The sequence below is a fragment of the Hemiscyllium ocellatum genome, chromosome X (genome assembly GCF_020745735.1).
Source record: "Hemiscyllium ocellatum isolate sHemOce1 chromosome X, sHemOce1.pat.X.cur, whole genome shotgun sequence".
In the NCBI taxonomy this organism is placed as follows: Eukaryota; Metazoa; Chordata; class Chondrichthyes; order Orectolobiformes; family Hemiscylliidae; genus Hemiscyllium; species Hemiscyllium ocellatum.
This window is the reverse complement of record NC_083453.1, coordinates 4080224-4542723: the sequence shown is the minus strand read 5'-3', so window position 1 is coordinate 4542723 and position 462500 is coordinate 4080224. Positions and strand designations below refer to the sequence as shown.

The window sequence follows — 462500 nt, the reverse complement described above, 5'->3', positions numbered from 1 at the left end:
AGCGCCCTCCATACCAGGCAACATCCTGGTGAACCTCCCCTGCACCCTCTCCAAAGCATCCACATCCTTTTGGTAATGTGGTGGTGACCAGAACTGTACGCAGTATTCCAAATGTGGCTGAACCAAAGTCCTATCCAGCTGTAACATGACCCGCCAACTCTTGTACTCATTACCCCGTCCGATGTAGGAAAGCTTCTTGACCACTCTACTGACCTGTGTTGCCACCTTCAGGGAACAATGGACCTGAACACCCAGATCTGTCCATCGGGTTTCCCCAGCACTTACTGTATAGTTTGCTCTTGAATTGGATCTTCCAAAATGCATCGCCTCGCATTTTGGAATTAACCCAGTGAACCTTCTGTGGACTGCCTGCAATGTCAGTCTGTCTTTCCTTAGCTGAGGGGCTCCAAACCTGTTCACAGTATTCAGGCTGTGGCCTGACTAGTGCCTTGTTTGGTTTTTAATGAGACCTCCCTATCTTTATACTCCATTCCCTTTCAGCCCGATTTCCCACAAAATGATCTGACTTCCCTCCTTTGTCCCCATGCTAGCTGATTATTGTTACATTCTCTCTTCTTAATGGTATTTCCCTCCCTTCCCCTATCAAATCTGCTCTCGTTAACCCCCTCAAAAAAAAAAGCAAAAGAACTCCTTGGCAGCTCTGTTTTTGCAAGCTTCTGCTCTGAATGTGCTGGTGTCTCCCAAATCCAGGCCCACATTTCCTGCAACTCCATGTCTCTCATAGCTCCCCTGGACCCATTCCATGGCTTGGAGTTCTAGGCTGCAGTCCTTCTCTCACTAACACCTTTAACTCCTCCTCTGTTAGCACAGTTACTCCATAGCCAAGTACTTGGAATATGTAGGTCCCAGTTTTGGCCACTCTCTGATTTCCCTTGAAGAAGCTTTGCACATCTGTTCGTTCCTGTGCTACGATTTTAAATGTAACTGCATGTTGTATTTTTCTACTTGGGTTTCAACAACTAAGCTGCCTCTCGTTCTCCTCCTCCTAGCCGAGTTCCCATTCTGTTGTTTTAGAGGCTGTGTTAGGTCTCTGATATCTCAAGTGAGTGGTAATTGCACTCCAAACTGGACCCCCCCCCCTGCCAGAACGGGGTGAGGAATCATCTGTGCCCAGTTTCCTCCAGCCTGAATTTTGTAACGCGCAATGTCTCTTCCAAATGGCTGCAACTCTGTAGTTTGCCTAAAACCTCCCCCACCACTGTAGAATACATGGGAGGCTTTCCCAACAGGGGATTGAGTCTCCCTAACCTGGTCCAAAGCTAAGCTGGAAGGCAGCTAAGTGGTAAGAATACAGTCTGAACCTGTTGGAATTGTTACTGTTGTGCATGTGGTTATCCAAATAGAACCCATTTTGAGCATTTCCTCTTTGCAGTTATTGACAATTCTACATAATGGTTCTGTGCACTTCATTTCCTTCAGGTCTGATAACCGCACCACCTGCCTTTACCAATCTCCCCAACTTTCCAAATCTAAACGTGGCTTTCCCCAATCTTGCTGTGGGGTCTCTGCCAGGATTAGGGGGGAATCCTGCGACCACATCCACAGGTAAATCTGTATTTGTGCGTTGTTGTGTGTTGTATGACGTTTGCGTTATGGGAGTGGAGTAGAATTTTTACGTGAGAGATATTGATCTCTCCAAATGTGGTTCAACCAGAGTGGGTCACTTAGTTCCTCCTTTTAAGGGTTTTGAATGGACTATTTTGATTTTGTGAATGGCTGCCTTCTAATTGTGATGCTGAAGAATTGACCTAGCAAAACAAAATCGAGTTTACCAACACTGCATCTTGTAGGAGATGGTTATGACTTGCTAAGGTAGCAGGCTGCAAAGCCAATGAGTTGTCATGAAAGTTAAAGATTTTAAAATAAGTACACATTCCACATTACTCAAATTTACCTGATGTTTTTCAGACCCAGGTTGATAACACGGGCCAGATTTCTGTATTTAACAACAAGAATTGTGATTTATTACAAATAATTGGAGACTAGCTACAAGTCAGCAGTTATGAACCATCAGAATACAACTCTACTCATTGACACTATAATTTCTTTATAAGCTGCCCTTTTACTTCGACAAATGCACACTCACTGGGGGAGTTAGGAAGCTAAATATAGGTTATGGACAGAGAGAAAAACTGGGAATGCAGTTCAGTGGTTCCTGTTCACAGGGGTTACTGAGATCATTATTACGATTCTTGGGCTGGTCAGAATGCTGCAGATGCTGCCACTGGTTTGCAAGAGGCACAGGGTGGCTGGCTCTCTTCTGAAAGATCTCTGACTTAGGAATTCAAAGTCACATTGCAACAACAGCTGAAGGAGCAATGAACTGGTTTTCCTCCGATTTAAAGCGTGGCTGTATTACAGAGAACTGAGAACTCTGTGCTGGTTACGGTCTCTTGGCTTCTCCCTGTCTTGTTCACAGCTCCAACCTACCTGAGAACCAATCACGGTTATGATTGGAAAAGACTTTTGTCATTGGCCTAAAAAGACTAAGAGCTGTTGGTGCCGAAGACTTTTACACTCGCTGGTAAGGTCCCAGGGAGTGTTGCTGAACAAAGAGACCTTGGAGTGCAGGTTCATAGCTCCTTGAAAGTGGAGTCGCAGGTAGATAGGATAGTGAAGAAGGCGTTTGGTATGCTTTCCTTTATTGGTTAGAGTATTGAGTACAGGAGTTGGGAGGTCATGTTGCGGCTGTACAGGACATTGGTTGGGCCACCTTTGGAATATTGCGTGTAATTCTGGTCTCCTTCCTATGGGAAAGATGTTGTGAAACTTGAAAGGGTTCAGGAAATATTTACAAGGATGTTGCCAGGGTTGGAGGATTTGAGCTACAGGGAGAGGCTGAACAGGCTGGGGCTGTTTTCCCTGGAGCGTCAGAGGCTGAGGGGTGACCTTATAGAGGTTTATAAAATCAAGGGAGGCATGGATAGGGTAAATAGGCAAGGTCTTTTCTCCAGGGTCGGGGAGCCCAGAACTAGAGGGGCACAGGTTTAAGGTGAGAGGGGAAAGATTTAAGAGGGAGCTAAGGGGCAACCTTTTCACAGAGGGTGGTACGTGTATGGAATGAGCTGCCAGAGGAAGTGGTGGGGGCTGGTACATTTACAGCATTTAAAAGGCCTCTGGATGGGGACATGAATAGGGAGGGGTTAGAGGGATATGGGCCAGGTGCTGGCAGGTGGGACTAGATTGGGTTGGGATATCTGGTCAGCATGGACGGGTTGGACCGAAGGGTCTGTTTCTGTGCTGTACATCTCTTGACTTTATCTGAACAAAAACAAATTTCTGGAGCAAGTCTGGCAGCACCTGTGGAGAGAAAGCAGAATTCCGGTTTCTAATCCAATGACCCGAGAAACCTGTCCACCATCTTCAAGGCACAAATTGGGAATGTAACTGAATACTCGCTTGACACTTTCTCTGACAAAGCCTGCTTGATCTAACACCTTAAACATTCATCTCCTATTGCACCAGCACACAATGACAGCACTGTGTACCAGCTACAAGACGTACACTACCAACTTGCCAAGCTTCCTTCTGCAGTTCCTTGCAAATGAGCGATCTCTAACATCGAGTGGTCTGGCATATATCGGAGCACCACCCCACTGCAAGCTACCCCCCCAAGCCACACACCATCCTGACTGGGAAATATCTCACTGTCCCTTCAGTGTCACTGGGTCAGTATCCTGGAGCTCCCTCCCTCAGGGCATTGTGCGTGTTCATTCCCCACTATTGACTGCAGTAGTTTGAGAAGGTGACTCACCATCTCAGCCTTAAGAATAAGAGGAAAGCCATTGAGGACTGGGATAAGGAAGAGAGTCTTCCCTCCAGAGAGTTGTGAACCTGTGGAATTCTCCCACAGGAAGCTGTTGGGGCCACTTCATTAGATTCAAGAGGGAGCTGACATGGCCCTTGTGACTAAAGGGATTAAGGGGAGAGGTTGCGTTGCCAGCCATGATTGTATTGAATGGTGCTGCACACTCGGAAGGCCGAATGGCTTACTCTTGCCCCTGTTTTCTATGTTTCTTGTGGACATGTGAGGGTGGGCAGGAAATACTAGCCTAGTCCGTGACATCCAAATTCTGAGGGCAAATAAGTACTCAGGTATATTATCCTGAGAAGATGCATAACTTGTGTTTGTTCTGTTGCCTCCTAGCTTGCTGCCAGTAGTTTATTCAGTGAGCTGTTTTCTGTTGTATTGAGCTCATTGTGTCCATTACATTTATCTTGGGGTTTATTGAATGTCAAGTTGAAGCACTCTGCTAGCTCCAACACTGATTAATAATGAATATGATATGCTCTCAGCAGGAGTGACTGTATTTGGCTTTGTTTTTCCTTGAAAAGCTGTCGTACTTTAGGCATGTCTTCTGAATCAGCTCTGAAAGACCACATGCTGCTGGCTGTTTTGGGGATGAGCCTTGTCAGCTTGGATTTATGATGTCTGGCCTCTCTTCTAGAGGCAGTAATCCTGCAACCAAATTCACTTTGACCTTGAGTTTGGGTGGTGGTGTGATGGGTGCAAGGGCTTGATGATGTACGAGTCTGAAGTTCCCCTTGGAGGTTTAGGCCTCTTCTGAACAGCTTTTTAACTCGGGTATGTGAGAACTTCCAGGTTCCATGGGTTTTCTTTAATGAACCAATGCATGAGGTGAGCAAGAGTAGTATATCTTGAGCAGCTTTACTCGTGGGCAAACCATTTGACTCCTGCTGAAAGGAAAAGTCCTTTTTTTAAAACCGATTCAGCTCCTGGTCGGGTTTTCACAGAATCTCCAAATTGTTTTGGTGCCTCAGGAGGCCTTTCAGCTGGTCTGGTCTGCATTGGCTCGTTACATTTTAGGTTCTGGATCAGTGGTGCTGGAAGAGCACAGCAGTTCAGGCAGCATCCAAAGTGCAGTGAAATGGACACTGCCTGAACTGCTGTGCTCTTCCAGCACCACTGATCCAGAATCTGGTTTCCAGCATCTGCAATCATTGTTTTTACCTCATTACATTTTAACCTTGTGCCGATCTCCTGTCTTTTTCCTGGAATCCTGCACATTGGGTGATTTTAACTGACAGTGAATGCCCCAATTGAAGCTGCCTCCACCATGTTTCCAGGCAGTGCATTCCATGGCCTATTTGCTTTTTTTTAAAAAAAGGAAGGTTTTTCTCTTCTTGTATTTGCTACTTTTGGGCAAAATGCTGTAGAGCTGTTCTTAATCCATGTATGATTGGGAACTGTTTCTCCAGACTCCTTTAGTGACTTGAGTGATTTTTCTAAACTACTAACAAATCACCCTTTGGTCGTCTTCTCTCCAAGGAAATCCATCCCCGTTTCTCCCATCCTTCTTTATAACTGAAATGTCTCGTGCCTGGAATGATTCTTGTCAACTTGCTGTTATCATTGCGTTCACATTCCTCCTATTGTGTGGTACCCAGGCTCTACACCATACTCCTGCTGAGATCTTGCATATGTCCCCTATGTCTCTATTCAGTATGCTTTATTAACAGCTCTCTAACTGTTCTGTCACTTTAGTGATTTATGCACATACCCACCCCCAGGTCTCTGCTCCTGCACGCCTTTGCTAGAACAGTACCTCAAAACTCTAAACTCCCTGGAAAAGAAACTCTCCTCCTCTGTTGTAGCATAGGGACAGGAATTGGGCCCCACAGCCTGAGGTCATGCTGTGTCGTTCAGTGTGATTGTGGCTGGCTTGGGTCTCCAACTCCGCTTTCCCTGAGAGACCAAACCTGTCTGTCAGCCTTTAGTAGAGTTCAATCCCCAACCCTCTCTGACTGAGAGCTGTAAAAATTCACAATCCCTTTGAAGAAATTCCTGCTCCTCTCCATCAGAAATGATTGCTCCTGAGCAAGCGTGCCCCCATGTTTTAGATTCTGCAGTCAGAGAAAGGATTTCTGTGTCAACCCTGCTGAGGCAATTCTGAATGAAATCACCCCTCTTCTAAACACCCAGAGAATATCGACCAAGGTTACTCAGTCCCTTGTAATAGGGCAATTCTGTCATCCCAGGGACTGATCTAGTGAAACTTTTGTGACTTCTAATGCGAGTATATCCTTTCTTTAAATATGAAGATCAAATTTGTGCATACTGCTGTGTGGTCTTATCAAAGCCCCATCGAATTATAGCAAGACTTTTATTCCTTACTTGATTTTCCCTTGTGATTAAAGGTCAATGTGCCTTTTAAAAATAATCTGCTTTTCTGCGCTTGTTTGAAGTGAATAACCTCCCACTTCCCCACATCAGACTCGGTCCACCATTTTTGTTACCCACCCACGTGCTTAACCTGTATTAGTCTTTTGCAGCTACTTGATGTGCACCCGCAGCTTACAGATCCAGGTGAGAAGACATGCTCTGCAAACTTGGATCGTTTGAATCTACTAAGTTATCCTCTCTTTTTTGTTTTCCTTGTACATTTCTCTCTGCCGTAATTCTGTCTGAACCTCCTAGTGCGGTTCAAATTGTGTGCACCAAGACCAGGGCCACAACCCACTTTCTTGGGACTGACTTGAGCAAAAAGAGGTGATATCCAGGTTGACCACCTTGTTCTCTGCCAAGTCCTCTCTGCCAAGTCCTCTGCACCACGTCCGAACTCGGTGAGATCACCTGCCGGCGGTTCCAGCCTTGTCTATTCTGTTGCAGCCAGACCGTCTGCAGTAATGATCCTTCTTCCAAACCCAGCTGTCACCCCCCTCCCTAGTATTTCCTTCCTTGGCTGTACTTTTTTTTCATTGAACTCTTCCCTGTATTTGGTGTTTAAAAGTGCCATATCAGAGCCTGTGGTGGTAACGTCCGTCGTTGTTTTGGGGGAAGTACTGGCATGTGCATAAAGCAAAGGCCAGAACAGTCTTTGCAGAATGCAACAAAGTGTCCAATTGTTTTTTCTTCGACAAAGTAGAAAGACTTAATAGTGTTTTGTTTTTGTTAAAGAGTTGTACTTAACGTTGTTTGCTAGACTGATCCCAGGTATGGAGGGACCCTCATGAGGAGAGGTTGAGTTGGTTGAGCCTGTAGTCACTAGGGTGTAGAAGACTGAGAGGTGACTTTATTGAAACGGGCAGGTTATTCTGCTATAACGCGTGTGTGGTTCGTTAAGGTGAATTTGCTATAACGCAATTGGCGAATTTGGGGCAGTGTTTCTAAAGCGTGAACGTTTGAAGCATATATTGGTCATCATGTGATTCCAGCCCTGTTGGTTAAATTTTCATATAACGTGGGGTTGTGAGAGAATGGAACTATCACATTGTAGCAGAACTGACTGTACAAGATTCCCTGGAGGACTTGACAGGGGGGATGTGGAGAGGTTGTTCCCCCTTGTGGGAGAGAGTCTAGGACCAGAGGGTACAATCCCAGAATAAGGGGTCACCCATTGCAGACAGAGATGAGGAGGAATTTCTTCTCTGAGGGGAGTGAGTCTGTGGAATTCTTTCCCACAGAGGGCTGTCGGAGCTGGGTCAGTGAGTATGTTCAAGGCTGAGACAGAGGGATGTTTAATCAGGAAGGGGAATGGAGGGGTGATGGGGAAAAGGCAGGAGAGTGGAGTTGGGGATGATCGGACCAGCCATGACCTCATTGACAGATGGAGCAGACTCGATGGGCTGAATGGGCTACTTCTGCTTGTCTTGTGGTCGTGGACTGGTTAGACCAAATGCCCTTATTTCCCGATCTAATCTGTGTAAATATTCAGCCATTGGGTTGTGACAAAGGTTAATCTATTGGAATGAATGGTTTTGTTTCTGCTAAAATCATAGAAACCATTGCGATGTGTGTACTGGTTGCGCGGCAAGCTGTGACCTCCTCTGGCTGTTACTGTGTGATGTTAATTTGGACTCTTCCTTTCCAGGTTCCCCCTTGTCACCCAGCAGCCCTGCCTCCCATCAGATCCTCTCGAACCTGCCTCCAGCTGATCCTGCCAGCAGTACTGTGCTTCCAGCTTTCTCTGCAGTGCCAGCGTTTTCTCCCAGCCCCTCGACTACATCACAGAGTATTACAGCATCTTTTCCCTCTCAGTGGAGCCAGGTCTCTGATCCTGCACCTGCAGTAGCTCAGGAATAGTCTCCTAGTGGCAGCTGAGACAGTAACGTTGTCTTCCATGCTTGTTCGCTGAAGCTGGCAGAAGGGTATGGTCCACTCAGCACTAATAAACAACAGAGGGATGCCTACCCAAATACACTCCTGCCCAGATTCTAACCGAGTAGCAACAGTCTGACTTTACTAAAAAGAAATGCTTCCCAATTTAGCAATATGTACATAGCTGTCAGTCTAAAGATGACTCTTTAGCAGCATGACAATCGTTTTAAGAAAAACCATTCCAGATAAGCTAACAGAACTCTAAGCATAGAATCCTTCGGTAGAAGCACACAGAGTGAATCCTTCCTTTTCATGTTTGCAATACCTATTGCACGCCCAACCTTTTCACTATGGCGCAGCTTGATCATCTTGGCATGTTACCCTGTCTTTTGTTCAAGGTATTTTGAAAAATAGTGTGCTAATATCAATACGGGGACCACTCCAGCATTATTTGCTGAGAGCTGATCTAAATTTTGAGATGTAGCAGCTTACAAAAGCACTTCTCTGAAGGAAATCTCTCCATTCATTCCCACAGTTTCATTGAGTTGAGTCACTTGAATCCAGCGAGTATAGTTTTTTGTTGTAGTATGAATGATTTATTCAAGTTGCTGACATACAGGTCTCCTTTTTTAGTCTTCTCCATATATTAGAACCTGTGGTCCATAACCTTGAACTGTTGTTCTGAAGATCTTTGAGCCAATAGGTTGTGTTTCATCACTGTTCAGCAGCGATCAGCAATGACTAATGCAGAGTTCCATGGAGCATTCAGTGTCTGCAAGGAAATGCCCTGTTGAAATATTGCATGTAGCGTGCTTATGATGTGGTGTTAAACCATTTGCTGTTGGTTTGTGACAACTATGGTTTTATTTTTGATTCCGGTCCCGAATACTGAGCCTGTTAAGTTGAAAACGCTGAGGTAATTTGTGGAAAGGGAAGTTTGGGGTGAAATTCCGATGGTTGGTGAAGTGGTTTGTTTTCCCTCCTTAAAGGTTTTCAGTAAGATGTCACCCCAAATGCTAATCACTAATCTAGTCTCTTAGTTAAGACCTTGTAAGGTTTATTAATGATATTCCAACAGTTTTATTTTAAATATGTTTTAAGTTCTATTATTTACATCCTGTTGCTAATTGGCGGCCAGATAGTGTGCAATTAAGGTTTATTTTAAGTTCCAAGAACATTCCTGCACAATAGACAAGCAAGTCCATATTTGATCGCTCTTTTTAACCTCTGGACTTCAACAAGTTTCTAAGTTGCTGTGATACTGGAGGCTGGGAATTCACGGAGTGCCCAATCTGATTCGGTATGAATATTACTGCCGTTTTCTCTGTCACTGGTTCGGACTGATCATAGGGGTTCAGCGGTTACTTCCAATCAATTGGCAAGGTGGGTCACGTTCAATGTATTCCTTTTCGTGAACTTTCTAGTTTTTTTTAAGCTGGACTTGCTGATTTAAAGATTTGTTTGAAGATATTCGAGAGTGAGGGAGTCTATTTTACCTGTCATAAGTTGCCCATCCAGAACGATCCCAAAGCTGATTCTTAGAGTGGAATGAAAATACTTGGCTGTTTTTAAATTATTGCCCTGTTCACATTGAGAGAGAACTGTCAAGAGTGAGGCTGTTGTGTGCTTTCACCACCGCCACCACCACCAAAAACATGACATCATTTCCGCACTCTTCCCTGCTGGTCTTCCATATTTACCTGTTAAAGATGTAGAGCACTGTAGAGTGCTAAATCACTTGCAATGGTGCATGGTCCATTTGTGTGTAAGTAAACTATCTGCTTGCTTTTCAGCATGGGATTGATCTGATTGGGCCTTTGGTGTAGAATGGTTTTTGTTATGAGAGTACTGAAGGTGCTTCTGAACTGGAATGATGCTCTTCGTGAGGCATGTACCATTTTTCTCATTTATGACCAACACTGGACCAATGTATTTTAAACTGATTTATTGTGTTAAAGGACTTCATCCCCATTTATGAGAGTCAAATTGGATGATAGTTGTTCCTAAATATTCGGGTGTCACGGAGCGTGAATTACATCTGACTCAGTTTCTGTATACCCCAGTGGTGTGCTATTGTGACTGACAAATGACCCAGGTTATTATGGATATCACTCTCTCTCATCTACGCTACTGACTGCAATAATTTAGTAATATAATATATAGGTTTTAAAAGGCTATTGTATTTTTGGGAGCACTCAGATTGTAGTTTGATAGCATGGAAATTCAGTGATTTTTTTATAAGTCTTAATGTTCCGTACTGTTTGTTTTATAAGAAAGTTTAATGTTTACTGTGAAATTTCACTTTGCTGTAAACGTGCAGTCTTCAGAACCATCAATAAAGATGGTGGTTAATGCCTTGTGTTGGCTTGGTTTTCTGTAATAGAAACATAGCAGCAGGAGGAGGCCATTCGGCCCTTTGAGCCTACTCTGCTATTCATCACGATCAGGGCTGATTGTCCCACTCAAAATAGCCGAATCCTGCTTTCTCCCCATAACCTTTGACCCCATTCACCCCAAGTGCTACCTCTAACCGCCTCTTGAACGTGTTCAATGTTTTGGCATCAACTACTTCCTGTGGTAATGAATTCCACAGGCTCCCCACTCTTTGGCTGAAGAAATGTCTCCTCATCTCTGTCCTATATGGTCTACCCTGAATCCTCAGACTGTGACCCCTGGTTCTGGACACACCCACCATCGGGAACATCCTCCCTGCAGCTACCTGGTCTAGTGCTGTTAGAATTTTAAGTTTGAGATCCCTGCTCATTCATCTGAACTCCAGTGCAAACAATCCTAACCTAGTCAATCTCTCCGCATACATCAGTCCCACCATCCCCGGAGTCAGCCTGGGAAACCTTCACTGCACTCCCTGGAGAGCAAGAGGCATCCTTCCTCCAAACAGGAGACCAAAACTGCACACAATATTCTAGGCCCTGTATAAGTGCGATAATGCATCTTTGCTGCTGTACTCTAAATCTCTGGCAATGGAAGTCACCATCCCATTGGCCGCCTTTACTGTCGGCTGCACCTGCATGCCTACCTTCAGCGCCTGGTGCACAAGGACACCCAGATCCCAATGCATGTGCCCCTCTCCCAATTTACACCCATTTAGGTAGTAATCTGCTGCCTTGTTTTTGCTTCCAAAGTGAATATTGAGGGTGTTTTGAGGCATTTTGTGTATGAAGTGAAGCCTCTTAAGATCATAGATTCCCTACAGTGTGGAAACAGGGCATTCAGCCCAACAAGTCCACACTGACCCTCTGAAGAGTAACCTACCCAGACTCATTCCCCTACCCTATTATCCTAAATTTCCCCCTGACTAATGCACCTAACCTACACTTCCCTAAACACCCAAGGGCAATTTAGCATGGCCAATTCACCCTAACCTGCACATCTTTGAGTTGTGAGAGGAAACCCACACAGACAGTTGCCTGAGGCTGGAATTGAACTTGGGACCCTGGTGCTGTAAGGCAGCAGTGCTAATCACTGAGCCACTGTGCTGCTGTTTGTGGGGGAGGGGTAGGGAATGGACAGCTGAACATACGTTTCACTACAATCAATGTTAGATTCTGTCAACTAGGGAAGAGTTGCAAACTGAGGTCCTGTTTTGAGGAAGAGCCTTGCTTTTCCCTGAGCAAATTTTTTTCATCCCAAGCTCCTTCATTCTATTCAACTCCACAAAATGAAACTTGAATTTATAATCATTTGCTGACAACTATCTTTGCAAAATGTTCATTACCTCGATGCTAGTCTGGATTCAGTAAGCTGCTGACTTTGAGCAATGCTCACTGTGTTTAAGAGGCTCCTCACACACAAAAAAAAACCCGACCGTGTAATTGTGCCTTTCTGGTCCATCCGTCTGTTGCACCACAGCTAGAGTGTCAATGTCCTCGACCAGGTCAGATAGCACCTTGACTACTGTGTGTCCAGCTCTACCCACTAAATGATATCAAATTCACACATGATGTTGCTCCATTGTGCCGCCTTATTCTAGTTCTGTTTAATCTGAATGCATTGATTGGGTATTAGCAGTTGGTAATGCTTCAAGTAAACTTTATACTTGATGTGTCCGTACTGACTTTTATTCCTTTGCTTTCTGTTCATTCATGGGACGTGGGCATTGTTGGCTACACCAGCTTTTCGTGTCCATCCCAGAGGGCTGCTCAGAGTCAACCCCATTGCTGTGGGTCTGGAGTCACATGTAGGCCAGGCCAGACCAGGTAAGGATAGCAGTTTCCTTCCCTAAAGGGCATTGGTGAACCAGATGGGGTTTTTCAACAATTAATTTATGGTCATTGTTAGATTTTTAATTCCAGTTCTTTTTTATTGAATTCAACTTCACTAATCTGCTCTGGTGGGATTTGAACCCAGGTCCCCAGAATATTACCTGGATTTCTGGATTAACAGTCTAGCAAGAATATCACCAGGCCATCACCTTGTCCCTACTCGTCTTGTAACTAAAATACTCTTTACCTTAAATAGTTACATGTTTCTGGGTGCAGAGAATTTCAAGTCGATACTGCTGCATGTTCGTTGAGAGCTGATGCAGTGGCTTATGTGATTGGAAAATAGTATTGAACCTTTTCAAAGCTGCAACTTGACCAAGGAATGGTTTTTATGGAAACTGGAATGTTAAACCAATCGATTGTTTGATTTATAAAAATTGTACATGATCAATTATATCAACAGTGCAAATTTCTGCTCTTCAGTGTGGTTTTTACTGAGCCACACTTCATAGTTCAACTCAACTCCAGAAAGTTAGATATCATTGCTTGGAAATGAACATTTAAAGATAACAAGAGAAGAATAAATCGGTACAAATTGTTTGATAAATGTCTCATGATATATGTTACATTAGTTAACAGGAGTTAAGTCATAATAGCATAACGGTGAAAAATATATATCAGATAGCATTTTGAAATGGTACCTTGGTGTTGTTGGGGAGGGGGAACATACTTGCTATTCACCTTATCTATACCCCTCATGATTTTATAAACCTCTAAGTTCACTCAAGTGGTTAGGCTCTGGAATGCACTGCCTGAGTGGTGGGGGCTGGGGAGGGGAAGGTTGGGAGGTTCACACGAGAGGTTACAATCTGGAAGGTCGTGTCTGAATGTGTGGTGGGGGGGAAGGCAGGTTCACATGAGGAATTAGGGTCTGGAATGTACTGTCTGAGAATAAGCTTCCATTCATAGGAAGATAACATAAAAATTACTTGTGAAAAAGTTATTTCCTCTAGGTGGTAGTATAAGAATATGGTTGATCATGAGTGTTGCCTGAGGAAACAGGACTGTCTGATTTAACAAAGGATAGTGTGAAGTTGAAGTCTTGTGTGGTAGTGATCCTGTCTCTAAACCAGAAGGTCTGGGTTTAAGTCCCAGAGGTGTGTTATAATATCCTGGAAAAGGTTTTTCAGAAACCAAAATCACCATTGAAATCTTTATTCTTATGGGTCACAAGGATGCCAACTTGTGCAAGAATATAACTCCTGAGGGGAGCAGTGTGTTGACTGGAGCGGCAAATTGTTAGAATATGGAATTAAACAGTTAAGGCAAGGAATGGCAGTGTCCATCTACAAATTCTGTGAAATGTTTAGCTCGTTTTTAAACATGAGCAAATAGCCCTTCCTGATGACTGGGTGAACTTTTAAACATAGATCTTTGGATTTGTACTGTCATGCAAGTTTGAGGCATTTGTGAACCAAACCTGATGAGGGTATATTGTGGCATTCCTTGGTCTGCTGATGTAGCAGTTACACAACAACTCAAATACTTCAGGCCTGCATTAAAATGGCAGATGCTCAATAGAACCGTACAGACGTTGCTGACCTCTTTCTGTGCTGAAATGGGCACAGCATACAAACCCATTAAGCTTGTGTCCAATAGCAATTTCCAATTGTTTTTATCTGTTGAACAAAGACGTTACACCAGAGAAACGGGCTGTTTGGCCCAGTTGGTGAATGCTGGCATTTATGTTTCACGTGCACCACCTCTAATTCAATGCCCCCAGTCAAGACCTGGGTCACTGACCATCTGCTTTGTTTTCACTGAGTCCCTAAGTCTAGAGCAACAAAAACAGAAATTGCTGGAAAAGCTCAGTTGTTAGCACTGCTGTATCACAGCACCAGGGTCCCAGGTTCGATTTCAGCCTCTGGCAGCTGTACAAACTCCAAACAGACATTCTCCCCGTGTCTCCATGGGTTTCCTCCGGGTGCTCCAGTTTCCTCCTACAGTCCAAAGATGTGCAGGTCAGGTGAATTGGCCATGCTAAATTGCCTGTAGTGTTAGGTGCATTAGTCAGAGGGAAATCGGTCTTGGTGTGTTGCTCTTCGGAGGGTCAGCATGGACTGATTGGGCCAAACGACCTGTTTCCACACTGTAGGAAATCTAATTTAATCTAATCAGGTCTGGCAGCATCTGTGGAGAGAAATCAGATTTAACGTTTCAGGTCCAGTGATCCTTTTATAGCTCCTTTTCATGAACAGGAAGGGGAAGCAGGTTTTTAGTTTGGTAATTTGAGCTTGCTTTTGTCGTTTTGCCGCACATGGCCCCCTTGTTTTACACAGGTGCCAAATCTACCCCCTTGTGATGGTTTGCACTCTTGCTTCTGCCTCTGAGGGCTTTTGATCCATTCCTCCTTCCAGGCCCAAGTGTAAAATATTAGGTTGACATTTCAGTGTGTCTGGAGTTACTGATACTTGGATGAGATGAAGGTCCTATCAACTGCATGCAAGGTGGTTGTTTTACATCATTTTGAATGGGTGTTTTCACCTCTGATGTCAGCATCTCAGGAAACCTATTATCTGGTCAGTAACTTGACTGTGGTGTGCAAATTGACAGCTGCACTTTTATATAGCAACAGTGACCCATCCTTCGAAAGCACTGAGTTGACTGTGGTGTGTTAAGGGTTTAGATGGAGAAAAGTTGAAGTGTACAAGAAAACTTTTTCTGATTCAGCATGTGGATGTACCTACTAGAGAAGCTGCAAAACGTGACCTACTCTTGAGAAATAAGGCAGGGCAGGTGACTGAGGTGTCAGTGGGGGAGCACTTTGGGACCAGCGACCATAATTCTATTTGTTTTAAAATCGTGATGGAAAAAGATAGATCAGATCTAAAAGTTGAAGTTCTAAATTGGAGGAAGGGTAATTTTGACGTTATTAGGCAAGAACTTTCAAAAGCTGACTGGGGGCAGATGTTTGCACATGAGAAATTGAGGTTGTGATTAAGAAAAAGAAGGAAGCATATGTCAGGTATAGACAGCAGAGATTGAGTGAATCCCGAAAAGAGTATAAAAGCAGTAGGAGTATACTGGAGGGAAATCAGGAGGGCAAAAAGGGGACATGAGTTCTGGCAAATAGGGTTAAGGAAAATCCAGAGGAATTCTATAAATGCATTAAGGACAAAAGAGTAACTAGGGAGAGAATAGGGCCCCTCAAAGATCAGCAAGGCGGCCTTTGTGTGGAGCCACAGAAGATGGAGGAGATACTAAATGAATATTTTGCATCAGTGTTTATTGTGGATGGTGATGAGGGCAGAGCAGTAGATGTGATCTATATGGACTTCAGTAAGGCCTTCGACAAAGTTCCCCATGGGAGACTGATTAGCAAGGTTAGATCTCATGGAATACAGGGCGAACTTTGCTGATGTGAATATTGAGTCACAAGTGATTAGAATGGATGGCTTTGAGGTATGTAGGGAAGAGGTCCAGGGAATACTGGAAAGGGTGAAAATAGATAAGTCTCCTGGGCCCGATGGCATTTATCCTAGGATCCTCTGGGAAGCTAGGGAGGAGATAGCGGAGCCATTGGCCTTGATTTTTATGTCGTCGTTGTCTACAGGAATAGTGCCAGAAGACTGGAGGATAGCGAATGTGGTCCCCTTGTTCAAGAAGGGGAGTAGGGACAGCCCTAGTAACTATAGGCCAGTGAGTCTCACTTCTGTTTTGGGCAAAGTCTTAGAGAGAATTGTAAGGGATAGGATTTATGAACATCTGGATAGGAATGATGTGATCAAGGATAGTCAGCATGGCTTTGTGAAGGGCAGGTCGTGCCTCATAAACCTTATTGAGTTCTTTGAGAAGGTGACCAAGGAAGTGGACGAGGGTAAAGCAGTAGATGTAGTGTATATGGATTTTAGCAAGGCGTTCGATAAGGTACCCCATGGTAGGCTACTGCAAAAATTACGGAGGTATGGCATTGAGGGTGCATTAGAGGTTTGGATTAGGAATTGGCTGGCTGGAAGGAGACAGAGGGTAGTAGTTGATGGTATAGGTTCATCTTGGAGTGCAGTTACTAGCGGTGTTCCACAAGGATCTGTTTTGGGACCATTGCTGTTTGTCATTTTTATAAATGACCTGGAGGAGGGGCTTGAAGGCTGGGTGAGCAAGTTTGCGGATGATACGGAAGTCGGAGTGGTGGACAGCGAAGGAGGATGTGACAGGTTACAGCGGGATATAGATAAGTTGCAGAGCTGGGGAGAAAGGTGGCAAATGGAGTTCAATGTAGCTAAGTGTGAAGTCATTCACTTTGGTAGGAGTAACAAGAAGATGGATTACTGGGCAAATGGTAGGCTACTTGGTAGTGTGGATGAGCAGAGGGATCTTGGTGTTCATGTACACAGATCTCTGAAAGTTGCCACCCAGGTAAATAGTGCTGTGAGGAAGGCATATGGCGTACTGGGCTTTATTGGTAGAGGAATTGAGTTCCGGATTCCTGAGGTCATGTTGCAGTTGTATAAGACTCTAGTGCGGCCTCATCTGGAGTATTGTGTGCAGTTTTGGTCGCCATACTATAGGAAGGATGTGGAGGCACTGGAACGAGTGCAGAGGAGGTTTACCAGGATGTTGTCTGGCATGGTAGGAAGATCGTATGAGGAAAGGCTGAGGCACTTGGGGCTGTTCTCATTGGAGAAGAGAAGGTTTAAGGGAGATTTGATAGAGGTGTACAAGATGATTAGGGGTTTAGATAGGGTTGACAGTGAGAACCTTTTTCCGCTAATGGAGTCAGCTGTTACTAGGGGACACAGCTTTAAATTAAGGGGAGGTAGGTATAGGACAGATGTTAGGGGTAGATTCTTTACTCAGCGGGTTGAGAGTTCATGGAATGCCCTGCCAGTAGCAGTGGTGGCTTCTCCCTCTTTATGGTCATTTAAGCGGGCATTGGATAAGCATATGGAGGTTATTGGGCTAGTGTAGGTTAGGTAGGCTTCGGTCGGCGCAACTGTACTGCGCTGTATTTTTCTATGTTCTATGAACTAGCCATGTGGAGACAGAACTGGCTCAAAAGTAGAAGACAGAGGGTGGTGGTGGAGGCCTGTGACCAGTGGAGTGTCACAAGGATCGATGCTGGGTCCTCTACTTAGTAAGTTTGCAGGTGACACCAAAATTGGAGGTGTACTGGAGAGTGAAGAAGATTACCTTGGAGTACAACAGGATCTTGGTCAGATGGGCCAATGGGCTGTGAAGTGGCAGATGGAGTTTTTAATTTGGATAAATGTGAGATGCTGCATTTAGGAAAGGCAAATCTACACTTGATGGTAAGGTCCTGGGGAGTGCTGCTGAACAAAGAGACCTTGGAGTGCAGGTTCATAGCTCCTTGAAAGTGGAGTCGTAGGTAGATAGGATAGTGAAGAAGGCGTTTGGTATGCTTTCCTTTATTGGTCAGAGTATTGAGTACAGGAGTTGGGAGGTCATATTGTGGCTGTACAGGACATTGGTTAGGCCACTGTTGGAATATTGCGTGCAAATCTGCTCTCCCATCTGCAGGAAAGATGTTGTGAAACTTGAAAGGGTTCAGAAAAGATTTACAAGGATGTTGCCGGGGTTGGAGGGTTTGAGCTATAGGGAGAGGCTGAACAGGCTGGGGCTGTTTTCCCTGGAGTGTTGGAGGCTGAGGGGTGACCTTCTCTAGAGGTTTGTAAAATCATGAGGGGCAGATAGGGTAAATAACAAGGTCTTTTCCCCAGGCTGAAGGAATCCAAAACTGGAGGGCATTGGTTTAGGGTGAGAGGGGAAAGATATAAAACAGACCTAAGGGGCAGCTTTTTCACACAGAGGGTGGTGCGTGTATGGAATGAGCTGCCAGAGGAAGTGGTGGAGGCTGGAACAATTGCAACATTTAAAAGGCATCTGGATGGGTACATGAATAGGAAGAGTTTTGAGGGATATGGACCAAGTGCTGGCAAATGGGACTAGATTAGATTAGGATATTTGGTTGGCATGGATGAGTTGGAGCAAAGGGTCTGTTTCTGTGCTGTACGTCTGTGACTCTGTTTTGAGATGTCATGAGATCACGACGGCTAACTCAATATCTCGATTTTAAAATACTCCATTTTTCGGATCCTCCATGGTCTTGTCCTTCCCTATGTCTTTAATCTCTAGCAGCATGTTCGTACCTCTCCCTCTGAGCCAGGAGGGCTGACTTCAAGTCCCATCTGCTCCAGAAGTGTATCATAACATCCCTGAACAGGCTGGTTAGAAAATCTCCAACACCCTTCAATCATCTTTGCGCTGGCTTCTTAAACATCCCTATTGTTGTTTGCAGCACAGGTCTGGGCAGCACCTGTGGAGAGAGAAAGAGTTTTCTCCAAAACATTTGAGTTCTGAAACATTTAACTCCGCCCTCTCTCCACAGATGCTGCCAGACTTACTGAGTTACTGCAGCGAATTCTGGTTTTGTTCCTGATTTCCAGCATCTGCAATATTTGGCTTTGATATGTATAAGCTTGCTCTGATTTTAGCTGTGGAATTCTCTCTCCTTTTTAAGGTTACCACTTAAAAGCCCTTTTAACTAGGCTGCCCCTCTTCTCGATCTTATCCCTCATTACTTGGTGTCAAATTTGACTTATTTGCAAAACATTTCTTGACTGTTATGTTTTTATCATGTTAACGCTGCAAAATACAATGTTCCATTGTTTCTATAAATACTAGTCTTTCTTTCAAATCTTCAGCTGTCTTCAGGGGAAGTATTTTACCTTCATCACTTACCTGTCCTGAGCAACAAAGAAAGAGCAAACTCCCTTTCAACTTTTTTTAAAAAGATTTTCAATTTTAATTTGATATATGATACAACAGCATTGTACTCCATCTCAACATTTCTTTTATAGACAATATTTTATTAAAACATGCATATACATGAGTATGATACATAGAAAATGCTCAGCAGTGGGTGGGCCACATTTTGGCAAAGAGCTCTAGAAATGACAAATTGAGAAAAGATACATCAGGATAGGGAATCAAATAGTCCATTACATGATCCCCTTTTTATTTTCCCTTTTTAAGCCTCTCACGTACTTGCCTTATGCTAGGAGGGTGAGGGGAGTGAGGAAAACCCTTCTGCTTTTAGATGGAATCAACTTTTGCACTCTTCTCCTGATGAGATATCAGCCTCTCTCAAGTCACATTGCACCCATGTATGGGAACCTGTCAAGAATCAATTTGGCTTCCAAATACACATTAGTGGCTCTGCTGAGGGTTGCGTGGATCAAACTGGGACTGCAACCCCCTAAAGCTGATGGGAGAAAAGGGGAACAAGCTGGGAATGAGAAGACAAGCCACAATTGACTGAACTGTACAATATGGTCAAGATTTTTTTTCTTGATTTTGCAATTCCTCATGTAATTTAACTGTGTCTTCATGGGTCATGACTTGTCATTTTGGAATGGTGCTATATCTGCTGCATGCCAGCTGGGGCAGCAGTGTCACTCCAACTGACAACCCACAGTCTGCTCAGAACTTAGAACTGTTCATTGTAGCCCTGAGGCCATTTTCAGTGGTCTGACTGTCAGCACAATTGGAGCCAGTCAAATAAACCAGTCTGAGAATTGGAACTCAGGGCCAATGTGTTCTGTAAGTTTCAGCTCAGTGCAGTTACAAGTGGAAATGATGAGGAACGCAGGATCTGTTCTGTTTGGGTCCTCTGTAAGAGCCTAAGTTTGATACTGAGGTTTGGAGGATTAAGTAGCAGGTTGCATAACCATGGCTTGTATATGGAGAAACTTTCGCCTCCAGTGAGGAGTTGTGACCTTAATATCGAGTGTTCAGGCCTGAGGTGAGGAAGTGATATAAGGTGAAAGGAGTTAATTTTTTTTTGCCATGCCCTCACATGGGACTGAGGCACAGACCAGCCACGCTGGAGCAGGCCTGAATGGCCTCCTGTTCCTCCAACAAACCATACACTTTCCATCAAGTTATTGAGGACTGTGTTCCAATGATGTCCTGTGCCTCTTATTTTCAAAACCATATTAAATTGGAGTTGGTGCAGAGATGTCAGACTGTCCTGTTGACTGTGAGAGGAGCGGAAAGGAACCTTTGAATACCAGAGACACATTGGGACTCAGCCCCTGTGATTACACACAGGACTGAAATTAGGAGGATGGGTACTTTTTGTGCTGATTTTAAAAACTGCTCAATCCTAGGATGTGAGACAAAATGGTAAGATAGTCCTGGCTTTAAAGTTTAAAAATCACACAACCCCAGGTTATAGTCCAACAGGTTTATTTGGAAGCACTAGTGCTGCTCCTTCATCAGGTAGTTGTGGAGCAGGATCATAAGACACAGAATTTATAGCAAAAAATTAGTGTCATGCAACTGAAATGATATAACAACAATCTAGGTTTGTTCAATAAGTTTTTCATCTTTTAGAATAGGTTGCAGGTTTCAGTTCACTAATATGTAAATCCCAGAACTTTTTTTAAGTCACCTTCTCGAGATAACTTAAGGTTTTATATACAAAAAAAAGGTGACATTTCCACTCAGACAACACATTAAAGGTTAGAGTCTTAAAAGAAGTTCTGGGACTTACATATTAATGAACTGAAACCTGCAACCCATTAAATTCTGTGGAATACGGTTTAATACACCACAACCACCTGATGAAGGAGCAGCGCTCCGAAAGCTAGTGCTTCCAAATATACCTCTTGGACTATAACCTGGTGGTATGTGATTTTTAACTTTGGCCACCCCAGTCCAACACCAGCTCCTCTTCATCCTGGCTGTTAAGTGTTTGAGTTATAGGTCTCTTTTAAGGGTAAATTAGAACATCTCCAGAATTGATTGAGAGTAGATGATGTGGTCATTGGCCTTTGTATTTAAGAGCTGGGTTCACACCCGATACGGAGGTGGGGAGGGTAGGTTAGAGCACCTGCACACACATACAACATGGGTACTGGGGGAAAAAATAAGCAGTACCACAGCTAGGTGGTAGTGGGGGGAGGTGGGGAAGAAAAAAAACCCCAGGAGTGTCAGAGGTTCTGTAAAAAGAAAGGGAAAAAAAAAAGACTGGGTTCTGTGCTCTTGATGCCTCTTGAGAGAGGTGGGCACTGGGCGGGGGGGCATGTGGAAGGCAATGCTTTATTCCCCCCTCTGACTCCATTTTGATTTAGTCCCTTCCCTCCCTCCCCCTCAGCTTTGATGGTTTGTATTGCCCTTAAGGTGCTTCACTTGTAAATACATGGTTCTCAGGGGGCAACTAAGGACGAGCAATAAATGCTGACCCAGCCAGTGCCACCCATGTCCCATCTATGTGTAGATTTTAAAACTTGGGAGATTGAGTCCACTATTCAGTCTGCACACTGATCCTTAGACTGAAGGCTGGTCACGTGATGTGGTTTCAGCAACGGTACATAGAGGCAAAAAAAAAATCTCCGATCTTATTCCCGCTGGGCATTCAGTGATTTCTGTGCATGCATCGACACTGGGGGAGAATGCATTTGCCAATGGTCTCTGTGCTTGAATAGCCCACACTCTCCTTGCCCCAGGTTACAGATAGCAAATGAGTCCTTGAGTTCGGTAACAGAGGCATTTCAGCAGCTGTGGACGAGCATACAACCCACCACAAAGCAGCATTCCCAAAATGAGGAGACCAGAGCTGAAATCAGTGGCCACAGAACCAGGAACTTTAGCTGGTCTCTTGATAAATAAGCAACATCCTTTTTATATTTTGACTTTAATTAGGCAGGCTGTTGAATTTGCATATCTCTTGGGTGTTTTTCTTAGCACTGATTTGTGTCAGGAAATGGCAGAGAAACTCAAACTGCCACCGATTACTTTGTAAAGTGCAAATCTTCCACACCTTACATGATACTAGGGAGTAAAGCACCCTCATCCCAGCTGCTGGTGACTGCAAACTGGTTACATCTAAATCCTTTGCCTAGTTCTTATTATCACAGAAAGGGGAGGTAGTGCTCATGCTGATGTCACTGGACTAGAATCCATGGTTCAAATCCTACCAAGGCAGATGGGGAAACTTGAATTCAATAAATATCTGGAATTGAAAGTCTAACAATAACCATTGTTAATTTGTTGTAAAAACCCATCTGGTTCACAAATGCCCTTTTCAGGAGGGAAATCTGTCATCCTCACCTGATCTGTACCTACATGTGACTCCAGACCCACAGCCAAAATGATTTGACTCTTAACTACCCACAAAGTCCCAGGCTAGTGGTCTCAGGTCATGGGTTCAAATCCATTTGGGTCAATTTTAATTCAGCTAATTAATGTGGGGGAAAAAAACATTGGTCTCATTAATGGTGACCATGACACCATTGTTGATTGTTGTGAAAACCATATCTGGTTCACTCATGTCCTTTAGGAAGGGAAATCCACTGTCCTTACCTGGTCTTGGCCTACAGGTTACTCTCGGACCCATGGTCAATATGGCTCACTTTCAATAGCCCTCGTGGGCAGTAAGTACTGAGTTAGCCAGTGGCACCCACATCTCATGAAAGAAAGGCAAAAATCATGAAACACCCTCAGTCCAGTCAAGGGACAAGATGGATCCCTGACCCCCACCATCAGAATGACTGCAGGATCATGCTTTTGACCAAGTGCCAAGGGCTAAAACCGTAACATCAAATTCTACCAGTTCAGAGTTGGAGTATAGCATCTAAACATTAATGATTGAGCCTCAACAATACTTAAAAGATGTTCTTATAAGGTTGATGCTGCCCTTTTTTTGCTGAGTTTCCACCTTCAGCCAGCTACCACGATATTGGTGCTTTACTTTCATTCCCTCGGCCAAATTACCAATTTGACTGCAGCAACGTGACCAAGGAGCACAGAACCTGCAGGCTTGGTTAGCACAGGGAGGGAGACATTCAGGTGAACTGACATGAAATGAACAGCCTGCGGAGTAGCAGAGTGCCATTACGAAGACTTGGCCCTGGGAAAATAAAAGGTACCAATCACTTTTTGGACAGCTAGTGCAAAGTGGTGGGTTTCGAGGCACACCACTCGAGTGAGGAAGGGGCAGAATGGAGCGCAGCTGCGAATTTCAAACAAAAAGGAAGATTTAGAATCTGGGAAAATGAAAGGTACAGCAGCATTAGAAATGTTTATAAATTCAAACCAGAGAAGATCCAAAAAATTGAAAATGGTCTTCATATACAAAGCTTAGACCACAAAAAGAGTCAATTGGTACTTGTCTAACATTGAGAAAAGATAGCCAACCTTTTTCACGCAGGCGGTAACTGGATATGATCGGGTGTCTTTGCTGGCGATTTGGATCCCTCCCGTTTTGGGCAAGTGCCGTTTCCTTCTGCTGACGACTTGACATGCTGCTTCATGCTTGGCTCTTTTACCAACTGTACTATTGGCACTGTCTTTCCTTTGCCCCAGTTGCTCAAAGCTGGCACAGTTTTTGTTTTAAAAGGCCAGGCATGTTTGCGTGCATTTTGAGTAAAAGACTTTTCTCGGTCTTGGTGTTTGTCCCTGCCTGTGCCAGAGGTCTCATTGCGCCGGCTCAGACACCGATCCCAGAAGTCAAAAACATTGTGCAATCTGCCAGGAAATAGTGAGCTGGGCACAAATCTTCCTGACATTGTGATATCACCAGTGTAGAGTGATGAAGCAAGGATATTCTGGAGCTGTCAGATGTTACATGGATGGATTGATTGTTCAACGACAATGCAACAACTATGATTCCACTGTTTCAGTTCTATGGGAAAGGCATAGGGCAATTAATGGGATGAAGTGTCGTCAGACATGGATGTTGCTTGGAGTGTTGGCGTTTGAGACTCCTTATGGATATTTTGAAAATAACATAAAAAGCTCCATAAGTGATCAGGATGGTCCATTTCAGCATTACAGGATACAAGTGATTTTCAGTCCTTTGACTGAATTGAAATCCCTCAGCAGAATGCCCTTTCAAAATCTCAAATCAGAGACATCCCCCTCTACAGAAGGACCCTGCCGGTCAGTCCTTCGGTAGCAGCCAGGGTTTGGGTGTTCCACAGAGGGACACTTATTGATTCAGAACAACTGAGGACCTTCAGACAAGCCATCATAAAAATGTACACCCAGGTGACATGACAATGGCAGCACAATACCCTTGACTTTCCATGACTCGGAGTTGGTTGTCCCGGAGCACAACCCTTGGGTTGAAGGTGCACAGTTGATGCAAGGTGCCAAAGCTCGCCAAACCTTCAGCAAATTGGGTTCGTGGGTGAAGAATTAAAAACGGGGAGCTGACCCACACTGTGTGCGCTCCTGAACCTAACTTCCTCTAAGCAAACAGAAAAGAAAAACCAAGAAGCTACTTTATTGCTTGCTCTTGTCCAGCATGTCTTGGCTCCTATGTTTGTGACCGTTAGTGTCAACCTTGGTAGAATTTCCATCTCGGGTATCCTGTTCAAAGTAATGAGGCAAGACAACGTTAGACTGGACCTTTGCAAAACATAAGGAACTGTTATAGAGTCCGAGAGATGTACAGCATCTCGTCCATGCCCACCAGATATCCCACCCAATCTTGACCCACCGGCCAGCACCTGGCCCATATTCCTCCAAACCCTTCCTATTCGTGTCCCCATCCAGATGCCTTTTAAATGTTATAATTGTACCAGCCTCCATCACTTCCTCTGGCAGCTCATTCCATACACACACCACTTTCTGTGTGAAAAAGTTGCCCCTTAGGTCTGTTTCCCCTCTCACCCTAAACCTATGCCCTCTAGTTCTGGATTCCCCCCACCCCACGGAAAAGACTGTGTCTATTTACCCTATCCGTGCCCCTCATGATTTTATAAACCTCTTCAAGGTCACCTCTCAGCCTTCTGTTGCTCCAGGGAAAACAGCCCCAACTTATTCAGCCTCTCCCTATAACTCAAATCCACCAACCCTGGCAACATCCTTGTAAATCTCTTCTGAACCCTTTCAGGTTTCACAACATCTTTCTCCATAGGAAGGAGACCAGAATTGCACACAATATTCCAACAGTGGCCTAACCAATGTCCTGTACAGCGACAACATGACCTCCCAACTCCTGTACTCCATACTCTGACCAATAAAGGAAAGCATACCAAACACCACCTTCACTATCCTGCGACTCCCCTTTCAAGGAGCTATGAATCTGCACTCCAAGGTCTCTGTGTTCAGCAACATCCCTAGGACCTTACCATTAATTGTACAAGTCCTGCTAAGATTTGCTTTTCCAAAATGCAGCACCTCACATTTATCTAAATTAAACCCCATCTGCCACTCTTCAGCCCATTGGCCCATCTGATCAAGGTCCTGTTGTAATCTGAGGTAACCTCCTTCGCTGTCCACTACACCTGCAATTTTGGTGGCAGCTGAAAACTTACTAACTGTACCTCCTAAGGTCACATCCAAATCATTTATATAAATGATGAAAAGTAGTGGAGCCAGCATCGATCCTTGTGGCACTCCACTGGTCACAGGCCTCCAGTCTGAAAAACAACCCTCTACCACCACCCTCTGTCTTCTACCTTCGAGCCAGTTCTGTATCCACGTGGCTAGTTCTCCCTGTGTTCCAATGGGATCTAACCTTGCTAATCAGTCTCCCATGGGGAACCTTGTTGAACACCTTACTGTAGTCCATATAGATCACATCAACTGCTCTGCCCTCATTGATTCAAAAAACTCAATCAAGTTTGTGAGACATGATTTCCCACGCACAAAGCCATGTTGCCTATTCCGAATCAGTCCTTGCATTTCCAAATACATGTACATCCTGTCCCTCAGGATTCCCTCCAACAACTTGCCCACCACCGAGGTCAGGCTCATTGGTCTATAGTTCCCTGGCTTGTCCTAACCACCCTTCTTAAACAGTGGCACCACGTTAGCCAACCTCCAGTCTCCTTGGAACTTTTCAGGCCCGTTTGCAACAATCTTACTCTGCCAGTGACAAAACCATCCCACTTCATTCCTTGCTTGGGAATGTTTCCCACTGGCACTGGACACTACCAAACATCCTACATAAGGGACGATGAGAAAGGACCCCAGGATGATTTAAACCACCCCCTCCCCCCCATCCTCCTGCCCAACTGGAGCTCGATGAATCATAGAAAAAAAGCATGGACACATTAAATGGCGCCTCAAAGCAATAATCCCCAACATTTTCCCACAGTGACCCCAATTCGAGGCTTAAAAACTGTCCCGACCCCTCCACCCAGTGAGAACTGAGAGAGTGGCGGTAGCAGAGGCTGGAGGGAATGTAGACCTGGTAGAAGCAGGTTATTAGGAGATGCCCATAGTTGCCCCTGAGCGCTCAGACAATTTTTGGGAGGGGGGGGGGGGGGCAAGGGAAGGAGTCCCAACCTCATCCTTTGGAAAGCACTGCTAACGAGGCCCCTTCAGAAAGTGGAGCTTACCTTCCCATGACATGGCGGCTGATTTGTTTCCAGGGTGGCACTGCCAGTCCTGCTGGGTGGGAGAAACAATGTTGGCAGTGAGGTGTTGTAGGCCTTCATTGAAGGAAACTGGTTCCTGTCCATAGATGCAGAAGAATGGGGCCTCATGCCAGCTGAGATGGAGAGTGCTGTCCTGGCATCGCGGGGTCTTCCCAAGCTGTTGGATTTGTTTTCCCTCCTTTGATATTCAATCGGAGATTGCAGAGCTGTGAAAATAGAATGAAAAGCGTCACACTTCACATCAAAACCTTCTTCCATGCAACAACAACTGCATTTGCACAGCGCCCCCAAGGCACTGCAGATGAATGTAACATTGAGCTGCAAAAGGTAATACTAAGGTAAGGCACCAAAACTTTGGCTGAAAGATAATGCTTTTTCTTAATTCATTCATGCATTTATTGCCCATCCCTAATTGCCCAAAGGGTAGTTAAGAGTCAATCACCATTGCTGTGGGTCTGGAGTCACATGTAGGCCATCTAGTAAGGATGGCAGTTTCTTTCCCTAAAGGACAGTAGTAAACCAGATGGGATATCTCTGACAATTGATGGTGGTCAACTCTTTATTCTAGATACTATTTTTAATATTGAATTCTAGTTTCACCATCTACCAATGTGGGAGTGGAACCCAACTCCCATTATCACTACACAACCATTTTCCTCAAATAGACTGTAAGGTGCATCTTAAAGGTGGAGAGAAGGGTCAAGAGGCAGAGAGGTATGTGGAGGGGATTGCAGGGTTTCAGGCCCTGGCAGCAATGTTCGAGTGATGGAAACCAGTCATGTACCAGAGGCTAGAAATGGAGGAGTGCAGGGGTCTCAGGGGAGTACAGGACGAGAGGCAATTAATGAGTTGTTGGGGGTGCGGGGGCATGCAGAAAAAGAGAGAGAAAGACAGAGTAAGAAAGAAAAAGGAAGATAAAAGGGCAAATCAGGATCTCTCACCACCTCGATGCTTTTCAAGGAATTAATGGGAGTGTATCAGATTGTAAACTTAAGCCATATGACAATAACAATAAGAACAATGGGAGAAGAAATTCCTGCACCTCTCAGTTTTAACCCCTATTCTGTAACTGTGTCCCCCCAGTTCGAGATTCCCTGAATGAGGGGAAACATCTTCTCAATATCCACCCTGTAACCTTCCCCCCCCCCCCCTCAGAATCGTGTCTGTTTTATTAAGATCACCTTCATTTCTCTAAACTCTCATGAATTAAGGCCTAATCTCTTTAGCTGTTCTTGATCAGTCACTGCCTCCAGCCCAGGAATCGGCTGAGTGAATCTGTTTGGAACTGCCTCCAACACCAGTCCATCCTTTCTGAAATACAGGGGCCTGAACTGTACATAGGAGTCCAGGGGTGGTCTCACCAATACCCTTACTGTAGTAACAAGACTTCCCTGTTTTTTAAAACTCGAACCACCCTCACGATAAACTGCAGAATTCCATTCCCCTTCTTATTGCTGGCCCCATGTTAATGTTTTGTGTTTCATGCCCAGGAACACCCAGATCCCTCTGCACTGTCCTTTGTTCTGGAGTGTCTCTCTCTCACTATTTAAATCACAGTCTTCCTTTTAATTCTTTTTAAAGTGTGTGAGCTCATACTTTCCTACATTAAATTCTATCTGCCATGTTTATGGCCACTCACTGAACCTAGCTAGATCCCCTTGCAGATTCCTTCTCATAACATGCCCTCTCACCTATTTTCAGCAAATGTGGAGACATTACGATCTGCCCCTTTTTCCAATATTGAGAGTAAATATATGCCCTTGGACTGATCCTTGTGGCATTTCACTAGTTATGTATTTCCAAGCTGAAAGAGACCCATTAATCCTGATCTTATCTTCTGTGTATTAACTAACCTTCAGTCCATGCTAATACATTACCCACAATACTGTGGGCTCCTGTTTTGTGCAGTAACCTTTCGAAATCCAATACCTTACATCTACTAGTTCCCCTTCATGGAACAATAGGAACATACAGTACATAAGAGGCCCTTTGGCCCATCAAATCTGTACTGCCAAAAAATATATTACTACCAACACTAGCCCTATCTTCCTTCACTAGGCCCCATAGCCTTGCAGCTATGACACCTCAAATGCTCATCCAAGTACTTTTTAAAGGGTCTGAGGTTCCCCCCCCACCCCCCACAACCACCCTCCCAGGCAATGCCTTCCAGAGCCCCACCACCCTCAACTCAGGGTTGAAGAACTCAAGTAAATTCATCAACCATGATTTCCCTTTCACAAAATCATGTTGATTCCTTCTGACTGCATTAAGCTTTTCTAACTGTCCTGCTATTTCTTCCTTGATAATGGACACTAGCATTTTCCCAACAACAGCTAATTATAGTTTCCTGATTTCTGTCTCTGGTCACATCTTGAACAGGGGTGTCACACTGGCGTTTTTCCAATCTGCTGGAACTCTTCCAGAATCTAATGGGCTCTGGGATATTCCAAATAATGCCTCCACTATATCTGCAGTGTGGTCCCATTGGTGACCATGGGAAATACCTTGGAGATATTTTGGATTATGTTGATGCTTGGCACTGCAATATAGCTGACCACCTATCTCTCCCAGTCACAATCAGGCACATTGGAAAGATTTACAGGAGGACTATCAGCCTGTTTGGCCACCTTTTTGTGAGTCCTAACCTAACCCAACAAGTTCTGAAGCAGGACATGAACTTCTTGCCTAGAGATAGGGACGGTACTAGTCATTGACAAAACTTTCTGCTGCTGGGCTCCCACTGGTTTTCCCCTTTTCTAGAGGACAAGTGTGTGGCACTCCTGTCATCACTCTACATGTCTCCAATGCTTTACAGCCAATGCAGTGCTTTTGGAAGTGTCATTCAACATTGCAAATGTGGTAGTCAATTTGTGCACAGCAAGATCCCACAAAGAGCGCTGAGGGGCATAACACCTCATCGGCTTTCTTTGCAATGTTTGACAGATGGATAAATGTTACCTATGACACCATGTTCAACTCTGCTGCACGTCAATGTCCATCCACCTGAGAGGGCAAGGATCTCAGTTTTGAGTTTAAAAAGGCAGTCAGAGAGCAGCGAGAGAATGGCAATGGTGGGACCCCTTTGTGAACTCCACGGTGACAATAAAAATCAGGAGCATGACCTCGTTTGGAGCTTTGGCTGGGAACCCAGGTTCCCATTCAAACTAACCTTGCAGTCACCACTACAAGGACTACAGTGGCTCAAGATGGCAGCTCATCACCACCTTCTCAAGAGGGAACTAGGGATGTGCAAAAAAATGCTGCTCCACTCACTGACACTCACATAACTGTGAAAGAATAAACACTTAAAAGACCCCTCGGGACAGAAGTTTCTTTCTAATTCAGGAGTAACCCGTGGCCTTCCACGCACCGTTCAAAAAGTTACGTTGCGTTTCCAGGATCTGACTAACGTTTGAAACCCAGGCCTGCTGGATTTCCGGATTAGTAGCTTGTAAGACGTATCGCACCACGTTCCCATCTGTCCCACGTGAGGTCAAGGCAAATTTACAAGGGTCGTTGTCTACAGTGTCTTCAAGGCCCAGGCAGCTAACCTGCATTTCAGAAAGAGAAACAAAATACTCAGTAAATTACAGGACGAGCATTTTTCGCCAGCCCTTTCCACACACTCTGAAGTGTGGAGCTAAAACTAGTCTTTTGGGCTGAGAATTGCAACAACAATTACATTCTGATAGTGCCACCACTGTAGTTAAATGTTCACTGCAGCATCTACACACATTTGGAATTGAGCCACAATTTACACCAGGAAGAGTAAAAGCTGGTTGAAGAAATTTGATGAGAAGAAGCAGGTAGAAGGTGGAGAGGTTTAAGGAGGGAAGTTCAGGGTATAGACAGCTGAAGGCACAGCCACTAATGGTGGAGCAATTAAAATTGGGGAAGAATGAAATAACCCCTCAGAGGCCAGCATCCCATTACCAGTCACCCTTTCTTCACAAATGCCCAGCCTTTGACAGTAGCACTGCAGCTCACCGAATCAGGCATTCAGCAATTCGATATCCCTGACATTCCCTCTTTGTGGTCAGCTAAATTAACAGCCCCAATCAGGGAATTTATATTCTATGATGTCCAGCTGGATGACTTCATTACAATCACTACAAACAAAATTGGAGGAGCACAAAGATCACGGAGAGTGGTTATGAAAATTATTGAGGATACTTGGTGAGAATACTTAAGTCCTTCACTTCAGTGTTTACAAAAGTGAAGGTCACTCGGTGCAAAGTAAATTGTAAATTGAATGGAAACATGCTGCAGGATGTGAAGATAAATATGACAGGCGGGTTTGTCCAGCTCAGTGCCTCATGAAATAGTCATAGAGTCCTCCAGCACAGAGACAGGCCCTTCGGCTCAAAATGGTCCATGCTGACCAAAGTACATTCAAGGCTGCTACGGGAAAGGCCATAGCCGGAGAAATGGTTTCTCTAGTGGTCTACTGAATGAAAGGGGACCTATAGAATTCCAACTGGACTAGACGGGATAAACACAGGAAGGATGTTCCCGGTGACCAGGAAATCCAAAACCAGGGGAGAAAGTGAGGACTGCAGATGCTGGAGATCAGAGCTGAAAATGTGTTGCTGGAAAAGCGCAGCAGGTCAGGCAGCATCCAAGGAACAGGAAAATCAACGTTTCGGGCATAAGCCCTTCAGGAATGAGGAAAGTGTGTCCAGCAGGCTAAGATAAAAGGTAGGGAGGAGGGACTTGGGGGATGGGCGATGGAGATGTGATAGGTGGAAGGAGGTCAAGGTGAGGGTGATAGGCCGGAGTGGGGTGGGGGCGGAGAGGTCAGGAAGAAGATTGCAGGTTAGGAGGGCGGTGCTGAGTTCGAGGGATTCGACTGAGACAAGGTGGGGGGAGGGGAAATGAGGAAACTGGAGAAATCTGAGTTCATCCCTTGTGGTTGGAGGGTTCCCAGGCGGAAGATGAGGCGCTCTTCCTCCAACCGTTGTGTTGTTATGGTCTGGTGGTGGAGTCGTCCAAGGACCTGCATGTCCTTGGTGGAGTGGGAGGGGGAGTTAAAGTGTTGAGCCACGGGGTGGTTGGGTTGGTTGGTCCGGGTGTCCCAGAGGTGTTCTCTGAAATGTTCTGCAAGTAGCCGCCTACTTGAGGAGAAATGTCTTCACCCAGAGAGTGGAGATCCTGTGAAATTCTCCGATAAGTCGCTGAGGCCAAAATATCGAATCTTTCAAAGGAGATAAATATAATTCTAAAGGGATCAAAGGTCATTGAGAGAAAGTAGGACCAGGAGACTGAGTTGGATGATGAGCCATGATTATATTGAATGGGGGAGCAGGCTCGAAGGGCCAAATGGCCTATTCCTGCTCCTATTTTCTATACTGAGGGTCGCTGTCTATTGGAGGATGACCAATTCAATCTGCAACTTCAGAACAGAAGACAGAACAAATCCAAGTAATTACAAACCAGTTAGTTTACATCAGGTTGGGAAATAAAAAACTGTAATCTGGAATTGTAGCTAAAATGACTGAATATCTAGATGTAGGGGAAATAGTTAGAAGCGGCCAATGTCGGGTTTCTGAAAGGACGATCATACTTGACAAAAGGCCAGTTGCTCCAATTTTGGTTCTGTTAGTTATTCACCTGCAAACATTGTATAGCTTTGTTCGGAACACAGACCACCAAAACTATCATGGTGCTACAGGAGGCTGTTGATGTGGCAAGGTTGCATTGATTAGGAGTGTGGTCGCTTGGCTATGGAATATTGGGCTGATCTCATTCAGACATTATAAATGAATAAATTAGTTGATTAGTTTCTCTCTCTTTACCCTTTCCTCTGGAGCCTAAATGGAGAAGATTCAGAAAAGATTTACAAGGATGTTGCCAGGGTTGGAGGATTTGAGTTATAGGATGAGGCTGAACAGGCTGGGGCTGTTTTCCCTGGAGCGTCGGAGGCTGAGGGGTGACCTTATAGAGGTTTACAACATTATGAGGGGCATAGATAGGTCTTTCCCTGGGATGTGGAGGTCCAGAACTAGGAGGCATAGGCTTAGGGTGAGATGGGAAAGATATAAAAGGGAACTAAGGGGCAACTTTTTCACACAGAGGGTGGTGCATGTATGGAATGAGCTGCCAGAGGAAGTGGTGGGGTACAATTGCAACATTTAAAAGGCACCTGGATGGGTATATGAATAGGAAGGGTTTGGAGGGATATGGGCCGGGTGCTGGCAAATGGGACTAGATTAATTTAGGATATCTGGTTGGCATGGACGGGTTGGACCAAAGGGTCTGTTTCCTTGCTGTATATCTCTATGACTCCAAGACAGTGCCTTTTTAAAAGGACAAAAGAGGCTTAATATTCAGAAAATGACAAACAAACCATGACAGGAAAAGATGGACTACAGATTGAAGAGTAAACAAACAGCTCAGACTAGAAAAAAAATTAAAGTACCAAGCTATCAGCATTTCCTAACATTTTGTTGGTAGCTGCACAGGCCTCCAGGCCTTCGCTCCAACAGGGAAGTTCATATCCTCATTGACAAATGAGGTGCTGTGCTTTGAGCTTGATTGGAACAATACAGCAGGTCAAGGACAGAGAGGTCAGCGCAGGATGAAGGTGGTGAATGAAATAGTCACCGAGTCTGCTATTTGATCTTGCCAGTGTTGAACAGAAGCCATTGTGAGCAGAAGCTTATTACAATTAACTATTCAATACAATTATTACATTCACAGGCACACCAGTGTTTCAGCGAACATTAAGCTATTAGGCGATATAGGGGAACATGCTTTCAATAGCATGTCATGCATAAGGTGATTTCAGTTACAATGGAGTCTGAGATCATCATCCCTCCTCAGGTCACATGCTATGATACAGTGATTATGTCATAAGTAGAAGTAGAGTGACATATTTAATCTTTTGAAGGTAGACTTACATACTGACTGGCAGATATAACATGGACAGAGCAGCTTGTATCATGAGCAGTGGATATTGTATACTGAGTTGAAAGAATTCTAAATAAGTTGCTGCTTCACCTGGAAGGGGTGTTTGGAGCCTCCGGTGGTGAGGAGGGATGGGATAAAAGGACATGGAAAAGCACAGGGGAAAGGATGGGATTGTAGGAGGTGACTGAGTAGTCAGATATTGTAGAGGGAATGAAACGTCAAAGGGGGAATATGTGATGTATTCATGAAGAATGTCATGCTGGAACTGAGGGAAATGGCAGAGGCTGATTCACTACATATGCATGTGGGTGGAAAGTGAGGACACCTGGGAGCTGATCTTGTTTCTGAGAGAGAAAGAGAGGAAGGGGTATGAGCAGAAACGTGGGGAACAATGCGGGCACAGCTAAAGAACCTGTCAACCACTAGGCAGTTTATTTTGCAGAAAGGTAAGTCACACCAGAGGCAGCAGCACTGAAGCATCAGGACACGTGAGGTGGAGGTGGAGAAGCTGGGACAATGGAATAGAGCCGTTAATGGACAGAGGGTATGAGGAAATGTCTTTGAGGGACCTGTGGGAGTAAGTGAGCATGTAACGAATATCCATTGGCAGCCCAGTCCCAGAAATGGAGGCTGCGAAGTCAAAGAAGAGAAGGGAAGAGAATGTGATGAGCAGGTCAGGGAAGGGTGGAAATTGGAAACAAAGTTGATAAAATCTTCCTGTTCAGAGAGTCAGCTGGAAATGGCACCAATCCAATCCAATCATTAATGAGGGGAGGGAATAGATTTGGAACAAGGAGGGTTCCACATTTACCAGGGAACAAAAGGCCCAATTGGGATCTGGGCAGGTCCCCATAGCAACACCATTTCTTTGGAGGGAGTGGATTGATGAGAGACTGAGCTCAGCCAAGTGAAGGAGGGTATAGGTGGGTGGGGTTGGCTGGACTTTTCAGCAGAGACCCCCCGGTGGCAGACAGTGGTGTTGAGGGATCCCACACCCAGTGAGGAGAGTGAGGCGAATTCGCCTTCCAAAAGGATGTTTTACCTGTTGTGGCAAAGCTGATGTCAAAGAAACAGCACATCATGGCATTGAAGAATCCAACAGACATTCATTATAATACAAATGTTACATTTACAGGCACATAAATGTCTGAGCTCAAATTAAGCTGTTAGAATAAGGCAGGGCAGGTGACTGAGGTGTCAGTGGGGGAGCACTTTGGGGCCAGCAACCATAATTCTATTAGATTTAAAATAGTGAAAGGATAGACCAGATCTAAAAGTTATGGTTCTAAATTGGAGGAAGGTAAATTTTGATGGAATTAGGCAAGAATTTTCGAAAGCTGATTGGGGGCAGATGTTCGTAGGTAAAGGGATGGCTGGAAAATGGGAAGCCTTCAGAAATGAGATAATGAGAATCTAGAGAAAGTATATTCCTGTCAGGGTGAAGGAGAAGGCTGGTAGGTATAGGGAATGCTGGATGACTAAAGACATTGAGGATTTGGTTAAGAAAAAGAAGGAAGCATATGTCAGGTATAGACAGGAGAGATCGAGTGAATCCTTAGAAGAGTATAAAGAAAGTAGCAGTATACTTAAGAGGGAAATCAGGAGGGCAAAACGGGGACATGAGATAGCTTTGGCAAATAGAATTAAGGAGAATCCAAAGGGTTTTTACAAATACATTAAGGACAAAAGGGTAACTAGGGAGAGAATAGAGCCCCTCAAAGATCAGAGCTGAAAATGTGTTGCTGGAAAAGCGCAGCGGATCAGGCAGCATCCAAAGAGCAGGAGAATCAATGTTTCGGGCATGAGCCCTTCTTCAACCCCTGAAGAAGGCTCATGCCCGAAACATTGATTCTCCTGCTCTTTGGATGCTGCCTGATCCGCTGCGCTTTTCCAGCAACACATTTTCAGCTCTGATCTCCAGCATCTGCAGTCCTCACTTTCTCCCCTCAAAGATCAACAAGGTGGTCTTTGTGTGGAGCCACAGAAAATAGGGGAGATACTAAATGAGTATTTTGCATCAGTATTTACTGTGGAAAAGAATATGGAAGATAGAGACTGTAGGGAAATAGATGGTGACATCTTGCAAAATGTCCAGATTACAGAGGAGGAAGTGCTGGATGTCTTGAAACAGGTAAAGGTGAATAAATCCCATAAATCTGATCAGGTGTACCCTAGAATTCTGTGGGAAGCTAGAGAAGTGATTGCTGGGCCTCTTGCTGAGATATTTGTATCATCGATACTCACAGGTGAGGTGCCAGAAGACTGGAGGTTGGCTAACGTGGTGCCACTGTTCAAGAAGGGCGGTAAGGACAAGCCAGGGAACTATAGACCGGTGAGCCTGACCTTGGTGGTGGGCAAGTTGTTGGAGGGAAACCTGAGGGACAGGATGTACATGTATTTGGAAAGACAAGGACTGATTCGGGATAGTCAACATGGCTTTGTGCGTGGGAAATCATGTCTCACAAACTTGATTGAGTTCTTTGAAGAAGTAATAAAGAGGATTGATGAGGGCATAGTGGTAGATGTGATCTATATGGACTTCAGTAAGGCGTTCGACAAGGTTCCCCATGGGCGACTGATTAGCAAGGTTATATCTCATGGAACACAGGGAGAACTAGCCATTTGGATACAGAACTGGCTCAAAGGTAGAAGACAGAGGGTGGTGGTGGAGGGTTGTTTTTCAGACTGGAGGCCTGTGACCAGTGGAGTGCCACAAGGATCGATGCTGGGTCCTCTACTTCTTGTCATTTACATAAATATTTGGATGCGAGCATAAGAGGTACAATTAGTAAGTTTGCAGATGACACCAAAATTGGAGGTGTAGTGGACAGCGAAGAGGGTTACCCCAGATTACAACAGGATCTTGACCAGATGGGCCAATGGGCTGAGAAGTGGCAGATGGAGTTTAATTCAGATAAATGCGAGGTGCTGCATTTTGGGAAAGCAAATTTTAGCAGGACTTATACACTTAATGGTAAGGTCGAAGGGAGTGTTTCTGAACAAAGAAACCTTGGAGTGCAGGTTCATAGCTCCTTGAAAGTGGGGTTGCAGGTAGATAGGAGAGTGAAGGCGGCGTTTGGTATGCTTTCCTTTATTGGTCAAAGTATTGAGTACAGGAGTTGGGAGGTCATGTTGCAGCTGTACAGGACATTGGATAGGCCACTGTTGGAATATTGCGTGCAATTCTGGTCTCCTTCCTATTGGGAAGATGTTGTGAAACCTGAAAGGGTTCAGAAGAGATTTACAAGGATGTTGCCAGGGTTGGAGGATTTGAGCTATAGGGACAGGCTGAACAGGCTGGGGCTGTTTTCCCTGGAGCGTCGGAAGCTGAGGGGTGACCTTGTTTATAAAATTATGAGGGGCATGGATAGGGTAAATAGGCAAAGTCTTTTCCCTGGGGTCAGGGAGTCCAGAACTAGAGGGCATAAGTTTAGGGTGAGAGGGGAAAAATATAAAAGAGACCTAAGGGGCAACCTTTTCACGCAGAGGGTGGTACGGGTATGGAATGAGCTGCCAGAGGAAGTGGTGGAGGCTGGTACAATTGCAACATTTAAGAGGCATTTAGATGGGTATATATATAGGAAGGGTTTAGAGGGATATTGGCCGGGTGCTAGCAGGTGGGACTATATTGGGTTGGACTGAAGGGTCTGTTTCCATGTTGTACACCTCTATGCCTCTGTTACAACATGCATCCAGTAACATGTTATGCTTCAGGTGATGCTGGGTTAAGATGGAGTTTGAGATCTTTATACCCTCGGATCACTTTTTTAAACAGTGATAATATCATGTGTATGTCTCCTCAAGGCATACTGACTGTTGGAAAAACACAACAAAGAGGAGATGATTAGGGCTGGGGAACAGCAAGCGGTGATGGAGAGTTTTGGAAGAATTACAGATGAAGCTGGGAAGAGACTCTACCAGAAAAGGAAACAGCTGAAAATGTGTTGCTGGTTAAAGCACAGCAGGTCAGGCAGCATCCAAGGAACAGGAAATTCAATGTTTCGGGCAAAAGCCCTTCATCAGCAACACATTTTCAGCTCTGATCTCCAGCATCTGCAGACCTCACTTTTTACACACAGAAAAGGAAACAGTCAACATAGGAAGAAATAAGTTCAGTGGAGTAGGATGGATGTACCAGGGCAAGCCTGTGTGTGGATTTTGGGAAGGTGGTAGGAGAGGTCTGTGTGGGGTTGGGGGCTCTATGAGGTAGGGAGCTGTATAAGTGAAATCTCCAGAGGCCAGTGACAGTCCTGGAAATAGCAGCTTGCTGTTTAAGACGACATGGAAGTGAGTGTCTGAGAGGTGGCATTCAGCCTTTGCCAGGTAGAGGCTGGCACTCCAGGTGACAATTGCCCCCTTTCCCCTTATTTCCTTCGATGACAAGATTAGGGTCGCACCTGAGGAAAAGAGGGCGGATCAGAGACCAGAGGGAGAGCTCCAGGTGGAGTGAGAATATTGGAAGGAGAGTTGAAAACAGAAAGATAAATACATGGTTCAACAAAAACCTGCAGAAAGTCCTCTGCTTCAAAGCAAAGTAAATTGATTTTTCTTGACGATGCAAATGCTAATTAAAATTAACTTCTCTCACAGATTCTGTCACCTAGCAACAGGACAGCTAACGGGGAGCTGTTAAGTATTTGTGATCCATTTTGTTTTATCTATTGACAGCATGGTGAATGCAAATCAATCTTTTCCTGCAATGTATTAAACATTGTTCGCTAGTGAGGAAGGTACCTCAGCTCCTCATTGCTCAGTCTCTGGTTCATGCCACCATGAAGCTAGCCACTAGGTGGTGTGCAAGGGCAGTGCAACTCTTCACCCTCCTGTCAAACCGACCCACCACCTGAGCAGACTGTCCTTTTTGGATGTCCTTAGTTAAAGAGTTCTGAAGAAAGTTTTAATGCTTTTTGAGAAAGCGTGAATGAAAGACAACAAATAAAATCAATAGATGTGAAGCTGGAAAAGCACAGCAGATTAGACAACATCTGAGGAGCAGAAAAGTCCAGGGTTTCGCCCCAACACATGGACTTTCCTGCTCCTCAGATGCTGTCTGGCCAGCTTTTCCAGTTTCACATCTGCTGACTCTGGCTTCCAGCATCTGCAGCCCTTACTGTCTCCAAGTCACAATAGATAAAATGTACTTTATTCCATGGACATTTTAAAATGGGAAGGATTGGTGATGAGAGAGCCTGGCCCAGGGACATCCCATAAGGATCTGACACAGTCTATCTGTGTGACCCTCTCCATCACACTGCCAACTATCAACATCAACATGGAATAATCTTCATGCACCGTGCCCTCAACTCGCTGACACAAAGGGACAGTCAACAACAGACTTCCATGTCGGTCTGTGTTTTCCTTTTAATCACAACCTGGCTCTTATAATTCAGGAAACAGGCTGGGTTATGATGGAAAACTAATAAAATTTGAGAATAAAGTTCCTTACAAGCCAGAAAGGTACAGGTGACACCAAATTTAAGGCAAATAAAGATACTGGGTTCAGTATGTTAAGGTATTCTTACTTGTTTGAGTCAATGATTCTGAATAATTATTTATTTTTACAGATAAATCCTCCAACGTGCCGCATTGCGGGACACCCTCAGCACTGACCCTCCGACAGTGCGGCACTCCCTCAGCACTGACCCTCCGACAGTGCGGCACTCCCTCAGCACTGACCATCCGACAGTGCGGCACTCCGTCAGCACTGACCCTCCGACAGTGCGGCACTCCGTCAGCACTGACCCTCCGACAGTGCGGCACTCCCTCAGCACTGACCCTCCGACAGTGCGGCACTCCCTCAGCACTGACCCTCCGACAGTGCGGCACTCCCTCAGCACTGACCCTCCGACAGTGCGGCACTCCCTCAGCACTGACCCTCCGACAGTGCGGCACTCCCTCAGCACTGACCCTCCGACAGTGCGGCACTCGCTCAGCACTGACCCTCCGACAGTGCGGCACTCGCTCAGCACTGACCCTCCGACAGTGCGGCACTCGCTCAGCACAGACCCTCCGACAGTGCGGCGCTCCCTCAGCAGTGACCCTCCGACAGTGCGACACTCCCTCAGTACTGACCCTCCGACAGTGCGGCACTCCCTCAGCACTGACCCTCCGACAGTGCGGCACTCCCTCAGCACTGACCCTCCGACAGTGCGGCACTCGCTCAGCACAGACCCTCCGACAGTGCGGCACTCGCTGAGCACAGACCCTCCGACAGTGCGGCACTCGCTGAGCACAGACCCTCCGACAGTGCGGCGCTCCCTGAGCACAGACCCTCCGACAGTGCGACACTCCCTCAGTACTGACCCTCCGACAGTGCAGCACTCCCTCAGCACTGACCCTCCGACAGTGCGGCACTCCCTCAGCACTGACAATCCGACAGTGCTGCGCTCCCTCAGCACTGTCCCTCTGACAGTGCGGCACTCCCTCAGCACTGACCATCCGACAGTGCCCACTCCCTCAGCACTGACCCTCTGACAGTGCGGCACTCCCTCAGCACTGACCCTCCGACAGTGCGGCACTCCCTCAGCACTGACCCCCCGACAGTACAGCACTCCCTCAGTACTGACCCTCCAACAGTGTCCACTCCCTCAGTACTGACCATCCGACAGTGCTGCACTCCCTCAGTACTGACCCTCTGACATTCCCTCAGTACTGACCCTCCGACAGTGCGGCACTCCCTCAGCACTGACCCTCCGACAGTGCGGCACTCCCTCAGCACTGACCCTCCGACAGTGCGGCACTCGCTCAGCACAGACCCTCCGACAGTGCGGCACTCCCTCAGCACTGACCCTCCGACAGTGCGGCACTCCCTCAGCACTGACAATCCGACAGTGCTGCGCTCCCTCAGCACTGTCCCTCTGACAGTGCGGCACTCCCTCAGCACTGACCATCCGACAGTGCCCACTCCCTCAGCACTGACCCTCTGACAGTGCGGCACTCCCTCAGCACTGACCCTCCGACAGTGCGGCACTCCCTCAGCACTGACCCCCCGACAGTACAGCACTCCCTCAGTACTGACCCTCCAACAGTGTCCACTCCCTCAGTACTGACCATCCGACAGTGCTGCACTCCCTCAGTACTGACCCTCTGACATTCCCTCAGTACTGACCCTCCGACAGTGCGGCACTCCCTCAGCACTGACCCTCCGACAGTGCGGCACTCCCTCAGCACTGACCCTCCGACAGTGCGGCACTCGCTCAGCACAGACCCTCCGACAGTGCGGCGCTCCCTCAGCAGTGACCCTCCGACAGTGCGACACTCCCTCAGTACTGACCCTCCGACAGTGCAGCACTCCCTCAGCACTGACCCTCCGACAGTGCGGCACTCCCTCAGCACTGACAATCCGACAGTGCAGCGCTCCCTCAGCACTGTCCCTCTGACAGTGCGGCACTCCCTCAGCACTGACCATCCGACAGTGCCCACTCCCTCAGCACTGACCCTCTGACAGTGCGGCACTCCCTCAGCACTGACCCTCCGACAGTGCGGCACTCCCTCAGCACTGACCCCCCGACAGTACAGCACTCCCTCAGTACTGACCCTCCAACAGTGTCCACTCCCTCAGTACTGACCATCCGACAGTGCTGCACTCCCTCAGTACTGACCCTCTGACATTCCCTCAGTACTGACCCTCCGACAGTGCGGCACTCCCTCAGCACTGACCCCCCGACAGTACAGCACTCCCTCAGTACTGACCCTCCAACAGTGTCCACTCCCTCAGTACTGACCATCCGACAGTGCTGCACTCCCTCAGTACTGACCCTCTGACATTCCCTCAGTACTGACCCTCCGACAGTGCGGCACTCCCTCAGCACTGACCCTCCGACAGTGCGGCACTCCCTCAGCACTGACCCCCCGACAGTACAGCACTCCCTCAGTACTGACCCTCCAACAGTGTCCACTCCGTCAGTACTGACCATCCGACAGTGCTGCACTCCCTCAGTACTGACCCTCTGACATTCCCTCAGTACTGACCCTCCGACAGTGCGGCACTCCCTCAGCACTGACCCCCCGACAGTACAGCACTCCCTCAGTACTGACCCTCCAACAGTGTCCACTCCCTCAGTACTGACCATCCGACAGTGCTGCACTCCCTCAGTACTGACCCTCTGACATTCCCTCAGTACTGACCCTCCGACAGTGCGGCACTCCCTCAGCACTGACCCCCCGACAGTACAGCACTCCCTCAGTACTGACCCTCCAACAGTGTCCACTCCCTCAGTACTGACCATCCGACAGTGCTGCACTCCCTCAGTACTGACCCTCTGACATTCCCTCAGTACTGACCCTCCGACAGTGCGGCACTCCCTCAGCATTGACCCTCCAACAGTGCGACATTCCCTCAGTACTGACCCTCTGACAGTGCGACATTCCCTCAGCACTGACCCTCCGACAGTGCGGCACTCCCTCAGTACTGACCCTCCGACAGTGCGGCGCTCCCTCAGCAGTGACCCTCCGACAGTGCGACACTCCCTCAGTACTGACCCTCCGACAGTGCAGCACTCCCTCAGCACTGACCCTCCGACAGTGCGGCACTCCCTCAGCACTGACAATCCGACAGTGCTGCGCTCCCTCAGCACTGTCCCTCTGACAGTGCGGCACTCCCTCAGCACTGACCATCCGACAGTGCCCACTCCCTCAGCACTGACCCTCTGACAGTGCGGCACTCCCTCAGCACTGACCCTCCGACAGTGCGGCACTCCCTCAGCACTGACCCCCCGACAGTACAGCACTCCCTCAGTACTGACCCTCCAACAGTGTCCACTCCCTCAGTACTGACCATCCGACAGTGCTGCACTCCCTCAGTACTGACCCTCTGACATTCCCTCAGTACTGACCCTCCGACAGTGCGGCACTCCCTCAGCACTGACCCCCCGACAGTACAGCACTCCCTCAGTACTGACCCTCCAACAGTGTCCACTCCCTCAGTACTGACCATCCGACAGTGCTGCACTCCCTCAGTACTGACCCTCTGACATTCCCTCAGTACTGACCCTCCGACAGTGCGGCACTCCCTCAGCACTGACCCTCCGACAGTGCGGCACTCCCTCAGCACTGACCCTCCGACAGTGCGGCACTCCCTCAGCACTGACCCCCCGACAGTACAGCACTCCCTCAGTACTGACCCTCCAACAGTGTCCACTCCGTCAGTACTGACCATCCGACAGTGCTGCACTCCCTCAGTACTGACCCTCTGACATTCCCTCAGTACTGACCCTCCGACAGTGCGGCACTCCCTCAGCACTGACCCCCCGACAGTACAGCACTCCCTCAGTACTGACCCTCCAACAGTGTCCACTCCCTCAGTACTGACCATCCGACAGTGCTGCACTCCCTCAGTACTGACCCTCTGACATTCCCTCAGTACTGACCCTCCGACAGTGCGGCACTCCCTCAGCATTGACCCTCCAACAGTGCGACATTCCCTCAGTACTGACCCTCCAACAGTGTCCACTCCCTCAGTATTGACCATCCGACAGTGCGGCACTCCCTCAGTACTGACCCTCCAACAGTGTCCACTCCCTCAGTACTGACCATCCGACAGTGCGGCACTCCCTCAGTACTGACCCTCTGACATTCCGGCATTCCCTCGGTCACATTCTGAAGTGTCCATCTGAGTTATATGATAAAATCCTCAAGTGAGACTTGGAAGTACCATCACGTGGCTCATGAATAAATTCAGGGCATGGGGGAACCAAGGTGAACGGCCTGGCTTAATGGCCTTCAGTGAGTTCACCAAGAAGCTGACCCAAGCTGGCATGGGAAAACCTGTTGCATGCCGCCATTACCTTAATACTGTTCTTGAAGAGATAACCTGGCAGTGAAAAGCCCTTCTTCTTATCCAGTGGCTCACTGAAGATTACTATCTGTTCAAAGAGGAAAACTCGCCGCTCTTTACTGCGTGATAGGAAGCCGGCATCCTGTTCGATCATGTGGAAGGTGTCCTGCTGAAGAAGTTTTCCCTGAGCTGTTATTTTTCCCTGGAGGAGGGAGGAAGAAAAGGCAGATCAACCCATGGTTAATTCAATATTAAGCGGAAGGAGAGAGGAGGACGAAATTCAAATCACGACAAACCTGGATCTAACTCCTTCCAGGGCCGCTTTGACTTGGCCGATTGGGTAAAACTATCAGTTAAGCATCTCTCCTGAGTTTTAGATTTTTGTACTCTTTCATGGAATTTGGGCCAGCATTTATTGACTGTCCCTAGTTGCCCCCTTGAGAAGGTGGGGGTGAGCTGCCATCTTGAGCCGCTGCAGTCCATGTGATGTGGGTTGACCCACAATGCCCTGAGGGAGGGAATTCCAGGATTCTGTCCCAGTGACACTGAAGGAACAGCGATATATTTCCAAGTCAGGATGGTGAGGGGCTCGGAGGGGAACTTGCAGGGGGTGGTGTTCCCACGTATCTGCTGCCCTTGTCCTTCTAGATGGAAGTAGTGGTGGGTTTGGAAGAGGTCAGCCAGGTGTGATGAGTAACAGGCCGTTAATTCGATAACATTTAATATCCTCCCATGCCCAAAGTCCAAATGTATGCCCATGAATTTAAAGGGAGAGACTTTCGAATGAGAAATCAGGAATCGCTTCTTCCCAAGTTTCAGAAAATTGGCATTAGTGGGAAGTTGGGCACCGGTTTATTATTTAATTTCCTTTCTCTTTCCTCTTCCCAAAGACACTGTGGGTGTCTACCTCCTAGGAGCAGTCCTGATTCTATGTCCCCTTTTCTTGTGGAGAGATAAGAGGAAGGGTTGAAGCTTATGGACATAAAAGCACACTGCATTATTATATGGAATCATGTGTTGATATGAAAATGTCATGTCATCATTCAAGCTTTGAGGTTCATTTCATTCATTGATCTCAGAAAGGATGACCAGGGAGTTCTGATAAAAAATTCTCTTGTTAACTAGCTTTGTCCAGCAATGCCTTGGTAGCCAGGTCCTGCAGTCCCCTCCTAACAAGGAATGGAAGTGAAATCAAGACTTACCTCAAAGCCCTGTAAGCGTCCTACGTTCATCATATCATTACATCGTCTAGGCACGAAGCACATCACCTCCACAGCTTGCTACAAAGGGAAAATATCACACAATCTCAATATATACAAAGTGCATTCTTTCCTCAATACCGATAATTTCTGCCATTTCAATTCATGAGGGTATGCTTGTCAGAGTCATGGAAGTCTACAGCACAGTAAAAGGCCCAACAAGTCTGAACCTGTGGAAAACAAACACCGAACAATTCCAGTCCCATTTTCCAGCTCTTGACTCACAGGCTTGTGTGTGACTTGCTGATGTTTTGAGTTGCACTGCAATGCTGCTGCTATCTAGTTTGCTCCTGCTCCTGGACTCTTTGATTTCCTGTTTCCTGCGTCTAGGTGGGCTGTGTCACAATGGATCGTACACAAGTGGCAATGGATGACAAAGTCACTGGCATCGTAAAAATCACCTTCACCGCTCCAAGCCTTCAACGCACAAGTATAATGCTTCCATCTGTCAATATCATTATTTCCATTGGCTCAGTGGAAACAGTCAACTGTCACAGGCTTGTGAGTTCAAATCCCACTCCAAAGGTCTAAACTCTTAACAAAGGCAATCTTGTATCACGCAGAGGTTTTGCAGGGCTAATGTTCCTGTCCGATTGGCTCCACTCAATCTGCTCATGTCACACACAGTCTGTGAATGAAGACAAAGATTTCTATTCTAGTTTTCAGAGGGAGCAGATCTGTCTGTACCAGCTTGCTAAGGTCCCAGGAATCCTACCTGACCAAATGTAGTTGTCCTTATTCCAATAAACCTCCTTGTTATCTCAGAACAGCCTCTTCTGGAGATACTCTTCAATGGTGTATCCTCTAACTCTTAGCACCAGATAGGCCCAACACAAAGCAAGGACAAAGAAGGGTTTGTGGGAGCGAACCACCTGAAAAACCCTCAACCAGTACCCACACACCGACAGAGATGGCAAATCCCACAAGGTGCCAGGAGTGGCCATCTGGGGAAATGCCACAGCTAACAGCTCAGTGCAGTGCTGAAGGAATGTTTGTTGTCAGAGATGAGATAATAGAGAGATGGTGCTGTATCAATAATCAAAAGGCCCAGGCTGACGTTGTGAGGACATGGGTTCAATTCCCATCACGATAGCTAGTGGAATTTATATTTTCTTTTATTCATTCATGGGATGTGGGTGTCACTGGCTAGGCCTTGTTTACTGCCCATCCCTAATTGCCCAGAGGCAGTGAAGAGTCACTCTCATTGCTGTGGGTCTGGAGTCACATGTAGGCCAGATCAGGTAAGGATGGCATTTTCCTTCCCTAAAAGGCATTAGTGAACCAGATGGGGTATTCCAACAATTGGCAATGATTCATGGTCATCATGAGATTCTTAATCCCACATTTTCTTTTAAGTGAATTCAAACTCTTCCCATCTGCCATGGCAGGATTTGAACCTGAGTCCTGGGAACACTAGCTAAGTTTCTTGATTAATGGGCTAGTGAAAATGCCATCTCCGTAACAGTGACCACAAAACTATCAGTGATTATATAAACAAAAATCCTGGTTCATTCGTGCCGTTTAGGGAGGGAAATCGGCCGCCCTTATGAGCTATAAGGAGAGGCTAGAAAAACTCAGGATGTTTTCTCTGGAATGGCAGAGGCTGAGGGGGAGACTCAATTGAAATCTATAAAACAATGAGGTGCAGAGATAGGGTTGACATTCAGAATTTTTTTTCCCAGAGTTGAGATGTCTAATACCATGGGTATGCATTTAAGGTGAGGGGGGAGAGCTCAAAGGAGGTGTGAGGGACAAGTTTTTTAACACAGAAAGTGATACGAGTGTGGAACATACTTCCGGGGTGGTGGTGAAGGCAGGTACGATAGGGGCATTTAAGAATCTTTTAAATAAGCGCATGAATATGCAAGGAATGGAGGGATATGAACCAAGGGCAGGCAGAAGGGATTCATTTAATTTGGTGTCATGTTTGGCACAACATTTTGGGCTGAAGGGCTACATTCTATGTACCTGGTCGGGCCTATACGTGACTCCAGTCCCATTGCATTGTGGTTGACTCTTAACCGCCCTCTGAAATGTCCAAGTGAGCCTCTCAGTTCAAAGGCCAACAAACACTGGCCTTGCCAGTGATGCCTGCATCCCACAAAAGTGAAATGATATGATGTCTGTTTGCCTCAGGTGAAGGTTCCCACTGAAGAGCAGGAGTGTTCTCTGCCAGTGTCCTGGCCAACAACAATCGATCAAATGACAGGACAAAGCAGATGGCCTGGTCACAATCTCATTGCTCCTTGTGGGACCTTGTGGATTGCTGACACTTCAGCAGTACCTTATTGGGTCTGAGGTCATGGGAGGTGCAACACAAAATGGAAATGACTGATTTACCTTTTCATCTCAAGTCATCGAATTGTGGGAGGTAATCTGCAGTAAAGAGGACGTGATGGTGGAGTGTTATGTCAGAGGGAAGATAACATGAGCTAGCAAATATTGTTTAAAACAGGATATGAATGTGGTGCTGTGACCACAACCAGCAGCCATGACCTTATTGGAACAGGCTTGAGAGGCTGAGTGGCCCACTCCTAAATCCTATGTTTAGTTCAGCTTAGTGCCCAACATCATCTTCCTGTAAAGTACTCCAGCGTCATTAATTGTTTGAAAAGTCGTTTATGGATGCAACTTATTCTTGGGAGAGCTGCTGCTTATATGGAGAAAAATAAATTGATATAATCCAACAAGTAACCTGGCCTACAGTTCTCTGCCTCTGTGCCGAGTCTCTCCAAAAAAACAGGAAAAACAGCAAGAGTCACAACAATGTGCAAATATCTCCTGCCTTTACTAAAAAGAATCATCCCAGGGCATCTGGGACCAGAGGGCATGATCTCAGAATAAAGGGGCACCAATTTAAGATGGTGATGAGGAGGAATTTCTTCTCTGAGGGGTTGAGAATCTTTGGATACTGCAGAGAGCTGTGGGGGCAGAGTCCTTGTGTATATTTAAGGCTGAGACAAATAGAATCGTGATCAGTCATGGAATGAACGATTAAGGGGAAAGGGCAGGATACTGAATGTGAGGGATGTTGGATCAGCTATGCTTCTATGGAATGGTGGGGGGGAAGGGGGGTAGGCTCCAGGGGCTGAATAGCCTACTCCTGTTCCTATTCCTTATGGTCTTACCTCAACAAACTTGATGTGGAACCACAAACAGAGAGTTGACCGAAAGCTTGGTTTTAAAGAAGGAAGAAGAGTGCGAGAGGTTTGGTGACCAAAGTGAAGCAATGGAAATCAGAGGATGCTCCAGAGGCCAGAATTAGAGGTTATCTCAGTGGGTTGAAATCATAGAATCTCTACAGTACTGACAGAGGCGATTGGGCCCATCACGTTTGCACTGATTCTCCAAAGAGCATCCCACACTATTCCCGTAATCCCGCATTTACCATGGCTAACCCACCTAGTCTGCACACTATGGGTAATTTAGCATGGTCAATCCACCTAACCTACACACCTTTGGACTGTGGGAGGAAACCCACGCAGACACAGGGAGAACACACAAACCCCACACGGGCAGTTGCACGAGGGTGGAACTGAACCCAGCTCCCTGGCACTGTGAAGCAGCAGTGCTAACCACTCAGCCACTGTGCCATCTGGGCTCTGGGGCTGATTATAGAAATAGAGGCATGAGGGAGCTGAAAACAGGCAGGAGAATTCTGTAATCAAGGCATTGCCATGGTAGCTCAATGGGCACAGGGAAAGGGAATGTGAGATTGGGACTGGGATGCAGCAGAGCTTGACAGGAACTGAGATTTGCACAGGGGTCAGGATAGAAGGCTGGACAATAATAGAACAACATGGCCCAGAAATATCCCCTTGTAAGTTTGGTGATTGCCGTACCTCTAACAGAGTGGTGTCCTGCTCAGCTTTCTTCGAATACTTCAGGAAATCCTGGGGAGCAAAGAGAGAAAACAGATAACACATGGGTTGCAAAATCTGTGTGAGCAAGATAAATCCTATCAAACAATGGAGTGATTACATTCGCATGCCAATCAAACAGACAGAGCAGACTCGTTAGGGATAGAGGAAATTCTGGTGTGAGCAGGAGCCAACAATTTACCCATGCTTAGTTCAAGACCCCAAATTTCTCTCTAACAGTAAGAATGGTAATGAGGATTCTGTGAAATTAACCTTGCTGAAAGGCCAATTAGTGACCCTGCACTAAATCACCCAGGCCTACTCCAACCTACAAAAACAGAATAGCACTGACTGAGAGGAGGGGGGAAATGGCGAGTGGTAGTGTCCTTGCCTCTTGGCTAGACAGCCCAGGTTCAAGTCTGACCTGTTCCAAAGGTTCACAAAAATATCTGAGTGAGGAGACTGGGCAGTAGCTGGGATGCATGGAAGGGGAACTGGTTCATACGAAAACAAACTTGGCAAAACTGAGATAAGAGAGTGTACCACACACAGTAAGCATCAGGGAATGCCAAGGGCTCATGTCCCCATTAGTGTGGAGCCTATCTATTTTGGTGATGTTGCCTATCTGTGCTGAAGTTTGCAACAAGGGAGTTGGTGGTGCTGCCAGGGGGTGGGGGAGCATAGGAACGAGTAGGCCTGGTCAGATGTGGGGTAGGGGTGCGGATAGGGGTAGGGGCAGACAGTGGGGGGCAGGGGCTCCTGCGTGGTATGCTGCTGCCTAGTCTCCTGAACATGGAGTGGACTTAGCAAGGGCTCACTCTGTCAATCCCATTGAACTGATGGGGGGGGGGGGCGGCGGCGGGGTGCGAGAGTCTTCAGCAATGCTGCAGGTCCTTTGTACACAAGTGTGTGTCTGCTCAGAAACAAACTCTGTGATAGAGAGATGGAGCAAGGCAGGCAGAGCGAGGAAAAAGCAAACTTCAGAAAGCTCTGAGCCCCAGAGGAGAGGCATTGAATCAATTAACCGAATAATCAATTATCTGAACGAAATAGTGCCTGCCCATCTCATTCGGATAATCGAGGTTTCTCTGTAATGGGCCACGGAAACATTAGGTATGAGCTAACAGCAGTGTTGGCCTGCAGTGATAGTGGTGGAGTTTCTCATTGTTGCAACTTTGGTAGAAACCTCTCAGCAAAACCCCAGAGAAACTGGGCAAAGGCTGTTAATGGAGGACAATGTCTGGGACCAGTTGGCAATCTGCTGATCTTATTCATCTCAAAATGCTACCAGTGCACTTTAAGGGTGAAAGTCCAGGGGTAGATGACACAAAAGGAGGCATTCTCTAGAATTTAGGAAGTTAAGGGGTGAATTGATCCAAAGTTTCATCACACAAAGGCCTACAGATGGATTAATGGAGTAAAACTACTTCTGTTGGTTGGGGTGTCTAGGACTAGAAAGCAGAGTCGAAAAATTAGAACCACTTCTTCATACAATAATGGGCACTTGTACAAAAGGAATCGGCAATGTTAATCTTCGGATCAATTGGATATATCAAATTAGCAAAGGTAGCTTGGAGGGTGAGTTTATTTGGGAAGAGTTCCTTAAAACAACATGTTGTGAAACCAACCAGGAAAGTGCCATGAAACAGGATTAACAAATGATGTCAGAGTAAAGGATCCTCCAGAGAAGGGGCATCACAGTGTGATAGAATTTCACATTCAGTTTGAGGGTGAGAAACCTGGGTCTGAAACTAGTGCCTTGTACTGAAATAAAGGCAGTTACAGCAAGACGGAGACACAATTGGCTGAAGTGGAATAGGGAAATAAAGAGTAAAAGCTAAGATGGCAGAGATGTGGTGGCAGACATTTCAGGCAATATTTCATAACATCTCAATTCAGATATATTCTTTTGAGAAAGAAAGGCTCTATGAGGAAGATTAACCATCCCTAGTGAATTAAGGAAGTTGAGGACGGGATGAAATTGAAAGAAGGGGCAAAGACCAGTTGTAGTCTCAAAGATTGGGAACATCTTGAACAACAGAAAAGCAAATAAAAAAAACACAAAAGGGGGGGGAAGTTAGATGATGAGACTAATGTAACCAAACAGTAAGCATTTCTACAAGTATAGAAAAAGTAAAAGAGTAGCTAAAGTAATCATCGTTCCCCTTAGAAGATGAAGCTTTGGGGATTAATAGCAGGGGACACAACATGACAGAGATTTTGAACAAGTATCTTGCATTTGTCTTCATGGTAGAAGACACTAAAAGCACCCTAAAACTAACTGAAAATCAGGGAAAAGAGGAATTTAAACTATCTTTATCACTTGCGAAAAACCTAATAGCTGACAAGTCCCCCGTCCTGATAGTCTTAAAACAAGTGGATATATTGGGTTTAATCTTTGACAGTTCCCGAGGTTCAGGAAAGATCCCAATGGATTGGACAACTGCCGAAGTTATACTCCTATTCAAGATAGGAGGGATACAAAGTCAATTAGACTAACATTAGTCATTGGGAAAATGCCAGAATCCATTATTAAGCATGTTACTTTGAAAACCATAACACAATCAGGATTTTATGGGAGGGTAATTGTATTTGACAAACAGAGTCCTTTGACGATGTGACAATCAGGGTAGATAAAGGGGAATCAGTTGGATTGCGAAAAGGCATTCAATAAGGTGCCATATAAAAAAACAAGTTACTGCATAAAGATAAGAGCCCATGGTGCTGGGGCTAAGATACTGGTGTACATAGAGACTGGCTAACTGACCAGAAACAGAGAGTCAGGATAATTGGAACATCTGTGACGAAGGGAGTGCTGTAGGGATTTGTGCTGGGGCCTTAACCACTTGCATCCAAATTAATGACGTGGATAATAAGACAGAGTACATGGTAGCCAAATTTGCTGATTCAAAGACAGGTAGTTATGAGGAGGAAACAAAGAGTCTGTAAAAGGATATGAGGAGGTTAAGTGAGTGGGCAACGTCTTTGAAAATTGAATATTTTGTGGAAATATCTGAGATTATCTACTTTTATAAGAAACATCGAGAAGCAAAATATCTTTTAACTGGAGAGAGACTGCAGAATGCTGTGATACAGAGGGATCAGGGTATATTAATACATAAAAAAGTCAGCATATAAGAACAGCAATTGATTGAGAAGATAAATGGAATGCTGTCCTTTGTTTAATAGGGGTTGGAATATATAAGTAGGGAAATGTTGCTCCAAATGTATGGGACATTGGTGAGACTGCACCTATTGCATATAGTTGCAATCTCCTAGTTTTGAGATGCAGATTTGCATTGGAGGTAGATCAGAGTAGGCTCTCTTGACTGATTCTTTGGATGAAAGGCTTTGTTTTGAGGAAAGATTGAGCTGATACTTATGGGAGTTTCAAAGAATGAGAGGTGATCCTATTGAAACATGTAAGGTACTGGGAGGAGTGGGGGGGTGGGGGGGAGGGCGGGAGGTTAGACGGGGTAGATGCTGAGAAGATGCCTCTCCTTGTAGCAAAACCAAGAACTGAGGGGAATAAAGAGTTGCCCGTTCTCCACTGTAGATAGCCCTGGGTCAATGAATCAAGTATGAGATAGACAAAGTCTAACTGTTGAACTATAGGAAGAGTTACGAATCATTGTGACATTGAGGTTTAGATTGTGTTGAATGGCAGAGCAGGCTGCAGTGCTGCCAGGCCTATTCCTGCCCCTACTGAAATCCTTTGCTCAAAGGCTAGCAGAAGGTTTGAACTCTCTTCCCCAAGCTAGACCAACTGAGAGATTGACAGATTTTTGTCACCCATAAGATGTTAAGGGATATGGGGGAAAAGCTGTTCTGTGGAGTTAGGTCGCGGATTAGCCTCACACTGATCTCTTTGAATGGTGGAACAGCCTTGAGAGGCTCAAATGGCCAACTTGTGTTAGAGGCTGGGTGAATTGGCAGGATAATACTGATAAGTTGAGATGAATTAGAGGCAGGGGACCCTCGTGTCGAACGAGATAGACCAGAAGGGCCTAAGGCTTGCTTCGATATGGTACATTTGAAGATGCCTCAGTAAAAGCACGACAAAATGGTATTTCATTTTATATCACTTCTTCTGTTAAAATACAGCAATACTCAACTGTTCTATGACAGAAAAAGAACATGCTTGAATCTGGAAAATGAAGGTTCAGAAGGTATCCTTTATCTCAAAGGCAAAATGAATGACATTTTCTTTCACATTGCAAAAAGTCTACAAATTCATATGCAATGGCTCTCATGATGGACACATACAGATCCCTCACTTGCTAGAGTCGGGTTATGAACTGTGTGTGCACATCTTCCTGGAGATTTTGTCATGTGACCTGTAGACTTTCAATCGTCCCACCCAGTCAAACAGTTTCCCTCCCTCACCCCATCAACCCCTCTCAAATATTGGTCTCACTAATGAACAGTGGTCCAGGAGAGCACCCCAGACACACACACACAGACACACACACAACCACCTGCACTGTTCACAGTTGCGTCCAGGAGTCTCCAGGAGAGTTGTGGAGCTGCAGGAGTTTGTACGACAAGATGAATTGAGCTCGGAGCAAAGAGCTCTGCTGGGATGGCTTCTAACACAGGCTGCAAAGTTTTATTTGCCACAAGAAGCAGTGGGGTTTGCATTTAAGGGGCCGAAGGAGAATGCAGGGCCCTCTGGGTCATTCTGCGAGGCCAATCAGCAATGGAAACCACAAGCATGTGCACTGTGTGACACCTTTGGGAAAGTATCGCTCTTTTCAGCTCGTTAACATTTCTGTAAACAGCCCAGTGGCATTACTGCAGCCATGTGCTCAATTGTGCGGCCGCTTTAGCGCATTTAAACTCCCAAGGTCCAAAGAGTAAAATTGCGCGCTGCAGAGTGCCAGTCGTAAATCACAAGAAATCAGACACAGCCCAACGTTTACACAGATTTAGCGATCTGGGCAGCCCCTGGGCACAGCAAGTAACGCCTCCCTGCTTTAGTAGATGAGGAAAATTGTGGCAGGATTGTCTTGCAGGGGTGGCACTTCTAGTAGCTGAGAAAAATGGGCACTAGCAGAGGACAACCAAAGAGTTAATTCAGGCAGATATAAGGTTACATGAGAACAGAATTAACTAAAGCTGCTGCAAACCACACACAACTCCAAATGCATTCTGACCAATAATTATCCTTAGTACCACATCTTTGTTGCTGGGATCAATGGAGTTGCTACTTTGGCTAGGTGGCAAAAGGCGTTTGGACAAAATACACAGATCAGCTAAGAAATGGCAGAAGGACTTTAATGTAAACCAAGACAAACATCCCCTCACAAAGCACTGTTTATTTGTCAGTAGGCCTGGGCATGAACAGACTGCTCCCCACCTTCAATAGAAGCTGGTACTTCATGATTCTCTGAACGGGTTTGATAAGTAAGTCATTCAGCTGAAGCCTGTGGCCTAGTTGCTGCTTCAGCTCCTGAAAAAACAAGGACAAAATGTTACTTTGACAGGCCAATCGGCCTTAGGTCTCCCTAAGTATCATTACCCCCCAAAATTATTACACAATGGCGCACCATATTCCCTGCATGAAACTGCTGACTCGATGCCTTTTCACATGAATTTCACACTGAGATCAGTGTAGTGTGTCAATATGGGGAATGATAGCTAGTCACCCAGGAACTAAAGCTCCCTCAACCTACTCTGCTTTAAGGTTAAACCCATTTCCCATATCAGTCCTCCTTGCAGCCCATAAGGGATGGTTTATTTTGAACCAGTTGCTGTCAGATTAATTACCCCAGACTTGCACCCACTATTTTTGTCAAATCTTTACAAGTGGCAGTGAGAATGGAGCCTGCAAAGGACTCAGAGCCACCCCTCCAGAGATGAAAAGGTGACGAGCAAACCACCTTGTCATCTGGTCTCCCTATTTATGAAGAGATGCTCGAGGGCATGTTACTGTTGAATTTAATCCAAGCACTGTGCGTGCAAAGTCAAACCGAAATGAAAAGGCACTCACTTCAAAGTAGGTGTCGATGTACTCGGAGACGATATGCTCTGATTTAGGTTTATTCTGGCAATAAACCACGTACATGTGTAACCGTCTTTCCTGGAAAATAATACATGTTCATTCTACTTGAGAATTAACGGCAAACAAGAACACACCATACAGGTCCCACACTGTCCTCTTATAACACACACTGAGTATCTTCACTGCTGTCTGTCCCTTAAATGCTCTTTCTCCAGCCACTAAGCTCGCATCTGTATCAATGCGCACACTATCTGAGGAGCCAACGGCAATGTAGCTGTAACAAGTTGTGCGGGCCACTTTGCCAAGCTAATGCCAAAGCCCCCTGGCTTCACGAGGGGCAACCGGCACATGAATAACACTGCTGAGTGTGCCACTGCTACTGATATCCACCAGTTCAATGGGAGGACAGACAGAGGCAGTTTGGAGCATTTGAGGCTGTGTCCTTTATCATTAGCTGCTGGAGTGTTTCCCCCTCAGCATCAACCGATGGTATACCAGGCCTGGCAGCCTGTGATGAATGCAGGAGGAGGGAACTTATTGTGCCACAACAGAGGGCACAAGAGACATTCTGACTCGAGGAAATTGTTTTTAAAGAAAAACAGAGACGAGGGGGCAAAGGAATGGCAGGGTTTCCTGCACTTTGTGATGAATACAAAAGATAAATAACCAAGACTGAAGAATCGTTGATGTCTGTGGTCCCTCAACCTTGTGAACCCAAGAGCTGTGAACTGATCAAAAGGTGGACTTCGTCTTAATTTAAAAAATTAATATTGGTGCCAGAAGATGACGACTTAAACACTTCTCATTGTATTTTTTTTAAAAACACAAGTGTATATCCTGGAAGGCCAAAGCTTTGAGATTGCCAATGCTTAATGCCACTCTGCTGTAGGTTATTTCCAGAGAGATGTCAATTGATTTATTTTTAATGGGTTCCATTAAAAGAACTGTACCAAGGTGGATGAAGCAACTGTCCTTGACTCTCACACAGGCTAACTGCAAGATGTTTGATGTTTAAGCTGCATAGGAATAACAGGGGCACAGAGACACCATTCGGTCCCTTAAATCTGTTCCTCTGCTCAATGGGATCATGGCCAGTCTGTATCGGAATGCCATCTCCTCACATAAATGACCTAGCTGATACCTGCAAAAGAAAAGTGCAATGAAGGGTCATTAGTCTGACCCCTGAGATGTTCTGTGAGGAGACAGCGAGGTGTATTCTCTGTGGTTTAGTCTAGTGATCTCATTGACACTCCCAAAATTCTGACAGGCCTTGACAGAGAAGATGCAGTCCTCCACCCAGCTGTGGACGGTCTAGAACCAGGGGACGTAGGCTCAGAATAAGTGGCAGGCTTTTTCAGTCTGAGGTGAGGAGACATTTCTTCACCCAGAAGGTGGTGAATCTTTAGAACTCTCCACCCCAGAAGGCTGGGGAGGCTCAGTCATTGCGTATATTCAAGACAGAGACTGATAGAGTAAAGGTATCAAGAGATAGTGCAAGCAAATGGACTTGAGGTAAGAAAATCAGCTATTGTCCAGTTGAATGGTGTTGCTGGCTTACAGAGTCATACAAATGTCTTTTAAACATTGTAACTGTACCCATATCCACCACTTCCTCAGGAAGTTCATTCCACACATGAACCACTCTCTGTGTAAAACAATTGCCTCTCATGTCTTTTAAAATCTTCCTCCTCTCACCTTAAAAATGTGTCCCCTAGTCTTGAAATCCCCCCAACTAGAGAAAAGATACCTGCCCCTCATGATTTTATAAACTCCTATAAGGTCACCACTCAACCTTCTATGCTCCAATGAAAAATCTCCAGCCAATCCAACCTCTCCCCTTAACTCAGTCCCTCCATTCCCAGCAACATCCTGGTAAATATCTTCTGAACCCTCTCCAGGTTAATAATATCCTTCCTGTAACAGGGCGACCAGAACTCGACACAGTTCTCCAGAAGAGGCCTCACCAATGTCCTGTACAGCCTCAACGTGACGTTCCCAACTCCTACACTCTAAGGTCTGAGCAATGAAGGCAAGCATGCTACACACCTTCTTAACCCCCCTGTCTATATGTGATGCAAACTTCAAAGGATGATGTACCTGAACCCCAGGTCTCTCTGCTCTACAACACTACCTGACTCTTAACTGTATAAGGCCTGCCCTGGTTTGGTTTACCAAAATGTAATACCTCACATTAATCCAAATTAAACTCCATCTGCCACCCCTCAGCCCATTGACCAGGATCTCTTTGTAATCTTAAATAATCTTCTTCGCTATCCACTACATCACCAATCTTGGTGTCATCAGCAAACATACTGACCATGCCTTCTATATTGACATCCAAATCATTTATATAAATGACAAACAACAGAGGACGCAGCACCGATCCCTGTGGAACACCGCTGGTCACAGGTCTCCAGTCTGAGAAACAACCCTCCACCACCACCCTCTGTCTCCTTAATCAAGTTTTGTGAGACACAATTTCCCTCGCACCACACCATGCTGACTACACCTAATCATTCCTTGCCTCTCCAAATGCATGTAAATCCTATCTTTTAGAATTGCCACCTACAACTTACCCACCCCCAAAGTCAGACTCAGAGGTCTATCGTTATCAAGCTTCTCCTTACATCACTTCCTAAACAAAGGCACAACATCAGCCACTCTCCAGTCATCTGGCACCTGACCCGTATTCATAAATGGAGTCATAAGAGTCGTACAGCACAGAAACAGACCCTTCGGTCCAACCCGTCCATGCTGACCAGATATCCTAACCTAATCTCGTCCCATTTGCCAGCACCTGGCCCATATCCCTCTAAGCCCTTCCTATTCATATACCCATCCAGATGCCTTTTAAATGTTGTAATTGTACCAGCCCCCACCACTTCCTCTGGCAGCTCATTCCACACACGCACCACCCTCTGTGTGAGCAGGTTGCCCCTTAGGTCCCTTTTATATCTTTCCCCTCTCACCCTAAACCTATGTCCTCTAGCTCTGGATTCCCCCACCCCAGGGAAAAATACCTTGTCTATTTACCCTATCTATGCCCATGATTTTATAAACCTCAATGAGGTCACTTCTCAGCCTCCAACGCTCCAGGGAAAAAGCCCCAGTCTATTCAGTCATAGGTCACATTTTCCAACTCATTACTAAAGATAGATATTTTTGCAAGGCTTGATGGGCTGAATGGCCTCCTCCTGCACCTGTTTCTTACGTTACTGTAATTCGACGCATACAGTACGTTGGCCTCTGATGATTCATAGAATCATTATAGAATCCCTATAGTGTGGAAGCAGGCCATTTGGCCCATCGAGTTCAAACTGACCCTCCAAAGAGCATCCCACCCAGACACAACCTCCTACCCTATCCTTATCACTATGGGACAACTTAGCACAACCAATCCACCATAACCTGCTCATCCCTGGGCACTATGGGGCAACTTAGCACAACCAATCCACCATAACCTGCACATCCCTGGGCACTATGGGACAATTTAGCTTGGCCAATCCACCCTAACCTGCACATCCCTGGGCACTATGGGACAATTTAGCATGGCTAATCCACCCTAACCTGCACATCCATGGGCACTATGGGACAATTACCCATGGACAATTTGTGGGCGGCACGGTGGCACAGTGGCTAGCACTGCTGCCTCACAGCACCAGAGACCCAGGTTCAATTTCCGCCTCAGGCGACTGACTGTGTGGAGTTTGCACATTCTCCCCGTGTCTGTGTGGATTTCCTCCAGGTGCTACGGTTTCCTCCCACAGTCCAAAGATGTGCAGGTTAGGTGAATTGGCCATGCTAAATTGTCCCATAGTATTAGGTAAAGGGGTAAATGTAGGGGAATGGGTGGGTTGCACTTCGGCGGGTCAGTGTGGACTTGTTGGGCCAAAGGGCCTGTTTCCACACTGTAGGTAATCTAATCTAGTCCCAGTCCCAGTCCCAGCCGTTGGTCAGGGGGCTCGATGACAACATTCTTGGCTGCCGAAAACACATCATTCCTGCAGTACCACTCAGGGAGACCTCGGAGGGAGGACAGGACTGGAACTACTCGCCCGCCCCTTGGTTGAAGTTCAGCACTCCAGCGGGTGCAATTGTTTCCCATTCGGACCTCTTGGGATGACCTTTCAAATGAAGGATGCTCTGGTTCAAGTAGGAAGTTGTGTCACAGCTCATGTGTTTCCATGGCAATTCAGTGAAGGGGCAGAAGCATTTGAAGTTGAATTGCAGAGTCATAGGGATGTACAGCATGGAAACAGACCCTTCAATCCAAATTATTTATGCCGACCAGATATCCTAAATTCATCCAGTCCCATTGCCACTATTTGGCCCACATCTCTTCCTACTCATATACCCATCCAGATGCCTCTTAAATGTTGTAATTGTACCAGCCTCCACCACTTCCTCTGGCAGCTCATTCCATACACGTACCACCCTCTGCGTGAAAAAGTTGCCCTTTAGGTCTCTTTTATATATTTCCCCTCTCACCCAAAACCTATGCCCTCTGGTCTTGGAGTCTCCTGGCCCAGGGAAAAGATCTTGCCTATTTACCCTATCCATGCTCCTCATGATTTTATAAACTTCTATAAGGTCACCCCTCAGCCTCCGACGCTCCAGGGAAAACAGCCCCAGCCTGTTCAACCTCTCCCTGTAGCTCAAACCCTCCAACCCTGGCAACATCCTTGTAAATCTTTTCTGAACCCTTTCAAGTTTCTCAACATCCTCCCTATAGTAGGGAGTCCAGAATTGAACATAGTATTCCAAAAGAGGCCTAACTAATGTCCTGTACAACCGCAACATGACCTCCCAACTCCTATATTCTGAGCTAGATGAGGAACACAATGGAAGATGGGCACACATCCCCAAGACTCATTCAGTCACATTCGCCACCCACTCCCCAAAACCCTCCCAAACAACAGTAATTGACCTCAGGGTGCAGGAGGGAGGCGCCATTGAGCACAGGTCAATAGGAAGCCTATCATCAAGTTCTCCACCTGTATACCCAGTCCTTTCCTTTGGATGAATGATTCTAACTTTTCTTACCATCATTTATTTGAATGCCATGGCTGGGGTTTTGGGTCGGGGCGCCAACATCCGACTTTCCCTCATTTGGCCAATTAGTGGTCGTAAGTCACGCTTGTTGTCTAATTAAGGATGGTGCCTGGGCTCTTGAAATTGGGGAAGGCATATGGAGGCCCTTGAACACGGAAGGAGCTGCTGCCTGGCATTGCAGGGAAGGGACAGAGAAGGCCACCATCACCTTGAGGAGCCATCTCAGGATACGGCCTCAGTTGCTGGATATCCATTGTGGAGAGGGGGGTCTAGAATATAATCTTATTTTAATTGGGCCTTCTGTCTCTGTTTCTACCTCGGAGGGAGGGGCAGAATTGGGTTGGCAAACCAGGGGCACTGACCATACTGCAAAGTTACGCACTTGCCCACTCTATCCATGCCTTTCACAACTGTATAAACTTCTATTAGGTCGCCCCTCAAGCTCCTGCATTCTGGTCTTTCCAACCTTTCTTCCTAGCTAAAATTCCCCCCTACCAAGCAATATCTTTGTAAACCGTTTCTGTGCCCCCTCCAGAGCATCCACATCCTTCTGGTTGTGTGGTGACCAGAACTGGACACAATATTCCAAGTGTGGCCTAACCAAAGTTCTATAATAAGGTGGGTGAACTTAAGGCGTGGATCGGTACCTGGGACTACGATGTTGTGGCCATCACGGAAACGTGGATAGATGAGGGACAGGAATGGTTGTTGGAGGTTCCTGGTTACAGATGTTTCAGTAAGATTAGGGAGGGTGGTAAAAAAGGAGGGGGGGTGGCATTGCTAATTAGAAATGGTATAACGGCTGCAGAAAGGAAGTTTGAGGGGGATCTGCCTTTGGAGGTAGTATGGGCTGAAGTCAGAAATAGGAAAGGTGCAGTCACCTTGTTGGGTGTTTACTATAGGCCCCCCAATAGCAGCAGAGATGTGGAGGAACAGATTGGGAAACAGATTTTGGAAAGGTGCAGAAGCCACAGGGTTGTAGTCATGGGCGACTTCAACTTCCCAAATATTGATTGGAAGCTCTTTAGATCAAGTAGATTGGATGGGGCGGTGTTTGTGCAGTGTGTCCAGGAAGCTTTTCTAACTCAGTATGTAGATTGTCCAACCAGAGGGGAGGCCATATTGGATTTGGTACTCAGTAATGAACCGGGACAAGCGATGGGCTTGTTAGTGGGTGAACATTTTGGTGATGGTGACCACAATTCTGTGACTTTCACCTTGGTCATGGAGAGAGATAGGTGCGCACAACAGGGTAGATTTTACAATTGGGGGAAGGGAAATTACGATGCTGTAAGACAGGATTTGAGGAGCATAAGTTGGGAGCATAGGCTGTCAGGGAAGGATGTGGTGGAAATGTGGAACTTTTTCAAGGAGCAGATACGACGTGTCCTTGATATGTATGTACCTATCAGGCAGGAAAGAAATGGTCGTGTGAGGGAGCCTTGGTTGACGAGGGAGGTTGAATGTCTAGTAAAGAGGAAGAAGGAGGCTTACATAAGGTTGAGGAAACAGGGTTCAGACAGAGCAGTGGAGGGATACAGGATAGCCAGAAGGGACCTGAAGAAATGGATTAGGAGAGCTAAGAGAGGGCATGAAAAATCCTTGGCGGATAGGATCAAGGATAACCCCAAGGCATTTTATGCGTATGTGAGAAACATGAGAATGACGAGAACGAGGGTAGGTCCGATCAAGGACAGTAGTGGGAGATTGTGTATTGAGTCGGAAGAGATAGGAGAGGTCTTGAATGAGTACTTTTCTTCAGTATTTACGAACGAGAGGGACTGTATTGTTGAAGAGGAGAGTGTGAAACGGACTGGTAAGCTAGAAGAGATACTTGTTAGGAAGGAAGATGTGTTGGACATTTTGAACAACTTGAGGATAGACAAGTCCCCCGGGCCTGACGGGATATATCCTAGGATTATGTGGGAAGCAAGAGAGGAAATTGCAGTACCGTTGGCAATGATTTTTTCGTCTTCACTGTCAACGGGGGTGGTACCAGGGGACTGGAGAGTGGCGAATGTTGTGCCCCTGTTCAAAAAAGGAAATAGGGATAACCCCGGGAATTACAGGCCAGTTAGTCTTACTTCTGTGGTAGGCAAAGTAATGGAAAGGGTACTGAGAGATAGGATTTATGAGTATCTGGAAAGACACTGCTTGATTAGGGACAGCCAGCACGGATTTGTGAAGGGTAGGTCTTGCCTTACAAATCTTATTGAATTCTTTGAGGAGGTGACCAAGCATGTGGATGAGGGTAGAGCAGTGGATGTAGTGTACATGGATTTTAGTAAGGCATTTGATAAGGTTCCCCATGGTAGGCTTATGCGGAAAGTCAGGAGGCATGGGATAGAGGGAGATTTGGCCAATTGGACAGAAAACTGGCTAACCGGTCGAAGTCAGAGAGTGGTGGTAGATGGTAAATATTCAGTCTGGAGCCCAGTTACAAGTGGAATTCCGCAGGGATCAGTTCTGGGTCCTCTGCTGTTTGTAATTTTTATTAATGACTTGGATGAGGGAGTCAAAGGGTGGGTCAGTAAATTTGCAGATGATACGAAGATTGGTGGAGTTGTGGACAGTGAGGAGGGCTGTTGTCGGTTGCAAAGGGACTTAGATATGATGCAGAGCTGGGCTGAGGAGTGGCAGATGGAGTTCAACCCTGCCAAGTGTGAGGTTGTCCATTTTGGAAGGACAAATAAGAATGCGGAATACAGGGTTAACGGTAGGGTTCTTAGTCAGGTGGAGGAGCAGAGGGATCTTGGGGTCTATGTACATAGATCTTTGAAAGTTGCCACTCAGGTGGATAGAGCTTGTAAGAAGGCCTATGGTGTATTAGCGTTCATTAGCAGAGGGATTGAATTCAAGAGTCGTGAAGTGATGTTGCAGCTGTACAGGACTTTGGTTAGGCCACATTTGGAGTACTGTGCGCAGTTCTGGTCGCCTCACTTTAGGAAAGATGTGGAAGCTTTGGAGAGGGTGCAGAGAAGATTTACCAGGATGTTGCCTGGAATGGAGAATAGGTCGTACGAGGATAGGTTGAGAGTTCTCGGCCTTTTCTCGTTGGAACGGCGAAGGATGAGGGGTGACTTGATAGAGGTTTATAAGATGATCAGAGGAATAGATAGAGTAGACAGTCAGAAACTTTTTCCCCAGGTACAACAGAGTGTTACAAGGGGACATAAATTTAAGGTGAAGGGGGAAGGTATAGGGGAGATGTCAGGGGTGGGTTCTTTACCCAGAGAGTGGTGGGGGCATGGAATGCGCTGCCCATGGGAGTGGTAGAGTCAGAATCATTGGCGACCTTTAAGCGGCAATTGGATAGGTACATGGATGGGTGCTTAATCTAGGATAGATGTTTGGCACAACATCCTGGGCTGAAGGGCCTGTTCTGTGCTGTATTGTTCTATGTTCTATAATGCTGCAGCAGAACTTGTCTATCCTTATACTCAATGCCCCTTCCAATGAAGGGGAGCATGCCATCGGCCTTTGTTACTCCCTTATCTCCCTGCGCTGTGACCTTCAGGGAGCTGTGGACCTGTACCCCCAGACCCATCTGCATATCAATCCTCCTGAGGGTCCTGCCATTCACTGTATCATTTCCCCCTGTACCTGACCTTCCAAAATCCAGCACCTCACACCTGTCTGGATTAAGCTTCATCTGCCATTTTTCAGTCCATGCCTCCACCTGATCTATATCCTGCTGTATCCTCTGACAATCCTCCTCACTATCCACAACTCCACCAATCTTTGTATCGTCCACAAACTTACTAATTAGACCAGCTCTGTATTCTTCTAAATCATTTATATAGACCACGACCAGCACTGACCCCTGTGGAACACCACTTGTCACAGCCCTCCATTCCGAAAAGCATCCTTCCACCGCTACCCTGTCTCCTATGACTAAGCCAGTTCTGTACCCATATTGCCAGCTCACCCCCCCGATACCATGTGACTTCACTTTTTGGATCAGTCTGCCATGAGGGACCTTGCTATAGGCTTTACTGAAGACCATGTAGACAACCGCTTTTTCCTCATCGATCATCTTCGTCACCTCCCCAAAAAGCTCAATCGAGTGAGGCACGACCTCCCCTGCACAAAACCAAGCTCTGTTATATTCTCAAAAGGGCTCTGCCAGTCTCCATAAGCAAGATTTTAACAAATTCATTTACAGGATGAGGATGTAGCATTCATTGCCCATTCCTGAGAGCAATTAAGAGTTAACCTCATTGCTGTGGGTCTGGAGTTACTTGTGGGCCAGACCAGGTAAGAATGGCAGTTTCCTTCCCTAAAAGACAGTAGTGAACCAGATGGGGCTTTCCAACAATCGACAATGGATTCATGGTCATCATTAGACTCTTAATGCTAGATTTTTAGTGAATTCAAATTCCACTGTCTGCCGTGGTAGGATTCAAACCTGGTTTCCCAGGACATTACCTGGGTCTCTGGTTTAACAGTACAGTGATAATACCACTAGGCTATCACCTCCCTAATCTATCACCTATAAACTCAAGTCTGCTTTTTTAAGTGATGTTAATCAAGTGTTAACCAGTAAGCAGGAGGAAAATCACTGCTTCAACAAAATAATTGCATGAGATTTTGTTTGCTGACCTGACAACGGAGATACAGTCTGAGTTCAGGTTTTCTTGCCTGACAGAACATTTTTCCTAAGCACTGGAAGGATCAGTTCAGATTTTGTATGTGTTACTGGAATGGGACTCCATCTTCTAACTCAAAGCCATAAGTGCTACCAAGTGAGCCATGGTTGACACAGAGATGATCATGGAACTTGAAAACAAATGGATCACGGCATTCCTGACCATTCAAAGTGAGTGTGCCCTACATTGGGCTCACTACCAAAAAGATTAGGCAGTTTCTGAACCCCAGAAATATGAATAAGAGACCATTATGCCCCTCAGACCTGATCTGTCATTCGATACGATCATGGCTGACCTTGAGTTTTCAATTCCACTTTCCCGCCTGCTCCTTTGAGTTACTGAGAGATCAAAATTCTGTCTTTCTTGGCTGTAACTGTATTGAGTGATGGAGCATCTACAACCCTCTGAGGTAGAGATGTGTGAAAACTCAAAACCTTCTGAAGGAAGAAATGTCTTCTGAACTCAGCCCAAAATGATCATCCCCTTACCCTGAGACTAGTCGCCACCACCCTCATCCCAGTGTGTGCTTGATTCTCCAGCCGAGGGCAACAGCTTCTCAGTATTGACTTCGTCGAAGCCCTTCAGAATAAAGCCTGCCTCAATGAGATCCCTGCTCATTGTGCTCAACTGCACAGACCATCAACCCCGTTTACTCAGACTCTCACCATAGCTTCTTATATCGAGGATTAATTGAAAGAATCTTTGCGACACCACCTCCAATACAAGTAGATCCCTCCTTAGACACAGAGATCAGAATGTGGTCCCTGTCCCAAACCTGATACAAGTAGATCCCTCCTTAGATACAGAGATCAGAATGTGGTCCCTGTCCCAAACCTGATACAAGTAGATCCCTCCTTAGATACAGAGATCAGAATGTGGTCCCTGTCCCAAACCCGATATAAGTAGATCCCTCCTTAGATACAGAGATCAGAACGTGGGCCCTGTCCCACCCCCTGATACAAGTAGATCCCTCCTTAGACACAGAGATCAGAACGTGGTCCTTGTCCCACCCCCCGATACAAGTAGATCCCTCCTTAGATACAGAGATCAGAATGTGGTCCTTGTCCCACCTCCCGATACAAGTAGATCCCTCCTTAGATACAGAGATCAGAATGTGGTCCCTGTCCCAAACCCGATACAAATAGATCCCTCCTTAGACACAGAGATCAGAACGTGGTCCCTGTCCCAAACCCGTTACAAGTAGATCCCTCCTTAGACACAGAGATCAGAACGTGGTCCCTGTCCCACCCCCGATACAAGTAGATCCCTCCTTAGACACAGAGATCAGAATGTGGTCCCTGTCCCACCCTCCGATACAAGTAGATCCCTCCTTAGATACAGAGATCAGAATGTGGTCCATGTCCCACCCCCCGATACAAGTAGATCCCTCCTTAGACACAGAGATCAGAATGTGGTCCCTGTCCCACCCCCCGATACAAGTAGATCCCTCCTTAAGTACAGAGATCAGAATGTGGTCCTTGTCCCACCCCCGATACAAGTAGATCCCTCCTTAGATACAGAGATCAGGATGAGGTCCCTGTCCCACCGCCCGATACAAGTAGATCCCTCCTTAGGTACAGAGATCAGAATGTGGTCCCTGTCCCACCCCCTGATACAAGTAGATCCCTCCTTAGATACAGAGATCAGAACGTGGTCCCTGTCCCACCCCCCGATACACGTAGATCCCTCCTTATACACAGAGATCAGAACGTGGTCCCTGTCCCAAACCCGATACAAGTAGATCCCTCCTTACATACAGAGATCAGAACGTGGTCCCTGTCCCACCCCCGATACAAGTAGACCCCTCCTTAGATACAGAGATCAGAATGTGGTCCCTGTCCCACCGTCCGATACAGGTAGATCCCTCCTTAGATACAGAGATCAGAACGTGGTCCCTGTCCCACCCCCGATACAAGTAGATCCCTCCTTAGATACAGAGATCAGAATGTGGTCCCTGTCCCACCCCCCGATACAAGTAGATCCCTCCTTCGACACAGAGATCAGAACGTGGTCCCTGTCCCAAACCCGATACAAGTAGATCCCTCCTTAGATACAGAGATCAGAACGTGGGCCCTGTCCCAAACCCGATACAAGTAGATCCCTCCTTCGATACAGAGATCAGAACGTGGGCCCTGTCCCAAACCCGATACAAGTAGATCCCTCCTTAGATACAGAGATCAGAACGTGGGCCCTGTCCCAAACCCGATACAAGTAGATCCCTCCTTAGATACAGAGATCAGAACGTGGGCCCTGTCCCACCCCCGATACAAGTAGATCCCTCCTTAGGTACAGAGATCAGAACGTGGTCCCCGTCCCACCCCCCGATACAAGTAGATCCCTCCTTAGGTACAGAGATCAGAACGTGGGACCTGTCCCAAACCCGATACAAGTAGATCCCTCCTTAGATACAGAGATCAGAACGTGGGCCCTGTCCCAAACCCGATACAAGTAGATCCCTCCTTAAGTACAGAGATCAGAATGTGGTCCTTGTCCCACCCCCGATACAAGTAGATCCCTCCTTAGATACAGAGATCAGGATGAGGTCCCTGTCCCACCGCCCGATACAAGTAGATCCCTCCTTAGATACAGAGATCAGAATGTGGGCCCTGTCCCAAACCCGATACAAGTAGATCCCTCCTTAGATACAGAGATCAGAATGTGGTCCTTGTCCCACCCCCGATACAAGTAGATCCCTCCTTAGATACAGAGATCAGGATGAGGTCCCTGTCCCACCGCCCGATACAAGTAGATCCCTCCTTAGATACAGAGATCAGAACGTGGGCCCTGTCCCAAACCCGATACAAGTAGATCCCTCCTTAGATACAGAGATCAGAACGTGGGCCCTGTCCCAAACCCGATACAAGTAGATCCCTCCTTAGATACAGAGATCAGAACGTGGTCCCTGTCCCACCCCCGATACAAGTAGATCCCTCCTTAGATACAGAGATCAGAACGTGGGCCCCGCCCCACCCCCCGATACAAGTAGATCCCTCCTTAGATACAGAGTTCAGAACGTGGTCCCTGTCCCACCCCCCGATACAAGTAGATCCCTCCTTAGATACAGAGGTCAGAACGTGGGCCCCGCCCCACCCCCCGATACAAGTAGATCCCTCCTTAGATACAGAGATCAGAACGTGGTCCCTGTCCCACCGCCCGATACAAGTAGATCCCTCCTTAGATACAGAGATCAGAACGTGGGCCCCGCCCCACCCCCCGATACAAGTCGATCCCTCCTTAGACACAGAGATCAGAACGTGGTCCCTGTCCCACCCCCGATACAAGTCGATCCCTCCTTAGACACAGAGATCAGAACGTGGTCCCCGTCTCACCCTCCGATACAAGTAGATCCCTCCTTAGATACAGAGATCAGAATGTGGTCCCTGTCCCACCCCTGATATAAGTAGATCCCTCCTTAGATACAGAGATTAGAACGTGGTCTTTCACTAAACAGGGCTTAATTTAACAGGGCTTTAAACAAAATGGGGGATGGGGTGGGGTAGTGCTCTGTTATTAGGGAAATTAGAAAATCTGAATTAAAGGAGGAGGTGAGATTGCAGAACTCAGCAGAGGTTATTAAAATCTCCAGCACAGACAGAAATAGGACCGAGTGCATGGAAAGTGTTAGCAATCAAACTTCAAGCACACTAGATAAACGAATGACAATGAGAAGTGGGACGGTTAATACAGGTGTGAAGGTGTTATATATGAATGCAGATCGTATAAGGAATAAGGTAAATGAGATTGTGGCGCTGATCAAAATTGCGTGGTAAGACGTGGTGGATATCACAAAGTCGTGGCTCCAAGGGGTTCAGGATTGGGAGCTGAATATTCAAGGATGTCCATCCTATTGAAAAGTTAGGCAGGTGGGCAGAGGGGGTGAGGTTGCCTTATTACTAAGAAATGAAACAAAGAAGGGTCAGATGCTGTAGAATGCTGTGTGGGTAGAATTGAGGAACCACAACGGTAAAAAAAACGATACTTGGAGTTATGGACAGGCCTCCAAATAGTAATCAGGATCTAGGGCACAACATACACCAGGAGATAGAAAAGATGTATAAGAAAGGCAAAATTACAGTGATCATAGGGATTTCCATATGCAGGTGGACTGGGAAGTGGATTGCAAGAAAAGGACTGTGTGGAATGTGTATGAGATGGCTTTTTTGAGCAGCTTGTGGAGCCCACTAGGGAACAGGCAATACTGGATTTAGTATTGTGCAATGAGGCAGACTTGATAAGAGAGCTTAAGGTGAAGGAACCCTTAAGAGGCAGTGATCATAGGGTGATTGAATTTACTCTGCAATTTGAGAGGGAGAAGAGCGAATCAGAGATAATAGTATTACAGTTGAATAAAGGCAACGGCAGACAGAGGAGGGAGGAGCTGGGGAGAGCGAGAGGAGCCCAGCAGGAAAGACAGTGAGACAGCAACGGCAGGGATTCCTGAGGGTAATTCAGGAGAGACAGCAGAGATTCATCCCGAGGAGAAAGGAGCATAGTGCAGGGAGGATGAGGCAATCATGGCTGACAAGGGAAGTCAGGGATAGCATAAAAGCAGAAGCATTAATGTGGTGAAGGGCAGTGGGAAACCAGAGGACTGTGAAGCCTACAAAGGCCAACAGAGAGCAACAAAAAAATGAAATAAGGAGGGAGAAGATTAAATATGAGGGTAAGCTAGCCAGTAATATAAAGGAAGACTGTAAGAGTTTTTTTTAGATATATAAAGGGCAAAATAGAGGCAAAAGTGGAGATTGGGCTGTGAAAAATGATGCTGGAGAGAGAGTAGTGGGGAACAAGGAAATGGCTGAGGAATTGAATAATTACTTTGCATCAGTTTTCATGATGGAAGGCATGAGTAATATCTCAAAGATTCAAGAGAGTGAGGGGGCAGAGCTGAGTATGGTGGCCATCGCCAAGGAGAAGGTGCTAGGAAAACGGAATGGCCTAAAGGCGGATATATCACCTGGACCAGATGGACTACACCACAGAGTTCTAAGGGAGTTAACTGAACAGATAGCGGAGGCATCAGTGGTGATCTTTCAGGAATCACTAGAATCAGGGAGGGTCTCAGAGAACTGGAAAATCACTAACGTGACATCCTGTTTAAAAAAGGGAGTAAGGCAAAAGATGGAAAATTACAGACTGATTAGCCTAACCTCAGTCATGGGTAAGATCCTGGAATCTATTGTGAAGGATGAGAATTAGAATCCCTACAGTGCAGAATCAGGCCCTTCGGCCCAACAAGTCTACACCAACCCTCTAAAGAGTATCGCCCTCAAACCCATCACTCTACATTTACACCTGACTAGGGTACCTAACATACACATCCTTGAACACTACGGGCAATTTAGCATGGCCAATTCAGCTAACCTGCACATCAGGGGATTGTGGGAGGAAAGTGGAGCAAACCCATGCAGACACGGAGAGAACATGCAAACTCCACACAGACAATCACCCTAGGCTGGAATTGAACCTGGGTCCCTGGTACTGTGAGGCAGCAGTGCTAACCACAGAGCCACAGTGGCGCCCTTAATACGTCTTAAGACTTCTGAACACTTGGAAGTATATGGTAAAATAGGACAAAGTCAGTATGGTTTCATCAAGGGGAGATCATTCCAGAAGGCCTTTGACAAGGTGCTGCACAGGAGGCTACTGAGTAAGATAAGGGCCCATGGTGTCAGAGGCAAGGTGCTGATATGGAGAGATGATTGGCTGACAGGCAGAAAGCAGAGAGTGGGGATAAAAGGATCTTCTCAGGATGGCAGCCGGTGACAAGTGATGTTCCAAAGGTTCAGTCTTGGGACCACAACTTCTCACTTTATACATGAACAATCTCGATGAAGGAACTGAGGGAATTCTGGCTAAGTTTGCAGATGATACAAAGATAGGTAGAGGGACAGGTAGCATTGAGGAGGCGGGGAAGCTGCAGAAGGATTCGGACAGGGTAGGAGAGTGAGCAAAGAAGTGGCAGGTGGGATACAACATGGGAAAGTGTGAGGTCATGCACTTTGGACAGAAGGATCGAGGCATGGACTATTTTCCAAATGGGGAGAAAATTCTGAAGTTTGAAGTGCAAGGAGACTTGGGAATTCTAGTCCCGGATTCTCTCAAGGTAAACCTGCAGGTTGAGTCAGTAGTCAGGAAAGCAAATGCAATGATGGCATTTATTTTGAGAGGACTTGAATATAAAAGTGGGGATGTACTTCTGAGGCTCTATAAGGCTCTGATCAGAGCACATTTGGAGTATTGTGTACAGTTTTGTGCCCTATATCTCAGGAAGGATGGACTGGCCCTGGAACAGAGGAAGGTCACAAGAATGGTCCCAGGAATGAAAAGCTGCACATCTGAGGAACGTTTGAGGACTCTGGGTTTATACTCGATGGAGTTTAGAAGGATGTGGGGGGATCTAACTGAAACATACAGAATACGGAATGGCCTGGACAGAGTGGATGTGGGGGAGATGTTCCCATTGGGAGGAGAGACTAGCACCCAAGGGCACAGCCTTAGAGTGAAGGGAAGGCCTTTCAGAATGGAGATAAGGAGAAACTTCTTCAGCCAGAGAGTGGGGAATCTATGGAATTCACAGCCACAGAAGGCTGTGGGGGCCGGGTCATTGAGTAGATTTAAGACACAGACAGATAGGTTCTTGAATATCAAGGAGATTAAGGGTTAGGGGGAGAAAGCGGGAGAATGGGGTTGAAAAACTTATCAGCCATGATTGAATGGTGGAGCACAGTTGATGGGCCGAATGGCCTAATTTCTGCTCCAACGGTCACTGTCCAACCTCTGATAGAAGCAAAATCTCTCCTTAGACACAGAGATCAGAATGTGGTCCCTGTCCCACCCCCGATACAAGTAGATCCCTCCTTAGACACAAAGATCAGAACGTGGTCCCTGTCCCACCCCCCGATACAAGTAGATCCCTCCTTAGACACAAAGATCAGAACATGGTCCCTGTCCCACCCCCCGATACAAGTAGATCCCTCCTTAGACACAGAGATCAGAATGTGGTCCCTGTCCCACCCCCGATACAAGTAGATCCCTCCTTAGACACAAAGATCAGAACGTGGTCCCTGTCCCACCCCCCGATACAAGTAGATCCCTCCTTAGGTACAGAGATCAGAACGTGGTCCCTGTCCCACCCCCCGATACAAGTAGATCCCTCCTTAGGTACAGAGATCAGAATGTGGGCCCCGTCCCACACCCCGATACAAGTAGATCCCTCCTTAGATACAGAGATCAGAATGTGGTCCCTGTCCCACCCCCCGATACAAGTAGATCCCTCCTTAGATACAGAGATCAGAACGTGGTCCCTGTCCCACCCCCGATACAAGTAGATCCCTCCTTAGACACAGAGATCAGAACGTGGTCCCTGTCCCACCCCCGATACAAGTAGATCCATCCTTAGATACAGAGATCAGAATGTGGTCCCTGTCCCACCCCCGATACAAGTAGATCCCTCCTTAGACACAGAGATCAGAATGTGGTCCCTGTCCCACCCCCGATACAAGTAGATCCCTCCTTAGATACAGAGATCAGAACGTGGTCCCTGTCCCACCCCCCGATACAAGTCCATTATTCTCTAAATATGGAGATCGGATCAGAACTGTGCACAGTATTCCAGATGTGATCTCAGCAAAGCCCTATCTAATAGCAAGTAAATAGATCCTTGTTGGTCAGAGGAATCGAGGGTTATCAGGAGTTAGCAGATGGGTAATGTGGAATTCAATACACTAATGAATCAGCCTTGATCTTGCTGAGTGACAGAGCAGGATCGAGGGGCCAAATAGTCTACTTCGGCTCCTATTTTGTACGTTTGCATGTTCATAAGGATTGCAGTCTATTAAATGATTTATAACATTGCACGGACAGTGGGTGAGAGTGGGTTGGTTGTACTAAAAGCAACCCATGTCATGACAAGACCAGGTGTGGGGTGGGAAAGCCATGGAAGGATGGAAATCAGGCTGTAAAAGTATTGAACTCAATGTTGAGTCCTGGGACTCAACTCAGTCCCACTCACTCTCAGTCCTATGATATGGTTTACGTTCAGCACAGATTATCCATTCTCTGCTACCCTCAGCTCTCAGTATCACTTATTCAGCTTCTCCTATCACGTCCGCCACACATAATCCACCTTTTCCCTATTTGTCAGTGCATTGAGCACAGGAGTTGGGAGGTCATGTTGTGGCTGTACAGGACATTGGTTAGGCCACTGTTGGAATATTGCGTGCAATTCTGGTCTCCTTCCTATCAGAAAGATGTTGTGAAACTTGAAAGGGTTCAGAAAAGATTTACAAAGATGTTGCCCGGGTTGGAGGGTTTGAGCTATAGGGAGAGGCTGAACAGGCTGGGGCTGTTTTCCCTGGTGCGTCGGAGGCTGAGGGGTGACCTTATAGAGGTTTATAAAATCATGAGGGGCATGGATAGGGTAAATAACAAGGACTTTTCTCTGGGGTCGGGGAGTCCCAGGTGAGAGGGGCAAGATTTAAAAGAGATCAGAGGGACAACTTTCTCATGCAGAGGGTGGTACGTGTATGGAATGAGCTACCAGAGGAAATGGTGGAGGCTGGTACAATTGCAACATTTAAGAGGCATCAGGATGGGTATATGAATAGGAAGGGTTTAGAAGGATATGGGCCAAGTGCTGGCAAATGGGACTAGATTAGTTTAGGATATTTGGTTGGCATGGATGAGTGGGCTGAAAGGTCTGTTTCCATGCTGTACATCTCTATGACCCTATGCCAGAGGATGTGGTGGAGGCTGGTACAATTGCAACATTTAAAAGGCATCTGGATGGGTATATGAATAGGAAGGGTTTGGAGGAATATGGGCCGGGTGCTGGCAGGTGAGACTAGATTGGGTTGGGATATATGGTCGGCATGGACTGAAGGGTCTGTTTCTGTGCTGTACATCTCTATGACTCTATCGCGCGCTCTCTCTCTGGGCTCTACCTCCATCTTTCTGCTCTCCTCTTGTTCCCAGTTCTATACTTCAGCATAAATACCATTTTTTCCTCGCTGTTATCCTTTCTGATGAAAAGTCATCAGTCTCAAAACATTAACTCTGTTTTCATCCCACCGATGCTGCCAGACCTGCTGAGTTTCACCAGCAATTTCTGTTTTTGTTTCACATTCTCCAGACCACCTTTGGTTTGGTTCAGTCTATATGAAGAGTGCAGTCCCCCATGACTTTTAAATCATCTTTGTTATAAACCCAAACAATTTATTGCTTAATGTCCTTTCAAATGGCATAACCATTCAGAGCCCGATAACCTGCCTCCACCAGCATTTTCTGACCTTGTTATTCTTAAATCTCCACCCATACTGGTCTGAGGAAGGGTCATTCAACCCCAAACATTAACTCTAATTTTGCTTCACAGATGCTGCCAAACCTGCTGAGCTTTTCCAGCATTTTTTGCCTTTGTTTCTGATTCTGCTTCCTGACTGAGTTAAGACTCTTTCTTACAAACATCCTGATGCCATCTTTAGGATCAGGGCTACCTTTTCATCCTTTTCCATTTTGCTTGTCTTTTTGAAATGTTGTTTACCCTGAAATATTTATTTTCCAACTTTGGTCCCCTTGTAACCATGTTTCTGTAATGGCAATTAGATTGAAATCTTTCATTTCTGTTTGTGCGGATGCTCCACATATTCTGATAATATTACTTCAATTTTTATTTACTGCTATCCCCCGCATGGAAAATCCTCTTTGATGCACTACGACCATTGCAGACTTAATTCCTCTCTATTACTCTGCACCCACACTAATGTACTCTCCTAGAGCCTTGGCTTTGATGTTTGTATTTATAAATTTGCTTTCACCCCAAGTACCTCTTCATCTAGGAGAAGATGTCCATAATCCTGGCAGCAGACAGGCAACACAGCCTTCGAGGTTCACAGTCTCATCGATCCTGCTAAATATACTGAATATCCCTTCAACAACTGCATTCCTCCTCTGACTGGAATGGCTCTTTGCATGATGCTGCAGTCCCCAGTTTACTCAATCACCCTGTAGTCCCAGCTCTCGTCCGCACAGGGAACAAGACCCTCCAAGCTGTTGGACAATTCCAGGGCCTGAGGCTCCTTCAGTGCTATCTCTGGAGCCTGAGCTGCCTTTCTTACTGTTTACACCAGCCTCAGCCAGACCCTGACCAAATCAGAAGCACCCAGCCGAAGGCCTGGGACTGTCTCCTGGAATAAAATCTCCAGGTCACTTTCTCCCTTCCCCGATGCATTGCAGTGTCCGAAGTTCAGACTCTAGCTCATCACCTCAGTGCTGAAAGTCCTTGAGCTATAAACCTTTACTCCGGGTGTGGTAGGGTGGTTCACTTTGGTGTCCAGCAGCTCCCACTTTCTACAGCTACAACATATCATCCACTGCTCTTCCACCTCCATCGTGCTTTATTTAATTAATCCGGTTCTAGTTTCAAAATGTCACTCAACTAATATCTATTGCCATAGTCAGTTGCTTAAATAGCTAAGCAATAGATTGAATGTAATAATTACATTTCCTGAGTACCACTTTAAACTGCCTGTAGATGGGGGAATAAAGTCATTGGTCACACTAAAAGGTTACCGACTCACTCACCTAATTAATGCCACTAAAAGTTCACAAGTGGGTGGAGGATGAAATAAGGTATAAAAAAAAAGCTCGTTTCCCTTCCCTACCAAGCTCCCACCAACACCAACGTCTCACCAACATCAAACTCCCACAAGCACCAAACTCTCACTAACAACAAACCCCAACCAACACCAATCTCCCACTGGCACAAAACTCTCACCAACACCACTCTCCCAATGGCACAAAACTCTCACCAACACCAATCTCCCACTGGCACCAAACTCTCACCAACACTAATCTCCCACTGGCACAAAACTCTCACCAACACCAATCTCCCACCGGCACCAAACTCTCACCAACACCAATCTCCCACTGGCACAAAACTCTCACCAACACCACTCTCCCAATGGCACCAAACTCTCACCTACACCAATCTCCCACTGGCACCAAACTCTCACCAACACTAATCTCCCACTGGCACAAAACTCTCACCAACACCACTCTCCCACTGGCACAAAACTCTCACCAACACCAATCTCCCACCAGCACCAAACTCTCACCAACACCAATCTCCCACCGGCACCAAACTCTCACCAACACCAATCTCCCACCGGCACAAAACTCTCACCAACACCAATCTCCCACTGGCACAAAACTCTCACCAACACCAATCTCCCACAACACTGAACTCCGACTGGCACCAAACTCCCACTGGCACCAAACTCTCACCAACACCAAATTCACACGAACACCAAATTCTCAGCAATGTCAAACTGCCACTGGCAACAAACTCTCAGCAGCACCAATGTCTAATCATCACCAAACTCTCACTGGCACCAAACACCCACCAAAACCAAACTTGCATCAACACCAAAATCCCACTAACAGCAAACCCCCACCAACACCAAATTCTCATCAACACCAAACTTGCACCAACACCAAAATCTCCCACCGGCACAAAACTTGCACCAACACCAAACTCCCACTGGCACCAAACCCCTGCCAACACCATATTTGCACCAATACCAAACTCCCACTGGCACCAAATTCTCACCTACACCAAACTCCTGCCATCTGCCATCACCAAATTCTCACCAACACCAAACTCCCACTAACACCAAATTCTCACCAACACTAAACTCCCACTAACACCAAATTTTCACCAACACTGAACTCCCGCAGGTTCCAAACTTTCACCAACACCAAACTGCCACTGGTACCAAATCCCCACCAAGACCCAACTCACACCAACATGAAATTCCCACTGGCACAAATTCCCACCAACACCAAACTCCTACCAACATCGAACTCTCACCAATACCAAACCCCCACTGGCACCAAATTCTCACTAATACTAAACTTCCACTAACACCAAACTCCCGCTAGCACCAAATACCCACCAACATCAAACTCTCATCAACACCAAATGCACACTAGTACCAAACTCACATTAACACCAAACTCCAATTGGTATTAAACTCTTACCAACATCAAACTCGTACCAGCACCAAATTCCCACTGGCAACAAACCCTCAATGTTATCAAATACTCAACAATATCAAACTCACTAACACCAAACTCTCCCCAACATCAAATGCCCACTGCTACCAAACTCACACTAACACTCTCGTTAGCACCAAATTCTCACCAACACCAAACTTCAACTAACACTAAACTCCCAGTAACACCAAACTTCTGCTGCCACCAAACCCACACAAACATCAAATTCTCACCAACACCAAGCTTCCACCTGCACCAAACCACTGCCTACAGCACATTCTCACTGGCACTAAAGTCCAACAGGCACCAAACTGCTGCCTGCGCTGAACTGCCAGGTTCACACTTGTTCATCATCACACTTGGGCCTGTTGATCCCACTCTGTGCTCACACCTTGAATACTATCCCACTTGCAGTCAGTTCTGGTCAACTGTGCTTTACGTCAGATTTGACTCCTGAGTTGGGCCTATTTAATGTTCTTGAAGACTTAAGAGTTGACTGTTTGATACAGAATGTGAGGCAACTAAGAGGCAGGACAGAGACGATAGCCATGAAATACAGCCGCAAAATACAGGGGCCTCTATTTTGGGTGCTCACCGGCCGGGTAATCGTTTCACAAAATACAGGCAGCATTTCCATCCCGACATGCAGTGCCAAGCATCCTAGGTACTTGCGCTAGCAGCAGGAAGGCACATTGGCAGCATCGAATTAGAAGTTTGCACTACATTTTGCAGATTGAGCCAAGTGCGCATGCCAACCGGTGAGAAGGGCCACTTCACATACTGCCCAGTGGGTAGGCTAACAAATGAGACAGCCAAATGAGTGACAGCCTGGTTAACTCCAGGCTGGGCATCAAACCCCACAACTCCTCAAATGTTTTTTATTCAGAGTAAATAAGCACAGTTTGTTTCTATAAATCAAGAAACAAAACATTAAGATTCTCTCGCAAAACACTGGCTCATGTTCAGTGATGGCTCATCAAGAGTTTGCCCAGGTTCCACACGGGCCTAGGCTGATTACCAGCAGCCTGGATCGCAGACACAAACAGTGAGTTTTGTTTTTGCCCAGTATTCAAATATGAATATGAAGGAGCAGCTGATTTATCTTCTCCACCTTAGGACAGTGCCCTTGAGGCCAACAGTATCCCTGCAGTTGTTCTCCTTTCAGTTTAGAGATACTGGGAATTAAATGCAGAAGTGCCAATTCCCAACTGCCTGAGTTAGCTCAGCACAGAGAAGGAGATGAATCTTCAGACTCGTTTGAGCTTGGGAATTTGATTTGGCTCATTTAGGGATGTGGCCTGGCCCAGTATTTATTGCCCCATCCTTAGTTGCCCCCTTGAGAAGGTGGGGGTGAGCTGCCATCTTGAACCACTACAGTCCATGTGCTGTGGGTTGACCCACAATGCCCTGAGAGAGGGAATTTTCAGAGGGTGGTGTTCCCACGTATCTGCTGCCCTTGTCCTTCTAGATGGAAGTGGTCTTGGGTTTGAAAGGTGCTGTCTGAGGATCTTTGGTGAATTCCTGCAGAGCATCTTGTAGATGGTACACACTGCTGTTACTCCGCAACGGTGGGGGAGGGAGTGGGTGTTTGTGGATGTTGTGCCAATCAAGTGGCTGCTTTGTCCTGGATGGTGTCGAGCTTCTTGAGTGTTGTTGGAGCTGCCCCCATCCAGGCAACTGGGAAGTAGTCCAGCTCACTTCTGACTTGTGCCTTGTAGATGGTGGTACAGGGCCTAGGGAGACAGGTGATGAGTTACTTGCTGCAGGATTCCTTGACTCTTACCTGCTATTGTAGCCACTGTGTTTGTATGGTGAGTTCAGTTTTTGATCAGTGGTAACCCCCAGGATATTGACAGTAGGGAAATCAGTGAAAGTAATGCCATTGAATGTCAAGGGTCAGTGGTTAGATTGCCTCTTATTGGAGACTGTCACCACCTGGCACTTGCGTGCTCTGAATGCTCCTTGCCACCTATTGGCCCAAGCCTGGATATTGTCCGGTTCTCACTGGGCCAATAAAAAATAGGGAGGATTTTGCTAAAACTATACAAGACACCAGTCAGACCACAGCTGGGATACTGTGAACAGGTTTGGGTCCCCTTACCTGAGGAAAGGCAGACTGACATTGGAGGCAGCCCAGAGAAGGTACACTCGACTGATCCCGGGTATGGAGGGACTGTCTCGTGAGGAGAGGTTGAGGAGGTTGGGCCTGAACTCATTGGGGTTTAGAAGAATGAGAGGTGACCTTATTGTAACATCCAAGATTCCACGGGGGATGTAGAAACGTTGACACCATCCAGAACAAAGCATCCCACTTGATTGGCACTATACTCACAAACATCCAGGACTTTCTTCAGGAATTTCTTCTCTCAGAGGGAGTGAATCTGTGGAATTCTTTCCCACAGAGGGCTGTCGGGGATAAGTAAGTATATTGAAGGCTGAGACAGAGGGATTTGTAATCAGGAAGGGGATTGGAGGGTTATGGGGAAAAGACAGGAAAGTGGAGTTGGGGCTTATTGGATCAACTATGACCTCATTTGAATGGTGGAGCAGACTGGATGGGCTGAATGGCCTCCTGCTGCTCCTACATCTTCTTGCCTCACAGCCTTATATGGACATGGACTGTTTCAGTATCTGAGGAGCCATGACCAATGAAGCCCTGGTATATTCTGCATGGCAATGCCTCAGTCAATCAGGATGATATATCAACCAATCAGCACCCTTTGCTTGGGCAATATAAACTGTTGTTCCCTTGAAGATTTTGTATTGTTGCGATTCTGCCCTGGTGAGTGCAAGAAGAAAAACTTTAACGGCAAGTCTCTTTTCTTCCGCCCGGCCAAGTGATTTCCAGAATGGCGTTGACAATTCGACTTTGGTCAGCCGATAGCCTGAGATACTGAGATGGGATATTCCAGCTCAGAAACTCCCTGATCTGATAACAGAGATGCTGGCTTGGTCTGAGTGGGTTCTGAGTTTGCTGCTTCTGAACCGGCAGCTCGCTTTTCCTCTTCTTCTTCAGAGCTCTAACACATATCCTCCTTGGAGGGTGCCCATGTCCATCCTAGCAACACCACTCCAAACTGGAGGCTTGGCTGGACATGGTAGTGAAGGAAGTATTTGGCATCCTTGCCATAAAATCATGAGGGGAGCGGATAGGGTTAATGGCAGGTGTCTTTTCCCTAGGATGGGGCACTTCAAGACGAGGGGGCACATTTTTAAGGTGCAAAAAAGACATGGGGGCAATTTTTTTACACAGAGGGTGGCTCACATGTGGAATAAACTTCCTGAGGAAATGGTGGATATAGGCACATTTAAAGGATATTTGGATAAGGACATGAATAAGAAAGGTTTGGAGGGATATGGGCCAGGGGCAGGCAGGTGGGACTAGATTAGTTTGGGATTATGGTTGGCACAGACTGGTTGGACGAAGGGTCTGTTTCCGTGCTGTATGACTGTATGACATTGGTGAGGCCACTTTCAGAATATTGTGTTCAATTGTGGTCTCCCTGCTATACTAAAGGGTTTAGGAAAGATTTACAAGGATATTGCCGGGGTTGAAGGGTTTGAGCTATAGGGAGAGGCTGAACAGGCTGGGACTGTTTTCACAGGAGCATCAGAGGCTGAGGGGTGACCTTATAGAGGTTTATAACATCATGAGGGGCATGGATAGGGTAAATAGACAAGGTCTTTTCCCTGAGGTGGGGGAGCCCGAAACTGGAGCACATAGGTTTAGGGTGAGAGGAGAAAGATATAAAAGGGACCTAAGGGGCAACTTTTTCACACAGAGGGTGATGAAGTTTTGGAATGTGCTGCCAGAGGAAGTGGTGGAGGCTGGTACAATTACAACACTTGAAAGGTATCTGGATGGGTACATGAATAGGAAGGGTGTAGAGGGATAGGGGCCCAATGGGACTAGAGTAATTTAGTAATGGACAAGTTGGTCCAAAGGGTCTGTGTCCATGCTGTACATCTCCATGACTCGAAGTATCAGTTTTTCTTTTGGCATTGCCCCACATGGTGCATGTGCTCAGTTGAGAATCTAGATGCGGCTAAGGGCAGTTCTAAGCAGTGTAGAAAAAGCATTCTGTGGTCAGAGGTGCTGATAGATTGAGTTATTAGGTGGATGTGAGCGATCCTAAGACATGAGTGGGGGTTAGGGGTAGTCTTGACCACATTACAAACAGCAGCCAAATCCCCTTCTTGTATGTTGCTGGGTGCCCACAAATGTCACCGCGTTTCAAGAACAATGATGGCACGTGAAGTGCTTTGAGATTATGCGCCATCCTCATCTGCTTGTCAAATGCAAACTGATCCATTGTAAAGAAAGAAGGGAGGTGATTTTATTTTCACCCCAGTTGCTATGGCCACAAAGTGGCACTCTTGCACTCAGCCCCTTTTTCACATCTGTCGTGGGAGAAACCGAGGAGAAACATTTTCACCCAGACAGTGGGATGGTTGAGGCCAAAATATTACATGTTTCCAAGGAACGACAGGGCCAGGGGACTGAGTTGGATCAGCCATGATTCTATGAAATGGCAGATCAGATTTGAAAGGCAGAATGACCTACTCGTGCTCCTACTTTCTCCACCAGCAGATGGCAGATTTGCAAGATCCTACTTTTTGCCTGTGACTGGTGTCACCCACTGAAGTGAGTCACATGATCTCTGCTTAAAACTGCAATCATTTCACCAAATAGTTGTCCTCATTTTCTCTGTCGCGGTCAAGGGTTACCAACTCTTCGTGGGCCTGGAGATGCCATCACATGACCTCCAGCCAACTGCATCCTCCCCACAATACTCCTGCCATCTTGACGGCATCCTGTTAACTTTCAGGTAACTGGACAATGAGGAAACACTTTGTGATTGGTTTGGTTGATTCTCTACTCCTGGTAAGACCTTATACTCCCATCACCTTTGATGTTTTTTGGCAATTACCAAGAAAAAATATTCAAGGAAAATGAGGATAAAACTTCAACTTCTTTTTCTGTTGCCCCTGATGTTTCTCCTCTTGAGGTTTTCCTTACAGCAGGGTCTGGAGATTAGTTCACAGAGACAACAAGACAATCCAGGAAAATTGGCCAGTGAAATCTTTCATCCTGGCAGCCCAGGGAGCAGTGAAAGATCACAGTTCAGTTACTGCGACACAGGGTAAATTTACTGTGAATTTACTCCATTCCTGGAGCAATCGAGACATTGGCAGTTTTGTGGAAACTGGCAGCACAGGCTAACCCTCACAGCCTGCAGTTTATTGAGGCACAGAGTTTTTAGCCCAACCACGTTCACGAGAAAAATACTGAGAGCCAATGGGAAGTTTGGAAAATTTTAATTATGCCGCAAGCAGAAATTTCAAAATGCGAAGCGATTCAATGTGATTGATTGCATCAATAATGTATCTTGGGACATAAAAGACAAAAAAATTTGAAAATGATGAACAGCGAAGGCCAATTGTGCAGCTACCAGTGTGAATAATAAGCCACGTAATCGCTTTGCATACCTCCGGCTCACTTCCTCTCCATTTCCCTCTCACTCCCTCACCCTCTCTCACTCACTCCCTCGCCCTCTCCCACTCACTCCCTCACCCTCTCACTCCCTCTCCTCCTTCTCCCACTCCCTCGCCCTCTCCATCTCCCACTCCCTCTCATTCCCTCTCCCACTCACTCCCTCCCTCTACCACTCACTACCTCACCCTCTCATTCTCTCTCCCACTCACTCCCGCTCCCACTCATTCCCTCCTTCTCCCACTCACTCCCTCAACCTCTCCTGCTCACTCCTTCTCCCTCTCACTCCCTCTCCCTCCTTCTCCCACTGACTCCCTCTCCTCTTCACTCCCTTTCTCTCCCTCTCCCACTCAGTCCCTCTCCTGCTCACTCCCACTCACCATCTCACTCTCCCTTCCTCTCCGCCTCACTCCCTCTCCCTCTCACTCCCTCCGTCCATTTCACTCTCACTCCCTCTCCCCCTCACTTCCTCATCCTCTCCCACTCACTCCTTCTCCCACTCACTCCCTCCTTCTCCCTCTGCCACTCACTCCCTTTCCTTCTCACTCCCTCACCCTCTCCTGCTCCCGGCCTCTCCTTCTCACTCCCCCCTTCTCCCTTTCACTCCCTCTCCCACTCACTCCCTCCTTCTCCCATTCACTCCCTCTCCCTCTCCCACTCACTCCCCCCTTCTCCCTTTCACTCCCTCTCCCACTCACTCCCTCCTTCTCCCATTCACTCCCTCTCCCTCTCCCACTCACTCCCTCCTTCTCCCATTCACTCCCTCTCCCTCTCCCACTCACTCCCTCCTTCTCCCACTCACTCCCTCCCTCTCCCTCTCCCTCCCTTTCCCACTCACTCCCTCTCCCTCCCTTTCCCACTCACTCCCTCTCCCTCCCTCCTTCTCCCTCTCACTTCATTTCCCTCTCCCTCCTTCTTCTACTCTTCACTCACTCCCCCTCCTGCTCACTCCCTCTCCTTCCCCTGCCTGCTCACTCCCTCTCCTTCCTCCTCCTGCTAACTCCCTCTCCTTCCTTCTCCCTCTCACTCCCGCTCCCTAATTCTCTCTCCCACTCACTCCCTCCTTCTCCCACTCACTCCCTCTCCCTCTCCTGCTCATTCCTTCTCCCTCTCACTCCCGCTCCCTCCTTCCCCCACTCACTCCTCTTCCCTCCCTCTCTCACACAGTCCTGCTCCTGCTCACTCCCACTCACTCCCTCTCTCTATCTCACTTTCCCTTCCTCTCCGCCTCACTCTCTCTCCCGCTCACTTCCTCTCCTGCTCACTCTCTCTCTCATTCCCCCTCACTCCCTCTGTCCATTCACTCCCTCCCCCTCTCCCCCTCACTCCCTCTCCACTCATTCCCTCACCCTCTCCCCCTCACTCCCTCTCCCCCTCACCCACTCACTCCCTCACCCTCTCCTGCTCACTCCTTCTCCCTCTCACTCCCTCTCCCACTCACTCCCTCTCCCACTCACTCCCTCCTTCTCCCTCTCCTGCTCACTCCTTCTCCCTCTCACTCCCTCTCCCACTCACTCCCTCTCCCACTCACTGCCTCCTTCTCCCTCTCCTACACTCCCTCCTTCTCCTTCTCCCACTCATTCCCTCATTCTCCCTCTCCTACTCACTCCCTTTCCCTCTCACTCCCACCTTCTCCTTCTCCCACTCAGTCCCTCTCCCTCCCATTCACTCCCTCACTCTCTCCTGTTCACTGCCTCTCCCTCTCCCTCCCTCTCCCACTCACTCCCTCGTTCTCCCATTCACTCCCTCTCCCACTCACTCTCTCCTTCTCCATCTCCCACTCACTCCCTTTCCCTCTCACTCCCTCTCCCCGTCACTCCCTCACCCTCTCCTGCTCACTCCTTCTCCCCCTCACTCACTCACTCCTTCTCCCTCTAATTCTCTCTCCCACTCACTCCCTCCTTCTCCCATTCACTCCCTCTCCCACTCACTCCCTCCTTCTCCCACTCACTCCCTCCTTCTCCCTCTCATTCTCTCTCCCACTCACTCCCTCCTTCTCCCACTCACTCCCTCTCCCTCTCCTGCTCATTCCTTCTCCCTCTCACTCCCGCTCCCTCCTTCTCCCACTCACTCCCCTTCCCTCCCTCTCTCACACAGTCCTGCTCCTGCTCACTCCCACTCACTCCCTCTCTATCTCACTTTCCCTTCCTCTCCGCCTCACTCTCTCTCCCGCTCGTTTCCTCTCCTGCTCACTCACTCTCTCTGTCATTCCCCCTCACTCCCTCTGTCCATTTCACTCTCACTCCCTCTCCATTCACTCCCTCCCCCTCACCCCCTCACTCCCTCTCCACTCATTCCCTCACCGTCTCCCCCTCACTCCCGCTCCCCCTCACCCACTCACCCCCTCTCCCTCTCCTGCTCACTCCTTCTCCCTCTCATTCCCTCTCCCACTCATTCCCTTTCCCTCTCACTCCCTCTCCCACTCACTCCCTCCTTCTCCCTCTCCTACACTCCCTCCTTCTCCCTCTCCTACTCACTCCCTCTCCCACTCACTGCCTCATTCTCCCTCTCCTACACTCCCTCCTTCTCCTTCTCTCACTCACTCCCTCATTCTCCCTCTTCTACTCACTCCCTTTCCCTCTCACTCCCACCTTCTCTTTCTCCCACTCAGTCCCTCTCCCACTCATTCACTCCCTCACTCTCTCCTGTTCACTGCCTCTCCCTCTCACTCCCTCTCCCACTCACTCTCTCCTTCTCCCTCTCCCATTCACTCCCTCTCCCACTCACTCTCTCCTTCTCCATCTCCCACTCACTCCCTTTCCCTTTCACTCCCTCTGCCCGTCACTCCCTCACCCTCTCCTGCTCACTCCTTCTCCCACTCACTCCCTCACCCTCTCCTGCTCACTCCTTCTCCCCTCACTCCCTCTCCCACTCACTCCCTCCTTCTCCCTCTCCCACTCACTCCCTTTCCCTCTCACTCCCTCACCCTCTCCTGCTCCCGGCCTCTCCCTCTCACTCCCTCCTTCTCCTCTCACTCCCTCCTTCTCCCTCTCACTCCCTCTCCCTCTCCCACTCACTCCCTCTTTCTCCCATTCACTCCTTCTCCCTCTCCCACTCACTCCCTCTCCCTCCCTTTCCCACTCACTCCCTCCTTCTCCCTATCATTCCCTCTCCCTACTTCTTCCACTCTTCACTCTCCTACTCACTCCGTCTCACTCCCTTTCCTTCCCCCTCCTGCTCACTCCCTCTTTTCCTCCTCCTACTCACTCCCTCTCCTTCCTTCTCCCTCTCACTCCCTCCTTCTCCCTCTCATTCTCTCTCCCACTCACTCCCTCCTTCTCCCACTCACTCCCTCGCCCTCTCCTGCTCATTCCTTCTCCCTCTCAATCCCTCTCCCTCCTTCTCCCACTCACTCCTCTTCCCTCCCTCTCTCACACAGTCCTGCTCCTGCTCACTCCCACTCACTCCCTCTCTCTATCTCACTCTCCCTTCCTCTCCGCCTCACTCTCTCTCCCGCTCGCTTCCTCTCCTGCTCACTCTCTCTCTCTCATTCCCCCTCACTCCCTCTGTTCATTTCACTCTCACTCCCTCACCCTCTCCCCCTCACTCCCTCTCCCGCTCACCCACTCACTCACTCTCCCCCTCCCCCTCTCCTGCTCACTCCTTCTCCCTCTCCCACTTACTCCCTCCTTCTCCCTCTCCCACTCACTCCCTTTCCCTCTTGCTCCCTCTCCCACTCACTCGCTCCTTCTCCCTCTCCCATTCACTCCCTCCTTCTCCCTCTCCCACTCACTCCCTCTCCCACTCACTGCCCCCTTCTCCCTCTCCTACTCACTCCCTCCTTCTCCCTCTCCTACTCACTCCCTCCTTCTCCCTCTCCTACTCACTCCCTCCTTCTCCCTCTCCTACTCACTCCCTTTCCCTCTCACTCCCACTCAGTCCCTCTCCCATTCAGTCCCTCTCCCTCTCTCTTCCATTCACTCCCTCACTCTCTCCTGCTCACCGCCTCTCCCTCTCACTCCCTCTCCACTCACTCCCTCATTCTCCCATTCACTCCCTCTCCCATTCACTCCCTCCTCTCCCTCTCCCACTCACTCCCTTTTTCCCTCTCACTCCCTCTCCCATTCACTCCCTCCTTCTCCCTCTCCCACTCACTCCCTCTCCCACTCACTCCCTCACCCTTTCCTGCTCACTGCCTCTCCCTCTCACTCCCTCTCCCACTCACTCCCTCCTTTTCCTTCTCCCACTCACTCCCTTACCCTCTCCCTCCCACTTACTCCCTCACCCTCTCCTGCTCACTGCCTCTCCCTCTCACTCCCTCATTCTCCCACTTACTCCCTCTCCCTCTCCTACTCATTGCCTCTCCCTTTCACTCCCTCTCCCACTCACTCCCTCTCCCTCTCCAACTCACTCCTTCTCCCTCTCCCACTCACTCCCCCCTTCTCCCTCTCACTCCCTCTCCCTCCCTTTCCCACTCACTCCCTCTCCCACTCACTCCCTCTCCCTCCCTTTCCCTCTCCCTCCTTCTCCCAGTCTTGACTCTCCTACTCACTCCGTCTCACTCCCTCTCCTGCTCACTTCCTCTCCCTACCCCTCCTGCTCACTTCCTCTCCTTCCCCCTCCTGCTCACTCCCTCTCCTTCCTTCTCCCACTCACTCCATCGCGCTCCCTCACCTGCTCACACTCTCTCCTCTACTCCCTCCCTCTCCCATTTATTCCCACTCCCTTTCTCTCCCTCATCCTCCCACTCACTCCCTCTGCCTCTGTCTTCCCTCTCACTCCCTCCTTCTCCGACTCATTCCCTCTCATATTCACTCCCTCTCCTGCTCACTCCCTCTCCCTCCTTCTTGCTCCCTCACCTGCTCACTCTCCCTCCCCTACTCCATCCTGCTCTCATTTATTCCCAGACCTACTTCCTCCCCTCCCTTGTCCTCCTACTCACTCCCTCTGCCTCCTTCTCCCACTCGCTCCTGCTCACTCCTTCAAAGCTCACTCTGTCTCTCTCCTCTTATTCACTTCCTCTCCCGCTGTTTCCCTCTTACTTTCACTCCCATCCCTCTCACTCCCAGTCCGAGTGGGAGGGTTGAGAAGGGAGGTGAGGGTGAGGGTTGATGACCGGGAGGGAGATGCTGAGTGTGAAGGAGGTGAGTGGGAGATTTGGTGAGTGGGAGGGTGGCAGGCGGGGGAAACACAGGAAATGGAAGCAACAGTGGACCACTCGGCCCATCGAAGCCCACTCTACCGTCCAACACAATGTCGGCTGATCTCTCCCTCTCTCTCCCTGTACCTCCCGACACTTTTAGTCTCTCAAAATCAGTCTGCCATTTTCTGAAACCTATTCAGAGAGGGCTGGCATATTAGCAAGCAGAACGTCTGCTGAGTGCGATGGTTCATGAGTATAGGCCGCACCAGGCCTAAGGCAGCATGTAACACCTCACACTGAACGAGAGCATCTCTGACCTGTGTTCTCAACAGGTGAAAGTGACAATCCCTCTGACTGTGAGGGTCAAAGGGAAGCTGAGGGCCCACTCACCCCCACTGAGGCCTCAATCGAAATCCTGAATCCATTTGCGCAGTGGCTGAAAGTGAAAGGAGGGGTTGGGTGGTGGAGGAACAGGAGAGGAATGAGGAGATGGGGGAGCGGGTTGCTTTAGGTATTTCAAGTATGCGAGCAGACACACTGACGACTCACATGTTTTATGAAGAGCTCGGCTAGTCTCTCTGGCTCCTCCAGGCATTTCTCCAGCTCTGCTAAGAAATAGCTGCGAATGGAAGACAGATAATTTAAAATAATAAGCTGCCCTGCACATCATCACTTGCAGGATTCCCTCTGGTACAACATGTCGGAGTGATAAATTCGAGTGAGTGAGATGGGATTTAACACGCACGTGGGTCGTGCTTTAAGATAATAAACTAAGGTAATATTTGCTCTGCACATTACCTCAGAGGTGTAGCACTGCTTTACCTCAGTGTAGACAAGTAGAATTAATGCCGGCAGTGCTAAAGTCATTCCCCAAACGGTGCTTTGCCTCATGTTAAGCCAGTTCCTTCACAAAATCAATGCCATCAAATTAAGATAATGAATGGTTTGATAGTGTAGGCAAAGAGAAGATATTGTCAGGGAGTTCACAAACCATGGTCCATCAAGGTAAGGCAGTCACGAATAAACCCAGTCAAGAACTCAAGCCAAACACCTTGTCAAATATTAGAATGGAATTCCTGTTTTAACAGGGACAATTTTGTGGCTCTGTATTTGTCTCCCCTGGTCATATTCCCCCTTTTTACCCTTCCCTGGCCTCCAGAGGATTTAATGAGGAGTAGAGTGGGTGGATGTCTGTGTGCCAGCATGGAGAAATTGGACCGAATGGCCTGTAAATACTACGTAATTCGCTTATAATGTTGCGGTTATTAAGTCGTTTTTGAGCTTCCAGTCAGACTCTCACTTAAAGATGACTTGACAGCCAACAGCCCTAAAAAAAGTGGACAGTCCAAAACACAACCCAAAGACAAGTCTATGACAGGAACACAAATAATCTCACTGGAAGTGCAACGGAATATCGACTTGGAGCTTAAGAGATGACCCAATTCAATATTCTACCTTTGGAGGGGAAAGGATGGGCAGGAGCCATTTTTGAGCACACTACCCAACACGGAGACTGGGGAATATTGCCTGTTATCCAGAAGGTTTAATTTTGAAGAAGTCTGGAAGAATGCACCTCCCCAGAACCTTCTGATTTTTGACACATTACATGGTACATTTTCCCATTCTTTGGCCGAAAATGCAAGGGGATTTTTTAATTTGAAACCTGTTCTCTAATTTACCACATAGGAATCCCTTCCATTTATATTTTAAAAGCACTTTCTTCCAGTGGCAAATTATTTTATCAATTAGCGGCAAGATAAGAAGTTTCAATAATTTTCCTTGGCTTAAAAAAAGACATTTGCCGAATAGCAGATGGAGAATTAATACTTTGCCCATTTCAGTCAGAATTAAAATTGGAAAAATTTACACTGGAACATATTGCTCCAAATGTTGTCTCCCCCCCCGGCCCCCCAGACTGCATCTAGACAAATTGGTGTGTCATTTCTGGGGAAAGGTAGGGAGATGCCTGATAGCAACTGCCTTCAAACATTTCACAGCTTTGCTTTGAAAACTGGGAGGTTTGATTGCTTTTTAAACAATTTTATGCTCTGCATGACATCTTTTTAACTGTGCGATAGCCCGTTCGGTGAAGTAAAGCATTCCAAGGGCCAATCATCACAATAAAAAAAAGCAACATGGTGGTTTTCAACATGTCAGCCACACTGTCATTTCCCTTCAGTGTTTTCTCCATAGCGACCTGTTCACCCGCCACCCATTCTCAGTGAGACTCTATCCACTCTGGATAGTTCACTCAGACTCCCTGTACTGTCCAACCTGTCCCTCTCCTCACTCTTTCAAACACTCTCTCTCCTTCCATGATGCTACTTCCGTCCCTCCACCACCCCCCCCTCCCCCCACCCCTCAACTTTCCCCAAAACCAGTTCTCACTGGCACTAGTTTGTATTCTTACTTAACTCTACTCAAAATAACAGCTTCTCTCTTCTCCCTCTTCTGTTGACCCCACACAGTTGGTGCTGAGCTGAAGTCAGACGCCTCAGATTTGGATAGGAATTCCTGGACGGTGCTGGTCATCAGGAGTAAGGGAGGGGCAGGCAGAGGTGGGATGTGAATGAAAACCAGTTCAAACATGTACAGACACGATGGATCAAGTGGCCTCCTTCTGTACGGTAAAATTCTATGATTCAATGAACCAGAATACTGACACTGTGGTGGCAGGGGGGAGGGAGATAGGACAGGAGGAGGTTGTAGTTATAAGTCCAGTAATTATGATGGGTGACTTAAATTATCCTAATGTATGCTTATAGTGCAAGGAGTGGGGTGGGAGGGAATGTTTGTAGTGCGTTCAGGAGAATCTTGTAGATCAGTCTATTTTCTGTTGTTGGGATGTATATCTAATAAGTCTAGGGAGGGTAGACCTGTAGTTGCTGCTTGGGAAATCGGGGGGCGCTGCGGAGCTGTTGTTTGGACTGTTTACTGAAACTGCCTGTGCAGCTGGACTACCAAGGTCAGACCAATACAATGGCAGCCTTTACTCGGAGACCTTGTTTACAAGACAGACCATCTCGTGGATACCTGCCAAGGCCGAGGCCTGTTCACAGGAAGCCTTTGTCTGTGAGAGATCACGTGTGTGAGTGATTACGTAGCGTTAGCTTAGCGAACAATATATCAAGCAGGGGTTTTTGGAAAGATTTCAGAAGGCGCTTTCTCCAGTGAGCAGCAAACCTCACTGTATTTTGTACGGCTCTCTCTCATTAAACCAGCTTATATTTTGAATCAGATCCAGTGTTTCTCTCCTTCAAACGAACACAGGGACGGTAGCCCGTCCTAACACTGTCTAATCTAGAAGGAGGCATTGCCAGATCTGGTTTGGGAGAGTGAGCTGGATCAAGTGTCAGTGATGCAGCAGTTAGGAAACAGCGATCATAATATCAATGGGTTCTGATGAAATGTCATCTACCTGAAATGTAAACTCTGCTTCCCTTCACAGATGCTGTTAGACCTGTTGAACATTTCTGGCGATGTTTTGTTTCGGTCTTTGGTGATAAAGTTAAGGCTGGCTATGGAAAAGGGCAGGGAGCAATCGAGAGGAGAAGCAACTGATTTGGGATAGAGCCTTTTCTGTGGGGTTAGAATGGATCTGACTCAGTGACATTGGAATCGGAGACTGCAAGGAAAGACTGTAACTAAGCCATGAAAGAATTCAGGTACACGTCCATGGGAAGGACAGACAAAGGGGATGGTTAACCCACCACCTTCCCATCCACCCCCAAAAAGGCATCTGTGTCACCTGGACTCACTTGTGGTGTGTCCCACCCTGTGCACCATCTTGGGGAGGGCATTCATTAGGAGGTAGTATGTATGCAAAGTTAGCATCTGATGACATCACTCAAATTTGACACTGGCGCTGCCATTTTAGACCTCACCATTTTGGTTCTCAAAGCTGATGTGCACTCAGGAAGGATGGTGATGCCAACAGTCCTGTCATTGTCTGGTTGTCAGAATCATTCCAGGTTGGCGCAGGTGACATAGCTAACATCTCTGAGCTCACTGGATCAGGCAAGTGGATAGAAGCTCTGAACATGTGGTTTGGAAGATGGCATGTGTCCGAGGATTGAGAGATTCTGCACCAGTCAAGGCTGCCACTCACTGACTACTCAGTCGGTATGCCCTGATGCTCAGCATAACATGCTGGGGCAATGCCCGCTATCTGGACAGCAGCCATGGCAGTGTTCAGTCTGTGCCGACAGGCTTTCAGCTGCCAGATCTGCTCAGAGAGAGCCCGATGACTGGCTGATCAGAGAGATTAATCTCAATCTGCCAACTGAAGGAGGAGGAGGGAGGGGAGGGTGGAGGAGGGGGGGAAAAGTGGATAAAGAGGGGCAGGTGTAAGGTGAAGTGGGTGGAGGGAGGGAAGGGGATAGAGAAAGAGGAGTGGGAGGATATGTAGGGAGAGGAGGAGGAAAGAGGAGGCAGAAGGGAGAGGAGGAAGCGAGAGGGAGGAGGGGAGGACAAAGGGGGGGAGGAGGAAGATGGAGATGGGGAAAGGTGGAGAAGAGGAGGCATATAAAGAGGGAGACGAGTTGGGAGGAGGAGAAAGATGATGATGAGGAGGAAGAGCAGAATGAGGAGAGGGAGACTGAAGACAAGGGCAGGAGGCACAGCCACATTGCCAATGTGATGCCCATGAGTGTCTCATTCAGCCTCAGTTCCTACAAGCAGAAACCTCTGTATGTTGTTCCATTGCTTCCCGGACTCCTCTGGGGATCACAGTACCCTCCTGGCCATCGGTCCAAGATCAAACCGATCCTTTCATCCCAACTCCATCCAACCTAACCTCCAATATTTCAGGCAGAGGTCATCCAAACACACCTTTGGCATTCTCTCGGTGCCCTTGCAAGTGTCTTTGCCCAACCTCGGGTTCCTACATAGTGGCACCCCAGCAAGTTTCCATCATCAGTCCTTCACTCTATCTGGGAAAAACGGGGTTACAGGGACAGGCAAAGGGGGGATGCTCTTCAGAGGGTTGGTGTGGACACAATGGGCTGAATTTCCATTTCCGCACTGTAGGGATTCTGCAATTCTATGACACTCACACTACTACCTGGCCAAGGTGTAGTTCTAGGGCATCTGCCAACTTAAAGACAGAGGAGGGGTGGTGGTGTGGTGAGGGGAGGCAGGAGGTGGGGTTGGGTGTATGAAAGCAAACACCATGTACAGAGGAACCTCAATTATCCGAATATCAATTATCCCAATTTCGGATTATCCGAAGGGGATCTCAAGGTCCCGATAGAAACATTACGTCAAAGTTCTGTTTCAACCCTGATTGTGTCTTTTGTTTACAGGTACAATGATTAAAAATGAACTCGGCTCACTGAAATGCGACCGAGAACATTCCTGGACACTCCAGGCACCGTCTCCAAATGACTGTCCTCCCGCCCTCTCTCTTTGTCCTCACACTTACCCTGGAGTTCTACAGGGGTATACCCTAAACCCCCCTTCCCCAGATAATCTCTCCAACATTGTCCTGTACAGGGCAAAGGTGGAACCTGTCAAATAAGTTGCAGTAAAAAGTTGTGTGTGTGCGCGCGTGTGCGCTATTTGGAGACTTATCCCACAAAGGCAGCAGCAGTCTTACGGTTAGTGTCCAGTCCAGCTGTTCGGGGGGTGGGGTGTGGGGGGTGGACTGAGTTGGGGGAGGGGTGAGGGCGGATGGGGTTGGGGGCAGGGTTGGGGGGGGGGGTGCAGGCAAGAGCTGGGGCCTCGCACACAATGTGCTGCTGCCTAGTCTCCTGAACGTGGAGCAGACTTACCAGAAAACTCCAAGCCCCAAAGGAAATCAATTAACCGAATGATGAATTATCCGAATGAAATACTGCCCGCCCACCTCGTTCGGATAATCGAGGTTCCTCTGTACAGTGTATATAAACCAGAAGTGGTTGTGGGATGAGGAGAAGGCGAGATGTGGGCAGATGGATCACACTGCTATAAAAACTCGTTATGTCAAACCCTTTGAAGGATTGTGTAAAAGTTATTTATCGCAGAACTGATGGAAATACCTGGAGAGTTTTTTTTAAAAGGTCATAGCAAGTCCTGTGTGGATGTTATAGTTTCTTTTTTTTTTAACTTGGCTTTCTGTAAATCACATGGCTGGTGATACCAAAATGCTTTGCTGTAGACTCCTACTGGGGCTGTTTTATGAACAGTAACTGGCTTGGAGAGGTTTATCTGGTGTATTTGGAGGAAAGCCTGCTAAGGACAACTGTCCAGGTGTAGCCTTTCTTCAGGACTCCCAAACATTGACTTCTCCCCCTCCTGATGCTGTCTGGTCTGCTGTGTTCTTCCAGCCTCCTGCCTGTCTACCTTGGATTCCAGCATCTGCAGTTTGTTTGTTTCTAAGGACAAACTGTCCAACTGACCCATGTCCCATTTCTGAAAGGAAAACCCTCTTGATAAGGGTGGAATTTATTTGATTTTTTTCAAAAGAGTGTTTGAAGAAACATCTCAACTTTAAGGTACACAGAATTTATGAAAGGGATAGATATAGTAGATCTGGAGAATCATTTTTCTCATGGTAGATGTGCCTAAGACTAGAGGGAAGAGGTTTAAGGTGAGGAGCAAGTGGTTTCGAGGAGATCTGAGGAAAATGCTTTCCTCCAGAGGGTGGTAGAAATATGGAATGTGCTGTCTGAGAGGGTGGTGGGGGCAGGTACTCTCACAACATTTAAGAACCATCGAGAGGAGTATTTGAAATGCTAGAGCATAGTAGACTGTGGACCAAGTGCAGGTAAATGGGATTAATATAGTTTGGTATTTGTTGGTCAGCATGGATGTGATGGGCCGAAGGAGCTGATTCAATGCTGAATGACTGTCTGATTAAATGCAGTAAGATAGTATTTTCCGCGTCTGTGTGATTTCAGAGACAGCATGTGCAATTACTGACCTCACATGTCACAACAGCAGAGTAACAAACTCCAGAACATCCTACACCTAATCATTTTGCCTTCAAGAATAATCCTTTGGCCAAAGTGTTTTTTTTCCCAGACAGCTAATCACTGGAGAGAAGTCTGTTCTTTATCCCTCTATTTTTTTCAAGACTGTGTCTGTGTGAATGTGTGTTTGTGTGTGAGAGAGAGAAAGAAACTGTGTGTGTGTGTGTGTGTGTGTGTGTGTGTGTGTGTGAGAGAGAGAGAGGAGCGGGACTGGAATGCTAGGACATCCTCTAGCCTTGCTGGTAATAGTGCTGCCAGCCTCAATGGTGCAACTGGATCTGGTCTCAATGCTGACCAAGAGGTTCAGAGGGGTGTCAGAGAGTGCACCTGCCAAAGTTGAGTGTGCAAGCTGTGAGTGTGAGGCTCGCAGCAATAGGAACTGAGAGAGAGAGAGAGAGAGAGAGAGAGAGAGAGGTGAAGCTGTGAGTTATGTTCAGTGGAGAATGCTGCGAAGTGATTGAAGGGGATGTTGAGAATGAGGCAGTGTGAGGCCGGTAAGGATGTGGCATTTGAAGATGCATTCAATGACCTTGACCACTCATATAAGATCGTTCAACCTTTTCCAGCACTACATCCAGAAGTTTGAGGCGAGACTGGTACAATTGGCATCAATCACAGTGGCTACCTGCTCCAACTATCTCCTCAAACATTGACCCAGACATTCCCTAGCCCCTGAGGGGGAACAGCATCTCTCTACTAAGCTTTACAAAAGCCTCCAGTAATGCATTGGAGAATCTTGGAGAACGCTATCTAATTTCTTCTTTTGTATTCTTTCATTAGATGTGGGTATCACTGCCATTCGTTGTATCCCAAGTTGCCCCTTGAGAAGGTGGGGGGTGAGCTGCCATCTTGAACCGCTGCAGTCCATGTGCTGTGGGTTGACCCACAATGCCCTGAGGGAGGAAATTCCAGGATTTTGACCCAGCCATACTGAAGGAATAGTGATATATTTCCAAGTCAGGATGGTGAGGGGCTTGGAGGGGAACTTGCAGGGGGTGGTGTTCCCATGTATCTGCTGCCCTTGTCCTTCTAGATGGAAGTGGTGGTGGGTTTGGAAGGTGCTGCCTGAGGATCTTTGGTGAATTCCTGCAGTGCACCTTGTAGATGGTACACACTGCTGCTACTGAGCATCGGGTGGGGGGAGGGAGGGGATGTTTGTGGATGTGGGGCCAATCAAGGGGGTTGCTTTGTCCTGGATGGTGTCAACCTTCCTGAGTGTTGTTGGAGTTGCCCCCATCCAGGGCAAGTGGGGCAGTACTCCATCATCTTCCTGACTTGTGCTTTGTGGATAATGGGACAGGCTTTGGGGAGTTAGGAGGGGTGTTACCCGCTGCAGGATTCCCAGAATTCACCCTGCTCTTGTAGCCACTGGATTTGTGCACTTTTCAAGGTATTACCCTCCCCACATCCAGCCAGTTTGCAAGCAGTACAAAGTTTGTGAGAGCGAATTGGACATTATGATCCTCTGATCCCACTTTCAGGGGCCATTGAGTTTCCTCCCTCCAATTTCCAAATCCTATGGCCTTATTATCACTGACTTGGTCAATTCATGAGGTCTGAAATTTGACACCAAGTGTCAGTGGACTACAGCACTGCTAACCGCAGGCTTATCTGATAGACACAGACACAGACACACAGGCACAGACACACAGACACACGTCTAACCAGGCTGATGGGATGGTGGTCAAGCTTTTCCCTCTTTTACCCAAAGTGAGCTCTGGCCAATTTCAAGAATATCTACTGCTAAGTCTGAGGTCAGCCCCGGACAGCAAGTGGAGTATTCACCATTCCTAAAATAGAATCACAATAGAAATAGGATGGGCTTAAGACACAAACAAAAGGTCAAAACATTTTTTGAGGAAGGCAGTGCCTCATTAAAGCATTCACTACAAAGGGAAGAGGTTACAAAGGCCTTTCACCCACCTCAGGCCATTCCAATTTAGGCACAGCAAGTTCCTACAGAAATGGGGTACTGATGAACTGATCTGTTTCTCATGATAAACAAAAGCAGAAAGTGCTAAAGAAGAGTCGTACCGAACTCGAAATGTGAACTCAGTTTCTCTCTCCCCATATACTGCCAGAACTGTGTTTCTCTAGCACTTTCTGTTATTTGTTGCAGATCTTAGTGGGCGGCATGGTGGCACAGTGGTTAGTACTGCTGCCTTACAGTGCCTGAGACCTGGGTTCAATTCCCGACTCAGGCGACTGACTGGGTGGAGTTTGCACGTTCTCCCCGTGTCTGCGTGGGTTTCCTCCGGGTGCTCCAAAGAAAGGTTTTGTGAAGGGCAGGTCGTGCCTCACAAACCTTATTGAGTTCTTTGAGCAGGTGACTAAGGAGGTGGACGAGGGTAAAGCAGTAGATGTGGTGTATATGGATTTTAGCAAGGCGTTCGATAAGGTACCCAATGGTAGGCTAATGCAAAAACTACGGAGGTATGGCATTGAGGGTGCATTAGAGGTTTGGATTAGAAATTGGCTGGCTGGAAGGAGACAGAGGGTAGTAGTTGATGGTATAGGTTCATCTTGGAGTGCAGTTACTAGCGGTGTACCTCAAGGATCTGTTTTGGGACCACTGCTTTTTGTTATCTTTATAAATGATCTAGAGGAGGGGCTTGAAAGCTGGGTGAGTAAGTTTGCGGATGACACAAAAGTCGGTGGAGTTGTGGATAGTGAGGAAGGATGTGGCAGGTTACAGCGGGATATAGACAAGTTGCAAAGCTGAGCAGAAAGGTGGCAAATGGAATTCAATGTAGCTAAGTGTGAAGTCATTCACTTTGGTAGGAGTAATAAGAAGATGGATTACTGGGCTAATGGTAGGCTACTTGGTAGTGTGGATGAGCAGAGGGATCTTGGTGTCCATGTACACAGATCTCTGAAAGTTGCCACCCAGGTAAATAGTGCTGTGAAGAAGGCATATGGTGTACTGGGCTTTATTGGCAGAGGAATTGAGTTCCGGAGTCCTGAGGTCATGTTGCAACTGTATAAGACTCTGGTGCGGCCTCATCTGGAGTATTGTGTGCAGTTTTGGTCGCCATACTATAGGAAGGATGTGGAGGCATTGGAACGAGTGCAGAGGAGGTTTACCAGGATGTTGCCTGGTATGGTAGGAAAATCGTATGAGGAAAGACTGAGGCACTTGGGGCTGTTCTCATGGGAGAAAAGAAGGTTTAGGGGAGATTTGATAGAGGTGTACAAGATGATTAGGGGTTTAGATAGGGTAGACACTGAGAACCTTTTACCGCTAATGGAGTCAGCTGTTACAAGGGGACACAGCTTTAAATTAAGGGGTGGTAGGTATAGGACAGATGTTCTGGGTAGATTCTTTACACAGCGGGTTGTGAGTTCATGGAATGCCCTGCCAGTAGCAGTGGTGAACTCTCCCTCTTTATGGTCATTTAAGCGGGCATTGGATAGGCATTTGGAAGTTATTGGGCTAGTGTAGGTTAGGTAGGATTCGGTCGGCGCAACATTGAGGGCCGAAGGGCCTGTACTGCGCTGTATTTTTCTATGTTTCTATGTTTCTATCTGCAGGATTTTGCTTTGGTGGTTTTAGGAATGTTGCTGGGAGAATAAATATTGGTCGGGCCACAAAGGCAGATCTCATCCAGCTCTAGCGCAGTGGGAACTGTTACATCCATCTGAGAGGGCAGACGGGTCCCCAGTTAACATCCCATCCACAGGATGACATCTCCGACAGAACAGCACTGAGCAGAATGTGTAATTTGGAAAAGTAACCAATCATAAAAGATTGAAGGGATATGAATGTGAATGGGTTGGGCTCTGGTGTAATGCCAAGAGTAACCTGCAGGAAGAATATGTTGTTGGGACTGACAGTGACAGTTGACATCTCCGGGACACCCGCACCAATCAACCACACCGCCCCGTGGCCCAACATTTCAACTCCCCCTCCCATTCTGCTGAGGACATGGAGGTCCTGGGCCTCCTTCACCGCCGCTCCCTCACCACCAGATGCCTGGAGGAAGAACGCCTCATCTTCCACTTCGGAACACTTCAACCCCAGGGCATCAATGTGGACTTCAACAGTTTCCTCATTTCCCCTTCCCCCACCTCACCCTAGTTCCAAACTTCCAGCTCAGCACTGTCCCCATGACTTGTCCGGACTGGTCTGACCTGCCTATCTCCTTTTCCACCTATCCACTCCACCCTCCTCCCTGACCTATCACCTTCATCCCCTCCCCTACTCACCCATTGCACTCTATGTTACTTTCTCCCCACCCCCACCCTCCTCTAGCTTATCTCTCCACCCTTCAGGCTCACTGCCTTTATTCCTGATGAAGGGCTTTTGCCCGAAACATCGATTTCGCTGCACTTTGGATGCTGCCTGAACTGCTGTGCTCTTCCAGCACCACTGATCCAGAATCTGAAGTGAGAAGTCATGTATGCCAATTCGGTGAGTGCCATACAATTGTCGAGCCACAGAGTGAGGCCTTTCGGCCTGAAGATGTATTCCTGTCTCTGAGCTGGAAGTCGACCTCTGGCCCCAATCCTACCCTGCCAAACTGAGCAAAGTCTCGACCGCATCCACTCATTCCTTCATTTGCCAGCTACCTCCTCTCAAAGGACAAGGTATCGTTCAAAAAAATCTGCAGAAAGGCCAGTTCAGTCGACCGACAGAAGAAACAACGATTTGGACATTTAAAGCAATGGACTATTCCAACTTCAAATCTTGATTAAGTACTGTGAAATTCAATACAGAGCGAGGCACCTTTGACTCTGTCTCATTACCAGACCTCCACTGTGATTGCAGAACAGCAGTGAGGTGCCCTGGAGTTTCCTGAGCAGAACTGTCAATTGAGGAGCATCTTTGTGCTATGGGGCTATGGATTGTTAGGCATTACCAATCAGCACTCACTGGGATTTGGGTTCGGACTACCTGAAGCTACAGAACCTGGAAAGACATTCACTCTCTTCACTTGTGTTGAAATCTGAAACTCAAGTCCCAATCGTCAAAGGGCAAGGTCCACTGTTTCGCCTTTTAAGAGGCAATTCAAAGAATCCCTCCAGTATGGAAGCAGGCCTTTCAGCCCATACCACCCCTCTGTAGCATATCCCAGACCCACCCCATAACCCTGCATTTCCCATGACTAATCCACCTAGCCTGCACATCCCTGGGCACTATGGGTAATTGAGGATGGCCAATCTACCCTAACCTACACAAGTTTGGACTATGGGAGGAAACCGGAGCACCCAGAGCAAACCCACGCAGACACGAGGAGAATGTGCAAATTTCAGACAGACAGTCACCCATGGGTAGAATCAAATCCGGGTGCCTGGTGCTGTGAGGCAGCAGTGCTAACCACTGAGCCACCAAGACACCCAACTCTACAAGCAAGGTATTGGATACCTAAATGATGTAATGGCTTACCCTATCCTCACTTTATCAAACAAGACAGATATTTGTAACCAACTAAAAAAAGCCTTTTTATATTACAACATGCTGGCAGCGATTTGCTGGCAACGGAGAGTTCTTACTTCTTGTGCCATTCATAGATCTGATGAATGTTCCCAAATACTATTTTATCTTTCCCTTTCATGTCTTCAGGGACTCCTTTTTCATTCATTGTTGCAATGTAGCCCTGGAAGAAGGAAAAAGAAAGCCTTGATAGTCACTCTGAATGGCGGGGCAAGAAAGGATGATGTCGTACTCTTGCTTAATGGTATCAAAGTACAAATTGCAATTAGAAGCTACTGCTGAAGGATTTTTGGAACGACGAAATAGGAACCATTAAGTCATTATATAAATTGTTTAGATGTGACTATAAGAGGCATGGTTAGAAAGCTTGCAGATGACACCAAAATTGGAGGTGTAGTGGACAGCGAAGAAGGTTACTTCAGCTTACAACGAATCTTGATCAGATGGGCCAATGGGCTGAGAAGTGGCAGATGGAGTTTAATTTCGATCAATGTGAGATGTTGCATCTTGACAAGGCAAACCAGGACAGGACTTATATACTTCATGGTAGGGTCCCAGGGAATGTTGCCAGCCAAAGAGACTGAGGTGTGCAGGTTCATAATTCTTTGAAAGCAGAGTCGCAGGCAGATAGGGAAGAGAAGGTGGTACTTGGAATGCTTGCCTATATTGTTCAGTGCACTGAGTTTAGGAGTTGGAAGGTCATGTTGCGGCTGTACAGGACATTGGTTAAGCCACTTTTGGAATGCTGTGTTCAACTCTGGTCTCCCTGCTTTAGGAAGGATGTTGTGCAACTTGAAAGAATTCGGAAAAGATTTACAAGGATGTTGCTGGGATCGAAGGGTTTGAGTTATAGGGAGAGACTGAACAGGCTGGGGCTGTTTTCCCTGGAGCGTTGGAGGCTGAGGGGTGACCTTATAGAGGTTTATAAAATCATGAGGAGCATGGATAAGGTAAATAGACAAAGTCTTTTCCCTGGGGTGGGGAGTCTAGAACTAGAGGGCATAGATTTAGGGTGAGAGGGGAAAGATATAAAAGGGATCTGAGAGGCAACTTTTTCACACAAAGGGTGGTACGTGTATGGAATGAGCTGCCAGAGGAAGTGGTGGAGGCTGGTACAATTACAACATTTAAAAGGCATCTGGATGGGTATATGAATAGGAAGGGTTTAGAGGGATATGGGCCAAGTGTTGGCAAATGGGACTAGATTAATTTAGGATATCTGGTCAGCATGGATGAGCTGGACTGAAGTGTCTGTTTCCGTGCTGGACATCTCTATGAATCGAGGCCCCAGTGTCCAACCAACAAAGGTACTCAGCCAGTGGTGCAGAGGTCAGCTGACCAGCCTGGAGGGTCGCAGTTTGCTTGATCATAGCCCAAACAGTTGCTGGGTTCAGTGTCCCATCAACTGCTTGAATATTCCTTCCAGTATATGGATAACGCTGCCACAACAGTGAATGGTTTCCTGACAAAATTTTGAGCATTAACACGCACAGGAGAAATTTAATAGGATTGACTGAAAACAAATATCAAGCCTACATTAATTTCTCCACAGCGTGGTGGTGTACAATGGTCACCATATCAAACATTCATATTTATATGGGGCTATTTATGTAGCAAAATGTCCCAGAGAGGTTGTTTCCCCTTGTGGGAGAGAGTCTAGGACCAGAGGGTACAATCCCAGAATAAGGGGTCACCCATTGCAGACAGAGATGAGGAGGAATTTCTTCCCTCTGAGGGGAGTGAGTCTGTGGAATTCTTTCCCACAGAGGGCTGTCGGAGCTGGGTCAGTGAGTATATTCAAGGCTGAGACAGAGGGATGTTTAATCAGGAAGGGGAATGGAGGGGTGATGGGGAAAAGGCAGGAGAGTGGAGTTGAAGCTTATTAGGTCAGACACAACCCATTGAATGGTAGAGCAGCTTCAATGGGCCAAATGGCCTACCTCTGTCCCTACCTCTTATGGTCTAGCAATGCAAAGTTATCTAAATAGCCTGACAATTCAGAAATTGATGATATTAAAATTATAAAAATAAGTTGTACCTCCACTATAAAACCCAAGTCGGCCACGTATAATTTTTCTGTTTCTACAAGTTCTTGTAGCACATACCTGTGATGAAAGAGCAGACATTATTAGCAACATAAAGCATTTAATGAGTTTAGTGCTACAGTAATGCTGACCATGAAACTACCATATTATTGTAAAAACTAATGTGGCTCAGTAATGTTCTGTTGGGAAGGAAATCTGCCATCCTTTCCTTGTCTGGCCTACATGTGACTCCAGATCCACAGCAATGTGGTTGACTCTGAACTGTCCTCTGAAATAGCCTTGCAAGCCACTCACAGGCATGGAACTGATACAGAAAGGTCAAATAGGTATGAAGCCAGATGGGCCACCCAATATTGGCAGCTGTCTCACAGACTAGTCAAGCACCAGCCTGACATGGTTAACCTCACAGAATCATACCTGACAGACAACGTCCCAGACACCACCATCACCATCCCTGGATATGTTCTGCCCCAACAGCAGGACAGATCTAGCGGTGATGGTGGCACAGTGATATACAGTCAAATAGAGTTGCCCTGGGAGTCCTCAACATTGACTCCAGACCCTATGAAGTCTCATGGCATCAGGTCAAGCACAGGCAAGGAAAGCTCCTGCTGATTATCACGTACCATCCTCCCTCAGCTCACGAACCGGTACTCTTCCATGTTGAACAATACTTAGAGGAAGCACTGAGGGTGGTAAGGACACAAAATGTACCCTGGGTGGGGGATTTTTACGTTCACCACCAAGAGTGGCTCGGCAGCAGCATTACTGATCGAGCTGGTTGAGCCCTAAAAGACATAGCTGTGAGACTGGGTCTGCGGCGGCTGGTGAGGGAACCGAAAACACCACAAAAAGTTGGTTGAGTCTGGCAGGGGGACTAAGTTAAAAATATAAAATCTGAGACTGATAGATTAGTTCTGATGAAGGGTCACTGGACTTGAAACATTAACTCTGCTTTTTTACAGATGCTGCCAGACCTGCTGAGTCTCTCCAACAATTTCTGTTCTTGTTTGATTTACAGCATCCGCAGTTCTTTGTTATATCATCCTGATAGATTAGTGTCCGGTTAGGGTGTTAAGAGTTATGGGATGAAAGTGAATAGATGGGGTTAGGATACAGACCAGTTGTGACTTTACTGAATGGTGAGATAGTCCCAAGAGGCCGAATGGCCTCTTCTTGTTCCTCTGTTCCGAATTGTTAAGAGCATTTGTACCTACTAAAGTAAATGGCTGGAACCTGCCAACCGATTCCCTCTCTTGATATTATCCACATACAATATTCAAATAAGTGGTGTAATTGAGATGGAAAATAATGGGGAATAATTGCTAATGACAACATTGCTATTTCATCATTTTTAGATGGACACTATTTAATGGGAATCCTAACTCCAAATTACTCATTCAATGAATTTAAATGATTCTTAAGCATTTTTACACTTGAGTTGAATAGGCATGGAATTACCCATCACAATACCAGGCATAATTTAAATCAATCTCTCAATTAAATACAATCAGGAAAGGGAAAACACTCAGGGTTCAGACTGAGGCCAATCTGCCAATCGATCAAAAGGGGCTCTCTTCATTGTCGCAGGACCTTTGCATTTACATAGCACCTTTTTGTGATCTCAGGACATCCCAAAGCATTTTACAGCCCAGGAATTGAGGTTACTGTTGTCATGCCTATAAGAAAATAAAGGACATGGTATCCGATTTATGCACAGCAAGATCCCAAACTTCAGTGACAGAATGTCCACAATGTTGAGAACAACACCTTTTGCTCTTCAGACAGTATGGCACTCTCCCTCCTTTGGAGGGGTCTCAGCTACATGTCTCTCCTGACAGCTTGGCTTTCCTCATTGCTGCCCAAGTACCATACGTCTGGATCTAATGGCGACATCCCTGGAGGCCCGGTCCACTATGGTGGGCTTCTCTGTAACTGGTGTGGGCTAAGTTTAGGTCTTGGACAAATCCAATGGGGGGAAGCTGGGGGGGAAGAAGCTCACGTTAACAAAATCCCACCCCAGCTGAAGGCTGATGGGATTGGGTCGTCACCTCATGTGACCTTCCCTTGAGGTCAATGGTGAAAATGTGTTGCTGGTTAAAGCACAGCAGGTCAGGCAACATCCAAGGAACAGGAAATTCAACATTTCGGGCCAGAGCCCTTCATCAGGAAGGCCAGAGCCCTTCATCCATTCCTGATGAAGGGCTCTGGCCCGAAACGTCGAATTTCCTGTTCCTTGGATGCTGCCTAACCTGCTGCGCTTTAACCAGCAACACATTTTCAGCTCTGATCTTCAGCATCTGCAGACCTCACTTTTTACTTGAAGTCAATGGTGTCAAACAGTTAGCCACCCCAACCTGCTCGGCAGGTTTGGTCAGTGGAGAGTTATACAGAGAGGTATGGAATACAAATCAACCACTTTATTTTTTAAGCAGAGGTTAGTCACTTACATACTCTTTTCTAAGGCACTCCTCTTTTCTTCCTCAGTGTCTATCGATGTAATCGCTGACTGCGGCAATCCGTTTGGAGGGTGAGCCAATGATCCCACGGCACCATCCTGAACAGAGAGGGTGATGGGACTCTGCACCTGGAGGATACAAACCCAGTGAGTGTTACTTACAACCCTCAGGCAAGAATAATGTACATTTATGGAGCACTGTAAACATCATGAACTGCCCCAAGCTGCTCCTTAAGGAGTGTTACTATGCAAAACCCCACACTGCCAAATGCAGGCAGTTTGGTCAATGACATGAGTTATTGAGGAGGAAAGTAGAGATTACTGAGCATAATCATTAGGCAGAGGAGTAGGCCACTGGGCCCTTCGAGCCTGCTTCACCATTCAATGTTTGATCTAATATTCCCACTTACCCCTGATATCCACTAACTCCCTCGTTGATCAAGAATCCATTTCCCCTCCCATCTTAAAGATCTTCAAGGAGCCCACCTCCGCCACTCACTGGGGAAGAGAGTCCAACAGACGCCATGGCCTGATGACAGAAAGAAAACCGTCCTCATCTCCATCTTAAAGGAGATGAGGAAGGGGAGGGAATTTGGATCTTTTGGCCTCAGCAACTGCAGGCATGATCACCAATGGTGCATTGATGAAAATCAGAGGTGTGCAAGAGGCCAGAATTGGAGGAGCACAGATATTGGGCCAAATCATCGATCACAGATGGGTGTGTCCAAAATGTGGACAGCAGCAAACCAGATTGAAGATCCCAATTACCATCCCGAAGTTCCAATTTTGTGTTGTACATTGTCATGTGCTGTAGGACATTGATCAATGTCTTGGCTCCTTTGAAGACCCACAATTTTCCCTCAGCAACTCTGACGTGTCATATTCCTGGAAATCTTGTTACAAAAGGCAGAGTCAGTGGTAAGATCAGAACTAAAGGGTATGGGGGAGAAAACAGGAACAGAGGACTGAGTTGGATGATGTGCCATGGTCATATTGAATGGTGGAGTAGGCTTGAAAGGTCGAATGGCCTACTCCTGTTCCTATGTTTCTATCACTGAACCGGAGGCTAAAACTCTCTGGGAGCAGGAGTTCAAATCCCACTGTAGCAGCTCATAGAATTTGATAATTTTAACTCAATAAATCTAGTCTCAATGATGGTGACCATCATCAATTATTGTAAAAATCGATTTAGTCACGGCTGTCATCCTTACTCAGTCTAGTCTCCAGACCCACAGCATTCTGGCTGATTCTGAGATGGCCAAACAAGCCACACAGTTCAACAGCAAACAGGGCATCTTGTGGTGCAGTGGTAGTGACCCTGCTGCTGAGCTAGAAGATCTGGGTTCTGCTTGCATCAGAGTGTGTCATGATGTGTTTGAACAGGTTTGTTAAAGAACACGAATGCTGGCCTTAACATTAAGGAAAAATACATGTTAGGATTTCTCTTGCTGGAGGTTTGTGATGCAGGAGCAATGATCCCAGCAAATGCAGTGACAAAGAGGTTTGTTTTTTGTCTTAAGCATGCTCTTTCATACTATAGCTATTAATGTCCAACAGGTTTATTTAGAAGTACTAGCTTTCGGAGCGCTGCTCCTTCATCAGGTAGTTGTGGAGCAGGATCATAAGACACAGAGTTTAGAGCAAAAGATCACAGAGCCATGCAATTGATGCGATATATTGAACAAATCTAGATTGCTGTTAAGTCTTTCATCTTTTAGAATGGGTTGCAGGTTTTGGTTCATTAGTACATAAATTTCAGAACTTCTTTTTATTCACATTCTCGAGATAACTTAAGGTTTTATAAAAAAAAGTGACATCTCAGCTCAGACAATGCATTAAAGGTGTGAGGTCTGTCTGTATCCCAACCTTGAGTCAGACTGGTTCTATTTCCAAAGTAGGAATTTATAAAATGTTACATGGATTCACTGCCTGCAGATTGTATGCGTTTTAAGCAAAGTAGAATGCGTCTGCAAATACAAATGAATAGAAGGAGACAGCCTAGTGGTATTATCACTAGACTACTAATCCAGAGACCCTGGTAACGTTCTGGTGGTCCTGGGTTCAAATCCAGCCACGGCAGGTGGTGGAATTTGAAATCAATATTAAAAAAAAAGACCATTTGTTGATTGTCAAAAAAAGTCCACAAATGAATAGAAAAGGTTTGGATGGATATGGAGCAGGTAGGTGGGATGAGTTTAGATTTGGGATTATGTTTGGTATGGACTGGTTGGATCAAAGGGTCTGTTTCCATGCTGTATGGTCTGTTTCCATGCTGATGCCAATAACACGGGTTCAACACATTGGCTGAGGTTACCATGAAGGACTCTCTGCTGCAATCTCTCTTCTTGCCTGAGGTGACCCTCAGGTTAAATGCACCACCAATCTTTCTCTTTAATGACAGAGCAGTCTCTGGTAAGACTATGGTGACTCTACCTTTAATACAATAGGGAGGCTTATAGCCAAGCTTGCCAATGATATTGGGGAGCATAAAAGTACAAAGATACATTGATATATTAAGTGAGTGACCAAAATTACAGCACAGGCCACCCATTGTGGATCAAAAAGAGGGAATGTTTCAAATTTCTGTCCCCTTCCCCACCTTCCCCACCGCCCCCAACCGCAAGACACCTTGCTCCCCCAGAGTCGATGCAGAGAAGATATTTCCCCATGTGGGAGAGACTGGAATGGGGGTGGGGGTGGGGGAGGGGGTCACTGTTTGAAAATAAGGGTCTCCCATTTAAGACAGAGATTTTCTTTCTCAGACATTTATGAGTCCATCAAACTGTCTTACCCAGGGAGCAGAGGAGGTGGGATCATTGACCTTTTTTTATTCATTCACAGGATGAAGGCATCGTTAGCTAGGCCCAGCATTTATTGGCCATCCTTAGTTGCCCTGAGGGCAGTTAATAGTCAACCAGATTGCTGTGGGTCTGGAGTCACATGTCGGCCAGACCAGGTAAATATGGCAGTTTCCTTCCTTAAAGAACATTAGTGAACGAGATGGATTTTTCCTGACATCACTAGATTCTTAATGCCAGATTTTTAAAAATTAAATGCAAGTTCCAGCATGACAGGATCTGAACCTAGACCCCCAGAAAATTATCTGGATTGCTGGACTAACAGTCCAATGATAAGACCACGAGGCTATTGCCTCATTTTGAAGGTTGAAGTAGATAGACTCTTGACTAACTACTGGGTAGATGGGAATGTGAAGTCAAGGTTCCAACTGGATCAGCCATGATCTTATTCAATGGAGAAGCTTGTGGGGCTGAGGGGCCTAGTCCTATTTTATCTATATAGGCACATTGGAAAGAGTTAAAAGTTGACAATTAACCTAAGTTGGGGTGATATGGTGGCTCAGTGGTTAGCACGGCTGCCTCACAGCGCCAGGGACCCGGTTCAATTCCAGCCTCGGATGACTGTCTGTGTGGCATTTGCACATTCTCCCTGTGTCTGTGTGGATTTCCTCCAGGTGCTCTGGTTTCCTCCAAAGACGTGCAGTTTTGGGTGGAATGGCCATGCTAAATTGCTTGCAGTGTCCAGGGATGTGTGGGCTAGGAGGATTAGCCATGGGAAATGCAGGATTATGGAGATGGGGTAGAGGGATAGGTGTAGATGGATTGTTCTTCGAAAGGTTGGTGTGGACTCCTTGGGCTGAATGGCCTGCTTCTACACTGTAGGGATTCTAAAATAAAACTGAGAACTGCGAAGGCTGGAAATTTGAAACAGAAATTGTTGGAGAAACTCAGCTGGTGTAGCAGCATCTGTGGAGAGAGAAACAGAGTTAACGTTTTGGGTCCAGTGACCTTTCATCCAATTCATAACCTGCTTAGCCATATTAGGGATATACTTTCCTTGGCCCATAAGTCCTGGAAGTGGGAGCTTTTCTGCAGGGACACGACCCACTATACATTGCCTGGTCCATCCACATATAGTGGCCACACATAAAACATGATCAAAAGAACAAAGGTAATGTTAGGCTTCATAACTTTCAAGTTAGAATATAAAGAGAAGGGCGTTTATTTACAGCTGTACAAAGCCTGGCTAGACCACATAGAAAATACAATGCACCGTTTAGTATAGATTAGATTCCCTACAGTATGGAAACAGGCCTTTTGGCCCAACAAGTCCACACCGACCCTCCAAAGAGTAACCCACCCAGACCCATTCCCACCTAACACTATGGACAACTTAGCATGGCCATTTCACCTGACCTGCACATCTTTGAACCGTGGGAGGAAACCGGAGCACCCGGAGGGAACCCACACAGACATGGGGAGAATGTGCAAACTCCACACAGACAGTCGCCCGAGGCTGGATTTGAATCTAGGACCCTGGCGCTGTGCGGTAGCAGTGCTAGCCACTGTGCCGCCCAGTTGTGGGGACCACACTTTGGAAACTTGATATTGGCTTCAGAAGGGATATAGCACAGCTTCTCCGGAGTGTAACCAGGAATTTAACCAGGGTTAAATTATGAAGAGACATTCCACACAATAAGTTTATCTTCCTTGGAACTTTGCAGATTACGAAGTGATTTGAATAAGGCTTCAAAGATGTGAAAGGAATTGCTTGAACAGATATTAAGAAACTATTTCCACTGGTGATAGAATCCAAGACAACGGGAGATAATGTTAATCAGAGCCAGGCCATTCAGGAGAGAAGTTTAGAAACAATTCCTCACACAAGTGGTAAGGCTGAGGAGCTCTCTCCCACGAAAAGCAGTTCATACTATCTCAAATAATCATTTTAAATCAGGGATTGATAGACGTTTGATCGAGAATGGTATTATTATGGCCACGGCAACTGGATCACGTAGGAGCAAATGACTGAAGATGCTGGAATCTGTACTGAAAACAACAAATGCTGAAGGTCCCAGCAGGTCAGACAGCCTTCCTGGAGAGAGAACAAGCTAATGTTTCAAGCTGAAGTGAAGTGTGGAGAGCACAGTGTTTATACAATAGTTTGGGGGGGGTGTGCTGGGGCGAAAGGGTGTTGATAGTTGTGATAGGAATGTAAGAATGGTGTGTCTACCTGCCCGACAGGGAAGGACACACAGTCTCACTGGGTTGGGGGGGGTGGGGGGTGGGGGGAGAAGGTGGCAGAGAATGTAACAAGTAAAGCTAAAAGAAAGGAAAGGAAAGGGAGTTAGTTCTTAATTTGATGGTGTTGAACTCAATATGAAGACCAGAAGGCTGGAAAGTGCCTACTCTGAGGATGAGATGTTGTTCCTCCAGTTTGTACTGTGATTCACGGGGGCACTGCAGCATGCCAAGGGCAGACATTGTGGGCATGTGAGGACGCTGTGTTAAAATGACCGGCTACAGGAAGATAATGGAGCTAGGTTCCAGATCAGTCATGACTGGGGAAACAGGATTGGGGAGGCTGCATGGTTTCCCCCTGTTCCTATGTAAATGTTACATTTCTGTACACAAGGACTCCATACACTGACATCCGCAGATTGCACTTACAGACTCCCACTCCCCACAATGCATACACAGTCACACCCTCTCTTGCGCACGCAGGCACACACACCTACCTCTCTCCCACAACACATGTTCCTGACCAAACTCCATGTACTGAGCCCCAGTATTCACGCCAGCGTACACTCAATGATTCCGTCATTGGGGGCTAGCCACAAATCAGGAGCAAGAAAAAGCCATTCAGCACCTTCCCCCCCCCCCCCCATTCAACACCACACAGCGGACACATTTTAACCACAATCACTTTTCCCTGTCTTGGCTTCATGCCTGTAGCCCTCTACTCTTTGGAGTGTTTGTACTATTATGGTTATGATCTGGGGAACGTCAGCATGTTTTCAGCTCCTGGGATTAAGCACACGATTGATTATTCTACTTGGCAGCACCTCAGACAACAAACTGATCCCTGCTCTGAACCGATTCCTTGAAACCACAGCAGTGTAGTGCATAGTCCATTTAACTTCCTGTTTTCCATTATTTGAAGTGCCCTCCTTGTAATGGATTCTGCAGGTTGACATCAGGTTGAACTGTGGCCAAGTGTCCATATTTCACTGACTGTGTGAAGTACTTGCCAGGTGAGACTATCTGAAAAGTGTTGCAAGAATGTCAATTATTGTTGCTTTATTGAATCATTGGCCCTGATTCTCTTTTTTTTTATCTGATTTTCAAGACAGGGAGTGAAAAGGAAAGAGAAGGGGAAAATTTTTCACTCAGGCTGGATTCTACCAAATTTGCTGTAGGCCCTGATGAATTTTTTTTTATTGAGTTACAGCCAGGTTGAGAAGCTGGACCTACAGCACTAGACTGCAGTCTGGGAAAAGTTTGGAACAATCTGAAAGGCCATGGGGAGAGAGAGAGAGAGAGAGGGAGGATTGAGCACAGTGTCAGGGGGATATCAGAGACCAGGGACAAATGGAGTTTAATGTGGAAAAGTGTGAGGTGTTTCACTTTGGAAGGAGTAACAGAAATAAAGTGTACTGGACTAATGGTAAGATTCTTGGTAGCGTGGATGAGCACAGAGATCTCAGTGTCCATGTACATAGATCCTTGAAAGCTGCCAACCAGGTTGATAGGGTTGTTAAGAAGGCATATGGTGTGGACATAGATTTGATCATTTTCAGACATTTCGTCACCATACTAGGTAACTGCACCAGTGAGGCTCCGGATGAAGCACTGGTGGTATGGCCTGCTTTCTGTTTGTGTGTTTAGATTTCCTTGGGTTGGTGACATGATTTTTTTTTTCTCAGGCAGTGGTAGATGGGGTCTAACCCGATGTTATGTTGATAGAGTTCCGCCTGGAATGCCATGCTTCTAGGAATTCTCGTGTGTGTCTCTGTTTGGCTTGTCCTAGGATTGATGTGTTGTCCCAGTCGAAGTAGTGTCCTTCCTTATCTGTATGTAAGGATACCAGTGAGAGAGGGTCATGTCGTTTTTGTGGCTAGTTGATGTTCATGTATCCTGGTGGCTAGTTTTCTACCTGCTTGTCCAATGTAGTGTTTGTTCCAGCTCCTGCAAGGTATTTTGAAAATGACGTTCCTTTTGCTTGTTGTCTGTATTGGGTTGAAACTTGCTAACCTTCAGGAGACTTTGACTGGACAGTGGCTGGCAATTGGGTAGAAATCGCTGCAATATTGGCACTTGGAGTATTGCAGACGGTTCTGGTCACTGCATTATAGGAAAGATGTGGAAGCTTTGGAAAGGGTTCAGAGGAGATTTACCAGGATGTTGCCTGGTATGGAGGGAAGGTCTTATAAAGAAAGGCTGAGGGACTTCAGGCTGTCTTCGTTAGAGAGAAGAAGGTTGAGAGGTGAGACATATAAGATAATCAGAGGGTTTAAGACCATAAGAACATAAGACATAGGAGTGGAAGTAAAGCCATTCGGCCCATCGAGTCCACTCCGCCATTCAATCATGGCTGATGGGCATTTCAACTCCACTTACCCGCATTCTCCCTGTAGCCCTTAATTCCTCGAGACATCAAGAATCTATCAATCTCTGTCTTGAAGACATTTAGCGTCCCGGCCTCCACTGCACTCTGCGGCAATGAATTATTTGATAGGGTGGACAGTAAGAGCCTTTTTCCTTGGATGGTGATGGTTAGCACAAGGGGACATAGCTTTAAATTGAGGAGTGATAGATAAAGGACAGATGTCAGAGGTAGTTTCTTTAGTAGGGGCGTGGAATGCACTGCCTGCAACAGTTATAGACTTGCCAACTTTAAGGGCATTTAAATGGTCATTGGATAAACATATGGACGAGGATGGAATAGTGTAGGTTAGATGGGCTTCAGATTGGTTCCACAGGTTGGCGCAACATTGAGGGCCAAAGGGCCTGTAACTGCGCTGGAATGTTCTATGTTCCAGAGTGTGTGTGTGGAGTTGTGGGGCTCTGAAAAATTGGAAGGTGGAGATCAGAAGGGTTGGGTGTTGTTGGGTAAGTTTGCAGGCAGTATCAGGGAATGAAAGACTTGTGAATGGGGCAGGAGAGGGAAAAGGGGCAGGTTGTGACTTAGGGGTGAAGTGGTGCATCTGATCATAGAGTCCGTTTGCTTGGCTGGGATGGTGGGAACCCAAACTTTTGAAAAGATAACAAATTGCTCAAATCCTCTCCTCCCTTCAACTGTAGGGCTTCCCGAGACCCTCGGGTAACCTTGACTGATTGAGGTTACATTTAAAACGGAGATTAAATGTGAGCGATATACCCTCATTAAATTATTTTCATAAGTGGCTCCACTTCTGAGAGCAGATTAGTTGCCAAACACACCTCATCCTGCCTTGTGTGGAAGTGGTGGAGATCAAGATTTCCACATCCCAAACTCAGACATTTTTGATCAATGGTTTGATTATTCTGGGTTTCATTATGTTTTTTCACTTATCTATGTTTATGGTGCTTGACTATTAAAACTGGACGTAGCCTCTGAGAGCTAAACTAAACAGAAGTTTCCAAAAAGGCCTGAGCTCTGAACATGTGTGGAGATGCGTTGTAACTGAAGAAACATTTCAAAGCCACCCATTTAAACCTGTTGTAGACTCACATCTGACATAATCTCTGCTTTGCTCTGAGGTAAATCAGATCTATTGTAAGAACATATGATTAGGAGCAGGAGTAGGCCATTCAGCCCCTCAAACCTGCTCTGCCATTTGATACAGCCATAGCTGATCGTATCTTGGGCTCAACATGCTCTCCATAACCCTTCAACCCATTACTAATTAAAAATCTGCTGGTCTCCTCCTTAAATTTACTCAGTGTCCCAGCATGCACTGCACTCTGGGGAGTAAATTCCAGATTCATGACCCTTTGAAAGAAGTAATTCCTCCCCATTTCTGTTTTAAATGTATCCCTAAGCGATCATTTCTTGTTCTGGGTTACCTCACAAGGGGAAACATCCTGTCTACATTGTCAATCCCCTTTAGAATCTTCTGTACTTTAATTTGATCTCCTCTCATTCTCCTAAACTCAAGCGACTGTAGGCCTAAACTGCTCAATCTCTCCCCACAAGATAAACCCGTCATTTCAGGAAACAATCGAGTGAACCTCCTCTTAACTGCCTCCAATGCAACTACACCCCTCTTCAAGTAAGGGGATCAAAACTGCCAAATACTCCAGGTGCGGTCTCACTAATGCCTTGTAAATTTACAGCAACATTGCCCTACTTTTATACTCCAGTTCTTTTACAGAGTAACAGCATCGTACAGCACAGAAACAGACCGTTCGGCCCAACCAGAACATGCTGAACATAATCACAAACTACTCCCACCTGCCTGCTCCTGGCCCATATCCTTCCAACCTTTTCCTATTCATGTCCTCATCCAAATATCTTATAGATGTTGTAACTGCACCCACATCCACCAGTCTCTCTCGAAGTTTATTCCACACACAAACCTCTCTCTTGGTAAAAAAAATTGCCCCTCATGTCTTTTTTAAAATCTCTCTGCTCTTACCTTAAAAATGTGCCCCCTAACCTTGAACTCCTCCATCCTGGGAGAAAAGAAAGCTACCATTAACTCAATCTTTCCCTCTCAATATTTTAAGAACTTCGATAAGGTCGCCTCTCAACCTCCTATACTCCAGTGAAAAAAGTCTCAGCCTATTCAGCCTTGCTTTCTGACTCAAATTTTCCATACCTGGCAATAAATGCCAAAATTCCATTTGTCTCCATTATTTTTTGTTCCTGCAAACTAGCTTTTTGTGATTCAAATACAAGAGACAGCATGCATTTAAGGTGGGGCGGGGGGGGGGAGTTCAAAGGAGATGTGAGGGGTAGGTTTTTTTACACAGAGAGTGATAGGAGTCTGGAACGTGCTGCCAGGGCTGGTGGAGGAAGATAGGTTAGGGGCATTTAAGAGACTTTTAGACAAGCACATGAATATGCAGGGAATACAGGGATATGGGCCAAGGGCAGGCAGAAGGGTTTAGTTTACTTTGGCGTCGTGTTTGGTACAACATCATGGGCCGAAGAGCCCGTTCCTGGGCTGGACAGTTCTATGTTCTATGAACACCTGGATCCCTATCAAATATTTAAAAAACCAATTAATAAACAAGGAAGTTAAAATTCCACCTATTGCATTCAAAGTGAGCAGAATGTTATTCTGAGCTCAGCTGTAGCTGAAGCAGCTGGGATCGGATTTACGATGCCACACTGCCTGATCTTTGTGTTTTGACCCAAGACTTGCACTATGAGCAGGAGGGCACTGACAGTGTTGGATATTTGGAACGTATAAGCCCTGGATAAAAGTCAGAATGCAGTGTGCAGAGTGTCAACACTATGAGCAGAACATCAGGTAGGTCGATGTTTATTATGAAGGTCAGTAATGGGCAATATTAGGCCACAGCACAGTATGCAATAATTGGTCAACTGTTTTGACACCAGCCAAACTCACCAAAGATCCTCAGGCAGCACCTTCCAAACCCACCACCACTTCCATCGAGAAGGACAAGGGCAGCAGATACATGGGAATACCACCCCCTGCAAGTTCCCCTCCAAGCCCCTCACCATCCTGACTTGGAAATATATCACCACTCCTTCAGTGTCACTGGGTCAAAATCCTGGAATTCCCTCCCTCAGGGCATTGTGGGTCAACCCACAGCACACGGACTGCAGCGGTTCAAGATGGCAGCTCACCCCCACCTTCTCAAGGGGGGCAACTAGGGATGGGCTATAAATTATGGCCTAACCAGTGATGGTCACATCCCATGACTGAATAAAAAGAAAATGTGACTGAGATCATGAGGAGGCCATTTAACCCCTCAAACTTGTTCTGCCCTTAAATTAGATGATGTCTGATCTGTGTCTTGACCCCCACCTCCTCTTACTGCCTTTGCCAAATATAAATCTATCACTCATTACACCCAAAATATTGCACTTTTCAATGTTGCATCTTTTACAAGATGGCACCCCAGGATGGGCTAGTAATCATGGGATGTACATACGTGTACAGGTATTCCCAATCTACCATCTCAATATTTCTATTTATTCTTCCAGTCTGGATCCCTAAACACACCAAATCTCCACCAAAAATAGCCAGATCTTTTTCCAGCCCTGAGCTCTTAATGATACCACTTGGCGTTTTTAAAGTTACAGCTGCTTTGATGCCAAATATCACATTGAGAATCAGAAAAGGAAGATTAAAGACAATAGATCTTGCCTCTATACATTTGGCACAGCAACACAACATGCGATAAAAGTGTAATGTTGAGCCTACAGGCTGTATCCAATGAGCCAGCTTGTCTGCCAAGAATCTTTCATCCTTGCACCAAAGCTTTGCTTGGAGCAAGGTTTCTGTCAGCTGAAAATAAGATGGCTCCTTTGCAAATGTATACCTTGTTCCTGTTGAAGCATTTATCACCCTTATCTCACTGCAGCACTTGTGAGCAGAAGTTATTTTGCCAACATACTACCGTGAGTGAAGTTATCTTTTGCGGAGACCCTGTCTTTTGGGTGAACTGAAGGTATGGTTGGACCATGATGCTAAGCTGAGGGAGAACCTTGGGTTTGGGCCATGATTGTCCAACACTAAAGTAGTCACACAGAGAAAGGAAGGCAACCTAATGATGCCCCCCTCCCCCCAGCTGAGTTTCAGACCCCATCAACCACATAAAGATTGTCCACTTCCACCTTTCTGACATTGTGCACGCCTGCTGCTGTTTTAGTCCATATGACTGTGTGGAGTTTGCACATTCTCCCCGTGTCTGTGTGGGTTTCCTCCGGGTGCTCCGGTTTCGTCCCATAATCCAAAGATGTGCAGGTCAGGTGAATTGGCCATGCTAAATTGCCCATAGTGCCTAGGGATAGAATTATAGAATTCCTAGAGTGTGGAAACAGACCCTTCGGTCCAACAAGTCCACACCGACCCTCTGAAGAGTATCCCACCCAAACCCCTTCCCCGATACTCTACATTCATCCCTGACTAATTCACCTAAATTACACATCCCTGAACATTATGGTCAATTTAGCATGGCCAAATCACCTACTGGATTCACCTGCACATCTTTGGATCGTGGGAGGAAACCCACGCAGACACTGAGAGAATGTGCAAACTCCATAGTCACCCGAGGCTGGAATCTGTGCAGGTTAAGGTGAGATTGGCCATGCTAAATTGCCCATAGTGTCCACAGATGTGCAGTTTAGGGTGAATTGGCCGTGCTAAATTACCCATAGTGCCCAGGGATGTGCAGGTCAGGTGAATTGGCCATGATAAATTGCCCATTGTGTTCAGGGATGTGTAGCTTAGGTGCATTAGTCGGGGGCAAATGTAGAGTAATAGGGGAATGGGTCTGGATGAGATACTCTCTGGAGGATTGGTGTGGACTTGTTTGGCCAAATGGCTTGTTTCCACAATGCATGGGCTGTATGATTCTATGAAAACCCTCATCTGTGTCCTATATCTGGCTTCTCTCTCTGTCTCTGTGCAGCTGGGATGCATCCTTTTATTCAAGGTGCTAGGTATGTGTATTTGACGACAGAAAGTGATGTGACTCATTCAAACTTGATTTAAAGAAAGCATAAGAAACAGGAGTCATTCGGCCCCTCGAGTCTGTTCCACCATGGCTCCTTCAACACCATTTCCTGGCATTATCCCCATATTTCCTGCTATCTTTAATATCTAGAAACCAAGTAATCTCTGTCTTGAACATTCTCAATGCTTGATCATCCACAGGTCTCCAGGGTTAGACAGTTCTAAAGATTCACCAGCCTCTCAGTAAAGAAATCCCTCCCTAAATGGCCAACTCCTTATTCTGAGATCATGTCCCCTGGCCGAGACTGTTCCCGGTAAGAGGGAACATCTTTCTTGCACGTACCCTGTCAAGATGTTGTCTGTGCAGATGAGGTGTCCTCAGGGCATGTGGGGGCTGGTCACAGGATACAGGATCAATCCAACGGCACACACCAGGAGGAACAAGGGCTTTCTTGAAGTAACAGCCCATTGCATCAATGCACAAGAAACATTTTGATCATCATATCTTACAGCCTTCCAGACTCAACACTGGTGTTCAACAGTCTCATGTCACAGCCATCACTCCAATGTGTTCGAACAGAGGCCAATGATCCTGCCATTGCTATTCACAGCGCGTCTAGGCTCAGCTTTTGTCACTTGTCTCATTATCAGAGATTCACAGAGTCATACAGCCCAGCAAAGGTCCTTCGGCTCCTCAGGTCTACACTGACATAAGTACCACTAAAGGGAAGGCAATGGCCTAGTGGTATTTTTAAGAGACTATTAATCCAGAGGCCCAGATAATGTTCTGAGGACCCAGGTTTGAACCTCACTGTGGCAGATAGTGTAATTAGAATTCAATAAAGATCTGGAATTAAAAGTCTAATACCGATCCTGAATCCATTGTCGATTAGGCAATAGACAATAGGTGCAGGAGTAGGCCATTCTGCCCTTCGAGCCTGTACCACCATTCATTATGATCATGGCTGATCATCCTTAATCAGTATCCTGTTCCTGCCTTATCTCCATAACCCTTGATTCCACTATCCTTGAGCACACTATCCAACTCTTTCTTAAATGAATCCAGAGACTGGGCCTCCACTGCCCTCTGGGGCAGAGCATTCTACACAGCCACCACTCTCTGGGTGAAGAAGTTTCTCCTCATCTCTGTCCTAAATGGTCTACCCCGTATTTTTAAGCTGTGTCCTCTGGTTCGGCACTCACCCATCAGCGGAAACATGTTTCCTGCCTCCAGAGTGTCCAATCCTTTCATAATCTTATATGTCTCAATCAGATCCCCTCTTAGCCTTCTAAACTCAAGGGTATACAAGCCCAGTCGCTTCAGTCTTTCAGTGTAAGGTAATCCTGCCATTCCAGGAATTGACCTCGTGAACCTACGCTGCACTCCCTCAATAGCCAGAATGTCTTTCCTCAAATTTGGAGACCAGAACTGCACGCAGTGCTCCAGGTGTGGTCTCACCAGGGCCCTGTACAGCTGCAGAAGAACCTCTTTGCTTCTATACTCAATCCCTCTTGTTATGAAGGCCAGCATGCTATTAGCCTTCTTCACTACCTGCTGTACTTGCATGCTTACCTTCACTGACTGGTGTACAAGAACACCCAGATCTCTCTGTACTGCCCCTTTACCTAAATTGATTCCATTGAGGTAGTAATCTGCTTTCCTGTTCTTGCCACCAAAGTGGATAACCATACATTTATCCACATTAAACTGCATCTGCCATGCATCTGTCCACTCACCTAACTTGTCCAAGTCACCCTGTAATCTCCTAACATCCTCATCACATTTCACCCTGCCACCCAGCTTAGTATCATCAGCAAATTTGCTAATGTTATTACTAATACCATCTTCTATATCATTAACATATATTGTAAAAAGCTGTGGTCCCAGCACGGATCCCTGCGGTACCTCACTGGTCACTGCCTGCCATTCCAAAAGGGAGCCGTTTATCACTACTCTTTGTTTCCTATCAGCCAACCAACTTTCAATCCAAGTCAGTACTTTGCCCCCAATATCATGCGCCCTAATTGTGCTCACTAACCTCCCATGTGGGACTTTATCAAAAGTTTTCTGAAAGTCCAGGTACACTACATCTACTGGATCTCCCTTGTCCAGCTTCAGAGTTACATCAAGAAATCCCAGAAGATTAGTCAAGCATGATTTCCCCGTCATAAATCCATGCTGACTCTGACCTATCCTGTTACTGCTATCCAGATGTGTCGTAATTTACATCCTTTATAATAGACTCCAGCATCTTTCCCACCACTGAGGTCAGACTAAATGGTCTATAATTTCCTGCTTTCTCTCCCCCACCTTTCTTAAAAAGTGGTACATTAGCCACCCTCCAATCCACCGGAACTGATCCTGAATCTATTGAACTCTGGAAAATAATCACCAACGCATCCACGATTTCCCGAGCCACCTCCTTCAGTACCCTGGGATGTAGACCATCAGGCCCCGGGGACTTATCAACCTTCAGACCTAACAGTCTCTCCAACACCAAATCCTGGCAAATATAAATTCCCTTAAGTTCAGGTCCTTCAGCCACTGTTACCTCAGGGAGATTGCTTGTGTCTTCCCCAGTGAATACAGATCTGAAGTACCATTTCAACTCTTCTGACATTTCTTTGTTCCCTGTAATATATTCCCCTGTTTCTGTCTTCAAGGGCCCAATTTTAGTCTTAACCATTTTTTTCCCTTTCACGTATCTTAAAAAAGCTTTTACTATCCTCCTTTATATTTTTGGCCAGTTTACCTTCATACCTCATTTTTTTCTCTGCGTATTTCCTTCTTAGTAATGCTCTGTTGTTCTTTAAAAGCTTCCCAGTCCTCAGTTTTCCCACTTATCTTTGCTATGTTATACTTTTTCTCTTTTGACTTTATATGTTTCTTAACTTCCCTCGTCAGCCACGGCCAACCCTGCCTCCTCATAGGATCTTTCTTCCTTTTTGGAATGAACTGATCCTGCAACTTCTGCACTATACTCAGAAATATCTGCCATTGTTCCTCCACGGTCATCCCTACTAAGGTATTGCGCCATTGAACTTTGGCCAGCTCCTCCCCATAGCTCCATAGTTCCCTTTATTCAACAGAAATATTGTCACTACCGATTGTTTGGAAAAACCCATCTTGTTCACTATTGCCCTTCAGTGAAGGAAATTTGCCATCCTTACCTGGTCTGGGCCTACATGTGACTCCAGACCCACAGTGATGTGGTTGACTCTTAATTACCCAGAGGGCAGCTAAGGATGGGGAATAAATGCTGACCCAGCCAGCAATGCCCACATCCCATGAGGGAATAAAAAAAGTGCACTAATCCCAATTTCCTGCACTTGTCCCATATCCTTGAATGATATTTCAAGTATTCATCTGAATATTTTTTCAAGATTGTAAGGTTCCTGGCCTCCATTCCCTTCCCAGGCAGTGCATTCCCCAAATTCCCAATACCTGCTGAGTGAATTTTTTTCCCCCAAATCCCCTCTGAATCTCCTTCCCCTATCTAAATCTCAGTCCCCTTGTGATTGACCCCTCAACCAAGTGGGAAACAGCTGCTCTCTATTCACCCTGTCCATATCCCTTTTAATCGAGTCCCTCCTTAGTCTTCTCTGCTCAAAAGAAAACAATCCAAGCCTTCTTCGTCTCTCCTGATAGCTCAATTCCTCCATCCTAGGTAATTCCAGGTGAAAGCTCGACTAGTGCTATTACAACCTTCCTGAGGTGACCAGAACTCCACACAGTGCATTTATCATTGCCCTTCTGCCTTGCACCATCATCCGTTTTGTCATTCCCTTTCCAACCGATCATAGATTTTCTTGCTCCCATCTCCCCTTCTTGTGGAAAGATTATTAAATCTCTAAATTCTTTTGGTTCTGACAATATTAGGGTGGACTTTGCCAAGGTACAGATTACCCCCAAACCTAAAGACTGGCTGGCATCTCGCTGACCAGCCATCTGCCTCTCTGCCATTCAGATCACACTAGGGGTGGAATTCATTGGATAACAGTGGCACTGACGGTCATTCAGCACAGAAAGAGACCCTTTGGTCCAACCAGTCCATGCTGAACATAATCCCAGATTAAACTAGTCCCACCTGTCTGATCCTAGCCCATATCCCTCTAAAACCTTTCCTTTTCAATTATCTATCTGAATGTCTTTTAAACGTTATAATTTCACCCACATCCACCACTTCCTCAGGACGCTCAGACCACCCTCTGTGTAAAACATTTGTGCCCATATCGAGGAGGAAGTCCTGCCTTTGGGAGTGGCCAACCAACCTGTCATCCCAGTAGCACCAGAGAGGAATGGTGGCCACTGCTGGGACTACAAGCAATCCCAAGGAAAAATAGAAGATGTCACCCAGACTTGTAGGTGATTTTGGGAAGGTCTGGCAGAGAGGTCGAGGAAGGCACTAAGGATGTGGTACCAGCTTTATGGCAGTGAGCACCCCATTCAACGGAGCACAGTGATCTCCCAGAGTAGCTTACGAATGCCCAATCCACACCCATTACAATGGGGCATGGCTCAGGAGCAGAGTGCGAGCTGTCCATTGATGGGCTAGGGGCCATCACCTCTAGCCTCTGTTGCTATCGCCTCTCTAGGCTCAGAGCCTATAGACTCTGTTGCTGAGTGTTTGCCAGCATTTTCTGTGTTTATACATTACAGGTTCTTCAATAATGCAATTCAAATAGCTGTCTTCAACCGTCCCACCTTTGGCTAAACCTAATGATTCAGACAGGACTGCCAGCTCAAAAATGCAAAAACAAGCAAATTCCCAGACTATCATATCAGATGGTGTTTGCAGACAGAGCCCAACTTTCAGTTGGAGTCTAAATACATTGTTTTAATCCATCATCAATCATTTAAAATGTTTATAATGGAGGCATCTTGTCCCATTAGGCTCATTCAATATTAATGCCTTCTTAATGGCTGAGAGCTTGAAGCCCCTCTCTGGAGAAAGCAGTCAGCAGCCCTGGCAGCTTTGTGTTTCGGTTTGCTGGGCAGTTTCGCTGTCGGCTGGATTCATGTGGAACACACTGCTTTTGAAACAGAGTCCCAAGGGCAGTTGGCTTGGGCTGGCACTGGACTGACAATGAGCAGGAGAGATGGTGCAATTTATTTTTTGTTTCTCTCTCTCTCTCTCTCTTCACCACCCCCCCAGTGCTGGGTAATAACAGGCAGGATCCTATTGAGGCGTTGGGGGTCTCACCAGCTGGCTGCAGAGCTGGCAAGAGAACCGCACTGCCTCTTCCAGGGAATGCCCAAAGAACCACATGCCAGTGAGGCAGTGGTGCCACCGCTATTGTATTATATCTCACAATTAGTCTGCAATATATCTTTAAGAATCATGCTTCTGATATTTACACTGTGACTTTAGGTTATAAAGCTCTCAGTCTCCATCCTAACTGGGGCCACTTGAAGCAGGACTTGCTGTGTTACTGTTTGTGTTACTGTTTGTAAACACTTAGCATAGCTCAGCTTCTGAAATGCCTTCAACTGCAAGGCATTTGGGTATCAGATACGAGTCAAATGAATCTTTCTGTGCCACGTCACCCTGTCTAGTTCTTATGTTATGGAAGCTAACATAAATGTTGCCCCCATAAGGTGCAAATACCGTGCTAGAGGCACAATGCCCACATTGTGGTGGCATATCAGCCACTGGTCGCCCTTCCTCAGAATCAGACCGTGTGGAGGGGGAGTTCCACACAGTGACAGTTGCAGGCTAGAGAGCTGGAGTCTTCAAAAGCAAGGGCATGGGTCCCAAGGGGTATCCCACTGCCTCAGGTTGAGACTGTCGATCAGCCACTGACTGTATGGAGCGTCTGAGACCGTTAAGTCATGAATTGGGTGACTGTTTCAAGCAGACTTACCATGTATCTGTTTGGCCTGCACCAAATCCTGAATTACCACCCAAGCAGGGAATAGGCACCTTTAATGATCAAGGGGGCCTAGTGCCTGTTGGAACTCTCAATGAGTAGAATAAACATTGGGCCTACCTCATAGAACTTATATGGAGCGGCAGGAGGCTATTTGGCCCATCGTGCCTCCACCTTACTCAGGATCGTTGAGTGGCCTTCGATGTCGTCGGTATTTTTTAATCCACCCCTTTCCATGGAGTCCAGGGTGGAAGATATGTTCAGCCTAATTCTGTGACCACTGCCATTCCTTCCCCTTCATTGCCACATCTGAGCCCCTTACCCAGAATGCAATGGCCTAGCAGGCTTGAACAACCAGTTGCCTTGGTTAATGCTGCAATGGGGGACTGTGGCAGATGGTCAGACCCTTATTTTCATGTGCAAATGGACCGTTCCAGGCATGGGTAAAGGATGTTGCTTGTTTGTCCTCAGCCAACATGGTGGTCGGCGCCCATCAGGTTGGATGTGTGCACACATCCTGCTGCCTTTCTGTTATTAGGAGGCCATACAAGTGCCAGAAAAATAGGATCCCCCGGCCTAATTTAATTGTGTGATCCTTTGCAGCTAAATGTGACTACAAAAAAAACTATTATTTTAAATAAGGAAGCACAGCTTGAAACTGCAACTTAGGCCAAGTTATCAGGCGATTTATGGCCCTCTTGTGGTAGTGTCCCTATCCCTGTGCTGGGAGGCCCGGGTTCAAGTTCCACCTACTCCACAGGTGTGTCATCACATCCCTGAACAGATTCATTCGAAAAATAGGTTAAATATTTTTTAAAAATGTAAACATTATCATTTTAGAAAGATCGACAATATGCACTGAAGGCAAAAACTCTTGTGATCGTTAAATCATTAAAAATCACCTCAATGCTAGTATCTCCTTGCACGGATATGCTAAATAGTCCCTCTCATCTTAAAATTAATTTTTGATGTCGGCCCCAAATACCATTCTGCTCCATGAACCACTTGATTATCTCAGTCCTTGAATCTCACTTTCAACCAGTTTTGTTTCCATGTCGATTTGAGAGAGTTAATGGACACGCTGTCTCTGCCTCAGCAAGAGACTTCCCTCAATGTTGTGTGTCGAGTCACCTCAGGGCTGCAGTTTCTCATTGTGTGGTCAGCTAGCCTCCAAACCACACTATCACTTACACAGGCTGTACGCTCCAGATGGATTAGTATACACAGTAATTATACAAAACATTTTGGCTGGTAAACAGGACTGACACTGACTGTAGTCTAGATTAGAGTGGTGCTGGAAAAGCACAGATCAGGCAGCATCCGAGGAGCAGGAAAATTGACATTTTGGGCAAAAGGAATGGAGCCCCTACAAGCACTCTCAACACATTGCCATAAGAGTCTGCCCCTGAACATCCAGATGAAAGGAGGTGTTGAAATGCTTGGGCTGCCACTACCCAAGCTGTGCCAGGCTTCACAAAGAGGGCAGTGACAGTTATCCTGTATCAGATATTGATAGCAGCACAGCACTTGGCACAGGAAGCAAAGGTCAGACACACATTCTGTAGCACCTTTCACAACCTTCAGATGTCCCAGAGTGCTTTTCAGCAGTATTAACTGCTCCAGGCACTGTTGCTATTGTATGACTGGAAATACAGAACAGTAAGCTCCCACAAGCAGCGATATAATAATAACCGGATTAAGCCATTTTCCAGTGTTGTTGGTTGACAGATAAACATTGGCTGGGACCAGAACTCCCCTGCTCATCTTAGACATGGGTTTTTTTTACATCCACTTGAGAGAGTAGATGAGGTCTCAAGGCTCAGTGTCTCATCTGAAAGACAATGCAGCCTGCATTTTGTAATAAGTCTCCAAAGTGGACCTTTTGACTCCAAAGCAAGATTACAATGATTTGCACTGTTGAAGTACCTGCATTTATCTTGGGAGCAGAAATGTAGGAAGGTGTAAAGATGCAAAATGCTCATGCTCCAAAAAGAACCTAATTGAGTGTAAAATGCTTTGGGATGTCATAAAAGGCACTATATAAATGCACATTCTTTGCTTCTTTTATTTCAAACCTAGAAGAGGATCCATTTACAGGACTTCTGTTTCTTTAGAGATGCCCCAACTCTGCCAACTGGCCTTGGCGGGAGGGCATTTTCATGCTGGAAGCTGGTCTCCTGACCTTAGCTATAATAGCACCATTGGCACAGCCCACTCCTGAGCAACTCTCTGCTCCCAGGTCCCCAATTAAATTGCAGGACAGCTGAATCGATGGGATGTTTCTGAAAGCCAGGTTGCATGAGAAATTGCCTACCGTGCTGCATCTCTGCTCAGGACCAGTAAAACAAAGAGTGATGCTGGGGTTAAGGCAACGAGAGGCCCATGGCGGAGAAGCAAAACTCAGTGATGCGCAAGAGGTGGACTGCAGAGATCTTGGAGGGTGGTTCAGGCTGGACAAAGGTTACACAGCGAGACAGAGGGAGGGAGTGAAGCTGTGGAAACATTGGAAAAAGAAGGAAGCAAGAAACGCATGTTTCAGAGAACGCATTCCATCTGACTTGCTTCGGAGTTCAGAAACTTTCAGGAACCGGACAAGGAGCTACAACATTGTTGCTGGTGTAAAACGGACAATGCCAGATTCAGTCAACCTGTCCTTGGAAACTGAAATGAAGAGCGTATATCATGGGCATCTCTCATAATACACTGCTGGCCAAAGTCAAAATGATAACCTTTATTTCTCTGGGCTTAAACTGCTCGACCTTCAGCCACTGGTTTGATGATCTTGTTCCACTTCTGAGAATGAATGAACTTCAAATTTAATACACGCAGGTGCCATCAGCCTTGGCTGAACCACTTGAAACACAATCGGGTCCTCCTCTGGTCTGCTAAAACTGCGCACTCTTCCAGGATCATCCTCTGCCTTCTTCACTGAAAACCGATTTTGTAAACCCCTCTCCATTACCTCTTCAACCCTCATCCAATCACCCAACTGGATAGCTCCCTTTCCAATCTCCCACTGGGCCATTCCCTTTCCAATCTCCCAACTGGATAGCTCCCTTTCCAATCTCCCAACTGGATAGCTCCCTTTCCAATCTCCCACTGGGCCATTCCCTTTCCAATCTCCCAACTGGATAGCTCCCTTTCCAATCTCCCACTGGGCCATTCCCTTTCCAATCTCCCAACTGGATAGCTCCCTTTCCAATCTCCCAACTGGATAGCTCCCTTTCCAATCTCCCACTGGGCCATTCCCTTTCCAATCTCCCAACTGGATAGCTCCCTTTCCAATCTCCCACTGGGCCATTCCCTTTCCAATCTCCCAACTGGATAGCTCCCTTTCCAATCTCCCAACTGGATAGCTCCCTTTCCAATCTCCCACTGGGCCATTCCCTTTCCAATCTCCCACTGGGCCATTCCCTTTCCAATCTCCCAACCGGGCACCTCCCTCCCCAATCCTCCAACCGGGCACCTCCCTTCCCAATCTCCCAACTGGGCACCTCCCTTCCCAATCTCCCAACCGGGCACCTCCCTCCCCAATCTCCCAACCGGGCACCTCCCTTCCCAATCTCCCAACCGGGCACCTCCCATTCCTGTTCTCCTGAAGCCTGACTCTGAAATCTTCCTCTGGCTTCTCTCCACCTCCCTCTCTTGCCTTTTCTAAGCTCACCTGTCAGTCAGACCCACCTCTTGCTCCTAGTCCCAGTAAACTGCTGACCACCCAACTGTCCCTCCCAGTCTCCATGATAGCCAACATTGTGAATGGTTCTCTCTCTCTCTCTCTTCAGATGTTGTCCCTCTTTCTCCCCTTTACATTTGTCCTTGTCACCCCCTCCTCCAAAACAAACCATCGCTTCACCCAGCCATCCTTACAAATGTCCGTCCCACCTCCAGCCTCCCTTTCCTCTTTGAACCTCACACATCCATTCCTATCTTTCCTAAAACTCCATGATTGAACGTCCACTCAGGTTCCTGTCCATGCCTCTGTTGGAAACAACTCTGATCAAAGTTACCGATGAGTTCCTGTGTGACTGACTGTGGTAAACATTCCCTCCTCAGTCTCCTTGAGCTGTCTGCAGCCTCTGACACAGTGACCATCCCATCCTCCTCCAGCCCCTCTCCACTGTCACCCATTTCCTTCCTTATCCACCTCCTCGTAACCAGAGAATCACCCACAATGGCTTCTCTTCCTGCTCCCGTTCCCTCAGATAATCCCCCAATGATCGATCCTTGTTCCCCTCCTATTTCTCATCTCAGTGCTGCCCCTCAGTGACGCCATCTGAAGACACACTGGTCGTTTTCCCACAGACACTGACTCACCCCCAGCTCTACCTCACCATCGCCTCCCTCTCTCTCCCTCCCTCTTTCCTTCTCTCCCTCCACTGGTGCTGCAGTCTCAGACTGCTGATCCAACATCCCATCCTGGCTGAGCAGGAATTCAGGGATCGATATCGGGCGGACTGATGTCATTGTTTACTCTCCCTGCTCCAAACTCTGATCTTGAGCTCCTGACTCGACCCATCTCTGACAGAGAACCAGTCTATCCAGAACCCGGCTGTAAAATTTGATCCTGAGATAAGCTTGTTGACCTCACCTCAGCCTCAGCTCATCTGCTGCGGAAGCCTACAACCACATCTCCACACTTGGAGACGTTATTATTCCAACACATACGAACCTATGGAAACTTGGGGTCAGCCAAAACTCTGGTGCTCATGAACAAACTCAGTCAGTCCTATTCTCTGATCACACCCCCACCCTGTGCTCCTTGACCTAAACTCACTCCCAGGGGAGCAACACCAAAATTTTAAAATTCGCATCCACATTTACAAATCCTGTCATAGTGTCAACTGTCCCTGTCTCCACCACCCCCTCCAATCCCCTACACCCCACTCCCTATCTCTGTAACCTCCTCCAATCCCCTACACCCCACTCCCTATCTCTGTAACCTCCTCCAATCCCCTACACCCCACTCCCTATCTCTGTAACCTCCTCCAATCCCCTACACCCCACTCCCTATCTCTGTAACCTCCTCCAGTCCCCTACACCCCACTCCCTATCTCTGTAACCTCCTCCAATCCCCTACACCCCACTCCCTATCTCTGTAACCTCCTCCAGTCCCCTACACCCCACTCCCTATCTCTGTAACCTCCTCCAATCCCCTACACCCCACTCCCTATCTCTGTAACCTCCTCCAATCCCCTACACCCCACTCCCTATCTCTGTAACCTCCTCCAATCCCCTACACCCCACTCCCTATCTCTGTAACCTCCTCCAATCCCCTACACCCCACTCCCTATCTCTGTAACCTCCTCCAATCCCCTACACCCCACTCCCTATCTCTGTAACCTCCTCCAATCCCCTACACCCCACTCCCTATCTCTGTAACCTCCTCCAATCCCCTACACCCCACTCCCTATCTCTGTAACCTCCTCCAGTCCCCTACACCCCACTCCCTATCTCTGTAACCTCCTCCAGTCCCCTACACCCCACTCCCTATCTCTGTAACCTCCTCCAGTCCCCTACACCCCCTCCTTATCTCTGTAACCTCCTTCAGCACCTACACCCCCTCCCTATCTCTGTAATCTCCTCCAGCCCCTACACTCTCTTCCTATCTCTGTAACCTCCTCCAGTCTCCTACACTCCTTCCCTATCTGTCACCTCCTTCAGCCCCTACACCCCCTCCCTATCTCTGTAACCCCCTCCAGCCCCTACAACCTCTCCCTATCTCTGTAACCTCCTCCAGTCCCCTACACTCCTTTCCTATCTGTAACCTCCTCCAGCCCCTACACCCTGTCCCTATCTGTCACTTCCTTCAATCCCCTACACTCCTCCCTACTTCTGTAACCGCATCCACCCCATCCCTAACTCTGTAACCTCCTCTAAACCCCTACAACCCCTCCCTATCTCTGTAACCTCTTCCAGTCCCTACACCCCTTCCCTATCTCTGTAACCTCCCCCAAACCCATACACCCCCCCGTCACATCTCCAGCCCCTATATCCCCTCCCTATCTCTGTAACGTCCCACTGCCCCTACACTCCCTCCCTATCTCTGTAATCCCTCCAGCCCCTACACCCCCTCCCTATCTCTGTAACACCCTCCAGTCCCTACACCCCTCCCTATCTCTGTAACCTACCTGCAGTCCCTACACTCCCTCCCTATCTCTGTAATCCCTCCAGCCCCTACACCCCCTCCCTATCTCTGTAACACCCTCCAGTCCCTACACCCCTCCCTATCTCTGTAACCTACCTGCAGTCCCTACACTCCCTCCCTATCTCTGTAACGCCCTCCAGCCCCTACACCCCTTCCCTATCTCTGTAACTCCCTCTAGCCCCTACCCCCCCTATCTCTGTAACGCCCTCCAGCCCCTACACCCCCTCTCTATCTCTGTAACCTATCTGCAGTCCCTACACTCCCTCCCTATCTCTGTAACTCCCTCTAGCCCCTACCCCCCTCCCTATCTCTGTAATGCCCTCCAGTCCCTACACCCCCTCCCTATCTCTGTAATGCCCTCCAGCCCCTACACCCCCTCCCTATCTCTGTAACCCCCTCCAGCCCCTACACCCCCTCCCTATCTCTGTAATGCCCTCCAGCCCCTACACCCCCTCCCTATCTCTGTAATGCCCTCCAGCCCCTACACCCCCTCCCTATCTCTGTAACCCCCTCCAGCCCCTACACCTCCCTGGGGACTCTGTGCTCATCTCATCTCCTTAAGCACCCTCGAGTTTGATTGCTCCAGCACTGGCAGCAGCTTGCTGGGCTCCAAACTCAAACCTCTCCATTTTACCTTCCTCAATTGAGATGGGCCTGAAAACCAACGTTCTCGATTATGTTTCTCAATCAACCCAACAGCTGCTTTTAGAGTCGTCGGGTTTTTACGGTGTGGAATGAAGCCCTTTGGCACATCGTATCTGTGCTAGTCATCAAACCTCCATCCATTCTGATGCTTTGTTCCAACACTTGGCTTGTAGCTTTATGCTATCTCACTATCAAAATAGTTCTTACATTTATTGAGGATTTCTGCCTGTACCACACTTTCTAACAGTGAGTTTCAGATTCTCACCACCCACTGGGTGAAAAAGTATTTCCTCAAATCACCCTTTAAACTTGGTGCTCCTTACTGTGCCCCCTGGTCACTGACTCCTTGACTAAGGGGAAATGTTTCTATCCATCTACCCTGTCTATTCCCCTCAGAACTGGATACACTTCCATCCGATTCCCCCTCAGCTCTAAGGAAAACAACACCAGCCTATCCAGTCTCTCTTCATCACTGAATTATCCAGCCCAGGCAATATCCTGACATATTTCCTCTGCACCCTTTCTGAGGCAATCACTGTCATGATGTGGCTTGGTGTCACACTTCCTTCTTGAAGAGATTTCCTGCAATATGGAAACAGGCCCTTCGGCCCAACTAGTCCACACTGACCCTTCAAAGAGTAACCCATCCCCCTACCCTATATTTACCCCTGACTAATGTACCTAATATTATGGGCAATTTCCCATGGCCAATTCACCTAACCTGCACATCTTTGGATTGTGGGAATAAACCCACGCAGACATGGGGAGAATGTGGAAATTCCACAGAGACAGTCACCCAAGGCTGGAATCGAATCCAGGTTGCCGGCACTATGAGACAGCAGTGCTAACCACTGAGCCACCATGCCAGTTCTTGTGAAGCACCTTGGACTGCTTTCCTGTGTTATAGGTGCTTTATAAGTGTAAGTTGTTGTTGTTACAGCAATATTTTAAAACCAGATCAGTGCTCATCTGCATATACGGATAAGTTTAAGACAGAAGGACCTTGCTTTCAGCTTCCTTCCTCCCAAAGCACAGGGGGTAAGATTCATCAAAGTCAGCAAACGTGGAGATCCTTGTCTGTGGCTTAACTGAACAAAAATAATCTGCTGAGAGCCAGATTCAGCGGTGCCAAAAGCAGAGTCATTTCCCAGAATTCCCTGGGTTACATTGTGTGTGTATTATATTATATTTCAGATCTGTGAGAGCTAAATTAATCACTCGAGTGGTTATTCATACAAGTACACTTCATGCAACCTCAACAACTTTTGCAACAGAAGACACTGAAAGATTCCTGTCAAGTGTATTATGCACCCGCACCACAGCAAATTAATGGCCTTTTTTGGGCAGTGTCTTTGTTTCTTTGGACTGCAGTCCTTAGTCAATACACAAAACGCCTTTCTCCTCCTCAGGACAAGCCATCAACTGAGTGATTGTCCATCGCCGCTTACTCCCCTGGCCAGTTGGGCTCATGCCAAGAAGTCTGCCCGCTTGTGGTGCCAATTAGCCTGCTCATGTACACGTGGCGACCAGGAACATTAGCGAAGGTGCACCAACAGCTTATGAGAGAAAAAAAAGCTAACCTCAAGTCCTGCCAAACAAAGCTGACAACTCAAAACCTCAGCAGGATAGGAAAAAATACTGTCTGTGCTTGATGTTCACCACAAAGAGCCAAGCATGAAAGAATATACGATGGATAGCTGTGAAGGATAGGTCTGTGAATTTCTCTCTCCCTCTCCAGAATGATCAATCTCCTCACTCCCACAGCTCTGACATGAAGGAAAGTACATTTTTAAAAAGAAAGTGATTGTATAAATGAGAGAGTTTGCGGGTGTGTGTGCGTATGTCTGTGGGGGTGAGCAGGTGTTTGTGTGTGTGTGAGTGTGAATGTAAGCGTGTGTGTTTGTGTCTGAGTGTGCATGTGTCTGCATATGTGGTGAGCGTTTGTGAGAGTGCAACTGTGTGTAAGAGCATTTGTGTGTGAGTGTGAATGTTTTTATGTGTGTGCATGTGTGTCCTTCTCCATCTCCATAATTCCCTTCATCAAATTTATCCAGTAATTTCAGTCCAGGCTTGGATTGAGTTTGTGCATTTTGTAATTTACAGTTGGCACTGAAGTGAAACCTGCAGTTAAAAATCCTGGAGCTGTCATCTTTGAGCAGGCTTGTCTCCAAGGGGCGCATTGAAAGAGCATCGTATCGAAGGGACCACAAACTAGATCCTTATGAACTGACTTAGATAGACTCGGTGTTGGGAGCAAACATAAGTAGCCAACTTCAATAAAGTATCGGAGTTGGACATCTCAAGGAATCAAGCAGAGGATGGAGAATGCTGCAGAAACTCAGCAGATCTGACAGCATCTGTGGAGAGAGAAAAACACAGTGGACGTTTTGAGTCCAGTATGATTCTTTGACAAAACTATCTCCACTCCTGAAGAAGACTCACACCAGATTCGAAACATTCACCCGGTTTCTCTCTCCACGGCTGCTGCCAGACCTGCTGAGTTTCTCCAGCATTCTCTGCCTATGTTTCAGATTTCCGGCACACACAGTGTTTGGCTTTTATGGAAGGGAAGAGGTTGCTTTTGTCTAATATGGTGTCCAGGTAACTATCGCCCTCCCTGCTATGATGCAATGTCTGCAGCTCAGACTCCAGCTCCTCAATTCAGATTCAAAGTTGCTGGAGCTGCAAACACCTACTACAGACGTGCTCACTGTGAACCACCTTGTGTCCAGCAGCTCCCACATGATCGATGTGTAAGATTGGTGAGTATTTCTAGTCTTTAAAGTAAAAGTTCTCTGATTCTTTTTCTCTAGAATAGCTTGGTTGATACAATATTGATATGAGTGCGTTAAAAAAGGGGTAAAATACAACAGCCATCAAAATGGGGATTCTTCAAGTGTAAAGAGCAGGGTGAGTGATTTAATTCATAACTTTAGTAAACGACACTACAGATGGCAGGTCAGGTGGTATGCTGCAGATGCAACATGCTTTGCCATATTTGTCTTCCCACCAGAGCTCCCAGGCTCCTTCACAGTCAGCTCTGTGGGATCTTTAGCATCTTATCAGGACAGGGAGAACTTCTGTTTGAGTCGATTCCAACATTTCAAGCTACTCAGACCACAGCTGGATTACTATGAATGGTTTTTGGTCCCCTTAGCTAAGATGGACTGACATTGGAGACAGTCCAGAGAAAGTTCACTCAGCTGATCCTGGATATGGAGAGAGTGTCTTATGAGAAATTGAATATGTTGTGTTTGTACTTGGAGTTTAGAATAACGAGGTAACCTGATTGAAACATCTAAAATTTTTAGAGGGCATGACAGGTGAGATGCAAAAAAGTTGTTTCCTCTTGTTTTTCCTTCCTTCCCCACCTTTAAGACAGAGAGGAGGAGGAATTTCTTCTCTCACAGCAGACAGAATCTGTGGAGTTCTTTACCACCAGGGCTGTCGAGGCTGGGTCATTAAGTATATTCAAGTTTGAGACAGAGAGATGTTTAATCAGGAAGGGAATAATGGCAATGTGGAAAGGGCAGGAAAGTAGAGTTGAGGATTAGATCAGCCAAGATCTCATTGAATGACAACAGAGACCATATGTACTAAATGGCCTACTTCAGCTCCTATATTTTATAGTCTTCTCCAACTCTCTCCCTCCCTTGTCCAACTCTCACACACCGTTCTCCACCTTCCTCACTCTGTTCTTGTTTTTTGTCACCTTCCCTCCACATCTTCTGTCCATATCTCACAATGTCTCATCTCAGTCTCTGTTTTGCTTCTGGCAGTGACATCAGCATGCAGAAGACAAGTTTCTGTTTGCAATCCAATGTATTGAGATCACAATCAAATCGTCAAATGCTGTAATTGAATCTCATCTCTTTTGATGTCTTTGTTTTACCCAATTTCATTTATTGTGTCCTTTCACTGCAAAGTTAACTAGAGTTATCTGACATTTGGAGAATTATTTGACAGAATTGTTCAAATTCCTTTTAATGAAGGTCAACTGGTTTATTATCCCTGGGTTCAGACTTGACAGAAGCTCCCTTAGTTAAGGAAGGAATGACAAGTCATATGCCTTTTGTACTCTTTGTAATTGGCTCCCTCATCAACACAGATCATGACAGGTGAAATATATACCCAAGCTGCAGCAAATATGTACTCCCGCCCTCTTGTGGTGCAGTGGTACTGTCCCTAACCCTGAGCCAAAAGGACTCGGTTCAAGTCCCACTTCCTCCAGAGGTATGTGATAACATCTCTGATCAGGGTAATTAAAAAAAAAATCAATTAAAAAAATTGAATAGGCTGCCTTATTAAAGTTGGAAATGAACTTTTAAACTGCCTGTTATTATTTAACCTATGTTTCCTAATCAACCTTCTCAGAGATGATTTGGAGGTGCCGGTGTTGGACTGGGGTGGACAAAGTTAAAAATCACACAACACCAGGTTATAGTCCAATAGGTTTATTTGGAAGCACTAGCTTTTGGAGCACTGCCCCTTCATCAGGTGGTTGTCCTGATGAAGGGGCAGCGTTCTAAAAGCTGGTGCTGCCAAAAAAACCTGTTGGACTATAACCTGGTGGTGTGTGATTATTAACCTTCTCAGAGATGTTATTATTCACCTCTGGAACAGGTAGGACTTGAACCCAGGCCCTCTGGTCTGTGGGGGGGTAGGAACACTACCCCTGCACCAGAAGGGGGCCCGTGACTTCAAAGCTGTTGACAGTTACTCATGATTTGAATACATAGGCAGTAATTAAAATAATTCAAGATCAACGTGAACATAGGCCAGTTGAGATGACTAACAGAGGTATGAAAGATAAATACATGGGGGAAAGAAGGAATGGTGATAGGGTGAGATGGGTGGGAGGAAGTCTGTCTGGACCAGTGGGAGCAATTGATTTATTGCTGCGCTGTAAATATCTACATATAAACCTCTGATTACAAATGGAAGTTTAAATCTTTTCTAAAAACAATCCCATTCAGAGATTTTTAATGGATATGTATCATAGCTGGAAATGAATATGAACTTATTAAGAATATTACTGCTGTAAAATCTGTACTGGGTTGAGTTTTGTTCTGGGAAAAGGGGCTGTTAACCAACTGAACAAGATCAGGTTTTTTACTCCCTCAGTCAGTTGAATCACTTCACAAAGTATTCTTAATTCCTTTGTCACTTTCACTTCACTATCTTAAAGAGTTTCTAGTCAGTTTCATCCCGCTGGTCAACTGCACTTGCTTACTCCGTTGTAATTGCTCAGTCTGTTTCAATAGCTCAATTATGCTCCCTTGGTCAGTTTCAATCTCTTACTCGGTTTCAGTTTTTTGGTTAGTTGTGCTCTCTTGGTTAGTTTCATTGTGTTGTTGCATGCTTCTTTGTCCCCACTGCTTCTGGCTCCCCTTGATTTTGGCTGCAGGAAAGTTGCCAAACTGCTTGTGTACTTGCTCACCAGTAATGATGGAATAACAACACTTGTGAACGAGGCCCCTTCCCCCTCCTTATAAAACATGGACTATGCCTCTTCACACCTTTATCAAACTAACATCATAGCTCTCCATAAGTCATGTTGTTTTTGGCCACACAGAAAGACTTTAGCTACTCAGGATTATTGATTGTTTTCAGAGTTTTGTTTGGCTTTTCTGAAGTCCTTTACAAATAATGGTGGCCAACTAAGTACTTTATGTGCAGTGGTGTCAATATTTCATAAAGTACTAACTGAACCTCCTCAAATGTTTACCCCACTGCTAAGTAATTTGTCTGAACAAAAAAAGTATTAATATTTTCAGGAGTATTTTTGTTTCTGGTACACCTTATTAGATAGATCTTCCCACAAAACATTTTTCCCGTTGTATTTATGATGGCAAATGAAATGTTGTCATTTATTACAAGGGGAAAGATTTGCGATATTGGATATTGGTGGGACCACAGCTGGAGAACTGTGTACAGTTTCAGTCTCTTTACTTAAGCAGCGTGAGAAGCAACTGATACCTGGGATGAAGGGATTGTTTTATGAGGAAAGGTTGGATGGGCTGGACCTGTATTTATTGAAGTTTAAAAGAATGAGAGGTGATCTGATTGAAACAGATTTGATTGGGATGGCACAGTGGCTAGCACTGCTGCCTCACAGTGAGCTGGGTTCAATTCCAGCCTTGGGCAACTATCTATGTGGTGTTTGCACATTCGCCCTGTGTCTGCATGGGCTTCCTCTGGGTGTTCCAGTTTCCTCCCATATGTGCAGGTTAGATGGATTGGCCATGCTCAACTGCCCCTAGTGTCCAGGGATGTACAGGCTGGGTGGGTTAGCCATTGGAAATGCAGGGTTGTGGGGTGGGTCTGGGTGGGATGCTCTTCAGCGGATCACTGTGGACTTGATGGGCCGAATGGCCTGTAGGAATTCTATGATCTTGACAAGTGGGAAGCTGAAAGGATGTGTCATCTTGTAGAAGAGACTAAAGTAACTTAAAAATGAGGAGTCTCCCATTTAAGATGGACAATTCTTTCCTCTCAGAGGGTTATGAGTCTGGAATTCTCTTCCCCAGCCCAGCACACTCATTTTTAAAGCAGAGGTAGAAACATTCTTGAGTAATCAAACATTATCGGGAGGGGCAGCTGGGAAACTGGGGTTGAATGGATCAGCCATCATCTTAATCAATGGCACAGCCAGCTGAAGAGACTGGGTGGTCTACTCCTGTACCTAACTCACATGTTTATATATTGAGAATCTGTGCACCTTCTTTACTTTTGACCCTGTAAGAACAATCTATTGTTTGTTGCCGTATTTGAAGCTGATTGTCCCAGGACTGCATGGTGTGGGCCACTCTAACGACCAAGAAAAGGAGCTGAAGATTACATCGAAGACCTACTGCAGCATCCTGTTCTTCCACCTCCTTCTTTGGGATGTCAGTAAGCGCTGTCGGTGACTCCGGAATCACAGCTGATGTTTGTTCGTCTCGGGATAATCTGCGGCTCAGTGATCCATCCTTCCAGCCTTTCTGTCAAAAGTGAAAGGAAACAATGACAACCTGAATCCGTTCATTTGGAGCCAGAGACGGCTGATTCCAGGGTCCCGACATCCCAGTGCACAAGTGATCCCAATTCATAGCAGCACACCCTTCCATCTGTTACATTCAGTACACAGGAAACCACAGGTAACATGCCATGATATCCCCATGACATGCTTCCTCCCAGTGTCTCTCCACAATGGAACCACAGGGTTACCATCAGAAATAGGAACAGGAGTAGGCCATGCGGCCCCTCGAGCCTGCTCCACCATTCAACAGGATCATGGCTGAGCCAACATTCACTTCATACATTTTCCCCTTAACCCCATGACTCTCAACTGATCAAGAATCTCCCTCTCTTTCAGAAATGAGATAACAAGAATCCAGAGACAGTATTTCATAGAATCCCTATAGTGTGCAAACAGGCCATTTGGCCCAACAAGTCCACACTGACCCTCCAAAGAGTAACCCACCCAGATCCATTCCCTTACCACTCTACACTTACCCCTGACTAATGTAACTAATGCACACATCCCTGAACACTACGGGCAATTTAGCATGACCAGTTCACTGATCCTGCACATCTTTGGATTGTGGGAGGAAACCCGCGCAGACACAGGGAGAACATACAAACTTCACACAGACAGTCATCCGAGGCTGAAATCGAACCCAGGTTCCTGCGCTGTGAGGCAGCAGTGCTTGCCACCGTGCCATCCTGTATGTTCCTGTTAGGGTGAAAGGCAAGGCTAGTAGGTGTAGGGGATACTGGACGACTAGAGAAATTGAGGCTCTGGTCAAGAAAAAGAAGGAAGCATATGTCAAGTATAGACAGCAGGGATCCCGAGAAAATTATAAAGGCAGTAGGAGTATACTTAAGAGAAAATCAGGAGGGCAAAAGTAGGCTGAAGGAAGAAAAACAAAGAGACTCTATAAGTACATTAAGGGCAAAAGAGTAACTCAGAGAGAGAATAGGGCCTCTTAAAGATCAGTTGAAAATGTGTTGCTGGTTAAAGCACAGCAGGTCAGGCAGCATCCAAGGAATAGGAAATTCGATGTTTCGGGCATAAGCCCTTCATCAGGAATGAGGAGAGGGTGCCAGGCAGGCTAAGATAAAAGGTAGGGAGGAGGGACTTGGGGGAGGGGCGATGGAGATGTGATAGGTGGAAGGAGGTCAAGGTGAGGGTGATAGGCCGAGTGGGGTGGGGGCGGAGAGGTTAGGAAAAAGATTGCAGGTTAGGAGGGCGGTGCTGAGTTGAGGGAACCGACTGAGACAAGGTGGGGGGAGGGGAAATGAGGAAACTGGAGAAATCTGAGTTCATCCCTTGTGGTTGGAGGGTTCCCAGGCGGAAGATGAGGCGCTCTTCCTCCAACCGTCGTGTTGTTATGTTTTGCTGGTGCAGGAGTCCAAGGACCTGCATGTCCTCGGTGGAGTGGGAGGGAGAGTTAAAGTGTTGAGTCACGGGGTGGTTGGGTTGGTTGGTCCGGGCGTCCCTGAGGTGTTCTCTGAAGCGTTCCGCAAGTAAGCGGCCCGTCTCCCCAATGTAGAGGAGGCCACATCGGGTGCAGCGGATGCAATAGATGATGTGTGTGGAGGTACAGGTGAACTTGTGGCGGATATGGAAGGATCCCTTGGGGCCTTGGAGGGAAGTGAGGGAGGAGGTGTGGGCGCAAGTTTTACATTTCCTGCGGTTGCAGGGGAAGGTGCCGGGAGTGGAGGTTGGGTTCGTGGGGGTGTGGACCTGACGAGGGAGTCACGAAGTGAGTGGTCTTTGCGGAACGCTGATAGGGGAGGGGAGGGAAATATATCCCTGGTGGTGGGGTCCGTTTGGAGGTGGCGGAAATGACGGCGGATGATACGTTGTATACGGAGGTTGGTGGGGTGGTAGGTGAGAACCAGTGGGGTTCTGTCTTGGTGCCGGTTGGAGGAGCGGGGCTCAAGGGCGGAGGAGCGGGAAGTGGAGGAGATGCGGTGGAGGGCATCGTTGATCACGTTTGGGGGGAATCTGCGGTCCTTGAAGAAGGAGGCCATCTGGGCTGTGCGGTGTTGGAACTGGTCCTCCTGGGAGCAGATGCGGCGGAGACGAAGGAATTGGGAATATGGGATGGAGTTTTTACAGGGGGCAGGGTGGGAGGAGGTGTAGTCCAGATAGCTGTGGGAGTCAGTCGGTTTGTAGTAGATGTCTGTGTTGAGTCGGTCGCCTGAGATAGAAATGGAAAGGGCCACATGGGCCCCAGCTATGCCTGTCTCTTCGTAGGATATGTGGAGGGCACCCGCATGGGCCCCAGCTATGCCTGTCTCTTCGTAGGATATGTGGAGGGCACCCGCATGGGCCCCAGCTATGCCTGTCTCTTCGTAGGATATGTGGAGGGCACCCGCATGGGCCCCAGCTATGCCTGTCTCTTCGTAGGATATGTGGACGCCCACACCTCCTCCCTCACTTCCCTCCAAGGCCCCAAGGGATCCTTCCATATCCGCCACAAGTTCACCTGTACCTCCACACACATCATCTATTGCATCCGCTGCACCCGATGTGGCCTCCTCTACATTGGGGAGACGGGCCGCTTACTTGCGGAACGCTTCAGAGAACACCTCAGGGACGCCCGGACCAACCAACCCAACCACCCCGTGGCTCAACACTTTAACTCTCCCTCCCACTCCACCGAGGACATGCAGGTCCTTGGACTCCTCCACCGGCAAAACATAACAACACGACGGTTGGAGGAAGAGCGCCTCATCTTCTGCCTGGGAACCCTCCAACCACAAGGGATGAACTCAGATTTCTCCAGTTTCCTCATTTCCCCTCCCCCCTACCTTGTCTCAGTCGGTTCCCTCAACTCAGCACCGCCCTCCTAACCTGCAATCTTCTTCCTAACCTCTCCGCCCCCACCCCTCTCCGGCCTATCACCCTCACCTTGAACTCCTTCCACCTATCACATCTCCATCGCCTCTCCCCCAAGTCCCTCCTCCCTACCTTTTATCTTAGCCTGCCTCGCACCCTCTCCTCATTCCTGATGAAGGGCTTATGCCCGAAACGTCGAATTTCCTATTCCTTGGATGCTGCCTGACCTGCTGTGCTTTAACCAGCAACACATTTTCAACTGTGATCTCCAGCATCTGCAGACCTCATTTTTTACCCTCTTAAAGATCAGCAAGGCAGCCTATATGTGGAACCGCAGGAGATCGGTGGGATACTAAATGAATATTTTGCATCACTGTTTACTCAGGAATGAGAGCATGATGAAGGGCTTATGCCTGAAACATCGGTTTTCCTGCTCCTCGGATGCTGCCTGACCTGCTGTGCTTTTCCAGTGCCACACTCTTGACTCTGATCTCCAGCATCTGCAGTCCTCACTTTCTTCTATGTGAACATAGGAGGTATGGTTAGTAAGTTTGTACATGTCACCAAAATTGGAGGTGTAGTGGACAGCAAAGAAAGTTATCTCAAGAGTACAATGGGATCTTTATCAGATGGGCAAATGGGCCAAGAAGTGGCAGATGGAGTTTTTGGAAAGGCAAATCTTAGTAGGACTTATACACTTAATGGTAAGGCCCTGGGGAGTGTTGCTGAACAAAGAGACCTTGGAGTGCAGGTTCATAGCACCTTGAAAGTGGAGTCGCAGGTAGATAGGAGAGTGAAGGCAGCATTTCCTTTATTGGTCAGTGCATTGAGTAAAGGAGTTGGGTGGTCATGTTGCGGCTCTGCAGGATATTGATTCAGCCACTTTTGGAATACTGTGTTCAATTCTGGTCTCCCTGCTATAGGAAGGATGTTGTGAAACTTGAAAGGGTTCAAACAAGATTTACAAGCATGTTGCCAGGGTTGGAGGTTTTAAGTGATAGGGAGAGTTTGAATAGGCTGGGGTTGTTTTCCCTGGAGCATTGGAGGCTGAGGGATGAAGGGTAAATAGACAAGGTCATTTCTCTGGGGTGGGGGAATCCAGAACTAGAGGTTCAGGGTGAGAGAGGGAAGATTTAAAAGGGACCCAAAGGGCAACTTTTTCACACAGAGGGTGGTGTGTGTATGGAATGAGCTGCCAGAGGAAGTGGTGGAGGCTGATACAATTACAACTTTTCAAAGATATCTGGATGGGTACATGAATAGGAAAGGTTTTGAGGGATATGGACCAAATGCTGGCAACCAGGACTAGTTTAATTCAGGATATCTGGTCAGCATGGATGAGTTGGACTGAAGGGTCTGTTTCTGTGCTGTACATCTCTATGACTGTGACTCTCAGCCTTAACTATACACAAGGACTTTGCCCCCACAACTTTGTGTGGCAAAGAGTTCCAAATACACTCAGCCCTCTCAGAGAAGGAATTCCTCCTCATCTCAGTCTTAAAATGACACCCCTTTATTCTGAGACTATACCCTCTGGTCCGAAACTCTCCCATGAGGGAAAACCTCCTCTCAGCATTTTCCCTGGCCCCTTGAGAATCTGATGAGATTTGATCAATAGCTCATTGGAAGGAATGGTGGCTCAGTGGTTAGCACTGCTGCCTCACAGCACTAGGGACCACAGTTTGATTCCAGCCTTGGGCAACTGTCTGTGTAGAGTTTGCATATTCCTCCTGTGTCTGCATGGGTTTGCTCTAGTTTCCTCCCACAGTCCAAAGAATCGCAGGTTAGGTGGATTGGCCGTGGGAAATGCACGGTTACAGGGATAGAGCAGCGGGTGGGTCTGGTTGGGATGCTCTTTGGAGGGTTGGGATGGACTGAATGGTCTGCTTCCACATTGTACCACAATTATTCAGGGTCTGAGTGATTCTATTTAAATTACAGTTGGCACACAAACAGGGTCTACCATGATCCTGATTTGGAGCCACTCAGTGCCTTCACACATTATGTCATTGACATCACTGCATCATCTTATAGGTTGGAGGACCTCTAGTAGGACTTGCTACAAACAGTCAGCAGCTAATAGCCTGGTTGTATTGGGCACCAGAAGGTACATTACCAGAAACTAGCACAAACTATTTGATTTTTGCCCAGCAGAGAGCAGGCTGCTCATTCAGCAAACATAACCTGTCTTGCTAAACTACAGTAACACCTCCTGATAAAAGCAGGATTATTTCTTCAGCAAAATGCAGTTATTGAAGGATAGTTACAAAATACAAATGAAGTGCGTAAACTCAATCCCAGTCACTTCATGTTGTGTGTGTGACAGTACTGTGTCTTTAAGGGAGATGTGTTCTGTGCTGCCCTTCCTGCAAACAGGGGTTGCCACAGTGTTACCGGAATATCTGTTTCAGAAGCAATGGGGAAACAACTTTGAGCTCCCCGAGTGCTTGTTTTAAATTAGAACAAAGTAGGTGGAGTCAAGTTCCCACAGAGCCAGGGTTTCAGTTTTGCTTTCATTCGGGAGTTTGCAGTTGAAGCAGATAGATATAGCGCTCTGTCTCTCTCTCTCTCTCCCTGCTGCAGCTAATAGCTCGTATTCTCTCTCTAGCTGGATTCATTCTGTTGGTTCCTTCTCCTGGACTGGAGGAGATAGCATGTGAGGAAAATCTGTTTTGCTGAATTTGCCTTTTCCAAAGGTGTGTTTATGCATTTTGGAACAGTTGATGATTTGTAGCTAAATAACACATTATTTTGTTAAGTATTTTGATAGAATTAACATTACGCCAATTCTTCCTTTTTTGTTTGTATTTTAACTGTGGTGTAAGAATAAAGTATATTTTGCTTAAAGCCTCACGGTGGACTAAGTAAACCACATCTAGAACACAGCTTATACTTGCCTTTAAACACAATAAAAAGTTCAAGTCTAGGCTATCTCCTTGATATATTTTGAAGGAGTTTGGTCTGGTCCATAACGTGCATAACTGATGGGGAAATTACCCATTCAAGTCTGTTCTGGTTAGGATTTATGAAACCATCAGATTAACACCAGTGCTTATTCTCAGACTGACTGGTACAATGACTCTCTGGGATACAGGTGAACCTAGCCATGAGTGATGAACTGCTGGCCGCAAACATTTCTATCCGAATTCGTCAGTGACATCCCTGGGATGGAGGTCCAGTGGGCAATGAATAGCAGGGACTGGCAAACGGGGTAGAACCCAACAACAGCAGGATGTCAACTAGAAGTGAGGACAGTGAGTGATGCGTTGGCATTTCACCCATCTTGTGAATGTCTGACATTGAAGAAGAGGCCAGGCAGGTAAGTTGATGCCATCCACTGGATTTCTCACCCATCCTGCTTCCACTGCCTTGGTTGTATTAGGCACTGCAAGATACTGCCATCCAGAAAGTGCTATGTAATGGTGAAGACGGCACAAGGGTGTTTTTAGATTGCGATACAATTCAGCTTGTGGACCAGATTACAAATGTACAGGGCCATTGTGAGAAGCTAGGCAGTATGAATCGAATTTCCAGTAGCTATGGGTCCTGAGCACAACATTAACCACAATGTGGCACCAATTTAGCAGCCTAGTTACACCGGCTACAGGATGACTGGTGTGAGGAATGGAAAACGGCATGCTATGGCAGAAGGGTATTTTCCAAAACTGGGGCAAACCACCTTGTGCCATCCACACTTTGTTGCCCAGCCTCATGGGCAAACCAGCAGCACTAATTCTGGCACAAGGAGTACCCAACATATGCATAATGGCTGACACCAGGCCAAAAGGTGGGTTAGGGACTCGTCTCTCAAGTGTGTTCAAAGTCCTTGCTCTGCCCCTGTCAGGTCAGGGACTCTGTTACCATAAAGACTTCAATGTCTGGTTTTTCTGTAGTTTTGATTGTGGAATAAAATGGGAAAAGGATTGATTTTGAAAAAAAACTCAGAAAGGAATTGTTGCGCTTTTAAAAACTAGTGACTGGGACTCATTGTCAGTTGCGTTTACATGTCTGCTTTTCAGGCAGTGGAGGAGGAGAGATAAGCCTGAAGATAACTCTTCTATTGGATCCTGAGCAGTTGATGTAAGTGAACAATACAGAGGCAGAAGGTCTCCAGACTGGAAGCAGCAGGGTCTATCTCTGTATCTCTGCAGCAGAGCAACTCGAGTCTAGAGACAGTCAGTTCTCTTTTTTCAGCACTTTGTTAGAGGTTGTTGCCACTAAGTAGTGACTATGAAACTGAACAAGTAATGTGTAGTCCCTGGATTCTCAGTAAAGAACTGAGAATGTGGAGAAAGAGGATCAATAAACAGAAGGTCTTGGGAAGATAAAGGAATAGCTCATTGAAGCCTGTGAACTGGTGTTATTGAACTGTGTTTCCCCACTGGTAACACCAATCTTGTGCATTGCCTGTCTATGTAGGGATTTTAAAAAGGTTTTAGAGTTTCAAGGAGCAGAATATATGTCGGTGGTTCATTGTTTTGTTTACCTGTAGCGAGAGCTTAATTTTGGAATAAGTGATAGTCTTGTTAACAGCAGGAACCTGGTCAGTGTTTTCTGTTAACCTAAATGTGCAGTTGAGCATGTAGGTGGTACACACTGCTGTGACTGAACTTTGGTGGTTGAGGGAGTGGAGGTTGGAGGTGAGTTTCACTCATTTTCATTTCAGGCTTATACTGGCAGCCATAGGACAGCATCCATCATTAGAAAGGCACAAATGTGATGGTCTGATTGGACCTAATTTCAGTACAGCACCATCCTGACTCCTCACATACTGAAGCAGTCACTGTCCAAAAGCAGCAAGACCTTAACAATGGCCATGTTTGGGCTCAAAGGTGACAAGCACCATTCACGCCACACACGTGCCAGGCAACGGCTATCTCCAACAAGACAGAATCTAACTGTCACTCCCCCATCCCGCCATTCAATGGCATTACCATCACTGAATCCCCCACTATTAACATCCTGGGGGTTATCATTGATCAGAAACTTAACTAAACTTGCCACATAAACACAGTGACTACAAGAGCAATTCAGAGGTTAGGAATACTGTGGTAAATAACTCCCCTCCTGACTCCCCAAAGCCTGCCCCACCATCTACAAGACACAAGTCAGGAGTGTGATGGAATACTCCCCACTTGCCTGGATGGGAGCAGCTCCAACAACACTCAAGAAGCTCAACACCATCCAGGACAAAGCAGTCCACTTGATTGGCACCACATCCACAAGCACCTACTCCCTCCACCACCCTCCTCTGTAGCAGCAGTGTGTACCATCTACAAGATGCACTGCAGAAATTCATCAAAGATCCTCAGACATCACCTTCCAAACCCATGATCACTTCCATCTAGAAGGACAAGGGCAGCAGATACATGGGAACACCACCCCCTGCAAGTTCCCCTCTGAGCCCCACACCATCCTGACTTGGAAATATATCACCGTCCCTTCAGTGTCACTGGGTCAGAATCCTGGAATTCCCTCCCTCAGGGCATTGTGGGTCAACACACAGCGCATGGACTGCAGCGGTTCAAGATGGCAGCTCACCCCCACCTTCTCAAGGGGGCAACTAGGGACGGGGTAATAAATGCTGGCCCAGCCAGCAATGCCCACATCCCATGATAGAACATTAAAAAAAAATCATATTTATTATAAACGCTCTCTATACCATGCAGCAAAATGAATGACTACTTAAATAGCGAGGTTTCAAACATGTTGCAAACTGAATCTAAATGGAACAAATTCAATCGAAAGCATTTTCACTTTCCAAAAGTACTGACTGCAAGATTATTGTTGGGTAGCCTCAGATGTCCACATTAAAACATTTCAACTCATCAAGCTCATTAACACTGAATAAGGCACACCAATCAGGGAGCTCCTTTCCAAATAAACTTCAGTATCTCCTTTGAAAATGGTTGCCTTGAGACTCATTACAGCTCAGCCTGCCTTCTCCTCTGCATCATTTCGTAAAATCTGATCTTCTGAGACACCAAGTCCTGATCAAGACAAAAAAAAGCCATAGACTTTGAGATTGCAATCTCATTCTTTACTTGATGGCATAGAGTGCATAGAAGGGAGTGGACATTAAATACAAATATAAAAAACAGGAGCCATTTGGCCCTTCAAGTCTGCTCTGCCATTCAACAGGATCAGGGCTGATCCTCTATCTTGATACCATATTCCTGCTTTTTCACCATACCTCTTGATGTCTTTAAAATCTAAAATATCTTGAATTTTTACATCTTTATTTTTCTAATTTAATCCAATAATCTATAATTCAAGTATTTATTTATTTACGTTTCTAATTTGTTTTTGTTTCCTAAGAATTTGATCTTACGCATCTGTACCGAGGTTACTTTGTACCCAAGATGGCGCTGTAATGCGGTGACTGTAAACTTTGCAGTGTACTCATTTCAGTATGTGACAATAACACTAATTCAATTCAACATATTCAGTGACCCAGCCTCTACAGCCTTCTGTGGAAGAGTAGTCCACAGGTTAACCATCCTTTGAGTGAAGCAGTGTTTCCTCAACTCATTCCTAAATGGTCTACTCTGTATCCTGGGACTGTGCCCTCTGTGACTCCTGAATGAAGGGAAAATCTCCCTGTTAGAATTTAATACATTTCAATCAGATCCCCTCTCATCCCTCTAAATTCTAATGAACACATGTGCAGTCAAACCAATGTCTTGTCATGCTACAGTCCTCCCATACCCAGATCAGCAGAGTGAACCTCAGCTGTATTCCTGCTGTATCCTCACTTAAGGAGACCAAAACTGCACACAATGCTCCAGGTGTGGTCTCACCGAGGTCCTGTATAACTGCAGTAAGACATCCTCATGTTTGAACTCAAAAGTAAAGGCCAACACACCATTTGCCTTGATAATCTTCGAAATAAATGGGCTTTTGATGCTGCCAGTTTGGAGAAAGTGATCTTAGGGGAAATTCAAAAGTGTGCTTGAAGCTGAAAAGACTCACCACTAAACATCTGTCAGTGCTATTAAATTATAAGCAATGATGCCAGTAGAAGGGGTAATTGACAAGCAGAGATGACTATTTACTGTGCACTCAACAAAAGGATATTAAAAATAAACAAAGAACTGGTGCTTTTCCACAGTCCTCATTTCAGAAAGGATTTAGTGATGTAATAAGAATTCTAAATCCTAGCTTTTGCATGTTTTGAATAGTGTGGAATGGGGGTATGTGGGAAGATGTTTCTTCTGAATGAGTCTGGTCGGTTTCCGTGTCATTTCAGATGGGGCAGGCTGAGAGGGAATCAGAGATTCATGTGCTTCTAAGCGGGAGGTGGGGGTCTGAAACTTATTTTATGGGAGCACACGTTGCTCTTTTCCCAGACGGATTTTCCTATTACAAGTTTTCCATGCCATCTGGATTCTCAGATCCATTTGGAAAAATCGGCCCAGTTTCTCCAAGGCACTCCCCTTTGGGGAGTAAGTGGACTTCCAAAGTTTGTTGGAGGTTTTCAAAGATGTAAAAGACATTTTGTTTTAAGTCTTTACAAGCATGCAACAATTTTTACAGGAGAGCATCCAAAAGCAGTTAGAAGTGTTTTATAGTTCTCAAAGCTTATAAATACGTTTGAAAGTATTTAAATATTTCAAAAGGCTGCGTTTGCTGACACCCAAGAGGGTTGAAGCAGCAAAACTTCTGGAATAAATTGAAAATAAGGAATGAAAAAACGTTAACAAATCCTTAAAAATGAAAAAAAGAATGATTGCTGAAGTGCATACATGAAGAAAAAAAAGTTGTTAAACAAAGAAGGTTTTTAAAAATTGTGGAAATTGGCCATCTATTGTGCATGGGGCAATCTAGAACAAGAGATGATAGTTTTACAATAAGGGGTAGCAGATTTCAAACAGAAACTACTTCTCTCAAAGGGCTGTGAATCTGCGGAATTCACTGCCTCAGAGTGCGGTGGATGCTGAGATATTGAGTAAATTTAAGGAGGAGAGACAGGTCTTTAATTAGTAATGGGTTGAAGGGTTATGGAGAGCAGGCAGGAAAGTGGAGTTGAGGCCAAGATGATTGTGTTAAATAGCAGAGCAGTCTCAAGGGGTTGAATGGCCTACTCCTTCTCCTAGTCCTTATGTTTTTGTGTGGAGACGCATGTGCAATTAAGAAAGGAGACATCAGACTTTATCAGTGGATCACTGGTGTCTGCAAACATTCTGATTTCAAAAATGCAATAATGATAATGGTCTAATTATCATTCATCAGGGATTAATTAGGGTTAGAGTACTTAAAACAGTGAAACAGAATAAGTTATGTAGCAGACATTACAGCAAACCAACTGAGTTCTATGGGAGCAGCTTCCAAGTCCAAAGCAGATAAACTGCCAGGCAGGGTCACAACACGAGACACATGGCACCTTAAAGGTGAAACTCTCTCAAATCAAGGTACATATACAACAGGCTTCACTGATCCTTTCAACATTGGTTCATGGTACAGCATTCTATAAACCAGGTATGCTCATTATCAGCAATGCCATTGTAATTGACTGGAAAACCTGGGCCAGTATAACCTTTTATAATACTTGAGGGCCAGCCATTCTATCACTGTGACATGGGGGTCAATTACCTTGATGGCTCGCTTGTAATGCTGTGTGATGCCAACATCGTTGGTTCAATTCCCACACAGGCTAAGGTCACCACTAAGAATTCTCCTTTTCAACCTTTCCCCTTGTCTGAGGCATGGTGATCCTCAGGTTAAAACACCACCAGTCTTCATTGTCTAAGGAGAGAGCAACCCTTCAGTCTGTTAACAGTATGGAAACTCTACCTTTACCTTATCAGATATGGTTACAGGAGATGGTGACAATGCACTAATGTGACTGGACTAATAATCCAAATGTTCTGGGGACACAGGCTCAAACCTCTGGTGGAATTTAAATTCAATTCATACATCTGGAATGGAAAACTAAACTTTATGGTGACTGTTGCAAATGTGTTGCTGGTCAAAGCACAGCAGGCCAGGCAGCATCTCAGGAATAGAGAATTCGACGTTTCGAGCATAAGCCCTTCATCAGGAATGAGAGAGAGAGCCAAGCAGGCTAAGATAAAAGGTAGGGAGGAGGGACTAGGGGGAGGGGCGATGGAGGTGGGATAGGTGGAAGGAGGTCAAGGTAAGGGTGATACCTGGGGGGTGCAGTGAGAGAGGGACTCACTGAAATCCTTGTAGAGGGAGGAAGAGAGCTTCTTCAAGGAAGGCATGGTGACTGTGACAACTATAACTGAGGGAAGGAAATCTGTCTACATGTGACCCCAGCCCCACAGCAATGACTGTTAACCACTCTCTGAAATGGCCAAAGCAGCCATTCTATGCAAGGGCAATTAGGGATTGGCAGCAAATACTGGCCTTACCAATGATGCCCACATTGTTTACAGGTCAATGGCTCTCTTATCATAATTTGTAATAACATTCAAGGTCAAAGACGCTTCTGTAACATGACATATTATAATATTCACAGTTCAGTAACCGTATTAGTGTAAGATGGTGTATTAAATTATATTCGAAGGTTGCTGAGTCAATTGCCATAATGAAGCCAGGCATTGATTTGCAAATAAAGTCCTGACTCAGCAAGTGGTAGAAGATTGTTGAGCGAATCCTTGATCAAATCCAAGTGACAGAGGCTGACAACGCATTTTTCTTGCTGTTACATTATTGCTGGGAAACACTCAGCATGAAAGCAGAATATGAGGCCAAGGAGAAAACACTTGCAAAAGTACAAGTTGCAACAAAGCAAGTAAATGGAAACAAGTAAAGCAAATGAATCGAACAGTTGGTGAATAGAAATGGTGGTTCAGCATGAGAATGATTAAAGCAGGAGGTACAAACTGTCCAAATCAAGTGAATTCTGATGAAAAGACAGTCTGCCAAAGGCTGAGTTTCCACAAATGAACAGCTTTATTAGATGTGCAACTAAAACAGACATATGGTTATAGACTGAATAAAAATGAATGAATGCCAGAGCAGATATTAAAATAAGAAATCAATAAAAGAGGACATAGCTGGGTATTGAAAGGAAAGTTACCAAAATGCATCATAGAAAATGTTTTCCATACGTATATTGGCCCCAGGGTGTAACCACTGACCAGAGACAGAATTGTACGAGCTAAGTAAACACTGTGGCTACAAGAGTAGGTCACAGGTTTGGAATCCTGCGAACTCCCCAAAGCCTGTCCCACCATCTACAAAGGAACAAGTCAGGAGTGTGATGGAATACTCCCAACTTGCCCCACTTGGAGTTGGGCAGCTCCAACTACACTCAAGAAGCTTACTGCCATCCAGGACAAAGCAGCCTTGTTTGATTGGCACTACATCCACTCTCTCCACCACCGACACTCAGTAGCAGCAGACAAGATGCTCTGCAGAAATTCACCAAAGATCCTTAACCAGCACCTTCCAAACCCACAGCCACTTCCATCTAGAAGGTCAAGGGCAACAGATACATGGGAACACCAGTCCCTGCAAGTTCCCCTTCAAGCCCCTCACATCCTGACTTGGAAATACATCGCCGTTCCTTCACTGTCGCTGGGTCAAAATCCTGGAATTTCCTCCCTAAGGACATTGTGGGTCAGCCTACAGCACATGGACTGCAGTGGTTCAAGAAGGCAGCTCACCCCCACCTTCTCAAGGGGCAATTGGGGACGGGCAATAAATACTGGCCCAACCAGTGACACCCATATCGCAGGAATAAATTAATAAAATTTTAGCCCAGCTTGCCTTAGGGATGAATTTGACTTGGAAGGAAAGGGAATAATGTATTAACAGTGGGAATGCACGTCAGGAAGGCCATAAAAATAGGAAACCCAATTTTCATATTAAAGCTGATGTCACAAGAGGACTTTTCTTTCTCTTCAACCTCTGGGCAGTTAACCTGGTGGAGTGTCGCACCTGTTTTTACTGAACAGATTTTAATCAAGTGGTTCTATTTTTAATACCTTTTTCTAATTAACCTGTTCAGAGATGTTATTGGAAAGTTAAGTATATTTTAGGCACTTGGGTTTACCAAAAACAGCAAAGATCAAGCAGATTCCCGTAGATTCTTACCAGGGCTAAGGGTTCTGACATGGGCAGAAATTTGAAATGTTCGGGCTTTTGTGCACCAGATCTGAGCAGGGTAAGTCATAGCAATGTAGAAAATAGGAGCAGAAGTAGACTAATCAGCCCTTTCAGTCTGCTCCACCATTCAACACAATCATGGCCGATCATCCAACTCAGTCCCCAGTTCCTGCTTTCTCCCCAATACCATTTAGCCTTACACATGATATCTGACTCTTTCTTGAAAGCATTCAATGTTCTGACCCTGGCTGCTTTCTGTGGTAGAGAATTCCACAGGTTCACCACTCTCTGAGTGAAGACAGTTCTCCTCATCTCAATGCAAAATGGCCTTCCCCGTATCCTTAAACTATGACCCCCTGCTTCTGGAGTCGTGGCCTGTTCAGAATTCTTCAAAGTTCTGACTGATTATCCTCAGGTAAATAGTTTGAGGTTACTTGCTTTGGTTAGTGAGATGGAACAACCTTCTTACCTGTTTATAAAAGAACACAAAGGTAGTTTAGATCCAGGCCTCCTCAAGGTTGGGTCACAGTCCCCAGCTGGATTGCAAGATGGAGCATGGGCTCCAAGGCAATAATTAACACAGAGCACTGACCAAGTGTTAACAGTTGTGATGGCCCTTAAAATCCTCATGTCTGTTTTCAGGAATGCAGGCTTGTGGTCTAATTGACCAACTAAAAGAGCCTTTCCAAAGGTCAGTGTTCATTCAAAACCCCTGAAAATTAAACATCACTCTTCCCTCCCCACTGTCCCCCACTCCTGATCCCCACAGCTCCCCAATTACAGCCTCTCAGCTGTAAGCCACCCTGACACATGTCTCTCACTCTGTTGGCTCGGCAACTTCCAAGCTTCAAAGTGGGGCCCATAACAAAAAGCTTATGAAGTGCTGGCTTGGATTAAGAAAGATGAGGATGGCCTGAAGGTGGGATTCTCTGCTCGAAACAAATTTCTTTGAAAAGGCAATTGGATAATTGAATTGAGAGGAAGAATATTAACCAGGATTGTCAGGTGGTGAGGTGGCTTGTGAGGAGAAAACCACCAGCATGATCCTGATGATTGTGGTTGCTTTGTTCAATGGGCAGTGAACCCGGTTAATTAAGCAAGATACTAACATTCCCCTGAGACTTTAATCCTCTAGTTCAAACCAGAGCACGTTTATGGCTTTGTCAGACCATTAGTGAATATGATTTCCATGCCTTGCAGTCTAAGCCACTTGGAATGTCGTAGGAAAAGAGGGGAAACCGGCCCTTACCGCCCTTATATGGAGACTACATTTCGAGACCAATAGTTGGCTGGTGGTTGACTGGGATTGAAGGAGTGCAAGGTTGCAACCACAAAAGCAAGGGTCAAGCAGTAAATAATGCAACTGGGACTCTTGGGACCGAATTGTAGTCACTAACACATGTGGTCAAACAGGTATCCTGCTGTAAAATGGCACATGAACCAGCTTCACAGTCTCCCCAGTCTATTCTGCCAGCCCCCCAGGTTTATGATGTGCTCTCACAGCCAAATATCTAAATGTTCATTTCATTTTCATTCGTGGAAGGCAGAGACATAGCATAATGTGTCTCCACTGCTCCACCACTGAGTAAAAGCCTGCCAACACTCGAGGCCGGGAGGAGTATTTATGTTTGGGGGCAGAACATTTGATTATTAATAGGGGTCTGGCATGGATTTGATGGAGCTGAATAGCCTCCTTCGGTACCATAATACATTGAATATCTTCATGGCCACCATTCTTTGGGAGGTAGCCTCTTAGATCCCGGGGATTTATCAATGTTCAGCCTCATTAATGTCTCCAGTATAACCTTCTCATTAACACTAATTTCCTTCAGCTCCTCATTTTCCCTAGCCACTCAGATCTCTATTTCTGGGAATTCTTTTATATCTTTCTCAATAAAACCTGGCACAAAGAAATCATTTAGCTTCTCTGCCACTTCTCTTTACCCCATTATAAATTCTCCTGAGAGCTTTTATTTTAACCAAACATTTCCTTTTTACATACCTATAGAAGCTTTTACAGACCTTTGTTTTGCTAGATTGCACCTATATTCTATCCTTTTGTTCACCAGTTTCATGGTCTGCCTATGCTACATTCTGAAATCCTCAGATTCACGACTATTTCTGGTAATTTTACTTTCCTTTTACTCTTACACAATCCTTAACTTCCTTTGACAGCTATGGTTAACTGACTGTCTTTGTCACTCAGAAGGTATTCATTGACCTGACTTCTTTCTTGTGGGAGTGTGGAATTTCCAAGGACTAAAGCTGCACCCCCCCCCCCCCCCCCCCCACAATGTTGACACATACTTTGGGAAAGTATTGGAATCACTGTGGTCAGCCTCAGTGGTAAATCAGCCAGACTTTCTATTACTGACCAATATCCTGCAGAAGTGATAAAGAGTCACTAGTCCGTCTGATCGATTCCAACCCTCCTTAATTTCCCATTCCCTACTGTGTTTCCAAACTGTCAGGTTCTATATGCATACTCATCCATACACCTATACTCTGTATAATTAAATCAAAGTTAGAAGTTCCATAACACCAGGTTATAGTCCAACAGGTTTATTTGAAATCACAAGCTTTCGGAGCACTACTTCTTCGTCAGACTAGGCACAAAACACAGCAAAATCTTTTGAGCTCCACCCTCAGGCGCTGTCTCTCTGTTCTCTGCAGTCAAAACTAATTTTCCTTCAGAAGTTGCTGTATAATGTGACTTTAAATTGATAAGTTAGAGATATTTTACAAGCAAACCAGTCATCCTGTGCCTCTGCAAATTGGTGGGGGCATCCAGAGATGGGAAGCCAGAAACGTTCAGATCTGCAAGAACCAGCTCAACAGAATTTGTGGCCAAGGACTACTGAAGTGTGTGTGTGTGTGTTTGTGAATGAGTGCGTGTGTATCTGTGACAGGGGAATGAGTGAGTATGTGTGGGGGAGTGTATGTGTGAGTGGGAGAGTGTGTGTGAGAGAGAGTGAAAGCTTGTGTTTGGGGGGAGGAGTGTGAGTGAGTGAGTGAGGGAGAGCGGGAGACTGTGTGTGTGTGTGTGTGTGTGTGTGTGTGTGTGTGTGCGCAAGAGAGAATGAGAGTGTGTGTGTGTGTGTGTAGGAGTTTGAAGGGATTAGAATTTTAATTAGTAGTATTATATTCTGACAGTATGTAACTGTTTATCTGTGGTTGGAGTTTAACTACCTGTAATAAATGATGAGTACAGAAGAGCAGTTTGTGCGTTCTGTCAACCTGGATCCTAAAGTAAGGTAAACTAAGGAATTCTATGCACTTATTTACAATCATTAATTTGAAATAATGCTGGGAGTAGCAGTGCCTGAGCTCCAGCATGCTACGTCAGTGAGTCGTATTATTGTTCATGATCCATCCAGTCCCATTGACAGCAGCAGACCTGAATATGAGGTTGGGGTATAACAGGCAGCAGATAGGTTCGCACTCGTTTTGCATCCACACCAAAACCAATCTCTCCCCAAGGCCACACAGACTTTAAAATCGTTCACAACCTGGCTGAGCCAGATAGTGAAATATATCAGGAATCTCAATGGCAAAGCTCGAGCAGAAGATGAAAAAGGAGACTTGTTTTTAATCCTATCTCATTCGTCTCAGAAATACCTTCGCAGTGGTGTATATATACTGAGGTACTCGAAGGTGCAGAGATTGTTTACAAATAACTAAACAAGAAGGCAATGGTGGAATGGTACAAGTAATCTGAAATGCCCAGGCTAATGTTCCGAGATATGGGTGTGAGCCCCATCATGGCAATCTGAACTCAGAAAAAAATCTTGGAATTAAAACTGGTATAATAACAGTCAATTGTCACCTAAGGTTGACTAATGTTTGTGAATTTAGAAGGTTAAGGGGTAATCTGATTGAAATCTTCAAGATAGTAACTAGAAAAGACATGGCAGAAAAAGGTAAACTATTTCCTCTGGTTGAGGATTCCAGAATGGGGGCTATAGTCTGAGAATGAGACCCAGACCATTCAGGAGAGATGTTCGGAAGCACTTTGACAAACAAAGGGTGGCAGAGATTTCAAACTCTCTTCCACAAATGGCAGTGGATGTTGGATCAGCTGTTCATTTTAAATCTAAGATCAATAAATGTTATTGGTATTAAGGGACACGGGCCCAAAGCAGGTCTGTGGAGTTAGGCCACAGATCAGCCACAATCTCATTGAATGGCAGAACAGGCTCAAGGGGCTGAATGGCCTACTCCTGTTCCTATGTTCCTCGAAGGAAGGAAATATGTTATCTTCTAGTCTATGTATGACTCTCGACAATAGGACTGTCTGAAGTGGTCAAGCAAGTCACTCAGAACAAGGGGCAACTAAGCAATAAATACTGGCCTTGCCAGCGACTCCCACATCCCTTGAAAGATTAAAGGAGAACAGTTAAGATTTTAAGTGGTGATAGCATTAGCAAAGTGAAGTTGATTTGGAGAACTGAAGGTTTATATCTTGTGAAATGAAAGGCCTCTCACCGTGTCTTGAGCTTCAATCCCTTTGTTGACGATCCCCAGGTCGATGCTCCTCCGTCGCTCATCGACGCTCTTCCTTCGTTCCGCCTTCTTGGGTTTGCTTTCCAGTTTCTTCACCTGCCGGTCGATCTTGCCGCTGCTGAGCTTGCGGACTGGGCTGGTCAGCCATTTCTTTAAGGTGCTCACCGACCGCTTGGAGCTCGGCGAGCTGGGAGCCGAACTGGTGGAGGGCTGTGGCTGGATCGAGGCCACTGAGGTGGAGATGCTGCCATCGCTTCCCGTCACTGAGTACGATTCTGAGAAACAAAATGAGAGCAGAACTTTCAGTGCTTGTGTTGAGCTTATCCTTTGTCTGGGTGGGACACACCCTTTGTCATGCAATCATACCAGAATGGGAGATGTAACTACCTGGAAAGATGGAAGCTGGGAATCATTTCTGTTGAAAAGTGAAGGCTGAGGGAGGGTCCAATACAGATGTTTGACATATTAAACCCTTTCCTAATGTCATGCCCAGGAATGGGACGACCTACCTTTTAAATTACAGACTTTGTTCAACGTGGCCTCTTTGAAATGACCCTTTCCTTCAAAAGGTGGACTATTATGTGACCAAGGTGGCCACCTAAAATAAGCTGACCTGACGCATGGTGAAATTTACACACAGTTAGCCAATCTGACTTGTGTGTGGTGAAAGTTTTTAATCTCTCCACTCTGCAGACACTCTGCCTCTATTTCTGATGAAGGGCTTTTGCCCAAAATGTCGATTTTCCTGCTCCTCGGATGCTGCCTGACCTGCTGTGCTTTTCCAGCACCACTCTAATCTAGACTCTGGTTTCCAGCATCTGCAGCCCTGTTTTACCTAGAAATTTACCCACAGTCAGCTGACCTGACATATGGTGACATTTGCACACGGTCAGCTGAGCTGACTTGTATATGGTGACATATATCCACAGTCAGCTGACCTGGCGTATGGTGGAATTTACCCACGGTCAGCTGACCTGGCGTATGGTGGAATTTACCCACGGTCAGCTGACCTGGCGTGTGGTGGAATTTATCCACGGTCAGCTGACCTGGCGTATGGTGGAATTTACCCACGGTCAGATGACCTGGCGTATGGTGGAATTTACCCACGGTCAGCTGACCTGGCGTGTGGTGGAATTTATCCACGGTCAGCTGACCTGGCGTATGGTGGAATTTACCCACGGTCAGATGACCTGGCGTATGGTGGAATTTACCCACGGTCAGCTGACCTGGCGTGTGGTGGAATTTATCCACGGTCAGCTGACCTGGCATATGGTGGAATTTACCCACGGTCAGCTGACCTGGCGTATGGTGGAATTTACCCACGGTCAGATGACCTGGCGTGTGGTGGAATTTACCCACAGTCAGATGACCTGATATCTGGTGAAATTTATACATGGTCAGCTGACCTGACAGATGTTAAATGCACCCATGATTAGCTGACTTGACTTGTGTATCATGAAATTTACCCATGGTCAGCTGACCTGACATATGGTGAACATTACATACGGTCAGCCGATCAGACTTCTTTATGGTGAAACTTACACATGGTCAGCTGACTTGACTTATGTATCATGAAATTAACCCATGGTCAGCTGACCTGGCATAATCAGACTTCTTTATGGTCAGCTGGCCTGATTTGTCTATGGTGACATTTACATATGGTCAGCTGATCTCAGAGTCATAGAGATGTACAGCATGGAAACAGACCCTTCGGTCCAACCCATCCATGCTGACCAGATATTCCAACCCAATCTAGTCTCACCTGCCAGCACCTGGCCAATATCCCTCTAAACCCTTCCTATTTAGATACCCATCCAAATGCCTCTTAAATGTTGCAATTTTACCAGCCTCCACCACTTCCTCTGGCAGTTCATTCCATTCACGCACCACCCTCTGTGTAAAATGTTGCCCTGTGGATCTCTTTTATATCTTTCCCCTCTCACCCTAAACCTATGCCCTCTAGTTCTGGACTCTCCAACTCCAGGGAAAAGATTTTGCCTATTTACCCTGTCCATGTCCCTCATAATTTTGTAAACCTCTATAAGGTCACCCCTCAGCCTCCGACGCTCCAGGGAAAACAGCCTCAGCCTGTTCAGCCTCTCCCTGTAGCTCAAATCCTCCAACCCTGGCAATATCCTTATAAATCTTTTCTGAACCCTTTCAGGTTTCACAACATCTTTCCGATAGGAAGGAGACCAGAATTGCACGCAATACTCCAACAGTGGCCTAACCAATGTCCTGTTTGTCTATGGTGACATTTATACATGGTCAGCTGATCTGAGTTGTCGAACTGACTTGTCTAACCAAAGTGGTAAAAACCAGCCAATTGTAAAGGTGCCAGCTACACACAGCCTGAGATCAACACAGGATATTGATAAAATTAATGGATCTTCTTTGAGACAATGAAGGTGATTGTCAGGAGCCTCTCAGACAATAAACCAGGATGTGGCTAATCAATAAGACCATTGGATATTTGGTAAAGGATTGTGCTTGTGAGGCATCACATGGCTGGGCAGCCAGGTTTGTGCCTTTTGTCACTTTGAAAATGCTGACTACAGAAAACAAGAGGCAGCAACAGCAGAAAGGACAGCAATAACTATGCTTTAAGAAAAAAGATCATCACGTCTACAAGCCTGTTCCTTTTCAGATCCACCAATACAATATCATGCCTAGTATAGGCATGGAAATATTGCAATCTTAAAACATTTTTAAATGAGTAAAATAGCTTTTAAGATGATTGGTTGCACCTCGTGATTTATGGCTGTACCTGATCCAGACAGTCCTAAAACTCCAACAAATGCCTCATTAAATGTAGGCAATTACAGCCATTTGTGAAATCCATGAGTCACTCTATTAAGAATAGACTACCAACAGAACAGGACTATCACATATCAGCTGGCTCACTTTTTTTTAACTTCACTCTGGACCATAGATATAGCAAAACATAATGCTTTTCCCAAAAAGCATTCAAAAAGAGTACTTCATAGTGAATATGATATCAGAATATGACAAGTGACAACACGGGGTGTGTGATGGTTTAATGCACCACCTTATTTGGAAAAAAAGACTGGGCTTGTCATAGGTCACACCGGTACAACAGCCATATTTTGTCATTTTAGTTAGGTATTAACAACAGACATTAGTTTGGCCTGTAACATCATGACAGATACCATCAGAAAAAAAAATCATCTGAAAAGCCATTGAAAATGAGAGAAAATTCTTTCTCTAAACTGTTCCAATTTCAGGTTTAGCTGAGAGATCCGACAGCAAGAAGTAAGAATCTTTTAGTTTTACAACACCCACCCCCACACACCATCAAAGGCAAAATTTTTCCAAGAACCAATAGACTTTCTACAAAAACAATACTTGATTACATTTGTCTTCTTTCTTTTCCTTCTTCATCTCTATCTAACCTTTGATGCTGTGATAGTGTTATTGAAACAACATCATTAAAAGTCTGGGCTAAACATGTGAAGCTGTGATCCCAGCTGACAGTAGTGCTGGACTAGTCAGATTCCATAGTGAATCTTGGTTCAATACATCTTTTCCTTTTGTTCAGTTAGTTAACGTGGTAGTTGGTCACTAACGCACATTCACATTGCAGATCTTCTTTAACCACAGAAGTTCATTACTGCAACATAAATTCTGATTTATTTATATTCTTAATATCAGTTATTGTAGGCTTGGGTTCATGGATTTTGGGTTAGTAAGAGACATTGAGCTGTACAGCATGGAAACAGACCCTTCAGTCTAACACGTCCATGTCAACCAGATACCCCAAATTCTATCCAAATAGATATCCTAGTTCCATTTGCCAGCACTTGGCCCATATCCCTCCAAACGCTTCCTATTCAGATGCCCATCCAGATGCCTTTTAAATGTTGTAATTGTACCAGCCTCCACCACTTCCTCTGGCAGCTCATTCCATATACATACCACCCTCTGGGTGAAAAAGCTGCCCTTAGGTCCTTTTTAAATCTTTCCCCTCTCACTTTAAATCTGTGACCTCTAGTTTTAGACTCCCCCACCCTGGGAAAAAGACCTTGGCTATTCACCCTATCCATGCCCCTCATGATTTTATAAAACTCTATAAGGTCACCCCTCAGCCTCCGATGCTCCAGGGAAAACAGCCCCAGCCTGTTCAGCCTCTCCCTACAGCTCAAACCCTCCAACCCTGGCAACATCCTTGTCGATCTTTTCTGAACCTTTTCAAGTTTCACAACATCCTTCATATAGCAGGGAGACCAGAACTGAATGCAGTATTCCAAAAGTGGCTGAACCAATGTCCTGTACAGCCACAATATGATCGCGCAACTCTTATACTCAATGCACTGACCAATAAAGGTAAGATACCAAACGCCTTCTTCAATATCCTGTTTGTCCAAGGTTTTAGATTACCTTAGAGTGAGGAGTTAGTGTTAGTCCCAGATTAGAAGTGTTAGGATAAAGCCCTGAATAGGTTACTTAGAGCTGAGTATGTTTAGGCTCAGGTGTATGGCTCCAGGAAGAAGCTATCTCTGGACTGGAACTACAAGTTAAAGTCACAAGTGATTAAAACCTACCAAGGTGTGAGAGATAGACTTTGGTGTGAGTACTGTATGAGGGATGTTTTTGGATCCTGTATTGAGCAGTGTTTTGGGCATTTTTTTCCTCATCTCTTGGTTTTAAAAAAAAAACCCTTACATTACTGCCATACAGCAATAGTGCTTATTTTGTTTTGGGCATTATATAAAAGCTGTTGATTTTCTTTTCAATTTGTAAAAGAATGTTTTGGGATTAATGCGGCTTTTAGTTTGTATTTAAACATCGTTGAAGTAGTGTTACAAGGAGATAGCTTTGCTTATTTTATCTTTGTTTATTTTGTTCAGAAACATTTTTCATGTTGTAAATTTTTTTTTTTGGTCAAACTATATCTGCAGCATTGCTTGCTTATATTTGAGTGAGAGACCACTTTGTTCAATCCAAACCAAAATCACAGTATGATCTATTGAGCCAGTTTTTAGTCTAGGATCTCACTTATCTAGTAATACCATCAGCTGCGATTATAACAATTATATAAAAGGAAAAATGTAAAAAGAAAACAAGCTATCTAAATGTGTACAACAGCTATAATGGTCTTACAGCACTTGGTAATGTAAGGCTTCAGTCTGTTTTCTGACACTATATGCTACACAGACTCAAGCCCAGAGAGGGAAAAATCCTATCTCAACTCTTTACGGCTCTATTGAACCGACTCCTGACAGTTTCCTTATTGTGGAATGTGAAGACAATTGAATGAGTCCTTTCCAAATTTGCCGAGTTGAACTTCTACAAATCTGAAGGCTTAAACTTTCTCAATTCGTATAACTTGCTAATTGCTAACCATGTGTTCCAATTGTGGAGGTTTCACAAACTAAAGCTTTCTATGAGGTTAATTTGTGACTGAACTGCTTCTAGAAGTGAAGTTAAACTTGCTTCTAAATTTAAAAATGGTGTCTTCTGAACTAATTTTTTTAAAAAATGCTGATACTATATTCTTCTGAACTGAAAACAAAGCTAATTGCCTTACGTGTTTCCTCTGCCTGTAATAAATCCAACAGCACAAACCTCCTTCCATTAACACCACAGGTTTGCAGACAACTGCTTTCTGACAAAAATGCTAAATTTAGTCACTGTTCCAAAAGAATTGTCTGACCTTTTTTTCTCAAAGAAAACCCTGACATAAGTAACCAACACCCACTTGCCTCTATTTTGAAATCCACATTCCAGAAATGATATGAACATATTTCAATTCTACAACATTTATCACAGTGATAATCAATAATCTTTGTTCATAAATTCCCAAAAAGCTGGCTGCTAGAAGTTAGTTAAATTAGGACAAAATACTCAGGATAAGCAAACACACTGACTTCACAAATGAAATATTTTGCTCACAGACGAGAAAAAACAGAATCTCTGTCCATGACAACTGCAGCATGACACCCTGCTAACAAGACTACTAGTCACTAACTTACTTCAAATCATGAAGTGCATTGCACTGAAAGGATGCTAAAACCACTTTGACAAATTAATTTGGCTGCTGAATTAACCTTAAACTTCTTCATCAGCTTTGCAATGTGTAATGAAGAGATGTCACCCAAAATATTAATTTCTGGGCATACATATATCATTAATGTTTTTGGAAAGAACACTAGAAAAGTAAAGGATGCTGGCGATGGCAGCAACAGTGTTCCATTTTGCATCTCACGAGCGACTTGACTGCAGACATTAAGTCTGCAACACTTTCAGAGAGAAGCAAAAATATATTGAATTTGAACCTAGAGAGACTGAGATGACTTTGCTCTGGAGCAATAGCCATTGTCCTCTTTCTCTCTTTCACTGAAGCCCCTCTCATTATTTATTTTGGAGTTTAAAAACCCACAGGAAGACCTCATGACTGCAAGTGAGAAGTTGTTCATAGGGAGATTAGGAAGTTACCGCCACTGACTCCAGAAAAAGTCATTTTGCCAGCCATAACTCAGTCAGGAACCAATCCTAGTGGCAACAGAATGGCTGGGATATTTTCAAGAAGGATAGTTGTATATATTTCCACAATTTAAACTGTTTGTTAAAAATCTAAGTTTTGTTCACAATAAACTTTTTTTTATGTGTTCCTTCAGACCCCGACTATTCTGGTGCTAAATAATACATGGGCTGATATATCTACATCAATATAATTGCCAATACTATCTGTCTTTTTAATTTCAAACATTGCCGAGAGAGACAAAAAGAAGATACTGGTTCATTCCTCCTAACTGGATCATAACTTTTTTTTTCTAGAACAAGACAATTACACAGATTATCAAATACTCTTTTTGCTTATAATCCATAAAAGTACACTATTCTCCTCAAAACTTTTAACTTATCTGTGCATGTGACTGTATGAATGAGCACCACAGCATTAGATTTCATATTGCGCATACAGTTAACAATCATCTTTCCCATGAAAATCTTGCTGATTTTTCAAATTGTCCACACGCTCGGATGTTAAAGGACACACACAATCACACTCACACTCTCTCTCAAAAGCTTACTGATTGTGAGCAGAGAATGGGGATGTCCTAACAATAAGCTTTGACAGAGAGATGTTTCACTCATAGGGAAGACCAGAACTAAGGGACCATAAACATAAGGTAATCACTGATAAATCAAACAGGAAATTCGGCAGAAATATCTTTATTCAGAGTGGTGACAGTGTGGAGTGTTCACCCGCAAGAATTTGTGGAGATAAATAGCACAGAAGCATTTACGAAGAAGCCAAGTAAACACATTAAAAGTGGCGGCATTGGCAAGGTGGGCCAAAGGGCCTGTTTTCATGATGTGACGACATGAGGGAGAAAGGATTTAGGTTATGATGTTTGGGTGAGATGAGATGGGATGGAAGAAAGCTCTTGCAGAGCATAAACAATGTCATGAATTTGTTGGTCTGAATGGCCTGTTTCTGCACTGTCAGAAGGTTTATTAAAGACTATTTCAAATAAATAAGAGCAAGAAATTATCGTTCAGCGACTGCTCTGTCATTGAGTGCAATCATGGCTGATTCTTAGCCTCAATGACCCTATCTTGATCACTCCCTTGATTCCCTTAGGAACGGCTAATCTGTCTATTTCAGGTTTCATTAAATTGCTTACAGTTGTTGAGTTCAATGGCAAACTGAAAAAAAAGAAGCTTGGAACAATATTCATGAGCCGAGGATCGTCAGTTATTTAATCCAGATTCAGGCCTCAGTTTATCAGAGATCTTGAGAATTCGGATATCAACCATTCCAACTGTAGCCAAATCCCCAAACTTAATCCCAAAATAGTTTTCATCTCTCAGAGAAACGTGGAATGTTAAATAAAGTAGAAGAGCAAAACCAGTCACACTGACTGTTAAGCAACCACACAGAGTAAGTTTAGGACTGATTGGAGGAAGAATTTCACTCAAAAATGCAAATGGAATAATGGAAAGGAAGGGGAAACTCTGGCATCCTTGATGAAGCTACTGGATGCCACCACAGAGAGGGATGGGAGCTTTAGTGCTTTTCCAGATGGGTCAATTCAGATGGGCCAAATAGCCTTTGTTAACAACTACCTTGTGGCTTCTTGACTGGAAGCAATTAATAATTTTGTAGCATATATCTCAGCATTTGCATCACTCGTTTCAATTAATGTATTAAGTGCGACCACTGCTGAAGACATTATTTATCCATGACAAAACGACTATATCAGTTACGATGGATACATTTTGAAGAATGAAGTAAGTATGCTTTAAGGTGCAAATGGTTGGTGAATTTTTTGTGGTGTATACTGTCAATGGAATTGGGCACCCTGTTACTAAGTTGTGTATTACCTCCAGTCTCTAGTTCAGATTATCGCCAGAGTGGGGAGAGATCGGATTGTGGTGCCATGGGTCAGGTCTCTACTATCATCTGATAAGGTCTACTAGGGTTGCCTGTGACTACATGGAGCTAGGGAACAGTGATAGTTATACATCAGCTAAAAGATAACTGGGTGAGAACAAGGTGTGAATTTATATACATAATACATATATTTTTTTTAGATTACATACAGCGTGGAAACAGGCCCTTCGGCCCAACAAGTCCACACCGACCCGCCGAAGCGAAACCCACCCATACCCCTACATATATACCCCTTACCTAACACTACAGGCAATTTAGCATGGCCAATTCACCTGACCCGCACATCTTTGGACTGTGGGAGGAAACCAGAGCACCCGGAGGAAACCCACGCAGACACGGGGAGAACGTGCAAACTCCACACAGTCAGTTGCCTGAGGTGGGAATTGAACCCAGGTCCCTGGCGCTGTGAGGCAGCAGTGCTAACCACTGTGCCACCGTGCTGCCCAACCACTGTGCCACCTTGCTGCCCTGTATATGTATAATTTTTAATATATATATATATATATATATATATTTTAATGTCTATGGAGATCAAGTGAGCAATGTGTCAGAGTTTGGTGATGTGTGAATTGGAATAAAACTCTGACAAGAAAAGTACGTGCCTCAACCATTTTCAGTCAATCTTCAATTTCTGGCATCTATCATCCAGGATGCTACATGGAAGTTGCAGCCTGTCTGCTGACGATAGCTGTCACTCATATGCTGCTAACTAATGTTAACCAGACTTGCATATTCAAAGCAGCTTTCATGGCTTCAGAATGTGCCCAAGTGCTTTCCAGCCACCAAAGTATTTTTGAAGAGTACTCACTTGCAATGGAAGAGATATTTGTGCACAGCATCATTCCACAAGCAGCACCATGATAATAATCAGAGAAAGTGATTTTTTTCAGGGCTGCTGGCTACGAGATTGATATTAACCAGGACTCTGCAAGAACTCCCTCTGCCCTTCATCAGGAAGTCTGCACTGACAACCTCCAGGCTCCGAGACGAGGGTGCAGCTTTTGAGTACGAGGCCAGAGTTATCGAGCATTTGAGCTGCCTCTAGCTTTCCGCACGCCTATCCTACTCCACACAATCTGTGACAGCCAGGTTTCAATGATAATTGTTCACTTGCTTTGTAGTCCTTCATAACCATTTTTATTTCACCTAATCATTGACAGAATCGCAAGTTTTACAAATGCCAAAGTCTTCATTTTAAAGTATACACAAATTTGAATTTGAAGTATACAACTATTAGAATTTGACGTATATCACAACTTGAACTTGACGCCAATTTGAATTTGAAGTTTACAACAAAAGGTGGAATTGATATGGTGTCTCTAAAGGAGAAAGACATCCTGGGATGCTTCAAAGAGGTATGAGGGGAAATGGTGGCTGAACCATATCAGAGATATGAGAGGAGGGTTTTGGGGAGGGCCTGTCAGGGATTCAGGAGCAAATGCAGAACAGTGAGAACAGGGTGATGTGTGAGTGGGACACAATCTGAAGGTGGGGATAAAACACTGGCTCTGCACAGACTGTTGGGACATCTTGTTTCTGAGCATGTGTTATGATTTTGGAGTTCGTACAAAGTGATGACCATTATCCAACCACAGTGCCTCCTCATCTTTTGGTTGTCTTTGCCTGTGCAGAAGTCGAACTGCACTCAGGATGTGATTGAATTTCAAGACCTCAGTATTCGAGGGCACAACTATAAGGTTGAAGAGGCCTCTCAATAGTGCCTTTGCTGATGAACACTCAGTGATAATCAGCATCAAAGTAGTTTACAATGATTGAAGACCCATGCTTACATCATTGCTGGGTGCTCTTTTTAGGGGAAGGCATATTTTGCAGGATAGAAACCACAAAGTCACCAAGACTAAATGGTCAGGTTTGATGAGCAGCACACAAGAATATTCCATCACACTTCCACTGCACTCCCACACCATACTGCCATGGCTCTTGTGCCTGGTAACTATAGTAATCTGATATCCTTCCAACATTGACAAAAAACCTTGGATTCACCTCTGTTCAAAAAGGAAGGCCTTGTATTTGACTTTCTATAACTGTTTGCCTTGTCTGCTCATTTATTTGCTTCCCCAACCTGACAGGCAAAGAGTGATTGCCAAGCCTCGGTTGTCCTACTTCCTCTCTGAAAGGGACTCGCCCATGTGGCAGGGGTATCGCCATGCTGGCTGGACCTCTCATTAACACTGGAGCATGGATTCTCGAGAATCCGAATTTGCACAAGATTCCAATAGGAATCTGCAGATTGCCATGATAGGGAGCACAGAGCAGTTTTGGAGGGAATATATGCCAAGTCAAATTGAAAATGAGACTTCGTGAGGGGCCAGTTTTGGCCCAACACAGTTGATGCTCCCCAGTATTAGACTCCTCTGCCACAGTTGACAGAGGATGAAGAAGAGAGAAAGGAGTGAAAAACTGTGGTCCTCCTACTGGTTGCTGGAACAACCCAATGTCTAGCTACAGGGGAGATGGTGCTACATGAAGGCATTGTGAGAGCAAGGACCCTTTATTGTGGTTCTGTTCACCGAGCTGGGAATTTGTATTGCCGACGTTTCGCCCCCTGTCTAGGTGACATCCTCAGTGCTTGGGAACCTACTGTGAAGCGCTTCTGTGATGTTTCCTCCAGCATTTGTAGTGGTTTGAATCTGCCGCTTCCGGTTGTCAGTTCCAGCTGTCCGCTGCAGTGGCCGGTATATTGGGTCCAGGTCGATGTGCTTATTGATTGAATCTGTGGATGAGTGCCATGCCTCTAGGAATTCCCTGGTTATTCTCTGTTTGGCTTGTCCTATAATAGTAGTGTTGTCCCAGTCGAATTCATGTTGCTTGTCATCTGCGTGTGTGGCTACTAAGGATAGCTGGTCGTGTTGTTTCGTGGCTAGTTGGAGTCGAAGGTTTTGAAGACCATTAATGTCAAGAAATGGATAACAAGCAGCCAAAACTTGAGATCATTGACATTCAAAAGAAACTCATATGGTGTAGCCTTTAGAAGTCAAAAAATAAAGTGTGCCCAAAACTTCATCACTCATCCACACACACAGGAAGCACTGATGTGAACATGCCTTCAAGTCCTTGTCCAAATATCAGGAGGAAAGGCTGACAGTAAGTGATGAGGCCACAGTGTTAAATAGGAACTGAATGAAGTGCTTTTTAAGTGGAACAGAATGGTGACCTACTTCAGGTTGCTCATCAAAACAATGTCTTTGTGCCAAAATTCTTCAAGCTCAAACAGGATAGGACAGGACAGGACTGAAGACAAAGGGAAAGCCCAGAGCAGAGAGAGGGAAAGCTGCAAATTTGCCAGAGTGAAAACAAATCTTGCGGCAATTTCTCTTGCAGGATTGGACTTGCTTTCTACACAACAGTGTCACCCTGTCCTGCTGTGAGGCGCTCCTCAAAATGTCTTATTTGACCAGTCGCTCAGTTATCCACACTAATATCTCTGGAAGTGGCTCAATGTCAATTTTTGTCTGACATTCGCTGCTAGAACATAGAACATAGAAAAATACAGCGCAGTACAGGCCCTTCAGCCCTTGATGCTGTGCCGACCGAAGCCTACCTAACCTACACTAGCCCAATAACCTCCATATGCCTATCCAATGCCCGCTTAAATGACCATAAAGAGGGAGAGTCCACCACTGCTACTGGCAGGGCATTCCATGAACTCACAACCCGCTGAGTAAAGAATCTACCCCTAACATCTGTCCTATACCAACCCCCCCTTAATTTAAAGCTGTGTCCCCTAGTAACAGCTGACTCCATTAGCGGAAAAAGATTCTCATGGTCAACCCTATCTAAACCCCTAATCATCTTGTACACCTCTATCAAATCTCCCCTAAACCTTCTTTTCTCCAATGAGAACAGCCCCAAGTGCCTCAGCCTTTCCTCATACGATCTTCCTACCATGCCAGGCAACATCCTGGTAAACCTCCTCTGCACCCGTTCCAATGCCTCCACATCCTTCCTATAGTATGGCGACCAAAACTGCACACAATACTCCAGATGAGGCCGCACCAGAGTCTTATACAACTGCAACATGACCTCAGGACTCCGGAACTCAATTCCTCTACCAATAAAGCCCAGTACACCATATGCCTTCTTCACAGCACTATTTATCTGGGTGGCAACTTTCAGAGATCTATGTACATGGACACCAAGATCCCTCTGCTCATCCACACTACCAAGTAGCCTACCATTAGCCCAGTAATCCATCTTCTTGTTACTCCTACCAAAGTGAATGACTTCACACTTAGCTACATTGAACTCCATTTGCCACCTTTCTGCCCAGCTCTGCAACTTATCTATATCCCGCTGTAACCTGCCACATCCTTCTTCGCTGTCCACAACTCCACCGACTTTCGTGTCATCCGCAAACTTGCTCACCCAGCTTTCAAGCCCCTCCTCTAGGTCATTTATAAAAATGACAAACAGCAATGGTCCCAAAACAGATCCTTGTGGAACACCGCTAGTAACTGCACTCCAAGATGAACCTATACCATCAACTACTACCCTCTGTCTCCTTCCAGCCAGCCAATCCTAATCCAAACCTCTAATGCACCCTCAATGCCATACCTCCGTAGTTTTTGCATTAGCCTACCATGGGGTACCTTATCGAATGCCTTGCTAAAATCCATATACACCACATCTACTGCTTTACCCTCATCCACTTCCTTGGTCACCTTCTCAAAGAACTCAATAAGGTTTGTGAGGCATGACCTGGCCCTTCACAAAACCATGCTGACTATCCTTGATCACATTATTCCTATCCAGATGTTCATAAATCCTATCCCTTACAGTTCTCTCTAAAACTTTACCCACAACAGAAGTGAGACTTACTGGTCTATAGTTTCTAGGGCTATCCCTACTCCCCCTCTTGAACAAGGGGACTACATTCGCTAACCTCCAGTCTTCTGGCACTATTCCCGTAGACAATGACGACATAAAAATCAAGGCCAATGGCTCCGCTATCTCCTCCCTAGCTTCCCAGAGGATCCTAGGATAAATGCCATCAGGCCCAGGGAACTTATCTATTTTCATCCTTTCCAGTATTCTCCAGACCTCTTCCCTACATACCTCAAAGCCATCCATTCTAATTAATTGTGACTCAATATTCACATCAGCAACAATGTCCTGTTCCTGAGTGAATACTGACGAAAAGTATTGATTTAGTGTCTCTCCAATCTCCTCCGCCTCCACGCACAACTTCCCACTACTATCCTTGACTGGACCGATACCTACCCTAGTCATCCTTTTATTCCTGACATACCTATAGAAAGCCTTTGGGTTTTCCCTAATCCTACCAACTAAGGACTTTTCATGTCCCTTCTCGCTGCTCTTAGCTCTCTCTTTAGATCCTTCCTGGCTACCTTATAACTCTCAATCGCCCCAACTGAACCTTCACGCCTCATCTTTACATAGGCCGCCCTCTTCCCTTTCACAAGGGATTCCAATTCCTTATTAAACCAGGGCTCCCTCACAAGACCCTTTACTCCCTGCCCGACTGGTACATACTTATCAAGGACACCCAATAGCTGTTCCTTGAACAATCTCCACATATCATTTGTGTTCTTCCCTTGAAGCCTATTTTTCCAATCCACGCATCCTAAGTCATGCCTCACCGCATCATAATTTCCCTGCCCCCAGCTATAGCTCTTGCCCTGCAGTGCACACTTATCCCTCTCCATCACTAGAGTAAAAGTCACCGAGTTGTGGTCACTGTCCCCGAAGTGCTCACCTACCTCCAAGTCTAACACCTGGCCTGGTTCATTACCTAGAACCAAATCCAGTATAGCCTCACCTCTTGTTGGCCTGTCTACATATTGTGTCAGGAAACCCTCCTGCACACATTGGACAAACACCGACCCATCTAACGAATTCGAGCTATAGCTCTCCCAGTCAATATCTGGGAAGTTAAAGTCCCCCATAACAACCACCCTGCTACTTTCACTCTTCTCCTGAATCATCCTCGCAATACTTTCCTCTACTTCTCTCGGACTATTAGGAGGCCTGTAGAAAACTCCTAACAGGGTGACCTCACCTTTCCTATTTCTAACCTCAGCCCAAACTACCTCAGATGGCAAGTCTTCCTCCATCGTCCTTTCCACCGCTGTAATCCTATCCTTGACAAGCAATGCCACACCTCCCCCTCTTTTACCCCCATCTCTGACCCTGCTAAAACATTTAAACCCTGGAACCTGCAACAGCCATTCCTGTCCCTGTTCTACCCACGTCTCTGTAATCGCCACAACATCGAAGTCCCAGGTAACAACCCACGCTGCAAGTTCACCTACCTTATTTCTTATACTTCTGGCATTGAAGTATACACACTTCAAGCCACCTTTCTGTTTACAGGCACCCTCCTTCGAAATCGATGCCTTGTTCCTAAGCTCCCTACACTCAAGGTCCTGTACCCTTAAGTTACAGTCCAGGTTCCCATGCCCCTGCAGAGTTAGTTTAAACCCTCCCAAAGAGCACTAGCAAACCTCCCCCCCAAGGATACTGGTGCCCCTCAGGTTCAGGTGTAGACCATCCTGTTTATAGAGGTCCCACCTTCCCCAGAAAGAACACCAGTTGTCCAGAAACCGGAATCCCTCCCTCCTGCACCATCCCTGTAGCCACGCATTTAACTGTTCTCTCTCCCTATTCCTCGACTCTCTATCACATGGCACGGGTAACAAACCAGAGACAACAACTCTGTTCGTTCTAGCTCTGAGCTTCCAACCTAGCTCCCTGAAAGCCTGCCTGACATCCTCACCCCTCTTCCTACCTATGTCGTTGGTGCCAACGTGGACCACGATCTGGGGCTGCTCCCCCTCCCCCTTAAGGACCCGGAAAACACGATCAGAGACATCACGTACCCTTGCACCTGGGAGGCAACATACCAAACGTGAGTCTCTGTCACTCCCGCAAAACCGCCTATCTGTGCCCCTCACTATTGAGTCCCCAATAACTATCGCTCTACCTTTCTCCACCCTTCCCTTCTGAGCAACGGGGACAGGCTCCGTGCCAGAGGCCTGAACCTCATTGCTTACCCCTGGTAAGTCATCCCCCCCACAAGTATCCAAAACGGTATATTTGTTCTTGAGGGGAATGACCGCAGGGGGTCCCTGCACTGGCTGCTTCCTCCCACTCCCCTCACTGTCACCCATCTCTCTATAACTTTTGGAGTAACTACTTCCCTAAAGCTCTGATCTATGACCACCTCTGCCTCCCGAATGATCCGCAGTTCATCCAACTCCAGTTCCCTAACACGGTCTTGGAGGAGCTGGAGATGGGTGCACTTCTTGCAAGTGTAATCAGCAGGGACGCTAATGGCTTCCCTCACCTCATACATGTTGCAAGAGGAACATTGCACTGCCTTCGCTGCCATCCCTCTAAAAGGTAAACTTTAAAAACTAGATCTAAAGAAACAAACAAGCAAAATGCAGCACTTACCTGCTTACCACAACGGGTCTTATTATTAGGTTAGAGGAGGAGGGCGGGTGGGAGGCTCTACCCCTGTAGTGCCTTGGGTTCCTCGCCTGTGCGCTTTTATAAGAAAAAAAACCTTCCCAGGTAACCTAGCTCGACACCAGCTTCCGGGTCCGCTAGGCACTTAAAAAAAACTTTAAATTTTAGCCGTTAAAAAACACTAACTGGACTAAACCGCGACTTAAAAAAAACACCACCAGACAGCTGTTACCTGCTCCGCCGAGAGAGTGAGGCCGAAGGCTTGGAGCTGCGCGCTTGTATAAGAAAAAAAAACCTTACCAGGTAACCTAGCTCCACACCAGCTTCCGGGTCCACTAGGCGCTTTAAAAAAACTTTAAATTTTAGCCGTTAAAAAACACTAACTGGACTATACCCGCGACTTAAAGAAAACACCACCAGACAGCCGTTACCTGCTCCGCCGAGAGAGTGAAATGCCTCAAGATGTTTCACGATTCAAAGGCGCCATACAAATGCGAGTCATTGCTGTTGATTAGATTACTCAGGACGGCACGGTGGCTCAGTGGTTAGCACTGCTGCCTCACAGCGCCAGGGACCCGGGTTCAATTCCCGCCTCAGGCGACTGACTGTGTGGAGTTTGCACATTCTCCCCGTGTCTGTGTGGGTTTCCTCCGGGTGCTCCGGTTTCCTCCCACAGTCCAAAGATGTGCGGGTCAGGTGAATTGCCCATGCTAAATTGCCCATAGTGTTAGATGGATCAGTCAGGGGTAAATATAAGGGGGTGGGTACTCTTTGGAGGGTCGGTGTGGACTCGTTGGGCCGAAGGGCCTGTTTCCACACTGTAGGTGATCTAATCCATGCTGGGAGGGAAGAGTGTTGCACAATGCAAAAGAGAGAGCTTGCTGGGCCAGATAATACGCTGTTGTGCTTTCTCATTTCTTCTTTCAGATTAACTGGTCTGTGATTAAACACTTGCCTCATCTTAAATCTGCAGCGATTCCTGACAGCAATCACTGGTTTACGCCAAGGAGACGATATCAGTGAAGGAAAGATCTGGTCATCGTTATTTTTGAAGTTCAGTCCAATTACTTTTTTTGAATTCAGAGAGGACTTTGTGAAGATGAGACATGGATATGTCGATGCAGCTGATGGTGTTAGAGTCCATTGCTACTTTGAAGGGAGATGGGGCGAACACACAAACAAAAAGAGGCTGCAAATTACAAATGCTGCACAATCACATCCACCATTGACTTAACTGCAAACAGTGATTCAGGACCACGATGACTCACATGGAACTGGTGTTATGCTATTTGACTCATGCTGTTATGTACTTTCCCCTTTGGAAGCCAGGTTCAAATCCAGGGCAAACTAGAAGACCTGGCCAAGAGCTGCATGCCATCCGGATAACCTTTTCATTCAATGCTTGTTTCCAGTATTCTAACTGCAAGAAATGCAAAACTTGTGCCCACACCTCCCCCCTTACTTCCCGCCAAGGCCCCAAGAGATCCTTCCATATCCACCACAAATTCACCTCACCTCCACACGCATCACTTACTGCATTCGCTGCACCTGATGTGGCCTCCTCTACATTGGGGAGACAGGCCGCCTACTTGTGGAACGTTTCAGAGAACACCTCTGGGACATCCGGACCAACCAACCCAACCACCCCGTGGCTCAACACTTCAACTCCCCCTCCCACTCCACCAAGGACATGCAGGTCCTTGGACTCCTCCATCGCCAGACCATAGCAACACGACGGTTGGAGGAAGAGCACCTCATCTTCCGTCTAGGAACCCTCCAACCACAAGGGATAAACTCAGATTTCTCCAGTTTCCTCATTTCCCCTCCCCCCACCTTGTCTCAGTCCCAACCCTCGAACTCAGCACCACCTTCCTAACCTGCAATCTTCTTCCTGACCTCTCCGCCCCCACCCCCACTCCAGCCTATCACCCTCACCTTAACCTCCTTCCACCTATCGCATTTCCAACACCCTTCCCCCAAGTCCCTCCTCCCTATCTTTTATCTTAGCCTGCTTGGTACACTCCTCATTCCTGAAGAAGGGCTCATGCCCGAAACGTCGATTCTCCTGCTCCTTGGATGCTGCCTGACCTGCTGCGCTTTTCCAGCAACACATTTTTAGCTCCAGTATTCTATCCACTGAGATAAACAAAACTATCATCTGCTTAAAGATGTAGCTGTGGAATAAAGTAACTAAAATCACGTCTAAAACATGATTGCATCACAATGTACTTTCTCCATTTATGCAGCCTCATTTTAATAATTAAGTTCAAAGAATTAAAAGTTAAAAGCATAATCTGTGCTTGAGCCTATGATTATTGTTTTCTGTGTATATACATCCACAATTCAGATATTGGAACACAGACTATTACTTTCAGATTTGCTGATGATTCCAAATTTGAAGCAAGGGTAAACAATGAGGATGAAGCAGGGCATTGTTTTCTTATTCATTCACGGGACGCAGCCAAGTCAGTATCTATGGTCTGTCCCTCATTGCTCTTGAGAAGGTAGTGATGAGCTGCCTTCTTGAACCGCTGCAGCTCATTTAGTGTAGGCACACCTACAGTGCCATTAGGAAGAAAATTCTAAAATGCTTACACAGTGACACTGAAGGAACTGCAATATATTTCTAAGTCAGGATGGGGAGTGGCTTGGAGGAAAACTTATACGGAATGGTGTTCCAATGCATCCGCTGCCCTTGTCCTTCTTGATGGAAAAGGTCATGGGTTTGGAAGGTGCTGTCTCAGTATCTTTGGAGCATTTCTGCAGTGCGTGTGAGGACTGGAGTGACTGGGCTTGCATACCATTGAGTTTAGAAGACTGAGAGGGGATCTGATTGAGACATATAAGATTATTAAAGGATTGGACACTCTGGAGGCAGGAAACATGTTTGCGCTGATGGGTGAGTGCCAAACCAGAGGACACAGCTTAAAAATACAGGGTAGACCATTTAGGACAGAGATGAGGAGAAACTTCTTCACCCAGAGAGTGGTGGCTGAGTGGAATGCTCTGCCCCAGAGGGCAGTGGAGGCCCAGTCTCTGGATTCATTTAAGAAAGAGTTGGATAGAGCTCTCAAGGATAGTGGGATCAAGGGTTATGGAGAAAAGGCAGGAACAGGATACTGATTAAGGATGATCAGCCATGATCATATTGAATGGTGGTGCAGGCTCAATAGACAATAGGTGCAGGAATAGGCCATTCTGCCCTTCAATACCCTGGAATGTAGACCATCAGGCCCCGGGGACTTATCAACCTTCAGACGTAACAGTCTCTCCAACACCAAATCCTGGCAAATATAGATTCCCTTAAGTTCAGGTCCTTCAGCCACTGTTACCTCAGGGAGATTGCTTGTGTCTTCCCCAGTGAACACAGATCTGAAGTACCAATTCAATTCTTCTGCCATTTCTTTGTTCCCTGTAATATATTCCCCTGTTTCTGTCTTCAAGGGCCCAATTTTAGTCTTAACCATTTTTTTCCCTTTCACATACCTAAAAAAGCTTTTACTATCCTCCTTTATATTTTTGGCCAGTTTACCTTCATACCTCATTTTTTCTCTGCGTATTTCCTTCTTAGTAATCCTCTGTTGTTCTCTAAAAGCTTCCCAGTCCTCAGTTTTCCCACTTATCTTTGCTACGTTATACTTTTTCTCTTTTGACTTTATATGTTTCTTAACTTCCCTCGTCAGCCACGGCCAACCCTGCCTCCTCATAGGATCTTTCTTCCTTTTTGGAATGAACTGATCCTGCAACTTCAGCATTATACACAGAAATATCTGCCATTGTTCCTCCATGGTCATCTCTGCTAAGGTATTGCACCATTGAACTTTGGCCAGCTCCTCCCTCATAGCTCCATAGTTCCCTTTATTCAACAGAAATATTGTCCCTTCCGATTGTACCCTCTCCCTCTCAAATTGCAGGCTGAAGCTTAATGTATTATGGTCACTACTTCCCAATGGCTCCTTCACTTCGAGGTCCCTGATCAATTCTGGTTCGTTGCACAATACCAGATCCAGAATTGCCTTCTCCCTGGTCGGCTCCAGCACCAGCTGTTCTAAGAATTCATCTCGGAGGCACACCACAAAGTCTCTTTTTTGAGGACCAATACCATCCTGATTCTCCCAGTCTACCTGCATGTTGAAATCCCCCATAACAACTGTAGTAACATCTTTGCAACAGGCCAATTTCAGCTCCTGATTCAACTTACATCCGACATCCAGACTCGTGTTTGGGGGCCTGTAGATAACTCCCAAGAGGGTCTTTTTACTCTTAGAACTTCTCAGCTCTATCCACACTGACACTACATCCCCTGATTCTAGGTCCCCCCCACGCAAGGGACTGAATATCATCCCTTACCAACATGGCCACCCCGCCCCCTCTGCCCGTCAGTCTGTCCTTACGATAGCACGTGTAGCCTTGAATATTCATTTCCCAGGCCCTGTCCACTTGAAGCCACGTCTCAGTTATCCCCACAATATCATATCTGCCAATTTCCAAAAGAGCCTCAAGCTCATCCATCTTATTTCTAAAGCTTCGTGCATTCATATATAGTATTTTTAATTTGTTACTGCCCTCACCCTTCCCATCAGCTCCTATTTCACTCAACCTTACAGCATGATCCCTTTCTGAGTTTTCTGCCTCATTGATACAGTTGTCTTTCTTGTCTTCCCTTGTTCTAACTTTCCCTTCAATTTCCTTCTTAAACATCCAGTTTGTCCCCTCCCCGCTACTTAGTTTAAACGTAGCTGTGTTGCAGTAGCAAACCTGCCTGCCAGAATGCTGGTCCCTCACCTATTAAGGTGCAAACCATCTCTCTTGTATAATTTATGTTTCCCACAAAACATACCCCAGTGATCCAAGAATTTAAATCCTTGCTTCCTGCACCAGTTCCCCAGCCACACGTTCAAGTCCATTATCTCCCTGTTCCTGGCCACACCAACTCGAGGAACTGGAAGCAAACCGGAGATAACCACACTGGACATCCTGCTTTTCAGCCTTCTTCCTAGTTCTCCAAAGTCCCGCTGTAGTATGTTCCTCCTCTTCTTCCCGACATCATTTGTGCCGACATGTACCACCACCTCTGGCTCTTCACCCTCGTCCTTGAGGATTTCCTGCACTCTGTCTGTGATGTCTTTAACCCTGGCACCAGGAAGGCAACACCCCATCCTTAAGTCCCGCCTGCTGCCACAAAAACCCCGGTCAGTTCCCCTCACGATGGAGTCCCCTATTCCCACGGCTCTGTGCGATGTCCCACTCTTCCACTCTGCCTCTGCACCAACTTTTCATGGACAGACCTGGCCGTCTCGCGGACTGGCAGTGTCATCTATCTCTACTGTTTCCAAAAGATTCAACTTGTTCCTGACAGGTACTTCCCCCTCTTGCACCTGTCTCCTCTCTGCCTTCCTCATTGTCTGCTCTCTTCTGGTATGGTCAGTGTAATAACCTCACTGAAGGTCTTGTCCAGAAAGATCTCGTTCTCTCGGATGAGTCTAAGGTCCTCGAGTTCTCTCATCAGCGCTGCAATATGCTCGGTCAGTAGCTGAACGTGCACACACTTTCCACACTTATACGAGCCAGACACACCAGAGTCGTTGACCTCCCACACCAAGCATGTAGTGCACTGAACCAGCTGGGCAGTCATGTCTTCACCCTCTTCAACTGTGGCATAATCACTTCACTCAACCTCCTTGTCAAAAACTCCTGAGCTAAAGCCTCACTCTTCAATCCACAGGAACTTCCTTGGACCTCTTTTTGGGGCAAGTCTGTGGACCTTTAATTTATGTTCGAGGAGGAGGGTGGGAGGAAGGCCCTACTTTGTAGGGCTTGGGTCTAGAACACACCCATCCACTCAAATAACAATCACTTACCTACACGACCGGCTTTGCGCTCCGCCTTCACTTCCGCCCAGCTCCCGCCGCTCTCTGCTGCAAAAAGCTCGAAGGGCAGAATGGCTTACTCCTGCACCTATTGTCTAGTTGATGGTACACACTGTCACTGGGCATCAGTGGATGTTTGTGGATGTGGTGCCAGTCAAGTGGACTACTTTGTCCTGGATGCTGTCAAGCCTCTTGAGTGTTGTTGGAGCTGCACCCATCCAGGCAAGTGGGAGTATTCCATCACACTCCTCACTTGCGCCTTGTAGATAGTGGACAGGCTTTGGGGAGTCAGGTGGTGAGTTACTCACTGCAGGACTCCTAGCCTCTGACCTGCTCTTGTAGCCACTGTATTGATACATATTTGCTGATCAACTGTTCAGAGATCGTATAACACATTTCCGACTTAAACTGAAACCTCCTGGCCCAGAGGTAGGGACACTACCAGTGTGCCACAAAAGCCCTCACAATATTTATATGGCTAGTGCAGTTGAGTTTCTGGTCAATGGTAACACCCAAGGTATTGATAGTGGGGGGATTCAGTGATGCTAACACCACTGAATAGAAGCAGTGGTTAGGTTGTCTTTTGTTGGAGATGGTCATGGTCTGGCATCTGTGTGACCTGAACATTATTTGCCACTTGTCAGCCCAAGCCGGGATATTGTCCAGATCTTGCTGCATTTGAACTGTTTCAGTGTCTGAGGAGTCGCTAACCGTGTTGAGCATTGCACAATCATCGGCGCTGCAAATGTGTTGCTGGTCAAAGCACAGCAGGCCAGGCAGCATCTCAGGAATAGAGAATTCGACGTTTCGAGCATAAGCCCTTCATCAGGAATAAGAGAGAGAGAGCCAAGCAGGCTAAGATAAAAGGTTGGGAGGAGGGACTAGGGGGAGGGGCGATGGAGGTGGGATAGGTGGAAGGAGGTCACGGTGAGGGTGATCGGCCGGAGTGGGGTGGGGGCGGAGAGGTCAGGAAGAGGATTGCAGGTTAGGAGGACGGTGCTGAGTTGAGGGAACCGACTGAGGCAAGGTGGGGGGAGGGGAAATGAGGAAGCTGGAGAAATCTGAATTCATACCTTGTGGTTGGAGGGTTCCCAGGCGGAAGATGAGGCGCTCCTCCTCCAGCCGTCGTGTAGTTGTGTTCTGCCGGTGGAGGAGTCCAAGGACCTGCATGTCCTCGGTGGAGTGGGAGGGGGAGTTAAAGTGTTGAGCCACGGGGTGATTGGGTTGGTTGGTTCGGGCGGCCCAGAGGTGTTCTCTGAAGCGTTCCGCAAGTAAGCGGCCTGTCTCACCAATATAGAGGAGGCCACATCGGGTGCGGTTGGTTCGGGCGGCCCAGAGGTGTTCTCTGAAGCGTTCCGCAAGTAAGCGGCCTGTCTCACCAATATAGAGGAACATCCTCGTTTCTGAGCTTATGATGGAGGGAAGTTCATTGATGAAGCAGCTAAAGATGGTTGGGCCTAGGACACTGAGGAACTCCTGCAAAGATATCCTAGAGCTAAGATGACTGCCCTCCAACAACCACAACCATCTTCCTTTGCTGGCTGGAGTCCTACCTAGTCAAGAGTTTGCCTTCCTGCTTCCCATTTCCTCCAATCTTGCCAGGGCTCCTCACCAAGTTGAATGCTGCCTTGATGTCAAGGGCTGAGACTCTCACCTCACCTCTGGAATTCAGCTCTTTTGTCCGTGTTTGAGCCAAGGCTGTAATTGATAGACTTGCAGAATGGGCAGACAAGTGGTAGATGCAATTTGATACTGAAAAATGTGAGCTGATGTGTTTTGGTAGAAGGAACTGGGGAGGGGTGACATGGATTTAATGACACAGTTCTAAAGAGTGTGCAGCAACAGAGGGACCTTGTGGGAGTATGCACAGAGATCTTCGAAGGTGGCAGGACATGTTGAGAGGGTGGTTAGCAACAGATATGAGATCTTGGTCTTCAGAAAGTACAAAAGCAGGATGTGATGCTGAACCTTTACAAAGCCCTGCTTAGGCCCCAGTGAGAACACTGTGTCCAGTCCTGGTCTTCAGTCTTTCAGAAGGAGGTGGGGGATACTCAAGGCAGGGCAGAAGGGATTTACAGAACGGTTCCAGCAACGTGGAATTTTCGTGACAAGGTTAGAGTGGGAGAAGCAGGGATTGGTTTCCTTGGAGATTGAGAGGATCAAGGTGGACAAGACTATAACAAGTTTACATAAGGTAGACAAAGAGAAACTGCTCCCATTAACTGATGCTGTGAGGGGGAAGGGGACACATCTTTAAGAGCTACATGTGGGGAAGAGCATTTTGCAATGAGCTGGAACGTGTTGCCTATGAAGGGGGTGGAAGCAGAGGTGATGACTGACAACAAAAAGAAACCGGGTGTGCATCTGAGGGAAATAAACACGCTGGGTGACAGGAGGAGAGTGGAGAAGTGGGACCTGACTGGACTTTGCCGATAGAGTCGGTATGGACACTGTGATCTCAGCCAAGAATGGAAAATCCTTTGAGCGTTGCTTGAAAAAGAAAATGAGATGTCTGCCATTCATATCATCCAGCATTTTTCATAAGAACCTCAGAAATCGGAGCAGGATAGACCAAACAGCCTTTTGAGCCTCTTCCACCATTTAATATGATTGTGGTTGACCATAGTTCCAATTCCACTTTCCTACCCACTCTCCATATCAGCATTCCTTTTCACCGGCTGCATGAGCTTCCAAGGCCTGGGTGTGGCAGTGACTTGCAGAATCGGAAGTTGGTTGTCAGAACTTGGAGTCCACAGCCGTTTAGAGGGAATGTTCCTTTATATCCCATGATTACCTCTGAGACAAAACTTTGTCTATCTCAGTCTAAAATGTATTCAAAGAGGGAGCAATCTCCTCTGGAACAGAGAATTCCAAATATTCACTACTCTTTCCTGATGTCAGGCCTAAATGATCACCCCTTTATCCTGAGGCTGTGACCCATCTCCATTTTCGAGATTCCCCAGTCAGGGGGAAACAACCTCTCAGTATTGACCCCATCAAATCCCTTCAGAATCAAGCCTGTCTCAATGACAGCCTTGCTTTTTCTGTTAAACTCCAGAAAACATCAACCCAATTTACTCAGTCACAGGTAAGTCTCTCATCCCAAGGAGCAATTTTGTGGCTCCAATGCAAGTAGATCCTTCCTTTGATCTAGAGATCAGAACCATGCCCACAGTCATCACAGAAAAGAGCTGTGGTCTCATCAAAGCCCAATATAACTGTATTAAGATTTCCATATTCCTGCACTCCAATCCCCTCGTCATTTGCCTTCCTAATTGCTTGCTGCATCTGCACAAGAATTTCCTGTGTTCCTTGTGTGAGAACATTCATTGTTGACATTTACAAGTTTTACATTGTTGAAAATATATTCTACTTTCCTACTTATACGACCAATAATCTCACATTACTCCACAAGTTTTGCTACCTGCTATTTAGTTACCTGGTCTACATCTCTTTGCTGCTTTTTTGACCCTTTCGCCCATTTGACACTCAATGGCATTACTATCACTGAATTCTCCCACTATCAACATCTAAGGGGTTACCATTGACCAGAAACTCAACTGAACGAGGCATATAAACACAGTGGCTACAAGAACTGGTCAGAGGCTGAGAATTCTGCGGTGTGTAGCTCACCTCCTGACTCCCAAAGCCTGTCCACCAAGGTACAAATCAGGAGTATGATAGAATATTCCCCACTTGCCTGGATGGGTATAGCCCCAACAACACTCAAGAAGCTTGACACCATCCAGGACCACTTCCATCTAGAAGGAAAAGAGCAGCAGATACACGGGAACACCACCTTCTGCAAGTTCCCCTCCAAGTCACTTACCATACTGACTTGGAAATATATCGACGTTCCTTCAGTATCACTGTGTCAAAATCCCGGAACTCCCTCCCTTAGGGCATTGTGGGTCTACCTACACAAGATGGACTGCAGTGATTCAGTCAAGGGGCAATTAGGGATGAGCAATAAATGCTGGCCCAGCCAGTGGTGCCCGCATTTCAAAGAATAAAAAGAAAACTTTTACCAAATTCTAATCCAGACCATTCTGAAAATAGTGAATTTTGGAAATCCACTATCTGTACAACCACCTCCTTCAGACCTGGACTTCAGGGGTTAAATTATGAGTAGATATCATGCAAATTAGACCTGTTTTCTCTAGAAATTTGAAGGTTAAAGGGCAATCTGATCAAAGTCTTCAAGATATTAACTAGAAATAACAGGGTGGATAAAGATAAACGATTACCGCTGGTTGGAGATTTTAGAATCGGGGGCATAGTCTGAGAATTAGGGTCAGGCTGTTCAGGAGAGGTGTTAGGAAGCACTTCGACATACACAGGGTGGGAGAGGTTTGGAACTTGCTTCCACAAATGGCAGTGATATGGATCAGTTGTTAATTTTAAATCTGAGATAAGTAAATTTGTGAAGCAAAGGTATTAAGGGATTATGGACCAAAGGCAGGTCTATGCAGTTAGGCCACAGATCAGCTATGATCTCACTGAATGGCAGAACAGGTTCAAGGGGCTGAATGGCCTACTCCATTTCCTAAGTTCCTATGTAGAACTCTCAATTGTGGGCCATCTGCTCCTGGGAATTTGCAAGTCTTTTGACTCTTCAGATTCTGTAAGTTTTTTGTTTATATTAATGCCCCTAAACTCCTCATTCCTGTAAACCCCTTTTGGACATTTAAGTTGGGCTATGAAGTAAGACATAATATTTGTTCATATATTTCTTCATAGCCCATAATAATTTCTCGTGTCTTTGTGCTTATATCGGCCAATATTACTCCAGCTACTGCCCTCCTTTTTATAGGCTTTATAAAGGGACTTACAATCGGTTTTTTGATTTGTGCTTTATTTGCTCTCACTTTCTAGTTCATTTCTCCCTTTTGATCAAAATTTTAATCACCCTTTACAAGTTTCTGACATTCTATGATTCTTCATTCTTCAGGTTTTCTGTTGTTCTTCAAAACATTGTAAGTCTCTTCTTTTAATCTACTGTTCAAGAAAAGTGTGTAAGGATGAAGCAAGCAATTACAGGTCAGTCAGAGTAGCCTTCATGGTCACTAATCCAGGGGATTAACAGTCACTTTACAAGCTGTGGATTTATTAAAGAAAGCCAGCTCAGATTTGTTCAAACTTAACTAACTGGATTTGACGTTTTGATGAGGTACAAAGAAAGGTGATGAGGGTAATGTAGTGTACGTGGAAATGTAAAATGACCTTGTTCAAGTGCCACATAGACCGAGTAGTGAAGTGGCAGTACGGCTGCCAAATTGGCTGAATGATAGGAAACAAGTGGTGGTGTGCAGTTGTTTTCCAGACTGAAGGTAAGTACAGAATGGGGTTCCTCATGGGCTTCTGATTTTCATAGGATTCCTACAGTGTGGAAACAAGCCATTCAGTCCAGCAAGTCCACAACGACCCTCCGAACAGCATCCCACCCAGGCCCAACACCCCTACCTCAACCCTGCAACACCTGCATGGCTAATCCACCTACCCTGCACATCCCTGGATACAATGGACAATTTAGCATGGCCAATCCACCCTAACCTACACATCTTTGGACTGTGGAGAAAACTGGACCACCCGGGAGAAATCCACACAGACAAGGGGAGAATGTGCAAACTCCACACAGACTGTCACCCGAGGGTGGAATTGAACCCAGGTCCCTGGCGCTGTAAGGCAGCTGTGCTAACCAGCAAGCCATATTCTTGATACATGTTCATTACCTTGACTTGGGTAAATGGGGCATAATTTCAAACTTTGCGAGTGAGACAAAACATGGGAGTATTGTGCTCTGTCAGCAGAATAGAGATATGGACAGATTGATGATGTGAGGTGTTACATTTTGGTGGAAGGAATGAGGAGAGACAACATTAAATAAAGAATTCAATTCCAAAAGAGATGGAGGGCAAAGGGACCTGGGTGTATATGTGTACAAATCTTTGAAGAGAATAGGTCAGGTTGACAGAATGTTTAAAAAAACCAACATGATCCTAGGCTGTATAAGTAAGTGCCAAAGCAAGAACATCATGATAAACATCTATGAAAGGCTGGCTCAGCTTCTTTATAGCTTAGTGCTTTAGGAAGGATGCAAATACATTAACAGGGTCCAGAAAAGATTCACCAGAATGGATCCAAGGATGAGGGGTTTCGTTATGTGGAATGTTTGGATAAGCTGGGTTTGTTTTCCTTTGAGAACAGAAGGTTGACCTGATAGGGTTTTTCATCATTGTGAGGGGTCTAGACAGAGTAGGGGATAGGGAGGAACTGTTGCCATTGATGTTGGGGTCAAGAATCAGATGACAGGCACCTAAGGTGAATCTCAAAAGAACCAACCGCAACTTGTTGAAAAACCTTTTGATGCAGTGCATGATTGGAATCTGGAATACACTGCAAGAAAACGCAGTGGAGTTAAATTCAATCATGATTTTTGATAGAGAAAGAGAGAATAAACCATAGAGCTACATGGAAGAGTGAGAGGGTGGGATGAAGCGGAGTTGTTATTGCATCAACACAACGGGCTGAATGGTCTCTTTCTGTACTGTAAGTGTTCTATGATAATACTATCCTTAACTAAATTAGGAAGCGACAGATGGATCTTTAACAAAAATGGAAGAAACTCTGGAAAAGGTCTGGCAGTAACTGTGGAGAGAAAGCAGTTAACATTTCGAGTCCAGTGACTTTTCACCTGAAGTCAGATGATTTTTTTTCTCACTGTAGTTTTGTTTTTAATGGAATGCATTTTTTGCTGAAATTCTGAATAATTTCTTTCAATGTCTCCCACTGATTACTTATCACCATATTTTCTAAGCTACTTATCCAATACACTTTAGCCAGCTCATACATATGTAATTGAAATTGCTGAAGTTTAACATTTTTATTTTGGGCTTGGACATGTCATTTTCAATCTTAATATGGAATTTTATTTTCTTATGATAACTATTTTCCCAGAAGATCTCTTACTATGAGGTTACTCATTAAACGTGCATTATTACACAATACACAATCTAAAATAGCTTTATTCCAAGTTGCTTCCACAATGTGTTGTTCCAGGAAACCATTGCGAAACCAGTTCACCAACACATCTTCCAGACTATTGTTGCCAATTTGATTTCAACACATCATGGGGCCTATAATATGTGAAAAATCTTGTGCACTCTGTGTTGAAAGGGCCTGACTTCTTGTCACAATTTTCTGACGCCTTTGCGGCACATTTTGCCAATATAAATTCACATCCAAATGCTAGCCTTGGCTCAGGCACCTCTGAGTCTAAGGGGTTCTGAAGAAGGGTCATTGGACTCAAAACGTTAATTCTGTTTCTCTCTCCCTAGATGCTGCCAGACCTGCTGAGATTTTCCAGCCCTTTCTGTTTTGACCCTGAGTTCCAGTTCTGTGTTTAATTTTTGCTTCCAAGTCTGTAGGTTCAGGTCAGACTCCAGAATGCACATTGAAAGCTAACACCTTTTAAATGGAAGCAAGGAGCCTTGAGAAATGGCCACATAAGTTACCTGAACTTCTGTCATGCTCCTAGAGGGCTCCAAGTGATTATAAACAGACATACCAAGATGTGTAAACACATTTGAAATTCAATGCACATCTCTAAAAGGGATAAACAGAAACTCATTAACAATGGCTTCCATTGATCATTTCTGTCCTATCTCATGAAATTTGGAACAATGGGAACTGATGGCTGCGACAGTTCCAGGTTATTATCCCAACTAACAGGCAATGGACCTACTTGTCTCCTAATATGGAAGCATGATGAGGGCAGAATGGATGATTCAATTGTGTCCAGACAGCCTGGTCAATCTTCCTCTGCCTGCTAGCTTACCTGAAAGCCACATTTGATGATATCTGCCTGAATGCAATGTCACATGAGATGGACTCGAATAACACACTTTTTGACTCTGACACAACCGCACTGCCCTGTGGTTGACCACTTCAACTCCCTCTTCCACTCCCCCAAGGACATGCAAGTCCTGGGCATCCTCCATCGCCAAATCCAAGCCACCCGGCAACTGAAGGAAGAACGCCTCATCTTTCCTCTTGGGACCCTTCAACCACATGGCATCAACATGACTTCACTAGTTTCCAAATCTTCCCTCCCCCCTTATCCCAGATCCAACCCTCCAACTCAGCTCACACCCTCTTGACCTGAGCTACCTGTCCATCTTCCTTCCCACCTGTCAGCTCCATCCTCCCCACTGACCTATCAAAGTCACCTCTCACCTGCATCCACTTATCGCCTTGCAAGCTACCTTCCCCCCAACCCTCACCCTCCTATTTATCTCTCAGCCCCCTTCCCCTCCCATATTCCCGATGAAGGGCTTATGCCTGAAACGTCGACTCTCCTGCTCCTCAGATGCTGCCTGACCTGCTGTGCTTTTCCAGCTCCACACTTTTCAACTCGAATAACATATGGTATGGAGCCATAGTCCACAAAAGGAACATAGACATCTCCCTCCATTAGAGAGAGAACCAATTGATTATGTGTAACTCTCCACTCCATAAGCATAGAGTAAGATAAGAAGGCAAGGTGTTCATGCGTTAATATAATACAAATATGTATGTGAAAAGCTATTGAATATGCAAATTGAGATGTGATGACAAATCTCTGTAAAACCTTCATAAAGCCACCAGTAGAATATTAGTTTTGAGCTTGCCACTAGAGAATGGACAGTGCACATTCCCTAGAATGCTGTCTGAAATACAAATACAAAGGAAAGGGTGGAGCATTTACGCATTAGCACATCCTCAGCTCCGAGGTGGATTTTACAGTTCTATCGCAGGATGTGGACTTTGCTGACAGGACCCTATTTTTGTTGGCAATCCTTAGGTGCCTTTGAACAAAGTGGCTCTCTCAGCTATTTCAGTGGGCAGTTAAGCATCAATCATGTTGTAGTGGGACTGGAGTCACATACAGGCAGGCTAGGGAGGGATGACAGGTTTCCTTCCCTAAAGGATATCAGTGAACATGGTTACAATCACTGATCTTAGTTTTTAATTCCAGATTTAAATTCCCTGGGCGGAGTTTGAACTCAGACCTCCAAAGCTTCAGCGCAGGCCTCTGGATTACTAGTCCATCAAAGTCATCCTTTCTGGAATATTTTGAGGACATTCTGAAGCGTTTCCGCTATCCTCCTGGGAGTCTTCTGTCACGAATGAGCGCCCAGTGGAGCAGTTACTTTAGGAATCTGGGAGTCGGTCATATGGCGGGGGGAGGGGGGGATTTCTGGCTGAGTCATTGGCACGTTAGCCTTCAGAGAGGCTGCTACAGTTGGACCAACTTTCTTACCACTGTATTAACAGGATCTTATGAAGGCACCACATTAAGGTGGCAATGTTAACATGGAGACAGTAAGTATTGCAGATGCTGGAAGCCAGAATCAATAGATGTGGAGCTGGAGAAGCACAGCAGGCTAGACAGCATCTGAGCAGCAGGAGCGTCAACGTTTTGGACCGGTACCCTTCATCAGGACTGGGGAGGGGAAGAGAGCACAGAAAGAGATAGAGGGAGGGGGGTGGGGCTGGGGGAAATGTAGGTGGGATGTTGATAGGGGGATGCAGGTTGGGGTTATTGTGATGAGACAGGTGGGGAGGGGTGGAGTAGATAGGAGAGTAGGAAGATGGACAGGTTAGGTCAGGTCAGGGAGGTGAGGAGCGGGGGGAGGACTGTGCTTGGGATAAGGCTGAAGGGAGGAGAGTTTGAAGCTGATAAATTCTATATTGATCCATTGGGCTGTAAGCTCCCAAAGCAACACATAAGGTGATGTTCCTCCAGTTTGCGGTTGGCCTCACTCTGACAGTGGAGGAGGCCAAGGATGGACATGTCACCAGGGGAGGGGGAGGGGGAGCTGGAGCTGAAATGGATGACAACCTGAAGGTTGGGTCAGTTGGTGCATGCAGAGCACAGACGCTTGGTGAACCAGTCCCCGAGTCTGCGTTTGGTCTCCCGATATAGAGGAGACCACATTGGAAGCAACGGATACAATAGACCAGGATGATGTGCAGGTGAATCTCTGTCAGATCGGGAAGGATCTGGGGCCTGGATGGAGGTCAGAGGGGAGGTGTAGGGGGCAGGTGATGATGCACCTCTTGTAGTTGCAGGGAAAGGTGGGAAGGAGAAGTCGGTGGGGAGTGTAGAGTTGACAAGGAAGTCATGAAGTGAACGGTCCCTACAGAAAGCAGATAGGGGTGGGGAAGGATATATTGTTTTGGTGGTGGGGTCTGATTATCAGTGGCGAAAGTGGCGGAGGATGACACATTGGATTTGGAGGTTGTTGAGGTGGTATATGAGGACCAGGGGACTCTATCCTTATCGTTGTTGGCGGGAGGAGGGGGTTTGAGGGCAGAAGTGCGGGAGATGGAGGAGATGCAATTGAGAGCATCCTTAATTACTGAGGAGGGGAAAGCTGGGATGTGCTGGAGTGGAACACCTCATCCTGGCAGCAGAGGTGGAGGAATTGGGAATCATGTTTTTTACCGTGGGGGGAGGGGGAATATGTAGGAGTTGTTGTAGCCGAAATAGCTGCGGGAGATGGTGGGTTTGAAATGGATGTCGGTGGTGAGTTGGCTTCTGAAAATGGAAACAGGGAGGTCCAGGAAGGAGAAGGTGGTGTCGGAAATGGTCTAGGTGAGTTTGAGGGCGGGGTGGAAGGTGTTGGCAAAACTGCTTGAGCTCCTCGCAGGAGCATGAGGCAGCACTGATACAGTCATCGATATAGCGGAGAAAAAGGTGAGGGATGATGTTGGTGTAGTCGTGGAAGAGGGACTGCTCCACGAATCCTATAAAGAGGCAGGCATAGCTCGGACCCACGTGTCTGCCCACAGCCAGCCCTTTGGTTTGTAGGAAGTGGGAGGAATCAAAGGAAAAACTGTTGAGGGTAAGGACCAGTTCTGTCAAGCGAATGAACGTGCTGGTGGAGGGGGGCTGGTTGGGTCCAAGGGAGAGGGAGAAGTGGAGAGCTTCTAGGCGACCGGCATGCTGGATATACGTGTACAGAGACTGAATGTCCATGGTGAAGACCAGGAGTTAGGGGCAGGAATTGAAAGTCTTGAAGAAAGTGGAGGGTGTGGGTTGTGTCCTGAACATAGTGGGAAATTCCTAGACCAAAGAGGAGTGGATGGAGTCAAGGTAGGAGGAGATGAGTTCGGTGGGGCAGGAGCAGGAAGAGACAATGGGTCGACCGGGGAAGTTGAGTTTATGAATTCTGGGTAGGAGATAGAAACAGGTGATGGGGGGCTGGGGAACTATCAGGCTGGAGGCTGTGGAAGGGAGATGTCCTGAGGTGATGAGGTTGTCGATGGTCTGGGAGATGATGGCTTGATGATCAGAGGTGGGGACATGATCAAGGAGACGGTGGGACAGGGTGTCAAAGAGTTGGCATCTGGCTTCAGCGAAGTAGAAGTCAGTTCGCCATACCTCCATCAGCGGGTTTAATGGTGAGGTTGGCATTGGAGTGGAGGGCTGTGCATTCCGATAGGGTGAGGTTGGAGTAGGGGGTGGAGAGATTCAGGCGATTGATGTCGCAGCAGCTTTTGGAGATGAAGAGGTTGAGGGAGGGTAGGAGGCCGAGTTGGGATGGAGGTGTCCAGGAAGATGGAGTTTGTTGGAGGCAGGAGAAGGGGCTACACATAACGCTGCACATAGATATCATTTTATTTGACTTCCTGAGGTGCCAAGGCAGCATCATGTGGCAACAGCCACTCGAAAACAAGTTGCCCCTAATTACTGTCAAAACAATACAAATGCTGCCACCCATTAGTCACTGAGCTACAACTCAATCTTCCAGCCAACTACATGGAAGGAAGGGGGGAGTGTTCACCCGCCACTGGGTCTTGTGGGATGGCTGAATGTTTCATCCCTTTAAAAAGGGACCTCACCACGGCACCGGATGCTGGAGGCCTTATGGTGCCCTTTTCATTCTGACTAAAGCTGCAAGTTTGTAATGCTGAAAATGATTAAAGCGATTAGACAACAGTAAGCAGCTCGCTTTCTCTATCGCAGAGAAAGCTCACATTGAATGTACTCAAATGAGAATGAGCTCTGCACACATCCATCATTTGTCAGCATTGTATTGGGTTGCCAGGTTAATATTGGACTGGTGTGAAGTATCTGTCTCATCAAGCTAGAAATCTCATGAATGTTGCAATATTGTAAAAGAAGTGATGCATCTACCTTTGAAAGCTTTTATGTCCAGCGATGAGCTTGTCATCAGTGTTCATTAAAGGGATTCCTCAGTCAGCATTTATGACCACAGCATGTTCAGCAACACATCTGCTCTATTCAATGCTGAAAAGGTTCTAGTCTTTTCCCAGTGACAGTGAGATAGAGATGTCACTGCTGTACGGCAACTGAGCCAGTCGTTTTTGAGACTGAAACTCTTAATCGTATCATTTTTAAAGCTGATGTAAGATAGTGACTCCAAAGCGTGTTCAGATGCTTTGCTTAATTTGCCTCGGGGTTAGGAATTGGGACTGTGGAACCTCACGTGTAGGGAGCAGAGTAGATTAAAAGCTGGATAAAAGTCAGTATTGTGCTTGAATTCGATAGCTTGCTTTTCTGCTATTTGCCACTTACTGGTAAGAAACACAGAAGCTAATAATAGATTCAATTATGTAGAGAAATAAGGGGTGTTTTTTCTGTGTGTCCAGCTTACATTTTGGAAACTTTGTTGGCATCACAATTAGAGAGGCTAACTCAAGAGGAGACAAGAGAAAGTGAATGGAGCAAGCTACTGAGATGTTTACAGCACAGAAACGGCCCAGTTGATGCAGTTGGTCTTTGCTGGTGGTCACATTACTCCATAAAAGCCAACTCAAATGTTAATTCTGACTCTCTCTCTCTGCACCTTCTCGATGGCTGTAATATTGTATTCTCACTCTGTTTTCCTACCATGATGCACTTTGTATGGTATGATCTGCTTGTATAGCACACAACCCTACCTGCAGCTAGTGCCACACACACACTCAGGGACTCATTGAATAGCAGGTGTCCTGTCAATCCTTTTCACAACAGAGGGTATTCACTAAGCCATTGGTCTATGACCATTTTTAAAATATAATTTCAAATCCATGTCCTCACCTCTCCCCACCTCTGTAATTTCCTCTGAATTTGCTCTGCTCCTTGAAATCTGAGCTCTTGTGCATTTCCAAATTTAATTGCTCCACCATTGGTGGCCTTTTCATTATATTAAAGGTGCAATATGAGTTGGTCTTCCTCACTCCATACGCATTTGGGTATGAACTCCTAATGGTGGAAGGTACTGGAAGATTTGAGCTATAGGGAGAGGCTGAACAGGCTGGGGCTATATTCCTTGGAGCATCAGAGGCTGAGGGGTGACCTTATATCATGAGAAGTATAGATAAGGTGAATAGCAAAGATCTTTTTTTTTCCCAGGGTAGGGGAACGATGGCACGGTGGCTCAGTGGTTGGCACTGCTGCCTCACAGTGCCAGGGACCCAGGTTTGATTCCAGCCTTGGGCAACTGTCTGTGTGGAGTCTCCGTGGGTTTCCTCCGGGTGCCCCGGTTTCCTCCCACAGTCCAAAGATGTGCGGGCCAAGTGAATTGGCCATTCTAAATTGCCCATAGTGTTAGGTGTATTAGTCAGAGGGAAATGGGTCTGGGTGGGTTATTCTTTGGAGGGTTGTTGTAGACTTGTTGGGCTGAAGGGCCTATTTTCACACTGTAGGGAATCTAATCTCCAAAACTAGACGGCATTGGTTTAAGGTGAGAGGGTAAAGATTTAAAGGGATCCAAGGGGCAACTTTTCACACAGATGATGGTGTGTGTATGAAATGAGCTGCCAAAGGAAGTTGTGGAGGCTGGTACAATTACAGCATTTAAAAGGCACCTGGATGGATATGTAAATAGGTATGGTTTAGAGGGATATGGGCCAAACTCAGACAAATGGGACTAGTTCAATGATCGGTGTAGACAAGTTGGGCCGAAGGATCTGTTTCCATGCTATATGACTCTACAATTAGCTAACAGTTGAATTCCTACTTACTGTGGGATGAACAAAAGTATTTAAGTTAAAAATAAACCAGTTGATGGTTTACAGTTTATATAAGGGCCTATCCAGTACTCTATAGGTGGTGTCTATCCAACATATTGTTCTGCGGATGGAAAAGATCCACTCCACTAATTTGAAGATGAGCTACTCTTCCATTATAATAGTGAAACCATTTTGATGGGTTGGAAAGCACTTTGGGATATCCTGGGATTGTGAACGGCACTGTGTAAATGCAAGTCTTTCATACATTGCCTTGCAATTGTCAAGTACTGTGTAAGTGTGTACAGTTTTGGGATAGTTTCTGACCAACCTGTTCAGGGATGCTGTTAAATGCCTCTGGAGCAGGGCCTCCTGGCTCAGAGATAGGGACACTACCACTGCCAAACTCACATGTATGCTCTGATTGGTTCTATGATCAGGTGTGACGCCTAAGGAGATGAGCACATTCTCCGGTATGAGGGATTGCCATGTGACCAGTTGCCCGTAAAGCTTAACGTATGATGAGTTCATTTTGCGTAATTACAGAGACCCATCAGACTGCAGCAGCTCTGTAACCATGTTGAAGGCTATGTGTGCGTAGACAGGATGGGGGGAGGGGGAACAGGATTCCTTCTTTTCATGTAATCTTAACCAGGGTCACCCATTCAGGAACACACCCACTCATCAAAAAAGAATGTCCAATCACTTCCCGTTGGAAATAAGAATGAGCAAGAGCAAGATTACAGAACGTCTAGAAGTTCACTGCCTGGTGAACAGCTATCAGGGACTGTCTGTAAATTGCCACAAATAAGAAAAGTGTATTATTAAGCACTAGAAATGAATGAACTTCAGGAGCAATGTAGGATGATATAGGCAGATTGGTCTGATGAGCTGAACAGTGGCAAATGGAATTGAAACCTGAAAAGTGTGCGGTGTTGCATTTTAGGAGGACTAACAAGGGAGTATATGTTGAATGGTAGAAGCCTAGGCAGTACAGAGGGTCAGAGGGACCTTGGTGTACATGTCCATAGATCATTGAAGGCAGGAGGACAGGTAGATAAAGTGGTTAAGAAGGTATATGGGATACTCTTTATTAGTCAGGTCTAATGAATCAAAGAGCAGGAAGGTTATGATCAAGCTGTATATAACTTTAGACTAGAGCTACAGTACTGTAGGAAGGATGTGATTGTACTGGAGAGAGTGCAGAGGAGATTTGCCAGGATGTTGCCTGGGATGGAGCATTTTAGCAATGAGGAGAGAGTCAATAGGCTGAGGTTGTTTATCTCAGAGAAGACTGAGCGAGGTATCCTGATTGAGATGCACAAAGTTCTCAGAGGCATAAAGAGAGTACAGAGGAACCTCGATTATCCGAAGGACATGGGCTGGGAGCATTTTGTTCGGATAATCAAATTCCGGATAATCGAATGCTGGATAACATAATTTAACCGAGAATCTTGCAGGATAATCCAATATTCGGATAATCGAATACCAGATAATCGAGATTCCTCTTAGATAGAAAGAAACTCTTCCCTTGAGCAAAGGGATGAATAATTAGGGGGCACAGTTTTAAAGTGAGGAGCAGGTGGTTTCGAGTGGGATTTGAAGAAACAGTGTTTCACCCAGAGGGTGGTGAGAATCTGGAACTCACTGCCTGAAGGGGCAGTGCAGACAGAAACCCTCAGCACATTTCAGAACCATTTAGATGAGCACTTGAACTGCCATAGCATACAAACCTACAGGCCACGTGCTGGAAAATGGGAATAGAATAAATTGATTAGGAGAAAGTGGGGATTGCAGATGCTGGAGGTCAGAGTTGAGAGTGTGGTGCTGGAAAAGCACAGCCAGTCAGGCAGCATCCGAGGAGCAAGAGAATCAACATTTCGGGCATAAGCTGATGCTTATTGGGCATTCCTGATGAAGGGCTTAAGCCCGACACATCGATTCACCTGCTCTTCAGATGCTGCCTGACCTGCTGTGCTTTTCTAGCGCCATACTCTCACCTTAGAATAGACTGATGACTGGCATAGACACAATGGGCAGAAGGGCCTTATTTGTGGGCTGCAAAAACTCTATGAACCAATAAGCAGCCCTGTAGTAGCCCCTTTCAAATCTTGTTCAAACAAATCCCCTTAAAACCTTCTTCCACTGGCTCAATTGTCACAGTCATGTTCAATTTATCATTGCGTATGATTAATACATAAAGCTCCACTATCTTTCCAGAACACCACACTATCATTATCCAGCAGTGTGCTCTTTTACTGCAAAGCATAACATTACAGGAAATTATTCTGTGAACATAAATGAAAAATGCTTCAGACTTTCCACAGCAATTATTGTTTAGCACCTTCCACGTACTCTGAAACAGCACAGAGAAAAGATTCTCATCTAATAATAAATTCTGGTCTCACCACTGCAGCATCACCAATCACCATTCCCTCACTCAGTGTTCCCCTCAATTCTTCTCAGTTGTCCTTTTGAAATACTCTGTCTGAACTTCACTCACTCAGCCCTGCAACCTGACAATGTTGAAATTCACCCATATCACTCATTCTTTTCGAAATCATGTACTGCCTTACCTCATCTCCCACCAGGCGTTTAAAACCATGCTGGCCAATCCATCTCATATAAGGGTTGCCAACTCTGGTATGAGATGTTATCCACATCACCCTCTCCTGTGCTATCAGTCACTCAACATATCAATTCTCATCACAGCCCTGCCTCCCCCACATGGGCAGGCACCTTCTTGACTGATTGGGTGACTCTTGTATGTCAAGCAATAGACTTTTCCTAAATATATATTCATTCACAGGATGTGGGCATTGCGGCTGGGCTCGGCATTTATTACCCGTCCCTAGTTGCCCCCTTGAGAAGGTGGGGATGAGCTGCCTTCTTGAACTGCTGCGGACTGTGCTGTGGGTTGACCTGAGGGAGGGAATTCCAGGATTTTGACCCAGCAACTGTGAAGGAACAGTGAGATATTTCCAAGTCAGGATGGGGAGTGACTCAGAGGGGTATTTGCAGGGGGTGGTATTTCCATCTGACAAAAGGCTATAACAAGGGATGAAAACATTTCAGGTAAATTTTATTCGCTTTCTTTTTCTCCTTTGACTTCCATTAGATCAGAGATGTGACTAATCTGGCAGCCTGACCACAGGCCTTGAACCAATAATAGTTGCTGAAGGGTCTTACATGAATATAAATGCAAGAATGTCTGGGGAAATTAGATTGCCTTCTCTGTCTATGGTACCTGGGTCAGATGAAGGTGTGATATCTCCAATAAAAAGAGTGACATTGATTGTCTAAAGGTAGTTGTACTCCATATCCAGAAAATAAAATTCCATTGCTGTACTAAACTGCTCTTCAGAAATCTGTTCCAAGGCATGAACATTCATGTTAGCTTTGAAATGGTCTTCTTTGACCACTGGTTGTGTTCTTGAGACTGGAATACATAGAGTCAATAGACAATAGGTGCAGAAGTAGGCCATTTGGCCCTTCGAGCCAGCACCACCATTAATTACGATCATGGCTGATTATCCATAATCAGTATCCTGTTCCTGCCTTATCTCCATAACCCTTGATCCCACTATCCTTAAGAGCTCTATCCATCTCTTTCTTGAAAGTATCCAGAGACTGGGCTTCCACTGCCTTCTGGGGCAGTGCATTCCATATACCCACCACTCTCTGGGTGAAGAGGTTTCTTCTCAACTCTGTTCTAAACGGCCTACCCTTTATTTTTAAACTGTGTCCTCTGGTTCTGGACTCACGCATCAGTGGAAACATGCTTCTTGCCTCCAGTGTCCAATCCATTAATAATTTTATACGTCTCAATCCGATCCCCTCTCATCTTTTAAACTCAAGGGTATACAAGCCCAGTCACTCCAATCTTTCAACGTAAGATAGTCTCGCCATTCCGGGAATTGACCTTGTGAACCTACGCTGCACTCCCTCAATAGCCAGAATATCCTTCCTCAAATTTAGAGACCAAAACTGCACACAATACTCCGGGTGTGGTCTCACCAGGGCCCTGTACAGCTGCAGAAGGACCTCTTTGCTCCTATACTCAATTCCTTTTGTTACGAAGGCCAGCATGCCACTAGCTTTCTTCACTGCTTGCTTTCATTAACTGATGTACAAGAACACCTAGTTCTCGTTGTACTGCCCCTTTACCTAACTTGACTCCATTTAGATAGTAATCTGCCTTCCTGTTCTTGCCACCAAAGTGGATAACCATACATATATCCACATTAAACTGCATCTACCATGCATCCGTCCACTCACCTAGCCTGTCCAAGTCACTCTGTATTCTCATAACATCCTCCTCACATTTCAGCTTGCCACCCAGCTTTGAGTCATCAACAAATTTGCTAATATTACTTGTAATACCTTCATCTATATCATTAATGTATTTGGAAACAGCTGCGGTCCCAGCACTGAACTTTGTGGTACCCCGTTGGTCACCACCTGCCAGTCCGAAAGGGAGCCATTTATCACTACTCTTTGCTTCCAGTCAGCCAACCAACTTTCAATCCAAGTCAGTATTTTGCCCCCAATACTATGTGCCCTAATTTTGCTCACTAATGTCCTATGTGAGACTCTATAAAAGGCTTTCTGAAAGCCTAGGTATACTACATCCACTGGCTCTCCCTTGTCCGTCTTCATAGTTACATCCTCAAAAAATTCCAGAAGATTAGTCAAGCATGATTTCCCCTTCATAAATCCATGCTGACTCTGACCTCTCCTGTTACTGCTATCCAAATGAGTCATAAGTTCATCTTTTATAATTGACTCCAGCATCTTTCCCACCACTGACATCAGGCTAACCGGTTTATAATTCCCTGTTTTCTCTCTCCCTCCTTTCTTGAAGGGTGGGACAGCATTAGCCACCCTCCAATCCACAGGAACTAATCCTGAATCTATAGAACATATAGATTTCCCGAGCCACCTCCTTCAGTACCCTGGGATGCAGACCACCAGGTCCCGGGGACTTATCAACCTTCAGACCTAACAGTTCTATCCAACACCGTTTCCTGCCTAATATAAATTCCCTTCAGTTCATGCATTCATTACCCTTGGTCCTTCAGCCACTATTACATCTGGGAGATTGCTTGAGTCTTCCCCAGTGAAGACAGACCCAAAGTACCTATTCAACTCTTCTGCCATTTCCTTGTTCCCCATATAAGTTCAGCTGTTTCTGTCTTCAAGGGCCCAATTTTAGTCTTAACCATTTGTTTTCTTTTCACGTACCTAAAAAAGCTTTTACTATCCTCCTTTATATTTTTGGCCAGTTTGCCTTTGTACCTCATTTTTTCCTCCGTGTATTGCCTTTATAGTTATCCTCTGTTGCTCTTTAAAAGTTTCCCAGTCCTCTGGCTTCCCACTTCTGTTATGTTATACGTCTTCACTTTTATCTTTATACAGTCCTCAACTTCCCTCGTCAGCCACGGCCAGTCCTGCCTCCCCTTAGGATCTTTCTTCCTCTTTGGAATGAACTGATCCTGCATCTTCTGCATTATATCCAGAAATACCTGCCATTGTTGTTCCACTGCCATCCTTGCTAGGGTATTGAACCATTGAACTTTGGCCAGCTCCTCCCTCATAGCTCCATAGTTCCCTTTGTTCAACTGCAATACTGACACTCCTGATTCTCCCTTCTCCCTCTCAAATTGCAGATTAAAACTGATCATATTATGGTCACTACCTCCTAATGACTCCTTTACTTCAAGGTCCCTGATCAAATCCGGTTTGTTGCACAGCTCTACGAGTCATAGAGATATACATCATGGAAACAGACCCTTCATTCCAACTTGTCCTTGCCAACCAGATATCCGAAATAAACCTAGTCCCACTTGCCAGCATTTGGCCCATATCCCTCTAAACCCTTGCTAGTCATATACCCATCCAGATGTCATCTTCGAGATGTTACCCCTGCTCCTACAATGTTAAAGCAGGGTTGGACCATTTTAAACTAATGCTGTGGCATCATGGGAATGTCACTGGAGGTAGTCATCCAAAGGCCCAGATGACAGGCCTGGGGACATGGGTTCAAAAGCCAACATGGCAGATGGTAAAGTCTGCATTCAATTCATAAATAAGATCTGGAATTGAAAGCTAGTCTTGGAAACCATATCATCAAAAACCCCATCTGGTTCACTAATGGCCTTTAGGGAAGGAAATCTGCCATCCTTACCTGACCTGGAGTACACGTGAGTCCAAACCCAAAGCAATGTGATTGAGTCTTAACTGCTCTCAAAAATGTCCGGGAGAGCTACTCAATTCAAGAAGTAATTAGGGATTGTTGACCTCACCAACAACACCCACCTGCCATGTAAGAAGCAAAGAAAGGTGGAGTTTTCAAACTATACAGTGATGAGATATTATAGCACTAGGTTGGAAAGGAGTGACAGAAGGATGGGAAAGATAAGGACAAGTTGTTGGAAATAATCTAAGTAACTCGTTTGACAATGTATAAAAATGTCAATTCGAGTTTCTGATGGGGAGAAAAGCTTGGGGAGGGGTGTTATGTAAGGGCTTCAGGAGCTTGGAACAACCTTAGAATGATGTCTCAGAATAGCTTGCTACAGGGTGTAAATAGCACAGCATGGGCAGGGTTAGTCAGAGAGTAGATAGATCAAAGACTGAAGCAGCTAACAGCCTCTTAAAGAAAACAATGTAGCAGAAAGTTCTGAACTCGGTACCTCTCAGATTACCTTGATTAGTTAGATACGGTGTTCACAATTGAGGTTGACAGAAACTTAAACCTGAGGACGGTTCTGCCCTACTCCTCGATCAGTCGATCTTGAGCCCAAACCGTCAGGTGTGACTCTTAAATTACACACCAAAAGAGTAGAGGGGGCAGGTTCGAGATGCCTTGGTGAATTTCTGCAGTGCATCTCATAGATGGTACACACTGCTGCTACTGAGCATCAGTGATGGAGGGAACGGATGTTATATTCTTTCACGGGACACAGAACACGATTACTGAAGCAGACATACTTTTAGAGCAACCAATAATAGTTGCCATGGTCACCATTACTGAGACAAGATTTACATTTGTTAAGGTGTAAAAATGCACCCTTCTCATGGTGGAATTTGACCCTGCCACCCAACAGCATGAGCCTAGCCCTTGAAACTAGCAATCTAATGACATTACCATTATGCCACCATCACCCACCAATGTGCCACTCACATGAAACAGGTGGTCTATTTGTGATCTTGCTGTGTACACAAAGTGGTTGCTGCATTTGATGATATTACAATTCATTACTGCTAATTCATTGGCTGTAAAGCCTTCTGCAACATCCTGAGGATATTCAAAGTTACACTTTCTAACTGGCCTTGCCACATCAATTCCAATGACTCAGCTCTTACACCCTATTCCCAAAAATGCTACTTTGTTGAAGGGGGAGGGTTGGAAGATGCAGAAGATGATACAGTTTATTCCATTAGGAGCCTGCTTTTGATTATAAATGTAAGCCTTTGCTGACACTTCACTGCATCTGTTATTAACTTAATGAACGTTGCTGATAAAGCGTTGGCTCGTTTTATTACGAAGATTGTGATTAGTCAGGGAATCTCAAATCTGATGTTCATGCTTTATAAACCTTCACTAGTTTTGTGATGAAAAACTTGCTGATCTCAGAATATTGATGAATTCTGGAATGTCTATATACAGAGAAACATTGAAAATAGGAGGAGTAGGCCTTTCAGCCTGCTCCTCCATTCAATATGATCATGTTTGATCATTCAACTCAGTCTTTTGATCTCCTTATCCCTAAGAACTATATCTAACTTCTTCTTGAAAACATTCAATGTTATTTCCACAACCACTTGCTATGGTAGAAAATTCCAGTCACCCCACTCTCTGGGTGAAGATATTTTTCCTCATCTCAGTTCAAAATGGTCTACCCTGTGTCCTTAGACTGTGACCCCCTGGTCCTGGAGTCCCTGGTCACTGGGAACATCCTTCCTGTGTTTATTCCGTCTAGCCCGGTTAGAATTTTACAAGTTTCTATAGCATCTCTCCCCCTTATTCTTCTAAACTCCAGTGAATATAATCCAAACCAATCCAGTCTCTCTTCATCCATCAGCCCTGCCATCCCAGGAATCAGTCTGGGAAACCTTTGCTGTACTCCCTCCATCACCAGAACATCCTTCCTCAGATAAGGAGACCCAAACTGCACACAATACTCCAGGTGTGGTCTCACCAACGCCCTGTCCAACTGCAGCAAGACATCCCTGTTCTACACTGTCCCCCATCAAACACTCCCAGGACAGGGACAGCACGGGGTTAGATACAGAGTAACGCTCTCTCTACACTGTCCCCCATCAAACACTCCCAGGACAGGGACAGCACGGGGTTAGATACAGAGTAAAGCTCCCTCTACACTGCCCCCCACCCCCATCAAACACTCCCAGGACAGGGACAGCACAGGGTTAGATACAAAGTAAAGCTCTCTCTACACTGTCCTCCCATCAAACACTTCCAGGACAGGGACAGCACGGGGTTAGATACAGAGTAAAGCTCCTTCTACACTGTCTCCCCATCAAACACTCCCTGGACAGGGACAGCACGGGGTTAGATACAGAGTAAAGCTCTCTCGACACTGTCCCCCATCAAACACTCACAGGACAGGGACAACACAGGATTAGATACACAGTGAAGCTTCCTCTACACTGTCCCCCAATCAAACACTCCCAGGACAGGGACAGGGACAGTACGGGGTTAAATAGAGAGTAAAGCTCCCCCTACACAATCATCATCAAACACACCCAGGACAGGGACAACATGGGATTAGATACAGAGTAAAGCTCCCTCTACACTGTCCCCCCATCAAACACTCCCAGGACAGGGACAGCACGGGGTTAGATACAGAGTAAAGCTGCCTCTACACTGTCCCCCCAACAAACACTCCCAGGACAGGGACAGCACGGGGGCAGATACAGAGTAAAGTTCCATCTACACTGTCCCCCCATCAAACACTCCCAGGGCAGGGACAACACGGGGCTAGATACAGAGAGAAGCTCCCTCTACACTGTCCCCCCATCAAACACGAGCTGAAAATGTGTTGCTGGAAAAGCACAGCAGGTCAGGCAGCATCCAAGGAACAGGAAATTCGACGTTTCGGGCATAAGCCCTTCATCAGGAATCCCAGGACAGGGACAGCACAGGGGTAGATACAGAGTGAAGCTCCCTCTACACTGTCCCCCCATCAAACACTCCCAGGACAAGGACAGCACAGGTTAGATACAGAGTAAAGCTCCCTCTACACTGTCCCCCATCAAACACTCCCAGGACAGGGACAGCACGGGGTTAGATACAGAGTAAAGCTCCCTTTACACTGTCCCCCATCAAACACTCCCAGGACAAGGACAGCACAGGTTAGATACAGAGTAAAGCTCCTTCAACACAATCACCATCAGAGTTACCATTTCCTCCTAGTTTGCTTTAGCCTCAGGCAGGGCAGAGAGCTCCCAGCTGTACCAATTTCATTTCCAATACCAACTATCCTGTTATCCTTGTGAATGCAAGAAACCTGCCAACCTCCTGTATTTATCTGACCATACAGTCTCAGCAGCACAAAATCTGGAAGTGCTCTGGTTTCAGTGGGAATTTGATTACCAAAAGCAAACAGATAAAACCTGTGCTCACACATGCATTTATCTGGAAAGTACACTTTTGCAATTCACACTGGAACCATGTACCCGAGTGCAAAAATGAAAGGGCAAGAGGGCAGAATGGTAATCATACTCCCTGAGACAGCAAGTAACCAACATGAGAGTGCCAGTACATGCCAGCTTTTGTGCTGTGGGCCTATGAGAAAGGGGAATATCATTCACAAAGAGAGAGATTTTGGGGTGCAGATATATAGTTCCTTAAAACTAGCATCACAGGTAGACAGGGTGAAGAAAAAGGTGTTTGGCACAGTTGCCTTCATTGGTCAAGAGTACAGGAGTTGGGACGTTATGTTGCACTTGGGTGAGACATGTGGAGGATTGCATACAATTATGGCCGCCCTGCTACAGGAAGGATATTATTAAACTGAAAAGAGTTCAGCAATTACTTACAGGATATTACTGAGAATGGAGGGTTTGAGATTTATGTAGAGGCTAGATCGGCTGGGACTTTTTTTTTCCCTGGAGCATCAGAGGCTGACCTTACAGAGATTTATAAAATCGCGAGGGGTATAGATAAGGTGAATAGCTAAGATCGTTTCCCCGAGGTAGGGGAGTCCAAAACTAGACGGCATAGGTTTAAAGTGAGAAGGGAAAGATTTAAAAGGGACCTGAGGGGCAACTTTTTCACACAGAGGGTGGTGTGTGTGTATGGAATGAGCTGCCAGAGGAAGTGGTGGAGGCTGGAACAATTACATTTAAAAGGCATTTGGATAGTTGTATGAATAGGTAAGATTTAGAGGGATATGGGCCAAACACAGGCAAACGTGACATGACTAGTTTAGTTTGGGAAACCTGGTCAGCATGGATGAGTTAGACTGAAGGGCCTGTTTCCATGCTGGATGACTCTATGGCTCTACTTTGTCATCAGTCTCATCATATTCCCTTATTCCCATCACAAAACAAATCCTCTGTTACCTTCTCACAGGGGAAATGCTGTTCAGTTTTCTGATGTCAAGGAAACAAATGTAAACAGGGTCACTAAGGTGGCCCTGTTGAGTCAGCAGCCATCTGTCTGTGATAGTTTGATTCAACTGAGGAGCTAAGGCCTAGTCTGAAAGACAAGACAGAATGAAATTGTAAAAAAAAGGATGACCCCTTTTGACAGCGTGCCCATCATGCAGGCTAATCCAAGGAAGGGAGACTGAGCCTCAAGAGAGTTAAACCAATCTGTGTAATTCTATGGGACCTCCTTGTGGAAAATAAAAGGAAAAACTGTTTCAGTGAGAAAAAAGTTCCAAAAATAAATCTTAGACTACAATATAAACAGAGCGAAACAGGAAGCACTGGAGAGGTCTTACAGACAAATCCCCTCTGGGGCAACGTGAGGCCCCTGAAAAATCCAAAGAAGAGAGATGCTTTAAAGTCTGTGCTCCCTGCCAACCTGAATTAACATCAAGAAAAAAAAAAGTCAGTCTTTGAGGCCATACACCACTTAAAGGGAAACCACGATTTTTCTTTTATGTTACTGGAGGGATATGGGCCGGGTGCTGGCAGGTGGGACTAGATTGGATTGGGATATCTGGTCAGCATGGACAGGTTGGACCGAAGGGTCTGTTTCCATGCTGAACATCTCTATTACTCTATGACCTGACCAGATTCACACCTTATATTCCAAGTCACTGGAGCAGGGGAGGTGATTGGTATGTGTGGACATTTGTAGGAGTGGCGAACGAATTGTCACCCATGTGAATATGTTTCAATCCATCCAATTGCCTTGGATATTCTTCAGATTCTGCCAGTGAGCTCCGAATCAAAATGGCTGCTGAGAGAGGCTAACTGTTGACCCATTTTGAACTGCCTCTAAGAAATATTCTCGCAATATTCTATACTGTCCACATCCCCCACTTCTTTATCCTTGCCTCTGGCTGAATATGATTGCATATTGTTTCTATTATGCTTCTAAATCCTGCTGTCACCAGTCGTGAACTTGTATTCCATACTTACCTGATGATTTGTGGGTAGCTACTAGATTAAAGGCCCAAAAGCTGATGGATTGCTTGAAAGACTTGATCTGAATCTGTCTTTCATGGAAGACTCCCCAATCTGTTCTGATCTACATGTGGGTCCATTTTTATTTGTCATTTATATAAACAATTTGGATGAGAATTTAGGAGGCATCGTTATTAAGTTTGCAATTAAAATTGGTGGTATGGTGGACAGTGAAAATTACTAACATTTCAAAGGGATCTTATCGATTAAGCCAGTGGGGCAAAAACTGGCAGATGGAGTTTAATTTGGATAAATGTGAAGGATTGCATTTTGATAAAACAAACAAGGGCAGAACTTACACAATTAAATCTAAGGCCTTGGGTAGTGCAGCAGAACAGAGAGACCTAAGGGTTCAGATATATAATTCTTTGAAACTCGTGTCACATGTGGACAGGTTGGTTAAGAAAGCTTTTGGCATGCTTGCCTTCATTGCTTAGACTTTCGAGCATAGGAGTTGGGACATCATGTTGAAGTTGTACAGGACATTGGAGGGGCCTCTTTTGGAGGACTGCGTACAGTTCTGGTCAGCCTGCTGTAGGAAGGATGTTATTAAATTGATAAAGGATTAAGAAGAGATTTACAGGATATTGCTGGGAATGGAGGGTTTGAGTTATAAGGAGAGGCTGCATCGGCTGGGACTTTTTTCACTGGAGTGTAGGAGGCTGAGCAGTGACATTATGGAGGTTTATAAAATCATGTGGGGTGTAGATATGGTAAATGGCAGGTGTCATTCCCCTAGGGTGGGGGAAGTTGAAAACTAGGGGGCATAAGTTTAAGGTGAGAGGGGAAAGATTGAAAAGGAATCTGAGGGGCATTGTTTTCACACAGAAGGTGATGCTTGTATGGAATGAAGTGCCAGAGAAAGTCGTGGAGGTTGGTACAATTACAACATTTAAAAGGCATTTGGAAAAGTACATGAAAAGGAAAGGTTCAGAAGGAATATGGGCCAAATAGAGACAAATGGGACTAGTTTAGTTTGGGAACATGGTTGTCTTGGACAAGTTGGATTGAAGAATGTCTTTCTGTGCTATATAACTCTATGACTCTCAGTGAAACCAGAGATGCAGTCCCTGTTCCACCTTTTAAAGGAACTACTTTGAAACTTATATGTTTCCCAGCTGACAGGCAATGACCAGTGAAGAATCTAATTATTGCACTATGACTTTCAATGGCGTCACCATCACTGAATCCCCCACAGTCAATGTCCTGGGGCTTACTCTTGACCAGAAATTGAACTGAATTTAGCCACATAAACACTGTGGCAACAAGGGCAGGTCACAGGTTAGGAGTCCTGTCATGAGTAACTCCCCTCCTGACTCCCAAAGCCTGTCCCATTCAAAGTTTGGGAGAAGATTTGTAGCTCGGGTGCTCGTTGTTGCGGTTCTGTTCGCCGAGCTGGGAGTTTTTGTTGCAAACGTTTCATCCCCTGTCTAGGTGACATCCTTAGTGCTTGGGAGCCTCCTGTGAAGCACTTTTGTCATGTTTCCTTCGGCATTTATAGTGGTTTGTCTCTGCTGCTTCCGGTTGTCAGTTGCTGTCCGCTGCAGTGGCCGGTATATTGGGTCCAGGTCGATGTGTTTGTTGATAGAATCAGTGGATGAGTGCCATGCCTCTAGGAATTCCCTGGCTGTTCTCTGTTTGCCTTGTCCTATAATAGTAGTGTTGTCCCAGTCGAATTCATGTTGTTTGTCGTCTGTGTGTGTGGCTACTAAGGATAGCTGGTCGTGTCGTTTCATGGCTAGTTGGTGTTCATGGATGCGGGTTGTTAGCTGTCTTCCTGTTTGTCCTATGTAGTGTTTTGTGCAGTCCTTGCATGGGATTTAGCATGAGCAAAACCAACGTAGTGTACAAAATCCCATGCAAGGACTACACAAAACACTACACAGGACAAACAGGAAGACAGCTAACAACCCGCATCCACAAACACCAACTAGCCACGAAACGACACGACCAGCTATCCCTAGTAGCTACACGCACAGATGACAAACAACATGAATTCGACTGGAACAACACTACTATTATAGCGCAAGCCAAACAGAGAACAGCCAGGGAATTCCTAGAGGCATGGCACTCATCCATTGATTCTATCAACAAACACATCGACCTGGACCCAATATACCAGCCACTGCAGCGGACAGCAACTGACAACCGGAAGCAGCAGAGACAAGCCATTATAAATGCCGAAGGAAACATGACAGAAGCGCTTCACAGGAGACTCCCAAGCACTGAGGATGTCACCTAGAAAGGGGACGAAACGTTTGCAACAAAAACTCCCAGCTCGGCGAACAGAACCACAGCCTGTCCATTATCCACAAGGCACAAGTCAGGAGGGTGATGGAATACTCCCCACTTGCCCCTGGATGGGGGCAGCTCCAACAACACTCAAGAAGCTCGACACCATCCAGGACAAAGCAGCCAGTTTGATTGGTCCCACATCCACAAACACCCCCTCCCTCCCCCCCACCGACGCTCAGTAACAGCAGTGTATACCACCTACAAGATCCACTGCAGAAATTCACCAAAGATCTTCGACATCACCTTCCAAACCCACGACCACTTCCATCTGGAAGGAGAAGGGCAGCAGGTACATGGGAACACCACCCTCTGCAAGGTCCCCTTCAAGTCCCTCACCATTCTGACTAGGAAATATATCACCATTCCTTTAGTATCGCTGAGTGACCCGAGACCACTCGGATTGCAACAGTTCAAGAAGCACCACCACCTCAACAGGTAATTAGGGGTGGGCAATGAATGCTGGCCGAAGCCAGCAATGTTCACACCCCGTGAATGAATAACGTCCAGGCAAGCAGGGCAGACGACTACCTCATGGCTCAAAAAGGCTCCAACCATATCTCTCATTTCAACAGTAGGGGAGGGGAAAAGGGTAAGTGCAAAAGCAATGGTTCACTGAAGGAAGATGGCAGGGGGTGAGGAATTTCACAGGTTTGAGATCCTGGGAAAGAATGTGTTCAAGCACGGATGGTTCAATCTGCCACAAGGCCAGGTGATTGAGTATTTTTAAAACTGAGATACATAGGCTCTTGATTGTCAAGGGGATCAAGGGTTACCGGAAGAAAGTGGGAGAATGGGGTTGAGAAACTTATCAGCCATGATTGAATGGTGGAGCAGATTCAATGGGCTGAACGGTGTAATTTTTGCTCCTATGGTTTATGGTCTTAATTCTGACACAGGGAGGGAGAATAAGAACACGTGTGCAGGACATTTGTTACTCGCAGGGAATAACAGCAAAGGCCAGAGGAGCACACTAAACTCCAAAAAATCGTTATAACCGAAATAAAAACAGAAAATGATGGAGAACAGAACAGCAGTTGCAAAGAAGACTCACATCATACCTGAAATGTTAATTCTGTTTCTCTCTCCACAGATGCTGCCAGAGCTTGTGAGTTTCTCCTGAAATTTCTGGGATTTTTTTCTTTCAGATTTTCAGCATCCGCAGGATTTGTGGGGTATAATAGAAAGGCTAGGAAGGTCTGCAATGAGTGACTATGGGTTAAGGGAAGGTTCAGTTACGTGACAACAACTTGATGCAGGTATGAGGAAGAGCTCATTAACAAGTGAAACTAGTCAGGCAGAATATGATATTCCAGAGTGACAGATGAATGGGCAACAAATGAGTTAAAGTGAATAATACAATCATGGAGAAGGCAGATTATCGACTTAACTTCTCAATCTGCACTCCTTGTGTATATATTTATATTATAAGGCAAATGCTGCTGGAAAAATAGCAACATTCGATGGATAATGCCTGACATAATCAGGGTATTGAGGGCTACGCAGTGAGCAAATCTCCAGAACCTGCTGCTCGATTTATGCTGCTCCACTGTTTGTCACAGTGACAGCATTTCCCTACCTAACCTCCCATTAATATGAAGAACTCACTGGATCCATTCCCCATTAAACTTTGTGTCAACTAGTTGGAACTTATCTGCATGGGCATTTATTCTGACCATGTGAGTCTTGTCTATGGTATTCCAGACAATTTAATCTGTCAAGTCGTAGGTCATGTGTAGCAAGTGGTAAGTATGTTTTGGAGATTTTAGAAACATCAATGTTTTTTGGATTCTTTTCATAATTCCCATTTTTGTCTTTGCTTTCTCTCTCTTTTACCTCAATCTCTCCCTCTTGTTATTTTGCTGATTTGATTCTAAATCCTCTGTAATTCCCTCTCCTGATATTCCTCTGTTGTTTTCTCAATCCTTAAATCGTATTTTGTAACAAGATGGACTGCTGGTCCAGTCGTTCAGGGTGAGCTACATTCCCCACTATCATCAGCCCACACGTCCAAAAAGTTAAACCGTAAAATGATTCCTAGTTAAAGGAGGCACAGTGGCTCAGTGGTTAGCACTGCCGCCTCACTTTCCAGGGACCCAGGTTTGATTCCAACCTCAGGCGACTGTCTGTGTGGAGTTTGCACATTCTCCACAATTCTGTGTGGGTTTCCTCCAGGTGCTCCGGTTTCCTCCCACAATTCAAAGATGTGCAGGTTAGGGTGGATTGGCCATGCTAAATTACCCATAGTGTTCACAGACGTGTAAGTTAGGGTGGATTGGCCACGCTAAATTACCCATAGTGTTCAGGGATGCGTAAGTTAGGGTGGATTGGCCATGCTAAATTGTCCCATAGTGTCCAGGGATGTGCAGGTTAGGGTGGATTGGCCATGCTAAATTGTCCCATCGTGTCCAGGGATGTGCAGGTTAGGGTGGATTGGCCATGCTAAATTGTCCCATCGTGTCCAGGGATGTGCAGGTTAGGGTGGATTGGCCATGCTAAATTGTCCCATAGTGTCCAGGGATGTGCAGGTTAGGGTGGATTGGCCATGCTAAATTGTCTCATAGTGCCCAGGGATGTGCAGGTTAGGGTGGATTGGCCATGCTAAATTGTCCCATAGTGTCCAGGGATGTGCAGGTTAGGGTGGATTGGCCATGCTAAATTGTCCCATAGTGTCCAGGGATGTGCAGGTTAGGGTGGATTGGCCATGCTAAATTACCCATAGTGTTCAGGGATGTGTAAGTTAGGGTGGATTGGCCACACTAAATTACCCATAGTATGCAGACTAGATGGATTAGCCATGGGAAGTTAAAGGGGTAGGGGTGGGTTGGGTGTGATGCTCTTCAGAGGATCAGTATTCAATGAGCCGAATAGCCTGCTTCCACACTGTACGGATTCTGTATAAAAATATATAACTAATGGTCCATACTGAGAGGAGCCTGACTTCTGCAATGATCTGGTCTATTATTCACATGGTGGGTACTTATGAATGATTAATTTCAGACTGACTTTTGACCACTTCCTGTTCCTGTCGATTGGACAACTCTACAGGGAAACAAGGAGATATAAATAGAAAAAAAATGCTGGGAAACTGCTGCTTCAAACTCTGCCTTATCAACTCTGTTTAATGACACAGCATTGGCCTGAATATGTTGAAGTGTGTCACAATGGCTCTCTCCATTGTGCTCAAGCTTCAGTTAAACTTTCACTTCTGCCTCTGTGGGGAGTTACTGTGATGCCCCAAAACAGATAGGTCAGGATCACTGAGTAAAACATATGTGGAGATTCTCAGTTTGTACGGATATATTTGAACAGAATGAAAGTATCAGATGATCAGTACTCAGTAAATGTCCCCACCTCTCTCTCACGCTTTCTTTGCCTTAAAACCTACCTTTGCCTAAGTTTGTGAGTCAGCTGGTACTCCTGATGTGACCTGATGTCAATTTTTGTCTCATAACATTCCCTGGGGACCGTTCCACGTGGTTCCACTGTGTTAAAGGCGCTATACAAATGCGAGTCATCGCTATTGATTAGATTACTCAGGCAGAATCCATGCTTGGGGGGAGAGTGTTGCACGATGCAAAAGAGAGAGCTTGCTGGGCCAGATAATACGCTGTTGTGCTTTCTCATTTCTTCTTTCAGATTAACTGGTCTGTGATTAAACACTTGCCTCATCTTAAATCTGCAGCGATTCCTGACAGCAATCACTGGTTTACGCCAAGGAGACGATATCAGTGAAGGAAAGATCTGGTCATCGTTATTTTTGAAGTTCAGTGCCAATTACTTTTTTTGAATTCAGAGAGGACTTTGTGAAGATGAGACATGGATATGTCGATGCAGCTGATGGTGTTAGAGTCCATTGCTACTTTGAAGGGAGATGGGGCGAACACACAAACAAAAAGAGGCTGCAAATTACACCTTTCCAAGATGTACGTGTCTCCCTTTGTATTTTGTGTGACAATTTTGTTTGATAACATTCCTGTGGAAGGCCTTGGTATGTTTCACTCTGCTAAATGCTAACTTATGTTGGTCCCCAGTTAAGCAAATAGCTGGATGTTTAAAATTTCACCTTGCTTTCAAACCCCTCCAGGGCCTCTCCCTGTCAGTGGAACCTCCTCCAACCTTTGCTGAACGCCTTTCTTTCTGCCTCTTGAACAGCCTCGGATTTAATTACTCCTGCATTGGCAGCCATCCCAAGCTCCAGTGTGTCTCTGCTAAACTTCTCCTTCCTTCTTTTCAGTTCCATAAAACCTACCTCTCTGAATAAGCTCCTCGGCATCTGCCTATTATCTCCTAATGTGGCTCAGAGTCAAATTTTGTTTTACAGTGCTCCTGTGAATTGCCTCAGGACCTTTTATATTACAAGCATGATATCAGGCAATTAGAGAACAGAAGGAGGCTAATCGACTTGTTCGTGTCTTGTGAGCTCTCTGCAAGGACAACTTAACTTATACCACTGCCTTTATCACATAGCTCTGCAAATCATTTCTTCTCAAATGATCCAACTGCCTTTTGGTACAATCAAATCTTCCTCCACCACACTCTCAGGCAGATTATATACAAGAATATTTCCTTTGAAGTCATTGGCAAATTTACTGATCACTTTAAAATTGGTGTCCACTGGTTCTTCGACCAAGGGGAATGGTTTCTCCCTATCTATTCAGTCCATACCCTTCATGATCTTGAAAACTTTGATCAAAGCTCCTCCATGCTTTCTCCTCTCTAAGCCTCAGTTTTGCAAATCTATCTACCGTAGATTATGGCACACGAGTCAATCTTTGAGGTCTCGAAAAATGCTTCCAAAAACAGCAGTCCCTTCATGCACTGTGTGTGAATGGTGGACCCTGGTATTGATGGAGAAACAACCATTTCTCGTAAACAGTATCCAGGCATGGCTGGCTTGGTGCAGGTGAAATAGCCATGCATCTTCTTCACAACACACCTCCTATCGCCTATAAGCCAGGTACTACACTACAGGTATCTCTGAGCAAGGGGTTTATCAAGTTGCTGTGCTCAAATGGTGGAGGTGGGGTGACAGGGGTTACTGTATAGGGGTCTATAGTAAAGGTGGCAGAGGGTGGGGCCTCTGACATCAGTTTAAAGCCCAGCATACCAAATACTGAAAATGTGTTGCTGGTTAAAGCACAGCAGGTCAGGCAGCATCCAAGGAACAGGAAATTCGACGTTTCGGGCCAGAGCCCTTCATCAGGAATGAAATGTCAAATTTCCTGTTCCTTGGATGCTGCCTGACCTGCTGTGCTTAAACCAGCAACACATTTTCAGCTCTGATCTCCAGCATCTGCAGACCTCACTTTTTACTCAGCATACCAAATACCCTTGCTGAACTGCTTTCTTGACCTATCCTGCCACTTTCAACGATTTGTGTACATATTCCTCCCCGTCTCTCTATTCCAGCATCTACTTCAGATGTATACCCTTTGGTTCACTTTGCTTTTTCTTGTTCTTCCTACCACATGTATCTGCACTGAAATTACATTTACATTCAAGTTGTTGTTAAAGACTCTATATCAGCAGATGTTGGTAATGTCATAGCAACTCGGTGTGCATCAAAAATAGATGACATCTGATAGATGAACTCTCTTGTCACCTCTAGCCCCTGGCCCCTTCTCTTCACCTCTCCATCATACTTTTCCTCTCCCTCTCTCTATGCTTTATCTCTGCCATGGCCAGCGCTGCTCTCGTTTCCCCAAGCTTAAAATACCCGACAATTACACTTTCTTTCTCCCTGTATACTCACTGTTGTGTCCAATGCTGAACTGAGCCGTGTTTGGTTATGTTAGTCTGTTCACTGATCTATGTTCACAGTACTTAATCGCTTAAGCCTGTGGGTGAATCCAGACAGTGAAATAGCTGACATCGTCCCAAACGTTCTGGAATCTAGGTTGACAGCATGTGTGCCAAAATCTGCTAAGTGCTGAAGTATTTTGAAGTATTGTAAAGAGAAAACCTGTTGCAGCTTTAGAACTAATGCCATCTGCTCAGATCAAAGATACAAGATACACAGCAGACTGGAGAATACATACCATTCACTGTCTTGAAATCAAGACTCCTCACATTTTCCCCTACAGACACTCACTGTTTCCCAGGATCTTGAACTTCCAAGTGTTACTCTGCTTGGGCCTAGCTAGCAGAACACAGAGCGAGGATTGTACTTAGGTCCCATAGCCTGTATGATTGATGGCGAAACTACTATGCAATGGAATGGTAGAACACAATCTTTTCACTGTAATTCCCCCACAACAGTCAATTTGTAGACTACACCTTGGCTGCCCATGAGCAGGAAAAGTGGACATCTTGTGAACATCCCCCACTCCAGGGCACTTCACCACAGAACACAACTTGGTCTGAGTGAGGCCTTGTACGCTTCTGTCTCACCCATTTTCTGACAGATTAACGTCGCTTTTATTTGCTTGTGGGATGTGGGCATTACTGGGTGGTCCAGCATTTATTGCCCATCCCTAGTTGCCCTTGAGAAGGCAGTGGAGTACTGCCTTCTTGAACTGCTGCAGTCCACCTGCAACAGAGACGTCTACAAAGCTGAGGAGAATCAACCCAAGGGTGAGAGCGGAGGATGAGGAGAAATGGGAAGCTTTTTGAGCCCCAAAGAGTTAAGTGAGACAGCTGGGTTTGCAATGCCACACTGCCCCTGGGAAAAGTGTCTTTCATTCCTCAGGCCATAATTAAGTCTGAATCCTTGCAATAATACTGAGAAACCACTGATGGAAAAACTCAGTGGACTAAGGAGCATAAATTGGAGAGGAATGTACCAGAACGGAATCTCGACTGAAAGGTTTTATTTTTGGGCTCAAAAGAAAATGAATTCATTTGCAGAGTCATAAATTCATCCAAAACAGAAACAGACTCTTTGGTCCAACTTATCTGTGCCAATTAAGGTTCCCAAACTGAACTAGTCCCATTTGTCTACATTTGGCCCATATCCCTCTAAACTTTTCCTATCTGAGTACCTGCATCTATCACTTCCTCTGACAGCTCATTCCATATACAAACCACCCTCTGTGTGAAAATGTTGGCTGTCAGCTCCCTTTTAAATCTTTCCCCTCTCAACTTAAACCTATGCCTTCTAGTTTTGAAATTGCCCCACCCGAGGGAAAAGACCTTTGCTATTCACCTTATCTATACCCCTCATGATTTTATAAACCCCTATAAGGTCACCCCTCAACTTCCTATGTTCCAGTGAAAAAAATCCATCCTATCCTTTTAACTCACACTTTCCATTCCCGGCGACATCCTAGTAAATATCTTCTGAACCCTCTCCAGTTTAATAATATCCTTCCTGTAACAGGGCACAGAATGGACACAGTACTTCAGGAGAGGCCTCACCAACATCCTGAACAACCTCAACATGACATCCCAACTCCTATACTCAAGGGTCTCAGCAATGAAGGCAAGCATGCTATACACCTTCTTAACCCCCCTGTCTATATGTGATCCAAACTTCAAAGAATTTTGTGCCTGACCAAGGTTTTTTTAAGTGTGTAAGTCCTGACCTTGTTTATTTTACCAAAATGCAAAGCTTACATTTATCCAAATTAAACTCTATCTGTCACTTCTTGGCCTATTGACCCAACTGATCAAGATCTCTTTGTAACCTTAGATAATCTTCTTCACTGTCCACTATACCACCAAGTTTGGTGTCATTAGCAAACTTACTAACCATGCCTCCTAAATTCTCATCCAAATCATTTATATAAGTGATAAACAACACTGCACCCAGCCCCGATCCCTGAGTAACATTGTTGGTCACAAGCCTCCAGTCCGAGAAACAACCCTCCACCACCACCCATCAAACCAATTTTGTATCCAATTGCAAGTTCACCCAGAATCCCATGTAACCTAACTTTACTAATTAGTCTACCATGCAGAACTTTGTCAAAGGTTTTACTAAAGTCCATGTACACAAAGTCTCTCACTCTGTCCTCATCAATCATTCTGGTTGCTTCCTCAGAAAACTCAACAAGGTTTATGAGACGTGATTTCTCACACACAGACACGCTGACTATCCTTAATCAGTCCTTGCCTCTCCAAATGCATGGAAGCCCCATCTCTTAGAATTCCCTCCATCAATTTACCCACCACTGATGTCAGACTCAGCTCTCCAGTTTCCTGGCTTTTCCTTTCAGCCTTTCTTAAATAAAGACATAACATTAGCCACTCTTCAGTCCTCCAGTGCCTCACCAGTGGCTGTCAATGATACAAATATCTCTGCTAGGGACCCTGCAATTTCTTCCCTAACTGCTCACAACTTCCTGGGATGCACTTGATCAGTCCCACCTTTCATGTTTTTGAGACCTCCAGCACTTCCTCTTCTGTCATGTGGACTGTTTTCAAGACATCAATGTTCGTTTCCCCAAGTTCCCTAGCCTCCATTTCTTTCTCCACAGTAAAAACTGATGCAAAAGATTCATTTAATATTTCTCACATCTTCTGTGGTTTCACACATAGATGACCTTGTTAATCTTTAAGGGGTCCTATTCCATCACCCTCTGCGTGAAAGGTTATCTCTTAGGACCCTTTTAAATCTTGCCCCTCTTAACAATGCCCTCTAGTTTTAGACTCCCTTTTCCCCGGGGAAAAGACCTTGGCTCTTCACCCTATCCATGCCCTTCATGATTTTATGGACCTCCAACTCCCCAGGGAAAACAGCCCCAGCCTGTTCAGCCTCTCCTTATAGCTCTAACCCTCCAACCCTGGCAACATCCTCGTAAACCTTTTCTGAACCCTTTCAAGTTTCACAACCTCTGTCCAACAGGAGGGAGACCAGAATTGCACACAATACTCCAAAAGTGGCCTGACCAATGTCTTGTACAGCTGCAACATGACCTCCCAACTCCTATACTCAATGCATGCAGAATCTCTTTGGGGTGTTGTTAACCTGCCAAAGCTATCGTATATCCCCTTTTTGCTCTCCTGGTTTCCCTCTTCAGAATGCCCCAACACCCTTTATACTCTTCAGCAGATTCACTTGATCTCAGATGTCTAAAGTTAATGTATGATTCCTTATTCTTGACCAGATACTCAATACCTTTATTTAGATTAGATTAGGTTACTTACAGTGTGGAAACAGGCTGTTCGGCCCAACAAGTCCACACCAACCCGCCGAAGCGCAACCCACCCATACCCCTACATTTACCCCTTACCTAACACTACGGGCAATTTAGCATGGCCAATTCACCTGACCCGCACATCTTTGGACTGTGGGAGGAAACCGGAGCACCCGGAGGAAACCCACGCAGACACGGGGAGAACGTGCAAACTCCACACAGTCAGTCGCCTGAGTCGGGAATTGAACCCAGGTCTCAGGCGCTGTGAGGCAGCAGTGCTAACCACTGTGCCATCGTTCCCTAAATTTATCAACCTTACTCTTCACTTCAAAAAGAACATAATGCTTCTGAAATCTCATCGCTTTTGAAAGTCTCTGACTTGCTAGTCGCCCCTTTACCTGTGAACAGTCTACTCCAATCAACTTTTAAAAGTTCTTGTCTCAAACCATCAAAATTTGCCTTACTCTAATGAGGAACTTTAGCTTTTATACGAGGCCTATCTTTTTCCAGAACTATTTAAAAATGAAGAGAATTATGATCACTGGTCCCAAGGTGCTCCCCCACTAACACTTCAGTCACTTGCTCTGCCTTATTTCCGAAGAGAAAACCAAGTTTTACCAGAAGAGGCTTATGACCAGTGGAGTGCCACAAGGATCGGTGCTGGGCCCTCTACTGTTCGTCATTTACATAAATGACTTGGATGCGAGCATGAGAGGTACAGTTAGTAAGTTTGCAGATGACACCAAAATTGGAGGTGTCGTGGACAGCGAAGAAGGTTACCTCAGATTACAACAGGATCTTGACCAGATGGGCCAATGGGCTGAGAAGTGGCAGATGGAATTTAATTTAGATAAATGCGAGTGCTGCATTTTGGGAAAGCAAATCTTAGTAGGACTCATACATTTAATGGTAAGGTCCTCGGGAGTGTTGCTGATCAAAGAGACCTTGGAGTGCAGGTTCATAGCTCCTTGAAAGGGGAGTTGCAGGTAGATAGGATGGTGAAGAAGGTGTTTGGTATGCTTTCCTTTATTGGTCAGAGTATTGAGTACAGGAGTTGGGAGGTCATGTTGCGGCTGTACAGGACATTGGTTAGGCCACTGTTGGAATATTGCGTGCAATTCTGGTCTCCTTCCTATCAGAAAGATGTTGTGAAACTTGAAAGGATTCAGAAAAGATTTACAACAATGTTGCCAGGGTTGGAGGATTTGAGCTACAGGGAGAGGCTGAACAGGCTGGGGTTGTTTTCCCTGGAGCGTCGGAGGCTGAGGGGGTGACCTTTTAGAGGTTTACAAAATTATGAGGGGCATGGATAGGGTAAATAGGCCAAGTCTTTTCCCTGGGGTCAGGGAGTCCAGAACTAGAGGGCATAGGTTTAGGGTGAGAGGAGAAAGATATAAAAGAGACGTAAGGGGCAACTTTTTCACACAGAGGGTGGTATGTGTATGGAATGAGCTGCCAGAGGAAGTGGTGGAGTCTGGTACAATTGCAACATTTAAGAGGCATTTGGATGGATATAAGAATAGAAGGGTTTGGAGGGATATGGACCGGGTGCTGGCAGGTGGGACTAGATTGGGTTGGGATATCTGTTCGGCATGGACAGGTTGGACTGAAGGGTCTGTTTCCATGCTGTACATCTCTCTGACTCTATAACTCTATCAAGTTTTGCTCCTTTGATTGTAGGCACATATGTGGGCGGCACGGTGGCACAGTGGTTAGCACTGCTGCCTCACAGTGCCAGAGACCCGGGTTCAATTCCCGACTCAGGTGACTGACTGTGTGGAGTTTGCACGTTCTCCCCGTGTCTGCGTGGGTTTCCTCCGGGTGCTCCGATTTCCTCCCACAGTCCAAAAATGTGCAGGTTAGGTGAATTGGCCATGCTAAATTGTCCGTAGTGTTAGGTGAAGGGGTAAAGGTAGGGGTATGGGTGGGTTGCGCTTCGGTGGGTCAGTGTGGTCTTGTTGGGCCGAAGGGCCTGTTTCCACACTGTAATCTAATCTAATACAAACTGATGAAGAAAATTTTCTTTTAACAAATTCCTAAGCCCTGTAACTGTTTCTCCCTTCTTTAAATATATTTTATAGCAGGCCAAAGTAGCTCTTGTCATTGGACATCAGGGAAAGAGGCATCTTTTAAAAGGAAGAGAAGGAAAATCAAAGGACTTTTCCACAGAGCATGTTAGTGAAGAATGAGAGCATTAAAAAAAGACCTGCATTTCTATGATGCTTTGAGGATTCAAAGGACTTTATGACAGACAATGAATAATTTTAAGGTTAACTCACTGACGTTATGCAGGCAAATATCGCAGGACATTTTGTGATTTATGTCAATAGATTGATGTCGGGTTTAGAGGCTGGAGTTTAAAATAATGGCATGTGAGTGCTGGTTACTTTTGTGAAGACTTTTACAACAAAGTAAAGCTAGGTCAGACAGTACGTTCAAAATATTGACCTAATCCTGTATCTGTCAGGGATCAGGGAACCCTGGAGTGTTAATGGAAAATTGTTTATACTGTGGTGGTTTACACAGATGAAGTAAATATTGAAGACCATTTAGCTTGCTTTCGTTCAGAATAATCAAGGATTGATTTTAGCCCAGGAAACCCAGAGATTGAAATTTTTACGGCAGTTTGGAGAAGACCTGTCCAGAGTCGGAAAGACCCAGAAAGGAGGTTTTTATTTTCAGAGCAGTTAAGGGAGTAAGTTACTTCAGTAGAAATGCTTAGTCTGTGCAAATTCCAGACGAGGGGTATTTGGTTAGACGTTGTAATATATTAAAAGCTGAGAAAGTCTAAGCTCTCAGTTTTGTAAGCATTCATGTAAGAAGACCCCACAGCTCATTCTCCCCAGTTTCTGGGCAATCAGTTAAGACAAACTTAAGAGTTTGATATAGAGCTGTAATTTGAATAATTGTAAAGTGATGGTGTTGAGGGCTAGTTTGAATCTTTGTTTTGTTGGGTGTTTTAATGCTTTTTCTAATAGTGTTCTATGTCCAGATAACTTGGTTTCTTTAGTTTGTTTTCATCTTTTCTATAATAAACTTCAGTTTTGTTGATAAAGAACTCTGCAGCTTCGTGTGACTATGTTTTAGCGAATGAGCATCAGGTCAGTGAAAATAAATTTGTAAAGATCTATCAGGTCTCATCAGCTGGGATCAGAACAAGGTCCACACAGCAGAATCTCACAGCACAGGAACAGTCCATTCAGTCCAATTGATTTAAGTTTAACTTTCTCCCAGTCTTCTTTAGTCACCTACATCAGCATGATTCTCTACTACTTTCTCCCTCATGCGCGCATCTATCTTTGCCTTAAATGCAGCCATTCTACTCACCTCAATTATTCCTTATAGTAGCTTATTGATTATTGACCAGGAAAGCATGAAACCGATACCCCACTGCCCTTTTTGAAAAGTGCTGTGCGACCTTTGTGAAGGCAGATGGTTGAATAGTTCACATGAAAGTTGGCCCCCCTGACAGTGCAGCACTCACTTAGTACTGCACTGGTAGTGTCAATTTGGACCATTTCACCTTTAACCCCTAGTTTATGTATTGTGGCTGATTTTAAATTTTTAACTCAGATGTTTCTAGGATTATTCAGCCAATGGAACAAACAGGAAAGAAATTCCAAGTGAATGTAGCTTGAATGCGATCTGATTAGTTTGCATTCCAAAGGCCAGATATTTCCCATAATATAAATCCAAATAGGCTTCTCTCACTTGGCACTTAAACTCTCCTACATTGTGCTCAATGCCTCGAATCCCAAGGAGCTAGCAAGGGACCATTCTTAGAAACTATTGTTAACTCAAAACTCTCTCGAGGACACTTGTCGCACTCCATGGTTCTGTCTGTGAAAATACCTGACCCTGAACTCTATGGAACTGCAGCCCCCAACTGTTAATCAACTTCTCCACTGTATAGAACTCAAAGGTACACAAACAGCCAGTCCCATTGACACACATGATAACTGAAGACCTTATAAATGACTCACTAAGGAATATCACTCCATAAGAACAGACAAATAAGGCTCAGAAACCCTGGAGCAGACACAATAGGCCCGAAACTTGTACAATCAAGTCTTTCCCTGGGACGACTGAAATGGAGACAACACAGGTTATCTGATCTATGAATCTTTCTCTTTAATACTCGCCCAGGTTATAGGTCACCTGGTTACAGTAAGTCTTCTTTCAACTTGTGGAGATTGGTAGAGATTTCAGAATTGAATCAGAACCGTCTCTGCAAAGCCACAGTGGGGCCAATAACCATATCTGCCATATAAGACCATAAAACATAGGAGTGGAAGTAAGGCCATTTGGCCCATCGAGTCCACTCCGCCATTCAATCATGGCTGATGGGCATTTCAACTCCGCTTACCCGCATTCTCCCCGTAGCCCTTAATTCCTCGAGACAACAAGAATCTATCAATCTCTGCCTTGAAGACACCTAGCGTCCCGGCCTCCACTGCACTCTGCGGCAATGAATTCCACAGGCCCACCTCTCTATGGCTGAAGAAATGTCTCCGCATTTCTGTTCTGAATTGACCCCCTCTAATTTTAAGGCTGCGTCCACGGGTCCTAGTCTCCTCGCCTAACGGAAACAATTTCCTAGCGTCCAATCTTTCCAAGCCATGTATTATCTTGTACGTCTCCATTAAGTCTCCCCTTAATCTTCTAAACTCCAATGAATACAATCCCAGGATCCTCAGCCATTCCTTGTATGTTAGACCAACCATTCCAGGGATCATCCGTGTATACCCACTGCCTGACAAAAGATTAACCAGTGCTTCCCCCTCCTCTCCTGGGCCATGGCTATTCACTCCATCCCTCCTCTTAGCATCTCTTAGAGCCCTCCTAAATTATACCGTGGGATCACTGCTGGGTTCATCGAGTTATAGAACTGTATAGCATGGAAACAGAACCTTCGGTCCAACTCGTCCATGCCATCCCATGCTGACTAGAAAGTCCCATTTACCAGCACTTGGCCCATATCCTTCTAAACCCTTCCTATTCATATACCCAACCTTTTAAATGCTGCAATTGTACCAGCCTCCATCACTTCTTCTGGCACATTTATTTGTCATTCATATAAATGATTTGGATGAGGATATACGAAGCATGGTCAGTAAGTTTGTGCATGACACCAAGATTGGTGGTATAGTGGACAGTGAAGATAGCTATCTAAGATTACAAAGAGATCTTGATCAATTGAGTCAATAGGCTGAGGAGTGGCAGTTGGATAACTGTGAGGTATTGCATTTTGGTAAAACAAACAAGGGCAGGGCTGATACAATTAAAGTTAGGGCCTTGGTTAGTGCTGTAGAACAGAGACCTAGGGGTGGAGGTACCTAATTTTTTAAGTTAAGGCGGCGTCTGGCACATTTGCCTTCATTGCTCAAACCTTTGACTATCAGAGTTGACATGTCATGTTGAGGTTGTACAGGACGTTGGTGAGACCTCTTCTGGAATACTGTGTACAGTTCTAGCTGCCGTGTTATGGGAATGATATTATTAAGCTGGAGAGGGTTCAGAAGAGATTTACCAGGATGTTGTCAGGATTGGAGCATTTGAGTTACAAGGAGAGGCTGGATAGGCTGAGTGTTTTCACTGGAGCATAGAAGGTTAAAGGGTGACCTTTTGGAGGTTTATAAAACCATGAGGGGTATGGATAAGGTGAATGGCAGGTGCCTTTTCCCTAGGGAGGGGCATTTCAAGGCTAGGGGACATATTTTTAAGGTGAAAGGAGAAAGATTTCAAAAAGACATGAGGGACAACGTTTTGTTACACAGAGACTGGTTCGTGTGTGGAATGAACTTCCTGGGTTGTGGTGTAAGCGGTTAAGTTACAACGTTTAAAAGACATTTGAATAAGTGCATGAATAAGATATGTTTGGAGGGATATGAGCCAAGCGCAGGCAAGTGGGACTAGTTTAGTTTGGGATTATGGTCGGCATGGACTGGTTGGACTGAAGACGGCAGTTCGCATGCTGTATGACTCTATGGTCACATGAACTGTGAAATGTGACAGTGGAGTCACGCCGGATAAAGGTTTGGGAAGCCTGCCCTAGTGGCTGTCAGATTGACAGGAGCAGCTCCGACGATAAATTTAGGCCTAGAACGATAGGGGGAAAAAGAACAGAAGGAAGCTACTGAGCCTTCTCATTGTTCATGCAATCAGAAACCAATTCATTGTCTGCCACTTTTGCCTCGTAGCATGTTGCAAGTACTTCCTATTGGGATCCTGGCCACTATCTGTGACAAATGCAGAGATACATTCTTCCTGGCAAACAGCACTGATTAGGTTTCAATGTTCTGGAGTGTCCTTGCACAGCCAGCTCAGATTAGGGAAAGTGTATTATGGAATATATCTTCAGTCAAGAATCTAGTGACCCCTGTACCATGTCCCATGTTAACGTTGCTCTCTACATACCCTGATAAGAGACCAAGAAGGGGTGTGTTACCTCCTCCTAGTTATGTCAATGCTGTAACTCTGCAGAGAGGCCTGGTTTTTACAAAAAATGTCCTGCTGGGCTTTTCGCCTGCTTCTCCAGTCTGTCCCGACAATGAACTTTGAAAAGTCCTTGTTGCTAGGGGATTCAGAGCTTGGCATGAGGGCAAGCACCAAGAAGCTGGGTCAGCTTCTCACAAGGGGACAATTTTCTCCTTTTGGCCACTAACAAGTCAAATGTCATGTCGCCTAGTGAGATTATTCAGCTTCTTCCTGGACCCAGCGATGCTCCTCAAATTCCCTTAATAGCTCCACAACTACATGTTCTCAACTTCCAAATGTAAATGCATCACATTCCATGCGTGATGTGCTCTATCCCCAAAGGAGGCCAAGAGGCCTTGGGCCATCTGTCCACTGTTTGGAAACACACTCTGAAAAAAGACGCTAAAGAGTAATTCAACCAAGGTTCTGTCAGCAACCTGAGATGGGTGTGGTACCAGAATGAAGAACAGCTCAGGAGATCTCCTCGTTTTCAAGGCCAACGTTAATCCCTCAACTGGGGGGTGGCATGGTAGCTCAGTGGTTAGCACTGCTGCCTCACGGCGCCAGTGAGTTCAATTCCTGCCTTGGGTGTCTGCCTGTGTGGAGTTTGCACATTCTCCCCGTGTCTGCGTGGGTTTCCTCTGGGTGCTCCGGTTTCCTCCCACAATTCAAAGATGTGCAGGTCAGGTGAATTGGCCATGCTAAATTGCCCATAGTGTTAGATGCATTAGTCAGGGGTAAATACCGGACAATCGGTTTGGGTGGGTTGTTCTTTGGAGGGTTGGTGTAGATTTGTTGGGCCGAAGGGCCTGTTTCCATCCTGTAGGGAATCGAATCTAAAAACCGACAACACTAAAAACTGATTATCTGGCTGCTGTAACATTGCCATTTGTGGGAGCTTGCGGTGCACAAATTGGATATTCTGATTCATGCATCACTTCAAAAGGACTTCAACAGTTGCAAAGCATTGCCGTTCACCTGTATCCTCTGGAGTTCAGAAGGGATGGAAGTGACTTTATTGAAACCTATCCAATGGATCAAAGATAAGCAGGTTAGGTGGATTGGCTGTGGGAAATGCAGGGTGACAGGGATAGGGTAGGGAGGGTCTGGGTAGGATGGTCTTCAGAGGGTCAGTGTGGACTCGATGGGCCAAATGGCCTGCTTTCACACTGTAAGGATTCTAGGATTCTATGACATAAGATCCTGAGGGGATGTAACTGGGTGGATGCGGCAAAGGATGGTTCCTCTTTGTGGGAGACTCTAGAACGAGGGGTCAAAGTTTAAAAATAAGGGATGCCCATTTAAAACAAAGATGAGGAAACATTTTTTCTCTTTCAGAGGGTTGTGAATCTCTGAAATTCACTTCTTCTTTAGATGGTGGATGCAGAATAATTCAATATTTTTGCAGCAGAGGGAGATAGATTCTTGATTCACCTACAGGGTGGAAACAGACCCTTCCGCCCAACAAGCCCACACCGACCCTCCACAGAGAAACCCACCCGCTAAACCCATCACTAAATTTATCCCTAATCAGTGCACCCAACCTACATATCCCTGAACACTATGGGCAATTTAGCATTGCCAATTCACCCTAACCTGCACATCTTTGGACGGTGGGAGGAAACCGGAGCACCGGGAGGAAACCCACACAGACACGGGGAGAATGTGCAAACTCCACACAGACAGTCGCCCAAAGCTGGACTCAAACCTGGGTCCCTGGCGCTGTGAGGCAGCAGTGCCAACCACTGAGCCACCATGCTGCCCAAAGGATGAAAGATTATCGGGGGATATGTTGGATTGAGGTTAAAATCAAGTTAGCCACAATCTGACTGTGTGGAGTTTGCACGTTCTCCCCGTGTCTGCGTGGGTTTCCTCCGGGTGCTCTGGTTTCCTCCCACAGTCCAAAGATGTGCGGGTCAGGTGAATTGGCCATGCTAAATTGTCCTTAGTGTTAGGTAAGGGGTAAATGTAGGGGTAGGGGTAAGTTGCGCTTTGGCGGGTCGGTGTGGACTTGTTGGGCCAAAGGGCCTGTTTCCACACTGTAAGTAATCTAATCTAATCTTATTGAATGGAGGAGCAGGCTAGAAGAGCTGAATGGCTTACTCTTATTACATGTTTGCGTGTTCAATTTCCTGCAGTTGCAGAAGGCATATAAACACATAGTCCTTTTTGTGACACTAATGGTAACCAAACCCAACACTACACCCCAGGAAAGATGGGATTATTTCTGTATCGGTCCTGAAGAGGGGTCCTGCCCGAAACATCGACTCTCTTGCTCCTTGGATGCTGCCTGACCTGCTGTGTTTTTTCCAGTGCCACAATTTATCACCTCTTAACAATGGATCAAACAAAGTAATGAACTGTGGATGCTGGAAATCTGAAACAAAAGCAGAAATTGTTGGAAAATCTCAGCAGGTCTGGCAGCATTGGTGGAGAGAAATCAGAGTTAACCTGGATGTGAAACATTAACTCTGATTTCTCTCCACGGATGCTGTCAGACCTGCTGGGCTTTTGCAGCAGCTTCTGTTTTTGATGTTGCATTATCTGAGTTCCTCTAATTCCACCCCCCCCCCTCCCAATACACACAGTCACACACGCACATGTACATGTATATGTACATGCAGACACATCCACACACACAGACATGCAAACACACACAGACACGCACACACTCCCTTACACTCATGTGCACATACACATAAACACACAGAGATAGAGACAAACACATGCAAGCACACACTAAATTCTAGGTGAGTTATCAAACTTGCACAGGCTTGTACTTGTAAAGGTTATGCTCAGAAAATGAACAACTGCATCATCATATAAAATAGCCCCAATTATTACTTTCCTGTTCTTCTCTGAACGTTAAAAACCTGTTATTCCTTTGCAAGGCTAGAAAGAGCAGCATGTCTGAAGAGGAACATTTCGTTATGAACATAATGGCCACGATGCAATCAAAATCTTTGATTGAAAAATTGAACATGAAAGAAAATGCTTCAGGCTTATCAAGAGCGCAAGTGCTCAGGGAACTGTCTATCAGGTTGTACCTCATGTTACTGCACAGATTATATGCAAATGGAAAGCAGGCATCAACAGGGAAAAGGTTGGATTCTACAAGCTATAGGAAACAGAAGGTTCCCTTCTGTCTCCACGTATTAATGTTCCAGCTCAGAGCATCTGCTGTGAACTCAAGGGCATAACAGATAAGAAAGGGCAGTAAACAAATGTAAAATATACTCAGGGACGTAATCGAATGATAATGATGGTGCTCAAAGGTACGTGTTTGGTAAAAAGTTCATTAAATCAAAGTCTCATTAAGCACTTCAGCTTCATCATGAATCAGATCAGTGTACAGGGTAAGTCTGATAAGTCATGGTTAGAGGAGATGAGAAGCAATTTATTCACTGTCAGATATTTATTCAATGGTATAATTTGAAAAGAGATGCAGGAACAGAGGCACCCAGGAAATTTAAATGTTCAAATATGTGAAGGTAGCAGGACAGATTGGTCAGGATGAACGCAAAGCCTTCAGGAATCCTTTTGAAATTAGGGTTGGAATAGCAAAGCAGAGGGTCTTATGGCACGTGGGAGTATCTCTACCTGTAGACCAGTAGGACCTGGGTTCAAATGCGCTCCCTCCCCACCCTGTTTCCGTGCTGTCTGACAAGGAGGTTCTGCTAAAAGGTTATGATTAACCATCAGCTGGATGACTGTGCCCAATTCTGAGCCTAGGAAGAGAATAGAGAAAGTCAGAAAGTTCGCCACACAGCAGACAGGGGAAAGGAGAGGCTTAATCGAGGTGTTCCAAAGGATAAGGGGCTTTTATAGGACTAAACGAGGAGAAAGCATTTCCAGTGACAGAAGGGTTAGTAACCAGCGGGTCACAGAACAGGGTAGATGTGGGGAATTCTCTTTTTACACAGCGAGAGGGCAGCAGAAATAGATTCAACCAAAACATTCAAAAAACAATCGGATGAAGCTTTGAAACGAATTTGTTTTTCAGTGCCGTAGGGGAGAGTGACAAATTCCACAGCTCTTTAAGAAGGGCCAGCAGAAGCACAGCAGGCCAAATGGCCTTTCTGTGTCCTGTAATTCTACAATATTCCTGCCCCATCTATAATTAGTGGCTTGGAGTTTCCAATCATTGCGATTGCAGTGCCGGCTCTTTAAGGCATTTCTTTGAATGAAGTTGCCCCTGAGGTTTTGGGAGTGTGGGCCTGAGGGGGATCTGCCATTGTCACGTCAGGTGGCTTCCAGCAGGCGTTTGAGAGGACTGGCATGAAAAGCAATTGAAAGTAGCTGAAGATGCAGTGCAGAGACCCAGGAGAACCGTTGCAGAATCACAGGACTGTCAACATAGTCCAAAAATACTCTGAAAAAGCAGATAGGATGTTAAGTTAGTTCGTAGTTGGAAGGTCATGTTGTGGCTATACAGGACATTGGTTACGCCACTTTTGAAATACAGTGTGCAACTCTGGTCTCCCTCCTAACAGAAGGAAGTTGTGAAACTTGAAAGGGTGCAGAAAAGATTTACAAGGATGTTGCCAGGGTTGGAGGGTTTGAGCTACAGTGAGAGACTGAACAGGCTGGGGCTGTTTTCCCTGGAGCATCGGAGGCTAAGGGGTGACCTTATAGAGGTTTATAAAATCATGAGGGCAAGATAGGATGAATACACAAGGTCTTTTTCCCAGGTTGGTGGAGTCCAAAACTAGAGGGCATAGGTTTAAGGTGAGAGGGGAAAGATTTAAAAGTGACCTAAGGGGCAACTTTTTCATGCAGAGGATGGTGGGTATGTGGAATGAGCTGCCAGAGGAAGTGGTGGAGGCTGGTACAATTACAACATTTAAAAGGCACCTGGATGGGTATATGAATAGGAAGGGGTTAGAGGGATATGGGCCAAATGCTGGCAAATGGGATTAGGTCAGATTGGGATGTCTGGTCACAATGGATGAGTTGGACCGAAGGGTCTGTTTCCATGCTGTTTGACTCTATGATTACAATTGCTGTTCCCATGTTGATTTGCCGCATCTCAATCAGAGAGCTAGTAAGAGTGTTGGAGAGAGTGACAATCAGCCACAGTTTTCAGCTCAAGATTATAAGATGTGGAATCTATAGGCCATTTGGCCCAATGAGTTTACCCCAGGGTTTATAAGAAAGTAAGTTTGCATTAATATTTAACCTTTAATGATCTCAGGGCCTCTAGAAATGTTTAATGGCAAATGAAGCACTTTTGAAGGATAGACACTGTAATGTAAGAAATTCAGCAGCCAAATTGTGCGCAACAAGATCCCACAAACAGCAATTAAATAATTCCCAAACCAAGTGTTTCAATTATGTCAATTGAGAGAGAAATATTGGTCAGATCACTGGGGGCAGACTCCCCTGTTCCTTTCTGAAATAATGCCATGGAGTCTTAGACCAACACCTGAGAGTGAACAGAATCTAAACTTAGCACCTCACTTGGAAGGCGGCACCTCAGACAGTCCTGCTCCAGCATGCCATATTGGTGAGCACAGGTGTACAACAGTGCAGTTGGTAGGTGGGCAGAATGGGGCCAGTGTACAAGATGTGGTTGCTCCTGTAAAGTGACGAGCTTACCAACATTCATCATCCAGTTTCATACTCACTATAAGTCAAAAGACCATAAACATATGATCATGGTTGATCATCCAAATTAGTCCCCTGTTCCCGCTTTCTCCCTCATACCCTTTGATCCCTTTAGCTCTATGGAAGATATTTAATTCTTTCTTAGAAGTATTCAGTGTTTTGGTCTCAACTGCTTTCTGTGGCAGAGAACTCCGCAGGTGCCCCCACTCTCTAGAGAAGGCATTTCTCCTCATCACATTCCAAAATGGTTTAACCCGTATCCTCACACTGTGAGAACTCTCTGGTCATTGGGACATCCTTCTTGTGTTGACTCTGTCTAGTCCTGTTAGAATTTGAGAGGTTTCTACAAGATCTCTCCTCATTCTTCTAAAGTCTAGTGAATATAATCTTAACTGATCCAGTCTGTCTTTATACATCAGCCCTGCCATCCCAGGAATCAGTCTGGGAAACCTTTGCTGTACTCCCTCCATCACCAGAACATCCTTCCTCAGATAAGGAGACCCAAACTGCATACAATACCCCAGGTGTGGTCTCACCAAGGCTCTGTCCAACTGCAGCAAGACATCCCTGCTCCTGTACTCGAACCCCCTCACTATCCCATTGACCTTCGCCACCTCCTGCTGCCCCCTGCAGGCTGACTTACAGTGACTGGTGTACAAGGGGACCCCGGGCTCACTGCACCTCCCCCCTTTCCCAATCTCTCGCCACTCAGAGAATAATCCACCTTCACATTTCTGCTCCCAAAGTGGATAGCCTTTCTTGGTGGCTTACGGACCTACTCGTCCAGCATTTAATGGCTGAGGTGGAAGGGAGTTGGGCATCTCTGAGTAGCCAACTCACTCAGTTAACTGTCCTTCCTGCTACCTTACTCACCACATCCAGGGAGGCAAGGATCCCCTGTGTTCAAGGCTCCCTAGCTAGAGGGGGACAACCTCTTTGTTTCGACTCTTTTGGTGTTTCCTACTGTTTATTTACCCACATAACCTATTTCAGGAAGTCAAAGAGTACTGGGAGTTGAGTGGGCAAGTTGAGGCTACAATCAGATCAACCATGATCTTATTAAATGGTGGAGTGGGCTCCAGGGGCTGAATGGCCTACTCCTGCTCCTAATTTAGACATTCATATGTTTGTACCCAATTCACCTCAGCCAGGTTCCCCCTTACTCTTTTGTTTCAATTGAAGTTCTTGCTTAAGACTATTACGGGACATGAGCATTTTGCTCTCAAACTTAATATCGAATTTAAGTGTGTCATCTTTTTCCCAGGGGATCCTTTACTACGAGATTACTAATTAACCTCCCCTCATTAGACAATACTTGAATCCCTTGATAGTTTCCTGAAGCAATATGTTGTGAAACTACCATCAATTTACTTTACAAACTCACCTTCTAGATTGCCTTTTTGCCAATCTGATTGCTCCAGTCTATATCAAGATTAAAGTCCCTCATGATTATTACATTGACTTTGTAACAAGCTCCACTTATTGCTTGCTTAATGCTCCATCGAATAATACAACTACTTGTTAAAGGGCCTGTAAAGTACTGCCAGCCCAGTGTTTTCTTGTCCTTGCAATTCCTGATCTCCACCTGCAAATAATTCTCGTTCATGACAGCCTGAGCCAAGATCTGTCCTTATTCCTGTCCTTACATCAAAGGTTACTATCAGAGCCACTCCTCCACTTCCCAATGTTTTTTTTAAGTTGTGTAGCCTGGAATATTTATTTCCCAATCTTGGTCACCTTGTAACCATGCTGATTACATTGTCATCTCCTCTGCACAGAAGCTCTTCAGCCACGTTCTCAAACAGACCCGTTACCACAGCCACATCTCCTTCCTCAGCACCTGCCTAAGGAACCGACTGATCCCACACGGACTCCGAACTCCTCATTTCCCCTCCCCCCACCTTGTCTCAGTCGGTGCCCTCAACTCAGCACCGCCCTCCTAACCTGCAATCCTCTTCCTGACCTCTCCGCCCCCACCCCACTCCGGCCTATCACCCTCACCTTGACCTCCTTCCACCTATCCCACCTCCATCGCCCCTCCCCCTAGTCCCTCCTCCCTACCTTTTATCTCAGCCAGCTTGGCTCTCTCTCTCTTATTCCTGATGAAGGGCTTATGCTCGAAACGTCGAATTCTCTATTCCTGAGATGCTGCCTAACCTGCTGTGCTTTGACCAGCAACACATTTGCAGCTGATTACATTTAAACTTTGGATGAAGAAATTAGAAAGGGGCAAACAGTCAATGCTGAATAATTAAAAACAAAAAACTGATTAATCTGTATAACTGCCAATATGGAAGGTTTCATGCGTCACAGGTTGGCCGTCAAGCTGAGAATCCTTCCAATTCTTGATCAGGCTTGAGTGGTTACAAAAAATGTTACAGCCACCACCATCACTCTCTACAGCTCTGGACTCCAACTTGCAAGTAAATATGTCAGCAACCCTGAGTGAACTGTTACATGACCAGAAAATTGCTTAAAAATACATTGAGCAGTGTGAACAGGGCAGTTCCTAAAATTCCTTCAGTAGGAATAGCCTGATGCCTGGTTCCTTCAAAGCCTGACACTCGCATCAAAAGGCAAGAAAATGGCTGATCCTGAATATGTTAAATATTGATAATAGTAACACCATTGGCCACAATTTCAATGTGATTGCCAAAGGGAACTTGTGGATTTGCAACATTCCTGATGCAACTGAGGGGGTAGTCCCAAAAAACACATTTCACAGAGACACATCCAGATTGAATGGCCCCTGTTTGAACCCTTCTTAAAAAAAAGACGGTGGTGGAATCTGAGAGCTATACCATACTAGGCATGCAGGCATAAATAGTAATGAGTTTGTGGCTGAGCAGAGCTATCAGCATAATCACTGACTTCCTTTCCAGGTCCCAGGAACCAGCATTTGTTCTTTTTTAGCCATTTACCACTTTCCAGCCTTCTTTCAAAGTGACTTGTCATTTACTGATCTGCTCTCCAGGTATCACTGTCAGTGGCAATTAAAAGGAGCTTATGATTTCCTCATCAGAGACAGAAAGCATTGATGAGAGTGTTAAATTCAAATCAGCTCTTAGGTGTGAGAGGATTGTGTCTGTGAGGAAGTCAAGAAATCAATGGGTTCCAGGGAACTGTGGGGTTCCAGGTTGGTAGAGGGAAAATCAGGGAAAAGCACCATTTTGCAAAGAAACTATCAACATCTTGGGGTTACTATCATTATTCTGGAGCTTATCATTGACCAGAAACTGAACTGGATGAGCCGTATAAATACAGTGGCCAAAAGAGCAGGTCAGAGGTTAAGAAGCCTGCAGCGATTAACTAACCTTCTGACTCCCCTGTCCACCATCTACAAGGAGTGTAATGGAATACCCCCATTTGCCTGGATGGGGGCAGCTCCAACAACACTCAAGAAACTCAACACCATCCAGGACAAAGCAGCCACCACTTGATTGGCACCACATCCACACCCACTCCCTCCCCCCACCAATGCTGAGTAGCAGCAGTGTGTACCATCTACAAGGTGCACTGCAGGAATTCACCAAAGATCCTCAGACAGCACCTTCCAAACCCATGACCACTTCCATCGAGAAGGACAAGGGCAGCAGATACATGGGAACACCACTCCTTGTAAGTTCCCCTCCAAGCTCCTCATCAGCCTGACTTGGAAATATATTGCCGTTCCTTTAGTGTCACTGGATCAAAATCCCAGAATTCCCTCCCTCAGGGCATTGTGGGTCAACCCACAGCACATGGACTGCAGTGGTTCAAGATGGCAGCTCACCCCCACCTTCTCAAGGGGGCAATTAGGAACCAGGCAATAAATGCTGGCCTTGCCAGCAATGCCCACCTCTCACGAGTGAACATAAAAAACCTGGTAAACCTTCATGGTCACAGCCAAGTGGTGATTTAGATCTCTCTGCCCCATTTGTTCATGTTGTTTTGGTTTTCTTTAAGAGTTAGTGAGTGGGAACTTTCACACCATTTGTGCCATGTGCAAGTTGGAAGTAGGAACAAAAGCAGTTCATTTCTATCATTTCTTTTGCAATCGCATTCATTCTAAAGCATTTTACAGCGAACAGAAGCTTTTGAAGTGTAGCCACTGTTGAAATGTAGGAAGCACTGGGGTCAGTTTAGAATCATAGAATCCCTCAGTGTGGGAGCAGACCATTCAGCTGATTGAGTCCACACCTACAGCACACAGACTGCAACGGCTCAAGAAGGCAGCTCACCCCCCACCTTCTCAAGAGGGCAATTAGGGATGGGGAAAAAATTACTAGACCTGGTCACACACTGAATTAACTTTGCAGAAAAACCTTGCAGACTGCATAGGCTGATTGGAGATGTCACTACTAAACCAAATAACACAAACTCTCAACTTTTTTTAAAACAAATTTTAGAAAGCTCAAGCTTTTAAAAAGTTTACAAGAATGATTCCAGAACTGAGTGTGTCTACACATCAGAGAAGAAATGGCAGGCTGGGTCAGTTCACTATTGAAAATGGGCTGACTGATGGGTGACCTAAATGAGGCTGTTAAAAAAGATGAAAAGGTAGAGATGGCTTGGCTTTAGATAGGATGCTTCCTGTTATGGAGATCAACATCATTAGAGGCCACAAGATAGTCACAAAACAATCTAATTGGGAATTCAGAAGAAACGTAATGGGGGAGAATGTGGAATTTAACAACCACAGTGTAATATCTTGGAATACCTTGGAAACATCTGAAATGACAAGGTAAACTGATTAATTTTCAGCTACATATTACGTCGATAGTTATGTCTGCTTCACTATGAGAACATGGTTAAGACATGATGAGATTAATTCAGTTTTGCTCCTGTTGAGTTTGTGAACTTGATCTTTGTGGGAACAAAATGAATGATAGTGAAACGAGCCTTGAGCAAATACCCACTTTGACGGAAATGTATTCCAATCAGGGCAATCATATGTGAACGCACTGGAGAGAGTGCAAAAGCAATTGACAAGAATGGTTCCAGGAATGAGAAACTTCAGTGATGTCGATAGATTGAAGAAGTTGGGACTATTCGCCTTGGAGAGAAGAAGGCTGAGAGGGAGATTTGATAGAGGTTTCATATTCATGTGCAGGTTTAGATAGGGAGAAGCCATTTCTGCTGGCAAAAGGAAGAAGAATGGAGGGCATAGATTTAAAGTGCCGTGCAAATGAAGCAAGGATGATGTGAGAAAACAAAAACTTTTCACTCAGTTAGTGCAACCGGGTCGTGTTAAAATGGAGAGCTGGAGAGAATTGCCAGTTTCCCTCTGTGTTAAACACTGAAGGTCTGGTGTGTTACACCGACTGAGGGGCACTGTCATAGCAATATCCTGTAGATGCTGGAAATCAGAAATAAAGACAGAAAGTGCTGGAGAAACTCAGTAGGTCTTGGCAGCAAGTGGAGAGAGCTAGAAACTGAGTTAACGTTTCAAGTCTGGTATGACTTTCCTTCAGAACTGATAGAGGGGCAAGACTGAGGAGTGTGTGACTAAGATGGCGGGACTGACAGATGGATTGTTTAGGAGTGTATTCACTGGAGTTTCGAAACATGAGGGGGCACCTCATAGAAACTTAGAAAATTCGAGCAGGTCCAGACCGTGTCATGCAGGAAGGATGTTCCCAATGGTGGGGGAGTCCGGAGCCAGGGGGGTCACAGTCTAAGGATATGGGAGAGGCCATTTCGGACTGAGATGAGGAGAAACATCTTCTCCCAGAGACAGGGGATCCTGTGGAATTCCCCACCACAGAAAGAAGGAATTTGATATCGTTCTTAGGCTGAAAGGGATCAAAGGATTCCAGAAAAGAGCAGAAACAGGGGACTGAGTTGGATGATCAGCCGTGATCATATTAAATGGTGTAGCAGGATCAAGGGGCTGAATGGCCTACTCTTGCTTCTGTTTTCGATGTTTCTATAAGAAAGATGCAGCTTTGTGGGAATTATCCAGGCACCTGGATTTGTAAATCTTTGATTGAACAGTTTGAAGTAAGACCTGGAGCTGGATGAGGAAGGTAAAAACAATGACTGCAGATGCTGGAAATCAGAGTCTAGATTAGAGTGGTGCTGGAAAAGCACAGCAGTTCAGGCAGCATCCGAGGAGCAGGAAAATGGACGTTTCGAGCAAAAGCCCTTCATCAGAAATACAGGCCTCTGCCTTTATTCCTGATGAAGGGCTTTTGCCAGAAACATCGATGTTCCTGCTCCTCGGATGCTGCCTGAACTGCTGTGCTTTTCCAGCACCACTAATCTAGACGCTGGATGAGGAAGGTCCGTTGTCCTGGTTTAAAGGGTAAAACACAAACTGGATTCAGCACTTGTGGATTATTTATAAATTGAGGACACTGCTGAACTGAAAGAAAACAATTTGTTAGTTCTGGTTTTTATCAATGGGTCTTGCACAGTGTTATTGACTTGTTCATCAGCTATCAGTGTCCTGTTCATATCCTTGAGACTGTGGAATGCAGTTCAATCAAGTTAGCTCAAAAATGTAATAATACAAGACCTTTGCCAGTGTCATAATGTATTCTATTCAAGTACAGACCTTCGTTACCACGTGGAATGATAAGATAAATACGTTTCAAGGGAAACTCAACAAATATTTGGGGGAGAGGAATATAGTGGGTTACAATGGTAGATTTCATAAAATCAGACAGTACAGAAGAGGCCTTCCAGCCCATCAAGTCTGCAATGATCTGTCTCACTTTCCACACTAGGCCTCAAAGCTTTCAATGTTATGACATTTCAAGGGCCCATCCAAGTATTTTTTTAAAGGTTGTGAGTTTTCCCCCCTCAACTACTCACCCTTGCAGTGCATTCAAGGCCCTCGCCATCCTCTAGATGGAAGAATATTTCCTCAAATCCCCTCTAAACTTCCTGTCTTTCACTTTAAAATGATGTCCCTTCTTATTGACCCTTCGACCAAAGGGTACAGCTGCTTCCTATCCACGCCTCTCAGGCCCTCCCTCACCCTTCTTTGCTCTATAGAAAACAAAGTCAGAAATCACACAACACTAGGTTCTAGTTTATTTGAGCAGCATTCCAAAAGCTTATGATTTCAAATAAGCCTGTTGGACTATAATCTGATGTAATGTCACTTCTGACTTTATCCACCCCAATGGGCGGCACGGTGGCACAGTGGTTAGCACTGCTGCCTCACAGCGCCTGAGACCCGGGTTCAATTCCCGACTCAGGCGACTGACTGTGTGGAGTTTGCACGTTCTCCCCGTGTCAGCGTGGGTTTCCTCCGGGTGCTCCGGTTTCCTCCCACATTCCAAAGATGTGCAGGTCAGGTGAATTGGCCATGCAAAATTGCCCATAGTGTTAGGTAAGGGGTAAATGTAGGGGTATGGGTGGGTTTCGCTTCGGCGGGTCGGTGTGGACTTGTTGGGCCGAAGGGCCTGTTTCCACACTGTAAGTCTAATCTTAATCTCTAATCCAACACTGGCACCTCCACATCATGGTTACAGAAAACAACCCAAGCTTGTCCAGCCTCTCTTCATCACTAAACTGCTCCATTCCAGGCAATATCCTGGTGAATCACCTCTGCACCCAGTCCAGTACAATCACATTCTTCCTATAGTGTGGGGACCAGGACTGCACACAGAACTTGAGCTCTGGCCTCACCAAAGGCCTGTACATGTCCGACATCACCTCCCTGCTCTTATAATCTATACCATATTTGATAAAGGCAAGTGACCCTGATGCATTCTTAAGATGAGGCAAGATGGGAGGAGGCTCAAGGGTAGGATAAACACTGTGGGCTAAATGACCTCTTCCTGTGCTGGATAGTCTATGCAAACCTACATATGTAATGACTTTACTTTTGTACATGGTACTTTTAATAAGCAAGTGATAGGACAATATAGAAGAAGGTGTATGTGTTTGTGTGTCTATATGAGTGCATGTGTCTGTCTGTCTGTGTGAGAGTGTACCTGTATCTGTGTTTATGAGTGTGTGTCTACATATATGTGTGCATGTGTGCCTGTAGTTCGGAGGTTGTGGGTTTACAAAAATCCTTTCCACTTGACAGATCCTCACAGCAGTGTTGAGAGAGCTCTGCAGTGGCAGAGGTGCTGATCCCTGATGAAATCTGGAACACGGCATTCATCAAGCCGATTACAGTGGCTCAGGTACATGAAAGTGATTCCATGGAGCTCCTAAAGGACACAAGTCCTCCCGGAATCCTGGCCCATACTCCTTGCTCAACCAATATCTTTGGAAGGTCATCGAAGTGCTGCAATATGGGCTCTTGCTGTGCATGACATGTCAGGCCACATGAAACCAATTCACAGAGGAAAGCACCTTTGAGATAAGTCAATGCGATGGGCTGTCTATAAATAACCTGCTCATGACTATAATAGAAAAGAGTCACTCTATTTTTTTTTTAAATCAAGCAAAAAACAGAAAAGATTGGCTGGAATCCCAGTCTTTCCTTCTCCTTTTGTAATTCACAGCTAATAGGAATAACAGCTTGCCTGTTGTTTTAAACAGGACACAATGAATTTATGACAGGATATGCAAAAAACAAGTTCTCCTGGCTGCAGAATATTCTGCATTCCAACTGTTGGAAATATTTTGAGTTAAGCCGAAATTCTCGAGTGCCTCCTGGTTTGGAAACTGTGTGGCAAGTTGTTCAGTAGGCTGAACTGTGCTGGTCATCTCTCAGCAGAGGCACAGAGCTATCAGGTTGATGAATTGCAGGCTCTAGTGTTTCTCAATTCCTCCCCTTTTTAAGGACAAAATCCTTGTAAATCTGACAACTTGCCAGATCCTGCACCCCACGGCATCCAATTTAATAAACCATTCTGCACAGTTCAGCAAGCGTTGCACCACACACTCCGCAGTGAACATCTTCCTCTACATTGTCCCCCATCAAACACACCAAGGACAGGGACAGCATGGGGTTAGATACAGAGTAAAGCTCTCTCTACACTGTTCCCCATCAAACACTCCCAGGACAGGGATAGCATGGGGTTAGATACAGAGTAAAGCTCTCTCTACACTGTTCCCCATCAAACACTCCCAGGACAGGGATAGCGCGGGGTTAGATACAGAGTAAAGCTCTCTCTACACTGTCCCCCCATCAACACACCCAGGACAGGGACAGCACGGGATTAGATACAGAGTAAAGCTCCCTCTACACTGTCCCCCCATCAAACACACCAAGGACAAGGACAGCACGGGGTTAGATACAGAGTAAGGCTCCCTCTACACTGTCCCCCATAAAACATTCCCAGGACAGCGACAGTACGGGGTTAGATACAGAGTAAAGCTCTCTCTACACTGTTCCCCATCAAACACTCCCAGGACAGGGATAGCGCGGGGTTAGATACAGAGTAAAGCTCTCTCTACACTGTCCCCCCATCAACACACCCAGGACAGGGACAGCACGGGATTAGATACAGAGTAAAGCTCCCTCTACACTGTCCCCCCATCAAACACACCAAGGACAAGGACAGCACGGGGTTAGATACAGAGTAAGGCTCCCTCTACACTGTCCCCCATAAAACATTCCCAGGACCGCGACAGTACGGGGTTAGATACAGAGTAAAGCTCCCTCTACACTGTTCCCCCATCAAACACTCCCAGGACTGGGACAGCACAGGGTTAGATACAGAGTAAAGCTCCCTCTACACTGTTCCCATCAAACACTCCCAGGACAGGGACAGCACGGGATTAGATACAGAGTAAAGCTCCCTCTACACTGTCCCCCCATCAAACACTCCCAGGACAGCGACATCACAGGGTTAGGTACAGAGTAAAGCTCAGTCTACACCACTCCCATCGAACACTTGCGGGACAGGAACATACGAATGGGATGATGCTATGCTTTTAACAGAACCATGAGTGATCACTTCAATCACTTCAACACGCTTTACCTGCCCTATCCCCATTGCCATAACCCTGTATATCGAACACAGTCAAAGATCGGCCAATCTCTGCTTTAAACCTACTCATTGAGCTAATACTGCCATCGCATGGAGAGAATTCCCAAAGATTCATACCCCTCTAAGTAGAAAAAAACAACTTGCCTCCTCACGGCCTGGAAGGGCATCCCCCTTGTTTTTAAGTTGTGCCCCTGGTCCCAGCTTGGCCAACTCGGACGAACAGTTTACCTCCATCTACTTTATCAATTTTAATGGGACCAGCTGTCATTTTCTAATACACTCGAGAATATAAGCTCAGTTTTGCCCAATATCCCAGCATGGGATGGTCCCACCATCCTGGGAACGAGTCAATTGAAACTCAATTGTTACTTCCCTGAGATATGGAGACCAGAACTGCACTCAGTACTCCAGCTGCAGTCTAACCAAGCTCCTGTACAATTAAAGCAAGATTTCACTGCTCCTGTACTCAACCCCTCTGACAATAAAGACTGACATTACATTCACCATCCCAATAGCTTGCTGCACCTGAATGTTAATCTTCAGTGACTTATTAGCAAGGACACCTAGGTCCCTTTATACATTTACACTTTCCAGAATCTTACCATTTAAGGAATACTTCTGTATACTTTTTCCCACATCATATTCCATCTGCCATGTTCTCATCCATTCACCGAGTCTGTCCAAATCCTCCTGAAAACAGTTTACATCTTCCTTGGAACACACAGTCCTGCTCATCTGCAGATTTGGAAATATTGCAAGTGGTCGCCACACCCATACCATTGATCTATATCGTGAACAACTAGGGCCCAAGTACTGACCCTTGCAGTGCCCCACTGTCACAGACTGTCAATGTGAGAATGGCCCACACTCTGTCTGTCTGTTAACCAATCATTAATCCATGGATATTACCTCCTATCCTGAGCAATTTAATATTCTGATATTAATATAACCTCCGGTGTGGAATGTTATCACAAGACTTCTGAAAATCTAAATATATACATTCATCAATTTCCCTTTATCAAGTTTATCCAATTCTAGCAAAGCCTCTTGTGTTTGGTCTTAGACTGGCCATAGGGAGTTTTGTGAGTGATAGCTTTAACTCACATCCCATTTGGTCAGGGAGTTAAAATCCTTTCATTTCCCCATCGCCTGACCTGTACCTCTTCCTCTTACAACGACCAGGGTGGGAAGGAGCATAGGAGGTGAGGCATTCACTCACCACAAGATCTCACACTGAAATCCCTATGGTGTTTATGTAGTGCTTTCAGCCATTCTTGTGAGAAAGGTGTGGAGCTAGCTGCCACTCTCTGATGGGGCTGGGAGCATTAGGGATTATGGTTTGCAGACCGAAAGTTCCATAGACAATGGCAGCCATGTGCCGGAAGCAAGAAAGATGGTGTGCGTGGTGGCTGGAAGTGCAGTAAATTCCAGGATGGTGCACCTTCTTTGTGGCTGAATAACCAGGAAGCAGAGGGAGAGAAAGCGAGAGATATAACGGGAGATACAAAGAGAGCAACAAAAAAACAGAGAGATACAAAGACACAGAGCAAAACACAGAGAGAGACACACGCACACAGAGATACAAGGACTGGCATACTGACTCAGTAGCTAGCATTGCTGCCTCACAGCGCCAGGGACCAGGTTCAATTCCACCCTTGGGCAAGTGTGGAGTCTACACATTCTCCTTGTGCCTGCATGTTCCGGTTTCCTCCCACAATCCAAAGTTGTGCAGGTTAGGGTGGGTTGACCATGCTAAATTGCCCATAGTGTTCAGGGATGTGTGGTGCTGGAGAGTCAACGTTTCGGGCATAAGCCCTTCATCAGGAATGTGTTGATGTATTATCGTGACACTGTATTTCCTGATGAGGGGCTTATGCCTGAAATTTCGACTCTGCTGCTCCTTAGATGTTGCCTGACCTGGTGTGCTTTTTCAAGCACGATACTTTTTGACTCTGATCTCCAGCATCTGCAGTCCTCACTTTCTTCCTGTCCAGGGGTGTGTAGGGTAGGTGGATTAGTCATAGGAAATGCAGGGATAGAGTAGGGGGTGAGTCTGGTTGGGATGCTCTTTGGAGAGTCATTGTGGACGTCTTGAGCTGAATGACCTGTTTCCACACTGTAGGGGATCTCTGAGATATAAAGCACTGGAATAGCAGAGGGCCATTCAGCTCCTCACATGACTGTATCTATCTTCACTTCATTCCTGCTTGCAAAACAACTAATATCACTACAAAACAACAAAATGAGTTGAGGTGGGAACAATGCAGATTTACATTCCACTTGGTGTGAATAAGTGCTTCCTGAACAGTCTCCCTATCATTTTAAGATTACACCCTATTGTCTGGACTCTCCAAGCAGGACCACAGTTTCTCTCTGTGGACCACACTGTCCTTCGTTAGGTTCGCAGCAGAGAGAAAAGATATTCTTTTCACATGCCTGAACACTTCACAACCAACAAATTACACTTGCATCATACATTGTACACAAACATGTTACAACACAACTTCTGTCACAAAATCAACTATATTTGCAAAATACAATGTAATTATAATACATCAACTCTTTGACATGTTCAAATAAGGGCCACAGGGCTTCCCTCATTCAAACCGGTCTTGTTAAGAACCTGTCAGATGCGGCAACTGGGAATACAGATCAGGAGGAGAGCAATAAACAGACTATCCCCTCACTGTCACACAATGTCAATACCTACTCCATTCAACACGTTTGCTGCATGAACACTCCGGCTCATTGCGCGGTCAAAGGGTCAGTACTGAGGGAGTGCCGCACTGTCAGAGGGTCAGTACTGAGGGAGTGCCGCACTGTCAGAGGGTCAGTACTGAGGGAGTGCTGCACTGTCAGAGGGTCAGTACTGAGGGAGTGCTGCACTGTCAGAGGGTCAGTACTGAGGGAGTGCCGCACTGTCAGAGGGTCAGTACTGAGGGAGTGCTGCACTGTCAAAGGGTCAGTACTGAGAGAGTGCCACACTGTCAGAGGGTCAGTACTGAGGGAGTGCTGCACTGTCAGAGGGTCAGTGCTGAGGGAGTGCTGCACTGTCAGAAGGTCAGTACTGAGGGAGTGCTGCACTGTCAGAGGGTCAGTACTGACGGAGTGTTGCACTGTCAGAGGGTCAGTACTGAGGGAGTGCTGCACTGTCAGAGGGTCAGTACTGAGGGAGGGCTGCACTGTTGGAGGGTCAGTCCTGAGAGAGTGCTGCACTGTTGGAGGTTCAGTACTGAGGGAGTGCCGCACTGTCGGAGGTTCAGTACTGAGGGAGTGCCGCACTGTCAGAGGGTCATTGCTGAAGGAGTGCCGCACTGTCGAAGGGTCAATACTGAGGGAGTGCCGCACAGTCAGAGGGTCAGTGCTGAAGGAATGCCGCACTGTCGGAGGGTCAGTACTGAGGGAGTGCCGCACTGTCGGAGGGTCAGTGCTGAGGGAGTGCCGCACTGTCGGAGGTCAGTGCTGAGGGAGTGCTGCACTGTCGAAGGGTCAGTGCTGAGGGAGTGCCGCACAGTCGGAGGGTCAGTGCTGAAGAACTGCCGCACTGTCAGAGGAAGTGCCGCACTGTTGGAGGGTCAGTGCTGAAGGAGTGCCGCACTGTCGGAGGGTCAGTACTGAGGGAGTGCCGCACTGTTGGAGGGTCAGTGCTGAGGGAGTGCCGCACAGTCGGAGGGTCAGTGCTGAAGAAGTGCCGCACTGTCAGAGGAAGTGCCGCACTGTTGGAGGGTCAGTGCTGAGGGAGTGCCTCACTGTCGGAGGGTCAGTGCTGAGGGAGTGCCTCACTGTCAGTGGGTCAGTGCTGAGAGAGTGCCGCACAATCCTCCAAACATAATGGTAAACCAAGTCCCATCTCCTTGTTGTCCATCTACAGTGCTGGGAAAGATACCAGGGCATGATTAAGTGAACAACACAAACTTTATCGTGGCATCCTGAAACTAATATCGTCAGGAAACAAGTGAACAGATTGTCCATCATAGTTGCTGTGTGCAGAAGGAATGCCACATTTACCTATCTAACAGCAACAATGGATTACATTTCAGTGTGTAATTCATTGGATGGGAAGCTCTTTGGAATTTTAATGTACTGCATAAATGCACAAGCTCCTTCACATAGTGATTATGCAGCATAAATTTCAAAGTTATCATTAAAAAGGAAACAGCTGAAAGAATTAATCAAGCCTCACAAACGTCAGTCTGTGGATTTGCTGCTCATCAGATTCATACCAGTGAGCAGGGAGATTCGATCAAGGCTCACAGTTTGCTGGTTTCTCTCCATTTGGTTTGCCCCCTAATTCTGAAAGAGGTCAGGCAGGTATTTAAATTTTCCCTCAAAGTACAGGGAGAAACTCAGGGGACATGGAGTCCAGAACAAGGAGCGAGAATCTTAACTTTATAAACACACAAACTAGGCCATTCGGCCTCTCAAGCCTGCTCCCCCATTTGTTATAATGATGACTCCTCTGATGTTGGCTTTAACCTCACAGGTGCACCTATCCACCGATACTATTTGACTGCCATGTTCTTAAGGAATCTAATTATCTCTGCTTTTAGACTGTTCAATGACCCCCATTGGCACTGCTGTCTGGTAATGCGAGTTTCAAAGACTCTGAGGGAAAGGATTCCTCCATGGACATGTCAGGCGGCCATGTCAGGAAGCACCTCTTCATGCAAAAGGAGAGTGGGAATCTGGAACTCGCTATCCTGCCAGCAGCAGTGGAGCCTATCAAAAAAAAAACCCAAATCTGAAACTGATAGTTTTGCGCTGTCTAAGGATGTGACAAAACCAAAGTGGGCAATTGGGAGTTAGGGTACAAATCAGCCACAATCAGACTGAGTGGCGGAATAGCTTAGAGGGGCTGAATGGAATACTACAGTTCCTACGTTCCAAATCATCAAGAGGTGATGGCATGGGGGGAGGGTGCTCCCTGGGAAAACACTGGCCAATAGCGAATCACCGTCCCATTTCCCATCCTACCATAGATTGTTTTCCAATGAATCCCATTGCTTTTGGGATGGATGTAACCTGAATTTCCAGCCCAAGAATACCTCACTCAAATTTCACTCCCATCCTCTCAACCGAGATTCGTTGTTGTAATTACAATGGTCAGAATGGAGCTGATTGGGTTATTTGCCCATCTTTCATAGCTGGAAGTGAGGAGGATTGATGTGACATCCAGAATTTGGATCATCCAACTCTGTCCATTTGCCTGGAGGAACAATCGTACAATAGTCAAGAGATATCAGTACTGCTAGTTCATGGGCAGCATAGTGGCTCAGTGGTTAGCACTGCTGCCTCACAGTGCCAGGGAACTGGGTTCGATTCCAGCCTCAGGTGACTGCCTGTGTGGAGTTTGCACATTCTCCCCATGTCTGTGTGGGTTTCCTCCGGGTGCTCCAGTTTCCTCCCACAGTCCAAAGATGTGCAGGTGTGCACTGACCATGCTAAACCACGTTGGTGAAAGTGAGTGCTGGAGATTAGAGTCAAGAGTGTGGTGCTGGAAAAGAACAGCAGGTCAGACAGTCCTGATTAAGAGCTTTTGTCCGAAACGTCGATTTTCTTGTTCCTCAGATGCTGCCTGATCTGCTGTGCTTTTCCAGCACCAGACTCTCGACTCATGCTAAATTACTCAGTGTAAGTTGGGTGGGTTGGCCATGGGAAATGCAGGGTTGCAGGGATATGGTGGGTTTATGTGGGATGCTCTCCGGAGAGTCAGTGTGGAATTGATGGGCTGAATAGCCTGTTTCCCTAGTAGGGATTCTATGATCTATCAAACCAAAATCCCAGGTCTTGTATAACCTGCAGATCACTGACAGAGTCAGCAGTGTCAATATGCACTCCTCTGAAATGAACATGGTGAAAACTTGAATATTATTATAGGGTCAAAGTGTCAAAGATGTACAGCACGGAAACAGACCCTTTGGTCCAACCTGTTCATGCCGACCAGATATCCTAATCTAATGTCCCATTTGCCAGCACTTGGCCCATTTCCCTCTATTCATATACCCACCCAGATGCCTTTTAAATGTTGTAATTGTACCAGCCTCCACCACTTCCTCTGGCAGCTCATTCCATACACGTACCACCCTCTGTGTGAAAAAGTTGCCCTTATATCTTTCCCCTCTCACCCTAAATCTATGCTCTCTAGTTCTGGACTCCTCCACCCCAGGGCAAAGACGTTGGCTATTTATCCTATCCATACCCCTCATGATGTTATAAACCTCTATAAGGTCACCCCTCAGCCTCCGACACTCCAGGGAAAGCAACCCCAGCCTATTCAGCCTCTCCCTATAGCTCAAATCCTCTAACTCTGCAACATGCTTATAAATCTTTTCGAAACCTCTTCAAGTTTCACAACTGTGGCACAGTGGTTAGCACTGCTGCCTCACAGCGCTAGAGACGCAGGTTCAATTCCCGCCTCAGGCAACTGTCTATGTGGAGTTTGCATGTTCTCCCTGTGTCTGCGTGGGTTTCCTCCAGATGCTCCGGTTTCCTCCCACAGCCCAAAAATGTGCAGGTTAGGTGAATTGGCCATGCTAAATTGCCCGTGGTGAGGGGATAAATGTAGGGGATTGGGTCTGGGTGGGTTGCTCTTCGGCGGGTCGGTGTGGACTTGTTGGGCCGACGGGCCTGTTTCCATAGTGTAAGTAATCTAATCTAGTTAACTGAAGGCAGGTAAGACCTGCAAGGATGTCTCTATATGCACTCCATAGCAAACATTTCATCTGTACAGTGGCTCAGTGGGTAGCACTGCTGCCTCACAGCACCAGGGGTCCAGGTTCGATTCCAGCCTCGGGTGACTATCTGTGTGGAGTTTGCACATTCTCCTTGTGTCTGCGTGGTTTCCTCCAGGTGCTCTGGTTTCCTCCCACAGTCCAAAGGTGGGCAGGTCAGGTGAATTGGCCACGCTAAATTACCCATAGTGCTGTATTCCTGATGAAGGGTTTTTGCTCGAAACATCGATTTTCCTGCTCCTCGGATGCTGTCTGACCTGCTATGCTTTTCCAGCACCACTCTAATGCAGAATCTGGTTTCCAGCATCTGCAGTCATTGTTTTTACTTAAATTACCCATAGTGTCAGGTGCATTAGTTAGAGGGAAATGGGTCTGGATGGCTTATTCTTCGGAGGGTCGGTATGGACTTGTTGGGCTGAAGAGCCTGTTTCCACACTGTAGGGAATTTTAAAAAAATCTTTCCCATAGGAAAGAGACCAGAATTGCACGCAATATTCCAAAAGTGGCCGAACCAGTGTCCTGTACAGCCGCAACATGACCTCCCAACTCCTGTACTCAATACTCTGACCAATAAAGGAAAGCAAACCAAACACCTTCTTCACTATCCTATCTACTTGCGACTGTATTTTCAAGGAGCTATGAACCTGCACTCCAGGGTCTCTTTATTCAGCAACACTGCCTAGGACCTTACCAATAAGTGTATAAGGCCTGCCCTGATTTGCCTTTCCAAAATGCAGCACCTCGCATTTATCTGAATTAAACTCCATCTGCCACTTCTCAGCCCATTGTCCCATCTGATCAAGATCCCGTCATGCTTTGAGGTAATCTTCTTCATGGTCCACTAAACCTCCAATTTTGGTGTCATCTACAAACTTACTAACTATACTTCCTGGGTTCACATCCAAGTCATTTATATGTACGACAAGAAGCAGTGGACCCAGCACCAATCTGTGTGGCACATCATGAGTCACAGGCCTCCAGTCTGAAAAACAACCCTCCACCACCACCCCCTGTTTTCTACCTTTATCCAAATGGCTAGTTCTCCCTGTATACCATGAGATCTAACCAGTCTACCATAAGGAACCTTTTGCCATAAGGAACCTTGTCCAACGCCTTACTGAGGATCATATAGATCACATCCACTGCTCTGTCCTTATCAATAATCTGCATTACTTGTTCAAAAAACTCAATCAGGTTAGAGAATTGATTTCCCACACACACAGCCATGTTGATTATCCTTAATCAGTCTTTGCCTTTCCAAATACGTGCAAATCCTGTCCCTCAGGATTCCCTACATTTGCCCACTACTGATGTCAGGCTCACTAGTCAATATTTCCCTGGCTTTTCCTTACCGCCCTTCTTAAACAGTGTTACCACGTTTGCCAAACTCCAGTCTTCCGGCACCTCACATGTGGCTATCGATGATACAAATATCTCAGCAATGGGCCCAGCAATCACTTCCCTAGCTTCCCACAGTGTTCCAGAGGACACCTGATCAGGTCCCGGGTACTTATCCACCTTCATGTATTTTAAGACATCAGAGGAATGCGTATTGACACTGCTGACTCAGTCAATTGAAAAGAAAACATATACGCTGCCAACATTTCTGCTCTTTCACTCACCAGAAAACAAATACATGAATGCTAAATTTTAAATGATTCCACTTTCTACTACTAAGGAAAAGAAATGTTTGCCTTTCTTTTTCCCCTTGGCAATGCCTTTGCCCAGAGTTGACTTGTCAATTTGCACCTCTATCTTTGGTCAGATAAATTGTCTGAAATTTGGCATTCTTGCATTGGTCCTGATGGGGTGTAAGACAAGAAAGTTTGACAACAGGTTTTTCCTTTCAATAATCAAGTTCTTTTTTCAAAATAATACGCCTAGTTCATCAAATTTGCAAAATGAAATACATTATGAAAGATTTCAACTTGAATATTACAGCATTTGTAATAAAATTCAACTTGCCCCAACATAGCAACTTCCATTCCATACGCTTGCAATAGTTTTAATATTTATACAAATACATTCCACATTGGGTATACAGCTGAGGGCAAAATCATTTCAGACTGGAAATGGCAGGCCACGCAATAGGTATCTTTTTTTCTCTCAACAAGGTTCCATTCTGAGGAGTCGAAAAGGGTGGAAGTAGAAAGCACAGCAAGTCAGGCAGCATCCAAGGAGCAGGAGAGTCGATGTTTCGGGCATAAGCTCTTCATCAGGAATGTAGCCCTTACGGCTGAAACATCAACTCTTCTGCTCCTCGGATGCTGCCTGACCTGCTGTGCTTTTCCAGTGCCACCTTTTCGATTCTGACGTCTTCAGCATCTATAGTCCTCACTTTATACATTCTGAGGAGCCACGGTACATTGTCAATCCTCTTGACTCACAACGTATGCCCTTTGTAAGGTGCAGATTCTGAGGGGAGCTCAATGGTTTCCAGTCCCTCAGTACCTGGACACCAACCTTTCTCCATGTACCTCTTTCCTAACTTTACTGAGTCCCTCAACATGCCCATGAGGGCTAGGCAAGTATCCGACACCAATGTCCATGGAAGAGGGCTGTATGTGGTTGGTGCCCATGGATTGTGCCCTGAGTTGTTGAAGCTGGCAGCAGTCAGGAGTGAGCTGAAGTTGCAAGGTACCCAAGCTGGAGGCAGTTTGGTATTGAGCTTGTTCAGCCTGTTTGGGAAGATAGCTGAAAATGTGTTGCTGGTTAAAGCACAGCAGGTCAGGCAGCATCTCAGGAATAGGGAATTCGACGTTTCGAGCATAAGCCCTTCATCAGGAATGAGAGAGAGTAGCCAAGTAGGCTAAGATAAAAGGTAGGGAGGAGGGACTTGGGGGAGGGGCGATGGAGGTGGGATAGGTGGAAGGAGGTCAAGGTGAGGGTGATAGGCCGGAGTGGGGTGGGGGCGGAGAGGTCAGGAAGAAGATTGCAGGTTAGGAGGGCGGTGCTGAGTTGAGGGAACCGACTGAGACAAGGTGGGGGGAGCGGAAATTTCCCCTTCTTCTTCCTGACCTCTCCGCCCCCATCCCACTCCGGCCTATCACCCTCACCTTGACCCCCTTCCACCTATCACATCTCCATCGCCCCTCCCCCAAGTCCCTCCTCCCTACCTTTTATCTTAGCCTGCTTGGCACACTCTCCTCATTCCTGATGAAGTGCTTATGCCCGAAACGTCGAATTTCCTATTCCTTGGATGCTGCCTAACCTGCTGTGCTTTAACCAGCAACACATTTTCAGCTGTGATCTCCAGCATCTGCAGACCTCATTTTTTACCCTGTTTGGGAAGATAGCTGAATATTAAGAAGGTGAGTTGAACTGCTAGCAAGGCATTTAAGGCTAGCAATCATTGAACACACCCCCTTCGCTGACAGCTGATCAGTGGGAAACTCACCTCGCTGCTTGGTAAAAGAATGAAAGGTTGAACGAGATACTCCTGACGTCAAGGTGGGCTTAGCGAAACGTCTCGTTTGAGTGTTCCCCGAATGTCAGCATTTCTCATGCCACCCCCTGCCTCCCACATGCGAATGGGATTCTGCCCAATATCGGGATCCACCACCATCCTCTTGTGAAGACTTGCTGATCATTAGAGCCTCACATGATCAGCAACCATCAGAGCAGTGACCCAGTGATACACAGGAGAAAGGGGAATTCAATGAATCTCCTCCCTAGCTCACCCCCTCCCCTCCCATTTATCATTCCTGACTAAGGGCTCTGGCCCAAAACGCCGATTTTCCTGCTTCTCAGATGCTGCCTGACCTGCTGTGCTTTTCCAGCAACACACTCTCAACTCTGATCTCCAGCATCTGCAGACCTCACTGACTCCCTGTTATGCCAGTCTCTATCTCTCTCTCATGTATCTCACAAACATTTTTAACAGGAGTACAATCTTCACATCTCATGAAAACCCTGGCACCTTTTCGTCCTGTTAATAGAATCCCACCATCATTCCAAACAGCTCCACCTTCATTTTCATAACTTCATGAAGGTACACACATTTCTTGTCAAGTTTCCATGGTAATTGGTCTGCAGGTGGCTTCATGGGCAAATTAAAGAAGGGTGCCTCCCAGGAGTGTTCAATGGGATGTTACTCGGGCCTTGGTAGCGTAGTGGAGTGTGAGACGTCTCTTTTACCTGTGGATGCTGATTGTGAATTAAAAGGAGGAAACTGGAATAAAGGGTTCCCGTCTCTTAAGTGGTTAGTGGATAAAAAAAACTCAGAAAACCATTGGTGTCAGCAACAAGGGACATCCCCAAGAATGGTACCATAAACAGAACCTGCATCATAACAGACTTGTTAACTGCATGCTTGAGCAGGAGCCCTTTTCAAATGTTTTGAATAACCCTTGTGTATAAGGGATGTCTTGTCCCTGTCTCTGTACTCTCATTCACCCTATAGGCCTCCGAGATCTCTGAGCTATTCCAAATCTGATGTTTTACACAGTATCGACTTTAATGACTCTGCCTGCAGCTACCATGAGTCCTAAGCTCTGCATTTCCCTCCCGGAACCTCTCTGCCTTCATTTAAGATGCTACTTAGAACCTTACCCCTGGGCCATCTATGTTTTTGTTATGACAAAATAATTCGAAAGAATGTAGACCACAGCATCATTAATCCAGAGACCGTAGCTGGTGAAATTTAAATTCAAGTAATTTAAATTCAAGTCGATTGTTGGAAAAACTCCATCCATTTCACTGATGTTATTTAGGAAGTCTGCCATCCTTACACGGTGTGGCTTACACATAACTCCAAACCCACAGCCAATGTGGTTAAATCTTAACCACCATCTGAAATGGCCAAGACACTTAGTTCGAGGGCAATTAGGATGGGCAACAAATACAGGCCTTGCCCGCAGTTCCCAAATCCCATGGAAAAATATTTAAAACAATCCACTCTGTGTGGTAACCGGCTTCAGGTTTTTACTGATCTCTCTGTGAGGAAGTTTTGACTGATACACTAGACTCTCTGACATTTAAGGCTCCTTGCATTGGTCTCTCTCACAACTGAAAGCATCATCTCTACATCCACCAGATTGAACCTTTACATTATCTTAAAGAGCTAGTGTTCCCCTCCACTTTTTCTCTTCTCAAGAAGAGACCCAGTTTGTTCGATCTTGCCTGCAAAGCAATCTGTTCAATTCTTGTGTCAACCCTGAAAATCTTTTCTTTTGAAAATCATTGGGTGGGAGCAGATTCTTCTGGGTCCTAAAGACAAGCAGTGCACAGTGGGGCTGAATGGCCTGTTTCTGTGTGGTACATTTTAAGGGTGGGATTTTATGGAGGAGTCGGTATTGCCAAATGGCTGGAGAGATAGAGGCTGCACTATCTCCTCTAGGAAAGACCTGTTGTTAATAAATTCTCTCAGGCATTTAAGTAGTCACCAGCTGGCATTCCCCACGATCAGGACCCCTGGGTGCTAAATGCAATCCCCTAAAACCTGCTGACCAATCAACCAGGGAAGTTTGCTGGGTATCAGCATGCAGAGATATGGGGACAGTAGAGTAATGTTGTGTGACTAGCTGGATGGCTCTACCAGAGATAGCACCAGTGGGCTGAATGGCTCCCTTCTCTGTGCTCATTCTGATCCCCCATTCCTTGTCTATGATTTTTACAGCTCAGGTTCACTGCTCTCAGCTTAGGCTCTGGGTGAAGTCAGGATCAGTGCAGCCTACTACAGTCAAATAGCTTGCTAACAGTCGCTGCCTGGGCTCCAGAACTCTCGAGGGACGTTATCTGTTTGCGGACACAGAAGTATGAAATGTGATTGTGGTTTTGGCGTAATAGGAACTGGCAGAGCCCTTTTAAATCATCAGTCTGCCTGCCTCAGGCAATGATGTGATTGCCATCCAGTAGTAGCACTGCCTGAGGTGAGTTGCCAGGCTTGCGGATTGCAGTTAAAAGGGCCACAACAACATTTGTGAAAGCTACTGATCTCTCAAAGTGGACCCAACAAGAGGCTGCAGTTGCTATTTGAATGCTGAGAAATGCTGTGTACAGGCAAAACAGATGCTGAGGAATAGTGCGAATGCACACCAAAGTGGAAGTGAGAGACACACCGTCCAATGTGTCACTGGATTTATTAACACATCTCAAACTTCTTTCCTTTTCAGAATTCCCCAGATGTCATTTGCGAACACAGACTTGCAGCTCTCACCCAGTCTCCGCTGCTGAGTCAAAGTGAAGGGGTGGGAGTTGGAATTAACAATAACCGCATTTCATCTCGGATGGGGACTATGAGGAGAAAGGAGCATCCTGCCCCCCTGAACTCTTGCCACCTTCCTCTCTAACTTGAGATTGTTTCTAACCAATCTGTTCAGAGATGTTACTCCACACTACTGCAGCAGGTAGGACTTGAACCTAGGTCACCTGGTTCAGAGGATTGGACACTACCATTGCACAAGAGCACACCTCCCTCCTTACACCACAAATTCAAGATGCTCCTAAAAAACGACTTATTTGACCAAGCTTTTAACCATCCGTCCTACTGGGCCTCAATCCCAAATTCGACCTGATAATTACTCCTTGGGAATGATATATAGAGAGTCATACAGCATGGAAACAGACCCTTTGCTCCAACCAGTCCATGCTGAACGTAATCCCAAACTAAACTAGTCCCAACTGCCTGCACTTGGCCCAAGCCCTCTTATTCATGCACTTATCCAAATATCTTTTAAACATTGTAACTGTACCTGCACTGACCACATCCTCAGGATGTTCATTCCACACATGAATCACTCTGTGTAGAAAAAAGTTACCCCTCATGTCCTTTTTAAATCTTTCTCCTCTCACCTTAAAAATATGCCCCCTAGTCTTGAACTCCCCCATCCTAGGGAAAAGACACCTGCCATTAACCTTATCCATACACTTATGATTTTATAAACCTCTTTAAGGTCAACTCCCTTTATATATCAGCCCTGCCATCCCAGGAATCAGTCCGGGAAACCTTTACTGCACTCCCTCCATCGCCAGAACACCTTTCCTCAGGTAAGGAGACCAAAACTGCACACAATACTCTGAGCATGGTTTCATCAAAGCCCTGTACAACTACAGCAAGACATCCCTGCTCTTGTACTCAAATGGTCTTGCTATGAAGGGCAACATAGTATTTGTTTTCTTCACCGCCTGCTGCACCTGCTTACTTTCAGTGACTGGTGTACAAGGACAGCCATATCTCATTGCACTTTCCCTTTCCCAATCTATTGCCATTCATATAATAATCTACTATAATTTTTTTTTATCACCAAGGTTGGCAAGCTCTCATTAATCCACAACATATTTCATCTGCCACGCATTTGCCCACTCACTCAACGTTTCCAAATTATACTGAAGCATCCTTGCATCCTCTTCACCTTCTCACCCAGCATTGTGTCATCTGTAAGTTTGGAAATACTACATTTAGTTTCCTCAACTAAATCATTAATATATATTGTGAATAGCTGGGGTCCAAGCACTGATCCCTGGATACCCCACTCGTTGCTGGCCACCAGTCAGAAAATGACCCATTGATTTCTACTCTGTTTCCTGACTACCAACCAGTTTCCTTTTCCATTTCAGTACAATACACCCAATTCAATGTGTTTTATTTTTACGTACTCATTTCTTAGTTGGACCTTGTCAAATGTCCAAGTAAACTCCTTCAATGGCTCTTCCTTAACAACTCTACAAATTACATCCTTGAAAACACCAGATTTGTCAAGCATGATTCCCCTTCCAGTAAACTCATACTGATTCTGTCTGATCCTGTTATTGTTTTCCAAGTGCTCTCCTAGTCAATCTTTTATAATGGACTCTTAGCATTTTCCATACTACTGTCAGGTCTCGTGGTATTTTAATGCAGTAAAAATGCTATATAAATACAGGTTGCTACTGTTGTTATGTGGCATCATTGTGAAATGTCTAATTCGATTTTAAGTGCTTGAATGTATGTCTGAAAGTAGGCCATTTGGAGCATCAAATCTGCTCCGCAAATCTGGAGTGTAAAGCTAATCTCAGGAATGACAATTATCATTGCTTGTCATAAAAACCCATCATATTTATTCATGTCCTTTGGAAACAAAATTTGCTGTCCTTACCTGGCCTGGCCTACAGGATGTGGTTGACTTTTAACTGCTCTCTGAGGTCAACTAAAACAGTGATACTTGGAAATGTTCCCCATTGGGAAGGTGAGTCAGAGCAGGGTAACATTTGCCACGGTTACTGCTGCTTCCTTCTGCCTCCGAAATGGCTGAGTAGGTCACTCAGTTCAAGGAGAATTAGGGTCAGGCAACAAATGCTGGCCTGGCCAGTGACTCCGACATCTCTGAAAGAATGAAGAACAAAAGAAGAACTTGGGTGGCACATTGGCTCAGTACTGCTGTCTCACAGTACCTGGGGTCAATCCCACCCTCCGGTGACTATCTGTGTGGAGTTTGCACATTCTCCCTGTGTCTGTGTGGGTTTCCTCCCACAGTCCAAAGATGTGTAGTGGGCGGCACGGTGGCACAGTGGTTAGCACTGCTGCCTCACAGCGCCAGAGACCCGGGTTCAATTCCCGCCTCAGGCGACTATCTGTGTGGAGTTTGCACGTTCTCCCCGTATCTGCGTGGGTTTTCTTCGGGTGCTCTGGTTTCCTCCCACAGTCCAAAAATATGCAGGCCAGGTGAATTGGCCATGCTAAATTGCCCGTAGTGTTAGGTAAGGGGTAAATGTAGGGGTATGGGTGGGTTGCGCTTCGGTGGGTTGGTGTGGACTTGTTGGCCGAAGAGCCTGTTTCCACATTGTAAGTAAGCTAATCTAAATGTGTAGGTTAGTTGGATTGGCCATGCTAAAATGCCTCATAATGTCCAGGAATGTGCAGGCTGGGGGGTTTAGCCAAGGGAAACGCAGGGTGACAGGAATAGGGTGAGTCTGGGTGAGATGCTCTTCGGATGGTCAGTGTGGGCTCGACAGGCCAAATGGCCTGTAGGGATTCTATGTGCTCTGAAAAAAAAACTCAGGAGGGTAAGACTAGATGTGCAATGTTATATTTATCCAAAAACTTTTAGAAATATCACATGAGCACAGTGAAACGTTTACACTTATGGCACCATTTTAGGTATATTCTTCAGTGCAAATCCTTAAGGGAAAAGTAAAGAAATAAAAAGTTTAGCATTACAGATCATAGGAATAAATCAGAAAAAGAGAAGCTGAAGTTGGTTGGGCGTCTGTGGCATGGTGGTGGTGTCCATACCTATGAGGCAGGAGGCCTGGGTTCAAATCCCAACTGCTTCAGAGGTGTGCCATTAACATCTCTGAACAGGTTGATGAGGAAACTCTCTCTCAGAAGAGGCTGGCTTTGCTTTCTTTTGAAAACAATGTGGCTAAGGAGTGCCCTCATACAGGATTTTTAAAATGATAAAATACAGAGTGTTTCCCCTTGTGACAAAGAGCAGCACTCAGGGTCTTCAATAAGAGAGTCCCTGAGAAATCCTGTAGGAAATTCAGAAGAAATGTATTCACCCAGACAGTGGCGAGAATTGGGACTTTGCCCACACAGGGATTGGTTAAAATGGATATGTTTAATCGGAAACCGGATAAACAGGTCAGGAAGAAAGGAACAGATGTATATGGAGTCATAGAGATCTACAGCATGGAAACAACTTGTCCATGCCGACCAGCTATCCTAAATTAATCTCATCCCAGTTGCCAGCACTTGGCCCATATCCCTCTAAACCCTTCCTATTCATATACCCATCCAGATGCCTTTTAAATGTTGTAATTGTACCAGTCCCCACCACTTCCTCTGGCAGCTCATTCCACACACGCACCACCCTCTGCGTGAAAATGTTGCCCCTTGGGTCTCTTTTATATCTTTCCCCTCTCACCTTAAACCTATGCCCTCTAGTTTTGGACTCCCCTACCCTGGAGAAAAGACACTGGCTAATCAGCCTATCTATACTCATGATTTTATAAACCTTTATAAGATCACCCCTCAGCCTCCGATGGTCCAGGGAAAACAGCCCCAGCCTATTCAGCTCCTCCCTGTAGCTCAAACCCTCCAACCCCATCAACATCTTTGTAAATCATTTTTGCACCCTTTCAAGTTTCACAATCTCCTTTCTCTAGCAGGGAGACCAGAATGGAATGCAATATTCCAGAGGTACAGAAGGATGAGATGAGAAAAGATGGGAGAAGGTTCATATCGAGCATAAACATTAGCATGGACTAGTTGGGCTGAATGTCCCGATACTATGTGGCACATTCCAGGGATATTGCAGGACTTCACCAAATAGTTTGCTGAGTGCAATAGCTTTTTTTCTCTCTTGGCATTATAAGAAGAGGAGTTCTGTCCCTTTAAATTTATGGCCTCAAAATTGAAATTTCCTCTCTTGATTTGGGATAACAGTGAATAAATCAACACCATTTACATTAGCACCTTAACTGTGAATCTGGGAAGCAAAATGCAAATATAGATCTGTTGTGTCAGTCTCACGAGCTCGACCATCTCCACTAAAGATGCTCCTATCTTTGCGATGGGTTTGCCAAACTCTCCTGGGCTGTCCTGAAGTCCCCGGGAATTAAAGTTTAATCTCCTGAAAACTGCTACAAATAACTAGGGCAAAAAAGTTGCTAATTATATAAGTGTGCAATTTTGTGGTCCCATTCATGGCATGTTTGCCAATTAACAGCCTTATGTATGCAATTAATGACACACGAAGGCCTGATACAGTGGGAATGGTTTCCCTTTCATTTATTCTATCTAAATCCTTCATAATGATGCACTTATTTGGGGTAATCTGTCTGATCGATGGCTCAGGGTTTCTGTTCTAGAAGAAAAATGAAGGAAGAAAGGGCAATGAAAACATACCGAACAGGTACTGGATAGGGCCTGAAACCGAGGCTTCGTAGGTGGATATAACAGATTTCTGATGCTGCTATCTCTAAACGCAGCAGGAGAACTCCCCACATAGTCCTGGCCTATATCCATCCTTCAGATAGCAGCAATGAAAAACAGATTACATAGTCACTACCACATTGTTGTTGCTCACTCCCAGCTGCACATCAATTTTTCAAACTTCCATTCTCAACATCCCCCAAATCTCACCCCATCCCTTACTGCGGCCTGCTTCTCTGTAATCCCTTCCCCCTCCACAAGCCTCTGCCATATTTGCATTCAGTTAATTCTGACCTCTTGAATATCTCTGATTTTCTTTCAGTTGCTCCACTTTTGGTTTCCTGTAAAGGTCTAGCGCTCGCTCCATGAATCTCTCCATCTCTCTCTTCCTTTAAGGCACTTCTTAAAACCACCCTCTTTGATCAAGCTTTCGATCATCTGTCTTCGTGTGTTCTCACGTGGCTCAGTGTCAAATTTTCCTTTCTAATGCTTCTCTGAAGTACCTTGGTACATTTTGTTCCATTGAAGGTGCTAAAAATTTGCTGTTCTTTGTGTGAGCTTTGCTGTGTGCAAGTTGATTGCTATGTCTCCTACACTGGTACACTACACTACACTTCTGTATTGGCAGCAAAACATCATGGAACATCATGAGGTTGTGAACGGCACTTTACAAGTACAAGTCTTACTGTTTTTCCACATTCGGTGATCATTGCAGTGCTTATGGCACTCCTCAGTATTAACCCTTTCAGGTCTATATACAGCAGATAAGGAGCTACTTGAAACAAACATCACAGAAAACTGACTAGGAAAGTATTGTTCCTGAAGGTTCTGGGACCAGATAGCCTGAATCCTAAGGGAAGTGCTATTATTGCTAGACTATTAATCCGGAGACCCAGATAATGTTCAATACCCCCATCCCCATGTATCCTCCCCGCCCTCAATCTCACCTCCCCCCTCTACTGCAGCCTGGTCCCTCAGTAATCCCCTGCTGTTGCACAATCCTCTAAAATACCTGCCAAGGCAGATGGTGGAATTCAAAATTTGTAATTAAGAGCCTAATGGTGACCACTAAGCAGTTCCTGATTGCTGAGGACAAGTTCTCCTCACACACAATCCCGACTTGGAAATATATCGCCATTCCTTCAGTGTCACTGGGTCACAATCTTGGAATTTCCTCTCTAAGGGTATTGTGAGTCAACCCACAGCACACAGCCCGCAACTGTTCAAGAAAACAGTTCACCACAACCCCCCCAAAGGGCAACTAGGGACAGGCAATAAATGGTGGCCCAGCCAATGATGCCCACAGAGTCCCTAAAGTATGGAAGGAGTATGGAGGCCAGCCCTTGAAAGAGCCTCCCATCCAGACCCAACCCCATCCTAGCATTTCCCATGGCTAATCCACCTAATCTGCACAGCCCGTCTAACTTGCACATTTTCAGACTGTGGGAAACTGGAGCACCTGGAGAATACCCACACAGACACGAGGAGAATGTGCAAACTCCACACAGACAGTTGCCAGACGGTGGAATCAAACCCGGGTCTCTGGTGCTGTGGGACAGCAGTGCTAACCACTGAGTCACCATACTGCCCAAATTCTTCTTTTTTCCTTCATGAAGCCCTCATGAAAAAAAAAACATTAGATTCTGGAAAGGTCCCAACGGTTTGGATAATAACCAATATTTCACCTTTATTAAATAAACTGGGAGACTGAAAGCAGAATTTAGTTAGCCTGACATCTACCATATGGAAATTGTTAGAATCCATTAGTAAGTAGGCAATAGCAGGGTATTTAGAAAATTCTAATGGAGTCAGGCAGAATCAACGTGATTTTGTGAATGCTTGACTGATTTATTCGAATTATATAACGACGTAATAGGCAAAGTGGATAAAGAAGAAGCTGTGGCCAGCAAGTGCTTGGATTTCTAAACAGCATATCCAAGGTTCCTACAGAAAATAACACTCATGGCATAGAGAGTAACTTATTAGCATGATTAGCAAACAGAAAGCAGCAAGTAGTCATAAACCCAACATTTTTAGGTTAGAAAACTGAAACTAGAGCCAGAGGGATCAATGTTCGGATCTCAATTACTTACTTACTTACAACCTATATCAACCTGGGTGAAGGTACAGAATATACAGTATCTAAACTTGCACCAAGATAGATAGATAGTAAATTTTGAAGAGGTGGTAAATCATCTGGAAAAGCATATAGAGAGGTTAGGTGAGTGGGAATAAATTGGGCAGGTATCAGTGGGAGAATGTGAATTTTGTCCACAGCTGTACAAATCAGTGGTAAGGCCACATTTGGAGTACTGCGTACAATCTAGTCACCCTGCTATAGGAAGGATGTTCTTGAACTGGAAAGGATGCAAAAAAGATTTACAAGGATGTTATAGAGGGTTTGAGTCATAAGGAGAGGCTGGATAGGCTGGGACTTTTTTTTCCCTGGAGCATCAGAGGCTGAGGGGTGACTTTATAGACGCTTATGAAATCATGAGAGGTATGGATAGGGTGAATAGCCACGGTCTTTTTTCTCAGAGTAGGAGAGTCCAATTCTAGAGGGCATAGGTTTAAGATGAGAGGGGAAAGATTTAAAAAGGATCTGAGAGGCAACTTCCTCACACAGAAGGTGGTGTATATATGGAATGAACTATCAGAAGAAGTGGTAGATGAGAGGACAATTACAAGGCAGAGATAGAGAGATAGTTGATCAAAAACGGGTCAAGAGTCATGGGCAACATATGGGAAAGCAGAGTTGAGACCACAATCTGACCACAATCTATTGAATGGTGGAGCAGGCTTGAAGGGCTGAACAGAATACATCTGCTTCTAAGTTCTTCATGATCCTACTTGTTATGTACTCATCAGGAACCTTTCTTACACAGATAAATTCATGGACAATGCCTGTCAGCAATTTTGGGCCTTCCTACCTTATTCCTGATTAAAAGCCTCTTGACACAAACATAACCTTTCTCTGGGAGAAAAGGCACCATTCATAACTCATAACTATAATTCAATAATTGGTTCAACACATACTAAACCTATTAATATTTACTGAATTATTATCAGAAACAAAAGTTTTCTCAAATCAAATCTTTGAAAATGAACCATATAATTAACTACGTAAGTACAATGCTCACAGTAGAAGCAAGGAGAGAGATTACTGAATGCTATATTAAACATGACAGACTTGAGTCAGCGGTAGAAGAAGTGAATGTTGAAGGTGGTGGATGTGGTGCCAATTAAGCGGCTGCTTTGTCCTGGATGGTGTGGAGCTTCTTGAGTGTTGTTGGAGCTGCCCCCATCCAGGCAAGTGGGGAGTATTCCATCACACTCCTGACTTGTGCCTTGGAGATAGTGGACAGGCTTTTAGGAGCTGGTCTTAACATACTGTTTGTCTTAATTGTCTTCTGAATGTTCCCCATTACAAAGTACAATTCCATGGCTTGCCACTCGTCCTCTTAAAAGCACACTCAGCTGATCATTTTTCATGTCAGCTTGGGCAGTGAACATTGGTGAGAAGATTGACCTTGTCCAATTTGAACCCTGGCCATTATGCCCACGTGCAAGCAATTTCAAGGCATAGAAGCATAGGAGATAGGAGCAGGAGTAGGCCATTCGACCCCTTGAGCCTGCTACTCCAGTCAATATGATCCTGCCCTATGCCCCATATGCTTAAGTTAAAAATCACACAACACCAGGTTATAGTCCAACAGTTTTATCTGGAAGTACAAGCTTCTGGAGCACTGCTCCTTCGTCAGGGAGCTAGTGGAGCAGCATCATAGGATACAGAATGTATAGTAAAAGTTCAAAGCGTCATATAACTGATGTGATGTTATGAACAAACCTAGATTACTGTTAATTCTTAATCACTTAGAATGGGTTGCAGGTTTCGATTCATTACTATAAATTTTACTATAAATTCTGTGTCCTATGATCCTGCCCCACTAGCCACCTGATGAAGCAGCAGTACTCCAAAAGCTTATACGTCCAAATAAACCTGTTGGACTATAACTTGGTGTTGTGTGATTTTTAACTTTGTACACCCCAGTCCAACACCGGCATCTCCACACCATATGCCTAAGAGCTATACCTACTTTGTTGAAAACAGTCAGTATTCTGGCCTCAACCACGTCCAGTGGTAGTGAATTCCACAGGCTCACCACTCTTTGGGTGAAGACATTTCTCCTCATCTCAGTCCTAAAAGGCAGACCCCTTATCCTTAAACTATGTCCCTGTTTTCTGGACTTCTGCACCATTTGTGTGTTTCCTTGCTTATTCAGCAACACTGAAAAAGTAACCCAAAGCAAACTAGAAGCTGTGCAGATGTGGCAGGAAAACTATTCGAGGACTCTGTCAGATCCTGTGTGAATAATCAAGCCCTTTTAAATTCCAGATACTCAACCATTCTGGGTGTTAAATTCACTCAATATACTGCATTTGCAATAGTTAACAAGGAAGGTATGAAAGTATGGTCTGCAAACCATTTAAATACCCTGACCAAGATTCTTTTTAGCTCGCACCTGTGTGTTTCTGACTAGAGATATACAGACCCAGGAGATGGATAGCATATCAGTCTACAACAGAAATTCATAAACATAACAGCATAAGAACAAGGTATAGGAGCAGACTATGCAGTCCTTTAACCTTGCTCTGCCACTCACTAAAATCATGGCAAAACCAAATCTATAAAAGTCTAACAGGAATAAGCAGGAAGGATAACTAGGGCAAGTCCAACACCAGGGATCACAGATTAAGGATACGGGGGAGGCCATTTTGGACTGAGATGAGGGGAAATGTCCTCACCCAGAGAGTGGGGGAGATTATGGAATTCCCTGCCACAGAAAGCGGTTGTGAATAAAACATGAAATGCTTTCAGGAAGAAGTTAGATTTAGGGATAAGGAGATCAAAGGGCATGAGGGAGAAAGCAGGAACAGGGTATTGAGTTGGATGGTCTAACAGGCTCAATGGGTCAAATGGCCTACTCTTATTCTCTATGCTTCTACAGCTGATCTTCTACGTCATCAGCATTTTCCTACCTTAGCTCTCTACACTTTCATCTCCTATTAACCTCAGTCTCAAATCTGAACATACTTGGCTCTCCAGAATAGAGGATTCCAAAGATCCACAATCTGTAGAGTGAAGACATTTCACTCACTATCAGTCTTAAATGATCAATCCCTTATCCCGAGACTTGATGACTCCTAGTTTTCAATTCCCCAGCTTAGAGAAACAAAGTCTCAGACTCTGACCTGCTAAAACATTTAAGAATTTCATATATATCAGTGAGATCACCTCTCATTCTTCGAAACTCCAGAGATTATTCAACTCAACCTCTTCTCACAGGGCTAGCTCCTTACTTCAGGAATCAATCTCATGAATTCACAATTTACTTCCTCCGAAGCAGACAGCAAGGCGGCCAAATCTGCACACGGTACTCCAGGTGTGGTTTCAGCAAAGGCCTGTGTAAGTGCAGTAAGACATCAGAAGAATAAGGACAAGCAATTGTCTAGTGGCATCATCACTGGACTGTGAATCCAGAGTAATGTTCTGGGGACCCAGGTTCAAATCCTGCCATGGCAGATGGTGGAATTTCAATTCATTAAAACCTGGAATTAAGAAGCTGATGATAACCATGAATCCATTGCCAATTATTGGGGAAAAACCTACCTGGTTCACTAATGTCCTTTAGGGAAGGAAACTGCGCTCCTTACCTGGTCTGGCCCAACATGTGACTCCAGACCCACAGCAATGTGGTTGACTCTTAACTGCCCTCTGGGCAATTAGGGATGGGCATTAAATGGTTGGCCTAGCCAGCAACACCCTCACCCTGTGAATGAATTAAAAAAAGGAATGACAGATGTAGCTGGGAAAAGACTGTACCGGGGAGGAAAAACAAAAGTCAAGGTAGAAAGAAATAACTTCAGTGGAGCAGAAAAGGTGGACTAGGACAGGCCTGTTTGTGGATTTTGGGAAGAAGGTAGGAGAGGGCTGTGTGGGGTTGGGGACTCTATGAGGCAGGGAGCTATAGAGGGGAGATCTTCAGAGGCCAGTGACAGTCCTTGATGTTCAGGGGAAGATGGCAGGAGGTGTCTGAGAGTTGGCACTGCCTCCATCTCTTCTCAGCAGCTTTGATAACAAGATCAGGTTTGGACCCGAGGATTCACAGGCAGTCAGGTTCATGTGGTTGAGGGGAGAGATGAAAATTACCAATAATATGCTGAAGCTCTCAATCAAAAGGTGGAGAGCAGGTAGGGGTCTATGTGGAAGGTGGACAACTAGAGATAGGTGAAAGCGTTTGCTGAATGGGAGAAGATTTTCTGATCAAGGATGCGAGGACAGAGAAATAAACGAGGGGAAAGAAAAAGAGTACAACACCAAGCTGAGTTCAAAACTCATTGAAGGGAAGGCCTCCACTTCTGAAGAAGAGTCATACTGGACTTGAAACATTAAGTCTGTTTCTTTCTCCACAGATTTTGCCAGAACCTGCTGAGTTGCCCCAGCACCTTCTCTTTTTTTCTTGATATTTCAGCTTTCTAGTAATAATTTACTTTTGCTCCATATATCACCCCATTCATTAAACATCAGATTCCTGACAGAGAATTCCATGCCGTTCACCAGATTGCCCACCTTCCCATGCCACAACTTTACTCTCTGCATGACTGTCATTGACAATTTCATTGCCTACTCGCAGTGTGGACTGCATTCCTACAAGGACCCTGATTCAAATTCAAATCACCCAGCAAGCTGATTGAAACAGAAAGGGAAGTAGGGGTGCCAACTTTGGATGGTCATATTGCTCACATGACCTCCCACCTCTAACAAAACAAACAACTTTATCACCCCATCGTCAACATTTTTAACACAATGGCACAAAAATGCTCAATGCTTACAAAATTACAATTTCTTCAACAATCGTATGGTTTCTGTTCCCCAGCAGTGCTCACAACAGATCGTTGAAGGTGGCAGGATGGGTGGAGAGAGCAGTTAATAAAACACAATGTCCTTAGCTTTATTAATAGAGTACAAAAGCAGGGAGGTGATGTTGTACTTGCACAAGATACTTGTTCAACCTCAGCTAGGGTGCCACATTGTAGGGACGATGTGGTTGCATTGGGGAGAGACAGAGCAGATGGGATGTACAAGAATGGTTCCAGGGATGAGAAGCCTCAGCAGTGAGGATAGATTGAAGAAATTAAGACGGTCCTCCCTGGAGAGGGGAAGGCTGACAGGGAGATCTGATAGAGGTTTCAAAATCATAAATAGGCTGGATAGGGTAGATCAGGAGAAACTGGTCTCACTTGTGACAGGACCAAGAATGAGAGGGGCGTAGATTTAAAGTGATGTGTGAATGAAGCAAGGGGGATGTGAGAAAAACCATTTTCACCCAGCGAGTAGTTAGAGTCCAGAATGCACTACCTGGAAACGTGCTGGAGGCAGGTTCAATTGAGGCATTCAAGAGGGTCATTGGATGGTTAATTGGATAGAAATGGCACGTTGGAATATGGGTAGATTGGCACTAGGGGATTGAACTAGTGCAGCACAATGGCCTCCTTTTGCTCTGTAATCATTCTGTGCTTAATTCCTGGGGCTCCAGGACCATTATAGAGGGTCGGTGACCTGAAACGGAATGTTACGTGGCTAAAGTGGCTTTGTGAAGCTGCAAGCAGGACTGAGTGACCTCTGAACTGGAAATGAGAGTGGGTCACTGTCAGCGGCTTCTGGAGGAGCTAAGGGTGGTTGATAGACACATCTTCCCAAATGCAAAGCTGCCGCTCACACTTTCTTTTGAAGTCCCTTTCCTTCGATTATTCCACATAGAGTCATAGAGATGTACAGCATTGAAACAGACCCTTCGGTCAAACTCATCCATGCCAACCAGATATCCCAACCCAATCTAGTCTCTCTTGCCAACACCCGGCCCATATCCTTCCAAACCCTTCCTATTCATGTACCCATCCAAATGCCTCTTAAATGTTGCATCAACCCAAAGAAATGGGCCACTGGGACAATATTCATGACGGAGATGACAAGATACCGGACTGCTCTGCCACATTTGCCTTCCCACCACAGCCCTCTGGCTCCTTCACCGTTAGCTGTACTTGGTAATGCTGCAATTTTCCATCTCATTTTCTTTTAAAAATGTAAGTTTTTAAAAAATTCTTTTACACATGTGGCCTTCACTCAGCATCTATTGCCCCGTCACTAGTTGCCCCTTGAGAAGGTGGGGGTGAGCTGCCATCTTGAACCACCACAGTCCATGTGCTGTGAGTTGACCCACAATGCCCTGAGGGAGGGAATTCCAGAATTTTGACCCAGTGACAGTGAAGGAACGGAGATATATTTCCAAGTCAGGATGGTGAAGGGCTTGGAGGGGAACTTGCAGGGGGTGGTATTCCCATGTCCTTCTTGATGGAAGTGAATCATGGGTTTGAAAGGTGCTATCTGAGGATCTTTGATGAACTTCTGCAGTGCTGCTACTGAGTGTCAGTGAGGGAGGGAGTGGATGCTTGTGGATGTGGTGCCAATCAAGCACTGACGATATTCCACTGCATATGCTGCCTTTCTCCTCCTTGATGGTCAGCATGTGGGTTTGGAAGGCACTGTCTCATGAGCTTTGGTGAGTTGCTGCAGGGCATTTCTTTGGGAACTGGAATCTATACGTGAATATAGGAGGCTACCTGACACCAAAAAGAGAGCACAGACATATCCACTTCACCTCACCCCAAACCATGAAATTTCTTTACTCATTCTTCACATTTTCCAGAATACCTTCCAAATCACCCTTCCTGCCCTGTGCAAACTCAGGATCGGAAACCCATTCTGTCAGGACAATCAATTAATTCCTCTGCTTCCGTGACTTCCAATCTGTGGAATGCCTTGCCTCACCTGGTTTTCTGTCCATCTCATGATCAAAAGCTTGGAAAAGCCACATTTGGTAACACTGTTGTGTATTTGACATCTCAGAGATAAGAGTCATACAGCATGGAAACAGACCCGTTGGTCCAACTCCTCAACGTCAACCAGTTAGCCTAAATTCATCTCGTCCCATTTCCCAGCACCTGGCCCATATCTCTCTAAACCCTTCCTATTTGTATACCCATCCAGATGTCTTTTAAGTGTTGTAATTGTACCAGTCTCCACAATTTCCTCTGGCAGCTCATTACATACACGTACCACCCTCTGTGTGGAAAAGTTGCCCCTCAGGCCCCTTTTAAATCTTTCCCCTCTCACTTTACACCTATGCCCTCAAGTTTTGGATTCCCCTACCTTGGGGAAAAGGCTTTGGCTATTTACCCTATCTATGCCCCTCATGATTTTATAAACCTTTATAACGTCACCCCTCAGTCGCCAACCCTCCAGGGAAAACAGCCCCAGCCTATTCAGCCTTTCCCTGGAGCTCTGCTTTGAACCGGGCAATAAAACTTTGCAATCGCCTATTCTGTTCGACCCTGTTGCTTATTCACAAAAGGTAGACATGATAGCGTATCAGTGACACTTTAAGTTTCGCCAACGTTTTATGTAAGTGCAGGCTTATTAATGTGTAATTTAGTCACAAAGGACAGGATCGCTGTTTTATGCAAGTGTGCAGAAAGACCCTGACGTCCTCCATTTGCACGCAGCTGCCTCCCATCTGTCGAGTCCAAGTTCTCAACAAAATGCAGGTGAAAGCTGTGGGCACCCTGGTCAGCAGATTCCAGAGTTCATCTCAGTGTGATTTTTAGACTGGTTGCTCACATGCTCATCAGCTAGCCTGGAAAATTTCCAAAAGGTAAATCTGGGGTAAGAGTCCTGTTGTGTTGTTTTCTTCTTGTGCCACATGGAATCACATTGCACAGAAATAGTCCATTCAGCCCGAATGTACATACTGGTTTCTATGATCCACAGTAGGCTCTTTTCACTCCTCTTCACCTCACTTTCTTGGCAAAATCTTTGCTTCCTTTCTTCCTCACATGCAAATAATAATGCAAAAGACGAAGAGTTGGCTTTCAAATAGTGCCATGAGATATTTTATATAAAACTGGGAGGGAACACAAGGCCTCAATTTAATATCTCACCCGCAACCATCTCTTAACAGTGCGAGACTCCCTCAATACTTTTGTTCATCTTTCTCGGGCTCTCATATTGTGCCAACTCAATAAAGGCCAATTCTGCAAGGGCCTTCTGGTCTCTTCACTCATCACATGCACCCAACTCTGCCCTATGGTTGTGGAGAGTGACCAATTGAATAACCTACTGAATTCAATGGCCCTCTCAGTTTCTTTGATGCTCCTCCCACCCCCGGCTGCCATGCAGAGTTGAAGCAATAGGCTTTACCCTATTTTGTGCCACCATTTTTGTCCATCAAGTAATGGACTTGGCAAAATTGGGCAAACCCAATCCAACTCTCTCTCCCCCTCGAAACTGTGGCAGACTCCATGTGGCACATCCTCGCACATCTCTGCTGGGACTGGTGCCTCAGGATAAGTGGCATGATCTATTGCCTGGTGTCACTGCCAACCTTATTGGCCCTGATATTCTGAGGCTGCCAGTCTTAACCCATGGCTCTACATGTCCAAAATCTGGGCACATGACTTTGCCCAATATCATATGTGATCTGAGCGAAGAGGGGTGGGCATCATTGGTTGGAGTTACCTACAACTGTGCCAGCAATGCATTGGAAAACTTAAAGGGGCAGTGCTGGAATGGAAAACAACCTGACATTACAGCAGTGACTGCACCTCAAATTAAATATTGACTGAAAAATGGTTGGAGTATTTGGAGATCATGAAGGGTGTTGTATGAATGCAAAGTGAAAGATTATCAGGGCATGAATTTTCCCATAATGCTTTTGTGTTGAGGTGACCTTATTGAAACATCCACGATTCCCTGGGGGACTTGACAGGGGGGATGTGGAGAGGTTGTTTCCCCTTGTGGGAGAGAGTCTAGGACCAGAGGGTACAATCCCAGAATAAGGGGTCACCCATTGCAGACAGAGATGAGGAGGAATTTCTTCTCTCAGAGGGGAGTGAGTCTGTGGAATTCTTTCCCACAGAGGGCTGTCGGGGCTGGGTCAGTGAGTATATTCAAGGCTGAGACAGAGAGATTTGTAATCAGGAAGGAAATCGAGGGGTGATGGGGAAAAGACAGGAGAGTGGACATGAGGATGATCAGATCAGTTATGGTCTCATTGAATGGCGGAGTACACTTGATGGACTGAATGGTCTCCTTCTGCTCCTACCTCTTATGGACTTAACTGGTCAGATGGCAATAAACGTGCCACCCCACTGCCATCAAGAAAATTGCCCCGATTGCCCTTCAGTCGGCTCACTAAGAGCTGGCAGCCAAACGAGGATCAGTATCTTGGCCCATCCCGGGCCTCCATACTGGAGACCTTGAGAGAGCGTCTGGATCTTGAAGTCTGCTGGGTGAGGCCCACTCCTCGGGGGATCCAGCTAAGAGAAGTTAATTATTTTTTATATTCTTTTCACGAAGTGGAAGTTGCAAGAAGCAGAGGCAAAGGCAGACTCTGCCTTTCAGAAGCCAACCACCTTTGCCCACTCTGTATGCCTCTGATTGCAACCCAGATTTGGACAATTGAAAGCCTCTGCCCACTGCAACCCAAGCTGGCAGGCAGGTCATTATGGTTTCCCAGTAGAGATTCTAGCCACCTTCTTTCTTGCCCTCTGGAGAGGCAGGTAATCAGGAAGGTGGCTTGCTGAAGTCCCTAAGTTGCCACTAACTGATGACGAAATGGCTTGAATAGCTCGTCAGTGAAGCAAGTCACCCAAGCATCTGCTCACCATCTCCAGGGCCCACTCACCAAATTCCCCTATTAACCAGCTCTCTCACCAGCTCCACTGAGGGGAAAACTGCCCCCACAGAGTTCTCTCAAAATGTTCTGCTCTCAGAGGGCTGTGAATCTTTGGTGCAGGAGTGAGGGTTTTTTTTATTCATTCAAAGGAGTCCCCAACTCATGGCGGAGGTTGGGGAGTGAACTGGATATTTCCTTATCTCTTGTTGCTGGCGCTGGAAAATGGTAACTTTGTACACTTTTCACTGTATTCCTGTACTCAAGGACACATGACAATAAAATCTAAATCTCGCAGCTGGCATCACATGCATTGAACATCAGCAGTGCAAACATCAATCAACAACAACTTTGCATTTATGTAGTGACCTTAATGTGGTAAAATGTCCCAAGGTCCCTCACAATACCAGATCAGAATTGGCCACTGAAGGGGACAATGTGGCAAGCCTTGGACAAAAAAATCTGATTGAAGATTTGTAGCTCGGGTGTCCGTTGTTGTGGTTCTGCTCGCCAAGCTGGAAGTTTTTGCTGCAAACGTTTCGTTCCCTGGCTAGGGAACATCATCAGTGCTATTGGAGCCTCCTGTGAAGCGCTGCTTTGATGTTTCTTCCGGTATTTATATTGGTTTGTTCTTGCCGCTTCCGGGTGTCAGTTTCAGCTGCAGTGATTTGTATCTGGGGTCCAGGTCGATGTGTCTGTTGATGGATGTTCTTGCCGTTTCCGGGTGTCAGTTTCAGCTGTAGTGGTTTGTATATGGTGTCCAGGTCAATGTGTCTGTTGATGGAGTTTGGGGATGAATGCCATGCTTCTAAGAATTCTCTGGCTGTTCTCTGTCTGGCTTGTCCCACATACAAATCACTGCAGCTGAAACTGAAACCCGGAAGCGGCAAGAACAAACCAATATAAATACCGGAAGAAACATCAAAGCAGCGCTTCACACGAGGCTCCAACAGCACTGATGATGTTCCCTAGCCAGGGAACGAAACGTTTGCAGCAAAAACTTCCAGCTCGGCGAGCAGAACCACAACAACTTGGACAAAAAGCTGGGTTTCAGGCAGTGACGAAAAGGAGGGAGAGGTGGCCAGGTTTACAGAGGGAATTCCAGAGTTTGGGGTCTAGGCAACTGAAATCTCGGCCAGCGATGATGAAACAATTCAAATCAAGGATGCAAAAGAAGCCACAGAAACATGGAAAACATGTGCAAGAGTAGGCCATGCAGCCCCTCATTCAGTGTGATCATGTCTGATCATCGAGCTCAGTACCCTAGTCCCGCCCTCTCCCCACACCCTTTGATCCCTTTAGCCACAAGAACTGTAACTAACTCCTTCTTGAAAAAACACACACACACACACACAATTTTGACCGTAGCCAGTTTCTGTGTAAATTCCACAGGCTCCCCACTCTCTGGATGAAGACATTTCTCCTCATCTCAGCCCTAAAACATTTACCCCTTATCCTTAAACCATGACCTCGGCTTCTGAACTCCTCCACTATTGGGAACATCCTCCCTGCATTGACCTTGCCTAATCTGGTTAGGTTTCAATGAGATTCCGCCCTCATTTCTCTAAAGTCCAGGGAGTATAGTCCTAATTGATCCAGTCTCTCTTCATACGTCAGTCCTGCCATCCCAGGAATCAGTCTGGGAAACCTTCACTAGCACTCCCGCCATCACCAGAACACCCTTCCTCAGATAAGGAGACCCAAACTGCACACAATACTCCAGGTGTGGTATCATCAAGGCCAATTCAAGAACTGCAGAGATCTTGGAAGGTTATAGGGCTGAAGGGGATGACTGAGATTGAGAGGGGCAAGGCCATGGAAGGATTGAAAAACAACAATGTGAAGTCAAAAAAACAAAATCGAGGAGAGGATGCCAATGAGCACTAGGCTAAAGGTTGAATAGGGTCTAAGGTGTAGGTACCCAGGTTGGATGAGCTCAGGAACGTGGAGGCTGGCAATCTTGTTTCAGCTTGGCTGAGGGGTCACAAGGGATAAAGTTCATCTGAGAAGCGAGTCAGGACAGGCACAAATGAATCATCTTGCTCTCGGTCAACTTAAATGTCAATAGGAAATCACACAGAATGCCAAACGTGGGAATGGTCATTGCTTGTTTGGCACTGTCATCCATGATGGATTGCAATCCTGTTTACGTGGCTTCGCACAGCAGCAATATCCGGACCTGGACTTGATGGAGAGAGGGGTGAAAGACACCACAGGCCAAATTCCTCACCCACCACTACCTTGGTGCCCATTAAAGGGGCAAGGCTTTTCACTTTACTGAGAACCCAACCCTGTACCTTTCAGATGTCCATTGCAATCATGCTGCTCAAAGACAGAGGATGCACGATGCTCACGAGTGGAGGAGGCACGATGCTCACCAGTGAAGGAGGCACAATGCTCACTAGTGAAAGAGGCACGATGCTCACCAGCGAAGGACGCACGATGCTCACCAGCGAAGGAGGCACGATGCTCACGAGTGGAGGAGGCACAATGCTCACTAGCAGAGGAGGCACAATGCTCACGAGCGGAGGAGGCACAATGCTTACTAGTGGAGGATGCACAATGCTCACCAGCGGAGGAGGCACGATGCTCACTAGCAGAGGATGCACGTCACTGAGGCAGACAGGCCAACCTCACGCCCTCCTTCAACTAAACAATCGCGTTAAGTCCAAAGGAAGACGAATGCTAATGCCTATTTGACTTCTAGCCCCTCCCCTAACACAAAAGCTGGCTCGCATCACTTTAAATTCATAAGCAATCCAATTTCTCGTCGAGCTGGCGGGTGACAGGTTGGGGGATACAGGGCATTGGGTTAAAGATCCAGGCATGAGTCACATACCCTTGCACTGGGCAGAGAGTTTAATCGGGCGTCGTGAGCTGAAACGGTCAGTGATAAAAAGAGATACTGAGACAGAATTTCACTCTGTCAGGATATTTGTGTGAAGAGACTGAACATTTCAGAGCTGTTGCTTCACATCATAGAGAATAAGTAGAATACTTTCGGGTCAATGGGCAATCTTTTTGTGTGCTCTGATTTGTGGAGGAGACTGACTTTAATCACATAAAGCTTCGTTGACTTTGACACTTGAAGCCTTGGCAGTTTTTTTTGTTAACCCTGTCCTGGACCAACTACTTTATCTTGATTTTCCTTCATTCCAGACACCCATCCATCCAAGATTTTTTTGTAATCTCTGGAGTGCTCGGCATTATTTTACAGCCTGGGAATGTAAAGGAAAAGGAGACCATCGCAGGATATCCTTATGGTTCAGATTATGAAGGACTTTGCTTTTTTTCTCTCTTGTGCTTTTGAAAGATGAGCAGGCCGACGGGAAACAAGTAGGGGAAGGGAAGTAAATCAAATGGTTCCTTCGAAAGGTCACAGGGGTTCTGCCAGAGCCCTCGGTAATTCATACTGCTTCCTCCTGTGCCCTTTCTCTCTCCGCCACTGTGTACCCCTTGGCACTTTCCTAATTCCATGCCACACGTCCCACCATCAACCCGCCAACTCTCAGTCCTCTGCTTGTGACCAGCTGACCCAGGCACTGAGCAGGCATTGAACCTGGCACCTTCCTGGGTTTCCTGGCCAGCCTTCACAGCATTGTACAGCCCAGGAGGAGGCCATTCATCCCATCAAACTGATGCCAGCTATCCAATTATTCTCCTTATACTTTGCCCATTGAGCTGTGAATGCTTTCGAAACACACAACAAACACACAACACAATAAATTTTATATCCAACCTGAATATCAGCAAGTCAAAGTGGAAAAAGTGCATTTTGGAAAGCAGAGAACATCTCATTTACACCTGGAGCCAACGAAATAAAAATATTTGATTTCGTCCATTTACACCCAAGACAACTGTGCACAGCCCCATCCTGTCCATGATCACTCTCAAATCTAACCTGATTATTTTGAAGACGCCGAAGTGACCTCATAAGAATTCCTACAGTTTCTCACAGATGGTGATAGGATTGTGCCAGGCAATTCTCTGACTAAGTTGCTATCAGACACAGTACCATAGGCTTGTTGAAAATGGACAAAACAGGTGTGAGGTGAGTCTGCATTTGAAAGCCAGAGAGAAGTCGCAATCATTGCAGTCCCACACACACACACACACTCACTTTTACTGACACAAGCACACACTCACTCGCACACATTCATACTCTCTCTCTCTCACACGCACTCACTGAAACAAACTCACTGACACACTCTCACCGACACACACTCACGGATACACACTTTCACTGACACACACTCTCACACACACATGCAGAGAGTCCCACACACAAGATGCCAACAGGGCTAAAGTCACTAACCTCGTACTCTGTAACAACATCTGCACTTTGCCAGGACCTTGCAGAACAAATGCTGGCACGCACAGCCCGGCCGCTGCTGCCCGCCCTTCATGCTGCCTGGTTGGCACTCATGCCAGCCTGCCGTGGAGATCGAAGCACCCTGGCCATATAAGCGGGAGAGACTGGCGGGTTCTGCTGTAAGTCTGAAAACTGCTCACTGCAGAGCAGGCACAGCACATGAAGTAACGGTTCGCTTGACTGGGAGGAGACTGCCTTCACTCTCTCTCTCACTCGCTCTCTCAATCTGTGGCTCTTCCAGCAATCAAGGACCACCCCCTCCCCGGCTCTCTGCAGCACTGACTGCAGATTCTGAGGCCTTGGGAAGGGTTGACAGCACACGAGCTATCTGTACAGCTGGATAAATGTCCAGAGTAATCTTCAGCCATTTCACAAGCCTGAACTGATATTCACCTCAGAGAAAACTCTTCACTGCAATGGACTGAGGCACAATTCCAGCAGACCTGCCTTTGTGGCGTATATGAGAGTGAGAGAGCTTGATGAAAACCAGTATCTGTACGAAATAGTCTAAAAATGGAAAGTGTGTTAAACAGATTCAACTTAACCCACTGAGGGGGTCATCCAGCAGGATTTTCATGATCCCCTGCTTATATTTTGTTTTAAGCAGCCAGGGCTATCACATACGTCTTGTTTTGCCTGTATGCCTTTCTGAAACCCAGGCTGTAATATTTCACTGACACCGCCAGAGTCTTAAAAAGCAAACTTGAGGGACATTTAAAGGCATACTCCTCTCTTCTTTTTTCCCCTTAGCCTGCAAATAAATAGTTATGGAGGTGGCTGGTTTTAGTTTTGGCTCTCAAGTTGAATAAAAAGTGCATTGATTGGGCGCTAAACCCATCGACAAAGTACTCAAAAGAGAATTTACTCAGTGCAAGAAGGTGAGTTGACCCATTGCAAGGTTGTGCAGGGTAGCTGTACCTGAACTTGGCAAACTGGGAACCACACTGAGTTCAAGCTTTCATCAGTTATATTGACAGGCAAAGCTAGCTGTACAAATAACCAAATAACAGAAGAGTTTAACTGTAAATTCATGCCCAGACCAGGTAAGGAAGGCCGTTTCCTTCCCTAAAGGAAATTAGTGAACCAAATGGGTTTTTCCAACAATTGATGATAATTACCATGGCCACTGTAATTATTAATTACATTACAAATTTGAACCATGCCCCAGAGAGTTAGACTGGATTACTCGTCCAATGCCATTACCACAATACCCTGACACACACACACACACACACACACACACCACTGAAAATGACTCTTATTTTTCATAATCTCTTGCCCAGGTTCAATTTTGCCCAGATTAGGTCCAGAGGAGATTCTACCGACTGCACTGGATTGGAGAGGCTCTCCATATAGTAGTTTTTCTTCTTTAACATCCAACAATGATCAGACCTCATGTATGTCAACTCAATGTAGATGTGCTTCATAGAATCCCTACACTGTGGGAGCAGGCCATTTGGCCCATTGAGTCCACATCACCCCTCCAAAGAGCATCCCACCTATATTTATAACCCCATCCTATCCCTGTAACCCTGCATTTTCCATGGCCAATTCACCTAGCCTGCATATCCCTGGACACTATGAGCAATTTAGCATGGCCAATCCACCCTAACCTGCACATCTTTGGACTGTGAGAGGAAACCAGAGCACCCAGAGGAAACCCACGTAGACACAGGGAGATTGTGTGGAGTTTGCAGAGTCACCTAAGAGTAGAAATGAACCCAGGTCCCTGGTGCTGTGAGGTAGCAGTGCTAACCACTGAACCACCATGCCACCCCATCAGTCTGGTTTGAGCTTTGAGTCATTTTCAGTGAAGTGTGTGAGTGCGTGCGTGTGTGTGCATGTGTGTGCGCACGTTGCGGGTGGGGGGGGAGGGTGGAGATCAGAGTATTGTGGTAATGGCATTGGACAAGCAATCCAGGCTAACTCTCTGGGGCATGGTTCAAATCTGTAATGTAATAAATAAAATCTGACATAGAAAGCTAGTCTCAGTGATGGAGTGGCCATGGTAACTATCATCAATTGTTGGAAAAACCCAACTGGTTTACAAATTTCTTTAAGGGAAGGAAAAGGCCTTCCTTACCTGGTCTGGACTACATGTGACTGCAGACCCACAGCCAATGCAGTTGACTCTTAACTGCCCTTGGAAATGGCCTACCAGCCACTCAGTTTGGGAACAATTAAGAATGGGGAACATGCCCACAACACCACTAAAGAATAAAAGTACTCATTATTCAAAATTCTAACTTTTGGTGATACATCCATTTTCAGCTGTATCAATATGTCAGCACCTAGTTTTCATTGTCTTTACCATTGCTGAAAAAGGGCATATTTTGTCAACGCTTTTCAGTTTGTAGGCCATACATCCCAAAGATTATCAGACCATACCAAGCAGCATATACATTTGGTTGTTCGCAACAAGCAATTCATAGACTGTAGACAGAATACAAAACCAGGTTTGCGGAACCCACAACACCAAATTCAACATAAGACATGATTCCATGATTGGACATTTGCTAAATTATTCCAAGTGTGTGAAGAATTAAGTTGGGCCCATTTTATGACTGTCAGTGGGGCTTCCACCATGGTGTACCTCTGTGTGTTGAAGGTGACATATCCAGCATGTACACGCACTGTGCTTCTTTCAACTCAACAAAATAAGTAACAGCCATTCTTTGATTCATTTCTCAAGGTTTAAAATTTAAACAAAGCCTGGAGGTTAACTGTCAGTAATCATTAACTGGTGCATTCCCTTCAGGAACATCTCAACCAGAATTCATTCACCAACCAATCAGCACCTTCCTTTCATACAATAGAAGGTTATTCTCCCCAACTCTGGTATTTCTTGCAAAGCATTCAGCTCAAGGCAAACAACATGGACAAAATGGTCCATGTTCAGCAATACTCAAGTTCTGTATGACCAAGTAATAATTTAAATTCTCTTTCGTGGAAAGAAAACAATTATGCTCTGTTACATGACCTGATTGCACAGGTTCATAAAGTTGTAGAATAGTACAGCACTTAAACAGACCATTCAGCCCATCCAGACTATGGCAGCTCTTTAGAACAGCAATCAAAGAAGGTGCCCATCGAGCTTGTACGCAGCATCCCATCAGGCATGCAATTCACATCTAATAGGTTTTCCCACATGGAACCTCTGGTTCTACCACCAGTTTCTCACTATTTACTCCCTCAAATCCCAACATACTTTCAACACTTTCAATAAATCTCATCTTGGCCTTATTAAGTTTTAGGACCAAGACCAACTCAGTCTTACATCAATGACCATGGAAAAGAAACTTGGTGGAAATTTGAGGTCTAACCCAACCAGGATGAATTCAGGCAGTTTCGCAGTGCAATTTCTCCACTGAACTCAAAACCTGAAACCTCGATCAAGATCAGCATTCCCTGGCTGGGTAGATGGGTGAAAGAAGAAAGCTGGTAAACAAAAACACAAAGGATGAATTGCAAATCCTAATCAACATGCATGACAGTCCTATGATCAACCACTGTAATACCGTTCTCAAAGTTAAAGGAAGGCAAAGTGTGATGTGCAATTTTCACTGAAATCAAAGAATCATATAATATAAAAGAGACCCTTCAGTCGATCGAGGGTATGTCATGACTCACCATCATCATTGATGATCCCTCACAGACGAGGATGACTCTCTTCCGCTTCAAGGTGACTCACTTAGGTCATACAGAACTTGAGCATTGCTGACTGATGCAGCTACCACAAGCTCTGTTACACTTGGGGCAGAAGGTGGTCACGGGAAGGGGTGAGTGGGGCACCACGCTCCTTTCACCCAGCTTCCACTTTTTTCCAAGAGCAAGTCTCGAGGCACTCGACGCCTTCCCGGGTGCTCCTCCTCCACTCTGAATGGTCTTGGGCCAGTGATTCCCAGGTGTCGGTGGGAATGCTGCACTTCCCCAGTAAGGCCTTGAGGGGGTCCCTGAAGCACATTCCTTGGGGCTCACCTGCTGTTTCAGAGCTGGCAGTAGAGCACCTGCTTGGGGACCCTCGTGTTGGTCAGGCAGACGACGTGCCGATCAAGAGCGGGTCAGTGCCTCAATGCTGGGGATGTTGGCCTGGTCAAGAACACTGGTGCTGGTGTATTCGCAGGATCTTGTGCGGGCAGGGTTGGTGGGACTGCTCCAGCACCTTGAGGTGCCTGCTGTAGACAGTCCATGTCTCAGAGCCATGTAGAAGGGCAGGAACCATCACAGGTCTGTAAACTACTCCATGTATGTTATGACTACACAGTGATACGATGCCTGTGTTGTTGTCAGTGTGGGCAACATTTGGTTATCCCGTGATTCAAGGATGACCTCTGCTCTGGGTCACCTGTTTCTGCTGTGGATCATCAAGTGACTGAAATTAAGTCTCCACCTCCAAATCTTTGGACATGCCTCATGAGGCAGTGGGATCCGCAGTGCAGAGTTTGCTTCCTCTCTTTTCCTCCTGTGCTGTTGTTGTGTCACGTCATTAAAAGGTTTTGGCTCAAAGTACAATGCAGCCTGATGGGCAAGTTACTGTCATTTTGAACGGTAGCAAGCTCTTCCCTTTAGTCTTCAGCTGTCTTTGCGTCGAAGCTGAGCACTCCATAGATACATAGCTTGCAGATGGCAGCACAGTGGCTCGGTAGTTAGTACTGCTGCCTCACTGGACGAGTGTCCCGGGTTCGGTTCCATCATAGGGCAACTGTGTGTGTGGAGTTTGCATTTTCTCCACGTGTCTGCATGGGTTTCCTCCGGGTGCTCCAGTTTCCTCCCACAGTCCAAAGATGTGCAGGTTAGGGTGGATTGGCCATGCTAAATTGCCCCATAGTGCCCAGGGATGTACAGGTTAGGGTAGATTGGCCATGCTAAATTGTCCCATTGTGTTCAGGGATATGCAGGTTAGGTGGAATGGCCACACTAAATTGTCCCATAGTGTCCAGGGATGTGCAGGTTAGAGTAGATTGGCTATGCTAAATTGTCCCATTGTGTTCAGGGATATGCAGGTTAGGTGGAATGGCCACACTAAATTGTCCCATAGTGTCCAGGGATGTGCAGGCTTGATGGATTGGCAATGGGAAATTGTTCCATAGTGTCCAGGGATGGCTGTTCTTTGAAGGGTCAGTGTGGACTCAATGGGCCAAATGGCCTGCTTCCACACTGTAGGGATTCTATGATTGCAGTGTCATTGTCCAGTCGGCAACAGATTGGCATGCCACACTCAATCAGACAAAAAAACCCACACTGTCCTTGAATATTGCCAAACCAAAACTGAGATATTGCCCAAACACACAAAATAGGAGCAGAAGTAGACCATTCAGTCCATCGAGACAGCACCCCAATCAAAATAATATTATGGCTGATCAGTTTGTGTTCCATCTAACCTTGATTAATCTTTGATTCCCTAATTAACAAGAATCGATCCAATGACCTGAGGCCTTTCTGACGCATAGATCTCCAAAGTTTAAGAGGGGGGAAAAAAAATTCTCTCTCCTCGAAGGATCACCCATAATTTTAAAACAGCTGCCCCTGTAAGTCTGGACTCTCCCACAAAAGGAATCATCCTTTCCATGCCCACCTTGTGCATTTCAATCAACCAATACCCAGTCAGCAAAGTACACCAGCTCCCAGGTATAGTGATCGAGCGGCTCTGAAATATGGTGACCTTTTCCAGACCTTGGCTATCACCTCACTCAAAACACCACCACTGACAAGGAGATCCAACACCGGATCAGCAAAGATCCCCCTCTCCCAACACATATAAATCTACGCTTGCATGAACTGGTAAGGCATTGCAATGAGACTGGTGACTCAGCCTTAAGTAGAAGAAACGTGGAAATCAGCCAGGTTTCCTGTTGTGTGTTGTGGTGTAGTGTCTCCTGCTGTAAAACGTGTGACTTTTTTTTGTCTAGGGAATGCTTGCATTCCTTTTCATGGAAATGTCTTCGAGAAGGTTCACTTGGCTGATCCCGGGTATAGAGGGACTGTCTTAGGAGAAGAGGCTTAGTAGGTTGAGCCTGTACTCGTTGGAGTTTAGAAGAATGAGAATACACGGTTATTGAAACATACAAGTCACTAGTTGGACCACAACTAGAATACTGTGAGCAGTTTGAGGTCCCTTATCTAAGGAATCACAGAATCCCGACAGTGTGGAAGCAGGTCATTCAGCCCATCAAGTATACACCAACCCTCTGAAGAGCATTCCACCCAGACCCACGCCCTCATCCTAACCCTGTAATCCTACATTTCCCATGGTGAATCCACGTAACCTATACACCCCTGGATACGACGGGCAATCTAGCAAGGCCAATCCACCCCAACCTGCACATTTCTGGATTGTGGCAAGAAACCGCAGCACCCGGAGGAAACCCACGCAGACATGGGGAGAATGTACAAACTCCACACAGACAGTAACCTAAGGGTGGAATCGAACCAGGGCCCTTGGTGCTATGAGGTGGCAGTACTAACCACTGAGCCAGCATGCTGCCCAGAAAGACAGACTGACATTGGAGGCAGACCAGAGAAGGTACACTCGGCTGATCCCGGGTATGGAGGGACTGTCCCATGAGGAGAGGTTGAGGAGGTTGGGCCTGGACTCATTGGGGTTTAGAAGAATGAGAGGTGATCTTATTGAAACATCCAAGAATCCCTGGGGGACTTGACAGGGGGGATGTGGAGAGGTTGTTTCCCCTTGTGGGAGAGAGTCTAGGACCAGAGGGTACAATCCCAGAATAAGGGGTCACCCATTGCAGGCAGAGATGAGGAGGAATTTCTTCTCTCAGAGGGGAGTGAGTCTGTGGAATTCTTTACAACAGAGGGCTGTCGGAGCTGGGTCAGTGAGTATATTCAAGGCTGAGACAGAGGGATGTTTAATCAGGAAGGGGAATGGAGGGGTGATGGGGAAAAGGCAGGAGAGTGGAGTTGGGAATTTTCAGATCAGCCGTGACCTCATTGAATGACAAAGTACACTCAATGGGCTGAATGGCCTACTGCTGCTCCTACATCTTACGGTTGTTCTAATCGCTGACCAATTAGATTCCCACATTAAGAATACATGGTTATTGTGGGATTGGAGGGCTTTTGTCATCAATGAGTCAAGAGAGAGGAATGTGGGACAAAATATATTTTAGAGTGAAAAATACTGCCCCTTCAACTGATTACCTTTGTCTCTTTATAGCTTTTACCAGGTTTACAGATGAAGATATACACATCACCTTTTGTATAAACTGTACAAGCTTTCCCATTGAAAATATACACTATCTATTTGTCTCCTTTGGAAGTGTTTATGACTCATTTCCCTTTAGAATGTCAGACAGGAACAAGAGGTGACCAATCAGCCCCTTAAACCCATTCTGCTACTCAATTTGAGTTTGAGCGATCAGTATACTGATACCATCTGTTAGTCTTGGCACCCTAACCCTCAATGCCCTCATCAATCCCTTCACTCAAAAATAAACATTCAGTTTCAAAGTTTGCAACTAACCACAACTCTCCAATCAGCCACCACAGCATTTTTGTGGGGGTGGGGTTTAGCACATTCCAAATTCCCACTCCCCTTTGTGTGAGTAAGTGCTTCCTGACATCGCCTCTTAATAGAGTAATTGGAAAGTTAACGTTAAGCCTCCTGGAGCTAGACTCTCCCATCACTGAAAATCACATTGTTCAGTCTGCCTCTCGAATTCTCAAATCACTTTGAACTATTGAAATCGAGTGGTCTCTTAATCCCTTCGATTTGTAGGGGGTGCCATGTCTAAAACATCCTTGCGTAAGTCCCATCTATCGTTTTGGGTGAAATGTTAGCAGAGAAAGATTGCCAGCAGCAACTTGCATTTACGTAGCATCTTTCACACGGGAACAATGTGGCAATAGTCAGAGGATTGTTACCAGACAAAATTTAACACTGAACATAAAGAGATATGATGACAAATGATCAAAATCTCAAAGAGGTAACCTCTAATTAATATCTTTTGAGTGGAGAGGGATAGAGACGTTGGGGAGGAAATTCTAGAGTTTGAGGCCTGGACAGCTAAAGGCATGGTCACCAAAGGTGGAGCAAGGGATGCACAAGAGACCAGAATCGAAAGTGGGTGGAAATCCTGAAGGGTTGTGGAGCTGGAGGAGGTTACAGAGATGCAAAATATGTACAGCACAGAAACAGGCTGTTCACCTGACAGATTCATGTCAGCATTTATGCGTCTCTTTTTTAAAATCCTTTTCATGTGATGTGGGCATCACTGGCTAGGCCAGCATTTATTCCCCGTCCCTATTTTCCCAGAGGGTAGTGAAGAGTCAATCACACTGCTGAGAGTCTAGAGTCGCATGTAGGCCAGGCCAGGTAAAGATGGCAGTTTCCTTCTCTAAAGGACATTAGTGAACCAGATGGGTTTTTCCAACAATTGCTGAGACTAACTTTATATTCCATATTTATTTATTAAATTTAAATACTACCAGCTATCAACGTGGGATTTGAACCTATGACCGCAAAATATTAGGTTGTGTATCTGGATTACTAGTCCAGTGGCATTAGCAGTACACCTCCTTCCTCCCTTTACTCAGAACGTTCCATTTCTTTCTCCCTAGTGTCTTTATTGAAAATGCATCAACATGATTCTCAAGCACTCCCTCTGGCTGTGATTTCCACATTTTCCCAACTTTCTGACGAGAGAGATTTCTCTTGAATTCCTCACTAAACATAAAGCCATAAGAAATAGCAATTGGAATAGGCCATTCAGTCCCTCAGAGCTGAAAATGTGTTGCTGGAAAAGCGCAGGTCAGGCAGCATTCAAGGAACAGGAAATTTGACGTTTCGGGCATAAGCCCTTCTTCAGGAATGAGGAGAGTGTGTCCAGCAGGCTAAGATAAAAGGTAGGGAGGAGGGACTTGGGGGAGGGGCGATGGAGATGTGATAGGTGGAAGGAGGTCAAGGTGAGGGTGATAGGCCGGAGTGGGGTGGGGGCGGAGAGGTCAGGAAGAAGATTGCAGGTTAGGAGGGCGGTGCTGAGTTCGAGGGAATCGACTGAGACAAGGTGGGGGGAGGGGAAATGAGGAAACTGGAGAAATCTGAGTTCATCCCTTGTGGTTGGAGGGTTCCCAGGTGGAAGATGAGGCGCTCCTCCTCCAACCGTCGTGTTGTTATGGTCTGGCGATGGAGGAGTCCAAGGACCTGCATGTCCTTGGTGGAGTGGACCCCACCACCAGGGATATATTTCCCTCCCCTCCCCTATCAGCGTTCCGAAAAGACCACTCCCTCCGTGACTCCCTCGTCAGGTCCACACCCCCCACCAACCCAACCTCCACTCCCGGCACCTTCCCCTGCAACCGCAAGAAATGCAAAACTCGCGCCCACACCTCCCCCCTTACTTCTCTCCAAAGCCCCAAGGGATCCTTCCATATCCGCCACAAATTCACCTGCACCTCCGCACACATCATTTACTGCATCCGCTGCATCTGATGTGGCCTCCTCTATTTTGGGGAGACAGGCCGCCTACTTGCGGAACATTTCAGCGAACACCTCTGGGACGCCCGGACCAACCAACCCAACCACCCCGTGGCTCAACACTTTAACTCCCCCTTCCACTCCACCAAGGACATGCAGGTCCTTGGACTCCTCCATCGCCAGAACATAGCAACATGACGGTTGGAGGAAGAGCGCCTCATCTTCCGCCTGGGAACCCTCCAACCACAAGGGATGAACTCAGATTTCTCCAGTTTCCTCATTTCCCCTCCCCCCACCTTATCTTTCCCCTCGAACTCAGCACCGCCTTCCTAACCTGCAATCTTCTTCCTGACCTCTCCGCCGCCACCCCACTCAGGCCTATCACCCTCACCTTGACCTCCTTCCACCTATCGCATCTCCATCGCCCCTCCTCCCTACCTTTTATCTTAGCCTGCTGGACACACTTACTTCATTCCTGAAGAAGGGCTTATGCCCGAAATGTCGAATTTCCTGTTCCTTGGATGCTCCCTGACCTGCTGCGCTTTTCCAGCAACACATTTTCAGCTCTGATCTCCAGCATCTGCAGACCTCACTTTCTCCTCAAAGATTCAGTCCATCAGGCCTACTCCACCATTCAACAGCATCATAACTGATCCAACCTTCCTCACGTACATTTTGCTACCCTTTCCTCATAACCTTTGATTCCCCAACTGAACAAAAATCTACCCCCTAGCCATAAATATACACAAGGAATCTGTCCTCACAGATCTCTGTGGCAAGGAGTTCCAAACTCGCTGGGAGAAGAAATTCCTCCACATCTCAGTCTTAAATTGGTGCCCCTTTATTCTGAGACTATGCCTCTAATCCTAGACTCTCCCAGGAGGGGAAACATTCTCTCAGTGTTTATCCTGTCAAGCCCCTTAAGTATCCAATATGTTACACTGAGATCACCTCTCATCCTTCTCAACTCCAGTGAGTAGATTCTCAATCCGTTTAACCTTTCCTCATAAGACAATCCCTCCACACCAGGGATCATTCGAGTGAACCTTCTCTGAACTGCCTCCAATGAAATGACATCTTTCCTTAAATAAGGGACCAGAACTGCTCACAGTGTTCCAGATGTGGTCTCACCAACACCTTGTACAGTTACAGTAAGACTTCCCTACTCTTATACTCCAACCCCCCGGAATAAGGGCCAACATTCCCTGAGCCTTCCTGATTCCCTGCTGCCCCTGTGTGCTAGCTTTCTGTGTTTCAGGCACAAGTCCCCCAATTGGTAAGAGACAGATAGTGGTGGTGGAGGATTGTTTTTCGGACTGGAGGCCAGCGAACCATGGGTGTTTCACACGGATCGGTGCTGGGTCCACTTTTGTTTGTCATTTATATAATTGATTTGGATGAGAATATAGGAGGCATGGTCAGTAAGATGATACCAAAATTGGTGGCATCATGGACAGTGAAGAAGGTTATCTGAGATTACAAAAAGATCGTAATTAATTGGGTCAACAGACTGAGGAGTAGTAGATGCGAGCTTATTTTGAGTAAGTGCGAGGTACTGCATTTTGGTAAAACAAACAACAATATTTATACAGTTAATGGTAGGGCCTTGGGTAGTGTTGTAGAACAGAGAGACCGAGGGGTGCAGGTACATAATTCTTTGACGTTTGAGTCACAGATGTTTAGCATGCTTGCCTTCACTGCTCAGACCTTAGAGTGTAGGAGTTGGGACATCACGTTGAGGCTGTACAGGACATTGGTGAGGCCTCTTCTGGAGAACTGTGTCAAGTTCTGGTCGCCCTGTTACAGGAAGGATATTATTAAGCTGGAGAGGGTTCAGAAGAAATTTACCAGGATGTTGTCAGAAATGGAAGGGTCGAGAGACAAAAGTAGACTGGAAAAGCTGGGACATTTTTCTTTGGATTGTAGGAGGTTGAGGGGTGATTCTTGCTTACAGTCACTTCCTTCCTCCAAGTTATTAATAGACATGGTAAGTAGTTGCAGTCCTTGTACTAATCCCTGTAGAACCCACTGGTCACGAGTCACCATCTTGAAAAAGAACCCCTCGATGTTTCCTACCCATGAGCCAATTCTCTATCCCGACCAATATACTACCTCCAACAACATGAGCACTCATGATTTAACATTTTGTGAGGTACCCTGTCGAATATCTCTGAAAATCCAAATACAAGACATCTACTGGCTCCCCTCTATCCACTCTGGTGAACACTTCCTCAAAAACTCTACCCCACCTTCTTTTCCATCCCTCCCGTCTCTACAAAAGATTAAATATCCCTGTATGTTGGCTGTTAAGTTTATTAGCGACTATCCTAAATTGATAGCCCCTAGCTTGGGTCTCCCCTGCAATGGGGCACAACCTTCTCCGCATCTACCCATTGAAACCCTTTCATAAACTTGGATACTAATCCTAGAGCTGGAATAGGCACAGCGGGCCAAATGGTCTCTTTCTTTGCCATGATAACTTTATGACTCTCAGATTCTAGATCACCCTCATTTTTCTTTTCCTTTTTTCGAGAAAGGAACCCTCTAAAGAATGCTATTTGAGTCTGAGAAAACTATGCACCCCTTTGGCTGTTCCACAGCATACAGAACATATAGCAAATGGAGCAGCTTGCAATCTTTTTCTCACATATGTGTCTAATTAACAAGAGGTATGGAATTGTGAGCTCAACGGTGATGGTTTATAGATCTAATTTTGACAAGGGTGAAGGTTCAGTCCCATGAATTAATATTAAACTAATGGTAACCATGCCTACAAGGAGTTAGTGAAGCCAGCTTGAAAGTGCAAGTTGAAGATTTATCTGCATGAACACAACTGTATTTTCATACCACTGCTGTCATGTTCAGGCTGCAGTGAGGATCAGAGAGTCAGTGAGCGAGCTTTCACTCAGTGACGGCAAGGATTTGACAGACACTTTGTGACACACAACACACATGACCTGAATGCTCTGAGCTAACTGTACTCTGGTATACCTCAAGCTATGGCCAACTGAGCTGTGATGTGTGTGAAGTTGGTGTTTTAAGTCTGGGACAGGAGTTCAAACTCAGCCTTGCCGAATGGAATGAATCCTGAACTTGTGCCATCTTGACCCATCTCGGTATTGCACTTTGGTACAACAAATAGGGGTAGGACTTATACAATTAATGGTAGGGCCTTAGGTACTGTTGTAGAGCAGAGACACCTAGGGGTTCAGGTACATCATTCTTTGAAGTTTGCGTCACATATAGACAGGGGGGTTAAGAAGGTGTTTAGCATGCTTGCCTTCATTGCTCAGATCTTTGAGTGTAGGAGTTGGGAGGCCATGTTGAGGTTGTACAGGACATTGGTGAGGCCTCTTCTGGAGTATTGTGTCCAGTTCTGGTCGCCCTGTTACAGGAAGGATATTATTCAGCTGGAGAGGGTTCAGAAGAAATTTGCCAGGATACTGGTAAATTTACCGGGTACGAAAGATTGGACTGATAAAGAAAGGCTGGATAGGCAGGGACCTTTTTCATTGGAGCATAGGAGGTTGAGAGGTGACCTTATAGAAATGCATAAAATCATGAGATATAGATAGAGTTAATAGTAGGTGCCTTTCCCTAGGTTGGGGGATTTCAAGACTAGAGGGCACATTTTTAAGGTGAGAATAGAGAGATTTAAAAGAGATGAGAGGTGCAAATGTTTTTGCACAGAGGGTGGTTTGTGCATTGAATCAATTTCCTGAGTAAGCAGTGGATTCAGGTACGGTTACAACATGTAAAAGATATTTGGAGAAGTACATGAATAGGAAAGGTTTGGAGCAATATGGACCAAGCACAGGCAGGTGGGACTAGTTCAGTTTAGGATTATAGTCGGCATGAACTGGTTTGGACCAAAGGGTCTCTTTCTGTTCTGTGTGTGTGCCACAAGTGCCAAGTACCTTTCAATATCTTGCTAATTGGGGCATATGCTGCCCATCCCTAATCACCCTTAAAAAAAGATTTTAACTGGGGCCATTTCAGAGGATGGTTGAGAGTCAACCAACTTCTTGTCAGTTTGGAGCTTATTTGCTATTTGTTTGTAAGATGTGGGCGTGGCTAGCTTATTGACCATACCCAGTGCCAATTGAGAAGATGGTAGTCAGCTGTCTTCTTGAACCATTGCAGTCCATGTGCTTTAAGTAGACCCATCACACCTCCATCTCCTCCATCACACCACTCTGCCTCCTCCACCCCAACCCTCCCCCCTCAACCTTACCCCTCTCCTTCCTCACCCCAACCCTTCCCAATCTCATCAATGAATGAGGTCAGGCTAACTGGGGCTATAGTTTCCCGTCTTCTGCTCACCTCCCTTCTTAAACAGGTGTGTTACATTAGCTACTTTCCAGTCCTATGGGATCCTCCCTGACTCCAGTGATTACTGCAAGTTCATCACCAATGTCTCTACAATCTCTTCAGCTATCTTGTTCAGAACTCTGGGGTGTAGTCCATCTGGACTGGGTAATTTATCCACCTTCAGACCTTTCAGCCTCCCCAGCACCTTCTCCTTCGTGATGGCCACTGCACTCATCTCTGCCCCGACTCTCTTGAAGCTCTATTATGCTGCTGATACCTTCCACAATGAAACTAATGCAAAGTTCCTGTTCAGTTCCTCTGCCATTTCTTTGTTCCCTAGTACTACATCTCTAGTTTCATTTTCCAGCGGTCCAATGTCCACTCTTGCCTCTCTCTTATCTCTTAGATATGGGGATCCAAAGTAGTCTAGTGGACAGGATTTGATGGGAGTTAGCATTAGAGTTTTCAGATAGTTCCAAGAAATGACATTGCTGTACAACAGAAGGGGGTGGGGTGGGGGGTGAGTCCCAATGGCTTACTAGCAAATACACGTCCTGGTGTAGTGCGGCACCTGACAGAACTGGAAGGTTCGATCCCTATTCCGTGCTGTGTTAAAATACAACAATTTTCCTCAGTGCCTTATTCCAAGGGGAAAAAAAAATCAACCTAAGTACCCATTCGCTACATAAGACTCCTGACTATCGACTGGCATTACATGGGCGCAGTGGTCATCTTGTTGCATTAACAATCCAGAGGCCAGGATTACTGATCTGGAGATTTTAGTTCAAATCCTATCACAGCTGCTGGAGAATTTAAGTTCAATTTATTACATACAGCCACAATTAAATAAAAAGCTAATATCAGAAACAGTGACTGCAAAATCACCAGATTGTCATAAAAACCCATCTGGCTCACTCACAAAGGTCTGTACTTAAACAGACTGGTTTGCACATGAAATTCGTACTGTCAACATACTGGGAAAATTTCCACTGACCAGAAACTCAACCAGACACACCATACAAACGACAAGAACTGGAATCCTGCAGTGAGTAACTCACCTCCTGACTCACCAAAGCCTGTCCACTACCTACCGGACATAAAGTAGGAGTGCAATGGAATACTCCCCATTTACCTGGATGGGTGCAACTCTAAATACACTCAAGGAATTTGACACCATCCAGGACAAAGCAGCCCACTTGTTTAGCACCACATCTGCAAAGATCCACTTCCACAACTACCAACGCTCAGTAGCAGCAGTGTGTACCATGTACAAGAGGCACGGCAGAAATTCACCAAAGATCCTCAGACAGCACTTTCCAAACACACGACCACTTCCATCTAGAAGATTAAGGGCAGCAGATACATGGGAATACCACCCCCTGCAAGTTCCCCTCCAAGCCCCTCACCATCCTGACTTGGAAATATAATCACTGTTCCTTCAGTGTCGCTGGGTCAAAATCCTGGAATTCCCTCCCTCAGGATATTGTCGGTCAACCTATAGCACAAGGCAGCTAACCGCCACTTTCTCGAGGGGGCAACTCAGGATAGGCAAAAAATGCTGGGCCCAGCCTGTGATGCCCTTGAAAGAATTTTTAAAAATGATTTGAGGGATCAAACAGCTTCCTCCTGTTCCTGGTGTTCAGTTTCATGTTGGCCAACAGATGGTAATCCATTGTCCCCTCAGCTACCGCTCCCTCCACCACCCCAAGTTCAACAAATGATTTTGGTGCAGTCTGTGGCTCTCAAACATTTCTATCCTGATCCAACCTCAGCCATTTTCTCTTGCCACTGAATAAGACTCACCAGAAGGAATGGAAACTAATGGAAGCTCGAAATATTTTGTGGCCTTTTTTTCTGCTCTAAATACATTTATGTATATTTATTCAAATTAAGCATCAAATAAATACCTAAATAGATATTTGCAAATGATAAACATGAATATTGCAAGGGGACACAGGTTCATTTGAAACATTCGAATCTGTGTTGCAAAATCAATCATTCTTTTGAGAAGCTAATACTTGTCTCATATCTAAACGACAAACAAAATCCACAGATCCATAAATCTTGACTATTAGCTGACATTGTCATTGTTTGTGTTTGTAGACACATGCCACACACACGATCATGTCAGGTGCCATCAAGCGAGTGGTCAACTTGAAAGTTCTGGTCTGTTCTCTCATATGGCCTCAGCTGTGGTGTTGCACCTCAGTGACTTGGATCTTGGACCATCCTGTGGGTCATTGGGAAGACCCTCTCAAACCACCAGTGGTCCACAGACCACTTTGTGAGCTACTGATTTAAGTAACAAACATCACAAGAGCCATTCCAGACTCAAAACATTAACTAAAAACCTAAAGAACTGCAGGTGCTATAAATCAGAAAGCAAAGACGTTGCTGGAAGAGCTCAGCATGTCTGGCAGCATCTGTGAAGAGAAATCAAAGTTCACGTTTCAGGTCCAGAGGCCCTTCCTCAGAACTGATGGCGGCAAGGAAAATGTCAGTTTATATGTCGAAGATAGGATGGGGGAAGGGGGTATAGAGTGAATGAGAGCCCAAGGAGAGAGAAGAACCGCTGGATAGACAAAGGAGTGGATAACGATCTGGATTAGCACAGCAGTTCAGAAAGCATCCATAGAGCAGGAAAATCAACATTTCGGGCAAAAGCCCTTCATCAGGAATACAGGCAGAGAGCCTGAAGAGTGGAGAGATAAGCTAGAGGAGGGTGGGGGTGGGGAGAGAGTAACATAGAGTACAATAGGTGAGTGAGGGAGGGGATGAAGGTGATAGGTCAGGGAGGAGGGTGGGGGAAGGTAGCAAAGAGTACAATGGGTGGATGGGGGTGGGGATGAAGGTGATAGTTAAAGAGAGGAGGGTGGAGTGGATAGGTGGAAAGGAAGATAGGCAGGTAGGACAAGTCATGGGGACAGTGCTGAGCTGGAAGTTTGGAGCTGGGGTGAGGAAACTGTTGAAGTCCACATTGATGCCCTGGGGTTGAAGTGTTCCGAGGCGGGAGATGAGGCGTTCTTCCTCCAGGCGTCTGGTGGTGAGGGAGCGGCGGTGAAGGAGGCCCAGGACCTCCATATCCTCGGCAGAGTGGGAGGGGGAGTTGAAATGTTGGGCCACAGGGCGGTGTGGCTGATTGATGCGGGTGCCCCAGAGATGGTTCCTAAAGCGCTCTGCTAGGAGGCGTCCAGTCTCCCCAATGTAGAGGAGACCGCATCGGGAGCAACAGATACAATAAATGATATTGGTGGATGTGCAGGTAAAACTTTGATGGATGTGGAAGGCTCCTTTAGGGCTTTGGATGGAGGTGAGGGAGGTGGTGTGGGCACAGGTTTTGCAATTCCTGCGGTGGCAGGGGAAAGTGCCAGGACGGGAGGGTGGTTTGTTAGGGGGGGGCGCGGACCTGACCAGGTAGTCATGGAGGGAACAGTCTTTGCGGAAGGCGGAAGGGGTGGGGAGGGAAATATATCCCTAGTGGTGGGGTCCCTTTGGAGGTGGCGAAAATGTCGGCGGATGATTTGGTTTATGCGAAGGTTGGTAGGGTGGAAGGTGAGTACCAGGGAGGTTCTGTCCTTGTTACGGTTGGAGGGGTGGGGTCTGAGGGCAGAGGTGCGGGATGTGGACGAGATGCGTTGGAGGGCATCTTTAACCATGTGGGAAGGGAAATTGCGGTCTCTAAAGAAGGAGGCCATCTGGTGTGTTCTGTGGAGGAACTGGTCCTCCTGGGAGCAGATACAGCAGAGGCAGAGGAATTGGGAATATGGGATGACAGTTTTGCAGGAGGTAGGGTGGGAAGAAGTGGGTTTGTAAAAAATGTCAGTGTCAAGTCTGTCGTCATTAATGGAGATGTAGAGGTCCAGGAAAGGGAGGGAGGTGTCAAAGATGGTCCAGGTAAATTTAAGGTCAGGGTGGAATGTGTTGGTGAAGTTGATGAATTGCTCAACCTCCTCGCGGGAGCACGAGGTGGCACCAATGCAGTCATCAATGTAACAGAGGAAGAGGTGGGGAGTGGTGTCGGTGTAATTACGGAATATCAACTGTTCTACGTAGCCAACAAAGAGACAGGCATAGCTGGGGCCCATACTGGTACCCATGGCTACCCCTTTGGTCTGGAGGAAGTGGGAGGATTCGAAGGAGAAATTGTTAAGAGTGAGGACCAGTTCGGCCAAACGAATGAGAGTGTCGGTGGAAAGGTACTGTTGGGGACGTTGGGAGGGCTTAGAGGCCCTGGTCATGGCGGATGGAGGTGTAGAGGGGTTGGATATCCATGGTGAATGATCACAATCTGGCTGGGAAGGTGAATATCTGTTAACGGAGGCTGTTAGCGGCTAACATTAGTTAGTGTGTAACGGCAGACTATGTGATAACATGACCTTGTGTGTGGGGGTGGGAGCTGGGAGATGTAAGAGATAACATTAACTGTTTCTCTCTCCACAGATGCCGCCAAAGCTGCTGAGTCTACCAGTACTTGCCACTTTTATTTCAGTCTTCTAGCATCTGCAGTATTATGCTTAGATTTGACGGACTTAGTGGGTAAGAAAGGGAAAAGCAAACAATGGAATAGCAAGTGAAGGGTATCCTCTATCTAATGCTCTTGGTCTTGGAATAAATATATAATACAGAGCCTGCTGAGGTAAGAAAAGCACTAACTTTATTTACAAAGCATTGCACAATGGTTCCATCTTGCCACGAAGCTGAAAAACCAAGATCATGTAACATTACATCATTTCCAGTGATATTGTATACCGTGTCTCATTAGAATATCATACAGCCTTGTTTTGCTGCTGAAAATTGCCCTGCCCAATATGTTGTGTTCCATAATGTGGGGACAGGCAATCTCATCTAGAGACACAAAGTCCCTACAGTGTTGAAGCAGGCCATTAGTCCACCACGACCCTCCAAAGAGCATAATTTCCCATGGTTAACCCACCAAGTCTGGGGAATTTAGCATGGCCAATCCACTTAACCTGTACATCTTCAGACTGAGAGCGGAAACTGGAACACCCAGAGGAAACCTGCACAGATACGGAGAGAATGTGCAAACTCCACACAGACAGTCACCCGAGGCTGGAATCGAACCCATGTCCCTGGTGCTGTGAGGCAACAGTGCTAACCACTGGGCCACTGTGCCACCTATGAAGCCCCATTTCGGAGGATATGGAAACAAAAGTCTTCCACACTCACGCATCCATGATAAATTCTAAGAAGCTGCTTCGAAGAAAGGTATGGTATAAATGCAACTTCTTTCTTGGGGTTGGCAACCTCATTGTCATATTATCCCTTTGCAAGCCTCACTTTGTTCATTTTGGAAGGGAGAACAAAAGAACAGAGTATTATTTAAATGGAGAGAAACTACAGAAAGCTGCAGCACAAAGGGATTTGGGGGGGACTGGTGCCTGAAACACAGAAAGCTAGCACACAGGGGCAGCAGGGAATCAGGAAGGCTCAGGGAATGTTGGCCCTTATTCCAAGGGAGTTGGAGTATAAGAGTAGGGAAGTCTCACTGTGTACAAGGTGCTGGGGAGACCACATCTGGAGCAGCTCTGGTCCCTTATTGAAGGGAGGATATCATTTCATTGGAGACAGTTCAGAGAAGGTTCACTCAGATGATCCCTGGTATGGAGGGATTGTCTTGAGCAAAGGCTGAACAGATTGGGACTCTGCACACTGGAGTTTAGAGGAATGAGAGGTGGTCTCAGAGTAACATATCAGCTTCTTAAGGGGTTTAACAGGGTAAATGTTGAGAGGGTGTTTCCCCTCATGAGGGCATAGTCTCAGAATAAAGGGGCACCAATTTAAGACTGAACTGAGGAGGAATTTCTTCTCTGAGAGTTATGAGTCTTTGGAGCTCCTTCCCACAGAGAGCTGTAGGGGCAAAGACCTTGTGTATATTTAAGGCTGAGATAGATAGGTTCTTAATCAATCGGGGAATCAAGAATGATGGGGAAAGGGCAGGAACGTGGACATGAGGAATGGTGGATCAGCCGTGATCCTACTGAATGGCGGAGAAGGGGCCAAACGGGGAGCCAAATGGCCTACTCCTACGTCTTATAATCTAAGCTCATGTGGCCACACCGGACTAAAATCAGGGGTCTAACCACAGTTCCAAATGACATAACATTGGAGCCGAATGGTCATTCCTCTGGGACACAGAAGCCAAACATTCCTCAGCCAAAGACAAACAAGACCATTTCTTTACTGACTCTGTGGAACTATTGCAGTTGCTCCTGGCCTCAAACCGTCCAAATCCCCATCCCTCCCACTCTCTGAAATTTTGCTTGGCTCTATCAGGTTCTCAATCCACCAAAATTGTCAAGGTCAAAGGGTATGAGCTGGTCTGCTGCCTTTGAATGAGGCTGGGCCCCAAAATGGCCACCATCGATCTCATCTCTAGAATTGGTGAATAACAAAATACCGTCTTGTTGAACAAGCTTAAATCAAAACAGAAAGTGCCGGAGAAACTCTGCAAGTCTGTGGAGATGGAAACCAAATTCATGTTTCAAGTCCAATATGACTCTTCACTGAGTTTCTCTAGCAATTTCTGTTTATGTTTGCTGCAGAACTCCAGCAGCGAACGTGGAACATTACAGCACAGTACAGGCCCTTCGGCCCTCAATGTTGTGCCGACCTGTGGAATCAATCTGAAGTCCATCTAACCTACACTATTCCATCCTCATCCATATGCCTATCCAATGTCCATTTAAATGCCCTAAAAGTCAGCGAGTCTACTACTGTTGCAGGCAGTGCGTTCCACGCCGCTATTACTCTGAGTAAAGAACCTACATCTGACATCTGTCCTATATCTATCACCCCTCAATTTCAAGCTATCTCCCCTTGTACTATCCATCACCATCCGAGGAAAAAGGCTCTCCCTGTCCACCCTATCTAACCCTCTGATTATCTTAAGTCTCAATTAAGTCACCTCTCAACCTTCTTCTCTCTAACGAAAACAGCCTCGGGTTCCTCAACCTTTCTTCCTAAGACCTCCCCTCCATTCCAGGCAGCATCCTAGTAAATCTCCTCTAACCCTTTCCAATGCTTCCACATCCTTCCTATAATGTGGTGACCAGAACTATACACAGTACTCCAAGTGCGGTCACACCAGAGTTTTGTACAGCTGCAGCATGACCTCATGGCTCTGAAATTCAGTCCCTTTACCAATAAAAGCTAACACACAGTATGTCTTCTTAACAGCCCGATCAACCTGGGTAGCAACTTTCAGGGATCTACATACATGGATCTCTCTGTTCATCTACACTACCAAGAATCTTACTATTAGCCCAGTGTTCTGCATTCCTATTACTCCTTCCAAAATAAATCATCTCACACCTTTCTGCATTAAACTCCATTTGCCACCTCTCAGCCCAGCTCTGCAGCTTATCTATGTCCCTTTGTAACGTACAACATCCTTCTGCACTGTTCACAACTCCACCGACCTTAATGTCATTTGCAAAATTTATTAACCCATCCTTCTACACCCTCATCCAGTTAATTTATAAAAATGATGAACTGCATGGCCCCAAAACAGATTCTTGCAGTACATCACTAGTAACTGAACTCCAGGATGAACATTTCCCATCAACCACCACCCTCTGTCTTCTTTCAGCTAGCCAATTTCTGATCCAAACTGCTAAATCACCCTCAATCCCATGTCTCTGTATTTTGTACAGAAGCCAACCATGGGGAACCTGATCAAACACCTTATTGAAATCCATATACACCACATCAACTGCTTTACCCTCATCCACTTGTTTTGTCACCATCTCAAACAACTTAATAAGGTTTGTGAGGCACAACCTACCCTGCACAAAACCATGTTGACTATCCCTAATCAACTTATTCCTATCGAAAAGATTATAAATCCTATCTCTTATAACATTTTCCAACACTTTACCCACACCCGAAGTAAGCATCCACAGCATTTTGTTTTTATGATGTTGAACAAGCTGGTTCTGTTCTGACAGATCGGTTTGATTTTTTTGGAAATGCATCCAATTGCCTCTGAAATCCAGTGCTATTATTTGCTTCAATGTCTGACCTGATTATTTCACAAATGCATTATGACAGTTGGCACAATTCCCTTTATAGTCTCAAGTGGAGTAATTTTCAACATGTCTCCCCTGGCTCAGCAATTGGCTGGACTTCTCTCACCTCTTACAGGCCTGGCTCGATTGCAAGAATTGCATTTATATAGCACCATTCGCGTCCTCAGAATATCACCAAATGTTTTGCAGCCTTTTCTTGAGCGCAGTCGCTATTGTTAGACGTAGGAGACAGCCATTTTGAACACAGAGAGCTCCAACAAAGAGCAAACAAGTTGAATGGCCTGTTAATCTGTTGTTTTTGGGAGATTAATGTCAGCGTGCACACAAGGAAAACTAACTATTCTTTGCAATATGATGGCGTGGGGGGCGGGGGGTGAAAGGTGCATGTCTCACCGTCTACAGCCCAGAACAAAAAGGTTATTATCTCAGTACAGCACCATAAGCCGAGATGACATTAAGTTCTGGAGTGAGCCTGAAATCCTTTCAACTCAGACTGAATACCTGACTTTATTAGGTTTCCTCAGAATCTCCACCTCTGGTCTGGAACTCTTTAATTATGGAAGTGAAGGAACCACAATATCGGTCATTGAGTGTTGACAACACAAGCAATTCAGAAGGAGAATACACTTCTGAAAACTTGTGAAAGTTGCTCTGCGTTCTGCAATTTTACAAGGAAGATTAAATCAAAGCTGTTTAGCTGACAGATAATTGTCTCACTCCATGCCAAAGGCGTGTTTTCAGACTGCCTTTCACTTGACTTGCATTCTCAACCCTACTTCGGGAATGAATCAAGATGGCACTCACTCTGGGAGAAGTGAACTAGCCTTGTGCTTTTCTTTAAGCTTTACTGGAGGTTGGCCTGAGTCATGGATTTGTAACTCAAATAAACGCACGTCAAATCACTAAGATTTAAGGTCTGCCTTTTTGACAAACCAATCAATTAAGGACATGTCAGGACTTGAAATGGTGCAGAAAAGATTGATGAGGATGTTGCCAGTGATGGAGGGTTTGAGCTACAGGGAGAGGCTGAATAGGCTGGGGCTGTTTTCCCTGGAGTGTCAGAGTCTGAGGGGTGACCTTATAGAGGTTTATATAATCATTAGGGGCATGGATAGGGTGAATAGACAAGGTCTTTTCCCTGGGATGGGGAGTCTAGAACCAGAGGGCATAGGTTTAGGGTGAGAGGGGAAAAGATTTAAAAGGGACCTAAGGGTGATACATGTATGGAAGAGGAAGTGGTAGAGGCTGGTACAATCTGGATGGGGACATGAATGGGAAGGGTTTAGAGGGATACGGGCCAAGTGCTGGCAAATGGGACTAGATTAGGTTAGGATATCTGGTCGGCATGGACAAGTTGGACTGAAGGGTCTGTTTCTGTGCTGTCCATCTCTATGACTCTATGCCTTACCGCCACTTTCAGCATTTTATACACTTTTACTTATCCATTGTATTTCCCATTCCGAAGCAATTTCTTCTGTCAGTTTGAACACGAAGTTAGATGGGCATTGGGCTCAGCCTCGAGCAAGTTCAGGGTTCACTCTCAGAATGCCATCTCTCTAAGGGACAACCTAGCTTCAAAAGTGGAAAGAAAGAAGGAGATATCTATGGGCTAATAAGAATGTCAATCACGATGATCGCATGATTCTGACATCAGTGAGAGGGAGAGGACACCAGTCTGGAATGAGTGTGTGAGGAAAGAAGTCTTAGGCACCACACTGGGGAGCTGTATTTGAGAATCTACTGTGTATAAAGGAGTGTTCCAGCACGTTAAGAATTGCCTGAGATAAAGAGCAAGTAACCTCAGGGACAGGGTCTGTGTAGTCACTCACAGCCCAGAGACACTCCAGACTGGGATCTCAGTACACAGGGAAAAGCACTAGCTTTTAACACAACATAAAGCAACGTTTATCTTCAGGCACTCAAATTTGGCACTGATCACAGTCATCAGCACCCAGTCTGTTGTGCATTTCTGCCTGCTTTTCTCTCTAGTCTGCCTGATGAGATCGACCTTAATGTGCACTTTTAATGAACCATTTCTCCAAGCCTCTGTTAATGTTTCTTTGAACATGACAAATATCTTCAGACAGCACCTTCAAATCCCATGACCACTTCCATCGAGAAGGACAAGGGCAGCAGATAAATGGGAACACCACCCCCTGCACGTTCCCCTCCAAGCCCCTCACCATCCTGACTTGGAAATATACCGCTGTTCCTTCAGTGTCACTGGGACAGAATCCTGGAATTCCCTCCCTCAGGGCATTGTGGGTCAACCCACAGCACATGGACTGCAGCGGTTCAAGAAGGCAGCTCACTCCCACCTTCTTCAGGGCCAGAGATGGCAAATAGATTTGTTCCAAATATGAATAAAACAAAGAGCGGGCGAGGGTTTATGTCCTCCCATTTACTTTCGCCCTCCCTACTCTCTCCTTTTTTTGTCTCTCCTTTTCCCCTCTCTATCTCCTCTTTGTCTCTCATTCCTCTCTCTCCCCCTTTCTGCTCTCTTTTCTTTCCCCTGATCCCAGCTGCTTCAACACTTCATTGGGTAGGGACGTGAGAGGGAGAATTTGTTGCCCAATCATTTTGGATCCGAACTTAAGCTTCCTCATAACCTGAGAAAATTCAAGTTGAACTTATAGATATCTGGGGGTTACATTTTTCAAGATGAATATATGCATGACAACTTCCACTCTGACCAACAGTGATGGAGCGGAGTATAGAAATGCACCTACTCCATTCCTGCAAAAGTCTCAAGATTCCACGACTGACACTGAGAATTATTCCACATAAAACAAATTCACAAAAAAAAACTTGATATAGCAACATAACATTGACTGTTACCCAAAATTCATGTGAAAATCTACAGTTTACTACAAACCTTGGGTTTTAAAAGGTCAAGAGGCAGTCAAGAACTTATGGTGAATGAAGAATCACAGGACTGTGAGGTTGTACAATTGCCCTTGTCATCTTTTCACAAACGTCCATGATAAGAACCTGAGCAAATGGGACTGAGTGTAAGTTCAGCTTCAAACTAGACAAGGAAATGTAAATCATTCTCAACACAGATCCTGATCATTTGAGAAACCTTGTTCCCACTCTGCAGCTGAATATTTTAAACGGGGACTTATCAAGCTTAGCTGTGTTCCCACCAGATTCAAGATCAGAGTGGTGCTGGAAAAGCGCAGCAGGTCAGGCAGCACCCAAGAAGCAGGAAAATCAACGTTTCGGGCAAAAGCCCTTCATCAGGAATGAGGCTGGGAGCCTCCGAGGTGGAGAAATAAATGGGAGAGAGGTGGGGCTGTGGAGAAGGTAGCCAAGAGTGCAATAGGTGGATGGAGGTGGGGGTAAAGGTGATAAGTCAAAGGGTAGGGTGGAGCAGATAGGTGGGAAGGAAGATTGACAGATGGGACAGGTCACGAGGACGGTGCTGCAAGGCAGAGGAGATGACCTGGGGGTTACAGTGAGAAAGAGACTCACTGAAAACTTTGTAGAGAGAGGAAAAGAACTTCTTCAAGGTAGGCATCCTTGCAAGATTCCAACAGAACACAGAACAGTACAGCACAGGAACAGACCCTTTGGCCCACGATGTTGTACCAAACATGATACCAAGTTCAACTAATCCCTTCTGCCTGCCCTTGGCCAACATCCCTGCATTCCTTGCATTTTCATGTGCTTATCTAAAAGACTCTGAAATGCCCCTATCATATCTGCCTCCTCCTCCACCACCCCTGGCAGTCTCTTCCATACTCCTAGCACACTCTGTGCAAAAAACATCTCCTTTGAACTTTCCCCCTCTCACATTAAACGCATGCCCATAGTTTTAGACATTTTACCTCCGGGAAAAAGATTGAGACCATCAACCCTATCTATGCATCTCATAATTTTATAGATGTCTCAGCGAGTTTTGAGAAGATTTGTAGCTCAGGTTGAGGTTTTGGTAGATGTGTTGATGTGTTTATTGAGAGAGTTCTGATTGAATACCTTGCTTCTAGGAATTCTCATGCGTGTCTTTGTTTGGCTTGTCCTCGGATGGATGTGTTGTCCCAGTCTAAGTCATGTCCTTCCTTATCTGTATGTAAGGACACTAGTGAGAGACAGTCATGTCTTTTTGTGGCTATTTGGTGTTAATGCCCTGGTGGCTAGTTTTCTGCCTGTTTGTCCAATGTAGTGTTTGTTACAGTTCTTGCATGGTATTTTGTAAATGACATTAGTTTTGCTTGTTGTCTGTGTAGGGTCTTTCAAGTCTTTATGGATGTCTATCAAGTCTCCCCTTAGCCTCCGCTGCTCCAGAGAAAACAACCCAACTTTTTCTAGCCTCTCCTCATAAGTCATACTCCCTGATTCAGGCAGCATCCTGGTAAACCTTCTCTTCATCCTCTCCAAAGCCTACACACCTTTCTTGTAATGTGGTGACCAGAATTGAACACAATAATTGTAGTGCAGTGAGCCACTACTAACTTCCTCCCTGGAACAAAGTAGTCTACATTTCAAAGCCAGACTGAGAAGGCATTTTCTAGTTGTTCTCCTATGTGTATAGTTTCTCCATGCATGACTGAGATTCTTTGTCATTAACAGCTATCGGCTATGCTTGTTAACCTAGCTAATTCAACCATTATGAAGAGCTTTGTAAAGCCCTGAAGGTAATGATAAAGTATTACAAGATCGATTTCTTAATAGTGGATAGGAGCCTCATAGACAAATGCCACTCCAAGACATCCTTAAAGTAGGCTACTGTAACTTTGACAATACGTTTTTATCATCGCTGTGCATGTTAATCCTACCAGTTCCATTTAAGATTATGATTGCTACAGATTGTTTCTCTTCATGCCCCACTCTCTGCATTGCCTATGTTTTGTCACGGGGAGCAGGGTTGGCACAAAACAAATAACAGTGAGTAGCTCATCTCCTGACACCCCAAAGACTGTCCACCATCTACAAACATCAGAAGTGTGATGGAATACTCCCCACTTGCCTGGGAGCTCCAATAACACTCAAGAAGTTTGACACCATCCAGGACAAAGTAGCCCGTGTGATTGGCACCACATCCACAAGCATCCACTCCTTCCCCCACCGATGCTCAGTAGCAGCGGTATGTACTATCTACAAGATGCACTGCAGACATTCACCAAAAATTCTGAGACAGCACCTTCCAAACCCACAACCACATCCATCTACAACGACAAGGAAGCAGATCCATAGGAATATCACCCCTGCCAGTTCCCCTCCAAGCCACCCACCATCCTGAGTTGGAAATATATTGCCGTTGTTCAGTATCATTGGGTCAAAATCCTGGAACTCCCTCCTTTACAACATTGTGGGTCAACCTACAGTACATGGATTGAAGTGGTTCAAAAAGGCAGCTCACCACCACCTTCACAAGGGGCAACAAGAGACTGGCAATAAATGCTGAACCAGCTAGCATCCTATAAATTAATAAAAGCAATTGCATTTTTGAAAGGTTCCTAGCCTTTGACATGTTCTTGCAGCCGCAGTATTTTGTATGACTAGCCCAGTTCAGTTTAACATAGAACATTACAGCACAGTACAGGCCCTTTGGCCCTCGATGTTGCACCAACCTGTGGAACCAATCTGAAGCCCATTAATCCCACACTATTCCATTCTCGTTCATGTGCCTATCCAATAACCATTTAAATGGCCATAAAGTTGGCGAGTCTACTACTATTGCAGGCAGTGTATTCCATGCCCCTACTACTCTCTGAGTAAAGAACCTACCTCTGCCATCTGTCCTCTATCTATCACCCCTCAATTTGAAGCTATGTCCCCTCGTGCTAGCCATCACCATCCAAGGAAAACGGCTCTCACTGTCCACCCGATCTAACCCTCTGATTACCTTATATGTCTCAATTAAGTCACCTCTCAACCTTCTCTCTAACGAAAACAGCCTCAAGTCCCTCAACCTTTCTTCGTAAGACCTTCCCTCCATACCAGGCAATATCCAAGTAAATCTCCTCTGAACCCTTTCCAAAGCTTCCACATTCTCCTCATAATGCGGTGACCAGAACTGTACGCAATACTCCAAGTCCAGAGTTTTGTACAGCTGCAACATGACCTCATGGCTCTGAAACTCAAGCCCTCCACCAATAAAAGCTAACACACCCATATGCCTTCTGAACAACCCTATCAACCTGGGTGGCAACTTTCAGGGATCTTTGCACATGGACACCAAGATCTCTCTGTTCATTTACACTACCAAGAATCTTACCATTAGCCCAGTACTCTTTACTCGTGTTGCTCCTTCCAAAGTAAATCACCTCAGACTTTTCCGCATTAAACTCCATTTGCTACCTCTCAGCCCAGCTCTGCAACCTATCTATGTCCCTCTGTAACCTCCAGCACTGTCCACAACTTTACTAACACATTCTTCTACACTCTCATCTAGGTCATTTATAAAAATGACAAACAGCAGTGGACCCAAAACAAATCCTTGCAGTACACCACTACTAACTGAACTCCAGGATGAACATTTCCTATTAACCACCACCCTCTGTCTTCTTTCAGCTAGCCAATTTCTGATCCAAACTGCTAAATCACCATCAATCCCGCATTTTTGCAATAGCCTACTATGGGGAATCTTGTCAAACGCTTTACTGAAATCCATATACACCACATCAACTGCTTTACCCTCATCCACCTGTTTGGTCACCATCTCAAAGAACCTCATAAGGTTTGTGAGGTACAACCTATCCTTCACAAAATAATTTGGAGATGCCGGTGTTGGACTGGGGTGTACAAAGTTAATAATCACACAGCACCAGGTTATAGTCCAACAGGTTTAATTGGAAGCACTAGCTTTCACCTGATGAAGGACCGTCACTCCGAAAGCTAGTGTGCTTCCAATTAAACCTGTTGGACTATAATTTGGTGTTGTGTGATTTTTCACTTCACAAAATAATGTTGACTATCCATAATCAGTTTATTCCTCTCTAGATGATTATAAATCCTATCTCATATAACCCTTCTCAACATTTTACCCACAACCAAAGTAAGGCTTACTGGTCTATAATTACCAGGGTTGTCTCTACTCCCCTTCTTGAACAACGGAACAACATTTACTACATCCCAGTCTTCTGGCACTATTCCTGTAGACTACTCCCCTTCCTGAACAAGGGGACAACATTTACTATCCTCCAGCCTTCTGGGGCTATTCCTGTTTCTAGTCAATGATACCCCCTCTCCCCCAGTGGCCATCTGCTACGCACAGCTTTTTTTTGTTTATGAGATTTAGATGTCACTTGTTGCCCATCCCTAATTGCCCTTGAACAGAGTGTCCTGCTAAGCATTTAGGGTGCAGTTAGGAATCAACCACATTACTGAGGGCCTGGAGTCACATGTAGGCCAGACCAGGTAAGGATGGCATATTTCCTTCCCTGATGGACATGAATGAACCAGATGGGTTTTTATTACAATTGACAATGGATGATAGTTGTCATGATCATCATGAGCTTTGAATTTGCAATTTATGAACTGAAATCAAATTGCAGCAGCTGTCACAGTGGGATTTGAAGCTGTGTCCATGGAGCATTCCTGATGAAGGGCTCTGGCCCGAAACGTCGAATTTCCTGTTCCTTGATGCTGCCTGACCTGCTGTGCTTTAACCAGCAACACATTTTCAGCTCCATGGAGCATTAGACTAGGCCACGGGATTACTTGTAAAAAATGAGGTCTGCAGATGCTGGAGATCACAGCTGAAAATGTGTTGCTGGTCAAAGCACAGCAGGTTAGGCAGCATCTCAGGAATAGAGAATTCGACGTTTCGAGCATAAGCCCTTGGGCTTATGCTCGAAACGTCGAATTCTCTATTCCTGAGATGCTGCCTGGCCTGCTGTGCTTTGACCAGCAACACATTTTCAGCACGGGATTACTTGTCCAAGTAACATTACCACGATACCTCCCAAAGTCTCTAAACTCCTTTCGCTCAAATGGATGTAACAGGTTGCATAGCACTCGGTCATAGAAGGGCAGGGGTTCTCATCTCAGTTTCCAGACCAGTATCTTTGGCCAAATAACCTCACTGAAACAGATCACCTGCTCACTATCCCCTCACCATCTGTGGAGCTTACTGTGTACAAACTGTGTACTTTGTCCCTTGTGAAAGGGAAGAAGGCGGCATATGTAAAGATGAGGCGTGAAGGTTCAGTAGGGGCGATAGAGAGTTATAAGGTAGCCAGGAAGGAGCTAAAGAGGGAGCTAAGAGAAGCGAGAAGGGGACATGAAAAGTCTTTAGCTGGTAGGATTAGGGAAAACCCAAAGGCTTTCTATAGGTATGTCAAGAATAAAAGGATGACTAGGGTAGGTATCGGTCCAGTCAAGGATAGTAGTGGGAAGTTGTGTGTGGAGGCGGAGGAGATTGGAGAGACATTAAATCAGTACTTTTCATCAGTATTCACTCAGGAACAGGACACTGTTGCTGATGTGAATATGGAATCACAAAGAATTAGAATGGATGCCCTGGAAATATGCAGGGAAGAGGTTTTGGGAATATTGGAAAGGATGAATATAGATAAGTCTCCTGGGCCTGATGGCATTTACCCCAGGATCCTATGGGAAGCTAGGGAGGAGATAGCAGAGCCATTGGCCTGGATTTTTATGTCGTCGTTGTCAACAGGAATAGTACCAGAGGACTGGAGGATAGCGAATGTGGTCCCATTGTTCAAGAAAGGGAGTAGGGATAGCCCTAGCAACTATAGGCCAGTGAGTCTGACTTCAGTGGTGGGCAAAGTCTTAGAGAGAATGGTAAGGGATAAGATTTATGAACATCTTGGTAGGAATAACGTGATCAGGGATAGCCAGCATGGTTTTGTGAAGGGCAGGTCGTGCCTCACAAACCTTATTGAGTTCTTTGAGAAGGTGACCAAGGAAGTGGATGAGGGTAAAGCAGTAGATGTTGTGTATATGGATTTTAGTAAGGCGTTCGATAAGGTTCCCCATGGTAGGCTAATGCTAAAACTTCGGAGGTATGGCATTGAGGATACATTAGAGGTTTGGATTAGGAATTGGCTGGCTGGAAGGAGACAGAGGGTAGTAGTTGATGGATTATGTTCATCTTGGAGCGCAGTTACTAGCGGTGTACCACAAGGATCTGTTTTGGGACCATTGCTTTTTGTTATCTTTATAAATGATCTAGAGGAAGGACTTGAAAGCTGGGTAAGCAAGTTTGCGGATGACACAAAAGTCGGTGGAGTTGTGGATAGTGAGGAAGGAAGTGGTAGGTTACAGCGGGATATAGATAAGTTGCAGAGCTGGGCGGAAATGTGGCAAATGGAATTCAATGTAGCTAAGTGCGAAGTCGTTCACTTTGGTAGGAATAACAAGATGATGGATTACTGGGCTAATGGTAGGCTACTTGGTAGTGTGGATGAGCAGAGGGATCTTGGTGTCCATGTACACAGATCTCTGAAAGTTGCCACCCAGGTAAATAGTGCTGTGAGGAAGGCATATGGTGTACTGGGCTTTATTGGCAGAGGAATTGAGTTCCGGAGTCCTGAGGTCATGTTGCAGTTGTATAAGACTCTGGTGCGGCCTCATCTGGAGTATTGTGTGCAGTTTTGGTCGCCATACTATAGGAAGGATGTGGAAGCTTTAGAACGAGTGCAGAGGAGGTTTACCAGGATGTTGCCTGGAATGGTAGGAAAATCTTATGAGGAAAGGCTGAGGCACTTGGGGCTGTTCTCATTGGAGAAGAGAAGGTTTAGGGGAGATCTGATAGAAGTGTATAAGATGATTAGGGGTTTAGATAGGGTAGATACTAAGAACCTTTTACCGCTAATGGAGTCAGGTGTTACTAGGGGACATAGCTTTAAATTAAGGGGTGGTAGGTATAGGACAGATGTTAGGGGTAGATTCTTCACACAGCGGGTTGTGAGTTCATGGAATGCCCTGCCCGTATCAGTGGTGAACTCTCCTTCTTTATGGTCATTTAAGCGGGCATTGGATAGGCATTTGGAAGTTATTGGGCTAGTATAGGTTAGGTAGGATTCGGTCGGCGCAACATCGAGGGCCGAAGGGCCTGTACTGCGCTGTATCCTTCTATGTTCTATGTTCTATGTTCTAAACTCGCTGCTAGATTTCCACCAAAGAGGGCAAATGAGGCATCAGTTTAATGTCTCATACGAAAGGCAGCACTCCTTCAGCTTGGCACAGGGAATGTCAACCCAGATATTGTACCCATGCCTCTAGAATGGGACTTTAACCCATAACCACTCGACTTTGTGGTGAGAGAAAAGCAGTTAGGAACAGGCTTTATGTGGACATAGCTGGTGCCTGGTGCATAAAGTTACTTTTGAGGTATTTGCAGTATCCCCTCTCTGCCTTGTGCTGTCTTGATGTTTTATCTGTCAATTGTCTCATAGAACATAGAAGGATACAGCGCAGTACAGGCCCTTCGGCCCTCGATGTTGCGCCGACCGAATCCTACCTAACCTATACTAGCCCAATAACTTCCAAATGCCTATCCAATGCCCGCTTAAATGACCATAAAGAAGGAGAGTTCACCACTGATACGGGCAGGGCATTCCATGAACTCACAACCCGCTGTGTGAAGAATCTACCCCTAACATCTGTCCTATACCTACCACCCCTTAATTTAAAGCTATGTCCCCTAGTAACACCTGACTCCATTAGCGGTAAAAGGTTCTTAGTATCTACCCTATCTAAACCCCTAATCATCTTATACACTTCTATCAGATCTCCCCTAAACCTTCTCTTCTCCAATGAGAACAGCCCCAAGTGCCTCAGCCTTTCCTCATAAGATTTTCCTACCATTCCAGGCAACATCCTGGTAAACCTCCTCTGCACTCGTTCTAAAGCTTCCACATCCTTCCTATAGTATGGCGACCAAAACTGCACACAATACTCCAGATGAGGCCGCACCAGAGTCTTATACAACTGCAACATGACCTCAGGACTCCGGAACTCAATTCCTCTGCCAATAAAGCCCAGTACACCATATGCCTTCCTCACAGCACTATTTACCTGGGTGGCAACTTTCAGAGATCTGTGTACATGGACACCAAGATCCCTCTGCTCATCCACACTACCAAGTAGCCTACCATTAGCCCAGTAATCCATCATCTTGTTATTCCTACCAAAGTGAACGACTTCGCACTTAGCTACATTGAATTCCATTTGCCACATTTCCGCCCAGCTCTGCAACTTATCTATATCCCGCTGTAACCTACCACTTCCTTCCTCACTATCCACAACTCCACCGACTTTTGTGTCATTCGCAAACTTGCTTACCCAGCTTTCAAGTCCTTCCTCTAGATCATTTATAAAGATAACAAAAAGCAATGGTCCCAAAACAGATCCTTGTGGTACACCGCTAGTAACTGCGCTCCAAGATGAACATAATCCATCAACTACTACCCTCTGTCTCCTTCCAGCCAGCCAATTCCTAATCCAAACCTCTAATGTATCCTCAATGCCATACCTCCGAAGTTTTAGCATTAGCCTACCATGGGGAACCTTATCGAACGCCTTACTAAAATCCATATACACAACATCTACTGCTTTACCCTCATCCACTTCCTTGGTCACCTTCTCAAAGAACTCAATAAGGTTTGTGAGGCACGACCTGCCCTTCACAAAACCATGCTGGCTATCCCTGATCACGTTATTCCTACCCAGATGTTCATAAATCTTATCCCTTACCATTCTCTCTAAGACTTTGCCCACCACTGAAGTCAGACTCACTGGCCTATAGTTGCTAGGGCTATCCCTACTCCCTTTCTTGAACAATGGGACCACATTCGCTATCCTCCAGTCCTCTGGTACTATTCCTGTTGACAACGACGACATAAAAATCCAGGCCAATGGCTCTGCTATCTCCTCCCTAGCTTCCCATAGGATCCTGGGGTAAATGCCATCAGGCCCAGGAGACTTATCTATATTCATCCTTTCCAATATTCCCAAAACCTCTTCCCTGCATATTTCCAGGGCATCCATTCTAATTATTTGTGATTCCATATTCACATCAGCAACAGTGTCCTGTTCCTGAGTGAATACTGAGGAAAAGTACTGATTTAATGTCTCTCCAATCTCCTCCGCCTCCACACACAACTTCCCACTACTATCCTTGACTGGACCGATACCTACCCTAGTCATCCTTTTATTCTTGACATACCTATAGAAAGCCTTTGGGTTTTCCCTAATCCTACCAGCTAAAGACTTTTCATGTCCCCTTCTCGCTTCTCTTAGCTCCCTCTTTAGCTCCTTCCTGGCTACCTTATAACTCTCAATCGCCCCTACTGAACCTTCACGCCTCATCTTTACATATGCCGCCTTCTTCCCTTTCACAAGGGACTCCAATTCCTTACTAAACCACGGCTGCCTCACAAGGCCCTTTACACCATGCCTGACTGGTACATACCTATCGAGGACACGCAGTAGCTGCTCCTTGAACACTCCCCACATCTCATTAGTGTTCTTCTCTTGAAGCCTGTTTTTCCAATCCACACATCCTAAGTCATGCCTCACTGCATCATAATTTCCCTGCCCCCAGCTATAGCTCTTGCCCTGCGGCACACGATTATCCCTCTCCATCACTAAAGTAAAAGTCACCGAGTTGTGGTCACTGTCCCCGAAGTGCTCACCTACCTCCAAGTCTAACACCTGGCCTGGTTCATTACCTAGAACCAAATCCAATATAGCCTCCCCTCTTGTTGGCCTGTCGACATATTGTGTCAGGAAACCCTCCTGCACACATTGTACAAACACCGACCCATCTAATGAACTCGAGCTATAGCTCTCCCAGTCAATATCATGATGAACTTGAGACTATCACCCCAGCAGAGAAAGGAACAAATGCAATATCATCTGATTCCATGTTTTACTCACTCATTGGCCAGCATTTATTGCCCATCCCTAACAGTCAACCGCATTGCTGTGGGTCTGGAGTCACATGTGGGTCGGACCAAGTAAGGACAGCGGTTTCCCTCCCTAAAACACATTAGTGAACCAGATGGGGTTTTCCTGACAATTGGGAATGATTTCATGGTCATCCCTAGACTCCCAATTCCAGATTTCTATAGAATTCATAATCCACCATCTGCCATGGTGGGATTCGAACCCGGTCCCCAGAACATTATCTGGGTCTCTGGATTAATAGTCTAGCGATTATACCACACGGCTATCACCTCCCCCCCACTCAATTGGTAAGGAATATGCGGCCAAATGTACTCTCAGCTCTGTGATCTGATACCTGGGCCAGGCACCTCTCCGATGCTGTAGTTGATAAGTGACCTGGTTCAGAATGTAAGAGTCCCCAAGAAATCCAACAGGGAATCTAGAAAAGGTGTCTTTACCCCAAGAATGGCGAGAATGTGGAACATGCGACCATGACGCTAAATGGAAGGCAGACAAGTAGATGAGGAAGAAGGGAGTACAGGGTTGCAATGGTAAATTTAAATGAACAAAGATGGATGGAGACTCGGGTAGAACTGAAATAGTAGCATGAACAGGTCAGGCTAAATGGTCTGTCTCTGTGCTGTATTTCTGACATGGAGACAGTATGCAACTTGCAGGCCCTGACTGGAAAATACTTCTCACTGGCAAGATTTGCTCCAAATATGTGAAACCCTAAGAAGGGAGGTTCTAACCAAATTGCTTTGGAGGAGGTAGGGGGTGTCAATCTCTACATCTTGGAACTTCTCCAACTTAGAGTGTGTCCCTCCAGGGAGAGTGTGTGCTGTCCATCTATCAGGCAAATGGTGTGCTGCTGATCAGACAAATAAGAATGTTAAAACAGAAACAGCTGGAGAAACGCAGCACATCTCGCAGCATCTGTGGAGAGAGAAAGAGAGTTAATGTTTCAGGTCCAGTGAGCCTTCTTTAGAACTGAAATTAACTTGGTATGGGTGATATTTATGCTGATCATGGATTGGGGATTTAGTAGATTACATGGAGATAGAGCCCAGGGAGAGGGGCGAAAGGGATCAGCAAACAAAAAGAGATTGCTGATAAGTTAAGAGAGAGATAAATCCTGGGTAATACGCTAACAAGAAGTATAAATGAATGAAAATTTTAACTAATTCAGCAGGGGAATGGGAACCTGAATTGTAGCTCCAGTGCACAGAAGGTTGACAGTAGTGAGGTCATGAATAAGGTTTCAAGGTCACAGGAGTGTACCGGCAAGCAGGAAGGTGGTTTTGAAGTTTGTCTACTTCAATGCCAGGAGCATCCAGAATAAGGTGGGTGAACTTGCAGCATGGGTTGGTACTTGGAACTTCGATGTTGTGGCGTGGATAGAGAAGGAACAAGAATGGTTGTTGCAGGGTCCGGGGTTCAGATGTTTCAGTAAGATCAGGGAAGGTGGTAAAAGAGGGGGAGGCATGGCATTGTTAGTCAAGGACAGTATTACAGTGGCAGAAAGGGCATTTCAGGGCTAAGGTTAGAAACAGGAAAGGAGAGGTCACCCTATTGGGAGTTTTCTATCGACTTCTGAATAGTCCTAGGGATGTACAGGAAAGGATAGCAAAGATAATTCTGGATAGGAGTGAAAGTAATAGGGTAGTTGTTATGGGGAAATTTAACTTTCCAAATATTGACTGGAAACGCTACAATTTGAGCACTTTAGATGGGTGAGTTTTTGTCCAATTTAAAGTCTGGTTGAAGATTTGTAGCTCGGGTGTCCGTTGTTGTGGTTCTGTTCGCCGAGCTGGAAGATTTTGCTGCAAACGTTTCGTTCCCTGGCTAGGGAACATCATCAGTGCTATTGGAGCCTCCTGTGAAGCGCTGCTTTGATGTTTCTTCCGGTATTTATAGTGGTTTGTTCTTGCCGCTTCCGGGTGTCAGTTTCAGCTGTAGTAGTTTGTATGTGGGGTCCAGGTCGATGTGTCTGTTGATGAATGTTCTTGCCGCTTCCGGGTGTCAGTTTCAGCTGTAGTGGTTTGTATATGGGGTCCAGGTCTATGTGTCTGTTAATGGAGTTTGTGGATGAATGCCATGCCTCTAGGAATTCCCTGGCTGTTCTCTGTCTGGCTTGTCCTATGATGGTAGTGTTTTCCCAGTCAAATTCATGTTCCTGGTTGTCTGAGTGTATGGCTACTAGGGATAGCTGGTCGTGTCGTTTTGTGGCTAGCTGATGTTCATGGATGCGGATTGTTAGCTGTCTTCCTATTTGTCCTATATAGTGTTTTGTGCAGTCCTTGCATGGTATTTTGTAAACTACGTTAGTTTGGCTCGTGCTGGCTATTGGGTCCTTTATTCTAGTGAGTTGTTGTCTGAGTGTGGAAGTTGGCTTGTGTGCTGTTATGAGTCCTAAGGGTCGCAGTAGTCTGGCTGTCAGTTCTGAGACGCTCCTGACGTATGGTAGTGTGGCATGTCCTCGTTCCGTGGTCTATCTCTTAGGCATCTGGTGATGAAGTTGCGTGGGTATCCGTTTTTGGCGAATACCTTGTATAGGTGTTCCTCTTCCTCTTTTCGCAGTTCTGGTGTACTGCAGTGTGTTGTGGCTCTTTTGAATAGTATCCTGATGCAGCTTCGTTTGTGTGTGTTGGTATACCAGAACTGCGAAAAGAGGAAGAGGAACACCTATACAAGGTATTCGCCAAAAACGGATACCCACGCAACTTCATCACCAGATGCCTAAGAGATAGACCATGGAACGAGGACATGCCACACTACCATACGTCAGGAGCGTCTCAGAACTGACAGCCAGACTACTGCGACCCTTAGGACTCATAACAGCACACAAGCCAACTTCCACACTCAGACAACAACTCACTAGAATAAAGGACCCAATAGCCAGCACGAGCCAAACTAACGTAGTTTACAAAATACCATGCAAGGACTGCACAAAACACTATATAGGACAAACAGGAAGACAGCTAACAATCCGCATCCATGAACATCAGCTAGCCACAAAACGACACGACCAGCTATCCCTAGTAGCCATACACTCAGACAACCAGGAACATGAATTTGACTGGGAAAACACTACCATCATAGGACAAGCCAGACAGAGAACAGCCAGGGAATTCCTAGAGGCATGGCATTCATCCACAAACTCCATTAACAGACACATAGACCTGGACCCCATATACAAACCACTACAGCTGAAACTGACACCCGGAAGCGGCAAGAACATTCATTAACAGACACATCGACCTGGACCCCACATACAAACTACTACAGCTGAAACTGACACCCGGAAGCGGCAAGAACAAACCACTATAAATACTGGAAGAAACATCAAAGCAGCGCTTCACAGGAGGCTCCAATAGCACTGATGATGTTCCCTAGCCAGGGAACGAAACGTTTGCAGCAAAAACTTTTTGTCCAATGTGTGCAGGAGGGTTTTCTGACACAGTGTGTAGACAGGCCAACAAGGGGTGAGATCACATTGGATTTGGTACTGGGTAATGAACCTGGCCAGGTGTTAGATTTGGAGGTAAGTGAGCACTTTGGTAATAGTGATCACAATTCGGTTATGTTTACTTTAGCGATGGAGGGAGACAGGTATATACCGCAGGACAAGAGTTACAGCTGAGAGAAAGGCAATTACGATATGATTAGACAAGATTTAGGATGCACAGGTTGGGGAAGGAAACTCAGAGGATGGGAAGAATTGAAACATGGAGCCTGTTCAAGGAACAGTTACAGCGTGTCTTTGATAAGAATGGACCTGTCAGGCAGGGAGGAAGTGGTCGAGCGAGGGAATCGTGGTTAACTAAAGAAGTTGAATCTCTTGTCAAGAGGAAGAAGAAGGCTTATGTTAGGATGAGGTGTGAAGGCTCAGTTAGGGCACTTGAGAGTTACAAGTTAGCCAGGAAAGACCTAAAGAGAGAGCTACAAAGAGCCAGGAGGGGATATGAGAACTCATTGGTAGATAGGATCAAGGAAAGCTTTCCATAGGTATGTGGGGAATAAAAGAATGACTAGAGTAAGATGAGGGACAAAAAACACTGCAGATGCTAGAATCCAAGTAGACAGGCGGAAGGCTGGGACACAGCAAGCCAGGCAGCATCAGGAGATGGAGAACTCGATGTTTCGGGTGTAATCCTCCTTTAGGACTGGGAGTGGGTGTGGGGGGAGCTGCAGATAAAGGCGGTGGCGGGGGGCAGGGTGGTGAGGTGGGGATAGGTGAAGCCAGGTAGAGAGTACGACCTGGTTGGTCAATGAGGGAAATTGAAATGGGCAGTGACTGGGAGGTCCAGTCGGCCCCTGCAGACCCAGCTAAACCTAGTTCACTGCATCAGAGGCTCCCTATGTGGTCTTCTCTACATCAGGGAGACCGAACATAAACTTAGGGAACAGTTCACCGAGCATCACAACCAAGCCCTCAGGGGCCAACCTGACCTCCCAGTCCCCGCCCATTTCAATTCTCCTTTCCAGCATGACCATCCTCAGCCTCCTCCATTGCCAAAACAAACCAAACCGCAAAAAGAAGGAACAACACCTCAGCTTCCGCCTGGGCAGCCGACGGCCCAGAGGACTCAACGTTGAGTTCTCCAATTTCAAATAACATCCTCCTCACCCCCCGACTCCCTTGCAAGCTCCTCCCCCTCCCTTCCACTGCTCCCTACTACCAACCGGATTTATTCCTCCCATTGACCAACCAGGTCGTACACTCTACCTATCTTCATCTATCCCCATTTCATCACCCTGCATCCGCCACCCCCTTTAGCAGCAGCTCCCCTTTACACCCACCCCCCAGTCTTGAAGAAGGGTTACACCCAAAACTTTGACTTCTCCACCTCCTAATGCTGCCTGGCTTGCTGTGTTCTTCCAGCCTCCTGGCTGTCTATTTAGGGTGAGTTTAGGGCCATTCAAGGACAGTAGTGGGAAGTTGTGCAAGGAGTCCGAAGAGATAGGAGAGGTGCTAAATAAATTTTTTTTGTCACTGGAAAAAGACAATGTTGTGAAGAAAAATACTGAGATACAGTCTATTAGACTAGATGGGATTGAGGTTCACAAGGAGGTGTTAGCAATTCTGGAAAGTGTGAAAATAGATAGGTCCCCTGGGCCGGATGGGATTTATCCTAAGATTCTCTGGGAAGCCAGGGAGGAGACTGTAGAGCCTTTGGCTTTGATCTTTATGTCATCATTGTCTACAGGAATAGCGTCAGAAGACTGGAGGATAGCAAATGTTGCCCCCTTGTTCAAGAAGGGGAGTAGAGACAACCCTGCTAATGATAGACCAGTGAGCCTTACTTCGGGTGTGGGCAAAGTTTTGGAAAGGATTATAAGAGATAGGATTTATAAGCATGTAGAAAGGAATAAGTTGATTAGGGATAGTCAGCATGGTTTTGTGAAGGGTAGGTCGTGCCTCACAAATCTTATTGAGTTCTTTGAGATGGTGACCAAACAGGTAGATGAGGGTAAAGCAGTTGATGTGGGGTATATGGATTTCAGTAAGGTGTTTGATCAGGTTCCCCATGGTAGGCTATTGCACAAAATACAGAGGCATGGGATTGAGGGTGATTTAATGGCTTGGGTCAGAAATTGGCTAGGTGAAAGAAGACAGAGGGTGGTGGTTGATGGGAAACATTCATCCTGGAGTTCTGTTATGAGCGGTGTACCACAAGGATCTGTTTTGGGGCCACTGCTGTTTGTCATTTTTATAAATGACCTGGATGAAGGCGTAGAAGGATGGGTTAGTAAATTTGCGGATGACACTAAAGTTGGTTTAGTTGTGGATAGTGCTGAAGAATGTTGCAGGTTACAGAGGGGCATAGATATGCTTCAGAGCTGGGCTGAGGGGTGGCAAATGGAGTTTAATGCGGAAAAGTGCGAGGTGATTCACTTTGGAAGGAGCAACAGGAATAAAGAGTACTGGGCTAATGGTAAGATTTGTGGTAGTGTGGATGAGCAGAGAGATCTCGGTGTCCATCTATCATGTACAGATCCCTGAAAGTTGCCCCCAAGGTTGATAGGGTTGTTGAGAAAACATATGATGTGTTAGCTTTTATTGGTAGAGAGATTAAGTTTTGGAACCACAAGGTCATTTTGCAGCTGTACAAAACTCTGGTGCGGCCGCACTTGGAGTATTGCGTACAGTTCTGGTCATCCTATTATAGGAAGGATGTGGAAGCATTGGAAAAGGTGCAGAGGAGACTTACCAGGATGTTGCCTGGTATGGAAGGAAGGTCTTATGAGGAAAGGCTGAGGGACTTGAGGCTGTTTTTGTGACAGAGAAGGTTAAGAGGTGACATAATGGAGGCATACAAGATGATTACAGAATGAGATGGGATGGACAGTGAGAGCCCCTGTCCTTGGATGGTGGTGGCTATCTCGAGGGGACATAGCTTTAAATTGAGGGGTGATAGATATAGGACAGATGTCAGAGGTAGGTTCTTTACTCAGAGTAGTAGGGGCGAGGAACGCACTGCCTCCAACAGTTGTAGACTCACCAACTTTACAGGCATTTAAATGATCATTGGATAAACATATGGATGAAAATGGAATAGTGCAGATTAGATGGGCTTTAGATTGGTTTCACAGGTCAGCGCAACATCGAGGGCCGAAGGGCCTGTACTGCGCTGTAATGCTCCATGTTCTAAAACTGATTGACTGTGTTGGGAACAACCCATACAGAACTGGCGTGTGGGGTTAGGCAAGTGTTCACATTCTGACATTGTTCAACTCAATGTTAAATTCTGAAGATTATAAGATACTGTTCTTCCACCTTGTGCTGAGCTTCGCTGGAAAACTGCAGCAAGCCTGAGATGCGATGTTGGCCAGGTGACACCGTCATGTGTTGAAGTGGAGGGCAACCAGAAGCTCAGTGTTACTTTTGCAGACAGAACGGTGGCGTTCTGTGAAGTAGTCACCCAGTCTGTGCTTCTTCTGCCCAGTGTAGAGGTCACCACATTGTGAGTAATGAATACAGTAGAGTAGATAAAGTGTAGGTGAAGGTGCCATGGGGCTGTGGGTAGGTGTTAGGAGTGGAAGAGGAGTGAACCAGGGTGCCCTGGAGGGAACAGTCCCTGCTGAAGGCAGACAAGGGACATTTCTTTCCACTACTTCCAACTGAAATAGGAACATAGGCTAGGACACAGCTCTTGCCTGGATTAGGACATAAAATGGAATGAAATTTACTTGGCCCACTGGAGGAGGTGGAAGCAGGCCCTCTGTTTAGTGCCCCATCTTCTTTTTAACAGAGCCTCTGCATAAATATACATTTTTATTGTAGTTACATAATTCCAACAACTCTATCATTCCATTCCCTGGGTGGCTACCTCACTGTTAATTAGACCAATATGGTTCCAGTTTTTTGACCTTCTTTCCATCTCCATCCTGCATTTCCTTTCTCTCTCATTTTAAACACTAACGTTCCATTTGATCTTCTGCTATTTCCCCCCAACATTTCATTTCCCACACCTTCATGTCCTTTCTCTTCCTCCCTGACCTTAACCTTCCTGGTTGTTTGCTGTTCAAGTTAACTGTTTCTTTCCCACATCTTACAGATTGGGTTACACCTCCATCCTGTCTGCCTCTCTGCTTTGCCTGAGCCATTGCAAGTGCTAACTCTTTACCACATCCAAAATCTCTCCTGAGCTTTGTTTCCCTCCAGTCCTGCCTGACTGGGGCTTCCTACTGGAAGTTATATTTTTGTCTTCCCTGGTAGGGCTTAGTTGACATTCTGAATGCCCTGGAACATACCCAGCTGCCATATTCAGAAGAGGTTCTTATACCATCCTGCCAGGGACCAAAGCCACCTGCATTGTGCCCACTTTACAGGGCCCACCATAAGCACTGGCAGATGTCAAACTGGAAATGATTACAAACACTTTTGTGAGTGACAGAAATTTTCTCTGAAATACAAAAATGAGACATATGACATTGTTAAGGAATACGGTGTGGTTGAAACTAATGATTTCCGCTCAGGGAGCTAAAAACTCCAATCGACTTCCTCCACAACGGCAAGGCACATTTACTAGGTGTTAATGGCTGAAGAAACACTTGGAAAAAGGCCTCTAACACACTTGTTTCTATACACAGAAGCAAGAGAAAGCTTCAGCACCTCGAGCCTGTTCCACTGTTCAATCAATTCAGAACTGATCTATACTTTAACTCCATCTCCCTGCCTTGGTGACCCTTAATACTCTTACCTAAAAAAAGCACACACACTGCTTACGCAGTCTGGTCTACATGTGACTTCAGGTCCACATCAATGTGGGTTTGACACTTAACTACCCTCCAAAATGGCCCAGCAATCACTCAGTTGTGTCAAATTACTGCGATGTCTAAACAAATGAAATGAAACCAGACTGACCACCTGGCATTGGCCTAGGCACCAGAAATGACCAAAGCAAACTCAGGCTTGTCAACCCTGCAAAGTCTTCCTCACCAACACGTGGGGGCTAGTGCCAATATTGGGACAGCTGTCTCACAGACTAGTCAAGCAACAGCCTGACATGGTCATACTCACGGAATCATACCTTCCAGACAACGTCCCAGACACCACCATCACCATCCCTGGATACATCCTCTCCCACCGGCAGGAAAGACCCAAGAGACCCATGGTGGCACAGTGGGATACAGTCAGGAGGGAGTTGCCCTGGGAGTCCTCAACATCGAAACCAGACACCATGAAGTTCAGATTATATTAGATTAGATTAGATTCCCTACAGCGTGGAAACAGGCCCTTCAGCCCAACCAGTCCACACCGACCCTCCGAAGAGTAACCCACCCAGACCCATTTCCCCTCTGACTAATGAAGCTAACACTAGGGGCAATTTAGCACGGCCAACCCACCTGAGGTACACATTTTTGGACTGTGGGAGGAAACCAGAGCACCCGGAGAAAACCCACGCAGACACAAGGAGAATGTGCAAACCCCAAACAGACAGTCACCCGAAGCTGGAATCGAACCTGGGACCCTGGTGCTGTAAGGCTGCAGTGCTAACCACTGAGCCACCATGCCACCCTTCTTGTGGCTTCAGGTTAAACATGGGCAAGGAAACCTCCTGCTGATTGCCACATACTGTCCTCCCTCAGCTGAGGAATTGGTTCTCCCCAATGTTGAACAACACTTAAGAGGTCAACTCCCGCAGGACAAACTGGACCCCTGAGGAGTGACGCACTGAAAACATTTACATGTAGATACCAAGACGGGTTTGATAAGCCAAAAAATAAGGTTGAACTCAAAGACAAATAGATACTTGCCGAGTTGCGAATCAATTTGAGTGTTGTATGGTCTGACCCACGTGCATGTTCTCAGTGAGCGGTCAACTGGAGAACCAGCAGATGAGAAAGCACCCATTTCTCTCGTGGCATCCATCTTAATACCTGTCACTGAATTGATCAAATCAGAGGTCCCTCGACAACTTCAACTGTACTGCTCTGTACCATAATCAAAGCGTCACACTGAAACACTGATACTCCCAGAGCCTGAACTAGTCCTGGGCCTCAATCTTTTAAGAATTTTCTCTCAGAAAAAAACCAGAAGCAGCATTCATCCACTGCTCACATCAAATCCACTGCAGAAATGCTTAAAAAAAAAGATTTTTCCCTGAGCTGAGGCTAGTGAGAGGCTCAAATGTGTTTAATCGCTCTGCAGGAAGGCAATTTTATGCAAATAACAATCAAACGTTTACAGTGAAAACAGTAAAGACTAAATTGTCTCTAAACCAGAGATTACTGCCTTCCTGACAATTGTCATTACTTTCTTAATGTGCTCCTGTCGCTTGTGGTGATAACGCCACACTGTCAGGTCTACTGGCTGTAAAACATGGTCAGAAACAACTGAAAAGCTGCCGCTATCCCAGTATAAGCAGTTGGGTTGTTTACATTCTAATTCTGTTCTCGCTGCCACTTTGCTCCAAGCTACCACAAAGACAGCCATGCTGATTTTCAGGTGATGGTACCCTCTGCCAACAGCTGCTCAAGATGGGCAAGAAAACTTTCAGTGCCCTCATGATGGCAGCGTTGAGCCATCTTTGTAACAAGTGGAGGCATTGCTCAGCCATTTCAGAGGGTGGTTCAAAGACAACCACATGTAGGCCAGACTGGTAAGGATGGCAAATTTCCTTCCCTAAAGGATAACAACAGCTTAATTCTTATCATCATATATGCGTTTTAATTCCAGATTTGTTGAATTAATTTAATTTCCCAGCTGTCATGGGGAGATTTTGAACCCTTGCCCCCAGAGCATTAGTCCAGGCTGCTGAAGGATCAGTCTTCTTGGATTAACTACTATAATACCATTTGTGCACTGTCGAAATGCAGTTCATTTCAATCTTGAGTGCAATCTCTCCCCTGCGTTAGTTCTATATAGAGGGAGTAAGGGGCCCAGATGGAGATCCAGCCTGATGCAGTCCTCGAGTTGGGGGTGTGCCCCTGAGCACACAGTGCCTTTGCTGCAATGTTACAGTGAGAGTTACCAGGACAACCGGAGGGGGAAACACTGAAGGGCAGAGTGTACTTTAAATGGATCAGAGAATGAGGATTCTTTCATGCTGGCACAGATGCCAGCATCCATGGATGCAGGATGGGTGGGGCTGGTGCCCATGGAGAAAAGCCCTGAGATTTTGGTGCCCAGTGTCCAGTAAGGAGGACACTCACAGCAGGTGGCGAGAATTCCCGATACTTGTTTAGTAAAATCATATGAATAATAATGAGGTGAGTTGGATTGTTAACAAGCCATTTAATGAGCAATAATCCCCGTTAATTAGCATCTCACTGCTGCCCAGTGAGAAACTCCCCACATGGTTTGTCTAAACATGGAGCGAGAGGCTCCCAACTTCGAGATAGGCCGGGCCAGATTTCTTGTCCAATTCTTGTCTAGTTTGCAATAGCCCACATCATTCAGATCACTCAGATTCTACCCAAGTTTTGTGAAAGTAAAAGCCCCTCAGGAACTGATCAGAAGAGATGGAGGCCATTCAACCACTTACTCCCATTCTACTAGTCCATTAAATCCTGGCTGCTTTGCCCTTCAACTCCATTTTCCTCCTATTGGTGCATAACCTGTGCTGTCCAAACTTCCACAGCTTTCCAGGCAACAACATTCCAGATCTGTACAACCCTTTATCTGAAAGAGTGCTTCCTGCTCAAACCCTGAATGGTCGAGTTCTCAATTGAAGATTCTGCTCCCTTGCTTTGCACTCTGCACCAGAGAAACAGTTTCTCTATTTCTAGCTCGCCAACTTCTTGAAGGTCTTGATTAAATCGTTCCTCACCTTCCTAAACTCAATGGAATAAAATCAAGTTTACTCAACCTTTCCTAATGGAAAGCAATGGTGTAGCATCATGTGTTCAAACTGCTTCACACCCTCAATGACTTTGAATCCTAGTACAGAACAGATGAACACAATCGGTGGGTGCCAAGGTCCCAGAAACAGCCAGAATACAAAGAGAGATAACTCTGCAGTGCAGCTAGTTATGTTGGTTGAGAGAAGAATGCTTGGCCAATTTTTGGCTCTCTTCTGCAGTGTGAAATAGAGGAAGAGCTGATCCCAAGGCCTTGCCCAGACAAGAACAGATCTTTATCATTGAACTCAAGTCCCAGACTCAGATTTGGTCAATGACTGACCCAAACCGAGAGATTGACAAGAGTTTTGGGTCAGTGATGACTCAGCAAGTATGACATTTTGCAAAAAGAGTGAGCTCTATGATCCTTTCTCACTCACATTTAGCCAACTGATCCATGTCAGCATTGAAAGGTATGGTGCTGGAGAAGTACAGCCAGTCACGCAGCATCCGAGGAGCAGGAGAGTTGATGTTTCGAGCATAAGCTCTTCATCAGGAAGAGCCCATGCTCGAAACATCAACTCTCCTGTTCCTCAGATGCTACCTGACCGGCTGTGCTTTTCCAGCACCACACTTTTGGACTCTGAGCTCCAGCATCTGCACTCATCATTTTCTCCTGATCCATGTCAGCATCGAGCTCCACATAAACCTCCTCCCTCCAAACTTCATCTCACCCTATTCCTTTCTCCCTTATACATTTACCTGGCCTCCCCTTAAATGTTTTCATGTATTGCCGTGAACTACTCGATGCAGTAGAGAACATCACATTCTAACCACTCTTGCATTGGGTTTATTAATGTCTATCTCACATTTTATGACCTCCAGTTTTTTACTGCCCACAAATGGAAGCAAACATTCATGCCACACAAGTGCCAGGCGATGACCATCTACACCACTTCCATCGAGAAGCACAAGGACAGCAGATACATGGGAACACCAACCCTGCAAGTTCCCCTCCAAGCCCCTCACCACTCTGACTTGGAAATATATCGCCGTTCCTTCAGTGTCACTGGGTCAGAATCCTGGAATTCCCTCCCTCAGGGCATTGTGGGTCAACCCACAGCACATGGACTGCAGCGGTTCAAGATGGCAGCTCACCCCCACCTTCTCGGGGTGGGGGGGGCAATAGGGAGAGGAAATAAACATTGGCCTTGAGACTGAAACTCACATAGCAAAAAAGTTTTTAAAAAATGTTTCATAATTTTGAAGACCTCAATAATGTCACCCTTTGTCAACAAAACATGTATCCTCTCAGTTCAGATATAATACTTGTAAATTATTAGCACACATTCCCATTCTTGCTTCTATTTCCTTGCAATATACAACCCAGAACTGTCCCTTTCTTGTATTGGAACTCTTTTCTTAATCTTGCTTCCTTTCTGCTTTTTTTAATTGATCCTTTTGGGATGGCATGGTGGGTCAGTGGTTAGATGTTCTTTCATAGTGCCAGGTACTCAAGTTCAATTTTAGCGCCAAGGTGACTGTGTGTAGTTTGCACATTCTCCCCAGCATCTACGTGGGTTCTCTCTGGGTGTTGTAATGGTCTCCTCCCTCAGTCCAAAGATGTGCAGGGTGGGTAGATTGGCCATTCTAAATTTCCCCATAGTGTCCAGCAATGGGGGCTAGATGGATTAACCATGGGGTTACAGGTATAGGATAGAAGTGGGGTGTGTCTGGGTGGGATGCTCTTCAGAGGTTAGTGTGAATTCGATGGGCTGAATGGCCTGCTTCCACACTGTAGGGATTTTATGATTGTTAAATGTCGCCTCTGATTGGCTATAACTGTAATGACTTGCAAATTGGTCTTGCATTATTGTCTACTGTAACAAGGCAGATTCTTGAGACATCTGCACCTCTGGTTTCCTTATAGGCTTAATGTGATCTTGGTGCCAACACCTCCTGCTCTCTAATTAATTCTCATATTGTTGGAATGTCTCAGATAATTGCTGACATGCACAAAAATACTAACTTTCTATTGCATCAGATCAGTAAGTAAAAAATGAGGTCTGCAGATGCTGGAGATCACAGCTGAAAATGTGTTGCTGGTTAAAGCACAGCAGGTTAGGCAGCATCTCAGGAATAGGGAATTCGACGTTTCGAGCATAAGCCCTTCATCAGGAATGAGAGAGAGTAGCCAAGCAGGCCAAGATAAAAGGTAGGGAGGAAGGACTTGGGGGAGGGGCGATGGAGGTGGGATAGGTGGAAGGAGGTCAAGGTGAGGGTGATAGGCCGGAGTGGGGTGGGGGCGGAGAGGTCAGGAAGAGGATTGCAGGTTAGGAGGGCGGTGCTGAGTTGAGGGAACCGACTGAGACAAGGTGGGGGGAGGGGAAATGAGGAAACTGGAGAAATCTGAATTCATACCTTGTGGTTGGAGGGTTCCCAGGCGGAAGATGAGGCGCTCCTCCTCCAGCCGTCGTGTTGTTATGTTCTGCCGGTGGAGGAGTCCAAGGACCTGCATGTCCTCGGTGGAGTGGGAGGGAGAGTTAAAGTGTTGAGCCACGGGGTGGTTGGGTTGGTTGGTCCCACAGCTACCTGGACTACATCTCCTCCCACCCTGCCCCCTGCAAAAACTCCATCCCATATTCCCAATTCCTTCGTCTCCGCCGCATCTGCTCCCAGGAGGACCAGTTCCAACACCGCACAGCCCAGATGGCCTCCTTCTTCAAGGACCGCAGATTCCCCCCAGACGTGATCGACGATGCCCTCCACCACATCTCCTCCACTTCCCGCTCCTCCGCCCTTGAGCCCCACTCCTCCAACCGCCACCAAGACAGAACCCCACTGGTTCTCACCTACCACCCCACCAACCTGCGCATACAACGTATCATCCGCCGTCATTTCCGCCACCTCCAAACGGACCCCACCACCAAGGATATATTTCCCTCCCCTCCCCTATCAGCGTTCCGCAAGGACCACTCCCTTCGTGACTCCCTCGTCAGATCCACACACCCCACCAACCCAACCTCCACCCCCGGCACCTTACCCTGCAACCGCAGGAAATGTAAAACTTGCGCCCACACCTCCACACTCACTTCCCTCCAAGGCCCCAAGGGATCCTTCCATATCCGCCACAAGTTCACCTGTACCTCCACACACATCATCTATTGCATCCGCTGCACCCGATGTGGCCTCCTCTATATTGGGGAGACAGGCCACTTACTTGCGGAACGCTTCAGAGAACACCTCTAGGCCGCCCGGACCAACCAACCCAACCACCCCGTGGCTCAACACTTTAACTCTCCCTCCCACTCCACCGAGGACATGCAGGTCCTTGGACTCCTCCACCGGCAGAACATAACAACACGATGGTTGGAGGAGGAGCGCCTCATCTTCCGCCTGAGAACCCTCCAACCACAAGGTATGAATTCAGATTTCTCCAGTTTCCTCATTTCCCCTCCCCCCACCTTGTCTCAGTCGGTTCCCTCAACTCAGCACCGCCCTCCTAACCTGCAATCTTCTTCCCGACCTCTCCACCCCCACCCCACTCCGGCCTATCACCCTCACCTTGACCTCCTTCCACCTATCCCACCTCCATCGCCCCTCCCCAAGTCCCTCCTCCCTACCTTTTATCTTAGCCTGCTTGGCTACTCTCTCTCATTCCTGATGAAGGGCTTATGCTCGAAACGTCGAATTCCCTATTCCTGAGATGCTGCCTAACCTGCTGTGCTTTAACCAGCAACACATTTTCAGCGATTGCATCAGATCACAGTGTTTAATTTACTGAACATTATCACTGTCCACTGTGTAATATTGTAAAATTCTAAAGAGATTTTTCAGGAAAAAAGTCCCTTTCAGCTCATGAGTGAATGGAAGAAACCCATAACAAATGAGAAATTTATTATGGTCTAACTGATTTTGTGTACCTCAGAATGGATTTCCAGTGCAATCAATATCTTCACCTCATACAGTATTAGGAGAAAGTGAGGACTGCAGACGCTGGAAATCAGAGCTGAAAAATGTGTTGCTGGAAAAGCACAGGTCAGGCAGCATCCAAGGAAGGGCTTATACCCGAAATGTCGATTTTCCTGCTCCTTGGATGATGCCTGACCTGCTGTGCTTTTCCAGCAACAAATTTTTCAGCTCATACAGTATTAGTGTTGTTATTTGCTGGTTTTTTTCCCTCTGTGGGAAATTGCTTATGTTATTATCCCCAACTCGCTAGATCAATATAAACAAGGCAAAGGGTTTATAGCAGGGCACCTCAAGCCTTAACATTCAGGCACAAGGATTGTTTTCCACCACCATCTGAAGACTCCAAGGCCAAGGTATTCTCAGCTAAAAGGCTTTCTTAAATTCATTCCTGAGATGCGGGGATTGCTGGTTGGCCCAGCATTTATTGTCCCATCCCTAGTTGCCCCTTGAGAAGGTGGTGGTGAGCTGCCTTCTTGAACCGCTGCAGTCCATGTGCTGTAGCTAGACTCACATTTAGAGAGGGGAATTTCAGGATTTTGACCCAGTGACACTGAAGGAATAACGATATATTTCCAATAGGATGGTGAGGGGCTTGACAGGAGTTTTCAGGGGGTGGTGTTCCCATGGACCTGCTGCCCTTGTCCTTCGAGACAGAAGTGGTCGTGGGTTTGGAAGGTGCTGTCGAAGGATCTTTGGTACACAGTGTTGTTATTGTTCTATGTTCTATGTATTGAGTGGATAGGGAGTGGATGTTTGTGGATGTGGGGCCAATCAAGCGGCTGCTTTGTCCTGGATGGTGTCGAGCTTCTTGAGTGTTGTTGGAGCTGCCCCCATCCAGGGCAAGTGGGGAGCATTCCATCACACTCCTGACTTGTGCCTTGTAGATGGTGAGCAGGCTTTGGAAAGTCAGGTAGTGAGTTACTTGCTGCAGGATTGTCAGCTTTGAAATCAAAATTTGTCACGAGTTGAATTTCTAACCAATTACTTATAGGATGTCTAGCTTTTCAGGTTTCCCAAACTTCCTCCTCCAATCCTCAGACATTGTCAGACTTTGGCATTTCCTGAGCACAAAGTGTTGATTTTTCTCAGTTTCCGTTTCACTGTCAAACTTTGATCCTGCACCATCCACCCTGGTGCCTGTCCCACCGCGTCAATAACTTGCATTTGTGTAGCACCACCGATCTTATTAAACCTCCCAAGATGCTTCTCGGGAGCGACTATCAAGCAAAAGCTGACACTCAGCCACGTAAGGTGACATAATAGGATGGGGGAGGACTAAAACCTGGTCAAAGAGGCAAGTTTTACGGATGGTTTCAAAAGGGGCCAATGCAATAAAGAGTTTTAGCAGGGAAATTTCAGAGAATGGGGTCTAGGCAGCTGGATGTACAGTGACCAATGATGAAGCAATTAAACTTGGGGATTTTCAAGAGGCCAGTATTTGAGGTATGAAAAGATCTTCGAGAACTATGGTAAGGCCACTGTTGGAATATTGCATGCAGTTCTGGTCTCCTTCCTATTGGAAGGATGTTGTGAAACTTGAAAGAGTTCAGAAAAGATTTACAAGGATGTTGCCAGGGTTGGAGGATTTGAGCTACAGGGAGAGGCTGAACAGGCTGGGGCTGTTTTCCCTGGAGTGTCAGAGGCTGAGGGGTGACCTTATAGAGGTTTACAAAATTATGAGGGGCATGGATAGACAAAGTATTTTTCCTGGGGTGGGGGAGTCCAGAACTGGAGGGCATAGATTTAGGGCGAGAGGGGAAAGATATAAAAGGGACCTAAGGGGCGACGTTTTCACACAGAGGGTGGTATGTGTATGGAACAAGCTGCCAGAGGAAGTGGTGGAGGCTGGTACAATTACAGCATTTAAAAGATATCTAGATGGAGACATGAATAGGAAGGATTTAGAGGGATATGGGCCAGGTGCTGGAAAATGAGACTAAATTAGGTGAGGATTACTGGTCGGCATGGACGAGTTGGACTGAAGGGTTTGTTTCCATGCTGTACATCTCTATGACTACAAGATGACATTGAGACAAGACTATAGGCCTGCCACAGGTAACAGAGATATAGAAGTTACATGGAAGAGGAAAGAGCTAAAATAAAAAGCAACGCTCTCACAAGGCTAGGAAGACCAAAGCCTGATGTAAGCTCCCATGCACCCCCATCCATCAAAATGGTGGCCTGAATCCCCCTCTCACTCAACACTTGTCCCAGGAATGGAATCTTCCAGATTTCCAGCTGATGGTTTATACAGCCATATCCCGATATATGTGGAAATCATTTGCATCACCATTGGACCGGAGTTATTTTTGGACAAGACACTTCTCAAAATGGCAAAATTTGTAAATTGTTATCCAGCTGCCAGTTTCCCTGCCAAGTCAGGAATTCAATCTGCACAGAAACAGCAGGGCCTAGTCAAATGGAAACGAGGAACACCAAAAAGTGTGCAGGCTTTGAGGACAATGACTGGTCTGGGATTAATATCTTGTGAGTGGGGTTAATGGTGATTAGGATAAACTTTGAGACTAAGCCTCAGATTAAGAGGATGAGATGCTGAAGCTGTAAGGAAACAACAGGCACAAAAACAGTAACTGGGCTCAGTTGGTTTCACCTTAATTTAGCCTGTGTGTGTGATGCTTGTCAGTTCAAGCCCCACTGTAGAAGTTATACACAATTAAGTAACAACACTGGGAGGGAGCTGCCTGTGAAGAGAATACCATCACCTGAAATCCCGACTGCTGACTTCTGTGGGTGACTGCCCTGGATTTTCCCCAGAGACGTTCTTGCTGGCAATTTTGTTTACAATCAGAAAATCCAGGCTTGTGAAGAAAAGTAAGGCACCCTCCCAGCATGCTCTACATGGCTGCCATTTGGCTCATGGCTTTGTGTTCTCTGTGATTTTGCAGTACCCCGATGGCCTGCCAATAGAACTAAATGCCCTTCTGAGAAACTTGAGAAAGGGAAGGGAAAGTGAATATTCTGCAGGACGAGAGGTGATAAAGTGTGATGTTGCCAGCCTTTTGACTTGTTCCAGGGCTTTCAAAGTATGACCTTCCAGTTAAGGGGGTCCAGGCTTGCTTTCAGCAAGAAACACATAATCCATTAATACAAGCAAGAGTGTAAGGCAGATTGTGCCTGTCAGGATTTCACAGAGTCATATATTTGGCTGGTCAACTGGGTGTGATGATAAGCCAACTCTGCTGCATTAAATGAAGTATAAATTCTATTTAAAGAAGCACAGGCTGCCACGTGTAGCCTGTCCAGGCTGCTTCAATAAAAGCATGTTTTTTTTTCATAATCGCCTGACTACAGCTGTGAATGCTATTTCCAGAAGTTTATTTTGCCCTCTGTTCTTTGATTCGTCGCAATGTTTGGCTGCCAATGTGCACAGCGGGGAGCCGTTCTCGTGGGTCGCCTGTTTGGCAGCATAAGGCCGCTTTGTGATGCAGGTGAACAGATCGAAAACAGGAGAAGCCTGTCTTCAGAAGTGCCTAGTCTGCCAGACAGCCTGCACAGAGCCCATGGTAAAAAGATTTGCTTATCATGTTAACAGCTCGTAAAGTAATATTCTACAAAATATAACAAAAGCAGGTTTGCTTGGACAATTATCATTGACCTGAAAGGTGTCTCGTTACCAGTGACACCAACTGCAAAGTGTGAGGACTTTCAGACAGGGTCCATTGGTGGGGTCTGTGATCAACTCAGTTGGCCTACAAAGCCTCCACTGGTTGAACAGTCAGACACCACACTGTGTCCCCCGAGTCTCAGGTACCACAAAGACACTTCGATGAGAAACCCTTGTGAACAAAACAAAGAAACATTCAGTGGCTTCACTAGAACAAAATGTCACATTGATTGCTTTACTGTCTCATCAAACACTCCCAGGACAGGGACAGCACGGGGTTAGATACAGGGTAAAGTTCCCTCTACACTGTCTCCCCATCAAACACTCTCAGGACAGGGACAGCACGGGGTTAGATACAGAGTAGAGCTCCCGCGACACTGTCCCCCATCAAACAATCCCAGGGACAGAGACAGCACGGGGTTAGATACAGAGTAAAGCTCTCTGTGCACTGTGCCCCATCAAACACTCCCAGGACAGGGACAGCACGGGGTTAGTTACAGAGTAAAGCTGCCTTTACACTGTCCCCCCATCAAACACTCCCAGGACAGGGACAGCACGGGGTTAGATACAGAGTAAAGCTTCTTCTAGACTGTCCTCACCAAACACTCCCAGGACAGGGACAGCACGGGGTTAGTTACAGAGTAAAGCTGCCTTTACACTGTCCCCCCATCAAACAATCCCAGGACAGGGACAGCACGGGGTTAGATACAGAGTAAAGCTTCCTCTACACAGTCCCCCCATCAAACACTCCCAGGACAGGGACAGCACGGGGTTAGATACAGAGTAAAGCTTCTTCTAGACTGTCCTCACCAAACAATCCCAGGACAGGGACAACATGGGGTTAGATACAGAGTAAAGCTTCTTCTACACTGTCCCCCCATCAAACACTCCCAGGACAGGGACAACATGGGGTTAGATACAGAGTAAAGCTTCTTCTACACTGTCCCCCCATCAAACACTCCCAGGACAGGGACAACATGGGGTTAGATACAGAGTAAAGCTTCTTCTAGACTGTCCTCACCAAACACTCCCAGGACAGGGACAGCATTAGTTTTTTTTTAAATGTCATGTATTATGAGCACCTCTGGCTGGGTCAGCATTTCTTGCCCATCCTTTACTTGCTCAGAGGGGGCAGTTAAGAGTCAACCACATTGGCTGTGGGTCTGTAGTCACGTGTAGGCCAGACCAGCTAAGGATGGTAGGTTTCCTTGCTAAAGGACATGAGCAAATCAGATGAGATTCTGTGACACTGGACACAGAGTCACCATTAGGTCAGCATTTTTCCCCCCAGGTTTTCCCTGAATTCAACTTTCACCATCTACCCTGCTGGGATTCAAAGCCAAGCCACCAGAAAGTTAGCCTGGTGTTCAGGATTACTCATCCAGCCACAACACCACTCCATCATGATCGCCCCCACATGGGTGGTTGGCTGATGTGGATCAGTTCAAACATGTTTTGATGCAGAGAAGATTAGATTAGATTAGATTAGATTACTTACAGTGTGGAAACAGACCCTTCGGCCCAACAAGTCCACACCGACCCGCCGAAGCGCAACCCAAACATACCCCTACATTTACCCCTTACCTGACACTACGGGCAATTTAGCATGGCCAATTCACCTGACCCACACATCTTTATGACTGGAGGGGGAAACCGGAGCACCCGGAGGAAACCCACGTAAACACGGGGAGAACGTGCAAACTCCACACAGTCGCCTGAGGTGGGAATTGAACCTGGGTCTCTGGCGCTGTGAGGCAGCAGTGCTAACCACTGTGCCACCGTGCCGCCCACAAAACAGATCTGTCTTTGCATCAAAGTAACCACAAGAGCTATAAATCTGGACTGAAGGACAGCAATGGACTGGGTACTTGAATGATGCATTGTGGAACTGCTAGTAAGTGGGGAATGGAGGAGGGAGAGAGTGATGCTGGTGTAGTTGAAGAGCTCAGCTAGAAAGCCCTCCGGTGGTCGTTGGCTCTTCTCCTCCCTCTTGAAGCTAAATCCTTGCACTTGGTCAGGATTGAAATGTTTCTGTCCAAAACAAAATACAATCCCAAAGGCATTAAATCCCTTTCCAAACTGACATTTAAAGCACAATAAAAATTACTTCTGTGGGGTAATTTAAGGAGGGAAAGACAAGGAATATCTTTAAAAAATACTTAATTTCCAAAATACAAGATTAATGTCAGTATCTGAGCATTGATTTTGGTTTGCTTTGTGTGTGTGCCCCTTAACAGACTCAGTCAGCTTCAGTCTGAAACCAACTGTACAACCAGTGTTGCACGGTGAGGAAAGGGCAAGAAAGAATAGTATGCATTACTGTGCAGCGAGTCTCTACTTCAATGCACAAGGTGCAAGAGCATAGAGCACACAGCTTACTCCAGGGGGGGCAAAGGTGTTTCAGACACTCCCTGTTATGTGCAATGCCCAGCTCTTCCAGGTTTGCTTGGATATGCTTTTCGTTCAATCGTGTCGTGATAATTTCCAGGATTTTGACCCAGTGACACTAAAGGCACAAAGGTTAGCACTGCTGCCTCACAGTGCCAGAGACCCAAGTTCAATTCCAACCTCGGGCAACTGTCTGTGTGGAGTCTGCACATTCTCTGTCTCTGTGTAGGTTTTCTCCCACAATCCAAAGATGTGCAGGATAGGTGAATTGGCCATGGTACTCAGGGATATGTAGGTTAGGTCCATTAGTCAAGGGGGGAAATATAGGGGAATTGGTCTGGGTGGGATATTCTTCGGAGGGTCAGTGTGGACTTGTTGAGCTGAAGGACCTGCTTCCACACTGAAGGAATTCTAATTATATTTTTCAAAGCTAGGACGGTAAGTGGCTTGGAGAGAAATTTGCAGGGGGTGGTGTTCCCTTTAATCTGCTGCCTGTGTTCTTCTAAATGGAAAGGATTGCAGGTTTGCAAGGCCTCCTTTCAAAGGAGCCTTCATGAGTTGCTGCATTGCATTTTGTGGATGGCACACACTGCTGCCACTGTACACTGGTGGTGGAGGGAGTGGACATTTAAGGTGCTGGATAAGGTACTAATCAATTGAGCTGCTTTGTTGTGTATTGCTAGAGCTGCACTCATCCAGGCAAGTGATGACTAAATCCATCACACACCTGGTTTGCGCCATGTCAATGGAGGACAGGCTTTGGGGAGACAGAAGGTGTGTTGCTCAATTTATGACCTGCTCCTGCAGCTACAGTCATAGAGTCATACAGATCTACAGCACAGAAAAGACCCTTCAGCCCATCAAGTATGTGCCAGTCAAAAACAAGCATCTATATATATATGACCAATCCAGTTCAGTTTCTGGACAAATGGTAATCCCTCTGATGTGAATAATGGGCATCCCCATTAAGGAAGGAAATCCACCATAGTCATCTTGTCTGGTCTACCTGTGATCCCAAACTCACAGCAATGTGCTTGACTCTTAAATGGCTGAGCCACTTGGTTCAAATCAGGGAGCAATTAGGGATGGGCAACAAATGCTGGCCTTGCTAGTAATGCCCACATTCCAGGAAAAAAAAAGTCCACAGTGGCAATGCCAGTAAACAAGATGTTTTGATTATCTTTTGTCTGAGACGGTCATTGCATGGCACTTGTGTGGTGTGAATATTAATCCCCAAGCCTGGATATTGTCCGGATCTTGTTGTATTTGGACATGAACTGCTTCAGTACCTGAGGAGCTGCGAATGGTGCTGAACACTGTACAATCATCAGTGAACATCCCCCACTTCTGACCTTATGATGGAGGGAAGGTCATTGATGAAGCAGCTGAAGATGGTTGGGCCCAGGACACTACCCTGAGGGACTCCTGCAGAGATGTCCTGGAGCTGAGATGACTGACCTCCAACAACCACAACCATCTTCCTATGTGCCAGGTATGACTCCAACCAGCGGAGAGTTTGCCCCCAATACCCGTTGATTCCAGTTTTGCCAGGGCTCCTTGATGCCACACTCGGTGAAATGCTGTTTTGATGTCAGGGGCAGTCAGTCTCACTTCACCTTTGAAGTGTAACTAGGTTTGGCAGTGAGCATAAATTATCACTACACCTATTTTTGGACACTATGTTCACAGAATCCCACCCTTGAATGGGCAATTTTAAGGAACCCTGGATTTCCAGGGAGCCCACCAGAATAGTGGCAGGAGCTTACATGGGTGAAGGTTCTAATTTCCAGGTCGGTGACTGGGGGGGGGGGAAATCTGGTGATATATGTGTGGACCTTGGAGTCAATTGATAGGGGTTTTCCAGACTCAGAGGCAGAACTGGGAGAAAAGTTGGAATATACCACTTTTGATTATTCGCTCAATGAATTTGAACCTTTGGCATTGCTGACATGTTTCTGGTGGTACAGACAGGTGCAAAGTGAAAGTCAAAGGGTAAAGTCTAACAGGAAAGTGGAAGGAACCTCCCACAGTCTCCTGTTCTAACAATGGCCTTTCAGCAGTGGCCATGTGTGATATTTTTTAAAAACCTTTCTCCACGCTGAAGGGAGTGTCCCCATTTTGAGTTGCAGTCAGTCTCCTGCCTGACTTAGCAGCGCCCCCTTCTCTGGATGGAGCTGCCAGCCAGAAATGGCAGCCAGCCTTCTGACTGGGTCTCCTAGTTCCCGGTTTCCTTTCTTGGACAGGACTCCTGGAGACAGCTTGTTGATTGGATACTTCCGAGAAGATCACCAGCCGATCAGGACAATTACAATTCCATGGGGGATTGGGTAAAAAGAACAAAGAAAGACTTGCATTGATATAGAAATACACTAAAGATCCCAATGATCTTCCTTCTGGTTTTGCTCGTAGGAGCAAAAGATTAATCTTGATTTTGAGTCAGCACGGCAATCCTGGAAGGCTGGCAACCCTTACTATTATAGGCACTGTCATGTAGTTCTTGAGGTCTAGGCAATTCCATAATGCCTTAGTTAACTCACCCAACTGGACATCCCTTCCTGCGTGACCAGAGACAGGGATCACTGCTAGCTTATGCTCCTTTCACAGCTAAGAGGGCAATCCTGACTTTGCTCAATACCTCTAACTGTTTGGAATCTAGCAGTCAGTCCGCAGGACAATCCCTCAGTGAGCTTAAAGGCTGGTTTACAGTGCAAAGTGATGCCAACAGCTGGGTTCAATTCCCACACCAGCGGAGGTCACATGAAAATCCCATCTTCTCACTTGACACTCAAACTGACTGCCTGAGGTGTGGTAAACCTGAAGCCACCACCAGTTGTCCCTCTAACGAGAGAGCAGTCCTTTCAGACTTTGGTTACGATAACAATCCCAAGTGGATTCCCTTTCAAGCTAAGACGGTGCAGAGCAGAAAACGATTTGTTGAAGAAAAAAAAAGGTGTCAACTGTGGCTTGATGGGTAATACTTTTGCCTCAGGGTTCAAAGCTTGTGGATTCAACTCCCCAACCACTGGAGACTCGAGTGGAAGATCTGGGCCGATTTTTCAGGTGCAGTACCAAGGGAGACCTGCACTATTGAAAGTGCAGTCTCTGGAATAAACGGAGCTCCCCAGCTCTCAGGTGGGGAGTAAAGCTCCCAGGACATCTGTTAACTGGGAACTTCTCTCCAGTGTCCTGACCAACATTTATCCCTCAACCAACATCGTTAAAACAATGTTCAGAATCACACTGTAGGAGCTTGCTGTGTGCAAATTAATACAGCGGTTCCTATAACAGTGAGTACACTGCAAAAAGTATTCCATTGGCTGGTATGTGGTGGCTTGAAGGTCATATAAAGGCAAGTTACTCTTTTAACTGGATAATTTTGAATCACTGTTCATTTGAACTGCTATGCAGCAAACAAATCCAAGTTATGGGATACAGTGCAGACCCTCCAACGAGTGAGGAACGAACAGACCTGGATCAACACGGATCCAATCGAAGAGTAAATTGTTGAGGTTAACAAAATATACAAACTGATTAAAAGCTGCTAACCACAAACAGTAAACAGATACAACTCAGAATGGCAGAACTTTGTTTATGTGGCATGCAGCATTAACTGAAAATAGAAAATAGAGCCTCACTAAAATGCAGCACTGTTTGCTAAAACAGATGCAACAGTCAGGTTGCCAGTTATCGGCTGTGTGACAAAATGGATTCCAATTAAAATCAACATATCCACTGAAGATCATCGCTGGCTTTTTACTTCTGGGACCTAGGGTGAAGTAATGACTAGATTGATGGGTTGGTCTCTTATATGCTTGATTTATTGAACTGAATGATTTATTGTCACTTGCATTCTACAGTGAATAATACAGTGAAAAGTTTCAACTGTTGTCACAATTGGCCACCATTTTGAATGTTTTAAGAATAAAAATACTATAAAGATACAGCTGTCTTTGTTCTGCTGCCTCCACCATTGGGCCTGAGCTGGTTCACCAACAAACCCTGTACGACCACCCCTCCTCCACCACCTCACTACCACCTGTGCCAGACCGACCAATGTAGGAGTTGCCACTCTTTAGGTGCCATCTCTTTGTCAATGGGATGACTTCGCTGCTGAATCCCGTGCTAACACACACTTGCCCTGCAAACAGAGCTCCACTGCTGACACTGCGTCACCAATAACCAAGAGACACTGGCTCCAGGCCTATCACAACCAGGAGCTGCTACTACCTCACAGATAACCAGGAGACCCCAGCTTCAGGCCTACCACAACCAGCAGCTGCCACCACTGCCTCAAGATTTCCAGGTATAAATAAAGGTCTTGCCTTTACATAGCACTTTCAAACCTTAGGGCACAGCAAGCTCCCATAAACAGCAATGGGATAATGACCCAGATCATCTGGTCTGGTGATGTTGATTGAGGGGTAAATATAAACCAGGGCATTGTGGGGAATCTTTCCTGCCCTTCATCGATATAATGCAATGACTCCTTCTAGCAGAGGGCAGACAGCTGGAGCCTCAGCCAAATTGTGGCCCATCCAACATTGCAGAACCTCTTCTGTACAGCCCAGGGAGAGACAGCCTCAATTTTTGATGCTTGAATCTTCAAACTCAAAGGCAAGGTGGCTGCCAACAATTTGACATTTCAGGGTCAGATCTGAAACAGCTGTATATGGTGACACCACAAAAATGGAGATGACTATGGAAATGCTGGATAATTGCAAGCCTGTCAGTGACTTTGGCAGACCACACTGCTGTAAGTATATCCCTCATTTGTATGATGTAACTAGTCCTAATTCACTGGGCTTTGCTGACAGAATAATCCTGCTTTAATCAGGATGTGCTGCTCGAGTTCCAGTCAGGAGTTCAGGGAGCCTCACTTCCTACTCGCTGGCTGACACAGTGCTGTCAATGTTTACTCCACTCTCAAAATTCCAGAATGTTCCAGCGCAGAAAGGCCGCTAAGCCGGCCTGTAGAGTACATTCCAATAAGTACTCTCCATACAAGATCACCAAAGTAGTTATACGTCTGGCCTTTTTCTGGCAGTGACCCTCAGATAAATTCTGCTGCGGGCAGTTGGAGCAGTAATGGCTAAGGGAGCCGTGCTTTAGAAGTCACTGGGGAAGGGCTGAGGGGCCTGAGTTGAGGGGCCAAGGCCTGCAAACCAGGGTCAAGAGTGGGGTTGCCAAGAACCCAACTCTGAGGCCTAAGGACGAAGTCTGGCAGCAGGGTGGGACCAGGAACCTGCCACCATTTTGCCAAAGGCATGAGCAGGTGGCAAAGACAGGGAGGCTTCATGAGAGAGGGAGGGGGAGGGAAGGCTGTGAAGATGAGGAACTGATAGCAAGGCTGTAAGGAAGCAAGAACAATTTCGACTAAGGAACGCACATCTGCCTATGAGATGGGAAATTATACAATCGCTGCAGTAATAAATTCCTTACAGATGAATGGGGAATCCCTAGCTTAGGGCAGGAGCCTTATGATTGGAATCTATATGGGAAAAATGTAGTGGATGCTATTATAGAGAATACTGTGTCAATTGATAACTTTAAATCTGAGACTGAGGTCTTAGATACAGCGCTCCAATAACTTGTGATTTCAAATAAACCTGTTGGACTATAATCTGGTGTCGTGTGACTTCTGACTTTATCCACCCCAGTCTAACACCGGCACCTCCACTTCCTCTTAATTTTGTCCAAATAGACTCTGACACATTGACAAAAGAGATCACAGAACAAACAACTTACAACTATCACAAGTACTTGGCTATGAACCCAGATCAACAAAAACATTGGCTCAGCAAAGGGTTCTGCTTTGAAAACTGAAGGGAGTTATTAAAGATATCACTCAAGCAAATTTAAGTGGTTTGGAAGCCACTTAAGAGCCAAGGCCAGCAGTGGGACTGGCCACCTTCCCGAGGGCTGGGGGTGGAAAAGCTTGAGCATCAAGACACACTGGTTGCTGCAAGGAGATAATTCTTCAGGAAGAGGACTTGTGTTACGTTTAAGAACCCACGAGGAAGGCAATGGGGAATGACCTCACTATATTCTCCCTTGTCATGTTGCACATTTCTCATTGAAAATAGGAGGCTCTCAACTGAAGGTAAAGGTGAGGCACCATGTGGAGTGGAGAAATGAGCAGGGGTCCTGTCCTGAGGGGCAATATCACAACAGGGAGAATCACAGTGAATCAGTATTGCTTTGGCAAAATGGGACTGAGGGTGTGTCATCCCTTGATTTCTAGGCCAATGCTCATGCAATTCTGAGGGAACGCTACCTTTCCAGAACTGCCATTATTGAAACTTCCAAGATTCCCTGGGGGACTTGACAGGAGAGATGTGGAGAGGTTATTCCCCCTTGTGGGAGAGTCTCAGACCAGAGGGTATAATCCCAGAATAAGAGGTCAGCCATTGCAGATGGAGATGAGGAGGAATTTCTTCTCTCAGAGGGGAGTGAGTCTGTGGAATTCTTTCCCACAGAGGGCTGTCGGAGCTGGGTCAGTGAGTATATTCAAGGTTGAGACAGAGAGATTTCCAATTAGGAAGGGGAATGGAGGGGTGATGGGCAAAAGGCAGGAGAGTGGAGTTGAGGATGATCAGATCAGCCATGATTTCATCGAATGGTGGAACAGCCACAGTGGACTGAATGGCCTCCTGCTGTTTCTACATCTCATCGTCATGTTGAATGGGGAAGCAGGCTCAAGGTGCCAAATGGTCTAATTCTATTCCTATGTCTTATGATTTTATAGAAAAATGAACGCGCTAACTGAAAGAGATCTCCCTGCTTATCTATCCCTTTCTGGTGATTAAATAGCTTTCTAGCAATGATCCAAATTGTAAATCCTGCTGGAAGAACATCTTTACTTGAGCCATTTTTTTTTCTGATTTTTGAGCTCATGTAACAAATGATCAACAAAACAAAAAGCCAACGTTATAATGAAATCGCACAGCTCCACTCAGCCTCATAAATTGTTAATGATTCACTTTTATAGTTTAAGAGGTCAGCAGCGCTAAACTTGCAGAATTACCCAACCTCTGGTTAATCCAGTCACCTGCCAGAAACTGAATAATAAGTAGCAGCCTGTGTGCAACAATTTGAGCCCAGTTACAATAATTCATGGCAAATTAACTAGCTATTCATCAGAACTCAACTGACAGGATGTTAAGGAGCACTGTCAGTCTTGAAGACAATGTGCCCATGACTTCTGTCCCTGCCTCTCCTGAGGGGGACCAACACTTTCTGGGAGAATGTTCCATGGATGCAGGGTACCAGTCAGTAGCTTTGTTCAAAGGGACATTCTTCAAATAGGAGCCCAGGGAGGCGAATCAACTGGTGCCAGCTGTAGGTCAGTGTAGTCACACTCCCGCATTTTGAAGCGGCAAGTTGCAAGTTCAAGTACCACTGCAGAGCGAAAATCTGGCCTAACACTTTGGTGCAGCACTAAGCGAGTGCTGTGCTGTTGCAAGTCCTGCCATTCAGCTGGGACATTAAACTGAGGCTGTACCTACTTTTGGTGGCAGACATAAAAGTTCCTGTGACATTATTTAGTTTGGGGGGGGGGGAAAGAGGTGTTATCATTACTGCCCTGATCATCTCAAATGAGATGACTAAAACACATTAAACAAGGGGACTGAAGAACATAAGAAGGAGTAGGCTATTCAGCCCCTCAAACCTGCTCTGCCACTTAATGCAATCATGGCTGATCTCGTCTCAGCATCAACTCCATGTTCCTGACCGCTTTCTACAACCCTTCAACCCATTACTCATTAAAAATCTGTCTCACTCCTGGGAGAGTGAATTCCACAGATTCATGGCCCTTCTCATCTCTGTGTTAAATCTGCTACGCGTTATCCTTTGGAAAGGTGCAAAAGTAATAGGGTTGTTGTCATGGTGACTTTAATTTCACTTAATATTGATTGGAACCTCCTTAGTTCAAATAGTGGATGGAGCAGTTTTTGTCAGGTGTTGCAGGATGATTCCTGACTCAATGTTTAGTTAGGCTGACGAGAGGGGATTGGTGCTTGGCAACGAACTAGGCCAGGTGTCAGATCTCTCAATGGGAGAGCATTTTTGGTGATAGTGATCACAACTCCCTGATCTTTATTATACTCATGGAGAGGGATAGGAGCAGACGGTATGGGAAAGTATTTAATTGGGGGAGGGTGAATCACAGTGCTATTAGGCAGGAACTGGGGCACCTAAATTGGGAACAGATGTTCTTGGGAAAATGCACGACAGAAATGTGGAGGTTGTTTAGGGAGCACTTGCTGACAGTGCTGGACAGGTTTGTCCCACTGAGGTAAGGAAAGGATGATAAGGTGAAGGAACCTTGGGCAACAAGGGATGTAGAACACCTGGTTAAGAGGAAGAAGGAAGCTTACTTAAGGTTGAGGAAGCAAGGATCTGACAGACCAGTCAGTCTTATATCTGTGGTGGGAAGATTACTGGAGGATTCTGAGACACAGGATTTATGATTACTTGGAAAACCATAGTTTGATTAGAGATAGTCAGCATGGCTTTGTGAGGGGCAGATCATGCCTCAAACTTTATTGAATTCTTTGAGGATGTGACAAAACACATAGATGAAGGTAGAGCAGTGGATGTGGTGTCCATGGATTTTAGCAAGGCATTTGATAAGGTTCCCCATGGTAAGCTCATTCAGAAAGTACAGAGGCATGGGATACAGGGAAATTTGGCTATTTGGATACAGAATTGGCTGGCCCATAGAAGACAGAGGGTGGTAGTAGATGGAAATTATTCAGCTTGAAGCTCGGTGACCAGTGGTGTTCCGCAGGGATCTATTCTGGGACCTCTGCTCTTTGTGATTTGTACAAATGACTTGGATGAGGAAGTGGAAGGGTGGGTTAGTAAGTTTGTCAATGACCTGAAGGTTGATGGAGTGGTGATAGTGTGGAGGGCAGTTGTAGGTTGCGACGGGACATTGACAGGATGTAGAACTGGGCTGAGAAGTGGCAGATGGAGTTCAAACTGGAAAAGTGGAAGGTCATATTTGAATGCAGCATACAGGGTTAAAGGCAGGATTCTTAACAGTGTGGAGGAACAGAGGGATCTTGGGGTCCACGTGGATAGATCCCTCGAAGTTGCCACCCAAGGTGATAGGATTATTAAGGAGTGTGGTGTGTTGGCTTTCATTAGCAGAGAAATTGAGTTTAAGAGCCGCAAAGTTATGCTGCAGCTCTGTACTGCACTGGATAGACCACACTTGGAATTTGTGTTTGATCTGGTCACCTCATTATAGGAAGGATGTGGAAGCTTTAGAGAGGGTGCAGAGACTGCTTTCAGAAGGGACTCATTAAGAGATCACTCATGACTTCTGTTGCATTTGGGCTGGAATATTTTCTCTACGACATCATTGCATCAAAACCAGGAGGGAGGGTCCCTGGCTGATCCTCTGAACTCCCCCAGACCAGAGACTGAGAGAGGTGCACATGTTCTTAGACCCACTGCATTGCCCTGAAACCTGAACCAACTGAAATCACTGAGCGGCGTGGGATCTTCCATGCTCAGATGAGAGGATTAATCTCCCTATTCTGAAAGACAACACCTCTGACAGTGCAACACTTCCTCAGTCCTGCATTGGAGTCTCAGCCTGGGCTACATGATTATTCCTTCGGAGTGAGACTTGAACCCACAACTTTCCAGCTCACTGATGAGAGTGCTTGCTGCAATTTTCAGAGGAATTCAACCTCAAAACATTCTGGGCTGGTTCACTCAAAAACACTGGGCAGTTGCTTTATGTATTGAGATCTCAGTGGGATATACTTTTCGACTTACTGACTACTTTCAGAAGGAACTCATTAGGAGACCACTTATGACTCCTGTTGCATTTGGGCTGGAATATTTTCAGAACTTAATGCTAAGTTAACAAAGAAAAACACTGCGGCCGCAGATGCATGTGGAAAAAATGCAAAGGTTGGGGTGCTAAGTTGGTTACATTCCTTTCTATCTGACTACATAAATCGCACTCTTTGTGTTTTGGCAGCTCTTGTCGATCCTACCACAGCTTATATGTAATCTTTCAAGTCAAAAACAACAGCTATCATCCGTAAAGCCTTCTGTTTCTGAACCACATGAACTGCATAATTCCCTTAGTGCTCTTGTTGTTTGTAATTTTATGAATAAAACATAGTATCGTATCAACATCTGGGTTAGGCATTCTTTATTCAAAGAGAGAATCCCAATGTGCTCATTACAGCCTATTCACTCTATACCAATCAACTTCCATTCATTCCCTTGCAATCTCCAGTCCATCAATCACTCCCACTCACTCCAAAAAAACCACAGGTTGGTTTTTCGCTGTGGGGACGAGAAACAGGAGCCAGGACAGTAGTTGGGGTACAACTTGGCCCCAGTGGAGGAGCAGAAGAGTAATGGGATGCAGTCGCTTGTTGGAATTTTGACCAGGCTTGCCCCCCCCCCCTTTAACTGCCATAGAGACGGTTTCTTTGAAATTCCTGTCAAATAGCCTTTTAAAGCTTTTTTAAAAATTACCATTTACCCAATTTTAAACACTTTTAATTTTAAATTCATTCACAGAATGTGGGCATCACTGGTTAACCCAACATTTATTTCCCATCCCTATATGCTCAGAGGGTAGTTAAGAGCCACATTGCTGTGGGTCTGGAGTCACATGTAGGCCAGAGCAGGTAAGGATGACAGATTTCCTTCCCGGGTTTCACCCCCAGTGATGGTTTCATGGTAATCATTAGTCTCTTCATTGTAGATTCCATCATCTGCTGTGGCAGATTTGAACCCAGGTCCCCAGATCATTACCTGGATCTCTGGATTAACAGTTGAGTGATAAAACCAGCAGGCATTGCCTCCCCCGCAATCTGGCAGCTAGAGGTTGTCCAGCTACAGGGCACACCTCAATGCCCTAAGAGGTAAGCAACAGGAAGTGTGCCTTCAAAAAGAGCACCTTTTTTAATAGAATCCCGACAGTGTGCAAGCAGGCCATTCAGCCTATCGAATCCACACGGATCCTCTGAAGAGTATCCCTACCCTGCCCCTGTAACCCTGCATTTCCGATGGCTAATCCATCCAGGCTGCACATCCCTGGACACGATAGACAACTTAGCATGGTCAATCTACCTAACCTGCACATCTTTTGACTGTGGGAGGAAACCGGAGCACCCGGAGGAATCCCACGCAGACACTGGGAGAATGTGCAAACTCCACACAGACAGTCACCCGAGGCTGGGCCCCTGGCACTGTCAGGCAGCAGTGCTAACCACTGAGCCAACATGCCATGCCAGCCAACCATTTAACAATCTGAATAGAATAACGGAAACCATATCAGTGCACTACTGGCAATGGGATTGGAGGGAGACTACAGAACTGACTGATGTTGGGGGGGCGTGGGGCGTGCTTCAGTTGTACCCACTCAGGCAGGCAGGGGGATCTGTAGGCCTGCCTCTCACATTAGCACACCGGGCCTGCCACCCTCTGAAATTGCCCAGCTCCCACTCTGTCATGGCAAGAAATTGGAGGCCCAATGGAAAAGCCTAGTCAGTCGTTATGACCTCTCCTTACCAAGATATATGAAAGTACATCTTTCATGAAAGAATGGGGAACAGGAGTAGGCCACTCGGCTTCTCAAGCTTAATGTACAATTCAAAAAGATCATGGCTAATCAACAATTACAGTTGCTAACCAATCATCACCTTTTATGACACACTACCAATTGTTGGGATTGGCCTGATTAGAGTAAGATAAAAAGCTTCACCACCTTGTCTCTTTGTTTAGTGATGCTCAGTCTACTTTACATGTTGTTGAAAAGCAACAAGAATTGGACAACATTCAGGTTTGGATGAATAAATGACAAGTAACACTTGCACCACACAAAATCCCAAGCAATGACTGTCATCAATAAGAGAAAAGTTAGCCATCGCCCCTTGACATTCAATGGCGTTGCCATCACTGAATTCCCCCATTATCAACATCCTGGGATTGACCAGAAACTGAACTGTACTCACTATATCAATACAGTGGCTACAAGAGCAGGTCAGAGGCTAGGAATCCTGCAGTGAGTAACTCACCTCCTAACTCTCCAAAGCCTGTCCCACCATCTACAAGGCACAAGTCAGGAGTGTGATGGAATACTCCCCACTTGCCTGAATGGGGGCAGGTCCAACAACACTCGAGAAGCTTGACACCATCCAGGATAAAGTAGCCCGGCTGATTTAATGAACAATAATATTTGTAAAAATCTTTTGTAAGATTTGCTGGCACCAGGTGTGCATGAGGAAAATAAAGAAAACTGCCCAGCAATAGCTTGTGGATTGGTTGGAGGTGGCAGGTTGTCACAGAGAGAGAGAACAGTTGGGGCTCAGCCCTGCAAAAAGCCTGCCAGCAAATGAGATCTCTCCCTGTGCTCCAAGAATGGAAAATAAATAACATTCAAAACGACTTTGCAAAATGAAAGAACTGCAAGTGTAAGCCAAGACCTAGTTTCAAATGTCTGACCATTGAATTAAGGTTTGCCATGGTTGACAAGAGTGTGATTTAATTGCAAGAAACAATAAAAAATTCCATCCCCTCTGTATGGACTCTGATCCAAAGACCTCGTGCTTCTTTTGACTATATTTTCCACCCACAATATTCCTGCCCTGACTGTCCTATGTATGAATGAATACAAAAGGGGTATATAGTTTAAGTTTGCATGTTTGGGTTTTGCCTTTGCTCAATGTTCAAGGATGTTTGTTCTAAGAAATAAGTTTTTTTTCTCCTTCACAGATGAAACCTGATGTGTGTTGCTTTTCACTTACAGTGCTCACAGTTAGACATTAACCACCCTAGAGATTACATTGGTCATAGTTCATATTTTTGATCTTTTGCGGAATAGCGGGGTTTGTTTTTCCTCACACTTACGAGATGAGAAAAAGAGGCCCTGTACCTGCCTCTGCAACAAACACTGGTACAGCTTGATCAACATCAGGAAGGTTTGTTACTGCACTCACTATGCTCCCATCACCCATTACATTTTTATAGCAACACTCAAGCACTCAAGATGTCTCAAAGCTCTTTGCAACCAATGAAGGACAGTTGTGGTCACTAGTAGAAGTTAAGTAATGCAGAAGCCAATGTATGCACAGCAAGATCCCACAGCTACAACAGAACCAAGATCAGACCATTATTTTCAATTATGTTCATTGACAGATACATTTTGCTGACCAGCCAGTCAATTGTGGACCATTGCAGTTTGACAATAGCATGATCTCATCGCCAGAAAACAAAACTGTCCAGCTCTGGTCGCCCTTCTATAGAAAGAATATTATTAAATTGGAGAGGGTGCAGAAAAGATTTGCGTGGACATTACTGGGACTGGAGGGTTGGAGTTAAAAGGAGAGACTGGATAGACTGGGACCTCTTTCACTGGAGTGTAGGAAGTTGAGAGGCTACCTGATAGAAGTTTATCTCTACCCCTCATGATTTTATAAAGTGAATAGTCAAGGTCTTTTCCCAGGGTAGGGGAGCCCAAAACAAAGGAGGGGGGGGTGGCATAATGTTAAGGTGAGAGGAGAATGGTTTAAAAGGGATGAGGGGCAACTTTTTCACATAGAGGGTGGGTCGTATGTGGAACGAACTGCCAGGGGAAGTGGCAGACGCAAGTACACTTACAACATTTAAAAGACTTTTGGACAGGTCATGAATAGGAAAGGTTTAGAGGGGTAAGGGCCAAATACAGGCAAGTAGGACTATTTTAGTTTGTAAAACTTGGTTGGCATGGACAAGATGGGCCGAAGGGTTTGTTTCCGTACCATACGACTATGACTGCTTATTTTACCCCAGGTGGTTTGGACTCTGATCCAAACTACAGAGAAGCCTTTTCCCCAGATAGGGTTTACAAAGCCTCGGTGAAGCATATCCGCTATATTATGGCTACAATGCTGGCCTGCAGCACCAGCCTGGACTGCACACTCTGGTGGGATTTGAACACACAAAACCTCCTGGCCTCCAAGCTAAGAGTGCTGACCACTGAGCCACAGGGTGCAAGGTTGTTTCATGCTGCTTCTATTCATTCTAATGCATCATGCTCACTGTTTGGTCATTGCGCCCCTTGTTTACAGTTGCCTGAAAGTTGAAGTTGGCTGTGATTATCAGAGTTTGAAGTCTCAGGTGATCAGTAAGAGTCTTTTCAATATCTATCATTGATGACTATGCCTCACATTCTTTTATACTCTGTGAACTGCACAGCCACATTCCTGTAGTTGCGGTCGGTTGAGATCAGTCATCTCTGCAGGAGTTCCTCAGGGCAGTGTCCAAGGCCCAACCATCTTCAACTGTTACATCAATGACCTTCCCTCCATCGCTGATGATTGCACAATGTTCAGCACCATTTGTGACTCCTCAGATACTGAAGCAATCCGTGTCCAAATGCAACAAGACAATGTCCAGGGTTGGGTCAACAACTGGAAAGTTCCAACTGTGATACATAAATGCCACATAATGACCATTTCTGATAAGAGACAGTACAACCATTACATCTTGACATTCAATGCTATCATCATCCCCCTCTATCAATACCCTGGGGGTTACCATTGACCAGAAACTGAACTATACTAGCCAAATAAATGCAGTGGCTCCAAGAGCAGGTTAGAGGTTAGGAATACTGTAGTGAGTAACTCACCTCCTGACTCCCCAAAGCCTGTCCCACCATCTACAAGGCACAAGTCAGGAGTGTGATGGAATACTTCCCACTTTCCTGGATGGGGGCAGCTCCAACAACACTCAAGAAGCTCGACACCATCCAGGACAAAGCAGTCGCTTGACTGGCATCACATCCACTCCCTCCCCCCCACCGATGCTCAGTAGCAGCAGTACGTACCATATACCAGATGCATTGCAGAAATTCACTAAAGATCCTCAGACAGCACCTTCCAAACCCACGACCACTTCCATCCAGAAGAACAAGGACAGCAGATACATGGGAACACCACCTCCTGCAAGTGCCCCTCCAAGCCGCTTGCCATCCTGACTTGGAAATGTATCCTTCACTGTTGCTGGGTCAAAATTCTGTAACTCCCTCCCTAAGGGCAACCTACAGCACATGGACTGGAGTGGTTCAAGGTAGCAGCTTACCACCACCTTCTCAACCGGGCAATTAGCGATGGGCAATAAATGCTGGCCCAGCCAGAGACATCCAAATTCCATTAAAGCATAGAAAAGAAATCCACACAGACATCTGTACTAATGAACTTTGCAGAATTTATTTTGGTTTTAAGTGATTCATTAAACCAGAGGGCCATGAAACACTCATGATTGCAGGCTATTTGTGATTGACAGAGTGAATGAAAATCAAATGCTCCGGAAGTTCATGGTCTGAAACCATCTGTTCCCATGGTTTTGTTAGTGGGTCGTAAATTGCATTGGAAACTGGGCAGACTTCCCATTTATTTGATAAAATACAAAGTTCTGTGACTCTGATACACTTAATCAAACGGGGGGGGGGGGACTGAAATGGAGCAAACAGTCTTATGGCATATTCTGAAGACAGTATTAAAAAGGAACTTGAAAAAAGACCTCTTCTATGTTATTTTAGTCAGCTGCCCAAAAATATCTTTAAAATATTTACACATGGTCATAAATCAAAGTCATTCTTGAAATATTTGCCTTGTCAAACCACAGATGAAGAAAGTTCTTAAAGAGACCTTGATAGTGCAGTATTGATTTAAAGGGCCAGTGCCTTGTTTATTGCCACTGTATCCCAGATTCTGTATCCTGTAATCTCACTGACTAAAAGTGGCCATTTACACCATCTCCTCCAAGACACCAATTGCCTGCTTGAACCACATTTGTCTTACAGCTTTCTTGCAACCAAAGGTTAGCAAGTCCAAGCGTAGGATCATGGGATGTCAGGTACCAATGTTTTGCCTTCCTACACAATCTTCAAATGAATGGATTGAATACTGGGCCCAAGTGCATGATGAAGCCTGGTGTCAGAATCCCCAATATGCAGGTCTGATAGTTCAAGCTCTGTGCTGACAATGCCTGAAAACCACTGGTCGGGAAAAATCTATGGGGAGGCATGTTGAAGGCTGGGCAACAGTTCACGAGGTCTGAACCTGCTCTCCCAAGGGAAAACGGTCACCTTGCAATGTTTGCCCCTTTACCTGGGATGGAGACAGGTTCCCTGTCCAAACAAGTGCAGCAGGTGAGCTCTCAAAGTGGGAGGGCCTACTCGGCCATTCAAGAAGATTATGGCTGATCTGATAATGGAGAAAGTGAGGACTGCAGATGCTGGAGATCAGAGTTGAAAATGTGTTGCTGGAAAAGTGCAGCAGGTCAGGCAGCATCCAAGGACTACACACTTTCCTCATGATCTGATAATGCCCAACTCCACTTTCCTGCCGTCTCCCAATTACTCTTGATTCCCTTCCTGATTAAAAAAATCTGTCTCAGCCTGGAATATACTCACTGACCCAGCCTTGACCCCCCTCTATGGTAAAGAATTCCACAGACTCACTCCCCTCAGAGAAGAAAATCCTCCTCATCTCGGCCTGGGATTGTACTCTCTGGTCCTAGACTCTCTCATAAGGGAGAATTACCTTTCTACATCGCCCCTGGCGAGTCTTAAGGTTCCCTCTCATTCTTCTGAACTCAAGTGAATCTACTTGAAGAATCCTCTGCTCTTTGTACTTTATTTGTAATTTTGTTTCATCAATAGCAATCTCAGTCTTGAGCTATTTTTAAGAAAGGTTGGGGGGGTGGGGAGATAAAAAAGACTGGAAACCTAAATACAAACTGAAGACCTTACCTTTAAGAGTCAAAATACTCACCAATCCTACTCACTGCTTTCCCTGCACTGATGTCAGACTGTGATTTGTAATGTCACTTATACGGATTTTATTAATTGTTGGACTCTAAAACCGTGCCTTTAATTCTTTCCCATTTACCTCGCACTCTGGAGACATTACGTCCTGCAGTACACCTTGCTTAAAGCAGCTCCTTCTCCATCTGCAGTGGATTCCCTCTTTGAACAAAGTTCCAGATATACTCAGTTGGTTGCTGTGTCCCTCACACTGACTGTCCTTCTAACTCAAAGCACGGATGAGGGTTACAGAAGCAGATGAATTACAACCAGGGGCAGAGTCAACTGATGTTCGGTCAGAGCCTTATGTGAGTCATATTTACCATGAAGGTTGTGAGCAGTTGTTACCAGGGAATGAAATGAAATGGTAGCTTAATAGAGAGGAGTTTGTGGTGGAGATAATCATGTTCAAAAGCACCTCAGGGTCAAGAGCTGACCTGATACAGTCTTTAAATGGGGACAGACTGCAGAAAGCTGGGAGTGCTTGTCCATGAATCACAAAAAGCTTCCATCCAAGTTCAGCAGTAAAAGAGAAGGCAGATGAAATGTTGGCCTTTATTCCAAAGTAAAAAAAAGAGATTTTCACAAAACTATACAAGGCATTAGTCAAATCACAATAGGAATACTGTGAATAGTTTTGGACCTCTTACCTGAGGAAAGGCAGACTGACATTGGAGGCAGCCCAGAGAAGGTACACTCGGCTGATCCCGGGTATGGAGGGACTGTCCCATGAGGAGAGGGGAGTGAGTCTGTGGAATTCTTTACCATAGAGGGTGGTCGAGGCTGGGTCAGTGAGTATATTCAAGGCCGAGACAGAGAGATGTTTAATCAGGAAGGGTATCGAGGGTGATGGGGAAAAGACAGGAAAGTGGAATTGAAGATTATCAAATCAGCCATGATCTTATTGAACAGAACATCAAAATCGATGGATCAAACGGCTTACTTTTGTTTGTATGTCGTACAGTTACTTCTCAATTCGATTACTCCAATACACTCCCAGCTGGTGTGCCACATTCTACCCACCAAAAATCAGAGGTCATCCAATCCCCTGCTCGGAGTGTCCAAAATTGCACCCAGTCCCAGTCACCATCATCCTAGTGCTCGCTGACCTACATTGACTGGAAGACAAGCAACGTTATTTCAGATTGACATTGTCCCCTACAACCCTATGACCCTTCAAGATATCTGAGCTCCTCCAATTCTGGCCTCTTGAGCATCTGCCACTTTAGTCACTCTCCCATCAGTGGCTGTGCCTTCAACTGACTGGGCCCCAAACACTGGAATTTCCCCCACTAAGTTTCTCTGCCTCTCTAATGCAATTTCCTCTTTTAAATCATTTCTTCAAAACTACCTTTTTGACCAAGCTTTTAGTCATCTGACCTGATATCCCATTCCATGGCTCCGTGTCAATTGTTGCATGCTAATCCTCTTGGGTCTTGGAATGCTTTGTTGTATTAAATGTATGAGTGAAAATATAAGCTGTTGTGATATGTACCAAATTTACGCTGCCACTAAATTCAAATTAAAAATAGCAAATTAAATTCAAAATTAATTAAAGGTAAGAAAATATGAAGAACCGTAACAGTTGTCGTAGCAATAAGTGGTCAAACCAGATAAAAACTGGAATTCTGTTGAAGAGAATAAGGATGCCATCTTGTGGAGGAAAGCATCATTTCCTTTCTGCAAGTTGACTTTTGATCACCCACTAGTTTCTGTTCCCCAGATTTCCCGCAGAGAGTTTGTCACTTTAAGCACCTTTAAATATAACAAAAATCATTCTGCATCAGCTTCGGGTTGGAAACAGCATGGGTCAAATCGAAAGTGAAAGAACAGCTTGCTTTTCAGTAAGACATCTGATCATGTGCAACAAGTGCCTCAACGTGTCCCAAATACAGCTGAAAAGCAGCAACTGTTGCTAAGTGACAAATGTGGCAATCCTTTTCCATAGTGTAAGATCTATTAAACAGTGTGACTAATGACCTTTGGAGCTGTTTTGTATAAAATAACAACATACAGCGCGGAAACAGATCATTCAACCCATCTGGTCGCAGCCAGCATTTAGTTTATGTTCCACACAAACCTCCTTCCATTCTATTTCATCTCACTCTGTCAAGATATCCCTCTATTCCTTTCTCCCTCATTTGTTTATCCAGGTTCCCCTTAAAAGTTATTCATGCTATTCACCTCAACTACTCTCTGTGGGAGCCAGTCCTACATTCTCCTGTTCTCTGGATAAAGGGGTTCTTTTTGATTCATTCACATGATGACAGTGTTGCTGGCTGGGCCAGTATTTATTGCCCATCCCTCATCGCACAGAGGACAATTAAGAGTCAACCACATTGCTGTGGGTCTGGAGTCACATGTAACTACCAGAAAAGACTGAATAGGTTTCACATTATTATTTGGCATTTGAGTTCCACTCTTCTAGAAGTGAACTTAGGTTGAACTTTATAGTGCTTTGTTACCCTGCAAAGGGACACCAGAGGAAGGATGTTATCCCTCAAGGCTCGTCATGGGATCAGTAACAGGACTTCATCAGATACACAAAGCTCTGGTTCCACCTTTAATTACAGCAACGCACGGCAATGTCCAAATTGGGCACGGAGTTTCTGGAATGGGGCTTCGACCCACAACATAGGAATGGTGTTGAGGTAGACTATCAGGAAGGTTCGCCTTTATGACAAGAGGATTCGAGTACAGGGGCAGGGATGTCTTGCTGCAATTACGTGGAGCCTTAGATCCCATTAGGAACTGGAGCAGCCCTTTGACACCACTGTGCCATTTAACAAAATCATGGCTGAGCTCCCACTTCAAAAACACTACCCTCTACTGCCCTTGTATCCCTCGATGTTTTTCACATGTCAAAAGTTGACCAATCTCAGTCTCGAACATACCTAACGATTGAGCTTCCATAGCTCTCAGAGGGATAGAATTCCAAAGATTCACCTCACTTTGGGTGAAGAAATTCCTCCTCATCTCAGTCTTAAAGGGCCATCCTCTTATTCTGAGAGTATCCCTGCTTAGAGCACCGTTTCTGCTCGACTACCAATGACCTCAGTCACAAATAATGGGCTACGTATCGCTGGAAATGTAATGGTCAACTAATCACCCTCGCCATTGTTTAATTGGTTTAAAAAATGCCAGCAATTTGCAGCACAAATGTAATGCAATTTGAACTGTAAGGCTACAAGGTACAATTTACATTACCCTCCATGATATACACTGTTTCTGACCAATAATTAGAGGAATGACTCCCGACAACAATGAATTGGAATCCATCATAAAATTTTGCAGTACATGAGGCTATTCAGTCCATCATGTCTGTACTGGCTCCTGAAAGAGCTACCCAGCTAGTCCTAATCCCATTGAATTTCTTCATCCTGGGAGGATTCTGAAAAAGAATGGTAAATTAGAGGAAGGTGAGTTTACAGTCATGGGCGTGATGTTGGCACAGAGCAACTTTATGCTCAGTTCAGGAGCAACCATGGGCTGAAAGTAAACCTCCAGGTTTCTGATCCACGGTGAAATATGTTATCCACTGTACGAGTGACAAAGTGGTTGTTCAGTATGCTGGTGGGCAGCAGTTCTGCCAATTTTGTTTCCATTTGCATGGACGTCCAAGATCTGTGCATGGTAGCAACTTCCAGAACTGGACGCCATATGGTGACTGGCACCCAGACGCCCATTCCTACGCACGCAATATTGGAGCAGCCCCACACCTTATACAGAACATTGTCCTGTTTTAATGAATCAGTAGATGGCAATTTTGACCAAGAGTCCAACGTCATTGGAAAGTACCACCCACTGCCTAATATAAACAAGCTAATTAGTTGTAGGAATAGACCATTTGGTCCCTTAAAGATCATGGATTATGGCCTCAATTCACCCTATGGAGAGCCATCCAGAATCCCGTGGATTCATTCACACAAGCCAACAGCCAGCACGTGGTATGATTCAGAGTGAAGACAACACTGCTCTCAACAAGATGAACAAACTACCGTGATTCCCCCGTAGGTAACCAATTGTAAGTCAACCTTTTGTGTTGCATAAGAGGTTCCTTTGGAATTGTACGGGGAATTCAGATTTTCATTAGGACATGGATGCAGGGAACATAGATCTTGGCACTTGGGGCCAGAAGCAATGATGACAAACTAGTCAGCATGAATCTGTTGGAGTGGATAAAATGCGGAGCTGGAATAAAGCACAGCAGGTCCAGCAGCATCGGAGGAGGAGGAGAGTCAACATTTCGGGCAGGATCCTTCATTAAGCTAAGATCAAAAACACAGGACCAAAGAATGCAAGTCTCAAATCGCAAGGCCAATAATTCAAAGAATCTATTTCCGAAGGGACAGTGGGTGTGTGGAGCACCGTCTCAGTGAACACATTGATTAACTGTCATTAGAAGGAAGCTGGATGAAACTGTAGTAAGAAGCAGGAATGAACATTATTATTAGCAATGGCAAGGAATACATGCTATGTGACTCAGAGTGTTATGACCATGGAAGTATCATTCCAAAGAAGTTGGCATGAATGGTGGCTAGGATAGGCTAGGGAAAATGGTTCAAACTTCACCGAAACTTGTGACCAAGGACAAACTACCCTGAGGAGATTCAACTGGATGGGGAGATGGTGGCATAATGGGCAAGTCACCAGGCTAGTCATAGAATCACACGATACAGAAGAGACCCTTCAGCACATCAAGTTTATTCTGCCAAAGCTACACTAAATCAACACTTGTCTCACTTTCCTATACCAGGTCTTTAGTCTTGAATGCTCATGCAAGTACAGTAAACCTTTTATTATCCACCACCTACGGGACTAGGAGTGTGCCGGTTCATAAAATATTTCGGAAAATCAAAAGGCTCACATAATCAATGTATAAATGTAACAAAAATGTAATGCAGGGGAATACACATCACTGTTATACTTTATTTACAATATAAATTTATTCAATAATAGTGTAACTTTGGCAGAGAGTCTTCTCACCCATACCCTCAACTGACGACTCAGACATCGCAGTAGATTGCGATATTTGTGGAGAAATTGACTCAAAATTGAATCAACTGTTGATATTTCATGTGGCTGTTTGACTGAACAGGTGTGTTTACATTGAGGTAAATAAATTTAAAAACCATAGTCATTGGACAGAATAATATGGAAAACTTGGCATCATTGGAGGTGTATAATTTTAGCCAGTTCACAAGGAGCCTGTTAAAACAAGGTTTGCCTTACAATGTTTTTTCCCATCTCAACTACTCCTCCAGGCAGTGCCTTCCAGACCCCACCACCCCCTAGGAGAAAGGATTTTTCACAAATCCCCTCTAAACCGGTTTTTCACTGAAACATGATACCCCCTTTGTTAATGACCCTTTGACTAAGGGGAACAGCTGTCCATGCCCCTCAATCTTATAGATTCTACCAGGTTTCCCCTCAGCCCTTTCTGCTCCAAAGAAAACAACCTGAGCTTATCCTTTCTCTCTTTGTCGCTCCATCCCAAGCAACATCCTGGTGAATCTCCTCTGCTCCCCCTCCAATACTATTCCATCCTTCCTATACTGCACACAGTACTCCTGCTGGGGCGTAACCAAAGCCCCGTACAGCTTCAACAAACCCCCTTTGTTCTTACAAGCTATGCCATAACTAATAAAGGTAAGTATCCTGAATACTAGTAACCCAGAGACCAAGATTATTCTCTACAGATATGGCTTCAAATCCCATCATGGTTGTTGGTGGAATGAAAAGTGAATGAGCAAGATCAACATTAGTTTTGATGTTTAACTGGGATGGACAAAGTCAGAAGTCACATGGCACCAGGATATAGTCCAAACAGTTTATTTGAAATCACAAGCTTTCCATTGCACTGGAAGGGAGCAAATATAACTCCTTCACTCAAAAAGAGATAGAAAGCAGGAGATGACAAGTCAGCTAGCTTAACGTGTGCCATCAGAAAAATTTTAAAGCGATTATTAAAGACGCTATAGAATTAGAATTAGGTTTATTGTTATGTGTACTCAAGTACAGGGATACATGATTACAGTGAAAAGTATACACAATCGCCATTTCTGGCACTATCTCAGGTACAAAATCTGAGGCATAAATTAAAGAAAAAGAAATAAAGTTGGAAATACAGAGGGAGGGAGGGGGAGGGAGGGGGAGAAAGAGAGCGCGCGAGAAAGAGAAAAAAAGAAAGAAAAAACAGAAAGAAAAAAAGAAAGAAAGCGCGAGAAAGAGAGAGAGTGAGAAAGAAAGAGAGTGAGAGCGCACGAGGAAGAGAGAAAAAGAAAGAGAGAGAAAGAAAGAATGAATGAAAGCGTGTGAAAGAAAGAGAGCGCGCGCGAGAGAGAGAGCGAGCGCGAGAAAGAGAGAAAAAGAAAGAAAAAAGAAAGCGCGAGAGCGCACGAGAAAGAGTGCGAGAAAAAGAGTGTAAAAGAAAGAGAGAGAGAAAGAAAGAATGAAAGAAAGCACGAGAAAGAGAGAGTGCGAAAGAAAGATAGCACGAGAGAGAGAGAGCGCACGCGAGAGAGTGCGCTAGAGAGGCAGAGCGCGCGAGAGAGAAAAAAAGAGAAAGAGAACTAGAGAGAGAGAAAGAAAAAGAAAGAAAGAAAGAAAGAGCGAGGGCAAGAAAGAGAGAGATAGAGAAAGAGAAAGAAAGAGAAACAGAGAAAGAGAGAGCGCGCGCGAGAATGAGAGAGTGGGCAAGAGTGAGCAAGAGAGCGAGAAAGAGAGAAAAAAGAAAGAAAGCACGAGAGAGAGAGCGCGAAAGACAGAGCTCGCGATAGACAGAGCGCGAAACAGCGAGCGAGAAAGAGAGAGGGAAAAAGAGAGAAAAAGAAAGAGAAAAAAGAAAGAAAGCGAGTGCGAGAGAGAGAGCGTATGAGAGAGAGAGAAAAAGAGAGAGAAAGAAAGAGAGAGAGAAAGGGAGGGAGAGAGAAAGGGAGGGAGAGAGAAAGGGAGGGAGAGAAAGAAAGAGTGTGAAAGAGAGAGAGAGACACAGAGAGAGAGAGAGAGAGAGAGAGAGAGAGAGAGAGAGAGAGCACGAGAAAGAGAGAGAGTACGAGAAAGAGAGAGAGCGAGAGGGGGAGAGGGAGAGAGAGTGAGAGGGCGAGAGAAAGGGAGAGCGAGCGAGAAAGGGACCGAGAGAGAAAGAGCGCGAGAGAAAAAAGCAGACAGATTCAATTCAATACTATCAGAGGGACATAATAGAAGTAGTAGAAAAAAAATGAAAAGAAAAAAAAAGATGAAAAGAGGAAAAAAGAAGAAATGGACGGAGCCTCAGGAGCCCTACTCTGTCGCCATCTTAGACACTTTGCTGATGAGAATCAGATTTTGCACGGCACTTAGAAAACAAAGTAAGACGATCCAAGTCAACATGGCTTTATGAAAGGGAAACCACACTTATCCAATTTATTGGAGTTCATTAAGGTGGATAAAGGGGAACATATGGATATACCATACTTAGATTTCCAAAGGACATATAATAGATTTGCTATTCAAAGTTCATTTCTGAAAATAAGAGGTAATAACGTAGGAGGTAATATCTTGCCATGGATAGAACAGTTAATAGCTACTCAGTAGAAATAAGTCATTTCCTGGTGGAGAAGATGTAATGAGTAAGAGTGTCACAGGAATCAATGCTAACAGAGCCCTTGTGTCCGAGCTGGGCACTGGGCCTAGGCCCTGTCACGCTGCTTCTGTAAATTCACAAGCCAAAAGTTAAAAGGGAGCCTTACCACCGGCTCCTCTCAAAATGAAAAATAATTAGATAGAACTCCATCCAACTATAAGTGCATTCTTTTTCCACCATCTATTTCTGTAATATCCATTAACCATTTTTTTTTAGTTGAAATGTCATTGTGGTGTTGGCTTAGAGGCTCTATAATAGACTTTGGTGCTCAGTTAGCTGGTTTGTAATGCAAAGTGATGCCAACAGTGCAGGTTCAACTTTCACACCAGTTGAGGTTACCATGAAGGATTCTCGTCCTATGCTCCTCCTCAACCTCCCCCTTGCCTGAGGTATGGTGACCCTCAGGTTAATACACCACCAGTCACCTCTCTCTAACAAGAGAGTCACCCGATGGTCTGGTAAGACTATGGTGACTTTATAATTGTCTAAGTGTTGGTCATGTTGCCATTTCCCACCCAAGAGTTAGATCAGATTGATGGCACACTGGACTGCACTGCAGAGGGTGAGAAAATGGATTTCCATCCATTTACACTGAATTGCTGAGTTCACCCATAATGCCAGGGGCATGCACTGAGAGAGGTATGGCATCCAGCAGCAGTGAGTGAGAAAAGACTCAGAGAGGTTCACTTGTGCACACTGCCTGGCACATGGTATCATAACAACACTGGCAAAAGCCCAGCAACAGATATAGCTAGAAAGAACTGGGTAAATCTATTTTCCAGGGATTGTGCCAGTTAACTTAAAAGGGGCTGCACAGTGGCTCAGTAGTTAGCACTGCTGCCTCATGGCGCCAGGGACCTGGGTTTGATTCCAGCCTCGGGCGAATGTGTTGCGTTTGCACATGCTCCCTGTGTCTATGTGGGTTTCCTCTGAGTGTTCCGGTTTGCTCCCACAATCCAAAGATGTGCAGATTAGGTGAATTGGCCATGCTAAATTACCAACAGTGTTCAGGATATGTAGGTTAGGTGCGTGAGTCAGAGGTAAATATAGGATATTAGAGTAGGGGAGTGGGTCTAGGTGGGTTACTCTTTGGAGGGTTGGTGTGGACTTGTTGAGCTGAAGGGCCTGTTTCCACAGTGTATGGATTCTAGGATTCTAAATGCCAATCCAGGTTTTGCACAATTCAACTTCAATCTACTTATGCCCTTTCAGACAGGAACCAGCTGCTTACGTGGTATGGATGCCAAATATATGATTAAAATTAAAGCAAACTGCAAAGAAAGTGGAAATTTAAAATGGGTCTCTCTTAGAAAAGGGTCTTCACTGCTGGGGACACTTGAATGAAGCTAGTCTTGTCATCAATTGCATTATTAGGATCCTTTTTAGGGGATTGTGGTTGATCATAAAGACTTCGATTGCAAGATAAAGTTTACTTACTTTTTTAAATATTGAAAATATCAAAATTGTCATGGATAGTTTTTTTTATTCACTCATGGGACATGGCCTTCTGCCCATAGCTGCCCATTCAGAAGGTGGTGGTGAGTTGTCTTCTTGATCTGCTGCAGTCCATGTGCTATAGGTTGACCCATCACACTTCCATCTCCTCCATCACACCTCTCCACCACCTCCACCCTTTGGGGAGGGAATTCCAGCATTTTGACCCAGTGACACTGAAGGAACAGTGATATATTTCCAAGTCAGGATGGTGAGGGGCTTGGAGGGGAACTTGCAGGGGGTGGTGTTCCCATGTATCTGCTGCTCTTGTCTTTCTAGATGGAACTGGTTATGGGTTTGGAAGGTGCTGTTTGAGGATCTATGGTGAATTTCTGCAGTGCATCTGGTGGATAGTACACACTACTGCTACTGAGCGTCGGTGGGGGGAGGGAGTGGATGCTTATGGGTGGAGTGCCAATCAAGTGAGCTGCCTGGTCCAGGATGGTGCCAAGCTTCTTGAATGCTATTGGAGTTACACCCACCAAGGCAAGTGGAGAATATTCCATCAAACTCCTGACTTGTGCCTTATAGATGGTTGACAGGCTCTGGGTAATCAGGAAGTGAGTTACTTGTAAAAGTATTCCTAGATTCTGATTTTTGATAAAGCAAGGAAGATATATGGAGGGAAGGGCAGACTGTTCCCATTGAATGGCTGAATAGGCTGGAAGCACTGAATGGCCATTTCCTGTTCCTAACGTCTTATCCCTATTCTCTATATTTTAAGGCAATAATGCTGCGCCTGAAATTTGGACACAAGGCCTTCTACCATCATTCCTCATGAAGGGCTTTTGCCAGAAACGTCGATTTTCCTGCTCCTTGGATGCTGCCTGACCTGCTGTGCTTTTCCAGCACAACTCTGATCTAAACTCTGGATTCCAGCATCAGCATCACTTTCGCCTACTACCATCAGCCCCATTCGTCAACAGTGTGAGCACAACATCGCACAAATTGACCTCACTTGCTGCTAAATTTTTAAAAATCTGAACAATGAGTTGCCAAGGAGATAACTTGATCTTTTGGAACAGTTACTGGCAGCAAGAAGCATCTGAATCAACATCAGAGAGGCAGTCCCACATCCTGGCTTATCAATGGCCATGATCTCCCCTCATGCTGTCACTTGCAATAATGTTTACAAAGCTCAACCCCGAGACATTATTGCTCACTCTTTTATATTTGTTTTCAATGGTAATGGTCTTGAAAAAAAAATTTCATTTGAGAAATATCTGCTTAAATGCTTCAGTTATGGTGAGGCTCTGACGGAGTGGTTATGGCAGAACTATTGATGCGGAGACTCGATCTTCATGAAAGCAAGCCTCCTTTTAAAAGGGATTTGAAGGCAAGTCTGGGAAAAAGTCACTGATGAGCTGGCTCCATCTTAAAAGAAAAAGTCTTCACACATTGGCCTTTCACATTCAGAAGACGCCCCAAAGCACTTCACATTTGATGAAGTACTTTTGAAATCTAGTCACTGTGTTTAATTTTCTCTCAGCTAAAATAATTGTATAGTTAATTGATGGTGGAGTTTTTTTGTCTGAGATACAAATTCAATGTCTGGAAATTAATGACTTGCAAAGTCTGGAATTGCTTATTCAAAATTCAGGTTAAGAACTATCAAGAGTAATTGTACGGGATCTTCCATTGCCGACTTTTACTGTATTGGGAATGCAGAGGTCAAAAGGCTGATTCAGTCATAGAGCCATACGGCATGGAAACAGACCCTTCGGCCCAACCAGTCCATGCCGATCATAATCCCAAACTAAACTAGTCCCACCTGCCTGCTCCTGGCCCATATCCCTCCAAACATTTCCTTTTCAGGTCCTTATCCAAATGTCTTTTAAACATTGTAACTGTCCCCACACCCACCACTTCCTCAGGAAGTTCATTCCACACATGAACCACCCTCTCTGTAAAAAATTGTCCATGTCTTTTTTTAAAAACTTCCTCCTCTCACCTTAAACATATGTCCCCTAGTCTTGAAATCCCCTACCCTAGGGAAAAGACACCTGCTATTCCCCTTATCTATACCCTTCATGATTTTATAAAAAATTTATGAGTTCACCCCTCAACCTCCTACGCTCTAGTGAAAAAAGTTCCAGCCTATTCAGAGAACCCAAACCCTCCATTCCCAGCAACATCCTGGTAAATCTCTTCTCAATCTACTCTAGCTTAATAACATCCTTCCTTTAGCAGGGCGACCAGACCTCGACATGACGTCCAAACTCCTACACTCAAAGATCTTAGCAATGAAGGCAATTGTGCCAAACATCTTCGTAACCATCCTGCCTACCTGTGACGCTGTCTCCATATCGTAACATTATAGAATATTACAGTACAGTATATAGGGAGTCAATCGTCCACGTGCCTGGCTGGCTCTATGGTGGAATTATCCAATTAGTTTCACCATCCTGCTCTTTCCCCACAGCCCTGTGAATCTTGCTTTCTTGCATATGTATCTGACTCCCTTTGAAAATCATTCTTGAATCTGCTTCAGATGTGTTCCAGATCATCAGAACACACTGCACAATAAAATAAAACTCAATGCTTCCCTCTTTTTTGGCTATGGTGATCAGTTCAGATCCCCAGAGAGTGAAGGTCCTGCAAGTGGAAACAGCTTCTCCCTATCCAATCCATCAAGATCCCTTCAATTTATTTAAATCTTGCAATCTGACCTATTTAATCCCAATGAGGATCATGAACCTAAATAAAAACCAAAAGAATTATGGATGCTATAAATCAGAAATAAAAACAGAAATTGCTGGAAAAGCTCAGCAGGTCTGGCAGCATCTGTCAAGAGAAATCAGACTTAACGTTTCAGGTCCAGTGACCCTTCCTCACTTTCATACCTATTCTGAAATATCCCCTTAAATATCTACCACCACATCTCTGTTAACATACCCTTTAAATTGTCAGCTCACTTTACCAATTCACTTTTGCCACCTCTGTTTCCAAGCCCTCATATTGCTCTTATTTAAGTTTAAAACATTAGTCTTAGACCTACACACCTCTCTCCTTCAAATGGAATGTAAAACCCACCATATTAACATTGCTATTGGGGAGGGTGTGCCTTCCCTATGTGGTTGTTAATTAATTCTATTTCTTTGCACAATACCAGTTTAGGGGACAAAAACAGAAGTTGCTGGAAAAGCTCAGCAGGTCCGGCAGCATCTGTGATGAGAAATCAAAGTTAATGTTTTAGGACCAGTGACGCTTCCTCAGAACTGATCGTAGCCAGGAAAGTGTTGGTGTATATGTAGAAGATAGGATAGGGGCTAAGGAATAAACAATAGGTGGGGATAGAGCCTAAAGTGGGAGAAGGACTATTGGAAAGACAAAGAAGTCAATAATGATCCAGCTGGGAGGGTGAATAGCTGGTAATGGGGACTGCTATTGGCTAACTATGGGCTGTTTGTAATAGCAGACTGTGTGACAACAAGGTGTGTTGAGGTAAGGACATGGGAGAAGCCCTAAAATTGTTGATCTCGATATGGAGTACAGAAGGCTGTAAAGTGCCCAAGTGGAAAATGAGGAGCTGTTCTTCCAGCTTCGCTGAAGCACTGCAGCAAGCCTGAGACAGAAATGTTGACCAGAGAACAGGGTGGGGTGTTGAGGTGGTCAGCAATTAGAAGCTCAGGGTCTTTTTTGCAGGCAGAACGTAGGTGCTCTGTGAAGTGACCACCCAGTCTATGCTTCATTTCCCCAATGTAGAGGAGACCACATTGTAAGCAGTGAATGCAGTAGACTAGATTGAGGACGATGAACCTGTCCATCCTAATGTTGGTTCTTTTTGCGCTGTTTTAACACGTGCAAGTTCTGATTTATGATTCTATTATTTATGATCTTGCACCATCCCGAAGTGATTTGATCCACTGCATGACTTGGTCCTTCTGAATCTCGCTCTATAAACTCTTCATAAAACACCTTAAACAGCCTCAGCATCTCACACTCCACTCACCCTCTTCATCTGATGCATAACCTCAATCCTCTTTTCGATACAAGCCAAGAAAGCTTGCGTTTTGCTCACACTTGCCATTTATGTATATGAGAGGAAACAATTGAAACTAAGCCCTATTCAATCCCCCCCCACCGTGCTCTCTAGGCTGGTCCTGGATTCTCCTCAATCCTGGAATCTCATTCTTGTGTTTAAATCCTTCCATCGCCTCAATACCCCATTCTGCAGCCATTCTCCATTTCAGTAATGCTCCATCTATTTTTTTATTCTTCCTACCAAAATAAACAACTTCACATTTTCTCATATTATATTCTGTCGAGATTTTTGTTCACTCACTTAATCCATCTGTATCTGTCTGCAACATCTTTATACCTCCTTCACAACATCGTTTGCTGCTTATCCTGACATTGAAAGTGAATTTAGTTACATGCCTTCACACCTTTCATCCAAGTGATTGATAGAAATTAGAAAATGGTGAGCTTTCAGCACAGGCACCTACAGGACTCTCATGCATCACACCGTCAAAGACCCATGTATGAATACACTCTGTTTTCTGTCAGCCAGCCAATTTTCTCTCCATGCTAATATGTTTCCCTGACACTATCAGATTTTATTTTCTCCAATAATCTTTGGTGCAGCACCTTATCAAATGCCTTCTGCAAATCCAAGTTCAGTACATCTACAGGCACCCCTTTATCCACAGTGTGCATTAATCCTTCAGAGAACAACAATAAATTGGTCAATCCAAGATTTCACTTCGATGAAACCATCCTCACGCTTCCTGACTTATATATTTTAAAAATCTCTCTTTAATAATTAATTCTAACACCTTTCCATGAAGGATGTCGAGCTAACTGACCTATAGTTAATGGTTTTCCACCTCCATCCCTTCTTGAACAGAGGGGTTTTTTTTGCCACATTCCTGAAACTAGGAAATTTTAGAAAACTAATAGAAACACATCCACTATCTCATTAGCAACTTCTTTTAAAGACTCTAGAATGCAGCCCACTGTGACCTGGAGACTTATCTGTCCACAGCTCCATCAGTTAGTTTCATATCAGTTCCCCTGTGACTGTAATTTGACTAAGTTTCACTCTCCCTCCCACCTCCTGATTTACAACTTTTATTGGAATGTTTTTTATATCCTCTATAGTGTGGACAGAAGCAAAATATTTATTCATTTCATCCACCATTTCCTTATTATTAACTATGAACTCTCCATTCTCACTCTCCACAGGAACAACACATTATTTACACTTTTCCTTTTTAAATACATGCTGAAACTCTTGCTATTTTCACATTTCTAACTAGCTTCCTCTCATATTCAAATTTCTTCCTCATGATTAACTGTTCATGATATATAGAATGGAAGAAAATGACTGGAGGAGCATGGGGAAGGAGGTGAGGACTGTAGGAGGTTAACAGTCATCCACAGAACTCGGACCCAGTAAACAGGGAGCAGGGTCTGCTAACCTACTGGCCTTCTTTCCACCCATGACCATTCGCAGCACAGGCCTGCTTTGGGAAACAGGAGACCCAAATCCAGCCTGCCCCCAATTCCCAGGAGAGAGCATAACGTACACACAGATCCATCCAATCCTCAGGAATTAAGCTGACTCAAGTCTGTCATGAAACTCCTGTTCTGGGACTTCTAAATCACAGCCCAAAGCCAAGAAAGTGATGTCACTTCTCATTCAATTATTGCCATTTAATTATAAGGGGATGCCAGCATTTCTTGCCCATCCCTAATTGCCCTCGAATTGTGCAGCTACTTCAGAGAGCAATTAAGCATGTCACTATGCAGTCTGGAGTCACACGTAAGCCAGACCAAGTAAGGATGGCCGATATTAGTGAACCAGGTGGGTTGTCAATGGCCACTGGCAATAGTTTCACAGTCACCATCATTGAGACAAACTTTATATTGTGATGAACAAACCTTAAATTCCACCAGCACCCACAATGGGACATGAGCCCATGCTCTCCAGAATGTAAACCTGGACCCCCGCGCCACTCTCACCCCAAACGTTTTACAAACAATGAGCCAATTTGAATGGTATTTATTGTTAAGTACACAAGCACAGCTGCCATTTTGTACAGAGCAATGAAATGGCAGTCTATTCTTGACAGTGATTGCTAAGGAATGGAGTTGTCTCAGACAATGCCCTATATTTCTTTCAAGAGTAGCATTACGCTTTTGATCTTTAAGGTAGATAAGGTAGTAAAAAAGGCCAACGGTATACATGACTTCATTGGAAGGGGCAGTGAATATAGATGTACAGGTAGGTTATGCTGCAGCTTTATAGAACTCAGAACACACAACAGTACAGGCCCTTCAGCCCTCAATGTCATGCCGAACTTTAATCCTATTCTAAGATCAAACTAACCTACATACCCTTCATTTTACTATTATCCATGTGCCTATCCAAGAGTCACTTAAATATCACTAATGTCTCTGACTCTACCACCATTGCTGGCAGTGCATTCCACGCACCCACCACTCTCTGTGTAAAGAACCTACTTCTGACATCTCCCCTAAACCTTCCTCGAATTACCATAAAATTATGCCCTCTCATGATAGCCATTTCCGTCCTGGGAAAAAGTCTCTGTATATGCTCTTATCATCTTGTACACCTCTATCAAGTCACCTCTCATCCTTCTTCGTTCCAATGAGAAAACAGAACTTTTGTTAGGCCACACCTGGAAAACTGCAGACAGTCCTGGTCACCACACAACCAGAAGGATGTGGATGCTCTGGAGAGGGTACAGAAAAGACTTACAAGGATGCTGCCTAGTATGGGGGATTTTACCTAGGAAGAAAGGTTGGATAGACGGTTTGTTTTCACTGGAATGCTGGAGGTTGAGGGGCAACCTGATAGAAGTTTATAAGATTGCGAATGACACGGATAGAGTGGAAAGTATGAGGCTTTTTCGCAGGGTGGAGGGATCAATTACTAGGGGACACAGGTTCAAGATGCGAGGAAAGAAGCTTAAAAGAGATGTGTGAGGCAGATTTTTCACACAAAGGGTGGTGAGTGCCTGGAACACCCTGCTACAGGAGGTGGTGGAAGCAGACACAATAGCAGCATTCAGGAAGCACCTGGACAAATACATGAATAGGAAGGGAGTAGAGGGATATGGATCCTGTAGGTGAAGACAGTTTTAATATGGAAGGGCAAAATGTGTCAGCACAGGCTTGGAGGGCCGAAGGGCCTGTTCCTGTGTTGTACCATTCTTGGATCACTGCCTGAATCCTAGGACGCAGCTTGCTGTTTTATCCAAAGGACAGTAGCCACAAGAGGGCAGCACAACCAGTCACAGCCTCAAACAGGCCTCAGGCCTTCAAGCGGGCTTAAACCCATAACTGCCTGGCCTCAGAGACACTGATATTTCCAATGGAGACAAGTTTGTAGAAAGCCAGATGACTTTTACAAGAAAAATATTTATTGGAACGAGTGCAGAGGTACTTGAGTCTTCAAGGACCATTTCACACGGAGGAGTTTGGTACAGGATAAAATATTTACCTATATTACTGCTCAAATCCCAAGATCATACCTGATCTCTTGAGCAGAGCTCAACATGGCTGCTAAAGTTAATACTCTACGAATTTTTCTTGAAATGTCCACAGGATCCTGGCTTTTCAAAAGAAAATAAAGAGTCACAGAAAGGCATAGCAAACAGGGTTATTTTAACAGTGCAGAAAGAGGCCCTTTGGCCCATCAGGCCCTTGTCAGTCAGGAATGTGATCACTAGCCTGCATGGGTGCAGCTCCAACAACACAAGAAGCTTGACACCATCCAGGTCAAAGCAGCCACTTGATTGCCCACATCCACAAGCATCCACTCCCTCCCCCACTGACGCTCAGTAACGGCAGTTATATCATCTATAAGATGCACTGCAAGAATTCACCAAAGATCCTCAGACAGCACCTTCCAAACCCATGACCACTTCCACCTAAAAAGGTCAGGGGCAGCAGATACATGGGAACACCACCCTCTGCACATTCCCCTCCAAGCCCCTTACCATCCTGACTTGGAAGTACATCACCGTTCCTTCAGTGTTGCTGGGTCAAAATCCTGGAATTCCCTCCCAAAGGGAATTGTGGGTCTACCTACAGCACATAGACTGCAGCAGTTCAAGAAGGCAGCTCACCCCCACCTTCTCAAAGGGCAATTAAGAATGGGTAATAAATGCTGGCCAACCAGTGATGCCCACATCCCATGAATGAAGGAAAACTAAACCTTGTAGTACTGATTTGGCAAACAGAAGTGGATGACAGAGGTTCCTGGAAACAAAATTGCTCCCCTCAAACCAACTGTGCAAGTTCATGACCCCTGTGAAGACCCCAACTGACTCCATCAATGGACATATCTACAACAGCTACTGAGCCCAAGTTGTGATCTGATCCCATGCTAAAGCTCTGTAAAGTGACCATTGGGTGAAGTGAGCAAAATATGCAGATTATGTTGTAAAGCTAAGCCAGAAATCAGAAAGGAGGAAATCCATCAAATAAAAACCATCACTATCCTTCCCATCTTTCATAGATTTCTATCCAAATCTCCATTCCAAACTCCTCCAGCTTTGAAAGGAGAAAATGAATGTTTATATGATATCTTCCACATGGTCAAGACCTGCCAAAGCGCCTTACAGCCAGGGAAGTACTTTTGAAGTGTGCTGCCTGTTGCAGTGTGGAATAAAGTGAGTCTCAAGCTCTGGAGACCTTTTTAATGCATCAACACTCAAACTTTATAACTCACTGTTCAGCTTCAGCTTGAATAGCGTAGATAATTCTGCACCTTAGAAAGGAAACAGAGGAACTCTTTTCTGGTTGAGGAACTTCAGCAATGAAGAGGGTTTGGAAAAATTCTCCTTGTAACAGAGAAGGTTAGAAAGTGACTGAATAGAAGCTTTCAAGATGCAGAGAGGATTTGAGAAAGTAGACACAGGAAACCTATTCTCCCTGTGGTGAGTCGGTCAATAATTACAGAACATCAGCTTAAATTCACTGAGAAAAGATCTAAACGGGCAATAAGAATTATTTTTAATTTACTCACAGAATGTGGGCATCACTGGTTCAGCCAGTATTTACTGCCCAGAGGGCCGACATTAGAATTGGAATTAGCTTTATTGTCACGAGTATAGTGAAAAGTTTACAAAGTCACCGTTTACAACGCCATATTATATACAAAGGATTTTTAAAAATTCATTCACAGGATAGGAGTCACTGGCTACCCCAGCTCTTCTTGCCCATCTCAGAAGGCAGTTAAGAGTCAACCACATTGGCTGTGGGCCTAGAGTCATATGTAGGCCCAGACCAGGTAAAGACAACAGTTTTCTTCCCTCAAGGACACTAGCAAACCAGATGGGTTTTCCCCAACAATTGATAATGGTTTTATGACCACTCTTAATTCCAATTTTTAATATTGAGTTCAAATGTCACCATCTGCTGTGGTAGGATTTGAACCCTGGTCCCCAGAATATGACCTGAGTCTCTAGATTAACAGTCCAGCAATAACACCACTGAGTACCGAGGTACAAATTCTTGATTACAAATTCTAAGGGAAAAGCGCTATAAAATTAGAGAAATAAGAAGTCCAGAAATAAATGAGAAAAATAGAGAAATAAGAGTTCAGAATAACAGTCCTTCCAACCCAGACCTCACTGTGTCTGCGCCAAGGTCGGGAGTCCACGTCCACATATGGTGACTCATATTACATGGATGCCAGACTGGAAAAATTAGGTTAGAATTCACCCTGAAATGGCCTAGGTAGTCAGTTATAAAACTAACTTTTTCGATTGGAAGGGCAATAACCTTGAGGCACCTTGGGAGGGACACATCCGGAGGACAAATTCCAAAAGCCCTGAACCGTCGACTAACTTGAACACGATGGGTTTGCAAAGATTTACAATGTTGAATTCATTAGCTTGTGGTAGCACAGAATCTAACTGTATAGGAGGAGGCCAATCAATCCACCATGTCTGTGCCAGCTCTTGCAAAGAGCTAGCCAATTCAGCACAAACACACTCCTACTTTTTCCCCACGGTTCTTCCTTTAGCCAATGGGCTGATTCTGTCCTCTGTAAAAGGAGCAGTCACAGGACAGACGTCTTTGCAAACAGAGATCTGGAAGTATTTTCCCACAAGTTAAGGTGGGGTCTGGCAGGGAGGTGACAGGAGACACTGGCAGCTTTTGGCACCCAGGTAACATTCACGCCATAGAAATGCCAGCAAATAAACATCTCCAATAACTGCCCCTTGACATTCAACGATGCTACCAACACAAATCCTCCACTATCAATATCTTGTGGATTACCATTGACCAGAATCCCAACAGGATTTACCGCTTAAACACAGTGGCTACAAAAGCAGGTCGGAGGATGGGAACATAGCGAGTAACTCACCTCCTGTCTCCCCAGGGCCTATCCCACCATCTATAAGGCGTGGAGTCTTGTGGATGGTGGAGTGTGATGGAATACTCCCCACTTGCCTGGATGGGGGCAGCTCCAACAACAAAAGAAGCTCGACACCATCCAGGACAAAACAGCCAACTTGACTGGCACCACATCCACTCCCTCCACCACTAACGCTCAGTAGCAATGTGTAACATCTACAAGATGCACTGCAGAAACTCACTACGGCTCTCCTTATGCAACATCTTCCAAACCCACAGCCACTTCCATCGAAAATAACAAGGGCAGTTGATGCACGGGAACACCACCTCCTGCAAGTTCCCCTCCAAGCCCCTCACCATCCTGACTTGGAAATATCTCACCGGTCCTTCAGTGTTGCTGGGTCAAAATCCTGGAATTCCCTCCCTCAGGGCATTGCGGTCAACCCACAGCACATGGACTGCAGCGGTTCAAGGCAGCTCACCCCCCACCTTCTCAAGGGGGCAATTAGGGACAGGCAATAAATGCTGGCCCAGCCAGTGAAGCCCATGTCCCACAAGTAAATAAACTAAAAGGAAACTATCCAACATGAGAAAAGGACTCATCTCAGAAAAGCCCCAGGCTATCACACTGGATTGATTTTTATTTCTCACGCCAGCCAGTTTTGGAAAAGGTTGCATGCAAATCGTACTTCTCCCATTGGGAGTTTAGTGTTCAGAATCTCACCCAGCTGGGGACAGAGCAGATATCCCTTAAATTTGTTTCATGGGGGCCTCTCTCTGTGGGTAGACTGGATGAAAAGCCTCTTTCAGACTGAATTTAATCCTGCCTCCTAGTACTGAATGAATAGCCCCTTGCCCATTGCAGCCTCACTGTTATAGAATCATGGAGTTGCACAGCACGGAAACAGACCCTTCAGTCCAACTTGTCCAATTAATCCAGTCCCATTTGCCAGCACTTGGCCCATATCCTTCCAAACCCTTCCTATTCATATACCCATCCAAATGCCTTTTAAATGTTGTAATTGTACCAGCCTCCACCACTTCCTCTGGCAGCTCATTCCACACACGCACCACCCTCCACATAAAAAAGTTGATCCCTCACACCTTAAACCTATGTCCTTTAGTTTTGGACTCCCCAATCCTGGAGAAAAAAAGACTTTGGCTATTCACCCTGTCCATGTCCCTCATAATTTTTGAAACCTGTATAAGGTCACCCCTCAGCCTCCGACGCTCCAGGGAAAACAGCTCCAGCCTGTTCAGCCTCTCCCTGTGGCTCAAACTCTCCAACCCTGGCAACATCCTTGTAAATCGCTGCTGAACCCTTTCAAGTTTCACAACATCCTCCCTATAGCAGGGAGACTAGAACCGAACGCAGTATTCCAAAAGTGGCCTCACCAATGTCCTGTACCATGCAACATGGCCTCTTCACTCCTATACTTAATGTACTAACCACAGTAAAAGCTCCCAGACTCGAGTGCCACACTAGAGATTAAAGCACAAACATAATCCAGGCTGCCATCCTAATGCAGTACAGAAAGAGTGCTGCACTGTCAGCAGCACAGACTCCCAGTGAGACACTAAACCGAGTCCTCCTTCAATCTCTCAGAGGTGGATCTGAAAGATCACATTTGCAAGAGAAGGGGATTCCTCCCCTAGTGTCCTGGCCAGTACTTACCCCTTGATCAGAAACGCAAAAAGCAAACCAATGTCCAGTCACAAACTCATTGCTGTCTGTGGGAGCTCAGTGTTTACAAAATGGCCACTGCATTTCAGACATCACAACAGTGAACTACATTTCAGAAAGTACTTCAGTGCATCCTGGGGTTTGTGAAAGCTACTGGAGAATTGATCACTTGAACCAATAGGAAGCTTTGCTGTTAAAGCACTTAACATTCCAGCACTGACTCATCAGAGTTACTGCTGGCTGAATGGAGTGGTGAATCCACTCAAAATAAATGTTTTTTTTTGTTTTGAATAGGGATGCCACTCACACAAACCTGCTCACCTCATGGTGCCATTTTCCTTCCCACAGAAAAATCTCCAATTCCTCACGATCTGTCCTCAGGTAGAAGACAACGACAGGTTTTAAATTGAACATGAGCAGCCTATTTAATGCCAGTTCTCTTTGTATCTTAATATCCATGCACAATACTGCAAACACCCATGGTGGTGGTCAATAGTTATCTCCTCTGTGATAATTGAGGTAAAATATGTAGTTATTATCTTTGCCCTTCTCTTGACCCCCATGCCAAGTTTCACCACCTCGTGCTCCTCATTTGACTTTGGCTGTAGTCTTACAGCTAATATCCCTGTAGAAATCCCAACATTAGATAGCCCTTTCCAAACCCATATGCCCTTCCATCTAGAAGCATAGGAGCAGCAGATACATAAGAGCACTACCCCCTGCAAACTCCCCTCCAAGATACTCACCATCCTGACTTGGAAGTATAAATTCCTGGATTAAAGGGCATTGAGAGTCTACCCACAGCACATGGACTGCAGCAGTTCAAGAAGGCAGCTCACCCCCACCTTCTCAAGGGGCAATGCTCTCTCTTGCTGCATGCCCTTATTGCACGAAGGCTGTTAGTCATAGCGTATGCCAGGACTGCATGAGATGAAAAGGCAGGCACTGAGAACTGCCTATGCTTTAACAGGAAATGTTATTCTACACTATCCAGCCAACTCAGTAAACCAATCCAAGGGCAACTAGGGATGGACAGCACAGACTGGGCTTGCCTGATGCCCACACCGCAGGAATGAATTAAATGTAATTCTTCAGGACTTGTGCTCATTTACTTTGTTTATTCACTCTCGCAATCTTGGTGTTACAAGCAAGGCTTTCTGAGGGATTGATGGAGTTACTTCTGAGGAAGTTTAAAAATAAGCATATATAGGTATGAAACTGGAGTCACAAACAGAGCAGGCCACAAGGAAGCGACAGAGTGCCTCCCCGAAACGATGTTAATTAATTTGTTACATTTTTCTGACAACAGCTTTTACTGATGCCAAATTTTTAAAGTTCAAACCAAAAAAAACCATAGTCACAGTTTTACGGCACAGAAACACATCCTTCAATTCAACCAACCCACACTGACCATAATCCCAAACTAAACCAGTCCCACCTGCCTGCTCCTGGCCCATCTCCCTCCAAACCTTTCCTATTCCGGTCCTTATCCAAATGTCTTTTAAACATTGTAACTGTCCCCACACCCACTACTTCCTCAGGAAGTTCATTCCCCATACAAACCATCCTCTGTGTAAAAACATTGCCCATGTCTTTTTTAAAATCTTTCTCCTCTCACCTTTAAAATATGCCCCCCAAGTCTTGAAATACCCCACCACAGGAAAACTACACGTCATTTACCTCTCATGATTTTATAAACCCCTTTAAGGTCACCCTTCAATTTCCTATACTCCAATGAAAAATGTCCCCGCTGATCCAACCCCTCCTTATAACCCAAACCTCCATGCCTGGCAATACCCTGCTAAATCTTTTCTGAGTAAAAAGTAAGGTCTGCAGATGCTGGAGATCAGAACTGAAAATGTGTTGCTGGTTAAAGCACTTTAACCAGCAACACATTTTCAGCTCTAAATCTTTTCTGAACCCTCTAGCTTAATAAGATACTTCCGATAACAGAGATCAGAACTGGACACAATACACTAGAAGAGGCCTCACCAATGTCTTGGAGAACCTCAACATGACATCCCAACTCCTGCACTCAAAGGACTGAGCAATGCAGGTAAGCGTGCTAAACACCTTCTTACCCCCACCCCCCACGCAAACTTCACATGTACCTGAACCCTTAGGTCTCTCTGTTCTACAACAGTACCCAAGGCCCTAACTTTAACTGTATAAGCCCTGCCCTTGTTTGTTTTACCAAAATGCAATACCTCACAGTTATCCAAATTAAACTCCATCCACCATTCTTCAGCTCATTGACCCAGCTGATCAAGATCTCTTTGTAGCCTTAGACAAACGTCTTCACTATCCATGATACCAAACCAATTTTGGAATCATCTGCAAACATACTGACCATGCTTTCTATGTTCTCATCCAAATCATTTATGTAAATAACAAACAAAGGTGGACCCAGCACCGATCCACAGGCCTCCAGTCCAAAAAACAACCCTCCACCACCACCACGTCTCCTGCCATTAAGCCAAGTTTGTATCCAATTGGCAAGCTCACCCCAAATCCCATGTGACTTAACTTTACTAATTAGTCTACGATGTGGACCCTTGTCAAAGACTTTACTAAGGTCCAAGTAAATAACATTCACCGCTCTGCCCTCAATTTTCTTGGTTACTTCCTCAAAAAACTCAAACAAGATTTTCAAACACGATTTCCATTGAACAAAGCCATACTGTCTATTCCTAACCATTCATGCCTTTCCAAGTGAATGTAAATCCTATTTTTCAGAATCACCTCCAACAATGTAACCACCACCCAAGTCAGACTCATGTCTATAGTTCCCAGGCTGCTGCTTAAAACAAAGGTACAACATGAGCCACCCTCCAGTCCTCCAACACCTCACTTATAGTTTATAGGTGAGGCAATGTGTGGGCAGCACGGTGGCTAGCACTGCTGCCTCACAGCGCCTGAGACCCGGGTTCAATTCCCAACTCAGGCGACTGACTGTGTGGAGTTTGCACGTTCTCCCCGTGTCTGCGTGGGTTTCCTCCGGGTGCTCCGGTTTCCTCCCACAGTCCAAAGATGTGCGGGTCAGGTGAATTGGCCATGCTAAATTGCCCGTAGTGTTAGGTAAGGGGTAAATGTAAGGGTATGGGTGGGTTGCGCTTCGGCGGGTCGGTGTGGACGTGTTGGGCCGAAGGGCCTGTTTCCACACTGTAAGTAATCTAATCTAATCTAATTATTTCTGCAAGGGGCCCTGCAATTTCCTCCCTTAATTCACGTGAATTCCCACTTAACTAATGTCCTGGGATACGCGAGAACAGCTTGTGGAGATTTACTCACCTTCATATTTTCTAGGACCTCCAGCACTTCCACTTCTGTATTGTGAACTGTTTTCAAAATATTAATATTTATTTCCAAGAATTCTCTAAGCCTCCATTTCTTTCTCCACAGTAAAAACTGATGAAAAATATTAATTTAATACCTCTCCCAATTCTGGAGGTTCAACACAAAGACCTCTTTGATCTTTAAGGGGCCTGAGCCTCTCTCTAGTTGCTCTCTTACTCTTAATGTATTTATGGAATCTCTTTGGATTATCTTTAATCTTATCTGCCAAAGCTATCTCATTTCCCCTCTTTGCTTTCCTGATCTCCCTCTTAAGAATGCCCCTACATTTTTTATCCTGTTCAAGGGATTCATTTGAACCGACCTCAATATAGAATTTGAGATTACATTCTGAAGACTGCAGGCCTCCAACAAACTCTGATAACACAAATTACTTCCTTTAAGTTTCCAATGTGATCTAATCTTCCGATTTGCTCATGGAGCCTTGGTCTCTGATAAGTTCCATGCTTTCTATTACTGGAATGCAGGATCAGTCATAGAGTCAGAGAATCATAGAGATGTACAGCATGGAAACAGACCCTCCGGTCCAACCCGTCCATGCCGACTAGATATCCCAACCCAATCTAGTCCCACCTGCCAGCACCCATCCCATATCCCTCCAAACCCTTCCTATTCATATACCCATCCAAATGCCTCTTAAATGTTGCAATTGTACCAGCCTCTACCACTTCCTCTGGCAGCTCATTCCATACACGTACCACCCTCTGTGTGAAAAAGTTGCCCCTTAGGTCTCTTTTATATCTTTCCCCTCTCACCCTAAACCTATGCCATCTAATTCTGGACTCCCTGACCCCAGGGAAAAGGACCTTGCCTATTTACCCTATCCATGCCCCTCATAATTTTGTAAACCTCTATAAGGTCACCCCTCAGCCTCAGACGCTCCAGGGAAAACAGCCCCAGCCTGTTCAGCCTCTCCCTACAGCTCAAAACCTCCAACCCTGGCAACATGCTTGTAAATATTTTCTGAACCCTTTCCAATAGGAAGGAGAACAGAATTGCACTCAATATTCCAACAGTGGCCGAACTAATGTCCTGTACAGCCGCAACATGACCTCCCAACTCCTGTACTTGGTACTCTAACCAATAAAGGAAAGCATACCAAACACCTTCTTCACTATCCTATTTACTTGCGACTCCACTTTCATGGGGCTATGAACCTGCACTCCAAGGTTTCTTTGTTCAGCAACACTCCCTAGGACCTTACCATTAACCGTACAAGTCCTGCTAAGATTTGCTTTCCCAAAGTGCAGCATCTTGCATTTATCTGAATTAAACCCCATCTGCCACTCTTCAGCCCATTGGCCCATCTGATCAAGATCCTGTTGTAATCTGAGGTAACCTTCTTCGCTGTCCACGACACCTCCAATTTTGGTGTCATCAGCAAACTCCTATGCTCACATCCAAATCATTTACATAAACGATGAAAAGTAGTGGACCTGGCACTCCACTGGTCACAGGCTTCCAGTCTGAAAAACAACCCTCCACCACACCACCCTCTGTCTTCTACCTTTGAGCCAGTTCTGTATCCAAATGGCTAGTTCTCCCTGAATTCCATGAGATCTAATCTTGCTCACCAATCTCCCATTGGGAACCTTATCGAATGCCTTACTGAAGTCCATATAGATCACATCCATTGCTCTGCCCTCATCAATCCTCTTTGTTACTTCTTCAAAAAACTCAATCAAGTTTGTGAGACATGATTTCCCACGCACAAAGCCATGTTGACTATCCCTAATCAGTCTTTGCCTTTCCAAATACATGTACACCCTGTCCCTCAGGATTCCCTCCTACAACTTGCTGACCACTGACGTCTATAGTTCCCTGGCTTGTCCTAACCAACCTTCTTAAACAGTGGCACCACATTAGCCAACCTCCAGTCTTCCGGAACCTCACCTGTGATTATCGATGATACAAATGTCTCAGCAAGAGGCCCAGCAATCACATCCCAAGCTTCCCACAGAGTTCAAGGGTACACCTGATCAAATCCTGGGGATTTATCCACCTTTATGCGTTTCAAGACATCCAGCACTTCCTCCTCTGTAATGGGGATATTTTTCAAGATGTCACCATCTATTTCTCTACATTCTATATCTTTCATATCCTTTTCCACAGTAAATACTGATGCAAAATACTAGTTTAGTATCCCCCGCCCCCCCCCCCCATCCCCTGCGGCTCCACACAAAGGCCATGTTGCTGATCTTTGAGGGGCCCTATTCTCCCCCTAGTTACCCTTTTGTCCTTAATGTATTTGTAATAACCCTTTGGATTCTCCTTAATTCTATTTGCCAAAGCTATCTCATGTCCCCTTTTTGCCCTCCTGATTTCCCTCTTAAGTATACTCCCACTGCCTTTATACTCTTCTAGGGATTTACTCGATCTCTCCTGTCTATACCTGACATATGCTTCCTTCTTTTTCTTAATCAAACCCTCAATTTCTTTAGTCATCCAGCATTCCCTCCTTCACCCTAACAGTAATATACTTTCGCTGGATTCTCGTTATTTCATTTCTGAAGGCTTCCCATTTTCCAGCCATCTCTTTACCTGCGAACATTTGCTCCCAATCAGCTTTTAAAAGTTTTTACCTAATACCGTCAAAATTGACCTTTCTCTAATTCAGAATTTCAACTTTTAGATCTGGTCTATCCTTTTCCATCAATATTTTAAATCTAATAGAATTACGGTTGCTGGTCCCAAAGTGCTCCCCCACTGACACCTCAGTCACCTGCCCTGCCTTATTTCCCAAGAGTAGGTCAAGTTGTTGGCCTCACTCTGCACAGCAAATCAGCTAGCCCTCCCCTCATTTACAAACACCAGTTAAACAAATAGTTTAAAGTGTGGCCTGAGCTTATCTGGAGAACAGGTGAAGCCTGTATAAAAACACAGGTATAGCCTAATTATCTCTTTCACAGGAATCAGTCTTGTGTACCGTTTTTGCACCTTGCTATTAAGAAAGTTCAACTAGAAAGCACTCCATGTGCTGTGTGTAGACAATGTTGTGACTCTGCTTGGCAGATAGTCTGCTGTGGCTCTGCAAGTTGCACATATCAAACTCAGTTATTTTGCTGTAATGCCTGTTCATAACTGAGTGTATTTTGCTGTTTTAAACAAATGAACCCACAGAGTTAACCGAGCATTTTATTACTGGATCATTAATGCGATGTAGTGAACTTTCATGCACTTCTTCCAGCTAAAACAATACATAGTACTCCATGAGTACCAATGCTCTGTATAATTACAGTAGGATTTCTATACTGCTATACTCCAATTCATTTGTAACAAATACTAATGTTCTATTTGACTTTCTAATAGCTTGCTGTACCTGCGTGTGTGATATCTATGTAAGGGCATCTAGATTCCTCTAAATACCAACATCTCCCAGTTAGCTTCATATTGTCCTATGTTATATTCCATCTCCCATGTTCTTGTCCACCCATAATCTGCATTCATGCCTTTGCAGCCTCTGTTTATCTTCCTCTGAGGGAGTTATCATGTGACCGGTACAATGTTCAACTGTCTCCTGGAGCAGTCACAAGAAAACCTGGACACATAACAAGCACATGACCTTGTCAGCTTCATAATGAAGATCAAAGGTATTTGTGTAAAGGAGGGAAAGGCAATGCCTGAGAAGAGAGAGAAATCGATGATAACGATGAGCACTGGACTCGAAGGTGATAGAACAATCAGAAGTTGAGTTCGGGGGGGGGGGGGGGGGGTGGTGATTTGGGTTGCCAACTGGGATTAAGGCGATTCCTGGAGATTTCCTCATACATCTTGCCCCTTCACTTCAGCCATCAGTCAGCCAACATGTCCGCCTTGTGACGTTCTGTCTCCCTACGTTAATTGGCTGCATTACCCAGTTGGATGATGAAAGCCAGACTCCATTTTCCACAACTGATCTTTTTCTACCAGGTGAAGACAATGGTCAAAGAAAATAACAAGAATAATCTGTTTCATTTGGATATCCCAGTGATTCTTCTCCAGCACAACAGTCTCCTGGAGATTGATCTTCAAGTCTGGGAGTCTCCTGGCCCAATCAAGGGGGCAGACGGGGAATGGGGGATGCCGAGCTTAAACTACAAAGGACATTAACATTAACTATTACCCTATTCCTTTATTTTTCTACTGTTCTATGAAAAACTTTTTAACTCTCACATCTCTTACTATTTTGTAAGGTTCTTTGTTCCTTGGTACCTAAGATGGCACTGCGTCTGGCAACATTATACACTTTTCACTAAATGTCTATGCTTGAGTACACATAACAATAAAATCTAAAATCTAAATATCAGAAGGGCTAAAGGATCGAGCTGTTGTCTGAGATTTGTGCTGGGGACAGTGTCAGCAGGAAAATGGAAGCACTCTCAATCTCAAACCTCCAGCTCACGAATGGGCAGATCCAAACCTACAGACATTTTGAAACATGCGTAACATGGATCTTCACCATACAAACACAAAAAAAAGGACTTAATAGACACTGGCACAATGGTGCCAAGTGTCCCAACGTCTACTTCATCTTCTACTACACACGTACACATGCACACACGTGAGCGCGCGCACACAGACGAACACAGATACATATGTACGCATACACACACGTCTGAATGCATGTGCCAAAGAGCAAAACACAGCCACCTTTTACTGGATTGCAATAATTGCTTGACTCCAAATCAAATTCTGCCCTGGGCAAGAGCAAACCTCCACTGCAGAATTGGAGCAAAGAATGTGACTGGTGTAGGATGCTGCACTGAGCTAGCTATGGGTTCTGAAGCACAAAAACATTCCCTACCCAGGATCATGGTCTCAACAGGGAGATGGACCATAGCCAAGGAGGTTGGCACAGGTCTATCCCCAACTGAAGGCAAGCTTGGCTTGCTGCAGGCCTTTAGGTTTTGGAATCCTAATTTTGGTCCTGGATCAGAATCCTTGTTCGCAGTCCCAGCCAACACAAACACAGGCTGGAACCAGGAGGCCAGAGGGCTGTGAAATACATCAACAACAGCAGAGACAGAGACAATCTTCCTTACCTTCACCAGATGGGAAAGAGCATTCTGTCGCAAGTGAGCTGGGGAAGTCAGAATAAATAGCAGCACTTGTTAGACTTGAAGCCCCAGGACGGCCCTGGGCAGCAGCAGCAGCATCTGGCAGGACCCAATCAGTCTCGGGGTCTCCTGGCTCATTCTTGGCCCCTCTGCTTTCTCCTGTCTGCGATCCCTCAGGGCTGAGGGTCTCACGTTCCGTCAGCTCTGCTGTCACTTCACATGGATCCGATAGCTGTGGGAACAAAGAACACACCAGATCACCTTATCCCTTCACAAGAGAACTTACCCACGAGGACACTCCAGTCTTCACTCAAACGCTGTCAAAACATTGTCACTAGGCTGTTTTTAGCCAAGCCTGACTCTGATGCCATTTAGGCAGACAGTATTAACTAACTAAAACAGAAATTACTGGAGAAATGCAGCAGGTCTGGCCACATCAGTGGAGAGAATTAAGGTTTTGAGTCCAGTGACCCTTCATCAGAGCTAGAAACAGTTTGGAAAAGGTGGCATTTATGCTGATGATGGGCGGGGGTGGTGTGGACTGAGCAGACAGTTGGAGGAGGAGTGAATCATCAGCGAACATCTCCACTTCTGACCTTATGACAGAGGGAAGGTCATTGATGAATCAGCTGAAGATGGTTGGGCCTGGGACACTACCCTGAGGAACTCCTGCAGAGATGTCCTGGAGCTGAGATGACTGACCAACAACCATGATCATCTGTGTGTCAGGTATGACTCCAACCAACGGAGATTCCCCCCCCCACCAATTCCCATTAATTCCAGTTTTGCCAGGGCTCTTTGATGTCACACTCAGTCGACTGTGGCCTTGATGTCAAGGGCTATCACTCTCACCTCACCAAAGCTAATTTTTGCTGGAGCACTGCCGCAAGCCAGAAATCAAAATATTGGCCAGGGAACGCATTGGTGTCTTGAAGTGACAGGCACCACCTCCTCATTGCTTCTAGCTCACTAAACTCGAAACGCTAACTTTGTTTTTCTCTCTCCATAGATGCTGCCAGACCTGCTGAGTTTCTCCAACAATTTCTATCTTCGGTGTTGGCTTCAGATCTCCAGCGTCCACACAGTTTTATGTGAGCATGAACAGCATCAGCTTTCCCAGGTTTTTATGCCAAATGCTTTCTGAATATGGCTACAAATCCTGTTCTGAGCTTTGTTATGATAGCAAGGCAAAGTTTGTTTGCTGGCACTGACTGAGGGCTATGGGCAGACAAAGAAATTAAATGGTGGAAGAGATGCAAATAAAACTGCACCAAGAATATAGCAAAGGCTAAAGCTAACACTGATATCTGTACTTTTTATTTAAATTCATTCATGGGTTGAAGGCATCGCTGGGGCTAGACAGCATTTATGCCCACCCAAATGGCAGTGAAGAGTCAACCACATTGCAGCAGTTGTTTCCTTACCTAAAGGGCATTAGTGAACCCCTAATGGGTTTTCCCCATCAATCAACAATGGATTCATGGTCATCATTATGCTCTTAATTCAACACTTTAATTAGATTTTAAATTTTAAGATTTTGTTTAAAAATTAAATTCAAATTCTACCACCTACTGTGGCAGGATTCAAACCCAAGTCCTCAAAACATTCTCTGGGCTTCTAGGTTAACAGTCTAAAGATAATACCATTGGGCCATCACTTCCCTGCTATGTCCGTGGTGCACATGACAAATATATAAACACCAGTTGCAATACAGGCACACTCTGCTCCCATGCAGACAAAAACAATCACTGCTTCCTCCTTCACACAAACAAAGTTTCATTTTGAAATAACGTCCTCTGCTGCAGCATAGCCAAAAAAAAAACGCAAGATTTAACTCGTGTCCGAATTGTGGTATGTTTTCTTGGAGGGTTTCTCGCCCTGAGTCCTGGTAAGATCTCTCACCATATCCTAATTTGAGGTTGGTACAGGTCAGATGCCAATGTCCATGGTGGGTGAGGTTGGTGCCCATGGAGGAAGGTGCTGAGATGTTGGTGCCCAGTGTCTGCCAAGAAAGCCACTCAGAACAGGTAGAGAGGGTAAATCTGCCAGATATCCACTCTAGTTTCCATGGCGAGAATTCCCGACGCTTGTTTGATGGGATTGGTAAGACAGGAATCGAAAAGTGTGGCGCAGGAAAAGCACAGCAGATCAGGCAGGAATGAGGAAGGACTTATGCCTGAAACGTCAACTCCCCTGCTCCTCGGATGCTGCCTGCCCTGCTGTGCTTTTCCAGCACCACTCTTTTCAACTCTGATCTCCAGCATGTGCAGTTCTCACTTTCTCCATGGTAAGACAGGAGTCTGTGTATGAATGAGATAAGGTAAATGAGCCTTATTTCAGTACACCCTACCGAGGCACTCTTCACCATCCCCAGCAAAAGGATGAAAGATGGTGTGAGATTATCTTACTGAGAGGGGCCTGACCAGACTTCTTCATTCCGACACAAATCTTAATATAACCCAGGACCCTATAAGATTCTGCTCAGTGTGTAGTCACACATACTTACTGTCACATTATACAAAAACATTTTATATATCCGCCAGATCAGTTACATTTAAAATGATGGTCTGTCACTGACGAAGGGCAAGTCTTATCTCTTCTGTCTGTAAGATGATGATTTGCTCGGTGGTGTTCATGTCCATGTTAAGCATTGATTGCCATGATATGTCGGTCTCTGTTGCAGAGGGAGACATTAAGCTGAGAAGGTGCACAATCCTGTGGCCTTTGTTTTCTCTGGGCCATCTTCCCGACCAGCCAAGCCTCCTGCTTCTCTTCAACTCTAGGGATGGGCAATAAATGCTCGCCCAGCCAGTGACACCCATGTCCCGCAAAACGAATAAAAATAACTTCAGGATCTCGGCAACCTTGTGCTTCCAAGAGATGCTAAGGATATGTCCAAGCCAGTGAAAGTAGGAAGCACCCAGCTTTCTTTGCAGTCCAGGTCTCACCACTGTAGAGGAGTGTGTTGAGGGTGCAAGCTTGGTCGGTATGCAGTTTGGAGTTCTCAGTCAGGTTGCTATTGTTCCCCACTCTCCTACTCCGCTCACACATAAAACCTGCAGCACTTTTAGCCAGGATTGCTTGAAGTTATACATCATTGATGTGACAAGAAATAACTGTGCACTCATAGTGCCTTTCACAACCTCAGGTTGATCTGATTTGATTTATTGTTGTCACATGTACTCAAGTACAGCAAAAACTTTTGTTTTGCAAGGAATACAGGCAGATCATAGCAAACAAGGTCATACAGATCATAGGGTGCTCAGACAGAGCGATGCATATCGGTTACACCACAGGAGGTGCACAAAACGAGATCAAAATTGGATTCGAAATTTGAGCAGTCCATTCAGCAGTCTAATAGCAGCAGGGAAGAAGCTGTTCTTGAACCGGCTGGTACATGTGGTTCAGCTTCTGTCCCTTCTGCCCTACGGAAGAGGTTGGAAGAGCATATTACCGGATGGGAGAGGTCTTTGATAATGTTAGCTGCCTTTCCGCAGCTACTGCTGGAAACATTGCCAGTTCGTTCACAGCAAGCTCCCACAGGCAGCAATGACAGACATAGGTTTTTGTTAAATATCAGCTCGGACAATGGGCAGAACTTCCCTCTCTTGTTTGAAACAGTGCTATGGGATCCTTTACAACCACTCAAGGGGACAGACAGAGGCTTCAATTTAAACACCTCATCCCAAAGACAGCACCTCCATCACTAAAGCATTCTCCTGATAAAGGCTAATCCTTTGCTGCAGTATTATATGCTGTGTGCAGCCTCTGGATGAGGCCTCGAAGCCACAATCATTTTTAAAGAAATAGGAGCCAAGTTTAATTTTGGAACCAAAACACACGGCAGTGTTTAATTTTAAGGTTTCTGGGGTGCCTTGGGCCCTCAGGCTTTTCAGAGGTTTCAAGACCAATACTGTAAAAATAACACACTGACTGAAAGAGAACATATCGGATTTCCTCAGAGTTTAAAGGATTGAATTTGAACTGGCAGGGTGTTTTGAACACATCACTGCAAAACAGAACACTAAGTTAATGCCTGCAGTCATTCAACCTTGAGTGCCAAGAATTCAGCAGCTTGCTACTTTCTGATCCCTAGTGTCCAGTCTGGCTCCCACCTCTGGTTGTGAATATTCCGGAAGGCTTCATCACGTGGCCCACCCCCCCAATTTGTAACGCTTAGTTCTTAAAATTATCTCTGCACTGATCAGGTAGCTTCAGGTACTTTATATCAGGGCCTCAGCCTTGATGAACCAATATTTTGCACAGAGATTTTCAACATCCTTTTTCATGAAATCCTGATGTGGAGAGGTTGTTTCCCCTTGTGGGAGAGTCCAGGACCAGAGGGTATCATCTCTGAATAAGAGCTCGCACATTGCAGACAGAGATGAGGAGGAATTTCTTCTCTCAGAGGGGAGTGAGTCTGTGGAATTCTTTACCGCAAAGGGCTGTCGGGGTTGGGTCATTACTGAGATAAGTTTTTAAACAGCAAGCGAATTAAGGGTTATGGGGAAAAGGCAGGAAAATGGTGCTGAGGATGATCAGATCAGCCATGATCTCACTGAATGGCAGAGCAGACTTAATGGGCTGAATGGCATTCTTCTGCTCCAATGTATTATGGTCTACCGGATTGGTTGAATTGCGACACTTAGTCAAACAGATTTACTTCATTTAACATAGAACAGTACAGCGTAGAATAGGCCCCTCGGCCCTCGATGTTGTGCTCACCTTTTATCCTAATCGAAGATCAAACTAACCTACATACCATTCATTTTACTATCTTCCATATGCCTATTCAAGAGTCACTTAAATGTTCCTAATGTATCTGAGTCTACTACCACTGCCAGCAATGCATTCCACGCATCCACCGCCCTCTGCATAAAGAACTGACCTCTGACATCTCCCCTTAACCTTCCTCCGATCACCTTAAAATTATGTCCCCTCGTGATAGACATTTCCGCCCTGGGAAAAAGCTTCTGGCTATCCACTCCATCTATGCCTCTCATCGTCTTGTACCTCATCACCTCTCTCAAGTCACCTCTCATCCTTCTTTGCTCCAATGAGAAAAGCCCTCGCTCCCTCAACTGTTCATCATAAGGCATGCCCCTCTAGTCCAGGCAGCATCCTGACAAATCGCCTCTGTACCCTCAAAAGCTTCACATCCTTCCTACAACAAGGTGACCAGAACTGAACACAATATTCCAAGTGTGGTCTAACCAGGGCTTTATAGAGCTGCAGCATAACCTTGTGGCTCTTAATCTCAATCCCCCTGCTAATAAAAACCAACCCATCAAACGCCTTCTTAACAACCCTGTCAATTTGGTGACAACTTTGAGGGGTCTATGGACGTTGAACCCAAGATCCCTCTGTTTCTTCACACTGCCAAGAATCCTGCCTTTAATCTTGTAATCTGCATTCAATTTCCATTTCTAAAAACTAGAACTGATAAAGAACAAAGAACATTCCAGTACAGGAACAGGCCCTTCGGCCCTCCAAGCCTGCGCTGATCCAGATCCTCTATCTCAACCTGTTGCCTATTTTCTAAGCGTCTGTATCTTTCTGTTCCCTGCCCATTCATGTATCTGTCTAGATACATCTTAAATGACACTATTGTGCCCACCTCTACCACCTCCACTGGCAACACGTTCCAGGCACCCACCACCCTCTGCGTAAAGAACTTTCCATGCATATCTCCCTTAAACTTTTCCCCCTCACCTTGAACTTGTGACCCCTAGTAATTGAGTCCCCCACTCTGGGAAAAAGCTTCTTGCTATCCATCCTGTCTATACCTCTCATGATTTTGTAGACCTCAACCAGGTCCCCCCTCAACCTCCTCCTTTCTAACGAAAATAATCCTAAACTACTCAATCTCTCTTCATTTATTCAAATCATCCTCCATACCAGGCAACATCCTGGTGAACCTCCTCTGCACCCTCTCCAAAGCATCCACATCCTTTTGGTAATGTGGCGACCAGAACTGTACGCAGTATTCCAAATGTGGCTGAACCAAAGCCCTATACAACTGTAACATGACCCGCCAACTCTTGTACTCAATACCCCGTCCGATGAAGGCATGCCGCATGCCTTCTTGACCACTCTATCGACCTGCGTTGTTCCTTGAAGGTGGCAATGGATCTGAACACCCAGATCTCTCTGTACATCAATTTTCCTCCAGGCTTTTCTATTTGCGGTCTAGTTTGCTTGGGAATTGGATCTTCCAAAATGCATCACCTCACATTTGCCCAGATTGAATTCCATCTGCCATTTCTCTGCCCATCTCTCCCATCTATCTATATTCTGCTGCACTCTCTGACAGTCCCTTCACTATCTGCCCCTACACCAATCTTAGTGTCATCTGAAAACTTGCTAATCAGTCCACCTATGCCTTCATCCAGATCATTTATGTGTATCACAAACAATAGTGGTCCCAGCAAGGATCTCTACGGAACACCACTGGTCACAGGTCTCCATTTTGAGAAACTCCCTTCCAGTCCAACTCTCGGCCTCCTGTTACCCAGCTAGTTCTCTATCTGTCTAGCTAATACCCCCTGGACCCCACGCAACTTCACTTTTTCCATCAGCCTACCATGGGGACCCTTATCAAATGCCTTACTGAAGTCCATGTATATGACATCTACAGCTCTTCCCTCATCAATCAACTCTGTCACTTCCTCAAAGAATTCTATTAAGTTGGTAAGATATGACCTTCCCCGCACAAAACCATGCTGCCTATCACTGATAAGCCCATTTTCTTCCAAATGAAAATAGGTCCTATCCCTCAGTATCTTCTCCAGCAGCTTCCCTACCACTGACGTCAGGCACACCGGTCTATAATTACCTGGATTATCCGTGTTACTCTTCTTAAACAAGGGGACAACATTAACAATTCTCCAGTCCTCTGGGACCTCACCCGTGTTCAAGGATGCTGCAAAGATATCTCTTAAGGACCCAGCTATTTCCTCTCTTGCTTCCCTCAGTAACCTGGCATTAATCCCATCCAAACCTGGGAACCTGTCCACCTTATGTTCTAAAATGCCTTTTAGAACACCCAACACTTCCTCTTTCCTTCTGTTGACTTGACCTAGAGTAATCAAACAGTGGAGTGCCACAAGGATCGGTGCTGGGCCCTCTACGTTTTGTCATTTACATAAATGATTTGGATGCGAGCATAAGAGGTACAGTTAGTAAGTTTGCACATGACACCAAAATTGGAGGTGTAATGGACAGCGAAGAAGGTTACCTCAGATTACAACAGGATCTGGACCAGATGGGCCAATGGGCTGAGAAGTGGCAGATGGAGTTTAATTCAGATAAATGCGAGATGCTGCATTTTGGGAAAGCAAATCTTAGCAGGACTTAATGGTAAGTCCTAGGGAGTGTTGCTGAACAAAGAGACCTTGGAGTGCAGGTTCATAGCTCTTTGAAAGTGGAATCACAGGTAGATAGGATAGTGAAGAAGGCGTTTGGTATGCTTTCCTTTATTGGTCAGAGTATTGAGTACAGGAGTTGGGAGGTCATGTTGCGGCTGTACAGGACATTGGTTGGACCACTGTTAGAATATTGCTTGCAATTCTGGTTTCCTTCCTATCGGAAAGATGTTGTGAAACTTGAAAGGGTTCAGAAAAGATTTACAAGGATGTTGCCAGGGTTGGAGGGTTTGAGCTATAGGGAGAGGATGAACAGGCTGGGGCTGTTTTCCCTGGAATGTCAGAGGCTGAGGGGTGACCTTATAGAGGTTTACAAAATTATGAGGGGCATGGATAGGATGAATAGGCAAAGTCTTTTCCCTGGGGTGGGGGAGTCCAGAACTAGAGGGCATAGATTTAGGGTGAGAGGGGAAGATATAAAAGAGATCTAAGGGGCAAATTTTTCACGCAGAGGGTGGTACGTGTATGGAATGAACTGCCAGAGGAAGTGGTGGAGGCTGGTACAACTGCAACATTTAAGAGGCATTTGGATGGGTATATGAATAGGAAGGGTTTGAAGGGATACGGGCCAGGTGCTGGCAGGTGGGGATAGATTGAGTTGGGATATCTGGTCGGCATGGATGGGTTGGACTGAAGGGTCTGTTTCCATGCTGTACATCTCTATGACTATGACTATCTATCCTTAACCTCAACATCCATCGCGTCCCTCTGCTCAGTGAATACCAACCCAAAGTACTCATTAAGAATCTCACTCATTTTCTCTGACTCCACGCATAACTTTCCTCCTTTGTCCTTGAGTGGGCCAACCCTTTCTCGAGTTACCCTCTTGCTCCTTATATACAAATAAAAGGCTTTGGGATTATCCTTAACTCTATTTGCTAAAGATATTTCATGACCCTTTTCACCCTCGTAATTCCTCATTTCGGACTGGCCCTACATTTCCAATATTCTTCCAAAGCTTCATCTGTTTTCAGTCGCCTAGACCTTACGTATGCTTCCTTTCCCCTCTTAGTCTCTCAATTTCATCTGTCATCTATGGTTTCCTAATTTTACCATTTCTTTCCCTCATTTTCACAGGGATGTGTGTGTCCTGCACTCTAATCAACCTTTCTTTCAAAGTCTCCCACATAGTAAATGCGGATTTACCCTCAAACAGCTGCTCCCAATCCACATTCCTGAGCTCCTCCCAAATTTTGCTATAGTTGGCCTTCCCCAATTTAACACTTGTTCTTTAGGACCACTTTCTTCTTTGTCCATGAGTATTCTAAAACTTATGGAATGGTGATCACCATTCCCAAAGTAATCCCCTACTGAAACTACAACCTGGGCTGGGCTCATTCCCCACCATCAGGTACAGTATGGCCCCTTCCCGAGTTGGACTATTTACATACATCTATCCATAATCTGTCTACATATTTGTACCTCGATCTCATGCTCACTATTGGGAGGCCTGTTGTACAGCTCCAACATTGTTACAGCACCTTTCTTATTTCGGAGTTCTGCCCATATTGCCTCACTGCTCGAGTCCTCCATAGTGCAATATCCTCCATGATCAGTAATGCAACTCCCCCACCCCCTTTTGCCTCCCTCTGTATCCCACCTGAAGCATTGATATCCTGGGATATTTAGTTGCCAATCTTGCCCTTCCCTCAACCAAATCTCAGTAATAGCAATAAACATCATACTCCCAGGTATTAATCCAAGCCCTGAGTTCATATGCCTTATCTACATTTCTAGCTTTAAAACCAATGCACCTCAAACCACTTGTCCCTTTGCACTCATCATCTGCTCCCTGCCTACTATTCCCCTTATTCATGCTGACTTCATTATCTAGTTCCTTACAGACTTTAGTTACTCCCTCCTCCTTACTGTCCACTAACCTCATTATTTGGTTCCCATCCCTCTGCCACATTAGTTTAAACCCTGCCCAATGGTGTTAGCAAAAGCACCCCCTAGGATACTGGTTTCAGTCCAGCCCAGGTGTAGACCGTCCGATTTGTAATAGTCCCACCTCCCCAGAACCAGTCCCAATCCAAAAATCTGAACCCCTCCCTCCTGCACCATCTCTCAAGCCATTCATTCATCCTGCTTATTCTTTCATTTCTACTCTGACTAAACAAAATGATTCAAGTTTTCTTTTCAATATAAAACTGTTTTAAAAGCCCCTGTGATTTTTGTCCCAGCTTTGCTCATAGTAGTGGCCTGAAGATTAACGTCGCATATTGGAGTACTCCAGAGGGTAGGCAACTCCAGTCTGTGGAGTTTTGACATGACACGTGGTCATCTCTTGGAGAGATAGAGACATTCATAATTAGAATTACCAAAGCTAATAAGTATGGACCCCTTTTTAATCTCTTCCAAGCAGACACCCTCTGCTGGTACATGTCTATGTGGTAAGTTCAAGTGGACAAAATGTAATTTTCAGTACACTCCAATGAGGAACTAGAAATCTTGCTGAAATACTGGGATATACTGGGCTCAGAGTAAAGCCGCAAATTTAACCAGAGGTGAGGGATGAGCTTAAGACCAATGAAGCAAGCTTCAAGCTTAGTTTCAATCATCAATGTGAGGCCCAGCCCATTTGAACTCCTCTGGCCTCACTTAAATAGATCAGTCCAAACTCGTGGCCATATCCAACACCAATGGGAGAGAATGGAGGGATGGGGAGGGGCAGCGAAAGTGGGGTGAATGACAGAGCATGGAAGCAGCAGCAAAAAGGCGCAAGAGCAGCAGATAGGGGAGAGAGCAGAATAGAGGGGGCAGGATGTCACAGACAGGAGAGAGAGTATACAGAGGAAATGGCTGAGAATAAAGGAGGGGGAAAAGAAGGGAGGAAAGCAGCAGAGAGCAGAGTGGCAGAGAAGGGGGTCAAGTGGTAGATGGGGAGCAAATTAGAGATTGAAGGAGCAAAGAGGGACTCAGCTCACCAGAAGCATTATCCACTCTCTAGGGTCCATAAGCAGAGACTGGGGTTTCTTGAACCTGCCTAAACTGTACAGCTTCCAGCGACTCTGGTTATTGCATCAGATGGCATATACTCACCACCTGCTACCTAGACCTGACAGCCAAACATTCCCAGCGACGGTCACAGTCACAGTCACTACCGTCCTCTGTGTTTTAGCCTCCAGATCCTTCCAGAGTTCAACCCAAGCCATACCATCTCACTGTGACCCATAATGCAGAGGCCAGGATTGTTGCCAATATGTTAATATTACTTGTGATGATGGTAATCGAATTAGCAGGCACCTCGGGTTTCGACACCAGCTGGATCCACATGATGCAGGGTATTGTCAACTACCCATGTAGTAATCCAGCCAACCCCACAGGCAGACACATTATGGGCTCCCTCAGGGGTTCCAATGCAAGTGGAAGCCTCCCAGCCACTGATTGGTGTGGGCAGTCGTAAGACAGTTGGGAGAATAACGTGAGATTGGCAGTGAGGAGCTTTCCAAATCAGGAAAGACCAAAGCGGTAAGCTGGCAACTCCAGCTCGCCAACCACTCCATTGACCCTTCAAATCACCAAGATCTCAGGGCTCACTCCCTGGGCATCAAGTGCCCACACACCCCCTCACCCTTACATCCAGCAGCACCTCCAGGACAAAGCAGTGTGCCAATCTATCTCTGCCTGCCAGAATTGGGGCAACTGACAAGAACCATGCAGGGCAGCCATAGAGTGTCAGCATTTGACTGAGTGCACCGCTGGTTTTAAGAGGGCATCGATGCTCAGGGCCACAGGAGGTCCAAGCAGTGATCTGTACCTCTGTCTGCAAAGAGTGGGAGAGTACAAGAAGAGGGGCACCATGCGAGTGTGGTACACAGCTAAGTAGGCAAATTTGGTGAAATTTTCTCTGAGATGGCCCAGGCACTGAGACCGGTTGGAGCTTACCTCCCAGTAGTGACTTTGTGATATACAAGTCCAAGCTGACAGTAGAATGCTTTCTCTACCCAATGCAGTACTGAGGGAGTGTTACACTGTTTTTTGATAACATGTCAAACTGAGGCCCCATTTTCTGGGTTCAAAGATTTCCACGGTACCATTTAAGAGGAGCATGGGAGTTGTCCGCATCCCCCCCCCCACTCCGTCCTTGTCAATATTGTCCCCTCAACCAACATCATCCAAAGAGATTCGATGATAATCACATTATTGCTTGTGGGAGATTGCTGTGCACAAATTGGCTGCCAAGTCTCCTAGTGTCTGAACTACCTACAGGCACTTCATTAGCTGTTCAGTGCTTTAGAACGTCTTGAACTGTCTGAAGGCACTTGATGAATGCAAGTGTGTCTTCTTTGTCAATTGTTGTAACTTGCCATCACCTCATACAACAAGGGAGGTGATGGCCTACTGGTGATGTCACTGGACTAATAATTCAGAGGCCCAGGATAATGGTTTGGTTCCAACCCCACCAAGGTAATTGCTAGAATTTAAATTCAAATAAAATCTGAAGTTGAAAGCTCACTGTACTCACCAGAGGGATGTAGTGCACAAGTAATTATTGTAATTATGGTGATGGTTGTTAAAAACAAATCTGTTTCTCTCAAAGAAGGAAATTTGCCGTTCTTACCCAGTTTGGCCCACTTGAGACTCCAGACTCTCAGTAATGTGATTGACACTTACCATACTGGCAGAGCAAACCACTCAGTTTAAGGACAATTATGGTGGGCAATGACCTTGTCATTGATGCACACATCCCAAGAGACGTTACAAAACTCAAGGATAAAAACACCCCTGTCACCAATTTCCTGACATTTGTATCATGAATGTTGGTCAGCTAAGATTGGAAAAAAGGTGTATGTGTGTGTGTGTAAAAAGGCTAATTTTCAGCAGCAAGGAGCCCTCGCTCTCATGCAGCGAGATCACAGGAGATATGGAGAATACACAATGGCACGCCAACTTGCCTTTCAGCAAGATTAAGCAGGGACGGCAAGTTGGCTGGGATTCCTGATAGAAATGGTATTGGATGGGCAGATGGCACTCTGCATTACTCCAAATCCAAAACAGCAATCACTGTGAAATCATTCTGTAAGCTCCTCAGTGAATCTTTGTAAAATTAATGGCTTTTAATCACTTGGGGATACTCTAGGCCCAATCACCCTGAAAGGAAGCCATGTGCTCCTCAGTGGGAGCCTGGAGTTTATTCCCTATGTGTGCGACTGCGAGACAGAACGCCACGACATTAACTACTTTCCATTAAGTAGTTCTTGTTGCTTCCATGTGCGTTTAGCTTTCCAGCCTCACAAAGCCCCAAGAGAAAGGAAAAGGCTCACATTTCTCTAGCGCCCCAGGACATCCCAAAGCACTTCTCAGCCCATAAAACACTCCAGCAATGCAGCTGCCAATAGTGTGCACAGCAAGCTCCCACAGACAGTATTGTAATCATGATTAGATCATCAGCTTCAAGAGATTCTGGTTGAGGGACACCTCTCTCCACAAAATATCCACTCCAGATGGAGGACAGATGCGGTAGAATGTATCACCTTTGATAGCATGGCACTGCCTCAGTAACACCTTGATTCTGGATTGCTTGGTCTTCAAAGCAACTGATTCAGTAGCGACAGCAATATCCGCTGACTCTCTGAAGGCAAAGGGCTAGAAATCGTGTGACTACTGTTATATGAATCACACAGCACAGGAGGCCACCACTGGCCTACACTGCATGTGCCATCTGAGGAAAAACAGTAACCTAGTTATTCCCATTCCCTTACCCTTTCCCCTGTGATATCATCGCAGCTGAGGGTAATACTGGACAAGTCAGACCCCAGAGTGAAACCTAGTTTGATACAGCACAGATTTTAGTTTTGCAATTTGTTTTCATTTCAGCAGACGTCTGCATTTAATCAAAGCCATTTCTTTAGTTAATGTCCCCTCCTGGGACCCTTACACAAACTGAGAAGAAAGATCACATAATTTAACATGGATTTCTTAAATTTATGTCTTCTGCGGGCTTCTGCTTCTAGAATTTTCTTCCAAACAATTCAGGACTCCCTCAACTCCCCAAACCATCCCTGACTGCTTTGGAGGCTGCTATGAACAGCATTTCTGCTGTTACATACCTATGACTGAATTTGCATTATACCTTTCAAACTGAACTGGCTCTGTCTCTGTTGTTGGACATTTAGAAAACAACAGTTGTCTTTCTCCATTCTTTCCTTTTTCTTAATGCACTGATCTATTCACTTCAAGGGATTTAAAGACTTGAATGAAATGCACGTTCAGATGGTCCCTGATTTATAAATGGCCATTATATGCACACACATACTTATGAATGAGATCCCATATATGAGTGTATTAATATTTACTTTAAACATCCGGTATGCAAATGTTTGTGAGTACTTACGACTGGCTCTTTTATACTGTACTGCATTGCACTCCAACTTGCTCACAAAGCAACTTATCAATGGACCCATCATAACACAGGGACTGCCTGTAAACAAAACAGATCTCCAGACATCTCAGTACCACTCATTTAACACATCTAAAATTAATTTAAAATCTGTGCCTTCCCTCTTCTTAACATACAACATAAAAGATACTAATCAAACTTAAAGCTACACATTATTTGTCCTCAGTAGAAACTAAGTTCTGACACAATAACAATGTATTATAAACCTTCATCACTATCTGCTGGTCTTCTCTTTTTCAAATAAAATGTCCAATTGTCTTCTGAAGGTAACTATTGACCCTGTTTCGACCATTACTGAGGAGTCCAGAACCAGGGGTCACAGTCTAAGGTAGGCCATTTAAAACTAAAACAAGGAGAAATATCTTCACCCAGAGTGGTGAACTTGTGAAATTCTCTGAAAGCGGTTGAGGCCAAAATATTGAATGTTTTCAAGAAGAAGTTAGGTATATTTCTTAGGACTAAGGGGATCAAAGCATATGGGGAGAAAGTGGGAACCAGGGACTGAGTTGGATGATCAGACATGATCATATTGAATGGCAAACTGGGCTTAAAGGTCGAATGGCCTCCTCTTGCTCCTATTCTCTATGACTTTATTAATGGGCAAATGCTTACTGCGTCACTTGTTTTAAGGGGTCCTTTGTCTATTTATATTGAAGGGGTTAATGCCTCGGTTAAAATACAGACAATGGAATGTCAAACAGGCATGTCAAAAGATCTCTTAGAAATTCCTCTTGGCATTTTGATAAGCTTAAGCTACTAAGCTGCTTCTGTCCATCTGTTTGCACAATTCGCCAGAACAGAGGGAAGTAGCATCACGATAAAAGGGATTTGTCATTACAGAGTTTGGCCAATGAATCAAAAACAGTTTGGTAAACATCCTGATGAGATGCTACAATTGCTATAAAAATGGACTGGGCCACGTGAAAATATCCAGTGTTTTTCACCCAAGACACTCTCCAGATTGAAACATTCTGCTATTCCTCACTGTAATATCCAAACAGAGTCTCGCACAGACTAAATTTTCACTCAATGCAAAAACAGTGTAAAGCAGCTGCTAGCCAATCAACGGCAAGTTTTACACCATTCCAACTCTTCCCCTGTAGTGAAAGGAGTCAGGAGAACTAGAGATTAAGCCTTGTCCACTTCATGTTGACAAGAGCAAAACGCCATGGATGCCAGAGATCAGAAATTAAAACAAAATTAAAAAGTGCTGGGAACACTCAGAAGGTCAGGCTGCCCTGTGGAGAGAGCAACAGAGTTCACAGGCAATATCTTCCAAGCCTGCTGGATGCACAGATAGTTGGGCCTTCCTACCTCCACACAAGTGAGTTGGACATTTCTGTGGGCTACCCATCCTTGACTTAAGCAGGAAAACCATAAGGAGCCAATTAGACAATAATGCAGAACATAGAAGCAGGAGTAGGCCATTCAGCCCTTTGAGCCTGCCCCACCATTCAATATGATCATGTCTGATCATCCAACACAGTCCCCTGTTCCTGCTTTCATCCCATTGCCTTGGATTCCTTTAACTCTAACAACTATATCTAACTCCTTGAAACCAAAGTTTTGGTCTCAAGCACTTGCTGTGGCAGAGAATTCCACAGGCTCCCCCACTCTCTGGGTGAAGACATTCCTCCTCAGCTCAGTCCGAAATGGTCTACCTGGTTTCCTTAAACTGTGACCCCCTGGTCCTGGAGTCCCTGGTCATCAGGAACATACTTCCTGTGTTTACTCTGTCTAGCCCGGTTAGAATTTTACAAGTTTCTATAAGATCTCTCCCCCTTATTCTTCTAAACTCCAGTGAATATAATCCAAACCAATCCAGTCTCTCTTCATACATCAGTCCTGCCATCCCAGGAATCACTCTGGGAAACCTTCGCTGTAACCCCTCCATCACCAGAACATCCTTCCTCAGATAAGGAGACCCAAACTGCACACAATACTCCAAGTGTGGTATCATCAAAACCCTGTACAACTGCAGCAAGACATCTCTGCTCCTGTACTTCCACTCAACTTCACCAACACATTTCACCCCAACTTTAAATTCACCTGGACCATCTGACACCTCTCTCCCCTTCCTGGACCTCTCCATCTCCATCAACAGTAAACAACTCAACACTGACATTTTCTACAAACCCACTGATTCCCACAGCTACCTTGCATTACACCTCCTCCCATCCCGCCTCCTGCAAAAATGCTATCCCTTATTTCCAATTCCTCCGCCTCATCTGTTCCCAGGAGGACCAGTCCCATCACAGAACATACCAGATGGCCTCCTTCTTTAAAGACTGCAACTTCCCCTCCCACGTGGTTAATGATGCACTCCAGCACATCTCATCCACATCCCGCACCTCCGCCCTCGAACCACACACTTCCAACCACAACAAGGGCAGAACCCCCCCCCCCCCCCCCCCCCCCGCCAGACCTCACCTTCCACCCCATCAGTCTCCATGTACATCGTATCATCCTCTGCCATTTCTGCCACCTACAAACGGACGCCACCACCAGAGATATCTTTCCCTCCCCACCCTATCTGCTTTCTGTAAAGACCATTCCCTCCACGATTACATCGTCAGGTCCACATCCCCTAACAACCCACCCTCCCCTGCCACTGCAGGAATTGCAAAACCTGCGCTCACACCTCCCCCCCCCCCTCTATCCAAGGCCCCAAAGGAGCCTTCCACATCCATCGAAGTTTCGCCTGCACTTCCGCACATCACTTACTGTATCCGTTGCTCCTGATGCAGAGTCCTCTACATTGGGGAGACCGGACACCTACTTATAGAGCGCTTCAGAGAACATCTCTGGGACACCCACACCAACCGATCCCACCACCCCGTGGCCAAACACTTTAACTCCGTCTCCCACTCTGCCAAGGACATGCAGGTCCTGGGCCTCCTCCATCACAACTCCCTTACCACCCAATGCCTTGAGAAAGAATACCTCATCTTCCACCTTGTGACCCTCCAACCCCAGGGCATCAATGTGGATTTCACCAGTTTCCTCACTTCCCCTCCCCCCACCTTACCCCAGTCCCAACTATCCAGCTCAGCACTGTTCTCATGACTCATCCCATCTGTCCATCTTCCTTCCCACCTATGCACTCCACCCTCCCCTCCAATCCATAACCTTTACCCCCTCCCGCAATCCACCTATTGCACTGTTAGCTACCTTCCCCCCAGCCCCATCCCTCTCACATTTATCTCTCCACCCCCGAAGCTCCCTGCCTCATTGTGATGAAACATCAGGCTTTTGCCAGAAATGTTGATTGTCCTGCCCCTCGAATGTGCCTAACCAGCTGTGCTTTTCCAGCATGACACTCTTGACTCCTGTACTCGAACCCTCTCACTGTGAAGGCCCAACATCCCATTTACCTTCTTCACCTCCTGCTGCCCCCTGCAGGCTTATTTTCAGTGACTGGTGTACAAGGACACCCAGGTCTCACTGCACCTCCCCCTTTCCCAGAGTTTAAGAGCAATTCAGGGCCTGGGCTACAATTTGCACTGTTCCAGGTCAGACAACGGCTGGCAACGTTCTCGGCTGGTAAACTGCATGGGCTGCACAGGAGTTGGGGAAGAGGGGCAGTTCCTCAATCTGTCGCAATTTTTGCATGATTGAGGGTAGGGATATGGGGCAGGGGTGGCTGCTGGCAGCTAACACCCCCACCCTCTCCCTGTAACCTCAAACCTCTCTTCCCCCACACCCCTGTAAACAGCCAACTTCAATGGGTAGCTTTTCAATCCTGGGATCCTCAGTCAGAAAGAAGACCAACTGGCGTCCTCTTTAATACCTGTTCGAAAAACACCCTGGAAGCCCATCTGTCCAAGAGTAAACACCTCAGTGGTATTCCAGGCAGTGAGAGAGACATCCACCATGACTCCATCCAATGTTTCCTGTTCATCAGGACAGGAAAAAAAATGATTCATTTCAAGCATGGTCAGAAGCAGGAAAAGAGGCCAAGGGGAAGGTTTGAAATTGGATGGAAGAGAGAAGGGATTCAATAACAAAAGGGACAATGGCGCAAGGCTACAGGGGCTGATAACAGAAGCAGTAGAGAAACAAGAAAAGTACCTGGAGGTGAAAATGGGTATGGGGGGACAAACTGTTTCATAACAGACAACTGCCTCCAGAACATCGGGACTACAGATTAGCATCTGAAGTTTTTGAATTCAATGTTAGTTTTCAAGGCTGGAAGATGTCCCAATTGAATGAGGGGGTGTTTTTCCTCAAGTTTGCAGTCGAGCCTCATTAGACCAGTGCAAGAAGTCAAGAACAGAAAGCTCACAGTGGGCTGGTGACCAGGAGCTGAGGGTCATACCAGTGACTGACTGGAGGGAAACTCAGTCAGCATTTAGTCTACTCTTAGTGGAGTACTGCACATGAAAAAAAATTCTCAACTCCCTGCTGTTTCTTCAACTTCAATCCCATGTCATAGAATCCCCAGTGTGGAAGCAGGCTATTCAGCCCACCGAGTCTACATCAACCATCCAAAGAACACTAGCCCTGTAACCGTGAATTTACCATGGCTAATCCACCTAACTTGTACATCTTTAGACTGTGGGTACTGACTCCTGTTAGTGGAAGTGTTAATGCTGATACTTAAATATGATGTTGAAGTGCTTTTGTTGGACTGGGGTGGACAAAGTTAAAAGTCACACAACGCCAGGTTATAGTCCAACAGGATTATTTGGAAGCACTAGCTTTCACAGCACTGCTCCTTCATTAGTTAGCTACATGATGATGGAGCAGCACTCTGAAAGCCAGTGCTTCCAAATAAACCTGTTGGACTATAACCTGGTGTTGTGTGATGCTTAAATAAGCTTATAGCTGAATATGCTTAAAATGATACTTCAAGGATTCTTGCGCTGTATTGGTAATGTCACAGCCTTTAAGCCAGAAAGCCCAGGTTCAAGACCCACCTGCTCTAGAGGCGTGTCATTACATCCTTGAAAAAGGTGGTTAGAAAATAACACTAACTTTACTTCACACTGAAATGTTTTGGTAAATCTGGCCGGGTTTTAAGTCACAGAAACTTCTCTTTCACATTTCGGAATCCCCTTTTCTCCCACTGCGTAACCCGCCCCTGGAGTATCCATCACTCAGCTCCTGCAGCATTGCGCCCATCCAACAGACTGAGCAACGACCATACAGAAATAACCAGTAAATTGGCGACAGAGAGACTGGTGCGACTTGCCTTATAGACTTCGAGGTGGAAGATAACGGGTTTTACTATTCGAAACGAGAGAGACATCCTCTACGTTTCGCTGATAAGACAAACGCTACATCTGCAAAGGCCTCTCTCTCAGCGAATAATTCGACGACATTACAGACAACGTAAAAGGATCTCAAGTGAAAGGGCTATAGGTACAAAGTTCAACGTGAGAGATTTGGATGTGGGGAAAAAAAAACCTCTTCACGTCGACAGTTGCGAGACTGTGGGATTCGATTTCCTAAGTTAACGGTAGAAAGTACTTGCCAGAATATTGTTGTCGTGTCAGGGACCTCGACTGGAAAGCCAGCAAAGAGCGCCTCGCGGGGGGGGGGGGAACAAACCGCCAAAGCACGAACCAATCAAGCGACGCCAAAGACACCAGTGGAGCCTTCCCCTGAAATAAAGACCCTGGAGATCTTGAAAAACTGAGACTTGCCAGCCAATCAAAAGCCGGCAACTTGCAGGTTCCCGCAGGGAAATGGTGGGAAAGAGGGCAACGCTGGTGTCTCTGACTGCAGGGGAATGGGAAAGAGAAGAGGCCAGTTGGTAACTGAAATGCAGGCTGCATGTGACTGATGCCCTTGGAGCCTGTCCAACTGTCTGGTACCTAGTATCCCATATGGAGGTCTTTTGGACCAATTGGTGAGTTGAACCTGCTAAAAGCCCACTCTGGTTTCAATGTCAAGCTTTCCTGATGGTTAGTTTGTGTGGCAGGTTTGGTAAGATTGCAACCCCTATTGAGTTGACATTAAGACACTGAAGCACAAGTCGGCCTTTTAGCCCATTGAATAGGCTCCACCATTCCACAGATTCATTGATCTCAGAGACAAAATTCCTCCTCATCTCTATCTTAAACGGATGACCCCTTATTCTGAACTTATACCTTCTGGTCCTAGACTCTTCCACAAGGGGAAACAAATTCTGCACATGTCCCCTGTCCAGTCCTCTAAGAACCTGTATGTCTCAATAAGGTCACCTTTCATTCCTCTAAACTCCAACAAGTATAGGCCCAACCTACTTAACCTCTCCTCATGAAACAAAGAAAATTACAGCACGGGAACAGGTCCTTCAGCGCTTCAAGCCTGCACCAATCCAGATCTTCTACCTAAACCTGTTGCCTATTTTCTAAGGGTCTGTATCCCTAACAGTCCCTCCATACCCGGGATCAGCCGAGTGTACCTTCTCTGGACTGCCTCCAATGTCAGTCTGTCTTTCTCAGATAAAGGGACCCAAAACTGTTCACAGTACTCCCACTGTGGTCTGGCCGGTGCCTTGTATAGTTTTAGCAAAATCCTCCCTATTTTTATACTCCATTCCCTTTGGAATAAAGACCAACATTCCCTTGGCCTTCCCTGTTCCCCGCTGGACTCGGATGCTAGCTTTTTGTGCTTCATGGACGAGGATTCCCAAATCCCTCTGTTCTGTAGCTTTCTGCAGTCTTTCTCCATTTAAATAATATTCAGCTCCTCTATTCTTCCTGCCAAAGTGAATAACCTCACAGTTTTCCCCACATTATATTCCATGTGCCAAGCTTTTGACCAATCATTTAGCCTCATTCTATATCCCTCTGCAGAGTCGGTGTGTCATCCTCACCACTTGCCTTCCACATATTTTTGTGTTTTCTCAAATTTGGCTACAGTACATTCACTTTCCTCATTCAAGTCAGTAATATGTGTTGTAAATAATTGTGGCCCCCAGCACTGACCCCTGTGGCACTCCACTAGTTATGAGTTGCTATCCTGAAATTGCCCCCCTTATCCCAACTCTCTGCCTTCTATTAGAGAACCACCTAAGTTGCTATAACCCACATCACTCTGAACCTAATAAGGTTACACCCTGTGTTTTGCATGAGATTTGGAAGATTCATCTCAGGGTGAACCAATGTCAGGATCCTTATCCTTCTTTCAAATCCCTCACAATCTTGCTCCACAACATTCAGATTCCTACCCAGACTGCTACTACCAGCTTCTTTATCAAGGCTTTTCCTGTGGTCAGTGTTAAAATGCAACTGTTCAACTATCTCCAATTTTCTCTGCCTCCCAATAGCAACTTTTGAGTTAGTACAAGATGCTTGTAGTGCACACAGAACAGACATTATTGGTTCAAGGTTTGTGAGAAGATTTGTAGCTCAGGTGCTCGTTGTTGTGGTTCAGTTCACTGAGCTGGGAATTTGTGTTGCAGACGTTTCGTCCCCTGCCTAGGTGACATCCTCAGTGGACAAAGCAGAGTATGTCCAGAAAGCGCAACAACTACTTGCAGATACCAACACCTACCAAAAGAGGGAGTTTGACCCCACCCCACAGCTCACCAATAGGATAAACAACACACTGAGGAATCTACAAAAAAGACAGACAGATAACCAGGTTTGACCTACAGAGAATGAAACCTGAAAGCAACACCACCCCCGGATTCTATGGACTACCTAAAGTGCACAAACCAGACATCCCACTCAGACCCATCGTATCGCTGCCAGGGACACCATCACACAAACTGGCTAAAGAACTACAGCAGAAACTGAAACACCTGATCAGCGAATCCAGACACTCTATACAGTCAACACAGGAATTCTTGGACATCATCAGAAATATACACGTAGACAAGGAAGAAACCATGGTCTCATTCGATGTAACGGCACTGTTCACCTCTATCAACAAAACCCTAGCCAGAGAAACAGTAGTCAACCTGCTGGACATAAAAAACAGACAACAAGATGGGGAACCTATCAGCAAAGACTGTATATTCAAACTACTGGACCTGTGCCTCACAACACACATCATATTCAACAACCAAATATATGAACAAATCAACGGCACACCCATGGGCTCACCCATCTCTGGACTCATAGCAGAAGCAGTAATGCAAAGGTTAGAACAAACAGTCATACCGCAAATTCAACCCAAACTCTGGGTCAGATATGTAGATGATACCTTTGTTATCATTAAAAACACAGAAATAGAGAACACACACCGGATCATCAACGCCACACTCACAGGAATCCGATTCACTAGAGAGGAAGAAAAGGACAACCAACTCCCATTCTTAGACGTGATGGTACAGAGAACACCGAATGGAGAATTCACCACAAAGGTATACAGGAAAGCCACACACACAGACCAAGCCCTGAACTATGAAAGCAACCATCCCAACACACGCAAAAGAAGATGCATCAAGACACTGTTCAAAAGGGCCACAACACACTGCAGTACACCAGAACTGCAAAAAGAGGAAGAAGAGCACCTCTACAATGTATTCGCCAAAAACGGACACCCCCGCAATTTCATCAACAGATGCCTAAGGGAAAGACAATGGAACGAGGACATGCCACAACCCAAAGGACTACCCACGTTACCATACATCAAGAACATTTCTGAACTGACAGCCAGACTACTGCAACCACTAGGAGTCATAACAGCACACAAACCAACAGCCACTCTCAGACAACAACTCACCAGGACGAAGGACCCTATACCCAGCATGAGCAAAACCAATGTAGTGTACAAAATCCCATGCAAGGGCTGCACAAAACACTACATAGGACAAACAGGAAGACAGCTAACAACCCGCATCCATGAACGCCAACTAGCCACGAAACAACACGACCAGCTATCCTTAGTAGCCACACACTCAGATGACAAGCAACATGAGTTTGACTGGGACAACACTCCTATTATAGGACAAACCAAACAGAGAACAGCCAGGGAATTCCTAGAGGCATGGCACTCATCCACAGATTCTATCAACAAACACATCGACCTGGACCCAATATACCGGCCACTGCAGTGAACAGCAACTGACAACTGGAAGCGGCAGATTCCAACCACTACAAATGCCGGAGGAAAGATCATAGAAGCGCTTCACAGGAGGCTCCCAAGCACTGGGGACGAAACGTCTGCAACACAAATTCCCAGTTCGGCGAACAGAACCACAACAGACCTTATTGGTATCCAGCATAGGTGACAGAGCTGGAATGTACACAGGGAATGTGGCCTTAGGTCTCTGCTTCTACCAAGAATCATTCAAACCTCTTTATACACGTTATTTTGCTGCCACAGCAAGGGACATATCACAGAGGAGGGTTTACGATATCACTATTCCAAAATCCTTTCAGAATAAATGATTCACACAAACATTTACTTAGTGTGATCTGGCAAAATTCAACCTTCACAGAATTAATCCATCTTTGCTTGACATTAAAAGACGTTACTGTCGTTGAATCCCCTGCTATCAACATCCTTGGGGTTACTGTTGGCCAGAAACCGAGCTAGACTATGGCGTTTCCCCAGATGACCGCTCCTGGCACCTTGTGTCAGTGTGTGGTACTGGGTGGGAGTTATTTAAGGTGGTTCACTCCCATCAACCCTTCTTTGTCTTTGCTTTGTGTTGGGCCTATCTAGTGCTTAGGTTTAGAGGGTACACTACTACAGAGTATCTCCAGAAGAGGCTGTTCTTCGATAGCAAGTTTATTGGAATAAGGCCAACTACATTTGATCAGGCAAAATTCCTGGCCCCTGAGGGAACTGGTACAGATCCCTCTCCCCTCTCAAAGGAAGAGTAAAATTCCTTGGCTCCACTCACAGATTGTGTGTGACATTGGTAGAATGGATGGAACCAATGTAACAAACAGCAACCCCTTCAGAATCATTATCTTATACAACATAGACCAGCTATATAAATACTGTATTATACAGAGTTGCAAGGAGAGAGGAGAGAGGGTGGAGAGAACCGAGGGCTGCTGGGAAGGGTAGGTTTTCCCACTTAAAAAGGGACTTATCTCGGGAGTCGGGCCTTCATTTTTAAGAGAGGCGAGGAGAAAGGGCGGAGAGAGGTGAGGGCTGCGGGAAGGGAGCATACGAGAACAGTTTTTAAAGGTGCAGCAGAGGGAGATGCCACAGCGAGGAGCAGAGGGCTGCCGGGTATATATTTGGGCAGTGGCTGAATCCCGACACACTACATGTGTACTGTCTCCCACCTGCCCTCCTCATCCAATCAAAAAAAAGGACTCTCGTGTGTTGTTAAGGGAAGGTGTTTCACTTGATATTTCTGGTGCATTGTAAGATGGGTTAAAAGTTAACTGTTAGTTGGTTAGCTGAATAAGACCATGGAAAAGTACTAGAAATTAGTTAACTCGTAAATTAATTGAATAAGAAGAGAGATTGGCTGGTCAGGTGACGTGCTATAGCTGTATGGTGTGGGAGCTGGCTGATCCCATTGTGAACGACAGTGACCACATCTGCAGCAAGTGTTGGTTGCTGGAAGAACTCCGGATCAGAATTGACGATCTGGAATCTGAGCTTCAAACACTGCAGCACATCCAGGAGGGGGAAAGGTTACCTGGACGCTTTGTTTCAGGAGGCAGTCACACCCAGTAGATTAAATAATTCAAACTCAGTTAAATGATCAGGGACAACAGGGTGTGACTGTAATTGAGGCAGGTAGGGGGATTCTGAGTTCAGGAGTGCAGGAGCCTCAGCCCCTGACATTGTCCAACAGGTATGAGATTCTTGCTCCCTGTATGGATGAGGGAAAGGGCTGTGGACAGGATGAGCCAGCTGACCACGGCACCATGGTGCAGAGGGGGGAGCAAAGAGAGAAGTGGTTGTTATAGGGGATTCTAGAATTAGGGGGAACAGATCGTATCCTTTGTGAGCTGGATTGGGAGTCCCGCACGGTATGTTGCCTGCCCGGTGCCAGGGTGCAGGACATCTCTGACCGCCTTGAAAGGATCCAGTTGTTGTGGTCCACGTTGGCATTAACAACATATGCAAGGCTAGGAAGGAGGACCTAAATGGGGATTATCAAGCACTAGCGAGGAAATTGAAGAATAGGTGCTCGAGGGTCATAATCTCTGGATTACTGCCCGAGCCATTGGCATAGGGATAAGAAAATTAGGGAAGTAAACACTGGCTAAGAGATTGGTGTGGGAAAGAGAGATTCCGTTTCATGGGACATTGGTATCAGTTTTGGAACCGGGACGGGGGGGTGGAATCTGTACCGATGGGATGGTCTCCACCTGACACGAACTGGAACCAGTGTTCTAGTGAAAAGGATAAATAGGGTGGTCATTCGGAGTTTAAACTTGTGAGTCGGGAGGAAGGGAAGGAGAAAGTGACAGGGAGTATGGTGTCAAGTAGAAAGATAAGCAGCAGGTTAGCCTGTGTGCAGGGTTTAAGTTCAAGGCAGACTAGGAATGAAGCAAAAAGGAAGGATAACTTAGGACATATTACTAGAAATGTTGGAAGTCATGAGGATAAGAAAATTAGCATTGAGGCACTTTAGCTGAATGCTTGCAGTATTCATAACAAAGTAGATGAATTAATGGCACAAATCACAGAGATGTGGTTGCAGGGGGTTCAGGATTGGCAGTTTAAACATCCAAGGATTTACAACTTATCAAAAAGACAGGGAAATGGGCAGAGGGGGTGGGGTTGCCTTAGTTAAGAATGAAATTAAATCTATGGCACTGAATGACAGCGTCGGATGATGTGTAGTCTGTGTGGGTGGAGTTGAGGAACGACAAAGGCAAAAAAAACATAATGGGAGTTATGTACAGCCCTCCCAGCAGTGGTCAGGACCAGGAGTGCAAGATGTACTGGGAAATAGATAGGGCATGTCAGAAAGGCAAGGTCACGGTGATTATGGGGGATTTCAATATGCAAGTGGACTGGGTGAATAATGTTGCCAGTGGATCCAAAGAAAGGGAATTCATGGAATGCTTACTAAATGGCTTTTTGGAACAGCTTGTGATGGAGCCCACAAGGGAGCAGGCTATTCTGGACCTAGTGCTATGTAATGAGCCAGACCTTATAAAAGATCTTAAAGTAAGGGAACACTTAGGAAGCAGCGATCATAACATGGTAGAGTTCAGTCTGCGGTTTGAAAGAGAGAAGGCAAAATCGGATGTAATGGTGTTACAGTTAAATAAAGGTAATTGAGGGCATAAGAGAGGAACTGACAAAAATCGACTGGAAGCAGAGCCTAGTGGGGAAGACAGTAGAGCAAAAATGGCAGGAGTTTGTGGGTATAATTGAGGACACAGATTGGAGGTTAATCCCAAAGATTATTGGGGGGGGGGAGGTTTAGACAGCCATGGCTGACCAAGGAAGTCAGGAAATGTACCAAAGAGAAAGACAGAGCCTATGAATTGGCCAAGAGCACTGGAAAAATCAGAAAATTGGAAAGACTGCAAAAACAAACAGAGGATAACAAAGAGAAGTGAGGAGAGAGAGGATCAAATTTGAATGTAGACTAGCCAATAATATGAGAAATGTTAGTAACAGTTTCATTCAATACATAAGAAACAAACAAGAGGCAAAACTAGACATTGGGCTGCTCCAAATTGATGCAGGAAGGCTAGTGCTGGGAGATAAGGAAATAGCTGAAGAACTTAATAAGTACTTTGCATCAGTCTTCACAGTGGAAAACATGAGTAATATCCCAACAATTAAGGAGAGTCGGGGGGCAGAGTTGAGTATGGTAGCCATTACAAATGAGAAAATGCTAGAAAAGCTAAAAGGTCTAAAAATTGATAAATCTCCTGATTCCAATGGGCTGCATGCTAGAGTTCTGAGAGAGGTGGCTGAGGAAATAGCAGAGGCATTGGTTGTGATCTTTCAAAAATCACTATAGTCAGGGAAAGTCTCAGATGATTGGAAAATTGCAGTTGTAACCCCTTTGTTCAAGAAAGGATCAAGAAAAAAGATAGAAAACTATAGGCCGATTAGCCTAACCTCAGTTTTTGGTAAAATTCTAGAATCTATCGTTCAGGATGATATTTCTAAATTCTTGGAAGTGCAGGGTCAGATTAGAACAAGTCAGCATGGATTTACTAAGGGGAGGCCGTGCCTGACAAACCTGTTAGAATTCTTTGAAGAGGTAACAAGTAGGTTAGACCAGTGGATGTTACCTATCTAAACTTCCAAAAGGCCTTTGATAAGGTGTCTCACAGGAGGCTGCTGAGCTCCTGGTATGGATTGAGGATTGGCTGCCTGACAGAAGGCAGAGAGTTGGGATAAAGGTTCTTTTTCAGAATGGCAGCCGGTGACAAGTGGTGTCCCGCAGGGTTCAGTGTTGGGGCTGCAGCTGTTCAGTTTATAGATTAATGATCTGGATGAAGGGACTGGGGGCATTCTGGTGAAGTTTGCTAATGATACGAAGTTAGGTGGACAGGCAGATAGTACTGGAAGATGTGGGGAGGCTGCAAAAAGATTTAGATAGTTTAGGAGAGTAGTCCAGGAAATAGCTGATGAAATTCACCTTGAGCAAATGCGAGGTCTTGCATTTGGTAAAAAAGAATACAGGCATGAACTATTTTCTAAACGGTGAGAAAATTTGTAAAGCCAAAGTACAAAGGGATCTGGGAGTGCGAGTCGAGGATTCTCTAAAGGTAAACATGCAGGTTGAGTCCGTGATTAAGAAAGCGAATGCAATGTTGTCACTTATCTCAAGAGGGTTGGAATATAAAAGCACCGTTGTGCTACTGAGACTTTATAAAGCTCTGGTTAGGCCCCATTTGGAGTACTGTGTCCAGTTTTGGTCCCCACACCTCAGGAAGGACATACTGGCACTGGAGCGTGTCCAGCGGAGATTCACACGGATGATCCCTGGAATGGCAGGTCTAACATATGATGAACTGCTGGGATTATATTCATTGGAGTTTAGAAGGTTGAGGGGAGATCTAATAGAAACTTAGAAGTTAATGCATGGCTTAGAAAGGGTGGGCACTGGGAAATTGCTTCCATTGGGCAGGGATACCAGGACCCGTGGGCACAGCCTGAGAATTAGAGGGGGCCAATTTAGAATGGAAATGAAGAGACATTTCTTCAGCCAGAGAGTGGGGGGCCTGTGGAATTCATTGCCACGGAGCGCAATGGAGGCCGGCACGTTAAATGTCTTCAAGGCAGAGATTGATAAATTCTTGATGTCACAAGGAATTAAGGGCTACGGGGAGAATGCGGGTAAGTGGAGTTGAAATGCCCATCAGCCATGATTAAATGGCAGAGTGGACTCGATGGGCCAAATGGCCTTACTTCCACTCCTATGTCTTATGGTCTTACTGTGGCTACAAGAGCAGATCAGACATTGCGATTTTTCCAGAAATTAACTCACCTTCTGACTCCCCAAAGCTTGCCCACCATCTGGAAGGAACAAGTCAGGAGTGTGATGGAATACTTGCCTGAATGGGTGCAGCTCCAACAACACAAGAAAGTTGACACCATCCAGGACAAAGCAGCCCACTTGATTGACACCACATCCACAAACATCTACTCCTTCCACCACTGACCCTCAGTCACAGCAGTGTGTACCATCTACAAGATTCACTGCAAAAGTTCACTAAAGATCTTGAGACAGCATCTTCCAAACTCACAGCCACTTCCTGCTTCAAGGACAAGGGCAGCAGATAAATACCACCCTTGCTAGTTCCCCTCCAAGCCACCTGCCATCCTGACTTGGAAATATATCATTGTTCCTTCACTGTTGCTGGGACAAAGTCCTGGAATTCCCTCCGTAAAGGCATTGTGGGTCTATCTACAGCACATGGACTGCAGCGGTTCAAAAAGGCAGTTCACCCCCACCTTCACGAGGGACGGGGCAATAAATACTGGGCACAGCTAGTGATGCTGGCATCCCATGGAAAATTTTTTAATCAGCTCCTAAGTCACTCTCAAAAACAATCCTTCCTGATTGCTGCTCTCGAATAATTTGAAGCACGGAATTACTTACTGTTATCTTTCCACACTATAATTAATTAATCTCTCCATCTATATTTATATATCATTCCTGCTTGATGCCTTCCCAGACTTGTCCTTGCATTGGCACTTCCTGAGTACTGACGGAAAAAGTAATCCATTTTGTTAAAATTTGCATCCTGCACTCATCAGGACAGTTCACAAGAATACCACCATCACAGGTACATTTTATCCTGTCTGAGTTGAATGCTAATTTGTTGGCAAGTGATTTTGATTGGTTAGAGGCATTACCACACAGAATACACCAGTTAAATGATGACTGACAGTGAACTGCCAAGTTTTGTTTACATTTAAACCAGGCAGATCAACACCAGTTGATTAAGACATTACCCTTGAAGAATGAACTACACTCACCCTGAAAACAATGCCACTCCCCTCCCCATCAATTTTTTTCCAGTTTTTTAAGTTTCTGTCTTTCAGTCTTCCTTTAAGTATGAAAAGCTTCATCCCTCCCCCACCCCCAACCTGTCACCTTTGAAACACTGAGCTTTGACCATAGTCAGAGTCATACAACAGAGAAACAGACCCTTCAATTCAATCAGTCCATGCTGACCATAATCCCAAACTAAACTTGTCTCACCTGCCTGCACTTGGCCCATATCACTCCAAACATTTCTGATTCATGTTCTCATCCAAATGTCTTTTAAATGGTGTAACTGTACCTGCATCCACCACTTTCTCTGGCAGTTCATTCCACACACAAACCACTTTCTGTGTAAAAAAAAATGCCCACCTGTCTTTTTAAAATCTTGCTCCTCTCACCTTAAAAAGATGCCCCCTAGTCTTGAAATCCCCCATCCTCAGGAAAAGACAGCTGCCATTCACCTTATCTATACCCTCATGATTTAATAAAAGGTCACTCCCAATCTCCTACACTCCAGTGAAAGAAGTTCCAGCCTGTTTTTATATTTCAAATCCGCCAATCCTGGCAACATCCAGATAAATCTCTTCTGAACCCTCTCCAGCCTTCCTATAACAGGGAGACCAGAACTGTACACCGTATTCCAGAAGAGGCCGCACCAACGTCCTGTACAACTCCTATATTCAAATGTCTGAGTAATGAAGGTTAACGTGCTAAATGCCTTCCTAACCACCCTGTCTACCGGTGATACAAACTTCAAAGAATTGTGTACCTGAACCCCTAGACCTCTCGGTTCTACACTACGGCCTAAGGCCCTATCATTAACTGTATAAGTCCTACTCTCGTTTATTTGATTTAAACACTGTTTATTTGGTTCAGTCCCAATTTCCGTTCTACCTCTGTAATGGCTTTTTACATAAACACGCAATTTAAACTCAAGGTGTTGTTTTGCCTGATCATTATCAGATTGCTGTTTTTGGGAGCGTGCTGTGCATAAATTGGCTGCCATGTTTCCTCTGTAGCGGCAGTAGTAACACTTCCAAAACACTTCATTGGCTGCGAAGAGCTTTGGTATGTCCTGTGGCCATGAAAGTAGCTATAGAAAAAAAACACTTCATGGTCCTACTGTTCAGCTTAACTAGGGAGGTGCTGGTCTAGTGGTATTATCACTAGACTGTTAATCCAAGGCTGCTGGACAAACTCTCCTCATTCCTGAAGAAGGGCTTATGCCCGAAACGTCGATTCTCCTGCTCTTTGGATGCTGCCTGACCTGCTGCGCTTTTCCAGCAACACATTTTCAGCTCCTGTTAATCCAAGGACCCAGATAAAGTTCTGGGTTCGAGTCTCACCACAGCAGATGGATTTATTAATTAAAAAGAAATCTGGAATTAAGTGTCTAATGAAACCATTATTGGGAAAATCCCATCTGGTTCACGAATGACCTCTCAGGAAGGAAACTGCCATATTTACCTGGTCCGGCCTACACGTGACTCCAGACCCACAGCAATCTGGTTGACTCTTAACTGACCTCTGGGCAATTAGAGATGGGTAATAAATGCTGCCTACCCAGCAATGCCCTCATCCTGTGAATGAATTTTTAAAAAACATAAATCTAGCACTCACCAGCCAGAGCTGGAAACAAATTGCTAAACTATTGCACCACCCAAAGCCCTTGTAGTTTGTTTTTGGAAGCACTCAGGACAAACTATCCAATGATTATACATCAGATCCCACACTGCCCGAAGGGAGCTGCATTCTCAGGGAATGTGCTGTGGAAAATCAAAATTAATTGGGATGGCTGGAAAGTTATAGGCTGTTTGCCCATGATTTCTCACAAAGCGCTCCCTGTTAGTGCAGCAATCCACCCCCTCCTTCCCAACTGGAGGCACAGATCTGAGAGTGGACCCAAAGCAAGTCAAACACCAACGTCTGTCTAATCCCTGCCTTACACATTAACTGTCGGCCCTTCGAATTGCACCAGCCACAGTATCTCCCTCATCTCTGGCACAGGAGGTTGTGTATTTGAATCCTGCTGCAGAGAATTGAAACCTCAACTTGGCTGAGAATTCCAACCGCAGAACAGAGAGAGTGTTGCATGGTCGAGTGAAGTATTAAACTGAGGCCCTCTCTGCCCTCTCAGCTACCCATTTCAAAAGAGATGGGGTGTCCTTTCCCAGTGTCAACATCACTGATGACCGACGATCTGGTCGTGACCTTATTTGTTGCTGGTGGAATCTTGCTGTGCACAAAATGCTTATAAACCACGACAGTGACAACACCACAAAAGAACATTTCAAAAAAGTCATTTGGTAGCATGACGCTTCAGCAATGAGGAATAAGAAGGTTGAAGCATTTGATCTTGTCCTCATCAGGACAGAACTGCAAGAATACCAAATCTCAAAGAGATTAACAATTTCCACTGCATGAAACAGGCTGTTGATTGGTTAGCAAGTGGACTCAGATTGGTAGAGCCTTAACCATGGAGCGCGAAGGATCAGTTGACTGTCAGGCCATCATTTGAATTCAAACCAGGCAAGCAGATTCTGATTGGTCAATGCACTTCTCAAATAAACTCATTAATGCTGCCATTAAATCTTGTTGGTTTAGTCCAAGTGAACCAAGCTCTTCATGATAGCAGACAAAAAAACTGCAGATGCTGGAACCCAAAAGACAGGCAAGAGGCTGGAAGAACACAGCAAGCCAGGCAGCGTCAGGAAGTGGGGAAGTCGACATTTCATGTGTCATCCTTCTTCAGTCTTGACTGGCTTGCTGTGTTCTTCCAGGCTCCTGACTGTCTTCCTGATAGCAGGCACTAAGCCCTTCTTATCTCGATAGTCTGCCAATATCATCCCCACAACATACCTCAGTCCCCCCAATCTCAACAGCACGTCAACCCCAACACCAAGAAACACTTCTCACAATCTTGCGGAATTCATTCAGGGAGGGGGGGTTGGTAATTATGACTTTGAGCGCAGATTTTGGAAGTCAAGGGCAATTTCTTGGCCTTCTGCCACAGTCCGCTGAGAAATTCTGGGGTTTGAGACTCATGATCTTTTGTCAAAAGTGTGGTAACACTGGAGCAACTCGAGAAATCTAGTGCCCAGTGTCACATCTCTGGGGCCACTCCCACTGGGAACTGGATTAATGGGTGTCCTGCATTTCTTTCCAATTCTGGCCTCTGGAACATCCCTGATTTTAATCAGTGCACCATCGGCAGCCATGCCTTCAGCTACCTAGGCCCTGCACCCTGGTATTTCTCTGAAAAAAACCCTGCAATTCTCTATTTCCTTTAAGACACTTCCTAAAAGCCACTTCCTTGACCAACCTTTCAGTCTCGTATCTCCTTATGTGGCTCGGTGTCAATTTTTCATCCGTAAAGCAGCACCTTAAGATTGGAATGCCACTTATTGCAATTGGTGGAACACCCTCCCACCCATTCGTAAAAGGAAGGGTTTACTCCCAATAACATGGACCCCCAGTTTGAACCTCACTGTGACACCCAACCACACTTCCCCAGGATTTGATATAAAAGGTACAGTCAGCGCCACAATAACAACCAACTGCATTTGCACAGCACCTTCAATGCAGCAAAGAAATCCCCAAAATGTTCCACTGGAGTGACTGAAAAAGTACTACACTGAGCCATATACTGTCAACAGTAATTCGATTAGACAGTTAAAGGAGGGACTTAAAGGAGGAGAACAAGGCAGAGGCATAGACAGGGTTGGGGTCCTGGCAGGTAAAGGCATGACCACCAATGGGGGGGGGGGGGGGGGATGAAATTAAAATCAGGGATAAACAGGAGGCCAAAATGGAATTAGAAGAACAATTCTGTTCACGTTTTCCCAAGCTAAGCAATCTTTTTAACTAATGTTGTAGGGGGGAAATAAAGCTTAGCAACAGTCAGCATTTCAGTAAGTTCTGTGTTCGACAGTGCCAAGATGACAAATACTTCCTCTATATGCCACCCAGCCCCTCCATTAAACCACTTGAATCCAGTCACCTAGCCCCTTCCAAATTTGGGTACGTTGCCATCCCTACCCTTTACTTGGAACGGATGCTTAAAGGCCAGTGAGTATTTGGCAATCTGTGATCGGAATTGTTTAGTTTGGCTGTGCCTGGATGGCAGGCCAATGGATTCTGGTCTCAAGGGGCAAATCAAAACCATGTGCTGCCCCCCCCCCACCAAACCCTCTCTCCTGCACACATCACCCAATGAATTTGTTAAAGAGAAGACTATTTGATGCAGCTATAGCAAATGCCCAGTGGAACAACCGAGCTGAGCTTTCAGGGTCAGCTTTCCCACAGTACTTCAGACTGCCAAAGGCAGATATAACTCCCATGCAACCAGGCAACATTCCTCCCTGCATTAAACCCACACAGAGTAGATTTTACAAAGGCCCTGTTGTTTTATATCTGTGTACCCTCAAATTTACCCCATTCCACCCCCATTCTTGATGGCCCGCTCAGCTGCTGGACTTAGCTTCCACAGGCTGGGCACTCGATGGAGACAGCCCGCACAGTGAAGGTAGCCAGAGGCTATTTGACCTGGGTGGGCAGCACAGCCAGGTCCAGTGCCAGTCCTCACCTTCACGTGCCACGTCGTCAAGCATGTTCACCCAGTGACCAGTCAACCTGAGAGTTACCAACTCTGATCAGGACTGATTCCTGGAGGTCTCCCCATCGCCTGGTCAAATATCCTTTCCCCCTTCCAATCTAATTCTGTTCAAGTAAATAGGAGGGTGGAGGTAGCAAGAAACTTCAATCTCATGGTATTTCTGCCTGACATCATTTGCAGCAAGCACCGGGAGTGGCTCCTTTAAATCCGGGAGCCTTCCAAGTGCAATGCTGAGGGCGTTGGCAACCGATGTTCAGCCCTTTGCCTACAACTGGGGCTTGCAACCGAGAGAGAGAAAGCTGAACTGAAATGATCACCTACCCACTGCTGGCTGGGTATAGCAAAAGATGTCAACATATCTGCCATGGCTCCTAGCATCTGTTCTGCCCTGCCAGGGCTCCTCTGAGGGGCTTTCATATTGAGGTCTGGGATATTCACAGTGTCCCTGCTGGAGGCAACCCCTTCTTCTGCAAAAGATAGTCCTGGCTCACAAACGCTTGGAGCTTTCAATCAGCCAAATGACAGCAATCAAACAAGGTTCAAGTTCCTTTGAAATCTTCTCTCAGCCCCGTGGTCCTGTGCCTTGCCACATCATAGCGTCTAGAGAACAGCAACTCTCTCTCCAAAAAAGTCCACACTCCAGATGCACTCCACTCTGACCCTCAAAAGTCCTCCTTATGTAAGTTGGGAGGGATGAAGGATTTGAGCTAGATCACAATTTGATGCCCCAGCAAAAATCCATTAATTCCCGAAAGAAGACAAGGGCTGAAATTCACACAGTCAAGTGCTGGGACTGGAACAACCCTGCCCGCAGTCCCCTTCCATGTGAGAGTTCGCCTTTGAGAAAAGCCATATGTTTTGAGTCATGTGCCGTACATACGCGGCTGCAAGTCGCGGTTTGTATACTCCCCCACGGCAGCTTCAAAAGATCGAGCAGGTACATGGTTTGGCATATGCTTACAAAGTTAAAATTACATTTCTGTGGCAACACTGCACGACCAAAGAGCTTTCCAGCCAATGAGAAGGGCTGTAACGGGGGTGAGCTGGCAGATTTTTTTTTAAATTGCAAATCATATAGGGTTTTTCATTCCCACCAATTTCCGAAGTGGTCAGGTAGCTCGTTTGTACACAGCAAGTTCCCACAAGACAGCCTTATGGCTCATTTTTGCAAGTCAACATATTCATGAATGTTATAATACACCTCTGTAGTAAGTGAGACTTGAATCCAGACTTCTTGGCTGACACTACCACTACACCACAAGAGCTTTTAAGACGGTTAGGTGATAATGATGAGATAATTTGTATCTTGTGATGTTGGTTCCTAATGGATCAGCCAAGACTCTGGGCAGAAAAGTAATGTTCATCCAATCAGTGCCTTGGGATTGATAGTACTTTTCCCAGCAACCTGCTAGATCCTCAGCGTCAGATTCCACGCAAACAGCAACACCTCTGACAGTGTGGCACTCCCTCAGCACTGACCCTCCGACAGTGCAGCACTCCTTCAGTACTAACCCTCCGACACTGCAGCACTCCCTCAGCACTGACCCTCCAACAGTGCGGCACTCCCTCAGCACTGACCCTCCAACAGTGCGGTATTCCCTCAGTACTGACCCTCTGACAGTGCAGCACTCCCTCAGCAGTGACCCTCCGACAGTGCGGCACTCCCTCAGCACTGACCCTCTGACAGTGCAGCACCCCCTCAGCACTGACCCTCTGACAGTGCAGCATTCCTTCAACACTGACCTTCCAACAGTGCGACACTCCCTCAGCAGTGACCCTCCGAGAGTGCAGCACTCCCTCAGGACTGACCCTCTGACAGTGCGGCACTCCCTCTGGACTGACCTTCCGACAGTGCAGCACTCTCTCAGCACTGACCCTCCGACAGTGCAGCACTCTCTCAGCACTGATCCTCCGACAGTGCAGCACTCCCTCAGCACTGACCCTCCGACAGTGCAGCACTCCCTCAGCACTGACCCTCCGACAGTGCGGCACTCCCTCAGTACTGACCCTCCGACAGTGCAGCACTCTCTCAGCACTGATCCTCCGACAGTGCAGCACTCCCTCAGTACTGACCCTCTGACAGTGCGGCACTCCCTCAGTACTGACCCTCCGACAGTGCGGTATTCCCTCAGTACTGACCCTCCATCAGCATAATCACACCTCTGTACTGATATTCCAACAATGTCCTGAAAAAACCCATTGATCTTTACTTTTTGTTTTCTGTTTTGAACCAATCCTCAAAGCAAACTAATATATTGTATTACCATATATTGTAAAAGCCTTTCTCTAATGCCTTCTGAAAATCTAAATACATTGCATTTACTGGTTCCCTTTAGCAACACTGCTTGTTATATTCTGAAAGAGCTCTGAGCAAATTCATCATCATGATTTCCCTTTCACGAAACCATACTGACTAATAAGTAATTCTAGCATTTTCCCAACAACACATGCTTGACTAACTGGTCTATAGTTTCCTGCTTTCCATCTCTCCTTCTTGAACTGGGGCACCACATTTATCATTTCCAATCTTTTGGAATCCTGTGGGTTTGGGAATATTTTGACCAAAGTCTCCACTATCTCTGCCGCCCCTTCCTTTAAAACCATTGGATGCAGGCCACCAAATCCTGGTGACCATTTAGTTTGTCACATACTTTGTCCCTCATGGTAGAGGCTGTTACAAGTTCTTTCCTCCCATTAGTTATCTGTTATCTCTGGGATGTTTGCAGTTTGCACCACATGAAGACTGATCCAAAATATTGGTTTACATTATCTACCATTTCCTTGATCCCATTATTCACTCCCCAGTCGCATCCTCCACTTACTTTAACAACTTTCATTTACATAGCTTTAGAAGCTTACGCTGTAAACTCTTCCCAGTTTACTTCAATCAATTTTCTTGCTTTTTATTCATTTTCTGATTCATTTGTGGCTGGTTTCCAAAACATTCCAATCCTCCAGCTTGCCTTTAATTTTTACTACTTTATGTGCTTTTGTTTGTGACTGGATACTCACTTTGACCATTTTTGTTAACTGTGAGTGGTTCGTCCCTCTCACTGAGTAGAACATCGTACATAGAAAATAAAACATAGAACGGTACAGCACAGAAATGTTATGCCGAACATGACGCCAAATTAAACTAATCCCCTCTGCCTGCCCTTGGCCCTGTATCCCTGTATCCCCAGCATGTTCATGTGTTTATCTAAAAGTCTCTTAAACGTCCCTATCATGTCTGCCTCCACCAGCACCCATGGCAGCCCGTTCCAGACTCCTACCACTCTCTATTTTTAAAAAAAATCTGCTCCTCACATCTCCTGTGAACTTTCAACCTCTCACTTTAAATGTATGCCCCCTAGTTTTAGACATTTTAACTCTGGGTAAAAGGCTCTGACCATCAACCCTATCTATGTACCTCATAATTTTATAGATTTCTAATAAGGCTCCCCTGAGCCTCTGCCACTCAAGCGAAAACAACCCAAGTTTTTCCAGCCTCTTCTTAGCCTCTAATCCAGGTAGCATCATTGTAAACCCCTTCTGCACTCTCTGCAAGGCAACCAGAATTGAATACAGTACCCTAAACGCAGCCTAACTAAAGTCTTATAAAATTGCAACATGACATTCTGACTCTTGCAGTCAATTCCCTGACCAAGAAAGGCAAGTATGCCATACACCTTCTTTACCACCCAGTCTTTTTTTTGATGAGAATATATTTTTATTGAACATTATGAACTATCTGCTTAAATATCTGCCACTCCTCACCCACTGACCTTTCTCTTAATATATGTTCCCAGCTCAATTTAGACAACTTTCTTTATACATCTGTGACTGTCCGTATTTAAGTTGAAGGCACTGGTCTGAGACCCGGGTTTCTCACCCTCAAATTAATTTGAAATTTGATTACCACCCCTTGACGATTCCAGGAGCTGCTGATGTTTCCATAACAATATTCAAAGAAGGGGTGGAATGTTGCTGTGCCTTTCCTTATGAAGAAGGGCTCATGCCCGAAACATCGATTCTCCTGCTCCTTGGATGCTGCCTGACCTGCTGCGCTTTTCCAGCAACACATTTTTCAGCTCTGATCTCCAGCATCTGCAGTCCTCACTTTCTCCTTTCCTTATGAAAGCCAACAATTGGTGGACCATCTTAGCTGCTCGTTTTTGGAACTTTGCTTTATCCAATGGGGCAAACATGCTTAGCTACAGAGCCACCACTGAGCATCCTGTCGACCAATGAGGCACTCTGGGACCTCCCGAGGATGTGAATGGCACTAAATAAATGCACATTTCATTTTGTAATCTGGTTTGTAAGGTGTGTATGTTATCTGTGGTGATTGTGACCTGACAATTACTGCACCTCAGAATTGTTCCTTAGCTGCAAACTGAGACCTTCTGAGGGGCAATAAAGAGTTACAATAAATTCTGTGCTTTCTTTTTCTCAGCAGGCCTGGCTTTTAAATTATTCACTCGTGGGTCGTGGGAGTCACTGGCTGGGCCAATATTTATCACCCAACCATAGTTGCCCTTTGAGAAGGTGGTCGTGAACTGCCTTCTTGAACTGCTGCAGGCCACGTCATATTTTTATTGAGACTTTATAGCTGTTTATACAACTGAATGGCTTGCGAAGCAATTTCAGAGGGCAACTGAGAGTCACCCACATTGCCTTGGGTCTGGAGTCACACGTAGGCCAGACCAGACCAGGTAAGGATGCAGTTTCCTTCCCTAAAGGACGTGGTGAACTCGATGGGTTTTTCCAATCAACAATGGATTCATGGTAATCGTTCTAGATGTTTTTCCTGATTTCAAATCCGGTGAATTCTTAGTTTCAGATTTTTATTGAATTCAAATTCCACCATCTGCCATGGTGGGATTTGAACCCGAGTCCCCAGAACATGAGTTGAATTTCTGGATTAATAGGCTAGTGATAATACCACTAAGTCTCCCCTAGCTACATTCATAGCTGCAGTTATGGTCTTCCATTCTTACTGCAAATGGTCCTTTTGCATGGAAAAAGAGCACTTTGTGTAAGGAAAGTAACATTTAGTTTTGATCTGATAATTTGTGTGTGTGTGTGTGTGAGAGAGAGAGAGAGCCCTGGGGCTTGTATTGTCCAAGTACAAGATGAGAGGGCAGATATATCACAAATTTGAGCATTCACAAAAAGCCCCCAGTGTGTTGCACTGCCTCCTTTTGCAAGTCACCTTTTGTGTTGCCTGCAGAGAAAATGAGCACTCACAGCCTCCCTCCTGTTTTGGCTTTGTGTGTGAATGTCAGCCAGAGCTCGATAGGTAGCCCTCCTGCCTCAAAGTCAGAAGGTCACAAAGTCATAGACCCACTCCAAAGTCTTCAGCACAAAGCTGAAGCAGTCGCTCCAGTGTCGAGTGAACTAGTGCCAGGAGTGCCCTCTCTCTAGTCTGATGGCCCCTTACCTGGGTCGCTCAGCGAAAGGATCCCACAATTACAAAAAAGAAGTGGGGGGTGGTATTCTCCTTGGTGGTCCTGACTGATGTTTGTCTCTCGACAGAAGCATTGCAGATTATTTGCTCGTGGAATCTTGCTGTACACAGGTTGGTGGCAGCACTGCCAATTAGATTAGATTACTTACAGTGTGGAAACAGTCCCTTCAGCCCAACAAGTCCACACCGACCCGCCGAAGCACAACCCACCCATACCCCTACATTTACCCCTTACCTAACACTACGGGCAATTTAGCATGGCCAATTCACCTGACCCGCACATCTTTGGACTGTGGGAGGAAACCGGAGCACCCGGAAGAAACCCACGCAGTCACGGGGAGAACGTTGCCTGAGTCGGGAATTGAACCCAGGTCTCAGGCGCTGTGAGGCAGCAGTGCTAACCACTGTGCCACTGTGCCGCCCACAAATGTTGCGCTTCCAAAGGGTTTCATTGGCCTTCCAAAGTTTGGCAGTGTTGTGATACTGCAAAAGGCAAGCTTTCCAGCGGCAAAACAACTTGCCTTCCCCCTTAGCGCTCTTAACCTACAATGGCAAATACCGTGATAGAGTTAATGCAGTAGGCCAGTTAGCTTCAAAGCTTGGGGGCTGCAATGCAGGGTTCAACCCCCACACTGGCTGAGGTTACCATGGATGCACTCTCCTTCTCAACCTCTCCCCTCGCCTGAGGCATGGTGAACCTCAGATTAAACCATCATCAGTCAGAGAATCATACAACACGGAAACAGACCCTTCTGTCCAACCAGTCTGTGCCGACCCTAATCCCAAACTAAACCAGTCCCACCTGCCTGCTCCTGGCCCATGTCCCTCCAAACCTTTCCTATTCATGTCCTTATCCAAATGTCTTTTAAACATTGTAACTGTACCCACACCCACCACTTCCTCAGGAATTTCATTCCACACATGAACCACTCTCTGTGTAAATAAATTGCGCCTCTCGTCTTTTATAAAATCTTTCTCCCCTCACCCCTAGACTTGAAATACCCCACCCGAGAGAAAATACCCTTGCTATTCACTTTATCTATATCCCTCATGATTTTATAAGCCTCTATTAGGTCACCCCTCAGCCTCCTATGCTCCGGTGAAAGAAGTCCCAGCCTCTCCCAGCCCCTCCTTATAACTCAAACCCTTCATTCCTGGCAACATCCTGGGAAATATCCTCTGAACCGTCTCCAGTTTAATAACATCCTTCCTATAACAGGGCCACCAGAACTGGACACAGTTCTCCAGAACATCTCTCTAACAAGAGAGCAGCCCTGGGATTATGGCAACTTTACCTTTAACCTGTATAGCACCTTCTCAAGATGCTTCGAAGCAGCATTCAGTTTTCTGCCAGGCAGCTCTCCTGCTTTGGGCTTTGCAAAGAGCACACTTGCTCTAGGCTTACATCTAGGACCCTGTCACCAGTCAATGAATAAGTGGCAATGGCCTCCTCTCTTCCACTCACCTTGCTTGTATTCATTCAGAGGATGTGGGTATCGCTGACAAGGCCAGCATTTATTGCCCACAACAACTAAACAAGCTACGGATACTGTAAATCAGAAACAAAAACAAAAGTTGCGGGTAAAGCTCAGCAGGTCTGGCAGCACCTGTGGAGAGAAATCAGAGTTAACGTTTCGGGTCCAGTGGCCCTTCCTCAGAACTGATGGTAGCTAGGAAAATGTCAGTTTATATGCTGAAGAAAGGGTGGAGGGAGGGGGGTAAGGAGTAAACGTTAGATGGGCATAGAGCCCAAAGAGAGAGAAGAACAGTTGGACAGTCAAAGGAGTGGATAACGATCTGGCTGGGAGGGTGAAGAGCTGTTAATGGTTAAAAGTCACACAACACCAGGTTATAATCCAACAGACTTAGTTGGAAGCACACTAGCTTTCAGAGTGCCGCTCCTTCATCAGGAGGTTGTGGAGGACACAATTGTAAGACACAGAATTAGTAGCAAAAATTTACAGTGTGATGCAACTGAAATTATACATTGAAAAATACCTTGATTGTTGAGTCTTTCATCTGTTCGAATACCTTGATAGTTTCACTTCTTTCACATGTAAATCACAAAACTTTTCTTTTAAAAGTTACATTCTCAGGTTAGCTGTAACAATTGGTGTTAGTTGGGCAGAACATGTTGTTGAACTCTTTTTCCGTTGACTCTGTGCCCATTTCATACAAGTCCTAGTGTGGAAACAGGTCATTTGGCCCAATGGGTACACACCAACCCTCTGAAGAGTAACCCACCCAGACCCATCCCCCTACCCTATCCCTGCATTTCCCATGGTTAATCCACCTAGCTTGCACATCCCTGGACACTATGGGACAATTTAACATGGCCAATCCACCTAACTTGCACATGTTCAGACTGTGGGAGGAAACCGGAGCACCCAGGAGAAACCCACACAGACACAGGGAGAACATGCAAACTCCACATAGTCATCCACACAGTGGGATCGAACCTGGGTCTCTGGTACTGTGAGGCAGCAGTACTAACCACTGAGCCACTGTGTCATTTCTTTGGGCAAGGGTCCTTTCCCCATCCCACAGACCCCTTCGCCTACATCCAACACACTCCCTCCAGCTGGAGCCCTCTCTCTGACCTTTTACCTGCACTTGGCCTGTTCATTGAGAACTGTTGACATGACATAATTCACCTCAATTTTCTGCCCATCCCGCCTCACCTAATCCAACCTACCTTCCCGGGAACTGATTGCACTCTGTGCTCTCAGATTCAACCCTGACTTTATTATTCATCCTGCTAATAAGGGTGGTGCTATTGTTGCCTGCTGGACTGAACTCGACATTGCAGTGGCTGAGCATCAGCTCTCAGGTACCTCTCCTATCTCCTGCTGGACCGTGACCCCACCATGGAACAACAGGCCATTGTATCTACCACAGTCACCAACCCCAGCCTTCTGGACTCATCGAGTTCAATAACTTTGGGGCTTGAGCTCACCCATGTCCTTACTCCTACCCCCACACACCAGGCCTTGTTATCACACAGCCCATGGTTAGTCACTAACAGGCCCCATGAACAGCTGTCCACCTGTTCTTTTGTCTTTTTGGAGTCTATCCCCACCTATCGTTTACTCCTTATCCCTTCCCCTACCCTATCTGCTGCATATAAACCAACATTTTCCCAGCTACCATCAGTTCTGAGGAAGGGCCACTGGACTCAAAACGTTAACTCTGATTTCTCTCCACAGATGCTGCCAGACCTGTTGAGCTTTTCCAGCAACTTCTGTTTTTGTTTCTGTATTGCCCATTCCTAATTGTCTTTGAGAAGGGCAGCTTTTCAGGAATCTTACACTGAGTGGCATGGCAGCTCAGTGGTTAGCTTTGCTGCCTCACAGTGCCAGGGACCCAGGGACTCAATTCCAGCCTCAGGTGACTGTGTGGAGTTTGTACATTCTCCCTGTGTCTACGTGGGTTTCCTCCCACAGTCCAAAGATGTGCAGGTTAGGGTGGGTTGGCCGTGAGAAATTGCCCATAGTATCCAAGGATGTGTTGGCTCGGTGGGTTAGCCGTGGGAAATGTGGGGTTCTGGGGATGGAATGGGTCTGGGTGGGATGCTCTTCTGACAATTGGTGCAGACTCAATGGGCCAAATGGCCTCCTTCTGCACTGTTGGGGTTTTATGACTCTCTAGATTTACGAGATGGTGGTCTTTGAATGCTGCTTCAGGGTCATGATCCCTCCTGATATAGTCAAAGAGTCCTACAGCATGGAGACAAGCCCTTTGGCCCAAACAGGTCCATGCCGACCAAAATATCCATCCACACTAACCCCATTCTCCTGCACTTGGCCCATATCCTTCTAATCCTTTCTGATCCCAATTATTTGTCCAAATGCCTTTTAAATGTTAATGTACCTGCTTCAACCACTTCCGCTGACAGCTCATTCCATATGCGTACCACCCTCTGTGTCGAAAAGTTGCCCCTCAGGTTCCCTTTTGTTCTTTCCTCTCTAACCTTAAACTGATGCCCTTTAGTCCTTGATTCCCCAACCCTGGGGGAAAAAAACTGAGTGCATTCACCCTATTCGTGCCTCTCATGATCTTATACACTTTTATTAGATGCCCCCTCAGTCTCGTACGCTTGAAAGAAAAAAGTCCTATCTTGTCCAACCTCTCCCTATAACTCAGACCCTTGAGTGCAGGGAACATCCTTGTAAATTTCTTCTGCACTCTTTCCAGTTTAATAAAATCCTTCCTATCGCAAAGTGACCAAAACTGAACACAATACTCCAAGTGCGGCTTCACCAACATCCTGTACGACTGTAATGTAATTTCCCACTATGGGCAATTTAGTACCCTGACTGATGAAGGCCAGTGTGCCAAAAGCCTTCTTCACTGCCCTGTCTACCTGTGACTCCACTTTCAGAGAACCGTGCACCTGAACAATAAGGTTTCTCTGTTCCTCTACACTCATTCAGGCCCTGCCGTTGACCATGAAACTCCTTTCTTGATTTGACTTTCCAAAATGCAAGACCTCAGACTTATCTATATTAAACTCCATTTGCCATTTCTTGGCCCACTTCCCCAGCTGATCAAGGTCCTGCTACAATTTCTGATAACCTTCCTTGCTATCTACAATGCTGCTTATTTTAGTGTCATCTGCAAGCTTACTAATCATGCCTTGTACTTTCTCATCCAAATCATTGTTATAGATGACAAATAGCAATGGGCCCAGCACTGACCCCTGAGGCACTCCACTAGTCACAGGCCTTCAGTCCAACAAGCATCCTTCCACTATTAACCTCTGCTTCCTACCATCAAGAGTATTGTGTATCCAGTTTGCCACCTCTCCCTGGATTCCATGCGATCTAACCTTTCAGAGCAGCCTACCATGTGGAACCTTATCAAAGGCCTTACTGATATCCATATAGACTATATCTACCGCCCTGCCCTCGTCAACCTTCCTGGTCACTTCATCAAAAAACTCTAACAAACTTGTGAGGCATGATCTCTCATGCATAAAGCCATGCTGACTGCTCCTAATCATACCCTGCCTTTCCAAATGCATGTATATCTGAACGAGAATGTGCCTGTCATTCCCAAAATGTCGTTCACTTGCCTGAACAGAAGGTTGCCACAAATAGGTGTGTATTTCCATCAGTTGAGATAGTTGCCTTCAGATGGATATGAAAAATGTACTTCATCTGGTGAGGGAGTCCAGAACACGGGGACATAACCATAACATTGAAGAGCAATTCCATTCAGGAATGGTTTACAAACAAAGGGCTGTAGGAATCTAGGAATTGCTCATACCTGGAATGGCTGAGTTGTAGTAGACCAGGTGGAGATAAGTATACAACAACCACTATGGGTGGCACTGTGGCTCTGTAGTTAGCACTGCTGCCTCACAGCGCCAGGGACCCAGGTTCAATTCCAGCCTTGGGCAACTGTGTGGACTTTGCACTTCTCCCCGTGTCTGTGTGGGTTTCCTCCGCGTGCTCCGGTTTCCTCCCACAGTCCAAAGATGTGCAGGTCAGGTGAATTGGCCATGCTAAACTGCCCATAGTCAGGGGTAAATATAGGGTTGGGGAATGGGTCTGGGAGGGTCGGTGTGAACTTGTTGGGCCAAAAAGCCTGTTTTCCATACTGTAGGGAATCAAATCTAAATCTGCCACACAGCCATAATGCACCGCAGGCAGCTATGGGACTAGATTAATCTAGGATATCTGGTAAATTGGACTAAAGGGTCTGTTTCTGTGCTGTACATCTGTCTGACTCAATGAATGTAGAATGGATCATGCATCCTCAGTGGCAGGGCACCTCACACCTCCAGAGCTGTTGGCCAGTTTTAGCCTGGCTGGCAGCTCAAACAGTCTGAGCCATTCCAGTTTGAGACTATCAGACTATTGGGCAATGCCAGGATAGTGGGCAAACTCAAGAAGGAAGCGCAATGGGCGTAGGTTAGTCGGGGCCATCGGACAGGTGTGGTTTTGTCATCTTAGGCAGAGGGGATGAGATGGGTTGAGGGGTAATTATGTGCAGGAAAGGAAGGAAGAGAGTTGTTATCTTCCAGGGAAGGGTGACCCTGATACCCAAAGTGATTTTGTTTGTGATTTCTATGGTTAGTCTGTACAGATAATCAGATTCTACCTGAGACAGATATCTGAAGTTTATTTACAGTGCTGACTATTTCCCAGAATGCCATAAGACATAGGAACAGCAGGAGGATATTCAGCCCATCAAGGCTACTCTGCCATTCAATGATGTCATGGCTGATCTGATCATCCTCAACTCCACTCTCCTGCCTTTTCCCCATCACCCCTCCATTCCCCTTCCTGATTACAAATCCCTCTGTCTCAGCCTTGAATATACTCACTGACCCAGCCCCGACAGCCCTCTGTGGGAAAGAATTCCACAGACTCACTCCCCTCTGAGAGAAGAAATTCCTCCCCATCTCTGTCTGCAATGGGTGACCCCTTATTCTGGGATTGTACCCTCTGGTCCTAGACTCTCTCCCACAAGGGGAAACAACCTCTCCACATCCCCCCTGTCAAGTCCCCCAGGGAATCGTGGATGTTTCAATAAGGTCACCTCTCCTCCTAAACCCCAATGAATCCAGGCCCAACCTCCTCCATGAGACAGTCCCTCCATACCCGGGATCAGCCGAGTGAACCTTCTCTGGTCTGCCTCCAATGTCAGTCTGTCTTTCATAAGAACATTAGAAGTATGAGCTGGAATAGGCCTTTCAGCCCCTGGAGCCTGCTCCTCCATTTAATATGATCATGGCTGATCCCATCACTCTATTTTCCTGCCTGTTCTCCATCACCTTCTAACCCATGACTCATTAAAAATCTGCCTTCCATCCTCCTTAAAGTTACTGTGCCTTAGCATCCACCGCACTTTGGGGGAGTGAATTCCACAGATAGATGGCACTTTGTGAAGGGTAATTCCTCCTCAGCTCTGTTTTGAATCTGCTACCTCTTATCCTAAAACTGTGATCTCTTGTTCTGGACTCCCCACATGAGGAAACATCCTCTCTACGTCTACGTTGTCAATTTCTTTTAGTTCAGTTAGATCTCTTCTCATTCTTTTAAACTCTAAAGAGTATCGGCTAAACTACTCAAGCTCACCTTACAAGGCAAGCCCCTCATCTCTGGAATCAATGCAGTGAACCTTCCCTGAGCTGTATCCAATACAACGACATGCCCCCTTAAGTAAGAGGACCAAAACTATATGCCGTACTCCAAATGGGCTCTCGCTATTGCCTTGCACAGTTGCAGCAACATTTCTGTTCATTATCCAATCCTCTTTCCAAGCTACTAAATTTACCCCTAAGCCCCCTGTGATCTGATCTTATCTATTAACCTTTGGTGAGGCACTTTATCAAATGCCTTCTGCAAGTCCTGATATATTGGACTTATTTCTATAGGATCCACATTGTCTATATTTCCTTACCTAAAGGGCCCAAAACTGTTCACAATATTCCAGCTCAGCTATGATATCTCAGACTTACACAGATAGTCTGGGTGCTGTGCTCACTAACGTTACTGTCCTCACACACACATGTAATTGGCTGCCTACACTGAGTTGATGACACAGAGAGTTTGGCTGAAGTTGAGACTTGGACCTTTATATCCGAATATGCATCATGATGTGATATAACAGGTTTTGTCTGGTCTGGAATCTATGTCATAATGCAGTATCCCTCCTTTTCCCTTTAATGTCTACAAGAATGCATCTATAGTTGTCTCTGCACAGTCAGATAATGTCTTGGTGCACATATGACATAACCAGATCTAGTCCTTATACAGATAGCATGGCTTGGCAATGTAGTTTCACTCTGCTGTGTGGTCTCTGTCTTAACGGATGGAAATGTATCATTTGTTGTAGGCATGTGGTTGTTGGCTAGCATGGTGTCTTCAGTATCTGAGTCACCATTCTGTGTGGTGGATGGTTAATGCTGTGCAGTTCAGAAATGGTGTCATTTTCTGCACTGCTCTTGATTATTATTCATGACAAAATCATGTATCCTGGATTGTATCTTCCCATGCTTGTATCAAAATTTTAAACTTGTCTGTTTTCTCCTGGCTTGAATTGGGACAACCCATGCCTGTTAATCATGCACCATTTTCTCCTTCCTTCCTAACAGTATGTTGTGCCAATATGGTTGGGTGTCAAGAGTGTGGGAGGGAAGAATTGTGATCATCTGTCTTCGGAATCTGAGAGTGCAAGTGAGGGCAAACCGTTGCCTGGAGGGATAGCATATAGATTGGGCAGAGCTATCTGAAAATCTTGGTAGGTCATTTTACATTTAATTGTCATGGATTTGATTATCAAAATAGTGCCTTCTGTGAGACAAACAAGAACAAAGGAACAAAGAACAATACAGCACAGGAACAGGCCATTCAGCCCACCAAGTCTGTGCCAACACATTTTGCTCATCCACACTAAAACTGTCTTTACGTACAGGATCCATATCCCTCTATTTCCTTGGATCCAGAACTGGCTTAATCATAGGAGACACAGGGTAGCGGGGGAAGGATGCTTTTCGGAATGGAGGGCTCTGACCACTGGTGTTCCACGGGGATCAGCGCTGGGACCTCTGCTGTTTGTCATCTACTTAAATGATTTGGAGGAAAAATTTGGTTTAATTAGTAAGTTTGTGGATGATACAAAAATTGGTGGAGTTGTGGATAGTGAGGAGGATTGTCAGAGGATACAGCAGGATATAGATCAGGTGGAGGCATGGACAGAAAAATGGCAGATGGAGCTTAATCCCGACAGATGTGAGGTGCTGGATTTTGGAAGGTCAGGTACAGGTGGAAATGATACAGTGAATGGCAGGACCCTCAGGAGGATTGATATGCAGATGGGTCTGGGGGTGCAGGTCCACAGCTCCCTGAAGGTCACAGCGCAGGGAGATAAGGGAGTAACAAAGGCCGATGGCATGCTCCCCTTCATTGGAAGGGGCATTGAGTATAAGGACAGACAAGTTCTGCTGCAGCATTATAGAACTTTAGTTAGGCCACACTTGGAATATTGTGTCCAGTTCTGGTCACCACATAACCAGAAGGATGTGGATGTTCTGGAGAGGGTAGAGAAACGGTTTACCAGGATGTTGCCTGGTAAGGGGGATTTTAGCTAGGAAGAAAGGTTGGATAGACTGGGTTTGTTTTCACTGGAATGCAGGAGGTTGAGGAGGAACCTGATCGACGTTTATAAGATTGTGAATGGCATGGGGGATAGAGTGAGGAGCATGAGGCATTTCCCCAGGGTGGAGGGGTCAGTTACTAGGGGACACAGGTTCAAGGTGTGAGGAAGGGAATTGAAAAGAGATGTGTGAGGCAGGTTTTTCACATAAAGGGTGGTGAGTGCCTGGAACACCCTGCTACAGGAGGTGGTGGAAGCAGACACAATAGCAGCATTCAGGAAGCACCTGGACAAATACATGAATAGGAAGGGAGTAGAGGGATAGGGATCCTGGAAGTGAAGACAGTTTTAGTATGGAAGGGCAACATGTATCAGCACAGGCTTGGAGGGCCGAAGGGCCTGTTCCTGTACTGTGTTTAGATTAGATTAGACTTACAGTGTGGAAACAGGCCCTTCGGCCCAACAAGTCCACACCGACCCGCCGAAGTGCAACCCACCCATACCCCTACATTTACCCCTTACCTAACACTACGGGCAATTTAGCATGGCCAATTCACCTGACACGCACATCTTTGTGACGGTGGGAGGAAACCGGAGCACCCGGAGGAAACCCACGCAGACACGGGGAGAACGTGCAAACTCCACACAGTCAGTCGCCTGAGTCGGGAATTGAACCCGGGTCTACAGGCGCTGTGAGGCAGCAGTGCTAACCACTGTGCCACAGTGATTTTGTATTTTGTTCTTTGTTTGGTCTCTGGGAGCAGTTGAGGATGACAGGAGAAGTGTGAGAGCGTGGAGAATGTGGGATTGAATGCACATCCTTCCTCACAAAACGCATTGACCATCCTTATCTGGTCTGGGCAACATGTGACTCCAGAATCACAGAAATGCTCCAGGAAGTCGGAGGCCACTCTGTACACCGTGCCTCCACTGGCTCTACTTGCTAGTGCCATTCTCCTGCCTTTCCCCCACACCCACAGCAATCCAGTTAACTGCCCACCGAAATGGCCTGACCAAGTCACTCTGTCCAAAGGCAATAAATATTGGCCTCACCCAAATTGCATGAAAGGATACAGAAGACATAATTGTATTCCATAAAAGCAAATAGAGTTTCTGCTGCTTGTAGACAGAACATTACTGTAAAAAATCTCTGAGCAACAGTCAAAACCACAAACATCTCCCACCCCCTTTCCTTGTAAACCCCATCACTCCACCCTCTTCCCTGATTGGAAATTTTCCACATTTAAATAAAAATCAGTTTTGACTCTGTGCCTTTCTGCAGTGAGCAGAATTTGCAGCAAAGCAAATTATTATAGTTCCTGCTAAACTCGTATCATTTAGCCACAGCCCTGCGTGCTTCCATTCTGACCCTTGTGTTCGCTGGGTTTTTTTGTGTAAATAACTGATAAACCCAAGCTGAACAGATTATCTCTTCAAACACCACAAGTCACCGCAAGCAGCAAATTACCAGAAATTTTTTTGGACTGACATAAAACATGACTATGTTGGATTTTGGGCACTATCTGGAATATTACGCAGGAATGTCTTGCCGTCTCGTCTTGCTGGACTTGATTATTTCATGATGTTTCAGAAGTGCGCAGCCTGAGCTTTATGGGCAATCATATTGAGTCACACAAAGTTACCTGGAAATTAAAAAAAAGAACAAGGGACAGGGGTCCCAACACACAGTGGCCTACGTATGCCCTGATCACATGTATACTGCCACCCACATGATATTCATTGGATGTCACATCTGGTAGAGGGTCCCAAAAGTGCCTACCAGATATTCAGATCCCCAAATGCCACTCTACCACCGTAGCTGGGTAGGAATTCCTAATGGGGTGTGTTGTAGGTGGCACACATCTGGAACACTCACTCCACCACCTCACCGCGGATGAACCCTATTTACTGGGGTTTGGACTGTAATGTAACATCTGTTTATACTGCTGTTCCTCAGGCAGACAAAGTCTCAAAGGGATAAACTCAGAGTACACCATATATGCTCTTGCACGTTTGTAAGATACATCATGTGTGTTATTGCATAGTGTAAGGTACATGATATGAGGCCTGGATACAATGTAAAGAGACATGAACGAGCACACAGTAATGTTGTAAAGTATATCACGTGTGTCCTTAGACACAGTAATGACTACCATATGTGTCCTTACACACAGTAACATGTATCACATATCCTTACACACAGTAATGCCTATAATGTGTGTCATGTATGTGTTTACACACTGTAACATGTATCATATGTCCTTACACTTTATACACTTTACAGTGTGTATCATGTGTGTCCTTACGCACAGTAATGTGTAGAAAGTGTGTTGCATATGCCCTTACACATGATAACGCATACAAACTGTATCACATTTGTCCTTGCCGCAGTAATCTGTATAAAGTGTATCACGTGGGTATCCTTGCACACATCAAAGTGTATAAAGTGTATCACATGTGCCTTACACACAGCAAAGTGTGGAAAGTGTATTGTGTGTGTCCTTACACACAGTAATGTGTATACACTGTATCACGTGTGTCCTTATGTACAGTAATGTTTATAAAGTGTATCATGTGTGCTTTACACACAGTAAAGTGTAGAAAGTGTATCATGTGTGTCCTTACACACAGTAATGTGTATAAAGTGTATTGTGTGTGTCCTCACGCACAGTAATGTGTATAATTTGTATCACGTCTCTCCTTACTCACAGTAATGTGTATAAAATGAATCACTTGTGTCTTTGCACACATTAATATGTATAAAATGTATCACGTGTATCCTTATACACAGTAATGTGTATAAAGTGTATCACATGTCTTCTCACACACAGAAATGTTAATAAGGTGTATCGCGTGTGTCCTTACAGTAATGTGTATGAAGTGTAAAGTGTGTGTTCTTACACACCGTAACTCGCATAGTGTATGATAAGCGTCCTTACACACAGTAATGTGTATAAAGTGTATCACGTGTGTCCTTACACACAGTAAAGTGTAGAAAGTGTATCATGTGTGTCCTGACACACCTTAACATGCATAAAGTGTATCGTATGCGTCCTTACACACAGTAATGTGTATAAAATGTATTGCATTTGTCTTACACATGGTAACGTGTATAAATTGTATCATGTGTGTCCTTACACGCAGTAATGTGTATAATGTGTATCACATCTTTCCTTACACACAGTAACGTGTATAAAATATATGGTATGTGTCCTTACACACAGAAAAGTGTATAAAGTGTATTGCATGTGTCCTTACACACAATAATGTGTATAAAGTGTAACGTGTGTGTCCTTATACACAGTAATGTGTATAAAGTGTATTGCATGGGTCCTTACACATAGTACTGTGTGTAAAGTGTATGGCATGTCTCCTTACACACAGTAATGTGTATAAAGTGTATCATATGTGTCCTTACACATAATAACATGTTTAAAATGTATGGTGTGTGTCTTCACACACAAAAATGTGTGTAAAGCATATCACATGTGTCCTTGCATACAATAATGCTTATAAAGTGTATCATGTTGGTCATTACACGCAGTAATGTGTATAAAGTGTCTCGTGTGTGTCCTTACACATCGTAATATATATAAATTGTATCACGTGTGTCCGTACACACAGTAACATGTATCAAGTGTATCACGTGTGTCCTCACACATAGTAATGTGTATAAAGTGCATTGTGTGTGTCCATACACACAGTAATGTGTATAATGTGTATTATGTGTGCCTTTACACACTGTAATGTATATAATGTGCACCATGTGTGTCCTTACGCACAGTAATGTGTATAAAGTGTATTGCATGTGTCCTTACATATGTTAACGTGTGTAAAGTGTATCATGTGTGTCCTTGCACACAGTAACATCTATAAAGTGTCCTTACACACAGTAAAGTGTATAAAGTGCATTATGTGCGTCCTTGCACACTGTAATGTGTATAATGTGTATCATCTCTGTCCTTACGCACAGTAATGTGTATAAAGTGTATTGCATGTGCCCTTACGCACAGTAATGTGTATAAACTGTATCACATTTATCCTTGACACGGTAATGTGTATAAAATGTATCATGTGGGTTTCCTTATACTCATCAAAGTGTACAAAATGTATCAGGTGTGTCCTTGCACACAGTGACGTTTATAAAGTGTACTGTGTGTGTGTCCTTTCACAGAGTAATGTGTATAAAGTGTATTGTGTGTGTGTCCTTTCACACAGTAATGTGTATACAGTGAGTCACGTGTACCTGACACACAGTAATGTGTATGAAGTGTATTGTGCGTGTCCTTACACACCGTAACATGCATAAAGTGTATCGTGTGTGTTCTTACGCACAGTAATGTGTATAAAAACGTATTGCATGTGTCCTTACACATGGCAATGTGTGTAAATCATGTGACGTGTGTCCTTACACACAGTAATGTGCATAAAGTCTATCACATGTGTATCCTTACACACAGTAAAGTGTAGAAAGTGTATCACGTGTGTCCTTACACACAGTAATATGTATAAAGTGTATCGCGTGTGTATCCTTATACACAGTTAAGTGTATAACGTGTATCACGTGTGTCCTTGCACACAATAATGTGTATAAAGTGTATTGTGTGTGTCCTTACACACAGTAACATATATAAAATGTTTCATGTGCGTCCTTACACACAGTAATGTGTATAATATGTATCATGTCTCTCCTTGCACACAGTAATGTGTATAAGATGTATCGTTTGTGTCCTTACACACAGTAATGTGTATTAGCGTGTATCGTGTGTGTCCTTATACACAGTAATGTGTATAAAATGTATTATGTGTGTCCTTACACACAATGTGTATAAAGTGTATTATGTGTGTCTTTACACACTGTAATGTGTATAATGTCTATCATGTGTGTCCTTACGCACATTAATGTGTATAAAGTGTATTGCATGTGTCCTTGCACACTGTAATGTGTATAAAGTGCATTGTGTGTCTGTACATGCAGCAAAGTGTATAAAGTGTATCGCGTGTGTCCTTACACGCAATAATGTGTATAAAGTGTATCATGTGTGTCCTTGCACACAGTAATATTTAGGAAGTGCACTGTGTGTGTGTCCTTTCACACAGTAATGTGTATAAAATGTATTGCGTGTGTCCTTACACACAGTAATATGTATACAGTGAGTCACGTGTGCCTTACACACAGTAGAGTGTAGAAAGTGTATCATGTGTGTCCTGACACACAGTAATGTGTATGAAGTGTACCGTGCGTGTCCTTACACACCGTAACATGCATAAAGTGTATCGTGTGCATCCTTACGCACAGTAATGTGTATAAAATGTATTGCATGTGTCCTTACACATGGTAACATATGTAAATCATATCACGTGTGTCCTTACACACAGTAATGTGTATTAAGTCTATCACATGTGTATCCTTACATACAGTAAAGTGTAGAAAGTGTATCACTCATGTCCTTACACACGGTAAAGTGTATAAAATGTATTATGTGTGTCCTTACACACAGTAATGTGTATAAAGTGTATAGTTTGTGTCCTTACACACAGTAATGTGTATGATGTGTATCACGGCTCTCCTTACACACAGTAATGTGTATAAAGTGTATTTTGTATCCTTACCCACAGTAATGTGTATAAAGTGTATCAAGTGTGTCCTTGCACACAGTAACATATATAAAATCTTTCATGTGTGTCCTTACACACAGAAATGTGTATAATGTGTATAAGATGTATTGCCTGTGTCCTTACACACAGTAATGTGTATAATGTGTATAAGATGTATTGCCTGTGTCGTTACGCACAGTAACGTGTATAAAGTGAATGGTGTGTGTCTTTACACACAGTAATGTGTTTAAAGAGCATCATGTGTGTCCTTACACACAGTAATGTGTATAACGTGTATTGAGTGTGTCCTTACACACAGTAACGTGTATAAAGTGTACCACGTGTGTTCTTACACACAATATTTTGTATAAAGTGTCTTGTGTGTGTCCTTACACACAGTAATATGTATATAGTGTATCACGTGTATCGTTACACACAGTGATGTGCATAAAGTGCATTGTCTGTGTCCTTACCCGCAGTAAAGTGTATTATGAGTGTCCTTACACACAGTGACATGTATAAAGTGTATCACGCGTATGCACACATAGTAATGTGTATAAAGTGTATAATGTATGTCCTTACACACAGTAATATGCATAATGTGTATCACGTGTGTCCTTGCACACAGTAACATATATAGTGTTTCATGTGTGTCCTTACACACAGTAATGTGTATAAAGTGTATTATGTGTGTCCTTACACACTGTAATGTGGATAATGTGTATCATCTCTGTCCTTACGCACAGTAATATGTATAAAGTGTATTGCATGTGTCCTTACACATGGTAACGTGTATAAAGTATATCACGTGTGTCCTTACACATAGTAATGTGTATAAGCTGTATGAGGTGTGTCCTTACACACAGTAATGTGTATAAAGTGTATTGTATGTGTCCGTACACACAGTAAAGTGTATCACGTGTGTCTTCACACACAGTAATGTGTATAAAGTGCATCGTGTGTGTCCGTACACACAATAATGTATATAAAGTGTATCACGTGTGTCCGTACACACAGTAATGTGTATAATGTGTATCACATCTCTCCTCACACGCAGTAATGTGTATAAAGTGTATTGTGTATGTCCTTACTCACAGTAATGTGTATAAAGTGTATCATGTGTGTCTTTACACACAGTAAAGTATATAAAGTGTATCACGTGTATCCTTACACGGAGTAACATGTATACATTGTATAAAGAATGGATCTATTAGAAATAGTCAGCATGGCTCTTATCTGCGGAAGTCTTATCTCACAAACCTGATTGAGTTTTTTTGAGGAAGTGACGAGGATGATGGATGAGGATAGGGCAGTGGATGGTGTCTACTTTGACTTTACTGAAGAATTTGACAGGGTCCCTCAGGATTGACTGGACCAGAAGAATAAGTCACATGGGATCCATGGTAAGTTGGCAAGATGCATACAAAATTATCTTGGTTTTAGAAGACTGATGGTAATTGTGGAGGGGTGTTTTTTTGACTGGGGGTCTGTGACCAGTGGAGTTCTGCAAGGATCACTGCTGGGATATAAATAAGTTGGATGAAAATGTCAGTGGTGTGATTAGTAAGTTTGCAGGCAATATGAAAACTGGTGGAATTGTGGGTCATGAGGAAGGATATCAAAGGATCAGCTGTAAGAAATGGAGAAATGGCAGGTGGAGTTTAATCCTGACAAGGGTGAGGTGATGCATTTTGGGAGGTCAAATCCAAGGGGAACGTATTGATATCCGGAGGGATCTTGGAGTACAAGCCCATAGCACCCTGGAAGGGGCAGCACAAGTGGGTAAGGTGGTAAAGAGGGCAATACAGCATGTTTACCTTCATCAGGCAGGGCACTGAGTATACAAGGTGGCAGGTCACGTTACAGCTGTATAAAACATTAGTGAGGCCACATTTGGAATGTTGTGTGCAGTTCTGGTCCCCACACTATAGGAAGGATGTGGAAGTTTTGGAGGGACACATGAACAGTCAGAGAATTCAGGGATATGGACCATGTGCAGGCAGATGGGATTAGTTTAGAATTACATCATGGTCAGCACAGACATGGTGGGCCGAAGGGCCTATTTCTGTTCTGTACTGTTATATGTTCGGCCCATCAGGTCTGCACTGACCCTCTGAAGAGCATCCCATCCAAACCCACCAAGCTCCCTCCCTCCCCCACCACCCACCCAACCCTGTAACCCTGCATTTCTACATCCCTGGGCACTATGGGCAATTTCCCATGGCCAATCCACCCTAACCTGCACATCCCTGGGCACTATGGGACAATTTCCCATGGCCAATCCACCCTAACCTGCACATCCCTGGGCACTATGGGACAATTTAGCATAGCCAATCCACCCTAACCAGCACATCCCTGGGCACTATGGGACAATTTCCCATGGCCAATCCACCCTAACCTGCACATCCCTGGGCACTATGAGACAATTTAGCATGGCCAATCCACCCTAACCTACACATCCCTGGACACTATGGGCAATTACCATTGCCAATCCATTGTAACCTACACATCCCTGGACACTATGGGACAATTTAGCATGGTCAATCCACCCTAACCTGCACATCCCTGGACAGGATAGGACAATTTGCATGGTCAATCCACCCTCACCTGCACATCCCTAGACAGTATAGACAATTTAGCATGGCCAATCCATCCTAACTTGCACATCCCTGGGCACTGTGGGACAATTTGCATGGTCAATCCACCCTCACCTGCACATCCCTACACACTATAGGCAATTTAGCATGGCAAATCCAGTATAACCTGCACATCCCTGGGCACTATAGACAATTTAGCATGGCCAATCCACCCTAACCTCCACATCCCTGAACACTATGGGACAATTTAGCATGGTCAATCCACCCTAATCTGCACATCCCTGGACAGGATGGGACAATTTGCATGGTCAATCCACCCTAACCTACACATCCCTGGGCACTATGGGCAATTTAGCATGGCCAATCCACCCTAACCTGCACATCCCTGGGCACTATGGGACAATTTAGCACGGCCAATCCACTCTAACCTGCACATCCCTGGGCACTATGGGACAATTTAGCACAGCCAATCCACCCTAACCTGCACATTCCTGGACACTATGGGACAATTTAGCATGGCCAATCCACCCTAACCTGCACATCCCTGGACACTATGGGACAATTTAGCATGGCCAATCCACCCTAACCTGCACATCCCTGGGCACTATGGGACAATTTAGCACGGCCAATCCACCCTAACCTGCACATCCCTGGGCACTATGGGACAATTTAGCATGGCCAATCCATCCTAACCTGCACATCCCTGGGCACTATGGGCAATTTAGCACGGCCAATCTACCCGAACCTGCACATCCCTGGATACTATGGGACAATTTAGCACAGCCAATCCACCCTAACCTGCACATCCCTGGACACTATGGGACAATTTAGCACGGCCAATCCACCGTAACCTACACAGGGCGGCACGGTGGCACAGTGGTTAGCACTGCTGTCTCACAGCGCCAGGGACCTGGGTTCAATTCCCGCCTCAGGCGACTGACTGTGTGGAGTTTGCACGTTCTCCCTGTGCCTGCGTGGGTTTCCTCCGGGTGCTCCGGTTTCCTCCCACAGTCCAAAGATGTGCGGGTCAGGTGAATTGGCCATGCTAAATTGCCCGTAGTGTAAGGTAAGGGGTATGTGTTGGGGTATGGGTGGGTTTCGCTTCGGCGGGTCGGTGTGGACTTGTTGGGCCGAAGGGCCTGTTTCCACACTATAAGTAATCTAATCCCTGGGCACTATGGGACAATTTATCATGGAGTAAAAAATGAGGTCTGCAGATGCTGGAGATCACAGCTGAAAATGTGTTGCTGGTCCTTGTAGAGGGAGGAAGAGAGCTTCTTCAAGGAAGGCATCCTTGCATCATGGCCAATCTACCCTAACCTACACATCCCTGGGCACTATGGGACAATTTAGCATGGCCAATCCACCCTAACCTGCACATCCCTGGGCACTATGGGACAATTTAGCACGGCCAATCCACCCTCACCTGCATATCTTTGGACTGTGGGAGGAAACCGGAGTATCCGGACCCACAGTGACACGGGGAGAATGTGCAAACTTCTGGCTGGAATTTAACCTGGGTCCCTGGTGCTGTAAGGCAGCAGTGCTAACCACTGAGCCATGAAGCTGCCCTACAATGTGACACGAACCCATGCCTCGAGAATGTTATCTGCATCTCTAGCGATAATGCCACAAGGATATCGCCTCTGCTGGTGCAACTGGGAATTTGGTACTTGTAGTGTGGGAGCCTTTGCCGGGACCAGTTTTATTCCTGAGACAACTTGCATCTGCTGCTTGGTCCATTCCCAGGGTCATGCTTTATTACCAGATTTGAAAGTGGAACCAGCTAACTAGACCTAATCTCGTCCCATTTGCCAGCATTTAGCCGATATCCCTCTAAACTCTTCCTATTCATATACCCATCCAAATACCTTTCAAGTGTTGTAATTGTACCAGCCTCCACCACTTCCTCTGGCAGCTCATTCCATACACGGACCACCCCCTGTGTGAAAACAATTACCCCTTAAATCCCTTTTATATCTTTCCCCTCTCAACTTAAGTCTATGCCTTCTAGTTTTGGACTCCCCTACCCTGGGAAAAGACCTTGACTGTTCACCCTGTTCATACAATAGCAAGTTATAGTCCAATAGGTTTATTTGGGCAAATAAACCTGTTGGACTATAACCTGGTTTTGTGTGATTTTTAACATTGTCCACCCCAGTCTAACACCGGCGTCTCCAAATCACCCTATTCGTGTCCCTCATAGAGTCATGCAGTGGGACACCTCAGTACCTGGCCAATCTATTTCTGTCTCCCCCCTATTTTGCTTCATATCAGGCTTGGGATTTACCCTTACTGGGTTCATCTTGCCAGCCTTGTTGGATTTAGCTCTTTCTAACCCCTGGAGCTCCTTTTCCTAAGCATGGGCTATTCTCTGGAACACCCATGCCTCCATGTGTGCATTATCAGCAGGGTCAAAATGATCACAGGCCTTTCTACCTTGTTCAGGAGCATATGGACTAGGGTCCAGGTCCAATCAGCCTGCAGCATTGAGCTGGGGTCGGTCCAGCTGCCTGAACAGAGAGTGAATTGTGCTCTTAGGCTCCTGGCAAATGTGGTCAGGCGTTCCCCTTTCCGTTACCAACACCTATTTAGCCCATCCACTCTCGTGTGACCGACTGCAGTTAAAATGACAGTTTCCTTGAGTTCCCCTCTGTTTGTGTTTTGCAGATGGGGCTAAGCAGAGAAGACTACAGGACTGAAGTGCATTAATATCTCCTCAGGGTTATCCAGCCTGTGAAACATTCTCTGTTGGTGCAAGTTGCCAGGAAGTGGATTTGAAAGCAGGGTTTGTTTTGGCTACCTCTGCCAGTTGTGCCACCGCGAATGGGGTGGTGTAGGTAATATTGGCAGCCCCCACCCATCTCAGCGACTGGCGCGTTGTGGGTTAGCTGGGGCAGACAGAGCTCCATAGTTGTCGAGGATTTGGGTCCTTTGGGGAGGGGAAACAGGGCTGAGGGTATGGAAGGTGTTGGGGTTACTTGTGGTAGGTCTTCTGCTGGCAAGAGAGGTTGGGCGTCCCAATCCCTCCTGGTTCTCAGCGTGCCGACGTGCTTCCTCCTCTGTCGTCTCCACCCAGCTCAGGACTTGTCTCCTGTTCTGCCTCTGTAAAGGCACAGCATGTTCCGTCTCTGGACCACAAGGTGGGACTTTCACCAGGAAACCTTGTGCTGTGATGTGCAGAACAGTCTTTACTCTGTTGTTGTGCTTGGCAGAGAACTACTGGCTGCAAATTCTTTCAGTAGCTCAATCATGGCCTTTGAGGCTGTGGATCCCTGATCACATACTGTTCCTCCTGGTCAGCCTCCTGGGCCTGAAACTGCCCCCATGTGCAGCACATCCACCTGGTTCCTCTGTTCCTGACCTGCATTTGCTCTATTCCGTCCTTTGCATTCCATAGCTCTTCTTTAAACTTTACATTTTCAATTCATCTCCCTTTTGTTTGTTCCGTACAACGGAACTTACTTTATTTGGGAGTGTGTCCATCTAATTCTTTGGGTGTCCCCTCCCAACAGTTGCGCTTTTCGGATCCGATACGAACCTAGCGCAGGCTTTGGGCCACCTCCTATTCAGATATTTCCTTCAGCTTTCCTTTCACTATGAGCAGTCTGCCCCTGTTCTCCCATTCTGTTCCTCAGGGGGTCATCCGAGGCCCTGGGCTATTGCGCTACATCTTACACACCGTAACCTAGATCCCGTGTGTCTTGTGTGTCCTTAGACACAGTAACCCTGTACAACGTGTGTCACATGTGTCCTTACACATGTATGAAGATTATCATGTGTGTCCTTGCCATGAATATAGACTCAGTAATTGACCATTTTAACTGGAACCCAGTTGAAATTGTGATGATGAAAGAAATTGGCAGATTTGATCAGGTGAATTTGCTGACCATGGTTCCAAAATGTTCAAGAGAGCTTGCACAAAAGCACTTAACCCTGACATTGTTCTGGCCCATTTCATTCTTCTGAAAATGTGTTGCTGGAAAAGCGCAGCAGGTCAGGCAGCATCCAAGGAGCAGGAGAATCGAAGTTCCGGGCATCAGCCCTTCTCATGCCCGAAACGTCGACTCTCCTGCTCCTTGGATGCTGCCTGACCTGCTGCGCTTTTCCAGCAACACATGTTCAGCTCTGATCTCCAGCATCTGCCAGTCCCCGCTTTCTCCCCATTTCATTCTTCTGAAAACTGCCACACGGGCTGAAGCTTCGTTTGGCTGGACAATAAAACCCTTGTGAGTGATTGGAGCTCACGTTCATTACTCAGTCTCCACCAGGGAAGCACTTCCAGATGGTGCTGCAGGTTATCTCCAAGGTGCCAATGTTTGCTTCCAATTGGAACTTGTTCCAAGTGGTTCCCAGCAGTACCCAAGACACGGGACACCTGTTAAATAACCAGTGATTTACTGAAATGATCGCTGTTAGAAATATTATCACAAATCATCACACATTTGTACTTTGGAATCATTAGAATTATCAAGTATTGACTCTCCGCATGGCAGCAAAGGTAGGGTTGAGGACACCAGAGCGATTCCAGTGATCAGAAAAGAGAAGGCTGACACCATTGGCCTTCTTGAGAGGTACGATCTTAGAAAACAGTTTGACAGCATACCGATAGAGTTGTTTCCACAACATCACAGATTGCCAGAATGGTATTAAAGCACAATTCAGCCCTTTGATATATGACGGCCCTCGAAAGAGCAAATTAGCACATACCATTCCCTGACCTTCTCCCTCGAGCTCTGGAATATTCATCCATTTCTGATCATGATCCCTTCCCATTTTCAAAGCACCAATTGAAACTGCCTCGAGTGACCCTCCCCCTCCCCCCACACTCTCAGACAGTACATCCCAGAGCCTAACCCCTCGAGTGACCTTCCCTCCCCCCACACTCTCAGACAGTACATTCCAGACCCTAACCCCTCGAGTGAACCTCCCCCTGCCCCACACTCTCAGACAGTACATTCCAGACCCTAACCCCTCGAGTGAACCTGCCTCCCCCTCACACTCTCAGACAGTACATCCCAGACCCTAACCCCTCGAGTGACCCTCCCTCCCCCACACTCTCAGACAGTATATTCCAGACCCTAAACACTCAAGTGAACCACTAGCCCCTACACCCCTCCCTATCTCTGTAAACCCCTCCAGCACCTACACTCACTCCCTACCTCTGTAACCTCCTTCAGCCCCCACACCACTCCCTATCTCTGTAACCTCCTCCAGCCCCTATAACCCCTCCCTATCTCTGCAACCTCCTCCAGCTCCTACACCCATTCCCTATCTCTGTAAACCCTTCCAGCCACTACAGCACTCCCTATTTCTTTAACCTCCTCCAGCCCCTACACTCCCTCCCTATCTCTGTGACACCCTCCAGCCCCTACACTCCCTCTCTATCTCTGTAACCTCCTCCACAGACTACACCCCCTCCTTAACATTGTAACCTCCATCAGCTCCTTCGCCCCCTCCCTATCTCTGTCACCTCCTTAAGCCCCGACACTCCCTCTCTATCTCTGTAACCTCTTCTAGCCCCTACACCCCCTCCCTATCTCTGTAACCTCCTCCAGCCCCTACACCCGCTCCCTATCTCTGTAACCTCCTGCAGCCCCTACACTCCTCCCTATCTCTGTAACCTCCTCCAGCCCCTACACCCCCTCCCTATCTCTGTAACCTCCTCCAGCCCCTACACCCCCTCCATATCACTGTCAACCCCTCCAGTCCCTACATACCTCCCTATTTCTGTAACCTCCTCTAGCCCCTATATCCCTCCCTCTCTCTGTAACATCCTCCAGCCCCTACACACATCCCAATCTCTGTCACCTCCTCCAGTCCCTGCACCCCTCCCTATCTCTGTTACACCCTCCAGCCCCTACACCCCCTCCCTATCTCTGTAACCCCCTCCAGCCCTTACGCCCACTCCCTATCTTTGTAACCTCCTCCAGCCCCTAGACTCCCTCCCTATCTCTGTAACCCCCTCCAGCCCCTACACCCCCTCCCTATCTCTGTAACCTCCTCCAGCCCCTACACCCCCTCCCTATCTCTGTAACCTCCTCCAGCCCCTACACCCCCTCCCTATGTCTGTAACCTCCTCCAGCCCCTACTCCCCTCCCTATCTCTGTAACCTCCTCCAGCCCGTACACCCCCTCCCTATGACTGTAACCTCCTCCAGCCCCTACACCCCTCCCTATGTCTGCAACCTCCTCCAGCCCCTACACCCCCTCCCTATCTCTGTAACCTCCTCCAGCCCCTACACCCCTCCCTATCTCTGTCATCACCTCCAGCCCCTACACCCCCTCCCTATGACTGTAACCTCCTCCAGCCCCTACACCCCTCCCTATGTCTGCAACCTCCTCCAGCCCCTATACCCCCTCCCTATCTCTGTAACCTCCTCCAGCCCCTACACCCCCTCCCTATCTCTGTCAGCCCCTACACCCCACCCTATCTCTGTAACTTCCTCCAGTCCCTACACCCCCTCCCTATCTCTGTAACCTTCTGCAGTCCCTACACCTCCTCCCTATCTCTGTAACCTCCTCCAGCCCCTACACCCCCTTCATATCACTGTCACCCCCTCCAGTCCCTACATACCTCCCTATTTCTGTAACTTCCTCTAGCCCCTATATCCCTCCCTATCTCTGTAACATCCTCCAGCCCCTACACCCCCTCCCTATCTCTGTAGCCTCCTCCAGCCCCTACACTCCGTCCCTATCTCTGTAACCTCCTGCAGCCCCATACCTCTCCCTATCTCTGTAACCTGCTCCAGCCCCTACACCCCCTCCCTATCTCTGTAACCTCCTGCAGCCCCTACACCCCCTCCCTATCTCTGTAACCTCCTCCAGCCCCTACATCCCCTCCCTATCTCTGTAACCTCCTCCAGCCCCTACACCCCCTCCCTATCTCTGTCAGCCCCTACACCCCACCCTATCTCTGTAACTTCCTCCAGTCCCTACACCCCCTCCCTATCTCTGTAACCTTCTGCAGTCCCTACACCTCCTCCCTATCTCTGTAACCTCCTCCAGCCCCTACACCCCCTCCCTATCTCTGTAACCTCCTCCAGCCCCTACACCCCCTTCATATCACTGTCACCCCCTCCAGTCCCTACATACCTCCCTATTTCTGTAACTTCCTCTAGCCCCTATATCCCTCCCTATCTCTGTAACATCCTCCAGCCCCGACACCCCCTCCCTATCTCTGTAGCCTCCTCCAGCCCCTACACTCCGTCCCTATCTCTGTAACCTCCTGCAGCCCCATACCTCTCCCTATCTCTGTAACCTGCTCCAGCCCCTACACCCCCTCCCTATCTCTGTAACCTCCTGCAGCCCCTACACCCCCTCCCTATCTCTGTAACCTCCTCCAGCCCCTACATCCCCTCCCTATCTCTGTAACCTGCTCCAGCCCCTACACCCCCGCCTTATCTCTGTAACCCCCTCCGTCCCTACACCACCTCCCTATCTCTGTCACCTGCTGCCCCTACACCCCCTCCCTATCTCTGTACACCCTCCATCCCCTAAACCCCGTCCCTATCTCTCTAATATCCTCCAGTCCCTATACTCCCTCCCCAACTCTGTCACCTCCTCCAGCCCCTACACTCCCTCCCTATCTCTGTAACCTCGTCCAGCCCCTACACCCCACACCCTATATCTGTAACCTCCTCCAGCCCTACACTCCCTCCCTATCTCTGTAACCTCGTCCAGCCCCTACACCCCACACCCTATATCTGTAACCTCCTCCAGCCCCTACACGTCCTCCCTATCTCTGTCATCTCCTCCAGCCCCTATACCCCACTCCCTATCTCTGTAACCTCCTGCAGCCCCTACACCACCTCCCTATTTCTGTAGCCTCCTCCAGCCCCTACACCCCCTCCCTACCTCTGTAACCTCCTGCAGCCCCTACACTCCTCCCTATCTCTGCAACCTCCTGCAGCCCCTACACTCCTCCCTATCTCTGTAACCACCTGCAGCCTCTACACCCCCTCCCTATCTGTGTAACCTCCTGCAGCCTCGACACTCCCTCCCTATCTCTGTAACATCCTCCAGCCCCTACACCCCTCCCTATCTCTGTCACCTCCTCCAGCCCCTGTACCCCACTCCCTATCTCTGTAACCTGCAGCCCCTACACCCCCTCCATATCACTGTCACCCCCTCCAGCCCCTACACACCCTCCCTAATTCTGTAGCCTCCTCCAGCCCCTCCACCCCCTCCCTATCTCTGTATCCTCTCCAGTCCCTACACCCCCTCCCTTTCTCTGTAACCTCCAAAAGCCCCTACAGCCACTCCCTATCTCTGTAACCTCTGCCAGACCCGACACCCCCTCCCTATTGTTGTCACCTCCTCCAGTCACTGCATCCCTCCCTATCTCTGTAACCCCCTCCAGCCCCTACACCCCCTCCCTATCTCTGTAACCTCCTCCTGCCCCTACACTCCCTCCTTATCTCTGTAACCCCCTCCAGCCCCTACACCCCCTCCCTATCTCTGTTACACCCTCCAGCCCCTACACTCCCTCCCTATCTCTGTAACCCCCTCCAGCCCCTACACCCCCTCCCTATCTCTGTAACCTCCTCCTGCCCCTACACTCCCTCCTTATCTCTGTAACCCCCTCCAGCCCCTACACCCCCTCCCTATCTCTGTTACACCCTCCAGCCCCTACACTCCCTCCCTATCTCTGTAACCCCCTCCAGCCCCTACACCCCCTCCCTATCTCTGTAACCTCCTCCTGCCCCTACACTCCCTCCCTATCTCTGTAACCCCCTCCAGCTCCTACACCCCTCCCTATCTCTGTAACCTCATCCTGCCCCTACACCCCTCTCTATCTCTGCAACCCCTTCCAGCCTCTACACCCCCCTCCCTATCTCTGTAACCCCTCCAGCCCCTTAAACCACCTCCCTATCTCTGTAACCTCCTCCAGCCCCTACACCCCCTCCCTATCTCTGTACACCCTCCATCCCCTAAACCTCCTCCCTATCTCTCTAATATCCTCCAGCCCCTATACTCCCTCCCCAACTCTGTTATCTCCTCCAGTCCCTACATTCCTCCCTATCTCTGTAACCTCCTCCAGCCCCTACACCCCACACCCTATCTCTGTAACCTCCTCCAGCCCCTACACCCCCTCCTATCTCTGTAACCTCCTGCAGCCCCTACACCCCCTCCCTATCTCTGTAACCCCTCCAGCCCCTTAAACCACTTCCCTATCTCTGTAACCCCCTCCAGCCCCTACACCCCCTCCCTATCTCTGTAACCTCCTCCTGCCCCTACACCCCACCCTATCTCTGTCATCACCTCCAGCCCCTACACCCCTCCCTATCTCTGTCATCAAATCCAGCCCCTGCACCCCCTCCCTATCTCTGTAACCTCCTGCAGCCCCTACACTCCTCCCTATCTCTGTAACCTCCTCCAGCCCCTACACCCCCTCCATATCACTGTCAACCCCTCCAGTCCCTACATACCTCCCTATTTCTGTAACCTCTTCTAGCCCCTACACCCCCTCCCTATCTCTGTAACCTCCTCCAGCCCCTATATCCCTCCCTCTCTCTGTAACATCCTCCAGCCCCTACACACATCCCTATCTCTGTATCCTCTCCAGTCCCTACACCCCCTCCCTTTCTCTGTAACCACCAAAAGCCCCGACACCAACTCCCTATTTCTGTAACCTCAACAGACCTGACACCCCCTCCCAATCTCTGTCACCTCCTCCAGTCCCTGCTCCCCTCCTTATCTCTGTTACACCCTCCAGCCCCTACACCCCTTCCTTATCGCTGTAACCTCCTCCAGCCCCTACACCCCTCCCTATCTCTGTCCACTCCTCCAGCCCTTACACCCACTCCCTATCTTTGTAACCTCCTCCAGCCCCTACACCCCCTCCCTATCTCTGTAACACCCTCCAGCCCCTACACTCCCTCCCTATCTCTGTAACCTCCTGCAGCCCCTCCACCCCCTCCCTATTTCTGTACACTCCTCCAGCCTCTACACCCCTCCCTATCTCTGTAAGCTCCTCCAGCCCCCTACACCCCCTCCCTATCTCTGTAACCTCCTCCAGCCCCTACAACTCCTCCCTATATCTGTAACCTCCTCCAGCCCCTCCACCCCCTCCCTATCTCTGTCACCTTCTCCAGTCCCTATACCCCCCTCCCTATCTCTGTAACCTACCTGCAGCCCCTACACTCCCTCCCTATCTCTGTAACCTACCTGCAGTCCCTACACCCCCTCCCTATCTCTGTAACCTACCTGCGCTCCCTACACCCCCTCCCTATCTCTGTAACCTACCTGCAGTCCCTATGCCCCCTCCCTATCTCTGTAACCTACCTGCAGTCCACCACTATTTCTGTTCATGTACAGGTCTGGCACCTCCTGCCATCCTCCAGTCCCATTCCCTGCCCTCGAATCACAGAGCTATACAACACGGAAACAGACCCTTCAGCCCAACTCGTCCATGCCGACCAGATATCCCGACCCAATCCAGTCCTGTTTGCCAGCATTTAGCCGATATCCCTCCAAACCCTTCCTATTCATCTACCCATCCAGATGCCTCTTAAATGTTGCAATTGTACCAGCCCCCACCATTTCCTCTGGCAGCTCATTCCATACACGTACCACCCTCTGTGTGAAAAAGTTGCCCCTCAGGTCCCTACAGCATGGAAACTGACCCTGGTCTAACTTGTCCATACTAACCAAGTTCCCAAACTAAACTAGCTTCACTTGTCAGCATTTGACCAATGGTTTGAATGACAGTTTTGGCTCTGATTCAGCTATTTCAATGTCTAATGTTTACTTGCTTATGTTAAAGAAGTTTTAAGTTCTTGTGAGTTCTGAAAAAAGTTTGGAAACGAGGCGGCTCAGTGGTTGGCCCTGCTGCCTCATAGCACCATGGACCCGAGTTCGGTTCCAGCCTTGGACAACTCCCCGTGTCTGCGTGGGTTTCCTCCAGGTGCTCTGGTTTCCTCCCACAGTCCAAAGATGTGCAGGTCTGGTGAATTGGCCACGCTAAATTGCCCATGGTGTTAGGTGCATTAGTCAGAGGGAAATGGGACTGGGTGGGTTACTCTTCGGAGGGTCTGTGTGGACTGGTTGGGCCGAAGGGCCTGTTTCCACACTGTAGGGAATCTAATCTAAAAAAAAACTATCTGTGTGGCGTTTGCACATTCTCTCTGTGGGATTCCTCTCACAGTCCAGTGATATGCAGATTAGGTGGATTAGCCATGGTATCTGTGGGGTTGCAGAGCTTTAGAGGGTCAGTGCAGACTTGATGGGCTGAATGGCCTTGATCTGCCATGGCACCATATTGTCAGAGTTGTACAGCACAGAAACAGACCCATCGATTCAACTTGTCCATGCCATCCACAAATCTAAAATTAATCTCGTCTCCCTTTACAAATATTTGGCAAATATTCCTCTAAAACCAGCCTACTCATGGACCTATCAAGATGTCTTTTAAATATTATAATTGTACCAGCCTCCACCACTTCCTCAGGCAACTCATTCCATACACACACCACCTCCTGTATTGAAAAGTTGCCCCTCAGGTCTCTTTTAAATCTTTCCCCTCTCACCTTAAACCTATGCCCTTTAGTTCTGGACTCCCCCACCCCAGGGAAAAAAGAGTATTCACCCTATCCATGCCCTTCATGATTTTATAAACCTCTATAAGGTCACCCCTCAGTTTCCGACGCTCCAGGGAAAACAGCCCCAGCCTGTTCAGCCTCTCCCTGTAGCTCAAATCCTCCACCCTGGCAACATCCTTGTAAATCTTTTCTGAACCCTTTCAAGTTTAACACTATTCTTCATATAGCAGGGAGTCTAGAATTGCACGCAGTATTCCAAAAGTGGTCTAACCAATGTCCTGTACGGCTGCAACATGGCCTCCCAATTCCTGTACTCAATGCCCTGACTAATAAAGGCAAGCATACTACCCTTCACTATCTTGTCTTAACTGCAACTCCACTTTCAAGGAACCTGCACCCCATTGTTTGGCAATACTCCATAGGAGTTGAGAGTGTGTTGCTGGAAAAGCACAGCAGGTCAGGCAGCGTCCGAGGAGCAGGAAAATTGATGTTTCGAGCCGGAGCCCTTCCTCAGCCCTGATGAAGCACTCCGGCTCGAAACGTTGATTTTCCTGCTCCTCGGATGCTGCCTGACCTGCTGTGCTTTTCCAGCAACACACTCTCAACTCTGATCTCCAGCATCTGGCCTCACTGTCTCCTAGTTGAATGCTCCATTGGACCCTTCCCTTAAGTGTGTAAGTCCTGCCGTGCCATGCCTTTCCAAAGTGCAACACCTCGTATTTATCTCAACTAAACTCCATCTGCCACTGCTCAGTCCATGTGATCAAAGTCCAGTTATACTCTGAGATAACCTTCTTCACTGTCCACTCCAGCACCACTTACTAATCAGGCCTCCTGCATTATCAAACCTTTACTTTGAGACCGTGACCCAATGTCCTAAATTTACCAGCTGAGGGAATTGGCCACCCAGCACTTAAACCCCTACCGTATTTTCTTGGTTTCAGTAGGATCACCTCTCACTTTTCCAAACTCCAGAGAATATAGGCTCAGTCTCATCAATTGCTCCGTGTAGGAAAACCCCCTCACTGCAGGAATCAGCCTCATGAAACCTCACCTGAGTGGCTCCTTGCCTGTGTGATTTTCCATAGTCTGACGCCTTGAACTCTGTCACCAAATGTTATGGCTATTTGTGGCATATGACTGGAAGATGAATGCCCCTCATAGAATGCAGTAGTCACATCACTGGGGCCTGAGCCCAGTGTTGTACAGGGGGTCTTCATCACAGCTCCTCATGGTGTAAGATCTGTCCAGCAGATCTGCTGCACCATCCGCCTTCCTGACTGGGAACCACAGGTTTGGGAGACGAAAACCATTTGGTGATCCAATAAGAAAAGGGGGCTCTTGTCGAAGGATCATAGATTCCCTCCAGGCTATTCTGCCCATTGAGTCCACACTGACTGTCTGAAGGCATCCCACCCAGACCCACCATCCTACCCTATCCCGGTAACCTTGCATTTCTCACGGCTAATTCACCCTGACCTGCACATTTTTTTGGACTGTGGGAGGAAACCGGAGCACCCGGAGGAAACCCACGCAGACACGGGGAGAACGTGCAAACTCCACGCAGACACGGGGAGAATGTGCAAACTCCACACAGACACGGGGAGAATGTGCAAACCCCTTACACTATGCCGAGTTGCTTGCGCAGTCCCACCTCGGCACAAGTAACACTGGGATAATAGACATTGTCACATAGACACAGATAAAGCCTCATAGCATTAGCTCCTTCTCCTTCAAAACCCAAAGCTGTCTCCCTGCCTGACACCATCACATTGGACCACACTCCTTTTCAACCAGTACACCCTTATCCTACAGTCTGGAAGTGCTGCAGAGCTGATTTCTGGGGAATGAAGTCACAGGGAGAGACTGGAACAAAGCAGAGGAATGAGTTTTCATTTGGGGTTCTCAATGAGAGTTCCCACCCTCCCTTTGGCAGAAAGAGTCCTGGAAAGCCCAGTGCAAAGACATTAACCACGTTTGTACTGTTGCTGAGCAGATTGGGAGGCTTTCCCCCCTGTAGAAAATTCACTCCTCTCTCCCTCTCCACCCACGAAAGGAATTGAAAATGGCAGATAGGAGGAGATCACAAAAGAGGTAAGTACAGAGATAGTGCATGTATTCATTATAATTTTCCAAAAATTCTTGGATTCCGGAGAAGGATGTGGGCGCAATCAAAATATTTAAAAGACACTTGGGCAAGTTATAAATAGGAATGGTTTGGAGGGATACGAGCCAGGAGCAGGAGCAGTTTAATTTGGGATTATAGTCAGTAAGGACTGGTCAGGTCAAAGGGTCTCTTTCCAAGCTGTCTGACTCTATGACGCAACTATTAGATGTTTGGAAAACTGCTAATCTGACACCTCTATTCAAAAAGGGAAGGAGGCAAAAAGTGGTTTACTATAGGCTGATTGGCCCAGCATCTATTGTTGGAAAAGCATCGGAATCAATTAGTATGGAAATACTGGCGGAATATTTGGAAACTCACACTCTCATCAAGGAGTCAGCATAGCTCCATGCAAGGGAAATCGTGTCTGGCTAATTTATTAGCGTTTCTACACTTAACCAGAGTGGATAGAGGGGAGCCAGTAGATGTCTTGCATTTGGATTTTCAGAGATGTTCGACAGGGTACCTCACAAAAGGTTAAGTCATAAGTGCTCATGGTGTTGGAGGTAGTATATTGGTCGGGATAGAGAATTGGCTCATGGGTAGGAAACATCGAGGGGTTCTTTTTCAGGTTGGTGACCCATGACCAGTGGGTTCCACAGGGATTAGTGCAAGGACTGCAACTGCTTACCATGTCTATTAATAACTTGGAGGAAGGAAGTGACTGTACTGCAGCGAAATTAGCAAATGACTCAAATATAGGTGGAAAGGTAAGTTGCAAGAGGGATACAGTTTACAGAGAGACATTGATTGGTTAAGCAAAACATTAGCAAAAAGTTGGCAAATGGAGTTTGATGTGGTGAAATGCTAAGCTGTTCATTTTGGAAACGAGAACAAAAGAACGGAGTATTATTTAAATGGAGAAAAACTGCAACACAAAGAGATGTGAGGGGACCTGTGTGTAAAACACAGAAAGCTAGCACACAGGGGCAGCAGGGAATCAGGAAGGGTCAGGGAATGTTGGCCCTTATTCCAAGGGGGTTGGAGTATAAGAGTAGGGAAGTCTTACTGTAACTGTACAAGGTGCTGGGGAGACCACATCTGGGGCACTGTGAGCAGTTCTGGTCCCTTATTGAAGGAAAGATATCATTTCATTGGAGGCAGTTCAGAGAACATTCACTTGGATGATCCCTGCTGTGGAGAAAAGGTGAAACAGGCTGGGAATCTACTCCCTGGAGTTGAGAAGGATGAGAGCTGATCTCAGTGTAACATGTTGGATTCCTCAGGGGCTCGACAGGGTAAATGCTGAGAGGAGGTTTCCCCCTCATGGGAGCGTCTAGGACACAAGGGACATATTGAAGGGGTGCCAATCAAGTTTGAGATGAGGAGGAATTTCTTCTCTCAGAAGTTTGAGAGTCTTTAGAGCTCCTTACCACAGAGAGCTGTGGGGGCAGAGACCTTGTGTATAGTTAAGGCTGGGATAGAGAGGTTCTTGATCAGTCGGGAATCAAGGGTTATGGGGAAAGGGCAGGAAATGAGGAATGGTGATCCGACTGAATGGTGGAGCAGGTTCAAGGGGCTGAATGGCCTCCTCCAATTCCTATTTCTGATGGCCTTACGGACTGGTAGATCTCTGGGCCTGCCCTGTGCAGTTATCGTGCAGCTGTGCTTTCCCCACCATCCACTCCACTCAAAACAGGCAGCACCTCGGAACCTGATCTGGTCATTATCCCATTGCTCTGTGTAGGTGAGGCAGGTGGTGGGGGGGGGGGTGTGGGATCTTACTGTGTTCAAATGAGCTGCTGTGTCCCCCATACTGCAACACAGCAGGGAAATTCCTCCTCAGCAGTTAAACACCTTGGGACATGCTAAAGTTGTGAAGAGCCCCGTTTAAAATGTAAATCTCTCTTCTTTCTCAGCCTTGACTGAATCTGTCCCTGATTTGACCCCCCCATGCTTCTCCAATGAAGAGACAGAGAGACAATTCTGTCCCTTTGGAAAGTGTTCATCTGACAAACAGACACACCAGTGTGTCACTGGGGGCAACACCTCCTCTGCTCGGATCTGTTTTTTTGGAAGCTGTGTATTTGCTTTTCAGAGAATCAGTACCAACCCATCTTTCTGTGGCTGGAAGAGTTTAAGTGACATATGATCCTGCTGTGGGGCTGCTGGCATCTCACAACAGAAGCATGAGTCAAGAATTCCTGCAGTTTTCCAAAGATTACACAGACCCTGCCGAGTGATGGAGTGCATATGTTCAGCAAGGATACCTGAGCCATTAATTACGAGGCAGCTCATTATTTACACATTGCAGCACCCCTCGCTGCGATTTGGACAAAGTGTACCCTGGCAGAGAATCAGACAAACCACATTAATGTGCACTGGGAGAAGCCACAGAACATTCAAAAAAAATCCTTCGGCAGTGAGGAAAGAAAAAGAACATATTGTTGAAGAAAGTCTGGAACAGAGAGAGGGAAAAAGATCCAATTTGCAAGACTTGCATTTATGTAGTGCCATTCACAACCTCAGGATGTTCCAAAGCACTTCGCGGCCGATGAACGTGTCGCCTCAGTTAGGGGACAATTTGCTAGCTCCCACAAGCAAAAGTGTGATAATGGCTCGAGATTGTGTCTTGATATTGTTGGTTGTGGGATATTGGTCAGGGCGCTGGGTGGGGGGGGGGGGGGCGGACATTTGGGAGCTCCCCTGCTCTTGTTTTTAAAATGGGGCAGGAGTGGATTCGTTCCATCTGCAGGAGAGGAAAGACAAGGTTTTATAATGTTTCATCTGAAAGATATAGGAGATATGAGCAGGAGTAGGCCATTCAACCCCTCAAGCCTGCTCCTCCATCCAACTAACTCACGGACAGATCCATTTGAACTCCATTTTCCCACAGTATCCCCAGTTTAACATCCTTAATGTGTAGAAATCTATCAATCTCTGTCTTGAACACATTCAATGACTCAGCTTGAACAATATCCTGGATTATAGAACTCCAAACCTCCCTCTCTCTTTGACTGAAGAATTTCTCCTCATCTCAGTCCAAATTTGCCGACCACTTATTCCAAGACTGGTGTATCGTCTGGTTCTAGACCCCTCCAGCAGGGGGAGTATCCTTCCCACATCAAGGGTGGCACACTGCTACCTCACAGTGCCAGGGACCTGGGTTCAATCCCACCCTTGGGTGACTGGCTGCGTGGAGTTTGCACGTTTTCCCCATGTCTTTGTGGATTTCTTCCCACAGACCAACGATGTGCAGGCTAGGTGGATTAGCCAATGGAAAATACAGTGTTATTGGGTAGGGGGTTGGGTCTGGGTGGGATGCTTTTCAGAGGGTTGATGGGATGAATGGCCTGCTTCCACACTGTAGCGATTCTATGATCCTGTGGACTCCTTTAAGCTGGTAGGTGTGCTCACTGTTGCAATGTAGGCATCCCAGCAGCACGATCCCACAAACAGCAATATACTAATGGTCAGATAATCTATCTTTGGTGATGTTGGCCGAGGGATAAATATTAGCTAAAACAGTGCTGTGGGAACTTACACAACTGCCTTATCCAAGAGATGGCACGTCCAATTGGCACAGTGCTCCCTCAGTATTGCCCCTCAAGCATGAGCCCAGATTTTGTGCTCAAGTCTTTTGCTCAAGACCCAGAAACCCATAGTCTTCTGTTCCCGAGTGCTACAAACTGAGCCACCATTGACACCTCAACTGATTGCCACTGATAAAGAATGGTTCTATATCTTACGTGCCATCTCTGCTGCTACTTTGACTGTAATCATTGATGGCCTACCTTCTCTATTGAGTAAAGGGACTCACTATCTTCTCTCTCATTCTTTCTCACCATCAGTTGTTGCCTATCTAGTTTGAAAGGTTGGTGACTCTCTCATCTTGTCAAAGTTTTGTGGGGGGCATTGAATAGCTTGGGAACTTGAGAAAGTGATGAAGTACCTGACCCTAATACAAGACAAGCAAGGGCCTGTCCCAGGCCCAAGTTCTGTGCTGAACTGTATGATTTCAGTTAAGATGGTGGTGGATGAAGAACAATTGGCCCCAGTATCCTTCGTCAAGGATGTGAAGATTTGCCTCAGATTTCAGCTCTGTTCTACCAGACATGGGAGGCATCACTGGGTTCGACTTGCAGTTTCTGGCAAAGTAGAGGGCAGCAAAGTTGGAGGTCAGAAGACCCTGCACTCGGCAATGCCACTGAGGAAGTTGTGGCTGCTGGGGGAACAGCGAGCGTAGAGTCCAGGCACCTAGAAGCAAGGATGTGTGAGGACAGATGGAAGGGGCGACGTAGAGGGGACATGAGTCAGGGTTTGTAGAGCAGGAATGGCTAGAATCAGGTGAGAGGACATGTCTCCCAAAAGGCAACAGCCTGGTCCCTTGTCCAGTCCCTTTCCACTCCAAATGTAATTCTGGCAGAGACAGGGTGGTGCTGGGATTGGGTACAGTGCCAGCTGCCTGGCTAAATACCCATCCCATCTCCAAGCTCACTCGATTCTGCCCCATGCCTTGACATCTTTGGCAGTGCTCTCTGAGATTGCGGTCTGATATTTTACCCTGAGGACGCCCAAATAATCAGAAGTGCACCAATTGACTTTTAATCAAATCAAATTTTTTTTTTGGTTTGCAGCTTGTTTCAATTTGACATCGTTTCTGCTGATTGGGTTTGGAGGCTTCGCAAAAGATAAGTTATGAATAGCCTGAAGAAAGAATGGAGATTTTTTTTGTTGAAGGGTAGAGGACAACTGGCTGTGTTTATACGATCGTAATGACATAACTCTTGCAGTGCTAGGAATGGCCAAGTTTGTGTCAAAGTTAGCCCTCTGTCCGAGTGGCCAAAGGGATGCTGCTTCACTCATTTTCGCCAAATCCCATTACAATCCCTTTGAGGAATTAATTCTGGGCTAACTCATGATCACGTTCTGATCTGCTCGTGATATGTTTTGTTGGTTTGGTGAGGGAGGGAGTGCCTCACTGTTGGAAGTACAATCTTTCAGATGAGATCCTCACAGGTCCAGTATTTCAGACAAGGGCAAGGGAGTTCTCCCTTTAGAGACCTCAGCAGCATTCATCAGAAAATTGGAGCTGGTCATTGACTTCAGGAAGCAGAGTGGAGGGCACACCCCTGTCTGTGTCGATGGAGGTGGTCAACAGCATCAGGTCCTTGGGAGTGACGATCAGCAACAATCTGTCCTGCTCCACCCACATTGACGCCAGGGTCAAGAAAGCCCACCAACGTCTCTACTTCCTCAGGATGCTAAGAAAATTCGGCATGTCCGCAAGGACTCTTACCAATTTTTACCAAAGCGCTGTAGAAGTCATCCTATCTGGATACATCATGGCTTGGTACAGCAACTGCTCTGCCCAGGGCTGTAACAAACTACAGGGAGTAGTGAACACAGCCCAGTCCCTCACACAACTCAACCTTCCATCCACTGACTCCGTCTGCACTTCCCACTGCCTCGGGAAGGCAGCCAACATCATCACAGACCCCTCCCACCCCGGGTACACCCTCTTCCCCCCCTCTTCCATCAGGCAGAAGATACAGAAGCTTAAACGCACGTACTAACAGATTCAAGAACAGCTTCTTCCTCACTGTTATCAGACTGTTGAATGGACCTCTCAAATGTTCCATTTAATATTGATTCCACTGTTTGTGCACCTTCTCTTCAGCTGTAACCTTGTATTACATGCACTGTTCCTTCACCCTGATACACTTTGTATGGTATGATCTACCCGTACTGCATGCAAAACAAAACTTTTCACTGTACCTAGATACATGTAACTAAATAAAACAAAATCAGGACTTCTCTGCTTTATACTCTATAACCTTATTGATAAAACATATCTTCATACTTTAGTAACTTCTCTCTCAAGCTGAAAATGTGTTGCTGGAAAAGCGCAGCAGGTCAGGCAGCATCCAAGGAACAGGAGATTCGACGTTTCGGGCACAAGCCCTTCCTCAGGAATCCTGAGGAAGGGCTTGTGCCCGAAACATCGAATCTACTGCTCCTTGGATGCTGCCTGACCTGCTGCGCTTTTCCAGCAACACATTTTCAGCTCTGATCTCCAGCATCTGCAGTCCTCACTTTCTCCTCTCTCTCAAGCTGTCAAGTCTCCTTCACCCTCCCTGATGCTTCTGCTTCTCCATCCCCTTTGGAATTATACCCATGATTTAATACCGTCTCTCCAAACTCTTCTCCTCACACTTCTGAGCACATTTTGAAATTGTGCCCAGTACACTCAAGTCTAAGTCTCCAAAATACATTGAATAATAGCTGTAGTCCTAACATCAACCCTTGGCTAACCCCAATGTTTACCGTCCTCCAGTGTGACAAACAACCATGCACCACCATTCTCAGTCACTCAGTCACATTTGTATCCATTTTGTCACTGCCTCCTTTATTCAATGAGCTCCATGGCATTAGAAAAGTGACAAGCCTCTCAAAAGTGCCCATTAGCTATCTTAGGGGTGACCCTGGGGTTGTGAGAGGCATTATTTATATACACATTCTTTTGCTGTCTTGATACACACCAATTGAAGTTGCGCCTGTACCCCGGGTTAATGAGCCTGCCCTAAATGGTAACAGAAAGGCACTTGGGGGGAGTTGGCAGAGGTGCAGCATCAAGAAATTCATGTTGCAAGAAGCTGGTCGGTTGTGCCAGTCCACACAGTGGCATGGGTGCATCAGCATGGTACGCTTCTCCGGGCAGGTTGGTAGAGATGGCAGAGGAGGGTAAGCAGACAGTGGCATTGGTGAGATCATTGGTATAGAGCAACTAGAATCTGCCGCCTGTCCACCATAGTCAATGCAGCTACCTCATCCTCACCAGGAAACACCATGCACTGAAGATCTTAGCATGGACAACATGGAGAATTGCTACCAATTTGCTGACTCCATTTACATGGTCACGTTGGAGAGGCTAAGATTGATTGCCTTAAAGCAGAAAAGGCTAAGGGAGAGTTTTGTAGAGGAGCTACTGCGGTGAGTAACTCCCCTCCTGTCTCCCCAAAGCCTGTCCCACCATCTACAAGGTATAAGTCAGGAGGGTGAGGGAATACTCCCCACTTGCCCCTGGATGGGGGCAGCTCCAACAACACTCAAGAAGCTCGACACCATCCAGGACAAAGCAGTCCTCTTGATTGGCCCCACATCCACAAACATCCCCTCCCCCCACCAACGCTCAGTAACAGCAGTGTGTACCATCTACAAGATGCACTGCAGGAATTCACCAAAGATCCTCAGGCAGCACCTTCTAAACCCACCACCACTTCCATCGAGAAGGACAAGGGCAGCAGATACATGGGAACACCACCCCCTGCAAGTTCCCCTCCAAGTCCCTCACCATCCTGACTTGGAAATATATCGCCGTTCCTTCACTGGATCAGATCATGGAATTCTGTGTTGGTGGCTTAAGGATATAAATTGAAAATATTCAGCAGAGGTGAGGTGAGAAAAAGATTCCTTTTCCTGTCACAGTCAGATGTTGTGATTTGGAACTCACTACCTGAAAGGTTTGGGGGAGCTAAATCAATAATAACTTTCAAAAGGGAACAGCATCAATAGTGAAAAGGAGAAAAAAAATTGCCGGATAATGCAGACAGAATGGGAGAGTGGTGGTGGGGGGGCGGTGGGGGGTGGGGACTGAGAGAGATTAGATAGTTCTTTGCTCTTTCAAGGAGCTGTCACAGGAATAATGGGCTGAACGTTTTCCCTGTAATTCTTGCCCACCATCGCGGAGGCAGCATCGTCACCGTTGTAATAATGAGTGAAAACAATGTTGCCACCCAACATTTGGCATTGAGATAGCTGATCAGCCATGATTGTATCAAATAACAGAGTGGGCTCAAGGGGCTGAATGGTCTACTCCTGCTCTTATTTCTGTAAAGGATGTGACTTTTTACTTCTGTGCTTTGTAAAACTGTGGACTGAAATGAGAAAGAACTGTTTTGAAAACCAGGGATCTCCAAGGATGGCTGAATGCTTAGACAATAAGGAACGTGATGCCTAGTGTGGACTCTATTTGTGAAGCAGCGATGTGCAGACGAACTGGAGACACACAGGGTTGTTTCGAAGTGAAGCTGATTGATAACTGGCCTCTAATCAACAAACCAATGACAAAGCTCTTCTGTCTCCCAAAGACGATGCAATCGGTTCTCAGGTTAATACACGTCTTGGCTGTGAACAAGACAGGGAGAAGCTTTGACCAGGGGAGAAACCAGCCAGTTTGCAGCACCCAAGAACACCCTTTCAGTTCTCTGCAGGAAGACCTGAGAAAGCCATTTTAGCTTTCCTTCGGTAAATGCCGTGAGAAACAGAATCTCCAGACGTTATTTATGTTAGACTCAAATAAAAAATTGTTTAATATCACTAAAGAGATCGAAACCTGTTTGGCTGCAATATTTTCCACTGCTATCTGAGAGTTTAGATTCTAACTTGTAACAAATGAAGAAACACTGTCTACATCCTTGACAGTGATAGTCAGACTGTATTTATTTGATTTATTTATTGTCACTTGTTACATGTATTTGTTACAAATATAGTGAAAAGTGTTGAATAGCGCCACTAGTTTCTGATGCCCACTTAAAATGCAGAAAATAAACCAAGGCATAGAATATAAATGTAGAGAATAAAAAAATGACTTTACAATCCTTTTTTGTTAAGTGCTTAGTCATGGGTCTGGATCCAGGCTCTTCCACCCCGAAGCTGAGACCAACACCAGCACAAAGCAGTTGCCCAGCCTCCAGGCCCCTCTGCTGCTGCTGCTGCTGCTGCTGCAACAGCATCGCCACCATTTTGCCTCCACCACAGTCGCCATGAATCCACGCTGGGCCCACCACCGCTGATGCTGCCGGCTCCCATACTGAGCTCAACCCACCTCCTTCCACGCGCCAGGAACACAAACACACTTCCAACATGCTGGGCATCTCGCCAAGCCTCTGCAGCTGATGCCACCACGGCTGAGTTCTTCATAAGAAGGTGACTAAAATGAAAAAGAGGAAAAAGCTGAGAAAGATAAAAAAGAAGGAAAGTGGACAGAGCAGAAGTGCTTTGGCTCAGGTGTCTTACTGTGGAGATCACAGTTTGAGAACAGTCATTAAACACCCCTGCATTGCAGGTAAAAGTAATAAATGTCTTTTGCTCCAAGCACTGGAAGCCATAAGGAGTTTCAGTGAACCTGTGAAGGCAGGAATCTCAAAACCAACTGCTCAACAACCAATATCAATGCCACCCATGTCACCCAACATAAGCGGCAACCTTCACCAATCCACTCTTGACAAACAACCCAGAGACTGATTTGTGTATTTTTTTTTGTTAGCTTTTATCTTTTCCTGAACTTGCTGTTCATTGTGTCTGTGTCTTCTGTTATTACTTCTCACAATTAGTCACGAATAAACTCACTCTTTCGTGAGCTTAAGAAAGCCAAAGTAAATTGGCTCCTTTTACAACTTAACCTTATTTGAGTCTGGGAGAAAGGCTCCTATTGGCGAGTGGACCCTTCAGAAACGTTGTTGCCACCAACCACTGGGCGAAGTGAATAAACAACGAGAATTTGTTCTTCCCTCCTCACCCGGGAGCATCACAGTTTGAGTATCCTGTCATAATTGGAGCAACTGTGCCCATCAAGAGATCGTAACAAAGGGAACAGTCTTGAAACTGCACCCTCAGTTCGAAAGTCCCCCACATGAGGAAAATATCTTCTCAGCATGACCCTTGTCAGGTTCCCTTAGAATCCCTACAGTGTGGAAGCAGGCCATTCAGCCCATCAAGTCTACACCAACCCTCCAAAGGGCATCCCACCCCATCCCTGTATTTCCCATGGCTAATCCACCCAGCCCGCACACCTTTGGACTGTAGGAGGAAACCCGCACAAATACAGGGAGAATGTGCAAACCCCACACAGGCAGTCACCAGAGGGTGGAATCAAACGCGGGTCTCTCGCGCTGCTAGGCAGCAGTGCTAACCACGGAGTCATTGTGAACCCAAACAAGTGTAGGCCCAACCTGCCCTACCTTTCCTCATAAGTTCAACCCTCATCCCAGAACTCAACTTTATCTCTTATTAGCCCCCCATGACAAGTATATTACTCCCGAAGTAAGGAGACCAGAACAATACCCAGCACTGATGGTTCTCTGTCCAACAGTTGTAACATGACTTTGTGAAATTTACACTTGTTATAGAGGCCAGTATTCCATTTAGCTTCCTAATCACTGACCATATCACTGGTCCATGTCCCTCCAATCTCTACCTGTTCATGTGTTTGTGTAAATGTCTCTCCAATGCTGCTATTGTATCAGCTTCTATCACCTTCCCCTGGCAGTGTATTCCAGACACCTACCATCCTGTGTGCAAAAACACATTCCTCACACATCTCCTTCAAACTTCCTCCCCTCACCTTAAACCCATTCCCACCCTAGTAAAAAGACTCTAACAACCACCCTATCCATGCCTCTCAAACTTTTACATACTTCGATCAGACCGCCCTTCAGTCTCCGACGCTCTAGTGAAAACAATCCAGGTTTATCCAATCTCTCCTGATAGCTGATACCCTCCAATCCAGGTAACATCCTGATAAACCCCTTCCGCATCCTCTCCAAAACTTCCACATCCTTCCTATAGTGTGGGGACCAGAACTGCACACAACATTCCAAATGTGGCCTCACTAATGTTTTATACAGCTGTAACGTGACCTGCCACCTTGTATACTCAGTGCCCTGCCTGATGAAGGTAAACATGCTGTATTGCCCTCTTTACCACCTTACCCACGTGTGCTGCCCCTTCCAGGGTGCTATGGGCTTGTACCCCAAGATCCCTCCGGATATCAATGCTCCTAAGGGTCCTGCCCTTTACTGTACATTTTCCCCTTGGATTTGACCTCCCAAAATGCATTCCCTCACCCTTCTCAGGATTAAACTCCATCTGCCATTTCTTACAGATGATCTATATCCTGTTGTATTCTTTAATATCCTTCCTCAACATCCAACTCCACCAATTTTCATGTTGTCTGCAAACTTACTAATCAGACTTCCTAGATTTTCATAGTCATTTATATACATTACAAACAACAGAGATCCCAGCACTGATCCTTGTTGAACACAGACCCCCCCAGGCAGAAACCAACACCTTACCCCTGCCACCCTCCACAGCTACCCTCCGTCTTCCATGGCCAAACCAATTTTGTATCTAGCATCAACTCACCATAGATCCCATGTGACTTAATCTTCTGGACGAGCCAATCATGAGGGACCTTGCCAAATGTTTTAGTAAAGTCCATGTAGACAACAACTTCTGCCTTATTCTCATCAATCACTTATGCCAGTTCCTCAAAAAACTCATTCAGATTTGTGAGTCTAGACCTCCCCCTGCACAAAGCCGTGCTGACTATCCCTGATAAGTCCAGTCTTCTCCAAATGCAAGGGAGTCCTGTTCTGAAGAACCTTCTCCAATAATTCCCCGACCACTGATGGAAGCCTCACCGGCCTCTAATCTCCTGGATTATCCCTGTGGTCGTTCTTGAGCAAAGGGACGACATTGGCTATTCTCCAGCATTCTGGGACCTCACCTGTGACGAAAAGGGATACAAAGGTCTCTGCCAAGGCCACCTTGTCTCCTTCAGGATCCTGAGATAGATTCAATCAGGCCTTGGGGATTTATCTATTTGAAGGTTTTTCAAGATAACCAACACCTCCTCTTCCTTAATATTGACATGTCCTAGAACATGAACATAACCCTCCCTGAATTTACCATCACCCACATCTTTCTCCTTGGGGAATACTGATGCCAAGTACTCATTAAGGACCTCACCCACTTCCTATGTCCCCACACAAACTGCCTCCTTTGTCCTTGAGTGACCCTAGTTACCCTCTTGCTCCTAACAAATGGAGAAAATGCCTTGCGATACTCTTTGATCCTAGTGCCAAGGACATTCCATGGTCCCTTCTAACTCTCCTAATACCTTTCTTTAAGTTCTTTTCTGCTTCATTTATACTCAAGGGCCTTGTTTGATTTCTGTTTCTGAAACCTTAGATATGCTTCTTTTTCCTTTTTGACTCTACTTGCAATCTTGCTTGACATCCAGGCTTCCAGAACCTTGCTATCCTTATCTTTCATCCTCACAGGCACAGTCTGGTCCTGGCCTTTAAAAGACTCCCACGTGTCAGATGTGAATTTTTTTTCAAACAGCTTCCCCCAGTCTAAATTCTCCAGTTCCTGCCTAATACTGTTGTAATTAGCCTTCCCCCAATTTAGCGCTTTTACCTGAGGACCAGTCTAATCCTTTTCCATAACTTACAAGATTATGATCACTGTTCCCAAAACGCTCCCCCACTGAAAATGTGACCACCTGGCCAGGCTGATTCCCCAACACAAGGTCTGGTACAGAGAGTTGGACTATCTAGTATTGTTTCAAGAAACCCTCCTAAATACACCAAACAAATACTGCCCCATCTAAGCCCCCACCACTAAGGGAGTCCCAGTCAATATTGCTGAACTTAAAATCACCCACTCCAACAACTCTGTTGTTTTTACATCTGTCCATGAACTTCCGACATCCCTGTTCCTCGATGTCCCACTGGCTGTTGGGAGGCCAAGAGTATAACCCCATCATAGTGATTGCACCTTTCGTATTCCCGAGTTATTGGGAGCCTATAGTGTCACCCCATCCCCGTTGTGTGTACAGATGAGCTGGGTGGCACCAAGAAGTTAAGTGGTCTATGGACCAGTGACCAATTGTCAGTCACAAAAGCCTTCTTCCTGCCAATAACCATGTGATTGTTCTCAAGTAACAGAACAACTTGGAGCTAGAAGCAGGATAGGGAGAAGTGTTTTGATCGCCATCAGCTCAAGGAATGTCTCCCTGTTCTCTGCAGTAAACCTGAAGAGAGCCAGTTTGTCTTTCCTTCAGCAGTTGCTGTAAGCTGTGATGTTTACTTGATAAGTCGGAAACATTTTGCCAGTGAACCAGCCACCCTGTGCCTCTTGCAAACTAGTGGAAGCATCCAGAGAAAGACAACTGAAAAGGAACATTTGAACCAACATAAGAATAATTTCAGAAATCTGGGAATAGGAACCATTATAGAGAGTCATAGAGATGTACAGCACGGAAACAGACCCTTTAGTCCAACTAGTCCATGCCGACCAGATAGCCTAAATTAATCTAGTCCCTTTTGGTCCATATCCCTCTAAACCCTTCCTATTCATATATCCATCCAGATGCCTCTTAAATGCTGTAATTGTACCTGCCTCCACCACTTCCTCTGGCAGCTCATTCCATACACGCACCACCCTCCTTTTAAAAAGGTTGCCACTTAGGTCCCTTTTATATTAGATTAGATTACTTACAGTGTGGAAACAGGCCCTTCGGCCCAACAAGTCCACACCGACCCACCGAAGCACAACCCACCCCTTTACCTAACACTACAGGCAATTTAGCATGGCCAATTCACCTGACCTGCACATCTTTGGACTGTGGGAGGAAACCGGAGCACCCGGAGGAAACCCACGCAGACACGGGGAGAATGTGCAAACTCCACACAGTCAGTCACCTGTGCCACTCCATCTGCCACTCGGGAATTGAACCCAGGTCTCTGGCGCTGTGAGGCAGCAGTGCTAGCCACTGTGCCACCGTGCCACCCACCATGGCACAGTGGTTAGCACTGCTGCCTCACCCTAAACTTTCCCCTCTCACCCTAAACTTATGCCCTCTAGTTCTGGACTCTCCCTCCCCATGGAAAAGACTGCCTATTCACCCTATCCATGCTCCTCATGATTTTATAAACCTCTATGAGGTCACCCCTCAGCCTCCAATGCTCCAGGGAAAACAGCCCCAGCCTATTCAGCTTCTCCCTGTAGCTCAGACCCTCCAATCCTGGCAACAACCTTGTAAACCTTTTCTGAACCCTTTCAAGTTTCACAACATCTTTCCGATAGGAAGGAGACCAGAATTGCACGCAATATTCCAACAGTGGCCTAACCAATGTCCTGTACAGCCGCAACATGACCTCCCAACTCCTGTACTCAATACTCTGACCAATAAAGGAAAGCATACTAAATGTCCTCTTCACTATCCTATCCACCTGTGACTCCACTTTCAAGGAGCTATGAACCTGCACTCCAAGGTCTCGTTGTTCCTCAGGACCTTACCATTGAGTGTATAAGTCCCGCTAAGATTTGCTTTCCCAAAATGCAGCACCTCACACTTATCTAAATTCAACTCCATCTGCCACCCCTCAGCCCAATAACCCGTCTGATCAAGGTCCCATTGAACTCTGAGGTAACCCTCTTACTTCCACTCCACCTCCAATTCTGGTGATCTGTCTCCCAGCTTTCCTTCATCAATCACCTATCTTTTTCCTGTCTGTGAGTGCTCAAGAAGGAGTTGATAAGAGAATTTGAATTTTAATTAGTATGTTATATGTTCATAGAAGCCCTAGACGGAGGAATCTCGATTATCCGAACAAGATGGGCAGGCACTATTTCATTCAGGTAATTGATTATTCGGTTAATGATTCATTGCCTCTCCTCTGCAGTTTGTAGTTTTCTGTAGTTTCCTATTCCCTCTCTCTGCCTGCCTTGCTCCCTCTCTCTGTCTCAGGGTTTGTTTCTGAGCAGACACACACTTGTGTGTAAGGGAGCTGCTGCATTACTGAAGCCTCTCGCACCCCCTACCCCATCAGTTCAATGGGATTAATACAGCGAGCACTTGCTAAGTCTGGTCTGCGTTCAGGAGACTAGGCAGCAGCATACCACGCGCGCACACACACACACACACTCACAAACACACACTCTCTCACACACACCCACACTCACACAGACACACGCACACTCACAGACACACACACACACTCACAGACACACACACATACACACACTCTCTCTCAAACACACTCACACAGACACACGCACACTCACAGACACACACACAGATACACTCACAGACACACACACTCACACAGACACACGCACACTCACAGACACACACACAGATACACTCACAGACACACACACACACACTCACGCAAAGTCACACACACTCTCTCTCTCACACAAAAACATACACTTTGTTCTCTCTCACACACACAGACACATATGCACGCTCACAGACACCCACACACACACACACAAAGTCTCACACACACATGCTCACACACTGTCTCTCACACACACACTCACGGACACACACTCTCACACATACACTCATAGACACATGCGCACACACTCACACAAAGTCACACACACATGCTCACACACACGGTCTCTCACACATAAACATACACTTAGTCTCTCATAGACACACACAGACACACACACACTCTCTCTCTCACACACAAACATACACTTAGTCTCTCACACACAAACATACACTTAGTCTCTCACACACACAGACACATGTGCACACTCACAGACACACACACAGACGCACACACACACTCACAGAAACACACACACACTCACAAAGTCACACACTCATGCTCACACACTCTCTCACACACACACACACTCACGGACACACATTCTCACACATACACTCGCAGACACACGCACACACAAATTTACACACACATGCTCATACACACTCTCTCACACACAAGCATACACTTAGTCTCTCACACACAAACACAGACGCATGTGCACACTCACAGACACACACACAGACACACGTGCACACTCACAGACACACACACACAAAGTCACACACACATGCTCACACACTCTCCCTCTCACACACAAACATACACTTAGTCTCTCAGACACACACACACACACACACACACACACACACACACACACACACACACACACACACACACACACACACACAACTTTTTACTGCAACATTTTGACAGGTTCCACCTCTGCCCTGTACAGGACAATGTTGGAGAGATTATCTGGGGAAGGGGGGGGAGTTAGGGTACATCCCTGTGTAGAACTCCAGGGAAAGTGTGGGGAGAGAGAGAGAGAGAGAGAGAGAGAGAAAGGGCGGAAGGTCAGTCATTTGGAGACAGTGCCTGGGCTCCCATCAATGTCTGGGACTGTTCTCGGCAGTATTTCCGTAAGCCGGGTTCATCTTTAATTATTGTAAACAAAAAACACAGTCAGGGTTGGAAACACCACTTTAAGAAAATGTTTCTGACGGGACCTTGAGATCTTCTTTGGATAATCCAAAATTCAGGTAATTGAGATTTGCACAATCGAGGTTCCTTTGTAATGTGGAAGCAGGCCATTTGGCCTATTGAGTCCACACCAACCCTCCAAAGAGCAGCCCACCCAGACCTATCCTCCTATGTTATCCCCTATAACCCTGATTTCCCATGGCTCACCCACCTTGCCTGCACATCACTGGATGCTACAGGGCAAAATAGCACGGCCAATCCACCCTAACCTGCTCATCACTGGACACGATGAGGTAATTCAGCATGGCCAATCTACCCTAACCTAAACATGCCTGGGCACAATGGGTAATTCAGCATGGCAAATTGAACCTAACCTGCCCATCCCTGGGCACTATGGGTAATTTAGCCTGGCCGATCCACCCTAACCTGCACATCCCTGGGCACTATGGGGCAATTTAGCATGGCCAATTCACCCTAACCTGCACATCCCTGGACACTATGGGACAATTTAGCATGGCCAATCCACCCTAACCTGCACATCCCTGGGGACTATGGGGCAAATTAGCATGGCCAATCTACCCTAACCTGCACATCCCTGGTCACTATAAGGCAATTTAGCATGGCCAATCCACTCTAACCTGCACATCCCTGGGCACTAGGGGACAATTTAGCATGGCCAATCCACCCTAACCTGCACGTCCCTGAGCACTATGGGTAATTTAGCATGGCCAATTCACCCTAATCTGCACATCCCTGGGCACTATGGGACAATTTAACATGACCAATCCACCCTAACCTGCATATCCTTGGGCACTACGGGACAATTTAGCATGGCCAATCCACCCTAACCTGCACACCCCCGGGCACCATGGGGCAATTTAGCATGGCCAATCCACCCTAACCTGCACATCCCTGGGCACTATGGGACAATTTAGCATGGCCAATCCACCCTAACCTGCACATCTCTGGTCACTATGGGACAATTTAGCATGGCCAATCCATCCTAACCTGCACATCCCTGGGCACTATGGGACAAATTAGCATGGCCAATCCACCCTAACCTGCACATCTCTGGTCACTATGGGACAATTTAGCATGGCCAATCCACCCTAACCTGCACATCCCTGGACACTATGGGACAATTTAGCATGGTCAATCCACCCTAACCTGCACATCTCTGGTCACTATGGGACAATTTAGCATGGCCAATCCACCCTAACCTGCACATCCCTGGACACTACAGGACAATTTAGCATGGTCAATCCACCCTAACCTGCACATCCCTGAGGATTATGGGTAATTTAGCATGGTCAATCCACCCTAACCTGCACATCCCTGAGGATTATGGGTAATTTAGCATGGCCAATCCAACCTAGCCTACACATCTTTGGACTGTGGGAAGGAGTCCACGCACACAGTCGCCCGAGGCTGGAATCGAACCCGGGTCACTGGTGTTGTGAGGCAGCAGTGCTAACATATGGACACAGTGCTCGTTTTCACTGACTGAACTCATTGATAAGCTTCAGCTGGTGGATTTCCAAGTCATAAGATGTCTGTCATTGCCCTATTCTCTGTCGGTGTTCCAGATTCTCCTTCAGAAGTTTCCTTGAACTTAAATTGCTTAGTTGTGACTTTTGGATAGAACTTTAAACCGGAGCCAGGGGGTTGATTTCCTCAGTGTTCTGGCCAAGTTTTGTCCCCGATCACCCAATGTCAGGAAAAAATACGAAAGATCTGATCATGACCGTGCTGCTGTTCGTGGGATCTTGCTGTGCACCAATTGGCTGCCACACTCTGCTTCAACAGTGACGACACTTCCAAAGTGCTTCATTAGCTGTAAAGTGTTTCAGGACATCCATGACGGATGCTGCAGAAATGCAATCCTTAGATCGGCTGGAGCCCAGCTCAGATGCAGCTTTCTCCTTTTATAATTGAGGTTGTACAGGACATTGGTGAGGCCTCTTCTGGAGAACTGTGTCCAGTTCTGGTCGCCCTGTTACAGCAAGGATATTCAACTGGAGAGGGTTCAGAACAGATTTACCAGGATGTTGCTGGGAATGGAGGCTTTGAGTTATAAGGAGAGGCTGGCTAGGCTGGGAGTTTATTCCCTGGAGCGTAGGAGTTTGAGGTCTGACCTTACAGAGGTTTATAAAATCATGAGGGGCATGGATAAGGTAAATGGCAGGGGTATTTTCCTGAGGGTGGGGGATTTCAAGTCTAGGGGTGAGATGAGAAAGATTTTAAAAAAGACATGAGGAGCATTTTTTTTTACACAGAGAGTGGTTCATGTGTGGAATGAACTTCCTGAGGAAGTGGTGGATGTGGGTACAGTTACAATGTTTAAAAGACATTTGGATAAGGACCGGAATAGGAAAGGTTTGGAGGGAGATGGGCCAGGAGCAGGCAGGTGGAACTAGTTTAGTTTAGGGATTGTGGTCAGCATGGACTGGTTGGGCCGAAGGGTCTGTTTCCGTGCTGTATGACTCTACAATTGGGTAATCCAAGATGGAGGATGGGAAAAATTTCTGGCTGTAAGAGCTGCTCCATTTTTTGAGGTATTTTAGGTGTTGGAGGTGATTTCCTTGAATTCCAGGAGCAGCAATTCCTGTTTTATAAGCTGTTGCATTGTTTTGGAACTTTGGGAAAAAAAAGTCAAAACAACAGCAGTTTTAAAAGGGAGAAGAGCAGACAAAGGAAGCACATGGGGAGGTCAGTGCAGGAGGGAGAAAGAGAGAGAGAGAGAGAGAGAGAACCTACACAGTTACCGCCTTTGCTGTTTGAATTCGTGTATCGCTGGACATCAGAGTGCATCTGGGAAAATTAACAAACAGTGAAATTCACAACTAATCTTGGAGGAACTGTTGGGCGAAGTTCACAGCACAGAATCAGATAAGTTAATTGTTATTTTAAGTCTGTCCAAGAGAAAGGCTGCAGTAGTGAGTATAGTGGGTTCTTTCTTGATGATATGTTTTTGGAGATATGTCTCTTGATTAAACTTAAAATATAAGCCATAGCTATTAATTTAACCTGGGGCAGTGTTTTGTAGAGGAATAAGACGGTGTTATTTTCTGGGTCTGTACATTGTGAAGGAGCAAAACTGGCCTTTGCAGTGATATGTACTTCTTGTCAGATGTGGGAGTTTAAAGAGAGTTTAAGGGTTACTGCGGATTATATCTGCCATAAATGCTGTTGGATGCAAACCTTATCAGATTGAGTGGATCGGTTGGAGAGACCGATAGAAGCGATGAGGAATTTGCAACAGCAACAATATGAGAGGGATGGCAGTTATAGGGAGGGGGGAAGGTCTCAGATACAGTCACATAGATGGGTTAACTCCAGGAAGGGTAAGAGAGTTAGGCAGCTAGAGCAGGAGTCTTTTCTCGATATACCCATTTTAAACAAGTATGTTGTTTTGGAAAATGTAGGGGGTGATGGATTCTCAGGGGAACGTAGCACAAACAGCCAAGTTTCTGGTATTGAGACTGGCTCTAATGCAATGAGGGGTACGTCGGTTTACAAGAGATCAATTGTGTTAGGGGATTCTGTAGTCAGAGGTACAGACAGACGTTTCTGTGGCCAGCAGAGAAAAAGCAGAATGGTGTGTTGTTTCCCTGGTGCCAGGGTCAAGGATGTCTCAGAGAGGGTGCAGCATGTTCTCACGGTGGAGAGGGGCCAGCAGGAGGTCATTGTCCACATTGGAACCAACGACATTGGACAGGAAAAGGTTGAGATTCTGAAGGGAGATTACAGAGAGTTCGGCAGGAATTTAAAAAGGAGGTCCTCAAGGGTAGTAATATCTGGATTACTCCCAGTGCTACGAGCTAGTGAGGGCAGGAATAGGAGGATAGAGCAGATGAATGCATGGCTGAGGAGCTGGTGTATGAGGGAAGGATTCACATTTTTGGATCATTGGAGTCTCTTTTGGGGTAGAAGTGACCTGTACACGAAGGACGGATTGCACCTAAATTGGAAGGGGACTAATATACTGGCAGGGAGATTTGCTAGAGCTGCTCGGGAGGATTTAAACTAGTAAGGTGGGAGGAGTGTGGGTGGGGTTGGGGGTGGGACCCAAGGGGATAGTGAGGAAAGAGATTGATCTGAGACGGGTACAGCTGAGAACAGAAGTGAGTCAAACAGTCAGGGCAGGCAGGGACATGTAGGACTAATAAATTAAATTGCATTTATTTCAATGCAAGGGGCCTAACAGGGAAGGCAGATGAACTCAGGGCATGGTTAGGAACATGGGACTGGAATATCATAGCAATTACAGAAACATGGCTCAGGGATGGGCAGGACTGGCAGCTTAATGTTCCAGGATACAAATGCTACAGGAATGATAGAAAGGGAGGCAAGAGAGGAGGTGGAGTGGCATTTTTGATAAGGGATAGCATTACAGCTGTACTGAGGGAGGATATTCCCAGAAATACATCCAGGGAAGTTATTTGGGTGGGACTGAGAAATAAGAAAGGGATGATCACCTTATTGGGATTGTATTATAGACCCCCTAATAGTCAGAGGGAAATTGAGAAACAAACTTGTAAGGAGATCTCAGCTATCTGTAAGAATAATAGGGTAGTTATGGTCAGGGGATTTTAACTTTTAAAACATAGACTGGGACTGCCATAGTGTTAAAGGTTTAGATGGAGAGGAATTTCTAAGTGTGTACAAGACAATTTTCTGATTCAGTATGTGGATGTACCTGCTAGAGAAGGTGCAAAACTTGACCTACTCTTGGGAAATAAGGCAGGGCAGGTGACTGAGGTGTCAGTGGGGGAGCACTTTGGGACCAGCAACCGTAATTCTATTAGTTTTAAAATAATGATGGAAAAGGATAGACCAGATCTAAAAGTTGAAATTCTAAATTGGAGAAAGGCCAATTTTGATGGTATTAGGCAAGAACTTTCGAAAGCTGATTGGAGGCAGATGTTCGCAGGTAAAGGGACGGCTGGAAAATGGGAAGCCTTCAGAAATGTGATAATGAGAATCCAGAGAAAGTATATTCCTGTCAGGGTGAAAGGGAAGGCTGGTAGGTATAGGGAATGCTGGATGACTAAAGAAATTGAGGGTTTGGTTAAGAAAAAGAAGGAAGCATATGTCAGGTATAGACAGGATAGATCGCGTGAATCCCTAGAAGAGTATAAAGACAGTAGGAGTATACTTAAGAGGGAAATCAGGAGGGCAAAAAGGGGAC

General features: G+C 45.8%; 2 protein-coding genes across 3 annotated transcripts in view; one reads left to right on the top strand and one right to left on the bottom strand.

The window, feature by feature from the left end:
* The window catches only part of LOC132805797 (Golgi reassembly-stacking protein 2-like), a 61921-nt gene extending 51520 nt beyond the window's left edge, over window positions 1–10401 (top strand). Inside the window, exons 9-10 of the mRNA XM_060821071.1 lie at window positions 1441–1566; window positions 7854–10401. Coding sequence (XP_060677054.1) covers window positions 1441–1566; window positions 7854–8065 — 338 coding nt within the window. The 3' untranslated portion in view covers window positions 8066–10401. The remainder of the gene's footprint in view (window positions 1–1440; window positions 1567–7853) is intronic.
* Window positions 10402–21387: 10986 nt separating this feature from the next.
* LOC132805792 (rho guanine nucleotide exchange factor 25-like) lies at window positions 21388–405600 on the bottom strand. Of its 2 annotated transcripts, XM_060821055.1 has the most exons (16): window positions 405115–405600; window positions 371015–371261; window positions 154231–154523; window positions 135692–135820; window positions 103736–103872; window positions 101279–101345; window positions 99300–99403; window positions 87406–87475; window positions 54513–54602; window positions 53880–53972; window positions 48503–48553; window positions 44604–44681; window positions 43412–43603; window positions 30088–30268; window positions 26679–26923; window positions 21388–24699 (listed from the first exon to the last, which is right to left on the bottom strand). In XM_060821055.1, exons 1-16 carry the CDS (start codon window positions 405208–405210, stop codon window positions 24613–24615), a joined length of 2160 nt encoding a protein of 719 aa, XP_060677038.1. In that variant the 5' UTR covers window positions 405211–405600; the 3' UTR covers window positions 21388–24612. The 2 variants fall into 2 exon arrangements, with proteins under 2 accessions (XP_060677038.1, XP_060677039.1); XM_060821056.1 differs by lacking the exons at window positions 371015–371261; window positions 405115–405600 and adding an exon at window positions 268688–268916.
* Between the last annotated feature and the right edge of the window lie 56900 nt (window positions 405601–462500).

Excerpts from the sequence above, each read along its gene's own strand:
- LOC132805792 (XM_060821055.1), bottom strand. The coding sequence starts at position 405,210 with ATGAAAGCCCCTCAGAGGAGCCCTGGCAGGGCAGAACAGATGCTAGGA. Across the intron at positions 135,821-154,230 it reads GGATTGAAGCTCAAGACACG|AAAGGCTGGAAGGATGGATC; the intron begins GTGAGAGGCCTT and ends CACTTTTGACAG. Across the intron at positions 30,269-43,411 it reads TCTTCAAGAACAGTATTAAG|GTTAGCTGCCTGGGCCTTGA; the intron begins GTAATGGCGGCA and ends TCTGAAATGCAG.